General features: G+C 40.1%; 1 protein-coding gene and 3 non-coding genes across 8 annotated transcripts; 3 read left to right on the top strand and 1 right to left on the bottom strand.

The window, feature by feature from the left end:
• The first annotated feature begins 7,613 nt into the window (after positions 1-7,613).
• LOC123646719 lies at positions 7,614-7,720 on the top strand. The gene has a single exon (XR_006737981.1). It is a non-coding gene; the product is annotated as a U6 spliceosomal RNA (small nuclear RNA).
• A 60,109-nt stretch (positions 7,721-67,829) lies between these two features.
• KDM4C (lysine demethylase 4C) lies at positions 67,830-426,681 on the top strand. 5 transcript variants are annotated; one of them, XM_045563844.1, is made up of 22 exons: positions 67,830-68,384; positions 102,972-103,132; positions 110,828-111,003; positions 115,729-115,843; positions 140,164-140,357; positions 155,109-155,158; positions 165,862-165,965; positions 171,079-171,216; positions 247,551-247,744; positions 250,396-250,634; positions 252,658-252,977; positions 255,992-256,100; positions 284,311-284,492; positions 286,109-286,322; positions 286,891-286,967; positions 309,821-309,876; positions 312,053-312,161; positions 369,685-369,870; positions 390,111-390,281; positions 417,226-417,345; positions 420,704-420,796; positions 425,578-426,681. In XM_045563844.1, the coding sequence occupies exons 2-22, from the start codon at positions 102,989-102,991 to the stop codon at positions 425,752-425,754; spliced, it is 3,168 nt and encodes a 1,055-aa protein (XP_045419800.1). In that variant the 5' UTR covers positions 67,830-68,384; positions 102,972-102,988; the 3' UTR covers positions 425,755-426,681. The 5 variants fall into 5 exon arrangements, with proteins under 5 accessions (XP_045419800.1, XP_045419803.1, XP_045419802.1 ...); XM_045563846.1 differs by lacking the exon at positions 67,830-68,384 and adding an exon at positions 68,610-68,984; XM_045563845.1 differs by lacking the exon at positions 67,830-68,384 and adding an exon at positions 99,639-99,862.
• On the bottom strand, positions 79,886-79,987 carry LOC123646741. The gene has a single exon (XR_006738000.1). It is a non-coding gene; the product is annotated as a U6 spliceosomal RNA (small nuclear RNA).
• Positions 426,682-465,357: 38,676 nt separating the features above from the next.
• On the top strand, positions 465,358-465,507 carry LOC123646795. The gene has a single exon (XR_006738045.1). It is a non-coding gene; the product is annotated as a small Cajal body-specific RNA 14 (non-coding RNA).
• The last annotated feature ends 84,187 nt before the right edge of the window (positions 465,508-549,694 follow it).

Below are 549,694 nucleotides of genomic sequence, written 5' to 3'. Positions count from 1 at the left end.
CTGTGGGCAGGGGCGCAGGGAACGGAGTGAAGGGACAGTCTTGGGGTCTGAGCTCTCAACCTGTGGGATCTGGCACTACTTCCAGGTAGATAGTGTCATAGTTAAATTGGAGAGCACTCAGTTGGTGTCTGTTGCAGAATTAATTGTCCATTTGATGGTGGGGAAAACCCCTGCCCAGCCCTACATTTGGTCACAGAAGTCTTCTGTATCAATTGTTGTGCTGGTGTGAGAGTAAAGGAGAAAGGTAGTTTGCGTATTTTTCCCAAACAGGGACATTTTGGTAGTCAGGAATGAATTTTATTGTCTTGAACCCACAACTCCCACTGAGTCTCCCTTGATAGCTGAGCCAACCCTCCTACCCTCTTTGAGAGGCTGGCCCTGCCTTGCTCTAAGATCCTGTAATGACTTTACTGAAGACATTATCCTGCAAAGGAACGCCAATGCTTCTTTGCTTCCAGGTCCACGACCAGAATCAGATCGTAGCAGAGGAGAAGCCTACACAGGGAAAGAATCGCAAGACGTTGCTAATATATACTACCACCAGAGAATTTCTGTGTAGGAGTTTATACTAGACCAAAGAAAAAGGAATATAACATTGAAATTATTAATCTGTTTGTAGCACCAGAGATTTTAGATTCAGTATATTAGCTCAATCAGCCAGGAGTGTCTCTAACAATTTGCTGAGTTGGTTGATGAAACCAGACTCAACAATGGCCTTCACTGAATTAGGTTAAGATACTAGAACTTCCTTGGTATGCTGCAAAGAAGGATCCTAAGGCTTGGTGAGAAAGGAAGGTTGGAGTAGATTTGTCATGTGTAACACACTCTTCTCCCTTTTCAGTGTATCCCTCAATAGGAGCCAGAGGACAATCCCTTCACCAAAGCACTGAGAAATCCATTGGTAAGAGGAGCATCTCTATTTTCGAAAAGTTGTCTAGTTGCTGTCCTCTGCAGGTATGAAAAGATGGTGTAAGATGGCACTGTTGAAATGGGCTCTTTGCTGGAAGCCTGAAGCCACGTGGCAGCACTAGCCAATGGGGAAACACGGGCAACATTGCCATAGTGGGCAGTGGGTCAGAGAGGAAACAGATGATCCACAGGGACCTTTATTGCTGGGAAATTGACAGGTAGCCTACTAAAGTCTTAGTTAATCTGGTGAACCAAAACTTGATATAAGTTACCAAAATGGAGACACCCAGCCTCTTAAACAATTCTCTGACTTGAGCCAGTTCATAAACCCAGAGCCTCTTAGATGAAGGGAATCTTGAAAAACGATCCTTGAGAAAAGATCTTTTGACTCTGCTACAAGTATATACTGTAAAGCGTCCTCCTGAAAACCACCAAAGATAACTGTCCATTTACCAAGGAAAGGAAAATAACCAGACTTTGGGGTGGATTACTAGAACCTGGCTCTCAGATAACGTTAAACCCTGCACATCTAAAACAAACCACTTTGGCCCACAAGACACAGTGAGATGTTACGGAAGTCAGTTTATAAATAGAGATTCCAGACTTCCAGTTTCAGTTCCAATATGTAAAGAGCATGGAAGTCATCACTCCTGTCCTTACAAGAGAAAGCTGGACAATCTGAAAACCAGTTACTTTTCCTAAACACATCAGAAAACTGAGATTGCAGGGCAGAACACTACCTAAAATTCTGGAGAGAGAGGATCATCCAAAGAGACACAGCCAAGGTCTACTTACCCAGAGCAGAAGGTGCTGGAGCTATATGCTGCTACGAGTATGTAAACGATAATTTTGATGAATTCCTGGAGGCTGAGAGTGGACAAGTTTGAGGGGAAGAAAATCCTAGAAACTGCAGCCTTAGAGGGGCTCCCACTATTTCATGAGCCTTACTTCTAGGAACCCCACCAAGTTTTCATGGTTAAGATCCAAGAACTACGCCCTCATGGAACCGGCAGGGGAAGGTGAAGAATAACTGCGGTGAAATATGCCCAGAGCTTTGTCCCAGTCGGGGAAATGGGATTCTTCACTCTTTTGTCCCCTCCAGCCCCTCCAGGAAGCATGCTCTTTTTGCTATTGTTTGTAATCTTAAAAATACTGGTAGACAGGCCGGGCGTGGTGGCTCACGCCTGTAATCCCATCACTCTGGGAGGCCGAGCCGGGAGGAACACTCGAGATCAGGAGTTCGAGACCAGCCTGAGCAAGAGCGAGATCCCTTCTCTACTAAAAATAGAAAGAAATTATTTGGCTTACTAAAAATATATATAGAAAAAATTAGCCAGGCATTAGCCAGGCATGGTGGCGCATACCTGTAGTCCCAGCTACTCGGGAGGCTGAGGCAGTAGGATCGCTTAAGCCCAGGAGTTTGAAGTTGCTGTGAGCTAGGCTGACGCCACAGCACTCTAGCCTGGGCAACAGAGCGAGACTCTGTCTCAAAAAAAAAAAAAAAAAAATACTGGTAGACAGGTAACTATGGTATGCCAAGTAACCAAAATGGTAGACTGTTTTTTTGCATCCAGGATGCATTCCCACTCCCTTCCAATCCTCTTCTATCAGAGTGTAGTCTTGGAAATATAGCTCTTAGGCTCAATTGCCTGCAGAATCCTGGATGTGATTTATGGTCAGCCATAAAATACACTCATGTCATATTTATTGGGCAGAAGAGAGGCAGAGCCATTTCTTTATTCCACTGGCAGCAGTAGGTAGGCATGTGGGATGAGGCAGATGAGAAGTTTTGTAATGACCATGGGCCATTCCACTGTGAGTCACTCATCTCTGTGCAGCAAAACAGCAATGACGATTGGTGTCTACTAGATATATAAGATCTCAACCTAAAGACTCTCAGTAAGGGGCTGTTAGAGTTCAAACAGATCAAACCAACTATGCAGACAGAATTTTGAAACTTGTGCAGAAACTTTCATCTACCAGGAATTACTCCCCAACAGCCCCTTACTCTATAATTAAATATATAATACATAATTGTATAATGATCATGTTATATATGTTATATAATTATATATTGCACAGGGTATTATATAATATATAATACTATACATAAATATATATATATAACTTGAACTTGAAAGAATCATGGCCATTATAATTCCCTACACATCCTCAGCTCCCACCACACACTTAGTGTTAATATTCCCTTATTGCTGGCAGAAATTCCTTCTGCCTCCTGCCAAAAACAGTGTTCTTATTAAAAAATCTCACGTATGTTCAACATATCAAAATATCACACCGTACCCCCTAAATAAATACAATTACTATGTGTCAATTGACATTGTTTTTAACTCTCATGTATCTTATGATCCTCTAGTATCTTCCAAACTATATGGCAATGCTGAGAGGCGAGGGGCATACTTTTTATTAACAGGAATACAGCACTTTCATTAGGGAGGAAGTATTGCTTGTTAGAGTCACGTTGCCTAAATTAAAATCCTGCCTCTGCTTGCTACTCACTAGTTTGTCAACCGTGGATGAATTTAAACCCCAGACTCCTCAACTCTAAAGCAGAGACAAAAATAGTATACAGTTTACGCAGTTACTATGAGAAGCAAATGAGGCGCTGCACGTAGAACAGTTGATGAAACTAAATTCTATAAATATTAGCGAGACATTTGGGAAACTTAGAAGTGATTTTATTTTACAGTGCTTTGTGTGACTGGTTTAGGGAAAGGGCTGGGAAAAAAAGAGTAATTTGTCTCTTTACCTTGAAAGACATGACTTTTACAATAATGGCTCCTTGTCAGTCTGGCTAGGGCAATCGTCAGAAATGATAGAGGTAGGAACAGGAGCCCAGATTACGGTCACCTGGTGAGTCACCCTGGGAAGGGGAGTGTACAGATGTCCCTCAGTATCTGTAGTAGGATTGAGTCCAGGACACCTGGGAATACCAAAATCCACAGATACTGAAATCCCATATATAAAATGGTGTACGGCCCATGGTGGCTCAGGCCTATAATCCTTTAACCAGATCCAAGAACAAATTTCAGTGACCCCTATGTGTTTTGTATAATCCTCTCCCTTAACTAACTACTTGACCTTCTAAGTTGTTTTCCAGAAATGGTGGATTTTCTGCAAGATACAGGAGTTGAGATTCTGAAGGCCCCAGGGCAGACTTCCTGAGGCTAAGATTCACCATCCCCCTTGACCTGTCCCAAGGCACATGGCCCATCCTTAAAAAGCCCATGATCTCCCTGAGTGGGAGAGAGAGATTTGAGGCAGCTTCTGCCATTATCTCAACAAGACATCTGTCACATTACAATTTCCTTTCTTCTTTGCCAATCCTCATTGTCTCAATAATTGGATCTTTGTGCAAGAAGCAACTGGACCCAGGTGGAAATCCCCTTGCAGTTTCTTTTTTTTTTTTGAGACAAAGTCTCGCTCTGTTCCCTGGGCTAGAGTGCCGTGGTGTCAGCCTAGCTCACAGCAACCTCAAACTCCTGGGCTCAAGCGATCCTCCTGCCTCAGCCTCCCGAGTAGCTGGGACTACAAGCATGCACCACCATGCCTGGCTAATTTTTCTCTATATATATTTTTAGCTGTCCATATAATTTCTTTCTATTTTTAGCAGAGACGGGATCTCACTCTTGCTCAGGCTGGTCTCAAACTCCTGACCTCAAGTGATCCACCCCCCTCGGCCTCCCAGAGCCCTTGCAGTTTCAACAATACTCCCAGCACTTTGGGAGGATGAGGTAGGACGATTGCTTGAGACCAGAAATTCAAGACCAGCCTGGGCAACACAACAAGACCCCATCTCTACAAAAAACTTAAAAATTAGCTTGACCTGGTGGTACGTACCTGTAGTCTCAGTTACTCAGAAGCTTCCTTCAGGTGAGAGGATTGCTTGAGCCCAGGAGTTTGAAGCTCCAGTGAGCAGCTATGATCACACCAGTGCACCCCAGCCTAAGTGACAAAGGGAGACCCTATCTCAACAAAACAAAACAATGCAATGATGGTGGGTGATGGGTGTCAATGGAAAAGAGACAAACTGTAAAATAATTTAAGAAGGTTTATTCTGAGCCAAATTTGAGGGCCATGGACTGGAACCAGGCCCAAAAATCCTTGAGCAAGTGGACTTGCTGTGGCTGGGTTACAGTTCAGTTTAATAGATTTCAGGGAGACAGGAATTGCAGGTAAAGTCATCAATCAGTATATGGAAGGCATACATTGGTTTGGCCCAAAAAGGAGGGACATCTCAAATGGGGAGGAGGGGGCTTGCAAGTCATAGATGGATTTAGATTCTTTAGTTGACAATTGGCTGAAGAGTTAGGCTTTATCCAAAAGACTAAGAATCAGCAAAAAGGAATGCTTCAGTTAAGATAAGGGTTTTCTATCTTTTATGTGATGCTACATTGGAATCAGGTTGGGAAGTAAACCACATCATAAAAACCTGTTACTGAGATTTTATCATTTGTAGGTGTGACTCACCAAGCCCCCTTAGAAAGGAATTTTGGGGGACAACAAAAAAAATTAGAGTTCAGACCTCAGGGGGATGGAGGCATATGGGGTACTGATGGGGTTCAGGACACGCAACCCCAAAATGTTACTGTAGAAGACTAGAATATGGCCACCTCAAAATATGCCACTTTGTCATAAGGATTGTTTTGAACTGGTTATTCTGGAAAACGGTAGACAGAGGAGAAGCTCTGAATACAGAGTAGGAGTTATCCTTTGGTAAAAGGAAATTAATATCTATAAAGGAAATCTCCATTGTAAGAGTGCCAGACACTCTGGGAGGCCGAGGCAGGAGGATCGCTTGAGGTCAGGAGTTCGAGACCAGCCTGAGCAAGAGCAAGACCCCGTCTCCTAAAAAAAATAGAAAGAAATTAGCTGGACAGGGTGGGGTGGCATGTGTGCTGTGTTGGCGTTCCCCACTCGCAATAAAAATAAATAAATAAATAAAAGGAAAATAGAAAGAAATTAGCTGGACAACTAAAAATATATAGAAAAAATTAGCTGGGCATGGTGGCGCATGCCTGTAGTCCCAGCTACTCGGGAGGCTGAGGCAGGAGGATTGCTTGAGCCCAGGAGTTTGAGGTGGCTGTGAGCAAGGCTGGTGCTACTGGCACTCTAGCCTGGGCAACAGAGTGAAACTCCATACCCTGCCCCGCCAAAAGAAAGAGTGCCATAAAGGAAAGGATGACCGTAAACCATTAGAAACTCTTAATCAATGGAGAAAGCATCAACTGAAATCTGCATAACAAACCTTACCCTTGTTTAAGGTGTTTCCTGGTCACCTGTTCCATAACTATACCCACACCCTTCTGTCTTTGTCTCAAGTATTTAAGCCTGAATTCAAGCCACCTCTGTAAGATTTACTGTGAGAGATTTACTCATTTTCCCCTGGTTATATACATAAGATATACATAAATAAACAAAACCAAACAGGTCTGTTCGTTTTTCTCTTATTAATCTGCCTTTTGTTACAGAGATCCAACTAAGAACTATGAAGTGTAGAGAGTAAATTATTTTTCATCTCTTATAGCACTGAACAGGGAAAGACTCTTAATCAAATCTCCCTTTCTTGAGTTGCACATGTGTTTCCTTGAAGATTCCTATCATAGACAGAAAGAAACTAACATTTATAGAGGGCCTACTGTGTGCCCAGTACTTTCACACACATTAAGGAATCCCAGAGAAGTAAAGTGACTGGCCTAAGGTCACAAAGCTAGGAAGGAGGATTGGGAGCTAGGTTTTAGCATCTAGATCAAAAGCCCTACAATCTCTGCCGCCTTTACTCTTTTTTTCTATGAGTGTTCCTAAAAGAGTGTGAGTTACCTAGAGGAAGATTCTAAGTGAATGCCAGTATTATTAACTTTTCTTTTTTTTTCTGGAGACAGAATCTTGCTCTGTTGCCCGGGCTAGAGTGCTGTGGCGTCAGCCTAGCTCACAGCAACCTCAAACTCCCGGGCTCAAGCCATCCTCCTGCCTCAGCCTCCCAGAGTGCTAGGATTACATGCGTGGGCCACCCACCTGGCTCCCTTCTTCTTCTAACACCAAAGTGTTATTCTAACCCAAATATTTAAAGAGACTGCTATTTTTATTTGCTTTCATCACAATGTCCTAACTTGGGTAAATCAACATGATGCAACAGGAACAAGACCTCTTTGCTCATTCACTGGGCTGAAATCTTGTCATAAATGCCTAGAGGATCCAAAATGTCCAAAGCCTTATCATTCAAAAGATCTGAGAGTATGATCAATTCAGAGTAAGGTTAGGTACAATATAACAGATGTCAAGGAAACCTCCTAGGATATTTGGGTACTTTTGCCACCTCCTAGACCCTAATACATGACTTTATATTAAATATAATGGATGAGCAGCCTCAAAGCTGATTTGATGCCAAGTCACCTAGGTATTGAGCCAGATGTAAAACCTCGGCAAAGTCCTCCTGCAAGATGCTGATCAGTAGCGGGCCACTCAAAGTCTGCCCTGAGCACCAATGCTAGCGGGTTGAACCATTGGGAATAAGCCACCACCAGGGCACCCTTTCACTCAGGTTTCCACAAAGAACCATTTACACACCTGCCACAACCCACCTTGTTCTACTCCTCAAGGGAAAATTAAAAGAACAAACATTCCCTGAAAGCACCAGAAATCAAAGCACCCATGAAATAAATGTTTAAAAAAATATCAAAAGGTTGCTTGTTTCAGCAGCACCTATACTAAAATTGGAACGATACAGAGAAGATTAGCATGGCCCCTGCCCAAGGATGACACACAAATTTGTGAAGTGTTCCATATTAAAAAAAAAAATCAAAAGGAACTCCAAAGTGTTGCTTAAGTGGGGTGTCCCATGACTCCTGCTGGCCCTGCCACCTGCCCAAAGTTGAGAATTGCCCCAGAGGCCGGGCGTGGTGGTTCACGCCTGTAATCCTAGCACTCTGGGAGGCTGAGGCGGGTGGATGGCTCGAGGTCAGGAGTTCGAGACCAGCCTGAGCAAGAGTGAGACCCCGTCTCTACTCAAAATAGAAAGAAATTATCTGGCCAACTAAAATATATATAGAAAAAAATTAGCCGGGCATGGTGGCGCATGTCTGTAGTCCCAGCTACTCGGGAGGCTGAGGCAGTAGGATCACTTAAGCCCAGGAGTTTGAGGTTGCTGTGAGCTAGGCTGATGCCACAGCACTCTAGCCCGGGCAACAGAGTGAGACTCTGTCTCAAAAAAAAAAAAAAAAAAAAAAGTACACAGTGTCCAGGCAAGCTCTCTGGGAAAGGATCCAACCAAACCTCAAGGGTCACCTATATTTGAGGAGAGAGAGCAAAGCCCCTGGAGGAAGCAAAGAGAAGTCTTTGCTTGAATCTTTTCTTGAGAAGTCTTTGACAGAGAAGAGACAGGATAGCATAGTGTCCTAGAGACCATAGAGGAGAAAATGTCATAAATGGATGGGGGCACCATGACCAGAAGCCCCAGCGAGGTTAGAGGGAAAGGAAACAGAAAATGTTAATGGAGTGTGTGTCTAGGAGACCCCTGTGACCTCTGAGAAAGCAATTGCCCCAGGTCCCAGCCTATCTGTGTAGGGTGAAAGAGTGAGTGATGAGGGAGACACGCAGCACATGCCAACCACCTGCTTACCATGGCTGGGGATTTAAGAAGAGATGAAAATCCCACAGCAGCCCAAGGGAACAGCCGCAAGAGAAGGTTTTCAAAATGGGCAGCCCCTGACCATGGTGGTACTGGGCAATATGTTTATGTGGGTCACCTTGTCTGAAGCCTTTCCACATGGGGTTTCCTGGGCAGTGCTGGCCACGATGATGGAATCCAGCACTCCCCGGCCAGAGTTTTACACCAACAGGTATCATAGAGTCAATTACAAAGTTCACTTTGAGGCCAGCTTGTGAAAAGAGCAAATAAGCCATGGGTGTTTTCTCTCAAATCCCTTTATCTCTAAAAAATGACCTCTGGAATAGCACATAGAACCTCCTCTACACGCTTTGGAAAGTGAGTACATTGGATATAGAGGCACTGCAAGAAGATGAAGAGTTCATCCATACGTTTGGAAAGGTTGGAGCCCAAACACAGTCCTCACAAAAAAATGAACAGAAAAAAGGCTGAGTAGAGTCAAGATGAAACACATATAGGGGAGGAAAACATTTTTTTTTTCCTTTACCCATCTTAGGTTCTCCAGCTGGGGCTTTGTAAAATAGACTGGCAAAAGATTAGCAAGAGAAAAACAGAAGTCCATTAACACGTGCATCTTGCATATATACATAGGAACAGCCAGATGAGTAACCTAAAGGTCTGGTTAAAACTTGGGCTGGCCCAGTGCCGTGGCTCAGGCCTGTAATCCTAGCACTTTGGGGAGGTGGGAAGATTGCTTGAGGCCAAGAGTTCAAGACCACCCTGAACAAGAGGCAAGACGGAGACCCAGTCTCTACAAACAAACAAACAAAACCAAAAAAAACCTCCCAAAACCCAAACAACAACAACAACAAAACTTGGGCTGATAAAACATCTCAGACTAAACAAAAGAAAAGGAGTTTTGGGGCTTCTGGGAGAGGGAGGCAAGAAATGGGAAGCTAATCAAGGAAGTATAGTAAACAAAGATTGTTTAGTAAGGTTTGTTATACAGACTTAAGCCAGTGCCTTTCCGATTGCTAAGAGTTGTTAGAGTCTTCCTTTTCCCTGTAGGAAGAGGGAGACAAATTTTACAATGGCAATTTCATTTATAAATGTAAATTTCCTTTAAAAAAGGAAATCATGTGCCCTGCTTTTAGAACTTTTCTTGCCACTGCTGGTTCTCAATGGCCTTTAGCTCAAAATAACGCATGTGCCAAAGAGGCATTTTTTGGGGTGGCATATTCTGGTCCCCTTCACACACACAAGATGAAAACACCTAACTTTGTTAGGCGGGGACTGGCTGGTGGTGGTGACAGTGGGGCCTCCTGCAGACGGGCCTGAAGAGCCTGTGGAGACATTGGAGTAATGAAAACCCAGTTGGAGGCCGGGCGCGGTGGCTCACGCCTGTAATCCTAGCTCTGGGAGGCCGAGGCGGGTGGATCGCTCGAGGTCAGGAGTTCGAGACCAGCCTGAGCAAGAGTGAGACCCCGTCTCTACTAAAAATAGAAAGAAATTATCTGGCCAACTAAAAATATATATACAAAAAAAAATTAACCGGGCATGGTGGCACATGCCTGTAGTCCCAGCTACTAGGGAGGCTGAGGCAGTAGTAGGATCGCTTGAGCCCAGGAGTCTGAGGTTGCTGTGAGCTAGGCTGATGCCACGGCACTCACTCTAGCCCGGGCAATAGAGCGAGACTCTGTCTCAAAAAAAAAAAAAAAAACCCAGTTGGAGCTGCAGATCATTTGGGTGACAGGAGCCTTACATGATATAGAGTGCCCATTGCTAAAACCATGGTACAAGGCAGGACCTTTATTCCAGGCAAAATCTCAGTTATTGGAACCAAAAAATAAGGTCCAAGTGGATTGCTCCTACCCCAAACCCCATCCCAGGCTAAGAAGGAAAACTAAGCTTCTAAGTATTTCCCCTGCTTAGAGACCAGATTACTGGATTAACCTCAGAGTCTGGGGTGGGTCAAAACCTACAGCTGGGGATGAAGTATTTGGAACCAGAACTAGGTCAGTGATTGCCAAAGCTATTATACATGTCCATCTCAGCCCTGGGCATTGACATCCCACTTAGAATGTTAGTGGGCCAAGCCATCATGGCATTCCATCTCCTTGACATCCGATCAGTCATTCTCAGATTCCCTCTGACCTCATCCCAGGATTAGGATTCTCCTACAGTTCTAGGAAATGGGTTCCCAGGGCAGAAGCAGGGTTGGAGAACTGGGCCTGGCCTGGGATCTCTCCCTCTTTGCTTGGAGGAACAACAGGAAGAGGAACCAACTCAGTCTCCAAAGTCTGCTCTCCCCACCCCCACACACTGCCCTACGCAGAAACATGGTGTTAGCCTCTGACCCGAGAGCAAGGATGACCAGGAGCCTACACAATAAGGATCGTATTTTCCCTTTTTAATTAAAATCTCCACCTCAGTGTGGCCAGATTTCATTCTCTCCCTGCAGTGTCTAGTTCCTGGAATGGTTTACTTGCCATTTACATAAGAACTCCCTTATCAGGGGCATGCAATCTTCCTACAAACCACTGACACTCTTCTATCTCCTCTCTGTTAATCAACCCAGCAGGAAAGCAGACTGTTAGAGGGTCAAAGAAGCTCAAGCCCAGGAGGGGTTAGACTCTAGTCAGAGGCTAAAGACAATCCTTCCACACATACGAGCAGAGACCATGTGCTTTTAGGGGCTTCAGCAGCCTGAGGCTGGGCCCACATATTTATTACCATGTGCAGAATCACATAGAGACTGAGAAAATCGGCACTGCAGTGTTGCTGTCAACCTGAGCACTTGCTTCTTCAAAATCTGGGCTGTACTGCTGGGATTTTCATGGTTCTCTTGCTCCATTTCATCGAACCTAGGTCTGTCTGACTCTAAAGTTCATGCTTTAGGTATGAATTATGTATGTTCAAGAAAATACAAAGGGAGTGACCAGTATGTCCCCTAGTGTCCTAACTGCCAATTTGACAGGGATTTGGAGGGAAGGACCTGAGACAGGGACCCAATAAAATCTACGTTTGCACACACCTCACAGCCTAGTGCTTGGCATATCTCTGGCTCCAGAGTAAAAAAGTATGTGTTTGAATGAACAAGCAAAACTATTCAGGTGTAGGGAACCAGGAACTGAATGTCCATCACCTCTGTGAGTTTCTAGATAAGATCAGCATGCAGGAGGCAACAGAGAAAACACAAATAAGACCTGACCCAGAGCAAGTTGCTGGGTCAAATGATAAACTCTTCTAATGAGCTATGGTAGCCCACCTTATCTACAAGGGATATGTTCCAAGACCCCCAGTGGATACCTAAAACCTCAGATAGTACCAAACTCTTTATATGCTATGTTTTTTTCTATACTTGCATATTTATGATGAAGTTTAATTTATAAATTAGGTACTACAAGAGATTAGCAAAAACTAATAATAAAATAGAACAATTATACCACTACGCTGTAGTAAAAGTTATGGGAATGTGATCTCGCTCTCAAAATATCTTATTGTACTGTACATATTTTTGTACCTGAGCTGACCGTGGGTAACTGAAAGCTTAGAAAGTGACACTGTGGGGCCAGGCTTGGTGGCTCATGCCTGTAATCCTAGCACTCTGGGAGGCCGAGGTGGGAGGATTGCTTGAGCTCAGGATTTCCAGACCAGCCTGAGCAAGAGTGAGACCACATCTCTACTAAAAATAGAAAGAAAAAATTAGCCAAACAACTAAAAATAGAAAAAATTAGCCGGGCATGGTGGCACATGCCTGTAGTCCTAGCTACTCAGGAGGCTGAGGCAGGAGGATCGCTTGAGCCCAGGAGTTTGAGGTTGCTGTGAGCTAGGCTGATGCCACAGCACTCTAGCCAGGGCAAAAGAGCAAGACTCTGTCTCCAAAAAAAAAAAAAAGAAAGAAAGAAATTAGCTTCTCCTTCCTGATCGTGTAATTATAAAAAGAAACAAAAAAGAATATAAAAAAATAAAAAATAAATAAATAAATAAAAAGAAATTAGCTGGACAACTAAAAATATATAGAAAAAATTAGCCGGGCATGGTGGCGCATGCCTGTAGTCCCAGCTACTCAGGAGACTGAGACAGGAGGATCACTTGAGCCCCGGGGTTTGAGGTTGCTGTGAGCTAGGCTGATGCCAGCCACAGCACTCTAGCCAGAGTAACAGAGCGGCAGAGCGGGACTCTGTCGAAAGGAAAGGAAAAAGGAAAGGAAAGGAAAGGAAAGGAAAGGAAAGGAAAGGAAAGGAAAGGAAAGGAAAGGAAAGGAAAGGAAAGGAAGGAGAAGAAAGAAAAAAGGCAACTGCTTAAATCTGCATAGCACAAGCCTTACTTACCCTTGTTTAAGGTGCTTTTCCTGATTACTTCCCATTTTCCCATTACCGGCCTTCCCCACACCCTTCCCCTTCTTTCTTTGTTTCAGGGGACTATGATATTTAAGCATGAATTCAGAGCCACCTCTGAGATTTACTCACATGGGTATCTCCCATATATATATATGAGGTATACATGCTATTAAACTTCTGTTTGTCTCTTGTTAATCGGCCTTTTCTTTTCCACAGGAGTCTCTGTCCGAATTAAGAGCTATGAAGTGTAGAGACAAAATTATTTTTCCTTCCCTACAAACATATGAATAATTTTACCTTCCCACCCTTGGCCCCAAACTAACACACTTAGTATCTTGAACACATTATGTACTTAAGAAGTACTTGTAGAAAGCATGAATAAAAGTAATAACAGAAGGAAGGAAGAAAAATAAGGAAAAAATACATACAAGAGATTGAAAAAAATTCACCTGCCATTCCACCACAATAAGGATAAAAATCACCTTCTGTTTATTTTCTCTAAGTAGAAAAATATATGTGTGTGTGTGTGTGTGTGTGTGTCGGTGTGTGTGTATACATATATATGTCAGAAGGGGACTTGTGGGTTGGAGTGTTGTTAATTTATTTATTCTTTGTTTTACCATGTGTAAAAGTGCTTAGACAGTGAGTGTCTGCCATAAGTAAATATTACATAAACTTTTACTATCATTCCCCTCCTCTACTGAGTGCAGTTCTTTCAGTTTAGCCTCTGGCAATCACATCCCCAAATAGGGTCCCTCAGTTGCGATTCCAACTGGGACAATCCAGAGGATCGCTTGGCTTCTGTTTTTTCATGGGGTTGGGTAAGGGGAAAAGCCCGTTTGGTCTGCTACAGAATATCCCAGCTGAATGCTGCCATCTAGTGCTCACTTCAAAAAATCAGATGCACCCTACTTATTTGAAGACTGACTCAGTGCTTCCCCTCTGTCACCTGGCTAGAGCATGCAGTGGCATCATCATAGTTAACTGCAACCTCAAACTCCTGTGCTCAAGCTATCCTCCTGGCTCAGCCTCCCAAGTAGCTGGGACTACAGGCATGTGCCACCATGCCCGGCTAATTTTTTCTCTATATATTTTTAGTTGGCCAGGCGCGGTGGCTCATGCCTGTAATCCTAGCACTCTGGGAGGCCGAGGCGAGAGGATCGCTTGAGGTTAGGAGTTCGAGACCAGCCTGAGCAAGGGAGAGACCCTGTCTCTACTAAAAAATAGAAAGAAATTAACCAGACAACTAAAAATATACAGAAAAAATTAGCCGGGCATAGTGGCTCATGCCTGTAGTCCCAGCTACTCTGGAGGCTGAGGGCAGTAGGATTGCTTGAGCCCAGGAGTTTGAGGTTGCCGTGAGCTAGGCTGACACCACGGCACTCTAGCCCGGGCAACAGAGTGAGACTCTGTCTCAAAAAAAAAAAAAAAAAAAAAAAAAAAAAAAATATATATATATATATATATATATATATATATACACACACACATATATATTTAGTTGTTCATATAATTTCTTTCTATTTTTAGCAGAGACAGGGTCTCACTCTTGCTCAGGCTGGTCTTGAACTCCTGAGCTCAAACCCAACTCATTATTTTATCAGAAACCCACTGCTAAGATAGCCCACTCCCTCAGTAATGGTATTAATCCATTACTGGAGGGCACAGCCTTCATGATGTAATGAACTTTTAAAATTCTCACCTCTCAACCCTGTTAAATTGGGGATTAACTTTGCAACACATTGGTTGCAAAGATTTCAAAGAAAAAAAAAGGAAAAAATAACTTTGCAACACATGAACTTTGGGGCACACATTCAAACCACAGCACAAGCTAAATGGTTAAGCAAAGCAAACTATCAGAAATCCAAGTAATGTTTCCAGACGGGCTTGCAAACACAGGCAGAGGTAAGACTCTGAGGTGAAGCAGAGACTAAACCTGACTCAGTACCCTGTGAAGTTGGGGTTGTGCAGTGGGGTGGATCAGTGTTGGAACCTCAGATCTGCCAATACAGGAACTGTGAACTTAAATTCCTTGTCCCTCTTCTTTCCACACTTCCTCATCTTTAGATATGACCAGTGATAATGCATCTTCCTCTAAGTTGTTAGAAGGATTAAATGAGATAAGATACCTTCCATGCAGAGAAAAGTACATGGCACAGAGTGGATGTTCAATAACGGGTAGCTATTAACCTGGGAACACAATTTTATCTAATCAGGGTAGAGGAGGCACTGTAGTTTGGCCTCAGAGGCTGGAACTATTAATACATAGAGCTAAATCCAAAGGAAGGAGAGTGTCTGGGTCACAAAGGGGATGCTGGTGACAGTGGTGAGGGCCAGACCCCAGGAGGTGTAGGGGCCAAGCAAAAAACTTGCCCTTTGCCCTCTAAAATTTCACTGAAAAATCAGCTCAGAAAATGCATATTAATGAGAGAAATGGAATATAAATTTATTAACTTGCACATGGGGAGAATTACAGAGTGATTACCCCTCCATGCATTAGGGTACATCTCTCTTCTTAGGGGAAGGGAGTTGGGGACATGGAGATGATTTTTAGGGGGTGCAGTAAATGATTTTTACAGGAATTCAATGCATGAAGAACACAGTGTCCTGAGACAAAGTCTGCTGGGCCCACAGAGCAGCCAATGGTTTGTGACAAAAGTCTGTCTAGGTGTGTTGACAGACTTCAGTGTTTCTTCCTGTGATATGAGTTCAGTTAATGTAAACTCAGGGAAAGGAGCAGAGGTGATTGTTCTCTTCTTTGATGGGTCTGAACTTTAGGCAGATAACGGACTTCAGAGAATAACTTCATCCTGTGCTTTGGGAGAGACACAAGGACAGTGGGGGCAGGGAGGAATGGGGGAAGGTCAGAGAGAACTTGAGGCTTCTTCTTCAGTTCGACATGTCAAAGGGCCATATTTTGACTGTGTGTGGTGGCTGATGCCTGTAATTCCAGCACTTCGGGAACCCAAGGCAGGAGGTTCACTTGAGACAAGGAGTTCGAGAGGAGCCTGACAAAGCGAGACCCAGTCTCGACTAAAAATAGAAAAAAATTAGCCGGGCCTGGTGGTATGGACATGGCCCCTCTGTTAAAAGCCTGTGATATCCCTTAGTCCGGAGATGGATTAAAAAACAGTAGAAATGTCTCTCTAAAACCTCCCCCACTCTTTTGGGAATTAAAACCTGCATCCCTGCCTCAGGCCAGTGGTCATGAGGGGCAGGGGAATGTCCTTTGTTCTTTGTACTATAGGATATGTCTCAGTGGAACTGTCTGGGTGGAGGACTAGGTCCAGGCAGGTGGAGGTCGGGGCAGAGGTCACAAGATTGTCTCCACCTGAGCTGGGACAGTATAGCAATTGCCTGAAGCTGAAACCTCCCTTTAAAAGCCCTGTATTGGCCAGGTGGGGTGGCTCACGCCCGCCCGTAATCCTAGCACTCTGGGAGGCCGAGGCGGGCATGATCATTTGAGCACAGGAGTTCGAGACCAGCCTGAGCAAGAGTGAGATTCCGTCTCTACTAAAAATAGAAAGAAATTATATGGACAGCTAAAAATATATATAGAAAAAAAAAATCAGCCAGGCATGGTGGCACATGCCTGTAGTCCCAGCTACTCAGGAGGCTGAGGCAGGAGGATTGCTTGAGCCCAGGAGTTTGAGGTTGCTGTGAGCTAGGCTGACGCCAGGGTACTCTAGCCCAGGCAACACAGTGAGACTGTCTCAAAAAAATAAACATAAAAAAAAAGCCTTGTATTTATGCTTATGATTAGAAATTGGTACTTTAAGATGGGAGTCTGCCATTTTTTCTCATTTGCAGACAAATTATTAATAATAAATCTCTCTTTCCTTTTCCTCAACTACTTGTCCTCATTCTTCTGATGTGGTCTTGGTGACAAGTGCCAACCTTTTGGTAACAGAATTTGGTGTCCCTGGGTGGGCCCATCAGCTTCCTGGTGGAATTGCACCCTGCCACTGCTGGAGAGACAAGGAGCAGCCCCCGGACAAGGCATGGGTAGGAGCATCACCTTTTTCGGGTAAAGAGAGAAAGGGATTCTCCCAGCAGCTGCTGGAGCCTGTTTAGCTCTGAGGAGCTGCCATCTCTCCTTCCCTGAATTGGACACTGCTCTGACCAATCTGAGACTTGTTGAGGAGAAGGAAACAGATTTGTGAATCGTGGTGACAGCTTCAGCCATTTGAGTAAGTTCCGTGGCGTGCATGCTGAGACCCTGATTCCACCCATTGGGGGGCAGGGTTTCAGACCTTCCTCTGGGTTATTTGTTTGGAGGTGCCATTTGGAAGTGGAAGTCAAGAGATTGATTGGAACTAGGGAAACTGATTTGAATTTGGACCTCATTTGGGGTTCCCAGGGAACGGTGGGACTATGTCACCATTTGGGGAGGGTTTTGAACCTTCTGGCCCTGTGGCAGGGCATTTATTTGGAGCCATGTAGCCGGACCATTTGTGAAACACCATTGGAGGCACCATTTAGGATGGCATTTGTCCCCTTTGTATTCCCATTTGCTTGATAGGTCCTGGCATTTTGTGTTGGGAATTCAATGTGGTGTCTGTGTTTGTTATTTGTGAGTTTTGTTGCAACATAAGGAAGCTCCATCTAAAAGTCCCTTGGGAAAAATTTTGGCTGAATGGCCAAACTTATAGCTATAAAGTCTATGTTTCAAAGAGAATGATGGTATTGTAATCCAATGTACCTGCTGGAGTGTGAGCAGAAGTGACTGTTGAATAAAACCTTGAATTATTATACTGTTTTACAACTGGAATTATGTTGCCAAAGGTCAGGTAAATAGGACGAGATCCCACCTGCACGATTGATTGCATAGAGGTCTGGGATAAAGTTAATGGTGCACCAGAGACCTCTACTGGCAGTGGATGAGATAGTCACAATACTTTGTCTTAGATTCCCTGGCGGGAGCAGGAACTGGCTTGCCACTACTTGGCGAGGGAGAAAGTGCGGGCAGGGAGGGAGCACCCACAAACCCACAGCCCCTGCCAGGCATGTGCACGACAGATCTGCCCCGGTGCCCGCTGCAGCTGGGGTGATCCACGGGAAAAGGCGGGCTCAGCCCCGCTCCAAGCTTCCGTGGATGTAGCCCCTGCGGGAGGTCCGCGTGCCTTGCCCAGACGCAGATCCCGGTCGGGAATTGCTGCTGCTCCCGACCTCAGCGCACCCGCTGCCAGTCCTCCCCCCACGCCGCTGCGGGCCTTCTGCGGCCACCACGATGAAGGTGGCTGGGGGATCAGGGCAGCCCCCCTCCCTCGTGCTTCCTAGGCTTTCCGTGGCCTGTGTGGGTAGTAAGTGGTGCAGAGGCCGAGCCCAAATGCATGGTCTCGGGGAAGCCACCACCCATTGTGTGGGAGAAGGGCGCGCAGCAGCTGGCTCTCGCTGCTGCAGAGCACCTGAGCTTCCCGAGGGCGGGTGTGTGTGTGTGTGTTGGGGGGGGGGGAGAATGGCTCCAAGCACCGCCTGCCGCTGAGTGGTGCGCTGCCCACCATGCGGGGGTCTGTGTGTGCCATGCCCGCCATGTGGCTAGTGAGGCCTACGTGGCAGCCGCTGTCACTATGCTTGAGTCCAGGAGTTTGAGGGTACAGTGAGCTACATGACACTACTGTACTCTACCCTGGGCAACAGAGCAAAACCCTGTCTAAAAAAGAAAAAAATAAAAAACCACACACCAAAACAAAACCACCACTTCACTTGCTCATAAAGTAGTTCTTTTATACAATAGTAGATATCGCCACTATTTTGCTTACAGATTTTTTTCATCTACATTCATCACCAAACCTGGCACACAATTTTCCTTCAATTTTCTGTTCTTGTTAGGTTTCCCTATGAGTGGCATGCTAAGCCTCATAAAAGGTTTACAAGTGTTCTCTTTCTTTCTTTTTTTGAGACGAAGTCTCACTCTGTTGTCCCGAATCGAGTCCCGAGTGCCCTGGCATCAGCCTAGCTCACAGCAACCTCAAACTCCTGGGCCTCAGCCTCCCCAGCAGCCGAGACTACAGGCGCACACCACAATGCCCAGCTATTTTTTTCTATTTTTTGTAGAGACGAGGGTCTTACTATATTGCCCAGGCTGGTCTCGAACTCCTGACCTTAAGGGATCCTCCCGCCTGGGCCTTTCGGAGTGCTAGGATTACAAGCGTGAGCCACCCCGCCCGGCCATGTTCTCTACTTTCATGTCTGTCCCCGCTTTTTTTCCTGAAAGTATTTGATTAAGATTGGAATTGTTTTCCTTGTACATCTGTTTGAACGTGCCAGGGAAGCCATGGTGGCCTGGAGTCTTTTTTGTGGTAAGATTTCGGTCTACTCTTTCCATTTGTTACTATTTAGACGTTCTGCTCCCCTGGACGAGGTAAGAGAAGTCCCTCCTACGACTTCTCCACTTGGGGAAGGGGACTGCAGAGGTCTCCAGCCACAGGCCTGAGCGAAACCGTGTGGGCTACGGGACAGCGCCCCATGCACCTGCTTTTTCCGCCTGCGTAAACATCTTTTTCTTCTATGACGAAGAGCTAAGGCGGACGTCCCCAAACCTGCGGAGCAAAAAGATGCGGGAGGACAGCGCTCCAGTTTAGGTGTCCCTGGAGGGAACGGAACCTGCCTGGAGTCTCTCAGAGGCTCACGTGACTCACTAAATGCTACAAAAGTCGCCCACCGCTCCCCACGGAACGGGTCCTGTCACTGCCGCGTCGCGCGCGACTTTGCGCGTGAGCACGGCAGGCTCCGTGGGGACTGCGCCTTCGGGGCTCATCCTCTCCACCTGTCCAGTGCCGCTTATTTGGCGCATGCGCAGCACGCAACTGCCGCCGGGATTCTCCACCTCTTCTTCCTCCTGGGTGCGGAGACACACTGCGGCTGTCTGCCTTTCTCGGGTTCTGGGGGCGAAGGTGGTCCAGGAGGAGTTCGCCTTCATCTACTGCAACTATCGCGATCGTCACCCAAAAGGTGGGAGGAAGGCTGCCACAGGCGGGGCGGCGCGCCGGGAAACTCGGTCCCCCACTAGGAACTCTCGGGAGAGCCGGAGCTGGCATGGGGGGCGCGCGTGCGCGTGACGCGTTGTGAGGCCTGGTACCTGTCACCTCTCGGTTTGGGCTCGCTTTGGCGCGCCGGGCGCCCTCCGCGTTCCACGAGTTCATTCTCGTGTTTACGGCAACGGCGACGTCCTCCGCCTCCGTTAAGAAAGGGTTTCCGGGCCTATGCCTCTACTTTCTGCCCGTTAGCCCTTACATCTCCCCAGGCTAAGCTCAAAGACGACCTCCACCTGTACGGGATCTGCCTTGTTCCTTAAGAGTATGTAAAATGTAAACGGACTTGACCCCGATTTTTATTTTTTTTAATTTTTATTTACTTATTTATTAAGACAGAGTCTCGCTCTGTTGCCCAGGTGGAGTGCAATGACGTCATCATAGCTCACTGCAACCTCAAACTCCTGGGCTCAGGGGACCCTCTTGCCTCAGCCTCCCGAAGTGCTAAGATTACAGGGGTGAGCCACCCGTGCCTGGCCAGATTTTATTTTATTTTTAATTTTTTACAGTCCTAAACTAGAGACAGAAAATATCTGTTGTTAAAACACATCGTCAGTCCGGGCCAGGTGGTTCACGCCTGTAATCCTTGCACTCGGGAAGGCCGAGGCAGGAGGATTGCTTGAGATCAGGAGTTCAAGACCAGCCTGGGCAACATAGCAAGATCCCGGCTCTACAAAAAGTAAGAAAAATTAGCTGGGCGTGGTGGTGCGTGCCTGTAGACCTAGCTACTTGGAGGCCAAGGCAGGAGGAACACTTGAGCCCAGGAGTCCATGGTTGTAGTGGGCTATGATTGGGGATGGAACCAGGTCTGTCATTACCAACAGCCATGTTCAGCTCAAGCTTGAGTAATGAATTTCACAGGGTATCTGGTTTGACAGAACCATTAGGAAATTAGTCTTCTCTGGCATTCAGCCATGGTGTCCTCAGGGTTCTCTGATCTCTTAAAGTGACCTTGTTCTGGGGGTAGGATTCACTTCCAGTTTTAGGTGAAGAGTTTTGAGGCAAAAGCATTTCATGATTGAGGTTCGAAGAGATCCTAAGCAGATCTGTCTTTGGCTCTGCTTCCCTCCAAGTATTGTGGGGCTGGATGTGAGTCCTTTGATGTGTTCACTCAAATCCTCAAACTTGCTCCTTGTGATCCTTACTAACGCTGTAACCTTATTTGTCTCTGGCCTGAAGACGGGTATCGTCAGGACTCTGCATACTGCAGATCATAGTTTTCATTTTTATTTACAATTTCCGTATCAGCATAGCTTGATTTCATTTATTTCCTGAGGGAATTGCTAATGTAACATTTTCATTGGCAATTACTTAATGACTCTTTATTCAGAGCACATGTTCCTCTTTTTCTATGTCAATCAACTCAATTTGGAAGAAGGCTGTTTGATAGTGTCAGAAACTCAAGGTCCCTAGGGATTGGGCATTAATGAACTATCACAGTGTGCAGAGAACTGGACACATTCCAGAGACACGAGGGATGATTCTGACGGTATCTTAAGTTGGGCAGCCTATGTTTAGGACATTAGGGCGTACATATTTTACTGAACCACTCCAAACCTCATGAGGCTATGTTATCACCAAGTTGCTGTCTGTAAGCCTGTGCTCCTTTGATAATAAGAGCCAGTTCTGGCTCTGCCCCTTCCCTCTTGTTTGCTACAATATATTGGGAGCTTACTGTATACAAGGCACTGTTTTGAGCACCAGAAGCTGTGACTTATTAAATACTCAAAATCATCCCAACAGGAAAGTTTAAGTATTACTCCCATTGTACTGATTAGAAAACTGAGACTCACAAAAGTTGCTCTGTACCCAAAGATACAGTAAGGTTAGAGAAAACTCAAGTCCAAGTCTTTTCTTGACAACAAAGTCTATGTTTTTAGACTATACTAACATAGTCTCTGCCATCAAGGCGTTCAAAATTTAACAGGAATTTTGAAGACAGAGCCCAAACAAGATATAAAGCAAGGCCTGATTTGATTCATCTTGCTCTCCCAACTTATAGCTTAATGTCAGCTGCATAGCAGGAGCTCAATAAGTGTGTGATAAAATGAGAGAAACTATTTAAATGTGTGAGACATGGATGCAAGGCTTACAATATTTGCCTCTGTGAGCTCTGTTGGTGCATTCAAAACTCAGGAGGCAGCAGGAAAGCACAGTACAGTAACCCAGCTGTGGCAGAGCCCTCAGGTCAAGTGGCAAAACCTCAAAATTCAACTAAGTCAGGTATATTAACAGAGCTTTGTTCTCCTTGCAGCTTTCAATGACCTCTCTTTTATTCCCCTTAATAAAGGCAATGCTAGGTCTGGGAATGTAGCAACTAGCTTCCTTCACCCTCCCTCACTGCTATCAGATGCATGCCAGCCGTTCCTGCCCACCTCTATCCCCCCGCCCGCTGCCGTTCTCATGCTGCATCTAGACGGGCATTCCCCTTCTGTTCTGGCTATCAAAACTCTGCATCCTACAACAAACACTTATGAGTCTGATATTGTGAAAAAATAAACCATTAAAAAAATAAAAACAAAGAACATTAGCATCTCATGGTGCTTCTTAAGGAGGCAGTTAGACCTACTTTCAATTCCTGATTCTGAACTGGGTGTGATGGCCCACACCTGTGATCCTAGCACTCTGGGAGGCCGAAGCAGGGGGATCGCTTGAGCTCAGGAGTTCCAGACCAGCCTGAGCAAGAGCGAGACCCCGTCTCTACAAAAAATAGAAAAGTTAGCTGGCCATGGCGGTGCACACCTGAAGTCCCAGCTACTTGGGAGGCTGAGGCAGGAGGATCGCTTGAGCCCAGGAATTTGAGTCTGCAGTGAGCTATGATGACGCCACTACACTCTAGCCAGGGCTAGAGGGTGAGACTCTGTTACCAAAACAAAACAATAACAAAAAATTCCAGATTCTGCCATCCTCTAATTGTGTGACTTTGGGCCTTTAGTCAGTCTTCGTAAAATGCAGATTCATGATCTCAAAAATGAGTAAAAACTACCTAATACAATACAGGCTTTGTAAAGCAGCCATTATGCTGCTTGTCATACTGTAAAATATGTAAAACACTTCTTCAAAATATGGCACCTTGGAAATTGAGAAAACAGCAGAAGCAGGAAGGCCACTCTCACCTCTCCCTCACCCTTCTCTGAAGCAGGCCATAAAACCTAGCAAGGTCATTTTCTGACGTTCTCTCTTCCTTCTTCCCTGAAGACCCTCATATGACAAGTGTCCTGCCCTATACCAGGAAGGAAGGAATGTCACACAAGGATGACAAGAAGAATCTGAATGAACAGGCCTTGCTAAATCCCTCCCCTACCCTTGTTTGTTACCATTGGATCATACCCGCTTTGTTTAATCATACTTTTGCATGGCTGTCCACTTTTCATCAAGCCCAAGGATAAAAATACACAAATTTTTCTATTTCTTTGGGTTTTCATTTCTTATAAAGGCTCCTCATCATGTAAAGCTCACTTTAAATAAATGTGTATGCTTTTCTCTTACTTTTTTTTTTTTGTTTGTTTTTGAGATGAGGTCTCACTATTGCCTAGGTTGGTCTCAAACGCCTGGGCTCAAGCAATTCTCCTGCCTCTGCCTTCCATGTCTTTTGCTAAAGCAGTCATAGCTGTGAACCTTGTGATAGGCCAGGAAAAGATACTATATTTTCTTCCCTACACACTCAAATTAGTTTTTCTCCTTTCCCTGCTTATGCCAATATAAGATGGCAAAATGCCTCTGGATAAGATTTCATTTGTGCTGTGCCACCAAAACATGAGCATGTCAGAAATCGTACCTTACACTGTGACAGTTATATAGCTTCTTATTTCCCCCACAAGAGAGACTGCAGCAGTCTGAAGGGTAGAGGGCTGACCTTGTCCAAATGTATTTTCTAACTTCCCACCCTTAGCCACAGACTGACACATGTACTAAGCTGTACACTATAAACACTTAGTAAATACTTATTGAAGGTGAGAATGAAAGAAAAATAAGCAGGAAGTAGAGATTTTTAAAAAAGAAGAAAAGAAAGCAAAGGCTGAAAGAACTTGTCGATGAACTAATGAGGTCTTTGGAATTGATGCAGAAAGATTGCCTTCTCTCCACGTTCCACCACCACAAAGATGCAATATTTTTGTTTGTTCTTTTAAAAGGAAAATATGACATAATAGACAGAATTGCTGGTTAGATTTTTTGTTTTGTTTTTCTGTTTTTTATTTAATCTTCTCTCCCCAGAAGCCTCTACAGGTGCTTCATTTTCTAGTTTAGTTCCTGGTAACTTTCATATCTCAACTGCTACCCTGATGGGCCAGTGGGAGCTTCCCTAGGGAAGCAGGGTCCTGGGGAGGGGGTCATCAGGGGAAGAAAGTTTCCACATTCAGAAAGAACTTGGCTTGCATTTTGTCAGGAGGGAAAAATGGGTCAGTGACTCAAAAAATCTTGTCTAAATGGTGCCATCTAGTGTTTTTTTTTTGGGGGGGGGAATATGTCCTGCCATACTAATCCTGAGCTTTTTATCCCAAGCACTGTTTTTATTGATGTTTTATTGTTATGTACCAGATTTTAAGACAATTTGACTACCAAAAGTTTTGAAACACAATTTTAGAAAAGAATTACGTTTTTTATATTGTTTTAATCACATACATATAATACTGTCAAAACAGGACTTTGGATCCTCAGGTCAATATTTCTAAAAGAAATGATCCCAAAATAAATAGACAAAATAGCAATTAAAAATATACTTAAGTTATCCTGTCCATCCTTATTGTCGGTAAAAACCTATAGTTTTTGTTGGACAAAGGGTAAAGGAGAGAAAAATCACTCATTCTGTATTTTCAATGTGCTAGACTCTTTACAATCATTACCTAATTTAAGCCTTATTACAATCCATTGAGTTTTTCTTTTTTTAATTGATATTATTTTTGGCCGGGCACAGTGGCTCGTGCCTATAATCCCAGCTCTTTGAGAGGCCAAGGCTGGAGAATCTCTTGAGGACAGGAGTTTGAGAGCAGCCTGGGTAACATAGTGAGACTATGTCTCCACAAAAAATAAGAAAAATTAGCCAGGCATGGTGGCACTCGCCTGCAGTCCCAGCTACTTTGCCAGCTGAAATAGGAGGATCACTTGAGCCAGGCGTTTGAGGTTGCAGTGAGCTATGATCAAGTCACTGCATTCCAACCTAGGCAACAGAACAAGACTCTGGTTCAAAAAATATATATATTATTTTTGATTCACAAATGATAATTGTATGCATTTATGGGGTACAATATGATGTTTTATTAGATGTATACAATGTGGAATGATTAAATCAAGCTAATTAACATATCCATCGTTTTGCTCACCTATCATTTTTTATGGTGAAATATTTGAAATTTACTTAGTTATTTTGAAATACAGACTGCATCATTATTGACTATAGTCACCCTGCTGGGCAATAGATCTCAAACCCCATTTTCCTATCTGCAACTTTGTACCCTTTGATCAACTCCCCATTCCCTCCCTCCCCTCCAGCCTCTGGTAACCATCAGTCCACTTTTTTTTTTTCCTTTTTTTTTTTTTTTTGTTCGAAACAACCCATTTCAAATGAAAAGTCCACTCTTTATACAAATTTAACTTTCTTTCTTTCTTTTTTTTTTTTTGAGGCAGAGTCCCACTCTGTCACCCTGGCTAGACTGCCGTGGCGTCAGCCTAGCTCACAGCAACCTCAAACTCCTGGGCTCAACCAATCCTACTGCCTCAGCCTCCCAAGTAGCTGTGACTACAAGCATGCGCCACCATGCCCGGCTAATTTTTTCCATATATTTTTAGTAGTCCAGCTAATTTCTTTTTATTTTTTAGTAGAGATGGGGTCTCGCTCTTGCTCAGTTTGGTTTTGAACTTCTGAGCTCAAACGATCCACCTGCCTTGGCCTCCCAGAGTGCTAGGATTACAGGCATGAGCCACCACGCCCGGCCCAAATTTAACTTTATTTTTTCCACTCTCTCATTCTAAGTTGTGTCCATAACTTTTTTAGATTCTACATAGAGGTGAGATCATGCAGTATTTGTCTTTCTATGCCTGGCTTATTTCAGTTAGCATAATGTCCTCCAGGTTCATCCATTTTGTTGCAAATGATAGGGTTTTCCTCTTTTTATAAGGCTGAATGTGTATGTATACCACATTTTCTTTGTTCACTCACCCATTGACAGACACCTCGGTTGAGAGTTGAGTATTTCTGACTTTTTTTTATTTTTATTTTTTTTAGAGACAGGGTCTATGTTTTCCAGGCTAGAGTGAAGTGGCTATTCACAGTGCAATCATAGCACACGACAGCATCGAACTCCTGGGCTCCACTGATTCTCTCACTTCAGCCTTCTGAGCAGCTGGGACCATAGGTGCACTTCACTGCATCTGGCTGTAACACCATTTACAGATGAGGAATTGAGGTGAAGTGACTGTCCTTGATATAGGACTGTCCTTGATATAGGACAGTGGCTAAAGAACCCACAGTAATTATACTGAAAGTCCATACACTTTCATCTATACCACAATCCCTAGTAAACTTTTAGAAATTCTGGGAAAAGCTTATAAATCCCATTACTGCTTTCAAAAACTGTTAGAAGGCCTAAACAACTTTGAAAACCATGGGACTGAAAGGAACCTCCAAAGCCTCACATTGGTCTGCAGGACCATTCCTTAAAAGAAATTGTACTCTTGAGACATGAACCAGAACATTCAAAATTCTATATTATTAATAAAAACAATATGGTGGTTTTACTCTTGAGTTTTACTGGAACCAATTCATAAAATATATAAGACTTTTCAGTTGTAACACACTTCAGCTGTAATACATTTCAACTGAAATCACATGTTTTACATTTATTTATTTATTTATTTTATTTAAGAGACAGGGTCTCAATCTGCCACCCAAACTGTAGTGCAGTGGCAGGATCACAGTTCATTGTAACCTCCAATTCCCAGACTCAAGTGATCCTCCTCCTGCCTTAGCCACCCAAGTAGCTAGGACTACAGGTGTGTGCTACCATGTCTGGCTAATTTTATATTTTATTTTACTTAAAATTTCAGCTATTCCATTTTATTTCAGGAATCCAAATTCTTTTTTTTTTCTTAAGAGACCAGGTCTCACTATGGCATCTGGCTTTCCAGATTCTTTTATTTATTTACTTATCTTTTTTTTCTTTTTAGATATTTTTAATTTTTAAATCTATTTTACATTTCTCTTCACAAATATTATCTTCTGCATGGCTTTCCAAATTCTTGTATGGAGCCAGGCATGTTGGCTCATACCTGTAATCTCAGCACTTTTAGGCACAGGAGGATTGCTTGAGGCCAGGAGTTCAAGACCAGCCTGGGCAACATAGCAAGACTGAATCTCCACAAAAAATTTAAAAATTAGCCAGGTGTGGTGGTGTGTGCCTGTAGTCCTAGTTACTTGGGAGCCTGAGGCAAGAGGATTGCTTGAGCCTGGGAGTTCAAGGTTTCAGTGAGCTATGATTGCACCACTGCAATCCAGCCTGGGCAAGAGAGTGAGACCTTGTCTCTAAAAAAACAAAAAAACCCCCAAATTCTTGTATGGAATAAAATATACTATGCCCCTGACATCCTAATTTTGCCTTGTGTACAAACTATATTCATCATAACAGAGGAAAAAAAGCCACATAGTTTTTTAAAATTTTACTTTAGTAAAACATTAAATCTCTAGGTTCATTATGTAGAGAAGAAAAAAATGTTTTCCCTACTCTCTTAGGATCATTGATTGGGACCAGCAAAAAACAGATTAATATGAAAAAAAGTTTACTTACATGTGCAATGTGCATACACACAGGAGTGTCAGTGGTGAGTAACTCCAATGAGTGTTTAGAATTCAGGGCTTATATAGTGTACCCAACAGTAGGGAAAAGTGGAGGAGGAGTGCAGAAAAGGTTTCTGTGGGGAGGACAAATAGGTTCCTCTGGGAAAGAAAAATATGTTTTTAAGAGAAAAAATGGGAAATAAGAAAATTTGTGATATTTGCTTATGCAGGTAGCAGTGGTCTTTTTCAGGGTCATAAAACTCCCTCAGGGAGGGGATTTATGGTAGGTTTACTCTTGGTCTCTCCCCTGGGAGTAGAAGCCACCCCAAACAGGAAATTTATGGCAGTCTTCATTTCTCAGACATTTCCACTTTTAGTCAGATAAGGGAAGTCCCAAGGAAGCCTCTTTCTGCATCTGTTGAATGTCAAATATCTTCAGCTTCAAATAATCTTTATACCAACTCTGGGTTTCTGAGTGGATCACCACAATTGTGTCTTTAATCACCTTAGGAAATTTGACAAATATTTAACACAAAATTTTCTAGTCTAGAATAAATATTTTAGAGAATAGGATTCATTACTAAATCATTTATCAAAAAAAGAGTCCTCTTTGGTTTGACATCCATCTTTCTAGAACCTGAGCTTCTGCTGTTAGGTAAGATTATTTTTCTTTAATCTTGACAACAGTTCTATCAGGTTTGTAATAACTGTGTGATAATCAGCCAGTCTATCGTGGCAAATGACCCCAAGTTTTAGGTGACTTGACATAATAAAGGTTTATTCATTGTTCATATCACAGCCTAACACGGATTGGCTGGGGCTCTGCTCCACCCACGCCTTCATGAAACCAGGATCCTTTTTTTCATAAAATTGATTTTAAAATAATTTAATTCATGAAATTTTCAACATCAGATACAGTCTTTCACACTGTCAAGCTATCTTTCTGGTTAATACTCCAGAAATACATTCAGGCGAAATATTCAGAAACAAAGTCTTCACAATTTTTTTTTTTTAATGAATCGAAGCTTCATTAGGTCACTTCTGAAAACATATATGCATGTATATGTAGCTGTATCTTTTTTAATTGATTGCTAAATAGGCAATTGTTCTTGAGACCTTATATATATATATATATATATAATTCTTAATCAACAAACTATAATACATTTGTAGCATTCCAAGCTCTTTTTAGAGAGAAAAATTATTTTATGGCCGGGAACGGTGGCTCACGCCTGTAATCCTAGCACTCTGGGAGGCCGAGGTGGGAGGATCATTTGAACTCAGGAGTTCAGAGACCAGCCTGAGCAAGAGTCAGACCCCCGCCTCTACTAAAAAATAGAAAGAAATTAACCAGATAACTAAAAATATATAGAAAAATATTAGCCAGGCATGGTGGCGCATCACTGTAGTCCCAGCTACTTGGGAGGGTGAGGCAGAAGGATTGCTTGAGCCCAGGAGTGTGAGGTTGCTGTGAGCTAGCCTGATGCCACGGCACTCTAGCCGGGGTAACAGAGTGGGACTCTGTCTCAAAAAAAAAAAAATTATTTTATCTGTAAAACAGAAACTACTCTGCATATTAAAACAGAGCTGCTTTCAGTTACACATTGCTATTGTTTGAATGTTTATGTCCCCTCCAAAATTGATGGGTTAAAATCTAATCCCCAATACATCAGTGCTGGTAGGTGGGGTTCATTGGGGTGTTTAGGTCATTAGGGTTCTGCCTTCATGAATAGATTTATGTCATTATAAAGGGTTTGATGGAGGGAACTTGCTCTCTCTCTCTTGCCCTCTCTTTGCCCTTCCACCTCTGCCAAATGAAGATGAAGCGTTCCTCACTCCTGGAGGACACAGCATTTAAGTCACCATCTTGGAATGAGAATCAACAAACCTACCTGTGCCTTGATATTGGACTTCCCAGCCTCCAGAACTGTGAGCCAATACATTTCTATTTATAACTTACCCAGTCTGTGATATTGTTACAGTAGCACAAAAAGAGTAAGATGCATTTAAATTTTAGGATTTACTCAATGCCTCCTGCTAGACTAAGATTCTTTTATTTCAAATGCAAACAAATTCTGTACTCCCAGGCCTTTAATTTTAAGTTTCCTTTGAATAGAGTGAAATTACCCTATTTTTATGTATTTCCAATTACTAAAAAGTTAGATTTGGGGCAGTAAAAGAGTATATAATTCATTAACAGACATCTGGGGAGCAGTCTTTAGTTCACTGACTATAAATGAGATGGCTTCCACTATAGCACAGGTCTTTTGGTGAGTAGCTAGATGCTCTAAATTCATCTTTTCTTTGGTGTGTCCTCCTAAAGGCTACGGGCTTTTGGTGATAATGCATCACGTAACTAGGCATATGTTGAAGCAATTTAGTAGAAGATTCCTGCCAACAACTAGTTCCTGGCACCCCCCAGAGAGGCTGTGATTCAATACAAAGATCGTTTTAAGTTAATAGAACATAAGGGGATTGCTGAGGTCTACTGGGTATTCATTTTTGAAATGGCCATGTTTTTATTGTACTTGTATTTGTACTATGTGGTCCAGTGGAAAGATGTAGCCTGTACTTAGGGCTTTTCATAGATACCAGACAAGGCAGTATTTACTCTTAGACCTGGTAAGAGAACCCTGCACTTTAGTGGGCCCTACATATCACAAACATATATTAAAAACCAAAATTTTAACAAGTTTAAAGATCAAATTTACTTTTATTAGATATTAATTGGGCAGCATCTCATTTAAACAGTTAGAAAAGGCATTCTGTTGGACTTGGCAGCCCAGTTTTTAAAAGGTAGCTTGAGCAGGAACAAGGAAACAACATAATACAAAAAGCAGATTGGTTAACATCAGGTTACTTCAGATTAGTTTCCCTGTAAGGGTTAAAGCTGAGGGGACTTCCTTATCACTCTGGCTAAAACTGGATTTGGCTACCATTTCTCTCCTGATTTCTCAAAAGGTTGATAAACAGTGTAGTTCTGGTTTGGGGCCATGGAACTTTAGCATGAATGATTCTATATTGATTTGGTCTGTCCTCTTGGGTCAGTGTAGGAGCTCATTTCCAAACAATGACCTCCCATAAATTTCATTTAAGACATATTAACTGTGAAGGCCCTATGCAGATAAACACTTCCACATTATCTCTTGTTCTACATCCTTAAAACAAAACGTAATTGTGTCTAAATGCTGTGAAGGGTCCTCAATTGTACATGGCCACTATCAGAGACAGATAGATACTGCTTCAAAGAATGGGGAGGTTTTGAGTAGCAGAAGCACTTAAGAAGGAGAACATAAAAAAGTACTTTAAATCTTTCCTTTCTGGCCAGGCGAGGTTGCTGTTGCTCAGGCCTGTAATCCTACCACTCTGGGAGGCCGAGGTCGGCGGATCATTTGAACTCAGGAGTTCAGAGACCAGCCTGAGCAAGAGTGAGATCCCGCCTCTACTAAAAAATAGAAAGAAATTAACCGGACAACTAAAAATATATAGAAAAAAATTAGCCGGGCATGGTGGCGCATGTCTGTAGTCCCAGCTACTCGGGAGGCTGAGGCAGTAGGATTGCTTGAGCCCAGGAGTTTGAGGTTGCTGTGAGCAAGCCTGACACCACTGCACTCTAGCCCAGGTGAGAGAGCAAGACTACATCTCAAAAATAAATAAATAAAATAAAATAATCACTGGCTGCTATGCTGAGATTGGGAGAGTAGGTAAATAGCAGGGAGGGTAGAAGCAGAGACACCTATTAGGGGGCTCCTGCAGTAATAATCCATCTAAAGTGTTAGCTGTGGAGGTGGGTGAAAAAAGGTCAAATTTGGAACATATCTTAAAGGTATGTTGAATGTCTGGATGACTGAATATCGGATTAGAGAAAGGAAGCAGGAAACTAGAAGAATAGAACTGCTATCATTTGTGATGGGGTGGTGGAACAGGCTTGGGGAGGAAGATCATGAGTTTAGTATTAAAACATTAATTTACAGATGTTTATTGACATCTGTATGGAGATGACAAGCAGGTGGTTGGATGTAAAAGTATGGAATTTGAGAGCTATATATCAGAGATGCACAACTGATAGATGAAATTTAAAGCCATGAGATTTGATAAAATCACCAAGAAAGTGAGGGTTAGGTCTACAGAAGAGGACCATCAACTAAGCCCTGAGACACTCCAACATTAAAAGACTGAAAGAAGGGAGAGAATTAGCAAAAAGACTGAGAAGGAGCAATAAGAGAAGTAGGAGAAAACCAAGGAAATGAGTGTCCAGGCAGTCAACTAAAGAAAGCGTGTCATGGAAAAGAAATGATCTTATTTTGAACCAATGGAGTAATGGAGGGAAAAAATCTGAGTGAAATAGTTTTTTGGTAGAATGGGAGATGAGTCATTCAGACAGTAATTTTAGACAATTCAGCCACCATTATGTTTATGATTCTTTTTTTTTTTTTTTTAAGCAGGGTCTCACTCTGTCACCCAGGCTGGAGTGCAGTGGTGTGATCACAGCTCACTGTAGCCTCAAACTCCTGGCCTCAAACAATCCTCCTGCCTTGGCCTCCGAAAGTGTTGGGATTACAGGTGTAAGGCACTGGGCCCAACCTCATTGCTCTTATTGTAATTATTCACTACCTTGTCTCCTACATAAAGTTGGAAGCCTGATATTGTATACCCAATTGTGTGCTAGTGTAAGGGCAAATTCAAAAGTTTTGTTGAGTGTGTGGAGTAAACATTTTTGCCTTGCCACCATGCATATCATGTTCCCTTTATCCTCATTGTGTCCCTCAAAACCAAGAAAACATCTGGGACTAGAGACCACAGAATCTTTCAAATAAGCTGAAATTAGAGTTTTGTAGCACTGAAACAGAGTCTTTACACCAACCAAAGTATAATATAACCTGCAATAGGAAACTTAGCAATTAGACTCCGCCCAAATCCGTTGAGTCATCTTTCTCAGTTGGGGACACTATGGAAGAAAGCCCCACAGTGAGACAGCTGAGACACTTAAGGCAGTTAAAAAAATTCATTTTACCTTTGTTGAACTTTAGGTACATTTGGCCATCTGCCTCTGGCAGCACAAAAGACCCAAATTTGACACTCTGAACAGTTAACTTTGAAGTGCAAAAACAAAGGTTGTAACCGTCTGATACACACAATGAAACCAGGGTGCACCTGCACTTGTAATTTTCTCAATTTCAGCCCAAAGCGGGCCAGTCTAAGCGTTCCTCAGATACTTCCTGCTCAGGTTGTGCACCTGAAGACTCACACCTGCGGGGGCAAAACATGCTCCACACAGGTGCCTCCAATACATGGAACTTACAACACGGCCATTGTTTAAGCAGCCCCTTTGTAAGGGGTCCACACGAGGACACCTAAGGCCACCCGGGACCTTCCCACTTCACAGAGGCCCGGGGTCTAAGGGAGGGAGACCCACCACTGAACGTGATCCCTCAGATCCAGGCCAGCCCCGAGGCTGATGAGACCTGCACAGGCCCCTCCAAGGCTGCGCCTCTTAAGTCACCGCTCTGGAAGGTCCCTAGGCGGGCGTGGAAACGTGCAGGTCCCGCCCTAAAGGAATCCTGTGAGTGTCTGGGCATCAGTTCCTCCTTCCTGCCCAGTTATCTCCCTGCTCCGTGAGGAGTGGGTCGACCCCATTCCAAAGGATCAGGCAGCTTTGAAACCGTAGCTTTAGTTCAGGTGCTGCGAGGAGCCGCCGGGGTCGCTGCCTAACTGCGCTCCATGCACAGGTGGGTGCGGGGTCACGTGAGGCCCTACCAGCAGTCGGCCGCGCTGCACCCAGGTCTTAATGCGCGTGCGCGGCAGTCTACTGCCACCTAGGTGGGAGACCCTCAAATGGCACCGTCAGTACTGGCCACCTTTTTTTTTTTTTTTTTTTGAGACAGAGTCTTGCGGCTTTGCCCAGGCTACAGTGAGTGCCGTGGCATCAGCCTAGCGCACAGCAACCTCAAACTCCTGGGCTTAAGCGATCCTCCTGCCTCAGCCTCCCGGGTAGCTGGGACTACAGGCATGCGCCACCATGCCCGGCTAATTTTATCTATATATATTTTTTAGTTGGCCAGATAATTTCTTTCTATTTTTAGTAGAGACGGGGGTCTTGCTCTTACTCAGGCTGGTCTCGAACTCCTGACCTCGAGCGATCCACCCGCCTCGGCCTCCCAGAGTGCTAGGATTACAGGCGTGAGCCACCGCGCCCGGCCCACTGGCCACCTTTAACCTCCTACCTTCCCCCTGGAGTTATACGAACATGAAACAAACCAAGAATTTTGAGCTACATAGAGCTTTTATTGGCCCAAATAAGCGCATTTATTTAAGCAATTATTCCTAAGACTTGATCCCATTACTAAGTTTTGGGTTATACAAATTATTCTAAATATCCACAGTGTAGCAGTTATTTCTGAGCATTTACTCCTGGAAATACACAGGGATGAACAAGCATATTTTGCATTCAGTGCAAACCCTGGCAAAGATAAAATAACATAAAAATAAATGAAGGCTTTGGAGTAATGCTGGGAAATAACACAAAGATCCTGGAACTGAAAGTCACAGAATTTTCCCAGTTAGGTGTTTCCACTGTCCCGGCATAACTGCAATGAAAATATTCTAATGTTAACCTCAACGAGTCATGTTCCAAGAATATAGGAACTAGCCAGAGCAATCAGCTGAGACAAAGAAATAAAAGGCATCCAAATCAGAAAAGAGGAGGTCAAACTATTCCTGTTTGCCAATGATAAGATCTTATAGCTAGAAAGTTCTAAAGATTCCTCCAAAAGACACCTAGAATTGAAAAATAAATTCAATAAAGTCTCAGGTTACAAGATGAATGTATACAAATCAGTAGCATTTCTATACACTAATAATAGTCAACCTGACAGTCAAATGAAGAACTCAATATTATTTACAATAGCTGCAAAGACAAGAAAATACCTAGGAACATACCTAACCAAGGAGGTGAAAGATGTCTACAAGGAGAGCTACAAAACACTGAAGAAAGAAGTCATAGATGACAGAAACAAATGGAAAAACATGCTATGGGCCGGGCGCGGTGGCTCACGCCTGTAATCCTAGCTCTGGGAGGCCGAGGCGGGTGGATCGCTCGAGGTCAGGAGTTCGAGACCAGCCTGAGCAAGAGTGAGACCCCGTCTCTACCAAAAATAGAAAGAAATTATCTGGCCAACTAAAAATATATATACAAAAAAATTAGCCGGGCATGGTGGCTCATGCCTGTAGTCCCAGCTACTCGGGAGGCTGAGGCAGTAGGATCGCTTAAGCCCGGGAGTCTGAGGTTGCTGTGAGCTAGGCTGATGCCACGGCACTCACTCTAGCCCGGGCAACAAAGTGAGACTCTGTCTCAAAAAAAAAAAAAAAAAAAAAAAAAAAAAAGAAAAACATGCTATGCTCATGGATTGGAACAGCCAATATTGTTAAAATGTCCACACTGCCCAAAGTCATTTACATATTCAATTCAATTTCCATCAAAATAGCAACATAATTTTTCACAGAAATATAAAAAACATTACTAAATTTCGTATAGAATCAAAAAAGAGCCTGAATGCCAAAGCACACCTAAGCAAAAACAACAAATCTGGAGGCATCACAGTACTGGACTTCAAATTATACCACAAGGCTATAGTGACCAAACCAGCATGGCAGTGGTATAAAGGTAGACATATAGATCAATGGAACAGAATAGAGAACCCACAAATAAAACCATATAGCTACAACCGATTTTTGACAAATCAGACAAAAACATAAACTGGGGAAAGGACACCTTACTCAATAAATGGTGCAGGGAAATTGGATAGCCGCATGCAGAAAAATAAAACTGGATACCTATTTCTCACCACATAAAAAAATAGGCTGGGCCCCGTGGCTCACGCCTGTAATCCTAGCACTCTGGGAGGCCGAGGCAGGTGGATGGCTCAAGGTCAGGAGTTCAAGACCAGCCAGAGCAAGAGTGAGACTCCATCCCTACTAAAAATAGAAAGAAATTATCTGGCCAAATAAAAAAATATAGAGAAAAAATTAGCTGGGCATGGTGGCGCATTCCTGTAGTCCCAGCTACTTGGGAGGTTGAGGCAGTAGGATCACTTGAGCCCAGGAGTTTGAGGTTGCTGTGCGCTAGGTTGATGCCAAGGCACTCTAGCCTGGGCAACAGAGCGAGACTCTGTCTCCAAAAAAAAAAAAAATTGTATCATGGCCAGGTGCAGTGGCTCATGCCTGTAATTCCAGCACTTTGGGAGGCCGAGGTGGGAGGATTGCTTAAGGCCAGGAGTTCAAGACCAGCCTGGGCAACATAGCAAGACCTTGTCTCTCAAAAAAAAAAATAACAAAAATTAGCTGGCCATGGTGGCATGTGCCTGTAGTCCCAGCTATTCAGAAGGCTGAGGCAGGAGGATCCTTCAAGCCCAGGAGTTACAGGTTGCAGGGAGCTGTGATTGCACCACTGCACTCCAGCCTGGGTGACAGAGCGAGACCCTATCTCAGGAAAAAAAAAAAAAGGTATCATGATGTGTTGAATTGCAATAGTGATTCCTGAAGGCATTTAGCTATTAAATGCCCTGGTTCTTCGATGTAATTGTATGTACACTATTGTGGAGTTTATGAAGCTAATCTCTTCACATCAAGAGCAAATTTTCTCAAAATCTTTTTTCTTTACTCACCACAGCATCCAAATTAAAAGCAAGGTGCAAATTCACTCTGCCCTTTTTTTTTTTTTAAAATAATTTTAGCTGTCCAGATCATTTCTATTTATAGTAGAGATGGGGTCTCGCTCTCGCTCAGGCTGGTCTCGAACTCCTGACCTCGAGCGATCTTCCTGCCTCAGCCTCCCAGAGTGCTAGGATTTTAGGCGTGAGCCACCATGCCCGGCCACTCTGCTCTTGAACATACAGGAAAGACATGGGAAAAATCAAAACCATAATGGAAGGAAGAGACTGATGTTTTATATCCTGTGCCTCACCATTCACGTGCACCAGTTTTTTGCTGACAGCAAAATAGGAAGCATACAGACTCACACAGATAATGAGTCAGCCCAAATCAATATAACCTATCATGGTAATGTCTACTCAAAATACATTAGGAGACCCCAAGCTCAGAAACACAATAACCAGCCTCTAAAAAGAAAGCAAATGAGAAAATATTTGGGATCATTTCTTCTCCAGACAATCAAGGGAGATTAAAATACATCAAGTGAAGACATTATTAGAATTGTTCCTCTTCTGTAAAATTTACACAAGTATTTGCATGCTAAAAAGACTGTTTTCAGAGTTGGCTGACAACTGTAATTTAAGGAGTACCTGTGGCCGTAGCACAGTTCAGTATGACAATTACAACTCGTTTGGATGTAAGTGATAGAAAACTGAATGTAAATTGTCTTATGCAAAAAGATAATTTATTGGCTCATATAAATGCAAAATAATTTTCAATAAGGGACAGTCTTTAGAAAACCAATGATTATTAGTCATTCAATGTCTATATTTTCCAGAGTCCATTGGACCTTAAAACATCAAAATTTGACTCTATAATTTGCTGTATTAATTAGTATTATGAGCAATTGGGAGGCTCATTTTTTACTAGTGTTTTTGATTGATTTCACAGGTAATTCATCTATATAACTGACTTTATGGGGATCACAACCATTCTGCAACTGTTCATTATCAGAACTAAATGAATTATTCAATCTGGTAAAAAGTTGTTAATTAGAATTCAAATCCAAAGGTAATTATACTTCAGGGATATAATATGATCACCCAGGTCATAATTTAGTCAATTTCATTTTTTTTTTTGGTAGCAAAATGCTGTTCATTTTGAACATCTGGGTGAAGATGGGTGGAGGCTGAAAAAGGCATCCAGGAGAGAAAAGGGAAGAGCCTTGGGTTTTATAGAAGATTTTTCTGGGAGAAGTAAATAAATTCTTTTCAAACAACCCAGAGGGATAAGGAAAGTAAGTTCTCTCACATTCCATTCCTTTATCTCCCTAGGGAACAACTGGGAGGGTTAAGCATAATCCTTATCAGAAGAGATAAGGAAAGTAAGTTCCCCTTTTCCATTTCATTCCCTTATCTCCTCAGGCTCTGGCAAAGGCTAAATGCCTAATACACCCCTAGGAAGGGGAGAGCTGTGGGTTTTATAGGAGGTTTGGATGGAAGTTCAGGGAGGGTGAATTCTTTAAGCCTAACATTCCACCCTTTTTATTATATACATATAAGAAAAGGAAGGGTAAGGTATGTGTAATTGGCCTACTTCAGTAGCCAAGACTGTTCAACAGTTAATACATAACATCTGTTTCATAGAGTGTTTTTTTTTTTCTTTTTCTTTTTTTTTTTATTCGTTTTTTACTTCATTACTTCCTGCCACATCTGAGTTTCTGTATCACAGAGTGTTTTAATGCTTTGAAAATGCTCCTGCTTTTTAAAACCACTGTACTGATGTGCATAACAACACAGAGAAGTCAACAGCACTGGTGTAGAGTCCTCATTTTTTAGGAAAGGAAACTTCAGACTCAACCACACAGTACAGTTTCTCCTGGTGTATGTGGGGGATTGGTTCCAGGACCCCTGAGTATACTCAAATCTGCTCATTCTCAAGTCCCACAGTCAGCCCTGCAGAACTCTCTTGTAGGAAAAGTTGGTCTTCTGTATATGCAAGGTTCTCACCTCTGGCTGGTTGAAAAGAATCCAGGTATAAGCGGACCCCCTCAGTTTAAACCCATGTTGTTCAAGGTTCAACTGTACTTTGTTGAGCAGTTGTATCTTGTAAACATCAAACAACTGGTAAATAGTGGAGATGGGTCTGAAATATAGGCCTCCATCCTTCCAGTTCCCCATTCCAATGAGAGTACATAATATTGGTTAAAAGAGCAGATTGTGGCTCTGTGTGACTTTGAGCAAATTAACCTCACAGTGAGGCAGTTTATCTGTAAAATAGGTCTAGTAGCATCTACTTCACCGGGTGATAAGGATAATAGGTGTTAATACCTGCAGAACTCTTAGAACAGTGCTCGGCAAATAATATTAGCCCTGTATGTTACCAATTCTACCATATCACCTTAACTTCTAATAAGATGGAAGCCTTATATTGTATACCTTATTAGTAATACACCCAATTAAGGACACATTTCAGAAGTTTTGTGGATGTGAGTAGAATAAAGAGCAAACCATATTTTTGACTCCCTATATTTCTATTATCTTTGACTTAATTTTATTACCACAATGTCCCTTCAACCAAGTAAACATGTCAAAACTATGTTAAGAATATTTGCCTGGGGCCAGGTGCAGTGGCTCACACCTGTAATCCTAGCACTCTGGGAGGCTGAGGCGAGTAGATCATTTGAGCTCCAGAGTTCAAGACCAGCGTGAGCAAGAGTGAGACCCATCTCTACTAAAAATAGAAAAAAATAGCTGGGCAACTAAAAATAGAAAAATTAGCTGGGCATGGTGGTATTTGCCTGTAGTCCCAACTACTCTGGAGGCTGAGGCAGGAGGATTGCGTGAGCCCAGGAGTTTGAGGTTGCTGTGAGCTAGGCTGACACCACTGCACTCTAGCCTGGGCAACAGAGCAAGACTTTGTCTCAAAAAAAAAAAGCCAAAATGAAAAGTATTGGAGCATTGAAAAAGGACAGTTACACAAATCAAGGTGTAACATAATTTTACATAAAAGCTAGCAATTAGTCTCAGACCAAATCCACTGATAAGTATACGAAGTCACCCACTATTTTCAGCATGAAAGACCTTACCTCAAAGCCCCAGGCAGCCCCAACTGCAACACTACCAACTGTTTAAAGAAGGGTTTCAGGCCTGTTAAACTCAGCCATCCATTTCTGCCAGCACAAAAGCTTAAGCTTAGATGGGCACAGCTTAATGCTCAGCTACAACAGGTTGTAGCTCTGGTAAATTGTCTGGGACCAGGAAGCACCCACAGTTCTAGTTAGGCCAGTTCAGGGCGAAGGGCGTCCTTATTCTTGACAAACTGCCAGCCCAGGTCTCCCCTTCTAAAGGCTCCACGTGTGCGGGGCAGGCTGGTCTCCACGCTACCACACAGGTGTCACAAAATCCAGGCAGGTTTGCAAACACACACCGCCATGGCTGCAAACTCCAGGGAAACGGGTTGGCAAAACAAAGTCATCCCACTCAGGGCAGAAGACCAAAGAGGGAGAAGACGGAAATAGGACACCAATGAGCCCCCGCGGCTCGGGCCACAGCGCCGCCTCTGGCGTCACCGGTTGGCAGGACTCCCACAACCCGGTGGGCTGTGGACTCGGTTGGTCCAGCCCAACAGCAGGCGCGCCCCGCGGCCCCTTCACTTCCCTTCCTCCCGTCTGTTTGCAGGTCTTATCCCAGCGTGGGAGGGCCAGGGCTTCCCAGGCCCGAGGGGGCCAGAAACTGCCAGAAGATGCCGCTTGCTTAGGTGACGCACAGAGGATGGAATTGGAGGGAGAAACGTGAGTGGCCATGAAAGTGCATGTGGTTCTAAGTGTCCGCTCACCCCAAGGGTAGACGGTCACGTGACACGCCCTTTAGTAGATTCCTGCCCCTGCAGTGAGTCACGTGATGCACAGAGACCACTGGCTCCCAGAGATCTTGGAATAACCGACAGTAACCTGGCAGTTGACACTCTCATTGCCTGTACACTGCTGATGGCCCACTCCCCTTTTTCGCTGGGGTCCTGACCGTTCGGGCAGAAAATCGCCATTGGGGTAGGGCGGATGGGGTGCAGGCACAGGGAAGGCCTCAGGACAGTTTCTGAACACTTCTGCACTGGATTCTGGAGGCACCGACAGCAGGTGCCAGTAGGGCAGTTTCTGCCTGTGTCCCTCGTTGTCGTTGCGGCTGTCGGTATATGGTGGCATGAGCTGCTGGCTGACCTTCATCCCTCCTGCTAGCTAAGACTTTTTTTTGCAGTACTTCCTGGGGTGTGATCTTACCACCATCTTCTGGTCAGTGTGGACCACCTCCTCAGCTATGAGAGCTAAAGCATGAAGGCCTAAACTTTTTCTTCCACTCCCTTTTCTAGGCACCCTTTTGGCTGATAAAAAAAAAAAAAATACTTAGGTCCTTAAAGCCAGGTGGAAAAGCTGAATTCAAAATCAAATTTGGAATATTTAAAGGGGATTCAAAAATATTTCAGCAATGCAGACAATTTTGTTGTGAGTTAATGGTGCTGTTAGTAAGATATGTCTTGATATCCTATACAACAAATGAATGTCTGAATATGTACCAGTGATTTTTGACAACTGTGTAGTCTCAGTTATGATTGATGAGAGCCATACACTCTTGCACTTTTCAATCCTGCAGGGCAAGAAGATTATGACAGAATGACCCCCCAGGTAACCACTAAACAGATGTATTTTTAGTTTATCTTTTAATGGTCTTCTGTCCTCATTTGAAAATGTGAAAGAAAAGTGGGTACCGAAATAATTAATTATTGTCCAAGACTCTTTGTTTGTTGGAACCAAAATTGATCTCAGAAGTGTCACCTTCTACTATTGAGAAACTTTCCAAGGACAAACACAAGCCCTTCACCCCATAGATTGCTGTAATGATGATCTGTGACCTGAAGGCTATCCAATAGTTGGAGTGATTTGCATTCACAGGGAAAAGGCTAAAGGATTAAGGAAGCGCTATCAGCTGCCCTGGAACCTCCAGAAGGGAAGAAGAACCACAGGTGAGTACTGCTCTGAACATAACTCCAGGTCACTTTCTGCACAGTTGGCACCATCACACTAAAAGCAATGTGTAAATCGAATTTAAAAATGGAATTCATTTTCACAGTTGTAGGGGAACTGCTCCATACCAGTTCCCTAATAACCTAGAATGTTGTTACCGGCCAACTCTGTCAGCCTTACTTGACAAATTTGGCACCCAACCTGGGCTTGGTAAGGTCATGAAGACTTTTTGGAAGACAGAGCCACATGGGCCAGGTTAAGGGATACGGAAAGACTCCCTGGGATCTGGTAGAGCATCTCTCTTGCCTAAGTGGTGAATGGAGAAGAGGGGTAAGTTTCCTCCCAGTGTCCTACTTGTTAATGGACTGTGTGGGCTGGGTTAGGTTATATGAGAAGATTCCCTGGCATCTGATAGTGCATGCTACCTGTCAGTGAATATTTGGAGGTTTAAAGAGGTAGGATTGAAATAGCTGCTTTAATGATGTTTTAGTTGTAAAAGTTCATTCGTTGAAGCTGAACATAAGGCCACCTAAATCTTTAAGTGAGTCCAAGCCTGTGTTTGCTGTTGCAGAGCTGCTCCCACCATGTCCCCCATCTCTTCCTCTCTCTCAACCTGACCTCTGCTACTTTAAGGAAGAGAACGTCACTGCTCCAGTCAGCCCTCCTGCTGGACTCTTGTGCACTGCCTTGCACTCCCTGAAGAAAGGACTTGGTCTCTGGGCAGTTGTTGTAATCCTTGAAAGTGCTTGTGTCTCCTTGGTGTATGTTTCCCTACCAAGTGTCTGAATTCAGCTGATAGAATTTAGGCCAATCTTACAGTAAATAGGAAAAAAGCTTAATGAGTGACGATTCTGAGCCAATTCAATGTACCATAGTGACAATGGAGAATTTAAATCATCTCTTACTTTCTTGTACTATGAATGCTTAGTCAGTGTTAGAGAAAATTCCTTTGATGTCCAAAGTTTTCATTCTATAAGTAACGCTTGTTGGTTGGCAAATTAAAAGTTTCTGTCTTGATGTCTCTAATGTAATATTTTCAGATGCTTGCCAGCAAGTGTGACTAAAAAACTCTATCAAAATTAGGCAGATGGGCCGGGCGTGGTGGCTCACGCCTGTAATCCTAGCACTCTCGGAGGCCGAGGCGGGTGGATCGCTCGAGGTTAGGAGTTCGAGACCAGCCTGAGCAAGAGCGAGACCCCGTCTCTACTAAAAATAGAAAGAAAGTATATGGCCAACTAAAAATCTATATAGAAAAAATTAGCCAGGCATAGTGGCGCATGCCTGTAGTCCCAGCTACTCGGGAGGCTGAGGCAGTAGGATCCCTTAAGCTGAGGAGTCTGAGGTTGCTGTGAGCTAGGCTGATGCCACGGCACTCACTCTACCCTGGGCAACAAAGCGAGACTCTGTCTCAAAAAAAAAATCAGGCAGAGCCTTGTTGCTAAATAAAGTTACAAGGAGACTTGTAGCTCCTGCCAAAAATTTATCTGTTTATCTATGATAAAAGAGGCCATACCACTGTGGCCCCTGAAACTTATCTGTATTATGTTTTATTTAGTGAACAGTTTATACACCTAAATGGTTGTAACTGATACTGCTAAGTGTATTGTGGGAACAGATGCGTTAAGTATGTGTAATACCTCTCCTGATTGTAGGAGGAAATGCCACAATTAAAACAGTAATAATTGGCCGGGCAGGTAGCTCATGCCTGTAATCCTAGCACTCTGGGTGGCCGAAGCAGGAGGATCGCTTGAGGTGCAAAAGTGAGACCCTGTCTCTACTGAAAAATAGAAAAAGTTAGCCAGGTGACTAAAAATGGAAAAAATTAGCCAAGTGTGCTGGTGCATGCCTGTAGTCCCAGTTACTTACTTGGGAGGGTGAGGCAGGAGGATCCCTTGAGCCCAGGAATTTGAGGTTGCTATGAGGTAGGCTAATGCTATGGCACTCTAGCCCAATCAACAGAGTGAGATTTTATCTAAAAAAAAGAAAAAAAAACAGTGATAGTGAAATATTTACACAACCAGGAGCCCACCTGGATACTAGTAAAACAGTACAGGATGCCAGAGGCAGGGAGGAGAGGGGATGAGATCACTATATTGATCAAGGAGCTAGAAGAAAGAAGGGTGTTAAGGTAACTATCCAGCAGGCTGTATATACTGCCCTCCCATTTGGACCACTTAGTTCTAATGAGCCTTTTGAGCTAAAAGTAGCAGTGACTGACAAGTATGAAGCAGAAGCCTGTGGCACTAGGTAGCAGTGCCCTGTAGGGTTTTGGGCACAGCATTTGCCTGACACCACTATCTGGTATATTCCACTGGAGGGTAGTTATTGGCTTGTTATTGAGTGCTGGTGGACACTGAGAAGCTAACTATGCAACAGCAGATATTGTTGTACTCTGACATGCCTATTCTGGGATGGGTCAAAAATGAAAACATCAACAAAGTGGGTAATGCCCAGCAGGCATGCGTCATTAAGTGGAAATGACATTTCCAATAAAGAAGTAAACTGGGTGTATTAATTTCTTATTGCCACTGTGACAAATTGCCATGAACTTAGAGGCTTAAAACCACACAAATTTATTGTTTTGCAGAAGTCCAAAATGGGTTTCATTAGACTGAAATTAAGATGTTGGCAGGGGCCGGGCACAGTAGCTCACGCCTGTAATCCTAGCACTCTGGGAGGCTGAGGTGGGAGGACAGTTTGAACTCAGGAGTTTGAGACCAGCCTGAGTAAGAGTGAGACCCCATCTCTACTAAAAATAGAAAAATTAGCCAGGTGTGGTGGCTCACACCTGTAGTCCCAGCTACTCAGGAGGCTGAGGCAGAAGGATTGCTTGAGCCCAGGAGTTTGAGGTTGCTGTGAGCTAGGCTGATACCATGGTACTCTAGCCCAGGTGACAGACTCTGTCTCAAAAAAAAAAAAAAATGTTGGCACAGCTGCACCCCTTGCAGAGGCTCTAAGAGAGGATCAGTTTCCTTGCCCTTGGCTCGTGACCCCTTCCTCACATCATTCCAGCCTCTTGCTTCCATCATCACATCTCCTACTTCCTTGTCTGTAGTCAAATCTCCCTTTGCCTGTGTCTTACAAAGACACTTGTGATTACATGCAGGGTCCATATGAATAATCTGGGATAATCTCGTCATCTCAAGATTCTTAACCACATCTGCAGAGTCCCTTTTACTATATAAGGTAACATTTACAAGTTCCAGTGATTAAGACCTAGAAATCTTTGGGGGCTATTATTCAGCCTGTCACACTGGACATTAATGGAATCTCATAGCTACATAGTCACCACCCAGATGTGGCCATCTCATATGCAGCATCTATGCTATCACCTCAGGCGATCTTTGGAGCCTAGGTACATGGGGTTTCTGAGGATACCTGGGCCTGGCTTCTGGATACATTATCTTAGGTAAAAGCCAGTGGGGTTGTATAGAAAAGAGTTAACATAGCAGGTGTGAGCCTGCTTATCCTTAGAAGGGCCTGCTTATAAGGTTGGCTGTTGGCTGGTGTCTGGGCACAGGGATTAGGTTCCCACCATTCCCAGAACTGATAAGAGTTTGTGCCTTAACTGTTTATGCAACCATTGTGGTTTATGCTGAACACTTTCTTTGCTTTTGGGAGTCTAGAATTTTGGTGTGTGTTCAGCAGAGGGTGCCTACTTGACAAGCACCCAGTAAAAACCTTGGGCTCTGCGTCTCCCTTAAACTTCTGTGGTAGATGACATTTCACAAGTGTCGTCACAACTTGTTGATGGGGGAATATGTCCTGTTTGACTCCACTGGAAAGGACTTGCAATCTTGTACCTTGGTTTCCTCTACACTTTGGGCCATGTGCCTTTTCTCTTTGCTAACTTTGTTTTGTATCCTTTTATTGTAATGAATCTTAGCTGTGAGTACAACTATATGGCGAGTATTGTTAGTCCTTCTTGTGAATCATCAAACTTGAGTGGGTGGTCTTGAGGACCCCAGCACAATTGGCATCAGAAGTGGGATTTGCTAGCCCAACACTGACTCACTGAAATACAGCAAACCTTGTCTGAGGAAAGTAAGGGTAAAGGGGTGGGGGATGAGAAACCTTTGGTGCTTGGCTAGCTATGCAGTCATCCATGGTATGAAACAGCAGTCTTTTGTGAGGGGTAAAATTTACCTGTGGAATTTGAAAATGATAGATCTGAGTCCAGAAGAGGTAGCTTGCTAGCTCTCCTGGCTGTTTTGGGTTGTGATGGCTAAAGTGAGGGGAGAAAAGTGCAGGTCATTGATGTTTTTTGGTTTTTGTTCTCTCATCTGGGGGAGGAGAAAGGGCTTCCCAATTCCCAAAAGTGAGCTTGGATGGACCAAAAATATTAAAAGTTTGTATTGCTCTTTCCTCCAAGTGGGAGGAGAAAATGTTAAATCGGTTCCCAGGGCTGGAGCAAAGCAAACCAGAGGAGAAAAAGGGAAGAAATCACTGCAGTCATTTTTTTCAGCACAGCTGCTGCCACTGCTGTGGTAGTCCTGCCCCACCACCAGCCTGCATTCCAGCTGGGATCTTCTCTGGTAGCTGTAATGTTAACCCTGCAAATGTTAAATTTACTGCTAAAGGATCACATCAATTTCCATTCAAAAGAGGGGGATTTTTTAAAAATAGCTTTGTGTTTTGTGGCTATTGCATCTGGATGTAGGATGAAAATTGATGAAAGATGTTATATGCTTGTAATTTCATAAATGGTAGAGGATCATCCCAACTGGGGAAAGCTGTAAGAAATAATGTTAATGGAACACACAAATAATTGCTTTTTGCCACTGGTAGGTGGATTGAAATTTACATTTTTTGAGTATTAAAAAAATCTTCATAACTGATGATTTTTGCTATATTTTTTTGCCTGCTGGAGCCTCTGAAAAAAAGGAAACAACATGAATAGGGAGGCACTCTCCAGATGGAAATATACTTTTGGAGTTTTACAAAGCAGATTTTAGTTGCTAATGAGCTCTTGTAAAATCAGATGTCTGACCCATAAAGGCTGATGATTTCCCAGCCAGATGTGCATATTTTTGAGTGGGTCAATTTGGACTCTAATACTGACAAGATAAAAAAGGCTTAGTGAAGCTTTGCTGTCAGTTGTACTTGGAACATGGCTGTCTGGCCTTGCAACATCTTAGCTTTGTTGCTGCAAAGAAAAGCCATTGACTTTTTTGGAATCCTGATCCCAGTTGCTTGGACCTGATTCTAAGCTGAATCCTGATACTTTCTGGTATGGGCTGTTTCAGCCTGAATGCTGGCTGTGCCAAACTAAATCTAACAAAGTTGCCCTGCTCAAAAAACAAAACTCAGACTCTGGGACAGTTGTAGATTTAGGACACTCCTCTGTGGGCTAAATTGTGAAAAGATCATTAGTTCTGGTTGGACCATCTGGGTCTGGCAAAAACAAGTGCCTACAGAAAAGGGGACTATCTCAAATTGAGCTGCTCATTGATTGGCTCTCTGTTTCTGATACAGAGACTGTTTGCATTCCCAACTTACCATCCCTGCAAAAGCAAGGTGGGGGAGGGTACCTCACAGGAAGTGTGACCCCTCTACCTACCATTGACAGGTCAGACTCTGGACCCTTTTTCAGGACCACCTCACTACTGTTAATTAACCATTTGTTGTGTTCAGCTTTTGGTATTAGTTGCAGTTTGCAATAGTGGACTGATACTCTACTTCCCTCGCCTTTCTCTTGGTACATGCACCTTACTAAGGCTGTTTAATTATTAAATGCAGCTGTCCCCAGAAAGAGATTGATCTTTTCTAGGTTAGGTTGCTCTCTGGATAAGTCATCAGGACAAAAGGGGTGGAAAATTATGTAAACCCATTTTTTTTAATGTTTAAAAATTTAATATGTTGTCCTGAACAATTCTGAACATGTGTCTTTAGGGTTAAACTATATAAAAATGTTTTCCTGTGAAAATGCTTTTGTGCCTCTTGTGTACAACCCTTCCAGCTGAAAGATCTAGATAAGAATAGGGGATGATTGAAAAAATGTTAAGTTATTGCTGAATAGGACACAACTGATTTTGTACCAATGAGGGGAAAAAACAAAACCCAGGCACCTGGGGAGGTGGGATGGAGAAAAGTATTAACGATCTTTGTTTTTCAGAATGATTTCTGGAAGCCTTCCCCTCTTCCTAAAAGAAAACTCCCTAAGCTGCCTTTCCAAGCTGCTGTGCGAACTTTGAATTCAAATGAACTGCTCAGCCTGTGCTCAAACCTGACCACACTGACTGCGAGGTGTGGGTGACCCAGCACCTGCAATTTCCCGAAGAATGCCTACAGATGTTGTCCATACTCATGAAGCTGATAAACCGTAATTGTAGACAAATAACTATTTGGAACTGACTGTCTCAGGGAGGGCCTGTGAAACCAACAAGTCAACCGCATTATTTGTACTGCATTGAGAATCTAGGGTGGGAGGTGTTATGGTCTGAGATGCTAGAAATGATCACCTAAAGACCGAATTGAGTCAAATTAGTGAGTCTTTATTAGCTGGCCAGCGACCACCCCTGTTCTGGGAAAGTCCAGACACAGAGAATGGCCCCGATCTTAAAGTGGGCAGGGGTTATATACCTTCACCACTAACAATACTGACAGTACACATACAGCTCAGAACATGTTGATTACAATAATTTATAAGCAAGCAACCTTACAGAAGCAGATAGCATCAGTTAAATCAAGGAACATTTTTTTGAGGAACATCCAAGGAACATTTCTCCAAGGAACAGCCAAGTGTAGTACAATGTAACTATACACACCTAGTGATTTGAAACAGTCACTTACAAGTTAATCACTGTATAATTTTTTTTCTGTTATTCATGTATTCTTCTCTCAGCTCATAGGTCATGGGCCTGTGAATCACACAGCAGCAGTGAGCCTGTACACAAGATGGCTTCACTGTGGCTCACAGAGCTATAGTGATTACTGCGGCTCATCACAGGAGGCCCCCCAGTAAAAGGCCACTATGAGGGCCCTGTTAACCTGTACTGCCTAATATGTATCCTGCCTGGTGTGCCTCAACAATGTAAACACTTTGTTTCCATGGGTACTGTGTGTGCCCTCTGGGTTTGTACTTCTTGTGTGTGTGCTCTGACTGTGCTGACTCTGGAATTTTTTCAGGTCAGATTCAACTTACTGGCCAGAATTGTGCTGGGCCTGAATTGATGCCTTGGGCCAGGTGAAAAGAAGGTTAATACCAAAGCTTTAAGATGAAACCACCTGGCTTTCTCAGATATATTTGTATGGTTCATGGGATTTGTTTGAACTGGCTAAATAAAGGACCCCTAAAGGGCATAACTGAGATAAGTAGTGCAGGTTGGCCTGAATGCAGGTTGGGCATCTCTACAAAAAATAAAAAAATTAGTTGGGCTTGGTGACACACGCCTGTAGTCCCAGTGTTACAGCAAGTGTTACAGCGCGTGGTCCCGAGGACAAACCTAGCGGCACACAGAGAGTCGGAGAATCAAGGTTTATTCGCCGGCGGGCTCAGAGGGGTCTCACCACCAAATTCTGAGCACCATCTACCCAATTTTTCCCACTTTTATTAAGTTGGGGTGATCCAAGGGAAGGGGTCTCAGGTGACTAATGCTCACCAGGTAATAGGTTAGGTTAGTGACAGGTAACAGGTTTAGTGTCTGAACCAGGTAATAGGTTTAGTGTTATGCTGATGTGCCAAGTGTTAGGTTAGTAATATGCTAATGTGGGTCTTCCGTGAGGGGTGGAGGTCTCAGGTGGCTGCTGTGCTAAGTAATAGATGGGGGTTTTCCTTATCATTCCCCCCTTTGATGCCCTTCTATGTCTATTATAGGGCATCATTTCCCAGTGGGTGATAGCCTGATAAGGCCATTATGTGAGCTGTTGCTCTCGGGTTATAGTTGTTTCAACAAATTTAATAACTGTGCTGAGTATGCAGGGGCCTACAGTGACAAGGAGAAGAATAGTTATTAGTGGCCCAGCCAGAGGTAGTAGCCATGAAGTCCATTGTCCCAAGCTGAAACCCAGGTTTGTTATAATTCCTTTTTTCTTTTCTGGATTCTTTGGATTCTTTCTCTTAGCTCCCTGACTTTTGTGGTTACTATTCCTATCTGGTTTATGTAGTAGCAACACTCTTCCCCTAGGAATATACAGGTCCCCCCCTTTTCAGCAGTGAGTAAGTCTAAGGCCTGTCTGTTCTGCAAGGGCACTGCTGCTAGTGAATTCAGTTGACTCTGGAGGGACAGTAGGGAATCTGCTGCTCGTTCTATGTCTTCATTTAGTTCTTGGGATAACTTGTGGTAGATGCTCAGGGATGTTCCTAGGCCTCCTACTCCTGCTCCTATCCCAGTAGCAATTCCTCCTACTATGAGGACTGATGCTAGTCAGGCTCGCCTTTTCCGGGTGTTGGGGTGGGGGCTTAGTGCACTTCCAATTGCTGGGTTTCAAAGATAGAAACATCTGGGGTGAGGAAGACCTGGGTGCAGGTCCCCATCCAGTTTCCTAGGAGGCAGAGGTAGGCAATATCTCCACAAAGAAAGAATATGCCATCCCGGGAGCAGGTGGCAGTGGCATTACTGGGTAAGGTTTGGTTACTTGTGCAGAGTTCACCCAGTATGAATCCCAATATTTCATTTTCTCCCGTGTTAGTGATGCAAGTGATATGCATGTGGGAAGTTATGGCTAAACGGACATTGTGTGCTACTGGGCCCATCAGGGATGTTTTGTTTGGGCCTGGGTTTAGGATACTGGAGTTCTAGCCTGGAGGCACAGGGACCCCAATATAGACTCGTTTCTGGAGGGGTAAACAGACCCAACATGAAGTATGGTTGGGTAGGGCCTGGGAGGTCATATTGAAGAACCGAGTTATTAGGGGAGAGGTTTCCAGGGGTTCAGTGACCTTTCTTATGCCTGTAAGATCTGGCCTCTTATAAGTTGACTCTGTTATTGAGGCTATCTTAATTAGCTGAGCCCTTGTGTCCTCGACCTGTTGGATTTTAGCCTGCTCTTGGACTCCTCCCCCATCAGACATTCTCCAGTGGGTGTAGTAAGTCCAACAAGCTGGTTTGCCCCTTGGGGCTATACAGGTTCGAGTATCACCTGTAATGATGCCAGTCCAATATTTCTTTCCTCCACTGTGGCACAGCTGAGCCTGACTATAATGTTTCTTTGGCATGTAGGTGCTGACTATGAAACCTCCAGTGGTCCAGAAGCCTTGAGTAATCCCGTTAGTGGAAAGAATCCAAGTCCTAGCATAACAAGTCTCAGGGCAGGGTTTTTCTGCCATAGTTGTTAGGGCGAATGCCCCAACCAGGAGGACAGTAGGGACTGAAGTAAGAGCAGACATCCTACCATGAGCCAATATATCACAGTTAGAGATGCCCTCTGCAGTACAGTCCAATCTTCCGGAGCTACCGAGAAGAGTCCAATCCCCAGTAAAGTCACCACAACCCCAATGAGGGTCAGGGCCAGTGGTCCCATTTACTCCTGTTGAGTCCTAGGTGTGGCTGTCTTTGTTGGCAGATGGTTAAACTGGATCTTCAGCGGGTTCCACTGGTTCTGATGTGCAGTCCAGAGATCAGTTCCGTTGTCTGGTTCGGCCTTTTTCACCTGGGAGTGGTGGATCCATGGAGTGATACCTGCAACTTTAACAACAGTGGGAGTAACTAGTATCACAGTATGGGGACCCTTCCAGGTGGGCTCTAGGGGTATTCTTTTCCAGTCCTTTATCCAGACTAGATCCCTAGGTTGGTGGGAGTGGACAGGGAGACCCAGGGTGATAGGGTTTTTTTCTAGGACGGTGTGGTGGATATGGCACATAGTTTTGGCTAAGCCTTGGAGTTTGTGTTTATATTTAATTCCCCTGTTGTCTGATGTGTCCCCTTAATCGCTTGATGAGTGGGGGAGGTCTACCAAACAGGATTTCAAAGGGTGAATATCCTGTGGGCCCGGTGTGCACCTGACTCTGAACAGGGCTAAGCTTAGCATGTCTACCCAGGGTAATTGTGTGTCCTGACATAGCTTTGCTAGAGTGGTCTTGAGGGTCTGGTTCATGCGCTCTACTTTCCCTGAGCTCTGTGGCCTGTAGGCTCCATGTAGTTTCCATTTGATTCCTAGTGCCTTGGTGAGGGTTTGCATGACCTCCGCAGTGAAGCTTGGTCTATTGTCACTGCCAAATGAGAGTGGTAGACCATACTGGGGGATGATTTCTCTCAACAGAAACTTTGCCACTTCCCTAGCCTTTTCGGTCCGGGTAGGAACTGCCTCGACCCAGCCTGAGAAGGTGCATATCACTACCAGCAGGTATTTATAGCCCCAACGTGGTTTTGCTTCTGTGAAATCAACTTCCATATCCTGGAACGGAGAGGTTCCGGCGTACTGAATTCCTGGGGCGGTCTCGGCCTGACCGCTGCATTGTTTTCAGCGCAGGTCTGGCAGCGGGCGCTGACTGCTGCCACAATGGATGGAAGTTTGGCGATGTAGTAGTACCAGGCGAGTAGCTGCGTGAGGGCTGTTTTCCCAAAGTGAGTCAGGTTGTGATGGCGGGAGACAATAGAGTATGCTAATTTACTGGAGATAAAGATGTTATGGTTTCGTAGGTGCCACCACCCATCTGCATCCTTCTTGGTCTACTCCTGCTCTGCCCACTGGTTCTCTTCTGGAGTATATTTTGGTTTTTCAGGCCACTCGGGTGCCAACAAGATTTGGCATTGGGTTGCAGTGTTGTCCTCTGACCATTCTTGGGTGGCTGCATTTTTTGCCTGCTTGGTCTGCCAGGCGATTGCCGGTGGCAATTGGATCTGTGGCCTTTTGGTGCCCTCGACAGTGGATGACTGCAATTTCTTTTGGCTCCCAAACTGCCTCCAGCAGTTGGAGAATTTCATCCCTATTTTTGATCTCCTTTCCACCTGCAGTCAGCAGTCCTTTCTCTGTGTATATTGCCCCATGGATATGTATTGTGGCAAAGGCATATTTAGAGTCTGTATATATGTTTGCCTTCGTATCCCGGGCATGCCTGAAGGCTTGGATGTGGGCCCATAGCTCCGCCCTTTGTGCTGACCACCTTTGGGGCAAAGGGGCTGACATGATGACCTCATCCACTGTGGTGACAGCGAAGCCCACCAGTCATTTCCTATTCTGGATAAAACTACTGCCATCCATGTAGAGTTCTAAGTCTGGTGCTGGTAGAGGACTATCTTTCAGATCTGGCCGGCTGGCATAGACCTCCTCTACTGCCTCAGTGCAGTCATGGTCTGGGGGCCCTGGCTCAGTGGGTAGGAGGGTGGCAGGATTCAGGGTCCGCACAATCTCTAGGGTGACCTGTGGATTTTTGCACAGCAGTCCTTGATACTGTGCTAACCGGTTGCTTGAGAGCCACTGGTGCCCTGAGGTGTTCGTTAGAGATATCACTGCATGAGGGACTCGCACATGGTTGTTTTGTCCCAGTGTGAGTTTGTCTGCTTCCTTCACTAGCAGGATGGTGGCTGCTAGTGCGCGGAGGCAAGGTGGCCATCCTGCCACTACAAGATCTAATCGTTTTGACAAGTAAGCCACTGGTCTCTGCCAGGGGCCCACAGTTTGAGTCAAAAGCCCTAGAGCCACTTGTTTCTTCTCGTGTTCAAACTGGTTAAAGTCTTTGGTGAGGTCCGGTAGCCCTAGTCCGGGAGCTCTTTTCATTAAGTCTTTTATTTCCTGGAAAGCCCTTTCCTGACTCTTGGCCCATTCCAATTCTTTGTTTTCAGGCCTGAGCAGGGCCTCATACAGAGGCTTGGCCTTTAGGGAGAAACCTGGGATCCAGATGCCAAGGAATTCCCTGAGTTGTCTCCGTCTGGTCGGCCTGGGAATTGTACAGACGGTGTGCTTACGCTCATGTCCCAGTGTCCGGCGCCCCTGAGTAATGTGGAAACCTGTTCACCTGTTGCCTGCAGATTTGTGCCTTTTTCCAGGAGACTTTGTATCCTTTGTCAGTGAGCAGTTGGAGCAGGCACCGGGTTCCCTGTCGACAGTTTTCCCTGGTTGGACTCGCTAGAAGGAGGTCACCAACATACTGTAGAAGTGTGCAGCGGATTTCTTCTCTCGGAAAGGAGATGAGTTCAGTGGCTAGAGCCTCCCCGAACAGAGTTAGTGAATTTTTAAATCCCTGTGGTAGTCACGTCCAGGTGAGCTGGGTTTTCCTTCCAGTCTGAGGATCCTCCCACTCAAAGGCGAATAGGGGCTGACTCTTTGGAGCGAGCTGCATGCAGAAGAAAGCATCCTTTAAGTCCAGGCAGGAGAACCAGGCAGCAACAGCAGGAATGAGGCCTAGGAGGGTGTATGGGTTTGGTACCACTGGGTGGAGAGTCACTGTGGCCTCATTAATCAGTCACAGGTATTGGACGGGCTGGTATCCACCTCCGTTGGGCTTTTTAACTGGCAGGAGGGGAGTGTTCCATGGGGATTGGCACTCCACCAAAATCCCCTCCCGCTTAAGCCTATCTAGGTGTTCCTGAATTCTCTCTCGAGCCTCCTTGGGGAGGGGATACTGTCATCTCCTGGTCGGTTGGGCCCTCGGTTTCATCTCGATCACCAGGGGTACATGTTGGTGTGCAAGACCGGGAGGGTTGTCCTCCGCCCATAACAACGGAAAGTCCTGCCGGAAGTCAGATGGGTTCTGTTCCTCTTTGGCCTCATCAAATAGCTTCCACTCCAATTCCCGAGGCAGGGTGACTGCCATTATGAGAGTCTCTGGAGCACCGAGTGTGAGGCTTGCGGTCCCTTCCAGGTGGAAGGTGATTTGGGCTTCCAGTTTGTTCAGGAGATCTTGACCTAGGGGGGGCACGGGGCAGTCTGGTATGTATAGGAATTCATGTCTTATCTGGTGGCCCCCCCCATCTGGCATATTCAGGATTGGCAGAAGGGTCAAGCTACTGGAGTTCCAGTGGTTCCCACAATGGTGGTTTCCCACTTTGTAAGTGGAGCCACGGGGGTTGTTACCACCGAATGTTCTGCCCCAGTGTCCACCATGAATGTTATTGATCAGCCCCCCCCCTTCCATTATGACCGTAGGTTCCCGGGGGCCAAGAGTCAGGGAACCCAGTTGGTCCTATTCTGAGTTGACCCCAGTGAGACCGATGAGGTCCTGGGTCTCCAGCTCCTGCTGGAAGCCCCTGGGCAGGTTCCTGTTTGGCAGTGGGTGGTTTCTTTTGTTGGGGCACTCATGCTTCCAGTGACCAAACTCCTTACAATAGGCACACTGGTCAGGCTTCAGGGTCCATCGTCTCCTGGGTCCTCCTTCCCGTGGTGGGCCAGGTTTCTTGGCTGGGTCAGGTCTTCCGAGGGCAGTGGCCAGGAGAGCGGCTTTCCGTTTCATTTTCTGGTCCTTCTCCCTCTGGGCGGTCCGGTCTTGATTAACGTAGACCTTCTGGGCCACTTCCATCAGCTGCATGATGTTCATTTCTGCAAACTCGTCAAGTTTCTGGAGTTTCCATCAGATGTCAGTATAGGACTGCCCAACAAATGCAGCATTCACCATCCACTGATTTTTGGCCGCCTCTGGGTTGAAGGGTGTATAGACACGGTAGGCCTCACAAAGGCGCTCGTAGAATTCATTCGGTGATTCCTCTGGCTTTTGGGTGATCAGAGCGACTTTGTTCATGTTGGTTGGTTTTCTGGCTCCCTCCCAGACCCCATGGAGGAGAGCTTCCCGATACATTCCAAGTGCCTCTTGTCCACTCGGGGAGTTGAAATCGCAATCCGGGTTGGTCTCAGGTGCTGCTCTCAGTGCCCACTGCTCCACGTCCAAGGTCCCTGCTGGAGTCTGGTCCTGGAGCCACCCCAGCTACAATCCAGCATCATTCTTCTGTGTTAAAAAGAGTCAGAAGGAGCTGGTGGCAGTCTTCCCAACTGGGACGGTGGGTCTGAAAGGTGGATTCTAGGAGGTCAATGAGGGCCTGAGGTTTTTTGGAGTAAGGCGGGGTGTGGTGCTTCCAGTTCAGAAGGTTAGTGGTGGAGAAGGGCTGGTAGTACAGGACTGGCTGCCCTGGCTGAATGGACCCATTGGGTGTAACCTGCATCGGACCTTGCACCTCACACAGGGGCATCTGGAGGACTGAAGTTGGGGCTTGAGCTGACCGTAGCCCGCGGGTGATGGGAGTGTCAGCACCTGGTTGGTCTGGATCTGGCAGTGGGGAGACTGACAGTGGTGGGGTATCTGGTGGATTCGGGGACACTTCAGGAGGTGTCATGGTAGGGTTGTAGGGTGGCGGTGGTGGCTCCTCTTCAGGAGCTTCCTGATGGATGGGTTTGTACAGTTTGGAGTCTCTGGTCCTTTGGGCCACAAAAATCCTACTCTGTTCCTTATTAGCACAGAACTGGACCCAAGGGGGCATGGTCTGAGCAATCTCTAGCCATGAATTTATGTAAAGGAATTGGTCGGGGTGGCCGAGAGTCCCAGTCACAACTTTCCAAACTGCTTGCAGTGTGGGGAGGTCTAGGGTTCCTGTTGTGGGCCAGTCAACCCCAAATGTGGGCCATTCGTGTTCACAGAGGGCCCTAAGTCTGCTGGGATTTAGTGTGATGCCGTAATCTCCCGTGAAACCCTTCTTAAAGTTCTTTGTTTCTTTTTTTGAGGCAGAGTCTCACTCTGTTGCCCTGGCTAGAGTGAGTGCTGTGGCGTCAGCCTAGCTCACAGCAACCTCAAACTCCTGGGCTTAAGCGATCCTACTGCCTCAGCCTCCCCCGAGTAGCTGGGACTACAGGCATGCGCCACCATGCCTGGCTAATTTTTTCTATATATATTTTTAGTTGGCCAGATAATTTTCTTTCTATTTTTAGTAGAGACGGGGTCTCACTCTTGCTCAGGCTGGTCTCGAACTCCTGACCTTGAGCGATCCACCCGCCTCAGCCTCCCAGAGTGCTAGGATTACAGGCGTGAACCACCGCGCCTGGCCTTAGAGTTCTTTAACATGCATTTAAGGACTGTAGGTTTAGATTCTACACTATCCATCCTAGACCCTTGAACGGTGTTGCAGCTTAACAGACAAAAAGGGGGGGAGGTTTCTCTCAGGTGTCCGCCTGGCTGCGTCCCTCGTGGGAACTTAGGCGTGTCTTGGCTAAGGTGTGCCCGTATAAACCGCGGGCCTGGTCGCTCCTTTTAGGGGAGTGACTTACTGTTATGCCGCACGATGCTGCCACAGAATCATGGGTGAGGCCCCACTCAGATTCCATAGCTGTAGCCGTGGAACCACAGTCACTCTTCACAAACGGGGGTTTCTCTCAGGTGTCCGCCTGGCTGCGTCCCTCGTGGGAACTTAGGCGCATCTTGGCTAAGGTGTGCCCGTATAAACCCCAGGCCTGGTCGCTCCTTTTAGGGGAGTGAATCACCGTTATGCCGTATGATGCCGCCACAGAACTGCAGGTGAGGACCCACTCAGATTCCGTAGCCGTAGCCGTGGGACCACAGACAGTCACTCTTCACTCACTCACTCAGACAGGCAGAGGTCACACATTCCCACCCTGGGAGTTCCCTGCACTCAGGAGGTGATCAAGCTCCTCTTCCGTTGTCTGACGGGCCTGACTCGGACGGGTCCCGGGACCTTACCTGGTCCGATGCCTCTAGACCTGATTTGACTTGTCCTTCTCTCCGGCGTGTCTGGGCGAGTTCGGGACCCCATGGCCGGTGGGAGCTCCCGAGGAGTGAAGATATTCTGCAAAAAGGCGGTTGGCGCCGGTTCGCTTCTGTCGCTGAGGTCCCACCGGTCACTGCGCCCGTCCCTGAACCGGTGGCTTCAAGGGGCCAGCACAGTCGGTTTTCCCGGTCAGGGAACCAAAATGTTACAGCGAGTGGTCCCGAGGACAAACCGAGTGCCACATACAGAGTCGGAGAATCAAGGTTTATTCGCCGGCGGGCTCAGAGGGGTCTCGCCACCGAATTCTGAGCCCCGTCTACCCAATTTTTCCCATTTTTATTAAGTTGGGGTGATCCAAGGGGAGGGGTCTCAGGTGACTAATGCCCACCAGGTAATAGGTTAGGTTAGTGACTGCACCAGGTAATAGGTTTAGTGTTATGCTGATGTGCCAGATGCTAGGTTAGTGATATGCTAATGTGCCAGGTGTTAGGTTAGTAATATGCTATGTGGGTCTTCTGTGAGGGGTGGGGGTCTCAGGTGGCTGCTCTGCTAAGTAATAGATGGGGGTTTTGCTTATCACCAGCTACTCCACAGGCTGAGGCAGGAAGATCGCTTTGGCCCAGGAGTTTGAGGTTGCAGTGAACTGTGATGATGCCACGACACTCTAGCCCAGGTGACAGAGCAAAATACTGTCTCAAAAAAAAAAAAAAAAAAAAAAGTAGTGCAGGTTGCTCTCAACCTGCTGCATGGGGTCCTACTAATACTTTTGCTGTAAGGATGCCTTGGCCAAGGGTCAAGAAGATGGACCATGCAGAAAAGAGTTAATGTAGTAGGTCTGAACCTGCTTGTTTTTAGAAAGTCCTGCTTATAGAGTTGGCTTTTGGCTGGTATCTGGGAACTAGGACTTACTGAAGGTTCTTACCATTCCCAGAACTGTTAAGAGTAGCTCATTGTGTCTAAACTGTTTGTATAACCAATGTGATTTATGGTGAACACCTGCTTTCCTTCTGGGAGTCTGGAATTTTGGCATGATCTAGGCAGAGGGTGCTTGATCAGTGCCCAGTAAAAACATTGAGTCTCTCATGAGCTTCCCTGGTAGACAGCATTTCACACATGTTGTCATAATTTGTTGATGGGGGACTTAAGCATGTCTTGTGCGACTCCACTGGAAAAGAGTCTTGGAATCTTGTGGGTGATGTACTCCACATTTTGCCCATCTGCCTTTTCCCTTTTGCTGACTTTGTTTTGTATCCTTTCACTGTACTAAATCTTGGTTGTGAGTATGATTATATGCCAAGTATTATCCTTTCAGTGAATAATTAAACCTGGGGGGGTGGTCTTGGGTCCATCTATCCAGGGGTATACTGGGCTGCTATAGCTGTGCACCTTCAAAGAAAACCATTTAAAAGTATGCACAGAAAAGGGAACTCTTTTTATTAGGCAGAGCTGTGAGTTGTGACACTTGCTCTGGAAATGCTTTCCAAAATGTACCGTGTTACATTTTTGTTGACTCATGACACCAGTCAATGGGCTGACAGCTTAGTCTGGTATCTGGTAACAGAAAAATTGGGTGGTCAAGTCTCAGGCTTTGTGGGGACAAACATCTTGGCAACAACAGATCATGTAAGACCCATGCCCTTTCTTCGTGACCTGCGTGGATGTCTATGGAAAATGACCCTCTGAGAATAAACATCGATGGAATCAATGAACTGGTTTGACCTGAGCTTCCCAGGTAATGACCATAACCACCTGGGTACACTATTGCACAGGGCATGGCAATCCGTCTACAAGTCAGCACTGGGCCTACACATTAGCTCTGGCGATTCCAGCACATGAAGCCTGACAACCCTGACTCAGGGGCTGAACTGCTAACTACACAGTTGGGTAACAAAGGGAACTCAGTCTGGGGCACTGGACCTGGCTGGTCTTGGCAAATCAGCTATGTAATTAACCTCCTCACCCTTCCCCCTTTTCATGTCTATCCCCTGGGAAACTGGGCTACTGGAATTTGTGAGCAGCAAAGAAGAGCCAGAGGATGGGAGACTCTGACATGGACGTTTCTTTTGCTACCCAGATAAGCTTACTGGATTTGGGCAGTTATGGATAATTATAGTGATCATGGATGGGAGATGACAACTCTAAAGTGCTCCTAGTATGGCCCATGTGTCAGGGGGTTCAAGGTATGTCAGGAAGAAACTGCTGAGCATCTAGGAGCAAGTCTGGACATATGGTGTTGGTAAGACATGGGAAGGACCAGTAAAAGGGTGACATGACTGTCAGAGGGACTGGTCATAGCAAGTACGTAACTATGGCAGGACAGTGACAACCTTGGCTGCTGGCAAGGGAAGCTAATTGGGGGAGGGGGACCAACAGTTTCTCTCAGCACTTGTCTGCAGGGCATCCGGCCAATCTAATGCAGACGGCCACCCTCAGCTTGACCACTGGCCGATAGCGAATATTTTTTTTTAAATTTTTTTTTTTGAGACAGAGTCTTGCTCTCTTGCCCGGGCTAGAGTGCCGTGGCATCAGCCTAGCTCACAGCAACCTCAAACTTCTGGGCTCAAGCGATTCTCCTGCCTCAGCCTCCTAAGTAGGTGGGACTATAGGCATGCGCCACCATGCCCGGCTATTTTTTTCTGTATATATTTTTATTTGTCCAGCTAATTTCTTTCTATTTTTTTAGTAGAGATGGGGTCTTGCTTATGCTCAGGCTGGTCTTGAACTCCTGAGCTCAAACAATCCTCCCGCCTCTGCCTCCCAGAGTGCTAGGATTACAGGTATGAGCCACCGCGCCCAGCCCGGATAGGGAATCTTAATATAAGAATTCTCAAAATTCTCCCAGCAGCTGCTGACTCCAGGAGTTAACAGCCTCCACAACAGAACAAGGTCAACTTTCTGGATGCTGATCTGATTTTCTTTAGCCTCATCTGAGGCACAGACTACATCAACTGCTCTACATTTAACTGATTGTTAGGTGCTCACTTTGGCAGTACATATACTAAAATTGGAACGATACAGAGAAGATTAGTAAAAATAAATATTTAAAAAAAATAAAAAAATGATTGTTGGATCCATGTTGCCTAAGACACATACAAAGGAATTGTTTAAGTAATTAGGGTGTCTAATGAGATGGCCTGTGTTTCAAAAAGAGATCTTAACTGGCTGTAAGAAAGGTCAGAGGGGCCAGGTGCAGTGGCTCACACCTGTAATCCTAGCACTTTGGGAGGCTGAGGCGGGAGGATTGCTGGAGCCCAAGAGTTTGAGGTTGCAGTAATATGATGATGCCACTGTACTCTACCCTGAGCAACAGAGCAAGGTCTGTTCTCAAAAAAACCCCAAAAAACGGGTGGAGTTGTAGGGAAACTGCTCTGTGAGGTGTGTCCTGATGACCTTGCATGTGTCCATAAGGGCCTCCTAGATAAGCCTTAACTTCAGTTGACATAAGTCTTGGTAAAATGCTCCATGGTCCTCCCAGAGCACAGAGAATGGAAGGCTTCTGAAGAGCTGCTGCAAGGTCATTCCCCACCCATCTCCCTATCTTCCCTGGGGGATGTGGTGAGGTGTTTGAGTTTCTGCCTTGAACCCCCCTGCACCCAACATGCTTTAGGGTACAGCTGCATCCTCTAAAACCATTCAGCATGAAACACGCCAACTGCTTAGACATTGGCTCCCCAGGAACAGCTCCCAGCACGCATATTGTGTGGTTGCCTGGCCTCTTTTGTTTTGGTTTTGTGTGGTGGCACAAGGGACATAGGGAGCTGGCATCTTTGCTAACCTTGCTATTGCTGTTTCTGTAAGTAATAAACTGCTTGAATCTCAAAAAGGCTCATAGTGTCTTTACCAGATGAATCTCTCAGCCTTGCTTGACAGTAGTAATGATGAATGCCAGAGGTAATGGAGTGGCCCCTAGCTTGTGGCCCACACAGGCGAGAAGCAACTCCTTTGAAGCACTGACTCAGGCTGCAAAGTCATCTTCCCTTTGCCTAAACTCTATGGATATTAGTCTTTCACTCAAGAATAAGGATCCTTCAATTCCCTGTTAACTTATGAGCTCCTTCCAGGTTCCTTTGTAATTCTTATAGTAGGGCAGAGTGGGTAGTTAAGGCATAGACTTGATGTCAGATCAATAGATTTGATCTAGGTACACTGTGGGACATCATTTCTATTTGCAATTAAGATGTACATTTCAGGTCGGGCCAGGTGGCTCATGCCTGTAATCCTAGCATTCTGGGAGGCTGAGGTGGGAGGATCACTTGAGCTCAGGAGTTTGAGACTAACCTGAGCAACAGCGAGACCCCATCTCTACTAAAAATAGAAAAAATTAGCTGGGTGTGGTGGCACACACCTGTAGTCCCAGCTAGTCGGGAGGCTGAGGCAGGAGGATTGCTTGAGCCCAGGAGTTTGAGGTTGCTATGAGCTAGGCTAACACCACAGCACTCTAGCCCAGGCGACAGAGTGGGACTCTGTCTCAAAAAAAAAACCAAAAAACAAAACAGATGTTCACTTCAGTATGGCCTGATTTACTTTTTATTTCCTATAGAATCCAGCTAATGAAACAATTTTATCACCAATTACTTCATAATAACTTCCTCATTCTGGATACACAGTCTCCTTGTACCGTCAACACTCTTCCATGTCAACCAACTCAATATGGAAGAAGATCATTTGCAGCTAACAGAAATTCAAGGTCTTTGGGATTGGGCACTAGTCAGAGGTAACACTATAGAGAGCACTGAACACATCCCAGACATGTGAGGGAGGATTCCAGCGGTATCAGGAGCTGGCAGCCCCGAGGCTGTGGCTCACATAGTTATTGAGACTTCGAAAAACTCAATGAGACAAGGTTGCTCTCCATCTATAAAAATTGTTTTTACAGATGGAGAGCTTCACCCTTCAGTTGGTAGCTACCATTTATGGAGCACTTACTAGATGGCAGGCACTGTGCTAAGCACTCAACTAGCCTCGACTCATTAAGTCATCACAAGCTGCTATTATTATTATCCCATTTTGTAGAGAAGAAAACTGAGGCTCACAGAAGCATTGTATGATTAAATTTCCACAATTCACAAGAATTAGAATTGGGACTTGAACCTAGGTCTGTCTGACACTGGCTCTATGTCCTAACCCTACTAGAGTTCAGAAGGGGAATCTGAAGGGCCAAATAAGACATAAACATGAGGCAGGGCCTTCATCTGATTCATTTTGGCACTTAAGGTTTAGGGCAAGGCTTATGGGAGGAGGTCAAAAACTATGTGTTGAAAAGAAATGATACCCATTGGTACCAGCATTCTGAAGACTTGGTATGTTCACCTTTGAGTTCAGTGAAGGTATCACAATGCACAGGCCCCAGGGAAACTCAGAACAGAGGCTCAGCAGAAGCAGAACACCAAGGTCAAATGGAGAAATCCTAGAAAAAAACCCCTCCAAATGCATTGACACAAATTCAGTCCCTGTGTAGACTTCAATGATCTATTTTTTCCCCTCTTTTTAAAGACACTTCAAGGTTAAGAACTTAACATCATTCTAGAGGTATTCCTCATTCCAATCAGTCTGAAGGCTCATCGTTTCTCCCTTCTCCAACTTCCACGTCTGTGTTAACCCTGTGCCTGGATGTCTGTTTCCTTCCTTCCCAATCTGTTGCAATTCTTCTATCCTACAATGAACATATATAAAGTTTATAATTTTTTTAAAAATTCAATAAATCATTTTCCTTTTTTTTTGAGATAGAGTCTTGCTTTGTCACCCAGACTAGAGTGCAATGGCACAATCGTAGCTCACTGTAACCTCGAACTCCAATTAATTTCTTGCGAATTCCTAAAGAACAATTGCTAGCTTAAAGGAAATGCACTTTTTAAGGATTTTGATACATATATCAAAATTGCCTTCTAGAAACAGATGCTTGGAGTGTGTATTGATACATATTCTTTATTAGGTAGTTTTTTTCCTTTTTTATTTTGAAATAATTTTAAACTTACAGAAAAGTTGTAAGGCTAGAAAAAAGAATTTCCATATACTCTTTGCGTGGAGTCACCATTTTCTGTTTACGACATTTGCTTTATCATCCTCTCTCTCTCTCTCCCTCCCACACACAAATATGCACACTAACACACATTTATTGTTTATATTTTTCCAACCATTTGAGAGTAGGTTACATACGTGCTGTTCTCTTTCCCATGAAAACTTCAGTGTGTATTTCCTATGAAAAAGGATATTCTTTTACATAACTACAGTACAGTAATCAAATTTAGAAAATTTAACATTGATACAATACTTTATCTAATCTACAGTTTTTATTCCAAGTTAATCTACTGTACAGTCTACATTCCAATTTCTTTAATTGTCCTAATAAGGACAATTATAGCATTTTTTTTTTTTTTTGAGACAGAGTCTTAGTCTGTTGCCCGGGCTAGAGTGCCGTGGCGTCAGCCTAGCTCACAGCAACCTCAAACTCCTGGGCTCAAGCAATTCTTCTGCCTCAGCCTCCCGAGTAGCTGGGACTACAGGCATGCGCCACCATGCCCGGCTAATTTTTTCTATATATTTTTAGTTGTCCAGCTAATTTCTTTCTATTTTTAGTAGAGACAGGGTCTCGCTCTTGCTCAGGCTGGTCTCGAACTCCTGACCTCGAGCGATCCACCCGCCTTGGCCTCCCAGAGTGCTAGGATTACAGGTGTGAGCCACCGTGCCCGGCCCTTTGTAGCATTTTAAAATTTATCATCCAAGGTCACATACTGCATTTAGTTGTCATGTCTCTCTCTCTCTCTTTTTTTTTTTTTGAGTCAGAGTGTTGCTCTGTTGCCTGGGCTAGAGTGCTGTGGCATCAGCCTAGCTCACAGCAACCTCAAACTCCTGGGCTCAAGTGATCCTCCTGCCTCAGCCTCCCAAGTAGCTGGGACTACAGACATGCGCCACCATGCCCGGCTAATTTTTTCTGTATATATTTTTAGTTGTCCATATAATTTCTTTCTATTTTTATTTATTTATTTTTCGAGACAGCGTCTCACTCCATTGCCCGGGCTAGAGTGAGTGCCGTGGCAGCATCCTAGCTCACAGCAACCTCAAACTCCTGGGCTCAAGCAAATCCTTCTGCCTCAGCCTCCTGAGTATCTGGGACTACAAGCATGCACCACCATGGGCGGCTAATTTTTTCTATATATTTTTAGTTGTCCAGCTAATTTCTTTCTATTTTTAGTAGAGATGGGGTCTCACTCTTTCTCAGGCTGGTCTCAAACTCCTGAGCTCAAGCAATCTGCCCGCCTCGGCCTCCCAGAGTGCTAGCATTACAGGCATGAGCCGCTGTGCCTGGCCTTCTTTCTATTTTTAGTAAAGACGGGGTCTCGCTCTTGCTCAGGCTGGTCCTGAGCTCAAACGATCCACCTGCCTTGGCCTTCCAGAGTGCTAGGATTATAGGTGCGAGCCACTGCACCCGGCCTTTGAGACACTTTTCCAGGTTTTACGGGGTTTTTTTTTTTTTTTGAGTCTTTCATAACATTAGCATTTTTGCAGAATGCAGCCTGGTGGTTTTATAGACTGTCCCTCACTTTGAGTTTGCATGATAGCCTTCCATAGTTTAAATGCTAGATCTAGGTCTAAAAAAGCAAAATGAAGCTAAAATAGCAAACATAGATGTGGCTTTCAAGAGACATTCTTGAAGAAAAAATATGATGCTGAGAAAGGATTACCCAACATGACAATAACAAGGGATCAAGCAGAGTAAACAATACACCTGCTAGATAATAAACTAATCCTCTTATCTTAAGTATAGGTAATGAAATTAGGTCGATAGAAGGTTTTGTCAGCGGTGAGGGGCTCCACCCTTTTCAATGACATCACAGGGGCGCTTTGTGCAAGCAATACCACATCTACCTTGTACACAACCGTCACCAGCACCCCGCACAATTCAAGGCATTGAGGCAGGCACTCAATGAATATTCATTTACTGAGTTAATGAGCAACAGGATTACCAAGAGTGTGCATCTTTAGTCTCAGGGTTATCTTATATTGCTGTTTGCTGTTGTTAAATAACAGTAAGCTGAAACAAAGAATAACACAATATTTTCTGTTTTCTATATGGAATATGCAGCTAGTCAAGTTCACTTGATTTGCGGAGGTGGACCTTGCAGCTAAGTGACTAACATGAAATCCTCTCCAAGTCTGACCACCTAAAAATTAAAAAAGGGCTTCATCGAGACAACAACATTATGTCACCTCTAGGGGGCGGCAGGGAAGCAGGCTGACTTCTGGAGCCTCCGTAGCACAGGGAAAAACCTACCTCCAAAGATAGGGGAACTCAGGCTCTGATTCACATGTGAAAAACTAGTGACAGCTAGTGATGAGTTGGAGCGGGTGAGTGGGGAATGCATTGGAGGCAGAGAGATTATTAAGAGACTGTTATAATAATTGAGGTGAGTGATAAATTGACCTGAACATCAGAACAGAGATCACAGAGAATACACACCAAGGTTTTAAATTTTATTAGGTACTCACTATAATATCTACTTGTGATCCTTTAACATCTTCTAAACATTTAGTTATTGGTCTGTTTTATTCCTGTATAAATAACATACCTATGTGATAAAAGTAAATAAAAACACTAATGAGTATTAATATCATCCATTTTTTATATTTCCAAAAGTGTAATGGACTTCAATATGTTCAAAATTATACTATATTATTTAGCAGTGTTTCAATTAGCTGCATTATATGTATTTTAAGAAATTTACAAATATTGTCCCTGAGGTGATCTGGACAGTAGTTCACACTATATATAAGCTTCAAGGGCAATCTATGTATTGCATTATACAGCCTTCACCTTATTGCAATTGGGGTTCTTTATTGGATCTAAAGAAATTAATCTACTCTATGGCTAATGTTAATTTTCATTGTAATTCACAATATGGAGATATTTTGATACATTAGGGACACAACACTGTCCTCTGTGGCATAAATCCAGATAATTTTGTAGTAGACTCACTTCAATTTCCAAGACTATGAAACACTTAATAGATTCAAACAGTGCTTTACAGCTTTTCAATCATTTTGACATTTTACATTATCTGCCTTGATATTAAAAAATGCTCAGTGAAGTCAGCAGGGTTGGTATATCACCCTAGTGCTAATTTGCTGTGTAAACAAATGATACTCGTGCAACATTATGTATCTGCAAATTGTGAAGGGAATAGATCTCAGCTTTCCAGACTTCTTACTCTGGTGCACCAGGTTCCTAGTCTAATACAGCATATAGCTTCCAAAAGACCCTAGCTGTATTGTGGGCATATTTCTTTTTTTCTTTTCTTCCTTTCTTTTTTTTTCTTTTGATTTTTTTTTTGTTTCTTTTACCCAACAGCAAGTTAGAAGCTACTTTCTTTCTTTCTTTTTTTTTTTTGGAGACAGAGTCTTGCTCTGTTGCCCAGGGTGGAGTGCGGTGACATCAGCCTAGCTCACAGCAACTTCAAACTCCTGGGCTCAAGCAATCCTCCTGCCTCAGCCTCCTGAGTAGTTGGGATTACAGGTGAGCACCACCATGCCCAGCTAATTTTTCTTATTTTTTTTAGTATATATTTTTTCTATTTTTAGTAGAGATAGGGTCTGGTTCTTGCTCAGTCTGGTCTCTAACTCCTGACCTGAAGCGATCCTCTCAACTCAGCCTCCCAGAGTGCTAGGAACATATTTCCTAATCTCTATGCGTCAAGTTTTCACATCTGTAACAAGATATTAATAGTACTTATGCATTGAATTATTTTAGGTATAATTAATACCTAAAATATGAAGCTAAATGTGAATATCTAAAATGTGAAGCTCTTACGTCAGTTTCTAGCTCACAGTAAGCCCTAAATAAATAAGTTACGTATTCACTGTTTTAGCATATCCAGTTGACTTCTAAGGAGAATTGGGATCCTCACAGTGTGTACACACGTTTGGAAAATTCCCTGTTGAGTATATATGTTAGGCAAGTTCAGAAGTGTTTGTAGCAGAACCTAAACTTTGTTTTTACCTTAAAAGAAATATGGTGGCCTAATAATCCCGTTAGCTTTAGCTTAATTAACCATAGTCCATCTGTCCTCACAATGCTCATCCCAGTAAGAAACGTTTTCAAGGGCGTGGTAAGTGGTGTTGAGATATTTTTAAAAAGCTGAAATCTGTATATTGTAACAGAAAATTCAGCATATTAGACAACTCAAGTTTGCTCACTGGTGTAAAGATCTGCCCATTCTTAGCTGAGAATACGTTAGAGGAAACGCTACAAGAGACCCAGCTGGGAACTCTGCAGGAAGTTCAAAAACATCGTTCGGCTTTGCAAAACATCTGAAGCTCAGCCATCTGTCTTTGGCAGCATAAGGGCTTAAAGGTCTGTGTGGTTCCTTCTGACACCCTGGAAGGCGGAGTTACAGGGCAGAAGCAAGTTGTCGCAAGCTCACTTATCTAAGTTTTTAGGAGCCCGGAGGCATCTGGACCTTTGCTTACTCCAATTCAGGCTACTGTCATCTCCACTTCCGGAGGGACCCCAGCCGGAGATTCCTACTGGGGCCACCCTTATGTCTCCCCATCTTAAGCGTACACCTGCACGGGGCGGCATGTGCCCCGCCTAGGTGACTAGAACACGGGACAGTTTCACTTCCAGAGACTAACGACACAGCCTATTGCTCGAGAGTTTTGTTAAAGGATTGGGATACGAGGGCACTCTGAGCCCACTCGGGATCCCCTGTAGTGGGAAGGAGGCGCAGACGCTCCGGCCACTGGGTGGAGGGAGAACCAGCACAGGTCGCTGTCATTGCCGGCCAGCAGCAAGCCCCGACTTCCTCTCCAGGCTCTTCGGGGCATCCCGAGGCCCCACCCATGGCAACGCCACTCTGACGTCCGCGCGTCGGAGGCCGCCATAGGCCGGCGGCGGAGCCCAGGAGGACGTGTGGCGCGTGGGCTCCATCGGGTCCAGCCCTGCGGGAACACAGTGGGCGCTTCCGGGCAAGCTTCTGTGCACCTGTTCCCTCCTTCTGCTCAAGTAGCTTCCCCCTCCGGGAAGAAGGGGACATGCCCGTCTCCAGAGAACAAGAAGATGCACGACAACACGCCTAAATTAAGTACAGCGCGTAAGGTTGAGCCCAAAACCAGAAGGTGCCGGGCACCTTTAAGCTGTTTAGAAGCTCACGTGACTCACTAAGTGCCAGGCCCCAGTGATCACGTGACAGCGCGCGCGCCCCCGCGCGGAGAGAGCCGGCCCGTGCCGTGCTCGCGCCTTCGCCGTTGCCTCCCACCCATCCCCTCGACGGGAGGGTGAAGAGCGGCGGAGTGATCGGCGTCTGGGACCCTCTGCGCGTGCGCAGCGAACAGCTGTCACCTAGTGCGGAACAAGTCTCCTGAATTTCCCAAATCTCGCTGGGCCAGAGGCCACCGTCTTCATTCTCATCCTCTTCCTCCGGGTCGTGTCCTCGCCCCCACCCGCGCGCCAGGTAACCGCTTTTCCGGACTCCGGGGGATGAGGGCGGCGGGGGGAGGGCCCGGGCGGGCTTCCCGGCACTGCCCCCCTGCGCGGGGCGGCGGGGGCGCGGGCGTCCGGGGGAGTGGAGGCTGTGGGGCAGAGACGCTCCGTCCGCGACCGCCGCGACTGTCGTGCTGGGGAGTGAGCGGCCGGCCATGGTCGCAGGGAAGGGAGGGGGGAGCCAGTGACAGCCCGCCCCGGCCCTTACGTGGGTTCGGTCCCCGCGCTCCCCATTCTCCCGGGACCCGGAGTCGGGGTCGCGCTCCTGGGACGGAGGAGCGCTCGGGTGGTCCGCGGATGCGGACTTCTTTCCTTTTCGCTCCCAGCCGGGTCTGCAGCGGACTCCAGGAAGGCCGGGCCTGGTGCACCTCTCGGGGCCCTCCCTTCCCTGGGACTGTCACGACCTGCGGGGTGAGAGTGGGAGCTCCACTCCAGACCACCGGTCGCAGGCAGCCAGCCCCTCATTAGGGTTCGTCCTCAGCCATCGCGGCTGTCCTTTCGGTGTTTCTTTTCCCCGCATGGGACCATTTCTTCCTGCAGTGCCCGGAGGAGCCACGATGTGGTGTAGACAGTGAGTGCTTAATAAATGCGAGTTGGATCAGGGCGCGTGGACTGCCAGGCACAGAACGTGGCGTGGAGTGGGGATGTGGAGGAGGGAGCCAGGCAGGCCGGGGCTCCAGGCTGGAGACTGGAGTTTTCTTCGGGGCTCAGTGAAGCCAGCAGGCTCGATTCGGCGGATCCTTTCTGCGTGGACTCGAAGCCAGTCTCCCCGTTAGCTGCGCGCTGCACGCCTAAGCTGGCCGGTTTTGGTTGTGGGCAATCCAGGTTGTGGTTTTGTCAGGTTCTCCTTCCAGAAAAGACGGAGCAAACTTTTTTCGTACTTGATAAACTACCCCTGCGAGGTGATTTATCAAGTGCTGCTTCGAAGTGAGGTTAGAGTTGCAGTCAGTTCACCCTTACCCTGGTGAAAGTTTCTGGTAGTCACGGTCCACTTCGGTTCAAACCAAACTTTGCCCTATTTCGCCCATTTGAGTTTGCGGTATTTTTGTATTTTTAATTTTGGGCAACTTGGCTTCATTGTTTCTATGGCAAGGGTTACTAATATTCTAATTTCGAAGCGTTGTGGTTGAAAATTAGTGGTTTTAATTTTGAAAGACCCGTTTTTACTATGTAGCACTCCTTTGAAATCGTGACTCAAGTTTCCTTACCTTGCAACCAACCCCCCACGCTTTGTTTTGGAATGTATTACAAATGTAATGTGGTTCGTGTTTTGTAGGTCTTCTTTCTCCCAATTTTAGTGGTATGAAAAGTTTGCACATAATCTTTACAGCACCCACAAGCTGGAAATATAAAATTTAAGCCAGACTTTGATTTTATTAACAGACTTTTTTTAGAAAAGTTCACTAACCGTTCTCTAAGAATTAAGATTTTCAGAAGCTGAACAGGTAATTTTTTAAAAATGAAAGTTCCTTGGATTTAAATTTCAATTTATGAATGAAAATCCGGTAAATTGAGTTCTCTTTTGAACACCTTCACTGGATCACCCAGGACTAGGTTAGTTACCCTGGGGTATGGTAAGTGAATCTTTTCCTTTTCTTACTTTTTATAATTGCCTCCCCCCCTTTTTTTCTGAGAAATGGTCTTGCTCTGTTGCCTGGGCTGTATAGTGCAGTGGCGTCATCATATCTCACTGCAGCCCTCAAACTCCTGGACTGAAGCAATTCTCCTGCCTCAGCCTTCCAAGAAGCTGGGATTACAGGTGTGGGTCACCACACCTGGCTAATTTTTCTATTTTTTGTAGAGAGGGGCTCTTACTCTTGCTCTTGCTCAGGTTGGTCTGAACTGCTGGCCCCAAGCGATCCTCCGCCTCTGCATCCTAGAGTACTAGGATTACAGGCGTGAGCCATGGCCCAGCCTGTAATTGTCTCTTGGCTTTTCTCCCCTACTAGAACTTGAGGATGGTTTCTTTCATTTTTTTTTGCTTTGTTGTATTTCCGTTATTTACCATAGTGTCTGAGGTGCTCGAAATAACCTCTTTCTCTCTCTTAAAAAATAACAGCTTTATTGAGATACAGTTCACTTAATTTAAAATGTACAATACAATGGCTTTTTGTAAATGCATAGAATTGTGCAACCATCACCACAATCAGTTTTAGAATTTTTTTAAAGTAAAAAAAAATTTTTTTAGAGACAGGGTCTTGCTGTGTTGCTCAGGCTGGTCTCGAACTCCTGGCCTGAAGTGATCCTTCCTCCTAGGCCTCCCAAAGTGCTGGGATTACAGATATGAGTCACTGTGCCAGGCCGGTTTAGAATATTTTTATCATCCTCAAAAGAAACTGCTCCAATTAGCAGTCATTGCCTATTTTCCTCCAGCTTTCTCCCTCTCCAGCCCTAGGCAACCACTAATCTGCTTTCTGTCTCAATAGATATGACTGTTCTGGACATTTCATATAAATGAGATCATATACTATTTGGTCTTTTGTGACTGGCTTCTTTCACCTAGCATAATGTTTTAAATATTCATCCATGTTGCATTTTGTATCAGTACTTCACTCCTTTTTATGATTGAGTAATATTCCATTCTGGATGTATCACATTTTATTTATTCATTCATCAGTTGATGGACATTTGGATTGTTTCCACTTTTGACTATTACGAGTAATGCTACTATTAACATTTGTGAACTAGTTTTTGTGTGGACATGTTTTCTTTACTCTTGGATGGAATTTCTGGGTTAAACTTTTTTTTTTAATTGAAATAAGGTCTTGCTGTGTTGCCCAAACTGGTCTTGAACTCCCAGGCTTAAGCAATCCTCTGTCTCAGTCTCCTGAGTAGCTGGGACTATAGGTATACACTACCGCACTGAACTCAAACATCTTTTGAATGAATACATGAGCAAGGAGGGATACTTAGTCTTGGAGGATACTCTCTTAAGGCCTTGGAGGGGCCTGTTGACTTTTCCCTGCTCCACTACCAAGTCTACTTCTCTAGAGACTAGAATTCTCTGTGGGGCTTTGTCCTATGGCTAGTGCTTCATTTTTTTTTTTCTGGATGTCATTAAGATCCTCCCTTTCTGTTAGCACAGTCTTTCTTTGTATTGCACATTGTTATTCCTTTGATATTCATTTATTACATATTTATTAGGGATATAGTAATAAACCAGGTACATTTCATATCCTCATTAAGCTCAATGTCTAATGTAGCTTTCTCAATCTTTAAAAATTTATGCTCCCTTTTGTTAAATATTAATATTTAAAGCTCCTCCCCCAACCCTTATTTCTGATGTGAATTCTTGGGAGGCATGCCATAAAGTCCCTGTACTTTTTATATCACTAGCAATCTAGACAGTTTTGTGGAGCTTAAAATATAAATATAAATATTGGCTCATTGTCTTTTTTGCTCCTCCCCACACTAAAGATTCCCTACATCTGGCCGGGTGTGGTGGCTCTTGCCTGTAATCCTAGCACTCTGGGAGGCCCAGGTGGGTGGATCGTTTGAGCTCAGGGGTTCGAGACCCCGTCTCTACTAAAAATAGAAAGAAATTAGCTGGACAACCAACAATATATAGAAAAAATTAGCTGGGCATGGTGGCGCATGCCTGTAGTCCCAGCTACTCAGGAGGCTGAGGCAGGAGGATCATTTGAGCCCAGGAGTTTGAGGTTGCTGTGAGCTAGGCTGACACCATGGCAGTCTAGCCCAGGCCACAGAGTGAGACTCTGCATCAAAAAAAAAAAAAAAGATTCCCTACATCCTCACTCTCCCTGCCCTTTGGAAGTTAGTTACTGATAAATTGGAGAGTATGCTGATCTTATAAATCCATACTTGCTGCGTCTAATCCCTTCTCCAAACAAGCGGTGAGAAGAATTCTTCTAAGGAGTCTATCTATCCCCACATTGTCCCTTTTTCAAGGCCTCTTATTCTGGGGAACAGCCCTAACTCTCAGCTCTGTGTGTAGGGCTTTGCCCAGCCAATCTCCTCCTTCCTGCCAAACTCATCTGCCTAGTTCCGTGGATGGGCTTGGTACCCTGCTCACACTTGCTTTCCCTCTGCCTAGTTTGCTACCTTACCTGTACTTCTCAGTCTGGTTAATTCCATTTCATCCTTCAGAAGGCTCAGCCCAGTTGTGACTTCTTCAAGTTAGTCTTGCCTCAATCCTGCACGCTTGACATAGCAGCATTCTGTAATCTCCTTCATAGTCTTTTTTTTTTTTTTTGGAGACAGAGTCTCACTGTGTTGCCCAGGCTAGAGTGCTGTGGCATCAGTCTAGCTCACAGCAACCTCAAACTCCTGGGCTCAAGCGATCCTTCTGCCCTTCTGCCTCAGCCTCCCAAGTAGCTGGGACTACAGGCATGTGCCACCATGCCCGGCTAATTTTTTCTATATATTTTTAGTTGTCTGGCTAATTTGTTTCTATTTTTTGGTAGAGATGGGATCTCACTCTTGCTTAGGCTGGTCTCAAACTCCTGACCTTGAGCGATCCTCCCACATTGGCCTCCCAGAGGTCTAGGATTACAGGCGTGAGCCACCGCGCCTGGCCTCCTTCATGGTCTTAATCACGCCATCACTTGTATGTCACTCTCCCTCCTCACTCATGCATGCACAGAGATGGGTTCACACAAAAATATTGACAGTAGTTAATTACTTCTAGGTGATGGAATTGGAGGTAAGTTGTTTCCTTCATGTTTATGTGTATTTTCTGAATTTTCTCTCATGAATCAGTATTACTGTTATGAATAGGGAAAAAAGTTAATAAAAATCCATGTTTTTTAGAAAGTCTGGAAAACAGAAGATAGAAGAAAATGAAAAATCAGCAGTTATTGCCATTTTCATTTTAGTGAATTTCTTTCTAACAGTTTTGTTTTTTTAAAAACCTATAGCAGATTTTTAGTACAGCTTCAGCACCAAGCTTTTATTTCACTTTGATTTTTTCTCATATTAGTCAGAGACTTCTAGAGAATGGTGAGGGCACTTATCAATTGGTTGCCTAGATGGAATTTCTTTGTTTCTTTGTTTCTTTTTTTTTTTTTTTTGAGACAGAGTCTCACTCTGTTGCCCTGGCTAGAGTGCCGTGGCATCAGCCTATCTCACAGTAACCTCAAGCTCTTGGGCTCAAGCAATCCTCCTGCCTCAGCCTCCCGAGTAGCTGGGACTACAGGCATGTGCCACCATGCCTGGCTAATTTTTTCTATATATATATTTTTAGTTGTCCAGCTAATTTCTTTCTATTTTTTTAGTAGAGATGGGGACTCGCTCTTGCTCAGGCTGGTCTTGAACTCCTAATCTCAAAGGATCCTCCTGCTTTGGCCTCCCAGAGTGCTAGGATTACAGGCTTGAGCCACCACGCCCAGCCAGGACGGAATTTTTAGTATTGAAATTAAGCTAATTCTTAGAGAACAGAATCTAGCCTATAAGATTATTTAGGGTGTTAGAACTAAGTTTGTGCTAAATAACTCATTTCTCTTTTTTCTTTGAGAAATATCCTGATGGGTACATTTGTATGTTTCATAATACAGAGATTTTCGTTGTAGGGTTGCTCATTATTAATATTTGTCTTGTTTGTTTTATGTTTCCTGGGTGATTTAGTCTTCATAGTAGTGAGTAAATTTCTTTAGTAGATTAACACCTACTATGTGCCATAGACTGTGTGAAATATGAAGCATAAAGCAGTGAATACAATAGAAAGTGCTTCCGTGAAATTTCATGAAAGTGGATTATTTTAAGATTGTGAATGTTTAGTTACACTGTTGCACTATATTTTCAGATACACAGTGGCTTCAGCTACTATGGCATTTTTAAATTACTACTGCATAGAGCCTTTAAAATTTATTCTGGAGTTTTTATTTATTGTATATTACCATGGGTAGATATTTAAAGAGTAGAATAGTGTGTCGTCATTATTCTGTGACTTCTTTTTTTGTATCTCCATCCAGTTCCAGGTATTATTATGGCATACCTACTTGTTAACTATAACAAATGGAACTCTGATCTTTCCTCTGAGCCCTGCTTCTCTGGGATTTCTCATGTGTCTCATCCCATTTCATTTCCCACTCAGGAAACCCACAAGTTATCTCAGACACCTCATGGTTCCTCAGCCCTTAGGTCCAAACCATCACCAAATCTTGTCACCTCTCTTTCAGAAACATATGTAGGGATTAATCTGCTTGTCTCTGTCTCCAGTGCATCATCCCAGTATCCACTCCACCTTTCCTTTACTCTCTTCTCTGCCTGATGATTTTTTTTTTTCTTTTTTTTTTTTTGAGACAGAGTCTCACTTTGTCATCCCAGCTAGAGTGCAGTGGTGTCATCATAGCTCACTGCAACCTCAAGCTCCTGGGCTCAAGTGATCCTCCTGTCTCAGCCTTGAGTAGCTGGGACCATAGGCATGCTCCACCATGTCCCCACTGGGCTAATTTTTTTTTTCTATTTTTGGTGGAGACAGGATCTCCCTCTTGCTCAGGCTGGTCTTAAATTCCTGAACTCAAGTGATCCTCCTGCCTTGGCCTTGCAGAGTGCCAGGATTATTGGCCTGAGACACCTGGCTGGGCCCCTGATGATCTTTTAAAATGCAAATTGCATTATTCTCTTTGTCCGGTGGCATTCTGCAGTCTTTTTCTGTCCTGAGCTCTGTGGAAACCTTATCTAGATGGTTCTACTTTTCCTCCTTGCTCACTGGCTTTTCTTTTCCTCTAAGTATACAGTCTTCCCTAATGTGCTGTTTCCTGTCTGTCTCACTTTTCTTCCCATTTCCCTCTTTTCCCTACATCTTTCTAATGTCTACTGGAATGTACTTCCTCAGAGAAACCTAATCTGCCACCCATTTCTCTTCCCCAATTTAAACCAGCTTCCCTGATGATAATCTATCTTAATTCCATATGTTTTTCCATAGCACTTTAGCACAGTTTATAATCATATATTTATGTGATTATTTGATTGTTTCCAAACTGTAAGAATTCTACAAGGGCAGGAACCAAGTATTTTTATTCACTTCTATTATACCAGCACACTGTTGACTCAGCAGCACTACAGTATAGGTGTTCAGTAAACATTTGTTAAACAAATTAATGACGTTTCCACATATGAAAAAATTGAAGAAATTGTAAAATCAGGACACACAGTGGAAAACCCATCTTACCCATCATGACCCAACACACACACACACACACACACAAAATTAAGATGAAAATTTCACAAAACAGTACTCTACCACCTGGACTGTACTTTGATATATTTTTATTTTATTCTTTATCACAATTATAAAAATATTAATATAACTTAAATTGGGTAGAACTGCAGTTTGAATAGCACAGCTCAAAGGCAAAACAAGAAAAATGCTTCATTTCCATCAGCTGTCTTTGACACACAATTACTATTTTCTCAGTCTTGTCTGATGGGAAGTACAAGTATAACTTTAAACACCACACACCCTTCCCCTCATTAAAAGAAATGACTATTGCTTGAAAGCTAGTCCTACCTAGAAGTTTTGGCCTGTTCTCAGGTATTTCCTCAAAGGAGGGGGTTGCCGAGGTCAGGTTGAGAAAAATTTAAACCTGATTCTCACTTAGGTCTTTTCTGGCAGTTTTCTCTGGACCACTGATAGCCGGTACTCTTCCACCCTGCTTGGCTGAGCTCATTTCAGCTATGTGGTCAGTTACTGAATTTTAAGGCTGGCCTCTCAGCAGGGTTTTTGTTTTTTTTCCAGACAAGGTCTTGCTTTGTCACCAGGGGTAGAGTGCAGTGGCGCCACTACAACCTCACTGCAACCTCAAACTAATTTTTCTATTTTTTGTAGAGACGAGGTCTCCCTATGTTTCTCAGGCTGGTCTTCAAATCCTGGCCTCAAGCAATCCTTCCACCTCAGCTTCTCAAAGTGCTGGGATTACAGGCCTGAGCCACCCACCCTGCGCCACCCACCCTGCCTCTCATCAGTTTTGTTTTCTCAGTTTTTTACTAACCAAAGTTCCAAAAATGATAATGGAGATCAAGGCAAACCAGTAAGTATTTGTGAATGTATGAATTAAGAAGCCTGGATGGATAAGGGTGCTATGTTCCCTGGACCAGTGGAGCTGTGGTTCTCATAATTGTTCATGTACCAGAACCTTCCTGCAAGGTAGGCTCTGCACTGTTTGATCCCACCATGGAATATTGGTCTCTTACAATCTATTTTGCTCACTAAATGTTAGAAATAACCTAAGTGCCTAACAAAAGGGCTGCTTTAAATGAACACTTTGCTGTGATATTCCCAACTTGGAAGAATATTTAAAAATGTTGGAAAATTCTAAGTCTTCTATGTTTAATTAAAAAAAAAGCAGGATGCAAAATTGTACACATTGTATGATCCCAGTGTGTTTATCAATATTCGTATGTTTAGAGAAAATAGATTATAACTTTATAATTACTAATGATATTGAAATTATGTTAACTTAATAATAATAAATATTATTAACTTTGTTGATCTTGTTGGTGGGATTTTTTTTTTTTTTTGAGACAGAGTCTTGCTCTATCATCCAGGTTAGAGTGCTGTGGCATCATCATAGCTCACTGCATCCTCAAACTCCTGGGCTTAAGTGATCCTCCTGCCACGGCTTTCTGAGTAGCTGAGACTATAGGTGTGCATCATGACGCCCGGCTAATTTTTGTTTGTAGAGATGAGGTCTCACTCTTGCTCAGGCTGATCTTAAACTCCTGAGCCCAAGCAGCCCTCTTGTCGTAGCCTCCCAGAGTGCTAGGATTACAGGTGTGAGCCACTCACTGTGCCTGGCCTGGATTGGTTTTTTGAGAATGAACATTTGATAGCAAGACTCAGTTAAAACAATTTTCTATACATTGGTATGTGTATTTGGAAATAGAAAAAATAATACCTTTATAAAAATGTTGGATAGAGCCCAGCTTACTAGTGGCTGTGTTTTGGGGACCTACCCCTGCCAGATGTGGTGTATATTTGACCATCATAATATGTAATCTTGCAATGTTGTATTGCAAAGTGAATCCTGTTTCTGCTCCTAGCCTCCATTGCTTGCCTTCCCTAAGCTATTAAAGCCTAACCAGCCTTGTTTTTCATCTTTTTGCTGAAATAGGATTCCATTTTTCCCCTGCCCTGCTAAAGCATGTTGGTAATGGGTGTTCCCTTATGGTTGCCGCAGCTCCGTGATTTGGAAAGTCTTTTTTTTTTAAATTTCAGATCTAGCCTTCCTGAGTCATAGAAAGTCTTAGTTAATATCCCTTATTATTTTGGGTGAATTATGGAGTATACGTACAGGTGATATCTTCTTTCTGTTAAATCTTCTTTCTGTGGCTAGGTGCCATGGTTCACTCCCGTAATCCTAGCATTTTGGGAGCCCGAGGCAGAAGGATCGCTTGAGGTCAGGAGTTCCAGACCAGCCTGAGCAAGAGCAAGACCCGTCTCTACTGAAAAATAAAAAAATTAGCCTGGTGTGGTGGCACTACATGGTGTCTGTAGTCCTAGCTACTCGGGAGGCTGAGATAGTAGGAAAACTTGAGCTCAGGAGTTTGAGGTCCCTGTGAGCTAGGCCAATGCCACAGCATTCTAGCCCAAGGGACAAGAGCAAGACTGTGTCTCAAAAACAAAAAACAAACAGATAAACAAAAACAACAACAAAAAAGAAAAAAATTTGGAAAATATTTACTAAGGTAAGAGGACTTATAAACATAATTGGTGAAAACGTAGTGATATTTTTAAAATGTGTAATTATCAGTAAGTTTTCCTAAACTTATATTTGAAATTCTTTAGTTTTTTTAGCACTAAAGCATTAGTAGATTAAATTAAATATTTAAAATTACATGAAAATATGTAGTACAGGTTGAGTATCCCTTATCCGAAATGCTTGAGACCAGAAGTCTTTTGGATTTTGTATTTTTTCAGATTTTGGAATATGTGCATTATACTTACCAGTGGAACATCTGTAATCCAAAAATTAGAAATCTGAAGTGCTTCAATGAGCATTTACTTTGAGTGTCATGTTGGCATTCAAAAGTTTGAGATTTTGGAGCATTTCAGTTTTCAGATTTTTGAATTTGGAATGCTCAACCTGTATTTGATAACTGTACAGAAAACTATCTGTCGCCCAGGAGTGTGACGTTGCTGTGAGCTAGGCTGACGCCACGGCACTCACTCTAGCCCGGGCAACAGAGCGAGACTCTGTCTCAAAAAAAAAAAAAAAAAAAAAAAAGAAAACTATCTGTCTAAATATTGATTTGCTATTTACTAGAGAATGGGAAAACTTTTGAAATTGAAGAGAAATGTCAAAGTTAGGACAGTTGGCCACACAGATAGGACCTTTGAGGGGTGTGTGTGTGCGTGTGTGTGTAGGTGGACATTTTTAGGGGGCTTTCTTAGTCCTCTCATTTTTAGCATTGCAGATTCAGAAATTTGAACTTTTCCAGTCTATTGAGAGTGTCAGGCATTGGAGGACTAATGCCCTCAGTTTCATTCCCTAATTAAACTCACAAGAAGGACCAGAACCTGGATCCCCCAGGTACATGTGTCTGCTTTTCAGGGCTCTTTTTGGAAAGTCTTGGTCCCTGGGAAAGCACTTAAGTGATCACACATTGTTTCCTGACAGTAGGTTGCAGCAGATGGATAATGGGTAGTGTTGAGCAGGGCGTTTTTCACCTGCTCGGCTTCCCTGACCCTTAGGAGTATTCATTTCTGCTCAACATTCTTCTTTCCCAGTACATTTTCTCATGTTGAACAAGGGTAAAGAAGCAGATAAATTCCTTCATTTTGGCTTTCTTTTTATCTCCATCTTTTAATTTGTTTTTGGACTAGACTTTTGCTTAAATTACAGTCATGAGTACGTACTTGGTCTGATCATTAGTATCTTGTTGCTTTTGTTCTGTTTTGAGAGTTTGTCAGGTATTTAGCATGGTCACAGGCATCCTTTTTTTATTTTTTATTTTTTTGAGACAGAGTCTCACTCTGTTGCCCAGGCTAGAGTGCCATGGCGTCAGCCTAGCTCACAGCAACCTCAAACTCCTGGGCTCAAGCGATCCTACTGCCTCAGCCTCCTGAGTAGCTGGGACTACAGGCATGCGCCACCATGCCCGGCTAATGTTTTCTATATATATTTTTAGTTGTCCATATAATTTCTTTCTATTTTTTTAGTAGAGGCAAGGTCTCGCTTTTGCTCAGGCTGGTCTCGAACTCCTGAGCTCAAATGATCCACTCTCCTCGGCCTCCCAGAGTGTTAGGATTACAGGCGTGAGCCACAGGCATCCCTTTGAGTGGGCGACAAAAGGTATAAGCTTTTTTTTTTTTTTTTTTTTGGTCAGGTAGCTTATCTCATTTTGGTTTTATCTTTTTTTTTTTTTTAAGTCAACCTAAATGCCTATCAATTGTCTGTCTAACTTTTAAGAGGAATCCTTGTGTGAAATTTGGGCACTTTACTGACACGTCTCAGTGTATAACATGCAGGCTGCTTTCATTAGCAGGGAAGAATCTGGCTCTGCGATAGGCAAATTCATTTTTCTTTCTTTTTTTTATTAAATTGCGCAGGGGCCATGCTAATCTTCTCTGTATCGTTCCAATTTTAGTATATGTACTGCCGAAGTGAGCACTTTTTCTTTTTTGATAATTTATTTTTGTTTATTTAAAACTCATTTTATTTATATAAATGTATAATATTTATTTTATTGTTTTTGAATAGGCAGTACAAAGTATGCAAGTACAAAATTCAGAAGATATAAAAGGGTAAAAACATATTCTCACTTTTGGCCTTCAGGCAGCTTGTTCCCTCTCTCTGGTTAACCACCGTTAAACAGTTTGAAACAGTTTTTTTTAGGGCTTTATAGAAATGTTCTAAATGTGTATATATATATACATTTTTTTTTACACAAATGGTAGTATCTATACTGTTCTTAATTTATTTTTTAATTTAATGTTGTGACTTGAAGGTGATTTTAAAAATACCAGTACAGTGCAGGCATGGTGGCTCATACCTATAATCTCAGCATTTGGGAGGTGGAGGCAGGAGCATCAGTTGAGGCCAGGAGGTCAAGACCAGCCTGGGCAACATGGATACTCTGTCTCTACAAAAACATTAAAAAGTTAGCTGGCTGTGGTAGTGTGCACCTGTAGTCCCAGCTACTTGGGAAGCTTAGGCCAGAAGATCGCTTGAGCCCAGGAATTTCAAGATTGCAGTGAGCTGTGATCATGATACTGCACTCTAGCCTGGACGATAGAGCAAAACCCTGTCTCTTAAAAAAAAAAAAATTAAAAGAAAAATCAGTACGTATTGAACTCCCTATATGTGGTTGCATGGTATTCTATTATTTGTGTGGTACCATAATTTATTTATCTAATACAATATTGAAAGCCATTTAGGTTGATTTTATTCCTATATAGTGATCTATCTATTCATGTACTATTACCTGAATGTTTTAATTGTTGTGGCTTTCAATTTTTCAGAATTTTTCAGGCTATTCTTGTTTATTTTTCCTTTAGCATATTTATATTTGACTTTAGAATCAATGTTAAGTTCCAAACACTTACTGTACTTTTGTTGGCTGTCTTTAATTTGTGGACTAACGTAGAGAAATATCTTTGAGATGTGTTTTCCTGCCCAACAGTATGGATGGTATGCCTTTCCATTTATGTCTTCTTTTAAGTCTTTACAATGGACATTTTCAAAATACCTTAACATAAATCTAGCACATTTCTTAAATTTATTCCTTTGTGTTTTTTTTCCTTTACTTTGGGTCAGTCTAAAACTTTTAGAAAATTTGCATTTACAGTACAAAGAACTTTTATCTCCTTGAAAAATTTGAGACTACATTCTCTTCGTGCCCTGTCATCCCTGAATAACTCAGTGTATATTTTTTATACTTTACTACAATTTCCATCAAAATCAGGAAATTAGCATTGATACATTACTGTCATCTAATATTTCATATTTCACCATTTGTTACAGTAACTAATGTTCTTTGTAGCAAAAGCATCCAGTGCAGAATGATGCATTGCCACTTTTTTGTTTTTAGGTCTTTTAAATGACATTCAGTCTCAAATACAGATTTGAGACTGATTTTCATGATCTTGACACTTTTCAACATTACAGGCCAGTTAGTTTGTAGACTGTCTCTTAATTTTGATTTGTCTGATGTTTCCTCACGATTGGATTCTTGAGGTGTCTTTGGCAGGAATATCACAGAGGTGATGCTCTCTTCTTTTCACTGCATCTTACCAAGTGGCACACCATTTCATTTTGTTTTTTTACTGGAGATGTTGACTTTGATTGCTTGATTAAGACATTGTCTATGTTTCTGAGCTCTAAAGTTACTCTTTTTTTTTTTTGCAAAACTATGTAAATATCTTGTTTCTTGTCAAGTTTTCAATATATTTATTTATTATCAGTTTGGAGAACTTAACAGTTAAGAGAACTTAACTGTTCTCTTTTTTATTTGATGGGTTTTATCTGTTAATATTATTTGTACTGATGTTCAAATTGTTTTAGGTTTCACCCATAGGAACTTTTCAAGCTGGGTTTTGTGTCCATTTTACATGTTCTACCTTTCTTTGAGCACTCCCTTCATTTATGGGCACAGTGAGGTATCTAGGCTCACCTGGAGCTTTGCCTACCCCAGGTATTTAGAAGCTAAGATCTTGGTCCTTCTCAGTGAATAGAGCTAGAGAATATGTGGATGTTCATGTGTACATTTATATCTGTTTGTTTTTATCTACATACACACACAACAGAATTATATAACAAACATACTAACATTAAGCCATTCTTGCATTCGTGGTTATGATAAGCCCTTGGTTATAGTTTATTATTTTAATGTGCTTTTAGATTTTGCTTGTTCATTTTTAAGAGGAAATTTCATCAATACTCTTAGATGAAATTGCTCTGCAGTTTTCTTGGGCCATTTTAAAAGTTTTTTCTTTCTTTTACTCATTTTAGGTTTCTTCTTAAGAAAGGATTTCTAAGCTTGCTATTTTTTTCCCCCTCTGATCTCGGACAGGTTAAATAACATTGGATTACATGCTTAAAAATTGAGTAGAATTCTGTGTGGACGGGTGCTACAGGTTTGTTCTTAATCTAGTGGGCCTTGGTGGGGGTTTCTTTTCTTTCTTTTTTTCTTTCCCGTGGCTGCTGGAGAGCCTAGCAAAGAGGTCCGTTCCATTTGGACCTGGACCTGGGGATACGGAAGTTGCAGTGTGTTGCACCTGCTTGCCATCTGACCTCAGGAAAGTTATCTCCATTTCTGAGCCTTAGTTTCATCATCACTCAAATGGGAATAGTCACAGCCTGTTAATCTCACAGAGAATTTTTAAGAATGAAAATGAAGTAACATATGTTGAAGCATAGTAAAGAACCAAACAAGTGCCAGATTTTTTCTTAAAAAGTTCATTTCAGTAAGATAGCTCTCAGTATCATGCTATTGAAGGAGTTTTTGCAGATGGATGGACACAGTGCCTCTCCCCCTTCCCTAAGACCAGGCAAATTGGAGACCAAGAAAGGGTAAATGGAGACGTTGGTTTTGCTTTTAATAACAAAGAAAAATTATAACTCAATCAGACAAAATATGGCCTATATAAAGTTTTTGTGAACATTAATAAGTTTGGTCTTGTATTTATTAAAATCATATTTTATAATCAAGTGTTGGGGAACAGACTGATTTTACTTTGTGCTTATGTCATGCTCATATTCGTGTTTATTATAAGTTAAATATTTGAGACTTTGAGGAAGATTAAATTTATGTAGTAAACATTGAAAATAGATGCATTTGCATTGTCAAGGAAGCTGTGTATTGGTATCAGGATTAAGGAATAAATGATCAACCAATAAACATTGGAAAGTACTGTGCCATTTAACATTGCATATAGGATGAAAACACACCAAATCCATTTCCTTCAAGCTTGGTCTTTTGGATATGTAGCTACCAAAAAATGTGCAAATTACTATGATTCTCTGAAAGAGTGTTTCTCACATTCATTAATAATGAACAAAGCAAGGACAGTCAGATTATTGTGTCTGATGTTTTTCATCCTCTTGTTTTCAGTGTAGCTGGTACCACGAATGGTTTAAGTGATTGTGAATCTTTTGGAATAACATTAAATTGCCTTTAAATATGATTTCAAAGTATCTCGAATTTTAGGCATTGTTTTTATGCTTGAAACTAGGAATGAGTAATTTACATGTCTCCCATGAGTTTTTTGATACTAATCTCATGTAAAACTAATCAGGTTTCACTGGAGAGCTGCTGGAAGCGACGATGATGAGGATTGCAACCCAGGTGCCCAGTCCTCTCAGGCAACGTGGAGGTGCAGGGGTAGTGCAGTCCGGAAGTCGGCAAGGAGCTTGCTGCTGGTTGAGTGCCAGCCGGCAGGCGAGGCTGAAGCTGGCGGTGGTTGCCAGGAAGCTGCAGCAGGTTCTGTGGTGGGGTGGACCTGGTAGACTCAGGGAGCTCTTGCCGGGTGCTGGGAAGGAAGCTTTTCCCCTTCCCAGGGCCTCTGAGAGAGACAGTGCAAGCCCAGTGGGCTTTTAGTGTGAGTTTACAATCCTGTGAAATGGAAGTTTTGGAAACTGTTGAAATCGCTCTCTTTGGCTTCCGGTGTGTTTATCAATCCAATTGCATAAAAATAGGGGTTTAGAAAATGAATTAGGTTTCTAAATTCATATTTGCCGGAGAACAATCTCTCTGTTCAAGCAGAAGTATTTGTTGGCCTTAGCTGCATAACTTTTTGTTCCTGTCTAGACCCAACTTTTAGTGTAGTTTTGTAATTTTCCTAAAAATTGGAATTAATGGAGAATTAAGTTTTTTCTTAAAACCTACATTTACTGAAAACTTCAGAATTTCTCATTTTAACTCCTTTTCATAAGGGTCACAGATTTCTCACAGTCAGATACAGTGTTAAGTTTGCATGTTTTTAAAATGATTTTTACGTTCTTCATAACTTTTAAATGCATTTTTGTTACGTGTTTCTAAGTTTTACTGATATTCAGATTAGAGATTATATTTGGCTTCAAATGTAAAATAATAAGTTTGGAAGGAGAATCCATCAGTAAAAATATTGATCATATTTAATGACTGTTTTTTACATACATTTTTTTAATCAGAGGCTCGCTCTTTTGCTGGGGCTAGAGTGCAGTGGTGTTACCATAGTTCACAGCAACCTGAAACTCCTTGGCTCAAGCAATCCTCCTGCCTCAGCCTCCCGAGTAGCTGGGACTACAGGCATGTGCCACCATGCCTGGCTAATTTTTTCTATATATATATATATTTTAGTTGGCCAGATATTTTCTATTTTTTTTTTTTTTTTTTAGTAGAGATGGGGTCTCCCTCTTGCTCAGACTGGTCTCGAACTCCTGAGCTCAAACAATCCACCCGCCTTGGCCTCCCAGAGTGCTAGGATTACAGGCATGAGCCACTTCGCCCGGCTGCTTAGGATTAATTTTTAAAATTTTTTTATTTCAATAGATTTTGGGGGTCCAGGTGATTTTTGGTTACATGGATGAATTGCATAGTGCTGATATCTGGGTTTTTCGTGTACCCATCTCCTGAATAGTGTGCATTGTACCCAATAGGTAGTTTTTCTTTCCTTACCACCACCCCTAACCCGGTTTTTCTTTAACTCACGTTAAACTCTTTTACTGATTTGACTATTTCCTAAAGCAGGGGTGGGTGCCTTGGTAATGAGGAGGGGCTAAGGGAAATAGTTATGTGCAGTTACAAATTTTGACCTTTCATTTTTTTTTTTTTTTTTGAGATAGGGTCTTGCTCTGTTGCCTGGGCTAGAGTGCAGTGGCATCATCATAGCTCACTGCAACCTCAAACTCCTGGGCTTAAGCAGTCCTCCTGCTTCAGCCTCTGAGTAGCTGGGACTACAGCCAGGTGCCACCACACCTGGCTAATTTTTCAATTTTTCAGAGAGACAGGGCCTCGCTCTTGCTTAGACTGGTCTTTATCTTCAGGCATCAAGCAATCATCCTGCCTTGGCCTCCCAAAGTGCTAGGATTATAGACGTGAGCCCCTGTTTCTGGCCCCTTTCATCATTTTCATGCCTATAAAACACTAGTTCTTCTCAAAAGTTGAGTAGTTTTTAGTTGTTTAAAGATGTGAATGATAAAGAAATATGCATCTATTCTTTTATTTCTACTTAAAACTTAATAAGTATGTATTCATTTGCTTATCTTCTTGTAGGGCAAAGCTCTACAAAGCCTTTTCATTGAGTAAAGGTCCATACCTTGGAGTCCTGCATTGCTTCTCTTGCAGAAACAGCACCAACAATACAGCATCTACCACTTTCACTTTCTTTTTTTTTTTTTAAAGTGGAGTGAGAATTAGGTCACTTGAAATAATGTGAGCCAGAATCCTTCTAGATTTTTACAAATTCCTCTACCTCCTAACCTTTAATTGTCAACTCCCACACATCACCTCATTTGGGATCTTCTTTTTTTTTTTTTATCATCTCATCTTTGTTGGGGCTTTCCAAAGGATTCAACTTAAATTTTATATAAACAATAACTTGTTGTATTCACATTTCATCTATTTACATAATATTTAATTATATATCAATGTCACAGTTGGCATAAACTGGATTGGAAATAAACACTGTTGACTTGCTAAGCACAGAAATCAACTGATACTTGGATATAATAGACATACCTACTTAGTCTTGTGTGTAGGAATCAGTGGTGTTTTTCAGAGAGAATGCAGAGTATCTCTTATCTGGTTAAGCTGAGGGTGATTGGGAGCTTCTGCTAAAGTAGACCAGTAAGAATAAGTAGCAATAGGGGGCTGGGCAGTTTTGTTAAATAGCTTAATTATTAATTGTACTCAATGCTGTAGAATAAATTTTGAGTCATTCAAGTTAATTTCATTAGGATTACAGCAAGAAATGGATTATTAGAAGGGATTACTAGCAAAAGGCAAGTAGGTAATGAATAAAACCTTCATTTGATGCTCATCTACTATTGTATGCCAGGTTTCTTTCCCACTCCATTGTCATCAATTTATATTTGATAACTGTATCAGTCAAAATTCTATTACAGATAATAGATGCTGCTCTTGTTAACTTAAACTGAAAGGGATTTAATATTGGCAGTTAGGTGTTAGGGCGTTGTTGAAGGTTGCAGGAGTAGGCTCTTGGCTGGGTCCCCAGGGATGTCTCGCAGAACACGATTGCAGGACGGGCTGTCAAGGGAATTGCTATCTTTGCTACAAATAGAAAACTGAAGCATCTGCGTCCAGGATCATAGCACCTTGGCTGAGATCTGGGGAGCAGGAAGTTGCTGCATCTGTTTGTTTCATGAACACACCTCCTTAGTAATTATATAGGGATCAAGAATATTGGCAGAACGGTTACTTCAGAGCTGAACCACCTCTACTGAACCTTTAACAGCAAGAAGAATGCCTTACAGGTTTCCATTTCTCTCCCCACTCTGCCCAGTTCTGAATTCAATTCTCTTTAGATAGGACAAATTTAATCATACTTGGAATGTCTGTTGTAATGTAGATTGCGGCTCTCCAGACTCTGCAGTCTCTTGAACATGCAGACTCCTAAAACATCTACTGTACAACTTACCTATAATGATTTAGACTTAGTTTCTCCCCACTCTCCTTATCTTTTTCTGGAGCTGTGCATTCTCTTGATTCTACTTTTCTCTGCTTATCTCCTTCCTTCTCACATTCTTTGTTATGCAAAAGGCAGACAAAGGCTGGCACAGTCTCTCATGACATTCTCTGTGTTCCCCAGTTCTGAGTTCCTGGGGGAGTGACTGAGCCAGCTCATGTCACTTGTAGTGTGTAGGATTGGCTTCCTGGACTCACCCGTGTTGTTGGGGGAGCTTCTTGGAGGTGGGGCTTTTTCATGAATGATCTTATTATGAGGGCTAAGATATAGTTGATTCTCATGATCAATGATAGTTAGGTTCTATAAAGTCACCATGAGCACTGAATTAGTGAATACTGAAACATTGCCACTAGTGGAAATACAGGGTTAGGTTCCTGCCATCCTCTGGTCACAGCATTTTCATCAACTGCTCAACATATCGTATTGTTTTATGTGTGTTTCTGTTTAAAGACACCTTATTTAATATCTAATTGTTGATTTATTAACGTCGAACTTTCAGCCAACAATATTGTAACTCATGACTGAACAAAGCTTATGTAACACATTTTTTTTTTTTTAAATCATAAGCCATATCATATCTTTCTTGTGCCCGGGAACACTTGACAACACTTTAGCATTACACTTGGGGGCCATTTTAAATATCTAAATCACCAACAAAAACCTAAAACATGCAAAAAACAGAGTAAATAAACTGCAGAAGACATCTTGTTTTCAGTATGAGAACTGAAATAAGAAGGTGTTTTTTTTTTTTTTTTTTTTTGAGACAGAGTCTTGCTCTGTTGCCTGGGCTAGATTGCAGTGGCATCAGCCTAGCTCACAGCAACCTCAAACTCCTAGGCTCAAGTGATCCTCCTGTGACAGCCTCTCGAGTAGCTGGGATGACAGCCATGTGTCAATGCACCTAGCTAATTTTTTCTATTTTTAGTTGCCTGGCTAATTTTTTTCAATTTTTTAGTAGAGACAGGGTCTCACTCTTGCTCAGGCTGGTCTCAAACTCCTGACCTCAAACAATCCTCCTGTGTTGGCCTCCCAGAGTGCTAGGATTATAGGCGTGAGCCACCGTGCCTGGCCAAGAAGGCCTTTTTTGACCTCAGCTGGGAATGCGTACATCAGGAAATTAAATTTTTCATTGTTCTGTGCATGTCTTTGAATGACCATGCAAGGGCCACAAGTATTGATTTGGAATTATAAATAAATGTTAGTGAGTAGGTGATTTTGCAAATACAGAATACAGGAATAATAAAAATTGATTATATTTTTCATAGAGTGAGGGTGAGGAGAGCATTTATTTATTTATTTTCTTTTTCTTTTTTCCCGGTACTTCAATGATTGCAAAGAGAACATTTAAAAAGGAAATCATTGGTGAGGAGTGTTGCCCAAAAGACTTTATAATGCAATCTGCACATGAGTTAAATGTTGAAAGTTGGGTTTTGCCAGATAGGCAAGAGTGAGGGAAGGACAAGCAAATTGTACAATAGTTAGGAATGTGAGTGTTAGAATCTTAGATTAGGCTCAGATCTCATCTTCAGCTCTTCCTAACTTGGGGACCTTGGGCAAGCATTTATTCTCCATCTTTAGTGAAATAGAGACATTCATGGTCACTCTCTCAATGGAATTATTATGAGACTTAAATAAGAGAATGCATATCAATGCAGTTAGCAGATGTCTGGCTCACAGGAAGTACTCAGTAACGGCATACACGTGACACATATGTCTATATGTAGCACAGCAAAGGAGGAAAATGGTATGGCTTCCTTGGTAACATTGAGTGATTAGAATGAAGCAAAGGTTTCATTTGTGCCAAAGGAGTCTTTGAAGCTGGATGTGAAGGCAGGAGCTAGATCCATGGCTCCATAAAGGGATGATATTGAGTTATTAACGGGTTTCACAGAGGGATGACATGATCAGTTTTGTGTCTAGAGAATTTGCTCTGTATTTTTGTATAGAGCATATTTTGTATAGATGTATAGAAGAGAATCAAAGAAGTTGAACTAAAGATGGGGAAATCAGCAAAGACTCTTGAGGTAGTTGAAGAAAGGAAGGACCAGAGCTTGACTTAGGAGATAGTTAACAGTTGGCATGGGGACTAGAGAATGGATATGAAAGATGCTTAGGAAGTTGAGTAGACAACAATGGTCACTACTTAGGAGTGGAGAGTGAGAGAAGGTGGGCTTGGGATGGCTTCTGGGATTTTGATGTGGGCCTTGCGGTGGAGGATGGGCTTGCTGTGTAGGAGATGCTTTCACTTCCCACTTCCCTCTCCACCTTTACCCTGTTAAAGGGTAGCTCCCACTGTTCTTGTTCCAATGGTTCCCCTGTGCTCTGTGCTGGCCTTTATTGCAGCACCCGGCCTGTGGTATATAACTACCTGTGTACTTGTTCCCTCTTGCACTTGTAAGCTCTTTGAGGATTAGCTCTGGACAGTGCTGGCCACAAAGAGGCAAGCTAAACTGTGGGTGGATTGATTGATGAGCCATGATCAAGACTATGAGATGGAGAGCAGTCTTTGGAGGAAGATTTCTTTTTACAGTTGCTAAATTTCAGATTCAGTATTGACTGTGTACAGTTTAAGATTCATCTTCAAATGGCTGTGTTCAATATGCATTTAAATTTAGTTGACTTGGATTCAGGGGTTAGAGGCCTGTGTTTCTGAGGTATTGGTAAGGACAGTTGAGGCCAGCAGGGATGAAATCTCTCATAGTGTCTCTGTCAGGTGGAAAGGGACGACAACCACAGAAAGAACCTTGCAGTGGATACCAATAGTGAAGGGGTTGGCTGAGGAGGAGAGGCCTGGAAAGGAGTTCCAGAGAGTAGAGTGACCATTAGAGGGGGAGTAGGAGATGCTATCCCACCTTCCACGAAAACCATGCCAGAGAGGGTTTCTCCAGAGTAGTTGCTAAGAGGGCTAAAAACAACAATTTGAATGTAGCAACTGAAAAGTCACTGGCAACTTTTTCCAGAGTGATTTCGGTGCGCTGGTGGAGACAGATATCAGATTGCAGTGGGGATGAGGACTGAGTGGAAGGTGAACTGAACAAAGTGAGTCTAGGCTATGCGCTTTCGGGGTTTGTCTGAAAGGGGTTGGGGAGAGAAGGCTGTAGCTTGGATGAGTCTAGGAGGGGACATAGTATACAGGGAGTGTTTAAAAATTATTTGGGATAAATTTGAGCATCTGTAGGCAGTGGGGAAGAAGCTAATAGAAGAAATTTAATTTGCATGTCTTTTTTTTTTTTCCAAAGCCAGCACACAGATGTTACTACAGCCTGGCGATGTGTTAAATTCTTACATTTACATTTTCATTGGAACCTCATCACAATGCAGTTGCATCCGTATTGTTACCCCGTTTTACTGATGGGGAAACAGAGGCCTAACTTTCCTGAGGTCACATAGCTACTACATGGAGGAGACTTTTGGGTGGGACTAGAATCCAGTTCCGTCTGGCTCTAGGGTCTGTTGTGTCTTTAACTGGCTGCCTCTTAAGTGAGACAATCACAGTTTGAAAGAGATTTATAAAATGATTTAGTTCAACTCCCATTGTGGTGGTAATTTTGTATAGAATGGACCTCAGTTTGGCTAGGTCCCTGCTGTGATGTCAATTTAGTTTAATTGCTCGAAAGGGGAGTAACTGTCCTCTTCTGTTACAGTAACCTTTTGTTTACTCTGGTGTCTCAACCTGAATGGCCTAATTAATCAATATGGTTGCTAATCATTGTATTGTTTGAGATGAATGGAAACTTTCATTCATCGGGGAAAGGATGATAGGATTTCTAACAAAACAAATTAGGTGGTTATTGTGTTGCAGATGGCACATGCCAAGACTAAATGTAAGTTTATCAGCACGCCCCCTCTCCCATTTTCTTTCTTTCTTTCTTTCTTTCTTTCTTTCTTTCTTTCTTTCTTTCTTTCTTTCTTTCTTTCTTTCTTTCTTCTTCTTTCTTTCTTTCTTTCTTTCTTTCTTTCTTTCTTTCTTTCTTTCTTTCTTTCTTTCTGTCTCTCTCTCTCTCTCTCTCTCTCTCTCTTTCTTTCTTTCTTTCTTTCTTCCTTCCTTCCTTCCTTCCTTCCTTCCTTCCTTCCCTCCCTCCCTCCCTCCCTCCCTTCCTTCCTTCCTTCCTTCCTTCCTTCCTTCCTTCCTTCCTTCCTTCCTTCCTTCCTTTCTTTCGTTTCTTTCGTTTCTTTCTTTCTTTCTTTTTTTTTTTTTTGAGACAAAGTCTCACTCTTGCCTGGGCTAGAGTGTTGTGGTGTCAGCCTAGCTCACAGCAACCTCAAACTCCTGGGCTCAAGTGATCCTTCTGCCTCAGCTTCCCGAATAGCTGGGACTACAGGCATGCGCCACCACGCCTGGCTAATTTTTTATATATATTTTTAGTTGTCCAGATAATTTCTTTCTATTTTTTTTAGTAGACATGGGGTCTCACTCTTGCTCAGGCTGGTCTCGAACTCCTGAGCTCAAATGATCCTCCCGCCTTGGCCTCCCAGAGTGATAGGATTACAGGGGTGAGCCACAGTGCCCAGCCCCCATTTTCTAATAGTTGCCTACTTAGTGGAAGCTAACTGGTGACAAAGGAACGCACATATTTAGCCATTGACCATTACAAGTTGAAAGTAATAGTGCAGAGAGTCCAAGGGGGGGAAAAGCGCCAGAGTGTTGAATCTAAAGGGTTCAGTGTCCTAATTTGTGCCATTTAAATGAGAACTTTTCTAATACATTCTCAGGTTAATAATAGAGTATAGATATGTATATAGATATATTTATTTTATATGTATATACATATAAAACATAGTAAAGACCTTTGTTCTAGTTGCGCTGTTGTTCTTTAATCTTATTTTTTTCTTTTTTGCATTATTTTGCTTTTTTGTGCAAATATCCAGTGGCTAGTAGTTATGCATATAGTTTTTATTCCTCTGTATCATGGGTCTTTTTTCACTCTGTAACAGTCCCTTATCCTCACCCCTGACTGCTCCCCACTGGCTTTGGAATGTAGACTGCCTCACCTTCAGGATCTGGCATAGTGCTTTTTTGTGGCGATATTCAACTTGTTCCTCTACCCATTCTATTTCCTGAAACTGGTAGTAAGATTTAATGACTTGGCTTAGCTTCAGATTTACTTTTTTAGGTAAGAATGATTAACAGGTGGTGTTGTGTGTTTCCTTTCCATCATATTGTGTCTCGTTATTTCACTGTGATGAGCCTGATTCCTGCATTATAAAGCTTACTATTAACTTGTCACCTCGTGATTTTAGCATCCATTGAGGATGGTCCCTTAGATTCTTTATTAGGGACTATAAAAATGATGATCTTATATTATAATTATGTTAATTCTTCTACATTTAATAGTTGGAAATTTTCTGAAAAGAACTTTATGCCATCAACTCTTTGCTTAGCCTAAAATATCATTTGTTCAGGAACGGCAAGTTAAAGGCTTGATTCTTTCCTTTTATTTACAAATCTGTGGAGCAATATGTGGATACATTCCAATGGTGACTGAAGCTTTTTAAAAAAGAATATTATAGACTTACAGATTTAAAAATATTTAGTAGTGTGTTTATTTCACTATGGACTCATGGTTTCTTGTTTTATTTAATTGGTTATAGTTTATTACTATCATTATTTATTTTGATGCTCAATTTTTCCCAGATGTAGCTAGTGGAAACCCCTTCAAGTTGGATTGTATGTCCTTTAGGCATATCTCCACTGTGTTTTGAGCATTTGTTTACTTTCTGGTACAATAAGATATTCCAGGCTTACCTTGTACTTTCTGTGCTCCAGCCCTGGAGTCAGTCTTTTATCCAAGAAGCCCTGGTTCCTTTAAGTAGAGAATGGTATTTAAAAACCAAGATTTAAGAGGTCATGTAACTGGCCCCATTGAACAAATTTCAGTGACCCCTATGTAATCCTCTCCCTTAACTACTTGACCTTTTGAGTTGTTTCCTAGAATAGAAATGGTGGATTTTCCTCAAGACAAAGGAGCTGAGACTCTGAAAGCCCCTGTACAGACTTCCTGACCCAAGATTCACCATCCCGCACAACCTGCCCCCTATGCAGGTGGCCCCTGGTTAGTTACACCACAGCCTGCCTGCAACCTGGCCTCAAGGCATGTGGCTCCTCCTTTAAAAGCCCATGATCTCTGTTAGTCAGAGCTTCTCCTGTTCTCTAGACAAAGCTTCTGTGGTATTAAAAATTCCTTTCTTCCTTGGCAGGCCTCATTGTCTCAATGATTGGATCTTTCTGCAATGAGCAGCTGGACCTAGATCCAAAATCCCTTGTGGTTTCCACAACACTCATTGCTATTGGAGTGTTGCTGGTCCCAAGGCCTCACAGTGGGCAGAGCTAAGGAATTTTCTGTGTATACATATACGCATGCTACAAATATACATATGCACATGCACACATATGCACACACACTGTGACTTTACACCAATACCTCCAATTCCAATTCAGCACCACAGGTTAACTCACTTCTTCCCTCTGTTTAGTTGTACACTCCTTTCTCTGACATAAGGAACTTGGCTCCCATTTCAAGCCTTTATGTAGTCAGTCTCCCATTGCTGCCACCACGGTTGCATGGATATCCTCTTCACCGCAGCCAGGTTCCAACAGCCTGGATTGGGCCACCATGAGTATCTCCTCTCCCACAAAGTTCCTGTGTCCTTTTGGCATGACACCATCAGTTTTTAAAAAACTTTTTATTTTGAAATAATTTTAGACTTAAAGAAAATTTGTAAAACAGAGCAAAGATGTCCCTCATACCCTTCATCCAGATTTCTCAAATGTTAAAGTTCCAGGCTTATCATTTTCTCTCTTGTGTGTGCACATCTGCTCACTCGCTCGCGCTCTCTCTCTCACTCCTCTCTTGTGGGGTGTATGTGTATGTATACATAATACCCCTTTCTTAAAAACAAGGGCATTCTCTTATATAACCATGGTGTGGTTATCAAAATCAAGAAATTAATCTTGATACTGTACTATTATGTAAATATACAGATCTTATTGAAATGTCAACATTTGTCTCACTAGCATTCCCTAAAGCAAAAGAAAAGACAAAAAATTTATTTTTGGTTTGGGATCCAAGGATCCAATCTAGGATTATACATTGTGTTAGTCTTTTAATCTGAAATTGTTTCTCATTCTTTGTCTTTTATGACTTTGACATTTTTGAAGAGTACAAAACACTTATTTATTTATTTTTTTTTGAGACAGAGTCTGTCACCTGGGCTAGAGTACCGTGGTGTCAGCCTTGCTCACAGCAACCTCAAATCTGGGCTCAAGTGATTCTCCTGCCTTACCCTCCCGAGTAGCTGGGACTACAGACACATACTACCACACCCGGCTGATTTTTCTATTTTTTTTTTTCTTCACAATCTTCTTGTAGCATTTTCAATAATTTTTTTATTTTTAGTGGAGATGGGGTCTTGCTCTTGCTCAGGCTGGTCTCGAACTCCTGAGCTCAAGCGATCCTCCTGCCTTTGCCTGTCAGAGTGCCAGGATTACAGGGATGAGCCCCTGTGTCCTGCCAAAAACACTTATCTTGAAGAATGTCACTTAATTTGGTCTTCTCTGATATTGTCTGATGATTAGATTTAAGTTACACATCTTCGGCAGGAATGCCACATATGTGATGATGTGTCCTCCTTAGTACATCATATCAGGAGGCACATGAGGCACATGCTATCTAATTTTTCCAGTACTGATGTTCATTTTGCAGTGATATCTGCCTTCCATTAGTGTTTGATAGCTTGCTTGCTTTCTGGAGCAACATGGTCCAGTCACATCTTGTAGATTTCTTGTCCCAGATCTAGAACTAACCTTTTCTTCAAAGATCCCAGGTTCTTTTTATTGGAACATGGTATGTAGAGACCACAATTTGTATGCACTGGATAATCTTTGCTACTCTTTTGTCTTTCTTTCTATGCCCTTTTCTTTGGGCAGTACTGGGAAATACATGGTATTTTAAGAGAAAAAACAATGAGTTCATATTGATATTTCAAATTCTAATTACGTTTTTATGCAACTTTTTTGATTTTATATGGGTGTCTATATTTAAAACGAAAATTTGGTTCCTAGGGACATTGACATTATTACTTATTTGCTGTATCTTATATCTGTAATAATTAAAAAATACCAGTATTACTACTAAGAATCTGACAACTAAATGTAACTTAATTTTTTTTCTGTTCTATATCCTCAAAATATATCCTACTAGGATTTACAGCCTAAATACTGTGATTCAGAATTAGTTAAGCAATTCTTTTCCTTATTTGCTTATGCCACTGACTTTTAATGTATAGTTAGGTTAATTTTTCAGTTTTTAGGACATATTTTTTCAAAATTTAATTTTAAAATTATACAAATGGTTTACGTGATTCCAGAGTGAAAAGTATATGTAGAACTACATTCACAGATGTTTTGCTTCCTTCCATGTCTCTGCTTTTCCCCATAGGTGACCGTTTTTATTGGTTTGAATCTCAATCCCTATACTAAAAGTAGAATATTACAAATTCTGTTGTGTACTTTGCTTTTTACATTTTACAGTATAATTTGGAAATAATTCTGGATTTATACTTCAGGATCTTCCTCATTGCTTTTAGATTACCTCTACTTTGTTCATGGAAGTACCATACTAATTCAACAAGTCCCCGATTGATGGACACTTATAGTACTGTAAAAGATGAAGAATGGAAAAAAACAGGCAATGGCAGATGTGATTAAAATTTGATCCAATGTGTTTGAAAAATTGATACAAGGCTGAAGTGGACACATAAATGTTTTATAAGATTTATTGCTGGGAGGAAGTTGCAGGTTTGCAATCAGAATCAGTTACTTTGTGGGCATCATGTAAGAAAAATTGCTTCTCCTGCCCCTATATTCAGTCTAGACCTGAATATAGCCTGACCCAGGAAAGCAGTTATCATGCTGGGTAGAGCCAAGAATGAGTTGTTGGGGCAATTTTGCTGGCTTCAGCAGACTTTTCTGAATACTTGTTCTGGGCTCTTGTTATTATTATTAGGAAATGACGGCCTAAATGCCTATGTATCTGTTACCAGATCTCTGGTGAACAGGAGAAGGAGAAGCCATAATCAGTTTGCCCAGGAAAATGACTTCTGCCCATTCCCATCCACCAAAGGTGTAAGAGGGATGTGATCAGGATTGTGCGTTGGCCAATATAGATGGCTGGGGAGCACTTAGATAATTACCTGTATCACTCCTTCTCAGGAGCCTCCTTTTGGGACGCAGCCCAGGCTCTGGACTGAAGTGAAAGGAACTTTTGCACTGATTCATTTGTTGCCTTGGCTCTTTTGTCCCAGAACTGTCTCCCAGAGTTCATGTTTCCATTCCTACTCGTGGTTTCTGCAGGCTGGTGGAACAAGATGGAGTGGAGATCTGAATGGGACCAAAGGATTAAAGAAAAAGTGTCTGGACCTCTGGGAGAGAAATGAGGGCTGGCTCAGGCAAAAAGAGTCAACAGGCTAAGGGCTTTTCATTGTGGTGTTGCTTTGTTAGGGCCCAGGCCTGTGGGGACCTGGGATGACAGGAAAGGGCAGCCTTTAAAGCCTTGTGTGATTCAGTACCTGGATAGTACCTGGGTAGTGTGCTAATGGCCTTTTTCCTCCCAAGCCTGGAACAATCTGAGAAAGATGAAGTTAGATGGAAGGTGAGAGTATTATGAGCTTTACTATCAATAAAGCTAAGATTGGAGAATGTGGTCTTCTACTTCTTTCCCTCCAGTCTAGCCCTTGATGCCTATATTAGATTCCTAGGGCTGCTGTAACAATTACCACAAACTTGGATGGCTTAAAACAAGAGAAATTTATTCTCCCACAGTTCTGGAGGCTAGGAGGCCAAAATCGCAGTATCAGCAGGGCCGTGCTTTCTCTGAAGGATCCAGGGAAGAATGTGTTCTGTCCCTTTCTCTTAGCTTCTGGTGTTTGCCAGCAGTCCTTGGCATTCCTTGGCTTACCACAGCCTGAGTGCAATATCTGCCTCCATCTTCACATGGTGTTCTTTCTTCTGTGTCTGTCTCTTACCTTCTTAAAAGTACACTAGTCATATCGGGTTAAGGCCCACCCCAATTTAATATGACTTCATCTTGATTACATCTGCAAAGACCCTATTTCCAAATAAGGTCACATTCACAGGTAGTGGGGGTTAGGTTTCAACATATCTTTTTGGGAGACACAAGTCAACCCATTACGATGCCCAACCAAGCAGGAGCTTGCTTGGCTCAGTGTGAGGTCAAACTAGTGAGCTGCAAAGTTGGAACTAAAAGGCTGGACCTCCATCTGCCTCAAGCAGGGCCCAGGTTCATTCTTTTTTTAGCCTAATGCACTATCTGCTAAACTGGTGAGTGCTGTATCTCCCAGGGGCTGTGCTTTACAGTAGATCTTAGAATTGTTCTCTTCAGAAGTATAATAGTTATTAATAGTAGTGTAGATCATGGAAGGCGTTGTTCCATGGAAGGCCTTGTTTTTTTTGTTTTTTTTTAAGAGACAGAGTCTCACTGTGTTGTCTAGGCTAGAGTGCAGTGGCCCAGTGGCCTGATCATTGCTCACTGCAGCTGTGAACTCCTAGGGTCAAGCGATCCTTCCACCTCAGCCAGCCTCCTGAGTGGCTGGGACCACAGGTGTGTGCTACTATATTCAGCTAATTTTTAATTTTTTTGTAAAGGCAGGGAGGGTCTTGCTGTGTTGCCCAGGCTGGTTTCAAACTCCTGGCTTCAAGCTATCCTCCCACTTCGGCCTCCCAAAGTGCTGGGACTACAGGTGTGAGCCATTGCACCTGGCGTGACAGGCCTTGTTGAAGAAACTAATATTCACATGATGAGAGCCATCAGTTTTTAGCTCACAGAAGTTGTTTAAATAAGAGAATACAAATAAGAAATACAGGACACAAAGAAAGCAATATAGCATATAATGTGATATTTGACAGGAAAGTACCAGCCTCAGTTTTTTTTTATTACCAAATAAAAATATATTATCATTGAAATGTGAAGTGTAGATATTTTTCCTTTATGATCATGTAAAAAGTTTCAAAAATGAAGATGGGAGGGAATTTTATGAGTTAGTGCTGGACTTTTCTTCACTTAATGGAAAAGATTTTTAGCTCATTAAAAAAATTCCGAGGTTACTTGCTATAAATATGGTTATTTGCTTTAGGTGGTCTCAGAAATATTAAAGGCCAGCTCTGTAGAAGGAAATTAACAAAGGTAGCATCAGAGATATTGTTGTTGTTCACTTTGGGGACTCAGTCTCTAAAGAAGGGTAGCGGCCGGGCACGGTGGCTCACGCTTGTAATCCTAGCACTCTGGGAGGCCGAGGCAGGCAGATCGTTTGAGCTCAGGAGTTCGAGACCAGCCTGAGCAAGAGCGAGAACTCGTCTCTACTAAAAATAGAAAGAAATTATATGGACAACTAAAAATATATATAGAAAAAATTAGCTGGGCATGGTGGCGCATGCCTGTAGTCCCAGCTACTCGGGAGGCTGAGGCAGGAGGATTGCTTGAGCCCAGGAGTTTGAGGTTGCTGTGAGCTAGGCTGATGCCACGGCACTCTAGCCTGGACAACAGAGTGAGACTCTGTCTCAAAAAAAAGAAGGGTAGCATTTGAAAAAATGATTATTGCATCACCTTCAGCTAAAAATCATGGTGTTGCTTGTTGCAAAATATAACAGGAAACATTAGGAAATGCTTCCACTGTTTCCCAGAAACATTACTGCAAGAGCATTTTAAACTTAAATTTCTTCTTGCTCAGAGAAACAAAAGTAAAAGAGAAAGAGGAGGGGCTGGGAATTTAATTGTATTAGCATTATTAAGTTTAATGATGACAAACGTGGACCAGAAAGAACTCAGCAGAAACTTTGTACATTCTAAGCGTAAATAATATAAGTAGGCGGCCGGGTGCGGTGGCTCACCCCTGTAATCCTAGCGCTCTGGGAGGCCGAGGCGGGTGGATCGCTCGAGGTCAGGAGTTCGAGACCAGCCTGAGCAAGAGCGAGACCCCGTCTCTACTAAAAATAGAAACAAATTAGCTGGCCAACTAAAATATATATAGAAAAAATTAGCCGGGCATGGTGGCGCATGCCTGTAGTCCCAGCTACTCGGGAGGCTGAGGCAGTAGCATTGCTTAAGCCCAGGAGTTTGAGGTTGCTGTGAGCTAGGCTGACACCACGGCACTCACTCTAGCCAGGGCAACAAAGTGACACTCTGTCTCAAAAAAAAAAAAAAGAATATAAGTAGGCAACCAAAAAAAGAAATCAAAAGGGTTATGTGTGTTCAAAAATGATCAGTGTTACTAATAATCAAAGAAATGAAACTCTTGTTTTTTAAAATCTAGCATTTAGACCCCAGAGCACTTAAAGAGCTCCAGGTCAAGACCAGAAAGAAATGAAACTTAACCCTAGACATTTTTTTGCCTATCATATTGGCAAAGATCTAGGTGGTGGGGTCAAAGTTAAGTTTTTAGATACTTTAACATATTTAAAAATTTATGATGATCATGTATTAACTTTATAGATTGAGAAAGGTCTAAAACCTAAGCTAACTAGGTCTTTAATATATGTACCTGATTTGTAGGTAGAATTAGTTTTGTGTAATCAAGGGAGTAGTGATGCTAGGAAGGGGCAAAGTATATTTCCCAGACCAATTAGCAAACTAGGTCAAGGGCTGAGGTTTGATACCAATTTGCTGCATGTCTTAGCGGTCTCCATGCCTCAGTTTCTTGTCAGAGCCATTGTTCTATACCTTAGACCAGAAATCTTGACTCTTGTTTCTCTCACTTCTGTCAGGAATTTTGTTCAGGATATATCTGCAATCTTTTCACCTCTCTCTGCCCACCACGGAGCCACGCCACCATCTCATCTTGCCTGGGTTAGTGCACATTGCTTCCTTGCTGATCTCTCTGCTTGCAGCCTTGTGCTTTTAGACACAAGAGCCAGAATGAGATTTTTTTTGTTTTTTTTTGGAACAGAGAGAGTCTTGCTCTGTTCCCTGGGCTAGCGTGCTGTGTCGTCAGTCTAGCTCATAGCAACCTCAAACTTCTGGACTCAAGTGATCCTCCTTCCTCGGCCTCCTGAGTAGCTGGGACTACAGGCATGTGCCACCACGCCTGGCTAATGTTTTCTATTTTAGTTCCCCAGCTAATTGCTTTTTAGTTTTAGTAGAGATGGGATCTCTTTCTTGCTGAGGCTGGCCTGGAACTCCTGACCTCAAGCTATCCTCCCGTTTGGCCTCCCTGAGTGCTAGGTTTACAGGCGCAAGCCACTGTACCCGGCCCAGAATGAGATTTTCAAAGTGTGAACCAGCTCACTTCTCTGCATCAGATTGTCCAGAAGGGTGGCAGTGTCATCTCTTTGGATGGAAATGGATGTTTGAGTATGAAGAACTGGATAGCAAGAAGTGGGGGTGGGGAAGCCTTTGATTACTTCTCATGTCATTCAGAGTAAACCCCAAACTCCTTTACTCCTCAGCCTCACCCCTCACCATTCTTCCCCTTGCTCACTGAGTAGCAGCTATACTTAACTCCTTGCTTTTCCTTGAAGAGCCCAAGAGGCTCCTTCCTTATTGTTGCCTCAGCCCAAAATGCTCTTTTCCATGTGTCTGTGTGATTACTTCCCCCTTCAGGTCTCTGCTTCTCTGCTGTGCCTTCATTCGCCTACACTGTGTACCACAGCAAGCCTGTCCCTAGCACTCTATCTGCCTTCCCCTGGGTTCCTCTTCATAGCACATACTACTTACTTACTGTCTATTTCACTCCGTTAGCGTTGAGATTTTGTTTCATTCTCTGATGAATACCTGCCCAGCTCTTAGGCATTAGATAACTGTTGAATAACTGGCTGGACTTCTAATTTCTTCTTTCGTGACTTATTCCTCTGCCTAGAGAAATCCTCAGGCCACCCTTGTTCTTGGCTCAGGGAAAAGGAACGCTGCCTTCTGTGTACCAAATGTTTCTAAAAAGGTAATATGTGGGCTTCCCTTTTCTCACTGCTCAGATTTTTCTATTCTAATATTCTTTGCCAGTCATGCAAATGAATCTGTTTTCTAAGTAACTTTACTGTGTTTGGGACCAATTCTTTCCTCTTCCTGAATTTGTTATCATTTTATGTAAATATGTTAGCACTTGGCACTTATTCCTTCATTCAGCTGGCAAATAATTATTGCAGCAGATATTGTGAGCCAGGCTGGGTGCCAGACTTAAAGAGATGGCGAGTCTGCCTTTCCCTGGAGGACTTGGTGGCTCAGTGGGTGGTCGGAAGTGCCAACAGTTGAGACAGGCTGTAATGAGGAATGCAAAGAGGGAGGTGGGAACACAGGAATGGTTCACCCAGGCCTCTTCCAGAGGGTTGGGAAATCTCAAGGGTGGGCAGAAGTTTGCCAGGTGAGGAGGAAGCAGGCATAGGCTGTTCTAATAACTTGTGCAAAGGCACAGAGAACTTTACTTGTGTACAGAGGCACAAGTCAGTATTATTGGAGCACAAACTACAATGCAGGCAGTGAGGTGGACGAGGCCACAATAGGCTAGGGCCAGATCCAGATGCCTGTCAGGGACCATGTGGTCACTGTATGTAGAGAGACTTCTATATTGCAGCCCATGGCCTTGGCTGCGTGCTCCTGTGCACGTGTGAAGGGAGGCGGGAAAGGAGGTAGCCTGGAAGCTTTTTTTTCTTTGCGTGCCCCCTTCCTGAGGCAGGGAGAATCCAGAATATTTTCTGCCATGTATTAATACATCTCTGTGCAGATTATTTTCTCCTTTGGATTATAAACTCCTAAAGGGTGGTGGGGTTTAATTTTTATGTTCCTCATTGTCCCTCACATCATGGAATAGATACTAATTTAAGCTTTCTTTAACGTAATGATGACCATGTTGCTATCTGTAGCCCTGCTCTGTTTTCACCTCTAGTTAACTCATAACATGTTTTCTCCTTTTATCCACCCCATCCCCCCTTCCCAATTTTCTTTCTGTCAGGCAAATTAAATTTATTGAAAAAAAAAAGGAAAAAGAAATTTGTTCTGAGAGTATTTGTTGTCTGAGCTGTCAGATGCCAGGTCCTAATGACCCTGGAGGTGGGCAGAGGCAGTCTCTCCAGCGCTGCTGCTTCACCTTCGCGTGCCCTGTGCCCGTCAGTTCCTGGGTGCTCAGTACGTGTTTGTTGAAGGAATCATCCTGTCGATTGACAGAAAGATTAAGTCCAAGTTTTCATAGCAAAACCTACCGCCAACTTTTCTTCCTTAATCTCTTGTAATCTTTGCTTTCTAAGCTCCAGACACATTAAACTTCTTCCATTCCTGCAATATTTCCAAATATTTCCACTGTGGAATGTTCTTTCTCTCATCCGGCCAACTCCTGTACCTTCTTATAACTCTTAACTCCGCCCCTTTCTGGGGAAGTGATTTCTGATTAACCCAGGTGGAATTAGTTTTTCCTTCCTGTGTATATTTTTGTAGTGAAGTTTGTTCAGCCTCTAGGGAGTGAGCTTGGAAGGTGAAGACAAATCTTACCCCTCTCTGTGTTTCTAGTACTTTAGTCTGATGCCTGACTATTTTGCTGAATGAATCATTTGCAAATTATTATAGGAAAGTGTGTTATGACAATCTGTAAATTCCGTTCTGGGGATGTTGAACCTAGTCTAGGCCTTTATAGAGGTGCACGTGTGTGTCTTTTCAGAAGTGGTACACAGGAGCAGCATCTTGTAAACTTCCAAAGGTAGAAAACTCGTTTTTACTTGGGAGAATTCTGAGGAGGCTGGAGTACGGTCAGGATAGGGATTCAATGCCAGGAATAGGAACTTGGCAGGAGGAGCGGTTAGAGGCCCTTCTTTTTTTTGGGAGTCCAGAGAGAGGTGAGGGAGTTTCCCTAGGAGTGGGAAGTCACTAGAGAGAAGAGTTCCTGCTGGGGAACTTCCATGCCATTTGGGAGAAGTGACCGCTGACCCTAAGCACAGAATAATTCAGTATGATGAACATATTGTCTTCATTGCAGAGACTGCCCTCGCTGTCATGGAGGTGGCCGAGGCGGAGAGTCCTCTGAACCCCAGCTGTAAGATAATGACCTTCAGACCCACCATGGAGGAGTTCCGGGAGTTCAACAAATACCTTGCATACATGGAGTCTAAAGGAGCCCATCGAGCAGGACTTGCAAAGGTGATTATCCTCAGATCCTTTAAATAAAAAACGATCACTTGGCATTTAAATCATGCTCTTAGTTGTCATGATGTGAGATACTGGTTTTTCCGAAGGAAGATATTTGCAAAATCTTTGCTTTTGTTAATACATGTGGAACATTTGATTTTTCCAAAGAATAATTATTTTTCTTCTAACTATACTAGTTTGTGTTCTGGGCTGTGGGCCAAGTGAGCAGTGGGCAAGCTAGCAAGCAAGTGTATTTACAGTGTATTTCATCTGTATTTACAGCCACTCTCCATTGCTTGCATCGCAGTATAAGCTCCACCTCCTGTCAGATCAGTGGTGGCATTAGATTCTCATAGAAGTGTGAACCCTACAGTAAACTGTGCATGTGAGGGATCTAGGTTGTGCACTCCTTATGAGAATCTAATACCTGCTGATCTGAGGTGGAGCTGAGGTAGTGATGCTAGTGGGAAGTGGGTGAAAACACAGATTATCATTACCAGAGAGGTTTTACTGCACAATAAACGTAATGAGCTTGAATCATCCTGAAACTATCCACATCCCCATGGAAAAATTGTCTTCTATGAAACCGGTCCCTGGTGCCAAAAAGGTTGGAGAGCAATGTTCTAAGGGTATTTTTTTCTTCCCTAAAGCAAGGGTGGCTCATAGAAGCCCAAGAGATCCATGTATGGGTTATAGAGGTGTGAGAGTATTCTAGTTTTCATTAGTTTCTCATAGAGGATAGTTATTAACCTGAAGCTTGATAACTATTCCCCTTCCTCTCTTCTTTCCTCCTCTTTTCCTTTTATGTTTTTCTTTTCCTTGTTTTTCATTTTTTTGATAGAACAGGTTTATTGAGGTGTAATTTACATACCATACAATACACTCATTTAACATTTGCAATTCAGTGGTTTTTAGTAGATTCACAGAGTTGTGCAACCATCACCTCTTTTGAATTCCAAAGCATTTTCATCACCTCAGAAAGAAAACTGCATGCATTAAGCAGTCATTCCCCATTCCCTGCTGTTCCCCCAGCCCTAGGCAACCACAGTTCTACTTTTTCTCTCTCTAGATTTGCCTCTTCTGTTTTCTTTTTAGTTATTTGTTCACCAAATGTGGAGAGTGTCTACTGTGTGCCAGGCACTATGCCAGGTGATTGGGGGACAGAACAGATGAAGTTCCTGCCCTTATGGTGCTTATATTCCAGTGGTAACACTTTAGGGTGATGATAAGGACATTTATGCAGAGTCCTAAAGAATGAAAAGAAACCCCCCTTTTCAAGATGTGGGAACAGAAAGAATAGTAAGTCCAGAGGAATGGAGGCTGACCTGGACTTCGTGTGTGGGAGGCAGAGGAGGTGGTCAGTGGAGTTGGGGTTAGTGAGGAGAGGGAAGAGGGTTGGAAGTTAAGATGAAGAGTGGGCCAGATGGTATTGGGCTTGTCTGGCCGTACATAGTAAGGCATTGGGCATTTTATTCTCAGTGTAGTGGGAGAGGAAGACCTGGTAGTTGGTGGCTATTTATTTCTTTTTCTATTTTTGTGACATTATTTTGAAAAGATCCCACTGGCTTCTATGTGAAGAATAAATTTGATGTTGGGGGCAGAAGGTAAATAGGGTGTCTTGACACAGGGGTAGTTGTGTGTATCTGGTGAGGAGCTGATGGTGGCCCAGACCAGCGAAGGTGGGAGTAGTCGCCTTTGGTTTAGATGTGTTTGAAAATACTCATCTTTTCTTATTTTTATGGGTGTCAGATAATATTCTCAAAAAAAATTATGCTGGTTACTTAAGAACTGTGGGTTTAAATGATATCCTCAGGGTTATAGGGGTGGCCAGTAAAATGCTGAGGACTGCATTGCACATTTGGACGCATAGATCCAAAGTTAGAGCTTTGAAAGAAAGATTGTCTCTATAATTCATCCTCTGGCCTGCAACCTGAGATGGTTTGTGTGTCCCTTCTATAATGGAAATCTGTTATAATTTAAAAATTTCCCTTGGAAGAGTATATTTTATTGCACTTATTTCAATTTATAATTGTTCTAAATGTTAAATTTATAATCTGGGTTTCTGTTGACTTGTCAATATCACAACATAAATCCCTGAGTCCTGACAGAGCGTGCTGCCAGGCTGAACCACTTAATTGTGCCTGTGTTAGAGGGTTTTCCTTGACGTTCCCATCTCTGCTGTGAAGGTCATATAGCATAGAGAGCAGACTGTAGTTCAGGAGAGAACCTAGAATCACAGGGACTCATGTTCAAGTTCTCCTGCAAATGGACCTGGTGCTACTTGTAACTCAGTTCTTTACTGTCTCTGGCATGTTTCTTGAGGCCTGTAATTTTGTTATATATCCTGTTAAGGTTCAAGTCCTTTCTAGAAAAGTTTTAAAAGTTGGAGATACCGAGTTAATTAGGAGTGGGTGAGAGATAAGAAAAAGGAAGATAAAGAGAAAACACAGAGAATGTAAAAGCTTTTTTTTTTTTTTTTTTTTTTTGAGACAGAGTGTCACTTTGTTGCCCTGGCTAGAGTGAGTGCCGTGGCGTCAGCCTAGCTCACAGCAACCTCAAACTCCTGGGCTTAAGCAATGCTACTGCCTCAGCCTCCCGAGTAGCTGGGACTACAGGCATGCGCCACCATGCCCAGCTAATTTTTTCTATATTTTGGTTGTCCATATAATTTCTTTCTTTTAGTAGAGACGAGGTCTCGATCTTGTTCAGGCTGGTCTCGAACTCCTGACCTCGAGCGATCCACTCGCCTCGGCCTCCCAGAGTGCTAGGATTACAGGTGTGAGCCACCACTCCCGGCCGAGAATGTAAAAGTTTTTAATGGATTTTTCAGATGAGCTATCTTAGTTTAAATTCTATATTGGGTTAGCTCTTTAAAAATCTCAATTTTGTAATCTCAACACCTACAGACTGTTATTGGGGAGAAAAAACATTCTTTAGTTGAAGATAACGTATTATTTCAGAATCATTTAACAGAGATAATTTTGGTCATGAACTTGTAATGGGCTAGCAAAGATTTGGGCTTTATGTGAGCAGAAGTTGGGGATGACTGTGCGTTGTCTTCTCTGGGTTCTGAATGCAGTCCTTTGTCCTGTTTTCTCCCTGCTTTGTTTCTTGAAAACATATACCATAGTTTTCTATGTTCCACTGAGATTAGTTGAATGTCCTATGGTAGGGTGGCACGTTTAGTAACTTTAGAGGAGGGAGCTGCAGGTGCCCTCACAAGGGAGCCGCACATACATAGAGTACACCTGTGCTGCTGCCGGGATTCTGTAACAGAATAAAGGTAATGAGAATTACAATTACAAAACACACCTGAGTCCAGATTCTCCCTTTTTTTCTCCCTCTCCCTCCCCCTCCATTTTTTTTTAAGTGAGACTCATTGAGAAAGTTGGAGACATTCATTTATTTAATCCTATGACAATTTCCTGTTATTCCTAGGAATACAGTGAACTGTTTGTTTCTAATAATTTTTGTCATTTATGTCAAGTCACAAAAGCTCAGTTTTATCTATTGTCCCTTTTGTTCTGAAAGTTGTAGTAAGGTAGTTGGTTTGCTTTTGGGAACACCCTGGGAAACAGGGCTTCCCAAGAGGTTCTTTGTTAATGCACTATTGACAACATTTAATGAATTGGCCTTAATTTATAATTTGAGGAAATTGGTTGAGTAGTTCTAATAGTAGTGACTTTGGCCTGTGATTATAGTCTGTCTTGCATTTTCTCTTCTCAATATTTTTTAGATTTATATTTTAGATTTAACTTTTATTTCTAGAGTGAGAGGTTTGACACTCGCTCTGTTTATAAAGTTGTTGGTCAAGTTGGGAAAGAGAAAAGAGTGACAGTCTCTTTAAATGTAAAAGTCATATTGTTTTTGTGGAAGGAGATAATGATGTACCTTTTTTATGTAGAAAATGGGTGAAGCTTGTCCCCAGCAGCAGTGTGGACATGGATTGTCCTGAGCCGTGGCTATGGAGATTAGGTAGTTTCATGAACAGCCCAGAGAATGCAGAGATGTATCTTTGCCCACAGGTGAAGAAAGACTGTTCTTCCTTTGTGTGCTCCTCCCTCAGTAGGTAGATGGTAATAATAGCAATTTATTACAAGGTACATAGTGAAAATACAGAGTTTTAGCTGGAATTTTTCCATAGGGAGTAGGGGCCAGGCTGGGTTTGGGGGAATGGTGATGTAAAATACATATTCTGTTTTGACATTATGAGGAAGGTAAATTTTAGGAGGAATGGCTTTCTTTCATTTAGATTCATTAAATATAAAGGCTTAACTTTTACATTTAACATTTACATTTTGAAGACCTAAGTATGTTGTGCTTTCCTATGTAAGAAATCTCCTGTTTTAACATTTAAAATTATGGTTCAAAAACAAAATTTTTGTTATAGACCTGAACTTATGAATTTTGAAAATGTTTTTTGAACATATTTACAAAGTAGACACAAGGTGGTGATATTTAGATTTTTGAAAATTTATTGTATGCCTTGCTTCTCTATCTTTAGAAATTGCTGTAAAACTATTTTTAATGGGTAATTGCCTTGTTTTTTACAAGACAGGAAAACATATTTAACTCTAAACATAATGTTTTTGTCTAATCTAAACATAATATGAGGCTCTGTCTCAAAAAAATAAAATAAACATAATATTAGTTTTGATTATGGATATATTTATCTCAAAAGAGGAGCCTGAATAAATGTTTTATTTTTTTGAATTACCCACACTTATTTCTGATGAAAAAAGTTAATTTTTATAACACTCTTTTTTTTTTTTTTGAGATAGAGTCTCACTCTGTTGCCCAGGCTAGAGTGCCATGGCGTCAGCCTAGCTCACAGCAACCTCAGACTCCTGGGCTCCAGCAATCCTCCTGCCTCAGCCTCTTGAGAAGGTGGGACTACAGGCATGTGCCACCATGCCTGGATAATTTTTTTCTATATATATTTTTAGTTGCCCATATAATTTCTTTCTATTTTTAGTAGAGGCGGGGGTCTTGGCTCTTGGCTCAGGCTGGTCTCGAACACCTAAGCTCAAACAATCCACCCGCCTCGGCCTCCCAGAGTGCTAGGATTACAGGCATGAGCCACCGCGCCAGGCCTTATAACACTCTTAAATATAACCCCTTTCCCATTCAGTATCTTCATAAGAGAATGTATTAATAGTATGGTTATCCATATTCATCTAGTATGATTGTACATGTTCTTTTAAAATATTAAATGTCTATTTCAGTAACATACACTATGAATATATATATGTAGATACACAAACTCCTTTAATACTTTTGTACACATATTCTAAGTGCATATTTGCACAGAGGTCTCTACATTCGTTTTAAACTAACATACCTTGGAGAATAATATATAGTATCCCCATATTGCTGATGAAAATTAATATAAAATTGATAGCTCACTTTCAGTTTTTTTTTTTGAGCTAACAACTTTGTCACTTATTAGCTATATAATATTGACCAAGTTGCTTGTCTCCTGACCCCAAGTTTCCTTATCTGATGAAGCTCGACTCAAGTCTTTCACAGTTGCAGGTGTAATACATTGTAGATCTAAACTGTGAAAGCCAAAATCTTAACACTCTTAGAATACAAAATAGAATATTTTCATGTCCTAGAGTAGGGAAATATTTATTTTTTTAAATTGAAGATTACAGCAGTACCTATAAAGGCAGCAATGGATAAATTGGATTACATTAAAATTAAAAATTTATGTTTATCAAAAGATACTTTTAAGAAGTTTGTAGGACAAGTTACAGGATAGGGCAGGACAAGGTATTAGCATGCTTTTGTGTTGACTCACTTGCATTCTCTCTCTCTCTCCCTGTATATCTATATATACACACATATCTGAGAATATTCAGAATGTATAAAAGGCCCTGTACATTAATAAGAAAAACACTAACAATGCAGTAGTAAAATGGTCAAGAGACTGAATAAGCACTTCACAAAGGAAAATATCAGTAGGATCAGTGAACATAGGAACAGATTTTGTTAGTTACAGAGAAAATACAAATAAAACCCACACTTGGATACCATCATACACCAACCAGGAAGACTAAAACTTAAATGATGGACAGTATCAAATGATGAGGAAGATGTGAAAGAATAGGAACTCTAATATGTTGCTGGTGGGAGTGTGAACTAGTACAACCACTTTGGCAAAAGCTGGCTGTATCTATTACATTTGAACCGAGGATAATCTGTGTCCCAGTAATTTCACTGTTAGAGATATCTGTGTATGTGTGTATCTTGTAGAGACCTCTGTGCGGATATGCACTTAGAATGTGTGTGCAAAAATATTAATAGCATTATTTTCAATAGCCAATAACTACAAAAAAACCAAGTGAGCATCAATGGTAACCAATTTATGAATAGGTAAATATTTACATGAGGGAAAGTCAGTGAACTTCAGGTATGTAGGCCATCATATTTCAATCTCATAAAAATATTGAGTGAAATATGGAAGATAAACCATAAAGCATATATACTGTGTGATTATATTTTTAGGTATGCATACCCAAGCATGAAACTAAAGCTCAGTATGGAAAGGATTGCCATAAACACCGTGATAATGGTTACCTCTTGAGCAAGAGGAGGATGTGTTTGGAAAGGGCACTTGGAGGCCTCTGGGGTACCAGCAATATCCTGTTTCTTAGACCTGGACATTGTATACTTTGATGTTTGCTCTATAATAATTCATCGAGCTGCATGTTTGCGATTTTGCATTTTCTCTATGTGCTACATTTTTCTATACACAAATTTTAGGTTGTCCTGAAAAAATTAAAACAACTTCTAAAGGTAGAAAAGTTCCAGCTATAAATCATGACTTACTTCATGACTTTGTATTTTCTAATTTTTAATCTTCTCAGTATGTGTTTTGGTCTTAACGTTTCTGGAGTTTTTCACTGTTAGTGATTGTCTAAATACCGTGGGAAAATGGTGGTGTGCTGAGCCACCTCATACTGGCATGTGAGAGTTGAGGGTGCACATCTCTTCCCAGCTCCATGTTCATTGATGTTCATTGGTAGGTTCAAACTGGCCACGGTGGGAATAGTTACACCAAGGAAATAGGCAAAAGTTACGAATCCAGGTTTCCCCCACCTTCCCAGAATGCTAGTTGTTAAACATTTACTAGCACACCACTGTGTTATTTGCCATATTGAGTGAGAGGTCTATAAAGAAAATAGTATTGACTAAATAAATATTTACTTATTTTTCTCAAAATAATATAAACAGCACATAGATGTTTAGATAAAATTAAATAAAGATGAACTTCTTTGGGAAAGAAGTGATTTATGTAAACATAATTTCATCTTCTGTTGAGAGGTGGTTAACATAATGGCTCAGTGTGAATTAAGATATTATGCCATTTCAGTTTGAATTTCAGCTCAAGTACTTTTTAGCCATTTGAACCCAGCAAGTTATTTTACTTCTGTGTCTTTTAATTTTATGTATGAACTAGAGATGGTAATCGTACTAACTCAATAACGAGTTATTACAAGTACAGTGTTTTGTATAGTGAGTACTCAATAAATTTTGCTGTTAAAAATCATATTTCCTTATTGTGAATCTTCGTAATTTTTTTTTTACTCCTTTGTTATAGAGATGCTGAAAAATTCTTCAGTTGTATTCTGTTGGAATATAAAAGCTAAATTCCTTGGAATATTTTCAAGAAAATATTTTATTTTGTTGTTTTATTTTTAGGTGATTCCTCCTAAGGAGTGGAAGCCAAGACAGTGCTATGATGACATTGACAATTTGCTTATTCCAGCACCGATTCAGCAGATGGTCACAGGGCAGTCCGGACTGTTCACACAGTACAACATCCAGAAAAAAGCCATGACCGTGAAGGAGTTCAGGCAGCTGGCCAATAGTGGCAAGTGAGTAGATTCAGTTGGCTATGTTTATTTCAGAGATATATGTAAATATGGTAAGAAACAAAGTAGACAGAGTAGTTTATCATAAAAAGAAGGAGTCTGTCTCTTATATAATCTCTGTCAGTCCTCATTTAACTGTTCCTTTTCTTCAGGTGGTTGCCTTCTAACATTTAGTTGACTGTTAAGGAAATTGTTCCTCATTTTATTATATCATTCATAATAGCTTTAAATGGAACTTTCTGTCTTTTAGTTACTTTGAGTTTTTAAAAAATTAAATTTTTTTTTTTTTTTTAATGAGATGGGATCCTGTTCTGTCACCTAGGCTGGAGTGCAGTGATGTGCAATCATAGTTCATTGCAGATTCGAACTCCTGGACTCAAGCGATCCTCCTGCCTTAGCCTCCCAAGTAGCTGGGAACCACAGGTTCATGCCACCATGCCTGGCTAATTTTTTTATTTTTTGTAGAGACTGCTGTGGTTCCCCAGGCTGGTCTCGAACTCCTGGCCTCAAGCCATCCTCCTGCCTCAGCCTTGCGAAGTGCTGGGATTACAGGCATGAGCCACTGCGCCCAGCTGCTATGAGTTTTTATTTCTACACATTTCATCTTTGTTAGGATATATTTTTAAATTGTATGACAATGTTTAAGCTTTATATGTACATATTTTTATGTATATATGTATGTGCATTGGAAGATTAGTAATTTTAAAAGAAAACCTTGAACGAAATGAAAGGCCACTGTTATTGCATTAGTTCTCTATTGCTGTGTAACAAAGTGTCCCAAATTTTAGTTGCTTAAACCAATCCATAATTTCTGAAGGTCAAGAATCTGGGAGTGGCTTAGCTGGGGATTCTGGCTAAGGGTCTCCCATGAAGTTGCAGTAAAGATGTTGGCTGGGGCTGCAGTCATCCAAACATTTGACTGTGACTGGAAGATTCTCTTCCAAGAGTGTGCCCCCTTACGTGACTGGTGGCCGGAGCACTCAGTTCCTTTTATGGCAGCTGGCCTCTCCCAAAGCAGGTAATCCAAGAGAGACTTAGCAAGATGAAAGCCACAATGTCTTTTCATGACCTGTTTCAGAAGTGACACACTGTCTCTTCTGCCATATTCTATTTGTTACAAGCCAGTTGTTAAGTGTTGCCTATACTCAAGGGAGTAGAATGCAGCTTTACTTGAAGGGAGGAGTGTCAAAAGACTGGATATACTTAAAAATTATTCCAATTATGATTGTTGTTAAAGTATATATGTATTTTTAAAAGTTTCTAATAAGGTGTAGTTGAGGTCCTAAATTAAAACACAAATCTAATAACAACAACAAAAAAAAAAACAAAAAAAACCCAAAACCAAATCCAAAAGACTAACCAAAAAACATAGTTGTTCAGATTCCTTGGGTTGGTGTAAATGAGGTTAACACTTTGGATAAATTTAGCTACCCTTTTTTTTGTAAAAAAATTATATTTGACATGGTAAATGCATGATGGTACTTGAAGAATCTTCTGTGTGTTAAGTTCCTACTTGTGGAGCATTCTGGCTGTTCCAAAGAAATTGATAATTTTATATTTAATTTAATTTGAATCCCTTCTTTTGAATTTTTTGCATAGGCATTAGTAGAGCCTCATTTTTTTAGATCTCATTAATTGAAAATGTGAAACTTTCATCATAGATTGTGCTGATTTTCTTTCAGACTCTTCCAGAATTCTGAATATTCAAAATATTGATAAGAATTGAGCCTTGAAATCCTTTGTTCTCTTGTCATAGAGAAACTTTGATCATCATCTCTAGCCCATTGGATGTTTGTAGCATGATATTAATTTTCTATTTCAAGAGAATTATATTACTAGGCACTACTTTTATTCATATCTCTTCAGTTTTTACACTGGTTGCTTGTTTGTATATTTACTCTTCCCGAAGAAAGTCATTTAGGTGACATTGTCTATTTTGTGTACCACTGTATACACAGTTCCTGGTATAGGATCTGGGATGTCGTAGGTGCTTTTTCAATATGTCGATTGAATGAATGGTGTCACAAAAGATAAAATATACTTGAAATGGTGTAAATTATTAGGCAGATTGTAAAGATTTACTTATTAACAAAAGGTACATTTCTTGATATTCTGGAATTCAAAGATATTTTAAAAAAATAGTTGGCTCTCTTTTTTAAATTGTGAAATATCACCATTGTGAGAAATTAAAAGACTATTCTAGGTTAAATTTTATTTCTTTTAAAGTTAACTTATCTTTTGATTCACATTAATTTCATTGCAATTGTTATAATGGTAAAATGCCTTTGAAATTCATCTTATATTTTCTCTACCAGTTTCACGTGGAAATTTATTTCAAATGCCAATAGAAATGTGTTTCCAAGCCTGAAGCCAGTGCTCTTGCTTGTCCTTATAGAGCTGTGCTAGGATCACATGGTTTTCTTCATAATGGTTGTGGAGTGGTCATGAGATGGACCAATTTTTATGGGAGTCAGGAAGCGTGCTGGCAGTCTTTCCATTCCTCTATTTTCCTTTGCTACATGCCCTTGGATAGGTACACAGTACATAAGTTGCTTGGTTTAAATGGTAAAGACAGACATGCCTGTTTATTTGATAACGCATCTTAGTCCAAAGAAAATCTAGAAACTTCCAACATAGCTCTAATGTAATAATGTATAGAGGTGAATTTGCGTTGCTCGCATTACTGATCTGTACTTTCTTCCAGGCTTGGGGGTAAGTGCTTTCTATAATTATGTGATGGAGTCCTAGCAATAGCTCAGCTGTTATTATCTCTATTTTATAGAGGAATAACTGAGTTCCAGAGAAATTCAGCCCCCTGTCCGAGATTATGTAATTTATAAGTAGAAGCATGCATTGATACCCAGGCAGCATGGTCCTGAAGCCCACCTCTTAACAAATGTGCTATAAAGGAAGGTATGATTGAATCAGTGTTGAATGAATTGACACAGGACTTATGGACCAGCTGTGACTGTTTGACAATCCATTAAGGAAGGAATCTGTAGTTAGGATTCATTCAAATCAGATACTAGCCAAGTGAGCTGGTCAGTTTTTTCTAGTTTCAAATCAGCATTTGTTTCAAATATTCAATGATTTTAAAATTTACTCTCAATGGACAATATCAAACTTTAACTTTCCCTTTAAGAATTTTGGGTTTTTAACAATTGATCCTCACTGGGTGTATGGTGATAGATTCTCCATATATAGTGTAAGGCAGTTAAGAGCTTCAATTTCTAAAATCCAAGATGTTTCTTTAGATGTCCTAATAAACAGCATTTCTGCTACCTTCTTCTTCTCTCCTTTCTGTTCTTCCTTCTGTTCTGTGCTCTATGGAGTAGGGATGTGCATCTGTCTTAATCACCTGACTTTGACCTCTCTGGTTAGCTTGTTTAGCTTGTGTCTGGAATTCCTGTTACTACTGGAACCTACCAATAGAAGTGGTGGAATATGTCAAGTTAGTGGTGCTTTCATGCTCATCCTTTTGTTTTTGACTGTGCTGTGAGATTCTAGTATTCTGGGTAGAACTGTTCTGCAAATTGTTCTGTGTTGCAAACATGGTTGTCAATTAAGTTGTTCGGTCTTTTTGCTTATTACATAGATAACCAGATTTGGTCTCCCAGTGTAGTGAATGTACATGTTGATAATTCTGTAATTAGTTAATCTAAAATGTCCAGTATGCTTTATAGGGACTGTTACTACTGCTAAACACCTTTTTTTCTTTGTTTCTTTTTTTTTGTTGATAATATAAGATTATTGTTCAAAATTATAATAATGCAAAGAAGTAAGTGCTTTTCTGTAATTCTTATGTGAGAGATAAACATTAATATTAATAATTTGGTGTACATTTCAGGGCTACTTAGTATACAATTACAGTTATTTATTTTTACTTAAATAGGATCATATTATACACACTGTTCTGTAACCTGCTCTATTCACTGTGGAAAGAATTTAATGTCAATACCTAGAATGAGTGACCTTATTTATGTTCTGTATTTTTAAAAATCTAATCACTAGTTGGTGGATATTGGCTTGTGTTTTCAATTAATGCTAAAGCAAACATCCTGGGCTGTCTACAATGATACATGTATCTGTGTTGTTAGAATGAATTGCTAGAGGTGATTTTTTAAGGCTTTTGATAATGTGTTGAAAATTATACGTTGGAAAGGTTTTAACAGTTAATACTTTTACTGCAGCTGTGTAAGAGGTCTCACTTTTTCCTGCCATTAATATATTAAGCATTGGCCAATTGAATAACTGCGAAGTATCTTATTTTAGTTTTACTTTCTTGTATTTTTAGTGAAATTGTCCTTTGTTTCTATAGGTGTTATGTCCTCCACATATAAATCTATAAAATTTCTTAGTATAGTATAATTGGATAAAGATTTAAAAATATTTTGAAAGCTAAAATAATGACCTTTTAACTACTTTTTTGCTTATTGTTGATACTTGTTTTCAGACGTTATGTGACATGTCATGTTGATACTTTAATGAAAGTATTTTTACTACTACTAATATAAAGTGATAATATAGAGTTATTTAGGGATCTTAAGAATATTCAGATATCTATTATAAATACATTTGTATGTTTACTTGTTAGATATGACAACATGGGTGTCTGCTGTATTTTTATTTTGTTAGAATTTTGTTTTGGAAAGTGATATAAATCAAATGGGAGGAAAAAAATCTTAAAACCCTCTTATTGGTTTGTACTTTTTTCATCTACCTTTTCAGATATTGTACTCCGAGATATTTGGATTATGAAGATTTGGAGCGCAAGTACTGGAAGAACTTAACTTTTGTGGCACCTATCTATGGTGCAGATATTAACGGGAGTATCTATGATGAGGTACATTTATATTTATAATGAGTTTTGTCATGGGCCACTGGATGTTACTCTCTTTGTTACCATTTTAGACAGTTGAGAAATAGTCGTTTGTTGGCTTTTGGGTGATCTGTAATTCCTTGTCATATAAGAGGAAATAAAGGTTCATCAGTAGGATTTCTGCTGCTGGTTTTTTCAAATTGAAGCCAGCTAATTATACAAATATCTGAGATTGTTCAACAGTGACATAGTATGCAGTTACTTGGTTGATCTCTTTTTTTTTTTTTGAGACAGAGTCTCACTTTGTTGCCTGGGCTAGAGTGCCATGGCGTCAGCCTAACTCACAGCAACCTCAAACTCCTGGGCTCAAGCGATCCTTCTGCCTCAGCCTCCCGAGTACCTGGGACTACAGGCATGTGCCACCATGCCCAGTTCATTTTTTTCTATATATATTTTTAGCTGTCCATATAATTTCTTTCTATTTTTAGTAGAGATGGGGTCTCACTCTTGCTCAGGCTGGTCTCGAACTCCTGAGCTCAAACAGTCCGCCCACCTCGGCATCCCAGAGTGCTAGGATTACAGGCGTGAGCCACTGCGACTGGCCAAGGTTGATCTTTACATTACATTAAAAAAAATTTTTTTAAGCACAAGTACATTATGAAAATGTTTGGAAAACAGGAAATATTATACATCATACCACCACCTTAAAGCAAAAGCAATATTTTAGGTGTACTCTAGTGGTTTCTCACTAACCATTTAAAAACAGTTATATTTGAACAGGCTTATATTCTCCTTTTTTCAGAGACAAATTGTGCATTTTTTTTATTTTTTAAAAACTACATGTTGTTATAGTCTTTATGTATCCGTTTTTCATGGGGACATAATCCACTGGTTGTAATTTAATTCTTTTTGCCTTTTCCTGATTTTTTTAACCATAGTTTTTTTGTTTTTTTTTTTTGCTTTTTAAAACCTTCTATCTCTTCTCCTATTTTCTTTTTTTTTTTGAAAAATTTCTTATCTAGGAAAAGGTGGAAATAATGCAGTGCACATCTGGATACCCATTCACCTAGATTCACAATACAGGTTGAGCATCCGTAATCTGAAGATCTGAAATCTGAAATCCTTCAAAATGCAAAACATTTTGAGAGTGACATGATGCTCAAAGAAAATGCTCGTTGGAGCATCTCACATTTTGGATTTTTGGAGTAGGGATGCTGAACCGCTAAGTATAATGCAAATATTCCAAAATCTGAAAAAAATCCCAATTCAAAACTCTTCTGGTCCCAAGCATTTTGGATATGGGATACTCAACGTGTAGTTAATATTTTGCCACATTTACTTTATGAATATTAGATGATATTGTGGAATTACCTTTGTCCTATTAGATATAGTGATGGCATGATGACTATATAATTTTTTTCTTATCAATTAAAGATACACATTGAAATATATATGGATGAAAAAACATAAAATCTAGGATTTGTTTTTCAAATACTTCAGAAAATAAAGTAGGATGGATATAGATGAAAGAAGATTGGCAAAATATTTATAATTGAAGCTAAATGATGTACAGGCATTCTAAATATGTATGAAGTATGAAAAATAAAAGGTAAAAAAAGAAAAAAAAACCTTTCCCCCGTCTAGATTTTCACTAGTATAAGTAATCTCTGTTGAGAATTTATTGTTTATTAAAGTAGTATATATACTCTTGTAGGAAAATTGAAAAATACAGAAGAATATGAAGAAGAAAATAAACATTGCTCATAAGGTCACCAAACGAGAATAACCTATTTATGATTTCCTTTTTTAAAAAAAAATTTTTTTTTTTTTTGGATACAGAGTCTCACTCTTGCCCAGCCTGGTCTCAAACTCCTGGGCTCAAGCAATCCTCCTGCCTTAGCCTCTCCAGTAGCTAGGATTGCAGATGCGTGTCACCACACCCAATCACAATTTCGTTTTGCTTTTTCTGTTTTATGTGAGTGTGTGTATATATATGCATACATGTGTGTACATGTTTCTCACCAAAGAGCCGAGGTGGTTTTAGCACTTTTTTGGCTTTGGAAGCATTTCCAATATTGGTTTCTGGAAGGACCATTTCAATTTATTCTAGAACAAGCCATGTGTAGACTACCAGTTGCAAATTGTGCCTTGTATTAAATGGTTGCTAGATTTGTTTTGATATTTCAGTCCCAGGTGTCTTCTGTAATGATTTATTCTTTAGTGATAATAAATCTATTATATGCTTAACATCTGTGAGTAACTATGGTGGAACAGGTACTAAATGTTACCCAAGGGCAAGACCAAGGGATACGTGCACGGGATAAAGGTGGGGGTCCAAGAGAAACTTCTAGTGCTTAGATTAAGTGTCTAGGAAGGATGTGGTAGCAAGTAGAACATGTAGGAAACGATTGGTGATAGAGGGGTTTGCACAAATGGGAATGGGCATATTGGAAACGTTTATGTGTGTCTGGTATCTTTAGATTGTGCCATTAACGGTAAGGCAGCCTTACAGAATATGGCACCTTGCTTTGTTAAACCAGCTTCTGTGGGATTTCCATTGGAATGAGTGAGGCAGCATAAATACTGTTGGCATTTTACACTTAAAACCTGGTGCCCAGAGAGATTGAACTGCTTTTCCAAAGTTATGAAGCTAGTAGAAGGGCTGCTGCATGGCCTTTTCCCCTAAACCAGTTTTAAAGAATTTGGTTAGGGGGAAAATGCATAGTCAATCTCATAGTTGTGGGAATGTTCAGACTAGGTCTTTGTCAACTACATATTCCCCCCTACCCCCCGCCCCCCAGCTGATGGTTTATTTTGTGCCGCCTTCATGGTTTCTTCCCTGTTGTATCCTGGCAGTTGTTCAGGCTTCTGAGAGGAAGGTTAAGCTGAGGGATCTTCTGGATCCTGACCTTAGAAGTTGCATGTCTGAGTGATCTAAAATAAAATAAAACTCAGTCTGTTTTTTTTTTGTTTTTTTAATCACCTCTTAGGATCATTGACCTCTTTGTTCCTTTCTTTTTGAGTATATAAAGAGTTAGAAGCAGCATATTCGTGACCATTTTCAGAACGATTGACATAAAAATGCCCTGAATTAGCTTTCTATTTGATAATAAGAGAGCCTAATCATTGACTGCAAAGATAAGGTTGATGGACTTTGGATTGTTGTGCTTATCAGTTTACCACTTGAATTTGAAAACCAATTTCTCATTGGCATGGCTTCAAGGGAACATTGACTTTAGACTTCAGATTTGAGTAACTTTAGTTATTAAAATCCAATGAACAAAATCCACTGGTTTCTAAACATGGAGTTTAAAACCATCCTCATCATTTACAGCTTTTAGAGCCAGAAGTCTGTCATTTTGGTAGGACCTACAAGGCATAGTATTTTATGTAATTTCTGCAGGCTCTGAGGGAGCATTTAGCAGCTCCTGAGTTGGGCTGACATTTTCAGTGCTTTTGTAGCATAAAGACAGACATGAGAGAAGTGTTGTAAACTGCTTCTGGTGAACAAAACCAAACACATTCAAGATGCCTAAATTCAAACAAATGAAAAATAGCTTGTATTATTCCCTTGAGGTAGGTGAAGAATATGAAAAGGAAGAGTGCATTAAAGGGAGTGATGAGGAGTGATTGTTATAATAACTGTCAGGAATGTTTGAATTCATCTTAATGTGCATTGAAAAAAACCCATGTGTTGCTGTTGACTATCATATTTTTACATTGTTTAATTTTTCAGTATTTAAATTGTACTGAGAACTTGTGGTTTCTTATGGTTCATTGAATTATTTTGAAAGGAATTATAGAGTCATCAAATTGCAGTTCAGTTTCTCCCCTAATTTCTAATTATAGCTATTTCCTTTAGTCCTTAAAGAATGATTGGGGAGCCATAGCCTTTTTTGGTGGGGGTGGGAATTCTCAGAGAGGGTGTGGAGAGTTAAGAGAACTAGTTTGTGCAGGGTACAAAGATGGATAAGGATACTGCGTGTCAAGTATTAATAGTTCACAGACACTGAGGAGCAGAGAGAAAGTAGTCAGAATGAGCTTGACCGTAAATGGTAGTGCGGGGCTCTGTGGAGCCCATCGGAGAGGCACTTTGAGCAGGCTTGCATGCAAGGAAGACTTTGTGGAGGAGAGAGGACATCTGAGCTTGGCCTAGCTGACTAAGTTCAAGCGAAAGGAGAGAGAGTAGAGGATGGGGCAGGAGCTAGATAAATTGGAGGGCTAGACAACACCTGATAGTCTCAGTATTTTTGCTGAAATTGAGGATGTTTGCTGAGCAGGGGGTTAGGAGGATGAGGCCCACCTGGGATAGTGGCTGTGGGACCTGGGAGGGAGGGATCTGCCTGAGACCTGAGACATGGCTGTGGGCCGGGGGCAGGGATCCAACCCCTGGTACTGATGTGCACGTCCTAGCACCAGGCAAATTATAAGGAGCAGAGATGGTGCCATTGTAGTTTTGATCCAGGCTGAGATACAGCACAGGAATTGGGGGTGAGGGTGTTCATGAAGGATTATATCAGAATAATCAGCTTTGATAGGAAAGGGAGCAGGGCCTGGAAATCCCAGGGCTTGAGTCTTGGCCCCTCTTTCACTCTGCTGCTGCTTTCAGAGCTTGAGTTCCTTGCGTTATACTACAAATCTCGACACCACAGACAGTAGCTTATGGGAACAGTAACAGTAATGTGACATAAGCAAGTTGTTATTTTTTAAACCGAAAGACAAAAATTATCAAAAGTGTGAGGTTACAAAACCCAGTCTTTGGGTGTATGAAGCAGAGCAGGGTTTGGCCATCCAATTCTGCCTGTTGCTTGTTTTTATAAATAAAGTTTTGTTGGAGCACAGCCTTGCTCATTCATTTACATATTACATATGCCTGTTTTTGCTCTATAATGGCAGAGTTGAGTTGGTTGTGACAGATTATACGTATGGCCACCAAAACCTAGAATATTTACTGTTTGTCCCTTTGCAGAAAAAGTTAACCAGCCCTTTATAAAGAGGCACAATTATTCGCTTTTCTGAAAGTGTGTATAAGTCCTTTTTGAGATAGATGGGATATAGATAAAATTCTGACTGTTCTCAGGATAATGAGATTAATATAATTGACTATACTGATTCATTGTGACAATGAAATTGGAGTATTTGGTGATTTTAGGAACCTTCTGTAGCTAAAACATTTCTTAGAAATACAGCCATCTTTAGTCCTGGGTAAGCCCTGGATGATTCTTTGGCAACAATAACATAAGTATAAGAGACTTAAGATCTGAATTTTTTGTGGTCCTATGTTAATAAGAGCTGGTATGCTGATAAAAGTTTTAATTAGCCTTTACTAATAGTCTCTACATGTAAACAGTTAGCCCTCTGTTAGAAGTGTGGGAATTTCTTCAGGGAACAAAACAAACACACAAAAAGAAGACAGATAAAGAGAAAAGAGGGGCAGAGAGAAAAAAGTCCTATAACTCTGTGGGATAAGACTTGGCTAAGGGGCACAAAAACCAGTGGGTATCTGTAGAAAACACAGATAGTAGAAAATTTCTGAGGTGGCCACTAGCCATGTGTACCTCCATCGACTTTGAAGGCAGAGCCACATCTGTGTTCTGTGTGTGAGAGCTAAGAATAGAAATTAACATTACCTACCTTAGCACAGTGACAAAGGAAGTCGTCAGGCTTGTGTTCTATGCTACTTTGGGCTGCATTTCTGGCAACACCTATCGTATAGCATAATGCTGATTTTCCCAATGATAACGCTTCATTAAATTGAGAATTAAAATGAAGTTCTACATGCTTTGTCAAAGTTGGCTATTACCTTCATGATCAAAAATACTAGAAGGATCTCCAAGTATGTTGTCTGTGTTCAGAAGTCTTCTGTGTAAGATTATCCCTTTGCTGAGTGGTGATAGATAGTTCCTCCCCTAAGCCTCATCTTCCTCCTCAATGCCTAGGCTTGAACGCCCAGGCTGGAATGCCTTCTACGTATCATAGCAGGCAGGGCAGTCTTCAGTATTTCCTTAGAGCTGATGTTTTGCACCACAAAGAATTTAGCTTATCTTAATTGTCAGAGTTCCCATGGAGCAATTAGCCTTTTTTGGATGCTTTATGTCCAGGTACTTCTTTCTTATCTTCTGAAATAACCTATGAGATAGTATTTCATCAAGATTGAGAATTTCCTTTTCATGTAATCATCTTTTATGATAGTTTTCTGCAGTTCACTGGAGGAAGGTAGCCACAGTTCACCGTGAGGGGGACGCTGCCTTACCTGTGACCTTCAAGTTATGCCATTTCACACTGCTATTGGATCTTTCAGACCATTTAGCTCTTGCTATGAAACTCAGCTCCTTTACTGAATTGTGTTGCTCCCCCATTGCTGCTGCCTGCAGATCTCCAAAGGTGTCCACGCCTTCTCCCGCACCAGCCTGGTACTCAGCCACTCTCAGGGTAGGAGACCACTGTCAGTCCACTGTGCAAGGATTTTCTCTAGTTTTTCAAAATATTATGCTAGCTTGAGTAACACAGTGAAGTTTTCCAGAAGCAACACTGCTATGTTTAGGAGATTGAGACTTGTCAAAATCAAGTCCTGTGGGCTTCCCTCCTTCAGTACGAATCGTCACTTCCAACTATGTCCAGGCTTTTCTAGGTCTCACACACTCACTTTCTCCCTGGGCTTTTCTACTTTCTCAGGAGACATTTTCACTATTAATGATGGGAAGATGACAGCAGTGATGCCAATACATTTAATATGGGCAGGAGGCGTATTCCTTCTGGGAAAACATCAGATAAATTTAACTACAGTCTGTGTTCTCTGACCTAGATTTGCATACAACTGAAACAATTCTGCTGGTAGACATCATCGTAGGGAGTTTTTGATTTGGACAGTGAATATTGGGTTAAAAAATTATTACAGCAAATATTTGGAAAATACACAGAAAACGAAGGACACCTGTGTTTATTCACGTGCCTTTCTGTAGGAGACTCTGAGTCCACCAATGGCAGGTGTCATTTCTCATACACTTTGTTGCCTCAATGTCTAACATAGTGGTGTCTGCTGTAAAGAATGCACCTAAATAATTATAGAATTGATGATGGAAAAATAGCCTGGGGCTAGATCATGAAGTTTCCTGAATGTTTTTCATTGTTTTCTGTACAACTTGGAGAAATCTTGAGATTATTTTAGTAGGAATGATAGGATCAGAGTTATGCTTTAGAAAGTGTGGACTGATTACAAGAAGCAGCTTGGAAAATGCTTTGGATGAGGATGAGGGAGGGATTCTAGTGACCTCTCCAGTGTGCGTTTTTCTGAAGTCTAGTACTCCAGGACAGCAGCTTTCCAATCTTTTCAGTCTCAGGACGCCACTACACTCTTAATAATTATTGTGGCCCTCAAAGAGCTTTGGTTTAAGTAGGTTCTATCTCATATCTTGGAGACTGCTCTATTTGTATAAAGTATAAATATATATAAGTAGGTTATATTTACTCTTATTGTATTATAAATTAAAAGTGACAATACTTAAAATATTTAATCCATTAAAAACAACCTAGTACATATCAACATAAATATTTTCATAAAATGTTGTATTTCCCCAAATAAAACATTTAGTAAGAAGAGTCACATTTTTTACATTTCTCAAATCTCTTATGTCTAGCTTAATAGATGATTTTTTTTTTTTTTTTCGAGACAGAGTTTCGCTCTGTCACCTGGGCTAGAGTGCCATCCATGCTCACAGCAACCTTAAACTCCTGGGGTCAAGTTATTCTCCTGCCTCAGCCTCCTGAGTAGCTGGGATTACAGGTGCATGCCATGACAACTGGCTAATTTTTCTGTTTTTAGTAGAGATGGGATCTCACTCTTGCTCAGGTTGGTCTCCAACTCCCGACCTCCAGTGATCCTCCCACGTTGGCTTCCTAGAGTGCTAGGATTACAGGCGTGAGCCACTGCGCTTGGCCAATAGATAATTCTCATATCTGCTTCTGCTTTTAATCTGTTATGGTGTCATGTAGCCTCTGGAAACTGTATGTTATACTCATGTGAGAATGAAAGTGAAAAAGGCAAATAATAATGTGCTGGTATAATTATATAAATAATTTTGATGTCAGAGAGCCTCTGATAGGATCTGGGTGTCTCCCAGTGGTCACCAGACAACACTTCAAAAACTACAGCCAGAAGGTATTTAGCAAAAGATGACTCCTTTGATCTCATTGTACATAGAGGATGTAGAGATCTTGAAGCAAGGTAACAGTGTTCTGTCCTTGCTCACTGACCTTCAGGTAACTGCATCCCTGATATGTTCTTCAAAGAGCTTATCACATTTCAGAGACAGTGGTTCTCAAACTGAAAGCCATGGAGTTCGTTGGGGAACATCATGTCACTTAATTTGTTACATAAATGAGGCAAAATTTTAGAAGTGGACAGAAGACTTAACAGATGAACTCACATCTGCATCTCAAAATACATAAATTTTCAGGAGATTGTGCTTCCAAGATTTTCCTTTAATATCAATTTGGTAGCCTATTGCTTTTGTCATCTTCAGGTATTTATTAATGGACAAGCGATGTAAAATTCAAAACAGTTTGAAAAATATTGTGGCAACTCTTAAGATAAAAAAAATATAATTTTCTTATTTTATATATTTCCTCTTGAGAGCTGGGAAAGTTGTTTTCGTTATGCCTGTACTGGGTAGGTGGGTGGTTGGGGTCCTCTTAATTTTTTTTACTTTTCTTCTTCTTCTTTTTTTTTTTGATTATCCCCACCCCCCTCCTCTTAACATTTTCTCTTTTTAGTTTTCTTCATAATCTATGGGTATAAATATGTACATTTTAAGGTAAAAATGACCATTTTTTAATATAAATGTCAAACATATAAAAACTAGAAAGTATTCTATAAGAGAAAATTAAAATCACTCATAATCCTGGCATTTTTGACAACTGCTGTCAAAAAAAGTTTTTTATATTTCCTTACAATGTTTTTTCTCTACTAATACTCCTCCATACTTGTATTTTTAGAAAACATTTGTGTGTAATGAACAGAGTTTGGTATTGTCTTTTCCCCCTCCCATTTTGATACATTGTGAATGCTTCCCCCTGATGGTAGATGTTCTTCAACAGGATGATTTGAAATTTATCTTATTTGTGTTGTTTTTATTGGTAGGATAGTTTTTACGGGCAGAGGAAAGCAGATACATCTGAGGTGAAGAGGGACGTAGGTGGGTGGTGGAGGCAGGGAGAGAGTGACAGTTTCTGGTTGTGTGCCGGTCACTGTGGGGTAGGGCAAAGTCCACACCGGATCATTGCCAACCCCAGAGAGTGGCCCTTTGCCACAGACTCTGACTGCCTCATTTTCTGTCTTTTCTCTATAGCCTCTTGAGAAAGAAAGCTGTGTTAAGTAGCTCAGTATATTTGACCTATTTTCTTGTATAATCAAAGTCTGCCATCCCTAGCCATCACTTTCAGGAAAGCCCTGTGTCTGCATCTGTAAAGGAAAGGGGTTGAATTAACTACTCTTGGAGGTTCCTCCTGGCTCGAACATGTTTGCTTTTTCATAAGCCACGTTTCCTCAAGAAGGTGAACTGAATTATTTAATAATGAATTTTTGTAAGTTTCAGATTTCTTTTGTATTAGAATTTTGTCAAATCAATAGCCCCTTTATAAGGAATCTGTTTGCTGAGGCATGGCAATCTTTTAATACCAAGGTTCTAGTCTTAATGGCATTTAGCTTGTAGAAGGTATTCCCCTCCCTTTTTTTTTTTTAAAAAAAAACAAATGGGGTAGCTTAAATACCTTCATCCACCAGATGGTGCTAGTGGATAGTAAATTTATCTAAGGCTCTGTGTTTCCAAATGAGGCAAAACAGTTTAACTGAGTCGCCAGGAGAGTTTCTTTCTATTTTACATTTTTATCACGTCAGGATATCATTTACCCTGAAATAAGAAATAATCTGAATCCAGAACACTAACTGCCTAAATTTCACATCTAAGGCAAACATATCATCATCCTAGGCATGTTTTGATGCAGAGAGAGCTGTTGCCTTGTAGGACTGTCACTTTCAGATTTTAGTTGTGTGAAACTAGGTTTCTAGATAATGAAAACTCATTATCTTCTGGCATGTTATGGCTGCTCTGTAGTGAATGAAGTCTTAGCCTGCATGACTCCAAATGTTGCCATCCAGACAGGAGAGGTGATGGCAGTACAACTTTACTGGGCACATTGCGTCCAGAATGTTCCATTAGTTCTGGAAGCTGTGTTTTCGGAGGGGTGTTGCCAGAATGTTATGGCTGGGATGATACAGGGATTGTGGATGGAAGAGCAGTCAGAACCCATGTGGCTGTTGTCCCTGAGTGTGTTGCAAGTGTGAGGGTTAGATATGGGAACAGTCTGTCTCTGGAATATCGTTCTAAGGAATACATCGGCCCCAGAGCAGATTGGGCTGCCACTTGAGGGACGGAGATACTGACCTTGGAATGTTCACACAGACTGACCTTATGTCAGTAATATAAAAGAAAATTGAATTGGATAGAATGTGGGCAGAATTGGTCATTTCTATTTTAACTCTTTATCTCTCAACTGTTAAACTTCACAATTGAAATATACTTAAATGTTTAGTAAAGTATTAAATTGATAAACCAACAAATATGTGTGGAGTAGTACCCCTGAGTGGTCTGCGGGGATGTGAGAATTGTCAGGAATAGCGGGTATTTGCCAGTGCAGGGTGCTTACTGGTTAGCTGGAGAGTCATGAATGGTTTCCCTAAGGGATAAATAACACATGCAGTGCACGGTGAGGGGTGAGGATGCTAAGACTGTTCTGTGAATACTGGGTTATGTGTGTGTCTGGAGGGGTGGATTTCTGTGGGAAGTGTTAGGGACACAGCAGTGAGAATTACTGAAGGGGAAAGAACATGAAACTCAGCGGGTAAAAACTATAGTTTTAGTGCTGAATTTGGCTGGTGATCATTGAGGATTGCAGCTGGAAGGAATCTTGGAGATCATCTGATACAGCCAACACATTTGTGGATGAGGAAACTCAGATTGAAATGCTAGGGTTTGTCCTAGATGACCCCTACTTTGTGGGAGAGCCGAGAGACCCGCTTTCCCATTCTCCCTCTACACTTGGAGACGGTCACTAGGAAGGATGATTAGAGCTTTGAGCTACTGTGTCCTCTGGAGCTCTTCTCTTGGGCTGGTGTCTGTCAAGGTCTCCACTGGCCAGAAGGGTGCTTCCCCCACAGCCGGCCTCGCCTGAGGTTTACGCAAGGACTTTGGTGAGGTGTGCGTTTCTGAAGCACAGTTCCTGCTTTGGACCTGATCTTCCCCATTTTCAGAAAAAAGAAGATGAAGGTAATGTAGATTTTACCTTTATTATGATTTTTTAAGATATGAAAGCAAGTGTGTGTTTTTTAGGGGGAATTTATAAATAGATGGAAAGGTACAAGTGACTCTTGTCAAAAAGGAACTATTGATCTACAACTTCTGCTTCTAGAATCTATTTTAGAAATGATCAGATATCTGGGCCAATGTTTATGTACCAAAATTATTTTTTAATTTTTTAAAAAATTATAACATAGAATGTAAAACAGTCTATATGTTAAAAAGGAAAATAGTGATACAAATTGTTATAGCCATGGAGTAGTATATACAGTAAAATAAATGTTAGGAAAATATTCATAATACATTGGTAAGTGAGTAAACTCAGATAACCAGTACAGATATATTCCCAAGATCATGGAACGCCCACACTGGGTTTCCAGTGTTGTATACAATCTCTCTCATAAATCATCCCCTTGCCCAGGGGTAGAGAGCCGCAGGTCTGGGTGAGACAGGGGAGGTTGTGGAGCTGTATTCACACACCAGCATCCTAGCATGGGCTCCTCAAAATAAGTCAGCCCCTGTCAATGGGCTTTTGGGGGTCACAGGAGCAGAGTTGGAGCCATGAATTCCAGGAGTCTAAATCTAATTATATCCTACTTAAAAAAAATTTGTTTTTAGAGAAAGATATCACTAAATTGATAAAATCGTTTTCTCTTTTTTGCGGATTTATATGTTTGATTTTTCAAAGCTTATTTTCCAAATGTTCTACAGTGAGGAAATATAGTTTAATATTCAGGAAAATTATCATTAGTTTTCCATTTCCATCGATGGATTAATGTGCCTATGTATATGATCCAGAATTTTACCCTGTGAAGAATGAAAATGAGACCATTAGAAATACCTTAGGCTGTTTTTCTTTACGAGGAATAAAAAGGAAACTCAACAGTACCAGCCCTTCGCCAAGTGTTATGAGAGTGTGTTAAATCTAAGATTGTTTTAAGTGAGAAATAGCAGCAGTAGAGAAAATGAAGCAAGGTGGAAAAAGCAAACAACTGGGAGAAACAGAAGAGAAAGTACACCAAATCCTATAGAGGGATTAGGAGGAACAGATATATTCTTTACCTAAATTCTGAGTTGGCTCTGATAGAAGAAATTAAAAAAAAATGAGATTTTGGGGGGATTAGTGATAAGAAAAGGCCTAAGTCTAGCCCATACTTTGGTCCCATTGGAAAGCTAAGTGGCGTCCCCTTTTCCTTTTGTAGAATCACAACAGTGTCATAGACTGAGATATTAGTTTCTTTCCTTAAGAATTACCCAGTGAATGGGAGAAGTGAGGACTTATAGATTTGCTTACCAAGGAGGAAATATATCAATCAGACATTATTTTGTTGCCAGTAATAGAGTCAAAATCAATGGCTGAAACAAATTAGACATTTAGTTTTCTTTCATGTAAATTTTTTTTTAAGGCAAGCATGAAAATGAGGAGAGAAAGATAGGATTATAGGGCAAGAGCAAGATACAGGTTTACAGAGCATGATATATACACCACAGATGACGATCAGACCCATTGTCCCAGCAAAGGGAGAACAAAAGGAAGGGGCCAAAAAGAGTCATGTAAAATTTGAGGCAAGTAGTCTAGGGGCCAGTGTGTTGGTTGCGTGATATTGTTATAGACCTATACTCTTACCAATTTCTTCTACCATCTTTATGATGAGATCTTTAACCTAATGCTCTCCTGGTGGATCTCTAAGTTCTAATAACCATGTCTGAATGTCTGGTGGAAGGAGAAGGAACAGTAGGCAAAGGACACAGGCTTGTGCCTGCCGGGGCTGCCTCTTCAAAGCTGTCTCCTGGGGCCCTACCCAGTGATGACTGCACATGTATTTTATTGGCCAGAGCCATGTACCATTTCTATCTTTAGCTGCAAGGGAAGCTAGAAATGCAGAGTTCATCCAGCTATATTGCTCTTTCAGTTAAATGGGGTTCTCTGAGTAAGGAAGGTGAAATTATATGCTGAGTACTTAGGCAGTCTCTGCTATAAAAGTTTATTATAAGATACATGATTTTGAAATGCTTTATTATACTTTATTAAAATACAGTTTAAAGAGTTGAATGAGTCCAGGGGCATTATAGTCTTGAAAATATGAATAAATTAATAAGATTATTATTTTACATTTTCCGTATGTAAAAATAACTTGTCAGGTTCTAAGCATGGGATTTTACCATGTTATTAACTGTTGAGATCATTGCTTCTCTTGACAGGAGAACAGGGTTTCATATAGTTTGGGTCTCTTTTAGGATTTTCTGCAAGGGCCACGTGTAGATATGTAAAATAAAGTTAACAATTCTATTCATTATTTCCATGAATTTTTTTTTTAATGGAATGCATGCCTGTGAGTGGATTCAGGAATCCTGTACTTGGCCTATGCCATTATTTCTAAATCTTCTTCTTCACAAGTAGTCCTTTAAACAAAGCAAATGGAAAGCTTAGTCACCAAATTACTGACTTTCCATTCTAGGTATTGGGAGATAGAGGGTAGTTTTCCTCTCCTTGATTATATAAAAAGGATTTTGTTCAGAGTTGACTTTCTGGCTCACTCTTTGGCCACATGGCTTCAAAAACAGTAAAGCCAGTGTAGGTTAGAGGTTTTTATCCTCATCCTTGAATCCTGACTCCATGATTATGAGCTGTGAGATCCTGGGCAAGTTATCTGTCTGTGCTACAGTTCCCTCATTTATAAAATGGTGCTGGTAATAGTTGATAGTAGAGTTTGTCTTGTAGGATAAAAGGAGATAACATAAATAAAACACCTTGTATAGGGCCTGGTCCCTGGTAGGTGCTAAATAAATGTTGGCTGCTGCAGGCGGCAATGTTAAAGCAAAGCAAGACAACAATTCTGAGGCCGTAATGAGATACTCAGTAGCTGACTGAGACCAAGAGAGTTGTGAAGAATTCTGTTCTGCAGTTGTCATTGTGAGTTGTCTAACCTGTAGCCCAAGAATTTATACTTTTTACCATCTGTCAGGGCCATGAAAGATGTTTATTTAGAAGTGACTGCTCTGCTAGAGAAGGTTGCTGCAAAATAAATAACAAAACAAAACAAAAAGGAAGTGACTGCTTAAGAAAATGTGCCTGCTGTTTTCAAGAAATGTACCACCGTCCTATTGTCAGCAAGGTCCTGCCATGTGAGATGCCAGGACAAAAATGGTGTCATGGGATGTGACTCAGGGGATAGTCTCTTTTTCATAATTTAAAAAATTGTCTTATTAAAATGTAATATAAATGTACACCATATATAAATTTTAAAGCATAATGATACATTGCACACTCGAAACCCACTGTACGGCCAACAGTTCAACATCCACCATACTGCTCATGGACTGCTCTTTCTGTAGTCCTTCCCTGCTGTGCCACCCCTGTCACCCTGTGGGGGCCAGCATTTTGTGTTTGATTGCTTGCCACATAAAAATTAGTTTTTTCACACACATACATTTTAAAACAATGAATTTAGCTTGGCTTATTTTTGACCTTATTAAAAATAGTACCATTTTATGTAGTCTTCTGGGACATTGACTTTTTTCAGCCAACCCTGTGTTTCCTAATTGATCCATATTATTATTTCTTCCTCTCTCCTTCCCTTCCTTCTTGTTCTTTTCTTTCTGACACGGTCTCACTCTGTTGCTGGGGCTAAAGTGCAGTGGTGTCATCATAGCTCACTGCAATCTCAAACTCCAGGGCTCAATTGATCATCTTGCCTCAGCCTCCTGAGTAGCTGGGATTACAGGTGTGTGCCACCATGCCCAGCTCATTTTTCTGTTTTTTTTTTATAGAGATGGGAGTCTTGATATGTTGTTCAGGCTTGTCTCAAACTCCCGGACTCGAGTGATCCTCCCACCTTAGCCTTTCAAAGTATTGGAGTTATAGGTGTGAGCTACTACCCCCCAGCCTGATAGATATTATTGTATGATCTATTGCTCATTCATTTTCATTGCTGTGTAATATTCCATTCTGTGAATATACATTTTAGTTTTTATTCTCTGGCCAGTCAACCTCCTTCCCTTCTTCCCTCCCTTCCTTCCTTCCTTTTTATATTCATTTTACTTTCTTTAGTTTCTCTCTGATAATTCAGTATTGATGGTCATACTTGGGGGTGGGTAAAAGGGTCTAAATGATTTGTTTGTTTCTGCTAACTTTCTCCAGTGTTGGGTTGCCTCCCTGTATGCATGGTGATCTTTGGTTGTTTGCTTAGGCTTGATCTTAATTTTTGGAATATTTCCAAATCTAATTGGAGGATGCTTTTCTTTTAAGAGAACTGGGGTTACTTCTCTCTGAAACCAGGGACTTCATTAACTTCAGACCCTCAATGGTCTAGACTCAAGGCAGGAGTCCCAGACTCTCTGCAATCTTTTATTTGACTGAAAGTTTCTCCTTTTTTTTATTCTTTGTCCTTTTCATACTCCTATTTACCTTTAAGATGAACAGTCTATCTTTTTGTATGGCACTTTTTTTGCAGAATTATTTTGTTTCTTTCAAAACTTGCTCTGTGCTGGTTATTGTCTACAATTCTAAAATGAAAAAGCACTGCTGTAAAATTGTGGGTATTTGGTATGTAAAAATGCAAAAAGGCTGTTTTAAAAGTAAAGAGTTTAGGGAATGTAAGACAATTTTATAGAAAGGAAGAAGCAAAAAGAGCTATCATGTCAAACATTGTAATTAACTTTAAAGCAAAATGAATTCCGCATGGGTCTAGTTTTATTCATATTGGCTAAAGATCCTAAGGAAATCCTTAGTCTATTTTAATGTGTGGAACAGAGCTTTCATTTTAGTTATTGAAAGGCACAATTTTCTTATATTATGGAGAAAAGACCATTATAGTGTGAAATGGATTGAATTTTGAAATCTTTAAAGAACTAGCCAAATTTTATTTTTCTTCATGTGCATTACCTTTGAAAGTGCTGGTTACAGCCATATGAATTCATGGCAGTAATTTACATTAGCCTAGTTTTAAGTTACTAGCAAATCAGTGGAGTTTGGTGGATGGTCTTTTGTTTGAAACACAGTACTCTAGTCGGGGCTGTGATAAGGACCATAGAAAGGGATAACACAAGCCAAAAGAGGAAAAGCATACATTTGTTTTTTAAAAATACTTAAAAATGAGTATTTTTTTACTTAAGTAAAAATATTAAAAAAATTGAAAAATACTGCTATTGGACAGTTATTTTTATTTATTTATTTTTTTTGAGACAGAGTCTCACTGTGTTGCCCGGACTAGAGTGCCCTGCCGTCAGCCTAGCTCACAGCAACCTCAAACTCCTGGGCTCAAGCAATCCTACTGCCTCAGCCTCCCGAGTAGCTGGGATTACGGGCATGTACCACCATGCCCGGCTAATTTTTCTATATATATTTTAGCTGTCCATATAATTTCTTTCTATTTTTTAGTAGAGACGGGGTCTTCCTCTTGCTCAGGCTGGTCTCGAACTCCTGAGCTCAAACAATCCGCCCGCCCTGGCCTCCCAGAGTGCTAGGATTACAGGCGTGAGCCACTGTGCCCGGCCCACAGTTGTGTGTTAATGAGAAACACCATGTCACAATGTTGAGTTATAAAAATGGGAGCAGGAGCAGTATTTATGAGGGGATTGGTTACAAAAAACTATGATTTACTGGACAGACAATACATTTGCTACTGAGGAAACTGTTGTGTTTTAATTTTGAAACAAGGAGTCCTCTAAGTTATTGAGCACTTTACTTCCATCTGTAAAATGAGGATGTTTTGCTTTTGTTTTTCTACCATGGGGATTGTCCTACTGCTTTTGAGATCCTGCATTAATAAAAAAAAATACTAAGTACCTACAGAGGTTCAAGACTTGGTATTACCTTTTTGTTTGATGTTGAGTATAAAGAAACTGTTACTGTTCTTTTTCTCAGAGCTATTTACTAAGTTAAAAAGATATTTGCGTAGATTGTCTTGCTCATTCTCAATAGTCCAATGAATCCAGTGGAGGGGAGTGCAAGTCATGTTAGTAGGTAAAAGAGATGTCTTCAGCTCTACAGTTAGTAAATTTTGAGAAAAGCAATTTATAATACGTGGGTACTAGCTGTGTCAGCCCTTGGAGAGACCAAGAGCACAATATCTAAGTATAACTTAGTGATGGCATTTTTGAGGCAGAAGAAACACTGTTATCTGGCTCATCTGTGATCTCAGTCAGGAGTAGACCTGGAAACTTTAGTATCCTTAACAGGTTCTTTTGGTATTTTCTTAGAGTCTTCCAGCATCTACATAGTGGATTTTCTTTTTTTTTTTTCAATAATTAGATTTTCTAATGAAGTGCTATTTCCTCCTGTGAATTATTGCATTTCAGAAATCTCTGTTTGTCATTATAAGTCCAGCTTGGAGCTGGATGTGTGACACTGAAACTCAGGAGAGAGATGGGGCTCTTAATAGCTTTGGAAATCAGCCCCTTGGGGATAATATTGAAGGTGCTGAGCATGATGGCAGGAAATGGGGAGGAAAAGAACCATAGGTTGGATTTTGATGTTGCTGAGGATGGACTGTAGAGTGATGACAGTGAAGATGTGGAAAGCATTAAGTGAAAGAGTGACAGGTTAGTGGTTTAAAACCAATTTTGGGGAACAAGGACAGTATAGGCTCCTCTTCTACTATATGGAAGGCACCATAAAAATATGATTAGTAAGAACTGTTTGTGTCAATTGATCAGTTGTTTTTCTATAGCCAGCCAGGCTTTTATGTAAAGCAAATGAGAAAACAGCCCTGAACTATGTACAATAGAGCGAAGAACATCTTGACTGTTTTGTCTTCAGTTGGGAGTGTTTTAGTGGTTAACCAGGGTTGCTTTTACATCCTCAGTACTGATATTGTAGCAGTTTCTCATGTTTATGGGAAGTGATTAGAGTTATTTATTCTACGTGATAGACAAAGCTGAATGCATTATCATGTCACCCTTGATGCAGCTCACAGAATTGTAGGAATTTGGCAAATGTGCCTGGCAAGTGGCTAAACTCCAGCAGAACCTCCTCGTCATTCTGCTGCCTCACAGAGACTCCTCTTAAGAAGTCACGGTTTTTATCTGGGCTGTGCTAGATCCCACTTACTCTACAGCAGCTTATTCAGTTTTCTCAATTACTCAGACTTTGCATATTCCTGTTTTACTGTGTTTGTCTTCTTTGGCCATTTGCGTATTGGATTCCCGCACAGTGTTGGAACAAGGAGATAGAACATGCATATAGAGTGAATTCCTGTTAAGTTCATGCCACTTGTACAGTCTCATTCCAGTTGCTGGATACATTTATGGACTACCTGATATAGCTATTTAGTGTTAGGCAAAGTATGATTGGCTTTAAAGTAGTTTTCCCTGCCCCATACTCACAATCACTAACTTTGTATTTGTAGCCTGTTTCCAAACTCCTGCTTCCTTTATCTCTTTTAAATTATTGTAATAAGTGTGGGCTCTTTAATGCCTGCTACCTTTTTGCATACATGGCCACAAATGTATTTTGTTTGATCTACATGGTTTTAGAAGTTAGTTAATGTCATGTAAGATTTTAATTTTAGGCTTCTTTTAAAAAATTGCAAGATCAGGCACCATTCCCGGTGACAGCAGTAGGCAGGAGCTGAGTAATGGCTGTGTCCTTTAGATAGGCTAGTGGGTCGTCTCCAAATACAGCATCCTGCCACCCCCCCACCCCCATTTTTGACATACACCTGGCTGCTTCCCTCATTGATGTTACACCTCTGGCTCTGTAGGTGCCTGAGTTTGTACTTCCTGGTTTATTGCTCAGCTCTTTACTTCCTACTGTGCTCTTGGAACCCTCTTGAGGTTGGGGTGGGGGTTTGTGAACCCCAGGAGATACCACTCAAAGAAGCTTTGGTCCTGGGACCCCCTTCCCTCTCCACGTTTTAAAAAAACGTTTAGTTAGACAGTTTTTCAAAACATTTTTACATGTATTTTGCAGTCTTATTCAATCTTTGTAACTGTCCTGTGAGGTAGGCAAGCCTGGATTTCTGTACTATTGGGAAGCCTTAGGAGCCCCCCTTCTGGGAAGAGCTTGTCTTTTGAAAGTAGTTCCAATAATAGACTGGACCTTTATTAAGGTTCTTTCAAGGTGGCTACAGTCCTCTCACGGCCCAATTGGCAGCCGTGAACCCTGGTCAAAGCTCTGCCATGAAAGGCCATTGAGAAACCATTAGATCCCATAACTGGTGAGTGGTGGATCTAGCATTTGGTTGGAGAACTTTTGACTCCAGTACAGCACGCTGCTATTCTGATATTGGGCCCTTCTGTGAGACTGGCATTCTCCATTCCATTTTACTGTTTTCTGGGTGAGTGCACAAGGAATGTGTTTGCTAAGCATGATTTCCATTAGATTATGAATTGTCTGCTTTTTTAAAAAGCCCATTCTCTCTTAATGAGTACATTTGGTGGTTTTATGAAGTTTGATCATATCTTCACTCTTGCACTCTTTTTTTTCTTTTGAGACAGAGTCTTGCTCTTTTGCCCTGGCTAGAGTGCCATGGTGTCAGCCTAGCTCACGGCAACCTCAAACTCCTGGGCTTAAGCGATCCTTGTGCCTAAGCCTCCCGAGTAGCTGGGACTACAGGCATGTGCCACCATGCCCGGCTAATTTTTTTTTTTTCTATATATATTTTTAGCTGTCCAGATAATTTCTTTCTATTTTTAGTAGAGACGGGGTCTCACTCTTGCTCAGGCTGGTCTCGAACTCCTGACCTTGAGTGATCCTCCCACCTCGGCCTCCCAGAGTGCTAGGATTATAGGCATGAGCCACTGCGCCCAGCCTCTTGCACTCTTGTTTTCCTAGTTTTAGTCTATCTTCATTAGTGGTTTTTTTTTTTTTTTTTTAAGATAGCGTCCCGCCCCCAGGCTCGGGGACTAGCGTGCCATGGCAGCAGCCTAGCTCACAGCAGCCTGAAACTGCTGGGCTCAAGTGATCCTCCTGCCTCAGCCTCCCGAGTAGCTGGGACTATAGGTGTGCACCACCATGCCCGGCTAATTTTTCCTATTTTTAGTAGAGACAGGGTCTCTTGCTCAGGCTGGTCTTGAACTGCTGACCTCAAGTGATTCTCCAGCCTTGGCCTTCCAGAGTGCTAGGATACAGGCATGAGCCACCGTACCCGGACCTTTTTAATTGTTTTAATTGCTTTTAATTTATACTATCTTTATATATTTTTAGGTGACAAAATCAAGGTATATTTTTACAACAGATGCGAACATACTCCAGCCACCCCCTCATACACCCTGTGTTCCAAAATGCCATCTGATGTGGCCCAGAATTATTTTTTTGTTCTGCTACTGAGTTACATTTGGGCTACAGTATTTAGGAACTGTCTACGATAATACCTCCCCTAGCATGTTGTCTCACATAATACTGTTTTATAGGATGTAAATGTATTATATAAACAAGCTTCTATGGTTGCATATTTGGGAAATGTGGACTTAAGCAAAGTTAAACAGGCTTCCTTGCAGTAGAGCCTCTTGGAGCCTTTGCGGTGCCTGTCACCACGGCGACTGTCTAACACGAGAAAAGGAGGCCAGAGTTTTTTGACCATGGCATCTGGTAGGACTAATGTTACATTGGAAATATTTTTGGGAAAAATTGAGCTACTATGATTTTTACATTATTTCTCTGTATTAGTTGGAAATGGCTCCTTGTTTTGTGAGGTCTAACATCGCATGTTGCTGCAATGTTGTCCCTCAGTCTTGCAGTGACTGAGCACAGTTACTGTAGTGAAAGCCCAGGATGGCCTGTTCCTCAGGCAGCTCCTGACTTTGGTTGAAGTATTTAAGATTTAGGAGTTCTTTTACACTGCTGTTTGATTGCTGATAAGAGGAAGATACAGTGATGGAAAGGAATCGTCCCTGATAAAGTTCTCAGTTATACCTGTGTGCACAGATCATGGTCCAGTGATGAGTTATTTCCAAAAACAGATGCAGGGTGCGTAGACAATGGAGCAGGACAGGCCTAGAATGCCAACTGCATATTTAGGGTGAAGAGATATGGGAGCTGGGGAGAAAATGGCTGCCCGCTGGAGGTCAGGTGAGTTATGAATATTGCTGTAGTACCTGCTGAACATTGTGTGAAAGAGCTTTGTTACAGGGACACAGAATCTGGGAGGAAGGATTTGTCTGTGAGTTTGGGCTGATGTGCATTCTTTCTGTTAAGACTTGATGGCTTTTGGCTTTGATGAGTGTGGCAAATTCTGACCTGTTATTGTGGGGCTTGTTTGCAGCTGTGTTATTTCTGGAGACTACTTTTACACTAAGTCAGTTCTATCACCAGCCCTCAAGAGAAGTAGCTTGCATTATAAGCTTTACCAATGTTTGTGTAGGATGGTTGTGCCCCTGGGTAGGAACAATGCAGCAGCTTTATGTGTTTGCCATTCCTAAATTTTAGCTCCTTGGATCTTTGTTGACAATTCATGCTGAGAGAAGGGGATGATATGTTGTATTTTAAAAGGATCAGAACTGGAAACATAGAGTTTACAAAGGAAGGTCTAAGAGTCAGATAGATTGAGGTTAATCATTACTTCCTATTACTACTAGCTAGGGGTATTAGTTTTTTCATTTGTTCATTTGGGTATAGCTTTACCTATTTTATAGGAATGTTTTGAATATGTGTAGTGTACATGTGTGTGTAGTGTAATGAAGTAGTATATGGCATAGCACTACTTAAAGGTTAAACTAGGTGTACTCCTTGTCTAAATATATGAGACAAACCTAGTAAGCTTCAAAAGAGCTTGTGTGGAGCCTGTTCTTGGAGGCAGTAAGCCAATTTAAGTCAATAGTAGAGAACAAAAATTGTGCAAGGAATTTTGAAGGAGTAAAACTTTTCTTCCTCTGTTTATTTCAATTATTCTTAATCTTTGCACAACTCTTTAATTGAAATGATGTGCTTTTTTATTTTAGCAAAAGAAATTAAATTTCAGCATTATAGAAACATTGTTTTGTCCAGAAGAAACTGCTGTAAACATGCCCATTAATGGGGATAACGCCAATAGTGAGTTTAAACAGATTTTAATATCACTTCTTACATGTTTGGTGTTTGGGGGAGGCTTTCCAGTAAGATTTACTGGAGAATAACGGAGATATTTATTACATCAGTTCTAAGAATTAGTAAGTTTTATTTCCCAAAGGTTTGTGTCCATTAGCTTGTTTAGTACTAGGAACAACTCTGGGAGGGTGCTAGAATCCTCGTGTTTTCAAGAAGAAAGACTTGAGGCCCAGAAAACCTGTGTGGTTTTCTCCTTGGTGAATGGCAAAGCTGACTTTATAACCTGAGTCTTTTTGGCCAGCATTCTTTGTTCTCTGCCCACTTCCCCTTAGACTCTTCAGTCTAGGATGTCCAGGGATTCAACCATGGTTATTTCTGAAAGATAGTATCAGTTAGAAATAAAACTTAGATGTCCCCATATGTAGGAATTTTAGAGGAATAGTTTGTGTCTAAATTTGCAAGCTCATTCAGTTTAAAAATGGTTCCTATAATATGGTGCTCATTTATTACTTCAGATTCATTGCTTCAGTAATGACTTTTAAATAGGACTCTATTATTAGAGTGATTGGACTGAAGTCTGATTGGACTAGAGTTAAGAGATTGCATCACTATAAATAGAGTGAGATAAAATATTTTACATAATTTGATTGAACTTTTATGAGGTCTCATAAGTTGGAACCTAGAATCTTCTCTAAAAGGATACTTACTTTGGCCAATTTCCAAATAGCAAACTTCCCAGTGTGGGGCTTAAGTTGTAGATAGAATGGCTACTTAGGGGAATTTGGGAATTAAATTATGTCCTCTGGCACTTTCAATTATGTTACCTGAGGCAGAGCTTCATTAACTACTTCATCAATAATTTCCTAACCCAAAAACTTAAGGAAGTAAGATTAGCACACTAATTAGAGAATCATTTAAAGACCAAAATGAAAACAGAAAAACTCTAAAAGCTTTTATTGTATAAAGGAAATGCCATTGGCTTAGTTATTGGAGAGGGTCATTTCAGTAGACAAAAATGAATTTAATGCCCCTCTTTATTGTGCCATGGTTGGAATGGATATAAAGGCATTGTAATTTTCCCATGATTGCATAGGAATGTACGTGGTCTCTGATATTTAGAATCTGATTATGAGAAAAATACATGGGAAAAATATATAGTTTGTAAAAGTTTCTGAGCAGTTGTGAAGTACAGTGAATTAATAATTTATTGGTAAATTCTAATAAAAACATAAACTTCTCCTATGACTTGAACTCTTTTACCAGTGACTCTAACTTTCTAGCTTTCTTTCTGCTGCCATCACCTGCCATATTGGGTTACTATCATAAAACTACATTATTCTATCAGTCTTACCAAAGTTTGGATAATTATTTTTAGCAGGCATTATGTGTTTACAATTTCACATCAACATAAGAGATTAATATTTAGTTGAAAGATCCATACAAGCACAGTAATCTCTGGTTTAAAATAGTGCTTGGAGAATTTCCAGTGATTCGAGTGAAATTTTTAGGAAGTGATGTATGACATGCTGAATTGAAATCGATAGGGATGATAAAAGGATAACAGAAGATATATTTTGCTATTGGTTTCTTGATATGATGTATGATGTTGAATGTGACCTCTAAACTAATGTGGAAAAAACAAACAAGACAACCCAAACCCGAAACCTCCCCCAACAAAAAGGTGTACCAAAAGTGGAAAGAACACACCAGATCATCTACTCTGAGTCATTGATTTCTTGCTAACAGCCAATTGGGGAATGGGGCTTTAACTTTCATTTCCATTTGGAATCAGGAAGTTATTTGGTATTAATTTATATAAAATAGTTATATAGAATCATACTATGCTCATAGTAATCTTGTATTCATGATGGGTATGTGTATGTGGCTCTTGAATAATGATTATTTTTCATTTTTCAGTGAATTAAAATATGCAACATAGTAATTTTGGCAGCTAGTAGTTTGATTAGTAATTTTATCCTTCATAGTTTTAACATTGGATTTCTTTCTCTATCTCCTGGTTCCAGGGTGTGGATGAATGGAACATAGCGCACCTAAATACAGTCTTGGATGTGGTTGAAGAAGAGTGTGGTATTTCTATTGAGGGTGTAAATACCCCATATCTCTATTTTGGAATGTGGAAAACCACATTTGCTTGGCACACTGAGGACATGGACCTCTACAGCATCAATTATCTTCACTTTGGAGAGCCCAAGTCTTGGCAAGTTACTTACTTATTTAAGATGCATTTGCTTTAGAGTTTTGAAGTTTGGGTATTATGTGCATATCAAAGAGGATTTCATTCTTTGATTTGGTGGATTCAGATTTATGTGAGCTGTAAGGAAGTTTTTGAATGTAATTGGCTTCCACTCTGCCCAGAATTTTGCTTAGAAACCATAAACCCAGTAGTGACTTGTATGTCATATGCCACATAAGGATGTTTAGGTCAACGATGGACCACATATACAGTGGTGGTCCCATAAGATTATAATGGCCTGAAAAATCCCTTTTCTGTGTTTTGATGTGTTTAGCTACACAAATACCTGCCATTTTGTTATAATGGCCTACAATATTCAGTACAGTAACATGCTGTACTAGTCTGTAGCCTAGGAACAATAGGCTGTAGCATATAGCCTAGGTATGTAGTAGGCTATATACCATCTAGGTTTGTGCTAATATACTCCATAATAGTCACATAGTGACAAAATCCCCTAAAGACACATTTTTCATAACATATCCCCATTGTTAAGTGATGCATGACTGTCTATATAAAGTTGCTTGCAGACCATATTTTTGGCCATGATTTTTTTTTTTTTTTTTGAGACAAAGTCTCGCTCTGTTGCCCAGGCTAGAGTGCTGTGGTGTCAGCCTAACTCACAGCAACCTCAAACTCCCAGGCTCAAGCAGTCCTCCTGCCTCAGCCTCCTAAGTAGCTGGGATTACAGGCATTCGCCACCATGCCCTACTAATTTTTTCTGTATATATTTTTAGTCATCCATATAATTTCTTTGTATTTTTAGTAGACGGGGTCTCACTGTTGCTCAGGCTGGTCTCGAATTGCTGAGCTCAAACAATCCACCAGCCTTGGCCTCCCAGAGTGCTAGGATTACAGGTGTGTGCCACCGTGCCCAGCCTTGGCCATAAATTGATAGATATTTTAGTCTATAAGAATTTTTTAGGCATTTTTACTTCATGGAGCATTTGTTGGAGGGTGTGTGAGAGGTAGTTAGTAGTGAAGAGTTGACTTCCTGTATGTAATTTCAAGCAATCTTAATGATCTTCTGGTCCGGTTGCCGCTAGAGATATGGTAAGTTCCATTCAGTGTGGGGGTGCTAAAGGGAGAGGAAGGATGAATCAGGGGGCGTATTAGAGCTCCTTGCATTGTGGGTGTGGAAAAAATTAAGAATATTAATATATTAGTGTTAGTATGTGTTTTAGACTTGATGTTTGCTATATTTGTGAGCCTTTTCCTTCATCCTTCTGAGCAATAATTTTAAGATGTGTCTCTCTGTAAAATGAATCACATGATAGATACATCGGCTGCCCGTTTGTAATTATGAGCCTATCAATCGCCCTGATATCGTTTGTGGCCAGCCAGTTTCATGTTTCAATTTGTTTTCATTGTTTTTAGTCTTAAGAGAACTTAAAATATCAATTATGTTTCCTATAATACATATACAAGCAGGATAACCCACAGACAGAAGTGTAAGAAGTATGTGCTTGGATGGTTTCGATGGTTGTAAACATGACAAGATGCTCTTCTGGTGTGTGTGCCAGTCCAGTAGCTCCCCAATTTGAAGAGAATAGCCTCCTTGAAGTCCTCCTGTTGATCAGTATGCATAATATGTATCTTTGCCTTACCGTTATGTCCATTTGAGGTTTTGTCATTTGGAGAAATGTGTAGGTGTGAACTTTCTCCAAAAAATACAGATACAGCGAAGTTCCTAATGATATTAATACAAAAGGACATTTAATTGGAAATGAAGTTTTAGTTGGAAGGGCAAAGATCCTAGGACATGACATATTTGAAAAATCCAGGCAGTTCCTGATTTACTGTGGAATTTTGTGTTCTAAAAAAAGTGGGAGGCAGCTAAACATATTTAAAAGATACTTTACTGGCATATTTCATTTGGTCAATTCTTAGCATTCTGCTCTCTAATGGAATAGATTGAACTTGAAACATTTTATTTTGTTTCTTTAAAAAAATTTTTTTTGGAGATAGGGTCTCACTGTATTGTCTAGGCTGGCCTTGAACTCTTGGGCTCAAGCTATCCTCCCACCTCAGCCTCCCAAGTATCTGGGATTATAGGCACCTAGCCACTGTGCCCAGCTGGACCTAAACATTTTAATAGGTATTCTAGGATTCAGAGGCTCTTGCGACAGGACATTGTGATGGGATTATTCATTACTCAGGTATTTATTGAGGGCCAATTGTGAACACACGCTCAGGGTCCTGTGGGTCTCTGTTGTGTTTCTTCAGCACTGCTGTAAAGCCTGTGGGAATGTCATTTTTCAGTACTGTTAGGACTTAGTATTGAGAGATCAGGAGAAATATTTTAAAGAATGCATAGGTTCCTGGGCAGCTTCTCAGCTGGTAATTATCTCGATGCTTTTACTGACACTCACTTCCAGTGCAGATGAAATGAAATTAAATAGATGGATTCACCACGTTGGTGAAATCTAGGATATAGGCAACTATATACTGTATTTTGCTTATGGAATCTGAGAAATTAGTAGCAAAACTTTTCTGAAGATTTTGTTTCTTTTTTTTATTATCACACATCCAATGGAGATTTGTAACTACTGAGGATGCCTGGGACATTAATTTCAGTTTTTAGGAGAGTTTAGATGACATCTCTGCTTTTTTTTATTAAGAAAGGTGATTGTTTTTTCTCCTCCTGGGAACAGGTTGCTGTCTCCTAAAGATCACTTTGGAAAGAATAGTTAGGGATAAGAGTGATTCTGGAGTTTTGTATCTTTGGGAAAGAGCACCACTGTTCATGAATGGCAATAATTATGCCCATTTCCAAAGTATTTCTTCCTCACAGCATGTATATTTTCAGTAGTTACTCTATTAGTTATTAAGCATATAGACTTCATTATATGCATTAAGGGTAGATTTTATATTATCACTACTATCCTTAACCTTGACTGTTATTTATAATGACAAAATAATAATACACAGCAGTGAGTTATGGCAGCTAATCTACATTCCATTTTCTAAGATAACTACTGTAGGAAGAGTGATCTAAATGGCTCTAAAGATATTTCCCAGTAGATTTATGCAAGAGTATATTACCACAGCATAAATAATTTTGAGGTAAACTTTATTATCGTCAAAATTCATTTTAATAATCCTTGTAATATATTTGAAATGAGATTTGGAAGGTGGTAGAAGCAATACAAATTCTTGTGAGTATAGGGAGGTAGGCAGTGTGTGTGGCAGAGCTTAGACTCGAGGGACCACCGATCAGTCCTTATACTGTCACTAACATGTATGGCTTTTGTCAGATGACCGTGCTTCTCTGGACTCCAGTTTCCTCACCCCCAAAATCACGAGATTCAACAGAATATTCTCCAATACTTTATGTTGTGATTTGTGATCAGAGTGAGAGGAATATTTTTATTTACTTAAAATAAGAGGATGACTAGGTGACGAAAAGTTCTGCATGCACGTGTCTATGTGCTGATTTCCTTTTCTGATTATCCTCTCTGTGTTCTGTTGCACCTACCTTTCGCTGTGGGAAGGATTCCTTTACTTTTCTCCAGGGGTTGACCTCTCCTGTGCTTGACATATCTTCACCACAATGTGTCCTCTTTCTTCTCTCTGGCTTTTTCGGATGGTATTTGACATCTACTCCTTCCTCTTTTTCACTTGTATCCTCAGGTACCACATTGTGGGTGTGATTATTGCAAAGACTGCCTACAATTCCATTCTTGCTTCCAGGCCCACCTTTCTGTCATCTGCCTGTGTGTCCCTTAGATTTTGCCTGAAGACTCCTTGGAACATGTGCTGCCCCTGCCTTAGACATGTGGTTTTGCATCTTATAAGTGGTTGTGTCGCCCCACCAACCCTCCCATCTTTTCTACCCTCGCCATCCCTCAGCTTGCCTGTGTGTGCCTTGAAGCTGAGGTGCATGTTTATTTGTTTGTTTTTATTTTGCCTTAGAATCATCAGCACTTAACATGCAGAGCCTGGCTATAGGATTGATGCCCTAAAGAATTGTTGTATTGAATTAGGAGAGTGTTAAATGGTTTGGGATCATTCTGTTTAAGGGCGGGCAAGGAAACATTTAGAACATTTTATAAAGATTCTTGTCTAAAATATAACTATTAAAAATACCAAGTATCTTGAGATTTCTGAGTCACTACAGGTATGTACAGCTCCAGGTAGGGGCCCTGAAACATACATTTCTAGCCACTGTGTTTGACAGATTTGCCGAGTAAGTGTTCATGAACACAGGTTTGTATTGAAGAGACTTTAGAGGATGATTTATTTAAACATTTCTGGCCTAAAGGTTTAAGGGAAAAAGAATCCTTAGAGTAAGCAGATAGAAAACTGCTTTGACAGTCAGTAGTAAAGTATTTATTTTCTTGGAATGAATATTGACTTTGGAGGTAGAAGTCCCGTTTTAAAATCCCAATCTGTCACTTACTAGGCGAATGACTTAGGGCAAATCACTATACTCCTTTCATCATGAGTTTCTTTAACTGCCAAATGGAGGCATGATTTATTCTTTGTCTACCTACAGGACTTCTAGGAGGATCTAGGGATATACTGTGTGTAAATATGCTTTGTAAACTGTAAAGTACTATACAAATATTCATAATTCCTATTTTAATAACTTTATGGAAATAAATAATTTTTGGTCATAGTGGTTATTTAAAGTCTGAACTTGGCAGGATGTATCCATATATAATAGAGCTGGAATTTCAAGTTCAACTAAAAAATGATTTTTCCTTTCAAGCCTTATGTGTGATAGTGGCTGATTGCTGGGGTTGGAGGATATAGAATTTACATGGTAGCTTGAATCCTTCTTTGTTAGACCAGGTAAAAACACAATGAGTAAGAAACTTTCAGATTTGCTCTGCAGAGAATGACAGAGGTGAGGCATAGGAGGACATGTCTTAGACTATGAAAAGGTCTAGAATCAGGAAAGAAGGTTTTCCTGGAGGTTTTTAGAACTGTTAGGGATGGGCTGCAGCATTTTTGAATTGCTTAAATTTCATTAAAAAGAAAAGCAGATTTTGTTAAAATATTGTGTAGCAATAAGAAGTGTCAGATTACTCAGGATAGATATTAAATGCATACTTAGTTCAGTGCTTTTTCACTGGATCATTTGTTCAATGTTGTGTAGTATTGACGAGCACAGGTTTTTTTGTACCATAGTATCGAGTTCTGAGTCCTCGTATTATGTTTTACTGAGTTGAGTATGTGACCTTGTCAATTATTAAATAACCTCCATGTCTCAACTTGCTCTCCTAAAACATGCAGATGGTTCTGGAGCCCAATTCATATGGTAATTTTATGGAGTAAATAATGTACTGTGTATCCAGCACATATCCCAGTTCCTGATGGATCATAAGTGCTCAATAGATATGAACATTTCATATATTCATTTAATAAATGTATATGTGTGTATGTGTATACATAATGTAAGCATTATGCAAACAGTTGTCAAACTGTATTGTTTAGGGAATTGTGACAAGTAAAAATGTTTGTAAATATTCAATACAGATGCAAGTTTTTCTTTCTCCAAAATATTTTTGATCCACGGTTAGTTGAATCCAAGATGCAGAATTCACAGATATGGAAGGCCATCTGTACTAGAAACATTAATACTGAATGTATTATCTATTGAGTATTTTGGAGATGACGGTAAAGCTGTTTTAAAGTCACTCATAGTTAATATCAACCAATGACTCATCATCCTTTTTTTCTTTCATGAAGAGACGTTTATAGCGTTTAGGACACATGTATAACTTTGAAAAGATTCAATGGATTAGGTAATATGAAATGTTATCTCTTGAAAGTCAAGTTTTGATCAGTTATTAGTTATATTTAGTTATAAAACCTAGTTCTTAGGTTTTAGATAAAAGTAACAGTAATTTTTCTGATTGCTCAGAATACTAATTTGCATGGATATGGATACCAAACTGAATTTGAAGTTCCAGATTAAAAAGAACTTCCCATCTTTCTTTTCTTTTCTTTTCTTTTTTTTTTGAGATAGAGTCTCTCTCTGTTGCCCAGGCTAGAGTGCCGTGGCGTCAGCCTAGCTCACAGCAACCTCAAACTCCTGGGCTCAGGCAATCCTCCTGCCTCAGCCTCCCAAGTAGCTGGGACTACAGGCATGGGCCACCATGCCCGGCTAATTTTTTCTGTATATATTTTTAGTTGTCCATATAATTTCTTTCTATTTTTTTAGTAAAGACGGGGTCTTGCTCTTGCTCAGGCTGGTCTTGAACTCCTGAGCTCAAACGATCCACCCACCTCGGCCTCCCAGAGTGCTAGGATTACAGGCGTGAGCCACCACGCCTGGCCTTCCCATCTTTCTAATGCCCAGTTATTCACTGAAACTTTCTTCTTGTGAGGATCTTTTCTCATTGGCATTTCCTCACTTAGGACTGCCTGCACAGATGGCTGCCAGAATTTCTCTTTGTTATCTGAATGGCCACAGATGGCATGAGGGTGAGGCTGAACTCTGCAGGGGCTCTTTATCAGGTGTCCTTATGGGGCCTCAGCTCAAAGAATTCATTCTCCAGGCCATAGTTTTAGATGCCCAGCTTGTAATTTTCAGGACTTATATTTAGTGACACCTTATATTTAGTGACACAAACATGTTTATTTTTATTGTTTTAGTTCAATTGCTTGGGAAGTTGATCCTGAGATGTGTGTGCTGGAGGTTTCTTGGAGAGTGCTGCAGGAGGAGCACTGTGAGCAGGGTGGAAGGCAGGGAGATGGGGTGGAAGGCCAGGCCGAACTCTGGCAGGGCCCTGGGCAGATCCCACTGGCAGTACTGGAGCTGGCGAGGCCCTTTAGAATTGCCCCATGTATTGAGACAAGGGGGCAGGCCTTTATTCTTAAGTGTGAACCGTTTGGATGTGGGCCACCGTCCCCTCCCTGTTCAGGGGGCATGATTTGGGGGGGAGAGAATGTGAGATTGGGGTGAGGGCTTTCTCTTGGATGCAGATGGCGAAGGCCTTGTCAGGAAGGGGGAACTTGCATGAGCTTTTATAGTCATACTTTCTGTTTCTCACATTTGTCTATATGATGGAAAATTACCTATGAAATGTTGTATTTTCTTCAGTTAATGAGAGTCCATAATTTAAAATGTTAATGCTTAAGCTTTAATAAATGCACAAATATTAAAACTTGTTAATACCATAAATAATGTTAAAATGTAACATAATCACATTTATAAAACCTATAGTCATTCAGTTTCTTTTGGACACTATTGATTAGGAATATGTCTTGCTTTGCAAAGTATATCATAAATTAACTTTCAGAAATTTTGACTTTTGTGAAGTATAATATGGGTATTTTACGTTGTGATTCATAAAGTGTTTTTGTAACCAGAACAAAAAAATCCTTTAGGTGGTATTTTGATGGCCTTCTTTATAACTGCAGTTTATTTAAAATGCTTCTGTCTTTTGCATGATCATTGTACAGGGTGGGTATGTCCCTGGAGGAGACATGTGCTCCATCACTTCCTTCCTGTGGGCATTTTTGGCATTTTTATGGTGATTGTTGGGAAAACAGGATTGGAATATGGGGCAGGAGAGTGCATCTGGGCATTGGCGTCAGACAGGTCTGGGGTTGGGTGCCAGCTCTGTTGTCTGCCTTGCTTAAGTGACTAATGGCTATAAGCCTTGGTTTCCTCATTGGCAAGATGGAGATGGTTGCAGAACTTGTATTAAAGAGTCTTAGCATGAGCTCTGGCGTGTTGTAAATGCTCAATAAATGGTAGCTGTGATGAGTTGAAATGGTATTTATTAGACAGTTCTTCTTTTTCACTGACCTTTTTTCATTGCTTTAGTAACTCTAGAGGGCAAGTCAGGCACATAAGCTTATGCCAGTAAAAGAGGGGAGGTTCATTTTAGAGTTGTTAATGTGTTAAAACATTGTCCTTGGAGACTTGGGCTTTATTCTTCGCAGGGGATAACTATGAGCAAAACAGCAACAACAAACGGAGACATAAATGAGAGGGAAAGGGATACTTATCACAGCTTCAGTTAGGGGCAGGGAGCAGAGGGAAACCCTGTTTTGGAAAGGACCTGCCTGACCATGATGTGGTCCTGGAGAGGCATCTCCCCTCTGTGGCCCTGGATAGCACAGCGTGGGGGAAGCTGGGTGAGCTGGGTGTGCCAGGAGCCCCCGTTGGTGAGGGCAGAGACCATGGCAGCTGCCTAAAATTGCACAGTGACAGAGGTCTGGGCAGTGGGGGAATGGAGAATATCTGCTCCTAAGCACAGTATTGGCTCCCAAACAAAACTAGGGAGATATTGAGGGAGTAATCTGAGAAGTAGGAGTTATGCCTTGAAAAGTACCAGTAAGCAGATAAATGGACTGAGCATATCTTGAAAGGAGAAGTACAAAGGGAACAGTTCATAGAGAAAACCCGAATCAGAGAAGTGGATTGAGTATACTCTGAAAAATGTAGATTTGCCTACTGATGGTTTGAAGTGTCAGTCTAATATTATTCAGTTCAACATAGTGTTTATATCATAACCACCTGGCTAACATCATTTTAGGTCTATTTTTTTAGTAATCCACACAAATATGTCCTTAAAGTAATTATGCTTTCCTTGACCTTCCAAATTTTTTCTTTTTCAATACATATATTAGTTTTGAATAAAACATTATTCTTTAATAATTAATAATAATAATTATTCTGTTAATATCTAGTGTGTTCATAGTTTGTCATTCATAGTTTTTAGTTAGCAGAACTGTTGGTGATATTCAGTATATCTGAAACAAAAATACTATCCTACGAGTTAAATGAATAATTAATTTCAACAAACCAGCATGTACTTGAGGGTATAGTATACAATGGTAGGCATTCTTCTATTCGTTGGCTTTTCAAGGATTAAAAAAAGTAAGAAACACACTCATATCCCCAAAGAATTTAGAATTAGCTACATGATTGAGCAAATGTGGCCCATAATTGAATGACTGGACTACAAGGTAGGCAAAAAAGAATAATTTATGTGAAAATTCCTGAGTGGTGGTAGGCTTTCTCTGTCACATAAAACTCAATTCCTATCAACACAAAAATGATTTATGTACATTGAACAGCATACTGTGGAAAGTAATGGGTAATAAATGTGATATGAAAAATATAATTGAAGGACTCTGAAAGAAAAGGGGTGAGATTGCTGAGACTTACAATGGTCAAAGAAAGCTTCAGGGGTGGTGGAATCTGGGTGAGGTTTGGGAATTGAAGCTAAGAGTAGAGGAGGCTGTTTGAGGTGAGGACTGAGGTAGAAGCCAATGTGACTGATAGACTAATTCATAGTCCAGCCTATTCAGAGTGGAGTGTTCTTATTTAAGAAGATTGGGGTTAAGTTGTGGGGGGGTTCTTAAAAGCCAGGCAGTGACTAGCAAAGGTTTTTATATTGCCATAGTGGTATAAGAAGTGTAGTCACTTAGGGAGATAGAGGCAGAGAGTTCGGTTATGACAGTTTAGCTGAGAGCAAATAGAGGTTGAAATTGGGGTGATGCTGCAGGGAGATGGATACAAGCTTTTGAGGATGTAGAGTGGATAGCACTTGTTACTGGCAATGGTTGCAGAAAGGATGAAAAATGAAGAGGTGACATTGATATTTCCAGTTTGGAAGACTGGGGGAAATGGAGTTATGAACTGAAATGGGCATGCTACGAAAGCGACCCAACTTAAAGGGGGAAATGATGAATGTAATCTTAGGTATGTTGAGACTGTCGAGGTAAAGAGAAACTTTCACAGAAGTGTTAGGAGGTGGTCAGGGCCATAGAGCTGGAACTTCTCTGAGTGAGGTCAGTAGTTACCAGACCCCCTGCATGTGTGCACTGTCTGGTGTGCCTCCACTCAGCCACCAGGTCTTCCTGCTGCAAGGCCTGGGGAGCTCTGGAGAGGAGACAGAGGCCACACTCTCCACCAGAAAAAAGATTAGGACTTGCTAAAGGCACAGATGATTGTTAGCATTTTTTAGCACTGCAGTATTAATATTTTTCAATAAAGGCATATAAATTGGTTTTTAGACATAATGCTACTGCACACTTAATGGACTACAGTATAGAGTAAACATAACTTTTACATACGCTGGTAAACCAAAAATTTGTCTGACTCACTTTATTGCAATGTTCATTTTATTGTGGTGGTCTGGAACCGAACCTGCAATATCTGTGTTATGCCTGTATGTACTTTATTAAGCAAGTACCAAAAATTTCGTTAGAGATAATATCATAATAGTACTGCTTTGCTTGCCCACATCTCTCACCCCTTTCGCATCAGCATTTAGACATGATTCTGCCTTGATATGTTTTAAGCATAATTCCGCCTTTAAAAAAAATGACTCTGATTCCCTCAACCTTTTATGTGCCTGTCTGATCCCTGACTATCTGATTGTTTGAACTGATAATTCTTGAACATTTTCTCAAGTTTACTGGATATGAGTGTCAGCAGGTTGGGCTTACTTCATTGCTGTATAGCCATCATTTAATAATCAGCCCCTAAATATTACAAATTTGATCCTTTCCATGCTGTTCTGTGCAGCAGACAGGTCTGACAGTGGTAAAGTGACTTGTGCAAGGTCTCTTAGGTGCTTTCCTCCAATTCTTGTTGAATATGCATTCCACTCTACTAGAGGAAAGTGGTTGATGAAAAACACATGAAAATGTCCGTACCTTGCTGTTTTGTTGTCCCATTTGTCTTTTCTGATGGTATGTATTGAAGCAGATTAGAATTGTTTGGCTTCACATTGCTGGAGTGCCCATCAAAGTAGTGCTGTGGTGTATAATTAGCAAAGGTACTGTTGCAGAAAGACAGTGAGTCCAGTGTTTAAATGCAGCCTGACTGAGTGCTCCTGAAGCCAGGTGCTGCTTTGTCACAGGTGAGGGCTGTCAGCCTACACAAATCTGCTGGAGGTATGGAAGCCACCTAGATTTCTGTTTTGAAAGTGCTATGTGAAGTTTTTTTTAGCATTGTCTTGGGCCATTCATTGTGGTATTACTGAAAAAAATCTGAAGGAAAAACATTATACAACACGAAAAAAGGCATGGATACACAAATCCCTCATACTGGAAAGGTGAGGGTCTTGGTCAGGAGGATCAGACATCAGGGATGTTGTTGGGAATTAGGACCAAGGGAGGTTCTTGGTTGTGGTAATTAAAAGACAGTGCCCATCTGTCTGTCCATCCACCTGTCCATCCATCCATCTTTGTTCTGTCTGTCCATCTGTCTTTCTGTCCATCCGTCCACCCATCAATCCATATATCCATCCCTCCCTCCACCTGTCTGCCTGTCTGTCCATCTATCCATCCACATATCTATCTGTCTGTCTCTCTGTCGGTTCATCCATCCTTCCATCCGTCCACCCATCTGTCCATCCATCCATTCATCTATCCGTCTGTCTTTCTGTCTTTCTATTCATCCGTCCACCCATCTTTCCATCCCTTCCTTCCTCCCTCCCTCCATCTGCCCACCCACCCATCCATCTATCCAAACATCTACCTATCCATCTGTCTTCCCATCCATCTATCCACCCTCCCTCCCTCTGTCCATCTCTCCATCCATCCATCCTTCCATCTCTTCCTCCCTCCGTCTGTCTGCCCGTCCATCCATCCACCCATCCATCTGTCTTTCTGTCTATCCATGCATCCCTCCCTCCCTCTCTTCCTTCCTCCCTCTCTCCATCCATCTGTCCGACTCTCTCTCCATCCATCCTAATGTATTGCCCTGTTGGAATCACCTAACCAGCTTTTTTCTGAGTATGGTGGATAGCCCACCCCCAAGGGATGTGTGTGTCTGTTGTCCTTCATTCTCCCAGTTGCCAGTTACTGCCAGTAATCAGAGGTGGTATGGAAACAGAAAAAAGTTTTAGAAGTGCTAAACTAGGTTTTCTTTCTTTCTTTCTTTCTTTTTTTTTTTTGAGACAGAGTCTCATTCTGTTGCCCAGGGTAGAGTGCTGTGGCGTCAGCCTAGCTCATGGCAACCTCAACTCCTGGGCTCAAGCAATCCTCCTGCTTCAGCCTCCTGAGTAGCTGGGACTACAGGCATGTACCACCATGCCTGGCTAATTTTTTCTGTGTATATTTTTAGTTGTCCATATAATTCCTTTCTATTTTTAGTAGAGACAGGGTCTCGCTCTTGCTCAGGCTGGTCTCGAATTCCTGAGCTCAAACGATCCACCCATCTCGGCCTCCCAGAGTGCTAGGATTACAGGCGTGAGCCACCGCGCCTGGCCTAAACTAGATTTTCTTTAAGGGGCTTTCTGGCCCTGTGACTTGTATGTAGAGAAGAAAAATTGTTCTTTGATCCCGTTGGGAGCTATTGATTGCGTGAGATAATTGCATTAGGAAAACTATTAAAAGTATCTTTTGAGCAAGGTTTTGTGGTTGTGCATATGGTACATGCATGCATATCGTTTCTTGACTACTGAGTGGGGCAGCACTCTGATTTTATTGTTCACAGTAAGAAACTAGATGATTTGACCCTTAGATGAATTCCTAAAATTTAAAAGTAGTCTTTCCTAGTTCCTTTATCATGTTGAATCTAATGATGAACACAAGAATTTGATGATTACTTTCCAGTTTTATTAGCATTATTACTTGTCTTCAGTTTTGACTGTCTTTTGTCTATCATAACCTAGGGCAGGGTTTAGGGCTTATTCAGGGAATTTTGTAAGTTATTTGCATATGAAACATTATACAACTCTGTCATTTAAATATTATGTAACAAAGCCCAGGATTCATAATACAGAAGAAAGAGCTGTACAAATATTTCACAGGGATAACCATTTACTTTGAGGAAGGTAATGACTGAGACAGTGTCCCCTCCTTGAAGTTGTTTTTGCCCAGTTGTGCTTCACTGGATGTTACCACAGGGTGGCTTTCAATTTGAGGATTCAGTTTACTTGGGAAATGTTGCATGTCTTCTTGTATATGGGTCTGTGGTTGGAAGGAAGTTTTCATCATTTGATGATTTCTGAAGATATTTAGCTATAGCAATGGTTGGTTAACCATAAGAAATTTATTAATAATTATTTATGACATTAAAGTGAACTGGATCTTTTACATAATTTGAAAAGAGATTGAGACACTGTCCCGAATCTAAAGAAGAAAAGTAGAACCAATTAAATTTTCTGGCTAAGATAGAAATGGCTGTATTGGGAGACAGTATACTTGAAGAGAAGAAAAGGCTAATAAGGGCAACCTAGGAAGAGAGGTGTTGGGCCGCTGGCTTGGTATGATTAAAATCCCAGTAGTAAACAGAGGACCAGAGGTAGGGTAGAGCCATCATGCCCTACTTTTTCCTCTTTCCTTCTGCAGATGAACGTGGTTATGTTTTCTGTGAAAAGATGACTGAACTTGAGATTGAGCATCTTTAACTTTGCCAATTTTTAAGAAAAGTGAATTTGAATGTATAAATATCTTCATTCACATCCAACCCTTTGTGGGCAGGCATATACACATTATGTAAGTGTGTTTGTGTGTACATGTATATATGAGGGATGTGACCCTGTTGCCCGGAGTGGATAACACATACACACATGTGAGTGCACACACATCTCTACTATATACCTATGCTGGTTTTTTCCCCCTGGGTATATTTGTGATATAAACCAGGAATTAAAAACTGGTAAGAAGTGTCCATAAATATACATTGGGTTATAGTCATTTAGTTATGCTAAAATTTTATCTTCCCAATTCAGTTGGAATAATTTCATTAGGAGTGCCTCAAGCAACAGGATATATGATTGAATTTTCTCTTAGTGAATTGCCTAGTTACATTGGATCCAATTAAGTTTTGCATATGTTATCAGTGGCATTAAATGCAACCAAGTGTGGTGTTAAGTACAATTAGATAAGTTACTTTAGTAAGAAGTAACTTGTACTTAGTGTAAATTGGGCTAGTAAATATAGCAAATGTAGGTCTTCAAAAATAATAGATCATTTTTATATGATACATGAAATGATCATTTGTTAATTTCCCCATTAAAAATTCCTATAAAGTTTAGTATTTGTATAGGATATTTTGAAATTTTTGTTTTCAAATTTATAAGACCACTGTAAATGATCTCAAGTATGTCACTTTTGAAAACAACCAGGAGCTAGAAATGAGTACGTGTGTTCTTCAAGGGTGAAAAATTATTACAATATTCAAGATTTAAAAAGTCACCTAATTGTGAAATAAACAAGAGCTGTTTTTCAAAGGCTGGTAATCCTTTATTTAAAATCTTCTTGAAAAGGTACAGTGTTCTTAGAAAGATTTGGTGGAAATATAAATGTGGGTATAATAAGTTTGTATTCTATCCTGGTTGTCACTAAAAATATTTTAAAAATTAAAAAGACAACCCCTCAGATTTTCTTAAAATCAGAACCCAAAGTGAACCAACCACAAAACAAAATCATGAAACCAAAAAAACCCCCTGGAGAGCTGGAGTGCTGTAAGTTGGGAGAAAGTTTCTAGGCTGCAGCTAGCTGCCCACTTTGCTAAGCAGTTTAGTGGCCTTGGGCCTTTGTTCCCTAATCTATTATAATGTGGTTGGAAGGGTGAGCTGGGACATTGAAATAGGTAATTTATAAGCATATTTTTCTTTTGTCTGGTGTCTAAGGGATATGTCTGTATGATTGGTTTTCTAATCTCTACTCAGGTCATCCAAAGGAAGTTTGGTATTGAATTTTTTTACATGATATTATTTGGGAGTAAATGTCCTTAGGATACCAGCTCAAAAATTATAAATCTAAAATTTTTATTTATGTTTAAAATTTTAGGTATGCTATACCTCCGGAGCATGGAAAACGACTTGAAAGACTAGCTCAAGGTAAAACTTGCTTTCTGTGTTTCTTACCTTGATAGGTTGTTTTTCTTTTGAGGTATTTTTATAATGTAGAATGCTACTTTGATTTTATTATTTTCAAGTTATTGACTTTTAACTGTTTCTTTAATTGAACAATTTAAATTTTTTCACAGCAATTTATGAGTATTTTTTTCTGTTGCATAATCTTCATGGTTATTTTAGTTAACTGCTTAGTATTTTTTTCATCAAGTAATTGCTTTTAATCTATTTTGGTTGTTTCCAAAATTTTTTCTGTTTTAACACAATGTGTTCAACATCATTGTGCCAATAATATTTTTCCTGCTTTTAAGTTACATTCTTCCAGAGAGTTATATTGTTGTGTCTCAGGGTGCAGGTGTTTTATGCCTACATTTTGTGTTGCTATATCATTTCCTCCAAGGGTTATGTTGTGTCACCTATGACACCCCGTTCTTTTGTCACCCACTGGGCCTGGGACTGTGCCCTTAGGGAAGGAAGAAGGTGAATGGCCCTGGGTAACTAGATACACAAGAAATTTTATGTCTTCTTGGACTGGCAAAGTTAAACTTATTTTACTGAAAGTTGAATTTTTATTTTTCATGGGTTTTTTCATCTTGATAAGGGCCAGAATGAAGAATGCTTCTGAAGCTCTATTGCTGGTCTCACCCTGTGCCTGCTTGTGTATGCAGAGTGCTAGTGAAACAGTCACCTTCCTCTTTTCTCCTTTCTCTTAAATATGCTTCAGGCAGTCTTCCCCTCATCTGCTTACACATGGGGAGGAGAATCAAATTCACCCCCTGCCATCCTTATTTTCTATTTCACTAGCCATTCTTTCCAAAGAAGATGTAGGCTGGTAGTGACTTACTTCCAGGGGAGAGTAGAGTTCCGCTGGGGGGATAACTGAGGTGCAAGACATTCTGCCTTTATGCAGGATTGAATCCTCAGTGAGCAGTGCCCTTCTAGTCAGGTGCTGATCCACTTTTCATGGGTGTGTTAGGTTTGCCTCATATTAAGAAAAGAATTTTGTTCCTGCATTATATGTGCTTTCATTTAATAATGAAATGGGGGCACTGAGAAACCCCAATCTTTGACTTGACAGTTCTGAGTAGATATTGTTAATGGCATCTAAAGGTTACTTTCCACCATATTATACAAGAGTATCAGAAGGAACAGTTACAGTATCTCATTTGTAAGAAGCATTATTATAATTTTGGCAGGCTAATCACTATAAAGCCTCTGTGTTTTTTTTAATGTAATGTATTATAGTAATAATAGCAATGTAATTATAATCTTGAACTTTGTTAGGGAATATTTTCATGAATATTAAGGTGGATGAATCCTGGTTCTGGATAATAGATTAGAGCTTAGAAGATGATTACCATAATCCTTAACTATATAGGCAGTGGATCTTTGTGTTTAAACTATATGCTGAACTATCTGCTTCTCTGTAATAATTATTCCACTATTTTCTATTAACCTCACCACTAGAGAGCTTTCAGAATGAAGCCATTGTAAACTTCAGAGTGTTGAGTCACTCACTAAAATTTCTGGTATAAACTGACTGTTAATGCTTTGAAGTGAACTATCTGAAGATGACACTCCCGGAAAATGGCAGCCACCTTCCTCTGCCATTTGTTTAATCAATAAGAGGTTGATATACTTGAAGGATGAACAAGAAGTTTAAACTCATTGCATGTTTATTCATAACTGTTTTTGGAGCATTATTTTGAGAAATGGAGCAGGGAAAGACCCTACAAGATAGGATAGTAGAGAATTTACATCTGCTGACCAGATGCCAGCCAAATTAATTGAATTCTGCAAAATAATTAAAATGATAAAATAATGCAGTAAATGTGATGGAGCATTATAGAATGTCTAGGTCAAGGCAGCACTTGATACATAAAATGAAAAGTAGGCTCGGATATTTTCCATTATCTTGTCTGCATATCATAATTATCACACTTGCCTTTTATGCCTGAATGCTTTCATTTTGGTTTCTATTGAAATCTTGATTGAGTGTGGCACCTACAAATATTTTATCTGAAAGACAGTATGCCAGCATCTAATAAAGGCAGGAGTTTGATTTTGCCCTTCAGCTGCTTTTTCATTTATGCAGGTTTTCACCAATATTATGTAGACATAAATGTAATAAAAATTTTCAAGTGAATTGTTGCAATTTTTATACTTCTTATATTCATCTATAATGCCATTGTATTCTTTGTAATTTTTGGTTTGATACAATTGGATTGCAAATATGGTTGAGAATAGAGGTATAATGTTAAATCATGAATGACAGTTTGAAAGATTTTCAGTTTTTAAAATATCTAAATCTTATCTATTTTAGAAATAATATAATATCTTTGTTATTATATTAAGCAAAATATGGATTATGATAAATTGGGAAAGTCTAAAATTTTGTGCAAAAGTATATTTCATTTGTCTTTTATCGTCAATAAGATACTATTATTTTAAAATATTGGAAGTGATTTACTTTGGTGAATGTTTTGGGTACTGGGAAAAATATGTGACTTGGGATTTTGCACAGCTCATTTTGGAAGGATAATTATTAACAGGAATCTTGGTCCAAACAACAGTAGAGTAGAAGTGAGTTGTTGCTTTTACATCCTTATATTTTCTTGCAACACACGTTTTAATTTTGTCACTTTATTCAGCAAAAGGGAACAGAAGAATTATTGTTATACAGGATTAATTTGCTTCATGCTTTTAAGTGTGTGTCAGTGTGTATGTGTGAGACTTTTTTTTGTTTGTTCTTTCAATGGCTAACAGTCTTGAGTTTAAGCCTGTGGGGCAGAGGGTTCTAAGCTGATTTGTAGGGATCTCTGTGCCAGGGGGTAGATAAAGGTCTGCAGATGGTTTGCAGGCAGGCATTCTGTGGACTCCCTATAATTATATTCGAAACTGGGCATATATGTGGATTTCTGGGAAGCCATCACCAAATCTCCTTAGGGGGGTTTGGTCCAAAAGACATTATGAGGCTCTGGTGTCAGTAGGATAGAGGGGCAGCAATAAATAAGTTATTTAAATTTTATGGACAGATTCTAAATTAACCTGTTCTTACACCTCTCTCCTTGAGTTAGGAAAATGTGCTTTTATTAGCTCTCAAAATGGTAAATATTATTCCCTTAAGCATTCATTAAGCTGATGGTCTGAAAATATTATATTATAATGCCTGGTTCTGAAAAGCTTATAGACAAAACACCCATGATTATAAGTACTCAACTTTAAAGGTCCTGGAAGCCTGCGGTCCACACCCCTGTGGGCTACAGAGTGGCACTGGTCTGTGGCCTGTTGGGAACCGGTGGCACAGCAGGAGGTGAGTGGCGGATGAGAGAGGGGAGCCTCCTCTGTATTTACAGCTGCTCCCCATCACAAACATCACCGCATAAGCTCCGCCTCCTGTCCTATCAGCGGTGGCATTAGATCGTCATAGGAGCGGGAAGCTTACTGTAAACTGCGTGTGCGAAGCGCGAAGGATCTAGGTCATGCTGCTTCTTGCTAGAACCTGATGCCTGATGATCTGAGGTGGAGCTGAGGCAGTGGTGCTGGCACGGGGGAGCAGCTGCAAATACAGATTATCATTAGCAGAGAGGTTTGACAATAAACGTAATGCACTTGAATCATCCTGAACACCTCCACCCCCCCGTCCCCACCACCACATCCCATGGAAAAATTGTCTTCCATGAAGTTGGTCCCTGGTGCCAAAAAGGCTGGGGACCACTACTGTGAGCCACAAAAAATACAGAAGACTACTGATATATCTAATGCTTCCATGGCCAACTCATGGCTTAGGCATAGAGATCAATGTATGAGGCATCAGGGGTATGTTTGTTTCCATCTTGCTATTGGCTGGGTTGCATCAAGAATATGAAACAGTCCCTAAACTTAATTTCCTCATAATGATGTCGGTGATATCATTGTCTATGTTTAAATGTAATTGGATATTTTATATCCAGCCATGTTCCTAGTAGGATTTTCAGTATTGAAAAATAATTTGTGAAATACACCAAGCTAACATAATTTGAACCTGGGGTAAAAGACTTAAAGTCCTGAAAAGTGGTAACAGAATGGAGAGGAAGAATTCAGGAAAGGAATGCTAGCTAGCAGGGAGGAGTTATTACGGGGAAATGACAATTTTTATGATTTAGAGTTGGAGGTGACGGTAGTGTGGAGGCTCAGCTGAGCCAGGAAGATCCTGGTTAGTTTGATTCGGACCTGTTTGATCCCTGCGTGACCCGTGCATACGTTGTCCATACGACATGTCAAGGGGAGGAAGAGCGAGAACTGAAACAAGGTGGCTTTAGGAATGCAGTAAAAGACTGTATGTGTAAGGACACACATACTTGTTAAACTGAGTGGAAATTATAAGTTTTCTGCCAACCAGCTTGAAATGGAAAAAACTTAGCCATTACACAATGCTCCAAGTTCAGGAGATAAAAACAAGGCACTTTTTTGGGGGAAGCACTATCCTTCTTGATCCCAAGGTCATTATGAAGCTCTCCTGGCGCTCCTTCCAGGGATCTCTGCTAGCAGAGATGTGGACAGATTATGGGGCACTTAGGGCTAGAGTGAAGCCTGGGAGGTGATAATTTTCTACCTAGTCTCCAATGGTAGGAAGGACAGGGAGGACGAATGTAGCAATGAACGTCTCACGTCTACCTCTAAAGTAGGGATGTGGGTAAAAGTTACCAGTTTTTCCTCATATAATGTAGCTCATTGGTTCTTTTCATGAATAATCCCTAAAACATTTCATGTGTTCATCTATCTCTGAAAGCATTTCCCACAAAAGCAGTCTTTCTATTTCCTTTTTTTGTGTTTTTTTCCTTAGCATTTGTTTGTATGATTGAGGCTTATATCAGTTATATGAAATCATTATAAAAACCCTATCACAATATACCTAGGTATTCTTTCTCTCTGCAATTCTTTTTTTTTTTTTTTTTTTTTACGATTCTTTTTCTCACTCAGCAGTCTGGGCAAGTGCCATGGCGTCAGCCTAGCTCATTGCAACCTCAAACTTCTGGGCTCAAGCGATCCTCCTGCCTCAGCCTCCCAAGTAGCTGGGACTACAGGTGCATACCACCATGCCTGGCTAATTTTTTCTATTTTTAGTAGAGACAGGGTCTCGCTCTTGGTCAGGCTGGTCTAGAGCTCCTGAGCTCAAGCGATCCTCCCACCTCAGCCTCCCAGAGTGTTAGATTACAGGCATGAGCCACTGCCTGTGCCTGGCTCCTCTCTGTGGTTCTTCAAAAACAAAAATAAACATACATAGGTAAATTTCAGTTATTCAAATGCAAATGTCTTAATCAAAATCTTTTCCTAGTGTGGAAATAGATCTATATGTTTGATTTCTACTTCCTCCCTGTCTTCCTCCCTGCTTTCCTAAGTGGTTTATAACTACTTTGAACTTCTCCTAATTAGTCTTTGTATAACCATAGAAAATGTCACTAAACTTTGATTTTTAAATCTTTTTCTAAGGCTGAAATTTTTGGAGATTTAATAGAAACAGCATATGTTTGTATCTGAGTCATGTGAGATTGGGAGTTAAAAAGAATTCCCTAGTAATAGCTAACATATTATAAGATGTAAACCAGTTGACAGTGTGGAGACCTTTTCTTCTGAAGGAAAGAACACACCTGTTCCATATTTTTAGACCACATCTGCTCTATTTCTGAAAAACAGTTTAAAAGATTATAATGATTTTTGGGGGGTCTGATTTATTGAGGTAAAACTTACATGAAAACCCACCTCTTTTAAGAATATAGCTTAGTGAGTTTTGACAAATATATACAACGGGGTAACCACCACTATTATGAAGATACAAAACATTTCCAACACTCCAAAAATGTTCTCTCGTGCCCCTTTGCAGTTAACCCCTCCTGCTAGTTGCTGAGAAGCACCCATCTGATTTCTGTCCCTGTGGGTTTTCCTTTTCAAGAATATCATATTGGAATCATATAACATGTAGACTTCTGTTTTTGGCTTTTTTCACATACAATTGTGCATTTCACATATGACGACTTTTACATTGACTACAGAATACCCTTTGGGTGTGTACGACTCCTGATCCTTAAGAGAGCTTATTGGATCCTACACTTCCATGCTCCAAAACTCCCTAAGTGTTTTGGTGGTCTTACAAAGGGTTATTGTGGGATGATTTTAGGATTTCAGGGCTCGGCTGGCGTCTCTGGAGTACAAGCTCTTTGTTATGCTAGCCCTCCATCGTCTAACATGCTTAGATAGAGAGAATGATCTCAATGAGCAACCGTGCTTGCTTGAGCGTGTGTAGTATTCAAACTACTCTTCCCATTTTTTTACCCCCAAATCAGATACTGCCCCATTTCTTTGGGAGCTCATTGGTTTACCTGACACAGAAGCCCTGATGTGTCACCTGTGAGGAAGAGTTAGCGTGTGTGGGGGGAAGTAAGTTGAGGAGTGGTTGGCACCATTAGTATCCAAAGCTTTGAAGTGAAATAACTTAATCATTTCTGCCTTTTCTTTTTAGTTTTGTAGGATTTTTACTTTGAAGCTCATTTGTGAGTAATTTGGAATCTAGACTGGATATTAATATTTAATTTTAAAATATCAGTTTTAGAGAAAGGATGGAAGAACTTACAGGTGAATACAAATAAAAAATGAGAAAATATAGTTATAATCCAAGTCACCTTTGACTGTTAGACTTCTTTTCTGGGGAGAAGTTAGTTGCTTGTGACCAGAACTGGCTAGGTTTAGGTCACAACACCCAAGGCCATGAGATGCTTCTTAAAGCTTGGTAACCACTGGCCATCTACAGCAGCTTCGCCCTCAGCTTTCTAGGTCTCCTGGAACTGTCTGTCATTCACCTTCTTAGCTGGCAGGTTGCAGAGTTGGTAGAAAGGGAAGATTTTTGAGCCAATATGATAACTAGCCCCCATATGGTGGAAATGAGTAATAGGGATAATAATAGTTACTATTCATTGAATGTTACCATGTGTCAAGGTATGCCTGACAATTCAGTGCACAAGCCTGTGGCATTTAGTATCTTCACACTGGTGTACAACCATCTTCTCTATCTAGTTCCAAGACATTTTCATCACCCCAAAAGGAAAATCCTGTACCTATTAAGCAGTCACTCCCCTTTTGCTATCTGCAATCTCTCCTGACCACCTTGGGCAACTGAGTATTAGTCTGCTTTCTGTCTGTATGTATTTATCTATTATGGATGTTTTGTATACAAGGAATAGTATGTTATAATATGTGACCTTTTGTGTCTGGCTTCTTTCATTTAGCATGATATTTTCCATGTAGTAGTAGTATGTATCATTATTTCATTCTTTTTTTTATGTCTGAATGATATTCTGTTGATTGGATAAAAACCACAGTTTGTTTTTCTGTTCATCAGTTAATGGACATTTGGGTTGTTTCCCATTTTTGACTATGACTAAGTTTTCTGTGCATTATCTTATTAGATTCCAATAAGAACCTAGGGAGGAAGATAATGATAGCATCCTGATTGTACATATGGGGAAATTGAGGCATTAAGGGATCATGTGACTAGTCAAAGTCATGAGAGTGTGGGAGTTCTGGTTGGAATTCATGTCTATAAGGCTGAAGTCCAAGTTCTCAACAACTGGACAAGCTGGCTTCAAGTAATTAAAAATATTAAGACTTAGGAATAAAATTTAGCTTTTTAATTTACTACAGTGAGTAGGTGTGTGTTTGTTGGGAGTATTAAAGGAGAGAGGGAAAGTTGGTGGTCCAGCAAGCTTGTTTGTTAAATGCCTACAAAAAGGTATTGGAAAAAAAAAAAACCCAAAAACAACAATAACAACAAAAAAGGGCATTGGTGAAGATTTACACAATGTCCTATGGCATCGTTTGCACTGTGTAGCAGGCTGCCTCTCAAATGCTTCCTCCAAAATACCTCTGTAAGATAGGAGAGTAAAGCCCCATTGCTCTGAACATGTGTGCAGTTTTTTTATTGTGCTCCTCTAAATATGTCTGTTTTTATATAAAAATGGACCAAGTGATTTAACATGATAAAAGTAGATGCTGCAGAAAGATGTGCCGGGTTTTATTCTGTGTGTTCTTCTACACTTGTCATATTACCTGGTGGCCACGGGGCATTTGACGTGTTGCAGTGGGATGCCACTAGTGGGTGATTGAGGGATCAGTGCAGAACTTTCTTTATTGGAACTTCTTGATCCTCAAGGTTGTGAAGGAGTGGACTATCTCATTGGTGTGTATGACCTGGTAAATTGACAAGTCTTATGGAATGTTACACTAGTAACATTAAAATATACCTTTTAGAGAAGATTTCTTCTAAGTAAATTATTTAAAACATTTAAGAAAGAACACCAAGAAAGTTAATATGAGAATATACAAAACTGATTCAAAAAGGTACATTTTAAAGAACTTACTTGCAAAAATTTTGACCTATCCTGAGTTGCCTGTGTAATTGGTGACTTTTGAAAAACTCAGATGGTCTTAAGGTAGAATTTTTCCTTCAATGTTATCTTTTCTGTGAGATGTGATTTTGTAATTTTTCATACAAGTGACTCCTAAAGCTGTTTTTTTCTATTTATCATCAAAGATACTAATCTTTCATTATCTGGGACAGTCCTGAGTCATTTAAAATGTTATCATTTTCGTATCAAATGCTATTTTAGTTGTATTGACTTATATGTTGAATAAAATACTTTTTATAGACTATGGAGTGAGAGTGAGTATGAACCATGCAGCCCTGCAGGCATTTTGAAGGAAAATTCATTTTAAGACCCCACATACTTTGTACATAATTTGTGCTGTTTATGAGGTGTTTTCCAGGACATTGTAAAATACAATTCTGACAGCATGTTGTAAATATAAATCTTGTCCCAATGCGAAGTGCTTTATCTACTACAAATTACCTTCCTTGAGTGGTTTTCCAATTTAAATTAACTTATGACCACTCACCACATTGTTTAGGTCTTGATTACAAATCCATATCAAAAGAAAATTAAATAGACTCTTCTTTCTTCATTGATTTTAATTTAAAACTTAAATCATTCAGTGTTGCAGAAGTTACAGATTTGAAAACTTTGATGGATCCCTTTGAATTGTGTTATTAAAATGTTTCTGCACGTTATGCATTGGGGACTGACCAGTTGTGTCTTCCTCTGTCTGCGTAAGACTTGGGATATGTTGCTATGTGGTCTTGGCCATTACATTAGTGTGGCGTTTTCTAACCATTCATGAGTTTTATTTTGTATTTATGTATTATGAATATCAATCATAAGCAGAGGGCTGCATTAAGTGACCACAAAGGGCAAAACTATGCCTTTTATTCCTATTGATATTGTAAAGAATCATAGTAGTTAGTATTTCTGATGTTTCTTAGGACACACACTTTTCTATACTATCTATTTTTTTCTTGTTAGTTAAGGTGCAGATTCTAAAGCAGAAGGTACTACTTTTTGTAGGTGGTTCTTTATACCCCAGTGGTTTTTTCCTGGATGTTTGCTTTCTTTCTCTTTGATGAACGGTGGCCTCACATACCCAATGGTGGCATCAATTAAAGTTTATTTACTAAAAAAAAAATTCTTCAGAAGTGCTTCTATTCTATGAGATTAAAATGGTTCATGATTAGTTAATGCATGCTGGTGATTCTGTCAACAAATTGGTCACATTCTTGAGTTGTTTGCATGTTGTGAGCCACAGAGTTAGAGAAGTCACATTTCCAGCAGTTTTACCTTCTTTTTGGCGATGGAGGAGTTAGATAGCATCTGTGTTTCTTCCCAACTTACTCATACACATCACATGTTTTCTTGGTGACTTCCCTCTTCCTTCTGTGTCCTCCCTCTGTGGTTCTCCTCTGTCTTGTCCATGTTTCTTGTTCTTCTCTCTGTCTTCTTGCTTTTCCACTCCTTTCTGCACTGCAGTCTTCCCTCTGAGTGCGCAAGGTGACAAATAGGACATCAAGCATGTTCATTTTTCTGTAGCTTGCATCCCTGAGTTAATGGGAGTCTGCCTTAGACAGAACTGCAGGATTGAAGTCAGTGATGGAGAAAACCAGCTGTGTCTTGGTGTATAATATACTGTTGAAAGGAAGACTTGCTGCACGTTCAGCTTCCTCGTTTAAAAGGCTCCTCAAAACACTTTTCCCATTAAGACTGATGAGGCCAGTTTTCAGACATTTCATGGGTGTTGGCCAGGAAGTTGAATTTGGAAATTAGTAGCATTATTTTTGTACTGATCAGAAAGAATCAAAACTGGGAAACTGTCTGTGGTTAGTGCATGACAGACATTAGGATGTGTGCTTCTGGAATTATCAAATGTAGGAGTTTGAAATGAGAGTCCTTTATTAAAGTGCATACCAATCTCTCCTACCATCCCTTAATATTTTTTTCATTTAGCAGGTAGATAGATTGATTCTAAAATTGTTTCAAATTGAAATTGATTCCTAAAGTTTAGTAATTATTATATGTTACAGAAATAATTTTTGGTAAATGTTTTTGTAAAGAAGATCAACCTTCGATGATATAAATATATATTAATTTTTAAGAATTCTGGCATTGACTCTAATTTTTACTACAAAGGCTTTTTGGTGGTGGGGTGGGTCTATGCTTGGATAAAACTGGCATAGTAAAAGGACACTAGAACTTAAATGTAAAAAACAATCTAAAATTTTTATCTTGATTGACAAAATGCTGTTTATATTTATTATTTCTTTTTAGGTTTTTTCCCAAGCAGCTCCCAAGGGTGTGATGCATTTCTTCGCCACAAGATGACACTGATTTCTCCATCAGTATTGAAGAAGTATGGTATTCCCTTTGACAAGGTACATTGGTTTTCTTCTTACACAAATTGATTTTTGTGTGTGTGATTTGTATCTAAGATGAATTTAACATAGGCTAATGTATCTTTGACTTCAAGTAGGATCTTTTAGGATGTGGGCAGAGAAATTCAAATTCATGTTTTGCAATAGTAATTATCTAAATCCTAATTGGAATTAATTTTATTTCAGGATATATTTACTAGAGATTTCATGCTGTTATAGTTCATTTAAAATGATACTGAAAATAAAATGTAGCACATTCTGCAGAATAAGGGGAAAGCACTTTTTAAAGTCTTTTATATGAGCAACATAATATATGTATATGTGTTCTATTTTTTAAAAAGAATTCAGAGCAATTATTATTAGCCATTTGGGTTAGCTAGAATCAATGATTATAGTAGCACTATGTTGCTTCTAAACACATTTAGATATAATAACAATTGAGATTTCAGTATGGATAAAATTGCCTTATGAAATAATAATTAGATATTGCTTCCGTCGAGTTGTTCTGGAGATAAGTTCTGTAAAACTCAGCAGATACTGGATCCCATGTTCTTTGTGTCAGTGTGTGGTTATTGGGTCAGAATTATTACAGAGCCTGAACATTTTTATGTGAAGAAGCTGAAATGAAAAAAGATTTTGACCAGATAAATAAAAGCTCTCTCAGTCTCAGGAGGATTAAGTACTTAGCTACTTGCAGAAACATTAAAAAATAGCTCTTCTTTGTTCTCTATTTTTTATTTGATTTACCCGCCCCCCCCCAATCCTTGCTGTTTTCCACCTTAGAAGCTTTTCGCTTGTGACTAAATCATCTTCCTCATGTTAGGCCCTTAATATGGCCTCATTTTGGGGTTGGGGGGATTAAAATGAAACTTTGCCAGGTGCAAAGCATCATTCTTGTGCTGAGGTGGCTCCTGCCCCTCGCAGGCCGTCCGTGGAGCAGTCAGGCACAGGACAGGCTCCCCTTTGGGAGCACGCCCTCAGCACTGCTTTACTCACACACTTTTATCTGTGGGAAGTGCCCCAGAGACGTGCACCCTGGGTTATGCCTGTGGGTGCAGGAGGAGCTGGGGAGGGGCCGCAGCACTGTCAGGTACAGAGGGCAGAGGTGGTGCCCTCGGGGGCTGCTGCCGTGGGGTTTGTCTCACTGGCTAGCATCTCCAGGCACCAGGCTTTTGTGAGTCTCAGATACGTTATCACCGAGTGTTTATTTTAGGTGGTTGGCATTTGCTTCATTAGGCACTTTGACTCAAGTTGGGATAGTAGAAGGCAGAGAAGAAGTAGACTAGTGCCCCCAAGACATAAAAACCTTCTCTGTGGGTTTAGGGCTGGTGTTAGGTACTGGCAGTGGGATAGGGCTGGTCTGTGGAGTGGGGTTTATGTGAAGCTGCAGGGCTGTGGGGTTGGTTCATTTCCCCCTGGATGGAGGCCTTAAAAGCTTGGAGCTCCTTTCCAGGCTTTGTGGGGAAGGAGGCAGGGACCCCAAACCCCCTTTCTGGGCTGCAGCTCTCCAACTGCTATGTGGTAGATAATTAGATGCATCAGGCTTTCATCTGGCCTTTTCTGGATGGGCCATGTCGTGGCTTCTGTGGAAGTGGCAGGGTGAGTGTAAGTCCTGAGATGGTGAGACAGCGGGGACTTAGAGGGCCGATTGGCAGTTGTTGCTTCCTGTGAAATCCCACTGCTTCCTCTTTCTACCTCCACCCAGATAAGCTCCTCAAGGAGCTTATTCTCTGATTATGATAATGTAACATGTGGCAGAGTAAAAAGTGATAGCACAGTGCAGATTTAAGCCTCCTGAGTTAATTCCTGGTTCTATCACATAATTTTTCTGAGCCTCAGCTTCTTCAGGTGTAAAATTGGGATAATAGTGAGTACTTAATAGGGTTATTATGAAGATGAAAAAAGATAATCTATAAGGTCTTTGAATAGTAGACATATATAGTAACACACTCTTGCTTCTCAACTCTCCTCCTTTAGGTAGTTGTTTCTCAGCTGAAGTACGTTTTTTCATTCTTTCAATGGATTTACACACATGCATACATACGTATAAAAATATGTGTAATAAACAGCTAATGTCTGCTTTTAGGTTATGTGCACTCTCCTCTCCAGCTTCTTTCATGATAGGAGATTGTGATGATTGCTTTAGTCTTCTAATAAAATGGACTTGTTTTACTTTGTCCCTGTACTTCCTTATCAGTTTATTACCCTCGAGGGAGTAAATTGGCTTTATGTGTTGGCGAACTGACACATACCTATTTTTAGAAATGACAAAGGTTTAAATTTAAGAGTTGAATTCAGTAGGAGCAGTTGCTCTTTTTCATCATGGCAAGAACAGGACTTTCTATGTAGGGCAGAAATGGCTTGTAGTAGGTGGGATTCCATGGAACAGTAAAGGTAGTTTCCTCAGTCCAATGGCAGCAGTCTTATCCCTCTCCCACCTTTACAATAGGAGTAGAAACGGTTGAGCACAGTGAGTTTTGTTTTATCACATAACACAAGGAAGAAGGAAGAAGCACCTAGATAATTAATGAGATTTAGTGAGACCAGGAAAGGTGAGAATTGGGCTGTGTTCTCATGTGGTTAAAAGCAATGGAACTGGAACCATGCTGGCCAGTGGTAAGCCTGTCTCTTTTGCCAGGTGACAGCTGAACTGCTGCTCATTGCAGAACACATTCTTCTGGGGTTTCATTGGTGGGAGGGGCGTGTCATGAGGCAAATTTCAGAATTGTTGGGAAAAAAGTACTTTCCCCACACCATGTTAGCATCTCTAGAATGGCAATTGAATTGCAGTGTGTGCACCTGTATTTATACAGTGTGCCTCCTGTATGTTTACCCGCATGTATTTACCCATATATGCATTTCCTACCATGTGAGGACTGTAATGAACCATGGGAATCATTTACTCCAGTTGAATACCTTCAGAAAGGGCACTACCTTGGCTTTAATTTAGAGTATGTATAAGGGAAATATTCTGACAGTGAGAGTTGCATTGTGGAATCTCCTCTGAATTTTATTTTTTGTTAATATTATGATAGATTCTTTCTCCATTTTCTCATTTATTCATAAACAAAATGGTATCTGTTCTAGTTTTGACAGTCTTGCATGCTGAATATTAATCTTGTTTTTATGTTTTCTTTATGTTTTTTTCTGCCTGTGATCTGAGTACTTGGCTGGGACGTACATCCCTGAAGATATTTTATGTCTATTTTGATGGTGAAATTCTATAAACATTCATGAATACTTTCTTAAGATCATTCACAGTCAGACCAATAGGACTATATGGAATACTATAGTGGAACATAAATGATAAATAAAATATGCTCTTTGGTTTCAAGGCACTTTAACAATTCAGGGTAGAAGTCATGGGATAGGAGGTAATAGGGAAGCAAAGAATAAAGGTGTTAATAATGTAAGAAATTTATATTTCTCCTTAAGAAGTACACAAATCCATTCCAATGGTGGACCAACAGAGTGAGTGATCACATCTGATTCCTGGGTTAAGTGATAGCACCTAGGAATGTTTCACCCTAATTCTTCTTTCTCCTTTTTAGTTCTGAAAACTATACTTGTTTTAGATTTTAGAGAAATTCCTAATTATCAGTCATGTACCAGAGGTTGGTTTGTTGAGCTCAACTATATTTTTAATTCTGTAAAGCAAACACTTGACAATCCAAACCTTCATTAGCAGGTGAAGGGATAAATAAAACATGGTATATTCATAGAATGGAACATCAGTAAATACTACTGAGCTATTGATTATATGTAAGAGAAGGAATGCATCTTCAGAACATGCTGAGCATAAATAAATTGTATGATTTCCTTTTTATGAAGTCCTAGGACAGGCAAATCTAACCAATGGTGAACTGTGGTTGTTATTTGGGTGGGAGTAGGGGTGGCCTGGGGATTGCCAAGTCCAGGCATGTGGGAGCTTTCTTGGGTCATGGAAGTGATGGGCGTATGAGTTATATGGGTGTATGCATTTGTCAAAACTGACCAAATCTGTGCATTTATTATCTGAGCATTTTGCTGTATGTAAATTATATCTCAATTAAAGAAAATGTAAGTACATTTTATTTTAGCCAGTAGGATAATTAAAAGTGTGGTTTTAAAATTTTGATTATTGGAACGATTGGAGAATATAGGCTCTGACTGTGAACAGATACATTAGAAATGTTATCAAGGAGAAACTGTGCTTCAGTGCCCAAATGCTATGAGCATTTTTTATGTTACTTGGCACCAGGGTAAAGAATTTAGAGATACAAAGGACTTCACTCCAATGGTTGCTGGGTTAGAAATATTTTAAGATCAGATAATGGAAAACAAATATGCTTTACTCCATTTGAAGGAGTAATACATTTTATGATCTAGTATTGAATAAATTTTTAAAAATAATGAACACTAAAAATTTGCTTTACTTTTTTCTCTAATCTATGGTATGTTTTATGTTGCTTTGGTGATTATAAAAAAATAAATGTCTAAAAAATAGGAACAGAATAAGTATATCTTTCATGTTTGTTTTTAGGCTTCTTATTTATGCAAGTTATTATAATTATATTTAAAAATGTACTCATACATATATAAATATATTTGAATAATTCTTTGAATAAAAGTTTTACTATTAAATGGAATGCAGTTGAATGTTTTCAAAGTGTTATGAAAGAATAACTTGACAAATACCACCAACTCTGTATTAAGAATTTATGATATAGCCTGTCCAGTTTTTTCATCTCTAACTGCAACAATGTCAATTATAATATGTCTTTTATATATAACTCTGGTAATGCAAGTTTGTAAAGCATTAAAATGTAAACATTGATAGCTAATATGAATAAATTTATTTGAATAACTTGAAGATATTTTTAAATAAAATAGGATAGTTTTAATTATGGATTGAACAATTGAACTCAAGTACTAGAAGGTCATATGCTATTTGAACAAGTCTTAAAAGTTTCCTGAAAAACACTATGAAAGGATTAAGTAAAGAATCTCGGGAGCTTCTTTCTGATGTCATAGCAATTTTTTTTTTTGTTTTTGCTAAAAAATGTATTTTAATTGTATTCACAATTTGGGAAGTCTTATTACTACAAAATATTATATGTTTCCTTCCTGGCAGATCACACAGGAGGCTGGTGAATTTATGATCACTTTCCCATATGGCTACCATGCTGGTTTTAATCATGGTTTCAACTGTGCAGAATCTACAAATTTCGCTACTGTCAGATGGATTGACTATGGAAAAGTTGCTAAATTGGTAAGTTATACCTCAAAAATAAAGCATAAATTAAATGTGTATTCTTGTTATTGTAGTGGGAAGCCAAAGATCATGTGCAGCATTTACTTTATTTCCTCATTGGCATGGTGTGCCTCTCATCACAGTAATTTATTTTAGACCAGATACATTTTTTTTTTTTTTACATAGACTATATTACCAATTGTGGCTACATTTTTCTGTTTTGAGATTAATATGGAACAATTTATCGTATTAGGTAATTTTATTCAATAGGTTTTTGCTTTCACTCTTAAGGCCAACAATTAGTTTTTTGCAAGATTTGCCAGTGGTTTCAGTGGCTCCATGTTAGATAGACTCATATCTCTCCCTGTTCAATTCATGGCTTAGAAAACAACAATTTACTGAAGGGAGTGTCTGGTAAAATTGTAACATGAGATTGAGGGAGGATGGTAGAAATAATTAAAACTGCCTTTAGTGCAGAAATGAATTTCTTAAAAGTAATAATGTAGAACATATTTTAACAGGAAATATATTTTCATGTTAAATTTGGTATAAAAGTTTGCATCTCCTGCCCATATATTTAATTTAGTCCACATACTATGTATTTTGATTCACAGGCAACAACTTCTATGAAATTTAATTACTTTTCCCCTGTGGTGTTAAATAGAGGACATCTTCAAAGTGGTGGTAGTTTCGATTAGGTTTGTCGCTTTTCCTGTAGCTTTTAAGGCAAAAGTGCAGGCTGGCGGCAAAAGTCCACTCAGTGGTTCCATATGCAAGTTTTATCAATGTAGAATGAATGATACTTAGTTCTGCCATACAGTGGCCAAGATAGGCCACATAATCTTTATTTATCATGTTCTACTAAACGTATATCAACTTTACACACTGTGTAAAACACAGTTTCATTTACAAGCTGCCCTCCGCCAGCCTGCACTTTTGCCTTAAAAGCTACAGGAAAAGCGACAAACCTAATCGAAACTACCACCACTTTGAAGATGTCCTCTATTTAACACCACAGGGGAAAAGTAATTAAATTTCATAGAATTTGTTGCCTGTGAATCAAAATACATAGTATGTGGACTAAATTAAATATATGGGCAGGAGATGCAAACTCCTAATAAACCTAATAATGAATAGAATACTCAGTGTATTACCTTGTCCAGCTACTGCAGGGCTTTTGCAGAAATGTCATGCTTGCATTTGCATTGACAGTGTTGTAGCCATGAAGTTAAAAAAAGATCTCATGTTTTATGGTGTGCACCTTTCATTATTGACATAGGCTATCATATGTTCATATCACCACAACTAGTTTCAGAACTAGTTCATGGCATTGGCTAAAAGAGGACCTCTCAGCCTTGGGGAGTAGCTAAAATACCACGAACGTTTGAGTGTTTCCACATTTCCATGTGGAAGTAGAGTCAGTGGAGTGCAGCCACAGAAGAGAGATCTGTGGTCTTCCTGTATGAAATCCCAGCTGACAGAGCCCATTGTAATTGTGTGAATATGAGGAGGTAGTGCACCTTGGAGGAGGCAGGGGTCTGAGGCCCGGCTTGTCTACTGGGCTAGCCACGTAACAATAGGAAACTCAGTTATTCTTCATATGTAAATTAGAAGCACCTCCCTCTACCCTATAGATTTGTTGCAAGGAGAAAAGAAAAGAACTTAGGTATGTGAATATCTACTCATTCAATTTAGTAAGGTCTGTGCTTCGTTTGGTTCTGGGTACAAGATATTCAATGCTGTAATGCCTCATTGGCCAGGTAATTTAAAATTGACCTAACTGCATGGATTTGATTTATTTTTGGATGTTGTCACCACCCCTCTCTTCCTTTGGCCAGGTGTATGCTGTTCGGAGAATGTATTAGTTGTATGTTGCTGCTGTAGCAAATCATCAGAATCTTTGTGGTTTAAAACAATGCCCATTGATTATCTCATAGTTCTGTAGGTTATAGGCCCATTGTTGCCATCAAACATCAAGGTCTTTGCAGGACTGCATTCCATACTGGAGACATTGGAGAAGAGTCCATTTCCTTGCTTCTTCAGGTGGTTGGCTGAATTCACTTCCTTGCAGTTCCAGGACTAAGGTCTGGTTTCCTTTCTGACTGTGAGCCAGGGACTTTGCTCCTAGAGGCCTCTCTCCAGTCTTTGTATGTAGTCCCCTACATTACTGAGCAAGCAATTTGCAAAATCCCTTTTGTCTTGTAAGATAACATGTTCACAGATATCTACGGTTAGGATGTGGATATCTTTGTTGGGGGTGTGGGAGGCGGAAATATCCGCCTAGCACAGAGAGGACCAATTAATAATTGACATGGGGATATAGTAAGAATCTGTAACTAGTTTTAGTTACTCTGCATAAAAACGGGAAACTAAACTTATAACAGATACAGTTTTGAAGGTTTCACTAAAACATCCTTCCTTTGCTTTTTAAAATTATACGTTTAACATTAATGTTTTCTTGGCTATTCTCAGTTAACAAGTTCTCTTACATTACAGTGTGCTGAGATGACATTTTCTTCCACATATTGGTGTCTTTAATCAATTATTTGACACATATTTTTGATCTCCAAGTCTGAGTCTTTAGTTAACCTTATGAATTTGCTGTAATGTGTGTGTGTATTTTTTAATCCTTGGTAAATTTGTGCAGTTGGCACAAATTTATGTGTTTTGCTTAAGACTAATAATGTGTAGTGTATTAATTATGAATTGCAATAAAAAGACTTTTAGCTTTGAGGATGCCTATTTTTGTTAGTTTGCCTCAATTCTTTGCCTTCTTCAGTTTATGTTAAATGGTAACAGTAAAAAAGTCATTATCCGTAAGTGATCATGGAATACGCTTTTTATAATTATTGTAAAAATACTGGCATTTTTTCATAGTTGAGACACTGGTGGGGGGTGCCACCTGCTTTACTTGTCATCTGGGGTTGATTTGAGTATATAAAAGCATAGTATCTGTATTTTGTAGTACAGAGTATGGGGTCTGTACCCATTATATGTGCATATAAGTAATTCACATATATGATATGAAATATATATAATTTCCTGTATTACAAACCAATATTTTTACTTTGGTGACTCAGAAAAGAGCTGTTACAAAAGGCTGTATGTTTATTTAAAAAACTAGCTTTTGAAAAATATAACCCTGTATTCTCTGATAGAAGATTTTTTTGATCATAAGCCAGCAGGCTTTGGTCAGTGGGAACCTATTCAGACCCTTCAAGTGGATAGTAGATGGGGACCAAGCTCCATTTATTGAGACTAGGCTTGTCTCCTTTGTGCCAGGCACCATGTACGTTTCTGTGAATTCATCACATAGAAGATAATCTGTCCCATGAGAGCAGAGGTGAGAGTAGAGTTGGTACTGGCAAGGGTTCAAGGACTGCTTCCTTTGCCCTTGGCTGCTTGACTTTTGTTGGAGCATGAGACTTCTGCTGCTGTCCCTGAAGCAGGACTGGGGAGGGTACTTCTGTGGTTTTCGTTGGAATTTATTACTAATCTACTGGTATGTGATGTTTGTTTAAGAAAACGTCCCTGCTCTTAAGATCTGGCTTCAATTGATTTGAAATCCCATTTCATTGTTTGTGCAAAGCCCAAATATACTTCTTCCAAATTTTAACAAATTCCTGGAAGTTTGATATTCTTAACAAAATGATTCTATTTTGTGGATATTTCAGTGCCAGTGGGTATATTCTCTGCTTTTTAGTGCTTCAGTCCAGATGGTCCTTTTCCAAAGCATCCCTACAAACTGCCTCATCTCTCTCTCACACAGATTTTTTTTTTGTGTGTAGATTGTGTAGAAGATACGGGGAAAATAGGCAGAGGTGGGGGTTGAGGGGACTTTTACTTCTTAGCGTTGATAGGAAATTAGTTTGACCATTCCTATTTCTAAAAATCTCTGATAATGCCCCAGGCTCTTACCATTCTTGTCCTTTCTCTCTTTGCTTCTCTTCTTCTCAGTGAGGATCATTCAAGCTGTCTTGCCTTGATTTCCAAATATAGTATAGCCAAATCCTGCAAGATGCTCCAGAACAAAAGGGTCTTGCATTTAGCAGGACCAACCTACCTAAGAGGGCAGTTATGCACTTTTTCCCCAATTCATTTATCAGAGGCAAGATTATTACTGAAAAAAATTGAGAGGACTGTTGTAGCCTTGTGCCCACCTGCCTGCTGACCTCGGCAGAGTTTGAGGTAAGTTCTCCTCTGCAACAGGCATTGTGCTGTGTTTCTGCACAAAAAAGAAAGACATATTTTCTTTGTCTTTAGGGAGCTTTCAGAAAGAACAAAAGGTTAATAAACCTCCACTTGTGAAGCTGTGGTATAGTGGAACATACCATCTAATTATTTATTTCAGGAATCTTTATTTGTGAATGTTAGAGTAATGTAGAGTTAAATGCTATTTTTTTTCCCTGATAGAGATTTGAAAACATGTTAACAGCTCGGTTAGCAATTGAAATAAGACGTTTGTGCATGCTTGCGATGACTGTTCTTTCTGAAGCCTTCTTTCCTTGTGTGGTGACATGGAGTCCATGACCACTTCTGTGCAGCTGCTGTGGTGGCACTCACAGGTCCGCTTCCTGGCTGGGTTGGATCAAAGCTCTGGCCCGCAGGTTGTATTTCATTTTTCCGTTTGGTGGGATGAAGTGCAGTTGTTTTGATGTTAGATTTGATGGATTTGTTTGCCACCGCATTCATTAGCTTCACATCAGAAAACTGACAGGCTGTTAAATGAAACTTTGGCTTAGATTTTCAGCTTGACTGTTTGAAGACGTTTGTGGAGATATTTTGTTTTTCTGTTTCGGCAGCCTCAAGCACTATGATTGTCTGGAAGGAAAGAAAAGTTATTTACTGTACCGATTTTCTTGAGAAAAAAAGAATCATTGTCTTGGGGACAGTCATATCTAGCCTACACCATCAGAAGCAGTGTATTTATTACAGTGTGTGCAGTGAGAGAGACTTATTATGGCAGGATAAATAATATTATCCTCTCAGAAGGAAGGTTAATACTTGGTGACACCAAAATGGTATCTTTTATTTTGCATTAATTTTATTTTAAGTGATAACATGTTAACATGATATATCAGAAAGTTGAAAAACTGCACCTCAGAGCTGGGAATGTTCTCTTACGAACGCCAGGAGCATTACTTCACTATCTAATTTTAAGAAATTCTGACATTTGAATCCTCTAATGTGTGAACAAGTTTCAAAAGAGATGATAGAATTTTGAAATTGATTTCCCTTTAATCTGGAATGGATTTCAACTATTAAGTTGTCCAGCATACAAGTGCCATGATAGAAGTTCATTCTGTTTTATATTTCAGTTCTTCTCCTAAATTAAATTATATGTTTCTTAAATCGGGCAACATCCTGCCAAAACAATCTTTAACTTGGGCAGGCTTTATTAAAACAATCAGGAGTCATTTTTGTGGCGAGTCTCTAGGTTATATTTTAATATGCTTTTAATCACAAAATACTAGTACAGTGATATTTCTCTATTCTTATGGCGTGAAGGAAAGAAAATGTAGACTGGTTTGTATATTGCTCATTTAACATTCTTGAAATTGTAATTTTAAGTGTCTGATATGGCTTATATAATATGACCTTCATTAGTATAGGGATTTTATATTCTGCATTTTTTCCCTCTTTATCTCTTCTTTGTGCTCTATTTGTAATTCATAGGATCTGATGGTACAGTGTTACAGTTTTGGTGAGTATCTTTTCTGTGCCCTTAAAAAAAAAAAAATATATATATATATATATATATATTTTTTTTTGAAACAGAGTCTCACTCTTGCCCAGGCTAGAGTGCCGTGGCGTCAGCTTGGCTCACAGCAACCTCAAACTCCTGGGCTCAAGTGATCCTCCTGCCTCAGCCTCCCGAGTAGCTGGGACTACAGGCATGCGCCACCATGCCTGGCTAATTTTTTTTTTTCTATATGTTTTTAGTTGTCCAGCTAATTTCTTTCTATTTTTAGTAGAGACGGGGTCTTGCTCTTGCGCAAGCTGGTCTAGAACTTCTGACCTCAAGCAATCCTCCCACCTCGGCCTCCCAGAGTACTAGGATTACAGGCATGAGCCACTGCGCCCGGCCTAAAAAAATATTTTTTTAGAGCAGTTTTAGGTTTACGGTAACATTGAAGGGAAGGTGCAGAGATTTCCCATATATTCCTACCCCCACATGAGCACAGCCTCCCCCATTACTGATGTCCCCTACCAGAGTGGCACGTTTCCTTCAGTTGATGATTCTACGTTGACACATCATTATCACCCAAAGTACGTAGTTTACATCAGTGTTCACACTTGGTGTTGTGTGTTCTATGGTTTTAGACAATGTATAATGGCATGCATCCACCATTATGCTATCATACAGAGTGATTTCACTGCTTTAAAAATCCTCTGTACCTTTTTCACAGTTTAAAAGAGAACATGCTATAAGAATAGAGAAATATTACTATACTAGTATTTTATGATCACAAGCATATTAAACTATGCTTGGTTCTCTCCCCATTGTAGCTATGCCTATTATATTTAATTTACTATCCTTTTATCCCACTACAAACTATGGACAGTAGTAATGTTTTGCTTCTATCTGAAACCAGGAAGGAAAAACGAGAGTGTCTTCTGGACACTCTAGATACTCGAGGTATCCTAAGAGGGGGGATTTCCCTGGTATACTTAAGTATAATTTAGAGCATTAATTAATTGTTTATGGCACTGTCTGTAAAATTTAGAGGTTACAGTTAATTCTGTCAGCCATTATTTTTGTCTTTCATTTGTGTCGATCACTTTGTATTTTTCTAGTGTTATCTTTAAGTGAGAATAATGTTAATATTTGTGTACCTTCTAGATTATAATGCTGATTGCAGTTTTTATGATAGTTTCATGTCTAATTGTTACTGTTGATATTTTGATACTTACCATACTTGAGTATGAACAATGAATAAATGGTTAAGTAAGGGAAGTTTCAGCTTTGTGTTGTAATATTATTAAAAATATGAAGAGGCTGGGTGCAGAGGCTCCCTCCTGTAATCCTAGCACTCTGGGAGGCTGAGGCAGGAGGATCACTTGAGGTCAGGAGTTGGAGACCAGCCTGAGTAAAAACGAGATGCTGTCTCTACTAAAAGTAGAAAAAGTTAGCCTCTACCAAAGATAGAAAAATTAGCTGGGCATGGTTGTGCATGCTTGTAGTCCCATCTACTTGGGTGGCTAAGACAGGAGGATCACTTGAGCCCGGGAGTTTGAGGTTATTGTGAGCTAGGCCGATACCACTGCACTCTAGCCCAGATGACAGAGTGAGACTCTGTCTCAAAAAAAAAAAAAAAAAGAAAAAGAAAAAAAAAAAGAGGAAGAAACAAAATCCCAATACTGGGGACATCAGTATTTTGGGAGGCCGGGTATGAGGGTTAGTAAACATACATATACACACACATATAAACATCAATTCTCTGCCTCCCTCCCTGTACACATATATATCTTATAATTATTTTTATTATTTTATAATCTATTAGGAAAAGGCTAGAAAAATATATTAAAGAAGGAAAATTCTGGCATACTTTTTGTTCCCTGGGTAATGTAAAAATTTATTTTATAAAATTAATTACATCTTGCATTTTCCTTTAGTATACATAATTATTAATAGAAATACAGCTCAAGTATAGTAGAGGATTGCTGCCAGAATCATTCAAGTGAGCCCAAATGTGGATTGTGGAGGCAGTAGGCACTCTGAAGGGCAAGATACTTTGTCTTGCATTCCAGTTCTGTGCTCTCGCTGAGGCCGAGTATGTAATTCTTCTGAGCTTTATTTTCTTCCTGTATAAGGGAAATATTGTGTAGTGGTGATGGGTACAAGTTCTTAGCCACACTTGATTCTGCCTTTTCTGTTTCTTAACTGTGAGATTGGAAGCAAATACTTAACAAATCTCTCTAAGTTTCACTTTTGAACATGTAAAATGGACAGATAGCTTCTTTATAGTTGTTATGAAAAATAAATGATGTTAAATATATAAGGAGCCTAATAATTATTAGCACCTTGCATTGTGGTGGTGAGGACTTGTTAGGTGTATGTAGGTTTAGATTGAGTTTCCACTTTATCTTTCTTTCAGAATTTCAGTTTGGAGAGTTGACTTTGGCTCAGAGGTGGGCCTGACTGGTCTAATTTCAGATCAGTGGGCCAGTCCTGGCCAAACAGAAAGGAGGGTAGGCTTGGTCGGGACATGTAGGAAAATGCCAACTTGCTTTTAGAGAGTAAAATGGGAAGCTTGTCTGTCTTTCTTGATGAAGGCATGAAACACTGAAGTTTGCAACCTGTGATCATAAGGGAAACCAGACCTAGATTAAAGCTTGTGCTTTGGATACCAGAATAAAGAGATGAAAAGGTTCTCTTTAAAATAAAGCCTGGAGAAAGCAGGCCAATCTTTTATTTTTCGTAACATTGTCAACAATACAAATGTTCATTGTTCCATCACCAGAAAACTTCCTTCCTTAGTAATTGTCTTGATGGCTACCGTGAGTGTAAGTGAACAGAAACCCCACCTAATCACACAGACCTGTGTTGGAATTCTGGTTCTGTGTTGGAGGAATTGTGTAACCTTGGGCAAATGACTTGTCTCTGTGAGCCTTAATTTTCCTACCTGTAAAGAGGGTTTTCGCTTGTGCCTGATGGGCTGTGGTGAGGAGGAGTTCTGATGGGGAACTCCCCTATTCCACGCCTTTCTCACTGAATACATTTTTAAGAATTGATGGGTTGTGGGTCATTTCTGCGCCAGGGAACTCCCTGAATCCTAATTTGGGGAAGATGGGGAACTGAGGTGGAGTTCAGGCCTGAGGTGCTGAGGAGCAGTGTCTGGGGATGGTGTCTGCAGGGTGAGTGGTCACAGGGTCACAGCAGGCTGTGCAGATGGATTGCTTTACATATGTCTGCTGATTTCTCACACCCATTCAGGTGTATTTTCCACCAAAATGAAGGCAGTATGAAAAGAAGTATGAAGAGAAGTGACAATAACTAACAGTGTTTGGGGTTCTGTGCACCAAATTCAAATTACCAGCGGAGTAATTTGAAGGAGCTATTGCTTATATCTTCAAAAACGCACTGGAGCTCTGGTGTCCTGTGTTGAATGTGAAAGGCCATGTGTTATAAATCCTTGGAAAGAAACCATTGTGGATGTTAGAGATTACTGCTAAGTTTTACTGTAGTTCACACATGGGTTTCACATACTATTCCAGGTTTTTGATCGAGTTCATACAAAAACCCAGCTAGTTAGCTAACTCACTTTTAAAATTTTCATAAAAGATTTTTTTTATAAGGTCTAGTCATAATTTTCAGTGATTCTTGGCAGAGCATTCCCAGTTCTAAGGGAATGCAGAATTGTCCTTTAATTTTGAGTGTTAATTCTTTAAAAAATTGACTGTTCTGATGATTATTGAAATGGCATGAAAACTTTTTCTGCAGGTAAATAAAATTGAAAAAATGTTCAAACATATGTAGTACTCAAAGTAATTATGAAGGGTTTTATATTTCTTATCATATTAGCAAAGATAAAAGGAAAATTCCCATTGTCAGGAGAATATAGTTGGTAGAATGTTCCCTCTGTTCCTCCATTAGCATCCTGAAAAGCAGGTAGGCATTGTGCATCAGTCCCTGTGAACATCTACATGCTCTTTGTCCCATTTCTGTGCTCCTAGGAGATAAACAGAAATGCAGGGAGCAGATGATTATTGTGCTAGTTTCATCAGTGAAATTTGAATTATAACTAAAATGTCCAGTGATACGGGAATCACTGAATAAATATGGTATGTCCATGTACTGTAATATTTTAATTTTACAGAAAAACATCTGAAAGGAAATCATTGTGGCTCTTATTATTACCACCCAGATATCCATTGTTAAAATTTGTAAAAATAAAAGAAAAATATTTAATGACATTCTTCCCAGTTCATTAAAGGTAAAAGAGTGTTAACAGTTCATTGTATAGCCTTTCATTATCTTTTAAAAAATCTACACAAATTTGATCAATATTGTACATATTGTTTTGCAGTATCTTTCCTTTTAATGTATTATTCCATTTATTGTATCTTTCATTTATGGCAAGTAAAGCATTTTTAGGCTATAGATATTTATTAGATAAATCTTGTTGCTTATCTCAACAGAATAAGACAGGTGGTTTGCAGTGGAGTTTTTTTTCTGAGGGGCATCACAGAACCACGGTAGTGCATAAGAGTTCATTGCACAGATCTTGTTAACAAATCAGAACGTTGAAAACAAATGCCGTAGTTCATGGCTCTGTTTGCATTCCCTTGGTGCAGAGCAGATGGTAGGTGGGCCTGGTGCTCGAGCACACGTCCAGTCCTGTCTTTGTTGATGATCTGTGCCCACACCTGCCATCTCAGTTTATTCCACTACAGTTAATACTGGGGAGATTTATAATGCCTTTGTAGTTTCTGTTTTTTAATCAAGGACAGCTTTTGCAACTGTGTATATTTGAAGGATTATATTGTTCAAATACACTTTAATAAGTTACTTTAGAAACATTTCTCTGGCTTCATAAAGGAATAGTCCATTAAATTTGGAAGACATGACAGAAAAAAGTAACTATTAATACATGGCTTTAGTCAAGAGTTCTAAGATAATGGGAAATTCAAATAGGAGTAACAAAGGGGAAAAAAACCTCAGCTGGGTTTCTAAGTATGCATGTAGGCAAGGTGGGCTACATTAAACAAAACAAAACAAACCTAACACAACAAAATATCAACTGCCAATCATACTTCTTATCATATTAGCAAAGATAAAAGGAAAATTCCCATTGTCAGGAGAATATAGTTGGTAGAATGTTCCCTCTGTTCCTCCATTAGCATCCTGAAAAGCAGGTAGGCATTGTGCATCAGTCCCTGTGAACATCTACATGCTCTTTGTCCCATTTCTATGCTCCTAGGAGATAAACAGAAATGCAGGGAGCAGATGATTATTGTGCTAGTTTCATCAGTGAAATTTGAATTATAACTAAAATGTCCAGTGATACGGGAATCACTGAATAAATATGGTATGTCCATGTACTGTAATATTTTAATTTTACAGAAAAACATCTGAAAGGAAATCATTGTGGCTCTTATTATTAAGAACCTATTAATTTAAAACATGGGGAATCAGGAAATTATTGCCCATTGTTGCAAGAGAACAGATGGTGCTTAAAATATCCTTTAATTTGATGTGATTCTTAAAAGTAAACCACCAGAGTATATATATCACCTATATTAAATGCAAGATCTCCTCTTTCAGAGCATGGTATAGTACGCTGAGGACAAACAAATACAGTATCAATATGCCAATAAAGACACACACTGGAGGCTGTCTTGGCAGGGGATTGACAGGATAGATAAGGGGAAAGATTATGAAGAAAGAAATATTCTAAACCCTGCTTAGCACCTGGATTTTATATTTGATAACATCCTAATTAAAAAAAATGCTTACACACGAAAAAACCCTGAGTCAGGGAAACGGGTTCCAGTTTTATATATATATCTCTCTTCTTTGATATATATTTTAGCCAGTACTAGCTCTAGTGAACATTGAATTGAATGTTTTGAGATGTCTAGATTCTTTCTCTTACAACCACAGCCATTAATTTGGGGAGAATATTTATTATGTATGTGGTTGTAATTTTTAGAAAATGGTTTTATGCTTTAGTCTTTCACATTTGATTAGAGAGAATGTTAGAGAAGTTCTGAATTTTGGTGCTGTTTAGACTCATGACTTTCAGAATTAATGCAGAGTCCTAAGCAACAAAATGGTTAATTTGAGAAAACTAAGACTTCTTAATGCATGACTGCTATTCTCAGGTTTGTGGGTAGGTTTACATTATAGCAGTGTATCTATACACTGGCATTTCTATAGTGCAGGGTCTTTATGATCAATTCATGGTGCTTTTTGGTTCAGTTGCTATACCGACATTGAGATGGAACATGTCTGTGGCAAAATTAAATCAGTCTGTGATTTATTCAGACACTTAGACTGAAAAGTGTTGGTCCCAGGCACAGATTCTTATTCAGTTCCCATTACTACTTTATGTTCACATCTATGATCCTATCAGTTAGAGTGGCCTATATGAAAATGAAGAAAAGGAAGAAATGTAGTTTGGACCTATATTTCTGGATGTATCGACTCTGTGAGTTATGTAGTGGAGAATCCAAAGTCCAAACTCAATGACTGAATAACTGATGTGAAATTACTTACCAAGAAAATTGGTAAGATGCAATTCACTGCATTTTCCAAGAAACATTTTGAGGTTGGGAAGTTTACAAACCTAGAATTACAAAGAGCACATTTCAAGTTTAGTTGTATTAGGTTAATATGATGTAGTTTGTGTTGACTTCATGATAAGAAGTCCTGACATTTATTCACATTAATAGTTCAAAATATTGTTGAAAGAATTAAAATGGAATTCTGCGTTGAAACTATATTCAAGTAGAACAGTGTTCTTTATTCATTGTTTTTCAGAAAGAATGAAATTGAATATTGGCTTTTGATATGACATGTACTGTGTGTTTAACATTTTTATACAATCAAAACTCACTATTAGACTGTAAATTGTATCATGGACTATGGTACTTAAATATTAATGTATTTCATTACTTTTTTGTTCTCAAAGATTTATGGACAGTGTGGATCAATTACCAGAAGAGGGCAGTGTCTCTTCATAAATTTTTGTTTCCTGCAAAGGCCTCTGGAAGGAATTGGTCTTTCTTATACCATTTGACCTAGAGAGACTTAGGCGATATTTATTTATTATACATTTGTAATCAATATGTTTTATACTGAAGAGAAGATGATAAAATAAATGTAACTTAATGTAGTAAGGAATATTTGCACTATTGTTTGTATTCCCTTTAGATAAGTTGTTTCTTAAATGAAATGTTCATTTTCTACATAGTTAAGTGTGTGGATTTTACCTAAAATATGAAATTGAAGTACTCCCTTTTGTGAAACGAGCTTATAATGTGTTTTCAAATCTATTGCAAGCTGTTCATGTGTCTGATGCCGACGTGTTGCGTAGCATAGCTGCTGTGTGAAGGGGACACAGCTGGATATACGTGGTACAAAAATAAAATGGAATATATGAGGGGAGGGTTACAGCCTGACTAGTCGTATTGTGTGCAGGCCCTCAGCACTCATTTTTCTACCGAGAGAATGAGGCTTGAGTGGGGGCACAACTGGGAAGGGGCATCTGTAGAAGGACCTGCCCCTGCCCCGTCGTGCTTCATGTATCTGCGAGAACAGGCGGAACATACCATGTGACTAGGTGTGACAGGAGCTTCTGGGGAGGACATACTCTTGGTAGCACTGACTTAGTCCTACTGAGGCCACTCATTGCTAAGTTCCTGGAAGGGGGAGGTGCAGAGCCTAGTTGGGGATGTTATGTGGATTTTAGTGGTGAAGAGAGGACACTTCACTTAGTCTGCCTGGGTTTTTATCCTGGCATTGTCATTTACAGATAGCATCATCTTCGGCAAGTCATCTCTAAATATGGATTATCTATAATAATGATAGGTTAGTTGTAATGATTGAGGTAATTAATGTAAATTACTGGAATAGTGACTGACACATGGCATGTAATAAATGTGTCTTTTTCCCTTCCACGAGACATTGGTATTTATTAAACTTTTAAGAGCAATTTGGAATTCCCTTCATCTCAAATTGTGCTGTGGAAGTTACTGTAAGTGCAGTCTGCCATTTTTGCCTACCAGCTCTGCCTCAGACACTTGATTTTTGATTTTTTGATAATTCACTCTTTTAAAAATAAAGCAAATGCATGAAACATATTGAAAAATGCTGAAACCTACGTGAGAGTGATGGAAAGTAAAGAATGTAATTCTTTAATCAACTGGATAAACACAGGCAAGGGAGAAGAGTCTGTTCTTTGTCTGCAAGTTCTGTGCTTGTGGGAGGATGTCCTTGATTCTCTGGCTATGGCTAAGAGAGCAGATGTAGTTGTGCAGATACGAGGTGGGACAACGAGCTGCAGAGTGCAGCACTTGCCCCCTTAATGTGGACCAAAGAGGATTGTGAACATAACACATTTCTTTAGTGCTACAGACCATCAATCTGGCACATCCATTTGATGTGACCATTTGATCTAGTACATCCAATGGCATTGATGTGTGTTGGAGATAGGAATTTAATTTTATAAACTCAAGTTATTCAGCAGTACCCATGAAAAATCACCAGAGGTGTAGTGGATCTTTGCCACTGTCTGATGTTTCAGAGAGTTCTTGTTTTAAGTGCTGTGTCCAGAATGATAGAATACTCTCCAGTTTTTATCTATACATAAAAAAAAAATAAAACAAAAGTAAGATTCCATTTTTCTTTTTAATGTGCCAGTTTTTGTAAAACATTTAAATAAACAGCTAAATATATAAAACTAAAATAAACTAAAGGTTCATTTAAAAACCTTTATTATTTTAGAGTAAGTTTGCAAATGCATAAGAAGGTGGTGCTGGGTGGCAAGTGAGGGAAAATAAATTTAAATTTCCATCTCACATTTTAAAAATTCTATATGGCTGAAATAGTTAATGTTAAATACATCAGAAGAAAATATAGGGGAATATTTATCTCACTCTTAAGTGGAAGAAGACTTTCCAAGACTTTCTATCCATTGGTAGATACTAGGAATGAAAAGAGAATAAGATTTAAAGTATATTTTTAAAAATTGCAAACTAAATAAAAAAATAAACTACTTGCACTACATGAGAAATGGTGGATTAATATCCTTAATATGGTACATCTCTAACTAATCTCCAAATGTTACTTAATAGCAAATCAGTGAAAAAAATTATTCAAATATTGATATATTTTGGGGCTGAATGGAAAATTTACATGAATTTTTAAAATTAAACTGGATAGTTTCAGGAAATTTGGTACGCCTGGGATGCTGCTTCACCTTCAGATGCCATGAGGTTATGAGTTTCTTTTTTTAGCCATTCGTGGTACTTCAGTGGGCAAGTTCAGGAGCAACACTACATTAATATATAAAGAATTTTTTCGTTCTTAATTCACTAAGAATTATCATGGCTAAAGTTCATTGAGTCTTTTCTTTGTGTCAGGCATAAAACCTAACTTACATTAACTTGTGTAATTTTTACACATTCCTATCAGGTAGTGTTTTTACCCCCAGCTTATAGAGGAGTAAATTAAAGCACCAAGAGACGCAGTTGTGGGTCACTCCACACTGAACGTAGAAGAATTGGGTAAATGGCAGGCAGTTCACCAAATCACAAATATATTTAGCTAATAACTACATATCCTTAATGTAATCTCATTAGCAATCATAGAAATGCAAAGAGATGAGTGCCATTTCTCAACTCTCAGAGGGTAAAGAAGACAAATAGAAACACCCAGTGCAGTCAGTGACTGTGCAGATTAATATGACCTAGAGGATGCCAAGGCCACTAGCCTTAGAGCTGTGTGCCTGTGACCCTGTAACAAACATGTTACAGATTAAAAGCAGGTTCCAGAATATAAGATTTTCCCCTCTTATGTTTGAACATATACATGTATTATAAATTATATTATACAAAGGTGTTCATTAAATTTTAGCATCATCATCTTTGGCAGGATTTTAATTTTTATCTTTAATATATTTCTATAGCAACCAGATACTACATGTGTAATGAAAAAATTAAATGATTTTTTAAAGAAAGATTGTCTCACTGTATTTTGCATATAAATATTGATTTTAAAGTGTTGAATTTACTTAAAAGTATGTATAGCTCTAGTCATAAAAAAATCTTTTAAAATTGAGGTTAAAAGAGCATAGAAAAAGATCCATGATGAGGAATCTGATAGGTTGGAGTTTCTGTAATTTGCTAGATTTGAGGCTTTGGGTAAGTTACTCATTTTCAGCTTCAAACAAAAGTGTAAATATCAGTAATCCCTGAGTGTATGTAAACATATGTGATATTTATAATGATGACTGTGAGCTGTTAAGCTAGCTAATGATACTGATGTATTGTGTATCTTGGTTAAGAAAATATGCTAGTACATTAGGGTATTTTAGAATTAATACTGTCAAATAGTTGAAATTCATGCCCATCCGTTTCATGGTACATTTCACTTCCTACCTTTGCTAGGCAAATCAGGCCCGTTTAATAATGTTAGCAGTCATATAAAAATGTTAATGTTTAAAGCAAAGGGGGGGTTGACTTGAGATCTCTAAAATAATTTGTTATATCTAGACTCTTATTTAAAATATTTTTGTCCATGGAGCTTTTGTTGAGGTATGGGAAAAGGGGTTATTTATGAACCCGTGGGACCTAGCTGGCTGCTTCTTGTCCTGCAGAAGAACCTAGGGGAAGGAGGCTGGCACTGGAGCTGGGGAGGGGATGGCAGGGGCTGGGCAGTGATCCTAAGGGAGGAAGGACACCCCTCCCCCGGCCCCCCATCCCCCTGCTTTTGTGTAGACCCTGGGTCAGGTCCCAGGGTTCTGAGGTCTCCAAGGAAGGTAGATACCTAGACCTGAAACTGTTAATAGATGCTAGCAAAACCATCTGTCAAGGTTTCTCATAGGAGATTGGGACAGAAGGGGGAGATGGCAGGTGACCTCAGGGAAGAGGTTTTTCTCAAGGTGCAGGCAGAGCCACGCAGGGGCCTGCATGGTGCTTACCTGTTACCTGCCAACCTTATTCCTGCTCTCCCTCCCACCTCCTTTCCTACCAGCCTGTGTTTCTGACAGTCCTCTTTCTGCAGTGGAGCTGCTCCTGCCAGAGTGTTGAACACTTCATACTGCCTGGCTGAGCTTTGCTATTCCTTCTTTCAGGCAGCATCCTTGACCCCTCACCTGTGGCCTGACAATACTGGCTCCCAGAGTTGTCCTGAAGCCTGAATGAGAAGGTGCACACACAATGCTAACACTCCTCAATGTGCTGCACGTGGAAGTGTTCGCTGAGGCAGGGTTCTAGTAGCTCAGTCCTGGTGTTCACTGAAAAATGAATGAATACAAATAAATACCTTGACCAAACACAGCATATAAAAAGAGCAATGCTCATTAATATATGTGAATGGAGTAGATTAAGAGTTCAGAAAACCCACGTACAAAATTGTTCGTTGTTGTTTCTGAAGGGTAATTTGATGGAAGAGAGAGACTGTGTATATTCGCAGCTTTGTGTGTTAACCGATTTTTGTTTTGCTATAGTCCAAAGATATTTCTGCTTAAAATGTTTGTTTCATTCCCCAGTAACTGGATTCTAACCAGTTTAGAATGTATTAGTGTCTTCTGAACTGATAATTGCTCTCGGAGATAAGTGTTTGTTTTCCCTATGAATTATGATTTTTCCCTTTTTGTACTAATTTTGATGAAGAAATAAGGAAAGAATAATTTTCTTACCAACATTTCTATTGCAGATGTTTTAAAAATTATATTCTATTCGTGGAATTTTCGTATGGTACCTTTTCTGTATTGTTGCAAATCAGTGGACACTTTCAATAGTTGAGAAATTAAACAAAAGAAAAATAACAAGCAAACAAAACACTGGCCGTATCAATCCTTCTGAAATAAATTGGAAAGTGAAAACTGTGAAATGATTGAGACATATCTTTAGTTCAGTAACTGATGGTTTTATTTCTATGTTTTCAACTAAACAAATAAAACACTGGTAGTAATTCCAGGAAAAGTAAATGTTCATATTTTTTTCTGGATGATAAAAGTTGAGTGTATTTTTGTTTCAAAATTAGCTTCCCAGGGAAATGAAATGAAAAATTAAAAATCTTGCATAAAGATATTTCCTAGTGTTAAAATTTAAATGCAAGGAAGTTTCTTTAAAATTGTAAAACAAACAATTAGGAATTCTTGAAGCATATGGTGAAACAAACGCATTTGTTGTGATGTAATGCAACATTTAAGGAATCTAATGCACTGTCTTAGGCTCGACTTTGTAAAATGGCTTTTTATCATATACATCCTTCTTTAGTCCATGCCTTGTGCCAACTGGTGAAGATTAAATTTCATGTTCAGTGTGTGTCTCTGTTGGCATTTGTGGGAGACAGGTAAAGGAATGTTACCTGGCCACTTTTCTCTGAAGGGTCGATCAGTGGACTTTACCTCCCCTCCTGTCCTGTTGGTGGGTGTGGCAGAGCCTGTTAGGGGAGCCACCTCAGTGACAGCCAGCCTGCCTTCTCTTCCTTCTTATCAGAGAAGCTAGTGCACGGCAAAAATTGGACAGCTTTTACTTTTATTATGATCATATATATAAGCAGAGTAGAAAATTCTCAGATGACAATTCAAACAGTTACTAGTAAAAATAAAAGTTGTATTTGACAGCCTTAAGGCCATGTTGATGTTGGCGGAGTTTCTGATGGTTTGTGGAATTTTAATGGAAACATATTACTGTTATTGTAGATGGAAAAGATAGTATGACAGTCCCGAGTACAAGGAATACATTAAGGGTCAGGATGCTAAGCACTCTTTTAGGAGCAACTACACTCCTGAAAAACAAATTGCTTTTCAGTTTGAATTTTGTTCCATTGTCCCTGTTTGCAGCTCAGAGCCCAGGACTATTTGTTTAAGACGTATATTTCTTATTTTCCCATTTTAAAAAAGGAATGTCTAGGACAGTAACAAAAGAACACATCATTTTCTGCCCACTTGTAACACCATATTGGTATGTGACAAATTTTGGTAAAATCAGTGTTTCTATAGCAGGGTGCAGTGGTATTGGGCCCACTTATGAGTGCCCTTTGACATAAAAAAAATTAGCACTATTCATACTTCGTATTGCATCTGGTATGGTTTGAGTATTTGTGACCCTCCCAAATTCATTTTGAAACTTAATTGCCAAAGCAGTAGTATTAAGAGGGGGGCGTTTAGGAAGTGAATAGGTCTTGAGGGCCCCACCCTCACAGATGGGATTAGTGTCGTTACAAAAGGGCTCGAGGGAGTGAGTTCATCTTCTTTCCTTCCATCTCTTCTTCCATGCAAGGACACGGCAGAAAGTCACCATTTTTGAAGCAGAGGACAGGCCCTCACCTGGTACTAATACTTGGACTTCCCAGAGCCTCTAAAACTGTGAACAGTAGTTTTTCATTATTTATGCATTACCCAGTCTAAGATAATTTTTTTTTTTTTTTTTTTTGAGACAGAGTCTTGCTTTGTCGCCCAGGCTAGAGTGAGTGCCGTGGCATCAGCCTAGCTCACAGCAACCTCAAACTCCTGGGCTTAAGCGATCCTACTGCCTCAGCCTCCCGAGTAGCTGGGACTACAGGCATGTGCCACCATGCCCGGCTAATTTTTTCTATATAGATTTTTAGCTGTCCAAATCATTTCTTTCTATTTTTGGTAGAGACGGGGTCTCACTCTTGCTCAGGCTGGTCTCGAACTCCTGACCTCGAGCGATCCACCCGCCTCGGCCTCCCAGAGTGCTAGGACTACAGGTGTGAGCCACCACGCCCGGCCTAGTCTAAGATAATTTGCTTTGTTTTAGCAGCCCAGTGTCTTTTATTTTGCTATTGACCTGTCTTTTGCTGTTTTAAGGAAACTTCCTGTATGTTGATTGCTAAATTTACAGGAAGTGGCACAAATTTGGAATTCTGGAGTTAATTTAATTCTCTTATCAAAATTAACATGCTAAAAAAGTTCTAGAATGATAAATTTTTCTATGGGGTGATTTTTTAGTTTAGAAAAATTACCAACTTTCTTTACTGCTTTGAAAATACTTCATCTTATTAATTTGCTAGAATGCATTATACCCTATTTTATCTTGTGGTGTAAGTATGTAAGAAGCATATTGTCCATGCAGTTTAGGTTACATTATACAAAATGGGCTCTCTCTCATCTACCTAAGAGCATTTGTTTTAGGGGCTTCACATTTCCTGTGAGGGGTTTAAGGGGCTGCATTGTAAAGGAGTAGGAAAGAAAAGAAATCAGACCTTCTTCTGAAGCAATCATTTTCACTCTATTGTCTTCTAAGTACAACTATGATGAGCACTTAGAGATGCCTGCCACTTTGAGGTTGGGGTTAAATTCCCTTTCAATTCAAAAGAGAAAAAATGATTGTTACTGTCTAGTCATTAAGAAGTCATTGTCCTAATTGTATTTGGCATTTTTTATGCTATTCCATTTGCAAGATTTGATTATTTTTAACCCGTTAAGAGAGAGAACAAAGCTATGGGAAAAAGATTCACGTCTGTTTCACGAATAAAGAGACTGCTTTTGTTTTTCCTTGAATGGTGTAACAATTTATTTGTATTCCTTGGACCTAGTTGTAGCTTTAATCTTGGTGGTTATGCATTGAATCCAAAGTATAGCCTTTTAAGAACAAGAAACGGGCCAGTTAGACACATTCAGTTTCCTTTGTATGCTACCTGTTAATAGGGCTAATCTTATACCAGGTTGTGGTGAGGGAAGGACCTATGTTAGGGGTGCAAGAAGCTGACAAAGACTCTTTTTCAGCATTTGAATGTGCAACAGGCTGGGCTTTTATCATTGATAGATGCTGTAATATAGGTACAAGGCCATCTGGGAATACAGGATGGGGAGAATTTAATTCCAACATGGCATGGAACTAAAAAATTTTGTGAGAGACCTAATATTTGAGCTGGTAAAGATTGGATGGGATTTTACCAGTATTGGTTGTTTGGAAGTACATATCTGGAAGGACAGAGTCAGCAGCCTATGTAAAGTTGGAGGCAAGATGGGGTAGAATGTTCATGACAGTCGTCTCTGTGTGGTTTGAGGTAGTACATTTAGAACAGTGGGTGGAGCCAGGCCATGAAATGCCTTGGAAGTCATACAGAGAAATCTGGACCTTTTTGTTCTATGTAATTTGGAGCCATTGAACATTTTAAAGAAGAGGTTCAATATAAACTTCTTATAAAGGACAATGGTGAAAATACAATAGGTATGTTTGCAATAAAAATGAAAGAGATGATTTTTTTTGGCTAATTCTTTTGACCAGATGGATTCTTTTACATTTATTCAGCAAATATATATTAAGCTTCAGTTACTTGCTAGGTAATCTATATATAGGAATAAAATGTGAATAAAATCAGTTCTCGTTCACCAGGAGATTTTAGCAGGATGTTTCATTTTATTTCTATTTTAAGTATAGACTATTGCATACTTTTTAAAAGGATTCTATCTTCTAAAATACACTTTCATATTTTTATGAAATTTTGATCAACTTTGAATCATTTCTATTTTGGCCAGTGTCCAAAGCAATGGTACCATATTTTCCTATGCTTGGTACATGGACAAATGATTGCAGATTAAAGTAGAAAGATTTCAGTTTCATTCATTTTTCCCTCTGATTTGGGGGAAATAATGTAAAGCTCAATGGGGGAAGCTACTTATTCATATTCCACCAAGATTATTTTTTTTAAATGCAAGTTAAGATGTTTACATAGGTATGAATCATATACATTGGCAGGAGTGAATTGGAAAATATGGGCGATTAGTAATGAAATGCAGGGCTGTGCGTGAGCTGTTCAGGAAGGCCTGGGAAAATGCCTGCTGGACAGCTCCTGCCCGGACCTCCTCCCTTCCACAGATCTTGTCCCCACCCTTCCTCCCTCCCTCAGTCGTACAGGCACTTTATCTGTATTTTCAGTTTCTGACATCTTATCCTCACATCCACCACCTGTCTTTCCAGCTCATTCTCTCTCCTCTTCCTCCTGTCTCCATCTTCATTCTGTGCTGCTTCTTGGTCCTCTTCACTGAGAAACAAAACTGCCACAGATTTCCACCCAGCATAGTTATCCACCTGTCAGCACCAGTGCTCATACACTGGACCTCTCATGCTGTTACCCAAATGAGTTGTTTATGTGTCTGTCTGAGGCCACCTGTGCACTAGGCCCCAGCCCCCTTGCGCCTTCAGGAACACTGCCTCACCTTCTGTCCTGCGTCAGCAACCTTTGCTTCCACTGGGCTAGTCTCATCAGTATACAAGCTGCCCTTCTCCTGGCTGAAAAAGACCTTCTCTTAGTCCCTCTTCCCACCCTAGCTATTACCCTTTTTCTTTGCTTCTGTTTTTAGCAGTACTCTTTACAAGAAGAGTGGTCTATATTTGCTCTTTCAATTTCATTTTTTTCTATCTTCTCCTTAAACACCACACTGTTTGACCCCCTCTATGTTATTGGAACTGCTTTTGTTAACATCACTAGTGAATCAATGTTGCTAAATTGTATTATTTTTTAATTCTGATCTCGCTGGACCTATGAACAGCATTTGATAGAGTTGTTCATTCCATTCTCATTAAAGAATCTTCTTCCTTTGGTTTCTGATACTGTATAAATTTCTGGTTTCCCTCCACATTACCTGGCTGTGCTTTTATTGGTTCTCTTCTCAGTTGCTTTTATTGGTTCCTGTTTATCTCTCTGTTGCCATAACCTTGGTGGGTTTCTAGGGCTCAGTCCTCAGGTTTCACTTTTCTGTCTACTACACTCACTGTCTTATGATCAAATTCAGTCTTGTAACATTAAATATTATCCATATGCTCATGATTAATTACTAAATTTATATCTCTAGTTTGGACTTTTCCTCTGAACCCACAAACTCTTGTCACGAAATCTAGGCTGATTACTTGACATCTCTCTTGGATGTGTGATAGGCTTCAGAATCTTAACAAGCCCAGTAACTGCTCCTAAAGGGCTTCTCCATCTCATTTAATGGCAACCTCATTCCTCCAGTTGCTCAGGCCCCAAACTCTGGGATTCATCACTGCTGACTCTCTTTCTCTTTATTCACACACCCAGCCTTCCACACTTCTGTTGGCTTCCCCTGGCACGTCTGTCCAGAATGCCCCCTACTCACCACTGTTACTCTGGTCCAACCACAATAGTCACTGGCCGTAACTATCCCAGTGAGTTCCAAAGTCTCCCTGCTTCTCTCTGTTCTTTACTCAGAAGTAAGAGGGGCGCCTTTAAAACCATGAGTCAAATTGTATACTTCACTGCTTAGAACCCCCTGCTTGTGGCTTCCCATCTCACTCATACTAAAATGTAATGTACTTGCCATGGTGAACGAATGCTGTGTGGTCATTCTCCAGCCACCGGCACCCTCTTCAGACACAGGCACACTGCACACACAGGCATGCCATACCTCTCTGATGTCCTCCTCTACCTCTTTGCCCCTTGCCCACTCTGTGCCAACACAACAAGCCACACTTCTGCCCCAGGGCCCCTCGGTTCTACGGACCTGTTACCGAAACCCCTAACCCCAATCTGTATGGCTTGTTCTTCTTTCTTCTCTGAAGTATTGCTCAGATGTCACCTTCTCACTGAGACCTTTCTTCAAGTGAATTGGAACCCTCTTCACAATCCCAGTCTTTGTGAAGGCAGGGATTTTTGTCTGTTCTGTTCACATCTCTATCTCCAGCACTTAGCACTGTAACTTGCACAGAGTACCTGCTCAGTAAATATTTAGTGAATGAATAAATGATTATCGTGACAGCATAAAGGATGCAAACTTTAATTTCCCACAGATTAGCCCAATCTTAGCTGATGCTGATACGTTTTTGTGAATTTCTGTATAATCTTTATGTTTACTTTTTATTTTGTCATAGTGACAATCATCAGTGAAATGACTCTCTTACACTGTTTCCTACCACAAGTTTCTAATTACATTTATCAAAGTAAACCTTTCACTTTCCATTATATGAAATAGAATTCCTTGAAATAGTCAACTAACATCTTCCACAGCCTTCCAACACTCCCCGATGTGATTAAATTAAAAATGCCATGGAGATTCTTTCACTGTCAGTAATAATTGAACCTCAGCCAGAAATCCAAGATGGGCTGCTTGCCTCTCCCTCCCTGGCCTGAGCCGCTTGAACTGTGCCTTAGCTACATAAGTGGATGGCGTGTTAGATTTATTTCCAAAGTGATGTTTCTAAATTAACTTAAAAGGCAATGTCATGGGGTGATTTCTCAATAAATCCCCTCATTTCTTGCTTTGTCATATGCTTTAGATTCTCCTTAGGTAAGAATTTTCTTCCCTTTAAGTCTGTCTGTTTTATGGGTATTTATTTGGAAAAGCCTTTGTGATTTAATGTTTTGATTCTTCATGGGTTTGTAAAGTCTTGTCCCCTCCCCCTCCACCTCCCCCTGGGGACCAAGATTATGGTTACATGATAGCTCATTTATTACTGTATACACAGCATTGGAATCAGACAGGTTTTTAAAATTCTCCTACAAAGAAATGTTGCCCTGTTGTTGCACCTGACTTTCCTTTCTGGCTGTCGTGACTAAGAGTTGCACCAGTGGTGTGGTTTGTACTTGTGATTTCTATTTCAGTGTTTTTTCCTTTGAGATGCTGAATCATTTATACTGACCTTAATTCTTTTCCAGTGGTTATCTTATGAGTGCAGCTTGTATCTTTGCAGGCCATGATGACTGCAGTTTAAGTTTAGTATGAATGTACTAGTGAATTATATTTGTGGGTTTTATTTGAATGAGCGAATGGAAGAATGATTACAATGACAGAATAAAGGATGCAAACCATAACTTTCTATGAATTTCAAGAATTGCATTCTTGTGATTATTTGTTGAGGGGCCATCAGGAGACAGAAAATAATCAGAATAGCCAAATACAGTCTTGGTTTAACATCTGAACCAATGGCTTGCAGTTACTGACCAAAGGATAAGATATGCATATAACCACAGCAAATGGCTCTTTACCTTTTTTGGTATGCGTGTGTGTTGTTATTGATTGATTGATTGATTGTTTTGAATGCTTCCTGCATCAATGACTACAGAATCCAGCCTTGCCTTTTTGGAGGCAAAGAATCGAGGGTGACTACTTTGTCTTCAACACATCAGTTTCTTCTTTATCTGTGAGAGAAAATAGCAGGAGTCTCAGAAGAGGCTGGTGTTTGGTGCTAGCTCCAGCCTTGCAGGTGGGTCGTGGGACTCCTCATTCCTTCCTCTGATATTTGGAAATTTCTTGGTAATTTTTTGGAACATTTCTTAGCATGTCTCCCTCAGATACCTTAGGCAAGACAGTGTTTACTTCACATAAAGCTCAGGTATGGTAATTCAGAATCCTCTTTCAAATAGCTGTTGGCTTTCTCCTTTTTTGGAAATGTAAGCTGTGGTTTTATATTTGAATACAGAATCAGAAGATATAGGAGGCAGAAGGTGGTTAATGATTGTATGTACTTTGTTTTAACCCATCATGGGCTAGTCTGATACACTGAATAGTGTGCAGGTCAGCCTCAGTTTGTGCTGCAGGTCCCTAAGATCTCTGTGTCTGCACAGGGTCACTGTTCTGTAGGGGCCACCAGCACAGGCCCCTTGCCCCGTGGCTTCTGGTTGGGGCAGGCCGTGGAACACAGGTAGGAAATAGCAGGGTGAGGAGAGTCAGGCCCCAGAGCTGCGGCCCTCTCTTGGGGTTGCCTCAGAGCATTCTCTGCGGGACTCTTCTTGGTTCTGGGAAGCACTCCCTCCTCTGGTGTTTTTTGATCTAGGTTTAGTCAGAACTCAGCTGTTAGCCATCCTAGGGTATCTCTCTATCTCCTCTGGTTTCTCTATACCCTGCCTGTACCTGTTCAGTCCTTTAATTAAATCATCTCGAATTATTCCAACTTTGAGTGCTCCATGTGTTTTTTGTTGGTGCACTGATGAATACAGTGTCATCCCGCTAAACTCTTGTGGATTTTGTCTGAAGAGTTTTTACTAAAGTAAACACAAAAACTGATAATGCTTAAGGTTATTTTTCTTCAAAAAGTAGTCTTTCCTTTGGTCTCTGAATTCCACTTTGCTGTTAATGTGGAAACTACGTAGATTGTCCACTGTATTTTTGAATGAATAATTGGAGGTAGTAGAGCATTTTATTGATCAGAGTATAGCCTTCAGTTTTAATACTAATGTGTTATTGTAGTGGTTTTTTTTAAAAAACACTTGATAGCAATGTCAGATGTTGATATTTTGTGTTAGTGAATCTCAAGCTCTGAAATGAACCATGTATATAACAGTGAACATTAAAGAAAACATGTATTTAGATTTAACTTTCTATTATAGACTATGTGTTATTTCCTCTTTGAACTCTTTCCTGGATGATGCCCAAGCTGAGCTTCACTGGGACCCCTGTGGTTAGAGAAAGATCCCAGGGCTGTCACTGTTGGTGGCATATCTCAGATGCGGACTTTGGACAGCCTCCGATGGACTAATGATGACAAGAGCAGCATTGTAGGAGGCAGTTAGCCTAGAAAACATGATGTGGGTCAAAGAAAGGAGACATAGACTTGCATCAGTTGGGCTTGCTTGCTTCGTTTTGCTCAGGAGGATCTCAATTCCGAAACTTCTGGCTTGCTGCAGTAGAAGGATGGTTTAGTATAGGCCCCTTCGCTACTATGGAGAGATGCTGCTACAAGACTTTACATTTTTGTTAAGAGAATTTTCCCATTAGTTCCATTTTTCTTTTGTCATCTTCTCTCTCAACTAACATGTGACCTACTTAAGCTTTTTTATTGAGGTTCGTGTGTTTAAAATCATGTTTTAGTTTTGTTTTTGGTTTTGTGGTGGCTTGAAATGATGTGGTACCGCCTCTTGAGTAGTTTAAAGTTAATATTTTATAAAAGGGCATTGGGATGTGAAAAAAAATGCTATTTTTTTTTTTCTTGAGCTGCTGCTTAGCCTGGAATACTGGGATTAGTGATCATTGGAATGGAGCTTTGTCGATGGCTTCCTTAAAGTACCCTGAATTCCCTTTTTCTACTAGAACGCAGGTTCTGAGAATAGGCACTGTGAACTGTAAATGCTGGTGGTGAGAGACACTCTGGTGGGCAGCATGGCTTCGTTTTGCTCTTAGTAATGACCTGATGAACTCAGTTCAGAACGTAGCTGGTGATGGTGGAAGTCAAGCCCTTTCAGATGGTGGCTCATTCATGGCCTCTGTGTCCCTTCTTTGTGGGCAGATTATCCAATGTGGTCCCAAGTGGGCGATGGACATTTGTTCTTCCAAAACACGTTTCCTGAGTTCTATAAGAGCTTGTTTTTATTTTTTGCCCTGATAAGATTTTGTAGCCATATTCAGTTTTTTGCATGATCAAAATTGGGTGAGTTTCTTATAGCAGCAGTTACAATATAAAGGTGATTATTTCCTTCTCAGTGAGAACCATCAGACTCTTTCTAGTCTTAACTTCAGATTGTCATTTCTATCTCATTCTTGACTTTAGCATGACTAAGGCCCAGTGCTAAGAACACTGTGCTGGGAAAAACAAATCGAATGTCTCCAGGCATTGTTTATCACAGTTATGGACTAGAGAAAATTATGTTCAGAATTCCAAAGCAATTGGTATATTTTCAGTAGTTTACAGATTATTAAAAGGAACTCTTGATGTTTTGATTGATATGTGAAACTTAGGATTTGTAGTTTAGCAGTGGAAATCCTATTTAGACATCTGGCAATTCTTGGATTGCATTGCTGCCCTTTGATTATTGCTTATTTTCTTATTCATAAACATGTCAATGCTATTTTTAGATGCAATTAAATATATACGTGTTCATTTATCTTAATTATTAGATTGATGGAGAATATATTGGAAGACTATAGATTTTTGGCAAGCTAGTGCAGATTTTTCATCATTGTTACCAAGAGAAAATTAGCTCTTTAGGTTCTATGCTTAATAACACTACTGATCATTTTGACCTATGGTGATAATGGAACTGATAATAAGTGACATTAAGTAGAATATGAAGAATATAGGACTTGCTTCCCAAATCAAGGAGGGAATCATCCAGCCTCTGCATGGAGGTGTCTGGGCTCACATAGAACTGCTGGTCTCAGTTCTACTCTTGTGAATAGTCTACTTCTTTCTTTCATCCATATATCACCTGTCCAAATGAGTGACAGTGTCTGGCTCTAATCCCACTCTGCTAGGCTCATATGAAGATTAGGTTCGAAGACTTTCTGTGGTGCATCACACCATTCTCTGTTCCTCCTCACTCCCTGTTCATCTCAAGGCACTCTCATCATGATTTTATTCTGGCTGCTCCTCTGCAACTGCCCTAATCCTTGATCTATACATTACCAAAACCGACACAGCAGCTTTTGTTCTCATTTCATTCCACCCTTCGGTAGCATGACACCACTCTTCCTGCTTGAGAACATTCTTAGCTTTGCTTGCATACCTTACACTTTTGGAAAGACATGCTATATTCACTGTCTCTATTTCCTCACTTCTTACTCTTTAGCCCACTCTAACTGGGCTATCAAAGAGCTTTTATCAAGATCATGTCTGGGCCACGGCCAACAGTCAGTTCTCAATTATCATGGTATTTAACCCCTCACCCTCTGCATTCTTGCAGCACATTCTTCTTCTCAGAACAGCATACTCATCTGATTTTCTTCCATCTTGCTGGCAGCTATTTCACACTCCTTTTACCAGGCTTCCCAATGTTACAGAGCCACAGGCCTCTGTTCTTAGCCCTCTTCAGTTGTCTTTAACTTCTCTCTGTGGTTGCCTGTCTTTCCTGTACTAGAATATAAGTCTCTTACCACAGACTTTTAAAATGTCTTGTTTGTACTTGTACCTTCTGTGCCAGGACAGAGCTGAGATGTAGTAGGTGCTGAGTGGCTGGTTAGACCCTTCACTCCCCTTATTACTTGGATCTATGCGTTCTACTTTCCTATGGTTTCACAATGATTGTAGAGAGTAGTCCTGTTATCACATTGAAAGTTTCATAAGCATCCTGGAATTTAGTTTATTACCTCACTTACCTGTGTCCTCCTTTTATAATCATGGTACCATCTGTTTATATCAGGTGGAAGCTGGGGTATCTTGTTTTCTTGTTGCTGTGTCCTTTATTTTTTTCTCTTTTCCCCTTGATCAGTTAGTTTGCTTACTGTGTTGTTACTCATTTCTATTCAAGCCTTCACTTTTTAACTATCTTGGAGGTTGATGTCTACCCCTCAGCTGTAGTATTCCTCTTCTAATGTCAGATTATCCTGCTAATGCAAAACTCTGAAGTTCCTTTGTGAAAGGATTGCAAGCCAGGAATCTCACCTGCCAGTAGGCCAGGTCTTCCCAAGACATATGCTTGGGCCCTGCTCAGTTTCTCTGTAGCCTGTCATCCTGTCTCCTGTACCAGCACTGCCCACAGCCTTGTGTTGTCGCCAAACTGAGTCACCCTGCACCCTGCATCTGTGCTGCTTCATCCTCCCGCTTTGCCCTGTGCCATTGCTGGGAGTATGTTCTTTATCCAAACTACACATCTAGGCCATCCAACTGCTTCCTCTTCTGTGAAGATTTATCCCCTCACCCCCAGGTAGAAGTCATCTCCCTCTACAACGAAATCCCTAGTTATCTTTACCTTAATTATAGTGCTTAAACTTTTCTTTCTTGTGTTTGCTTATGTCTGATATCTCTTGTAGGTCATTGAAGACAAATGCTTAGCTCTAGCCTTTTGTTCAATAAATATTGAAGGAATGAAAGAGACTTGAACTCATTTAAAGAAACTAAGTGCCCTTTTACTATTTACTTACCTATCCTGGGTGTCATTTCTCTTTTAATTGTGTTTATTCTTCCATTTCCATGTTAATAACAGCTTACATTTGAGTGTGATGCTTTACTTTTCACAAAGGAATGTACACATTATCCTGTTTGACTTTTTAAAACTTGGGGCAACAATTCAGTAAGGAGAGAATGTATGTAAATCATAAAATAAGGTGGAAATTGCAGTACAGAGGCTGATTTTTTGATTGAGTGCTATTCTTCCCCAATCACCGGTCCACGAACTGTACATGTCCTATTTGGTAGACTCTTCTTAGCAGCCCCATTTTATAGAAGAGGAAACTGAAGCCTATGAGTTACCTGCTTGAGCTTACCCAGGTAGTATGTCAGTCAGGACTGCAACCCTGATATATTTGACTCCAGCCTCTTGGATGTGCAGAGAGGAAAGATATTTTGTGAGTGCCAAAAAAAGAATATTTAAAAAGTTTATCTTCCCTGTTTTGAAGAAATCATAGAGGCTTTCTTTCAGATGTTTTCTTTAGTTTTTGAGGATTAAAATAGACTTGATTTCTACAACCCTCTGCTACTTCTTTCTTTTATGGCTCATAAGAGTCTCATTACTGAAATGTCATTAATTTTATTGGCCCCCAAAGGATGTTACTCACTCTTGATGAGTCCTGAGGGTCTTTCGGATATTAGTCAGATTTTAACTCTTCCTGGTGTAATTGGATCAATGCAATGCACTTAATTGGTTTCAGTTTGTCAGAGGAGAAAGACATTCTCCTTGGTGTCATGCTAAGTGTCTCTATCTCCTAAGACTCCCTGCAGAAATCAGATTATTCATAGTCAGCAGTTCTTGAGATCTCTTAGAGGTGAGATTCAGCCACTGATGGGAAATACCCTAGGGGACCCTCAGGTAGGTTTTTTGGGATATGCACATTGAGTTTTAACATCCCATAAATAAATTATTCACTATTCTGTCAATATTTTATGGAATTGTCAACATAAGTTGTCTCTGAAAGTTCTGTAGAATCTTTTTGTAGAATTCCATTCATTTTTAATTGAGTACCTATACAGTGAATGTGTAGAAAATAAAGCAGGTGTTGAATTTAGTGGTAGTCATTTACAAATATTTTTTGAAAGGATCTGCATAGCATAATTCCTTTGTATCTCTTCAGCAATCAATGTTCCCCTGTTGTAGAAGGATGATACCCTCTAATCCAGTAGTTCTTTCAATTTAGTGCATATAAGAAATTTCTGGAGAACTTTCAAAAATGCAGAGACTGGGTCCTGCTCCTCTGCACCTACATTTTGGAGCAAGCACCTCAGAGAATTCTGATGCCATGATCCTCTGAGTATATGTTGAGATACACTACTGCACTTTTTTCCTTCTTTGCCTGTGATAATGTCATCTTTTGCCACATTTCATCATGAGAATCCTGGCATTTACAGAGTTGCCTAACTTTTTGCATCCATAGGTGTTTGGAACACTTTCTGTCTTCTCGCCCAACACACACACACACACACACACACACACACACACACACACACGCACGCTCCTTGTGCTTTCGTCTCCTCAGTAATGAGGGCAGCAGGCATTGCTGGATACTTTCCTAGTTTTCCCATCTAGGATTGCCCCACCCCCCACCCTCCAGCATGAAACTACCATTGTCTGACCAGTTGGTCAAAGGAGGTGTTTTATTGAACAATTTAATTTTAGTAATAAATATTTTGGCTAACAATTAGTGATGCTCAACCAATAAAATTATTAAAGTGTTTTTAAAAAGTTACAGTAATTCATCTTTTATTAAGAAATACTTTTCATTTAGTTAACAGGGACATTTTATGGACTCAATAAATGGCCCTCAGCTAAACATGCATGCTTAGTAATTTCTTCCTTGTCCACATAAATAGTCTTTATAAAAATTATTCTTTTGGGGGCTGTGGATGTCAGTAAGCAATAGTCATGTCTTATCGGCAGTCTTAACTGAGAAAAATGTTTACTGTGGAGCTATATATAAGAACACCTCAACTTATAAGAAAATTCTAATTAACTCCGTCAAAGTAGCTGTCCAGTTAAAAAGATATCTTAAATAGTAATGTGGCCAGCACACTGGGTATGCCCTGCAGGGTAGAGAGAGGAGTGAGGACAAAATGACACCCATGGTTCAGCAGGCAGCTGAGTTCAGATGGGCTGTAACCACTGTGGAATCACTTGTTACCTGCAGCATACAGGTGCTATATGAGAGGTCTCACCGTGGCGTTTGGGGTCAGGTAAGAGAGAGAGGATTTGGATAACAGTAGGGCAATACTTAATGAAAGACAAAGTGGTGCTTGATTCTGGATTCCAGCTGGTGTGTAGCTGCACATGTGGTGGGGTCATAGTTCGAGTCAGAGAAAAGTTGCAGCCAGAATGCAGAGGGAGGAGGGTGTGTGAAGTGTTCCAGTGAGCAAACAGACCATCCTGTTTGTCTGATACAGGGACTATGAGTAGGAATTAGGATTTGGGATCATATTCTTAGGGTCTTGAACGCCAGACTAAGAATCTCTAAGTAATCCATAAGCCTAAGTAATACCCCCTCCTACCTTGTTTTTGGTCTGTGAGAAAAAGTTTTATTGAGGAATTGTACATTTGGTTCATAGAGAGACTGAAGTAGAGAGAGATACTGCAGTTTATACAGTTAAAACAATCATAACAGTAGCGTTATTCAACCTTTTCTCATTTAATCCTTACTGCTGTTGTTTGAGGTAGGGGGAAACTGAGGCCAGGCGGTCAAATGTCTTCCCCTGGTGTGCACCCAAAGCAGCAGAGCCAAACTGCAGCCTGTGTGTGGCCATTTCCGCTCACCCATTGGTTCTGAACCTAGGAATGATCTTGTCCTTTAGAGGACATTCGGCAATGTTTAGGCATATTTTTGATTGTCATGACTGGGCAGGTGCCACTGGCATCTGGTAGATAGAGGCCAGGGTGCTGCTAGACATTGTCTTATACACTGGACAGGCTCTACCACAAAGCATTATCTGGCCCCAAAGTGTCAATTGTGTGGAAATTGAGGAACTCTGCATTCCCATACCTTGTAACCACCCTTCATGGAAGCCTCTATTAAGTTTTCCTCTTAGTGGTAGAGCTAATTTGAGGGAAAAAGCGTTTGTCTTATTCCTACTTTTAGGGTTGTATAAGGAAGTGTAGTGAATTCATTTCTACATCTTCAGTAGTAATGTACCATCTCAGTGTATTTTAATTTCATAAGAAATATGTATCACATGTATTAAGTAATACTGTATTTAAATGGCATAAAATAGACTGTTAGCATAAATCGGATCAGCTTTTCTTAAGCACATTCTGGAAGTTTTCTGTGGGATCAGTAGGTGTTAGGATGTTAACTTCAGAAAGTCTATAGTAGAATCTGACAGGTAATTATGCCTACGAGTTTCAAATCCCTTGGTTTTTTAATTCTGCATGTGGTGCCATTTGCCTAAGAGAAAGATAAATAACAGCATTACCTGCCTATCTGAAACAGACCCTAGTTATCTGTGACTTGCACTGCTGAGTGAGGGGCATGACCACCGATGTTTGAAATGTAACAGTATTGGGAAAATAATGGCTTGGGCCACATTCAGCGTCAACTTTCGTTTTAGAAAATAGTGATTATGTTGATAAACACTGCTCTTCCTCTGGGACTCTGGCTCTGCAAATAACTTTTAGGCTACACTTTACATACAATTTAAAAAAGAACATTATGTTAATAGTAAACTTTAAAAAGGAAAATTAAAGCTCTTCAGGTATAAATTAACTTGCTGGTAGTTTGATAGATATTTACTTATATAGTATATAGTTTTAATATCCATGTAAGACAGTATATACTTCTCAAAAGGGATAAACAATTTAGTCAAGAACATGGAGTTTTGACAGTCAAAGATAATGTGATGGCAAAGATTTTGGCATGTTTGTTTTTGGAATGAATGGTTCTTTTAATTATTATTTTTCCAGCTCTTCCATATTGTAAAAATCATTATAAAAATCAAAGTTGGATAATTTTACCTAAAATTAAATTTCAATATTAGCTCATATCCTGCTCTGACTTTTATTGAGAACTTTAATTGGATATGAGCTGATCCTTTCAAAGAATGTAATCTTTTATAACTGAGGTTAAGTTTTTAATACTCAGGATTTTAAAAAATAATATTTCTAGTGTTTATAGTGTGCCTGTATTTCTGCTTTTTAATTTCTCATTGTAATATTTCGTAACCAATGTCTTTTATTAACAAAATCATTCATGACCTTGGTTTTATTAAGAAGTAGAATATAAAACGAGAGATTATGAAAAGAAACACAGGTGTGATTTAGTAGTTTGTGTTATTTGTTGTCATTGAACAGCATTAAGTTCTTGCAGGGAAAATTTCTGGATAGGAAATAAAGGTCCTCATTCCTGCCAAGAAGGAACTTAAATTCCAGATTTTAGGCTCGAATTTTTTGAAGACAAGAAAAGTAAATGAAAGAATAGTAAACAGTAATAGTTCTAAAATGTTAGTTTCCTGTTTAATAAAAGTTGTTGAATTACATTGGCAGAAAAGTATACTTATGTTTAATATTTTGTTGGATTTTTAAAAGCAATTTTGTTTATCTTATCTTGGTGTTCAAATGAAAACTAGGATTGCTTAAAGCCAGAAGGTAACTTCAACACATGGAGTTTATTCAAATTAAGAAAGAAAGGAAACAACTCCATAAATGAACAATATAAGAAAAAGATACTTTGTGATTTCAAGATATCCAGATGTTTGTGTGTTTTCTTTTTAAACTCCTCTGCTCACTAAATTGGTGATGTTACATGAGTTAGAAATATTTTCTACCCGCATAACTCTCTGCATATCTATTTTTTAAAACTATATATGCTAAAGTCTTGGAGATTTGTGGGTTCATTGATACATCTGTTCAAACACTATTACTTTACATGGACTTGCTTTGCTAAGAAAATCAATGCATAGATACATATTTCTCCATAGATAACAGAGATAGAGAAAAAGATTATTGCCATTAAATATTTAATATTTTCACTTTTCATTTCAATGAAGTCTTAGTGTCCTTTGATAGTACAGTCAATTGGATAATACTATTTTAGGATAAAGTGAAGGTTTACTACTTGAAATAAATCTAGTGTTACAATGTATGAATAATTGTGACTTGGAAATCCTACTGTAGCAATTGAATCTCAGCTTTGCATTGACTGCTTTAGGTTCAATACTCTAGCATTTTGATGAATGAGAATGAACCTTGACATGGCTGTTTAGAAAATGAAAATGTCTATTCTCTGGAAGCCAGATTGTAGGAAGGTTTCTAGGGGAGCAGAATTTTGGAAGGTACAAAGTGTAGCCGTTAAGAGCACAGTCTTTTAAGTAATAGGGACCTACTTTTAACTCCCATTTTTGCTACCTAAAGCTGTTTGCCCTTAGTTAAGTAACTTATCTCCTCTGTGCTTTGGTTTCCTTATCTGGCATAATAATTCCTACCTCACAGAGTTATGGTAAGGGAGTATCTTTATGAGATTTTTATCACAGTATCCAGAACTTAGCATTGAGGAGAAGTGTTCATTAAGTGTCTTTTCTTATTGACCTGGTTTTAGTTATAGACTCTAGACTCAGATCTCTGGAGTTACTTACAATCTTTTGACCATTTTACTGTGTAGATTGTATGTATGTTATTCCCACTTTTATCAGAGAAGTCAAAAAGGAGAAAACCACAGCTAATTTATTATTGTAATAAACTGGAAAGACTAAAACAATTTATGGATGAGAATTAAAATTTTTTTTTTTTTTTTGAGACAGAGTCTCGCTGTGTTGCCTGGGCTAGAGTGAGTGCCGTGGCGTCAGCCTAGCTCACAGCAACCTCAAACTCCTGGGCTTAAGCGATCCTTCTGCCTCAGCCTCCCGAGTAGCTGGGACTACAGGCATGAGCCACCATGCCTGGCTTATTTTTTTTTTTCTATATATATATTTTAGTTGGCCAGATAATTTCTTTCTATTTTTAGTAGAGACGGGATCTCGCTCTTGCTCAGGCTGGTGTCAAACTCTTGACCTCGAGCGATCCACCCGCCTCGGCCTCCCAGAGTGCTAGGATTACAGGCAGGAGCCACTGCGCCCGGCCGAGAATTAAAATTTTATTGATTCTTCTCGTTCTTTGTATTCATAAGACTTAATGGTCTTTTGATTATGTAGCTTTCCAAGTTTTATAAAAGAAACACAATTAATGATAATATAGAAATAAAAGTTATTCCTTCAAAAGCAGAAGTATCTGTGATTTCTTCTTATCATGATTCTTGCCTCATGGGCCAGACTATTTTTTAGTGAAATTATCTTTGTGGCTCATACTGTAACATTCATGTACTTTTAGGGCTTTAACATTGACCAGTAAAAATAGATTAGGTATGGTATTTCTAGTGTTAAAAATGTATGAATAATTGTGACTTGGACAGTCTACTGTAGCAAGTGAATATTAGTAATCATTTTGTACCACAACGTGGGAGTTCAAGAGTTAGATTACTGTCAAGGAGGAATACAAGACCCTGAGATTTTATGGGAAATAAGGAGCAAGGACTTCCTAAATGTAGAAAAAGGATGGGGTCAGGATGTGTAATTTTCTAAAGAAGTTAGAACTGGCACTCTATAGATAGCCTTTCCATTTCCTCACATTCTTTTTTATTCTTGCAGAACTGTGGTTCAGAGTTAAGGTTTGAAATCATGAAAACAGAAAATGCAAACTAGCTTTTAAAAATAGCTGGTTGGTTAGATGAAAGGCTAATAGTTGAATGGTGCATGTCACCTTCTCCTGCGTGTAGTATATAGCAGGGTAACTCTAAGGAAGGCATTTCCCTTGCAAGGTGACTTGTTGCAATTAAGTTTTGCCTTGAGCATAATGCCAAGTATTAATTCCTCTTCTTTGTAATATAGTAGGGTTATTCTTGTATCTAGAAACAGTTTTCATTGTAATCCTACATTAGTGGATATTAACCTCTCTTGTATTAATAGTAGACCAAGCCATTCTTACCTGTTATACCTATCTAGCTCACCACGCTGGGAGTCCTCCCCATAAAACGAGCTACGTACTAGGACATTGTTTTCTTTTTTTTTTTTTTGAGACAGAGTCTCGCTCTGTTGCCCGGGCTAGAGTGAGTGCCGTGGCGTCAGCCTAGCTCACAGCAACCTCAAACTCCTGGGCTCAAGCGATCCTACTGCCTCAGTCTCCTGAGTAGCTGGGACTACAGGCATACACCACCATGCCCGGCTAATTTTTTTTTTATATATATTTTTAGTTGTCCAGATAATTTCTTTCTATTTTTAGTAGAGACGGGGTCTCGCTCAGGCTGGTCTCGAACTCCTAACCTCGAGCGATCTACCCGCCTCGGCCTCCTAGAGTGCTAGGATTACAGGTGTGAGCCACCGCGCCCGGCCAGGACATTGTTTTCTGAGTCCTGGGAACAATATTTTTTTTCTTCTCTGCTGCAGAATAAATGTTGTAAATTTATCATTTTTTCAGGTGCTTTCAACATTTTATAAATCAATGACATATCTCACCTAAATGGGACAGAACAGACTGCTTAGTATAAGTTACATTCCCAGGCTGTGCTCCAGGTCTGCTCCGTCACCCTCCTTCAGCCAGTGTTTGCGTGAGAGTGTGTGTGTGTGTTTATATAATATTTAATATATGACATATAATGAATATATGCCATTTATGTATTGTTTATAATATAGCTAATGTGTATCTAATAAGTATATTTGTATTCACTTCTTCAGTCTCATGACATGACACCATTTGCAGAGGACAGCTCCTGATGAGCTAGAAAGTGCTCCAGCTGGGTGATGAAGGTGATGGTGTTTCTAAATGAGTAAAACTGAGGTCTAAATTTTTTTCAGGAGGAAGGAAAGAAATAGTCTTCTTTTCTCTTCTAAAGGAAGTTAATATTTTCATTGTTCCTCCTGTCCAAAGGCTGGAAAAGTAGCCTAACAGTGGCAAAGAAATGGAGAATAAAAACCAACCATATGAAGCTGTCATTGGAAGATACTCTAAATGAGAACAATGTTCCAAAACTCAGCTGGCTTTTTAGTCAGAGAAGCCATCTGTTTGGTGTTTCAGCTGGCAGTCTCTTCATTCTCCCTGATTTTTATAGCTTCCCCTTGGGCAACCACAAGATTCCATATCACTACAGCAGTATAGAGCCTTTTGAAGAGTAGTGTGTGGCTTGGAGATTGATCAGTCTTCTATTGTATAACTCATAATTTTAAGAATTTTGGGAAGAGGGTGAGTCTGAGGAGTAGAAAGGTGGTTAATTTTTTTCTTATGTAAATAATTTATTTTTCACATGCATCAGTAATAAAATTGTAACTCTTCCACCAAGGTTAACTTACTCATCTTTCATTTAATGGGAATGCATAGAGCTGTTACTCAGAGCAACACTGTGTTATATTTTTGGGTTTTACCAATAATTTCTTTCATTCTTATGTCAAATTCAGTGATGTTATCATTTGATTGTAGACATTCCTTAAAGCATGCTGGGGTTGTGTTTGGAGACAGAGTTGGTTGTTGATGTTAAATTTATTCATACCTCATTATACTGATTATAGTTACTGAGAACTATCACATCGTTACTTTAGAACAGATATTTTTAAATTGATATATCAGCATCTGTATGTTTCTAATGAATGAGTGTTGTCTTAAAAGTTAATCACTTTTGTAAGGGTATGTTTGAAGATTGTCATGTGATGATCAACAAGTGACTGCCACCCTCTCTTGGCTTTTTTATATAACTAGAATATAACTCTTGGCAGAGGAAGTAATTAATGCAGAGATTTGGGCTTTATCCTATGGGTAGAAACCATGTTTCTTGCTAGTGGCAAGTGTGCTCTAAATCTAGGGAAAACAATACTCAACCTACATGTCATTTGAGCTTCAAAATGTGAACCATTACTGCCCATTCTTGTTACTGCTCTGGTGTGCAAGATGAGTCTTTGCAGGAATTGTGGCAATTCTCAAATGTACCACCATAAAAATAAGAACTAAATGATGGAGGATCAATAATAGGGCAAGTATCTATTAATACATGAATTTGAAAGATTTAAAATCATCCATAGGCGGAAATATTCTTGAAAGTCATTTTAGCACTGAAATATCCTAATTTTATGGAAACAATGGGAAAAAACATAGACAATGTTTAAATATGTAAGTTGTCATTTCTGTTATATATTTTACTAGCATTATATTTGATCCAAATATTCATCTTTTACAGGCACATAAATACCCACATCTCATATGATGTGTAACAATACCACATTTTTTCCCAGAAATTTATTACTTCTTTATCATTTTAGTTTCTGTTTGGCTGCTCTTCATTGGATGAGGTTTGTGTAATATTTGTTCTCTTGTTAATTTCGAACACTCAAAATATTCATCTCATTCAGATCACATTCCTCATGCCTGAGAGGAGGAGGTGTTTCTCATTTCCTAACTGAATCCGTCTGCTCTATCCTGGGTCTCATTCCCACCTTCCTCCTGTTGCAGAGCATATCCCAATGAAGAGAGGAAAGTCTGGTAAACTCGCCAAGAGGGTTGTTCCTAGCTTCGCGTGGGAAAGAATTTAAGAGCGAGCCAACTAGTGACAGTTTGAGAGGGAGACAGACAATACATCCTATTCCACAGACAGAATAGAGGTCCTTTCCTGAGCAGGAGGGGCACACTTTATGGGGCAATAGTAACATTTTTAAATGTTCTAAAAACCTCGTTCAGAGACAGCTGTATGCGACAGGCATTATCTTGAGGTCAGGCAATAAATGTTAATCATAAACTGCTGTCACAGGAAGGTAAACACAAACAGTTTGTAAGCCATCCTTCTTAGTAATTCATCCATCTTCAGGGGGTCCCTGGAAGGTGACTTGCCTGGTGACTTGCTTGTCAGGGTGGTTAGGGTCTGGTTTCAGTCAAAATGGCTGCATTCAGGCTCTCTCAAACTTCCTTTTCTGACTTATCCCTGCATTACTCCCATGCATCTTCATTGTCTTTCCCCTCGGGTATCCTTGTGTCCCCCTGTGGAACATTTACGCCCTGTCCACATGCACAAGCATCTTGGCCCAGCCTCCAGATGGCCTCCAGCTCTGGAACCTTTCCTGTACATGTTGCTTAGCAGTGAGCTCACAGCTTTCTCTCCTCACAGATTGCTGCCTGGTGAATATTTGCTGCTCAGGACATGATTTTAAAATTTGATTCCATATTATGCTTTCTTTATATTGAGTTCAGTTATCTTAGTTTATAATGAGGATAAAAGTTCTTTTCCTTTCTCTATTAAAGAACATTGCTCAATAACTCATAAATTTTGATAAAAAGTAATGAAGCAAAGGCTTAGATGTAGATTTTATTTTTTCTCTGTTTGTATAGTTATCCAAGAAAATGCCTTCTTGTTTTATAAGAGACTAGTTGATGAAGAATGAAGTTACTACATTTGTATGAATTTTACCCTGAAAAATAGGTTTTGTGTGATTGTTCTGTGGATAGATCCCTAAAGAATGATCCTAGAGACTGATGGCCTTCAGCTTCAGAACCAACTGAAATGCTTGTTAAAATGCAGATTTCTAGGCCTCATTTCAGGACTCATCAAACCAGAATCTTGAGAATACTTGAGAAAAATCTGCCTTTTTAATAAGCTCCCCAGATGTTTCTCATGCTTGCTAAAGTTTGAGATCTACTTCCATGCATTCTGCTGCCAGGAGAGCAGTGTTAAATTCCAGACTTAATTTTTACCTGGATCCTTGCTAATTTGCAGTCATGCCAGGCTTGTTTAAATGTAAAATGTCATAATGTATTCCTTCTGGTTAGCTTAAATTTATATATCTGAAATAGGTTACATTAACTGCATAATTTTAACGATTGATTTTATTGAATTATCATGTACTGGGTAGGAAATCCTGTAAAATGAAATTAAATTGTCTACAAGCAGAGGGTGCTGTTGAATTGGATTCTGTATTTATTATCTTTATTGATTGAACATCCTTACATTTGAACTTATGCCAGATTCAGAAGGCCTAGGCAGTGCCAGGAAGTGGTTAATATTGCAGTGATAGTTAAGCCTTTAATTGCCTGGAAGCTGGTATGTTAAACTCTGTTCTACAATTTGATTTCCATTTGCAGCTTTTCATGCACCTCAGCTATGGCGTGGCATTCTCTCTTAATAGTTTGAAACCATTGTTCAAAAGATCTGCACCATGTCATTTGTTGACTCTTTAGAGTTTGGTTTATGTCTTTTTGCTTTTTTCACCTAAATTAGAGTATAAACAAATATATGAAAGCTATCAACCAATGTGACTTGGCACTCATTTTCATTGTGAAAGTTCTGTTTATTTTTTCTCTAAAACATATGGTTTACTTTTGGATAAAGAATTAACTTAAATATTCTTTCTGTAAATGCCCTCTAACCAAAATCTGTCAGGAATATAGTTGTCAGATAAAATAGATTTTTTTTCTTGTGCCTCTGTACAACAAAGGAAACAGTATAGCATGGGGAGCCATGGATATTATGAGGGGCTTATTAATAAATTTGGTCTTGTTTAGGTATTTTGGGTGAGTTTAAAGGAAGAATGGTTTTAGTTTGGATTGGATCCTGGCAGAAAGTGAGGGCAAATGTATAATCTGATATCCTGATAATTTTATTATTTTCTATAGGGCGAGGGGAATGGAGCAAGCTCAAGCTGTAATTGGGTTATTGCTGTGGTTTGCATAGTGTTCTCATTTTTGCTTGTGTTTAGACTTGATTATGCAGTGATCTTATCTTGCTCCATAGTGATCACCAAGTGACCTTGTGTGATTTCTCACACAGACCCCGCCTTCCCCCCACATGCTCACATACAAAGAAGCTTTCTCTCTTATCTTTTTTTTTTTCTTTTTAGTTAGTTGATTTTAGGTAAATGATAAAACTTGAATATAATTTGCTTATCTTTTTTCACTTACTGTCAGTTCCATCGTTCCTTTGAAACCATTAAACAGACCATTTTTATCTCGCACTCTGGCCATGAAAATTATTTTGGGTAGCATAAATACAAAATGATTTGGGGATTATAAACCATTTAAACATAGCACTGATATATTTTGTATTGATATTTATTTGCCTAAATATTTGTATCTTGAACTCATAATTAGGGTTCATAATTAGAAAATGTTATGTGATTAAATCAATTAATTTTTGCAAAATTATCACCTTAAGTAGGATTTCTTGGAGAAGATTAATGATGGGGCTATTACATTTATAATCTGAGAACTGATCTAAAATTAAATGGATTTTAATACCTAGAAATAATACGTGTGTAAATGTAATTATCTTTTTAGATGTTAAATATGACTTAAAAACAACATTTTATTAAATACAGACAATAATAACTAATATAGCTTGGCTTTCAATCTTAGGTACTTATTAATATTTTTTGACAATAGTGGAAAATTTAGCATGTGAAGGTTTTCAATCATAGGTGAAATGTGTTCTTACATTTGTGATCAGATATAGTAATGTACATTACTGTGAACCTCTTCCTGGTCATGGAAGGGGCTGAGCTATCTAAACGTACTTAATTTCATATAAATCAGAAGCAACACAACTGGAACCCACAGTGTTTTATGATATTTTGTTTGGTGCAGATTGTCTTTTTCATTGTTATTTATGGCAAAATTTATGCCATTGAAATGCCAAATCAGTTATGGTAAACTTGAATGAGTTATCTATGTACTTCATTTGTCATTGATGGGAATGATTCCATGCTATTGCTTGTGGAACCAGTGGGGCTAATAGTTCCTGTTGATTGGAGAACATGAAATAGTTGCAATTGATATTATAGATGCAGGAAATTTAGCAATCTATGTTTACAGATACTATACTTACCATGTTTTGTGTCTTTAAAAATAAATTATATAAAGTGGAGTTCTGTTAGTATATCAGTATTACATTTTGATTTTATTTTTTATTAATTATACAGAGGTATATTGGACACTTTTCCCTAATATTTTTCTTTGCTTTTTTGTTGCTGCCTATCATTGTTCTCCTCTTAATATTACAGTAATTTTGTAATATTTCAAAAGGAGAATACAGCAAGTTGATTTTTTGCTCTGTCATTATTTAAGATATTTTTTAGGGCAGGGTATTATTTCAGAACATTTCTTTTATCATCACAATTTGGTATTTGTAATGCCATGCAGAGTGGTAGGATTGTCCAAATTTGTGATAAATGCCTATCAAATTTCTTTCGTAGGTGAGTTGTAAGATTTTCAGGCTTTCCAAGGTATTTGTTTATGTGAGTGTGTACATGTGCATGTGCATACAGAGGTTTGAATATATTGAATTCTTTGAATGATGATTCTCATAATCAGTGCCACTTACATTCTTTTGGTAATTCATTATGAGTTTTGCTTTACATTTGTTGATGTCAGTATTTCATGTCCAATTACTCTTTCCTGTTATTTGGATTATCAAATATTCCTAAAGCCTTTTCATTAGTTATATTTTGAAATTTATTTCAAAATCTCATATGCATCCCAACTCAGCAGCTTCTTGGCAGATCCCAAATATTCCAGCAGCTCCTCTAATGCCACCTGACTTAAGGGGAAGTGAAGGAAAGGAATATTAAATAGAAGGGATCAGGATGTTTAACACAATCAAATGAAATCTTATACTTTTGTTAATCAGCAAGCACAAATATAACCATCTGAATGCATTCATAGGTCCTTCTCAGGGTAATCTCTGGGAGGTATTTACATTCACTATTTTGTGCCAAATTTCTTGCTAGAAGGTAAACTTACAGTTTTTGTAGCTGTGTTCCTGTTCTGATTTCTCTGTACTCTAAATGTGAAGCTAATTTTCTATAATTTTATTGGTTTAATGGAAATTTATTTAATTTACATTTCTTTCATTTATATGAAAGATTGAACATTTCACATCTTTATTAGTCATTTTATGTTTGAAAAAAGTCTTTCATTTTTGTCCTTTAAACTTCATTTTCTGCCAGGTGTGGCTCATGCCTATAATCCCAGCACTTTGGGAGGCTAAGGCAGGAGGATTGCATGAGGCTAGGAGTTCTGGGGTTAATTGTGGTGTCAGTCTAACTATCTGCATTAAGGAACATTTACTGTTTTGTGACTTACACACAGAAAATTATTTCTAGTTAGTATGAACAACTTTGCAAAACTGCCTGAATCATTCAGCCATTACTTTGGTGGCATTCATTAGCTTTAGCTAAGTCCTTAGCAGAGTTGCAGCACCTTTTCTCACAATAGATATTTGATATGTGTGAACAGTAGAATTATACTCTGACTCTATGCATACATGTAAAAGTAGAAAGGGAGATAGTAATAATACAGCAATGATATGACATTTCCCTTTTCTCTTTCCTTATACATATATATATATGTACATATATATGTATATATGTATTTTTTTTAATGAGGAGAAAGGATCACAATGAAATAAATTGCTTTTTTTTCTGGAATTTTGAGACCCTGTATTAAATATCTGGATTAATTGGTTGAAGGACCAAGGAAGGTTTTTTATCTTTTTATTCTTTCAAAATATTATATATCATTTAACATGTCATTTTACATCAGGTCCTGGGTATATATATCTTCTTCCACTCTAAAAGTTTCACATTTCTTGATAGTTAACTTTTGAAACTTCCTTGAACACCCATAGGCTTTTAAACTATAAATTAAAACCTGATAATGGACACTGTCTTCTAGACTCAGAAGCCCAGTATCTGTTTCTTCTAGTCATGATCTAATCACATTCAAGTGCTCATAGCAAGATTGATATAGCCCGTGAAATTATGGGCACCACTTCTTGCATTTTGTTTTTTGTTGAGAGTCTGTTTTCTATGAAATGGAGGAATGCCTTAGGAACTGGTCTCAAGAATGTGTATATATAGTGGAGGCTACTGAATCTCTCTCATAACCAGAACTGAAAATTTAAGCTGAGTGTTAAGCTGTGTACAATCTATATAGATTGTTATAGTAGGATGGTGACCCATAGGTACACAGTTTAGAAATAACTTTGGGCAAACACTAGCTACATTGAGAATTTGACTGTCATTCACTTATTTCATATATTTAATGATGCGGTATATAGACACTTAAATTTATTTATTAAAGGGAAAATTTGTGTGATTTTCTTCAGTACTTTGTATTTGAATTGGCTATAAAGTTGTAAAAGCAGTAATTAAATATTAATTAAATGAATTGTGCCAGTGGTCCCCAACAGTTTTGGCACTAGGGACCGGTTTCATGGAAGACAGTTTTTCCACGGACATAGGATGTGGCGGCACATGGGGAGTGGAGCTCAGGCAGTGCTGTGAGCTATGGAGAGTGGCTGTAAATACAGATGAAGCTTCACTCGGTAGCCCGAGGCTTGCCTCCTCTGTTTGGCCTGGTTCTTAACAGGCCACTTACGGGTACTAGTCCGTGGTTGGGGTGTTGGGGACTGTAGATTGTGCTGTAAGTATATGATTTAATAAAATTGACATCTTTTGTCATTTTAAGTGTATTTAGATATTTCCTTTTTTTGATGCCTTTAATATTAGGAGTAGGGTAATATGATATAAAAAAATTTGAACTTGCTATTATTTAGCTCATATTTAAAAAATATAATAACCATAGCTTGCAAGGCTTATCTTAAATTGGTTTAAAATATATCCTGCTGGTGATCTTGTAAATTAGTCTAATCTGTATGAAAGGAAATTTGAGACAACATTGGAAAAATTAAAAAATGCATACCCTATGATTTGGCATTTCATTCTTGAGAACACGATCTAAAGACATAGACATAAAGAAATGGTCATTGATACATGCAAGATTTTTTTACAAAGGTGTTCAACATAGAATTTTTTAAAACAGCAAAGCAAGGCAACTTGACAGCACCCCTTTTTCCAAGAGTAGATTAGTTAAACAAATAAATCCTAGCACAACTTTATAGGAGAATACTGTGAAACCATTCAACAGTGTTGTTAGGCAAATAGTGATTTGGGAAATTGTTCACAGTGTGTTCTAGGAGAGGCATCACGTATAGTATTTGTTCCAATGATGTAAGCACACTTAGAAACATGGATGTAAGAGAAATATGTTAAATTTTGTGGTTCTCCCTAAGTGGTTAGTATTTTCTTTTGTTATTGTTCAGTGTTACTACAGTGACCACATTTTGGGATTGGGAAAGGGAGACCAGATAAATATTTTTAAAGATTTTCCTTCCTTGAATGATTAGTACTTGCATTTTTATTTGATATCATTTTAAAAATGGTTTTAGGCAGGAGGATGAATATGATAAAGTGTAACACATTATCTGAGCCATTTTCATGATTAATTGATACTTCTCTATTTTAGATGTTAGAAAATTCCTTGCCAACTTTTCTCTGTAAAATAGCTGGAATTGGCAATAGATCTTTTTTGTTCATTTCAGCGCATGTTATAAATGGATATTTATTATGAAAAGCATCAAACATCCTCCTTTCACTAAAACCAGACAGCCAGAGTACTCTCACTTGATGAGCTGATGACACACATGGTCTGTTTATTTAATCACTTGCTTATTCAGCAGTTTAGATCCCTGGTGGAGTAAAAGCTCTCCCGCCTTTATTTTTTGAAGATGAAATTGAGAGATTTAAACATAATTTATTCTGCTTTGACCTATGGTTTGAATTTACTTGGCTGTTTGCATTCATTTTCAAGAGAAACATTTAATACTTGCAAAGCAATAATCTGATCAGTCTCTTTGTCTTTCAAATTGCTCTGGAGACAGTTCTAAGCTGCCTAGACTATAGAGCTTTCTTTTATTAGAGTCTGAAATATAAAATTGATTTTGATAGCTCATTTTCAAAATAATGTGTATTTAAGGGAGTAACATTTTGTTTCAAATAAAAGTCTCAGTGTACCATGTTATACAAACATTTTACCAACTCATGCTGACCTTTTCTTGCCGATCCTCAGATATGGTTAGTGACCTTTGAGAGAACTGAAGATTTTTAAAAAGGGGTACTGTAGAATTAGTTATGAGTAATAGTAAATACACTGATTTTCCTAGTATGCCACCATCTCATCTTTCTTTTCTTCTATCAATCTTCTTGAATGGGTATTCTATACCTCCTGCTTCCTTGTCATCATTAAATATTCACTTCTTGACTCTTAGAAGTATGGTTTCTGTTCTAACCATTTAGCTGTGCAAGGTCACCACACACATAGTTGTTCTATCACAGTCTGCATCCCTGAGGTTTCAGGGATAGCTGTTGGCGGGTCAGCAAACAGCGCTTGCACAGAGGCCTTCTGTGCTTTCTCGTCTTTCGCTGCATTCGTGGATGCTTCACCTCATTTTATATTCACATGGAACTGGTCAGGCAGTACATTTTCTCAGCTGCACTGTCTTCCCCCTACCTTTCATTTCTTCATTTTCTCTCAATTATGACTCTGTGTCTTTCAATGCCTAGTTCAAACAGCATGGGCTACCTTTTCCATGCAATGTGACTTTCTCCTCTTTTCTCCTGGGACTCCATCTGAATCTTTAGTACTTGGTCATGTAAATGTTTTCATATTACATTTGTTCTTATCTTCCTGGAAGACTGGGGCTATGCCTTTAATCCTCTATATTTTCTTAGAACCTGCATACTTCCTGTACATATAAGGCCTTAATTGATTTTTTTGTTTGTTTTGTTTTTTGAGACAGAGTCTCACTCTGTTGCAATCCTCCTGCCTCAGCTTCCCGAGTAGCTGGGACTACAGGCATGTGCCACCATGCCCAGCTAATTTTTTCTCTATATATTTTTAACCGTCCATATAATTTCTTTCTATTTTTAGTAGAAACGGGGTCTCGCTCTTGCTCAGGCTGGTCTGGAACTCCTGAACTCAAGCAATGCGCCCGCTTTGGCCTCTCAGAGTACTAGGATTACAGGCGTGACCCACCACGCCTGGCCTTAATTGTTTGTTATATTGAATAAAATGAATGATTTTATTGAGAATGAACTATTCTGGTAGCTACACTTGCCAAGTAAGAAAGACAAAATGTACAAGACATGATCTTTTAATTTTTTTTTTTGTGTGTGTGTGAGAGGTCTGAACCTGGGGACCAAGGAGTGGCTTTAGTGGTCTTCCTAAAAAATTGTATGAAAAATTCTTATATATGTGCTTCATAAAGCACATTTTTTCTGGAGTGTGGGTCCATAGCTTTTATCAGAGTGTGAAAGGCACCTTTTAAAAGTTTAAAATAGTCTAATTTAAACGATTTAGTATTCTAAGTAATTTATTAAAAGTACATAAATAAACCAAACAAAGAAGAGTCAAAGCCTGTAACTATTGTCAGATACTTAATTCAAATCTGAGTGGTCAGAGTTCCTGTACTTTTTCCCTATTTCATGGGTTTTAGGACTTGGCAAGTTAAAAAAAATTCTCATTTAGTTCAATTTTGGTTTAAGTAATTTGAGCAGGGACTAAATATGGCAAATTGGGAATCAAAGACCAGATTCCAGTACTAATTATTTTGCTTCAGTCTCTGGTACTACAGGAGGCCTCAGGGGAGTTCTGTTGGAAGAGTGGGAGCTCTTAGTTCAGTCGTGTGAGCAGTCATCTGTGTAAGGGATTTCATTGCTACAGCATTCGACTTCCCACTTAGGAACAAGTCAGTCAGTTATTTAGTTGGGATATAGCATGGAAAGATGGAAGGCCCCATGTACAGTTGCATGTGTGAGTAGGTTTTTGTTTTTGTCTTTGAATGGAGACAGTTGTCTGCCATTTTATTCCATGTCCTTGGTTCACCCTTCCGTTTTCATGCAGGGCAATGGACCAGGACTCAGGCCCAGCAGAGCTGAGTGTAGAGGCTCCTTCTCCAAGAGCTGGGCAGGAATGTCTTTGATCTGTATTCACTTAATCATTCAGCTCTCCCATTCATTGTGTTGCCAGCAGGTTTGCATGGAATCTGTGCCACCACCTTATCGAAGTATGTCTCCAGGAAAGGCGAACGTGACCAGCCTCTAATTAAAGACATGATGGCTTTTAATGCTTGGCACTTGAAATTTTTTCAGCTTTTCACTTTTTCCTTTTGTGAAATAGTTATAATCTTTTGGCTTCTTTCCACGTTTACCTTATGAGCAGTACCAAGTCAATTAACTCAGTTGTGGGGAAAAATACTCTCTCTGTATCAAAGTGTCTCATAATATGATGTATTAACTTTAATTTTCAGAGCAAGTCATTAACCTCAGATGGAATACAGTGACACTTTGTCTAGTACAAAATTGTTCTTAATCTTTATAAAGCGAGTAAAAGAGCACATTAGCACCAGTTGCCTTTAGCTAGGGTTGGAAATACACTAGAGCTGCCTCAGCTCTGCCTCTGCCTCATCTCCAAAGTCTGTTTTAGTTCCTTCAGAAATGGCAGTGTGGGCTGATTACGCCTATCTTTTAATTTGGTGTTTGCTGCCCATTTAAAAGGCCAGATGCCACATTACCTGTTTTTCTGATACTCTATGTCAGGGGTTGGCAAACTATGCCCCCTTGCCTGTATTTGTAAATAAAGTTTTATTGGAACAGAATCATGCTCATTTTGAAATATATATCTCTAAGACTGCTTTGTTACTATAATGGCTGTCTCGAACATTTGTAACAAAGATCACATGATCCACAGAGCCTAAAATATTTACTATCCGGAATTTTACAGAAAGAGATTGCCAGTCCCTTCTCTGTGAGATCTCACCAGACTCACAGACCTCGTGTATTCAAACGTTGTCTACATAGCTTAGGTGAAGAACCAGCTGGCATGCTTTATGTTTGCTGGTAGTAGAGAAATGTTTCTTCCTTTTACCAAGGTATATCTAGGGTATCCCTTCAGTGGCCTAAGAACTCAGCTGGCAGTCCGTAGTGCGTTGTGGTAATGCCCCTAGTACTATAGCCTTGTTTGGCATCTTCACGTTTGGTTATATATTTGAAATAGTGTCTTAATGTTCAGGCTGTGTTGAATTGTGCTTCTCTTCACAGTGAGCACATGTTGCATCCTTAAACTTGCTTATGGTTCATAAGGGACATAGCACAGCTGATTATCATGATCACCTCCTGTTTGTGATATTTTTCAAGCTGTATCATCTAGAGCTGTGGTTGCTAACCCCTGGGCTGTGGACTGGTACCAGTCTGTGGCTTGTTAGGAACTGGGCCGCACAGCAGGAGGTGAGCAGCGAGCGAAGCTTCATCTGTATTTACAGTTGCTCCGCATCACTTAAATCACTGCATAAGCTCTGCCTCCTGTCAGATCCGCAGTGGCATTAGATTCTCATAGGAGCATGAACCATAACTGTAAACTGCACATGTGAGGGCTCTAGGTTGCACGCTCCTTATAAGAATCTAATGCCTGATGATCTGAGGTGATGCTGAGGTGGTGATGCTAGTGCTGGGGAGCGGCTGCAAATACAGATTATCATTAGTAGAGAGGTTTGACTGCACAGTAAATGTGCTTGAATCATCCCCAAACCATCCCTGCCCTTCTCCCCACCCGGTTCCTTGGAAAAATTGTTTTCCATGAAACTGGTCTCTGGTGCCAAAAAGGTTGGGGAACACTGATCTAGAGGTAGAAAATACTGACTATGGCATAAGCTCTTTTATTTGTAATATCCTGCAAACACATGTGCAAATTCTGCCTGGCACACAGCTGCTAGGAAGATTATGTTCTCCTTAATGCTGCTTGTTGTCACTTGGTTGATATTTATTTCTATTATGAATCTTTTACTATGTTTTATTGTAAATATTGCACATTAAACCTGCCATCTATTTCCTTTACAAGATGACTAGTTGTAAGCCTAACAGCTATTCCTGGCTTTCATGAAGGTCTTTGGCATTGCCTTCCCATTCTTCACTGAAACCTTTCTTGTGGGACCTTGCTCTTTCCAGGTAAGTGAAGCCTGCCTTTTGACCATATTAAGAGCTTGTCAGAACCACCAGGAAATTACAGAAAGTTTTTTTCTCTGCAGTAATGCCAGCCACTGTAATGGTGACAGCCATATCATCAAAGAATAGTTGTAAGTCACGATACTGCCATGACCATAAGAGATGAAACTTGCTGTTTCTCTGAAGGCCATCCCATTCAATTCTTCTATGCACAGATCCATGGTTTCTTTCCAGAAGTATCTTGTGCTATAGAAAATGTCTGTAGTGTAGGACTCTGTGAATGGATATTTATTCTTATAAACTTGGTGCTGAGGTGTGATAGACATTCTCTATTGGATACACAGTGGTGGTGTTTATGGAATTGAGCCAGGAATAGATCTATGTGTTCATATTATAGCAGGAGCCATGTCAAGCTGGGGTTCAGGGGTGGTGACAGTGTGGTGGTATGCACTCAGATTTGGAGCCAGAAAGCTGGGTCTGCACATTGGCTTTTTCCTTACAGGCTAAATGACTTTGTGCAAACTACCTAGCTCTCCTGAACCTCATGTTACTGTGAAGTAAAACACATAATTAGAGTACATATGTTTTGAGTTTATGGTGGTGATAATAAAAAGTATTATCAGAAGCTTGCAGCATCTGTGTCTAAGGGTCACCGAGATGTTGGGTGGTGAGGTGGTATGACCTTCAAGTATATTGCTCTTCCAAGGGAAAGAGAGCAACTGTAGACATACAAGCATTAGTTGCAGTAATTGGGTCTTTGCTATATAGCAAGTTAGTTTTTAAAAAATAGTTGCTTGTAGATTTTGTTTTCATTTCAGAGAAAAAATGTTTAAAAAAAATTTAAAATTTCTGTTCTTTAAACTCCATAATTTTAATTGTCCTATTGTCAGGTCATAGTTGTCTGTTCTAGGTTCTTGGTGTGCTCTTGGCCAGACGCACCAAAAATAAGGCAAGTATGAAATGAAATTTATTGAGGAAGGGCAAGATAGGTTTACAAAGCAAGAGAAAGATATAGGTTTACAGAGCAAGGTAAGTTTGCCACAGATGACAAAAGGGCCCAGAGAAAGTTTTTATCCAACTAGGTGTTCCTAAAACTGATTCATAATACTGCCATTTACCTGTCAACTCCACAATCTTGTCAAAAAATTAATAACACCACTACAATAGAGTGTTTTCAGTAGAAATCTCTTAATTAGTGTGACAGCAGCTAAGGACAAAGAATTACATAGCTCTGAATAAGGAATGTTTATGTTTATTTCTTTTCTCGAATAGTTTGGCTATAAGGTTTACGATACATTGTGCCTTTTATAAATAATTTTATGATAACATTATTAGAGAGTATTTAATAGGGTTATTAGAGAATATTGTAGAGTCCTAGAAGCAAATCATAAGATTCCTTTTATGCATCCCTTTTAAAGCCTAGAGCCTAGAATAAAACATGTATAGTCATTCCCACACTTTCTCTTCCCTTTTTGACTTAGCTTGATGTAGTTCTATCCCAAAAACTATCTCAGAAAGAAACAGGCTAGGAAAGGAGAGAGCCCAGTTTTCTTCATGGTTTCTCAGTCTGTTTAAAACTCTCTCAGATGGTCCCACCCTGCAGTCCTGGATGCTCCTCCTTATTTGGCCATAGACAGAAGAGAGGATATTAGTTTGCCCTCTCTGTTTAAAGTGTTGGTGTGTTTCTTTGCATCCCTGTCATTTTCTTACGATTTTTAGACTGTGGTGCCTTTCAGGGGCTGCTGGAGAATATGCCTTATAGAATTATTTCTGAACTTTTATCTGCTAATTAAATTGTAAGTATACTGACTATATCTTGCTTGTGGTTATCGTAGCATAGTGCCACCTGCTACATAGTAGTCACATATTTACTCTGAACAAGTGGAAACTCCATTCAGTAGTTTTTGCACTGGTCAAATTTACTTAGGACGTTTGTATCTACTATCATTCTGAGATTTGTGTCAGTTTATGAGTTCACATTGTAATTGGTAAGACAACTCCAAGATGAGTATGTGAATTGTATTATATAGCCATGGCATGTTAATTCTGTGAATTGTAGTCTACTTAGGCTATAGGAATTATGACTGCATTCATATGTTGTTTATACCAAACAACATGATGGATATATATGTCTTCCTTTCAGTCGTAATAAAAGGAAATGCCTGTCAACTTAATTTATCACCAGACATGTTCTTATTTAAAGCCCTTTAAAGTGAAATAAAAGCTTGACCTAAGATCATGGTTACTACAGAAGTGACAGCAACTATGACTCTGACATAAAATATGGTAGGGACCTCGGCTACTGTAATAACCGCTCTGCAGCTCAAATGAAAAGGTGTTACACACAGTGAATGCTCTGAGATATAGAGACAATTAAAGTAATCCTTCCAGTCAGAAGTCTGAGGTCATCTGGTCCAAGTGCCTGAGAGGTCCCTATGGGCCCAGAACTTCCCTAGGTCACATGGGTGAACCTGGGCCAATATGCCTCACCCCATTTCCTCTCTACTCTAGGGCAGATCTGCTGCAGTCCTGACATTTATCAGAGATGCACACACTCTTTCATTCCACAGTGTCTCTGAGGCAGTGGAAGGAAGGGAAAAATGGAGCTCTTTAATGAGTGTCTTAGGGAGAAACACCATTTAAAAATTCACTCTGACAGGGATTTCAATGTACACGTGCATCCATATGTCCCGTCTCTGAGTGCCCACTTTGTGCCTGGCAGCAGGGTTGAACATAGTGCCATATGCAGTAGACAGTCAGTCCCTGTCCCAGAGTTGCTTTGACTAATGCAGGCTTTGTGACATCAGCAATATTGTTATTTTTAACAGCATTTTTGCCTGTACCCACTGGATGCCAGTACCAGCTCCCAGTTGTGTGGCTACCAGAAATGCCTCTAGGCATTCTCACATATCTCCTAGGGTGCAAAATCACCTGTAGTTGAGAACCACTGAGATAGTGGGCATTATAGTCTGGTGTGGGAAACAGACAACCTCACAGAAAAACGAGTGCCAAATACACGTTGTGGAACAGACTATGCATAAGTGACATGGAGTGCTGTGATAGAGAACAGGAAGAAGTGGCTTGTAGGACACGTTCCAATTCACTCTCTTTCTCCCAGGCTGACAGACACCCTGTGGTGCCTATTGAATAGCTACACAAGTTTGCTTATCTTATGTCAGAAAGGTGAATTGCAAACATTTAAAAAATTTTATTGAGTTTATTTATTTTTATTTTTGAAGGGGGAGCAGTAAGGAGGAGAGTTCGGTTTCCGTTTTTTTTTTTTTTTTTGAGACAGTCTCACTCTGTTGCCCTGGGCAGAGTGCAGTGGAGTCAGCCTATCTCATAGCAACCTCCAACTCCTGGGCTCAGACGATCTTTCTGCCTCAGCTTCCCAAGTAGTTGAGAGTGCAGATGTACACCATGATGCCTGGCTAATTTCTCTATTTTTAGTAAAGACAAGGTCTCACTCTTGCTCAGGCTGGTCTCGAACGCCTGAGCTCAATCAGCTCTCCTGCCTCGGCCTCCCAGAGTGCTAGGATTACAAGCATGAGCCACTGTGCCGGCCTGTTGACTTTATTTTAAAAGTTAAATATTCTTAGTGCCTAATAGTCATGACTTGATAATTATCCGGTGGTAATTACAGAGTACAGTCCTGTTAACATGTTATTGGATGTGTGCAATACTGAACGTGGAGGGGTGAATAGAAGGTCCTGTAGAATCAGAGAAGTTTCAAGTGGTTTGTTTACGTACGTAGCACTTTGTATTTATTGTAACTGATTTACTAGGTGTAGGTATTGAAAGTTATCCACCTACTTTTCAGAGATAATAGTAGTGGTACTGTCAGAAAAAAAAGTGCATAAAGATTCTGTTTGTAAAGAAAGTAACATTGTAACTATTTCTCATTAGATAGAATATAGTAATTATTGATAATATAATTCATTGCTATTCCATTAAGTTTTGTTTTTATAACTTATGTCTTAAGCTATGACTTAAATTCAAAATTTTTTATAACAGTAATCTTTGTTATCAAAATTCAAATAGGTGAATGTAAGGTACTAAAAGTATAGGTCCATGCCCCTCTCAAACAAAAATAAAAATAAAAGCAAAAACCTGGTACCCTCTTTGATGGTATTTGAATTTATTATTTTTCTGTCCTTTCTTCATTGCCATAATTATTTTTCCATATTACTGCTTCTTCTGAAAAGAAATTGTCATCATTTTAAGTTCTTTCCCCTTCTGGCCCATGGTATTTTAAAGATGTTGTCAGTGCAGTTCATGTGCATTCCTGAAGGAGCATATGCATTAATCAAAGACTATAGGCAGTGCCTGCTGGCCTTCACAAGTTCATTTTTAAATCAGCTACTGGGTAGGGTATGTTTGGTAACATTCACTTTGTTATGTACTCATGTCAGAGTCGTGAGGAAACTGGAGTCATGGTGGGATACATGTGGAGCACCAGGTGGCTCCATTGGCTATGGTTTTGAAGAAAATGAATTAAATTCATTGAGTGAGAAAAAGCAAGAGGAGTGAATATAATTAAGCATGTATGTAAACATTTAAATGTATCTTGTACTTAGTATACTCAACAACCTTCATCAGCATACAGCTGACATTGTAGCATACATTCCATTCCTATAGCAATGTTTTATCTAGTCAGCAATAATTCAAGATAAAATTATATCGAATGCATCTGAAGATGAGATGTAGGTTACTCATCCAGTTTTCTAGTTCTCAGATGTACAAACTGATCGTTGGGCAGCTGCATCCATCAATGTTTAGATGAGTTAAGGATAATTGTGATTTTCAACTTCTGAGGTTATCACATAGTTAAGTTGAACAGAGGCAATGCTTTATGGTTTCTTTTTTAAGCAAAGTATGAACAGTGATCTTTTTAATCGATGTAATTTTATTAAAGGAGCAAGGAGTCCTATGAATCTTTTCAGCATTTACATTTTTACACTGTCAGTCTTTTATAGTCAACATGTTAGATTCTATAAAATAAGATACCTTTCTTTTTCCCATTAATGGGGAAAAAAGACATCAGCTTTAATGACTGCCTCAGCCCTGACTCAGATTTAATTCTTCTTATTTCAGTGATGCCTCTGGGCATTTGGATTATAATGTGGAAAAAGTAATAGATAACATGAAAAATTTTAATTTATCTATTTCTTTTTAAAATCTCCTATAATTACTCAATTACTAAACAAAGAAGAAATCTACATCAAGAATCAAGTACTGACATTTTGTATAATTTACTATATGTATGTCTGAATGGCCTAGCTAAAATGTGAAATCATAGATTTTGCAATATTTTACAAGATAAATTTTCAGTAGCTTTTTATAGACATTATTTTGGTATAGTTGACTTTAAATTTAAGCCAGTAATGCGTTGTGGAACCAGGCTTCCTGAGTTTGATTCTTGTATCCACCATGAACCTTGAGCAAGCTACTTTACCTTTCTGTGCATTGATTTTCTCATCTGTTACAGGGGGGATAATAATTATACCACCCTTGGGCCGGGCGCGATGGCTCACGCCTGTAATCCTAGCTCTGGGAGGCCGAGGCGGGTGGATCGCTCGAGGTCAGGAGTTCGAGACCAGCCTGAGCAAGAGTGAGACCCCGTCTCTACCAAAAATAGAAAGAAATTATCTGGCCAACTAAAAATATATATACAAAAAAATTAGCCGGGCATGGTGGCTCATGCCTGTAGTCCCAGCTACTCGGGAGGCTGAGGCAGAAGGATCGCTTAAGCCCAGGAGTCTGAGGTTGCTGTGAGCTAGGCTGATGCCACGGCACTCACTCTAGCCCGGGCAACAAAGTGAGACTCTGTCTCAAAAAAAAAAAATAAATAAATAAAAAATAATTATACCACCCTTTAAGCACTTATTAAGTGCTATGCAAGTATCTTTTAAGTAAGTAAATAAATAAATAGTAGATAAATGCTTTCATTAGTGTTAATAATTGCTGAAAATATTTCCAAGGACACTTTTTTTTTACTCAGTCATTAATTCTTGCAGTACATTTTTGTTGACCACCTTGTTTGGGAGTTGCAGTGATCAGCAGGAATAAGCAAAATCTTTGTCCTCTCATAGGCATGCCCAGAGACTGACATTTATGAAATAATTATACAACTATTTAAACAATTATGTTTGGTATTTGTGCCACATATTCGTGGCATTGGTTTGTTTGTGACAAGGCCTAGTCTATAGGCATTTAAGGTGAAGTATGAAGCCTGTGAGTTGGATAAATAGGGTTGGTGGAGCAAGGGGGTGGGAATGTTTCCAGCAGAGGTAACAAATACATAGGAAGATTCATGATGTAGCAGAAGAATGAAAGTAGGGAACATCTGAGATGATACTGATATTTTCATTGTTGTTTTAATTCATGAGATCTGCTCTTTTCCCTGAAATGTGCCCTGTTTTGTGTCCTCCTACAGATTCTTCTAGAGAAGCATCCTTTTCCTGACTCTCAGTCTTCTTTGTCCACCTCAAGGCCCCTAAGTAGGAATCTGTACGTTCTTTTACTTGGTGTTTCTATCATCCTGTTGGTTCCCTTTTCACGTTCATTTTTTATCCCACTGTTTCTTTCCATCACTTTTCCAACTACTTCTAGGTTAACTATTCCTAATTTCAGAAGAATATTTGAATGTTTGGAAAATGAATAGGAAGAAGCTTCCTTTACAGGCTATTAGAGCTACTAATTTCAACTATTTGAAAACTAAGATCATAACTCTGATGTTATTATTTTCTTAACTAAGAAATCTTATAATGTTTTAGTTTAGATTTTTTTTTCTGATCATTGAAGACTAGCTTATTTAAGCTAACTTCTGCCTGAGCTGTTCTCCTAAATAACCTTTTTATATCCACGTTTTTAATTCTTTGACCTCTTGTTCTTGAATGTCAAATCTTAGAAAAACAGAAGTTTCCAAGAGGCTACTTTATATCACTTCATTCTTCATTACTACTTCTTGTGAAGTTATTTTTAATGAGAGAATAATTATTTATAGAAGGTAAAAGAGAAAGATGTTTCTGGCTGTGTAAGCATAGGAACCCACAAACTTAAGCCAAGGCAACTTGGAAAAAAACAAAAACAAAAAAACCTGAAAACCAAACATTGATGTTCTCTAATACAGATCTATGTTTTAACTGGATTATGATAAAGTGAGGGCAATAATTACTAATTGATGTTCAAGTGACGTTTATCTCCATAACACAAGTGTATTAGGGTTCTCTAAAAAAAAAGAACTAGCAGAGTATGTGTGCGGGTGCACATGGGTGTATGTATATGAATTTATTAACTTACTCAATTATGGTGGTTGTGATGTCCTAAGATCTGCAGTCAGTAAGCTGAAGAACCCGAGCTGGTGGTGTACATGTCAGTCTGAAAGCTGGCACGTGCAAGACCCAAGAAGAAACTATGTTTTAGTTGGAGTCTGAGGGTAGGAACAAACTGATGTTCCATCTCATGCAGTCAGATGTCAGGATCTTACCCAGGGAAGCTAAGAGTTTTTATTCTATTCATACCTTCAACTGATTGAATAAAGGTTATCTAGTTTAGGGAAAGTGGCTATCTGCTTTATTGTTTCTTCTGATTCAGATGTTACTTGAATTATCCAGATATCTAGAAATATCCTCATAGACACATCCAGAATAATGTTTGGCCAAATGTCTGGGCACTCTGTGTTCCAGTCAAGTTGACATGCAAAATTAACCATCATAATAAGTTTGGTTTAATATTTAAAAGTCTGTCAGTATAATATACTATGGTAGCAGAATAAAGGAGGAAAACCATATGAGCATAAATGCAGAAAAAGCAATACCCATTTCTGATAAAAACGTTCAGAGGAAATTTTGCAATTAGGTGAAAACAAGTCTGAAAAGCATACAGCAAATACCATAGTAAATGGTGAAATTTTGGACAGTTTATCCCTGAGATTTGGAGCAAAGGAAGGATTTTCATTTTCAAAATTTTTCTTCAACATTTTACTCAAGGCCCAGCCACTGCAATAAGTTAAGAAAAGGAAGCCGTGAAAATGAGAAAAATATAAGAAAACCCTTACCGTATATGTAGATAATCATTACTTAGATAGGTCAAGTTCTTGATGGAGATCTAGATCTTCTTTAATAGAAAGAAGAGTGAACCCAAAATAGGCCCCAACTTATATGGCATTTACTTTTTTGTGAAAGGCACAGAACAATCCAGTGGGGAAATAAGTCTTCAGTATTTGGGAAACAAATTAACCTTAAGTCCCACTATACACAACTGCTAATTCAAGATGTATCCTAGACCTGAAAGAGAAAATTAAAATATAAAGTTTGTAGAAGAAAATATAGGAGACAGGAGATATCTTTATAACTTGAGAGTAGACAAAGGCTTCTTAGATCACAGAAAGAAATAGTCATACAAGAAAAAATTGATGAATTAGATTCCATTTAAGTTAAAACCTGTTCATCTGAAGGCATCATTAAAAAGATGAATAGACATGAGCCAAATTAGGTGAAAACATTTACAAAACATATATCTGATAGGGACTGGTGTCTGGGATGTATAAAGAACTTGAATATGATGATTAAAACATCTGAAGAGAAAATGGGCCAAAAATTTTAACAGACTCTTGACAACGGAAGATATACAAAATTAAAACACGTTCACGTAAAGACACATACATGACCGTACAGTTGTTCCTGAGGAGGGATGTGTGTGATAGGACTTAGGCTGCAAAATTGTGGGAAGGAATGGAGCAGTCAGAAAGGCTTGTTACCTGGAGTTCAGAAATGGCAGGGGCTGGGCCAGCACTTGCATATTTCTCAGTGCTGGCCTGGCACTGTACTTCCCTAGCACCCTGCTGCTGAAATCTCTTTTTACTTCCTTCTGTCTTCTAATCTCTGCAAGTGTTCTCAGTATCAGAACCAAACCAGAACCCTCTTGTCCTGGGACAGCTCCATACGTGGGGATTTCAGAAGGACCAGGATGGGACTGATTAATAGTACTCCCATCCTGTACTCTCAATGTGTTGTTAGTTTCTAGCAGCACAGACATTGATGCCAAAAAGATACAGGATCGAGTCTTCAATCTAGCACTTGCTTAATGCATGGCCTTCAGTTGATTCTTTCTTCCAACATTAGTAAAGTAGGGATGTTAATAGTTTCTCATAGGGATGTATGAAGATTAAATGAGATAATATCTGTAATGATTGAAGGATCAAATGCTTTATGTTTATCACTGTGCCTGGTACATAGTAAGCACACAGTAGGTGTTAGATGTTTGCTGTCATCATCTGCTTGAATTTTGAAAAATTATCCTCTATTAATACCGTTATGTTTTAAATTTTTTTTGAAAATAACTGGAATTTAAGGTAGAATCTCTCCATCTTTTACTTATCAATTTAGGAGACTAAACATAAATGAAGAAATGCCATCCTAACTTGCTGTTGAATAAAGGAGACCAGGAATACCATTTCTGTATTTTCTGGGTTGCTCTTGGTGAGACCGTTTCTCTTGCTATGTGCACTGTAGGAATTTCTCATTCTGCTTAGCCAGGCCTTCTCAGAGAGAACCTTTGGTGTGTGACTGACAAGATTCTCCTATGTTGCTGCTGCCATTAAAATATTTGCACATATTTTGTGGGTTCATAAAGAATGTAAAAGGGAAGTAGTTGAGTATTAAAAAAAAGTTTCTGTCCTTCTGAATTATAAGTTTACCTTGTTGGAACTGCTAGAATAAGTCCAGAGAAAAGTGAGGGTTCTACTTTGAAAATAGGTTTCTAATAAGCTTTGTAGTTCATTGCCAGTAACTTAATATTATCTTTTGATGTATGTTATTCATTTTTAGGTACTTAGTAATTTTATATCTCTGTGGTTGTAGAGATTTTTGACATTTTATTATTATTAAAATTACTGTTTACATCTAAGTATTAAAATGAGATGGTATTTTAGATTGGACTTTTAAAATAATACATTTTAGATTGGGTGTTTAAAAATTTTACATTGGTTCTGGGCCATTGGAATATGTAACTTCATTTGTTAATTGCTATTTTGATGTTTGTTTCTTGGTGCCATAGAGACAGAAATGCATTTACACATGTATAAACTTTTCTTATTGAAGGCTTTTTTGTATGTTCTGATTGGCATTTGAAATCTTGGTTAAATCTATGGTTAAAACAGCCATATAAAAATAAAGCCTCCAGATTAAGAAATAGTGTTATTTTTTCTGTTTACCTTTAGGTCTGATATTCTAAACATGTTAATTGAACACGTGTAAAAAGGGAAATGTAAAATAGTATTCTGTTTTGATAGATTTTTATATATATATAAAGTAGTATTACTGATTATCTTGTTAATCAACTTTTACATCCATATCTGGCTCACATTATATGACCTTCTTACCTGATAACGCATTCCATCCCATTCTGATTATAAAATCTTTTTTTCATATGTCAAATACAAATCGTTATGCTGCGCTTTGAACTGGAGATACATTTCTAGTAACAGTAGAGAACTTCTTTATTTAAAAACCCGTGCTCATAAATGAGATTTAATAATTCTTCTGAGTATATCATATGCTTAGAAACTATTAGGTGGATTGATTCTGTCCAAAGGTGGTTTTAACGGTAAATATTTTCAAAAGCTGTGTCCTTTCAACTCCTTCCGATGTAGAAAGAACCCATGATATATATCTTCAAGAATCTCTCCAGCATCTCTTGTCACACTGTCTTCTCTGTTGGTTTCCTTCTCAGGCATTTGTTCCCCATGTTGTGGCAGCGATGACCATTAGCTTCTCTAGGCTATCAAGCTGGGAACAAATCCCCGTTGAACCCATTGGCGTAGCTTGACACATCTTTGAACCAGTCACTGTTGCCACTGGGATGGAATATTTGGCTAATCTAGCCTCATCTAAATTATGTGGCCTGAGCTTGCAGGAGAATTAAGGTGCTCTTTTTAATCAGAAAACATCCTAATAAAGAGAAATCTTAGGAATGAATCATATAATAAAATTTAGTGATTTAAATCATCCACATCAGTTGCAGGAAAAATTTTTTTAAAAGATTAAATAATACATAGTAAATAAAACAAATAGCCCTGTCAAGTTCCCTAAAACCTAATCAATGGTGAATGTTGAAAATTTTTCAGATTTTTGCCCTCTCTCATGTTAGCTAGCTTCTTTATGAAGCTTGGTCATTTTAATTGCAACTGTTTGCACATACTTGGCACCAAAATATTTGTAGGATGAATTCTGTCATAGCTTGTTACTGTGGACATTATTGCTCCAGCACAAGTATTAAATTTGAATTGAAGATGGATGTAGTTTAATATTTGATTAAAGAGCTAGGCCTCCTGTTAGATTTCTTTTCAGTATACATTTCATAGAGAGGTGAAATAAAAGCCTATGGTGGGATAGGCTTCATGATTTTTCACTGTAAAGGAAAGCCTTGCCATTTATAGTCCTGATCCAGAGATTATATGAATTAGGCATGATAATTTTGTGGACTGAATTGATTTCCCAAACAGAATTGGAATAGTTAGGAAACCATATTCAGGTCATTTCCTATGTTCTTGGGCCAAGTGAAAGGCGAAGTATGAGCATACCTGGTATGTGATAATTGTTTATTGCTATAAACAAATCACTATTCTTCTCCCCCACCAGCTCCCAGAATGCCTGCTCTTCTCAGCAAAACTCATGAAAACTACCCTCAACCTTACCAATGCTCTGCCCTCTTCTCCCCTTTAATTTGGTCTCCTAGACTCCCTGAGGAAAGGTTTTTGCATCTTGATTTAACGGATAGCTGCAACAGCTTATATTTATTCACTGGTGAAGACAGCCCATTCCTGTTTTTTTTTTTTTTTTTTAAATTTCATGCCAGTTGATGGATTATAACAGGCAGCACATCAGAGGAAATCAGTGAAACTACAGCCATGTAATGATTTCATTTTGCACATATAGATGAATAATCTTTACTGTGATTATTGTATAAGTTGTACAAATGTGGAGCTTTTTTTGGCACCAGAAATATGGATGGATGAAATTGATTTAAAGTGGTCTTTACTGCTTGGCAGAGCATGAGGCTGATACTGGCTGTATTTAAGATTACTTTCTGGGCTTACTCCAGTTTGGATTTAAATATATTAAAAGTGCATGTGAATATGAGGAAATGTAGATCGTTAAAATTGCATTTATTATGTAGCCTGTTTTTACATTTGGACTGATTAATGAGATTCTGTAGAGTAAAAATAGACCTGATCCCAATAAATCACTTTCTAGATTTTATCAGTGGTCCACTTGCCTTTGGGGAGGTAAAGGAATTCTCTTGTCCAGAGTTTGTTAACGTTTCCTTACCACAATGACTACTCTAATTTCATTTGAATTAACCAATTTTTAAAGAGTAGACTTAGAGTTAGGAATCTAAATCTAGTTTATAGCTGAATGTCATTTGCTGGTCAAAGAAAAAACTCCTTAGTACTTATGACTTGCTTCTGATTAATTAAGGCAAAATTCCCCTATTTACTTTTGTACTACAGTCCTTTAAGGTCTTCTAATCTAGGGTTCTATACAATGATCAAGTAATTCAATTTTAAAATAACATACGTAAGTAGAAATGAAACAAGTTATTAAATAATTCAAATATGGTTAGTTGACATTAGATTTCAATTTTCATTTTGTCAGATTGCTTCTGACATTATTGGCACCTAATATTTATGGAGCATGTATGTACCATGTGCTGGTGACAGATGTATAGTGGTAAAACAGACCTGAACCCTGTCCTTGCAGAATGTACGTTCTAGAGATGGAAACAGCTGTTAACTAAAAATACACAAAATATGATTGCTTGTTGTGTTAAGTGATCTGACGGGAAAAGGACAATGTGATATGAAATGAAACACTTTTGGTTTGAAATAAATACAGAGAGATAAAGCGTGAGAGAGAAACCTTACATCCTTTAAGAAACGGATTGATCCGTCTATTTATGGAGCAATTTTTGCTCATATTTCCACTCCAAGTATGTGGCTTCAGCCCAAACAACCTCCTTCCAGTGCTTCTCAGCTCTATTGTACCCACCCCCCTTGTCTCCTACCCACCCCTCAAAATTAGCCATAAGAAAATCAATCTCTTACATATGTATGTTCATCATAGGTACACATGCATGTATGCTCATATGTGTATGCCCTATTTTCTTCACTAATGGTAATGCCTTTGCATATCATTAAGTATTCTTCCATAAAATCAGTTTTCATGTCTACACCCTGATTTTTTAAAGGAGTACCAGAAAAGGTCCTACTGCCCCACTTTTAAGATCTTTAATAAATATAGGTGAACTGACCATTGTTTAAGTCAAGTTGGTATATTAATTCAAAATTATTTCCCTAGGAAAACATTATCAGTTGTGGCGTTACTGGTCATAGATGATTTGTATTTTAAAATATTGTTACATATTTTAAGTGTTTTTTTTTTTTTTTTTTTTTTTTTTAGTATTAAAACCAGGTGCATATTTATTTCAACCCTTTTTAGAATTAATACATTTGTATAAACCCATTTAAAAAATATTAATAGCCTTTATTTCTTAAAGTAGCTTTGGATTTACAGAAAAAATTGAGCAGAAAGTACAGAGAGTCCTCCCCCTCCACAGTTTCCCGTTATTAACATCTTGTTTTAGTGTGATACCTTTGTTATAATTGATGAACCAGTATTGATACATTACTATTAACTAAAGTTTATAGTTCACATTAGGTTTCACTCTTTCAGTTGTACAGTTCTATGGAGTTTGACAGATATCCACCATTACATACAGAAGTATCGTAAGAAAGGGTTTTACTGCAATGAAAATCCATGCACTCCACCCATTCATTCCTCTCACCCTCCCCCCTGGCAACCACTGATCCTACTACTGTCTTTATAGTTTTGCCTTTTCCAGAATGTTACATAGTAGGAAACATACACAATGTAATCTTTTCAGATTGGCTTCTTTCACTAAGGAGTATGTATTTAGGGTTATTCTATGTCTTTTCATGGCTTGATAGCTCATTTCTTTTTATTGTTGAATAATACCCCATGTGTGAAAGTATCACGGTTTATTTATCTGTTCATCTATTGAAGGGCATTTTTGTTACTTCTTGCTTTTGGTAATTGTGAACAAAGCTGTTATAAACATTCATATACAGGTTTTTGTGTGGACATATGCACCATTGCTGGATCATATGGTCAGACTATGTTTAGTTTTGTAACTGGCTGTATGTTTTGCATTTCCACCAGCAAAGAATGAGAGTTCCTGTTGCTCCCCATCCTCACCAACCCCTTTGGTGTCAGTGTTTTGCTATTTTAGTCATTCTAATAGGGGTGTAGTGGTATCTCATTATTATTTCATTATGCCCAATGACATCTTTTCATATGTATATTTTCATCTGAATATCTTCTTTGTAGAGATCTCTGTTCAGATCTTTTGCCTATTTTTAAAAATTGGGTTGTTTATTTTCTTATTGTTGAGTTTTAAGAGTTCATTGTATATTTTGAATACAAATCCTTATCTTTTCATTCTCTTAACAAGCCTATTATTTTTGAATAACAAAAATATTGTGAGTATCTAAGTTAACTCATTTACTACACTAGTTTTTATGTCAGAATAATAGTTCATGCAATTAATATAGCAGTGTTTATTAACCAGTCTTTTACTGATGGCTTTATAGGTCGTTTCCATATTTTATTTATTTTTTTATTTTTTTATTTTTTTTTTTTTTTATGGGGGTACATAAGTTCAGATCATATACATTGTCCCTGTCCCGCCCATCCCCCCGAGTCAGAGTCCCAAGCGCGTCCGCTCCCACTCTCCAGACAGTGCGCCTGGCACTCGCCATGTATTCATACCTCGATCCCCTCCCCCCCCACCTCCCCGGGTCTGCACCCTCAGGCATGACCATTCCCCAGAGGGTGCGCAATGCACTCGTCATGTAGGCATACACCCATCCCCTCCCCCCACCCCCCCATCCCAGTCTGATATCCAATTGGTATCCTTCCCTGATGTACATTTAGGTGATGATCAGGGAAACCAGTTTTCTGGTGAGTACATGTGATGCTTGTTTTTCCATTCTTTGGATACTTCACTTAGTATAATGGGTTCCAGCTCTCTCCAGGAGAACCAAAGAGATGTCGTATCATCGTTATTTCTTATAGCTGAGTAGTACTCCATGGTATACATATACCACAGTTTACTAATCCATTCGTGGATCAATGGGCACTTGGGTTGTTTCCACATCTTTGCGATTGTGAATTGTGCTGCTATAAACATTCGGGTACAGGTGTCTTTGTTAAAAAATGACTTTTGTTCTTCTGGGTATATGCCCAATAATGGAATTGCTGGATCAAATGGTAGGTCTACTTGAATCTGTTTAAGGTATCTTATTTTAAGTGTTTTTATATATGTTGCCAATTTGTTGGCATGATTTATTGTGAATATGTCACAGATTGGTTAAATGCAGCTTCATTTTGCTATTTTTGAGTCTGGAATCAAGCAACTAATGGTAGCAGTCATGGAAGTTAGTTCTGCATGTTGGATACCTGTTGGATTGAAACTGATTTAAATCCCATTCTTCCCATTTTGATTTCTTAGAATAATAATGAATCTTCTTTCAATAAATACTTCTCCATATTTTTCCTGATAATGTGTTAAATTTGGCTGGAAAGAAAATTTAAGAATATTTAAAATCCATTGTGTGTTTTTCTGTGTTCTGTTTGTCTTTCTCTGATTCAAGTTGATTATATCCGTCTCTTTTCCACTTTAAGTCATTTTATGGAATTAATAACATAGTAAATATAGTGCCAGACATATCACACATGAGTGAGAAGGCAGGGATTGTTAGGTAACGTGGACATGCGATGCTGAGTTATTTACTTATAGTAGTGCTGCATGTTTTTCTTTAGAAGTGTGGCTACAAAATATGTGATATTACTTAATTTAAAAATTTTTATTTCCAAAAAATTGTTTTCCTTTTATTATTTAGTATCCAATTTCTGGCTGTGTTGATAACATTAGAAAGCCCTAAAATAAATTATACTTTCTCCTAAAAGCATTCATTTTTGGTCTAGTTATCTTTCTTTAGGTTGTTTCCTGTTTTAGAAGTGGTACCAGAGAGTTTTCAGGGGGCAGGTGACATGTAATCAGAGTATATGGAGTTCAGGATAGTGTTTATGACATGACTGCTAAATAAATCAAGTTTTTATTTTTCCAGAGAGTCATGTTCAAAATTCCATATGACATATAGCATTTAAAAATACAGTAACCTAGAATTTTTTCAAAAGGTGTTAAGTTATGTTTGTTTCTCCCAAGCAAGAGTTTTGCTGCCTTTATCTCAAATTCAGTGGGAAAAGGTGAATGTCTCCAGCACCAGTCTGATGGTATTCAATTCGGCCAGAATCCTATTGTGAGACCTTGAAGAGAGCAAGTTCTGTGTTCAGGCCCCGGGGTTACTCATTAGGTTCCTTTGTACGTAGTGGTTGCTCAGTGAATAGGAAGTTGACATTCCCAGAGAGGCTGATGGGTAGGATAGTGAATCTTGCATCACTTGAACATTTCTTTTCCACAGTTACCATCCTTGTGACATTCAGCAAGTCACTTGGTGTTTTTGTGTCTCAGTTTCTCATCGATGAGTTATGATGATTCAAGTGGATCCTTTACTTCCTAAGTTTCCTTTTGTGTGCAGAATGAACTTGCAATTGTGTCCACTTAGTCATTTAAAAAGAAATATCTGAAAGCATCTACAGCATGGAAGTCAATGTATCAGAACACTTTCATCAAAACATTTAGTAAAAGGATTATATACAACAGTATACATCCATGCCATTTCTGTCTGCTCTCATATATGATGTCATTGACTTTTATAAAAAATATTTATATTCATAAAAAATGTAGAACCCTAAGAGTTTGCAGAGACCTATTTTTTTTTATCTAATCTTACCCAAATTTGTCATCCATATAATGTGTGACATGGAGTGCATGCATTCAGAACAAAATATCTTCATCTACCTCTGAATACTAAATGGTTCAATTTCATGCTGTGTCTTTCATGGCACAGCAGGAGCAAATTGTTTAATATCTATAACTCTGAACTTCCACAACCTTTCTATCAGATACTCAGGTAAGTGGTGAGAAGCAGGAATTCTAAAAATAATTTGTGCAGAATCTTTTGGAGACCCCTGGAGCAAACTATTTCAATCAATTCTCTTTCTTTTTGCATAGTTTTTCTTTGTCTGTTTGAACATGTTCTCATGGGTCAGAAAGATTGAGTTTCTAGTCCCATATCTTAAATTGCTTTATAATTGCCTAACTTTATAAGGGAGACATATGCTGGCATTGAGAAGCCTGCACATATCCTGCAGAAATTAATCTGAGCCTATTAGAAGTAGGAGGAGAGGAGCAAATTTATTTTGGAACATTGTTCGCTAGGCTGGTTAAACTCCTATCGATACGGCATGATCCTGTGCCTAGAAAGCAAACGTAGTAAGCCCCAGACGTTTGTTCTTGGCTACTATTTCAATTTGGTTATGGGTCATAGATAAAGAAATTCAAGATGGAAAAATTTGGCCCATATTTATATTATAAAATATCTTAAATGTATTGAACATAGTTTTGGAATTTCCACAGTAGAGTGGGTAAGAGTATAGAAGTGCTAGATTTGAATCTGGAAAAGACTGCATTCCCCTAATAGGGGTATGACCTCAGGATAATTAATATAAATCCTCTGAGCCTCTCTCTGTTTCCTCATATGTTTTGACAAAAGTTTATGTAACAAGTATTTTTAATGACCTCTTATTCTATAGGCACCTAGAATATACTTCTCCATAAGACATAGTATGTATTTTTATGGTTTAAAAATAGAGTGATATGGGAAAGTCAGACAGGGCAAAGTGTCTGAAATAACTCATAATAATGGTTTTTTTAAAATTAGAATAAGAAATTTAGTTCTGGAATAATACTTTTTTACTATTGCTATGTGAAATATCTTTTTATCCTTTAGGGAAATTTAAAAAATCTATGTTCTTCTTAAAGTCTGTAAGAACATAACTCAGAATTTTAGAAATATTCTTGGGGTCCCCTATTCTGGGACTCTCAGGAATCTTCAAATGAATTGTGCACCGTGAGAAAGTCAGGGTTTTTTCAGCTCCGTAGACCAGTCCAGGGGAGAACAAGGGTATTTAGGTCTTCTGCCGACCTTGCTTCATGAATGGATATAAGGGTAAAAGGAACTGGCCTTTGCACTCTTTATATACTGACTTTGTTGATAATATTGATCTTAGAATTGTATTTCTTTTTTCCCCCTGCTCAGTCAGTATAAATGTAATTCTGTAGTTTACTTTTCATGTCTATTATTTGTCTTTGACTAATATTATATGAAATGCAACCCAAGAAACCAAAGTGCTATTCAAATACTATTTTTTCACCTAAATTAGATCTACAGTTTTAAAATGCAGTTTCTTGTGGTAAAATAATTCTTTTAAATTAAGATTATTATAATCATTTTCTTCCAAAATTGTATAAGAGGGTACATGTGTGAATGAGCAAACATTTTATAAGTATATAGATGAAATAAATCAATGTTATAAGTGTTAATTATATATGTTTACATATTTCTAGTTAATCAGTACATTAAATACTTACATTCATTATTAATTATCTCCTGGACGTTTAAGGAACACAAATTTCTTCAATAATATTTATGGTATTTCATTCGTCTCAGTACTTCTGGACTTAGTAATAATAGAATGTCATGTCAGCATGTATTCACTTTGCCCTGCATAACGCATCCATTTTCTAAAATTGTTTTTATTTAATGTCTATTGGTAATCCTTTAAGTTAGGCTATGTCTCTGTAAGTTAATTGATAAATTTGATAAATTGATAAATTTGAGTGTATATTGCACCATATTTTTCCTCCTTCTATTTAGAATGAGAATTAACCAGGCGAAAGTATAGCAGAGAAAGTCTTGGGATTCCTGGAAGCCTATAAATTCAGTTTGAGTTTTGGGGTAGCTCTAGAAGAGCTGGGCCTTTTTCTCATTTGAATTTGGTATAATGCAGTGGGCACTTCCTTTTATATCAGGTGGATGTTTTTGTAGATGTGAGGTAAAGATAAAGATTCAGGAGTACTTGTGGGTTAGTAGTAACATAGTATGTTTTCATGCTGACAAACTACATGTTCTGAGAATGGACCAGAAGAGCGGTTAGTGTTTGGATGTGACTAAGTTGAAAATGGATAAAAGAATTACAGAACAGGAAGAAATGAAAGAGACACAAATTTGGAAGGGTAATGAGTAGACTGTAGATTAGTTGGTCAAAAGTCTAGTCAATAAAGGCTCACTGTTTAGTTTGATTTTTACTAAAGTATCTGAACTTGCCCGTTACTAAATTATCTATATGACTATGAGATTATAGTTTAATGATTTAGAATAAAATTGTATGTCTGGGCCAGGTACAGTGGCTCATGCCTGTAATCCTAGCACTCTGGGAGGCCAAGGCATGAGGATTGCTTGAACTCAGGAGTTCAAGACCAGCCTGAGCAAGAGTGTGACGTTGTCTCTACTAAAAATAGAAAAAAATTAGTCAGGCTTAATGGTGCACACTTGTAGTCCCAGCTACTCAGGAGGCTAAGGCAGGAGGATGGATTGAGCCCAGGGTTTGATGTTACTGTGAGCTAAGATGATGCCACAGTACTCTAGCCGGTGTGACAGAGCGAGACTCTGTCTCAAAAAAAAAAAAAAAAAAATGTATACACACACACACATACACACGTTAGGTCTAGTTACTCATTTTGGCCTTAATTGGTTACCACCATCAATCACATTCTTGGTTAAATAAGAAGTGCTGTGATGCCTTAACACTTAGCACTCTTTGTTACTAATTAATGTAGGAATAATGAATAATTATGAATTTGGAATTATGAATAGTAACTGTTAATAACACATTCTTTTAATTCTTATTGTCTCAGCTAAAGAAAGCAGGTTCTCAAAGCTAGTGAAGGGCAATTCCATTGAACATTTGGCATTTAAAAATTTTGTATACATAGTTTGATATTTTCATAGGATATATATTGGGGGATGTCAGGTACTTTTACTGTGTGTTGGATAGCACAGACAGTAGATGCTTCTTTCATACTGTGGTTCTGTTCTAATGTAGCAATTGAAGATAATTATCTGATGACCTTTAAGAGCAACAATATTTTTGGGGGAGGGGTAGAATTTGATTAAAAACATAGGGCACTTAAAGTCAAAAGTTTTCAGTTCTTGATTTGAATTTCTTAAAGAAATTGCTATAAATATGTTTGGCCTTTTTTTAGTATGAGTCATTTTTATTGTTAAATATAGTTTTTAGGTTGCTAATTATGAAATGTCCGATTTCCTTAAGTACTACATTTGACAGTTGTTGCTATCTCTGAGATTTCACTTTGACACTTCTAGTTTTATTTTTATTGTGAAGATACATCCTCAGTCTTTCAAACACATGTTTTGGCTTGTGATTATCTTTCAAATTTGTTTTAGAACAATTTATGTGAAACCAGGGATAAATCAAAAATAACTGAAAATATCAATGAAGTGTTTGGGAAGGATGTACATCTCTGGTTTCAGAAGTTCAATTCTGGTGATTTTAATCTTCAAAATAAGCCACGTGGGTGACCTGAGACCAAGGTGGATAATGATGAGCTAAAAGCTGTTGTGGATGCGAATCCGTCTCAACCTATGCGTGACTTACCAGCAAGGTTTGATGTTACCATTCCAACAATATTGGACATTTGAAACAAATTGGCAAGGTAAAGATACTGGATTGATGGGTTCCACATGAATTAAACGAGTGTCTGAAGAGAAATCATTTCGAAGCTTGTCTTTCATTGCTGTTAAACATCAGGGTGAACCATTTCTACACCATTTCGTTATGTGTGATGAAGAATGGATTCTTTTTGACAGTCGCAAATGTTTGGCACAATGGTTGGGTAAAGATGAAGTGCCAAAACACAGTCCAAAACCAAATATTCATCAAAAAAAGCTAATGGTGTCTGGTGGTCCAGCGCTGGTATTTTCTACTACAGCTTCATGAAACCTGGTCAATTGATTACAGCAGATCTACTGCAACCAGTTGGATGAAATGATGAGGATGCTTGTGATGAAGCAGCTGAGATTGGTCAATAGAGACAGGTCAATTGTCTTGTAAGACAATGCTTGAGCACATGTCGCACAAACAATGCTGCTCAAACTACAGAGGTTGGACTTGGAAACTCTCTGTCATTCACTGTATTCACCAGACCTGTACCAACTGACTACCACTTCTTCCAGGCTTTAGACCACTTCTTTCAAGGGAGAATATTCAATTCTGAACAAGCTGTGGAAAACGCCTTTCACGATTTCATCACCACTCGGTCTCTAGGCTTTTTCTCTGCTGGTGTAAATAAGCAACCATTAAGATGGCAAAACTGTGTCAGTGGTTTAGGCACATACTTTGAATAATTGTACTGCTTCTTATTTAAGATATAATAAACTACACTTTTGATTCTAAATCAGACATTGCATATTTAATGGCCTTAATATATTGGTTATTCCAAAGAATAGTATCTTAGGTTGAAAGGATAGGATGAGTTGGGATAAGTTTAAAGACACACCAACTACTAATGCCTTGCCAGAAGATAACAATATATATTTCATTTGGACATTTTTAAATGTTTAAGAATATTCATCATTGGCTCTTCCTGTATGTCCTGTTCAATAAGTCTAATTCATTGGGTTCTTTTCATAATTGTTGGGCAATTAGTAATTTCTAAGAGAGTGAGCAATTCCCTTTAAATTTTGAACATTTATTCTCTTTCCTTTATGATATGTTCAAGATGGGAAGCCAAGGAGTTGAGTCTGGTTTCAACATATGCTCCAAACAGGAACTGGATGTGCACTGCACACATCTTGCCACAGAAAGTTCTGAGTCCTCTTATATTATCTCTGAATACCCCAGGATTCCTATGAGTTAAAGAATTGCTCTTCTTTTTTATTTTTTAAAACCACCGTGCACTGATCCTTGACCCTTGGGCCATTTTGTTAGCCAGAGCATTCTGATTCTTACTTCCTTTGTTGCTTCAACCGTTTCAGTACAGCCAAATAAAATAACACTAGGAACCTCTATGTTCTTGTGGTCAGACTACTGTAAAGCAAGGTGTATAAGGCATATCCTATTTTCTAAGAATAGGCTGTTATCTATGGTCTATAGCAGTGTTTTATAATACAAGTACAAAACATTTAGTCCTTGTACCAGCCCCATAAAGATAGTTACCATTGTTACTCCCAATTTTTCTGGTGGGGGGAATTGAGGCACAGAAAGGTTAAATGAGTTGCTCGAGGTTATACAGGTAGTCCGTGTTGAATTTGGTGTTTGCATCCAGTCTTTTAGGCACTACACAGAGCTCTCCTGGATAACCACGTCTGTATTCCGGGCTTCTGCTGAGTTGGTTGATTGGATCCATGAGTCACCTGCCTAATAATCTATTTAGCAAAAGATTGTCCAGCTACTCCATTGGCCCAGTATTCGAGCATACTCCTGTTTGACCGTGGCTCACCTGCTGTTGGTCTCTACTGAGTTATGAGCTTATTAAAAATGTGGAATCCAAATGTACACAAATTAGGTTTCATAGCACCATTAGAGCAAACAAAATGAACATTAATTCAAAGTTTTTTGTTTTTTTTCCCAAGACATTTTCCTCAAAAATAATGTTCAGCACCTCACTAGCCCATCTCTCCTAGGGATCTTACAACTATAATCATGCTCAGACCTAAATTAGCTCATTAAAGGCAGAAGCATCACTATTTTATTTTTCTTCATGAAGCAAAATTAGTAACACTGTAAGAAAATAAGAAAGTCTGTGGTGATGAGTCAAAGCTATTATTTTTGTCCTTTTAGACAGAAGATTGCATCTTAAACCAAAACATCTTTCAATTTCTCAGAATCCTCAATTTCCATCTTCCCAAGGCAAGCTAATTATAGCAATATAACTTAGAACTCTCACTATACATAACTAATAATAGAATGCAGTAGTATAGATAAATAATATTGGGTTCAGAAGAACAGTTGGTGCAATTTACAATTCGGAGTTGAGGATGAATTTTCTTTGGGTAGCAGATGGGTGTGCATGAGGTTGTTGTGGTACGAGCAAAAAGTACAGAGGTAATGAAGCATGTAGTGTGTTTGGGCTCCCGTGACATGAGTTGAAGAGGAATGTTCACATTGACTTGCAGTGGAAGAGAGACCTGAAAATCTCACCGGTGGAGTTAAATCTTGGAACTCCTCAATGCTAGGTTCATGAGTTTAAGCTCCATTCTAAAGGCAGAACAGGAGGATTACACTTTATTGAACTCAGAAATGAAAGATTGCAAGATATTTGAGGGAGATTAAAGTAACAGTTATAAAGATGGATTTATGCTAGGAGAGACCACAGGCAGTGGAGTTACTTAGCTCTGTTATGCTAGGATTCAAGGTCTGACAGTGAAGCTAGAAGGATGCCGGCAAAAGGAATTGATGAAGGAGACGTTGTGGGGGAAAAATTAATTGTAAATAGTGACAGGGTGAATTTCTAGGAGTGGAAGAGTAGGGATGGACTGGAAAACGTAGATGACGACTGTTAAACAATGGAAGAATTCTGGTATCATTGAGTGGCAGAATGTTACTTGCAGTTGAAGTAGCTAGTTTTAGTTATTTTGAGTGTAATGCCCATTCAGATTTGAACTCTGTGAAGGGAGTTTGGGACTGGAGATTATGAAGACTTTGGAATTAATTATTGGCGGTGATAATTATGTTACCCAGATATTGAGAATCTTACTGTGTCAAGCAATCTGTGTAAACAGATTGCTCAGTTAACCAGTCTGTGTCCAGGTCTGTTAGGGATTATCAAGGTGTATCAGTTAAATCTTTTACACTATTTATTTATTTATTTATTTTGGAGACAGAGTGTCTCTCTTTTTGCCCAGCCTAGCTCACAGCAATCTCAAACTCCTAGGCTTAAGCAATCCTTCTGCCTCAGCCTCCCAAGTAGCTGGGACTACAGGCATGCACCACCGTGCCCGGGTAATTTTTTCTATATATTTTTAGTTGTCCACATAATTTCTTTCTGTTTTTTTAGTAGAATCGGGGTCTCACTCTTGCTCAGGCTGGTCTTGAACTCCTGACCTCGAGTGATCCTCCCGCCTTGGCCTCCCAGAGTGCTAGGATTACAGGTGTGAGCCACCGCGCCCGGCCCTTTTACACTATTTATGTACCACCATTTAAATGGTATCTACCCTGATGGATAGTGTTGGCCTAGACCTAATTAAACCTTATGTGAAGTCTTTCTAGGAAACTTGTTTTATAAGGTGTTACTGATAACTGTGCATTCATGAGGATCAAGTTCATAGTGGATCAAAATAATCTTTTTTTTAGCTTCCCACTGTTGGGGAAATAGGCTAAGAGACGTGAAAGGTTTCAGGGGTTTTTCAGGGCTTTGCCTTGAAGGAATCTGTGACATGTTATTTCACAGAATAGAAGCTGCTTCCAACAATGGAGGCATTGTCAGAGGATGTTTGCAAAGCAATGTTTCTTCTTTGCTGCCGGCCATCACCTTGAGCTTTTTTGCAAGGCAGAAGCTCGGTTTGGGTCCTTGGCGGAGAAAGAAGCTGATTAAAATGCCTGCCCAGCAGATAGCGTGCAGCTGGAACTATCCTAGACTTCAAGGCTATTCCTGCTTCACTCCTGACTACATGTCTCTGTATTTAGAAGAAGTAGATTAGATTAGTACACAGACTCAGTGTTCTCACTGTATACATTTTATCTTTAATTTGTATGCTCAGCTAGGTCTGTTTCTGACTTAGGGCTTAGCATGTTTATCTTAGAAAAATTTTGTAACCGTCTATTCTTGTAGACAGAATTAGGTAAGGGTCCCCTGGAAACCTCAAAGAATGAACTGTACCCATAATTCTTTAACCAAGGACAGCTATTTGCTCTAACGATAAATACTGATAGGGGAGTCAGGGGTCCTCCAGCATCCCAACTTAACCTTGTACCTTTTCTCCAGTGGATATCGTTATGTTGTTGTTGATGGTATTGAATGTTATATGTGAAATTATTTATTAATAGAAGAGGCTGTTCATTTGCTCCGAATTTTTGGTTACCTTGTGAGAGTTTATTAATAAACCTAAATATACTTTTTTTTTTTTTTTTTTTGAGACAGAGTCTCGCTGTGTTGCCCAGGCTAGAGTGAGTGCCATGGTGTCAGCCTAGCTCACAGCAACCTCAAACTCCTGGGCTTAAGCGATCCTACTGCCTCAGCCTCCCGAGTAGCTGGGACTACAGGCATGTGCCACCATGCCTGGCTAATTTTTTCTATATATATATATTTTAGTTGACCAGATAATTTCTTTCTATTTTTAGTAGAGACGGGGTCTCGCTCTTGCTGAGGCTGGTCTTGAACTCCTGACCTCGAGCAGTCCACCCGCCTCGGCTTTCCAGAGTGCTAGGATTACAGGCGTGAGCCACCGCGCCAGGCCATAAACCTAAATATACTTAAAGTATATCTCAGAGTACATTTATCTCAATTCATTAGTTGAATTATTCTAATCACACATTCATTGAGTTCTTGTATTTGTTGACAACCCAGGTTTTCAGCTTTGCAGACCTTTCAGTGTTCAGCTCATTGACACATGCTTGTGATGGGAGGGTAATCCTCTTTCAGGCAAGCTTCCACGTACTTGCTCTTTCCTTTTAGTTCTTCTTTGTACGTCATTCCCTGTGAGGTGTACAAAGCATTTTCACATTTTATTTTCCCATTTATAAATGTGAATATGTAGGTTCTCACTGCCATTCAGAAGACATTGGGTTTATCATTCGCAGAATGTTTGAAAATGTAAACGATTATCCTCGATTGTGTAGTGACTAAAGATTCACATATGGTATGTTCAAGTGCCAAGCCCATGTGACTTGATATCACTAGCAAAATGTTTAATGCACTGCAACCCCATTGTGTTTCAGTGCACTTGCAGGAAAGACATGGTGAAAATTTCAATGGATATCTTTGTGAGGAAATTTCAGCCAGACAGATATCAGCTTTGGAAACAAGGAAAGGATATCTACACTATTGATCACACGAAGCCTACTCCAGAATCCACCCCTGAAGTGAAAGCATGGCTGCAGAGGAGGAGGAAAGTAAGAAAAGCATCTAGAAGGTAATGATTCTCCTGCCTCCACCCTGCTTGTCTTATTTACTAACTCAAAATGAGTGGGTCATTGAACTTGGTGTTCTCAAAGGCTATTTATTTGCTTTTCCTATTTAGCCATCATACGTTTACTTAATATCTTCCTGATAATTTGTGACAAAGTGTTTTTAATTCTTGCACGTTTAATAAATGGAGTCAGGAAGAGATGTATATTACTTTGTTTGAGAATATTCCTGAAGTTGCTATACATGGCAAATACAACAATATAGACTTTCTTTGACCACTTTCACTAAGGTATTATGTAGTTGTATTGGTCCTCTCCATTCATCTCTATATTCTAATCAACTTCAGTGATTTGATTTCTAACTTTTTCATTTCACTACCAGTTTTCTTTCTGACTTTAGTGTTTATCTTCTTAATTTTTCAAACATCTGAAATAATACATCTGGATGCTTATATTTTTTTAACATTTTATAACTTGGTCTTATTCTTCTGTAAGATGTAAAACAGAGCATGTGGTGTTTCTGTAACATTTTTGTCATTGTGAACTTTATTTTCCATTCCATTTTTGTGGCCAGGGCCATTTCAAAAGCTTTTAGGTCTTCTGTGGGCATCTTGCTGCTTTAAAGCTCATAGAAGATGGTATGGGTTGTGTTGCTCAGGTCCTTAGGCTTCCTTTAAAGGCTCTTATATTTTCCAATTTTACATTAAATTTTCCTCTTCAATATTACTCATTGTTTTTCTTTGAGATTGTAAAAGTAATATTTGGGCATTGGAGAAGATTTGTAAAATAAGGAAAAGAATAATGAAGGAATCCTAAATCACCCATAACCTCACTATCCAGAGATAACCAGTGTTAACATTTTGTATATATCCTTTACATATATATTTATTATATGTTATATAATAATACCTACCTTTCCAAAATTGGGGCCATGATCTATTAACAATTTTATGACCAGTTATTTGCGTGTGTTTTCATGTAATTAAATGATTTACTACAATATAATTTTTGATTCCTGCATGTATTTTGCTAATCCTCTGTGTTTGGACCTGTAGCTTGTTTCCACTTTTTTACTATTAACTAAATAACACTGTAATTTTAACTCTTTGCACACACTTCAGACGTTTATTTTCTGACTCTCTTTTTTTTTTCTCTGACACTCATTTTCTGCTATTTTAGAATGGTAGTGAGCAGAGGCACCTTAAGAACATGCAAACTTCCACATTTTATGAGAGAGATACTTGAAAGACAAAGCTAGTTAGTAGTAGAACCAAAACTCAGGTGTTGGTATTTCACACTATAGTTTGGAGCAGGAATTTCAAAGTTCTGGTTTTCAAATCAATTTAGTAAGTCAGGACCATCATTTTAAAATTAGGAAGTAAGGTAGAATAAAAAATACTGTAGTGCTTCCTATGTGGTAAGGGTGAGTATTAACGCATGACGTGTGAGTGTGTATGCATCTGTTATGTTTGTTTTTAAATGTTTAACTCACTACGTGTCACATTCCAAATAAGTTTGAGAAATACCAATTTAGAGAGTCAGTGCCTTTGATATTTGTGTTAATCCTCATTACCAAACAATGAACAAAAAAAGCCAGCTTTGGAAGGAGACAGTATTCAATCCTGAGTTCAGAAGACACACCAATAAAATCTTGAGAATTGTTCTCTAATGGAAAGTACAACACTCTAATGAGGTATGTGTTCTGGTCTCCTAGTTATTAACCACTTTAGGACTTTTGGGTTGATAAAGAAGCTGAATCTGTGACATTGATCAGATTGTAAATTCCTGTCAGTAGGTTAAAATAATCAGTGGAATTTGCTTACCTAGTTAGAAAGCCTCATGTTTAGTTGCTCTTGTAATATACTCAGCCCCGTGGCTTGATTTTAGAGATTGCTGATCTTCCTTCAGTGATACCCTATTCAGGGAAGTCTACCAATGGAATGATTCACTGAAATCACAAAGAGAGGTCTGCCATCTTATTTTACATGCACTGTGCTGTTTGTAAGGTTGAGATTTTCCCACATCAGCCACTGATGGTTTTGAAATAAATGGGATGATGATGATGACGATACTGCTACTGTTACTGTCATTGGCAGCAGCCAACACTGATTTCTATAGTTTATCCCTGGCTAGCCCATTTCTTTCAGATCTCTGCCCTCCCTGACATCCTACAGTGTTTAGTCTTATGTGTGTGTGTGTGTGTGTGTGTGTGTGTATGTGTATGTGTTTTAGCCACTGTTGCTTTGAGGTGATTTGTGATTGTTTGTAATTGTTAGAAATATTGTTTCATATATATAGAGCATGTATGACAAAGCTATCAAATGACTTGCTGAAAAATACTAAAAGAGGAAGAAAATAACAATAGTGTCCTCTCTGAAAATAATAAGTTGATATAAGATGTTAGCAGTGACTCTATTTCACAACAATGTTTAATAATCAATTACAATTTTTTGAATTTTAATTTTTAGTAAATTGTTTTTGAGATTTTGCTTTAAAATTTAATCCATCAATTGGGAAGATTATCTTGGCATAGTGATTAAAAAAACTGACAGTTTTTTCGTTCTTTAAGCAAGTGAAAATAACATTTGTATTTGTATATGTTTTTTCGTATCTGTTGCAAACATTGTGTTCTGACTACTGCTTCTCTTGTTAATAGCTTCCAGTGTACCAGGTCTCACTATAAAAGGCCCAGAGCTGAGGAGGATGAGGAAGAGTCAGCTGAAGTTGGTGGAGCAGAGGTCCCTAACCCCGACTCAGGTACTGATGACCTCCAGGTCAGTGACAAGCCAGATGCAGCCGCTAAGCTGGGCAACGCAGAGGCACTGTCAGAAGAAGAGACCTCTGCTAGGAGGATGCAGGTGGATCAGAAATTGTCGGATAGTATCAAACTCTCAGGTGAGAAAATGGCTGAGTTGTGGGTAGTTGATCAAATGCCCTAAATCTACCTTCGCTAGGAAAAATATCTTAGTAGTTCACATAGCTTAACCAATTTAGCTACCTAAAGTTGTAGGGTAACTCTGAGCAGGAGGCCTAGCGAATGTTATAAAAGTCAGTGGCATTGCCACTATGTTTAGCAGAAGTGTGAGACAAACAGGTAGCAGTGCCTATTTGGTTTAATAAAATAGAAGATTCTAAAATGAAATTTTTTTTTTTTAGTGCAACTCAATTTACAATATATAATACATTTTTGGAAAGCTTCTCTTGAATTCACATGGAGCAGAGAAAACCAATTATAGATAATTCTTTGCAGTTTCTTAGCTTTCTACTTAATTTAAGAATAAAATAAAGATTAAGGTTTTAAAAAGAACAACAAAAATAAAAAGTCAGCCTAGTGAAATGGGATGTATAGTCCCCCTGGCTGCTCCTCTGTATTAAAGCTATCATCCAGAAGTCTTAGCTGCTCTGCCCTTTTCCCCTTTTATAGCATAGTTCTTTGAAACTGCTTTAATGCCTTGCCTCTTTAATATTTGTTGGAGTTTTTTTCTTTTTAATAAATGAGCTAATTCCTGTCTTCCTCTCATACTCCTCATCGTGTGTAAACCCTTCAATTGCAGGACTCCCTTGAATCCCTGAGTCTGACTTCCTCCCCTGCTTCCTCCTTACTTACGTCACCATATCTCTTGCCTGGACTGTTTTAGAAGTGGCATGCTTCTGGTGCTGCCAGTGTCCTCTGCAGTCCCCTCTGCTAGTCAGTTGTCCATATGGCTGTCATAGTGATCCTTTAAAACAAACAAAAAAAGCTTACGATTTGTCCCTGTCATCTTCTTAGTATATCCCACCAAGAATAAATAATCTTAAATAAACTGGTCCCTGGCTGCTTCTCCAGCCTCATTACCTTTGATCTTGAAATAGCTGTGTACATGGAGTTTAATAGCGATCTTTCTTCCAATGACTTCATACTTTGGTGGACAGCTAGACAATTAAACACGTAAGTACAATCCAGTGTGATAAGTAGCATGATAAAGCTGACCTACGGTGTTCCTGGTCTACCAGGAAAGGATCCCAAACAGACAGGAGTTAGGTAGGGAAGATTTCTTGGCATAGGTGGTATGTGAATTTAATTTTGATGAATGCATACAAGGTAGAAAGGTGGAGAAGGTAGGGAAGGGAATTGTAACAAATGCAGAGAAGGCAGTTACGTAGTACGTATGGATATTTCATTATAGTCTCTCATCATGGTTTCTAGGTTTAATTAGCTACTTTCTGAATTGCTGGATGGTTTTGGCTAACGGCACCCAATTTTATTAGTTATGTCACTACATGGTTCTTTGCATTTTGATCTCCAGGTTTTGAGGCCTGTCAGAACTCTTGAGTAGAAGACTTGGCTGGGTTAAGCATTAGACCTAGCAGTGGGTAGAAAGAATGCTTGTTTTGTGTTGTGTGTTTGTGTGTGCATGTGTGGGTGTCCATACACACGTGTGTAAGAAAAAAAGTTGAATAGAGATGGCAGGGGATGAGAAGTGCTTTGTAATGTTCTCTTGTCACATGCTGTCACTGTATGATAATAGATTAATGTACAGCCTCATGCATATCATTTACATACATTGTCTGAGCTAGAATGTTTCATCAGTGGCAGCTTGGAATCATATATTGGGATATAATTCCTATTTTTAGATAGATTTCAAATTACTTTTGCTTTGGAGAGTTATTATAATTGCCTTACCTTTTGCTGTTGATCTGTAGTAGAACCTCATTTTAATCCCTTGTTTTATCATTAAGCATTTTCCTTTCCCAAAATCCATGATCTCACTTTAACAAATACTAAGGCAGGCTGTTGATTTGGTGACCTTCACAGTCATGTTTGTGGAAGTTTAGAGCGGAAATTAGAAGATACAAAATCACTTGTGAGTAATTTAGCAATTCTATCAGTAATAGTACAGTGTAAGATTTATTAACAGTCTTTTGTTCTATTCCCCAGGAAACACCTGCTTAAATACATCTATAAAAGAAGAAATTAAAACTGATGATGACAAAGCCTATGCCATAAGTGCACCTTCTAAAACTAGTGAGGCTGGTGATGCCATGCCATTATGTAGTGGCCACGTGAAGTCTGAGGAATCATATCCATCCAAGCTTTCATGGCCAAAGTCACCTGAATCGTCTTCCTCAGTGGCAGAGAGTAATGACGTGTTAACAGAGGGAGAAGAGAGTGATGTGGAGAGCCGTGGGAGTGGCCTTGAACCTGGGGAAATCCCAGCGGTCCCCAGTGGAGAGAGAAATGGTTTCAAAGTCCCCAGCGTATGTGACAATATTCATTGTTACTCTATTCATTGTATGGTGAGAGCTCTTTCTGAAAACAACATGCTGTGCAGCAGAATCTTGTTTTAGGGTACAAATAAATAACATGTTACATTTATGGGTCTTAATCATATTCTTTCAATGTCTGGGAGGTAAGCCTTCTGTGAGCTCTGACTCACACAGTGATAATTCAGAACATGGAGCTTTTGGCCACACATTGAAGCTTAATTTTTATTCTTTTTCCTTTTTAAAAAAATGAAACTGTTTATAATTGAGATAATTGTAGGTTTATATGCAATTGTAGGAAATACTACAGAGGAATCCTGTGTAGCCTTTATTTACTGAGTTTCCCCAATACTATCATCTTGGAAAACTGTAGTATGAAATCACACTTATATTGACATTTATACAGTCAAGACACACAACGGTTCTATCACCTGCAGTAGTGGCCAGCCTGGGCAGAACTCACCTGCTGGGCTTTGACCTCTTCTTGTCACCATTTAGTATCTGTGTGTTCCAGACTTCCCACAGCTTCTGTGTGAACATTAGGACTCACCTGGTCATGCTTTCCTCTGGGATGGTCCCTCATCCCAAACCACCATGACCTTTCCTGGTCCTGCCCACTCCCCTCAGAAATAGGCCTTTTGCCTGTCAGAAAAGTCCAGACCTCTCTAGATTACCAAGTTGCCCGTTGTGACTTTTTGGAAAGGACCTCCCTGTTTCTCTGATGTCCTTGTATAATGTCAATATGGCATACTTTTGGCATAAACTTTCCCTATATCCATAAGATTGGGAGTAGATCAGGTGGGCTAGGACTTTGTATAGTGATTTTCAGAATTCAGCACCTTTTTGACCTATATAACCTGATTAGGGAATTGAAGTGGTTGAGTAAGGAGTAATTGTGTGAGCTCTAGTAAGTCGAGCTGACTGTGGAACAGGCACACCACTCCTGCACATTTACGCTCACCACAGGCCTGTAGTATCCTTGTGTAGTAGCAAGGCAGATCGTAAAAGGTCAGCAACTTTGAATACTCTGTTTCTCAGTGGTCTTAAAATGTCAAATAAAATACAGTTTCTTAATGTGACCCAGTGGTGTTCATCATTTTATGTAGGATTGTATCTTCTATTATTCTATAAAATTAATATTTATCAGAAATATGAAAAATGAAAAAACAGACCTGATTTATTTGAAAAGGTACCTAAGAGAAGTTTGAAAACAGCACTCACATACCAGTGAAGAAAATTTACAACCTGATTTCATGATGGGATTAAATGTCACTGAGCAGATATTGGGATTCATTGTAGAGTAGAGACTGAGTCCAATGCCTGCTTTAATTATATTTAGTCACATTCTTTAAACTAGAACGGAGCTGAAAGTAACTTTTCAGTTTCCTTGCTTTCAGAGGAGGTTGTTATAGAGGTAGTGCTATTGAACTTTATCTTTATCATTTCCCTGAGCAAAGACTTACAGCAGAGAAAGCAAATGCTGCTATTAAGGGCTTTACTTGCCCCTTCTCAAAAGAGTTGCATGGTATTCTTTTCTCACACCAGGTAAGCTATGTGTATGCTATTAGCAGCCAGCATTAGTCAATTTACTGAAGAAACATTATGTTATGTTTTAAACTCTACCTTATCCATCCATCTTGGGCTCCATGCTCTGCCTGGAGCACAGCAAGTATGTTCTCAGTTTACATACTATTCTTGCTCCCCAAATACTTCTCCCCCAGAGAGCCGTATGTATACACTCAAAGTTCCACTCAAATGTCACTATGTCTGCAAGACTTTCTCTGACTACCCTCTATAAACTTGCCCCTTCCCCATCACATTCTATTCCTTTGTCTTCCTTTATTGTTCTTCATTGTATATTTACTGAATGGTACCTGATAAAGCGTTACTTGTTACTTGTTTATTGTCTGTCTCCTTTCTCATCTATAATGCACACTCCTTGAGAGCAGGAACGTGATATATTATAATTTTTCCTGCTGTATCTCCAACTATTAGAGCAACGTGGTACATAATAGGGTAGGGTCTCAAATATTTTTTGTTTTTGACTGATAATTTCCTACATTAATTTTTAGCTATTATAACCATAGATAAATTCCATTATGTATTATTTTGTTCTGCTTTTCCTGTCCTCAGCGGCTTTGGTTAGATGGTCTTATACATTTTCTCAGAGTTCTCTTTCAGAGTCAGAGGCCAGAGTGGTTGCTCCACGTCTGGCCATGTTTCTTCACCTTACAGGGAAGAAGACTGCTTTTTTTCACAGTCAACTGTTGATGTAAACTCACTTGTTTCCAACTCTCTCTGAACCGTCTCCCCCTTTATTTTGTACTGCAACGGCAAGAGACCTTATAGGTAGATCCTGGCTGGAAGGTGACTTTCTACCTTTGAAAGGACAAGGTAGTGTGGAGGGCCCAGGACAGATCATTTTATATAAAATTTAAGTGGTTTCAAGATGGCATTAATGTATCATTCAAAAATATTAATAATAATAGTTTTGGCTTCTTATTTGACCCTTTTTGCATGTGATGTAGAAGTGGTGATTCATTTCTGAATGGCAAGAAGTACACAGCCTCAACTTGGCAGGATTGCCTTCTCTGTGAGGACAGAAAGTAACCTGTCAAATGTACATGGGTACAGCACAAGGATGACCAAATGCCACAGTCCTATATTTTTATGAGTTTGTAATCCTAGATTTAGGTTTGTTTTAGGAACTTTCGAGCACTTGCTAACTGCTGTGCTTGTTGCAAGTTTGATAAGCTTCCCCTGCGCTACAGCTAGCATTTTAGTATGAAGTGGAAGGAGAATTAATTGACCGCGTAGTAAAATTACTAATAGAATGGATTCCTATTTCTTTTGACTTTAAGTTTAAATTTCTTAAAGGGCTAATTCCCTAAGTGGTAAATAAGCACAAGACTTCTTCATAATTAAGTTATCATGAATGATTGTGAACTGTAGTTTTTTGTTTCTTTTTCATTATGGGTGTTTCCCTCCCATTTTTGTTCTATAACCAGGTAATAGAGGGAGAGACCAAGACCTCTAAGAGTTGGCGCCATCCACTCAGTAAGCCTCCAGCACGATCCCCAATGACTCTTGTGAAGCAGCAGGCAGCAAGTGATGAAGGTGAGCTGGTGAATTTTCATCTAAACACTGTATAGATGTTTGTTATAACAACCTGTTGTAAAGAATTGCTCATTAGACAAAAAAAATTTCACCATGTAGGAATATATATTATTAGCAGATCTTAAGTAATGTACAATTTACAAGCAGAAGGAATTTGGATTTTAGAGGTGATGACTTGCTTCATATAATCTAGCCATATTACTGATAAAAGTCTTTCTGTTTTGTATCATGGGATAAAATTGGTCATTCCTGACATTTATCTTAAGGTTCTCCAGAAGAAACTGAGACTTATTTCTAATTTAAAATTGTTAGATTATAGAATTAGCATGTGGTAGGTTTTTTGCATTGTCTTTACTTTTAACTTAAATCTTTTAAATTAATTTAACCACTTTGAGTAAGAAACTATGTGCCTTGTCCTTTCTTATATCCTATTGTACCTGGTATGAGGTCAAACATCCTTTTTTCCTTAATTAGACTTCTCTGTTGTGGCTTGATGTAATGTAGTTTCATTTACAGCTACTTACCATTCCTGGATGTAACATTTATCTTTTCATTTAACCTGGTTGCCTTTTTTACCTTTTTTAAAAAATAAGTTTTTGTTACCTCATATTAAAAATCAGACAACTGACCAATAAGTGTCTTTTGTCTCAGCATCATGAGTGCCTTAGTTTTTCTATCTCTAAAGGACCAAATCAAGCAGATTTTCTGTGAAGAGCCTTCCTTTGAGATATTCTCCAGTTTTGCTGGTGGAAATGGTTAATTAAGTTCATGCATCTGTGAGGATGCTGTCAAGTGAGAAAAATGATAGGGTTCAAGTTTCTTGTTTCCTTTAACAAAGTAATCAGAGTAGATAGATATCTTTCACAGATTTTTTTTCCTTTTGCTCAGTGTCCTCCTTTATTACCCACATTTCGTTAAAAAAATGTCCTTAATAAGGATGGTAGCAGTTTCTATAAAATCAATCTAGGGCAGAATTCTGACTCACATAATAGAAGTAATGAAACTTATTTGTGTTTATTTCCATATATCATCATGTTGAGTTCTTCTTTTTCCTACTTTATTATATCCAGTACAAACCATTTTCCCCTTAGTGTCAAGGTAATTAAAGGACAATTCTATATAGTTAATACTTACTGCACATCACTCTTGAGTTTCAGTTACCCTTCCTCGTGGTATCCTGTCTCCAGCATAGTTTCTCTGAAGGGAACAGGCTGTGGCTGTACTAACTCATAGGGAAAGCTGCTTTCTCTTCTGTCCTTATTTTCCCAGGAAGTTTATTTTGATGTGGGCCATCATAAATTGGCCCCGAGTTTCTCCTTGGAGAGCAGTTCTGATTTCAATCTGTATAGCTTGCAGAATTTATAAATGGATTGGTTAAATGAAGTAGTCTTGAGGGTTTGGCGTTAAATATCTTTCTGAAGCATTGATGATTGTGGCTTCTGCAACAGTGTCACTTTCCATTCTAATATGTTAAGGACTCCTTACGTCCTCTGGGGAGTTTTGAAAATTGATTAGAAAAATTAGAGAAGTTTTGTGATGGCTAAAGATTTTTAAAAACTTCTACAGTGAACAGCAAAGAATATTCCATGGCCTGGAGTAAGTTACATTCTTCACTGGGCCCTTGAATGCTAGCTCAGCTTTTCGCCTCTGCGTCCACATTGCGTGTGAAGGGGGAAGTGAATGAGCATTATTATTGCTGGAATATGATGAGCAGTGAGTTTAATGCTCACCAGGAACAGACAATTCCAGTTTCTTTTGGGGATTTTCTACCCTAACTACTCAGCTCCTCTTGCACTTCTCTTATATAGAAGCGTAACTATATTAGAGCATCTGAAAAATTGTGCCTTAAAACAACAATGAGTGTCCCCTATTGGTGAATGAACATTTCTCTATTGAAGCTGGAATGCGACTTCCTATCAGAAAGACTGCAAAGGGGAAACAGACTTGATCCAGGACCTTTGGTGGCTTCCGTGCAGCTGGGTGATGAGTCACTTCTAAGTTGTTCTTTTTAGGGCAGTGCAGTGCCTCTTTGATACTAAAATGACCTGAAACTGTAGAGATCGTTCTGATTGGTGGCAGATCCTGTAGTTACAGGATCGGCAAGGATTTCTTGACTCTCAGCCTCTTCATTCCTGGGAAAAGATTTTCCATGTTTAGCAGCAAAACATGAGAGTTGGTGGTAGAGGGTGTACATAATAAAAGAATGGTGATTAGAATATAGTATCTTTCTATAAAGATTAGTATCTAAATCTTTTTTATTGAAAAATAATCTTAAATGTATACTGTGTGTTTATCATTTATAATTTAAAGGTAAATACTAAACTGTCTCTCTTTTTTTCTTTTAACTGAATTGTTTCTCAGTTGCATTTTTCATAAGGTTAGGGAGCTAAACCAGGTGATTTTGAAACATAGATTAAAATTCTATTTATTTTCCTATTTATTAAATGAATTTTACAAATGTATTGAAATCTAGACTTGAAAGCAAAGCTATGTGAGTTGCTTTGTTCTTGAAGCATCCAGGATACATACTCATTTTCCTGTTGGCGATTTGTTGCTATTACTTGCATAATCTTGCTGTTCTCTGAGTTCATTGTCCACAGGGAAGGAGGGTGTGTATGTGGCACAGGTGAACCAGGAAGGCTCTGAGAACAGAGTGGCCTCAGAAGTGAGGGATGTGGCAGTATTTCTTTGTTGGTGAAGATGTCTTTTCACAGGTTCCCACATTTCCCTTAATATTACTGCTTCTGTATGGATTAAATACTCAATTCCTCCAGCAGTGGCTGGTGGGACTGCAAACTAGTGCAACCCCTGTGGAAAGCAATATGGAGATACCTCAAAGAGATATAAGTAGACCTACCATTTGATCCAGCAATCCCATTACTGGGCGTCTACCCAAAAGAACAAAAGACATTCTATAAAAAGGACATCTGCACTCGAATGTTTATAGCAGCACAATTCACAATAGCAAAGATGTGGAAACAACCCAAGTGCCCAACAATACATGAGTGGATTTTTTTTTTTTTTTTTTTGAGACAGAGTCTCACTCTGTTGCCCGGGCTAGAGTGAGTGCCGTGGCGTCAACCTAACTCACAGCAACCTCAAACTCCTGGGCTTAAGCGATCCTACTGCCTCAGCCTCCTGAGTAGCTGGGACTACAGGCATGTGCCACCATGCCCGGCTAATTTTTTCTATATATATTTTTAGTTGTCCATATAATTTCTTTCTATTTTTAGTAGAGACGGGGTCTCCCTCAGGCTGGTCTTGAACTCCTGACCTCGAGTGATCCACCCGCCTTGGCCTCCCAGAGGGCTAGGATTACAGGCGTGAGCCACCGCGCCCGGCCCATGAGTGGATTAATAAAATGTGGTACATGTATACCATGGAGTACTACTCAGCTATAAGAAACAATGGTGATATAGTACCTCTTGTATTTTCCTGGAAAGAGCTGGAACCCATTCTACTAAGTGAAGTATCCCAAGAATGGAAAAATAAGCACCACATGTATTCACTGTCAAATTGGTTTCACTGATCAACACTTAAGTACACATACAGGAATAACATTCATCGCGCGTCAGGCAGATGGGAGGGGGAAGGAGAGGATGGGCATATACATACATAATGAGAGCGATGAACACCGTCTGGGAGATGGACACGCTTGAAACTCTGACTGGGGGGGGGCAGGGGCAATATAGGTAACCTAAACATTTGTACCCCCATAATATGCTGAAATAAAAATAAAAAATAAGTAAATAAATAAATACTCAGTTCCTTAGTGTGGCTTCTACTCCAGCTGTAATCCTGTACCAGCTTCTTTCTGTAGCTTTGTATCCCTCCACTCCTCTACATGAGTGCATGAGACTTCTTATCCATTCAGGCAATATTTTTTCTCCTTCTAGATATATTCTGCTGCTTTTTGCTCCCATGCATTTGCCCAAGCTATTACTTTCCCTGTGATACCCCTTTCCTTCTTGGAACCATTCCCAACCACTTCTCACACTCACCTCTCCTCTTCCCTGTCTTGCCCACATACTCCACATGTACTTAGCTCTCGTCCCATTGGGCACTTTACATTGTGCTTCTTTATTGTCTCTGTGTCTGTCTCTCCACTCTAACTCCTCTCCTTTGTCTTTCCTTCAAGTCCTTGGCAGTGAACTTTCCATTGGAATCACTGTGGCTTACATCACCCCTTGGTCGCCTGGGATAAGGTGATCACTAAGCCTTGAAATCAGCCATTAAAAGAATAGTCAAATACCTCAATGTATTATATAGTATCATATTAAAAGAAAAATGTAAATCCTTGTCCAGGAAATATTTTTTGTATGTATATGTGTATGGAAAAACATGCTGTTTTTATTAGTTGTCAAAATAGAATGTAATATGTCAGCTATTTCAGTTTTTTGTCCTGATGGAGTTGGAATTTTCTATACCACTGTGCCAAATCCTAAAACTCTCTCAAAGTTAAAATGCAGCAGATAAGCTGCAGACATGGTCAATGCCTTGGAGTTTTGAGGGCTCCGACGTAACATTGGGTCAGGAAATGACTCCTTCTTAAGGACTGATTTACTATTTGATTGGTTTAGGCTATGGTGGTCCAATGAGTGACTTTTCTTCTTCACCCCCATTGATGGAATGATGTGTATGTTGTCTTCAGCACATACAATTCTGAATTTGATTAGGGAATAGAATTTTCTCTAGCATTTTCTTTCCTTTTGACTGCTGGTAAAGGAGTGTAGCTTGAGGAGGAAGAGAAGAAAGATCAAGACTAAGTCAGAGCAAGAGAGGTCAGTATTGAACTTAAATTTCCTTATCTTTTGATTTTAAATTTCAGTTTTTTAATAGTCATTCTTTAACAGAGGAGTATGTGGTCATGCACACACAGACACACACAGACCCATACCCTATGCGATATGATAAAATAGAACAGTTGATACAGAGTTGAAAGACTAAGTTGAATAATGTTTAATAAAAGGGAATTATTTAAATGAAGCATGGTACAGCAATTCAATGAAACACTATGCAGCTATGAAGAATACTTTCAAACATTTAACACTCTGGGGACAATGCTTCCAATATTAGGTTACATGATAAAGTATAGTTCACCCAGGTTTAATTACATTAGGATTCTTTGGAGGCAAGCAATTCTCTTTTGATGGTTTTAGAAAGTATTAATATTTAGCCTGTACCTTTGCAGCTTTGGTATCTGTATTTGCTGTCTTCCTACCCATTTTGATGTCATTCAGGTTCACAAATTTTTTAATCCATGGCATGCTTCTTCTGACTAGTGTTTTCATCTGCAGAACTGTAATTGCGCTGACACAAATTCCAGAACTTCTCCTGAACTGACATTAGGCTAATAGACATCCTGCATTTACCATCGGCATCTGAACATGTCAATCCCTGCTACCCTTCTGCCGCCTTCATGGTTCACTATTTGTTCTTTGAAGCTTTCACCCTGCATGCATGTGTGCATCTGTTTCCTAACATTTTTTTACTTTTGAAAATTTTACCACATCAGTTTCCAATATAAATTATCTAGCTTTTCCTGCTAGTACTTTAGTATACCCACTGTTTTTGTTCTTATTGTACACCCGACCTCCTTGGTTAAGTGATGAGGTTAATGATATTTCTAATGCAACTGTAAACCAAGGACAAGCCCTGGTAACATACAAGAGACCTCTTGAACATGGCATTTGCTGACAAAGTGATACCCTGCTCAGCGGTTCCCAGTAACTGCTAGTGGTGATTGATATACTTGTGCAGTTGACAGTGGTGTTTTGTTGAAGTCTGTGAAAGTTAATCGGGAAATTTATATGAAAATGTGCAGGATTGTTATTAGATGATTTTAATTTTCTTTTGTATGCTGATAATTTTTCAAATTTTCTATGATAAACCTTTATATTCAGTCAAAAAAGTATTTTACAGAGACTTAGAGTGTCAATGTGTTGAACCTAGGTTACCTGATAATCCTCCAGTTAGGAAAATATTAGAAATAATGGATAAAATAAAACAAACATTATACATCCCTGGGAAGCAAAATAGCATATGCCATCATGTCTCTCCATGTCTACAATCATGGTCACTCGGCTCTAGCTCTCTGTAACTGTGTGACACCTCCATGCTTTGGTGCCTGTTTCCAACGTAGGCCTGGTAGCAGCATCTGCCACGTAGAATGGCTTTGTGGGCTGAAAGAAAGAACAGTGTTTGGCATGGAATGTATGCTTGTTGTTGCTGTTGTAGTGTGTTTATGGATGAGATGATAGCTGAGCTTTCAAGAAATGAGGAATGTCGAGAGGGGATTCAGAGACAAATGATTTCCAGATTGATAAGAGAGAAGTAAGCTTTGGCTGTGTAGGGGAAATTTGCTAGGAGTAGAGGGGAGGCAGCCTGATTGGAACTAGAACCCCATAGGATCCCACAAACACACAGACATGGACTCTTTAATGCCTACGCCCAAAAGCTGGGCACAGTGGCACTCTCCTATAGTCTTAGCTACTCAGGAGGCTGAAGTCAGATGCTTCCTTGAGCCTAGGAGTTCGAGGCCAACCTGGGTAATATAGTGAGACCCTGTCTCTTATAAAAAAAAGGCTTTGCCCTTACTTAAGGGCACATTTGAGAAAAACAAAAAGCAGAAAGCAAAACCAACCATAGGCACAGACAGAAAACAGTAGAGCTTGTTTGCCTGGACCTTAGGCTTGGGTGGGGAAGGGTAGTGGAATAGAACAGAAAGTTGTCCTAAGAATTCCAATCTATAAGACTGATCAAATTTATACCTCTTATTCCAAGTTACACATTTAAAATGAAAGTACATGCTGGCTGTTAATGCCTCTAGGGCATCTGACAGAAGCAATTGCAAAATCTTTGAACCCACCCTCTGGTTGACTAATGAACAATAGATTCTGCAGTCTTAGCTTTATGTCTTTTGGTTTTTTGACTTTGGGCAAGTCTTCTCTTTGGCCTCAGTTTCCTCCTGTGTCAAATGTGAAGCTTGGTCATGAATGATCAGGGTTCCTAACCTATGAATTTATCCATGAGTTTTGGGCATTTTGTATCCTCTGAAATAGCTTGTAGTGATATGTTGAGGGCTGCTTTTCAAAAGAGCTGATTGCCGTTGGACTAAATTTTTATTTATAACACTTCACCTGTAATTTTATGATTTCAAGAATGATTGTCACAGAAAGAGTGAAAGATGCAGATACCCATCTGTACTGCATTTACTCAAGTGTAGAGGTGACCCGTCTACAATTTTGAATATTGGCAAGATTCACATTAAAGCCTTAGTTATGACTCTGATGTTCTCTAATCTGAATTATCCGAATAACTCTTTATCAATCATCGCTTCAGCAAGTGCAGTTTTTTAATGAGCTGTTAAGCATCTCTTTGAAATTAAAGACAGCTTAGACCGCTGATCCCTATCTCTGTAATATCTGCATGCCTTGAGGGTTAGATTAAGGGTGCATTTCAGACAGTGTTACAGTAATTTATTTTTTTGGGAAGCCTGTATATATTAATATAATAATTCATTTAGTAATGGATTAAATATTTAAATATAGAGATAGAAGAGATGGAAATTGCTGCTTCAGTTAGAAATCATTCTTGGTGTTTGACCATTTTTTAACCCATTTAACCTAGATTTTCAGTTGTTTTGAAGAATAAAATGTATACATTTAAGTAAGTGAAATCTCATATCCACTTCGACAATATTTGATTACTTCCACAAATTACTAAACTGGTACTAAGCATATTTTGGTAAGGCTACAGCTGCTCACTGATTTTATAGTATTTGAGGGTTTTTTTTTTTTTTGGTACTGCCTAAGGTTTCCTGTGGTATTTTCTGAATACTTTACCCTGTGTCATCCAGTCATTTTACTACTAGTACTGTGAGTACACAAGGTGGCTCTTGGGCACTTTGCAATTGTGCCTTGAATAAAAGAAAGTTATTTAGAGTTGGAATTTAGGTACAGAATTAGAGTTCATGGAATTAGAATTGAGAACTGGCTGTTTCACTTTACTTTTGGTAGATAACTGTTTGGGGGGAGAAGTATACCCTCCTGCTCCTGGCAGTTTGTAACCTCCTATCTTTTAACTGTATTGGTGCACATTTGGCAGTCATAATTTTATTTCTTTTATTTTAAGGGTCTTAGTGTTAAGTGAATATATTGATCAAATATAGTGACCAAATGATATCTTTTTGACTCAAACGTTATAAATTTTATTTTCAGTATTAAATCCAAATATTGCTTTAAATATTAAACACATTCATTTGTTTTGATGGCTGGTACTGGACACAGGACTCTGTTTTATGGTGGGCAGGCTGAGACCTGGCTTCTGGTTTCTCTTTGGCTGTTAAAGGCTGTATGTCCTCATAGAACTAAGTCATGTAATCTCTCTCTAAGGCTTATCTCAGATGATTACTCATCTTTATAATAAAATAGATGGATTAGTGATCCAAAGTTTCATTCAAACTCTGAAATTCTGATTACAGGAAAACTTTAATAGGACAAGGTATTATACAATCCTTGCCCCTTAAAGCCTTTCATAGAGAAGGAAAATAGTGAAGTGTGGACATGTCCCTTTTCGACAGTGTTTTCCCTCTGTAAAAAGTTCATTTCGCTGCCAATTTTGAAAAACAAATGCTATTTTATGACTGCTACACGTCATGCTCCAAATGTTATTAATTTTTACAAAATGATCTCTTTGTTCCGTCAATTCTTACTAGCTTGCAGTAATATTATACTTTCATAACAAGCATAGTGATAGTTCTGTCCATTTAAGCAATAAAACAGCAAATTCAGCAGATTACTAAGTAGATTGGCTTGGAATGTTTGTTGATAGGTCACAGCCAATGTTTTCGTGCATTATGTGGACATAAAACATTAGATGTTTTTGGCATTCGGATTGAATGGATATTACATCTAGCACTCAAGTTTGTAATAATGGCTGGGTATTCTCAGCTTAGCTTGATTTCTCTGTCAGTAAATATTATTGGATGTCCCAATGGCATTGATTTTTACTGTAATATGGGGAATAAAAATCAAAAACATGTTGCTCTTATTATGCCAGTGGCTTGATCAGGTTTTGATTGAATTAGAAACAAAAATGCTAGTTCTATAACTTATGCCATTGTTTTCTATAGTTTTTACATTCAGTCTTAAAACAATGGTTGGCATAAAGTCTTATGATCAGATGTCTGAAGTGCTGAAAATGTGGAGATTATAAAATGTTAGTCAAGACTTTGATTCTTTTGACTTCCTGCATTCCTTGTTGCTCTTAAAGTCTTGTAGACAACATCTCAGGAACGTATTTTGATACTACAATTACATGGTTCATTCCCTTCTTTAGAAAAATAAGTGATTCTATTAAGTTAATATATGTGAAATTGTCAGTATTTGATAATTTTTTTTTTTACCCTATGAAAACTGCAGTTTCATACAACTCAGTGTGTTATTTTACATCTCCTTCAACCTGTACACAATCTCTTTTCTCCTGACACACAGATGTCTTAACCATAGAGGCCACCGAATTATCTCCTATTTTAAAACACGTTTTCTACATTGTTATTTCCACCTTTTGTTTGGTTTTGAAACTGTCTCTGAAGATGGAGAATAAACATGGAAATGTATGTCTGTTTTAAAATTTAATTTTATAATTACTTTATGATCTTCACTTTCTTTGTTTTGCTACTAAGAGATGAAAAACTTAATTCTGGGCTGGCAGTGTTATGTAGGCTGACATTCGGGGACCTTGCTCTTGGGCGTTAGGAAGGCACTTTCCACATTTGAGGTGTTAAGTAACATGTGCAAAGCTTCCAGTTAGTGAATGGTTAGAATGTGGCTCACTTTACCATCATTTTATTTGTAAAATGTGTTATTGAAAGGTAATGCATCAAGAATGTAGAGTTGTTTTGCTCTTTTTCCCTTTTGAAGTCTTAGATTTCCAGGTTTTAGGGGGATAGTGAGATGATAATTTTTTTATATCTGTCAAATGAACCTCTAAATTCTGTACTGATATTCCACCATTTTAGTGTTTATGTTCGTTTTCTTGAAGAAGTTCTTGATCTTCAAGATCAAAAAGTGCAGAGATTTTTTGTTGTGCTTTAAAAGTAGAATTTTTAAGTAGAAAAGGTTGGCTATGATATGTGAACATGTTTGAGCATTACATAAATATTTGTAAGTTGCTATTAAGGTCTTTTTCTTGAGGAAATAAATTTCATAATGGCTTCAAGTAGGTTAGGCAAGGATATGGGTTAAGAATCTCCTTGGGAGAGAACAGTGAGTACAGAGACCCCAAGAAGAACGTGAGTCTGGCATGAAAGAGAGCTGATGTAGTGAATATTGATACGGAGTGAGAGAATGGACGTTTGCCGCCTTGTCTTCTTTTCTTTCTGTATGTTCTCTTGAACAGTCCATGCCATTGTTTCCCTAGCACTTGACATCATGGCCACCCTACTTGAAGTTCTCTCCTTAGCAACTGTTTTGTGTCATCTGCCAGGTGATACCCCTGTCAGTTTTTTTTTTTTTTTTTTTTTTTTGAGACAGAGTCTCACTCTGTTGCCCTGGCTAGAGTGCCGTGGTGTCAGCCTAGCTCACAGCAACCTCAAACTCCTGGGCTCAAGCAGTCCTCCTGTACAGCCTCCCGAGTAGCTGGGACTACAGGCATGCGCCACCATGCCCGGCTAATTTTTTCTATATATTTTTAGTTAATTTCTATATATTTTTAGATAATTTCTTTCTATTTATTTTTTGGTAGAGACGGGGTCTGGCTCTTGCTCAGGCTGGTCTCAAACTCCTGAGCTCAAACGATCCTCCCGCCTCGGCCTTATCAGTTCTTAAGTCAAAATGTCACAGGGTCTTGCTGTCCTTTACACAGATGACCAGAGCTAACCTTTTTAGTGAAAGGGAGCTTTTCTTCCAGGTAGATTGCGTCATGCTAACAGTGTTTTGCTTGGAGATCTTGGTTTGCCATTTTTTGACTTAGTATTATAGATGTTGATAATGAAATAGCTTAAGAAGCTGGAGATTTCTCTCGTGGAAAGTTTTGAACTCCTTAAAGGGAGAGGACTGTTTGATTTAATTTCTTATTTCCAGAATGTGTCCTATTTCCTAGCATACTTTTGCGTTTTATATGCTCAGTCTTTCATCTATCTTTGGAGTTTGTATTATAAATTGACAATTTATAATTATAAATTTATGGAGTACAAAGTGATGTTATAATCTATGAATACAATGTAAAGTTATTAAAGCAAGTTAATTAACATATCTCTCACCTCAACTAGTTAGCATTTTTTTGTGGTGAGAACATTTCAATTTTACTGTTAGCAGTTTTGCCATGTATAATACTCTACTTTATCTTCAGATCATATACATCTTTTGCCTTTTTCACTCTTTGATTTGATGCTCAGAATAAGTTTCTGTTGCTGCCACATTTCAGCTGGTTTCTCAAAGATATGTCAGCTTTCTTTTAGGATTTTTCTTTTCTATATTCCCGCTACAGTGAGAATTTACTGTGCTGGTTTCATCCTATTTGTATATACTATTAGCAATCATTACTTACAGTTCTTTAAGATAGATGGTGCTAGCCTCATTTTTACTGATGAGGAAACTGAAGCTCATAGACATTAATTCACTTGCCCAAGATCACAAGTCTGGTTAGTGGTAGATAACAGGCTTTATACTGTCTGTTCAGTTCCAAAGGTGCACTCTTTCTACTTCATCACACTAACAACCCCTAGTAATAACCAGAGTGCTGGTTAAAAAAGTGGAAGTGAGCACATAGAAAGTTTGTACAAGCCAGACATCTTTGTTAATAGAGTAGATCAGCTTCCCTTGTTTTCATATTCCTTGTTTTCATCGTGTATCTTGTAAGAATATATCCATATGTGAAATATGAGTTGATGTTCTTTAGGAAACTTATGTAACACTGGTAATGCCAAAGTTCCCCCATGAAACCCACCTCTTCGAGGTACCCTAATTATCAGGGCATTTTTATGTAATAGCAATTTTGAAGGTGTGTCCTTTGGAGTGTTTCTTTTCTTTAAGTGTAGATTGAGTCAATTGGAATGTATCCTTTCAAAACATTTTTGACATCTGTGTTATTGAAAGGTAATGCATCAAGAATGAAACTATACCCATCCATTTAATTTCTTAAATGCTTTAGACGTAATACCTTAGAATTCTCTGTTATCCATGATTACATCAGCATTTTAGGGGAACCCTTATTCAGAATCTATTTTTTCCTCAATGTCACCACTTTCCAGTAAAATCATACCTAAAAGTCCTGTAATTTTTTCTTTTTGTATTTTTTAAAAACACCTTTATAAACCTTTGAAAGTCAGCAATTCAAAAAAAAAATCACTGAAAAATAGTTTGCATGTAGTATTCAGTCCAGGAATCATAAAGTCCCCAAGTTGGAATCTTCTTTGCTTTTGCGAGTAACTCATTACTGCCCTCACCTCCGTGGGCCCCGCCACCCCCCACCAAGCCCCATTTCTTTCAGGATGTGTGAAACTATATATAATGCCTCCCAGGACTGAGATTCTGCTCAAGTACCTGAAACAGATGCTGCTGGGCTCTTCGTAGCAGAGAATGGTGCTGTACCAGCCAAAACACATCACTGGAACATAACCCCAAACAGGAAAATCATTGTGGTGACTGGCAAAGGAAAATTGTACTGTAGTAGAGTCAATGGCTTTTCTCATCTGCTGGGTTCCATCAGTAAGTCCTGGCAGCAGCCCCTCCACAAATGGCCCAAATGTTTTTCTTTAGAGAAATCCACTTACACTTTGTTAGCAAAATTTGTTCAAAGAGACTGTACTGACGAGTGAGTAAATCTTTCATAAGTGTATTCTTAAGGTAAGGTTTCCCCCAATTCATAATTCCTGCCTGATACTGTTCTGACTGTAGGTTTTTTGTTTTTTTTTATCTTTTAAGATTGCATTTTTAAAAATAATTATAACAACTTAAAAACACCCTTTGTTCTGGACAGTTAATATATTTTTTTATAGAATTGACATCATTCTTTGTACACAGTTTTGTGTTCTGGTTTTTCCTCTGTTTTTATAATATTATATTCACTTAATATCATATGTTATATAATGTATCTATTCATATTGTATTATATTTCATTAGTATTTTTCAAAAGCACTCTTTTTCTAATACCTATATAATATGGTACTGACATAATTTATTTGCATATTTTTTAAAAAATACTTTCTTTTGGATACTTTGGTAAAGGAAATTAATTGTTTTCATTATAATAAACAATATGCAGTGATATTTTTGACTGAATGGAAAAATAAAGGCATTTTTTCCACTTTATAAGGATAAGCCTTTTGATAGAAGTATTTATATACAGGAGATAACTGAGTATCTGTCTATACCGGCTTTGACAGTTCTAATCTGTTTTGTCATTTTAAAAGTCTGTTATTTACAGCATACATTTTAAGAATTTTCTGGATGCCCTCTGGAAAGATGGTGCTGGAGACCCAGAGGGGAAGGAACCCTCATGCACTGAAGCGCTGGGTCGTGCATACCCGTGTGTAACAGCTTTAAGGCTGGTATCTCATATAACCTATTGGAAAACCCTGAAATTTAGTAATCTTGTACTCATTTTGCAGATTGAGAAACTGAGGTTTAGAATCATAACCAAACCAAGACCATATAGACTGCATGAGCAAAGCATTAACTTAATTATTTCCAATAGAGATAGCTATGCTTACCTCAGAGGAGTTTTATATCACTTGAACTAATAGTTTAAAATATATATGTTTATATTTTTATATGTTTAAATATATATTTTTCCAGCATGACTTTATTTTATATAAGTTGCAAATATACTTTTGTATGGAAAACAGTGTAAATTGATTTACATAGAAAGCAACCAACAAATACTTTATGATTATAATAAAAATATATATCTATTAATACATAATTCCTAAGATCAACTTCTCAGTGTGACCGTAACTCACCTTGGGTTGCTTTAGTAATTTGTGGGAATATGTTAAATTAGAATAAGTAGAAATCTTTTTAAGATTCTCTGAACATCTTAAGATTCTCAAAGAAACTTGCAACAAGCCTGATTTTCTTTTCAGAACAGAGCATTCTCCCCACCCACCACCCCTTTTGGGGCCTCCTCTTCCTCCCTCAGTGCTCTGTCAGACTGTTTTCCATGAGTGCCTCTCTGACTGCATAGTTCATTATCAATGACAAGGCAAAAATACTAGTTATCCCCTTGAGACTTTTGAAAACCTGATCATTTATGGTCCTGAGGAGAGGGTGGGTATGATTTGCATGGCAAGGAGGGAGGACAGTTTTGCAGATGCATTTAAGATACTTGGAAAGTGTGAGGGAGGCTTGTAAGCAGGCTGTCTGTGAGTGGCTAATTACTGTGATTTTACCTACAAGTAATTGTAGAGGCAGAAGTGGTCAGCCTCTTAGGACCCAGCTGTCACATGTATAAATCAAATATTTTTGTTGTAACTCATATCTTCTTGAGCACTATTATTAGGTTCTCTGTGCATATCTATTTCTACTACCTGTGTCCGTGAACTTTTAATTCTGCTAGAAATATTCAGTGTAAGAGGCAATAACTGGTTTCTTAGGTCTAAGTAAGAAAGAATATGTTTAATATTACTCTAAAACGACAACTGCAGTCTATTGTGTATATGATCCATGAGTTTAGTGTTTGATCTATAGGTAAATTCTTTTACAAATAAAAACAGTTTATTGTTTCTATTGATAGGGCAATTAAAAGATTTGAAAGCAGCTATTGAAGTTGTTACTGGTATGGCAGCAGTATTTTCAACAGGTTACTTCAATATATTTACCCAAGATAGTATCTGTTTTCCCTATTCCACCCCATAGTAATGTTTTTTCGGGGGGCTGTTCCTCATTCAGAGGGGCCACTTAAGCCATTGCTTATGTTTCCTTATTCAGGACAAAGTTCATGACAACATGGTGCCAGGTATAATGGGCTTCTGTGAATTTAGAAGGGCTTAAGCAAACTTTGGGAACTATTTTACTTAGTGTTTAGGCTCTTGTGTTTCTTGATTGTATGTTACTTGCTACAAGGTAATGGCAGTGTTTTTGTACATGTAACAATCTAGGAATCTAGGTTTCCACCATGAAGTAAGAGCCTCCCTGAGGAAGAAAAAAATTAAGTGCTATGGGCATAATAGCTTTTTTCTTCAATATCCAGCAAACCTTGCAGACATTAATGAAAGAACCTAGAGGAAAGGAGTTTTAGCCAGAACAATTTGACAAGAGAAATAAATAAAAGACATTCAGTTGGGAAAGAAAGAAGTTAAATTGTCTTTGTTTCCAGATGACATGATTTTATATTTAGAAAATGTTAAAGACACCACCAAAAAACTCTAAGAACTAATAAATTCAGTAAAGATGCAGTTTACAAAATTAACCTGTAAAAGTAAGTAGGATATCTATAAACTAACAGTGAACTCTCTGAAAAAGAAATCAAGAGAACAATCCCATTTGCAATAGCTTCAAAAAAGAATAAAATAGTTAGGAATAAATTTAACCAAGGAGCTAAAAGATCTGTATACTGAAAACTATAAAACATAGATGAAAGAAATTGAAAAAGATGTAAATAAATGGAAAGATATCCCATATCTGTGGATTGGAAGAATTAATATTGTTAAAATATCCATAGTACCCAAAGCAACCTACATATTCAGTATAACCCCATCAGAATTCCAATGGCAACTTTTACAGAAATAGAAAAAACAATCTTAAAATTTGTATGAAACCATAAAAGACCCCAAATAGCGAAAGCAACCTTGAGCAAAACAAATAAACAAAAAGCTGGAGACATCACACCACCTGATTTCAAAATCTACTACAGAGCTATAGTAATCAAAACAGCATGGTAGTGACATAACCGAGACACATAGGCAAATGGAAGAGAATAGAGGGCCAAGAAGTAAGTCCACACATTTACAGACAATTGATTTTTGACAATGTTGCCAGGAACACACAATGGAGAAGGGACAGTCTTGGGTGTCTTTTCAATAAATGGTATTGGTAAAACTGAATATTTACCTGCAGAGAATAAAATTAGACTATCATATCATACCACATATAACAATTAACTCAAGATGGATTAAAGACTGAAAAGTAACACCTGAAAGTGTGAAACATGTAGAAAAAAACATAGGGGGAAATTTCCATTGCATTGGTCTGGGGAATGATTTTTTAGAAATGACCCCAGAAGCGCAGGCAACAGTAAAAATTAGACAAATGGGATTATATCAAACTAAAACACTTCTGTACCACAAAGGAAAAAATTAACCGAGTAAAGAGACAATATTTGCAAACCATATCTCTGATAAGGTGCTAATATCCCAAATATGTAAGGAACTCATATAACTCAATAGCAAGCAGATATAACTGGATTAAAAATTGGGCAAAGGACCTGAATAGGTGTTTCTCAAAAGATGACGTTCAATTGGCCAACAGGTATGTGAAAAAATGCTCAACGTCAGTAATCATTAGGGAAATGCAAATGAAAACCACACATCTCATCTCTTTTAGAATGGCTACTATCAGAAAGACAAGAAGTCTTGGTTAGGATATTGAAAAAAAGGGAACTCTCATAAGCTGTTGGTGAGAATGTAAATTAGTACAGCCATTATAGATAGCAGTATGGAGATTCCTCAAAAAATTAAAAATAGTTCTATCCTTTAATTCAGAAATCTCACTTGTGGGTATATGTTCAAATGATATATGGAAATGAAATTCATATATCAAAGAGATATCTACAATTCCATGTTCATTGCAGCATTATTCATAGTAGCCACTACATGAAATCAACCTTCAGTGTCCCAGTGAATGAATGGATAAGGAAAACATGTAATATATACACAATAGAATACTTCTCAACCTTAAAAAAAGAAAAAGAAGGAAATCCTATCATTTGCTGCAATGTGGATGGATTTGGCAGACATTATGTTAAATGGATTAAGCAAGGAACAGAAAGACAAATACCACAAGAACTCACTTACATGTGGAATCTCAAAAAGTTGAACTTTTGGAAGCAGATAGTAGATTGGTGGTTACCAGGGACTGCCGGTGGGAGTAGCTGTGTGGGTATTGGGGAGATTTTGGTAAAACTATATACAATTTCAGTTATTAGCTTACTTTATTAAGCTAAAAATCCATTGTCCTGTCTTGCATTATTATTATTTTTTTTTTTTGAGAGATGATATCTTGCTGTCTTACCCATGTTGGTCTGGAACACCTAGCCGCAGCAGTCTTCCTGCCTTAGCTTCCTGAGTAGATGGGATTACAGGCATGGGCCATTGCACCTGGCGGTCTGTCTTTTATCTTGAATGGCTTTTTAACCCATGTATGATTTTTTAATATCATGTATTACTAAGCAGAGATCTGAGTTATCCAGATCTTTTAGGTGTTGACACATCTCATTGTTAAATATAAATAATTACATTTGTTATTGTCATCATCAGTCCCATCAGAAACAGATTTAAGCACTGGCAAGCCGTGAAGCTCACAATAATGATACATGTTTTCCAGAATTTTAATTTTGACTTGTAAACTTGGATTTTATCATTGTCGGCAAACACTCTCAATTGTTCTTCTTAAAACGACAGGTTTTCTTTGTACATTTTCAGGAAAATTCCTGCCAGCCACCCAAGTCTGAACTATCATAATTCGTCTTTTAGTCATTTTTTCCAGTACAAATTGTGATCCATGAAAAGGGCAGATAATTCAACCTGCAATTCAGTTAATTGCACAAGTGCTTTTCCTTAAGACAACCACTGAACTTCAGTGTGCACAGAAGTACTTTATGCATACATCCTTTTTTGTCATAGATTTAATAAAATCGATACTTTGTGTTTCCCATCAAGGACATTGTTAAGTGAAATTGACTTTTTTTTTTCTTCTGTAAGTATTAGGTAGTCAAGAAAGAATATGACTACTTTGGTGCCACTGCCTTGATTCCTGCTGAGGCACCAACAATGTTACCCTGCATTGCTTTTCTGTCACCATGACCCTGCACTGCTTTTCTGTCAACAGGGTAACATAGACAAATAGCATTTTTGTGTTATTTTGGAAGTAGTTTTGACCATACTGATGCCATGATATGGGATTGTGCATCTCCACAGATCATGCTTTGAGAACTGCTGTTACCTATCAATTACACTCGACCTGTAGACATCATAGATTTGCACTTTGCAGGTCCATTTACATGTGAATTTATTTTCAATAAATATATTGGAAGTTTTGGGAGTGATTTGGGACAATTTTAAAAAACTCACAGATGACCCATGTAGGCTAGAAAAAGTAAACAATTTAAGAAGAATTTAGTTATGTCATGTGTACATAAATTATTTGTAGGTACTAGTCTATTTTATCATTTAATACCATAAAATATGCACAAATCTATTATAAAAAGTTAGAATTTATCAAAAGTCATGCACAAAACACAGACCATATGTGGCACCATTAGCAGTCAAGAGAAATGTAAAGATGCAGTATTATAACTACATAAAATTAACTGCAGTAATACTATACCACTGTAATTATTTCATAGCCACCTCCCATTGCTGTTGTGAGCCCCAGTGTTGTGAGTATCTGCTTATTTTATGAGCAGTTTGCCTCCCCAGTAGATTGTGTTTTTCATGGCTATTGTGATACCTTAAACCTTGAATGACACCATGGGACCCACAGAAGTGGCACCAGCGATGCTGTAAGTGCACTCAAGAAGGAGAGACAAGTCATAACATTACAAGAAAAAAGGTGCATTGCTAAAGAGGTTCATTAATCAACTGTAGTTGAAGAAGAGGGGAAAAGGGGAAATTCCTGAGCATAGTGATGCTAAATGACCAAAAAATTTAAAAGCTAAAGCTGAAAAAAACATTTTTCTTCTTCGGGATATTAGAAGTTTATAAGTGTGTTTCAGAATAGTAAGTTGATGAAGGTACACTGAAAAGATACCTGGAAGAGGAGTAGAGGAATGTGTGGGCTGAAAAGGGAGAGTTTTTATAGAGTTATGTGATTATGAGAGTAGGGAGGTATCTTGGAGAACCTTTTTTCTCTCTATAACATTCTTAGATCCCTACAAAATTGAGCTTATGAATCTGGGAAAGGCCAAAGCAAGGGTTAGTGTTAGTCTATAAGGGTAAGTGTGAATTTTTGGAGATGGGGGAAGAATGAAGAATTTTATGAGGAAATTTGAGCAGGAGAAAATATTTGTGTTCAAGAATGTACAATATTTTTTATTTTACAGCTATATTACAATCTGAATAGCCATCATCATACTTATGATTCAGTACTATCTCCCCTGCCAGCATCAGATTTACTAACAAATCAAAGGAAAATAAGATGATTAGATGGATTTTATATTATATGTATATTTATATATCACAGAGAATTTTCAGAAAGCCACATCACTTTAGAATTTAAAAGAAAGTTTTAGAGAGAAAGATGGCGGAGTGGTGGTGACCTCCTGGATTCATGCTCCTGGAGAGGAAGGCATGGATCTCAGTCTACCACAACGCTAGAGAATCACTCCCCCACAAGAACAGTGGTGTGAATCCACGGAGAATCAGAGTGGGACACAGAGAGCAAGAAAAGACTGAGGTGAACGGGAAATCAGATTGTGAAAATCTGTAGAGTGCGGGACGGACAATAGAGAGGGGAGCGTGGGACGGCTGTACCCGCCTCACCAGCGGGTGAGGTGAACTCAGCCCCACAGGAAAGCGGCTTGTTTCCCCACTGACCTCAACACCCACTCAATTAGGGATATGCCTGAAGCTGGTGCAGAATCACTACGGGAGACGTGGGGCTCTGTGGAGAGGAGACAATAGCGGGAGGCATTTTGGACCCCGGAGCTCTGTGGGCGGACTGCAACTGGCGGGAGAGGGTTTGCGCTGGGCTGCAGCGAAAGGCACCTGGGGGGGCGCCGAACTGGCTCCTTTACGTGGGTGACTGGGCTCCCTCAATCCCTGGCTCCTCTGGCCCCTGCCGGACCCTGAACATTCGCCCCCAGCACCAGTGATCGGCAGGAGGGCAGCCACCATTGTCGGGGTCCACAGCCTAGCTTCTGCGGAGCGATTGGGAAACAGGCAGCTCCATCCCCTAGTCCGTGGACCCCCACTAGGAGCTCTGCCTTTGCGTGAACACTGAGTGCTTCCCCAGTCGTGAGGGAGCGGAGCGTGGACCTTGCAGACATTGGGGTGGGGTGGACCATCGCCCCCGGGATCCGCAGCAGCCGGGGCGCTGGGTGAATGAGGGCACCGCCCCTTCCCCCTAGCCGTTGTCTTTCCAGAAGAGAGAGGCAGAAACCACCTCAGGAGAGGAAGAGGCAAGGAAAAAGTCGCTTTCCATCTGCAATTAGAACAGCCCAGTGACTGGACTCACAAACCGGTTTCGGGTCAAATTAATTCTCTGGGGCTGGACCCAAAAGGAGCAGCCCCCCCCCCCCCCAAGCTGAGGTAGCAAAATCCTGAACATGTGAAGGGCTCCCCCTAGTGACAGAGAAGGCAGCTTACCTGGGCTGTTGGACAGCCCAAGATCAGCGTGCAGGGCGTGCCTCTATCTAGGCTAAAGCTGAAAGAAGGGACCTAAGGATTGATCCAGAAGGGAAGGGCTCAGCAAAAGAACTTTGGGAGTATAAAGAATCAAGCTGAAACCTTGCCCTCAAAGAAGATTACTAGTTCTCTACCAATTGACACAAACCAGATTCAAAATAGCAACAGGTCACAGGAAGAATTTCAAACATGGATCATAAATAAGCTGAATATTATGCAAGAAAAAATGGATAACCAACACAAAGAAACCATAAAAAAGATGCAGGACTTGGAAGAAAAATTCACTAAAGAAATTGAAATATTGAAGGAAAATCAAACTGAACTCCTGGAAATGAAGAATTTATTCAGGGAGCCACAAAACACAGTGGAAAGTCTCAAGAGCAGGGTAGATCAAACAGAGGAAAGAATCTCAGAGATTGAAGATAACACTTTATAAGTCAGTCACAGAGATGGAGCAAAGAAATAAGAGAAAAGACCAGAAAGAAATGTGGGATTATGTGAAGAAGCCTAATGTGAGAGTTATCGGCATTCCTGAGGGGGAAGAAGACAATAAGCAAGCGTTGGATAAGCTATTTGAAGATATAATTGAGGAAAATTTCCCAGGCTTTGCCCAAACTCTAGATATACAGGTTCAAGAAGCTCAAAGAACCCCTGGGAGATTCATGCCAAATAGGAAGACACCACATCATGCAGTTATCAGACTGACCAAAATATCCACTAAAGAGGCCCTTCTTCGAGCTGTAAGGAGAAAGAAACAAGTAACATACAAAGGAAAATCCATCTGAATCACGCCAGATTTCTCAACTGAAACCTTACAAGCAAGAAAAGACTGGGGCCCCATTCTCTTCTGAAACAGAATAATGCCCAGCCTAGAATCTTATACCCAGCTAAGCTCAGCTTTATATATGAAGGTGAAATTAAGACATTCTCAGATAAAGAAAAACTCAGAGAATTCACCAAGACAAGACCAGCTCTCCAAGAAGTACTCAAAACAGAGTTACACATGGACCAGCCCAAGAAAGACCCACGAATATAAAACTACTCAAGAGATGATAAAAACCCAGTTATCACAATAGCTCAAGTGAGAAAACAGAATAATGAAATTCAACCCAACATGAGGAACAGAAATCAGTCTCACCTATCGGTTCTCTCATTAAATGTGAATGGATTGAATTCCCCACTCAAGAGACATAGAGTGGCCCAATGGTTAAAAAAATACAAGCCAAGTATCTGCTGTCTTCAGGAAACTCATCTAACCTGCAAGGATGCATTTAGACTGAAAATAAAAGGGTGGAAATCGATATTTCAAGCAAATGGAATCCAAAAGAAAGCTGGCATGGCAGTTTTAATCTCCGTTAACTTAGTTTTTAAATCAACAAAAGTAATGAAAGACAAAGATGGTTACTACATACTGGTGAAGGGTACAATTCAACAAGAAGACATAACTATACTTAATATATATGCACCCAACTTAGGTGCACCCAGATTCATAAAGCAAACCCTACTTGGTCTGAACAAAATGATAGATAACAACATGTTACTAGCTGGAGACTTTAACATGCCGCTGACAGTACAGGACAGATCCTCCAAACAAAAAATAAACAAAGAAATAATGGACTTAAATAGAATGCTAGAACAAATGGGCCTGACTGATATCTACAGGACATTCTACCCAAAATCCACTGAACATACTTTCTTCTTATCAGCTCATGGGACATTCTCCAAGATTGACCATATCCTAGGACATAAAGCATGTCTTAAAAAATTTAAAAATATAGAAATTATATCATGCATCTTCTCAGATCACAGCGGAATAAAAGTAATAATGAACCCTAACAGAAATTCTCATTCCTACTCAATGTCACGGAAGCTAAACAACCTTCTCCTGAACGATTATTTTATAAATGAAGAAATCAAGATGGAAATCAAAAGATTCTTTGAATTAAATGACAAAGGAGACACAACTTATCAAAATCTGTGGGACACAGCTAAAGCAGTCCTGAGAGGAAAATTTATTTCCACAAATGCCTATATCAAAAAAATAGAAAACTTACAAATAGACAATCTAATGAACAGACTCAAAGAGCTGGAGAAGGAAGAGCAGACCGACCCCAAACCCAGCAGAAGGAGAGAAATTATTAAGATCAAATCAGAACTAAATGAAAAGGACAACAAACAAACCATAAGGGAGATTAATAAAACAAAAAGTTGGTTCTTTGAAAAAATAAACAAAATTGATACACCTCTGGCTAGACTAACCAAGAGCAGAAAAGAAAAAACTCTAATAACTTCCATCAGGAACATGAAAGGAGAAATCACGACCCATGCCACAGAGATACATGATATCATCTATGAATTCTACAAAAATCTTTATGCACACAAATTGGAAAATGAGGAAATGGACAAATTTTTAGAAACACACAGCCTTGCCAGGCTCAACCAGGAAGAAATAGAATTCCTGAATAGACCAATATCTAGACCTGAAATCGAAACAGCAATAAAAAACCTTCCCCAAAAGAAAAGCCCTGGACCAGATGGGTTCACACCTGAATTTTACCATACCTACAAAGAAGAACTGTTGCCCATCCTACATAAACTATTCTCCAATATCGAGAAGGATGGAATTCTCCCCAACACATTTTACCAAGCCAACATAATTTTAATACCAAAGCCAGGAAAGGATGCAACAAAAAAAGAAATCTACAGACCAATATCCCTTATGAATATAGATGCAAAAATTCTCAACAAAATCCTAGCAAATCGTATCCAAGTGCTTATCAAAAAATAATCCATCATGACCAAGTGGGCTTCATCCCAGAGATGCAGGGATGGTTTAACATATGCAAATCTATAAATGTAATTCACCACATAAATACAAGCAAAAATAAAGATCATATGATCCTCTCAATAGATGCAGAAAAAGCATTTGACAAAATTCAACACCCTTTTATGATAAGAACACTTAACAAAATAGGCATAGATGGGGCCTATCTAAAAATGATACAAGCCATATATGACAAACCCACAGCCAACATCATACTGAATGGGGAAAATTGAAAGCATTCCCACTTCGAACTGGAACCAGACAAGACTGCCCACTGTCCCTCTTACTTTTCAACATAGTATTGGAAGTCTTTGCGAGAGCTATCAGGCAAGAGAGCAGAATCAAGGGAGTCCAAATAGGGAAAGAAGAGATCAAACTCTCACTCTTTGCTGATGATATGATGTTATATCTAGAAAACCCCAAGGATTCAACCAAGAGACTCCTGGAATTGATCAATGAATTCAGTAAAGTCTCAGGATACAAAATCAATACACACACATCAGAGGCATTCATATATGCCAATAACAGTCAAACGGAGAACCAAATTAAGGACTCAATACCCTTCAAAGTATTAACAAAGAAAATAAAATACCTAGGAATATATTTAACTAAGGAGGTAAAGGACCTCTATAGGGAGAACTACGAAACACTGAGGAAGGAAATCGCAGAGCATGTAAATAGGTGGAAAACCATATCATGCTCATGTATCGGAAGAATCAACATTGTTAAAATGTCTATACTGCCCAAAGTGATCTACAGATTCAATGCAATCCCTATTAAATTACCAACATCATTTTTCACAGATATAGAAAGAATAATTTTATGCTTTGTATGGAACCAAAGAAGACCCCGTTTAGCAAAAGCAATTTTAAGCAACAAAAACAAAATGGGAGGTATTAATTTGCCAGACTTCAAACTATACTACAAAGCTGTGATTATTAAAACTGCTTGGTATTGGCACAAGTGCAGGGACACAGACCAGTGGAACAGAACAGAAAATCCAAATATAAAACCATCCTCATATAGCCATCTAATCCTTGACAAAGCAGACAAAAACATACTCTGGGGAAAAGATTCCTTATTTAACAAATGGTGCTGGGAAAACTGGATAGCCACATGTAGAAGACTAAAACAGGACCCACAGCTTTCACCTCTCACAAAAATCAAATCACGGTGGATAACAGACTTAAACCTTAGGTGGGAAACTATTAGAATTCTAGAAGAAAATGTAGGAAAGAGTCTTACAGACATTTGCCTAGGCAAAGAATTTATGAAGAAGACTCCAAAGGCAATCACAGCAACAACAAAAATAAATGGGACCTGATCAAATTAAAAAGCTTCTGCACAGCCAAAGAAACAGTCATGAGAGTAAACAGACAACCTACAGAATGGGAAAAAATTTTCGCATACTACACATCAGATAAAGGACTGATAACAAGAATCTATTTAGAACTCAGGAAAATCAGTAAGAAAAAATCGAACAACTGTATCAAAAAGTGGGCAAAGGACATGAATAGAAATTTTTCAAAGGAAGATATAAAAATGGCTAACAATCATATGAAAAAATTTTCAACATCTCTAATCATCAGGGAAATGCAAATCAAAACCACAATGAGATACCACTTAACTCCAGTGAGAATGGCCTTTATCAAAAAGTCCCAAAACAATACATGTTGGCGTGGATGCGGAGAGACAGGAACACTCATACACTGCTGGTGGGACTGTAAACTAGTGCAACCCCTATGGAAAACATTATGGAGATACCTTAAACATGTTCAAGTAGACCTTCCATTCGATCCAGCAATCCCATTATTGGGCATATACCCAGAAGAACAAAAGTCATTCTTTAAAAAAGACACCTGCACTTGAATGTTTTTAGCAGCACAATTCACAATTGCAAAGATGTGGAAACAACCCAAATGCCCATCAATTCACGAATGGATTAGTAAATTGTGGTATATGTATACCATGGAGTATTATTACTCAGCTATAAGAAATAACGATGATACGACATCTCTTTGGTTCTCCTGGAGAGAGTTGGAACCCACTATATTAAGTGAAGTATCCCAAGAATGGAAAAACAAGCATCACATGTACTCACCAGAAAACTGGTTTCCCTGATCATCACCTAAATGCACATTGGGGAATGATACCAACTGGATATCAGACTGAGGCGGGGGGTGGGGGGAGGTGATGGGTGTATGCCTACATGATGAGTGCATTGTGCACCATCTGGGGAATGGTCATGCTTGAAGGTGCAGACCCGGGGAGGTAAGGGGTGGGGGGAGGGGATGGAGGTATGACTACATGGTGAGTGCCAGGTGCGCTGTCTGGGGAATGGACACGCTTGATGCTCTGACTCAGGGGGATGGGTGGGACATGGGCAATATATATAACCTGAGCTTTTGTACCCCCATAATAAGCTGAAATAAAAAAAAAAAGAAAGTTTTAGATTTACTATTTCACTTGATTTTTTAAATTTATTGATTGATTGAGGCAGAATCTCACCCTGTTGCCCCCAGCTAGAGTATAGTGGTATCATCACTGCAACCTCAAACTCCTGGGCTCAAGTGATCCTCCTGCCTCAGCCTCCAAAGTAGTTTAGGGCTACAGGTGTGCACCACAACTGGCTAATTTTTTTAATTTTTTGTAGAGATGGGGTTTTGCTGTGTTGCACATTCTGGTCTCAAACTCCTGGCCTCAAGCAGTCCTCCTGCCTGGGCCTCCCAACGTGCTAGGATTACAGGCGTGAGCCACTATGCCTGGCCTACTATTTCAGTTTAATAAGAACAGAAAAGATAAACCCTGAAGTAGGTGAAGAAGGAATTATCTCCACGTGAGGGTCTATTGAACCCTTATGCATCACGGGGTTGATATTCAGTGCTTGGTCCCTGGACAGCCTGTCCCCTGCTCTTGGTACCGCACAGTGCTGCTGCCATGCTGCTTTTAATTTGCAGGATTACATAGTGATGGTGTTCAGTGCATGCTCTGGCCAGGAGAGCATCCGAGCAGAAGACAGTGTTCTTCTGGCCTGAGTATGCCTTCATTTTTGTGGAACACCAAGTGTAGAGCAGGTCCTCTACCAGATCAGTGGTGAGAAAGTTTGAGGACAGGCTATTAGTTGTCATCAGGCCGTGCTAGGCCCGGCCTTGCAGTGGGAGTGGAATTGGAGGGGTTGGTGGAGCTATGCCCAGCCCACTCACTCCATGGCTTCACGCTCAGGAATTGTCCATCCTCCTACTTCTTTTTCATTATCTCTAGCCTTTTAGGAATTACTGTGTATTTCTCCCGTCCCTGAAAATATTTTGGGCATTTCACATATTAACTGAAGACCAACCCCTGGGATATGGAATTCAACTATTTTGTGTGATTCACTTTTTTCTAATAAAGCAAATGGTGCAATAAATTCATTGTGAGCCCCACTAAGTAACAACAGCTATTCATTCCTAAGGATTTCTTTTTTTTTTTTTTAATGATCCTGTATTATATATATGTGGGGGATATTAGCCTATGAGTTAAGGGCTTAATAGTATTTAATGTTCCTGATTAACTTTTCACTCTGATCTTCTTCATCAACTTAGTTTTCACAGTAAGTCTTCTACTTTGTAATGTAGGGGAACTGAATGTGGAACAAGTTTACATTTAGAGTCAGATTACTTCTTTGAAAATATAGGCAAAGATTTTCAAACACTCTGTGGCTGAGTACCAAGCATTTTCCATTGTAAAAAAATAAAAAATCAACAATACTGATAGTAAAGATGATGTCACCATTATGGAAACAGGATCATTCCCTTTCCCTTCACATGGCATTTGAAATCTTTTGAATTATTTTTAGCCTCATCCAGTCCTTCCCACTTTTCCATCAGAAGAAATCAGGTTTGACTTTTCTTATAACAAGTAAGTCAACATGACAAGGACTGGAACACACTGGCTCACCAGTGCTTTGGAGTTAAGGACATTGGTCTACGGTATTCATTCCTAAGACTGTGATAGCTACTGGTGAGGAATTTTAGACATTAAGCACTGCACAGAGCTTTTGTTGTTGCCACTTGCCCTGATATACTGTCCCCTGGTATAGTTATGAGGAATTTTTTTCTAACATGTTATGTCTTCCTGTATTTTTCTGGTGGTCTATAAGAGTTTGTAAAGTGATATTCTTACGGAGTAGATCTTGCCTCCTTTCATGTTAACAGATATGCATGCATAGTATTTGACTCTTGAGAGGCAATATGCAGAATAAATATGAAGATTTGACTAGGGATTGTCTTTTCTAGCCACATAATGCTAGTATGTTGCTTGGTACATTATAGGTGCTCTATAAATGTTAATTGTCATAAATTCTTGAACCCAAAAGTTTAAATGAAGTCCAATTAAATTTTATTGAGCCATGTACTAGGTTAGGTGAAGAAAGTAAAAGTAATGGCAAGGCAGTAGCTGGGAGAGTGGATTCCCCTGGTAACTAGAAGATAATCTCACACGCATACACTTTTTTTTTTCTTTACAATTAGAGATGTTATGGAAGAAACACAGAAGTAGTGAAGTTGAAAGGAGAGAGCAGTTTATTCCTGGCAGCGATGGGGAAGGTCACTTAGGGTGGGTGGTCATCTGGTCATGAGATCTGATGTAGTCTTTGCAGGATGAGGATGAGGAAAAGGAGACTCCCTTTATTCTAGTTCTCTGAATGTATCTGAAAGACGAAATAGGTTTGCTGTCTGGTGTTGATATCATAGATACTTTGGAATGTCTGTTTATTCTTACATAACCAGGATTATTGTTTTCCCTGGTTCCCATGCTGACTGTGTTTTAATGCCTTCTTCCTTAAGAATTGCCTGAGGTTCCATCCATTGAGGAGGAAGTGGAAGAAACAGAGTCTTGGGCGAAGCCACTTGTCCACCTTTGGCAGACGAGGTCCCCTAACTTTGTGGCTGAGCAAGAGTACAATGCAGCTGTGGCCAAGATGGAGCCATACTGTGCCATCTGCACTCTCCTTAAGCCGTACTACAAGGTAATGGCCGGTGCTGTCATAGTTCCTTCCTTCTCACTGTGGCATGCTCTGTCTGACTGCCCACCCACAAGGTTACCTGTAGGCTCAGTATGACCATGAGAGGAAGGCAATAATCCTTCTGTAGCTAATGGCCTTCACAGAATAACAAACAATTTCTAAGTGCTCCTTTGGGGATACTTCTCTGATAGTACTTTATGTTTTTTGAATATCTTGTATTGTTTTAGGGAAGGGGCGCTTCCAACCTTTCTACCCCTTTTGCCAAGAAACACAGAATTTAAAGCTTACAGATTGTAGCAGTTTGCAAAGAGAGAATCTAGACTTATTCTCTGTTTTTTTGTTTGAAAATATCACTCTCAAATTATATAAATGTCAGCTGTGGACCCAAACATTAAATGTCTCTTTTCACCTTCCCGTGTGAAACATGCAAAAGTTGCAGCCAGGACTCAGTAAAATGGAAATGTCTGGCTTACCCTGATCATCCAGCTGTGCTTGATGCTTGAATTCTGTATATCTTATGCCGACAGCATCTCAACTCATCGAGGGCCACATTCTTCAGCACTAATACAAATGAAATGATCTTTAGGTACCTCGTAAAGGTGGCACTACATGGTCCATTTGAAAATGCAATGTATTATAAAGTATGTTGGCATGAACATTGTATTTGGGGTCGTGTTGTCATTAATAGAATCAGAAAATTTTATTCAAGATTACATCTGTCTTAGAGTTCCATGTAAAAGGAAACACTATTTCATTCAGAAATTTCTGAGCAAGAAAATGTGTTGTGATGGGCCACATTTTCAGACGTTTGTTGACAGAGAAAATATTTTATTCACTTCATGTTTTTGAATATGGCACTGGTGAGTGACAAACATTATTTTTGTTTTTCTTTGCTCATTAAATTTCTGTGTTTTAACTTTTTATTGATTTTTATTTCTACATTATTGTCTGCCTATATATTTCCCAATAATTAATAAAATTTCAACTAAAATTTTAGGATTTGGGAAAATTTACTAATATATTAATAAAATCTATACAGTAATTATAGTTACAAATAAATACTAAACACATTTCTCATATATTTTGGTGAGAGATGATAATTTTACTTGGAACATTATCCTTTCTTAGTGACATGGTCAGATTATCTCTTCTGTCGTTTTCAAACTTTGTGGTGAGGCAGAAGCCTTCAGAGCCTCTCTTAATACTGTTGCACAGATTAAAACTGGGGTCTTGGAACAAGTGTAACCAGGTAAGATTCTTCAGTCAATGTAAACAGGTTTGTTGACCTAGTATAAATAAAGAAACAAACAAACAAATTTCATCAGAAGAATTGATGTTTTCTATGAACTATTTCTGGAAAAGCACAGTTTTAGTAGCTCTTCATTTTCTTATGTTTGCAGACATGCTTCATATTTTCTTGTTATTACAGATTAGCTTCTGGATGGGTATCTGAGGAGTAGCATTGTTAAAAAGCAAAAGTTGGCTCAAAGAGAGCAACAGGGAGGAAAAAATTTAGAAGTTAGTGGGTGTAACCAGGTGTTTGTGGATTTGATGACCAGAATGAATGATGGGCACTTTTCCATGTTTTTCACTTGTTTGGAAATGTTGTGTTTTTTCAGCCAGATAGCAGCAACGAAGAAAATGATGCTAGATGGGAGACGAAATTAGATGAAGTGAATACGTCGGGAGGAAAGACTAAGCCCCTTATTCCAGAGATGTGTTTTATTTATAGTGAAGAAAATATAGAATATTCCCCACCCAATGCCTTCCTTGAAGAGGATGGAACAAGTCTTCTGATTTCTTGTGCAAAATGCTGCGTACGGGTTCATGCAAGTAAATGAATCTATAATTCATCAATTTTTCAGTGTTCCACATAGTACTTATTTCTCACTTTGTCACCTGTCAAATCTATTGCATGTCACCATTGCCATTCTTAATGGTTAGATTGTTCTTTCTCACACTTCTTGTAAAAACATGAGTAGGTATAATCATCCTTTTTTCTCCAGTTTCATTCGGTATCAGTGGAGAGCACATCTGGTTATCTTGCTTTTTGGGGGTCCAGATTTTGAAATGTTTTTGACTGAGTGAAGGACTAGACTTGAAAGTTTAGAGATTTTATTATTGTCCATTCATCGGTTATCAGTATTCTCTATAATACTATTGTGAGAATTAGATACCAGTAAGACTCAACTCTCATGTTTCCTAGGAACAATATCAGTTATGAAACATGAGAACCAAAATTATCTTTGAGATAGATTTGCTTATGCTTTGTTCTAAGCAGTGGATTCAGAACAGTTTGATAGGCACTTGTCCTGATTTTATTACTTCAGTCCTAAGATATGAAGTATTTTATTAAAGATGTAAAAGACCTAATGCATGGATCCATACTATTGTTTTATAGGTTGTTACGGTATCCCTTCTCATGAGATCTGTGATGGATGGCTCTGTGCCCGGTGCAAAATAAATGCATGGACAGCAGTAAGTGGCTTATTTTGCAATTGTTCAACCCCTCCTCTCACCCCACCCACTGTAGACACATTTAAATCAAGTGGAAGGATAAGATTGCACCCTTGCTTTTGTATGCAATTCCACACATCCCTGTATTTCTCATTTTCCCTCTCCAAATCACCTTATGTGCTATCTCTGTATCTGTTGTAGAAGTATTGGGTAAATTTCTAGGTTTTATTTCTTTACTTAGGAACCTGCAGGGATTGTCAATTTATCAAGTCTACACTTACATTTTCAAGACCTCAAAATTTTGCTTTATTTTTCTGCCCAGCCCTATTTTGCAGTTCTTGAAAATAAGTATCCTAAGACACAGTCAAGGTGGGGGTTCTCAGTGACCCCTGAAGAAACCATGCTCATATCCAACTTTTCAACTAGTATAAGGCCTTTCCCCCACGGATTCATCTTTACCTTCATACAGCAACAAGAGTTGCTAGAGTGTCTACTGTGTGTTGTGCCTTGTTGTGAACTTGACATAGAACATTTAATAACAACTGATTCCCTATTTGGGGGACACAGAACACTTTTGCTATAAATTGTTTTTCCTAAAGACCCTGTTGAAAGTTAAGCTTACTTCTAATCTTTGATTCCATTATCTACTGTGTCACAGCTTTTGCCATTTAATTAGGTTCTGCTTTCATTTTTCTTAAAAACTGTCTTTAAGGAACAATCCGAACATTCTTGAAAGTGAAAAACTACCAGATCTCAACACTGAGTCCCTGACTCATGCATAGCAGTTGCTCAGTTTGATGATTTCAGTTATAATAGTAGCATTTGCTTTATTTCTCAATGATCTCTAATGACAAAGAATTAAATTTCCTTGCAACCAGAGTTAAAAACCTGAAGGACAATATAAAGAATATGCCTTGCATGATGAGAATTTATGTCATGACTCTGTATATTTAGCTCTCAGTGTGGAAATAGACATGGTGATTATAAATTAAAGGCATGTGAGGGATTATTTTTCCGAATGATTTTATTGCTGGCTTTTTTTTGGGTAGTGAGGGAAGAAAGGAAGTAGATATGGAGACTATTGTCCAACTAATCTGGTATATTTAATATCAGAAGTAATATCTCCTATTTAAGAGATGTGTGCATTGGTGTACTCATGACTTTTGGTATAGTCATGTGTCACTTAATGACTGAAATACATTCTGAGAAACATGTTGTTAGACAATATCGTCATTGTGCAAGCATCATAGAGTGTACTTACATAAACCTAGTTGGTGTAGCCTATTACACACCTGGGCTATATGGCATAGCCTGTGGCTTCTACTGTACTGAATACTGTAGGCAGTAGTAACACATTGGTAAGTATTTATATATCTAAACATATAAAAGGGACAGTAAAAATGCAATATGATAATGTTACGGGACCACCGTCATGTATGCTGTCTTTTGACTGAAACTTTATTATGGGACACATGACTGTATTTCCTTTTGTATGATCATTAAATTAAAAAAAAACTATATAAATGTAGGGCATCTTTAAAATAGCCAGGAAGTCCTGTTTATAATCAGGACTGGATAAATATTAGCTCTTATTAATGTACCTAGCTCTTATTTACCATATGGTTCCTATTGTCTGAACCCCAGTAAAGTCTTGTAGCATCAGTTTGATATCTATCTGGTCATGTCCTCTCACTCACCCCAAAGAATAAATTTACAAATTAAGAGATCATCTAATCCACTTCACCATTGCATTAAGAGTTCTCTGTTCCATCCGCAGTTACTGCCTGGCTCCTGTGCTCACACACTGAGCAGTCCTGTTGTCCAAGGTACCATTGTCCTTTGCATGGCAGAGCCAGGGCCAGGCCTAGGCCACCCACCCTGATTCTAAAGCTGGTTCTGGTTGATCATGCTGTTTTCACATAGCATGTTTTAAAAAGAAAGTCCTCTGTTTAATCATTCTTTGGAATAGATTTAAAGCATCTTCCCATTAATCTTAACCCTTTGCCCCTCAAAAACTATAATATGCCATTTGTGTTTTAATATTGCAACCATGTAAATCTCTTTCAATTTGCAATAGAACTGGGAATTCTTGAATATAACTTTACAGTGATTTTAAGACTGACATAATTTCTTGTTTCTAATTGGAAATGATCTGAATTCACGGTGGATTACAATTGTTTTTTTAATTTATCCGTTTTGAGTATACTTTGTCTGCAAAGCTCCATTCCTATTTCTCCTAAAAAATAATTGAATGCAGTTTAAGTACTGCAGAGAAGTAACTGACAATATTGATATTCTGACTTTAACACTCTGATTTAGTGTGGCAGTGAGTGTTGCAGTATTAATTTTTACTAAACACTTAAGTATGATTTCTTTGAATTTTGTGGCTGGAATGATTGCATTTTAAAAGTATCCTTAGACTTAACTTCTTGAGCAATCAATCTCACACTGTCAGTTTTAAGATTCCAGAGGAGCCCTAGCTTTTTTAAAGATAGAAAATATAAAGGAGCTTGTGGATATCTCATAGTGCAGCTGACGTCAGATAATATTTTGGTGCTGGCTTGTACTTCACTAACTCTCATTCCTAATTATTTCCTAGGATTTTTTTTTTAACATGCCCTGTGAAGGTAAGAGTTATTCATCAGGAATGCAAAATATTCCTTCCTATAGCATATTTAGCTTGGACCATAAGATTACACATCCAATGTGATTATGCTATTAATATTTGTTTCCTTTTATCATAAGTGCTTTTCAACACCTTGTATTTATTTTTAGTAAGGTGTATGAGAATTGTATGCGGTAGTTTTAATTTTTAAAGATTGTTTTTAAAAAGAAAGACTACATTATAATAGCAGTTTATCATAGAGTTAGGAATCAATAATATTTTAGAAGCAAGGTATTTTAGTTATTAGTTCATCTAATCCCAGACAATAAATAAATAAACTAATATGTTAGAATGTGGTAAGTTTTGTCAACTTTAACCTGGGCAAGTTAGTGGAGGATTATGCAAGGCTGGAATCAAAGCTTATAGACCAGTTGTCTTTTTATTTACCAGTTTTAAAGAGTGGGTGTCACTCTGGACTTAGTTTCTCTGCTAGGTTTTAAGTAACCGGAGGACAGAGCCCTGTCTCATTTATCTCTATAACACCCCTAACACCTGGTATAATGCTGGATCATTTCTGACATAATAGGGTATGAGGCAGGAAGCTTGAGATCATAGTGGTATGGGCCATATCTTTATTTGTGACCACCTGTGCCCTCACCATTTCCAAATACTAGGTTCAGACCTCACTCTGATCCATTTTGCTACCAGTTTTCTTATCTTTTCTGTTCAAGTCAATTAAAATAAGAAACAAAAGCTGCATATGCTTGAGAAGGAGGCTAGTTTTAATTTGGTATTATACCCTAATTTGGATTCTAGGATTATAGTTTCATGCCCAACTTCAAATGAAATGAGATGAAACTTACAAAGACCTCTACAGAATAACTGTCTATTGGGGTTGTGTATTCATAGTTCTGATTAGACATCATTGCTTTGAGCCCCTGCTTTGTGCTATTTTAGTATTGCTTAGATAAATAGACACAACTACCTGAATACTGTTTTTGATTTATAAACCACCTTTACTAGATTATTTTATTTATGGCTCTTTTTGTTTGGAATCCTTTGTTGTCATTTTATTCCAAACATTATAAAGTCCTGTTTTTAGGTGTAGAAAGTCAGTACTCTGATTTTAGTATCTGTCTCGTTATTTTTACTCTTAGGTATCTCATCACTTTTTGCCTAAATTTCTATAGTTTGTGTCTAATCTGTGCATCAGTTTCTACTGCAAGTCACTGTTAATTGAAAATGTTATGCTAATATTGTCATCATAAAAATTCAGAATTCGTATTGCTTTCTTCATGGAATTTTTCCCCACCATTTTTTTATCCCCACATTGAAAATTTTTTTGAGTCTTTTTGTGGAATACTTGAAAGGTACTTTTGGGGTCTACTTCTAATTATGAAGGAAGATGTTAGTTAAATGTCTGGAATAAACTGGTAACCTAAATATTCACTTTATTCTAAAAAATTAATAATCCTTGCCCTTATACTTTGTAGAGCATTAGAAAGTAGTTGCTGGTAAGTAATGGGAGGATTTTCTATGTGATCTTCTGAAGAAGTTATAAGAGAAATCTAAAGAATAAAGAAATATAAGGAGGTTAAAAAAGTTAAGGAATTTGAATAAGATTATTTTTTAAATTTAAGGGATAATGTAAGTAATGCTTTGGTAGTTGTTTCTCCCCAGGGAATTTGGATGTTTCTTCAGGGACCTTTCAGGAGGTGGGGGATGCAGGGTTTTGTTAGAGTGCCATAGATGGGAGTGAAAACGACATGTGAAGATTGGTAACGTAACATCATAGGAAGTCACAGAAACTCACATCCTACTCAGATTTATGAGTGACCAATCAGGAGTTGCCAGTCTTTTGTACATTGCAGCTTTAAGCCTGTGCTGTTGTTTTTCATTGTCAGTTTGAAAAATTCCAAACAAAGTGTCATTTGTGCTATGTTTTACTAGGAGCTTTTTTACTACCTTAAATAATTCTTGTGGGTAGGCAGGGAAAATGTAAATGCAGTAGCTCACAAACCTATAATCTAAATAAAATCTAAATTGAAGGGAGATTTAAAAGCAACATAATAAGTTTTGACTAGCGATGTGTAACCAAGTTTCACCCTGACCCTAAAATCTCTTGATTCTGGCTCGCTTTGTATTTCCATTTCCTTTAGTTTTTATTATAAAATTGGGGGCCTTCAAGGATACTAAATTTATTCAAGTACTTCTTAACCTACTTAGAGGTGATAAATAACAGAAAAGTGTTAGAATAGCATGGGACACTGGTAATTATTGACCAGATGGCAATTTACACATCATTTTACATTTTCATCATTACATATTATTCATCTGTGAAAATGCCATGTATAATACCGTAGTGGTGGATACATGTCATTATACATTTGTCCAAATTCATAGAATGTACAACAAATCTTGTATAAACCATGGATAATGGGTGATAATATGTTGATAATGTAGGTTCATCAATTATAACAAATGTACCACGCTAGTGGGGATGTTGATAATGAGATTGGTAATGTATATATGGGGGCAGGAGGTATATGGGAAGTCCTTGTACCTTCCTTTTCTATGAACCTAAAATTGGTGCTAAAAATAAAGTCTAATAAAAATTATTTTGAGGCCTTGCTGTAACTCTCTCTACCTGCCATTTGGGAATGTGTGGCAGAGCACATTATGCTCTAAATTCCTTTTTATTTCAATATATCCCTTTACATTTAATTCAGGGGAATTTGAATATTTACGTTTGATAGTAATATGGTGTAAAAAACAGCTATCCATTATACCATTATATTCTTGGATGAATATTGCCATGCTATGAAAAAGTAGATTTTGTAATGAAAAATAAAAATACACTTAATAGGTTAGAATTCTCATTCTATATAATGAAATGCATAAACTAGGTAATTACACACATTTATTATCTACTGAAAAGCAGTTACTGTACTCTGCAGAATAATAATGAAAGTTGTATATGTATAACAAACATAACATTCTGTTTCTTTTTCCCAAAACAGTTTTAAGAAATCAAAATCCAGACATGAAAGGGGTTTTCAGTTTGGCCATACATATATTCACTGTGCCCATTATTTTACTTATTTGTTCATTTTTAAAAATGAGATAACAATGAGTTATGAACAGTCTATACCTTGATTATCATTTGGAATTAGCTTTTCCTTTCCTCTTACAAATAATGAAATATCCACTTGCAGTGATTAAAAATAAACATTTTGGCCGGGCATGGTACCTCACGCCTGTAACCCTAGCACTGTGGGTGGCCAAGGTGGGAGGATAGCTTGAGCTCAGGAGTTCAAGACCGGCCTAAACTAAATCGAGACCCTGACTCTACTAAAAATAGAAAAATTAGCCAGGCGTCGTGGCACATGCCTGTAGTCCCAGCTACTAGGGAGGCTGACGCAGGTGGATCATTTGAGCCCAGGAGTTTAAGGTTGCAATGAGCGATGATGATGCCACTGCACTGTACCCAGAGTGGCAGAGTAAGACTGTCTAAAAAAAAAAAAAAAAAAAAAATTGGTGGCCGATGACGTTTTTTCTTAATTGCTCAAATGTAAATAGCACCTACAGTTTGAGCAATGGTTGTCATTCATGCCCTTTAGTGCTGCACATGGCTGTTTTATTTGGTTCCTGGGTCTTTTCACTACCTAAATATAGTAAAAAAATTAAATTCTAGAACTCCCTGAGGTAATGGTCTTTATAAAACCCACCCCCACATTGTTGCTAAATCTTGTGGGCTAAAGAATGTAAGTCATTCTGGGCCGGGCGCGGTGGCTCACGCTTGTAATCCTAGCACTCTGGGAGGCCGAGGCGGGTGGATCGCTCGAGGTCAGGAGTTCGAGACCAGCCTGAGCAAGAGTGAGACCCCGTCTCTACCAAAAATAGAAAGAAATGATTTGGACAGCTAAAAATCTATATAGAAAAAATTAGCCGGGCATGGTGGCGCATGCCTGTAGTCCCAGCTACTGGGGAGGCTGAGGCAGTAGGATCGCTTAAGCCCAGGAGTTTGAGGTTGCTGTGAGCTAGGCTGATGCCATGGCACTCATTCTAGCCCGGGCAACAAAGCGAGACTCTGTCTCAAAAAAAAAAAAGAATGTAAGTCATTCGCTGGAAAATATTTATCAGAACTCCTGATCTTTGCAGGGTACCTTAGTCCAGCTCCCACCCTTAAGTCTCAGGTATAAATTATTCATCTCTTGGAAAGCTGGTAATTCTTGACATCGTTGGGAACAAGGAAGCTCCAACCCCTGTAACTCTCTATTTACTTCTTTCTGTGTGGTAATCGGTGGGTGGAGAAAGACTGTTAGCTAAAGTTTTTGACTTCCACCATTGGTGGCGGCACATCTGATTAGAAGGAATCCTGACTCCATTCTGTTGAATCTGAAGGTAAGATCTTTCTTTCCTATCTAGAGCAGCAGTTCTCTTAGGGTGGAGATTATTAAAGAAAATCTGTATCTTTGAGGATTCTATTATTTTATTCTGTAACCCAACCTTTATTCCCCCTGTCTAATCCCCTAAGTAAAAATAGTGGGGCTCATGATTGATGTAAGAAATTATCAGTCATTGGGCTTTTGGGAATCTTCTGGTTTATATAGAAAAAGTAGTTTTATGTTTTAACTTTGTACCTGCAAATTCATAAGTAGTGATTTAGATATAAACTAATATTAGTAGTAGGGATAGAATTTTCTCAGGTTCCACAGAACTTAACACTGACAAAGACTCAGAATTCTGCATTTCCTCAGAAATCTCATTTTAGAGATAGTAAGGCAGAGGATTTGAGAAAGCAGCAATTCCTTTGCCCAGGATCAGCCACTGTGTGATAAGGGAGCCAGGATTCAAGGCTGTGCTGAGGCCTCCAGATTCCCAGGCCTGGACTCATTCTACTCAGCTACTTGTTTTTAGAGTGGGAAGAAGGCTGAACAACTGACCTAATTCTGCAGTGTTTTTTACTGGGTTTTTTTTGTTTACATTGGAAATATAGTCAGTACTACCTTCTGGTGTTACTGGTTATCTGCTTAATACAGAAGAATTAGCATTATTGGGTGGTTGAGTAGAGTAGGTTCCTTTCCCTTTCATATTTGGTCTAGTTTCTGCCCAGAGGAACTTTCCCAGAACCAGATAATCTCCTGAATCCAATTTCCCAACTGACAACAGGGATGACATTTTTCTTTTGTGAAGAGCTCTGAAGTGGCTTTGTAGATCAGAGCGATTGATTTTGAGATCAGATTGGCTTATGGCCTTGAGGGGTCATGGTGGCATTGCTGCTCCCTCTGATCTGTTTTATGCTGATTTTTTTTTTTTTTAATTCCAAGAGATACTGTCAAGACCAGGTGATGAGAGGCTGTCAGCCTGCAAGGCTGACTTTAATCCTCATACAAAGCAGAACGAATGGAAAAAGAAAGGCCCAATTCTTGTCAAAGGCAGGGCATTCACCAGTGGGTGGTGGCTGTTTGTAGCCAAGTGGTGGCTTTTGCTTATCTTGTTCCTCCCCATCCAGGTGTCCCTGTAAACCACTAGCCAGGACCCTACTCTCCCATTTGAGGTAATGCATTTGGGTTCAAAATTACCTCTTGCCTCCTAAGGTAGCAAATTATTCTGAACAGCTGCAGACTTAAACCTCGGCCCAGAAAGGCCAGGGTGGTAATAATTATTTTACTTTAACCAAACAGAACAGCACATTTGAGGATATCAGTTATCCTGACAGCACAGCTATGATGCGGAAACCTTTCTGTTAGGGAATTGCTTACAGGCTAAAAAGTCACAAATCATTTTTCTCTGTTCTTTCCTTTCCCTTTTGCTCAATACCCTCCTCCCCTTTGTAATGGAGAGAAAGAGAAGTCTACATAGCTTACTGTAAGTGGAACTGTATTCATAAATAGCTTCTTGATTGAGAACAAATGCCTCATTAATCTTTAGTGCTTCAACCAGAGAGCACAAGTAAAGTCAGGAAGAATAATGAGTGGCATTACAGGGAGCCTACCATACTATACTGCACACCCGGCTGTGCGTGCCTTTAGGTCACTGGGCTGCAAGGCACATCTCTGCAATGAGGAGAGAGATCCCCAGGAAGAGTGGAGGCGGGGGTGGGGGAGCTGCAGTGCAGGCGTTTCTCATGAATGGCAAAAATTAATCCAGTGGCATGATGGAGAAATCCTGTACTTTGCTGTTTGTTATCGATGGTCATGTTGGGAAGAAAGAATAAACCAGCTAGGTTTTTATTTGAAAGCCAAGTGTTGTATAATTTTAACAAAGTTAAGAAGTATGTTCAGCTTAAAGTACTTTGCTCAGGATCCTGGAAATACTCTTATGTAAATGTAGTAGGCTCCATGTAGATTACCTCTGACCAGTTTTACATTATGTAGATGCTTCTTCTCGGGCCACCTAACATGTGCCCGCCTTGCTACACAGCTACCAGACAGCTGCTCTGAAAACCTCAAGTACTTAAAAATTTTCATTCTGAAAATCTTCAGAAATACTTATGGTTTAAGTGAGTCAATGCTGGTTTTTCATGTAAATACTCAAAAATAATATTTTTAAATCTATTTGGTTATTTTTAGCTCAACTGTATACCCTAGGAAATGACATTCATATAATATCATTAAGTACAAATAATTAACTTGGATATTTGTACTAATGCGATACTCATGAGTTGGGGATACTCATCTCAAACCAGAGTGGCAGATTAGTAACTCTCAGCTGTGATTCATGTGTGTGTATTGTTTTGGCCAATGGTTTTTGTAGCATACAAAATAGTGCATCCCTCTCCCACCAAAGATGTTCCAATTCTAATCCCTGGAACCTGTAAATATGTTGCGCCAAAAAGGGAAATATGGTAAAAGATAGAATTACGGTTGCTAATTAGCTGAGCCTTCAATAGGAAGATTATTCTGGATTATCTGATGGGTACAATCAACGTAATCACAAAGGCATTTAAATATGGAAAAAGGAGGCAGAAGAGGTCAGTGTGATGTCTGTGTGCTGTGTGAGAAGAACTTGACTCTCTGTTGCTGGCTTTGAAGATGGAGGAGGAGGATGATCAAGAGCTTAAGAATTTGCATGGCTTCTGGAAGCTAGAGAGAGGGTATGGGAGTGGATCTTCCCCTAGAGCTTCCAGAAAGGAATGAGCTCTGTTGACACCTTGATTTTAGTCCAGTTGGGTCCATTTTGGACTTCTGACCTACTGAGCTGTACACATTGATGGTGTTTTAAGCCACTGTGTATGAGGTAGTTTGTTATTGGGGGAACCAATACTGTATTCAATAGAAAGCCTTTTGAAAGGGTCATTAGTTTCATGTTGCACAGGTATGTTGCATCCTCAGTCTCACCTCTTGATGTCAGGCATCTTACTCTGCCCAAATCGCTTCTGTTTTTCTAGGCCACACTGTTTGGTTTCTGGACTGCAGCAAAGTCCTTTAACCTTACTGTAACAGTAGGATGCAGTGATGTGCCCAATTTGTCAATCTCTCTGCCTCCTCATGTTCTTGCTTCTGTTTTTACATCCCCTTACTTGCACTCTCAGCTCCCTTGCCACTTTCTTCTTCTCACTCAGCATAACTTACTCTGGTCAATCTAACTCCCTAAGTACTCTGCGCCTGCACCCCTGTAGCTGAATATGGTTGGAGAGAAACACACAGTATGTGGGTTGCTCTTGCTTTCAATTTGTCACTTAAGTGGGTCCTCAGTGGGACCTGTAAGGTTTCTTTGAAGTGGCCGGCGCCAGAGAAAGAAAGACGAGCAGAGTTGAAAGAGATAAGTAAAGAGGCTTTATTAGAGCGCCCCCGGGTGGGGGTAATGAGTCCCGAGAGAGGGACCCGGGCGAGCCTCACGGGACCCACGGAGTGGTACCAGAGAGGCCGCCCCGCCCAGCACTCTGAGTGTGTTTATATAGGTTCTTAGGACTGGGGGATGGGAGTTTCTTCGGCCAGGAGATGTCGGTGGGAGGAGTGAGGAATTTCTTTGTTTCAGCATTGGGGCGGGTATTGAGGGATAGGAGGGACTTCTTCTTTTTTCCATTAGGGAAGGGAGGGGTACCTGCCACCAGCCTTACAGGACCCAGTAATTAATACTGCATTCCCATCTTCCACTCTCTCTACCACTTTCCTGGTTGACTGTTTAAACCTTCTCTCTAGAAACTTCCCCACTTCCTCCTCCTCCTTTACTCACACCTAATACGTTCACTTCATATTTCACTGAGAAACAGGAAGGCATCAGAAGAGATCTGCAAGTTTCCACCTGTGTCATATCTGTAATCTCTGTAATTGTGAGGCCATTCCCTCCCTTCTCCATAGGGTCATAGTTCTGATAATCCATGCCTCTGTCTTCCACATCATCAATACTCCTCTCTCTAGATGATTCCCATTGCCATGCACATCTGCTGTTGTTTCTTCCCTCTTCGAGCCCAAGTACTCTTTTGACTTTTCTTCCATGCCAGCTCTCTATACTTCTGCACCCTTATGTACTAAAGCTCCTTAAAAGGCTTGTCTTTAGTTTTGCCATTTCCGCTTCTTCTCTCTTAAACCTATTCCAGTTATAGGCTTTGCCCCATTTGCGTAGACGTGTCTGTTTCACTGGCATCATTTGTTGGTCACCGCCTCCTGTTTGAAGCATGTCTTCACTTGGCCTCCAGCACTGTGGAGTCTGCTGCGTTTCCTCCTGCTTCACCAGCCACTTCTTATTCTCTGTAGCTGGGTCCTCTTCATCTCCCCAACCTGGTAATGTTACAGTTGCCCAGCGTTCAGCTCTTGGACCTCTTCTGTGCACTAACCCACTTGGTGATCTCATCGGTCGCATAGCTTTAATGGTTTTGAATAACGTCTACTCATTGTGGCTTGTGTCTTTATATTTCCAGCTCCACCTCCCCTGAGCTGCAGACCCATAGAGCCATCTTCCAGTGCAGCATCTCTGTTTGCATGTCCAATAATTACCTCAAACTCACCGTGTTCCAAATGGAATTTCAGATCTACTCCTGTAGGCTTCCTCATTTCCAATGCATGGGATCTCAGGCCTTTACCTGATGAAGCCAGAAACTTTAGATTTGATGCTTTTCTTTTTCTCATACCCCACATCTCTCTGATAGTAGAGCCTGTCTTCTCTATGTTCAAAATGAATGTTGAATCCTGGCCAGTTCTGATCCCCTTTGCTTGTATTACTCAGGCCTAATTCACTCATTACCTCTTTCCTGGATTATGGCACAAACCTGCTAGCTTCCCATTTCTACCAACACACCCCTCAGAGTCTGCTGTCAACACAGCAGTTGGAGTGATCCAGTTAAAATGTAAGTCAGATTATGTCCTTGCTCTGCTCAAACCTTACCATGGCTTTCCATCCCAGTTAGAGAAAAGCCATCACCTTTTTTCATGGACTGTGTAGCCTTATCAGATATCATTATTCTTTCTTTCTGACAACCTTTCCTTATCAGAAAAGGCCAAGATCTGCCTGTGTCGCCTTTCCCTAGGTCCCTGGGCTACTCCCATAGCACTTAACACCCTCTCACATCTTCTAAATCCACTCGTTTATTTTGTCTGCCCCATTCTCCAGTATTAATAAGTTTTTTGAGGGCAAAGTCTTTGTCATTCACTGCTGTTGCTCAGTGTCTAGAGGACATAATGGGGATTAATGAATATTTGTCAAATGAATCAATGTTTTCACTTATAATATAACTAGATGTGGGCATCTGAGTTAGAGAACTTGGTGGTATAAAATTCATTGGACGTTGTGAATTTCCTTTCAAAGGTGCTGCTGGACACCTGCCATTCAATTTCCTAATCACTCAGAACTCATGCCAGCCCTGTCTTTAGGTGAGATCCTATCCTCTCTTCAGCCATGATAAACGAGCCGCATATCCAGAAATGTTCTCCCATGTTTTGTTGATCAGCACTAGTTTTCTGTTAATGTGATTAATTACTCTTTGTTTTACCAGCTCAGACAGCCTTATTTTATGGTTTTGCATTTCTGTTATGAATTTGTCAGATAAATGAGGGTGTGTTTGTGGGGGTACTTCAATCTCATAATTTTTCTATGGCACTGAAAATTGGCTTTAGTGGTTTAGTGGATATGTTAGCTAAAATGAGAGCTTCTTACGAGGCAGTTTGAGAATGCTGGTATTGGCATTTCTTTAACTGATGTTTTATAGAAGAGACATTGGAACATGATTTCCCTCTACTACAAATAATGAACAACTGTGATAGCCATATTATAACAATGCCCTTCTCACAATTGTTGTTAATGTTGTGTCAGCATTTTGATTATAAACACTCTTTTTCATGGTTTAATAACTGAGCCATAAAGAAATCATTACATGTTATGAATTCGTATACCAGCTATTCTTCTCAGGGGTGATATTTTTATGAAACCACATTTTAAAAATAGTTGGCATTGTTAAAAGGGGATTTTGTCAATGGTGCTAGATTAGGGAAAGGAGCCAAACCAGCAAAAGGACAATGTTCAGAATATGATCTGATTTTATATTTTTTCATTCAGCTTTTAGCTGCTCTGAGGGGGAAAAATATACATCAGAATGGCTTTTTTAATGCTGTTCTTGGGAGACAGAAACAACAGCTGCATTATAGAGTAATCATGTTGTAACAGGCATTTTAGTGTATGTATTTTTTTGATTTGTTTTAGAGAACATTGGTTGACTAGAAATATATCTAAATCGTTATAGTAGTGAGTCATTTTTTACTGGGTGTTATTGTTCCTGGAAAAAGCATGCTCATTAAACATAAGATAAAACAAGACTGGCAATGAGCACAGACTGTTTAATTTTATTTATTTATTTTGTTCTGAAAGGCTGAACAGTTTTGATATCTCCATAGGTAAGATTGGAAATAAGTTATGTTACACTGAAAAACTCTAGAAGAGATCGTAGGTGCCCATTTAAGATTTTCATTTAAGTAAAAGAAAATAGAAAAAAATGTGATAAGCATTCATGGTTACATTAATTTTAAATTACAATCTTTTATATATAAAGGATTACTTTGTGTATCTATGGGTTTTCTTTTTTTTTAATATAAAAGTACCAGATATTGCTAGGAAAGTTTCCCATTTCCAACATTCTCAAATTCTCAAATCTCATGTTTTATGAGAACTACTGCTACTATTTGGTCAGTTAGATTTTAAGAACTTTTCTATGTGTAACCTAGTGTTATGGTTTGCTGTTATTGGGGAACCCAAATAGTATCACAATTTATTTAACATGCCTTAGTGTTTTCCCTTAATACTATATTTTATAATTTTTAATAACTCAGTGTTTATGGATTTGCCATGTTGTTTTTATTACTTTATAAAATTTCAAGCCTTAATCTATTCTTATTATAAAAATTTGGACATTCTAAATAAAATTTAAGTTTCTGATAATTCCAGTTACCCACAGAGGTAACTGTGTTCTGCATTATAAACAGAAATAAAATGATAGTCATTGCACATTTCCTCCTTCTCCATGGATGGAAATGTTTAAGGTAGATCGCAAGAAGTTGAATTGCTGAGTCATTATTTATGCACATTTAAATTTTGATTGGTAATGCCAAATTCCTCTCTAAAGTCATTGTAACAACCCACATACCTCAAAACTAGACATTTTCTAAGTTAAAAATCTAAAGTTAGATCTCCTTATTTGATTTTTTATTTCCTTTATTCTTGAGGTTCTTTTCATGTGCTCATTGGCAATGAGTCATCTTTGAGTCCTTTGCACATTTTTCAAAAGTGTGGGTTTTAAAAACTATTTTCTGGAAAACAATTTTTGGTATATGTATTGGGAATATTCTTTGTCTTATGTTAATTTATGTTATATTTTATTATCCTTTAAAATTTTAAAATTTTGATGTCTTATATTTTAAATTTTGTGAGAAGTCCTATTCACCCTAACTTCATCAATATATTTGCTTATGTTTTCTTTTAATACTTTTATAGTTGTGTTTTGTTTTTAAATAAATTGTAATTTAGTTTTATGAATCAGGGACACACACACATTCATTCAGTTGGATCCTGACATTCTAAAAACCATTTGTTGAATAGTTTTTGGTATTAGTTTTTGATTAGTTTTTTTCACCTCTATCTTTTTGTTCTCTCATTCTCTCTTTAAGTAAGAGAAACCTGCTATTCAACATAACATTTAAGTTTTTAATTTCAATGATTTTTTTTTGTTCCAGAATTTCTATTTTGTTGTTTTTAAAAAAATTCCTTTGCCATTTATTTATAGTTTCTTTTTTACATTTTAATTACACTCATTTATTTTTTAAAACATATCAAAATACGTCTGACCCTGAACAATGCAAGGGTTAGGCATGCCGAACCCAGTGCACAGTTGAAAATCTGTGTGAAACTTTGACTCCTCAAAAACTTAACTACTACTAGGCCCCTGTTGACCAGAAGCCTTACTGGTAACAGTCAATTAACACATATTTTGTGTATATTATATGTATTATATTCTGTATTCTTACAATGAAGTATGCTAGAGAAAAGAAAATCTTATTAAGACAATCATAAGGAAGAGAAAATATATTTACTATCCATTTAGTGGAAGTGGATCATCATGAAAGTCTTCATCCTCATCATCCTCATGTTGAATAAGCAGAAGAGGAAGATAGAGAGGGATTGGTCTTGGTGCTTCAGGGGTAGAAGAAAATGCACATTTGTGGACTCTTGCAGCTAAAACTGTTGTTGAACTGTTGAACTGTTCAAGGGTTAACTGTACTCTTAATTCATTTTGTGTCTGAGATCATTGTGCATCTAATTCTACTGTTTGTTATTTTCTGCTCTTGGAACAGTATTTCTTGTATGATTGTTGAGTTTTGTGAGCTGTATTCCCTAGAACTCAATATTTGTGAATTTCTCGAGGCTTCTATTATATGTAGTTGCTGAAAATTACATTTTCCATTTTTAAATCATCAGTCTACCTTCAAATAATATCCTCCTTCATGAACAATATAGCAATCTCACAATGGTATAATTTCATTAACTCCTTCTTTCATTTGTAGTCTTATTTTACATTTTCCTTCTTTATAGACTGTACTCCACAATGTTGAGTGGGTTTTTTGTTTTAAGCAGTTGTCTTTTAATGAAAATATGTTTCTCTCTCCCCCCCCCCAATGTGTATGTTTTGAAGATACTAAAAAAGGATTTTATATTTACCCTTTTTGGTGTTCTTTATTCCTTCCTGCTGATCCACCAGAAAGTCTGATGTCATTTTTCTTCATTTTTTGCATTCGTTATTGTGTGGATGTCCTGGGGACAAATTCTGTTTGATTTTTGTCTGAGAATGTTTCTATTTTGCCTTTATTTCCCTGGAAATAGAATTATAGGTTGGCAGGTTTTTGTTTAAGTATTTTACAGATATTGATCTACTGCCTATTTGCCTCCAATATTTCAGGTTCGATGTTACCTGTAACTCATATAATTGTTTCTGAATGTGGATTTTTTTCTCTGCTTTTAAGATCTGTTTTTTACATTTGGTTTTCAGAATTCTGACTGCTATGTAGCTAGGTGTTTTGTTCATGTTTTGTTTGTGTTCGTTTGATTTTGTTTTTTAAATTTATCTGTTCAGAGTTTGCTGGGATTTTTGGATCTGTGGGTTGATGCCTTTTATCTCCTTTGGAAAGTTCTTTGTCATTATCTCTTCAAATATTTCTTCTTACCCATTGTCTTTCCAATTATACATAAATTGAATAGTTTTTATTTTACCTTAGATCTGTGTTCATTTTTATAACTTCTTTTTTCTCTTTGTCTGTCAGTCTTACACATTTGGCCTTCTGTATCCATGGGTTCCACATCTGCAGATTCAACCAACTATTGATCGAAAATGTAGTTAGGCCTAAAGTGGTTGCATTTGTACTGAACACGTACAGACTTTTTTTTCCTTGTCATTGTTCTCTAAACAATGCAATCTAACAACTATTTAAGTTTTCATTTACATTGTATTAGGTATTATAAATAATCTAGAGCTGGTTTAAAGTATATGGGAAAATATACACGGGTTCCATGAAAATGCTGTCATTTTATATAAGGGACTTGAGCATTTGTGGAATTTGGTATCTGCAGGGCATCCTGGAACCAATCCTACATGAATACTGAGGGATGATTGTACTTCCTATGCATCTGCTTTCAAAGTCATTGAACTTTTAGTCTGCCAATTCTAGTGTGTTTTAAATCTGTCTAATGAAGTCAACATTTCACATTGTCATATTTTTTCATTTCTAACCTTTTAAATTTTTTTTTTTTTTTTTTTTGAGACAGAGTGTCGCTTTGTTGCCCTGGCTAGAGTGAGTGCTGTGGTGTCAGCCTAGTTCACAGCAACCTCAAACTCCTGGGCTTAAGCAATCCTACTGCCCCAGCCTCCCGAGTAGCTGGGACTACAGGCATGTGCCACGATGCCCGGCTAATTTTTTCTATATATATTTTAGTTGGCCAGATAATTTCTTTCTATTTTTTTAGTAGAGACGGGGTCTCGGTCTTGCTGAGGCTGGTCTTGAACTCCTAACCTCGAGCGATCCACCCGCCTCGGCCTCCCAGAGTGCTAGGATTACAGGCGTGAGCCACCGCGCCCGGCCTAATTTTTTTTTTTTTTTTTTTGAGACAGAATCTCACTCTGTTGCATGGGCTAGAGTTCCATGGTGTCAGCTTAGCTCACAGTAACCTCAAACTCCTGGGCTTAAGCGATCCTCCTGCCCCAGCTTCTTGAGTAGCTGGGACTACAGGTGTGCACCACCATGCCTGGCTAATTTTTTTTGTAGTTACCTAGCTAATTTCTTTCTATTTTTAGGAGAGACAGGAATCTCACTCTTGCTGAGGCTGGCCTCAAACTCCTGCCATCAAGCAATCTTCCCACCTCAGCCTCCCAGAGTGCTAGGATTACAGGCATTAGCCACTGCACCTGGCCTAATTTGTTTTTTAAAATAGTTTTTCTATCTCTTCACATGTGTTGTCTATCTTTTCTATTAGGTTCCTTAGCACCGCCCCCACCCCCCCACTCCACCCGCCACCCCACCCCGCTTCTGGAGACAGAATCTCATTCTTTCACTCTGACTAGAGTAAAGTGGTGTCATTGTGGCTCACAATAACCTCAAACCCCTGTACTTAGGCAATCCTCTTGCCTCAGCCTTCTGAGTAGCTGGGACCACAGGTGTGGGCCAACACACCCAGCTGATTTTTCTATTTTTTGTACAGATGCGATCTGACTCTTGGGCATTTTGAACACACTACTTTTAAAGTCCCTGTGTGATAATTCTAATATCTTCTTTTTTTTCCATTTTAAGCAGTTGTCTTTTAATGAAATTTATTTTCTTTCTCTCCATCTCTTGTTTGAATTTATCATTTCCTCTCTTGATCATAAATCACATTTTCTTGCTTTTTAGTGTACCTTGTACTTTTTTGATTGTGTGCTAGATGTTTTGTCTTTTGTGACTTAATTTAATATGATTATTTCCAGAAACAGCATTCCCTTTCTTCTATCATGTTCCTAGAGTAGGAGTGAAGTCAGTCTGATTTGTATTTGAGCTGGGTCTGAGCTTTCTTGCAGCTTTAGCTTGATTCAGTTCACTGAGGTTTCACAGGTTTTGAGGGTAGGATTAGGACTTTACCTTATGCAGGGTCTGTTATCTGAGGGCAATGGATATTCTGGAGACCAGTCTACCTTTCAGAGCTAAGTTGGCAACTTTTGAAGAACTGTGGAAGATCTCTCATGGCTGGAGACCACTGCTATCTGGATTTGGGGTTCTTGGAGTGTTTTCTTTTCTCTGCTCTTTCTTGCTTTCTGCCCCTCAAGAGAGTTATTCATCAGAGATCAACAATTTTTTCCCCCTGCCAAAGAGCTACACTGAGATTATCCACTGGGAATATTATCTTTATGTTGTCTAGAACCACAATTAACCTTTTACATATTTAACCACTGTTCTTTTATTTAGTATGTGCTTAGGAAATACTTTACATATATTAACTAATTTAGGGAAAGACTATTTTTTTCCCTTTATAGATAAAGGCACAAAGGTTGGATACCTGGCCCGAGGACATGCCACGACTCAATGGCAGAAGTGTGATTTGTACCAGGCCATCTGCACTGTGCTAAACACTGTGATATAGCTGGCTTTCCAGTTTCAATGTTCTTCTTCTCAGTTGAATTTGATTCATTTAGCCTGAGGTTATATTTCACAGAATAACTAAAATATTGCTTTTGTTTGAAATGGTATAATTCTTTGGAAGAATGAAGTGGGGATAAATTTAATGATCTCATACCAAAGAGAAGTTTTATTAGCTAAATTAATAAAACAAATGGAAGCACAAATTGTTTTATGCTGCTTGGTAATACAATTTTTAATGATATGGGTTCTTTTGAAGAGATTATGTTTTAAGAAGGAATTCTTGGTTATTTATGGAAATGAGCAAATGGGGACTTGGTAATGCCTTTTATCATTATCTTTGTCATTGTATGTTTAAGTATATGCAGCTCTTTTCTTCTCAGTTGTGAGCATCACAGGGCAGGCACTGTTTCTTGTTTATTTTAGCAATGCTTTGATTCCTTATACATTGCCTTATACCTGCTGGCAGAAGATGCTAGAGAAAAAGAGGATGGACATTTGGATTAGGCAGATCTGAGTTTGAATCCCATCTTCTCTCCTTGCTGGTTGAGTCAGACATTGGGAAACTTTAACCCATGAGCCAAATCTAGCCCACTGTCTACTTTTGTAAATAACAGTGTTGGTGGAATACAATCACAATGATTAGATTAATTATTGTTCTACAGTAACAACTCTGTAGTTGTGCAGAGTCTAAAATAGTAAATATCTACCCATTTGCAGAAAAAGTTTGATGACCCTTGATTGGATGATTTTAGGCATGTCACTTAATCTCTTGCAACTGAGTTTCCTCATCTATGATGTGGAATATTAATTACCTAATACGTTTGTGTTAAGGAGGCAGGGTAAAGTCTATGAAATTTTTGGCATGCTACCTGGAACATAGTAGGCCTTTAATACATGGTCTCTATTATCTAATTTTCATTATTTATACCCAATTTAGTGAGTCAGTATCCCGAAGGATACTCTATCACTTTCCTACCTTCTCATTATATTCTTTAACTGAAATAGTTGAAGATGAATAATATAGATACAATCACTGTGTTTGGTATATTGTCTTTACATGTGTCAGGCATTGGATAGATTCTTAAGAAAACTCAGGCTGCTTTTTACATAAGGGTTCACCTGTTAATTTTTAGAGTTATCAATTCTGTTCTCTGGCAATAAAGTATTATTTAAAAAGGACAGAAAGATTAAAAATTGTCTTATCTGATATGCCTTCTATTGGGCTTTGAACATAGGCATTTAGTGAAACTACAAATGAATGGACAGGTTGGCGTCTTTATATTTTTGCCAGATCAACTACTTTGACTCTATGAGAGACAGTGACTCAAATAAATAATGTGACTAGATGTGACTTTTGTTCTTTTCTACTTATTTTTCAAAATTGATAGAATTGAACAGAAGCCCTGATATTATATAAATAAGAGTGTACCTGGCCATGAATATTTTTGTTCATTACTAAGAAAGATTTCTCAGGTAAATTATAGTAAAAATAACTTTAAGTCAAGTCACTGAAGCCTGCAGCATCCTTTTTTTAGAGAGCCCCTTTATGTGAAAATGGCCTTTGCAATTTTTTAATCCTTTGTTAATTGTCAAGATTTTGACTCTTCTCTGTTTTGCCCCATTTTCTTATTTATTTTACAAATTCATATTGTGGATGTCCTCTTTATTGGGTATCAGAATGAAGTAAAAGCAGTTAACCTGGCAGATATTCTCGCTCATTGAACTTACTGTTTCGTGATAGAGAGAACACTAACAGCAGATAGAATTCAACAAATAGTTGTTAAGAGTAATGAGCTACTAAAAGGGGAATATCAATGAAAGGAAATGTATGACAGAGAAGTAACTGAGCCAGGGGATTTAAGGGATCTTTGTTTGAGGAAGTAACATTTAGGTTGAGATGTCAAGAATTTGTTCAGCTTCGTTAATGATGGAGCAGGCTGGATCTGAAGTGTTTAGGGCAGAAGGAGCCTCATGGGAGGTCCCCACAGTGTCTAAGCTTGGAGAGTAGTGCACAGGGAGGCTGGACACGGCCATGTCCTGATGATTCTCGCCCTTGGAAGTCAGATTAAATACCAGGAAACATTAAAAACCACCTCTCTTGGGGGATCAGGGTGGCTGTGTGTGGCTATTGTAGCAATTTAGGTCGAGTGAAGGATGCTGGTAGTGTCAACTAAAGTTACGGCAGGGATGATGGAGAAACCAGGGTGAGCATGGAGGTGAGATGCCAGAACTCAGTTGTTTGGATCTAGGATGAGAGGAAAAAATGGGTCTCCCAGCGTGAGTTAAGGGCAGATGGCTGGTGGCATGGATGGGAATGGCTGGGGAGTTTAGGTTTGGGAAGATGTGAGTTCAGCTTTGCACGTGTGCTTGTGAGATCTGTGGAGCTGTTGGCCAGGCACCTCAGGAGATCAGTGTGTGAGCCTTTGGCCTCTAGAGAGTGATTGGAATGAGGGTTGTGGGTCAGATGCCCAGCGAGCTTGTGTGAAGAGAGAAGTGATGGGGGCCATTACAGAAATCCCCACGTTTGAGGAGAGTGATGGAGAAGCTTGGTAAAGGAACCTGAAGGTCACCTAGAGATGCAGGAGGACAAGGAGGCGTGTAAGCATCATGGAATCCACAGGGAGCTGATCTTCCAGGAAGGGGCAAAGGTGTGGAATGGTGCTCAGAGGTCAGGCGAATCACAGACTTGGAATTGTTGGTTAGATTGTGTGACTTGGAGGTCACTGGTGATCCTAAAAAAACGGGTTTCATGCTGTAGTGGGTGGGAATCTTTTAAACTTTAAAATCTTGAGTCTACACCTTCTATTTCAGAGGACTTTTTCCTCTTATTAGATTAGGGCTCCAGAGCATGTGTACCTTTTAATGATCCTAATCAGGTGCTTTTAAGCAGCTTCCATACTGCTTTGCTGTATTTAACTCTCCTAACTTGTCCCTTTAGGCTTCTCCTCACTACCAGTTTCATTAATCAGACTTCTAATTCCCTCAGTGCCTCAGCTCCTCGCACTCCCCAGCTCTGCTGTGCTCCCGCTCTGCTGCTGACATCCTACTGCAATGAAAGCGTTTGGCCTCAAGTTTTGTTTTCATTTTCCTCTCTCTGTGTCCCTCTCTGCCCTCCCTCCCCCTGTAGAAAGTATGATAAGTTACTGGACAAATACTTACAATTGAGAACTTTTAAAAAAGAATTTCTGGAGTTCTCATGTTCGACATTTGGCTTGTGAAATTTTGCTTTCTTGGTGTGCTTCACCAAAACCAGTTATTCCAAGGCTTCTAGCATGTGGCTTTGTGGTATGGATAGAGAGCATCCTCCACTGAGCTGGGTTTATAGTGGAGTCAAGTGGATACACAGGGCACTTTTTGCTCCTCTGAATCTGGGAAGTTTCATAGAGATGTACAGAGACTTTTCAGACACACGAAACCATTGAACATTTATGGTTGCTTGCATTTTTTACTGCCTAATAAGAGCTCTACAGATCTGTGGATTCTTGCCAGTTGTTTTTGTTTTGTTCTCCTCAGGAAAGTAAAAGCTATGCAATTTGACACTATGAAGTTATTAATAGAAGTGGATCAATTAGGTGGATTCCTAGTAAAGCTGGGCAAGAACTTTCAAAATTAGTTATGGGACATTGCCTTGGAGGACAGGGTAAAGAAATTGTATGTATAAAATTTTTGGAGAAAAAAATCCACATAACCTATAATTATTTAAAAAATGTTTTAATGCAGAAAATTGGGAGGACAAGCTTCAAGTTAAAAATAAAAATGTTTCTTAGGTACTCAATAAAAAAAATCTAGGTCAAGAAAAGGCAATGCTCTGCTGTGTGGCCCTTCTTTTCCTAGACTTTTTCATGGAAGTGTAATGAGAAGTAGCTAACAAAGTCTGTATTTGTAGCAATGGACGTCATCTTGGAGTGTAAAATTATATGCTAAGCTAAGACATACAAAAGTGCTAAAAAGGTAAACTCATGTGGGGAGGATACAGGAAAGTGTTTCATGGCACTGTTTTCTCAGGCTGGATAACCTAGGTTGATCAGAACAATTTTTCCAATACCATTTGCCCTTCATGTAATTCCCAATGGTTTTAATTTTAAAATAAAAAATTAGAATTTCTGGGAATATTTAGATGAATGATAATGACTTTTGTGATATGGGTCTGGTCATTGTTTGGTATTTTCTTTTCCTCCTAGGAATGCTGTCTCTGCAATTTGAGAGGAGGTGCTCTTAAGCAAACTAAGAACAATAAGTAAGTAATGCATTAATTGTGTTGAATTTTATGATGTTTCTTTCTCCTTTCTAGAACCTCTGGCTGACAGTTAGCTTTACTTCTCATCACCTACATGGTTCCAAAGCTTGTGTTGTCCAGATCTGAGGTTGGGATTCTGGGCTTCAGAGTCCACTACCAACAGCACTCTCACCTCTGCTGGGCGGGAGCATTCCAAGTCATTCTCCTCTTCTGTGTGTTTGACACCATGAAGAATAACCCCTCTTTCACTAAGAGACATTTTTAAATGAAGGCGGCCCATATCATCCAGGTGCCATTAGAATCCTGGAATTTATTAGGCTAATGCTATTAGTCTCATAAAAGCAGGGTATGCTGAAACAGTGAAACTGCTATCTTCAGATGAATTAAATCAATCACAGTCATGACATTAAACAAAACCAGTACTTTTAACACCAGCAAATTAACAAGAATATATGTGTACTAAATTACGAAAGATAGGGAGAAAACATTGATATTAAGATTTAAGGCAGACAGGTGGAGAATATGAAGAGAGTCTTGAAAGAGAGCCATAAATGAACATAAAAGGAAAGTAATCTGCTTTTTATAGCTGTTTTGCATGAATTTTATTTTTATTTTCACAACCAGGTTGTAATACTGAAAATGGGGCCAAAGCATATTGCAGGGTCCTTTGGAACAGAGACATGTCGAAATGGTTTAGGCAGAGGTTGCAGTCTGGCACTCAAGGGCCAGATCTAGCTCCAAGATACATTTTGTTTCACCCACACACCATTTTATAAATTTGATCCCAAATTTAAAAATTGAGATATTTTGATGTAAAAATCCAGATTTGACCTTTACTTGAAAAATGATTGTGTTACGAATTGGGATGAGAACCCACCCTCAGTGAGGCAAACCCCAGGTCACCACGGTGTCCCAGTGTACCTGTATTTGCTTACATCCCACCTGGCCCCATGGGCACTGGAGCTAGGACTGCTGGTGTAGTGTCCTGATGGAGATAGCATAATTATATACATACACACACATGCATGGTTGCTCAGAAGGAAGAGTAAGGCATTTATCATTCCTACATTGATAAAGTTTTTTTCTACAAAACTGTAGTTTTGCTTAATTTTGGGTCATCTTCTTTCACAGTCCTACTTGATATGATTGGCACTATACTAAAAAGTCTATACTAGTTCTTGGATGTGGTACAGGCTCAGCAGACTATGAGATGTTTTAGGTGATTTCTGTGAAGACAGAGGTGATAAGAAATTCTCTTCCTACCCTTGGGCTAGAACAAACAATTTGTGTTTGTTAATAGCATGGTACTATTTATTTAGATATGAAAGAATGCCCTGGTGGGGTTGATACTTTGTCCTCTCTTCCTGTGGTCTTGAAAGACAAGATGGAGTCTGATGTTGTTTGAGTGAAATAAATATGCTTTGGCTTAAAAATGGGTTGAAGGATTTGACAATTCTTTCAAGATCTCTTCAAACCTCATGAGTCTTTATATTTATTTGGGACTATAACATTTATAAGCCACTTAATAGTGTTAATGGGGAAGTTGTCATCCTTCTGGAGTAATTCAGAATGTGAAAGGAGATATTAGGTATGAAGTAGGAAACCAGGGAACAAGCTAACTTTCATTGCTCCTTGTCTGCAGGATTCTTTGATTATAGTAGGATTGCAGTGATCAACAATTTAGAAACTTAATCAGGATTAGTTCTTTTAGAAAACTTTTGCTGCTTGAACCAGTTTGATTCATAACATTTGTATTATATAAAATGTTACATTCTATACCCAGTTTATACCTTTTATTAATTGAAGTAATCATTTGCCATGTATTAATTTGCTTAGTGCATTAAGCACATGCATATTTCAGCATCAAATGAAATAAGAAAATTCATTTCAGTATTTTTCAGATCAAGTGTAGAAAAATATTTATAGGTTAATAGGATTGAGTCCTTTTTCTTTACGTAGTTCTGCATGTCACGGTGTTGGGCAGGTGTGGTACTGAATCTATCCAAGTATCGTCCAGGTTTACAATTCAGAATCTGTTTGTGATGGATTTAGGCTTTTGGCTTTCTTTCTCATCTGTGTGTTTCCCATCTATGAGAATTGTCATCGCCAGGTTGAAGTACAAAGGTATATAAGTTTAGGGAACTTTTGTTTATGTTTAATGTCTCCTCTCCTGTAGGTGGGCCCATGTCATGTGCGCCGTTGCGGTCCCAGAAGTTCGATTCACTAATGTCCCAGAAAGGACACAAATAGATGTAGGCAGAATACCTTTACAGAGGTTAAAATTGGTGAGTGGCAAAGCTTCTTTTTTACCTCATAAATTAGTGTTGATTTCAAGTTCTGAATTTTTCTATTAATGCACCCATTCCCAAGATATTTTTTCTCCTAGCTTCATTTTATTATTCTACCCATATATTCTTTTAGCCTAAATTCATTTATTCTTACAAATTCTTTTCCTGTTATAACGTAAGTCTGCATATAACCTTCCTCAAATTCTATTTGAAATTAGGGAAAGGATTAATATATTTCCTAGATTAATGCAAACTTTGAAACTATATTATATCTGGTGAGATTTGTCAGTAATGGACCCCAGCTGTCCAGCTCTTCATATTGTTTGGTTTTTCCTCTTTTGGCTCTCTTTGGTTGGCCTTAACTTAGCCCCATGTATCTAACCTAATTTCATCATCTCTCCACCAAGGAGAGACTTGCAGAGAAATACAGAAGCTTTTATTTTTACCAAATGATTTTCTCACTGATGAATTGCTACAAGTCATTTAATATGCCAAACTCTCTGGCTGATTATCTTTTGACCTGCTCAGAAGCTTTCATAAACATTTTCCCATTGGTTTCCCTTGTTAAGAGTATTTTTCATTAAAAATATAGGCCTTTAATGTCCTTAACGTTGAAGTAACTTTGTAGTTTTGTTCAGTTGTGAGCCAACAGGTCATTAGTTTAGGCCTTTATATTGCATATCTAATAAGAACTTTCCCTAAAGTTAAACTATATGTATGACCTTAACATACTGTCGCATATTTTATAGGTGGACTGAAAACTCCAGGCTTTCCTCAGTCTTTGTTATTTTTAACTTCAGGTCTTTCCACTATAGAACATTTCAGGCGCTATTGCTGTAACTCTTTCTTGACTGTTGCTGTTTTTTTACCACTCTCTTCCCTAGTGGGGAGCAGCTGAGTGTGCTGTTTCTGGGCCCCTCTCTTAGGAACTCAGAATCTAGTCTACTCTCTCTTGTTGTCAGAGAAGTGAAAGTGAACACTGTTATTTCCCATCATAGCTCCATCAAGAATTTCACTGTGCTAAAAAATATGCGGCCCTTGCGTGGAACTGATAATTGCTGTTGGCTGGTATGTGTGGTGGGCCTGCGGTGCTCAGGATGTGGTGGTTAAAATTTTGTGAACTCAGATGGAAATGAGTGGACTTTTTAACACATTGACTGCCACATTAGAAATTGGGGCCACAGTGTTTTATTATGAAAATAGAATAAAAACTTCAAAAATAAAACAATCCTTTCTAATTTAATGAAAAATGTGTTATTTTTTATTGTTTTCTTTGTGTGAGTTGCATGCAGTTAAATTGTCAATATTAATTGTAACAATACGAACATCCACTAGTATGATTTTCACGAACAAACTGCGGGGTTTTGCCCAGGGGCCATCCGTCAGATAACATGTATGCTACAGCATGGCAGCGTGAGTTGCCTGCACACTACACGATTCCCAAGGTAAAGAGCCGTGTGAGTTACATATGCTTCACGAGGCCCCGGGCTCAAAACTAGCATGAGTTAAATACAACTCACATGGTAGTTAATGTGTTAAATGGCCCTCCAGTGGTCATAGTGACTATCAAAGAGTATAATTCTGCAACTCCTGGACTCACATGGGAAGCTTGAAGCCTTATACCCTTACCACCAATTTTTAAAAGACACAAAGAAACAAACAAAACATTTGTAAGAATTAGGAATATATGACAGGATATCTAAAAAAACATTTGAGTCACCACATGTTGAAGAATTTAACATTTGGCCGGGCGTGGTGGCTCATGCCTGTAATCCTAGCCCTCTGGGAGGCCGAGGCAGGTGGATCACTTGAGCTCAGGAGTTCGAGACCAGCCTGAGCAAGAGCGAGACCCCGTCTCTACCAAAAATAGAAAGAAATTATCTGGCCAACTAAAAATATATATAGAAAAAATTAGCTGGGCATGGTGGCGCATGCCTGTAGTCCCAGCTCCTCGGGAGGCTGAGGCAGTAGGATTGCTTAAGCCCAGGAGTTTGAGGTTGCTGTGAGCTAGGCTGACGCCACAGCACTCACTCTAGCCCGGGCAACACAGCGACACTCTGTCTCAAAAAAAAAAAAAAAAAAAAAAAGAATTTAACATTTAATGTGACAAATATTAACAAATGTCTAACATTTTATTTTATTCTGATTATAAAAGTAATAAGTATTTGTAAAAATTCTAACACTACGTTGTTAAAAATCACCTTTGGTTCTCTCTCCCGAAGGCTGTCTTCTGTCACCAGTGTGATGCCCCTCACAATGAGCAGTTACTGCTCTTGAGGTCCACATTGAGGGCTGTGTCCTGGATGCGCTGGTCCATGAGTACTTCCTTAATGATTTAGTGTTACACCAGTCCCAGAGGGATTGTGAGAGAACAGCAGGGAAGGACAGCACGGGTTGTTTTAACCCCACTCAGGATGTTATGTCTAGAAATCAGATCAATGCATCTGAAAATGGCAAAGACTGTCATTGTCGTCACAATGCTGTGCTTCGTCTTGATTGTGCATATCACATATTCCTTGTGAAATATTTTCCATCCTTAAATGATTGGTACCTTTAAAACAATATGTCTTGCCTGGATTTAAGACCACCTAAAGTTTATTCAAATGACAACCTAGGGCTATGCTTACAGACGTAAGCAGGTATCTATGACACGTATTTGGGTGCAAATAGCAGGCTATAGGTCAGATGTTTTTCTGTGTTTTATGTATGTTTCTTGGAATGGTAATTATCAAAATACTTATAGTGGTTATCTTTAGTGGGATAATACAAGAAGAAACTTCATTTTGCAAAAAAAATACCACTCCAAAATGCTGTAATAGTTTGAAAGAGGGCAATGACCAGAAGTCTGGATTCTTTTTCACCAAGAATCTTCAAGAAAGAACCATCACCCTGGTGAGTCTACTGCAGTGCAGCGTCCGTGCCCGTCTTCACTGACGTTCCAGGTGATCAGACTCAGTAAGGCTGGCTTCGAATAATAAAATTTACAAATGGCCACTTGTGTGGGGAGTGAAATGAACCTTTCCAGGGACTAGGGTGCTCTGCTCCCTAAGTAGGGCCAAGGGTATACTTTCCTGATATTAGCATTTTTTTTTGAAATTTGATTGGTAATCTAACAAGTGCATGGCCAGCAAGAAATCAGAGCAGTGATTCTGTGTGGTATTTCATGTAGGCCAAAGTAAGTCTAGGCAAGTTATTTTACTCTGCCAATTTAGTCTGTATATATGTATCTGCTAGCGTCAATTTCAGTCTTTTTCTGGTGCTATAGGCACCCCTTTTCTGGATGTCAGACTGTCTACCTACCTTCCTATTCACGTAGGTGGGGAATAATAAGAATTATTTAGATGTGAGAGTCAATTTATTTCACCAGACAGTTATTACCCATCTTTCCAAACAGTATACATTTTGAATAGAACATGGTTCCTGTCCTCTAGCATCTTATAGGCTAGATCATGATTTCTCAACCTTGGCACTGTTGACATTTTACACCAGACGGTTCTTCACTGTGGGGGACTGTCATGTGGATCTAAGGATTCCCGTGTCCCTGATCAAACAGACATTGCCAAATATCTCCTGGGAGGCAAAATCACCCTCATTGGAGAACCCACAGGTCTAAGGGAAGACATACACATAAAGAGAAAATTTTCATTTTTGTCATGTTTAGACAGGATATCTTGGTAGAAAGAACTGGGCACTCATAGAACAGAAATTCTTAAATGTTTTTAAAAAATAATCCTAGAGAGGTTTTTTGTGTGCATTGTTCAGATTTCTTATTTGTTAATAAAGTAATAAGGTTTGGGAACATATGCATATTAGCTACTGAATAATTGTTATATAATCTGATTTAGATTTTTTTTTTTGGTGACAGTGTCTCACTCTGTCACCTTGGGTAGAGTGTAGTATTGTCACTGCAGCTCACAGCAACCTCAAACTCCTGGGCTGAAGTGATCCTCCTGCCTCAGCCTCTTGAGCAACTGGGACTACAGGTGTGCAGTACCACACCTGGTAATTTTTCTATTTTTTATAGAGATGAGTTCTTGCTCTTTCTCAGGCTGGTCTCAAACTTCTGATCTCAAGTGATCTTTGTGCCTTGGCCTCCCAGAGTGTTAGAATTACAGGCGTGAGCCACTGCACCCGGCCTGATTCAGTATTTTAACATTACTTGTTCTTACAGATAATTGAACAACCAAATTAAATAGTAACCAAGTTTCACTAAAGATTAAAATTCTAGGATGTATGTGTGTGTGTATGCACATACTGAGCAAGTATTTCATACTTATGGAATGAATAAAAGGCAGAAAATCATTATTTAGTATTTGTGCTTTGGGTTTAAAATGATTGTGGTTAGAGGAGTTTGATCAGACAGTAACAAATGGCTTGTGCCTTTTCACGCTTTCTCCTTTAAATGTGTAGTGGCAGAGAATTCACACACAGCTCTACATGCTCTACAAGGCATCGCTTTACTTATCTGCATAAGAGGGGACATATGATTAAATCCTAGAGCCTAGCAGTACTTCAGAGAACCTAGGAAACACACATACAGCACTTGTCCTGTTGGCTGAGAGTTCTGGTCTTGGAAACTAGAGTCGAAAACTGGAGTGGACAAGCTGTTGTTCATCCCTGAAGCAATGACAGAGGTGACTCTGAGCGTCTCACTAGTGGCCTCTAGGTGGTGCTGCCACACCAGTTTCCCGGCATGTTGCCCTTAATCTTCCTCCTCCCTTTTCTAGTGCCTGATCAGAGCCCTGCCCACGTGTGTGTGTGTGTGTGTGTGTGTGTGTGTGTGTGTGTGTGTGTGTGTGTGTGTGTGTGTGTGTGTGTGTGTGTGTGTGTTTTACACACTGGGATGCTCTAGCTCAAGGGATGTCAGTAGGGCATCGAAAGTGCTGCTTGTGATGCATTCAAAGTACCGAATTCCAAAGGGCAATTTTTTAGTTCAGTTTTTCATTTAGCCATATAAAAAGGGCTGCTTTCCTTTGGGGCAAGTTAAGAGTTTTTCTGAATAATTAATAAGCCACACTAGTAACAGCTAGTGACTGCAAGATGCTGAAAGAATGACTGGTGGGCAAACATGAGTTTAAAATGTCTTCCAAAGTATGAAAGCTGTATATTTTTAAAATGCTCATTATTAGCAGTCTTTCTAGAGTATGGAATACTGGAATTTATGCAGAGGTATTTGAATATTTTGGTAATACTGTTGTTAGCCTTTTATTTATTCAGAGGCTCAACCTACAGCTTTTGCAAAGCCCCTCTGTTAAATTATTTGTGCAGTGAGAATTTTGTGGAGAGTATAGGAAAGGATTTGTTTACTTGAGCAGAGTTTTGCTCTTCCATGTAATGACCAGTTTTCAAAGAGAGGTGGCAAGTGGAAAACAAGACTTTCAGTGCTCTTCCATGGATTATGCTGATCCTTAAATGGTGTGAGCCTCATGAAGACCCTTTAGCTCATCCAACCACCTTGCTTGGTAATGTCACAGGTGTAGCCTCTACTTATCATATAATTAAATGGACAACAATGATAACTCTAGACTTATTTCAAGATGTTTTATTTTTGTGGCTAATTTTAAATACTTTAATAATTCATTAACTTTTTTAAAAAATAAAAAATACTAATGCAAAAATATATTTGGCTATAGTGGTTTCCATCCAGTTAAGTTTGTTCTCCCTTTCCTTTACTTTGACAATAATTTACCTTTTTGTAGAGTAATTATCTCAGGGGTTATTAAAGTAATTTCTGCCCCAGCTAAAAAATGCTATAAATTACTATCTAAAAGTACCAGGCTATTTTTTTTTTTTTTTATTGAGACAGAGTCTTACTCTGTTGCCCAGGCTAGAGTGCTGTGGCATCAGCCTAGCTCACAGCAACCTCAAACTCCTGGGCTCAAGCGATCCTTCTGCCTCAGCCTCCCGAGTAGGTGGGACTACAGGCATGCGCCACCATGCCTGGCTAATTTTTTCTATATATTTTTAGTTGTCCAGCTAATTTCTTTCTGTTTTTTCGTAGAGACAAGGTCTCGCTCTTGCTCAGGCTGGTCTCGAACTCCTGAGCTCAAATGATCCTCCCACCTCGGCCTCCCAGAGTGCTAGGATTACAGGCATGAGCCACCCCGCCTGGCCAGTACCAGGTTATTAAGCAGAGTCATCTTATATAGGGAAGAAATGGTGGAAATTTACCACCATGGGCTAAGGGTGGTCATATCCTAAAGGGACAACCATTGTCTCTGTCAGCTTACATGCTTTGATATTTAATGCAGATTTCCTATTACTTAGTAATTTGTTTTACCTGCTTATTTAGAATGAATGCTTTTGCTTCTGAATGACTTTTCCATATGGGAGAAATGATCTTTATGGCAAGTCCTATCATTGTTAACTCCTTCCCTGTGTCCTGCAACACCTCTTTTAATCTAGAGACTATATTGGCACCTGGTCGGACAAAGAATGAGGAGGATACTGAAGACGTTTTGTGTGCCCTATATGAGTGTGTTCAGGAATAGCCAGTCACAGGCGATTCATGTGCCTGAAGACAAAAAGAAAAGAATTGCCCCCAAGTGGTATAGATTTTAGATTTGATCCAGAATCATTTCCTTTTCTTCTTTCTTTTTGTCTTATTTTCTCTACTAGTGTGTTTCATTGGCCATAGTCATAATTGTATCTCTGGAAGAAGAGCAAAATTGTACGAAGATGAAAATACCGAAAAAACAGTAGAGAGATATAAAACATGCAGTAAGTTAGAATGCCTTGTTTTGTTTTCACAATAGAAAAAATGCATATAGAAATGATTAGGAAGAAGAATTCAGGATGGGACTTTATCTGTTTATTTATTTTTTTGAGACAAAGTCTCGCTCTGTTGCCCCAGATAGAGTGCAGTGGCATCATCGTAGCTCACTGCATCCTTAAACTCCTGGGCTCAAGCAATCCTCCCGCCTCGGCCTCTCAGAGTGTTAAGATTACAGGTGGGAGCCACCATGCCCAACCTAAGGATGGGACTTTAGAGAGGACAAAGTTATATGTATAGTGTGATCTCACAGAAAGAAGGTAGTGGGATAAGAAAGCAGACTACCATAATAATTGTAAGATTTGATTATAAAATTTAAGGGAAGGACATTTAAAAACCCAGCAAAAGGAATTTAAAAAAGCATGAATTTCTGGTAGTTGTTATATACTTACCATGAGTGTTTATTACGTCATTTATCACTTCTTGCAGATTGTCTCAATTAAAAATCTGTGGAATTTTTGTAAAGAAAACAGCAAGGCAGGTTTGTGGGTTTTAAGAAATCTTAGAAAGTTTTTGCAGACCCTAAATGCAACTGTTAGTTTTCAACATTCTCCCTGTTTAGAGATAAAGGTTTCATGTAGGACTGTTGTAGGATATTTAAATATTAAATTTCATATATCAATGCAGATGATGTCTATTTAGATTGCTGTCATTGCATGAAAATGGCAATGTTGTTCATTGGTCACAAACCCATCCATCTTTACATTGGTCACACACCACACTGCCTTTGGTTTTATATTTGTGACATTCCTAGGATTTTTACATTTGAAATCCTGTTTCTGCAACCAAATATAGAGAGAAATGAATTTTGGAATAGCTGGAGTTGTCCCCAGACATTCGATGACCCCCGATTTGTATTTGACAAGTGAACCAAGCACAGGCACAAGTGTTCTGAGTGACAAACATTATTTTGAAAAGGAATTTACACAGCAATGATGACTGAGCTACAAGCTTTTCAGTATCTGGCTGAGACTATACTGTTCTGCTTAGAAGCCTCTATACACTTTAAAATTTGTACCTGAAGGCAAATAATGGTGAACCTGAAAGCCAAAGATTATAGTTTTGAAAGGTACATCAATTTTGAAAATAGAGTGGTTTCACTGTGGTATTCCATCTGAAGAGTTGAATCAAGGTGGAAAAATATGATCAGGCTTCCTGTTTCTTCGAAGGCACATGTTCTCTTGCTAACTGACTCATATTATCTGATGTGCTGGATGCTAAAAATAGAATTACTAAGCGACAGAGATGGGGTCTGCCTCTGGTGCTGTAAGATCACTTGGAGTCCTATTTAGTTACTGTTATGGCAATGTTAGTGAGCAACTGTGCTTTCTTTCTAAAGGAATCAAGGTTGTATTTGACAAGGCCTCTGTTAATGCATTTCAGGAAATGTAAAGACATATTGATTATCTTTCATCACGTTAAAAGAAAAAGCGTAATGTTGTAAAGGCAATCAAAAAAAGTCATTATGTTCCACATTAACTCGTGTACTGATGTATTCACATGCTCAAGTATTTTAAAAGACAGAGAAATTCTAAGAAAATAGTAAACATTGACAATGGTGAACAAATTTATTGTTAAACACAGCTAAGGAAAAATTTGTTTTGAATAGTGAACTATCATGAAGGAGGAATAAGAGATACTACAAATGACATGATTGTGGTGTGGTGTGGGGTGTCTTGTTAATTAATAAGTCCAGTGTAAAATTTTACAACATCGTTAAGATAATGCTTTTCAGGATTTCAACATACACATGTCTTCAACTTTGTAAGGCTTTAAAATAAGTATAGTTTAAAAAAAAAGTACATTAGTAGCTGTATAGTACTTAACTGTCAGAATGATTTGCTACAGGGACTAGATCCTATTGCAAGCTGTCAAATTTGTATATTGCTGTAATACCAAACCATAAAATCCTTTGAGTAAAATGGAAAATGTCAGATGGGCATGACTACAAATAATATACTTTCTGAAGGCTGTAGATGTCTATAGGAGAAAATGTGTAAATGTATGAAACGTTATCTTGTTACTATGGATTTTTCTTTATCTGTTGCAAGAAAAACTGTGAGGCAAAAGGAAATTGATTGGAGCCCTTAAATTTTCAGTTTCATTTTTCCTGAGGACTAATTTTAAAAACATTATTAGATAGATAAGTAGAACTTCAGATAATTCATGATTAAAGAGTATTGTGAGAGAATAATCTTATTTTTTAGCTTGCATTGCCGAATGGTCCATTTTTTCTGATCTAGTCTGTGTGAATAGTGATTACTGACCAATCTTTTAATTGAGTGAGTGAGTTGGGGTCGAGGTTCCAGAGACAGGGTCACCCCTTTCACTCCAAAGCTGACTGGGTCAATACCAAAAAACACATGCCAAACTGAGACAGCTGTTAGACCACTCTAAACAGTCCATAGGGTTTTGCTTGGTCAACAGTGATTGAAAGCAGAGAGGTTATAGTTTGGACAGGTACTGTCATTACTATAAAACAATGGATGTAATTTTTTGTTTTACTGGGAAGAAAGGGCTCAGGAATTACAGTTTCTTTTCTTTGTTCCACATTTTAGTATAAGTTAGATTACTTATTCCCTCAGAAGGATGTTTTAAAAATCCACAAAAAAGTGTTATAAAGTTCTTTTTTATAAAGTGAGAACCTTTTTTCACTTGTAATTATTTAAAAATAAATCATTGTGGTATATTTTAGGTGTGGTCCCACATTCAGTGATGTCATTGTCTAACATGAGCTCGTGGTGAGATACGGGTACCAGCGTAGTTTTCTCCAGCCATGATTAGGTTTACTGGTCTTGATATCAAAGGTTCTCTGCATTCATCTGTATCGCCCACTAGATCATGTAATTATAAGAAGCCTCTGGTATGTTGAGCTGGAGTGTGCAGGCTCTGGGTTAAAACTGCTTGAGTCCTACATCTTCTACTTTGGCAACCTTGACTGTGCAAATTATTAGCCCCTCTGACTCTCATCTGTAAACTGGGGTGGTTGTGAGGTGAAATGAAAAAGTGAAAAGTCTAGCATGTAGTTTGGATTCAGAGAAGATTCAAAGAAGGTTAGCAGTATTATCTATTATTGCATAAAGTGATTTTCCCCTTTATTTTTTAGATACTAGTTAGAACTTAACTATAATAAACAGCCTTCGGGCAGTTTGAAAACTACAGGAACTCTCTTTTGAATAGAGTCCCATTAAACAGGAGTTTTCTGTCATCTCCGTGGGAGCAGGGCCTAGAAGGGCTCTTCTGCAAACATCTGAGATTTCACCAGCTTACCCCTGCAGTTACTGCTACAAACCATAAGATAAATGGGTTGCTGTTCTCCAAAGCAGGAGTCTGGAAATATAGCCATTGCTTCATTTTGAGCATGAGCATTGCATGTTGAAAAGCAATCTTGTTTGAGATGGTTTTGCCAAACACCATTTCCTTGCATGGTACAGCTGGGAGTCTTCAGTGGTTTGGGGCCTAGGGAAAGACATCTTGCATCTTTTGGGGTGGAAAGAAATAGTTCTGTCTTTCACTTGTTTCAGGCATGTGGCCTTTGCGTCCTCCTGTTCGTTCTCCTTACTATAATATCCTTGCCATGTTTTTTCCTTCTTATTGACAAGGAAGAAGGGAACAGAACAGAGAGAACAGCTACTGTATCCTATCTGCCCACCTAGGCACATATTTGGATGTGTATTGACTTCTAACCACTTCCTGTGAATATGATTTGAAAGTGTTAATCCAGGACTGTTTTCTGTTTCCTCTCTAGCACCTCAGATAGTAGTTGTTAAAATTCGAAATCAGGAACAACATTCTTGAAGGATTTTATTTCTTACAGGAGTAAATTTTTGACATAGCAGTGTATATGCACGGTGTGTGTGTTTTAGGTTATATATAAATAGTTTAGTCAATTCCTGTAAACCGTGTTCATAGTTGAGCCGTGTTTACATCTCCTGTCAAGATATCAACTTTATGCCCTTTGAGAAACGTGCCCTAGAATCTTCTGTCCTGTTCCCTTCTGAACTGCCCGTCAGCTTTCCAACCATTCTCGGCATTCTTTGCTTATCTCTTAGCTTTGTGGCTCCTCTTTCCTCTATCTCATGTGTTCTTGGTATTTTCTTTGCATGGTGGTACACATCCACACAGCTTTCTTAGAAAAAGGTAATAGGAGATAAAGTTTTGAGACCTGTGTTTCCAAATGTCTTTGTTTTATGATGACTTGTTTGGTAATTTGGGTTTAGAAATCTGTGCTGGAAATTATTTGCCTTTATAATTTTGTTGGTATCGCACCATTACTTTCTCATTTCTAGCAATGTTGATGAGAAGTTGAAAAGCGTTGTGATTCCTAATGTTTTCTATGTAACCAATTTTTTTTTCCTCTCTTGAAATTTATAGGATCTTTTCTTCATGTTCTGAGGTTTCCTGTTAATGTGCCTTGCTTGGGTCATTTTTTGTCCATCGTAATAGGCACTGAAAGGGTACCCTTTCAATCTGGAAACTTTTATGCCTTTCTTTCTTAAATTATTTATTTGATGATTTACTTCCCTCTCTTTTCTCTTTCTGATACTTTTAATATTTAGATATTGCAACTTTTAGATCAGTCCTTTTAATTCCTTTTCACTCTTATTTCATTTCTTTCTTCTTTTCTTTTCTTTCTTTTTTTTTGTCTCCCCCTACCCCACTTTCTAGAAATTTCTTCATCTTCCATTCTTTCTACTGAGTTTTTCATTTTTGGTGTCATATTTTTAATTTATAAGAGTTAATTCATATTCTGATTTTTTTCCCTAACCCAGCCTATTATCCTTTTCTGGGTGTATAGTTGCAACATCAATTTCTCTATCTCTAAAGACACTAATGATACTTTTAAAGTACTTTTTTCTCTCTGCATAGTTGCTGTCCTCCAAGGTGTTTTTCTTTTTTCCTCCTCTCTTATTTGTCTTGGTGTTTATTTTCCATGAGGCTTGTCTTCTGTTGTCTGATAATCCTTGATTGTGTACCCATTTTTAAGAATGGAACCTGAATAGAAGCCCTGTGTTAGTGGGTTGTGTTTGTCAACTGATTATTAACCTGAAGAATCATGATCTAGCAGGGCTTTTTATTACAATGTCAGTATCTTTAAGTCTTTACTCATGTTTCGTCAGGTTCCCCAAGGAAGACTCTGGCAGTTTTCAGACCAGAGGATAAAAGCCTGGCGGCTGGCATCTCAGAGCCAAATGAGGCATGAGGGCTGGTGGTCCTTAGGGACAAGTTCACTAAGTCTTCTCCCACCCCCCAATATTATATCTCTACCCTCAGCTCTGCCTAGTGTTCCATAGAACCTCTCTTTTACTGTCTCTGAGAATAAACCTTCAGTTTTTTTCTCATTTGGTGGTGGTGGAGTAACTTAGCTTCATAAAATGAAGGAATCTGGGTATCTAACCTCTCTTGTTAAGTAAGCAGCTTTCAACCAGTCCTCCTTACTTTACCACTCACCCCAATTTCAGCATTTCCAGAGATACCTGGTACCACCAGTATATGAGCTTTTGGAGGGTTCTGCAGTATAAATTGTCTGGTTTTTAGCCTTTCACTTTGTTGTCTTAGGATGCAGTTTTCTCACTTTTGCTAACTCATCATTTGTCTCTTTACTTTCTAGCCTCCAAATTTTTCTTTTGTCTTTTCTCCATCATTTGGATTTATACTTTTTCTTTTTTTTTTTTTGAGACAGAGTTTCACTCTGTTGCCCAGGCTAGAGTGCCATGGCGTCAGCCTAGCTCACAGCAACGTCAAACTCCTGGGCTCAAGCAATCCTCCTGCCTCAGCCTCCCGAGTAGCTGGGACTACAGGCATGCACCACCATGCCCAGCTAATTTTTTCCATATATATTTTTAGTTGTCCATATAATTTCTTTCTATTTTTAGTAGAGACAGGGTCTCACTCTTGCTCAGGCTGGTCTTGAATTCCTGAGCTCAAATGATCTGCCTGCCTTGGCCTCCCAGAATGCTAGGATTACAGCCATGAGCCACTGCTCCCAGCCCTGGATTTATACTTTTAAAATTAATCCCTTTACTCTTTATAGAAACTTGGTGGAAGCGATGAGATTAAATTTTATGGGTTCACCTTTCCTTTTTAACTCAAAGTCCCATGAACTGACTGTTTATGATTTTGATATGGGGAAAAATGCCATTGACCTCTCTTTTTCCATTTTGAGAAGGAATGGGCGGACTTTGGACTATTTAGAAATAGAATTTAATTTTTCTCCATATTTGAAGAGTAATATAGAGTACTTGAAAATTATGGACAACTAGAGTTAAGCACAGTCAAACTTTGTGAAACTCTAAATTTTTACATAAATACAGTTTAATTTCTTAAAATGAGAGATAATGTTATAATTTATATTTATAGATATGAATGATTTTGGAAATGAAATAACCTTAGCATAAAGTAGAATTTGCCACATATCTATCATAAAATAATGTACCATAAATATGAAATCTTGGCACCATATGGGGGAGAAAGATTTGGGAACCAAAGTAGATAAAAATTATTAATTTTTTACAGTTCTTGATTTAGTAAATTATAGATTTTAAATTGAAGTAATTGGAATTATTGCTTGCAAATGGATATTTTTGCTGTCTTAGCATTTTGCTGTATAACAATTTATGGAAGGTACTGGTCTGACTGTGACCATCACTTTCAAAGACTGGAAGAACAAAGAGGCTGAGTCCTTGCCTGTGACTAATGACCAACTCCTTGCAGCATAGATCCCTGTAAATTGTCTTTGGGCCAGTCAGGAGCAGGGCAAATAAATGTTCATAAGTGGAGAGCAGATTTTCTGATGTGCTCTCATTTGTTTATTTAGTTATTTATTCAATAAACATTTATTGAGGACTTACTGTGTAGTTAGGTGATAGAGATACTTTTTGGTCTTATTGATATTGCAGAGTAATGGAAGTTACTAAAAAGTAAACAGGCAATTATACAGCAATATGGGAAGTTCTATTATTATAAAAATCCAGAATGTAGTGAAGAACTGGACCTTACTAGATCTGGGACATGGGGGTTAGCAGTATGGGAATGTAGAAAAACTTCCTGGAAGAAATGTTGCCTAATAATGCCTAATCTGAGCCCTCACTGGGGGAAAGGTTCAGGAGAATGAGCAGTATGCTCAGCGGCCTGGCAGTGGGAGAGAATCATAAGGTCTAGGAACTGAAATTTCTGTAGAGCTAGAACATGAAGCATGAAGAGGGAGAGATGAGTCTTGAAGTGCGAGGAAGCCTCAGACCTTCTAGAACTGTGCTGTCCCTATGGTAGCCACCCGCTGCTTATGGCTACTGAGCACCTGGAATGTGGCAGTGTTACTGAAAAACTGAATGCCAGTTTATTTAACTTTAAATTAGCTAAATTTAAAAACTGAAGCACATTAAATACAACTGTAGTTTTGGTAGGCCCACCTTTCATATGGTGACCACCCTTAAAAAATTTACAGTCTGAATTGAGATGTGTTGTACGTATAAATAAAGAGCAGATTTCAAAGATTTAGTATAAAAAAGGTAAATATCTCATTGGTTATTTTTATATTGATTACCTGTCAATGTGATAATATTTTATATATGTTAGGTTAAATAACATATATTGTTAAAATTAGTTTTGCCTTCTTATTTTTAAGTTTTTAAGATGAGGCTCCTAAAATTTTTTTAAAAAATGTATATGTGGCTCACATTGTATTTGTACTGGGCAGGGTTGTTCTAGTGGAGTTTAGACTTTATCCTGAACACTTCGCTGAACCTATTATGCCTTTTAAGAAGTGGAATAGTGTGATCAGATTTGTATTTCAGAAGGGTATTCTTCTTGTGGGGAGAATGTATTTGAGGGAGCAGGACTGGAGGCAGCTAGTTCAGTTACAATAATTAGGTGAAAAATGATATTGTCATCATCCCAGGGAAGGAGAGAAGTGAACTAAACTGATGGGAGGCAGGGTTGGCCAGAGTTGGTGAATACTCAGACAAGGTATGGAGGAAGACAGAGAATGAAGCCAGGGGCCTGGCATAAGCAGATGGGTGATTGGTCATCCAACGCACAGAGCTCATCAATTCTGAGAGCACAGAGCTTAGTGGGAGGAAGTGCATACTGGACATACTTAACTTGAGGTTCTTGTAGACCATGGGGTGTGGTTTAGGAGCGTAGTATGGTAGAGTGCTAGAATCCTACTGCTCCTACATATGTAGCTATTTAACAGAGTGCTCCTAGATTGATAGGGACTGGAGGTATGTGACGTTCTGTTATTATTACTATTGGAGGCAGGGAATAACTGCTCTTTTTCTGGATGTCAGTTTGGTCAGTGATAATGTTGTCTCTGTTGTCCCATTTTCCTTTTGAGGTGTAATAATCAAGTAAGACAGTGTCAGCTCTGGGAGTTTCATTTGTGTTCTCTTGTAGAGCAAAGGAAATTAAATAAATTGAAAACAAAAACAAAACCTATAGACATGAAATAGGTTGATTTGGCAATAGACAAGCAAGAAGGAAGTCCAGTGTTCTATTGAAAGGTAAATGTGTCCTATAGTCAATAAAAAAATAACCTAACTCTGAGATATTGTTGCTAGGTTGTGTGGCTACATAGGAAAGGGAGTTTGCATTAAGAATCACACAGGATTTTCTCAAACCCACGAAAATGTATTCATTTCAGAATCTCTTGTATTTTTAATATTAATTTTAGTTTAAAATCTTCACTAATAATTTTCTGAAATTCAGCTGCCTTTAGAATAAAATTTAAAACTGGATCTTTTTTCTGTTGGATATATAAAATATATCCCATCTTTCTTTAGAAACAAAATGTTTTATTTTAAATAAATATAAGAAGTAGTCAAATTAAATTGACCACTTTTCATTATAGGAATAGTGCTTAAGTTTAATTCAGACTTTCAGTATTTTTTTCCTAGAGTCATCTATTGCTTATAATTGATTTTAAAAAGTCATTAATTTCTAACACTTATTTGCTTTGAACAAAGCAAAAAAATATTGTCATGAAATATTTTTATTAAATAGCAGATGTATTTCAGCAAAAAGAATCATGACATCCTGGCAAAGGTATAATTTTAATAGACTAATGAGCTTTCTGACCAGAGCAGACCGAGCCTCATCTGATTTTTACAATGATGAATTGACTGTGTCAAAATTTGCAGTCTAGTTTGGTGAAATATTTTACTATGAAAGTTTAATTCTCATTTTTTATTTATAAAAGCAGTGGTAGTGTCACAGCAGCTTATAACATGCTGGCCATTTGGCATGATTTATTTCAATGAGTGTCACTTGTTGATATGTTTAGTGATTGTTGACCCATATTTAATTCTAAAAACTCTAAGTAGTGTGAGATGTAATAAGTCAGCCACTGTAGTTTGGGGGGAAAAAACCTACGAAAACATGACGCACAGATCTTTTTAGTTATCTTTTCCTAGCTTTCAGGATGTCACAGTTCTATATTTGACAGCTTTTGCTTTGGGGATGATGGAGGGGTAACAGCTTTCTTTACTATTGTTGACATCTATATAGAATGATTTCTACTACAGAGCATATATTTGAAATGTAATAAAATCATCTTCATAACATCAACTGGGGATTCCAGCTTGTCATCATTTTAAAGGTTTTGAGACAAACTTTTTTCATTTATTCCTTTATCAATTTTTTATTCAATAAATACAAATAGAGCTAATCATAGTGGTTGGTGTTCAGTGATGGGGTCATAAGATGGCCAGGTAATCCCTCTTATGGGATTTACATTTTGGAAGGATTTAGACATAGAACTTCCAAGTACGTCATTTGTTTTTTTGGTAGTTTTGAAAGGCACAAGGGAAGGGTTGATTAAGGTCTTCTAAGGCATTTCTTTACAGAAATGTAATAAGCCTTTCTGTTTCCTAATGTCAGGATATTTTTGTAGTGTAGATAATTTCAACAAATAAGATACTCCTCCTAATATGAATAGTGTATATTTTTCAGATATTGAATTATTTTAGATCATCTTAGAAATGGTAATAAACATCTGTAAAAAACATAAATTTTAATATTTATAGTGACAAATTGTTAACATAAAATTTTAAATTATTCAGAGCTCACGACAAAATGAAATGTCTTATGAGTCATGAAACATTATTCATAATATGTACTTTTTCAAAATACCACGATGTCTTGGAGTTGTTTTTTGTAACGAATTGAGGGACTATAGTGTTGTTACTTGTTTTATTGTATACACTAAAAGGCATAAACTTAGTACTGCTGCAGATATTTGCTTTAAAATTTCTCTAGGAAGAAGCCATCCAGAGATAATTATCTTTTGGTATTATCCTTTTTGTATGTTTCTCAAAGGAATTCATAAATATTTTTTGTATGATAATGTGAACAGTACAGAATACTTTATTTGGCAGGTCAGCTTACAACAAAGGGGGAAATCAGTGGCCCAAATGTTTTTGGAAACAACAAGGAAACATATTTCTCTCAGGTGCCATTTCTCTAAGAATCTTTTTCTCATATTAGAAAATGAAGGAACCAGCAACGTGGAATCACTCCTTTTCCTGGCAGGTCTAGCAGTTAATATATGTGCATTTTCAGGCTTCTCAGTTTACAAGGGCAATCACTGTTTAATTTCACAACTTCATTTATCTTAGTGATAGCCTTAGAACCGGGGAGTCTCCTTTTCCTGTCTTTGACAGTATTACCGTTTCTGTGCTTTTTGCCACAGGCTGATTTGACTCTCCTTCCCCAAAGATATGGTGCATAACATAACTGCAGTGTGCATTCTGCAGAGATAAGGCCATGACGGTCTTTTAACTTCAGCTTGCTGTGCATGTGGAGGGTGACATCCTACCTGCACAGGGGAAAGCAAACAAGCAAGCAAGATGTGTTTGTCCTTAATCACATTCTGTTTCTTTCCCAGATGTTCCAAGTAATGACAGGCCAAGCTCAGAATTCGGTATCAGCCTTAGACATACAAGGTGCAGGGCATCTCCAAAGGAGATAAGGCTAAGTTGTATTATTAACTTTGACTTGCTTATTTGAGGTTAGAATTTGAATATATAAGTCATACTAAATTCTTGGTCTTTATTTTTAAATTATATTTTCAAAGGCCTTCTGTTTTAGTTAGAAAAATAATGTGTGTCTGTTGTCGAAATTTTTTAAAAAACTGAACTGTATAAAATGCAAGGTGAAAGTCATCTTTAGCTCTGTGCCCACTCCAAGAAGCGGTCAACATTAATATAGTTGGGATAATGATCTTCTACTGTTTTGTTTTGTTTTTTAAATGAAGATAAGTTCTTGTAAGGATTCAGCATTTTACTGTGTTATAATTAAGAGTGTTTAAATAGCATACTGTACATGCATGTTACTCAGAGATATATATGTAATTCTGTTATATAAAAATATCAACTTTTCCTTCAAGGTTGGTTGTGTTTTTCCCCTCCTTTGGTCTAACTATTATATAAACCCAGTAGCATTCATGCCATTTCACATACCTTTGCTTATCTCTGTCACATAGAAATTTTTCAGACTGCATTTTAAAGGTTTTACTGATAGAATTTAATCACCAGAATTGCACTCACTAAAGGCAGTGCTGACTGTTCCTCAGGTGTGCCATCTGATGCAAAGTAAAAAAGCAGTTGAATGTAATAATAATGGTATGAGCTTTGGAGTCAGACAACCTGGGTTCACATCTCAGCTCTGCCACATACCAATTATTTCAGAATATGCTGTCTTTCTTGGATACTCTGGCCTTGATGTTCATGACAGCTCTGTTAGTGTGCCTTCTTTCTTTTTGTCCACTGGTCTTAGATTTCTTTGCATGTTCCTCTTCCTCTGTCTCTCTTGAAAATTTATGATCCCCTACTTTTCTAACTGAAGCTGTCTTCTCACTCTTTACATTCTTAGTGAGCATTTGTAAAATTGAATCACAATGATAGTACCTTTTAGCATTATATCAAATATTATATAAAGCATGTAGAGTGCCTCACCCAGTGCCTGACCACAGTGCTCAATAAATGTTCCTTCTTATTGTTATTATGATATATTAGTAATACAATTATAATAGTGAAATGATATTAAAATAACAACAATATGTACATAGTTTGCAACTTATAAATAAATGTTTATTTTTAAGTTTACTTTTATCCCTTGGAGCACATTTTCTCAGACATAGAATATTTCAAATATTTAAGTGCCAGGACAGTTTATAAATGTTTATTTAACATTAAAAAATTTTTAATTTTTAAATAATTACAGATTCACAGGAAGTTGTGAAGATAGTAAAGAGATGCTTGTGTGTCCCTCACTCATTTTCCCTCATTGGTTACATCTTACATAGTTATAGTATCAAAACCAAGAAATTAGCATTGGTACAATATGTGTATATAGTTCTGTATAATTTTATCGCATGGGAATGTGGCTATAATTCTCTCACAAGGAAATATAACTCTGGAAATGGTTAAAGGGAAGGTTAAAGGGTTAAAGCAAAAATAGTGGCCATGTATGGCCAGGCACGGTGGCTCACGCCTGTAATCCTAGCCCTCTGGGAGGCCGAGGTGGGTGGATCGCTCGAGGTCAGGAGTTCGAGACCAGCCTGAGCGAGACCTCATCTCTACTAAAAATAGAAAGAAATTATCTGGCCAACTAAAAATATATATAGAAAAAATTAGCCAGGCATGGTGGCGCATGCCTGTAGTCCCAGCTACTCGGGAGGCTGAGGCAGTAGGATCGCTTGAGTCCAGGAGTTTGAGGTTGCTGTGAGCTAGGCTGATGCCACGGCACTCACTCTAGCCCGGGCAACAAAGTGAGAGTCTGTCTCAAAAAAAAAAAAAAAAAGAAAATAGTGGCCATGTATTGTGATTTATAGCATATGTAAAAGTAAAATGTAAGACAATTACAATATAAGACATAGGTGAAAGAATTGGGAATATATTGTTATAAGGTTCTTACATCAGACTTTAAGTGATATAATGTTATTTGAAGGTAAATTGTAATTAATTAAAGATGGATATTGTAAACTGTAAGATGACTGAAAGTATTTTATTAATAAAAGAGAGGTATAAATTTAAGTCACTAGGGGAGATAAAATGAAATTGAAATAAAAAAAGTACTCAGCTAAATCAAAAACAGGTAGAAAAAAGAGGAAAAGGAAAGAACAGATTGACAAAATCCAACAATTAGGTAGATCGTAGATTTCAATCAATGTATTAATAATCAGATTAAATGTAAATGACCTAAACAACTGAATTAATAGATTGTCAGATTGGATTAAAAAAGCAAGCCCTGGGCTGGGCGCGGTGGCTCACGCCTGTAATCCTAGCACTCTGGGAGGCCGAGGCGGGTGGATTGCTTGAGGTCAGGAGTTCGAGACCAGCCTGAGCAAGAGCGAGACCCCGTCTCTACTAAAAATAGAAAGAAATGATTTGGACAGCTAAAAATCTATATAGAAAAGATTAGCCGGGCATGGTGGTGCATGCCTGTAGTCCCAGCTACTCGGGAGGCTGAGGCAGTAGGATCGCTTAAGCCCAGGAGTTTGAGGTTGCTGTGAGCTAGGCTGACGCCACGGCACTCATTCTAGCCTGGGCAACAGTGCAAGACTCTGTCTCAAAAAAAAAAAAAAAAGCAAGCCCTGGATATTTGCCATCTCTGAGAAATCCTTTAAATATAAAAACATAGATAGTTTAAAAGTAAAAGAATGGAAAAAAGATCTTATAGATGCTAATCTAAAGAAAGCTATGTTAGTTTCAGGCAAATCAGTTATCAGAACTAAGAATATTGCCAGGGACAAAAAGGCAGATTACATATTAATAAAAATGGTAGCTCGTCAAGAAGACGTAATAATTCTAAATTCTGAATAAATAATTCTATACATCTAACAAAAAAATTAAAATATAGGAGAAAAGCCTAATAGAAATCAATAGAAAAATCCACAGTTATTTTTGTAGACCTCAATACTTTTCTTTGAGTAATCAGTATAACAAATAGAACATCACTGTCTGAACAGCTGAACACCACTGTCAATCAATTTGGGCTACTTAACCCTCATGGAACATTCACCCAGAAACATTAGAATACACAGTTTTTTCATGTTCAAGCAAATAGACCATATTCTATTAAGTAAGCCTCAAAAAGTTTAAGGGAATCAACACCTTATAAAGTGTGTTCTCTTAACACAAAGGAATTAAATTGGAAATCGATAATAAAAGTTTCTAAAATCCTCAAATATTTACAAATTAAACAACACACTTCTAAATTGCCCATGAACAAAGAGGAAGTCACATGGGAAATTATAAAATATTTTTAATTAGTTAAAAATTAAAATATAGCATGTGACAATTTGTAGGAAGCAAAGCAGTGTTCAGAGGGAAATTTATAGCATTAGCCTCTTAAATTAGAAAAGAACTGTTTAAACTTCTTTATGAAACAAGAAAAAGAGAAAATTTATACCAAAACAAGTGAAAAAGATATAATAAAGACAAGGCCGAAGAAAATAAAAGAGCAATAAAAAAGCCAATAAAACCAGAAGCTAGTATTTTTTTTAAAAAGATCAGTAAAATTGATTAACTTTTAGCTAGACTGAATAAGAAAGAAGAAAGTGCCACAAATGTTCAATATTAGCAATAAAAGTGGAGACAACACTACAAGCCCTAGAGGTCTTAAAAAGAAAATAAGTAACTATTACAATTTGACAGCTTGGACAAATGACTTGGACAAATTGTTTGTAAGAAACAAAACATCAAAACTCACCTAACATGAAGTAGATAAGCCAAATAGTTCTCCATCTATTAATGGAGTTGAATTTGTAAATAAACATCTTGCCAAAATAAAAGTCCAGGCCCAGATGCTAGCATTTGCGTATTGTACAAAATGTTAAACGAAGAAATTATACCAAGTCTGCCCACACTCTTCCTAAAAATTAGAATGGAGGAGCACTTCCCAACTCATTGCTTGGAGCCAGCATTACCCTGATACCCAAACCAGGCAAAGACATTACAAGAAGGGAAAACTGTAGACCAATATCCGTCATTAATGTAGATTCAAAAAATCCTCCAAAAAGTATTAGCACACTGAATCAGCAATATACAAAAACAGAATTAATTAGATTTATCCTGGGAATGAATGTAAGGCTTGTCCAAGTTTTGAAAATCAATCAATGTAATTCACTATATTACCAGACTAAAGAAAAGCCATATGATCAATATGCTACAGAAAAAATTTTTGACAGAATTCAACATCTATTCCTGATAAAAACTCATAGCAAATTAGCCATGTAAAGAACTTCTTCAAAAGGACATTTACAAAAAACCCACTGTTAACATTAGACTTAATGGTGATACATTGAATTCTTTCCTCTCTAAGATTGGGAACAAGGCAAGGAATTCTGCTCCCATCACTCCTGATCAGGAGGTCCTAGCTGGTGCTGTAAGGCAAGAAAAATGAATTGGAGTCATAGTGATTGGAAGAACACATGATTACTTACGTAAAATCCCAAAGATTCTACCAAAAAGCTAATAAAACCAATGAATGAATTTAGGAAGCTTTCAGAATACAAGGTCAAAAAATTCATTGTATATCTATATGCTGTTCAGTGAAAAATTTGAAAGTTAAAAAAATACATTTTCAGTAATGCCAAAATAATAAAATACTTAGATATAACTCTTACAGCTTATATGCAAAATGTGTTATGTTAAAAACTTTAAAACACTGATGAATGGAATAAGGAATAACTAAGTAAGTTGAATTATACCTGATTGGAAAATACGGTATTGTTACAATATTAGTTTTCCACCAAATTGATCTATTGCTTCAGTGTAATTCTATTCAAATTTCCAGCAGGAGTTACTATAGAAAATGATCAGATTCTAAAAATTTTTATGGAAAAGGAAAGCCTAAATAATTTGGGAAAGAAAAAAAATTGAATGATTCTTACTTTCTAAATTTTTTCCCTTTTTAAAAAAAAATTCAACAGATTTAGGGGGTATACAGGGTTTTTTGACATGTGGATGAATTGTATAGGGTGAAGCCAGGGCTTTTACTGTACCTGACACCTGAATATTATCCATTGTATCTGATATGCAATTTTTGATCCCTCAGCCCCTCCCCACCCTCCTCCTTCCTGAGTCCCCAGTGTCCATTATACCACTTCGTCTGACCATGTATACCCATCATTTACCCCCCACTTATAAGTGAGTATGTGCTACATTTGTTTTTCTATTCCTGAAATACTTAGTATTATGGCTTCCAGTTCCATCCAAGGTGCTGTGAAAGGCATTATTTCATTCTTTTTTTATGGCTGAGTATTCCATGGTGTATATATGTATATGCCACATTTTCTTTATCCACTCTTCAGTTGATGAGCACTTAGGTTGATTCGTATCTTCACAATTGTATTTTGTGCCGTGATAAACATATGAGTGCATGTGTCTTTTTGGTAAAATAACTGTATGCTTTTGGTCTCCATTTGCAGGAAATATTTTTTTCTACCCCTTTACCTTGAATCTATGTGACTCTTCACAAGTTAAATGGGTTTCTTGGAAACAGGAGGTATTTGGGTTGTGTTTTTTTAATCTAGTCCACTAATGTATATGTTCTAAGTTGGGCATTTAGACTGTTTACATTCAATACTAATACTGATAAATGAGATACTTGTCCAGGCATCATGTTGATTGTCACCTAGTTGTTTTGTATTTTCCCTTGTGATATGGTTTTATAAGAGCTGTGAGTTTTTACTTTCGAGTGTTCTTACACTGGTGAGTATCGGCCATTCTTTTTGTTGTTTACAGCATTTTTTAGCATTTCTTTTAGGGCAGGTCGAGTGGTAACAAATTCCCTGTGTTTGCTTGTCTGGGAAATATTTTATTTCTCCTTCATTTATGAAACTTAGTTTTGCGGCATACAGAATTCTCGGCTGACTGCTACTCTGTTTAAGAACACTAAAGATGAGACCCTAGTCCCTTCTGGCTTGTAAGGTTTCTGCAGAGAAGTGTGCTGTTAGTGTGATGGGTTTTCCTTTGTAAGTTACCTGATGCTTTCTTTGTGCAGCTTATAGGATTTTCTCCTTCACTTTGACTTTGGCCAGACTGATGACTAGATGACTATGTGCCTTGGTGATGTCCTATTTGCATTGACTGTTCTAGGAGTTCGTTGACCTTCGAATATCTGGATGCCTAAATCTCTAGCAGGACCCTGGAAGTTTTCCTCCATTATTCCTTTAAATAGGTTTTCCATGCTTTTTGCTTTTTATTCTTCTTCCGCAGTCATAAGTATGATTCCTATGTTTAGCTATTTTACATAATTCCCTAAATGACTCTTTCAGTTCCAGAAGTTTTGTTACGTATCTTTTTAAAAACATCTTTTTACTGAATTTTTCATTCATGTCCTGAATTATTTTTTTGTTTTTCATTGGTTTTTAAGAGCCTGTCATATTACCAGAGTTCTTATGCTGGTTGCTTCTTATCTGGAAGCTCTTCCGTCAGCTCAGAAGATAGTTAGGTAGTTCACCTGCTCTCCTCTACTGGGAACTCTGCTACTCGGAGAGGTATGCTGCCTTTTGGCTCATGCAGGTAGGTCCCCACTGTGGTATTGCTGGCAATTTGGGCTGGTTAACCTCAGACCCCTGAAAGAGTGTTCAGGTTCTAGCAGTGGTGGACTAGGTTAGGTCATCTCCAGTTCTCAGGCCTCTGGATGACATGCTTGAGTCCTGGGTGGACCAGACTGAGACCAGGCTGTTGAACTTGCCCTCAAACCTCCCCGAGTCCAGGTGCTGGCTGTGATAATGAAGGGTGGGGTGATCTGCTCCGGCAGGAGAAGGGTAAATGAACTGTAAGCCTGTCCCTGTTGATGAGATCTGCAGAGGCAGGCAACTGTGGGCCACACATGCTGGCCACACCTCCCTCTCTTGACAGTGACAGCAGTTTTTGTCCTTCATGTGTTCAAAACAACCAGATTTCCAGTTCCCACATTGACCCAGCTGCAGGAGAGGTGGTGGAGGCAGCTCAACCCACTGTGTGCAGGGCTACCAGACTGGCTATGGACTGTGGTTAACATGCTCCAGAGGGGGAGTTGTGGCTGTGCCAGGGACTTGCCCAGGGAGGGTAGGCTCCTCCTAGAAGAGAGAGTTGGGGAGGGGTGGGATGCGGTGGGAGTCCTGCTAGCTCTACCCTCCCTCAGGGGTGGCAGTAGCTTTTGTCCTTGGGGCACATGAAGGACTTGCTGTGGCTTTTTAGTGGGACAGGAGTGAGCCCCAAGCTCCGTGAAATCCTAGGTGTGACAGGCACTCTGTCAGAGGTGGGGCAGCTGCTCCCATGCACCCTGGGTTAACCATCCCCTCTGGAACCCTCACCAGTCCCAAGTGGAAACAGCCACTGCTGCTGAGTGGGAGGAGGAGGAGAGGAGGAGTAAAAGACCTCAAGTGGTGGGTAGCTGGTATCCCAAGGGGCCCTCTGGCATGCTGCTCTCTCCTCTTGGCTGGAAGGGGCCCTCCTTGAATGCTCAAACTCCAGGAGACCCACAGTTCCCCTAGGTCCCCCAAGGCTGCTGCAGTCCGAGTGGGTGCGGTAGAGTGTTAGTTGTGGATCCAGCAATGTAGACTTCCAGGGGCTGAGATTCCCTGGTCAGGACAGCTGCAAAAACACTGCCTGTCCATGAAGGGAGGGAAATGAGCCTCACCCTCATTTCTGGAACAATGTCTCTGTGCAATCTCAGAGCAGCTCCCTATGTTAGGTCAGAAACCTGTGTGGGTCAGGGAGTTCTCTTGTAGCCAAGGTTGTAAAAGCTCGTCTAGGAGAGTGGATCACTGGGGGCTTCTCTCTCACTGTTTCACCACATTCAGGAGCTTCTCCGGGCTGTTAGCCAGCCCCTGGCTGGGAAGGTTGCCCTGAACCCTCTACTTACCTACTGTTGGTGCTTCCCGTCGTTTCCCTGGTGAATCCTAGCATTCTCTCCTAGATGATCCATTCGAAATATGCTAGTCTGTTTGTTATTCTGGTTCCTCTCTGTGGAGGAGGCACATGCTCCCTGTGTTTAGTGGGCCATCTTCATCCTGTCTCCCCTGGTTTCAGTGCTGACTGTAGAGCTACAATAATCAAGATAATGTGGTGAAAGGATACACACAGAGAACAACAGAAAAGTGTAGAGATTCTAGAAGTAGACCCACAACACCTAGGGACATTTGGTTTCCAATAAAAGTTCCAAGGCATTCAGTTTCTTATTTTAACAAATGGTGTTGCAACAATTTGAAATCTAAATATGTACAATTGAACCTTGGCCTATACCCATTTTGTGCACAAAAATTAACTGAAATTGGATTGTAAACAAACATCAAACTAGAAACTATAAAACTTATCAAAGAAAATCTTTGTGATCATGGGTCAGGTCACAGGAGCCCTAACAGATCCCTTAGATAATTGTATCAAAATCTTGACCCATGATAAAAATGTATAATTTGAATTTTATAAAAGTAATAAGTTTCTGTTCTTCAAAAACACTGGTAATAGCATGAAAAAAGCCACAGACTCGGAAAAAATATTTTCAAAACACATACTTGTTAAGGAACATGTCTCTAGGATCTATAAAGAACTCTTGACACTCAACAATAAAACAAACAACCCTACAAAAATTATGTAAAAATGTGATTTTACACTTCACCAGAGGAAACATATAGATAACACCTAAAGACATGACAAGATGTTTAATGTTATTATCTGTTAGGCAAAGCTAAAACCACAATGATATGTTACTATATATCAACAGAATAGTTAAAATCAAGATAAGTGACAATATCAAGTAGTGATGCTGATGTATAACAACTGGAACTCTCATAAATTGCTGGTGGTAATGCAAAATGGTATAGCCATGTTGGAAAACAGTTTGGCTGTTTCTTATAAAATTAAACATACAATTTATCATACTATCCAATAACCTCACTCCTAGGAATTTACTTAAAAGAAATGAAAATTTGTATGGTACATCCATACAGTGTATTACTGCTCTGCACTAAAAAGGAACAAACCATAGATACCATCAACATGGATGCATCTCAAATGTATTATGCTAAGTGAACAATCCCTGTCTCAGAAAGCTGCATGCTGTGCAATTCATTTGCATTACATTCTGTAAAGGCAAAATGTCTGGGATCAGAAAACTGGTTAGTGCCAGGGACTGTGGGTGGCTGGAGTAGTTGACTACAAAGGGACACAAAGAATTTTTGTGCTGATGGCACTATTGTATTTCTTGATTGTGATGGAGGTTTCATGACTGTGTTCTTTTGTGGAAACTTACAGATGTGTATACATTAAAGCATTAATTTTACTGCATTTTATTCATAATTACATTGTATTTTGAAAATTAAGTATAAAACCATATATATTTTTAAAAATTTTGTTCACGATTGACACAATAATTGTGCATGTTTATGGGGTGCAGTGTGCTGTTTCAATACATGTATACATTGTGTAATCATCAAGAAAACTATACTTTTAATGTCACTAGATTGAGCATGGAAATGACTAATGATAGCTCAGTGACATACGGAGAAGGAAAAAGTGGTGAAGAAAAATACCAGGAGAGGTAGTGAGAGGAAAGAATGTAGATCATCAGAGAAAGGGAGGTGTTTTTGGAACTGAGTCTGTAACTGTGACATTGCGGCTCACATGTGACGTTTAGTCTTCTTCCCCGGAACTTTGGACTTTGTGGGGATGACTGTGGAATCTTCCTCTCAGAAGGCTTTTGGTATAGATCTTTCTCCATTCAGAATGTTCTAACTAAGGTAGCTACTTCCATAGCTAAAATCCTACTGCCTAAATCATTAGATATTGGTTTTAGTTTCTGCACTTTCTTCGTCATAATGATTTTCTCATTGCAGGTTGAATGAGATGTATGTGATGTTAGCAAAATGGCTAGCAATGAATACATTTCAATAATTAACTGTCACAAAGTGATGATGACAACTCTTATTTTGTAGTTGGTGGGAAACCAGAGGCTTAAAGCAGTCATACAATTAATTGAAGCTCAGTGTCACATCTGGACTCCTGACCCAACTCCCATGCCCTTGGCCACTCTTGGCTGTGCTCATCTTTGAACTGAGTAGCTTCCTGAGTCTCTAAAAGGCTAACAACAAACACAGAGATGCAGAAGTTAATTATTTTCAGTATTTTCCATGAAAATGATCATCTCATTTCAGACATACTACCTGTTTTTTGTTTTGTTTTGATATCCATTTCAGAGGACTTTAAGTGATGTCTGTGTTATTTTAGTCCTTGGGAGATATAGGTTGCAAGTGAATGGGGGAAGTATTCTTAAATTAAGTTTGAAGATATTCACACATTAGTCTTGCAGGGCCCATCAGACTCTAGTTCCTCTTGCTTGGTGTCAGATCTGTTGGAAAGCTTTGACAAACAGTTGGTATGTCAGAGACAGCTAAAAGCCTCAGAGAGGTGCATAGAGGCGCATAAATCTATCATCTAATAAACTCCACTAGTGGCAGGTGTCTCAGAACCCTAACTCACAGTGATGTGGGCACATGGGTTTTGTTAACCAGAAACAGCATTTTAACATTGACAGCTTTAAAAAAGACAGTTCTAGATAGGAATTTGCTATCTGAAAAACTGCAAACTAATCTTGCTGTCAAATGAAAAGACTGTAGTGCATCTTACTTTATGGGGAGGAAGGATGTCAATGTTGAGCTTATTTCCTAACATCTGAATCTCTTAAATGATGTGTGATTTTTACATAAGCTTTTTAAAAATTTTAGTAGATTTAGGGGGAACATGGATTTCATGGATTTTTGTTGATGTCGTTACACAACAAAAAATTGTGTAATGCTGAAGTCATCAGGGCTTTTAGTGCACCTGTCACCAGGATAGTGTATATTGTACCCCACAGGTAATTTTTATCCCTCCTCTCGCTTCCCCTTTCCTTGTTTCCAGTGTCCATCACACCTCTTTGTGACTGTTTATACCCATTGTTCCATTCCCACTTAAAGCTATTCTTGAATTTTGACCAGGATGAAAACTTTGGTTTAGCAAGTCTTGTGTAATTAATGTTTGATCACTTTATTTTGATGCTTTTGAACAAGTCTTGATAAAGTCCACATGACTGCCTTTATATTAAAAAGGAATGCAGATATTTTTGCAACATTCCAGGCATTCTGTTAAATTCAAGTTTAACAATTTACCTATGTACTTTTTGTAATTTTAATTACTTGGAGTCACGCTAAAAGGCCAGAACATTGTAGTTAGTTGTTTTGCCGAGCCTCCTGGGGCTGCTGAGGTAATGGGTGAGCCCAGCTAACCAGCCAGCACCGGCATGCTGACACACTTGTTGATTCTGTATATTAGGATACACATTTTACATGAGAAGGTTGTGATAGATTTGGGAATTTACAAAGGTCTCAGGATGTCTGACAAGACCTTCTACCATATATGGTGAATGGGTGATTTCCATCCTGGAGATTGATGGTTTCCTTACTTTGTATATGTGAGGCAGTGAACAGAATCCCCTTTCGTGAGCAAAAGTAGGGATATCGAACACTTTTCTCTCCAGTTGGGCCTCGGAAGAGAGCAGCCAAGCTGTGATGGTGGGCATGAGATGTAGTTAGCCAAACAGTTCTGCAGTGGGGTGTTTTTTCAGTGTCCCCCCCATACAAATCCCAGAGCTTAATACTTCTTTATGTGTAGTAAGTTACTTGTGCTTCGTTCTATGCTCAGATAGCAGTTTGTTTTTTGTTTTGTTTTTTTAATTCAACTGACCTGTAAGAGGTTATAGGTCAGTTGCTATGGTTTGATTTGTCCCTGCCAGAACTCACAGTGAAATTGGATCCCCAATTTGGCAGTGTTGGGAGGTAGGGCCTTGTGGAGGTGCTTGAGGTATAGGGGTGGATCTGTCATGATTAAATTAACGTCCTCCCACTGTGGAGTGGGTTAAGTTCTTGCTGAGGGACTGGATTAGTTCTGGAGAGAGCAGGTTGTTAATAAGAGTCTGGCATCCTTGATTTCTCTATCTTGCTTCCTCTCCCACCATGAGGTCTCGTTGCACACTCTGGCTTCCCTTCGCTTTCTGCCTTGAGTTGAAGCAGCCTGAGGCCTTCACCGAGAACTTGAACCTCACAGCCAACAGAATTATGAGCCAAATAAACCTCTCTTCTTTATAAACTACCCAACATCATGTATTTTGTTATCACTGCAGGAAATGGACTATGATACTTACTTATCAGAAGGAAAAGCTGGTGGTGAAAGTGGGAGACTCCTTTTCCTGGACATACTCTAGTCATTCTGAAAGATTTTAATTTGGGCAAAAAATTAAATCTTGATTGCAATAATTTGTTAGTTTATTCTCAAAATAAGTCAAGCCTCGCTTGTGCTCACTTATGGAAAGGAGTGGTAGCAACACAGCTTAAGGGGTAGAACTCACATTTATTGCATGTGAGCCTGGCACTGAGTACTGTGCCCGCTGCCATCGCGTGTTTATCCTCAACACTAATGTGTGCGTTTGGTATTTCAGTCTCCTCTTTGCCAGACCCTGGTCTAGGCATTCTGTGATGAAAGAACAATGAAAATATAAAAAGAAGAAACCAAAATTCTTCTCGTGATGCTTTATGCTAGGCATTATTCCAAGCCCTTTTTACTGGAAACTGAGATGATTTTAAGGAAACTGAGATAAATGGTAATCTTTTTTTTTCTAGTACTACATATGACAAGTGACTGAGCTGGGATTAAATTAGTCTGTCTCATGCAAAAGCCCATGCTATTTCCACTACAATTTGTTAAAATCTGGCATGTCCGATTTTTAAAACTTACACTGCATTGTATTTTTCAGGGGAGACTGGGAATCTAGACACAGCAATAGCAATAACAACAACAAAAGTAGCAATGAAGGCTCACTGGGAAAACCCCAGTTCAGTGGGAACTGGAAAGTTGCATCCCCTCCCCACCTATCTTGTTTAAGATGCTGTTTCTCATCCTGAGTGGGAACAGCCAGCATCATCTTGCAGGTGGAGATACAGTAGCCTGAGCTCCTGCTTCAGCAAACCATGGACTTTTCTTTTTTCACCTGTCATTTTCCCTTGAATCCGTAGGACTTTGTGCTCAGTTATTGTAATTTATTTTTTCTTTTTTATTTCAGCATATTATGGGGGTACAAATGTTTAGGTTACATATATTGCCTTTGCCCCACCAGAGTCAGAGCTTCAAGCATGTGCATCCTCCAGACGGTGTGCACCGCATGCATTAGGTGTGAATATGCCCATCCCCTCCTCCCCCCCCCATCTGCCCGACACCCGATGAATGTTACTACTATATGTGCACTTAAGTGTTGATCAGTTAAAACCAATTTGATGGTGAGTACATGTGGTACTTGTTTTTCCATTCTTGGGATACTTTACTTAGTAGAATGGGTTCTAGCTCTATCCAGGATGTGCTCAGTTATTTTAAATTCTGTTTGTTGATATAATGTGTGGGGAAAGCTACTTCTTTTGATTAATGTACTTTCTCTGTCCTGGAGTTGCTCTTTACTTTTGTGATTAAGTTCAACATGTCCTATTACATGTTGTGATTGGAATCAAAAATCTTTCAAAATCTTTCCGAGGCACATGATTTTAATGATTTGGGTATGTTCTGGGGTTGTCTCCTGTGGCATGGAGGGAGGCATTTTCATAGGAGTCTCAGAAGTAACACTGTTAATTCTGCAGCATATCACAGGCTGAGTCTTGTTTCCTGGGGAATCCATTCTGTACCTCTCAGCCTGAATCCTGTGTTCTTGCGGCACAACAAAGCAACTGAACATATTTTCAGTTTAAGTGAAACTATTACTTATTCATCCAAGTTCTGTCTGGGTGATACATGCTTTGAAAACAGATGTGGAAACCCAGCTGACAGATGTTGAGAATGGACCTGTTGTTGAAGCTTGTGTTATCACACATGCCGCGGGAAGACAGGTCATTAGCATTTGGAACAGAGCACCTACAATATGGTGAATCAAAGATGCCATTTACATGGCTCTTGGATTAGTCTTTGTAATTGGATTTGCGTATTTGCATTGCTTTGGACATAAAGTTGTTATCATATCCCACCCCTCTGCCCAGGGATTAAAAAAAGTACATATGAAATAGAGTAGCTTACAGTTCAGTATAATTAATTAATAAGCTATACTAATATTTTTGTGTTGAGTGTTCTTTTTCATTTTGGCTGCTCTGTGCTGGGTAGGCATTGTCTAGTCATCTTTCATCAACTCTTTGAGGTTGATATTTTTATTCCTGTTTTATATTTGATAAACCTGAGTCTAAGAAGAATTTAGTAAGTTGAGGTCATACAGCCACCACGTGGCAGGATGCCTTACTTTTAGCCACTTTTGGCTGTACTGCCTCTGGAGTATGGTCGAGTTGAGAGAAGAGGGGGCTGTGTGACTCCCAGGAACAACCTTACACTGCAGCATCAACTCTGAGTCTCTCGTCCTCCACAGTGTGAGTTAGCCCATCAAGGTGACGTAGTGCATGCACCACATTTTCAGCTTACTGACCAGTCACCCTACAGAGAAAGGCATCTGTACTCACTTCATTTCTGGATCTTTGTCAAATATAAACCTGAACCATGGCAGGAAGCACATGGTCACCCTCTCACCTTGGATTTCGTGGGTGCCTTGGCCAGCAAATACTGGGGCTTTGGGGTAGGAGACCTCCAGGTTCCCTAGTGACTATCTCCAGCATGCTTAAAGGAAAGTTTATCAACATGTCTGTTTAGTTCATGTCACTAATAATTCTTCTTAAACTGTGTTTTGGTGAGAAAAAAAATTAAACAGAAATTATACACCCAGAATGTTCCCAATTAATTGTAAAAACTGCATAGGGAAAAGACTCACACAAGGATTACACCATGTTGTGGTTGCCTGTGGATGACAGGATATTGGTGTTTTTATAAAATGATTTTATACATGTTGTTGTGTAATTTGCATTGTCATTACAGGATTTTATATTGCTTATAAAATCAAAGGAAAAGGAAGTAAAATGTAAAATCAGAGAAAATGTTATTTAAACACCTTAGTTTTTTATATGACTTTTTGCCTAGTGACTCCAGTGGGAAGGACATGGGACCAGCTTATAGCAGAGAGAGTGTTTGTAGGTTACCTCCTTTTGTCTTCAACACAGCCTCCCTATGTTATCTTGTCTTTTTCTTTCTTTATAATTCTGGACACTTTTTTTTTCTTATTAATGTTCACAATTCCATGTTCATGTTCTCTTTAATGATTCCTTTCAACATGGAAGGTTCCCTTTGGTGTCTTTAGTAGTAATTTTCAGGGCATCCTTGCTTTACTTGTTAGCCAAGACCATGATCTATATTTTGTATAATTTTCTTTTGTCTGCCATTTTAAAAGTACACAGCTTAATTAAATTGAATATAAATTACCTTCACCCTTTTCTAGAGGTTCCATATCAAAAAATAACTTAAATTCAAGATATACTGAAATTTCCATCTTTACTTACTATTTTCTTAATATCCTGAAATCAGTCTATACTTGTCTATCAATTGTAATTTACATTTGCATTGGAGGTCCTCTAGATCACCCCCAGGCAGCGCAGTTCACTAGGAGAACTCACAGGACCCAGCAAATAGTTGTACTCACAGCTAAGATTTATTACAGTGAAAGGATACAAAGCAAAATCAGCTCATTAAAAAGTGCCCAGGGTTTTGCTGGGGGTTCATCACATAGGCACCCTCTGTCTAGCATGTACCAAAATTCCAGACTCCCAGAAGGAATGCAGGTTGATAGGTTCAGCGTAAGCCATATTGTTAGTATGAACAGATTAGGCACAGCGAGCCTCCTTTATCAGGGAATGGTAAGAACCCTCCAGAAGTCCAAGTTCCTGTATGTCTGCCAAGGGCCAACCTTGTAAGCAGGACTTTCAAGAGATAGCAGTCTCAGGCCTGCTATTAACTCTTTTCTATTCAACATACAATTAAAAAGCTAGAAATATTCTTTGATGCCAAAGGCCAAAATGGGTTTGTTGGGGTAAAGAATGGCCCTACTATGTATATTAACCTCCTCAAGAGCAACTTTGGACAAACTTCCCTTTACCTCAGTTTTTGCCTCTGTGAAGTGCACTTGTACTTTACACATGAGAATTGTGTGATTCTGTATGTCTTCTAATGCTTTATATCACAGAGATTCCCAAACTGGGATCCTTGTACCCCAGGGTTCAAGGAAGTGAAGACTTTTCTAAAAGTACTAATATAATGCGCTGAGAGTTCTGAGGAAATTAATTTCTCTTTAACACGTACTTTTTCCTAAACTTGACTGTATGGGAATAAGCCATGGAAGGGGGTGCTGGTTCTTTTTCCTCGTGACCCCTTTTGCTTTATACAATAAGTGCATTACTCCCAGGTAGACAAATAAAGGTACAGGCTGTGAGGCCAAGCCTTGGAAGAGCAAAGTAAAGACAGATTAGATAATAAGTACTGAAGAAAACTTCTAGGCCTTGCATTTATAGCAAAATTTGTGTATGTTATTCACCAGCTGCTGACTCAGGTCCGCAGTGTTGTCTTCTCCCTAGGTCCACAGCTAGTCCACGCTACCCAGCCCCCCTTGCCGTAGGAGCTCAGCCAAAGGTATGGGAGCAAAAGTGAAACATACCACTCTCGGGTTTGGCTCCTGAATACCCGTCTCACGTTCCCCTCCTTACTGTTTTCTGGAATGGAGTTGACCCACAGAGAGACTCCTGGGCCCAGATGTTGAGACAGCAGTGCTTTGTCAGCCCAGGTCCCGGATGGCCGTGGTGGGGAGCTACTCCACTGAGCAGTTTGCCAGCAAGGAATGAATTTTTATTGTGCTTAAGCTGTTGTATAGTTGTGACTATCTTTTATTCAGATGCCCTGTTGATCATTTCTCTTAGGATTCAGAAGTGAGATGCCTGCTATGGGAATACATATTAATACATTTATTTGAATTAAAAAAATGAATTCAGACTTTTTCTGATAGAAAATAAGTCTGTTTTGGCAGATTGGTTTGATAATGAGGACTGCCTTCATCTATTGGAGCAGACATTTCACATAAATTGGGCTAAATCCATAGTTTCCAAGTTTGACAAAAATATATTTAAAGTACAGATATAATTATATCCTGAAATTCTATGCTGGAAAATAATATCCTTTTGGATGTATTTAACCTGAAAATGAAAAAATCTCAACTTTTAACATTCATGGAGGAATGGAGTCTTCCAAAATTCTTCTGGAGAATTGTAAGCAAAAACATTAGCAGAGCAATAATATATAAAAGAGGGCTTTTAGCAAGCAGTTGAAATGAGTCTTAGTTGACCTGATTAATAAATAGGCCATTAGTTATTCACTTGCGTAAATGAACTAGATGTTTGGGCAAACCTAAGGCATATGACAGAGATTAATGCTACAGCTTGAACAACTTCTGCTGCTGTAAGTCTTCCAAATTACCCTCTTAAAATATTTGAAGATTCTCATCAGGCAGGTGAATGGAAAGGTTGAGTAACTGATCTTCCTGTAAGAAAAGTGTATGTGCAGGGGGATTACTTCACTTAGTGCTGCCAGTAAACCTGAAATTTTATTGTTGCTTTTCCTTCCCTGAATCTCTTTTATGTGCCGGGGAGACACATAGATATGGGATGGACTTCAGGACCTGCGCCAAGTATTTGTAGGAAAGAAATTGAAGAATAACTAGGCGCCTAAAGTGCTAAGGGAAGGACTTAGTCTGACTGAATGCAATTTCCCAATTTTATGATCTGGCGACGTTGGTGTGCACAAGATTTTAAACAACTTTAGGGAATTATTCCTACCTGTGCCTCATACAGCATACCAAGCTCACTTCAAGTGAGGAATGGCAATGGGAAGCCTGGACTATTGTCTTCCACATATAATAAATGGGTGAGAAATCAGGGGAAATCATGTAATCTCATAGCTGGTACTACCCCATTGACTGAAAGTGTCTCCAGTAGTGTATTCCTGGCATTCCACTATAAAGATGTTGGCAGCCATGAATGCCAGAATCACACCTCATATTTCTGTTGAAAAACCTTAAACACCTCATGAGCCCAGAGCCTACAGGGATAATGGAGAAATCTAGAAAGTAGAATAACTGCACTGTATGAGGAAATATGGACATTCATGTTGATGGAAGGAATCCTTGGGGTTTCCAATGTCTGGAAAACAAGCGTCTAAAGCCTTAGAGATGAGTTCAGAGGGGCAAACAGAAGGTAGACCAGTTGCTAGTTAGAGAAAGGCACGTGCTGCCTCAGAAACTCAAAGGACAATGTGAACATCATAAATCTCTTGCAGTCCTTTAGAAATTACCACAGAGCAGGAACCTAGAGAGTTAACTGCTGCCCAGCAGGGACTTTTTAGGAAGCTATTTTGGTGGATGAAGTGTAGCTATCAGGCACCTCCCAGTAGGCATGGCCTTGTGCCTGTGGAAGGCATCATGGTGCCACAGAGAACAGAATCCTCAAATAAATAGTCCTGAAGCCCCCTTCTCTGGAGAGTCTTTCATTTCTCCAGGGCAGAGACTTTGACTTGTTTATCTTTGTGTCACTCTAGCCTCACATGGGGCCTGAGTTCATACTCAGGAAAGGTTTAAATGATGAATAAATCATCCCTAGAGTGGGCAGTTAAAAGGCCTCCTGCCAACTTAGCCCACTGTAATGGTATGGAGGGACTCAGACCAAAAGTCCCATTAGGAATAACATGTGCTCCACCTGAGTTTCATTTCAGAGTGTCTAGAAGGTGGGATTTAGGAGGAGTTATGCAGAGACCCCAGTCAGGCATTGTTACTAATACTGTGACCAAGAGAAGACAATAGGGACAAAGACACCCTGTTAAGAAGAATGATTCCACAAGCCATCACTGTATCTTCCCGAGCCTTTCAGTTTGGGTCTTCTCTAGGGGTGATGGTGCAGGGAATACGGTTTTTCGAGTAGCCATATGCAGATGCAGAGCTCTGGTTGCTTCCTGTCTGTGAGTCCCAGGGTGCTGTCAGAGGGCTGCAGGCAGTCCTTTTCCTGCACGAGTCTGCTTGGCTCCCTCAGCCGGCATTTGTCTGCTGACTTGACACTTCATCTCGAGCCTACTGGGCTGTCACGCTTGGCTCCAAATCTCACACTGCTTTAGAGCTGCTTCCTCAAGGGCAGAAAGATCTACAGGGAATAAAGAACGAAGCAGGCAATTTTGTCAAGCATTTGCAGTAGCAAAACACAGAGCTGACACAAGGAACTTGTGTCTGTTCAATAGAATGAATGATCAAGTTGTATGCAAAAAAAGGAATTGTCAGATTTTGGAGAAATGTTAAAATATAGCACCAAACATTAAGAGCTTTTTCTTTATTTAGTAGTGATATTACTAACCATTGTTTATGGTTCAGTCTGAAGCAGGGATGAGATCTGCAATTTCCCTATTGTCTATTTTCATGAAGTGCTTACAGTTTTAAATTATTTATCAAATAAGTAAGAGTCCTCTCTGTTCACAAGCTTGTATACACTCAACAGTTCAGGAACATTCCCCCACCCCCATCCCCTATTCTGAGTCTTTTTTGGGGGGAGTATGTGTGTGTATAATACAGGTTGAATATTCCTAATCTGAAATGCTTGGTACTAGAAGTGTTTAAGATTTCTGATTTATTTGAATTTTAGAATATTTGCATTTGAGCATCCCTAATCCAGAAATCCAAAATCTGAAAGGCTCTGATGAGTATTTCCTTTGAGTGTCATGTCAGCTCTCAAAAAGCTTGAGATTTTGGAGCATTTTTTGATTTTGGATTTTTGGATTTGGCATGCTCAACCTGCATCACTTAATGATGGGGATATGTTAGAAATACATTGCTAAGCAATCTCGTTATACAAACATCATAGACTATATTTACACAAACCTGGACGGCATAGCCTACTATACACCTAGTCTATGTGATATAGCCTATTGATCCTGGGCTACAGACCTGTACACCATATTACTGTACTGAATGCTGTAGGCACTTGTAATACAATGGTAAGTATTTGTGCATCTAAACATAGAAAAGATATAGCAAAAATACAGTATTATCTTATAGGACAATCGTTTACCGAAATGTCATATGCAGTGCATAACTATGTGTATGTAAGGGTATATGATACAAGGTTGTATCATATAAATGGTAAAATTGTTGGACAGAGTATATTCCTTTCATATTATCCCTTCTTTCAAAGATGAGATAGGAGAAATTCTGTCCACTGAATGTATTTGAGAATTTGGGTTGAATTCCTCAACAGGGGGATCTTCTGTTGGGCAAAGATTGAATGAGTAAAAGTATTATGTAGAGAGAGGGCCAGAGAGCTATGGAGAATTTTAGGAAGGATCCAACTGGTAGTCCATGGTATACAGTGACAAAGAGCTGCTTAAATTATCACCTTTGGATCCCAGTGATCAAATTCTTAAGAGACGAGAAGGCTCTGGGTGACCTAGTGTTTGCTGTCATAAAACGTTTTAGTGAAAATAAGGAATTTAATGGAATTAGTTTCCTCTAACTGACTGTACTATGGAAGTTAGGGGAGAAAAGATCATGAGCCCAGGGCTTGTAACTTAATATGAGTGTTCGTGACCTGTGCCACTACCAAGCTGAAGCTTTAGAAGCCACTGCATGGTGCCACCGTCTCCCGCATTGCCCCATTTGGGAGAGTGGCGTAGTTCATAAAGGGCTACTCTCTCCACCTGGGTCCCAGCCTAGAGAAGACCTGGAGCAGAACCACAACCAACGTTCAACGTGAGTAAGACAAACATGTTATCAGCCACTGTGGTTTTGGAGATTATTGTTACTGGACCACGAATGATGATTAATATAAAATCTATTATCAAGTACTTTTGTAAAATGCCCACCTACTGCCCTATAGTAGGGCCCACTGTGTTAATAGACACTTTAGTAACTATTCAAGGCATTGATGATGTTTTTGTGGAGGTCGTCATGACCATTCATAAAGCTGCTGCTGTAAATGATACCCAGTGCTCCCTTGTATGTAGTTTAAACAACCCTTTTACTTACAAACTGTGTGATCTTAGTATAGTTTCTGAACTGCTTTGTGCCTCAGTATCTTCATCTGTAAAATGCGAATAATACTAGTGCCTACCTCATAGAGTTTAGGTGAAGATTAAATTAATAGTATATATATAATACCCTCAAAGCAGTATCTGACATGTAGTAAATATTCACTAAATTTATCTGCAAATATTTAATGAGCACTCACCATGTTCCAGTTCCTAAACAATTATTTATAAAAGCTTATAAAGGTGGAAAAGAACAAATGGGTTCAAATACTCTTGGATTTTTAGGTCTAGGAAGAAAGACCTAAACAAATGATTAATTATGAAGAAGTATAGTGCCATGAGAGTATCCATCAGGGAGCCTAACCTAATTTGGAGGGTCAGGAATGGATGACCCTGAATGAGTGACATTTAAGAACTGTAAGATGAATAAGTATAGCCATGATGAAGGTGGGCATGGGGGGATAGTTATCCAAGTAAAGGGAGGTGTATGTTCAAGAACGGTAAGGCAGGAAGGAGCCAAGCACATCGCAGTACTGCAAGGAAGCCAGGGGGCAGAAGAGGAGGAGGTGAGTGCCCTGAGAGCCGGAGATGAGGGCGCTGGCCTTGTGTGGGGCATCCTTGACTCTCAGCCTTTGCTGTGTGACAATGGGCAAATACTTGTCTTCTTCAGGCCTCAGTTTCCCCCTCTCTAAAATAAATGATCCTTTCAGTTCCAAAATTCCTATTGTAGGATTTTTTTGTGTGTTTCTTTTTTCTTATTTCAAAGAGCCAATGAGGCTGTGCCTAAAGTTGTTTCTACTAAACTCTAATTATTTATAGAGAACTAAGAGGAACAAGAAACAGGAGGGAGAAATGGGCTCTTTCTGATCTGTTGGTTAACCTAACTTTGTACTGTAAAATACATGGTCACGGCAGCTTGGCCCTGGGGCGGCTCTGGTCCTCGGGATGACATTGAACGTTGCTCCAGGATGGCATTGTATTGAAAGGTGCTGCCTGCCAGAGGAAGGGTGGTGTTTAGGCTGATGGTTGTTGCCTGTTCTCCCCTGCTTGTAGGAGTGTGGGATTTTTTATTTTCATTTTTTTCTGTTGTTTTTCTTCTTAGACTGCATGGTGGGATAATTTTAGCATTTATAGAAAACAGTGCTCCCCACTGGGCTTGCATGTTAACCCCTCCTGAAGTGAATGGAGCATACAGTCTCAAAGGAACTTAGGTTTTTTTTTTTTTTTTTCTTTCTTTTCTTATTTTTCATTTTAAGAAGTTGTTCTTCTCTAGTATATTTGAATCCCAGAGCAAGCAGGAACTTTTTAAAAATGATCTAAAATTGGTAGATATTTCCATATTTTAAAACTCCACTGGCCTAAATTGTGAATTTCTGAGTTAGGCCATACATGCTTTTGGTTGTCCATCTCGTTATATGAATTGGTTGCTGTAGCACTAACATCAGAATAGTTATTACTCTGTTGCATAAATATACCATCTGTCACAGAGGGAAATAATGATCTGCATTTTGTGCTGTGTTTCCTGGTGGAATCCCTATAGGAAAGTGAGGCTTGGGGGAGATGGGTGCGTGCATGTTAGAATAGGCATGTTCCAAGGAGTCACCACCCTCTTTCTTAGGCCGGTTCTCCCACCCATCACTGCCCTTGGGAATTAAGTGCTGCGCTGGGCACTGCCCTGTTCAGCCTTTGATCCAGTCTGGACTGTCACGAGTATGCTCTCTGGCCTTTGATTTCCTCTTCCAGCATCTGCTGTAGCAGTCACCAGAAGACCCCTGGGATCAGGGAACACACGTGTCGGATCATCTGGTAGCGATCTTCCAACTGACGCACACACATCCATGTACCTTTTATAAGGACATTACAAGGACAATTCATTTCTAGATCCTCAACTTCCACACATGCTTTTTCCTACCTAAAGTTAATGTGCCCCAAAGCAGGTCTGCAACATGCAGGGCCTCATGTGCCCCTACCCTTCACAGTTGGTCTTCTGCTGTCCCCAATCTGTCCTCCATCTCTGAGCTTGCTGTCGTGCCCTGCCTGCTCTGTGATGGAAGACCCCTGGCACGCTAACTGCAGGAATGATGAAAAATACTGGTGCTAGTAAAGCAGGAAAAGAGAATGAATGGAATGGGTGGGTAATAAGACTTTTTTTTTTTCTGCAACTTAGGTGTCTCCTTAAAAAAAAAAAAAAGTTTTGACAAAATTGAAGGAATACCCAAAGGATGCCAACTGATAGATAGTGATGGATGGTGACTGGTGTGCATGTAGCCATATGCTTGGAAAGAGTTCACCAGAATTAAGAGACATTGCTTCAACACAACTCTACCAATTCTATACACTTATTAATGTGAATGCTTTTTTTTTTGGAAAAAAGAAAAATATAATTAAAATGACACAGAAACCTGTCTTACTCTTGCGGTTTATAATAATACATCTATAAAATAATTTTTAAAAGTTTTATCTATCTAAGATATATATCTCCAATAAAAATGTACTTCTTTCCTTAATAATTACCAATTTTGTTATATACATATGGCTTTGATCAATTATAAACTGAAAGTAAGAATATTAATTATTCAAACCAGAAGATTTTTTAACTTAGAGCCTTGTCATAGGAAATTTTTAAAAAGTTAAACTTCAATTAATATGCATATTTTTGTTAGAGGATTATGGTAGAGTGGTCAATAAAAGAGTTTCAAGCATAAAACTATCTCACATTCTCTCACAGTCAGATAAAATTCTCTGGGGAACATGCAGCAGAGGTAATAGAAGTTTAAAGAGGGCCGGGCGTGGTGGCTCACGCCTGTAATCCTAGCACTCTGGGAGGCCGAGGCGGGTGGATCGCTCGAGGTCAGGAGTTCGAGACCAGCCTCAGCAAGAGCGAGACCCTGTCTCTATTAAAAAAATAGAAAGAAATTATCTGGCCAACTAAAATATATATATAGAAAAAATTAGCCGGGCATGGTGGCGCATGCCTGTAGTCCCAGCTACTGGGGAGGCTGAGGCAGTAGGATTGCTTAAGCCCAGGAGTTTGAGGTTGCTGTGAGCTAGGCTGACGCCACGGCACTCACTGTAGCCCGGGCAACAAAGCGAGACCCTGTCTCAAAAAAAAAAAAAAAAAAAAAGAAGTTTAAAGAGAATAAGGAATGCTATAAAATCTGCAAGGAAGTACCTGTTCTTTTTTCAAATGGATAACGGAGCTATCAAATCACCATGTATTTGGAGATACATGTTTCATTTCTAAATGTCAATATTTAATGCACAAGAAGTATAACTTCTGTAATTATTTAAACTTATGATAAGGAATTTTATGTGTCCACTTGAAAATTATGCAAGGGAATACATAGTTTTTCAAAATTCTGTCTGCTTCTAATTTATGAAGAAGGCTGGTTTGGGATGCTAGAGGGATTTGCAAATCTGGCTTTGCATCAGAATTGTTTCAGGGTACTTGTCAAAAATACAGACTTCTGGGCTCCCATTCAGACCTATGAATCAGAATTTCCAGTTGGAAGGTAGAGAAGGGACTGTATCTTTATCATGATTCCCCAGTTCTCAGTGATTTTGGTACAACCAATCCTGGGACCAGTGTTTGGCTTTTACTTGCTTCTACCTCCAGCCCTGAAGCTCCTGCTGGGAAGGACCCGTGAAGCAGGAAAAGATAAAACACCATGGGTAGGCAGGAGCCCTGAATCCCAAAGTATCTGTTGGTTTGAACCATGGAATGGGACCCAGGAGAAAAGGCCATTCTGTTCATTCACATTTAGGGGAGGTTCACATTCTCTTTTTAATCCATCTTTTGCCCTCCCATTCTAAAATGTGGCATTTTTGGGTTCTCTTGTAAGAATTTTCAGTTCTTTATTACAATTTTCTGGACTTATGTTAATGTTGGCCCAAGATCTGCTTATGATGAGTCAAAAAGCATTGAATTCAAACCTATTTGACTCCAAACATTGAGTCCATCAAAAAATTCAGAAGCCGTCAGTGATTTCTGGCCAACTTTCTAGACCTTTTGATCATAAAAAATTCCCTCAGGATATAAGATGTGGCTATTATTAGATAGTATGAGGTAGTCTGAAGGGTTTGACTTAATGGACTAAATTTGCTACACATTACTGGGGGTGCATTGTCTTTCTCTGTTCTTTTTTTTATATGAGAAATTTGTTGCCATTTCCTGTGTCTCAACAAGATAAATGAACTGATTTAAAATATTTTCCACGCCTCATCTGTCCACTCCACAAACTGTCAATGGGCTTGGATTGGAAGCTTGCATGCCAGCAGTCCTCAGCCAGGACTACTGTTACTTTGGGGAAAAAAGGATGTTGTTTCCATAGCAGCTTGGAACTCCTTTGCAAGTATGCTTTCACATTCTTGCAGGATTGGGTAAGAAAGTTGATATTTGGTCCAGCTTTCTAAAGCATATTTGCCTGACTTAAATGAAGTCATTATATTTTTTTATTGAAGAGGTAGGGGAAATTTTTCAAGAATTGAATGAAGGTGAAAAAAAATTGACATGAGTTAAAAACCAAAACAGAAAGAATGAAGAAAAATATTGGAGCTATTAAAATTTGGAATTATAAAAAGTAAAATTGGATAAAGCTATCATTACGCTTCTAGGTAAATAATGTTTCTAATTTTACACATTTTAATATATTTTGTGGGTTGAGTAGTTTAAAAAAATCATAAATATTCACAGATTTATTTATTTATTTGTTTTTACAGTCACTCAAGTCATCATATGTTCCTCCATAACACATTTATGGGAAAAATTACATATGGAGCATCATAGTGGCACACAACTTTAAGGCATTTTCATCCTCTTTTGCAGCAGGATCGAATTCTTCACAGTATTTACTTAGTGGTATTTATAGAGGAGGCAGAGCAAAAGAAGTGATAAGTTGGAAAGCATTTTTACTGTTTCTGAGATAGTACAGATGAGTTCCTCTTGGATTTTCTACTTAATAATACATTTTAATGAGTCTTTGGGGGAAGTCATAACTTTGCTTCACTGCTTATGGCTGCAGTCTGCTCACATGACACAATACTCTTGTGAGGTATAATATTAAAATCATCTCTGGTTAAAAGTGGATTTTGGCTTTTAGCCTAGCACTGAACAAATAACCTTCCCAGTCCAAGTTAAATGTTCCCACAAGCTCCTTAAAACCAAATTTTCCTTGTTAAAAAAAGTCACTGAATATAATTCCCAAAGGGTGGAGTTATGGAAGCTCTTTAAACTAGACTTAAAAAAAAAATTCCTTGCCATATTTTGCTGGCTTGGCCTTTCTTTTGCTGCGATTTGATGGGTACTGCTTTGCTGTGTTTGGAGTTGGATGGGCGATGAGATGGGGATAATTCCGGAGCTTGAACGGTGGCTGAAAGCAGAATGCAGCTCCCTGCCTACCCGTACCAGTGCGTCTTCCCTGGGAACCATTGCAGAGTCTCCCTCAAGCCCCCCCTTTGTACTTGATTGTGGCCTTGTTACTGTCCAGTGCTTTAACCCCCAGCCCTTCCAGCTCCCTCTTAACACAGGGCCAGGCTTTCTATGGTTTCCCCAGTAGGTCAACCCCAAGGTAGATGAAAATTTGATAGATGCACTTATAACCTCTTCAGAGCTTTCTGCTGGATCCTGACAAGTAGATTCTTTCTCCTAAATATTTTAACACACAGCCTTTAAAATGACATTTACCTCTTCTAGGACCATTTTTGACAATGGCATGCAGTAGTCGTTTTATTTTTATTTTATTTGAAAACATCATTTGGGGTTTTATAGAAAAAAGGAAATATTTATCTCCACAGCTTTGTTATCAGCAAGGAGGGTAGGCATTCTTGGTTGGATGGAAGGTTTATTGGCAGAAAGATTCAAGACGCTATTTCGTGATAAAGGATTTCTTTGCGTTTTTTTCCTCTAGTCAAGTAAATTGCTTGTGGGCTCTTGCTAGGAAAAATAATCCCTCTGGTGCTACTTTTAATTTGATCAGGTATAAAATGTTTTCAGAAGGGTTAAGTTTCCTTCGCAGTAGTGCCTGGTGTGGACACGTGAAGGAATGGCTTCGGAGTGGCTAGATTTGCAGATGATTGACCTTCCCACAGAAGGTTCAGAACTGGAACCATCAAGTCATTCGCCCCGTTTCTCTGTGCCTGTTAGATGTGTGGTATACTTCCTTCCCCCAACAGATAAAACTTCCTAAGCATGTTTTCCTTTGACTCATTCTGTGTAAGAGTACATGTTTCCTATGATTTGGCCAGTGCACCCACCTGTCACTTTCGAAAATAGGCACACACTGGAATACCAGTCCTCTGTCGTGATTTCTCATATATGGTTACTGATAACTGCACTTTTCCTGGAAGGGGAAGAATTAATTGAATACCCTGTTCTTGTTCATTAGGTAAGTTTGCAAGTGAAAATATTAATCCTAGTGGGGCATGGAAGCATTTTATGAGCAGCTGGGCCATGTTGTGAAAAGATATCATAAGGCCTAAAATTTGGGAGAAAAAAACCAAAAAACCTCCACTGCTTAGAGGCTCTATTCTTAATCTGATTCTCTGCTGAGTTCATGAATATTTCAGATGAACCTGAGCAGGTGACTCTTTCTTCCCTCGGGGCTCTCAGATGGTTTTCAATGGAAACTTTCAGTTTGTCACTTTCATAGGAACGGCTTTAATCCAATACAAGTCCAAAGCGGAGCTCTGAATTCACTTGAGAGAGAGATGAAAAACCTGTTTAAGATTTTGGCAAACTTCACACAAGTCTAGTAATAGAATATGATAATTTTTCCACCCCACCAATATAGTATTTTTTTTTTTACTAAAATACTTTATACTTAAAATCATTTAAAGAAAGGGAGAAATACACATCCCATATACCTTCAGAGGATCTTTAGGTACAGATGTCTACTTTGTCACCTTTTCTTAAGAGTTAGATAGAAGCCAGGCATGGTGGCTCACACCTGTAATCCTAGCACTGTGGGAGGCTGAGGTGAGACAATGTCTTGAGCTCAGAGTTCGAGACCAGCCTGAGCAAGAGCGAGATCCTGTCTCTACTAAAAATAAAAAAATTAACGGGGTGTGTTGGTACGTGCCTATAGTACCAGCTTTTTAGGAGGCTGAGGCAGGAGAATTGCTCGAGCCCAGGAGTTTGAGGTTGCTGTGAGCTAGGCTGATGCCACAGCACTCTAGCCCAAGGTGACAGAGGGAGACTTGTCTCAAAAAAAAAAAAAAAAGAAAAGTTAGATAGATACATGATATTGGTGAACCTATTTAAAAAAATTGTTTCCTGACCATGGCTATTACAGTGAAAACAAAATACTTCAAAGTCCTAGGGAAAGATCCTGGGCCTAGCAAGGAGACATTTTTTTTCCTTCATAAAAATAATTCTCACCAGAAGGTTAAGTGAGGCAAAAAAAAAAAAAAAGGTAAAAAATTAATAAATAAATCTGAGAAACATACACTGGTGATACTGAGTTGAGCCTTGGTCATCACATTTGCCATTAAAGTGAGGGCTGAAGAATGAACACATCGGCCAGTGACAGGAACATGGAGATGGGAAAAGTCACATGTGCTGAGTGAGACCTGACGTGGGAACTTGGTAGAGATTAGGTGACGAAGACAAGAGAAAGTTGGTGATGTTTGTCTTGACACAGGACTCAGACCACGGGCTCAGCAAATGCTCCTGCCTGCACTCTTTTGTGAAGGGTTATTTAACGTCACACTCTTTTTGTCCCTTTGTGGTATATTCCTCCCATAACTGGGGTGATCTGACTTTTTGTCCTGTTTGGATCTTATACCCAAGCTCTTTTGCCTTTTGCTTTAGCAACCTGAAAAGAACTGATATATCATTGCATTCTGCTGTTTCTTTTTTTTCCTCACCTTTTAAAGAAAATAGTAGCAGTGGCCATGTTTGTAATGCCTTTTATGTTTAGAGAGCACTTCTGTATCCATTACCACATTGATTCTGCAGTGACCCTGTGCAGTACAGCTCTAGAGGCTGAGGCTCAGAGGGGCAGGGTACCTTGTCCCCGTACCCTACATCTCAGTCTCCTTTACTCTGGCAGGTAGGGGTAAGGGTGTTTCAGTTAGTCTAGAAATCTGCTCAGGTGCCAGTGAGCAATATGAGCCCCAAATGTTACCTTTATCATAAAAAACTAGAGGCCTTGAACTCTCCTTTCTCTGTCCTCATTTTGCATTAATCTGACCAGGGAGGGCCATTTGAATAGGATTCCAAAGAATGATGTTTTTCTTTATAATTTACTATTGAAAACTACCACTTTGGCCCCAAAATGTAGCACTAAAATATAAATGTACATACATATAGACAAAAGAAGTTTATATTTTACTACTGTGAAGCTTGATGGACCCCTCTTGCATGGGCCTTATATTTTTACGTAGGCAAACACATAGAGAAATAGAGGTGTGGGAATTTCAGCATCAACTGGATTATCTTCATCTCTTAGAAAAGTTCTGGGCATGACAGAGGACCACACTTTAGTTTTATGATTGCTAGTGAGCCATAATATAAGCAGTAAATGTCTCAGAGTATGAACATGTTCTTTTACACATCTGCTTGGGTAATTCACTTTTGAAAAAGATCTCACAGAAATGGAATTTTTAAATATCCAGAAAATTCCATTAAGAAATAGAGGGAAAATGAAAGCTCATTATAAAAGCCATGCCAAGAATAAGTAAATTGTGGCCTAGCATCTGAAAAATATTTACTTTTATTTGAAATGAACTTTTAATGTTCTGACCTTGGGCTGAAGAGGTAACTGCTGGGCCAGTCCAATATCTGTTTGGAGTCAGCCAATTTTTCATGGCAGAAAAAAACATTGTAGATAATGTGAATGAGGTGGTGTTATTTTCATGAAGAAAATCTGTGTGTTACGGATTTACCTTACTCCTCTGTTGCCTCTTTTGAGGACTTGTTCATGGTTAGCAGGAAAGACAGGAAAATGGAGGGTAGAACACGGTGTTTTTGGTTCATCGTAGGAGTGAATCTGGAGGTTCTGATTCTGAAACAATATGAGGGAAAAGACAGCTCTAAAGATAATCATGCTTTATGCCCCATCTATTTGTATTATTATAAAAACATTTAAAGAACATTGAAGAAGAAAAAGAAAAACCTAGGAATCCCCTAATCTAAACAATGTCCTTCATTTTTATTCATTCATTTAAATCTCTTTTCAGATGTGTGCGCTGTTGGTGTCATCACTGTATGCATGTAGTTTGTGTTCCAAATTGTGTGAATATATACTTTGAGTTGGATTGTGGACATTTGCAATTGTTCTGCATTAGGGGTTCTTAACTTTTTTGTGTCATGGACTCCTTTGGCAGTTTTTGGTAAAGCCTGTGGACCTCTTCTCAGAAAAATGTTTTTAGATATTGAAAATAAAATATACACGATTACAGAGGAGATCATTATATTGAAGTACAGTGATGATATTACTGTAAAAATTAGGTTGTGATATTGTAATAGTCTATGAATGCATTAAAGAATAAGATGTGGAAGATCAGTAGTTGTATAATTGCCAAGTAATTATGAACAAATGTTTCGAATGTGGAGCAAAGGAAGGAAGTTCATGCCAGACAGCCCCTGTTATCTAGGTGAAGGAAGCCTCTCAGTTGTCTTTAGAATGTGGAGAGTTGGGCTGAGGTTGACAAGTGGTCATGTTTGAACAGATTTACTGAAGGATAAGGGTAGCATTTCTTACCTTTTACTATGTCTCATATACTGTGCTAAACCTTTTATATATGTTCTTTCTCTTAACCCTGAGGGCAGCTTCATGAGGGGTAGGGTGCTGTTATCATCTTTACTTGACCAGTGAAGCAACTAAGATAAGTTACCTATTGTTCTTATTATAAATAGGTCATTATAAAAATATTGACTATTTACTAGCCCTCAAAGGAGGTCTACCTAAGTAATCCAGAAGCAGTCTCCTGATTAGTAATGCAATGCAAGGCCACATGGTAGCAGATTTATGAGTCTGCCCCAAACCTTGGACCAGAGCCTGTTTTACTGCCCTTTGTCTATTCCCTGTAGTGGGAAAGGTAAAAAGAGTTTCTGAGTGACTCTAAGGGACACTTGAGATGGTAAACCTCAAATTTGCCTTATCTAGGACACAAATCCCTAAACTCAGTGTTAGGTGATTTTTCTCCTGTGGCAACCATCTCAGAAGCCTGAGCAGAGGAAGGCGGTGGTTGGGGACTGCAGGAGAAGGGCTGGGCTCTGGACTGGACAGCTTGTGTGCACACAGGGGAACCAGACCCTGAGTCAGCCCTTCCCAGGGCTGCAGTTGTCTGACCTGGAGAGGCGCTTCCTCTGAAGGGTCGCCTGGGACATGTCTGCACTGCATTGACTTTATAGCTTTTCATCACTGCTTCCTTAGTTTTATTTGGAGACACAATGCTGGGATATTTCAACTTAATCATAAATTTTCTCAATGTGGTCTGCTCCTAGCATAATTGAAAGACAAGAGGCAAAGAGGTTGGGGCAGGCCACAGACAGAACAATTCATGGGTGACAGTTTCTAATAAGGGTCAGGTGCACTCAGGGGCCTCGGGACAGCTTCTGGTGTTCAGAGCAGGACGCGTACCCCGGCACAGCAGCTTGTGTCGTTATCAGAGAAAAATGATGAGGTCTCTTTATTGTTCTTTTCCCCAACCACTCAAATAAGTATCATTCAGCAAGAAGGGTATATGCAGCAGGAGTGTCTATAAAGATTCATTTAAACTGTTAAAAAATACCTAGGGGAAATTGGACAAGAGGGAGGTGCTTGAAACTCACTTGTGGGACACAGTTTCTTCACTGCAGATCTGAGAATTGGACATGCCTTTGCTGTTCCATCCCAGGCCTCACAAAGGAATGCAGTTTCAGTAAATACAAAGAAAACAGAGATTTGAGAAAGTGTACACACCTCTAAAAAAAAAAAAAACATTGAAAAAAACACTGCAGCCTTTCATGCTGTTGGATATTTGCACTGAGAACAAATACTACTGAGGATAATTAGCTCTTATCTTTGATTTATTTTGTTTTTTTGTCAGGTATCTTTAGGCCTTCAGGCTTGAGGCAAGAAATAAATAGAAAATGTGTACTAGTCCTTGCTTCGATAATGCCAATAGCAAATCATATCTGATATTCATAATAAATAAAGATTTTTTTTCTTGCTTGTCCTTGGAGCAATGGAAAGCTTGTAAGCCAGCCTTCCTAAACTGTGACAGATAAGAAAATCATGTCTTTTAATTTAACTAATGCAAATTAAATGATTAATATATTATGGTTTCCTGCATTAATTCAGAGAGGTCTGAAACTAGGTAAGTTGAAGAGAGTTGAGAAATCCTCTTAAGTTGTAAGTAACTAAACAAGTCTGGGTAGCTTTTCATAGGGTGGGGAGCACACACAGCAGTGGCTCTAGCAGGGCACAGTTGTACCAAAAAGGTCAGTGTGACTTTTCTTAAGCAAATAATTCCGTAATTCTGAAATAGAATCCTGAAATTCTAATAAAAGCTTTATTCCATGAGAGTAAGAATTTCTGTTTTGTCTCTGCTAAACAATAATTTCAAATAATGAAATTTCCTCTGGGAAATAGGTGCTCTTTAATATTAACATAAAAAGAAATAAAAATGCAAAATACAAAGGTACTTAGAGAACACTTCTTTTGTGGTTTAGGAGGCTTTCCTTCCCCACCCATCAGCTGAAAGATGTTTAGTGATAATAAGTATGTAGAATAGTGTTTGTTCTAAGGACTAGTACATGTAGCTCTCTATATGCAATAATTGTTTGTCCCCTTTGCCCTTTAAATTTGAAATAAACTTGAAGGATGGAGCCCAAACAGGCTGTGAGAGAAGTAAAAATAAGCGATTGATTTTTTTCAACATAGATAACATTGCCTATTTTGTAATTCAGCAAATGCTGCCTTATACTATCAGTGAAATACTTCTTTCAACGTGAGATTGTGATGTTGCCTTTAATGTTTATTTGCAAATGCTGCTTTTACATCTGAGTTTTCTGCACAGCTCACTTAGTGTAGAGGGGAATCTCTGTTTTTCTGGTGAGAAGGGCCTAGGAAAGAATGGCAGGAAGTGTTTAGCAGCCAGCCTGGTTTACCCACAGGCTTCTCACCACTTCACTTCTGTCTAAGCAGGGCATGTTAGTTTTCTGTTTCTGTGACTTGCCCTTGTGCCTGTGCCAAGGTAGAATTCAAAATCAGCTATGTCTGACTTCACAGTCCATTCTGCTAACTACTACGAAATACTGCATATTCCTTACATGGAAGACTGGAGGAGTGTGATGTTTGATCAAGGTATTCCCCAGATACTTAGCTTATATACTATGCCAGGTACCTTTAGTGAAAGTACAGGTAGAATTTATCCAATTCCAAAGGAGCAAAAGACGAACAAATAAAGAGATGCCTAACAGGCATTCCCAGCTAAAGGTTGTGCTGATTTTTTCGATGGCCTGAGCTATAGAATTGCTTAGTTCCCTGTAGCTTAACCCAAAGCCACTAAGATAATTGTAATAAAACAGGAGCCTAATTTCCATCTAAAAATTAGCTGCCATTCCTAAGCCATCACCAGTCTCTCACCTTGGCAAGTAAAGTTCATACCAGAGTGCAGTCCAAGATCTTCCAAGATCCCACGTTTTTAGCCCGTCATCTTGGCTGTGCTCTCACTTCTTGACTCAGTTTTGCTCGTGTTTTTCTACCTCTGAGTTTTATTACTTCCATATAGAATGTCCTTTCTCCTTTTTCATCCCCCTCTATATGCAGGGACTAAAGCCTGCTAGTCCTTGAGGTTAAGCTCAAAGTCTACCTCCTTTTGCTGGCTTTCCTAGTCCTCTAAACCCTGCTGGACAGCTTCTCCGAGCATGTGGCAAGTCCTGCGTCCCTGCCACTGCAGTCTCAGCCAGCATGCAATGTGTCCTCCAGTAACTCTCCAATGCAGTGCCTGACCTGATGCAGAAGCACTGCATGCTACATCCAAATGCCAAGAAATTAATTACAGGAAACTTTGAAGAACCCCATTTTTACTTTATTATGAGTTCTTTGGAGCCAGCAGGATGGAACTCACCCAACTATATCTGGACTTAGGGACACTTGGCCATCATTCAGAGTGGTGCCCAGGTGACCTGCCTGCACTCTCCTGCCACTTGATGGGTTCTTTGTGTCCTGAGCTGTCTAAGCAGAATCAGACCTGCTTCCTTATCCTGTATTTGGTGTACCTCAAGTGGCTGCTGTAAAGCTCATCCTCTCTTGCTGCTCTTACTGGTCTGCTCAGTGGATTGGTGTGAGTGCTAGGTACTCACCAGCCGAGGCTCGCATGCTACCCTCACCTTTGCTCTGCTAGTCCGACTCTCTCTCCTAAACCCAGCGGGGCTTCTTCTTTCCTATTGTGATTATCGCTGCAAAGCTTTTGTTACAGCTATTTTTATATACCAGATTAAGCTCCTCAAATAAAAGGATTGTATCTTTTTCATTTTTGTATCTCCCTTTGCATTTTGCAAAATGCATTTTATATAGAAGATATTTAATTAGTATAGAAATGGGTGAAAGAATGAATTAATACATTGTAATAAGGAAACATTCATTTAGGTAATTGATATTCATTAGGTACCCACTTTGTGCAGCCAGTATACCAGTGCTTGGATTAAAAGATGTTTCCAAAAGGATTCGTACTTGGTGATATTCCTTGTGGCGTTATCTGTTAATCCCAAATAAAACAAAGTATGACAGTGCTGTTGAAATAGTACTTTTCAAAAGTCATTTGTTAATTTGTCAGTTTATGTCTGAACTGCTATGGCCTTTCTAGTTTTAGAATTCTTTTGTGATTCTTATTTAATATTTTCTCAGTGCCAACAGTGACTCTTTAGCCTTGTTTTGAATAAATGTAGCCTTATATATCTGATCCCCAGGCACCTCTGTCCATTTTTCTAGCGCTGTCTCTTGGTCTAGCTGAGCTCATCCCTGTGGCCTTTCCCTTTTGGCCTGCTACTTGACTTTTTCTTAGCTTTCTCACCTTTTGCAGGGTGACTCTCACCAAACAAAAAGCGATGAGATAAATGGCTTCTGAAACCTATCATAAATAAGGATTTAATTCAACACATTTGGCATCATGAGCCATTTATTTTAATGCTGTGAACTCTGAGTGCCCAAAAAATAACTTTTTGGGGAGGAGGGGCAGAGGACTTACCATGTTATGAGCTGTTGCAGTTTACACCAAATTGTGTTTTACTATATCCTTTTATGTGTGGGGTGAGGCTGCGTATTAATTGCTGCCTCCCACAAAACAGCCCAAGCCCTGTAGCATCAGTGCACTGGGGGGGGGTTTGCTTTTCAGTGTCCCCCTTTTCCTTCCCTCCCCAGCCACTCTTTATCTCACTGGGTAAACTGATTGCTCTTGGTATTAATCTACTCCTCTCTCTTTTCCGCCTGAAAAGGAAGTTGGCAGTTGTAGCAGTTGTTACATTCTACTTTTCATTCTGGCCACATTGTTACGTGTCTGCCCCAGTAGACTGTACACTCCTTGCTGTAGAATTCAGGTTTCATTCTAGCAGTATCCCTCAGCACTAGTCAGTATTGGCACATGAGTGATTGACTTAATGAATACTTTGATGAGCAGAACATAAATCTTACAGGTAGTGTTAAAAACAAAAAGATTTTGCTATAAATCTGTGTTTAAGGACTTGGAGGAAAAGGAAAAGCCTCAGTCCTCTGACCTGTCTGCAACAAAACAATAGTGATGTCTATTGAGCCCAAACAATCCCCCATTTGAGTTGTGAGTGTAAGCTTGCCATGTAGTGCCTGGAAAAAGTGTCTTAGGAAAGCTAAAAGAAAAAGGAATTAGCTATTGTATCATTATCATTAGCTTGTAACTTGTTTGATAAGGAAACAATAATTAAAATAAAAAGCATTTGTGCCTATTTTGGAATTACCTATTTATGGAAGAAAAAAGAATCATAAAACTGGCAAAACAACAACAAAATTGTATCACAAATCATATTAACAGGAATGAAAAGGGAAGGAGATGTGCTTTGAACCTCCAGCTCCTTCACAGCTCATCATTTCTTGATGCCCTTTGCCAAGCTCGATGCTCAAGGAAATCTAATGACACACAAAGCCTCATTGCCAGATACTTCATTACTTCCTCAATCCATTAGTAGCCTTAATGGCCTATGCCACTGGAATAAGTATGGAAATCCAGTCCCCCAAGAAAGTACAGTGCTTTATAAATCATGCCTGCCTGAGGATTCTCTCGGCCCTTGACACTGAAGAATAGGTGGAAAAAACCCATTGTACTTCCTGAATTCCCTGGTACTGGAGGCTCTCAGAATAAGTGACATCTTTTACCTTTTTAACCCTCTAACCTAGTGGTTCTCAAAGTGTGAGCCATGGACTGACAGCATCAGCATCACTGGGAACGTGGCAGAAATGCAGATTCACCAGCCTCCCCCCAGACGTACTGAAACCCTGGGAACGGGCCAGAGTCACTCGTTCTCGGCACTGGCCTTGCCAGAACTGTCCCCTCAGGGGCACCTGCTGACAGCTCTGTGCTGGGCAGTTGGCTCCCTGGAGTCCAGTGCTCTCCAACTCTCCTCTTTCGTTTACCTCCCCACCAAACACACACTTTTTAATTTTATTTTTTAAATTTATTATATATTTTAATACAAAAACTCCATTTATCTTGAGGAGGTTGGAAGTTAACTTAGATTTTTTCTACTTCCCTCTCCAGCCTTAACTCTCATATGAGGTAGAAGCCCTGCCTGGGGTACTCTTCACTTTGTTTTTCTAGCAATTCTCAAGACTTCATTCTGAAGGTAAAATTATCAGTGTCTCTGTAGGCCAGGATTAGGGATAACCTTAACTAATCCAGCTGCCCTACGATAGTACTTACCAAATAAATCTAAGCATGTATAAGAATCTTCAGAAACATCGTGTTAAAAACACTCTGAGTGGCACTGTTTTAGAGTAATTACCTCATGTTGACCCAGGGTCTTCTCTTCTTTTAATTGTGCATTCTTGGTTTGGGGTAGCTTTGAGACCCATAGGCTGAAAGCTGTTCTTACTCCTTTGGTATCCTTTGCCTGTTCTTATTTTGGCTTAGTGCTCATCTACTTTGGTTTCTCTGTTGATCTCATTCTGTCCGTTTCCCATGGTCTAGGAATTCCACACATTTGTGGTCCTCTGATGGCAGTCTTTCTTGGTTGTCAGTGCTAATATGGTTTCATATTTATTAAGGGTTTGCAGCTGGATCAGTGGTAGAAGGGGCCAAGTGCACCATATTGGTCCAATCAGTCTTTGCTTTTCTTAAAGCTTTACTTCTTTCTGTTGTCCCCAAGCATGACTCATTGCAGCAGCCATTCTAGTTCCATATAGCATTCTGTCCCTACTGCTTTCATAGCACTTATTCCATGATAACATTCTTAAGAAGTGTCTTATTTGTCTTATATGTCTTTCACCTACTGGATTAGATTCTGTAGCCCCGACATGGGTAGGTGTCCAGTTGCCACAGGTGTTTCAGCCACTGTGGAGAAAAACTGGTTTAGCTGCCAGCAAATGAAAATGGAGGTCAGAAATACTACACAGACTATACTACAAGATACATTCAGAATGACTCCCCTGATAGGTTCTATGAGGTTCTCTGTCTCTTGAAGAACCTGTGTGGTGTTTAAGTTAAACTCTTCAACTCTAAGAATAAATATCTTCCAAAGCATCAAAATAGGATAGTGTACAGTTAGGTTGACTCTAAGGACATTTTGGTTCTAGCCTTAGACATTACTCCTTCTGTTACTCCTGGTAGAGGGCATAGCCCTTCTTAGATCCCAAGGATTGAATCCTCTCGGGGCTTAAGTGTATTGTCTCTATCCCCTTCCCCGTTTTGGAGGGCCTCCGTGGAATGAGGACGTTAATGGTGGCAGAGGCTGGGGGGTACCAATTCTGTAATTAGCTAAATCTCAACACTCTGTCCTACCCTTAAGAGATCCTCTCTAATTAGGAAAATAAGAAACAATTCTACTTTTCATACATCTGTCAGTCGCTAATAAACTTATTCAAACACTGACCTCTAAGATTGCCAAAGAGATAGGTGCTAAGATATTAATAGTGCTTTTATGCATCTTATGATGGGTCTTGTTTTAGTTCTCTCTCTCTGTCTCTCTCTCACACACACTTTATCTCCCTTTCCCCCCACTTCCCAGGCACCTCTGTGTGTGTATATGTATGTATGTATGTCTGTGTATGTGTACTTTCTGAATCAGCTAAGCCACATCTTCAACTTCCATTTAAAAATGCTTAATTATACACTGAATCTGGATGTATAGGGAAGTTAGTAAGTGCCTGGAGAATAGGTCCCTTATAGGGACTAGTGAGAAATAACACTGCTCAAGTAGGACATGAATCTTCACTCTTCCATCTCATGGTGTTTCTTTGTTTTAAATGACTTGGAGATAAGGAGAAGCCATTAATATGTGAAGAATATTAAGCCAGGTGGTGGTGACATGGGATTTATGTTGTAAAGAGATCACTCTGGCAGCCCAAGGGAAGATGAATTGAAATGGAATAAAATAAAATATGGAGACACACAAGCTAGGAGGCTATTACTATGCTGGGCAAGACACCATGGGTAGAGGCAGTGACAGTTGGTACTGATGGGTAGGGAGAGATCGGAGTAAGATTAAGGGACAGAATCTATAAGACTGAGTTGCTGATCGAATATGAGGACAAAGAAGACTTACAAGTTAAGTGTACAGGTTTGTGATAAAATATTACAATTCCCAAAAGGCAATGAGTTTAAGTACCTTTTTTTGTCCCAGGAAGGAAAATGTACCTACAAAAGAAGAGCAGTTGCACCAACATTTGATGAGATTGCAGACCTTTTCTTACCGTTAGGAATGAAAAATTGAACTTTTTGATCATTGTTTCATCTGCTTTCCAATCCTGACTCTATGTTGTTCTACAACCATATATTCCTAAACCCCAAGCATTAGTGCACAAGTCTTATATTTAGTGAAGCTGTTTGATTTTCCCTATCTCTCATAACAAATGCACTGATAATGTTTAGGGCTAATTGTGTGTAATTTAATTTTCAAATTGTGATAATCATTATTGCTGTTTTTATTTTCCTTTTCTCTTCACCAGGCATCATCAACTATAGACATTCAACAAAATTACGCCCTTTAGGGTGATTTTCAATTTTCTCACTTTGGAAGGCATATTTTTTTGTCAGTCATGAAGGGTTCAGACTTGGATTATTAAACACTTGAGCCCCTAGTTCCTACACTGGACCATTTAACACTTTATTTATCCCTGTCAATGGAAAACTTAGTCCATCTGTATGCTATTTGGGTGTTTCTGAAGACCTCGTCTAATTTAGGAATGTGTGTGCCTATGCTCCAAACCATATTCTACCTCTTAGCGTGCAGAAAGACATACTATGCAGGAGGTAAAACAGAAGTAGCTTTTGCATTCGTGGATGATTTACAAGAGCACCCTTGAGGCCTTTTCCTGAGCTCTGTACCTGGCGGAGCATGTGCAAAAGAGTTTGGCTTTCCTAACTACTGGAAGTATTTAAACATATGTTTGGTAGTGTGTGACCATAGAAGTGTGTTTCCTTTAAAGTAAGCAGATTATATTGCCACAGATGCTCTCGCCACTAGGGCCCCTGGAGGGTCAGGACTTGTTGATGTAATCAGGTTTTTTCTTCTCTAATAGCTATTATTCTGTGAATTATGGAAATTGGCTGGGTTATAGAGTTTTAGTTCATGTTCTTCTCTTTTTTAACCTCCCAGAAATGCATCTTCTGCAGACACCGGGTTAAGAAGGTCTCTGGAGCCTGCATCCAGTGTTCCTATGGGCGCTGCCCGGCCTCCTTCCATGTTACGTGTGCCCATGCTGCTGGAGTGCTTATGGAGCCCGACGATTGGCCATACGTGGTGAACATCACCTGCTTTCGACATAAGCTCAACCCAAATGTGGTAAGGCGTGCTCTCCCTTCCCTGATGCTGAGACTGCATCTGGATTCTCCCCTGTATACCTCTAGGCCTAGCAAGCTTTACTCTGTAATGTTATCCATTGTTGACATGTCTAGACCAAGGGTTCCTTCAGGGCAGAGATCACACATTATTATTTATTAGTATTTGCCCAGGACCTCTGTGTGTCTGGTGCACACTAGACACAACAAATATTTATTGAGTTGAATGAGTGAATGAAGAGATGAATGAATAAAACTCTTTATACCTGTTCTGGTTTTGGATCTGTATCCAGGGCTGCTGAGTACAGTTGTACAGATTGTGCACTACACATATCCAGGGTGAGAGTGAGATCATTTCTGAGAGGGAAACAGTGTGAGAAGCACCACCTGAGATTATGCAGTAAACGATCTATGCAACTGTACACTGTAGCTTTGGGGTTTTATTCATCTCCTCTCTTAATGGAAGAAACAAAGAGCAGCAACACAGTAAAGGGAGAGAAAGGATGGCCGCAAACTTTGGGGGCCTTGGTCCCTGGGATGGGTTAGGTGAGGGCAGCATGGAGGCTCTGGAAGGAGTGACGACGATCTCATAAAAACATAGAAATGTAGAAGAGAAGTATAGAGATCAATTTTCTTTTTTCCTTTTCCATTTCACTCAGGACTGAATTTATTCCTGGAAAAGAGTGTTTGCAACCAAATAACATGTGAATTGAACCATAATTCAGCTTACCTGTCCTTGGTGAATGAAATCTTTTCTCTGTTTTAAATGCTTAGAAAAATTATGTAGAGATAGTCGATATGTCTTTGTTAGCTTTCCAGTTCACCATAATTATTTTTGGCTACCAAATAAAAGGTTAAGGCATTCTATAGATGCTCAGCTTTGCTAACTTGCTGTTCTTTGTTTTCCCTGGGAGACTTGGCCACAGGCTATTAGCAACCTAACATGCTTGTCCTATGTCTCTAATAACCTCTTGTGAGCAGCCTGCCAAGTTGTCAGTATTGGCTCGTGGAGCCATACACAGCAAACCTCCCAACTCTTTGTAATGGTTTCAGCAGTTTCCATTGGCATCTTGAGAGATATTTGACATTTGTGGGTTGGGACTGTGTGCAGATATGTGTGAATGCACAAATGTACAAAGTGATGTCACCAACTGTCACATCCATTTTATTTTCCATATTTTTCCTTTGTTTTAGGTCTCCAGTTGCATCTTCATTCATGCCTTTTCCTTCGTTTCTTGAGTTGATGTGCTGTTGCTAAGAATAGTATTATGTATTTAGTAGAAAATACATTTTAGCAACTTTAAAAAAATTATAGTAATAACACTACATTACTGTGATGCTCTGCCATTTACAGTGTGTGGGCAATAGCATTATCTCCTTAGATGATCCATGTGAATGCGTTTTGAAATATGAACAGGGTCATGACCTTTGAAGTCAGAGTAGTTTGTGTTCCCACTTAGATTCTGCCTGTGACAGATTGTACAACCTTGTGCACATTTTTTATCTCTGAGCCTCAGCATCCTCTTCTATTAAAAATAGGATCCCACCTCACCATGTTGTTTTCAGTTCACAGCACAGAGTAAGCACTCAAAAAGTGAAAGTTCTATTCCTACTATTTCTTCTACTTGTGTTGCTGCTGCTGCTGCTGGTGGTGCTACAATCTTGTATGAACTGGGTCATATGAGTAGTATTTTTCCTGTTTCAAGTATAAGAAGCCTAACATCAGAGGGGTTCAATTTCTTGCCCAGTAGATGGAGTTAATGAGCGGCAGGTGCTGGAATGTAAGTGCCTTCTCAGCTCCTACTCTATTATTTGTTGAATTCCAAACCCCAAACCTCAAATGGTTCTAGAGGTGTTCATCTAAAGCTTTGCTTGTGACCATACATTACCATTTTAATATTCCAAAGCTCTGTGGTTACTGATGATTATATTGAAGTTGCTATTAAAGTGATCCAGGTGTTTAATCAGGACCTCATTCCTCTTAACTCTGATGTGTGGTTCAGTCAGGTTTAGGTTACTAATGTGTTTCATAAATGATGATGAAAAAGAAAATATTTGACTTTGAGGTGATTTAGAAACTGCTATCCCCTGCAGATCCACTTTAAGCTTGGTATACTTTGTAAAGAGTGCGGAAATCATCATATAATTTACAATATTACATGCAGCAGCTTTTCCTTATGAGGGAAAAATTGCACTGTTCATAAATTGCCTTTGCTAAGTTCTTTAAGCAGAGGCACTGTGAGCACTGTATTATTTCTGAAATATATTTCTGGTAGCTATTACTTATCCATTCTTCAGTTAGACTCCAAGTATGGATTCCTCTCCAAAACTTTTGGCAACTACCCAGAAGGAATTTATAGAATCTGGCAACTTTGGTTAAGAGCATTGTACTCATCCCTATTGCATGAAATGTTCTTTCCTTTTCAAGCACAGAAAAGTTGAAATTCACTCAAATATTCACAGATGTGTAAACTGCGAAAGCTAGAAGATACGCTCCGTATAGCAGAAACTATAATTTGTCTGTGTTCTTAACCATGCCTTGATTATTTAAGAGTAATGAGCAATTGCTGTGTCATAGTAGTGAAAACTATGAAATAAAGTTCAGAGTAACTTGGCAACCTGACCTAGTTGTTTTACAGGCTAGTGGAGGATGCCTGTACAATTTGGGTGAAATAAGCCTACTGTTGCTTCAATAGGATCTCCATTTTTACTCACTTTAGTATCATAAATTATTTTAAGTATACCAGTTTATTCAATTTCATTGAGCTTTGGGTGTAAAATCATCCTGGATAATTGTATAAACATTCATTTGATTGTGTGTGTGTGTGTGTGTGTGTGTGTGTGAGTGTGACAGAGTCTCACTCTGTTGCCCTGGGTAGAGTGCAGTGGCATCATCATAGCCCACTGCAACCTCAAGCTCCTGGACTCAAGTAGTGCTCCTGCCTCAGCCTCTCAAGTAGCTGGGACTACAGGCACACACCTCATCACCTGGCTAATTTTCTATTTTTAGTAGAGACGGGGTCTCGCTCTTGCTCAGGCTGGTCTCAAACTCCTGAGCTCAAGCAATCCTCCCGCCTCAGCCTAGGGAGTGCTAGGATTACAGGCTTGAGCCACCATACCTGGCCTCTTCTGATTTTTTTATAATTGACTATCCCATCAAGCAGTTAGCATACTTTGTAATTAGAAAGGCCAGATTTTGGAAAAAAAAAATAGGCAGCTTTAAAATTCTTAAAGATGGAAAGGAATATGTAACAGATTAAGTACACAGCTGATCCTGGTTATTTTAACCTAAATTTTAGTATGTATTTGCCAATGTTTTTGTCAAACACATTTTTTGAGTGGCACCTGCTGTCTTTCAAATGTAAGGTCTTATTCATGTGTGCACATGAGTATATACACACGTGTTTGTGTGTGTAATCATGCTCTGTGCTTTCCCACCCTTGCCATGATCCGATGTGACCTGTTTTCTGGTTCTGCTTCTGAAGGTTCCATTTGGATATATTCCTAACCCATTTATTTGAATGTTTCACAGATGTTTATAAGGAAAAGACAAAGAACACAATAAATAGTAAAATAGTTTTAAAACTGGAAGTCTTGAAAACATATTCCTTCTCAAAAGCGAACAATCAGCTGTATGTAAACTATATACTTCTGGCAAAAGATAGCCACCACAGAGACCATCTCCTGACATCTGAGTGAAACTAGACAGGTGCCCAGTAGAAAGGATACCTGAAGGACAACAGAGGTGAGAAAGATGGCATGCCCAGATTGTTTCCCAAGCAAGGTACTTAGTAAACCTTTGTATTAGATTAGAATAGTCCGTATATTCTGTGTAGGGACACCAGAATCACTTGCAGTTTATACATCAATTCGTGGCAATGAACATGACCTCTTTGTACAATAACTTGTATGAGGTACATTCTGTTTATTCTTAATACCCTCTCCTATAGAAAAATATGACATTTGAGGAATTAGTTTTTTTCACAATGTTAGAAAATTTAGAAGTCATGACTGGTAACATGGAGACAGATACCTATTCAAAAAAGAGGAAGAACTTTTGTAGAGAAAACAGTGTTGGTCAATTTATTTTTGCTGTTTTGTGTATGTTTTTCTTTAATATTTTAACTAGATCATAGGCTTCTTAAGGACAGGGAGTTTTGGTTTTGCTTGTTTATTTTTTGTCTTTCTATTTCTAGTAGCTAGCACTTGGCCATCCATAGGAGCTGCTTGGTATAAATTGGTTGAAATAATTAATTCTGTGGAATGGCATTTGTGGAGAGGAAAGAAAACTAGTGTTCATTGTGCATCTTTTATGTCAAGTGTGTTGTAGATATTTCACACGTGCACCTTATTTTGGGGCAGTGATGTTTGTGTGCATAATGGAGAGCAGTGGGTAAGGTGGCTTCTGAGCTGGTACCTCCCACTCTGGAAGGTTGTCCGGATCATGTTATTCTGCCATCCTTCATGTTCTATTCTGGCACTCATCGCACACGCTGGTTCCTTTTTCCGGCCTTTGTGTCTGCAGGCCAGCTCCCCAGGCCAGCTGTGTTACAGCCCCTTCCCTGTCATTGCTGTGCAGGGGTTCAGGGCAGGAGAGGACACTGCAGTGCACGGGATCCGGTGAAGGGCTCGGAGCAAGAGAGCTCCTCTGGTTAACCCACGCTTGTATAACTAATCTTGGAGTGATAATGGGTGGGGATGCCCCCATCACTACCAAGAATAAAACCTTTTCTAAGTATGCAAAATCATCTCTAGGCCTCGACAGCGTGCAGAACGGTTGCTCAATGTCCCTAAATTCTAAACCCTAGAACAGTAGTTCTTATCGTGGGAGAACATTGTGTGCCATATTATGCTTTCGGTATCCATTATTGCGAAAAGACATCAGAATACTTTTATATGAATTCATTAATTATGAAAGGGTAGGCATGTTTCGGGTTGAGTATGGATTGATAGGGAGAAAGCCCAAACACTTACTCCCACTGTAAGATTCCCATTTATTTAGTCAAGGTTATAGAGTTGTAGCAGAAGTAGGTTTACCAAATAGGGTGAAAGTGAATACAGTTTATTATAGCAAACTTTCGCCTGGGTACTAGTTCACTAATGGGCATATGCAGTTGGTTGTGTGTAGTGTGTTGCCAGATCTGAAACTAAAGACTTATTTTTCCTGTACCATAGGCTTTTATATTTGGGACTCTTTCAGGAAAACTTATTATCCATGTTTTCTATTTATTAAAATTTTTATAAACATGAAAGTATCTTAGTTCTTAAACCAAAATCGAGGTCCACATGTTCAACTAGGGGAAGAAAGTAGAATCTGTTCCCAGATGGCTACCTGAACAATATCTCTTTCCAACTATCTGGAACTTTAGAAAACCTGTTTTCCAAGCATCTACCTGGATTCTGGTTTATACATTTCAATTCAGTTAGTTTCAATAGGTTTTTTGGGTTGAAGGCCAGAATTATATTTTATCGTATCTGCATGGTGCATCTCACCATATTATGCCCCCTGGACCCACGATGGGTGGTCATACAGTTGTGTTTTTGTAATTAAGCAGCATTTTGTTAAGTTACATCAGTGGGTAGGATTTTGCTTAGCTATACTTTGTATTGTTGGACTCTTTTGAACATCGTCGTGGTTTATAGCCTTTCATAAACCCAGTGAGTGACAGTTGACTGTGATTTTCCTCTTGATGTTCTTGTCCCCGTTTGAATATCTGGTGCCTCTTCCAGGTAACTTCTTTTTTCCTAATTTAAAATCACTTCCAGACATCTTCCAAATCATCTTTGCTTTTTCTCAGCAGGAAATGCCAAAGTCATCCTGGTTTCTATTGTACCAAACTTGGAATCAGTGATTCATCAAGGAGCCCAAGTTCTTTATATGAGAGCTCTATCAGAGACCAGATTTGTTGTGAAGGGTGCACATTACCATGTTTTGTTTCATATAAGCACTGGCTGATTTAGTACTGGGGGCCACTTCAGTGACAGAGCAGACAAGTGATGTTTTTTTCAAGTGGTCCAGAGTTCATGTTTCTGTGTCCACTTTTCCTCTGTCTTTAGTAAGTTTATTTTTATATGGCCCTAATTTGAGGGCTTATTAATGCAATTTTTCCTTTCCTAGGTGATGTCTATTTTACTTAGTCCACAAAGTCATCTTTTGATGTGTCACACTGTATGTTTTTACATTATATATGTTTAAATTGTGTTGTTAATAAAAATTTTAGATGTCTTCATTTTTTTCCTCTTTTTTTCTTGGAACCATTGGGTCAAGTGCCATGGAAGTGGCTCCACCATTTGTAGGTCCAAAAGATCCTACTTTCAAGCATCACTTCAGTACCTTGTATCTAAAAAGAAAAAAAAAATCCTTACCTTCCTCCGAAGGAACACTAAAGTAACTGAAAATACAGGGTGTGGAGTGTGATAAAATCATCAGACCTATGGTACCTTACAGTGTGATTCAGACATCTGTATCTCAGACTTTGTGATTTTCAGGCAAATACAATATTTTGATGTCTTCTTGAAAATCTTCTTAACTTTTCATGGGCTGTGTATGTTTTTGGAATTGGGGGTAGGGTGTGAATTTGTCCCACCACCTTCTTGTCTCTCGCATGCTAGAGCCCCTGATCATGGCTCACAAACTCTTCCAGAGAGTGCCCTCTGTTCTTTAGCTCCTTTTCCTCAGATTGTGAGATTGACACGCTGCCTGCTGTGCCAAGAAGGCACTGAGCTCCCTTTATTTAGGAGCAAAATTCACAATTCCTTTGAGGACAGTTCTTAAACATATTGAAGAAGGGATGAGAGTGGGGTACAAACCTCAGAAACTCTGACCTCATCCCAAGATTTTAAAATCAAACAAAAAACCAAGGAAGCTGGGTTAGCAAGCAGAAGGGCTGAAGAGATGCAGGAAGCCAATGCTGCAGTGCCAGTGAGAAGTGGGGGCTGGGTTTCCATGGTGCCCATGTCCTGCGCACGAGGTGAAGGGTCTTGATTCTGGACACACTTTGGAGGGAGACTTACAGGCCTGAGTAAATCAGATGTAGTGGGGAAGGGAGAGAGAGAGGACTCCAAGAGGCAAGCAGTTAATTGAGAAATAAAGTAAGAGTTTGGCCTACTTTCAGTGTGACCTCCTAATGCCTGTGACCTGAGCTCCAGTAGGGTTGATACATCAGACGCAGCTATGAGTTGAATCCATCCTTTTCATTTTCCCTCACTTAGTCTGTCTGGAGTGCAAATCCCTGGCTTGATTCTGTCCTCTTTTTAGTTTCTCTTCCATCCTTTTCATAAAGGGAACCAAAATTTAGCTAATGCTCACCTAACAGTGAGCTGAATGGTATCATTTCCACAAACCTTCATCCATATCTCCCATGTCCTGGGTGTCTTTGTGTTTCGTTGGTGATGAAATTGTTCTGGTTGTTGTTTTTCCTTTAACAATTTGGATATTACTAACTTCCCGTTCAATAAGTTTGTTATGACCAACTGTACTCTTTCTTCTCAGATTTGTATATAATTATTAGGTATTTGTGTATATTTTGTTTCTTCCACATAAGTTTTTTTCCGAATTGCTTGTGGAATTTGCACCAATATTACTGAAAAACAGAGAGAATTCTGACCAAAGCAAAGATACGGAGTAAAGAATTATTAGCAAGGATTTTTTTTTAAAAAATGCTATAGTGATTCCAACCTGAATCTGATCACTATTCCTAAATCTAACATTTAATACATTTAAAAAAAGAGATTCCTCACCCTCCTCCTATCAATAGAAGTGTTTTATTGAGATTTCAGTCCATTTATCCCAGATGATAGAAAGTTAAGGTCAGATTTGCCTGGGAGGAGAAATATTTAGCACAGACCTTTCAGAATATTTACGTTTGGAACCAATCTTTCCCTTAATTCATTTTATCAGGTTAAGCCAGTAAATATGGAGCCTTTCTTAATTTTGTTAAGAAAAGTAAATATATCCCATTTCAAATTTTTGAGCTCTAGTCAGTACCCCTCAATTTGCTTTCCTACTGCTGTTTCTTTAGCCATTTCCATAGGAAGGGCTAAAGCCTCTCTCGTCCGTGCTGTGCTCTCTGTTGGTAGACAAGGACTTAAGGAGGGCTTCAGCAAGCCCCTGTGCTTACAGCAGCCTCAGAATACTCTGTTAAAGAAGGCAAGGAAGTTTAAAATAATTTTGAAAAGATTACTGTGAACCAGGTTTGGGGTGGATGCCTATAGTCCTAGTTACTCGGGAAGCCGAGGCAGGAGGATCACTTGAGCCCAGGAGTTTGAGTCCAGCCTGGACAATATAGAGAGACACCCATCTCTCTTAAAAAAAAAAAAAAAATGGTTGGACTCTAGACTATTTGTGCTAATGAAAAATAATCTATTTCGTAGGCATTTGATGAGCTTCTATTATGTTGATAAATCTCAAAAGTCTGGGAAATTAACTTCAGAGGACAGTTACTTCTCTGATAATTCTCATACTGAAGTGTCATTGTACTAGGTGGGTTCAGGAATTGCCAGTGTTTAGGAGTGTGGTGGAGTCAAAACAGCCTTGGCATCAGGCAGTCCCAAATTCACATTCCTGCTTACCATTCTGAATCACGCTGAGGCTCATTGAGAAAATTAGCCAAATCTTAAATCCCTGATATGTACTGATGTGAGATCAGATGACACACCACGATGAACATATGAAATTGCTGTTTTTTAGGTTAAAATTGGTTGAATATCAGCAATTTCATATTATTCAATATAAAACATATTCAGAGGAGAGGGGCTTCTGCTATAATATTCTTTGTTTATTTTTCTGGTCAGAGAAACTTTATGGCCTATTTTCATGGTACTAAACATCTAATTTGGGAAGCAATTTGGAAAATCTTTCTACAGCTATACTACTTTGCTTTATTCTGGAAATAGTTGACATTGTGCTTACGAGCTGAGGATTCATGTTCATAAGTCTTGTCACCTTCAAGGACAGAAACTCAGGCACTTTACCTGCTCTGAAATGTATATGGGTGCATGGAGAAATCACTAAAAATTGATAAAGTTTTAAAAATTATCTGGAATGAAGGGAATTAACACCTCTCTTTGGCTATAAATAATCACAGTAATATGTCAGCATTTTTCATTAATAAGTTTTTCATATGCTAGCATAAAATCTTGTTAATAGTGATGCTTTGGTATTTTAAAAAGAAAATAAAAAACCATTAACTTGATTGCTTTTGTAACAAAATAGAACTTTTATAAAACTTAATCGTTTTCCTGTCTCTCAAAATATGGTTTTAGTTCTATGTGGAATGATGTACCCTCACCGGAAAGAATACTTACCTGAACTCTTTATTCTGTCCTTCTGTAAATTGCTCCTGATTTAAAAAAGAAAAACTCAAGAAAAAAATATGCATCTTGGCATAGGTGTTTGATTTTTATCACAAAAGCAGACTCATGAGAATCCACAGGAGAGACTTGTCAGGGATGTGTTTCCTATTTGGCTCTGTCATTGTCCACTCTGAAGTGCACTGTGGGACCAGGAAGGCCATCAGCAGACCTAGGATCTGTGGGGGCCCACTGCAATGAGAAATAGTTACCTGGGACACTTGATACCTGGCAACTTCAAGGACCAAAGTACTGCGGAAAATCAAGTTTTCCACTCCAAGGCCCACTTGTCTGGCTACATTTTTTTAGCATAGATAATAAGGTGTGTTTTCATGTAAAATGCTTGCTCACTTTTTTTTAGAATTAATTTCTCAGTTCCCAGGATTTTAAGCTTTTCAGAAATTTGTACTCTTTAAAAATAATTAAGACATGCAGTATCATCTGATAGCTTGTTAAGAATATTAAGTAGGGACATTAATCCCATATTTTAACATTAGTATTAGAGTCAAGCACCATGGATACAATAGAAAAATATAACTGGAATGTGTCAACAGATACACAACAACAAAGGATATTAGACATTCCAACATTTTATAAAGCATAAGAGGCAAGATTTTCAATTCCTTCATGTAGAAAACAGTAATTAGATGTCATAGTCGTAATGAAATCCATAGATATTGACAAAATGTAATGAAAGTATAATTTTAAGAATATTAACCACAAGCAATAGAAAAGGCAATTAAATGAGTAAATAATAACTTCCAACATTTCTATCTAAATGGCTACTCTGCAGGTCTACATTATGTGCCCACTTTCAACAAACATGATATACAAAACTCTGGATTAACTCGAAAGGCTTCAGGAAGCTTCCTGGCAGGAAGCCAGTTAGCCTGGGGGATGCCCCAACTTCTTTGTCCTTCTGTTCCATGGGATGTTGGAACCCTCTTCGGCTCTCACACATTTCTCACGCACAAGTTGATACTGCTTCCCTTTCCAGCCAAAATGGACAGTTTCTTGACCATTGCTTATCGCAAGTTGGCTTGTTATTTCTTCGTAAGGCATCCCACGTCCTCTCTTCTCTTTTCATCCCACGCTGGGTGTAGTGGGTCAGCGAAATTATAGAGCAGTGTCTGAAAAAAATGTAAGAAAATTCGTTTCTACATTTTTTTAGTAAATATCATTTTAATTTCTCTCTCAGCCATCACTGGGCTGACCTGGCACTCAGAAGGTTTTGCTTGGGGCAGGGGCAGGGAGAAGTGAAACCCTCTTCCTTGTGAGCATCAGACACCCTAATGAGTTATTTTCCATTTAGTCTGTCCCTCCCTGAGTTAGTAGTAGGCCTTTTGGTTAAGTTTGTTGCCTTTCCCCATACATTTCATAGAAATTAGAAGGAAGTACAGAGTTTATAAATCCTTGTATTTAATTTTCAATTAAAAAGTATAAAAAATTTATACTTAGAAATCTATCATTTTTGTCTTTATTACATATTTGGAGAACAAAGCAGTGTCCTTATTAGCTACCAAGAAAGTTGTTTTAACTAAGGTTATATGGACCACAGAGATTAACCTTAGGTCGTAGAGAATGGGAGGGAGGCTGGGAAGGGAGTGTTACTGCCACAGCACCTGCCAGTTCCTCCCCGTCCTGCCCGCACATGAACCCATCCACCCGCCTTTCAAGCACAGTGCCTGGTACATAGATTCACTCAGTTAACACCAGACAAACTGACAGATGTTAGTTTGCTTGATTAATAATGGACTTTAAAGACTTTGTAGATTTATCCCCTTTTATTAGCATTGGCAAGATAGGCAGAATCTGCACTGCTCCTGCTATGGACGTGATGGGGATGGACAGTAGAAAGCTTTTGGCTGATTTTCCTTCCAGTGTTCCCTTTGGCTACTTCTGAAATCCGAAGAAACCTAGGAAATTTGTGTTCTCTCTCTCTCTGTCTCTCATTCTCTCTTATATAAAGAGTGTACCTTTATGGACACAATTGGCTCTTCTACCCTAATTTTGTCTCTTGTTCAATTGGACCACCCTCCTTTATTGGGGGCAGTGTTTTAATGTAGATAAGGGTTATAAAACTGTAATAATAGCCAACATTTGTATAGTGTCTTCTATAATTCACCGTGTGCTTTCACATATAGTGCCTCATCTCATTTGATTCTCACAGTAACCTGGTAGGTGTTGGGATTGTACCCATTTTGCAGATGATGAAATTGAACTTCAGAGAGATTCAGCAGTTTTCAAAAGTGATAGCACTTCCAGGTCTTCAGAGTCATAACACATGGCATTTCATTTAGACTGTGCTGTTTTAGTAGTCATTTTTCTAACTTGAGACTATGACTTGGATAAGCTTATGTGGTTTCATGATTTACCTAGGCTTCCTTCTTGGTGATACAGAAAACCTGTTAAATTAATTAGTCTGTTTTGTTTTGGGTTACCTTGTTTTGTTAAGAAAATTTTTGTATGTATTTCAGGTATGGTTAACACATTCACCAACTGTAATTGGGAGGCAAAGATCCTTATAGACAAGAGTACTATATAGTGATACCCTATGTCTCTAGTTTCTCCCTGTTGAAAATGTCCCATCAGAAGTCATCTAAAATAAATTGTCACATTATTTTATTATTGAATAAATGCTTTTCCTTCTCATTTTATTTCCTCCAAATTGTGAGTCCTCCAACTTTGTTCTTTTTTTTTTCAAGATTGCTTTGAGTATTTTAGATCCCTTGCATTTTCATATAAATTGTAGTTTCAGCTTGTTAATTTCTCCACACAGACACATACACACACACACACACACACACATATCTTGCTGTTAATAATTGGAATTGTGTTAAATCTATTATTCTTCCCAAATTTTACTGTTGCCACCCAAGAACACTGAACAACTCTTGAAATTAAAAAAGCCCAAGGCAGAGCGTCTAGGGCTGGGCATCCGGGGATTCACTTGTTCTCTAGAAACTGGTAAAATCAGGTGTGACTCTAGGAGAAGCTCGTGTCAAGTTTCAGCTTGGCAGTGGGCCACTGCCAGCCCTGCCAGTGTAACTAATGTGAGCTCTCACCTCCGCTTTCTATGAAGTAAGTTGCTTACTGTTCATTATAGAATAGGTAGCAGGTGGTCCCTGCCTGTTGATAAGTTCCTGCATTAACACAGTGAAGCAAATCCTCAGCTGTATCTAAAGATGGTTCCGTCTCCCCAGTCCACTTACCAAACAAGACCACCACATCTGAGGTGAGCTCATGATTCAGATAGAAAAAAATTAGCTTTTTCTCAGTATCTACTGCAGCATATTTGTTATACTTCTACAGACATTTAAGTGAATAAGACCTTAAATCTGCTGGGAAACTGCTTTCCACCATTTCCCACTGTATTATATGTTTGTAGTCAAAAACCCAAGAGAAATAAAAGTACACGTGAACAAACAGACTTGTAGAAAATTAAATACTTGTGACACTTTTATGAGTCTGCATGTGCATTTGTGCTGTAAGAGCAATTATTTCTTCAAGAAGCCCTAGGGATTTAGGTTTTTCTGGGTAGAGGATTTTTGCCTAGGTCTTGTAATTTTACAAAGAAAGCTTTTATTATTACAAGGCAATTTAGATGAGTGACTTCTGCATAAGTTTGATAAAAGAATAATAGTTTGTATTAATTTATTTACTCCAACCCTGTAGAAATTTTTATAAGATAGATACTTTGGAAAAATACAATAATAATATCTGACAGGTTATTATTTCATAGAGAAATAACAAAGTTGGGAAGGTGAAAGGGTCATTCAGTACAAGTAGAAATGTGTTTTTTTGACTGTTCATTGGCTAAGTTACTTAGTTTGGTTTCTTCACCTGTTCAGCCTTGCTGGCTCTGTGAGCTTCTACATGCATTACTGTATTTGGATGTATACCCTTCATTAATATCGCTGTTTAGGTAGGGAACCCAGTCAAGAATTTTCCTAAGATGACCTTTCTGCCCATGACTCATCTCATCAGACTTTGGGTGACCCTCCTTCAAGGTTGAACACAGGTAGCCGTGCCAGATCTGGTAGGCGAACGCAAGCAGAGGAATCTTCCCTCCTCTGCCACTCAGAACTCCTTCCCTCTGAGCTCTTGCCGTGGAAGTTAACTGCTCTCTGTTCTTTGTCAAAAACCCAATGGGGAGAAACAGGTATTTGAGAATTTGGTATATAGCCTACTCTTAGTATTTCAGTTAGATTCCTGTGTCAGGCTAAGTCCCCCCAAATTACCTATTTTAGCCTTCGTAGCTTAACCCTTCAACGAGGTGCCTTCACTGACTTTAATTTCACTACTATGTTCTTTTATTGACAGTATATACAAGCACCATTATATAAATAGCATTGTTGTCATTTTTATAAGGCTGTTGTTAAAAGGTTGACTGTTGTGCTTTTAAATACTCCAGATAAGGTTTTTATATTGCCATCAAGAAAAAATTTTTGTTAGAAGATGGAAAAAAATTATAATTTTCTTTCATTAAACTCTAGTAAGAATTTAACAATTCCTTCAGTTTTGAGCATAGGCAGAGGTGGCATTAGCAGTTTTTGTGAGTCTGTCTACAATAGAAATCATATTAGCATTTTAACAAAGATTTCAAAATATTTATACTCATCACAATTTCGAAATTAGGATATTAATAGTTATTAGAATTGCTTCTAGATATTACTACTTAATGCATTATTAAAGAAGCATATTTATTTTTCCAATATTATTTCAATATAATTGTTTTTATTTTTTTGTAACCTGGTGTGTTTATTTTATGCATATAAAAACATTGTTCTGAGTAGGGTCCTGCAGGCTTCACAGGGTAACAAAAGGGGTCTGTGGCACCAAACATTCTGCTCCCCAGCGGCCTTCCTGAGTTGTGTGAATATGGGCTTCCTGGCAGCCTCAGGCCTGGTTCAGATGTTTCCCTATGTGCTTCCTTCCCTGGAGGACCCTATCTTTGTAATATCTATCAGGACCCTATCTGTTGTAATATCTTACATTATGATCATCCATGTCTGTCTACCCTACTAGTCTGTGAGCTGTTATAGAGGAGTGACTCTCTCATTCTTTTATTTTTGGCACCTAAGAATGTGCCTTATTTGTAATGAGCATTTAGTAATTGCTTATTTAAATGCCACTCTTTTCACTCCAAATCCATCCTTGCATTGCTCTTTCTCTTTGCATTAATTGGCAACTGGTTCTTGGCACTGGGGCTCAGAGTTCACTGCTATAGAGTGTTCATCCGGTAAGGAATGATGATTTTCTCATCGGATTTTGTTAAAGCTGGCTTTAAATTTTGGAATCAGCCTGTCAGATATTCATGTGCTTTTGATAAGCCAGTCCAGATATTAGGAACATCTTTTCCTCCTTCTTCAGGTTATAACCCTTGGTGATTAGCCATGTATAGTCTGAAGTTTGACCATTTATTTCAACATTGGTAGAGTCTTAGGAAAGTTAAGAGAGCTTTGTAAGAAGGGCCTGTTTAATTTCCAGCCTACACCTGATTAAATGCCACATAGTATCAGTGAAGAGAAAACTCTTCTACATTTAGACAACTGAATCTTATTATTGATTCTGTCCCTTAGAGGTGGCTTAGTGTGATGGGAAGGACAATAATAGTAATGAATTCCCAAAAATCTTGATGAGATTTTCTTTTCCTTAATATAATATTTCGTTATTCCCAAACGTGAAGATAAAATCTGTTTATTTGATTGAAACATATCTTAGGAGTCAATGGTGATTATTATGCACAAAGTGAGGTGCATTTTTGTTACATCACATTTGCCCTAAATATGAGCTATAGCTAAGTCAGATGAAATTTTATAACCCAATTTATGTATCATTCCTCTTTACAAAATGCTCATTCTCTCAAGTCCTTCTTACATCATATTACTGAACTGAAGGATAAATGTTGAAGATGATCTGTTGTTACTAAATAATTTGATCAGCTTTTTTTGAGCATCCCAATTAAATAGTTCTGACTATACATGGGTTGATTGTTATTTAAGGAATTTTTAAAATTTGCAAGGACTCTTCTATTTTATTATATACAGTGCTTTCAATAATTATTAAAGAAATACATAATCAATGGAAAATACAGAGAAGTAAATAAAGAAGAAAATAAATCCCATTAGCCAGTTATTAATATATATAGGTAACATTTTAGTATATTTTTTCTCAGTATTCTTTTTTTCTAGGCATATATACCTGTGTTAATAACAAACCATCATAAAACCTAGTGGATTAAGCCAGTGATAACTATTTAGCTAATGATTCTGTGGATCATCAATTTAGGCTAGGCTTGGCTATGTTGCCTCATGCATTGTGGTCAGCTGCAGAACAGCTTGCCTGGTCTTGACTGGGCTCTCACATGTTTAGGGCCTGTGGTCACTGTGCTCTCTCCTCTGCCACAAAGTTGGCTTTGCTCACACTGTGGACTCTAAGGCCCCTAGAGAGAAAGCAGAAGTGTACAAGGCCTCTTGAACAAAAGGCTTAGAATTGGTATACCATTATTTCTGCTGTATTCTTATATCTGAAGCAAGCTAAGCCACAGTCTAGCCCAGATTCAAAAGGTAGGAAATAAACTTCAGGTTTTGATGGGGGAAACTGCAAAGTCACATTGCAAAGGATGTGGAGACAAGGAGTGAAGATTTCTGGGCAGTTTTACAATTTACCAGTGTGTGTGTGTGTGTGTGTGTGTGTGTGTGTGTGCGTGAGCGCATTTGTGTATATATGTGAACCCTAAGAGCATAGACAATTATACATTCTACATTTTCATCACCAGATACACTCCAAATCCAAGTTGCTAATCCAACTCTTGGTATATTGGGGAGATTAAATAAATTCTTATATGGGAAGTGCCTCAACAGGTATCTAGAACAGAGGAGGTATTCAATAAACAGAAGTTGAAAAAGAAAGTATAACTTCTTTAGGCAACTCCTTGCTTGAATTCCATTAGTCCTGCTTCTTGGTTGGTTTTATTTCTTCTCTGATTTCCTTCCATGTTTGCTTCTCCTGGTTGACAATACCAAGCACTCATGGTATTGCTCTAGACCTCCTCTGGACCACCTCTCACCAGCCCTGAGAGCTTGGAAAAGTCACTTGACTTTGTATCTCAGTTACATCATCTATTTATTCAAAAGGACAACTACCTCACTCCGTTATCAGGAGAATTGAATAAACTCATATATGTGGGCATATATTGACAACTCTAGCTATGTTATTGTTTCCCAGGAGCTCTTCATACATTCGTGGAATGTCTGTAACATTTTCTTACTTAACTTCTTTACATCCCCATTGTCTCTAACTGGCTCTGGCATTTCTTTAAATGAAGTATGTATTTATTTCAGCCACTGTTTGTTTGTTTCTGCTTAGTTCATGTTCAGGGAAAGTCAACTTTCACAGCCTTAGCTTGCACACTAACCTTCAAAACACCACAGCCATTTCTTTAATCTGATAGAGTTCCTGGCGTAACGTCTATCTTCTCTGATCAGAAATGACATTCTTAACATCAATAGATTCTTAGGCTTTTCTGACAGGAAATATTTTTGAGGATGTATAATCAGTTGTGAAGTATACTTGTCAATAAATTTTTCCTGCAAAAATAAATCAGAAATCCTATCAAAAGAGTATTATGAAAGAATCTGTTTTCCTTAGTATTTTTCATGAAATGGTCATGCTTGAAGCTTATAATAATTTCTATTTAGATGAAGGTTATATATATAACTTGTGTACTGGCCATCTTTCTAACCAGCCAACCTGCATACATTTCATGTCCTAAGCAGGAAGAAAATGGTTGTGATCTAGAGTCAGCCTTTTCCTTACAAAGCCTGTGTCAGTTTTCTTTTCCCTGACTGGCCTCTTCTACTTTCCAGACCCTGTGAATTTCACCAGAAACTGTCTTTATTTTCTTCCCCTACTCACACGCATGCCCACCCACCCAAAGAAAGAGAAACATCTTTCTAAAATGCCCCTTTGCTTCTCTTTGTCCTTTACTGGACATTGAATGAATAGTATCACTCCTCTTCCATTTTGAACATGCATCTGTGCCCGTGCTCACAGTTCATTCACTAGCTCACTCACCCCCTCATTTATCCATTCATTCACTCATTCCTTGTTCATCTGGCAGCAGCAGTGTTACAGACACTGGGCTTGGTGCTGCAGATAGAAAGACAGGCCCTGTCACTGGCTCGTGGATTTAACCTGTCGTAGAAGGACAGTAAATCAAAAGGTCATGAGGGTGAGAGTTGTAATCAAAGGCCTTTGGAGCCCTGGGGATGGGGGGAGGACACCAGATTATGCTGTCCCTCCTAGGGACCATAGATGTGCTCCCAAGTTTGACAAGAGTCTGAGGCTGCTGGAGTGGACGCGGTGAAGCGCAGGTGCCTGGATTCCTTCTCCAGTGGTGACTTGGGGCTGGAGTGGGCCTCGTCTGTGTGAAGTCGGGGTGTTGCCCAGTCATACATGCCAGTTACTGAAGTGCAATAGCAAAGAGTGGTTTATTAACCTGGGGCTGAGTTCTCAGATGTGCTCTCCATTTCTTAAAATGAAGCCAGTTAAGAGTTGTTGAGAACCTCCTGCCCGTGAGTCCAGGTATTCTATGTACTTCATCGTATTTTACAGCAAACCTTTGATGTAAGTATTAGCCCTTCCACAGATGAGCAAACTGAAACTGACAAAGGTTGAGTAACATCCCTAAGATCACACGGCTAGTAAGAATCAGAGCTTAGAATTCAAATCCAAACCATATTGTCTTCTTTGAGGCCAATTTTTGTTAATATTCAAATTCTAATGAAATATACATTAAAGAACTACTATCATGGTAGAATACAGTACTTGTAATTCTGCCCATGCGTGATTTTTAGTTGGAGAGAGAGAGGCAACATCTGCAGGGGAGTTCTGCTAAGATGACGCCCTGTTTGTCCCCCTGTTGGAAGCAGTCGGGCCACTGATTGTGCCCACATACATTGTGACTGTGAACTCCTAGAGGTACTTGTAACCTGTACAACCTTCGGTAGCTGTCATGGGCCTGGATTTGGAGTTACATAACTCTGCATACTGTGCCTTCACTCATATTAACTTTACATCTGAGTTCTTTCACTCTGAAAGGTTAGATTTATTTTAAGGGAATGGTTGGGAGAATAAAGTAGGAAACTGGATAATTATTTCAGCATATGTAATATACTGTCGCCTAGCTGTTAAAGATTTTTACTTCAAGCATAGTGCATTTAAGTCACTATGGGCTGCTTACTATTGTGCTTTGTCAAAATGTTCACACACCTAACTACACCTAAAGGTACAGAAAATTTTCCCAACCAACTCAGCAGTCATTGAGGAATGATTTCAAGGAGGAAAGCGTTCTTTTGTTTTGTTAGGCATGTGGGAAACTAGATGGCAGAGCTCACTCTATAAGTAAGAGCCCCTTAGAACATGTTTGTTGGGAGGGGCTTGCCCCTGTCCATATCATGAGCATCCTTGTCCCCCGTTCCTTACTGCAGGCTCTCATCTCCCACCTGTTACTGTTGCAGTAAGCTCCAACCTCCAGCCCCTTCTCTACCTGCGGTCATGCGGACCTGGATCCCTTATCTTCTGCCCCTAAACCCTTCAGTGGCTTCCTTGGGCTTATGGGATCACAGACTCTCTAGGATGGCATAAGAACTGCCCTCCCCGGCAGGGCGCCCCTGCTCACACCTGTAATCCTAGCACTCTGGGAAGCTAAGGTGGGAGGATCGCTTGAGGTCAGGAGTTCCAGACCAGCCTGAACAAGAGTGAGACCCTGTCTCTACTAAAAGTAGAAAAAATTAGCTGGGTGTGGTGGTGTGCGCCTATAGTCCCAGCTACTTGGGAGGCTGAGGCAGGAGGATCTCTTGAGCCCAGGCGTTTGAAGTTGCAGTAAGCTAGGCTGATGCCATGGCACTCCAGCACAGGTGACAGAGCAAGATTCGGTCTCCAAAAAAAAAAAAAACCTGCCCTCTCCAAGCCCACAGTAGCCTGACCCCTGGGCTCTTGGCTGTTGCTACAGTTTCTCCTACCTTCCACACAATAGCCAGAGCTCTCGCAGTTCCCACCCAGAAGGGGCTGTTTCCTGCCTCTGGGCCTTTGCTCGTGCCCATCACTGCGCTGCATTGACCTCTTGCTTTGATTCTGCCTGTTGTACACCCAGGAATGCAGAGTCCTGCTGTAGATGGTATGTTGGGAAGTGTCCCATCAGTCTTCTGTCTTGCCACCTGTGAGATGACTTTGTAACACATACCTGTGTGGGCCCGTTCCAGGAAATAGGCATCCATTCTAAGTGATTTTTGTATATTTGAATCTCCAACACCAGGTCAGGTACTTGGTGCCCACCGTCTAGCTACAAATGACTGTCAAAGAAATTAATGAATGATTGAATGACTCTCTGGGAATGTCTTCTTTAGGTTTCTAGAATAAAAAAGAGCATAGCACATTATCTGCAAGATATTTTAGCTTTTTTGAAATAAACTTCTGATTGACTTGTGAGTCTGAATGATGACAAAACTGTATTTCCCAATAGCATTCTAAATATCCCTGCAAGAAAATACTGGGATTTAACGAATCCTAGCTTTCTGTAGGTAGAGATCAGTCTAGTAGGTCAGACTGGTCAGACTATGTGAATATATATGAATATATTTATACACACGTGATAGATCAATCTGGGTAAAGGGTCAAAAGGTATATGAATATTGTGTATACTATTTGTATTTTTGCAACTTTTCTGTAAGTTTGAAATTATTCAGTATTAAGTTAAAAAGTTTTTTTTAAATTTCAGCCAAACCAATGGTTGTTTTCTAAATAAATATTTCTTTTATTTTCTGTTCTTTCTTTTCCTTTCCTCTCTCTTATTCCTTTTCTTCCCTTTCTCTCTGTCTCCTCTTTTAGAAGTCCAAGGCTTGTGAGAAGGCCATCTCCGTGGGCCAGACGGTCATCACGAAACATCGGAACACCCGGTATTACAGCTGCAGAGTGATCGCTGTGACATCGCAAACCTTCTATGAGGTCATGTTTGATGATGGCTCCTTCAGCAGAGACACGTTTCCTGAGGATATCGTGGTGAGTAGGTTTCCGTGGGTGCCTGCCACCCAGTGCACTTTTTGTAAAATCAAAGTAGCTGACTCCTTTAGGAAAAAAAAATATTTTTTTTCTCTTTTTGAGTAGCTCATTCATTTGATACACAGCCTTCATCATTCTAAATAATATCCAGGTGAACTTTAGCTGATCTTCCCAAATTCTTTTGAGTGAGAAATGCTATTTGGCCAAGAAACGTAAAAACTGTCTTAATTTGTTTGTGCTGCTACAACAAAATATCTGAGACTGGGTAATTTGTAAAGAACAGAAATTTGTTTCTTACAGTTGTGGCAGACGGGAAGTTCAAGATCTAGGCACTGGCACTTGGTCTGTTGAGGTCCTTCTTGCTGTGTCCTCACATGGCAAGCTAGCTGAATGCGGGGTGTAGCCTCTTTCAGAAGGGCCTTGGTCCCATTCTTGAGGGAGTAGCTCTCATGCCCTAATCTCTTAAAGGCCTCACTTCTTAATACTGTCACATTGGCAACACCTGAATTTTGGAGGTCACACATTCAACCTACAGCATATGCAAATTCACCTTTTCTGTTATAAAGTGATGGCAGATTTGAATTCCTTTATGACTTGTTTTTCTTTATGCTTAACCAGAGATTGTAGCTTTTATTAATGTGACTTGACAGTGTGTTTAAATCTCTATATGTTTCACATGGAGTAACAAAAATCACAGAGGAAAAAGGCTGTGGCATTTACCGAGTTTCTTAGTTGTGGCCCAGACTAGGACAGTGTGTGTGTGTGTGTGTGTGTGTGTGTGTGTGTGTGTGTGTGTGTGTGTGTGTGTGTGTGTGTTGGTCTCCATCTCCTGCTTCCTCTGTCCCCTCACTGAACACCTTGGGGCTTATTCAGAGGAACTAGTTAATGTGTATCAGGGTGATGACTTCCTTTGTTTCAGGGCTTGCTTTTTAGCAGGGTGTTTTCACAAGAAGAGTACTTTCAACAGAGGGCTTTTTGACACTGAAATCAAATCCCATAATTGAGATCAGGGTTAGTCTGGCGGTGATGCTGTTATCCCTTCTCCTTTCAGCGGGCATGTCAGTTTGGGGAGCTGAGCTTTAATAATGCAGTTGTCGTTGCTATCTTGCCTGGAGTTTCTGTTGATGCTTTGCTTTTGTTTGTACTTGGAAAGATGTTTCTTAATGACTCTTTAATGGTAATAATTGTGCATTATGTACAATCAAAAATTAAATGTAACCTGAAGAGATTGCTCAAAAATATTTCTAGGATTTTGGTCTCTTGGGGTTAAAGAAACATTGATTCAGTTAGCTTTGTTATGTGTACTTCTCTGTGATGTTAAGAATGACAAGTATGTAAACAAAAATGACCTTATTTGAAAGATTTTAAAGCAATTGAATTTAAACAAATAAAAAATCCCAGAACTTGCTCATAAACCAAAATAATAAGTTGTGTTACCTGGCAGGATTCTAGCTGGAGTGTCACTTTCCTGCATTGCCATTGTTATTCATGAACAGCATCCCTTAAGTGACTGCTCCCCTTGCTAGAATTTGTCCTCCCTTCAAGCACTGAGTCCATATTCACTGGGTGCCACACATCACACTGGCTGCTGGGAAACATAATGAGAAAGACAATGTAATCTCTGCTCAGTCTTGGGGGGAGGTAGGCTAGTAAAGGGTGCTTTCTGTACATGAACCACAGCAGCCTACTACCTACTGGGTCTGGAAGAATTAATAAAAGCCTCCAGGGTTAGTAAGAACTGACACTTACCAACATTTACCATGTGCCAGGCACTGCTCCAAGAACCAGACCCAGGAGCTTAGTGCATCCTAGCAACCCTATGTACCATAAACACTATTGGTTTTCACATTTTGCTTCTGAGGAAACCGAGGCACAAAGTGGTGACTAACTGTCCCAAGGTCACATACCCAGAATAAGGTTTGACCTCATATCTGAGGTCAAAGTAGCACCCTGTGTCCCAGGCAAGCTGATACAGAAGTAACCATCAAAAATACACTGTCCTGGATACTAGGTCTGTGAACTGTAGATGACTCTACCTTGTGGAGCCAGAAGCTCTGGCTCTATGGCAGAGCGTATTTTCCTTTTCCCTCGACCGGCCACAGTGTGTTAGTGGGTTTGTAGTCCTCTGTAGATCCACTGTGTTAGCAGTGCAGTTTGTTTGGTCATCATCTGGCTCCCTAAAATCCAAGATCATGGGTTTAAAAGGTAAGCTTCTAAAATTTAAACTATTAACAAGTATGGAGAGTGTGTGTTTCTTGCTAAAATTAGTGAAAGCTATATGATTAAATGCTTTTGTAGTATGTCAATAAGACTTTAGTTTGATATATAGAAATTTGATGTTAAATTTTAAGATATATTGTATGTGTATAATTATTTTATAAATATTTCCATGTATACTGTATATTTATTCCATATATGATAGTATGTAAATATGTTTATACCATACATCATTATTTAAGCCATGGGGCTTCATTGCTACTGTCATTCTACTTCCACCTTTGATACTTGTCTAGATCAGAGCAGTCATCTGGGAGATGGGCCCTGCTCAGCACCCTAGTCGGGAGTTTCATCAGGACGTAAGACAAAGTGCCATCAGGTCCATTTCTGTCTCAGTGTTTTGCAGATCATGGCAGAATGATTATTTATTAGGAACACTAAATACATTCCACATTCCTAAAGAAATCTTGTTTTCCATACATGATATACCTATAGCATCAGAAACTGGTCGTGAAAATGATTTTTCTTCTGTTTGTCCAAAAACTCTCTAATCCACACAATGTGCGTGTCAGTTGTGAGCACCACTGGGAAGAATCATTCACCACATGTGGTGTGATGCGAGTGTTCTGGTTAATGAAGACCTAGTTTCTCTAAGCCTCGGGTACTTGTTAACTAGAACTGCTGTAAGGGTACAGTGCAATTTCAGTTTTCTAACTATGAAAATCAAATTTAGGATATCAAGTTTAATCATCCCAAGCTATTTATTTATATATGACATAAATATAGCCCCTTATGAGGCCTGATAGTTTTGTAAAGAAAGTTACATTCCCTTATTTATAGAGTCGATGATTACAAATCATTTCATAAACCCAACAGATGAGAAACCCTTTAATGCAGGCTGGCCTATGCATGTTTGAGAATAAATTTGGCAAGCATTAAAATGCTTATGTTAGGATTATGTGACTGGAGAGAGTATTTGGAGCAGTAGGGAGAAACATTCTTTGTGCTACCAGGAAATTTCTTTCCCTACGTAGGTACTTTATTTCTGTGATAACCAGAAAAATGTCCAAAAAATTCTGTCTCAATGATGCACCTGCAGAATGTGTGTATCAGCCCAGTTAAACTCAGCATGCAATCTGTAGCTGTCAAGGGAAGTAATAAAAGATGTATTGCTACACACCTCCATCTGTCAGTCCGTGAAATTGCAACATGCTCCTGATGAATTTTTTGTCTTCCACTATTTTCATGGGAATGAAAGTTGCCCACCCAAAAGCACTCAATGAGCATGGAGATTCCAGGGCCCCTCTTAGCCTCTGCCAAAACCTGGGATCCTCTAGCATGCTCACGTTGACAATACTGTGATGACTGCTTCCTTTCATCTGAACTCTGAGCTCATTTTGAGAGAGGAGGATGGTGCGGTGGCACTTGATCATTCTAGAGTGGGCACGTAACATTCACCACTGGGAGTGAGCAGAGAAACAGGACCATTTAGAAATTAGACAGCAAGATTCCATCACTGGAATTTCCATGAGGACTGGTCACATTTTTCAGCCTCTGTTGAAATGTAAAAGAAACATGAAAACAATACTGGTCAGGATTTTGGGGATGAATAGTCACGGCCTTTAGTTCTGAGGGCTTTACATGCAAACTAAGGTTCTTAGAGCTATTTTTTTTCCCTCAGATAAATGCAATTTGCATAAACTTTCCAGCCTCAGATTTTTCCCCACTAAAAATGGAAGAATAATTTCCACCTTCAAGGGTTATTGAAAGGGCTAAAAGAACTAAATGTCTGACACGTAGTAGGCCCCAAATCAAATTTTTTGGTATATTAACTTAAGCATGTAGAATCTGTTTTTTCCTTTTTCCTCCCCATCTAGTTTATATACTTTTCTGGTCTTGATGAAATTTGTGTCCTCAGAGCTTTGTTCCTATCCTGTCAGGTTAAATGGGAACCTGTACTTGTGAGATTTCACTGGGTCAGCTAATTGTCCCCACTTGCTGTAAAGTAGTTCTGGCATCTTTTTGACTTTACATTGTAATAGTCGAGTTCCCTACATTTATGCTTGTGTTTTTCTGAGTGTTAAAAGCATTATTTCAGTGGCTTTTTATAAGAAACCTTGCTCCAAAGTGAGTTCATAGTCATTCCACACAGGTAATACTTGAAAAGTCCCAAAAAACTGTGATTTGCCCAAGTTTCCCTCCCCAAGTACAGAGTTGACAGGTCAGCCCTGCGCGTTCCGTTGCGTGTTGCCTTCTGAAGTCTACTCTTGGTGGCTGAGGAGAAGACGTCGTGCCTCCCTGAGGGTCAAACACAGAATCCACAGACGTGGTGTGGGAAGCTGCTTGGTGCTCAGCACCCCAGAAGGCCCCTACTTGGCAAGCATAGGTGTGTCGGGTGATCTGGGTGGTCCAGAGGCAAAATACCCAAGTGGTTTTGAGAAAATAAGAAAAAATTAGTTCCCAGAAACATTCTCTACTATGGGATCCTGGGAAACATTTTTATATGCCTCCCAGCGCCTTGATTTCGAGGTGCTCTGGGTTTTCATGCTGGGTGGCCGTGCAGACATGACAGCAGCAGGTACCTCTGCCAGTGAGGCCACCTCGGCTTTGGAGGGTCACGTCCAGTCCCTGCCCGTTTGTGTTAAGTTTCATGTCCTTTACCTCCACTTTCCTCCTCCCGTTAGGCTATTCTGGTTCTTCTAGAATGAATGGACATTTGCCACAGAAGGCTTTGGAAACACTTTTTGGTTTAGAGTCCCGCAGGTGTGGCCCACGTGGCATTTAACTGTTCAGGGTGGAGCCCTTGCTTCTCTGTGGAGCTGGGAGGCCGTGAGATGAAAGGCTTTGCCCAATTCCAGTTGATTTTACTTCTATAGGAAACATATATATAAAAAAATACCTATTATTACTTTGATTTTAATCATTATTCAATTTAAAATTTACTCTTCTAAGCCTTCAAATTAATCTGACAAAATTTATTTATAAACCTAATAATTTTTGCATAAAAATAAACTCATTTGTTTCTTGATTAATGTTCATATAATGCATAACTTTGACAGATCGAATCCTAAATATTTTACATTTAAGTAACCATATTTCTTTGAGCATCTTAACTATGATTATAAATTTAATATATACATTTTTCACAGATGTCACAATTTTTCTAAGTACATTATGCTCATAACTTTAATAAATCAGTCATTAGTTTAGTACTTCAAATTCTCCTAAGTATTTCAGACATCTTCAAAAACAATACATAAAGCCATATAATATTTACAAAACACATAACTGTACCTTTATAAACACAGTTTATGTACAATTAATAGATAAGTAGATAGAAAGACATTACCCAACCAAGAGGGAACAATATTACCATATTTTATGCTAGGAGTGTACTAAGGAAAAATTATCAAAGAACCTCAAGGCCATTTGAGAGGCATGAAATCTGGTTATACCTTTGAAGGCTAAACCCACAGTTGTTGGACAGGGGCTCCTAATTAAGGTCAGCTTTTGTCCAGTGCCTCAACTGTCTACACAACTGTGTCCTTCACTGAGGCCCTAACCAATCTTCTGAGCTTTATTAACTGTTTCTCAGGTTCATGGAGGTGGGTACTTTCCAGGTCCTGGAGTTTTATTACCTTTTGTGTACCTCGTGTGGCTTTTTGCATTAGGTCCTGGGGCATACTAATAGAACATTGAAGCCCTTATTTGAGTTGCAGTTGCACCTTTTTTCTCTTTTATAAATTGTATCTCACTGATCACAATTCTGTAGGTGTCATGTTGACAATTTCCATTTATCACTGTTGATCCTCTGAAGAAAAGTATGTCATTGCCCTGATGTCCCATGCAGGAGATTAACTAGTTGCCATGAAGACATACTGTCAGTTATGTTTTTCTTCAGATATATGCCTCCCTCACTTGACAGTATTTCTCTTATTTCTCTTTTGGTAATTATCTCAAAGTGATTGGTTTTGGGAACTTATTCCCAGGGGACAGGTTCCTGGCATTTCTTTCCCATCATTTTCTCTCCAAGAGGATTCAGGAATAGCAACTCATCTTCAATCTAACAAAATCGAAATAGCTACCTTGAACTTGAGGGCAGTGTTATTAATTTCCAGGACTTCATCTTCTCAGTGCAGAGCTTAAACCCAATTGGGGGTAGCAGGAATCATGAACCAGATCTGCCCTGTGTTTTGGGACCATCCAATGATAACATCCTTTCTGAGCTGTGTATTTAACACTGTTAGGCATCATGGGTGATGCAAAGCTGTGTACACATAGGTACAGGAGTGACCTACGTGTTCTAGAGGCAAAATAAAATACCCAAAAGTTTGAAAGACTGAGAAAAACGTTGTTCCCAGAAACAATTTATACTGTGAGATTTTCAGAAGCAATATTGGATCCCGTTGGCATCTAGTTTTTGAGTTGCCCTGGATTTTCAAGTCAGGTGGCCACGCAGACATGACCACCTCTGTCAGTGAGGCCACCTTGGCTTTGGGAAGTCACGCCCCATCTCTGGCCATTTATGTTATGCTGCTACACATTGATGCCCTTTGCACCTCCTCACCCCCATCAGGAGCTGATCTGAAAGATTTTATAAGAAAAACACCCAATGAAGGATATTGACAGTAAGTTCAGAGGTAGAAGCAATTGTGTTGGGCCATAATGTTTAAGGAAGTCACATTGAGGGAGAGAGATTTGAGCTGGGTTACTGACTTAGAAGAGTTCTTTATATATTCTAGATACAAGCCTTTAGTTGGATGCTTTACAATTTTTTTCTCCCAGTCTGAATAATGTTCCATTGTACAGTATGAATATAACATATTTTGTTTATCCATTTACCAGTTGATGGACATTTGGATTATTTCCAGTTTGGGGCTATTATGAATAATGCCACCATGAACATTTGCTTTCAAGTCTTTGTGTAGACATGTGTTTTCATTTCTCTTGGGTAAATACCTAGGAGTGAGATTACTGAGTTATATGGTAAGTGTATATTTAACTTCATAAGAAACTGCCAAACTGTTTTCCAAAGTGTCTGTACCACTTTGTATTCCCACCAGCAACGTTGGAGGTTACAGTTTCTCCACATCCTTGCTAACACCTGTATTGTCAGTCGTTTGGATAATAACTATTCTTGTGGGTATATAGTGGTATCTCAGTGTGATTTTAATTTATGTTTCCCTAATGACTTATGATTTTGAGCATCTTTTAAATGCTTATTAGCTATTCATGTATCTTCTTTGGTTGAAAGCCAATTCAAATCATTAAAATATTTTTAATTTTATTTATTAAGTTGCCTTATATTGAGTCAAAATATGTTTTTTATAGTCTATACATGAATCTTTTATCAGATATATGATTTACCAATATTTTCTCTAAGTTTGTGTCTTGCCTTTTCACTTTCTTAATAGTGTCTGAAGAGGAAAGGTTATAAATTTTGATGAAGCCCAGTTTATCAACTTGTTCTTTATGGATCATGTTTTTGGGGTCATATCTTAAGAAATCTTTGCCTGACTCAAGATCACCAAGATTTTCTTATATATTTTCTTACAGAAGTTTTATAGTTTTAGGTCTTACATTTAGATCTATGATCCACTTTGAATTAATTTTTGTGTATGGTGTAAGATCAGAGCCTAAGTTCTGTACAATGAAAAACATACTACCTAATTTATTGAATTGTTGTAAGAGTTAAATGAATGTATCATCACAGTGCTGCACTTTACACACTGCAGATATTCAAAATAATGTTCTTTTCTGATCCTTGACTTACTAGCTTTCTCAAAATTGCACTGCGAAAGGGGGAAATCCATATAGATTGTTTTCTGTTAATATTTTGAACTTCTAAAAAGTTCTGTGGACAGCTCACCTGCAGATCTACTTAGTATCGTAACTATTTTGGGAATGTGTGTTGTATAAATGTTCAAGATTTGATTTCAATGTTATAATTTCTATACCTTTGGAGAGAAAAGAATAGCAAATACCAGATGAAACAGTGGTTCTCTCTGCAATGAGCTCTTAAATGTGATAAATGTGTTTAGACCTAAAAATACTTTGATTTTTTTTTTTAGATCATTGTTTCCAGTATCATATTTCAAACTAGGGCATGCTTTGTTTTTCTAAAAACATAAGGGAGGAAAAAAGGCAGGAATTTCTGTTGTTGTTAGCAAAGCAATGGAAATTAATGAAGAAGTGCTTACTTCAGGAAGAAATTGAACTCCAAATTTTCCATTTTAACTTGAATTTTCTGTCATAGCACTTATCCCAGTTTGATAGATGATATCCACTAAACTTTGAACTTTTTAAAAACTAGGGCCATGTCTGAGTTACCGTTATGTACCTAGTTCTCAGTACAGGGCCTGACTTATACTAAGTGGATAATAGATAGTTGTTGAACTAAATACTAAATAATATTAGTAGCCATCACACATTCAGGTATTAAATTTATTATTCTATTTAATACCTTAGACAATTAGTATGTTTTTATTTTGAAATTCATAGTCAGTGTCAAGAATTGTTTAAAAAAGTATTTGAGTTCACAGAGTTTCATGTCCTTCCCAGGTAGAGAATATTTGGTCTTTAGAGCAAGGTTGTGCTCCAGCAGGTAGTTCCTGGGAAAACCCAAGGCTTCAGTGTTTTAGCTTCCACGTGAGATTTCTTTAAACAAGATCTCTAGCCCTGAAAAAAATGTGAAACCATGGGTTCAGGTGAAGTGAATTCTTATGCGCTGTCCTGCTGCTGTGAGAATGAGAAGTCTGTCTCCAGAGAGGGTTAATGGCCCCATGGCATTAATGTACCTGCTGGCCCCTGTGTCTGCCCAAGAACAGGATTGTTGGGAAAGTCTCCACGGCCTTAGAGGTTCCCCTGTGAACATTTAGCACCAAATTATGAGTATCTGTGACATCATTTCTAAATGTCAGGGTAGGGCTGAATCAACTTCCATTAAATGGAAAATATATAAACACTATGAAAAATTCCTTATTCCTCCCAGGCCAGATGTCACTTTTTTTTCACATCATAGTATCAGAATGTCAGTGTTCATTATTGACCCTTCTATTGCTCTCTGAATTAAAATGGTACACTAGCTATCTATGACGCAAGGTTTTAAAGCTTTAAATCTTTCCTTGTTCTTACTTCATTTTAATCTCAAACCTAGATACTATGACCCTGAGTGTGGCATAATCAGGTTGCTACATACATGTTTCAGAAATGCCTGAAACTTTCCAGAGTTGACCCTTCCTGTAGCATAGTTGTAAGTGCAGCTTTCTGCATGTAATTTCTGAAATACAGTATATAGCTAACGGCAAGAACTTCCTGAGGCGAATAGTCAACAGGAGCTGCCTGTTTACAAGCCATTTTACATTATCTTTCACCTCTGTCCAACCCAGGTGCTAACACACTTGTGACACATCCCAGAAGATATGGGGTCCCTAAATCAATTAAAAGTTTATGTCCCTGTCTGACCATGGGGTTTCAATTATTTTTGCTAATAGAGTGAACTTAGATTATTGTTTGATAGGTATATCCAGTAGAAGTAATACTATCTATCTGCTTATTGATAAACAACACTACCTTCATTTTGGTCTTTCCTTTGTGTTCCTTATTTGAAAGAAGTTAATTTTCATGGGTGAGAGAGAATCAGTAATAAATCTTTTGCCTTTTGCATTATTAAACAAATTATATTTTGAGGTCAGAGTATATAGGCAAAGGGAGAAGAGGAATGATACAGGAAGTATGGAGAGAAAATGAAGTCAGAGTGGTTTTTTTCCCCTTAAATTTCTAATCTTTCCACAGTCAGAGCATATTCTATGCTAAGAAGTGAGCGAAAAACTTGGAAGCTGTGGCCTGCTGTTACCTTTGTTGGTTGTGTGTGTTTCTGCAAATTAATTGCTTTGCACCATTTGTTTTTCGCCCTCTATAAAACGGAGGATATGTTTGAAAGTCTTTTATGCTTTAGATGTTTTATCCAATAGTATGAAAGAACTTTATATTTGTACAATGTTTAAGTTCTTCTAAATGTTTTAATAGTATGTTATGTTGAATAATGGTATGTACATGGTTTTCAGATCAAAGTAGAGTTTTTTACCAGTAATTAAAGCTGGTATGATCTGTGCTAGAAAAAGATGCCTTTTGTAGATTCATGGCTAACAACTCAGGAAAAAGGGAAGAGTAGTTAAAATTATGCATACTTCCAGTAGTATAGATATAGGGTATATTCATAGGTTATTGCTTTCAAAACATGAGCCTTTAATTAAGAAAAATCTGACCCAATGGTTTCTTTATGTGTTATATCATCTTTTTTTTTTTTTTTGGAGTAACAGATAAAGCAACTTATCTGATTTACACCATAAAAGAAAGTGAGTGGCGCAAAACAAATCAGGCTTTAGTCCTTGTATTCTAAGCAGCCAACACCTGAAGCAATGTTGAAATAGAAACTGTAAGAGAACTATTAAAAGAATGTGAATGAGAGTGCCATTGACATTAGATGATATTCTATAATGAATAAGATATATGTATAGATAGATAGATATCTATATCTATATATACAGAACACTGTCTCATCAGGCAACAAGCCTTAGACTAGGCTGCAAATGGCTATACCAGACCCTTTAACTTTGCTTTTGCTTCTTCTTACTGGGTATTTTGTTCTCTTTCTCATCAAGGAATTTTGACATGATTTATGCATTACATATGAAATTTAATATGTCCTCACAGTTTAAAAATTCATTTCAAGACTAGTAAAACCTTTTCCCTATATTATTTACACTGGAACCCTATCCCATGTCATTAGTTGTGTTTCTACAGGGTTTTATGTTTATTTTGTGTTGTGTTGTGCTTTGCTTTTGTCTTTGTTTGCATGAAGCTGGAAGGGCAAAAATCTAACCAATATCTAACAGTGGGTTCCCTTCCAGAGAAATCTAATGAGGATGGGGAAGCAGTATGTGTAGTGCTTAAGTTCTCTTTTTTCTCCAAGAATGAGGGGCTTGTAAAGGTGTGTAAGGTTGATGAAGCCCCTTCCTTTTGTAGACATAAAATTCCTACAGGGCCAGGCCTTTGAAAAGCCACATCTGGGTACCTGCATGTGGTGATATATGGATTCTCTAGTCAAAAGAAATCTTACTCTTCAATAAGTGAGAGCCTTAAAAAAAAATTTTTTTTTACAGTGAGCATCTACTACATACCAGGCATTGTGCTGGGCCTTGGGAATATGATGGTGAGAAGTAAAATTGAAGTGATTTTTGCTCTTACAGACTTTACAATCTAGTGAGACAGAGTAACACACAATAGTCACACTTATAAAGATGTGCTTCAAATTGAGTTAAGTCTTGGGATGATAGGAATATGATTCTATAATAGCACATAACAAAAAAAATCCTTATCCAGATGGGGGATGAGGGCAACTTGAGTGAAGATCTGCAAAGTGAGTTAACTGGACAAAGGGCAGAAGGAGAGTATTTCAAGAAAGGCAAGCACATCTGTTGGAGAAGTGGATGATGAGCTTGGAGAAGAAGGAAAGGACCAGACTAGGTAGGGCCTTGAAGGCCATGTTGTAGGGTTGGATATATATATATATATATATATATACATATATACATATATATATATATATATTTTTTTTTTTTTTTGAGACAGAGTCTCACTCTGTCACCCTGGCTAGAGTGCTGTGGCATCAGCCTAGCTCACAGCAACCTCAAACTCCTGGGTTCAAGCAATCCTTCTGCCTCAGCCTCCCAAGTAGCTGGGACTACAGGCATGCGCCACCATGCCCAGCTAATTTTTTTCTATATATATTTTTAGCTGTCCAGATCATTTCTTTCATTTTTTTTTAGTAGAGACGGGGTCTCGCTCTTGCTCAGGCTGGTCTCGAACTTCTGACCTCGAACGATCCGCCCGCCTCGGCCTCCCAGAGTGCCAGGATTACAGGCATGAGCCACCTCGCCCGGCCAAGGGTTGGATATCTTTTTGTTTTTGTTTTGTTTTTTAAGATATGGTCTTGCTACATTGCCCAGGCTATAGTGCAGTGGCCATTCACAGGCATGATCATACCTCACTGCAGCCTCGAACTGCTGGACTCAAGTGATCCTCCTGCCTCAGCTTCCTGAGTAGCTGGAAATACAGACATGTGCCACCATGCCTGGCTATCTGGTTATAGGGTTGAAGTTTTATTCTAAAAGCAAAGGGAAGCCTCCATTGACTTGATTGAGTAGAAGTCAACATAAAGAGATTTGTTATGAAGTATTTTCTTTGTCTATAATGGAGAAGGATTGAAGAGTGTGCCATAGTGAATGCTAGGAAGCTAGTTAGGAGAACATTGCAGTAGATCAGAGGAGAAAATGATGGTAGCTTGTTTAGGAACAATGGAAGGGTCTGAAATACATTTAGGAGACAAAATCAAGAGGACCTGGCCGAGTGCTGTGACTCATGCCTATAATCTTAGTACTGTGGGAGGCCAAGATGGGAGGATTGCCTGAGCTCAGGAGTTCAAGACCAGCCTGAGCAAGAGCCAGACCCTGTCTCTACTAAAAATAGAAAAATTAGCCGGGCGTTGTGGTGTACGCCTATAGTCCCAGCTACTCGGAAGGCTGAGGGCAGGAGGATTGCTTGAGCCTAGGAGTTTGAGGTTGCAGCAGTGAGCTATGATGATGCCACTGTACTCTAGGCTGGATGACAGAGTGAGACTCTGCCTCAAAAAAAAAAAAAAAAGAGAATCTGAGGATGGATTGATAGTGGGAGCCAAGGGAGAAAGATATGACTTCCAGGATTCTGGCTTGCGTGACCCCAAATGGAAGGTGATATTAATACCTGTCATTGGAATTAGGGAACCTTGGAAGAAGCCCAGGGTTCTAGGGCCAGGATTATGAGTTATGCCATGTTGGGGTTTCTTCCCTTCTGCTCTGTTTTTCCCACCTGGAGCAGTTACTGTTATTTAGGGCCATCTCAAGAACACTGGTTGGCAAAGCATAATTTCTGTAGTTGTTTTTTCTTCTCACAGAGTGCAAGGGATGCTGAGTGAAAGGTGCCATGCCACAGTGTGAGAAGAGATCCCATACTTTAGAAGTGGCATGGCCAGACATGTCATTAAATTTATGACATAACATACACGCGCACACCATTACCTAACTCTAACCCATTTGATAAATAGTGAATGTTTGTTCAAGAAATTCTTCAGCATGACAATATGGCCACCAAAATTATTTCCCCTTCATGGGGCTTCCATCTTAGCACAGACATTTAAATGGAGTGTATCCACACATTTGTATACCTGACCTCACTGTATTCCTCCTTCTAACATCCCTTGATCTGTAGCTCTCTTCAGCACTTGTTTACCTTACTTATTATGCTTTTCCCCCATTTTCTGTACTTGTAGTCTGTGTACTCTCTTCTGGAACTTTTACTTCCCCTCTCCAGAGTCTTGAACATCCCTCATTTTTGACATTCATTTACCATTTTTCAAAGAGAAAAAATTGGTGACTAACTTTGGTGGAAAAAATGTGTGTGGTTCGCAGTAATCATAAAAATTAGCAGCTAATGTTAGCAATCATAGATGTATAATGTTTTGTATAACATACCCATGGCTGGTTAAAGTTCAAGAAATACAGAAGGATATAAGATGAAAAGTTCATGTCCCTGCCCCACCCACATTTGTAAATCACAGGCCCACCTGCTTCTTGTGTATCCTCCCAGCATTTTTTAAATGCATGTACAAGCTTTGTGTGTGTGTGTGTGTGTGTGTGTATATACACACACATGCAGATATTTATTTGAATCCACTTGCACATACTAACATGCCAAAAGCTAAGAATTGCATCCTGTGTATTGTTAATGTCATTGCTGATTGGATGGATGTTTAACACTGTTTGCAGGCAAAGCCATCTTTTGTCTTTTGTCTTCCCCTACCTACTTATTTACATTTTTGTTTAATCCCTGAAGTCTGTCTTCTTCCCCTCCCAGCTTAAAAAAGCCAGTCTCAGCTGTCCCGGCTCCAGCATTCCTCTACTGACCCCACTTTCAGGTGCCCATCAACCCTGCGATGCCCCTCTCTTTAGTGTGTTTTGGTTCCCAGCTGCCCCTATATGCAGATCTGTGTCATTTCAGAAGTGTGTGTGTCTGTTTCAAGGGAAGTAACTGAGGATGCTAACTAACCTTGTTACTTTTTTGGTAGACGAAAAAAGATCATATCACAGTTGAAATATTAATTGACTGACTACCCAGTGTTCATTAAACAAGTAGGATGTTAGCAAGAATCAGGCTTCAAATAAAGACTAATATCCGGTGTGAAAAGAGAAGAGACTTTCCTACTTCAAAGGTTCATTAACTATCAGAAAGAGGGCATGACATAATCCTCCATGTAATTCTGAACCAGGCATTCCACATTTGAGCGCATCAGTAAAGCTAAATTCACCGTCCTCCTTTTATGTGTATTTAAGCCTTTGTGGATTAAAAGCTTTTGTTGGGATAATTCTGACAATGGTGTATTATCTACGTATCATTTTCATTCTCCTTACCTGGGAATCTACAAACAGCAAAATTCTCCTTAATTTCACATTAAGATTATTTTGATTTGACCAACTTTTGACAACACAAGAATCGTTTGGGGAGTTTCTGACTTCCCTTTAAGGGTGATAGTGTTGAGTAAATAGATTGATTCATTATCCTCTCCTCAGCCATCTTATTTTCTGTCTACCAATTGTGACAGACCAGTCTCTGTCACAGTATGCTGGGAGTAATTACGGCCTTTTCTTCATAAGACAGTCTGTTATGAACATGATTGCTTAACTTTATGCATTTGCATTTAATCTAAAAGGAAGGACATGTTAAACCGACAGAGGTAGAAGCAGTAGCTTACATGGAAAGTATTTATAGAATGGAGTTGCTCATGGTTTTTTGCTATGCTCAGGAGCACATTGGCAACTTTGAGAAAATTCTGGCTTACTTAATTTGTACATAAATATTCTATATTCCTCTGCTTCTGAATTTGACATAGTATGAGCTGACACATTTGACAAGTCATATTCTCACGAATCCTTTGGTTTGTCTCCACCCCTTCCTGACTCTCCTTTTTAATCCCCTATTTAAAATCCTTTCTGGGTGTCATTTATTTGCTCAAAAGCTTGCACTGCTGGGCAGTGAAATGCAAAATTAAATTAAATTATAGTCAGCTCTTGGTGAGTTGTGACTCTGTGCAAGTCATTTCATTGTTCAGCCATTATCTTTAAAATGGGGACGTTGGCCTAGATGATTTCTCAGGCCTCTTCCCACTCTGGCAGGGGAGAAAAGCAATGGGTGATCCGTAGTTATCCCTGACTGTAAGCATTGGAATCGTCTGCACATACATGTTCCCTGAGTCCCACAGCTCTGATGACCACCTTTGAAGTCACCGTGGCTGGGTTCAGGGTGCTGCATAAGTAAGGCAGGCTGAGGGGGAGTGCGCCCTCCCTGCCCCCAACTCCTGTGTGACGCCCCCACCCACTCAGGACGTCTCCTCCACCACACCCATCACGGAGCACTGCAAGGCAGGGAGCTCACACAGCCATTGCTGTGACAGTCAGGGAGCTTTGGCTGCTTTACATGGAGTCTAACTGCTGCCTGTTTGAAACATCCAAGAGCCAATCCTAGTTCTTGATCTTATAGAAAACCCACAACTAATGGACATGGTGAGCGTTGTAGGGGGGAAACGGCATGCCTCAAATCATAGTTTGGGTGTGGCAAAGTCATAACATGGAAGCAAAATGTACTCCCATAATATCCTGAAATAAATAATTTTTTTTAAAAAAACTGGATAAATGCATTTTCTCTTCCACTCACAGCTCTCCGCAAGTTTGTAGAGAACTATTAGGTTTCTCCTAGGTCTTCTCAGATCCAAACAAAACAGTCCTCATTCCTCAGTCATGGGGAAGGAATGAACGATTCAATGAACACAAAGTGGTTTCAGAACACTCTTCCTCCAGGATGCTCTCAGGATGAAATTTTCTTTGACAATGTTGTTCTCAGGTGTGAAAACACAGTGCTCCAGACACAGTCTGGCCAGTGCAAGCACGACAACTCTTTGGTCTGGACATTGAACACTTACCAATGTGGCTACGAGGCAGGTTAAATGAATTATTTATGCAGCTATTAAAAATCATGTTTTCAAAGGATATTTAGTGATGCAACATAATAAATGGAAAAATCAGGCTCAAAATTGTATATACAGTATGATCCCAATTATGTATAAATATATAAATATGCAAAGGAAAAATCCTCAAAGGAAGTACATCAAAATGTTACTGATTATCTTTGGAGAGTGTAATCATAGGTGATTGTGATTTTCAACTTTATCACCTTCTTATAGTTTCCATATGAGCACGTTTTATTTTTATGATCAAGGGAAAAAAATATTAATTTTTTTTAAGGATCTGAACCCTTCTGAGTACTCCATCTTTCCTTACTCTTTTCCCCCAATTTTCCCTATCTGGATCTTTTCAGATTGCTTTGTCAAAATTTCATTTTAGATCTCTTATCTCTTGAGCCATCTTGAAGCTCTCTGAATATAAGAACCGTATAGAATGCTAATAATCTGTTTAATGCTTCTGCATTACACCACAGTTCCCTTATGTAGTTCTTAACACTTACTTGAAGATTTTTTTGATTTTCTAAAAAAAATTTTGATGCCTGTGTTTTCTACTGAAGAGTTGCATTAAGTAAGCCCCATCTCTTTTATTCATTATTCATCCCATTGCTCCCTAACACAGGAGATGCTGGAAAATTCCATGTTGAGTGAATGACCACCCACCCATCTGCTTATTAGCCAGGTGGCCTCAGGCAAGTCTTTGTGCCTGTTTACCTGTATGAGGGATGTTGACACTTGCCTGCCCACCTACCCTACCAGGTTGTTTTAGGTTTCAACTAGGATGACACATCTGGTCATCTTTTGTACTATGTGTTCTATTTAAGTTGTTGAGTTTTAGCATACCTCTCTCATAGTCTAGGTTCTTGGCTTCTCAGTCATTTCTTCACTATCTTTAATCCCAAGGGTCACCTTCTCCCAAGGGTTTTGTCCCACCTGTTGTCCTCTAGGTGTTCCTTGTTGGCAGGAATTAAATCCATGCACAGTCTACTCGACAGTCACCAGCTGCCAGGCTGTGTGCCCTGCCTTTCATTCTCTTCCTTTTTTTATTTTTTATTTTTTATTTTTATTTATTTATTTTTTTTATTTCAGCTCTTCTTGGGGGTACAAAAGCTTAGGTTATATACATTGTCCGTGTCCCGCCCATCGCCCTGAGTCAGAGCCTCAAGTATTCTCTCTCTTCCTTTAAATACACATCAGCTCTGATTCTCCTAGCAGCCCTGCAAGGTTGTGTTAATATCTCCATTTTATTGAGGAGAAAACCAAGGTATAGGAGGTTCAGTAGCTTGTGCATGGTAACAGGTCTTCTGTGACTCTGGGCAGCCTGACTCTAGGCCTTGGGGGCTGTATTGTGCGTGGCTTCAGCATCTGGGGACGCCAGGCCTGTGCTGGGGGAAGGAGCAGACACTGGAGCAGAGCGGGAGCCGGGCAGGCGGGCCTGGCCTGTGAGCACAGGGCAGCCCTCTGTCCCCTTGCGCTTAGCCTTAGCCTTGTCTTTCCTTTCATCTTCCTGTTTGTAGCTTTTGGAACTGACATTTATTTTTAGAAACCACTACAGAGAAATTCACCTCAAGTCTGTCTTTCTCCGTTTTGCGACATAAATTTTTATTGACACAATAAAATATTTTATTCCCCTCATGCATTTTAGTCCCTGCCAACAACTATAAAAGGGGGAAAATCTGTCCTACATAGATGGAAATATTCGTCCTTATTTGGATATGAGGAGTTGCAGTCCTGGGTGCTCAGCAGGAAGGTGGTAGGAGCCTGGGGACTGTCACCAGGGCTGGCCTTGGCTCTGCCCACAGTGGGAGTGGCAGACAGACCAAGTATGTCTTTGCTCTAACCCTGTGACCCCAGGCAAGGGAGCTAACAACAGTTTCCTTATCTGTAAAATGGAGATAGTAGTAAATATCGGGTTTACTGTTGGGATTATTGGAATGTGATTTATAAAGCAGTTAATGTGGTGCCCAGCGCATAATAAATGTACAGGTAGCATTTGTGGCTCTGGTGGTGGTGGCCAGTAACTTTTGGTCAGGTCATTAGTCAGAGGGTCCCTAAGCACAAGACTCCCAGTTACATTTTCCAACCTATGTCTTGCATATTTTTAAATAAGAAGAGGTTACAGAAAGAAGGATCTAAAAGGAAGTATTGGAAGCTTCACTCTGTCTTGTGTGGCCACACCACTCAACACAGTCAGCAGGAGAGCCTGACCAACTGTGGACCACAAATGACACCAAGCTGGGAATGCCAGAGGCTCCAACAGTGATCAGGCCCTGTGGGAGTCGCTCTGGCTTTTCCGTTTCACATGTCTGGGAGGCCTGTGTAATTGCTTCAGCACAGCTTGTCCTGAGTGGGGACTTTACAGTCAGGTCAGTTTGCACAGAGGGTGCTGAACATGGAGGAGGTGGAATTTTGGTTAATCGTAAGAGCAAAGTCCTTGGCACTGTTGATGTCATGGGAGGCTGGGTCATAGAGTTCCCACCTCCTTGCCTGTTACCTGTGATCACACACAGTACCTGGTATTGCAGATATCGTGTATATACTTGAGTCCTCAGCTGGATCTGAATCCTTTGAGAGAGAGGACTCTGAGAGAGCTGGGTCTTTTTACCTCTGTTCTCCCAATGCAGAGCTCAGAGCCAGGCCGGAGGACGCACTGCACATGTGCCAGAGGGCGGGGGAGGCCTCTCTCAGAGGCAGATAATTCAGTTCCCTTCACACTGTCCCAGGTCCAGGAATGCAGAGAACCTCTTGTTAGCGGTTCAGTGTCACTGCCCTTGTGCCCACGTGCCCACTGCCTCCCTATGTCCCTCTCCCACAGGCCATTTTGGGTGATCTGCCCCCCATTGTCACCTCTGTTTGTAGTTATTGATTTTTCTTATGTTTCCTCACTTTGAAGGAACCAGAAAATAATTTCCAAAAGAAGCTGCCTAACTTTTGTACTTTCTGTGCTTTTTAAAGTGTTTGCATGCCAGAATCTCACTTATTTCCAATATCATAAAGACTTGGCTTCTCTGGTACATATGCCATCTAAGGCTTGATGCTGTAATAATTTTCAGAATGATAAAACAACCTCCATCTCTGGGACTTTGTTGCCTTACCCAGGCATTGTGTCTACTCTTACAGCTGAAGGAAAGTGCATACTAACAAACCAGTTGGCCTTCAGGAGTTCACCAAATACATGTTAGTGCTGTTCTCTCCGTGAAGCCAACACTATCTTTTAGAAGATAGTTATGGTCATGTGTCAGGGCATTGGTCAAGTGTGGCCCATGGAAAAGAATTTGGCTACTTGAAGGAGCAAAATGGGTGTCATTCCAGCTTAACAGCGACAACCACAGTATCTGGGGGTTCTAGAAAGGATATCTGTCTATTTCCCTTAAAAAAGGGGGAAAAAAGTGTTAAAAAGGAAAACTGGACATCAGACTGGGAGTTTCCCAGAAAGATCAGTGTCAGTGTGGAAGCAACCCTAAGCCTGAAATGCCAGCATTCTGTAACCAGCACAAAACACACTGAGGTACAGGAACCCCAGGGTGGGGGCATCCCAGATTTTCTTTTAAGCATGTTTGAAGACTCTCACAGTAAAAAAGATACAGTCAGAGGAAGGGGCATAGAATTGGTTGTTTCTTTATACATAGAATGTATAGTTTGCACTGCAAGATAACCTCCTAGGACAGTAATTCCCAGCCAGGCTGAGCATCAGATCATCTGGAATGGCATCCACCTTGTACCCACCGTGGACCAGCTGAATCAGAAGTTTCTGTGATGGTTAAGATTAGATTTACTGCACTATGAAATAAGTCTGATGTTGAATTTTTCAAAACTGATGAAATTAACTTTATAAATAGTTTATGTACCTTTTTACCAAGTAATTCCTATTCTAGCAGTCTGTTCTAAGAATATAGTCAGTAATTTGGACAAAGATTTATAGACATAAATATACAATAGCATTATATATGATAGGGGAAAACTGGTATGACCAAAATAGCTAACAATAGGAGAGTGGCTAAATTGTGACGCACCCGTACTGTTGCATATATTCATTGAGTAAAATGGAGTTTGTAGAGGATAATTAATAACTAAGAAAATGTTCATGATGTAATTGTAGGCAGTAAATAGCAAGGTACAAAATTATAAATGTACACCAAAAGACAAATATTATATCATTCCACTTACACGAGGTACGTAGAATGGTCACATTGATAGAAACAGAAAGTAAAGTAGTGGTTACGAAGGGCCAAGGGGAGAGGAAAGGGGAGTTAGCGTTTAATGACTGTAGCATTTCTGTTTGGGAATATGAAAAACTGCTGGAATTGGAGTGACAGTGGTTTCACAGTGACATGAATGTACTTAATGCCCCCCGAAATGTACAATTAGATGTGGTTAAAATGATAAATTTTTCTTATGTGTATTTTATTCCAATAAAAAAGAAAAGGTACCCACACCCCAAAATGCTGTTGAAAAGCGCAGTCCATGGCGTGGACTGCAATAGTGAGCTCTTGGCGAAAGGCCGCCTTGTCTGCCTCTTCGAGAGAGTTGGCTATGCCCTTGTGCGAAAGAAACTAAGATCGGGCCCCTGGGGAGAAAGATTGTCTATGTGTATTAATAAGCGTTTGTATGCAGAGGATGTCCAATTCTTACAAAATAGAGCAGAGAGAAAAATTCTTAAAAGAACAGAAGCACAGAAAAAAAATATTCAAATGGTCACAGCGATCACTTCTAGGTGAGGGAAATATAGGTAGTTTTTATTTTTCTGTCTTTAAAAAATTCTACAATTTCCGCCAATGAATATATAGTACAAGCTCAGAACAAAAAATCATTTTTTAAGAGAAATAATTTTAATGTGTTTTCTATCTTTGCTAATCTTTACATGAAGGATACTTATGATTTATATTTAACAAGCAGTCTAAAGTGTTGTGTCTCCCTTAGAGTAGCCCCCTTCAGCGGCAATTCTTAAGAGCCTCCTGTTGCGCTGGTGCTTGGTGACTTATCTTCATGGTCTGGGATCCGCTCTTGCAGATGTCCTCAGAGTGGGAACATCCTCATACTGGGAGGCATATGGAAAACTTAGAGACTGCCGCCAGTCATCCAGGGCCACGACTTGTGAACAGGCTGGCACTTTCATCCGTATGCTCCCTTCTTTTGGGGCAGATTTGTACCTGGGCCCTTTGAACGGCATGTTGTAGGAAGCCCTCCAGTTTTATCTTCCATCATTAAGTGAAAGGTTTCCATTTTGTGAGAGGAGGGACCTGCTGTCACCCAAACCAGTAGTTACTTATCAGTCAGGATCATTAGTGGCGAGCAACAGGAACTGACTCTGATTCAGGCTCTACAGAAGCTTACTGGGAGGCCCACAGAGTCTCCAGAAGAACAAGGGGCAGAAAACAGGCAAGGCCAGAGGAGGCTGCTCAGTTTCAGCTGTGGGCGTGCCCGGGCCACAGACCCAGTCCAGGGAGAACGTGGCAGCCTCCCCTGGCGTGGTCAGATAGACCCGGACCCTGCTGTCTGCACACCAGTGCTGCTGCCTCCCTGCCTTCTCAGAATTCTGCCCTCTACTTGCTTGTCTGCCTCTCAGATCACAAGTGCTAAATCCTGGGCAGGTGCAGCCCACTGCCAGCCCCTGCTGCTGTCTGTGCTGCCAGGGAAGCTGGGGAAGGGAGTGTCTGGCCGTGGTGAGCGCTGTAAAGGCAGGCCGGCTCTGCCCCCGCTCGGCTCTGCGGGGAGAAGGAGGTTCTGACGCTGGGCAGCCACACAGATGACAGGTAGCCACTGTGATTCTTACGTGGCTGTCAGTCAGTCTTGTTAATCCCTGTCAGAGTCTGGTAATGAGCAGGTAATTCTCTCTCAGTGCCAGCAGCTGCTGGCATCATTTCACTCCAGGTCACCTAAGCATTTTCCCCCAGGGGGACTGCCAGAGGTACCAAAGTATATGGCGATGAACTGGGAAGACACGTGGCATGTCTTCATCCGGTGCGGCTGGCCTGCTCTGTGGTTTATACTGTTAGGAGCAGCAGTGGGGATGGGGCCGAGGACAGGGCTAAGACAGGCCACTTTCAAGGACAGCAGCTTCTAGGGGTCCCTTTCGAAGGGCCCAGTAGGAGTTCCAAGAAGACAATGACTTCGGAATTCAGATAATCAGACTGGCACTGGAACTTTTCTCTTTAGCTGGTAGAGCAAGTATAGGAGTTTGGCCCAGACTTTGGCAGGAATGTGATATGACACTGTCCTCTTGCCCTGGGTTGATGACTCAGTCCTCAAATAACTAATCATAGCCAAAAGTGTGCTCTTGACTGTGGTTATGATTTCTGTCTTTAATTTTCACATCGTCTGTTTAGTCCTCTAGCTACAGGCTTACTGGCAGCTCCAGACACTAGTGTGCTTGTGAACAAGGCTCTGGTAGATTGTAGGCAAGTTTACACGTCCCTGAAGGCAGTAGGCAAACAGCTATTTATGTCAGGTGAAGGCAAACTGCTTCAAAGGGTCTAGACAGCGACTGAGAAAAATGCATTAGTCAAGGTTTTAATGCATATAATTTTCCAGTAAAAGTGTATATTTACTCCAATAACACACTAAGAACTGCATTAGGAAAGATCTCCTTAGCATTTTACATCCTTTACTGTAATTGATCTTAAATTCTAGATTGCTTTAAAAAAATCACCTGAGTCACAGAGAGCATTGGAGGTTCCTGGAATCTTCATCTCTAACGTGTGCCCGGTGTTAGGAACACACTTTGAGAAGCCGTGCTCTAGTGCCGGGCTCCTCACACGGGCCAGGGGCGTGTGAGCCAGATGGAGGCCTTTAAGAGCGAGGGCAGACCACTCAAGCTGCGTCTTTCCACAAACTGCATCTCTCCATTTTCAGACCTTTAATCTATTTAATTTTTTTCAGACCTTTCATTTTTAAAAGAAACCTTTTTGCCCAAATGAATTCTTAGTCAAAAACCCAATTTATAAATCAAAGTTCTGCTCTGGTTGAAGTCCTCATAGATCTCACCCCTTGCAAGGACCCTTGAGGCTCCCACCCTACAGAGCCCTGGGGCTCAGTGTGACCGGCCTCCAAGTGTGGGTGTGAGGCCATCTACCTGTTCCTACCTTGGGTAGCTGGGCAGTGTCGTCTCCTAGGGGCTCACACACAGCAGGTAAAGGGGTACTGAATTAGTGATGGCAACAATTTGGGGGGCACCCACGAGCTTCTGCTTTGGAGGGCTCAGGGAAGCCAAAATGTCAAACCTTTCAGCTTCTTTTCATCAGCCCACATGCTTCTAGTTTCATTCTTGTTTAAATTTATACCCCACGTAGTCACAGAAAGTTTCTGGCAAACTCAGTGTGAGACAGCTGATAAATTGATGCCATTTCTTTATGGACAAAACTAGGTGTTACAGAAATAAACCCTTTCGTGTTTTACACTTTGAGCTACGTCAGATCCATTTGGAAAGTAGCTAGGGAGTAAATAATGAATTATACATACTAAGTAAAGTTACATGCAAATCAAAATATATCCACTTACGGCTAAACGACCAGGCAAAGGGTGAGAAGGTAGCCGTCATGGCCAGTAGTAATGCCTCCTGGCTGGGGAGGTGGGGGAGTCACAGGATAATTTATCTTGTTATATATATAATTGGTTGGTTTTCTTCTGTGAATAAAGAAAAAGAATTCCAAAAGCAAGAAGACTGAGAAAGCAAACTGAAGTGTCTTCCATAGATCGAGTTTGACTTGGAAGATTATGAACTTGGTCTTTGCGGCTGACACAGCAATGTCACGTGGGGACTGAGTCATAAGGAGTTATTTGAGGTCAGGCATTCTCAATGCCAAGTTAAGATTTGTTGTGAATAAAGGGTGAATTTACAGTTAGTGAAATCAGATATCAAACTGTACCTCAGACATTTTGTTTTCAAAAAACTGTTTTAAAAAGAATTGCTTGTCACTTGGTCAAGTTGCATACATTCAGTTTATTAATAAAGCTATTTTTATGATAAGTTGCTCAAGCATAATTTATACTTGTCTGGGCCACATTTCTATAGCATTGCCTCACCTTGGTGATATGGTACCTAAAACTTCAGGTCATGACTTATTTGGGGGGAGTTTGATTTTAAAGGCTAGTAAACTTCTGTTGAAGGTCAAATCTGTACAATTAAGGACCTAAGTGGTAAAGGAAAGACTGCCTTAACTCTGCTGCTTGGAAGTGTTTGTGGCGGGTAGGTAGATGGGAGTACAGCCTGGCATGTTCTCTGAGGCCTTGACTTGCCTCTGCTGGGATCCAGGAAGCACCCAGATGAATAGCAGGAGGAATGGTCGCCTCCTGCCCAAGGAAAGGCAATGCAGAGAGACTCAGGAGTCAGGATTTGGGGATTTAAATATCACCTTTATTACTAATAAAGCAGATATTGGGGAGTGTGGCTTATATGTGTGGGCTAACAGGTTTCCTAGGACTGGACCTTGGAATTAGACGGGTTTCTCTAGTGATGGGCGGGGTGGGAGCTGCAGGCTCCCCTCTGTGGAAGGAGCAGAGCAGACAGCAGAGAGCTGCTACTGGCAGCTCCAAAGAGAAAGCGAAGGTGAGGGCCAAGCCAGAGGTCGCCAGACTTTCTTGGCTCACAGTGCCCTTAATATTTCAGCACAATTTTTACATTGCCTTTAGGTCAAAAGAAATGCCTGTTCTGTTAAGTCAGTTACGTCCAAACAACCTAACAGTAAGCTGGGTGTCTCACGACCGTCCCTGTCTTTCCCCTGAAAAGTATCCCATAAAGTCCCTGTGAGTTTGCTGTGGCACCCCAGGGTACCATGGCATATATGGTCCCCTTCAGAACTCAAAAATAAAGTCAAGTCATTCCTAATCCTCTTGAAAGAGGCTGTGAGAGAGTGAAGGAGAGCCGGAAGCATTACCGTGGTAGAACTCCCTCCACGTGGAAGAAAGCATGAGCAGAGGGAAGACCCGTGCTCCACCTCCCTACCCCCACAACTACCCCAGCATCTGAGTTTCAGCTCAGAGTAATCCTAGAGCTGATGTGACTGCCTAACCCAGGAGACTGGACACATGTACTCAGTATGTACTTAGAAGCTATGCCTTTCAGTGTTCTTAGTTCCACATTAATCTCTGGAAGGGAAATGGAAAGAGAGGTGATAACCCCAAGGGCATATATAGAGTGCATTTCTGTAGCCTACTCTTTCAATTCTGCATGCCCTGCGGTCAAATATTATGATGGCCAAAAAGAAACTTATTTTCATTTGACTAAGTTAGATGCAGACTGTCAGTTCAATAGAGCCTCTGAGCACACTTATTTTCTTCTTTGCCTGCAGCTCTAAATGGAAGCATGGTCTGCAGTTAGAAAAATGAGCAGCTGGGCCTTTCGTGTATACTCCTAACCCAGCAGTAAAATGGCCACTCCTTTGTCAGGCAGAATTTCTGTTAATAATAAGAAGTAATACATGCTGGATTTCTAGCCATAAACAACTAAATATTTCCAGCGTGTGCACCTCTCATTTAGACCACAGAATGTGCCCAGGCTGCATTAATAGCTCGAGTGGTCAAGTGTGCACTTCAGTCATTCAGATTGGCCTCATCAGTAAAATAAATACCAGTATTAGCAAATCATGAATTGCTAAATGTGCAAAAAGAAATTACCAAAGTAGTCAAGTACTTAATTCCTTTATATTAAAATTGTATTGTGTCATACTGAATATATACAAATTTAAAAATTTGCAAACTATGTGAAAATGTTTTACTATTTTACCTATACCCCTCTTCCCAATCCCTAAAAAAAAAAAACGCCTTCCAGGCTGAGCCACCTGGAAAGTTTGCTCTGAATTACTGTATTCGGAGGTGGCAGTGGCGAAAGACCCGAAGTGAGAAGCCTCCGGCTGTGGGCGCCACCACCCGTGGCAGGAAGTGGGCTGGTCACTTAACAGGAGATGCTGGCAGCAACATGCCTGTGGAGGGGTCTTGAGAAGGCGCATGCTGAGCAGGACAAACGCACTGAGCTTCACCTGTCACGCTGCAGGTGACCCTGGTGTCCCTCCCCTCCTGCTGCCTTGGCAAATCCCACCAGCTCTGATCTCACCCCGCGTCTCCCCACCCCACTTCCACCTGGGTGTCCTCAGCTCTTATTCTCCCGCTCGGCTTCATTCTTCCCGAGACCCTGACAACTTACAGGAGCCTCCTAGGAGGCTCAGTTTCCTTGTCAGTAAAATGGGGATAATTAATAATCCTTGCCTACTTCCTGGAGTGATTATAAGGATCAAATGGGATGTGTGCTAAAGCGTTTCGTTAACTGCAAAATGCTATATAAATGTCAGGTGTTATAAATCAGTAGCTGGTCTACTCTGCTAAAGCAGTTTCTGCAAATTTTAGTTACCCCCTGAACAATTCTTTGTCAAATAGCAAATGTAAATGCTGCTGTTTTTTCCTGCCTGGATTATGGTGGTTCCTTGGCAACTTTATGATGTAGGCTGAATCTTTAAGTACTCCTTTGGCTCATATCTCTTCCCCTGAACACCCGTGCGAGATCATAAGCCATAAAACACAGAGGCAATAACTCCTTTTAATTGTCAGGAGTTCATCATTTGCTAAGTTCTAAATGCAGTCACTTAGGCACTCGCCTTGAAAAGCCTGTCTCTGTTTATTCCGTAGAGCCGAGACTGTGTGAAGCTGGGCCCTCCTGCCGAGGGAGAAGTCGTCCAAGTCAAGTGGCCCGATGGCAAACTCTACGGGGCAAAATATTTTGGATCAAATGTTGCACACATGTACCAGGTGGGTGCTGCCCTTTCTGTGATGCTTGCTGGGATGGGCATGAGAAGCCAGAGGGAGACAATATGTCAACTGTGGTGCAGATCAGAAAGCCCCATGAATTGGGGGCATCTCTTACTGTATGAAGGAGGCAAAGATTCATTGTCTGATGAACCAGGTTGAAGCTCTGGAGCTTTATTACCAAGTTGGACACTGGGAAACCCTAACAACATTTGACGAATGGTTTAATTGTAAGGAATATGGTTCAGCCAAAAAGATAAATGGCTAGAAGACAGGTTGCTTCGCTGCCGTGTTTCCGTCATCTGGGGAGGGACTAATTGGCTGGTTCACCTCACCTTCAGCCAAGATAGTGACGCCCATTCTTCAGCCAGCAGCCCCTGAATTGGGCTTTTGACTGTGAGACATACACCCCCAACCCCCCGGGCGTCTCCGCTAACCTAGACCATGGTGCATCGGCACAGATATGGCCAATTAATGTCACAAAGAGCTGGTGGTTATCATCTACCCGAGCTCCAGGAAGTGCTTGTTTAATGAAAAGTACAGCTGTCAGTTGGACATTCTGTTCACTAGGGAACTCTACATTGTATTAAAGAATATGTGTACAATTAAAAAATGAAATTATTTTATTCCTACCAGAAATGAGAATGAGTTAAGTTGTAATAAGGGAAACAACATCGATAACATGTGCATTTATATTCCTTCAGAAAGGGTTTAAAAAGGGAAAAATTTGTTAGAACCCCAATACAATGTAATATTTTCAGTAGCACTGTGGCAGAAATCAACATTCTCAGGCTAAACGGTAGAGTGAAAACAGGAAGATTGGAGTAAACGGAGGAAAGCAAGAAGGTTCAGGCCTGTTAAGTTGAAAAACAGCTTGAGAATGATAAGACTGCCAGTTTCAACAGAGAAATTGTTCCAAGACTGATAAGGAGCAAGGGCTTAAATGGAAGAGTGCATTATAAGACACTGCATCCAGAACTGGAGCACAGTGTAATTAGAGCTGTCCAGAGAAGTTTGAAGAACTTAGGAGAGAACATTTTTCAGGGTCTAGAAAAACCCAAGGGGAGTGGGGAGGGTCGGATGTGTACAAATACATTGTGTGTACGTGTGAAGGTCATTTTCCCCTTTAGATACGGTATTGGTGATAGTGTTATGTTACAGATTCAGGTTATTTATCATAGGGTAGGTGTTGGAGCTTCCTTGTATCAGAATGTCCAGAATTAGGCAAAATCACAGAACAGGCTGATACCACTGGAGACTTCTGGAAAAGAAGCTTTAACTACATCATTCAAAAGAAAATCAATATATTTAATTAAACAATAAGTGCAAAAGTGAGGCTTTTTATACATAGCAAAACTGTTTGCTACATGAAAAGTATCATAAAATGAAGACATGTTAAAATTCAGGCTAATTAGTAATCAGTGTGTTCACTTCAGTTGAATTTATCATCTCTCAACATAAAACTATAGGCATATTTATAGACTCAATGAAAAAGTTAAGACTAATATTAAAATTGTCTCTCAAGCACAAGTAGTTTAAAATTCCTCATCAAACCAAGTGGCCTTTTGAGATCCTTTTATGTTTTGTGTCTAATTATTCAACTTCACCATTGAATAAGCAAAGACATTTATAAAAATAGATAAAACTTCATTACCTACTGCACAATGCTAAATATCATAAGTATATGCATTTTTTTGTCCTCACAGTAGTCCTGCAAAATAGGTGTTATTGATTCCTGTTTTACAAATGAGGAGAAAAAAGCTCAGTGAACAAATTTTTTATAATTTTTGATAAAAACAAATTTTTAATAATTTGTTCAAGAGCACACAGCTGGTAAAGAGAAGGGGTGGAATTTACTCTCAGCTCTGTTCCGACTAGGGTAAACAACTGTCCCTGCTTGCCTGGAACCATCTCTGATTTTAGTACTGAGAGTCCTGCTGAGTTCCAGGACGGTTGGTCACCCTAGTCCTAGTGTGGCATACTCCCTTTTAGTTTTGTAATTGCCTTTTTCTCTTTCAGAATTTTCAAATGATCTAACAACAAACGAAAGTTGGCACAGGTGGTTCTAGCTATGCGCTCAAATTGCATAAATAACATGACGCTTTGGCCTAATTAAATATTAAAGAAACCATTGTGCTCAAACAAGGCCAGGAAGGAAACCCTTTTCATCCTCAGCCTTCTGGGAAGTGACAGCAGGAGTTCTCCTGTGACAGAGACCTAATTCCACCCTGTTGTTTAGCTTAGTCAAATGTTAATAGTACGTGGATTGTAAGAAGATTAATTATATATTTTATCTTGATTAAGACAGTGGTGGCTGTTCTCAACCAGCAGCCCCTGAATTGGAGACTTTTGCCTGAGAGACATACCCCCCTACCCCCGGGTGTCTCATCTAGACCAGTGGTGCATTAGCACAGATGTGGCCAGTTAATGTCACAAGGAGCTGGTGGTTATCATCCACCCAAGCTCTAGGGAGTTCTTGTTTAATAAAAAGTACAGCCATCAGTTAGACATTTTGTTAATTAATACATGGAATATTTCAAACTTCAACAGATTTTTTTTATTAACGTAGCACAGCCACATATTTTTATATCTTAAAGTTAAAGAATTTAGACAAACAGAAAACTTACAAACTTCAAAAATATCATGTGGTTCAGCATTAGAACACATTAGGTATTCCACCTGATTACAGCACTTTTGTCTTCTCCCAGAAGAGAAGAGTTCATGTTGGATTAAACCTAACCCAGATGCTCTAGTTTTCTGTTAGCCAGTGTCATTTACCTGTTCTCTGACAAAATCTCCTAAAATGTTGAAAAATTGGTTATGAAATTATTTGCTGCCATTTGGTTAACGTGAAAAAAGTTTTAAACATCTTTGTTTTAGATGATAATGTATTTTTACACATTGATGAGGTTTGCGTTATGAAGTTGAGAAACTGGGATTTTCTTGGCCTGTTTGATTGAATTTGACAAAAGTGAGTTTTGAATGTTAAAGCTCTGTAAGAACTTGAGAAATTATTTTATCTGAGAGGATTTATCTGAGAGTAAATATATATCGTCTTTAATGCTAAATCGCATGTTCTGTGAAATCATTTGAACAACAGCTACTTCTTTTAGTTTTTGCTTTGTTGGATGGAGTTTTCATGTCCCATATTCTAAGATACCCATTTTCAAAAATTTTGGCCTATTTTAAAATATATTTTGTTTTTAGTTGAATAAGGGGAAGACCTCTTCCTACTTGGTTATGGCTTGTTCCCTTGTTTGTTCTGCTCAAGTCCTTTTTATTTTTTGTGTAGTTAATTGAAATGCTTAAAAAATGGTCAATGCTTATTTTTTAATGTATATCATGTCTTATTTTTCATTAGGTTGAATTTGAAGATGGATCCCAGATAGCAATGAAGAGAGAGGACATCTACACCTTAGATGAAGAGTTACCCAAGAGAGTGAAAGCTCGTTTTGTAAGTGCTGGCAAATGCCACTCAGGACCCGCCAAGTGAATTCCTCGTCCTCTCCCGATGTTTCCCAAGCCTGGCAGTGAATATACTTAAGCCTTTGGATTAATTTTGAAGAAAGCCAATGCAACTTTTTCGTTATTGAAACCTATTGAATGAAAACTTCAAATTTGGCCAAAAATAGGGAAACAAATACATGTCCCTTACTCTTATCCTAATGAAGTCAAATGATGATTTTTTGTGTTAACATTTATTGACACACAAAAATAGTTATTGAAAACATACATGCTCCTGGCAAAGCACCAGGAGCACACAAAGATACCACCAAGGCATTTGCAATCTTGTTAGCATAAGCAACATTAAAAGAAAGTATCCAGTAGTATGTTAACTGTCTAGTCTCCTGTAGCCTTATCATACATTGACTAACTTCTGTCTCAGAAGATCCCTAATGTTTGTTATTAGTTCATAATTAAACTAAGCTCTCACTTTCATAATAATAAAGATAAACAAGCTTAAATACTAGATGTGGGAATACTAAAGCAGTATTTTGGGGGTTTTTTGCTTTTTGAGACAGGGTCTCCCTCTGTCACCCAGGCAGGCTACAATGCAGTAGTGTCATCATAGCTCACAGCAACCTCAGACTCCTGGGCTCCAGCAATCCTCCTGCCTCAGCCTCTTGAGTAGCTGGGACTACGTATGCGCACTGCCACACCCAGCTGATTTTTCTATTTTTCGTAAACATAGGGTCTCGCTCTTGCTCAGGCAGATCTCGATCTGGCCTCAAGCAATCCTCCCTCCTCGGTCTCCCAAAGTGCCAGGATTACAAGCATGAACCACCGTGCTCACCCTAAAGCAGTTTTGTAAAAAAGAAAGTATTAGTTTCAAGCCCTTATCTACCATTAAAAGATAAACAAACATGGACAAGTAATCAAAACTGAAGTTGTTAAAAAATATAATTCACAATAATTTAGGTTTCATATTATTGTATCATAAAATATTTAGTGGACCCTGAAATGAAGTTAGTTTTACTTATTTAGAATTACATCTACCGCATCTGTGAAATGATAAATCTGACCAGGGAAATTTGAATGGATGAGATTTTTCTGACTAAAATGAATTTTTTTTTCTGAATAAATGACACTCTTTGTTTTCAGTGCATACTTATGATATATCTCTCTGCAGTGATAGAGTTACTATAGATTATTTGGTTATTTAGGGAAAATCAAGGGTTTCCTTAATGTTCAGTTGTAAATTCAGCTCCTTTCACATCAGGTGGGATCCTGACAGCAGAGTGACTCCATCAGGTGGGTACTGTCCTTCCTCTCAGCTGCATCCCGAGGAAGGTCCTTCAGAGGGAAATGAAGAGTGGTAGTAACAGTACTGCTACCCACTCCATGAGAAATGGGGCTCGGAGGAGACCCACACACATCTAAGTAGATTAACCACCAGATGATAACTGCCAGGAAAGAGAAAATTAAATATTCCTATTGGAAAGACATCAGCTACATCTTAACAAAAGACCTAAAAAACCTAGATAACTTGTCAGTGTCCTGAGACCTTGACATCTATTGAGAAGAACTTTCCTTTTCAAGATGTTAGAGACGGCTGCCTCTCCTTCTAACTTCCTGTCTTCCATGGACTCTCCTCTTCCCTTCCCCCTTCCCTTTTTTTTCCCTTTCTGTAGCACCTAGAGATTCAGGGGATGGGAGTGGAGTAGGTAGGTAGCCCTCTGGAAGTCTCTAATCCACATATGGCTAAAGCATCCTACCAGCTGGGTCTCGTAGATTTCAAATACTGTTTCCTAATTGCCAATTGCCTCCGAAGAAAGCGCTTTGCTTCCTACTCTGATCACAATCTCTTTGTTCCGCGATAGATTTGGCTCAGATACCAGGATGCCTTCCCCTGTGGCTTTATCCGAACACAGCTCCTGAGTTTTCTAAGGTTCATTTCTCTGAACAAGCACACCAGCATTTATCTTTTGTTAAATTTAATTCTTGGAGAAAATTTTTTAATTAAAAAGAAATGAAAATATATAAGTCACATACATACTAAATGTAGCCTGCTGTATCAGTGGCTGAGTCTAGCAGAAAACGTCTTCAGGAACAGAGGCTCACAGTCACGAAATCCAGCTCGCCACCTCTGTCGTTACTGAATCAAAGACGTTCGCGCTGCTGTCGTAGCTGGCCGGCTGTCCCTTCAGGTTGGAAGTAGCCCCTCTGGCCCTCGGTTAGTCTGTCCCTGATTGCTGTTTTTTTCCAGTTGGTGAAACAAATCTAATTGGAAAACCCATTGATGGAAGGTATTTTATGGTTAGAGAAATCTTTCTTGTTTTGTAAGGAGGTGGGTTAGCAGCTCGCATCAGGAGGCCCCCGTGTGTTAATGACTCTGGCTCACCCAGACACACGCTGACGGGGAGAAGTTTCCAGAGAGTCAGCAGTCCACCTCAGCGATTGTGCCGGCTTCTTTCCACCCACTTCAGAAACGGCCCCATTACCTTTTATTGTCTCACGGAACAACCATAGCAACAGTGCATAATTAGCTAGCGCTCCTGGTAAATCGGTTTTATTATTGTATTTGGGAGGCTGACTTTTGCTATTTCCGCACAGTGGTAACACTCTCATTGATGTTTTATTTTCTCCTTTGATAACTTTAGCACTTATAAAACTGAAAGGTTACTCAGAGGAAATATTTTGCCAGGAATGAATGAAATCAAAGTGTTTTCCCCTAATGGCAGAGGGTCCCCAACCAACCCACGGTCTCGTAGTTTTCGTCCCCAGTGAAGGCAGGTCGTGTCTGGGGGAGCCCGTGGAGGTGGTCTGTTACCCTGGACAGCTGTCCGTGGGCCGGCGGGAGCATGGACAGCTTCACAGTTGGGTCCATGTTTGCTTTCCAGGCTTCCTCGTGCTCTTCCCTTGCTTTTCTCTTCTTCACGATGGAACATGTGTTTTCAGGTCCTAAGAACGGGACTTGGCCCCTGTCACCAACCAGGGCAGGTAGTCTGGGTGACACAGTGAGATGCACTGTGTGATAGTGTCATCAGAAGTCATCCTCCTCAGTGAAAACCAATCAGGATACATTTTAGGAGGCAAAATAGTAGGGAAGTAGGAAGCAGAAAGAATGCTTTGCTGTAGTCTATAGGCTTTACCTGTCACAGAAAAGCCCACCTGCCTTCTCTCAGCAAACACTGAACGGTGACTGAGTGCTGGGCATGTTTGTGTTGGGAACGCATACAAAGTGGGGTACTTAGTCCCTAACGTCATCCCGCTTACAGGGATCCCCTGAGGGGGAGAAACTTCCCTGCCCCTTACCTCTACACTGCCCTCCATCCACTGTGCTGATACGGAGAGGGTTGCGGGAGCCCAGCAGAAGGGCGCTCTAGTCTGCCTGTGCAGGAGGTGGAGTATCTGCCATGGAAAGGCGACAGTGTGTCCAAAGGCAGAGAAGTACGAGGCCCTGGGCCAGAAAGTGTGGCTAGGACCTGCAAGTAATTCAGTCCGACCAGAGCACGGGGTGGGATCGTGCCAGGTTACGTGGGTCCAGCCCAGGGAGCGTGGGTGTCATCGTAAAGACTGTAGAGCTATTGAAAAATTATGAGCAAGAGCATATGATCACATAGAGCCATCTAATAAAAGAGCTTTTAGAGAGTTTGCTTCTAGTGGTTCTGTGGGAAGTAGGTTAGGGGTGCAGCATTTATTGCAGTGGTTTGGAGAAGTGTGGGGGCCTGTTCCGTGGGGTCGGTGTAGGGATAAAGGAGAAAGGATGGAGGGCTTTGGGGTACCTGTAGGAGGGAACTTGGACAGTGTGGGGACAAAGGGAAATCTATAATAACTTTTTGATTTCTGACCAGTACAACTGGATGGTTGGGGATGACGGTGGCACTTATGGACTATGGGAAGGACAGAGAAGGAGAAGGAATACTTTGAGTGCAGTTTAGGACAGGGCGATTTGAAGTGCCTCTCAGATGCCTGCTGGGCAGGTGAGCATGCCGGCCTGAGCGCAGGAGAGCCAAGCTGCAGCGAGAGGTGCGAGCATCCTCGGAGTCCATGCAAACGTTGAAGCCATGAGCGTGGGCACGAAGGCCTGGGAGCACGCGCGGAGAGAAGAAGGCCAAACACGAAAGCCAGGGGCATCAGAGTAGAGCAGATAGTTAAGAAAGGGAACCCCTGAGACATCAAAAATGAGCACCCAGAGGAGGAGGAAAAGCAGGAGGAAGGATTTACAAAATGACAGAGAAGAGAGCTGTAAGTAGTAGTTAGGTGGTGGAGCAGTCAAGTCAATTTAGGACTGACTTAGAACACTTCGGGACACTTAAAAAAGTGTCATAGGAATTAGCAACTAGGACTTTAGCAAGAACAATTTCACAGAGGGGGCGGGCCGAGGTGCAGAGGTAGATAGGAATAGAGGTGAATTAGAGACGACCGTGGACAGATTTGTCCAAAACCGGGTTGGGCAGGAGCCAGAGGGGAGATGGAGAGCGAAGCAGATTTGAAATGAGAAGGCTTTAATCCTGCTTCTGTTTGGGGACAGTCCCTGGGGGTGGGGGTTGGAGGGTGGGGGGTAGGTTGGGGATCGTGGAGAAAGTGGGGCTAAATGGGGCCACCTCTCCTCACTGGACTGAGTCAGGGTGGGGGAGGCGAGGGAGAGTCCAGAGCCTCGGCTGGGCCCTCCCCTGAGCTGGCAGTCCCGGCCTCTGCACCCCAAGCCCCGCTGACCGAGTCAGACCTTTGTCCAGTCTTGTGGAGGTCAGATGCCACGCCCTTCTGCAGTGTAACACTGGCTGCTTTTAGTCCACAGCCTCTGATATGCGATTTGAAGATACCTTTTATGGAGCAGACATAATCCAAGGAGAAAGAAAGAGACAAAGAGTCCTGAGCTCCAGGTTTAAGAATGAATATGTGGATGACCCTGTGTACCGCACTTTTTTGAAGAGTTCCTTCCAGAAGAAGTGTCAGAAGAGACAATAGTCTGTGTACGCTGCTGCAAGCAACAGATCAACTTGGGTCGGAAGAGGGAAGATGAAGTGACAGCCTTGGTGCTGTGTCATGTGTTCCGCTGGGGTAGGTGCTGTGGTGCGTCTCTGACAGTGGTGAATCAAGCTTCCAGAGTTTGGTCACCAAAAATACAAAATATACATATTATTAATTGGATGCAGCAATATGAAGTCATCCCCTAGTCTTGCTTTTTTTACTTATAAGCAATTTTCTTCTATGATGATCCCAAAGAATTTTTCTAAGTGAAAGGAAATACTAGTGGATCGCCCACTAGAAAAAGCCACTGCCAGGAAGGAGGAGGGTCCCCGTGTGTGGCTTATGCCCCTGGTCAGGAAACACGTGGTGACATCTCTCCCCCAGCTCTAGCAGGGAGGAGCCTCGTTATCCAGGTGGGAGGTGATAGTTTATATATTTTCCACAGTCAGGGAAGTACTCTCACTTACTTGTTTTAAATGGCAGTTTTTATAAAACATTTTTAAAACACAAATGGCATGTATGGTAATGAGATTTACCCGTGTGCTATCTGTATTTCCCTTGTACAGAACTTTTACATTTTTTTATATTCCTATTATTTTTGATTGTGTCTGATGAGAACTGAGTTGTTGGCCTGTGTGAAATGAAATTTTCGGCTCTTGAGGAAGAATTCTTATGAATTGTATGGGAATTTTATATATTTAAAGAGGGAGATCTGGGGCTGTTATTTTTAAACACTTTTTTTCATAATACATATTCTGAGTAGATATTTATAAAATACGTTTCTTTCATTATGTGTTTGTAAAATTAGAGTTTAAATAAATATGCTTTGATGCATAGTTTTGAACTAATGTAACATGATTTTTCCTTTTTAAAACAGCCTGAAAATGTACTAGTGTTTAAAAATAAAGATTTCCATTTTCTCCAGTCCTGTCTCTGGCTTGCTTATTTGTTTGGGTTTAAACCAATAGAAAAGCAAATTTTCTTGGGGAGTTGGCTGTTAAGACATACAGTAGCCCAGGTTCCATAGCTGTGGGCATGTTTGTGGTGATGCCATTGGGGATAAAGGCTCGTCGGCCTGTCCGCCCAGTGCCAGCTCACGTGTTTCCCTCGGCTCCTTCTAGGCCCTGAATAAATCTCTTGAGTCTGGATCACTCTTCATCCCAGGTCTCCTGGTCCCCACTTGTCATTAGAAGAGATCTAGAGGTCCTCCAGTCCCTCCCTGATTGTATAGATGAGGAGTGGAGGACAGGCAGGGAAAGGGTGGCGCAAGGGCACACAGTTTTTAGTGACTGCTTCTGTTAACCACGGCCACAATTTTGCCGCATAACAAACAACTCAGCGGCCTGCAGCAAGCAGCATTTACTTTGCTCAGGAGTCTGCAAGTTGGCTGGTCTAGGCAGGCCTTGGCTGGGCAGCTGAGCTGACCTTGGCTTGGGCTAGCTCCCACGTCTGCTCCACGTGTCTCCCATCACCCGCGTGGACCCCGTGGGCTAGCCCCAGATATGTTCTCTCATGTCCGTGGCAGAGAGCAGATGAGCCCAGCCCAGCAAGCACATTTCAGTGCCCTGTGGGGTGTTGGTTAATATCCCGTGGATGAAAGCCTAGGGACAGGGACCAGAGAGCAGTGAAGGGGTGGTTGGGCATTTCAGAATTTGATGGCAAAGAGTATAGATTTATCTTATTACCGAGTAGAGGGTGAAGAACTGAAACAGTAATGACAGCCACAGCTAAAACTCAGTTCTCTAGTCCTCCCTGGCTGGGTGCTCATTTTGCAGAGCGCTTCATGGCTGAGCTCTGGGCTGGGGCAGAGCCCACCAGTCGTATTTTTACAGAGGCTGAGCACTCCACATTCTCTAGCAGTATAGTCATGTATCTGATCAAGTAATCAAGCCTGAATTTTCTATCTCTGCGTTTTGAGTAGAACTGACCTGCTCTCTCCATGACATTCCAGGAAAGTAGGCCTGTGTAAGGCATTAAGAAGAATTAATCTAAATAGGATCATTCGTTCTGTACAAGTTTGCCTGTCAGCAAGATTTCTGATGGCTGCCACAGGGAGAAAATGTGCAGAGTCCTATGCGATCTCAAAGACAGCTGTTTTTTATGGTCTCACTTAACTAATGTTCCTATAACCAAGTGTAGCTGTACATGGCCTTAGCCAAACAGCGCCGGCCGTGGATGCGTTCTGGCTAACGAGACAGGCACCTTTGTTTCACTGCACGCTGTGTGAAGCGGTTACTAGCTCCTGTGACCAGACAGACTGTTTAACCTTTTCCACTTACTATTCGACACCTCAATTGTAATTTTGATTTCTTTGTGTTACACTAACTGTATTTTTAGCCTATACGTATAGCATAGAATCAGTCCTTCTAGTATTTTTTTAAAAATTGCTTAGCTGTGACAATTCTAATACAATACTAATCACAAGCCCTTTCTCTGGAGGTTAAGGGATTAGTAGAAACTGCGTGGCATATTTCATAACATTTTTACTCCTTTATGTGTGTTTGAAATGAGAACAATGTGATCCTTGTCAGTTTAATTTTACTAAGGGACTTTTTTCTTTTAGTTCAACTAGAGAGAAATTAAGAAGCGTCTACTGAAGTATCATATGGCTTCTCAGAATATATTATAAATTGCCACTGGGTCATACTATGTGAAAACATGGAGCCTCGGAATGCAAAACTATGTAGAAATGCAAGGGTCTGCCACTTCTTGTCCCATCCCATGTGAAACAAGGCTGTTCATGCACGTGTTACTGTAAATGCCCTGGAGGCCTCATGAATAATTATGAGAGTAGTATCTGCTGCAAGATAACATTGTGCTTTATTTGTGCCTTTAAGTAAAAGGGATCTGAAATGAAACAATCTTCATTTCAGATATAAATCAGCCCCATAAACTTGAAGCTAACCAGAGATCCTGAGGCATTCTCATTATATGAAGTAATTGGTTGGTTGCAAGACTCAATTGTACTACAAAGTCTTTCTGAGGATTCGGATGTGCAGTCATCTGAAGTGTTACACATTCTCTCACCCAGCGTGTTGTAGCATTGACCAGTGGGGAGAAGGATTTCTAGCCTCTGAGGAGGCCTGAACTCTCCAGCAAGTGGGCTGATGACTCAGAAACCCCATGCTCCATCCTCTAAAGGTACAGGTCCCTTGAGGAAATGAAACTTCATCAAGAGCAGCTGATATTATTGATGCATTGGGCATCTGTTGTGTGCGTCCGGCCTTGTAGGCTCCTTGTTGGCATTTATCTTATTTAACTTCCCCAATAAATCAGCAAAGTACTATTACCCTCTTTTATGGAGTGAAGCTAAGGCTCAGAGAGGTTAGGTAACTTTTGTATTACTCATCCTTCTCTGTGCATGCAGAGAAAAGGGATCCTAAGTCTGACCCAAACAAAACGTACCGGAGAGATTAGTCTGAAGTTCAGAAGAAAGGTTAACACTAGATATATACATGTGGAAGGCATTATCTTTACGAGTAGACATGAAAAAGGACATGAAAATTATCTTTTGGCAAAGGCAAAACTATAGGGACAGAAAACAGATCCAGTGGTTGCCAAGGACCGGAGGTGGGGAGGGGACTGACAACAAGGGGGTATCAAGGACCTTTTTGGGGGTGATGGAAATTGATTGTGAGAGTGGGAACAGGACTGTGTATGTTTGTCAAAATTTATGAAGTGAACACTAAAATGAGTGAATGTTATGTAAATTATACTTCAATAAACATGAGTTTAAAAGAAACAAGTAGAAATGTAGGGGACTGGAGGGCAGGCTACTCTGGGAGAGAACACATTGCGTGAGCAGAGCAGTGAGCAGAGGTCAGAACCCAGGGAATGGCTGACCGTGGCTGGCTGGGAACGGGAGCCTGTGAGTGGGTGCTGGGAAAGGCGGCGAGATGGGAAGCCCAGGATACTGTGGAAGAGAGTGTTTCAAAAAGGTCAACAGAAAATGCCATAAAGTCCAAGTAAGATCACGTTATTGTCAATTAGGAGGCCAATCAATAGTGACCTTGGTGAGAGCATTTCAAGTGGTTTTAGATGAGAAATCTGCCCTCCAGATTGGTGTTGCCCTATTAGTAATGCACTGTTTCTCTCTCTAGCTGCTTTTAAGATTTTCTTCTTTGTGTTTAGTTTTCAGCAGTTTGATAATGATGTATCTTGGCTTTGATTTCTTAGGGTTTACCATGCTTGGGATTTGTTTAATTTCTTGGACTTTCACCAAATTTGGAGAATTTTCAGCCACTATTTTTGGAATGCGCACACACACACACACACACACACACACACACACACACACACACTTGGTCCTCAACCCCCCGGGCCACAGACTAGTACCAGGCCACAGCCAGTTAGGGACCAGGTCACAGAGCTCCATGCACCGCCCCCAATGGAAAAATTTTTTTCCATGAAACTTAGGAACCCAGGGGCTGCACAGCAGCAGGTGAGCGAGCAAAGCTTCATCTGTATTTAGAGCCACTCCCCATAGCTCGCATCACCGCCTAAGCTCTGCCTCTCCCAGACGCCCCCATCCATGGAAAGATTGTCTTCCATGAAACTGGTCTGTGGTGCCAAAAAGGTTAGGACCACTGTATATACACACACATTCTCTCCTGGGACTTCGGTGATACAAATTTTGGGTATTTTGTTGTTATTCCACAAGTCTCTGAGGACCTTTTAAGTCTGTCTTCTCTCTGTTCAGATTGGATAAATGTTATTGATCTGTCCTCAAGTTCCTCCTCCTCCCCAAGACCCTCCTTCCATTCCTCTGTCCTCTCCAAACTATTACTGAGCCCATTGAGTGAGCTTTTTTATTGTGATTATTGTATTTTTCAGTTTTATAATTTCCATTGGTTTATCTTTTATAGCTTCTATTTCTTTGCTGAGATTTTCCTGTGTTTCAACAGTGTTCCTAATTGTTCGCTGAAGCATTTGTAAGATGTCTACTTTAAACTCTTTGTTGGACAATTCCAACATCTGGTTTATCTTGTCTGATGATTGTCTTGATTGTCTTTTCTTGTTTAGGCTGTGATTCTCCTGCTTCTTGATATGACAAGTGATTCAATTGTAAGCTGGACATTTTGGCTATTATATTAGAAGACTAGATTCTATTTAACTCTTTTAAGCAGGCAGCCACCCTGTTTAGCTTTGGTGCTCCCGTCCTGGCCTATTTTTGTGGGCTGTGGTTCCAATGACAGTTTAGTTTTCAGAGCCTTATTGTACTCTCCTGATCTGCTTTTCTTGTGTGCTCCCTGGAGGCCACTCTGAAAACCTGGGTGCTATTCCACACGTCAGTTCCGTTCTGCGCCCCCACGTCAGTTTCATGAGTGGGGTGGTCAGCAAGTTCCTGTGCAGGTCTAAAGAATCGCTTTCTCTAGCCTCCTTCTCTCCAAGATCCTCCTTCCATTCTCTAGTCGGGTGGGTGGGGGGTCCTGCCTGTCCCTGCTGGGAATCCCACTCAGTCTCCACTGACATTATTCTGGCAGTGAGGGAAATGCTACTACATTGGGGACTGGGGATCTGGATTCCCCACGCAGTCTCCACCCACAATGCTGGGAGACGTGGGGGAAGTATCGTCCCGGGTCACTTGCTGCCACTAAGTGTGGGGCAGAAATGCAAACTCCCCGCTTGGTCCTCACTAACACCATAGAGGTGGGGGCTGTCCTTTGTGTTTGAGTGTGGTGGGAGGAGTATGGTCCAAAAGAGTTTTGTCCTGCGGTGCTGCCCCTTTCTCTGTTCTTTGACCAGAGAGAGCAGGCTTTTTCTGGGGCTTTTTTTTCTTTCTAAATTTTCATTGCCTGTGGGTGGTTCTGGTTCACAGTACTCTCCGGGTCAAAGCCCAGGATATATGAGAAACGAGAAGAAAACCTAGAGAACTTACCTTGTGTAGTTCCTTAAGTCCTGAAGTCCCTAGTTAGTCTGCTTTGCTTTTTCAACATTTCCTCGTTTATTTGTTGATTATTTGTTGTATTATGTCCAGGATTTTTAATTATATTTAGCCAGGGAGAAATAATTCCAGAACAAGAAATCCTTACTTTTTTTTTTTTTTCCCCGAGACAGACTCTCTGACTCTGTTGCCCGGGCTAGAGTGCCGTGGTGTCAGCCTAGCTCACAGCAACCTCAAACTCCTGGGCTCAAGCGATCCTCCTGCCTCAGCCTCCTGAGTAGCTGGGACTACAGGCATGTGCCACCATGCCCGGCTAATTTTTTCTATATATATTTTTGGTTAGCCAGATAATTTCTTTCTATTTTTAGTAGAGACAGGGTCTCGCTCTTGCTCACGCTGGTCTTGAATTCCTGAGCTCAAACAATCCTCCTGGCTCAGCCTCCCAGAGTGCTAGGCTTACAGGCATGAGCCACCGCGCCCGGCCCACTTTTTCTTTTTGATGGGTGAAAATAACATTTCTAAGGGCAAGGGCTGAGCTGAAAGTCAGAGACAGAAGATATAAAGAGAATAATTGGAGGAAAAATCCTGCAGGGGGAAAGGGAATTAAGAGCAGAGGTGGAGGGCCGGGCGCGGTGGCTCACGCCTGTAATCCTAGCACTCTGGGAGGCTGAGGCGGGATGATCACTTGAGGTCAGGAGTTCAAGACCAGCCTGAGCAAGAGCGAGACCCCGTCTCTAGTAAAAACAGAAAAATTAGCCGGGCATGGTGGCACATGCCCGTAATCCCAGCCACTTGGGAGGCTGAGGCAGGAGAATCACTTGAGCTCAGGAGTTTGAGGTTGCTGTGAGCTAGGCTGATGCCACAGCACTCTAGCCCAGGTGACAGAGGGAGACTGTGTCTCAAAAAAAAAAAAACAAACAAAAAAACCCCACAGAAGTAGAGTGGTTGGTCTTACATAGGAAAAGGGAGATTTTATCCAGAAAGACTACATTCGTGGTTTTAAGATCAGTGAAGGTGATTATATTAATAGAATTGTTCCAGAAGGGGGGTTTCCAGGTAGGTTTGGTGAAAGGAAGAGGGTGTAAGGGAATTGAAGATGCTGGAAAGAGAACGGTTTCTTTCAACCCATTTCCTGGCTTGAATAAGGAAGGCAGCTGATGTCAAGAGAGGACTGAGCGGGAGACAACAGAGGCTGTCTAGGAAGTGGATGGCTAGGGCAGACTGAAGAATGGCCCCCAAACACGTCCCCAGCCTAATCCCCTGAACCCTGGAATGTGTAGCCTTACATGGCCAAAGGGTCTTAATGCTATTAAGTTAAAAGCTCTTGAGATGGGAGATTATCCTGGATTATCTGTCTGGGCCCAATGTAATCACGAGTTTCCTCCCAAGAGGGAGGCAGCGACAGAGAAGGCCATGCGATTGCAGTGACCTGCTTTGAAGACAGAGGAGGGGCCAGAGTCAAGGGGTGCGGGTGGCTTCTGAAAGCTGGAAAGGGCAGGGGCAGATTGTCCCCTAGACCTTCTAGAAGGAGCCAGCCTTGCTGACCCCTGGACATTAGCCCAGTGAAACTGATTTCAGAGCTTGGCCTCCAGAACTGCTCGAGAATACTTTTGTGTTGTTTGGGGCCACCAAATCTGTGGCCATTTATTACAGCATCAGTAGGACTCTGAGACAACTGCTAGGCAGATACAGCAGGAGGGAGGTTGAGAGGAGCTTTCAAGATCAGGACTAGTGGTCTGAAGGAGAGGTACTGGCTTAAGATTTCTACATTAGGGATTGAAGGGAGCAGAGTGGAGCTGAAAGTCATTTTGCTGAATTAACTTGTTTCCTTTAACCTAATTTAGTTTTTTTTTTAATTGATAATCCATATACCATAAAATTCGCTCTTTTAAAATGTACAACCCAGTGGGTTTTAGTATGTTCACGAGGTCGTGTAGCTCTCATCACTAGCTAATTCCACAATTAACTACTTAGTTTTCGTTGAACAGTTTTCATTCTATCTTCATATATTACAGCATTTTAAAAAATTCAGTGTGTTTCTGCCACAGCTCCTGGAGACTAAGAGGCATTCAGTGAATATTTTCATAAGAAGAAATTCTTGAGTATGAAGAGTTCTTCTTAATGTATTATTTAATATGCACACCTCTTTTCAAAGAATAGATAGTTGGCCAAATGGAGACTTGCCTCCTGTGGGTGTGGCCAGGTTTGTGACTGTGGTAGTGGCCATGGGGGTGTTTTCAGTGGAAGACAGACTACAAGTGGGGAAGGCACACCCTGGCCACAGAGCTGCCCCTGAAGGTTGACCCCAGGAGACTTCGGGGGCATCTGGTGCTCGGGTCTAGAGGCCCCCAGGATCACTGGGGCACAACCTTTTTGCAGCAGCTCCTTAGAGAAAGACGACTCCCCTGTCCCCGCACTCAGTGACGGGCCTCTCCTACTCTACCCCTACGAGTCGAAAGGCTCAATTAGAGGTCACCTCCTCTCAGCTCACTGCACCTGTGTTCCTTCCAGGTGCAAGGTGACCCTGGAGGGCGGAGTCAGACTGATGTAGTCATTCATAATATTCCAGATTAGAACTCTCTTCCCTTCTCCTCCCAGGTGGGTCTTTCTTTGCTCCCAGAGATTTTTCATGGCTCATAACTCATTTAGAAGCAAAACTTGGTCTGACCTGAACTGAATGAGGCTGTTTATATTCTTTACTTATGCATTTAGTATGAATATTCAAACATATCACTACAGAATATTCATGTACGGTGTTAGGTAATACATAATATTAGGTAAGAAATTACCTTTCTAAAGTCCTAAAAATTGTGAATTCACACAGAACAAATCTAGTTCCATGGGTTTTAGATAAGAGTTTGTGGAACTGCATTCTTATTTTACACTCACTACTCACCCCCTGCTCCACAGGGCCGTATTCATCTCTGTGTTGCCTGTGACCCCCTGCGCGTGTCAGACCCTTGGTAAGCTCGGTCAGATGCCAGCTGCCTACTTGGTTGAATCCCGCTTGGCCGGACTTGTGCTCTCACTGGGTGTGGTGGTTAATTTTAGGTGTCAGCTTGATGGAATTAAGGGCTCCCCAGACAGCTGGTAAAGCATTAATTCTGGGTGTGTCTGTGAGGGTGTTTCCAGAAGAGATTGGCATTGGAGTCGGCAGACTGAGCGAAGAAGATTCACCCTCACCCGGTGTGGGTGGGCACCCTCCAATGGCCGGGGGCCCAGGTAGAACAGAAAGGCAGAGCAAAGGTGAAGTGGTGCTCTCTCTTCAGGAGAAGCAAGAGACACCCCGCTTCTCCTGCCCCTGAACATCAGAACCCCAGATCCTCTCCCCTTCAGACACCAGCAGTCCCTCGGTTCTCAGGTTTTTGAAGTTGGACTGAGACACACCAGTGGCTTCCTTGGTTGTGCAGCCTGCAGATGGCATATTGTGGGACTTCTCAGTCTGTGTCTATATCATCTCCTATTAGTTCTGTCTCCGGAGAACCCTGACACTGGGCTAGGGACTGATGGCATTTGTCTTAGCTTTGGGCACTAAGTTGGCGTCAGTGGGCTTGAGAGTTGCAGTGCTGCTGACCAGGGGCGGGAGCTCTGCCAGGTAAGGTTAGCTGTGAACCCAGCAGGGCCCTGAGGAAGGAAATGACCGTGTCCTGCCACTCTGGTAGCTGCCCACAGAAGGGGCTGGGTACGGCCCGAGGCTGCCAAGGCTGTCTGCCAAGGCAACTCACACTAGAGGGACTATTCTTGCTTCCTTGACCCTAGAGAGCAAACAGTTGCTTTCCTGAAGCTACAGAAAGATAGAGAAATGAGCCACTGAGGTAGGGAGACGCATTTCTTGTTTGCCCTGGAACAAAGAGATTTGGACTCTAGGGGAGGGATTGTCTGAGACCTGAAAGGGTGGAAATTGGAATGTCTGCTCGGCCCACAGAATGCCCTGCATCAAGGCTTTGGGGCCATCCCCTGTGGACTCTCGATGTGCGCCTTTACTGTGATACGATTATGAAGCTATTTATTTCATGGTTTTTTCTTCCCAAATCAAAGCCATGATGAGAAAAAAAGGCCTCATAATCATTTCTGTGTATTTTGGTAACAAAGGAAATGGCTGTTGTTGATGATAATAAAAAAACTGCTGTTCAGAAACTGGCACCCTTTGTTGCCATTTATAAAGGCAGCCTGGTATCGTGGGCTCATTAGTAGCTGAACTTGATTTTGTCAAAGGAAATGGAGTCAAGAGAGATTATGTTTCATCTTTAATACGGCTGTTCAACAACAATGCCATTATCCTGAGTTTCAGATGAATTTAATTGAACCTTAATGAACAAAATTAGTTGTTTTATACAATTAGAATCCCATTTAAATGGGTTACAAAATGAATAGGATAGTGAATGTGGTTGACTTGATTTTCCTCAAGACTGACTCTCTAGGTCTCTTTCTGCCCCTGTTTTCTCTCCCCCCTGAATAAATGAATGATGTTTTTTGAATTTAAGAAGATTTTTAACTTGCCAGGTTTTCGCCTGGAGTCTATAGAATATGCCTGGGACCTCCAAGGAGGTGAGGGGCAGATGGAACTGGCCCATGGGAACCAGTTACAGAGAACTACGGTAGAAAAGCTCATCTAGTCCTGTGTGTCCAGCCTTGTGCACACTTGATTTCTCTTTTTTTCCTGAGATGAGAAAGTAGATATTGATCAGCACCTAACAAAAGCTAAGGAGGGGTGGCTTTCATCGCCAGGTAGATCTGCTGTTAATCTTCCCTCTGACAGTTAATAACTTGGTGACTTGGGGTGCATGTCTTGACTTTTGAACCTTAGCGTCTCCATCAATACAATGGGAATGATAATACCAATTTCTCCAGAGTGGTGGTGAACATTCAGTGAGAGGATACATAAAGTTTAGCATAGTGCCCAGCTCAAAAAGTGGGAGCTGCTACTATTCTTACTGTTCTTCTTTATCATCATCATCATTAATCTTGCAACTTCTTGGGACCTTGACATGCTGAAACCCATAGAGCTCACTAAGTTAGTCTGGAGTTTCTGGTCAAATATAAACTTTCCCAAGTATTGCCCTAAACACTCAACTCTGGAGGACAGGGATGATGAGATGGCCAATTTGCCTAGGGGGTTAGGGGGTTGGCACTTTTCCTGGGGAGAGGAGCAGGAGCTGGTAAGGCCTGATAATGGGGGAAGGGCATGGTCACATGAAATTTCCTCAGAGGGTCATCTAAAATCACATCGGTTCCCTCATCTGTGATGTTAAGGAAAGGCCATTCCTATGGACCTTTCCAGCTCTGAAGGGCTTATGATTCTGACTATTGCCGACTCTCCTGCCTAACGGGCCATATTCCATGGAGCCAGCCCTTGCCAAGAAATCCTTCCGACTTGCATCAGAATGGCTGAAGCTTCCTGCTGAATGTTCCCTACCAGCATTGGGTTGACTCAGTGCTCGGGAAGGTGGCTTCCTGAGACACAGCAGAGGTGAGAACAAGGACTAATGTGATTTGGCTCAGCTTTATTAACATAGCCTTCCCTGAGCAGCACGGCATTGACTGGGCTGAGACAGAGGAAAAAATCAAAGAAAAGAATTATTCATGTCCGCCCCTGGTTGCATCAGCCTGAAAGCTTAAATGGGTTCTCAGTTTTTCAAAAAACAAAACATTATTTTCATTTTAACTACAAGGTGCTATTGCAATATGTCCAGTCTCCTATCAAATGCTCCCCAATTATTTCTAGTTCCGCAGGGGCAGCTCAGATGTGCTCATAAATAAATCCTCTTGGTTTCCACATGGTGACTGCCAGTTTGCTGTTTTTTCAACATAACTTCAGAAATATCAGCTTCCTCAGCGGTTGCTGTGCTTTAGGTGGAGGGAGAGGGCCTTTCTTCTGTGCCCTGTTGATAATGCTGACGTTACTCCACAGCATGCCCGGAGACCAGAGACCAGTGTGATGGCGCTGCTGTTGTAGCGCCTGAGATGCAGGGATCTGCTGCTGGCCCCCTGCTGGCTGGAGCTGGGGATTGCAGGGTTAGGACAGGCCCCGCTATTCTTGCCGTGCTAGTGTGAGCTGAGCCTGAGCCCCTAGACATTCTCCTGTGCCAGCCACGCACTTCTCTGAAGCAAGAAGAATTGTCATCCCACCCGTGTGCCTCTCTGCATGGTGGTGCTTGTCCCAAATCGGTGCAATTTCATGCTCTTAACCTCTCAAGGAGGCTCTTTCTGTGCATGCTGCCTTTTGGGATTTTGTTTCTTACAGTCCTTCCTTTCACGAGGGATTAGGGCTCCATAGGGCTGAATGTTGGAGGCTCTTAAGAATACGAACAAAAATTCTTGCAGATGACTTCAGTACTGGTGGTCTTACTGTAGGGATAAGAGGATGGAAAACTCAGCCACATACCTGGGCCTCACGGGGCTCTAGGAAGAATCCCAGCCTCATGGACATTGACAGAGCTGGCGACAGGCAGGTCCTTCATGTGACCTGTTTCTCTGGTGGGGCCTCACCCTCAGTTCACTGACCTTTAGCTTTTCTATTGTCTGTGGTCACCTCCCTCACCTTTCTTCTTAACGCCTCTGCTGCCACACGGCCCCAGCTGTCAGCCCTCACTGTTGGATTTTTCCCAGCTTCTGGTCTCAGTACCGCAAAACTGATTCTTTCTTCAAATGTCCAGAACAAAACTGATCAGTAGAAAGTAAGTTTGAGGAGGTCATGGATTTTTGTTTCTTTTGTTGTTGATTCTAATACTATGCTAATACTTAAAAGAATGGCTCTACCACTTAATAATTTATTGATTAATTAATACTTCTTGGGGTAAGTTACTTAGGCTCTCTGTACCTTAGTTTTTTTTTTTTTAAACTTCAAAATGGACATAGTAATAGTAAGTAACTTACAGCGTTATTCTGAGAATTAAATGAATTAATATTTATAAAGCTTGTAGATTAGTGCCTGACACAGAGTACATGTAAGAGAGACATTTATTAAATAAGATTTTTTTTTTAGAAATGTCTATACATAGCTGGTGCTCAATAAATATGTGTTGAATAAATTAAATAAGTTTCTTGAGGAATCATGTTGGCTTACTTGGTTGGCCTTTCCCTGTTTGAGGACTTTTCCTTCAGGCTACCTCACATTCTCCTTCAGCCTCTATTGACTACCCTTGGGTCAGGTTCCCACTCCAGATCATTTGCTGGGCTAGGGGTTTGGAGTCTTGTGTTATCCCCAAGATGACTTATGCAGAAAGGATACCCTAAAAGGGGGCTCTGGAAGTGGTAGTTACCCTGGGGCATGCCTGGGGGGTCCATGGGTGAGGACATCATGCCAGATGCAAAATCATCCCTCCCCTTCAATGGCTGTTATAAGTTGGTTACAAGCTCATGCACCCAATTCTTGCTTTAGGGCAACTCTTTCCTGAGGGTTCTCTGTATCCCTAAAATAGGCAAGCTGGTCTTTCCCATTGGTTCTCCAAACAGGTTCCATCTTCTCTTAGGCTCAATGGTAAGTAAAACGCAGAGACTCTTGTCACACAGCTCTCTTCTCTTTCTCCCTGTCATTCTTTGACCTTCTTTAGCTTAGAAACCTTTAGGTTCTTGAAAGAGGCTTCCTCCAGTGTTTAGTACTGTGCATTAATGTGCACATACCTGCTTGTAGATGCCGAGATGCTCTGTCTCTGACCTAAAGGTATTTGAATTTTATATTTCCCTGCTAAGCCACCTGAGAGCCTGGGATAACATTACTGGGGCTACCAATCAAAGATTGAGCAGAGTGCTTATTATTCTCTCCCCATGGCTCCTATGAAAGCCAAGTTCCACAAGAGGTCCTAAGTTATCAGGGAGGAAATTTTTCAATTTAATTTTTTCAGGAAGTTGGGTCCCTGACGTTCCACAAGCTGAAATGGAGCAGTGGAGGGAGTTTCTGAGGGAGTCTCCATTACCTGAGTGGGGAGAGTGAGGTAATGAGGGCGGAGGTGAGGTCCGAGAAGGTCCATGGGAAGGGGTAGAAGAGATGGAGCTATTAGCTTAGACTGTGGTGGGCTGGGATGACTGCTGTCTGAACAGTTAAATGGTTACATTCTGTTCTGGGAATTGCCATCTGCTTAGCTATACCTTGAAACCTGGGGAACCCTCCAGATCACTTCCAGGTCTTTCAGGGCAGTTGTTTCCAATCAAGCTACATGCCAGTATCACCTAGAAAGCTATCTAAAAATAGAAGTTCTTGGTTCGCCCTCCAGACCTCATAAATCAGAATCTTATAGTTGGAGTCCAGAGATCTTATGATTCTTTAATCTTCTATAGATGGTCTAAATGCTGTCATGGGTCAATCTGGGCACTATGTGGAAAATCAATTCAATTCCATTGGGTTGATGCCATTCTGGGTGAGTTATAAAAACAGAAATATTGCCACTTACAGAAAGCATGGACCAAAGGAAAAGCACCAGCTTTGGCATTCCAAAAACTGGGCTTGCGTCTTCTCTCTGCAACTAAGTTGGATAAGTCATTCAACCTCTTTGAACTTCAGTTTCCTCATTTGTAAAATGGGATAGTAACACCTACCCTGTCTACTTCATAGAGTCCTTTCAAGGAAAAAAGAGAATAAATAAGTGAAAATGTTTTGAGAACTGAAACATAGAGCTCAAGTATATGATATAAAGCTCTATGAAGAGTAATTCTATTAGTGTTCTGTTGATGAATTTGTAATGAACCCTATAACACAGATAACCCTGTGTGAATGCCTCCTCTGATTCTGCCCCATGTGCAAAAGGTGCATGAGTGAGACAAGTTTATTTAAACTCAATGCACTTCTTTGATCTCACCATCAAGAAGCAATTACTGGATTCCCAGATTAAGATGGGAGAAATGAACACATGCATTTTCCTCTGTCTCTACCCTAAAGCTTAGTAAAATTATAGTAAAATGATTTTTTAAATGGCATAAAAACACAAAGACAAAGAAATGTGAAAGAAGACAATATTTTTAAAAATGGAAGCTAGAAAGCCAAGGGGTGGCAAATGATTTGGAAGTTGAGTCCTAAGGTAGCAGTGGGGAAAGCCAGGAAGCAATGCAACTGACCACACAGAATTCCCCGCCAACCCCACTAACCCAGGGCTTAAGAATTAGTGATTCCATGTACATCTAGAAGTGGGGATGAGGGGAGGGCTGAAGATAGAAAAACTGCTGAAAGACTATTCAAGTAAAAATTAAGAAACAGTGTAATAGATACCCAATAATTCCCCCAAAGTCTCAGATATTAGTGATCCTATATTCATCTAGAAATGGGGGCTGAGGTATAGCTGAAAATAGAAGAATTGTTCAAAGATTCCTTAGGGAGGGCCCATATTACTTGCATCAGGGAACCTGCTTTTCTGTCCCAGGAGAAAACGGTAAGTGTGGTTTCTAGAAAGGGTAAGACAGAGACTTCTGGGTTAGAAGACAACAGGCACAATGGAGACCAGGAACCATATTGGAAAAAAAGGGATTAAATGAAAGTTCACTGACTCTGTGCCTTATTCTCTGTTAGTCCCCAAAATGCTGGCAACCAGGTTTATAGTCTACAGACAGGAGAGTCGACTCTAATTAGCCCAAGAGAAAAGAACTTACATTTCTGACATTGGAGAATTCCCCAACAAAATGGCCAAGATAGTCTACCCAACAGGAAAGCACAGAGTTGCTAATCCCTTCCCTTGTGCATTGAGTTTCCAAATTGCTCTATTGTGAGACATTGCCCAATATTTAAGGAGACCATCTAATATGAAAGGCAGAGCAAAACAAAACAAACAAGAAAGTCAATTGGAAAACATTGACTCTACTTAGAGAGAAGGAAACAAAAACCTTACCACTAGTTGCCTAAGGAAAATAAGAGAGGCTATTACTTCCATAAAACAAGGCCAGATGCTACAAAAAGAAACATTCAGAGAACCTACAAGAGTTCTTGAAAACTGATATAAAGTTAATTAAATCTCTTTAAAAAATCAGAAAAATACAAAAATAAAGAGGAAAGAGAAACGGTAAGTCCCAGAGACTAAACATCCAAATAATTGGAGTTCCAGAAAGAAAATAAGTGGAGAAATCACTAGGGAAATAATTAAAAAAAATTTCTAAGACTTATAAACAGGAATTTTAAATTGTAAGGACCCACTGAGTGAGAACCGAACCCTCAGTGATGAAAAGAGAGCCATACAAAAGTCACCATTTTGAAATTTCAGAATTTAAGTACAAAAACTAAGAGCTCCTGCAAGCTTGCAGGTTTTATGCAAAGAATCAACTATTAGAATGGCATGAAACTTCTCAATGGAAATAATGGAATCAGAAGACAAGAAAATAAAGAAGAAAAATTATTTTCAACTTTGAATTTTATATCCAGCCAAACTATCAACTTAGCTTGAGACAGAAAGATCTTTTCCAGATGTATAGACTTCAGTAATTTGCCTTTCATGTGCCCTTTCTCAGAAAGTTAGTGGCAAATATGCTCTACTGAAACAACCAAACAAACTAAAAGGAGTAAGACATGGTTTGCTAGTTATTCTTAGTTTGCTTCTTCAGTTCTAGTCTCCATCTTCCGCTGTGCCCCAGGAGACTGATCTCTATGGACTGCGTTACCTGAGCTCCCTTGCTGGTGGATTTACCATTGGGTATGGCCAACAGAGATGCTAGCAGGAGATCAGCAGGAAGAAACTAAGGCTGTAATATTTATTCCTCATGTTCCTCCCTTCTGGTTCTCAGTCTGACAGATGCTATGTTCTACCTAAGACCATAACTCTCACTGGGTGACCCTTTTCCCATGACTACAGCTCTTACCAGGTTCAGATAACAGTTCCCTTCCTTTGCTGGTGGGACTTTTTACTGCTACCATGTAGCAGACCTAGAGGCCAACAAGTCCAGATTCAAACAAGTCAGAATGATTTGGGAGATATTTCATCTAGAAGATGAAAACAATAGAATACTTACTGTCCTTGTATTGAGAGGAGAGATACATAATTATAGGGCAGACTTGGGGTTGAATTAGTAATAAGAACATAAAAAGCAAGCAGATGAAAAATCAAACAATAAGAATATTAAATTCAGGAAAGACAAAAATTTGTGCTGGAAAGGAAAAGTAATTGTATCCTCATCTTCCATAGTGGGAAGAAAGAAGTAAAAGAATCAGCAAAAAGAAGTGAAAAGATTGTCTCTGCAGTATGGTCAGGTGTCTATTTGATAGAAATAAAGCCTATTTTTCTTTTAAAAAGGCAGAAAGTAACTAACTTACAAATTCTCTCTTTTTATCCCCATGTGAAATATTAGACAAAAAGTTCCAGGAACAAGGAGGTGTGGAGGATGGGAAGGCTTTGTGTGTGTGCCACCCCACTGGACAGCTAAAGACCCATCAGTGACAGAGAGACACAGAAGATTGAATCTGGACCCACGGAAGCTCAAAAGTGGAATAATCAAAGGACCCAAGCAGAACAGGGTTAACTGTTCTAGAAATCAAGAGGTAACCCTAGAGGAGGGAGCATAGGAATTGAACAGGAAGCTAAGTTTCTTTAGCATGGCTTCAGTTTGCTGCCAAGCTCTTGGCAGCTAAAAACCAAAATTGGGGCATGAACTGTTACACAATCCTCATGATCAGAGAAAATTATGGAATGTTCCTTAGGGAAGGAAGAAGAGCTTTTCTTAGCAGTAAGTTCTCAAAGAAATATCTCATGTAGGGCTTTTATAGGAGACATTCAGTGATATAGATGACAAGGCCCTCAATAATTTTGCTATGGCAAGTGTAGAGATGAGTTTCCTGTGGCTTCCTTTGACAAAAGTGCAAGGCAGAAAGCTTTGCATGGGTTAACGTGAGAGCTAGTAGCCTGGATGTGGGGCACAATCAGAGAAGTGCCCAGTGGTGTCTGGCCATGGGGTTGACTAAGTCTCAAAGACAGAGAACATGTTTTTAAAATCTAAGAAACATGAAGACTGGTGTGAACAGCAAAATGAAGCAGACACTGGGAGAGTTTTAAAGCCAGATGAGTAAAGCAGGAAAGTTGAGAAGAACATTCTATGAATGTGAGAACAACCAGAATGTCTCAAGGCTGCCAGGAGAGGAATTGATCTAAGGTTCTGACAGAAAGGGCTCTGCTTCCCCAGAGACTGAGAAGGGACAAGGAAAGCCATAGGTGCCTTAGAACTAGCTGCAGGAGGCTTGAGCTTGCTGTCTTGGGAATGAAGCACAGAGCCTGGGATGTTCTGGGGCTGATGATGAAGCAGGGGTGCTTGGTGTCCCTTCTCAGTGTATTATTAGACTCAGTGTATTATCACACTCAGTGTATTATTCTTCATTTGGCAGAAAAGTCATTATGCCTTTGATTTGCTTGCACTTCAAAGGGGACTTGAGAAAAGAGAGAGCCTTCTGAATTCACTAACCTTAAAAGTGCTGTGGAAGCTAAGAGGAGGACAAGTTTTATTCCAGTTTGGAGGTTGGAGAGACTTCCTGGCAGAGATGGCTTTTTGATTTAGGCTTGAGTGATTGGGAGGATGTTGACACTGGTGGCCGCATGGTCAGCCAACAAGGACTCGGGGCAGGAAAGATAACCATAGGGGCAGTGGTTGGGCATGGCCAGAGTGTCAGTAGTTCAAAGGAGGTGGTAGAGAAGATTGAAAATGAAACCAGAACATGCTTTGAAGGGTCTTGAATGCAAGGCCAGAAGAGCAGCAGGGCGTGCAGTGGCCAGCGCCAGCTCTTGTGGGCAATGCTAGGGCTATAGGTCCAAAAGTGAGGTGGTGATAGTGGGAGATAAGCATTAGGAATGTTACCTCTCTCCTTCTGTCCCTTGCCTAAGTACCATTTCTAAGTTGCAGCCCAGCCACACTTGAATCTCCTTGACAACTGCTAACATTACTTGAATTCATACTATGAGTCTAGGCATTGTGTGGGTGCCTCACATTTCTTATTCCCCAATTAAGTATTAATAAATACTGTTTTATTACAATTTTATACCAAGTGAACGCTGGTAAAAGTGGGCATTTTTCTCAAAGCCATACAACTGGTAATGTTGGAACCAGGTTCAGTCCCCAGCCCTGTGCTTTTGTCCGTCAGCCCTTAGTGCTCTCCTTGAACAAGTCCTTCTATTATAGCTGTGCTGAACCCAGGGATCAGTGTAGAGCAGGTGTTCGAAAGATTCTTCTTGACTTCCCGATTGCTGCCAACACGACATCTCCAGAGTAGGATGCTGGGAAGAGCAGCCTGGCTCAGGTGGAGGGACTACTTCCCTGGAGACAGGCTGGGGTTCGGCTGCTGGGGTGGCAGCAGCTCCCATCTCCCAGCCTGTTTTCGCTGCCCCTCCTAAGTTCAGGGAACTCACCCATGTGCTCTTGTAGTCCTGTTCCTAGGGAGAGGGCCCAGAAGGCCAGATTGGTGGCTGCCTGTTTCCTGATGCATCTGAGAGAAGTGCCCCTAAACATGCTCTTGGCTTTTAGACATCTAGCTAGAGCAGGGGCTAGGCTTTTCTAGTGCACTTTAACTCTTGAGAAGTACTGCTCTTGGGGGTGGTGATCTCTGCAGCTCTAAGTTTGTGCCTGCTGGAGTTTCTGGGACAGCCAAGCGTGTCTGTCAGTGGAGGTATTAACCATGAGGTGGTCTACTCTTGGTTCCTGGGTGGAGGTAGGGGTAGGAGGCAATGATGTGGACTCATGGTAATCCCTACTCAGTTGCAGGAAGCCTGGCCACAGGACCAGCCTTACTAGTCAGAGAGTGGGCAGTTAGGCAGGTTTCTCTCCACCTCCAATGATGGTGTCAAAAATATCATTACTAGAAACCTGTATACTTTCTACCTTTGGAGTGTTCTATTAAAATGTAGATCCTCCTGGGAAGACTATATTTTGAGTACCTATTACCTGACTTCTTAGCTAGGAATATTTGAGTGAGGTAATTATGGAAAAACCTAGAGTAAGATCTTTAAGGTGATGGGATGGAGGGACGGTTGGAGTTTCTGGTCAACTAACAGCAACAGGAGTGGAAAAGGGACATTGATTGGAGAATTTGAGGCACTAGGAATAGTTCTACATAACCATGTCAATAAGGTTAGGCATGAGAGGTTAAATTAAAAGAGATTCATTAAAAAACCTATCAGGCCAGGGATTGGTAGGGAATTCATCCATCCAACCATCCATCCATCCATCCATCTGTCCATCCATCCATCCATCCAACCATCCATCCAACCATCCAACCATCCATCCATCCTTCAAACCTATAGCAAGGGCTTACTTTGTGCCATGTATTGGGCCACGTGCTGGAGGAGTCAGACCACTTAGATAGACTCCCTTTCCTCAAGTAGTTTCTAGTCTGATGGAGTTAGGGAAGAAAAGATAAGTTATATGTAAAAATGACCTCCAGACAAGATAGTAAATGCTAAGGCTCATGAGACAGGGACAGATAAAGACTGTAGCCGTTTTAAGGTGGGCAAGCCCAGTGACACTGGGGAGCTGTCTAGAGAAGGTGGCATATGAGCCAGGCCTTGAAGAATGATCCCAGAGCGTGGAGATAAGGAAGGGCACTGGACTGATATAAAGTTAATTAAATCTCTTTAAAAAATCAGAAAAATACAAAAATTAAGAGGAAAGAGGAACAAAAAGAGAAACAATAAGTCTCAGGGGCTAAGCATAAGGAAAGGAAAGAAGACAGGGAGATGCAGGGTGTGTTGGGAACCTCTCCTTACTGACATGGTTATGTTGTGCTATCCCTAGTGGCCCCTGTGGCTTCACGGACCTTGTGGAGGAGAAGTTGGAGATAAAGCTGGAAGGGCCGGCCTTGAACTCTAAGAAGCCTGGAGGATTTGGCTCAGGGTGGACTGTGTTCGTGGGAGGGGGTTGCGGTGCTATGCTTGGGGAGCCTGGGCAGGGTGGGCAGGGCTTTGTGAGACACCGGGCACGATGGAAACGGCGGAGGGAAGGGCGCTTTGGCATTAGACAGACCTCAGTGAGATTCCCAGCTTGTTTTCTTTTTTTAAGTTTTGCTGAGAAATTTAGAGCAAGCTACTTGGTTTTCTGTGCCTTTACTTTTTCCATCTCTAAAAATCTGTTTCTTAAAACATTTAACATAACTAGATCAAAGATGTGCTCAAACTCTGGGGATGGAGACCATGGCCCCATGACATGCTCCAAATTTGTTAGCTCTTGTGAGTTCCACAGAGGGTAGAAGCAGAGTCTATTTTGACTCTCCTGTGCCCTACTCAGCATGGAGTGGGCATATTTCTCCAGCTGGTGGCAGATAAGGTTGGAGGAAGAGACACGATTAGCAGGAGATCAAGGGATGCCTCTCACCATGCTCTGTGTCTTGAACACACAGCAGGGTTCCAGCCTCTGGGTCGGGGTTGAACCCTGAGCAGGGGCAGCCCCACATTGACTGCCTCAGGATGACTTCCGCAAGAAGCACAGAGTCAAGGTACCAGAGTTCAAGAGCCTGGCTTTTCATTCTTTCCAACAGTGAAAAATTGGAAACAACTGAAATGTCCAGTCAAAGGGGATTGATTAAATAAGTGATGGAGGAAGCGTGCTCTGAAATACTGTGAGACCATGGTACTGATCTAAGTTTATTTATGAAGTAATATTATCCTAATATAGTCAATTAAAAAGTAGATTTTAAGGAAGTATGTGGAGTATAAGGCCATTGCAAATATCTGTATGTTCCCTTTTATTACCATTAATAAATGTCCGTTATCCTAGCAAAGACCCGTCACTCAAGTCGTGCACAAGATCTTACTCATCCCCCCTGCACTGGGGCATGGGTCTGATAGCTCTGTCCTCCTTCCACTGTAATCATTTTCCCCTTCTCCTTGGGATTGTTATGGTCACCTTAAAAACTTGCCATAATATGACTGATTCAAAAAACCAAAATAAAATGTCAAACTTTCCTTGACCCTCATCTCCTGCCAGTTACATGTCATCTCTGCTTCCCTTCATAGCAGTTTGAAAGAGGGTTTTTTGCTTCTCCTCCCTTCTCTCCTAAATTCACTTCAATGGTGTTCTTGTGCCTACTACTCCACCAAGACTATTGTGAAGTCATCAATGCAAAACTGTGCTCAGTGTCACCAAATAGCCAGTTTGCACTCCTTCACCAGCAGCCTTCGTTACAGCCGGGCATTCCCTCCTGCTTATAGCAGTTCCTTCGTTTGTCTTCTAGGACCCCAGACTCTCCTGGTTCTCCTCTTAGTTCTCCGGCTGTCCTTTCTTTGATTTCGCTGGATTCTCCTCATTTTCCTTACTTTTTAATGGTGCTTTGCTCCGGGGCTCAGTCCTCAGACCTCTTCTCTCTTTTTTTTTTTGAGACAGAGTCTCACTCTGTTGCCCGGGCTAGAGTGAGTGCCGTGGCGTCAGCCTAGCTCACAGCAACCTCAAACTCAAGCAATCCTTCTGCCTCAGTCTCCCGCATAGCTGGGACTACAGGCATGCGCCACCATGCCTGGCTAATTTTTCTGTCTATATTTTTAGCTATCCATAAAATTTCTTTCTATTTTTAGTAGAGACAGGGTCTGGCTCTTGCTCAGGCTGGTCTCGAACTCCTGAGCTCAAACAACCCGCCCGCCTCAGCCTCCCAGAGTGCCAGGATTACAGGCGTGAGCCACCGCGCCCGGCCTCTTCTCTTTTTTATACATTCTATAGGAGATCTCCTCGGGTGCCTGGTTTTGAACACCATCTATACACTGCAGATTCCAAAATGCTGTCTGCAGCCTCAACACATCTCTGCTTGGCTGCTTAATGGGCATCTCACACTTAGGTTTCCTAAATGGAACTTAGGGTTTTCCCCGATGCTCCTAATCTCTGTCCACTCAGGTCAACTCGACTTCTCTAGTTCTCTCATATTCCACGGTGATGCATCAGCACCTCTTACTGGTTCTGTCTGGAATCTGCTCTAACTGCCAGCAACACCCTAAAACAGTTCCTGAATCTACTTCTTAGCACTCCATAGCTCTCAGCCTAGTGTAGGCTACCAATATCACTCTCTTATTCTGCCTGGTCTCGCTTACTCCTAGCTGTGTCCTCTACATAGTAGCCGGACTTGTCCTTAAGACATTCATGTCTTCTTGCAACTCTCCAGTGGCTTCCATCACACAACATAAAATCCAAAGTCCTTACCACACACACAACACCCTGTGACCTGGCCCCTGCTACCTCTTTGACCTGGTCTTCCACCCTTTTCCTCTGTCTCACTGCCCTCCAGCCACATTAGCCTCTTTGTTATTCCTCAGTCACGCCCAGAACGTTCCTGACTTAGGCTTTTTGCATTTGCTATTCCCCCTGCTTGCAAGTTTCTTCTCTCAGATTCCTGCTGAGAGAGCTTGTTCTCTCACTGTCTTTAGGTAACTCTCAATATTTCCTAATCAGAGAGGTATTTTCTGACCTCTTATTCATAAAATAATATTCTTCCTTATGCTGCTTTATGTCTCCCATCATCCCCCATTATGTGTAGTATAGGTTGTGCACTGTACAACTCCTGGGGATGCCGTTCACATTAACTGCAGTGTGATTGGCTCTTCCTGGAGTTTTGCAGTGCACAACCTGTGTAGCTGTTTATGGCAGACCCACTAGCACACATTATAGCACAACTTTATTCATTTATTTGTTTATTTTCTGATTCCCCCACTAGGATGTAAACTTTTCAAGGGTGGGGACTTGGGATATCCCAACATGAGAATGGTACTTATATGTTCAAACATTATTTGATGTATGAATGAATATGTTCTTGTTGTGTGTGTGTGTGTATCTGTGTGGAGGAAGAGAGAAAAATGGTCTAAAAAGAAATACACCAAATGTTGATAGTGATTATATCTGAGCAATGGAATTATGTGTGATTTTTCACTGTCTTCTTTATCTTTTCCTTTAGGCATGGATATTTTAATAATAAGAATATATTATTTTCATAAAGACAATAGTATTTTGGAGTCAGATAAACCTGAGATTGAATTCTGGCTCCACTCTTTACTTGTTGTGTAACCTTGGGCAAACTTATTACCATCTCTGTGTCTGTTTAAAATGGAGATACCGCCTAGTTCATTGGGCTGCTGTGGGGACTAAATAGAATACGTATGTTACAGCTTGGCACAGCACCTGCCTGAGAGGAAGCCTTCAGTAAATAGCACTCCCTCTTCGCCTCTTAATTATTATTATTTTTATTATTTTTGGAGGGGACCAGTGAGATGTAAATAAAGGTCCCCAAACCTCGAGGCATGAACTGGTCTATGTTTAACTCCCGATGTCCCTCCCTGCTGGCAGAAGGGAATTGCTGGGTTGGAGTTAGTGAAGGAGACGCCAGGCCAGTGCCACCACACTTCAGTGAAGACCCATCATTAACACAATTTTCAGTCTTTTAAGACTTCTAACCTATCTGTTTTCTTGCGGATCATGGCAGAAAAATGTGCTGAGTGGGCAGGAAGACGGGGGAGGTGTCCTGCTCTCTAGTCTTCACTGGGTGTAGAGGAGACCCAGGTGGAAGAATGACTGAGGCAGCCGGGGGCAAACAGAACTGGATCTCTCGGTCTGCTGGAGGGAAGAAAAGCTGCTTTGAGCCAGCCAGAAGCCCAGGTGCCCCACTGCCCAAATGCCCAGAGCCAGGGAACTTCTTTGCCTTGGCCAGGTGACTTAGGAGACACTAGAAGAGGACAGGGCTCCAATGTCATCATGCCATCCTTTGCTAGTCATAGATTTATGGTGCTGTTGATCTTGGTCAGAAGTCATGTTCACGTCCGTCACAACAATGCACTTCATTGCTCACCTGCTGGCTTCCCAGAGAGCCCACCAGGGAATGTTTTAGCCAAATGGCTCGGTGGTTAATTCTGGCAACACTTCTGGCCTGAATCCTGCTACCTTCCCACCATGGGAAGCTCAGTTATATTAATCTAGAGTGAAACCTGAAGGTCCTACTTCCTCCTTCTGCTTTAAAACTAGAACAAGCCTCAAGCAGGCAGCTCCCTTCCTCCTGTATCTGGCCCATCCTCATTCCTATAGGATTTCCAGGGCCATTCCCAGCAGAAAACATCCCACGCCCCCAAACCTGAGAGTAGCAACAAGGAGGGCAAGATGGTCAGTGGCCAAAGGCCTTTAATTAGCCATCACCTTCAAACCCAAAAGATTCTTCTTCCCCAAACCTGAACCCCAAATGTCTCTCTCTAGGATAATTAAAGGCAGATAAAGGAGTCTTTGTTTCTGGTTCATCTAGAGGCATTCCCAGGGATCCTACCCTCAGTCTTTTGAATTTCCTTCCTGAAGAAAAGGAGAGAGGGCTAGGAAATGATTTTGCCCTTCCTGGGCCTCCGAGCTGGGTGTACAAAAAATGTCCATCATTGTGTCTGTCATGTCCACACCTAAGAGACACTGCCCTGCCCTAGGACCAGGTTTCAACCCAGCATTAATTCTCCCACCCCAGAGACAGTTGGTTGGGCCAGAAGTGGGGACTTTATCCAAAGGCCATCCAAACATTGGCCTGTGAGGTCGTGTGGTGGAAGGAACTGCTCCAACTGGAAAGAGCAGATCTGTGCCCTCAGGAACTTGAAATGGAGAAGATCCAAGGCTGAAAGGACACATCTCACAAGCCAAGAGGGGTCATTAGCCTGCTGCAGTTGGGATAAACCAAAATTATGAGAAAATAAAAAGTGTAATATGGAGAATATAAATATACAAAAGGTGTTAAGGCAGTTCCTGGGTGGCTGGAAGCGGAGCGGACACAGGTAGAAAGAAGCCACGTTATGAGGATCAGTTGTCCCAGTGGAACTGTTTGTGGGTTTGATAGTCTCATGGTCACAACTTTGAGCAGCTCCACACACTGACTTGTAGTAGAAAGTCTGAAGCTCGTTTTTCCTAATCTTTTTTTTTTTTCCTGCAGTACCTGGCAGAGGTAGTGTCAGTGTCCCCCAGGGGCCTCGATCTTCCAGCAAATGTCACTAGCACGTTCTTCATGTTGACAATCAGTCTTCACAGGCTCACTCCCCTCCAGCCACCCTGGGCCATCCATAAAGCTATTTTCCACTGGGCATCTTTGAGGCTCACCTGAAGATGACATTAGAGGTAGTTTCTGTTTTCCTTCTGTCCGGCTTCATGAGCACATCCAGTCTATACCGAGCCACAGCTGTACAGTTAGACGGGCACCTCCTCCTCCCCCATGTGTTCCCGTGTTCCTGGGGGTGAAGCCTCGGCGGACTCCCAGCCTGGCGAAGCACACTTTACATTTGGTAATGGAGCCCCCAAGGGATTCTGTGTGATAGGATGCAACAGAGATCAAATCTGCTCAGACACTTGGCTTTATATTGCATCTTGGTTGTCGCCTTAGCTCCTCTAGTTTTTGCCTTTAATTATGTCCATTGAGTAGCCCTAGAAGTTGCAACCAAGAAGAGCAAGAAGATATCTGGAGGTCATTTTATTGCCTGGAAGAGGCTTAGCTCTAATGGGGAGAAGACAAAAAGATTGTAGGAATTCTTACAGTTCAAAGGTTTTCAAGAATACACATAAAAACAATTTATATCTTTTAAAATCCAAAGAAATGCAAAAATCAGTCAATGACTACAGCAGCTTGGGTAGGTGTGGCTAATTTCCCTGAGGAAATGAAAGAATTGGGAAATGGTCCCTACCGTAGACACATGGGAATCCATGTGTTCCATCAATGTTGTGGCAAAAATTCAGTCATCATCCCACTGAGAGCCTCTTTGGTAGTTTTAAATCACAGCAGGAAGGGATGGCAACTACAAAAATGTTTGGGAAGATATCCCAAAATTTGAGGGGATTATATAAATTGGCATCTTTCAACTTCAGATTTAGAATTAAGAGTAGAATTTTTATTCCATGGTGGGCTGTTATAGTAAAAAGAAAAAGAAAAAGAAAAAAAGGTAGAATTTTTAAAAGAAAACCAAATATAAATTATTAACATTTTTTGCATTAAAGAATCTGTGCATATTAATATTTTATCATTTTCAAAACTTAAAATAATTTAGCCTGGTAGAGTAAAGGCTTGTCTGATCATTCTAATTTCACATGTGTACTTCAGTAATTTACTTAAACTTGTTATTTAAGTTAAAGCCAGTTTATAAATTGTATTAGAACATGTAAAAATTAAGATTCACCAAAGTCATAAATTTAACTTATAGTTTTAGAGCCAGGTGCAGTGGCTCATGCTTGTAATCCTAGCAGTCTGGGAGGCCGAGGAGAGAGGATTGCTTAAGGTCAGGAGTTCAAGACCAGCCTGAGCAAGAGCGAGACCCCGTCTCTACTAAAAATAGAAAAATTAGCCAGGTGTGATGGTGCATGCCTGTAATCCCAGGTATTCAGGAGGCTGAGGCAGGAGAATCACTGGAGCCCAGGAGTTTGAGGTTGCTGTGAGCTAGGCTGACACCATGGCTCTCTAGCCCAGGTGACAGAGTGAGACTCTGTCTCAAAAAAAAAAAATTATAGTTTTAAGGGTTAAGTACCTAGTCTTTACATTCTAAGTTAGACAACTAGCGTATAAAAAGGCTATAGGATGGCAATGATGGTGAATTCAACACCTATATAACTTCCCTCCCTCTTGAAACCCCACTAAAACTATGGCAAAGGGATTATTTTTTAAAAGACAGAAACCCATAAGGATAGGGAGAAATGGCAAAAGACAATGGCAATAAATTTTGGAAGCTGCAAAACAGAATGACTGTTAACTTACTTTAGCAGATGCAAGAAACCTGAATCTTTAGCCTGAAATGGAGAAAGCCAAGAATATCTTGATCTAAACCACAGAACCCTCAAATACTCAAAACAGAAATTGAGAATGAAGGTAGGGGGTAGTGGCCAAGAAAGGAGGATTGGTTAAGAGTAGTAAGAGCCCTAGATCTCATTCCCCATTGCAAACCTCCAGGTGAATGTCTGTCCCAGCCTTGGCAGAATAAACAAGGAGCTCTCTTCTGAGCAGAGTATGACAGAGGAGCTCTAGATGGGGGGACACCAAGCTCCAGGTGGCATCGTGAGCACTGTGCTGAAGAAAGGAGAGTAAATGAGAGTGAACACATGGTGTGCTAAGTGCTGAGACCCCCACAGCCCCCATACCCCCAACCCTACCCCATTCTTCCTACCCGTGAAGTTCCAGAAACCACCGAGAGCTAAGCCTGTGTCCCTCAGGCAGGAGATTAGAAGAGTATACTCTGGGAAATCTGACCAAGAGGAAAGACTTAGAAATAGCAACATCAGGAATTCTTCATCAAATGGGCCAGTCAGATCCATCTAAGTGAAGGTCAAAGCTCACAAACCCAACCCATGTGCTTAGGATTGCCAAGCAGCTGACTCATTTTTAAACATGAGCAGACAAACAGGGTTTGCCAGACATCTGAAGAAGGGCTCCGACATGGAAGACAGAGATCAAGACAAACAGAAGCCAGGGAATTGGAGGGAGCAGAGACTACGTAGAAGAAGAAAACTTATAAAAACCATGATTATCAAAATAATCAAAGATAGTGCATCCATGAAAAAAGAACCAGATTGGGTTAAAAAAAAGGAGGATTCAGGGAATGAAAAAGCTCTTTAAATGAAAAAACGTGATCATACAAATGAAAGAAATCAAAAGAAGGGTTAGGAGATAAAGGTGAGAAATTCCTCCAGATAGTGAGCAAAATACTAGAAATGGAAAATGGATGGTAAAAGAAAAACAAGAAGAAAAACAACAACCAACATCTCAGCACAATATGTGAAAAAAATAATTCACGTTGAGACACAGCATTGTAGAATCGCAGAATTGTGGGGATACATAGGAGTTACTTTAAGCTACTAGAAAGAAAAAAAACTTTAAAGTTTCAAGAATGAATAACCTGTGCTGGATAAAATGTTGCAACAGCTGTATTGGAAACTCGAAGACAACGGAAAAATGACATTGCAATTTGGAGGGAAAATAATTTCCAACTTAGGATTTTCTACCCAGATAAACCATAATTAAATATGAGGGTAGAAAGAAGATATTTTTAGGCACAGAAATATCAAAACATTTAGCTCCCAAGTGCACATTCTTGGGTAGCTCCTGGACAATGTGTGACCGACAGTCCTCTATCAGGAAACAAATGGAAATGTCAGATTCCTCTATTCTACATTTTTTTTAGGGCGAGAAAGTGAGTAGCTCAGCTCTTAAATGTTGGGCATTTAAGAATGATTAGGATTTAAATTGAGAGATTTCTATAGTGTCCTATTATACCAATTATATAGGGATAAGAAACTGGAGGTGAGCACAGGACAGAAGTAGAATGAATCCCCGGGATAATGGTGAAGGGAGGTGTCAGGAAGACAGCTGAGCCCAAGGCAGGAAGGAAAACCATCCTCCAGCAGTGACCCAGCAGTGCGATCGAGGCGTGGATAGGCTGAGGATTGTCATCAGCACAGCATTGGTCAATCATACCTTCTTCTTTTTTTTTCTAAAGACTTTTTTAAAGAGAAGTTTGGGGTTCATAGCAAAATTGAATGGAAGGTACAGTGATTTCCCATATACTCCCTGCCTGCACACATGCATAGCCTTCCCTACTGTCAACATGCCCCACCAGAGTGGTGTATTGGTTACAATCCATGAACCTGTATTGACACACCATGATCACCCAAAGTCCATAATTTCCATTAGGATTCACTCTTGGTGCATCCAAATTCTTTGGATTTGTATAAATGTATGCATGTATTTCCACCATTATGGTGTCATACAGGGTAGTTTCACTACCCTAAAAATCCTCTATGCTCCCCCTTTTTATCTCTCCCCTACCCTCAACTCCTGACAACCACTCCTCTTTTTACTGACTCCACAGTTTTACCTTTTCTAGAATGTCATATAGTTGGATTCATACCATATGTATCCTTTTCATATTGGCCTTTGATTTATTAATATGCTTTAAGGTTCTTCCATGTTTTTTCATGGCTTGATAGTTCATGTTAGATCTTGGCATGATAAAAGTAATATTCCTTTGTTTGGATGTACCACAGTCTAGCCATTCACCTGCTGGAGAACATCTTGGTTGCTTACAAGTTTTGGCAATTATGAGCAAAGCTGCTATAAACATCAGTGTGCAGGGTTTGTGTGGATATAAGTTTTCAACTCCTTTGGGTAAATACCAAGGAACATGATTACTAAGTCATATGGTAATAGTATATTTAGTTTTATAAGAAACTGCCAAACTCTCTTCCCAAGTGGCTGTATCATTTCACATTCCTACCAGTAATGAATGAGCTCTAGCATTGGATGTTGTCAGTGTTCTTGATTTTGTACATTCTGATAGGTGGGTAGTGGCATCTCATTGTTGTTTTAATTTGTATTTCCCTCCTGACATATGATGGGGAGCATCTTTTCATATGCTTATTTGCATACTCTCTTTTTAAACTAGCTAAACTACTGGAGGATGTGCTCCAACATCCTAAGGGCGTCATGAGATCCAGGAAACAGAGAGTCCTACTCATGATAAGACAAAAGGAATTCTTGGGACAGCAAGAAAGAGAGGTCACAGTGTAACAGTATTCTGCTGGCCTACACCAGCTCTGGTAGAAGCAGAATGAAACTCTTTGGGAAGGTCTCCAAGGGAGAAAACAAAGGTAGTTTTGATCATGTTAGATCCTGACATGATAAAATTTATGGAATATTGTACTGAGAGATTCGTAGCAATTGTGGAAAGAATTAGCAACATGTAAAAACAAACAAAGAAACCTAAGCAAATTAAAAATGCAAACAATTGTTAACTTCAGAAGAAAAAAATGTTTTAAGAACCTATAAAATAGAATCATAGCACCCTGTAATGCTCAGCTTAGAATAAATGTTTACATAGACAAATAATGTGACCATGAGAATTGCATTATCCAAAATTCTTGATAGAACTATACTGAGACAATGGGCTAGAGAAAGAGGGGAACCAAATTCTCATCTGTTATTGTAGGTCAGGAGACAGTGCTCATCCTGAGCTATGCAAAGCTAGCAGCGTAAGCATATGGCAGTATTTAGAAATATGGAGAAATGTACGTTCCAAAAAAAAAAAAAGTGCTGACAAGATCAAAAGTGTCTGCCTTTGGAAAATCAGAGAGGGTGTGGAAGGTGAGGTGGGGCAAGGAAACTATTTCTTTGTGATTGAGCTTTTTTGTACCGATTTGTGAATTAAGTTTATGTGGTATTTAACAAATATAAAACTTAATTTAACAAAATAAAATGGAATACATTAAGTTTATAAATACTATTTAAAATGTTTAATTAAGTATGTAAAATGGAACCAAGTTTCACCAAGGCCCCTAAAAGTGATTGCCAGATTTTCTGGAATTATGTTTAAAATAATAAAGTTTGTAAGTTGGATTCAAAAGCTGAAGGAAAAGGAATTTATGAAGAATATCCCAAAAGCAATCACAGCAACAACAAAAATAAATGAATGGGATCTGATCAAATTAAAAAGCTTCTGCACAGCCAAGGAAACAATCATTAGAGTGAACAGACAACCTACAGAATGGGAGAAAACATTTGCATGTTATATGACCAATAAAGGGCTGATAACTAGAATCTATAAAGAACTCAAGCAAATCGGCATGAAAAAAAAATCAAACAATCCCATTAAAAAGTGGGCAAAAGACATGAACAGAAACTTTTCAAAAGAAGATAGACTAATGGCCAACAAATACATTAAAAAATGCTGAACATCTCTAATCATCAGGGAAATGCAAATCAAAACCACAGTGAGATATCACTTAACTCCAGTGAGAATGACTTTTATCAAAAAGTCCAAAACAACAAATGCTGGCATGGATGCAGAGATAGGAGCACTCATACACTGTTGGTGGGACCGCAAACTGGTACAACCTCTATGGAAAGTAGTATGGAGATACCTCAAAGAACTAAAAATAGAACTACCATTTGATCCAGCAATCCCACTACTGGGTATTTATCCAGAGGAAGAAAAGACTTTCTATAAAAAAGACAATTACATTTGAATGTTTGTAGCAGCACAATTCACAATTGCAAAGATGTGGAAACAACCCAAATGCCATCAATACATGAGTAGATTAATAAAATGTGGTATATATATATATATATATATATATATATATATATATGTACCATGGAGTACTACTCAGCCATAGAAAAGTGGGGAACTAATACCTCTTGTATTAACCTAGATGGAATTGAAGGCCATTCTTCTAAGTGAAGTATCACAAGAATGGAAAAACAAACACCACATGTACTCACCATTAAATTGGAGCTAATTGATCAACACTTACGTGCACATATGGAAATAATATTCATCAGAAGTCAAGCAGGTGGGAGGAGGAGGGGATGGGTAAGTTCACACCTATCGGGTACAGTGTACACTATCTGGGTGATGGGCACGCTTATACCTTTGACTCAAATGGTACAAAAGCAATTTATGTAACCAAAATGTTCGTACCTCCATAATATTCTGAAATAAAATTTTAAAAAAGCTGAAGGAAGAATTAGGTTCGTATAACTTGGATAAATTGAGTAGTGTTTTTAAAAAACCTAAGTGACTGGTGAATCTCCTTTTCTGTACCTAAAAGCCAGTCCTGGAGACATGCAGTGTTAGAGTCAGTTTAGAAGCGGGTGCTGAGCGCTGAGGAGGGGCCGCCTCTGCTTTGGAGGAGGAAGAGTCCTCAGCTGCGGGCTTTTTACCACCTGTGCACTGAGGTGGGCTGAGGTGGAGACCGCAGTGTCCCAGCCACCCACCTACCCCCGAAGCTGGCTTGCTCCCAGCCGCCTGCCCCAGGCGTCTGCAAACCATCGCTGAAGGGCTATTTGTTCTTGAAGCCGTGTCCGGTGGTCTCTGAGCCAGGATGGCCCTGAGCAGCCTTCCCTGCAGTGGGACAGACAGCAAGGCTGACAAATTGCCTTCTCAATCCTGATAGTGACCTTGGCTGCCTCCTGGCGTTGGGCTTTAGGGAAAGGTGCAGGGGGTGCTAATTAGGACTAGATTGGGCGTGAGATGGGAGGTGGCAGGGATGAGTGGTGCACTAGCCTTGCAATTCCGGGACTCTTGTCTTAGCACGTCCACCTCGAAAGGAAGGACAACTGCTGAATTAGCCCACAACTGAGGCTGTGCACTCGTTTTTAAACAGGTTTCCAGTCACTGCAAGGAACCTGTTTTGTCCACATTTTGTTGTCCTCCGGCCCTTCTCCAGAATGCGGGACTGGAAAGACTAAATTCCAACAGGTAGAACACCTCTAAAGTACTGGATGGAGCCGGACTTCAGAAGGACTCCTGAGCGCAGGGGTCTGCAAACAGTTTTTATAAAGGGCCAGATAGTAAATATTCAGGCTTTGTGAGCCATACAGCCCGGGTTGCCGCAGCTCCACTCTGTCATGTTACCACAAAGGCAGCCAAAGACAGTATGTAAGTGAACAGATGTGGCTGTTTCAAAACTTTATTTATAAAAAGACACAGTGGGCCACATTTGGCCTGAAGACCGTAGTTTGCTGACCCTTGACTTAGACGGATGAGTGAGGAGGTAGGAATGCTAAGGACCGGGTCTCTGAAGGTGGAATTTCAGACTGTTTGATAAGTGAGTGAGTATCAGTCAGAATGTTATCTGTTTCAATTAGTGGAAGTCTTCCCAAACCTGGTTAAGCCAAAAGGGAATTTATTGTTTACATAACTGAAAAGTCCAGAAGTAGATTGGCTCTAGGAGCAGCTGGGTCAGGGACTCAAATGACCTCTCTTCTTTCTTGTCTTTGGCTCACATTCTTCTCTGTTGCTTGAATCCTCCACCCCCTTCTCTTCTTAGGCTCATCCAATGGCTGCCAGCAGGTACCATGGCTGTATCCTTCCAGATTCACATCCTGTAGAAAGAGCATGGAATTCCTGGCAGAAGATGTGAGAAACTCAAACTATACTGGCTTAAGTCAGGTGCCTATTCAGTCTTGAGCTCTGCTAGGACAAGGCTTGCTGTTCTGATCTTGCAATCAGCATATCAAGCTTCATGAAAAACCTTGTTGCACTTTTGACTGGAACTGTATTAAATCTACAGATCAGTTTGGAGAGAGCAACATCTCGACAATATTAAGTCTTCATATTGATGAATGTGGTATATAGATAGCTTCATTTATTTAGGATTTTTTAATAGCTCTTAATACTGATGTATAATTTTCCCTGTAGAGTTCTTAGATATATTTTGTTAGATTTATTTCTAGATTCTTGTTATTTTTAATATGACTAAAAATGTTATCTTTGTTAGTTATGTATTGCTCTGTGCTACTCCAACACTTAGTGAGTTAAAACAGCACTCACTAATCGTTCGTTATCTTCATGGTTGCTGTGGTCAGGAATTTGGGAGTAGCTAAATTGGGTGGTTCTGACTCAGATTTTGCATAAAGTTGTAGTCAAGCTATTGTCCAGGGCTGCAGTCAGCTGAGGGTTTGACTGGAGTTGCAGCTTCACTTCCAAGGTGATGTATTCACATGGTTGTTGGTGGGAGGCCTCTGTTTTTCCCCCATGGGGCCCTCTCTCTGGGCTGCTTGGGTGTCCTCACAACATGGCGGCTGGCTTTCCCCAGAGTGATTCAAGAGAAAGAGAGGCCCAGAAAGGAGCTCTCCTTTTTATAACCGAACCTCAAAAGTCACATAGCATCACTTCTACCATTTTCTATTTGTTAGAAGTGAAACACTAATCTGCTGATTTTCAAAGGGAAGGGAATTAGGTGCCAACTTTGAATCTCAGAAGGAAAAGGAGCACAATCTCATAGTCTAAGGTTTTTTTCTTTTCTTTTTTCCTTTTCAGTTCTAAACTTAGCATTTTCTAAGAAGCCTTCCCCAACCTGAGTCTGGGTGGGATCCTCCTTTATCTGCTCCCATTGGACCTTATACTTCCACTTTCATAATATTAAGCATGCTAGCATACAGCAGTTCTCAAAGTCTGGTCCTTGGGCAGCATCAGTCTCACCTGGATGTTTGTTAGAAATGCAGATTCTAAGGCCCCAGCCACAGTCCCTGAATCTGAAACTGTGGTGTGGGGCCCAGAAATCTGTGCTTTTGCAAGCCATTCATGAGATTGTGATGTTTGAGAGCCACTGCTTACTCCTGTAACTGCCTGTTTGCTGTCGGGATCCCACACCAGCTATAAGCTTCGTGGGTAGGATCTGCATCTATCATATTTACCACTGTATCTGCCAAGCCCGTGGTAGGTGCTCTGTCAATTCTTATGGCAGACTTCATAGACTTTCATAGTAAGAAAAAGTGAGGGGGGCCTGGTGTAGTGGCTCACACCTGTAATCCCAGCAATCTGGGAGGCCAAGATAGGAGGATCACTTGACACCAGGAGTTCAAGACCAGCCTGGGCAACATAGCAAGACCCTGTCTCTAAAAAAAAAAAAAGAGTAAAGGGACATGGCTAGAGACAACTGCCAAATGTTGGAGTGTCAGACTTCTGCCTTCCTGCCCTTCTGCTTCTATTTTCTTCCATGAAACCCTGAAGTTAGTCACACTAGATGCGCCAATCTTTTGCTTGTTTCCTTGCATGTCTGTTTTTTGCATTGCCTAGGGATTCATTACCTTCCAAATAAAATTGCCTCTAAAAAGCCAGCAGTCCTGGGGTCCTGGGAAGGCACCATTAGCTTGAGGAATAGCCCTGGGATAGGCAAGACTCTAACACAGAGCTAGGGGTGAGCGGTGGGCTCTGCGTTAGCGATGGGACTGGGCTGAGCTCTTACAGCTTGTATACCTCTCTAGGGGCTTCCGGTAGCTTGTGGTGTAGAAGGTGCATTGTCTGCTCCACAGGAACCTATAGCACAGCACAGGAAGTGTGTTGAGATGGGGTAGAAGCCAGTTGACTGTGAGAGAACCAAGGGACCAGCAGAGGGATGGGGAAGGTAACAGCCAGTGACAAAGGGAGTTTTAACTGTGTTCACTCTGAGTTCTTCTCTCCCTTCTCCATGCACCACCCCTACTCTTCTCTCATCGTTTCTCTCACTGTCCATGTCTTCGTGTACCTATCATACGTGATCATTTCCAGGTAGGACAATGGACCCAAGTAGAAACTTATTTTTTTCTTTAAATAAAGCAAAACATTGATTGTACGGTTTAAGATTGTGATTTTTGAGGAGGAGGCTTTCCCTGCATGTACATGGAGGGACCGTTTCCCCCCTTCATTTCTTTTTTTTCTTTAAGAGATGGGGTCTTGCTCTGTCACTTGGGCTGGAGTGCAGTGATGTGATGATCGTAGCTCACAGCCTTGAACTCCTGGGCTCAAGTGATCCTCCTGCCTTGGCCTCCCAAAGTGCTGGGATTACAGGCATGAGCCACTGCACCTGGCCTTCCCCCTTCATTTCTAGACTGGCATTCGTGGGGGAGATGACATTCTGGTCCATCTCCCCCATGAATGTGCAGTTTATCATCTGTGTTCTCATAGATGTATAGATGTCCTGGGGTAGCCTGTGGGGTGAGAGGGCTTCCTTCTGTGATTTCTGCTGAAGGAGTCTATATTATTGCTATCAATCTCCTTGAACAGACATAGCAAGGGTGCTCTGGAGTGGGAGGGGTTAAAGATAGAGCTTGCCACAGAACCAGGTAGAAAGAATGTCCCTCTAAGAGACTTCAGATTAATAGAGGTAGGTGGGATCCCATTTGCCCAACTATCTGATTTCAAAGATTGGCAAACTATGGCCTATGGGCTTGTTTTTCTAAATAAAGTTTTATTGGAACACAGTCATGCCCACTCATTTATATATTCTCTGAGAGGCTGCTTGAGCACAGTAATGGCAGAGTTAAGTAGCTGTGAGAGAGCCTGTCTGGCCCACAAAACCTAAGATCTTCACTATCTGGCCCTTTACAAAGTTTGCCATCTTCTGTTCTAATGAAATGCTTGTTTCCCCTTTCTTATCCCCAATCTGGTCCTAGCCTGGTCGTGTTTAAGGGTCCAGCTGCTTTCATCTATGCTAGTGGGCTTCAAATATTTATTTTAAACTTTTTACTTAGAAATAATTTCAAACTTATGGAAAAGTTATAAGAATAAGAATAGTACAAAGAATATCATGTAATACCCTTTACCAGATTCACCTATTATTAACATGGGATGCCTTTTGCTTTGTCGTTTGTACTCACTCTTTTGCTATAATAGTATATACAAAAACATATATTTTATTTCATATTTATTATCTATAATGTTTTTAATCTTTTGAGGCTAAGTTACATACATCAAAGCCCTGTATGTCCAAATACTGCATGGACATATACAGGTTTCCTACGAATGGGGATATTCTCTTTCATAACCGAGTACAATTTTCAACTTCAGTAAAGTTAATATTGATACAATATTTTTATCTACCCTACCATCCACATTCCTTTGTAGCATTTTTTTCCCCATCCAGTAAAGGATTCAGGGACAGGAATTGCATTTAGTTGCTATGAACCTTAGGCTTTTGAGGTTTGATTCTATTAAAGGATGAAGTGCTTCCTTTATAGCTCATCTCTCAGAAAACTATAAGGAAAAAGGCAATCTTTCCTCCAGTCCTTTAGAGCTTATACCTGTGTAGCACCTCAAACAGGCTGGGGAAGATTTCTAGCTACAGGTCCACGGAGCAGGGCTTCTAGAAAAGCAGGTTCCTATAGCTGCCTGCCCCATTCTCTGAACACGGCAGCAATATCACACATTTGGAGAACATGCAGGTTTCGAAATGACCCCCAGGGAGACGGATGTCCAGCTGAACCTCTCTGCTGTCCGGCTGCAGTGGGCCTGAGAGATCCCTTTCAGTGATGGACTGCAGCCCTACGGAAGGAATGCACGTCAGACCCTTCCATCATCCTGAGAATTTAGAAGTGTGGGGATGAACAAAGAACCTAGAACCAAGACTTAAAAGCTCTGGGAAGGATCAGAGTCTGGTGACTTAATAAGGGTCAACTTTATTGCACATTCAAATTAATTATATCAATTAAAGCTGCAATTTAAAGTGTAACTAGTGATGCTTTTAAAATAAAAAGAGAAAGGTACTTTTTGTTAGCATAAATGGATTAAATAAATGAATTTATACTGCAGGCAATGAAGTTTGATTTCATGTATGTATAACATATATTCATGTAATCTTGCAGGAGTGTGTTTATATACAACATACCATTCATTTAAACATTCACTCATTTTTTTCATCAATGATTTATTGAAGGTTTATTGTGCGCTAAGTGCTGGGGATAGAGAAATGAATCACATTCCTTGGTAAGCTGTGAAGGGCCATTTTGTTGTATTAAATAAAGAATTTGGATTTATCCTTCAGATAGTGTTATTCTCACCAGCCCTGGCCTGGGCCAAGAGAATGCAGGTTTGAAATTGTGAGCTTTGTGTTGGGGAGGGTGGGGGTGACAGTGGTCTTTTGGAAAACACGAAGTCTGGCAACTGTCTGAGCCTGAACTGAAAATATTGGTAAAGGGTTTAAGACTAATGATTCTTCCAGAACAACCAGCCTGACAATGAGTAATATGCAGTTTGATGTGAAAATTAGAAAACTGGCAGACGAACCTGCAAAAGGGAAATTGGATTTCCAGAGAGACGAATGGGAGGCCATGCGGCTGAATAGAGTTCATAAGATGCAAACACATGCAGGGGAGTTGCAACCCTCCCTCGTTCCCGGCGTCTAAAATAAGTCCCTGCGCTGCGCGGGCCTATTATTTATTTATCTATGGGTGAAAAGCGAGAGTTCCCTGGTCCTGGTGTTTATTATCAAAATGGATGGATTCAATATCAAGCAATGATGTGTTCAAAATGAAAGCTACATCATTAAATGTCGCAGGCGTTTATTAACTCAGTTTCTTCCTTATTCGAATAAAACAGCCATTATCCCACCAGGTCGCACAACTCTCTTTCTTTCTCTCTCTCCTTCTCTCTCTCCCTCGCTGTTTTTTGTCTGGCTTTGGCAGAGTCTCAGTTTCTGGGAGGCAGCTTAGCCAAAAGCAACTCTGGGAAAAACAGAGATATCCGGGGGAATGTGATGAAGAGTGGAAAACTCCTAGATGGTGGTTCTAACGAGGAGGGCTCCATCTTCTGAAAGTGCCGGTGCCACCTGTTAACTTACTGCTCTTTTCCCCTTCAGCGTCCCTCCCCACAGCCACCTGTGCCATTAGCTCACTGATTTGTTTCCCACCCCTTTTGTGGTCTTTCTCATTTCTCTCTCACTGCATATCACTGACATCAAGAAATGGCTTCCACTCCTGTAAGCTGTGACTTCTAACCTGCACACGATGGTTGGTGGGAGGTGGCAACCTTCATCTCTGAGGAGCCTCCGAACTGCCTGCTCTGTGCCCAGAGCAACTCCCTTCTCACAAGGACTGCACAGTTTTGAATGCTCACGCTCCAATCAAAAGAAACCAATTTGGGAGAAAGGACATAAATTCATTATCACTGCACTGAAACCTCTTTCTGCTCCAGGCAGAGAAGATAAATCACCACCCGAGCAATATAAAGTTAGTTTGAATATTTCATTGGATCAAATGCAACACGATGTCTGGAAACCTCTCCTCTTTTAAGTTAGAATTGAAGAATTGTTATCAGGCCAATAATAGAGACTATCATTTGCATACATTTTATCTCAAGAGACTTTTGAAGTTATGTAATCTGCCAGTGGTTAATTGTGCTTCACACTCCTGACATCAAATTACAGCTCAGATTAGGGAGAAATCCATTTGTGATTGGAATGATTGGCAGGAGCCTACGAGGAGAGCATCCTTGAAGATGGAAGAAGGGAATCTCTTCTGGCTTTTCCATGGAGACCTTGGAGATCACAGATTCTAAAAGTTTCCATTATAAAATGATGGAGCCTTCATCAGTCTAGGTTCCAAGGTGAATGTGGAGCAGTTTCCCCACCAATTATCTTACGATTATAATGTGAAAGAAGTGCAATCATAGACAGTCACACACATCAAAACACATGGTTCCTACCGACAGGGTCTGTATAGTTATCAGATTTTCTGTGTGATGGCTCCATACAAGTTTTTGTTAAAAATAAAAAAAAAAATAATGTGAAAGAAAAATAAATCTTTGTTATATTAAGCAACTGAAGTATCAGAGTTAATTTGTTACGGGAGCATAGAATTCTGACAAATGCATCCCCAGCAAATTCTCCCTTCTATCTCATTGGCCAAACCTAAATTATCTGGTCACCCATTGCTGCAAGGAAGGCTGGGAGAAGATGGAAGAGGATTAGTCATTTGGCTTGAAGGAATCATGGTCTATCCCCTGGGGCTGTTAGCCCTAGAAAAAAGCTGTTCTATCACAAAGAAGAAGTAAGGAAGACATTAGGTAGGCAACTTTCAGTGTTTGCCAAGTCACCAGACACACTATTCAGGCCAAACAAGGAAGAAGCTAAAGCCAAAAAGGCAGAGGTGACTATCCAGGTATTTCTGTAATTCCATGCCTCAGACAAAGTGTCCCAGAAACGTCTGATCCCAAGTGGCTCCTTCTCCACTGTCGGAGTTGTCAAGATGCCTGGTTAAGTGATTGTTAAACAACTTGTGCCTCATCCCTCCAGCCTCCCATCTCCCAAAAGGCTGCCCTTGAGGTAGGCAGGGAAGTGATCCCGGCTATCCCTTTGCACAATCTCTCAGAGAGGTTATGAGGCTGAACACATTTGTGTTTGAAAAGCGCTTTGAGGCTCTGGCTTGAAAGGTACCACAGAAGTGCAAATGCCTGCAATTCATAGGCCTGCTGAATGGAACAGGAACTGAATTACTTTAAACTAGAATTTCAGGGCCTAAGGCTGGCTGGTGTCTGGGATTTGCACAATGGTTTTTTGAAAGCACTTTCTTCTGTGAAGACTGCTATCTGTTCCTTCAGTTCCTCACCCAAGTTAACCCTCAGCAGGCTCCTAACCATCTCCTGCTGGAGGAGGAAAATTGTCCAAAGTTTGGCTCTCAGAACTTTTATCAGTTCTTTCCCTGACCTTTTCTGGTATTCACCCCTTCTACCATTCAACAGTCTTCCCCCACCACAGGCCCTTCCTGTGGGAGAAATCGAACTCCTACCAGCAAGGCCCAGGGACTGGCCCCAGGTGGGGCAGGAGGATGGGTTCTGAGGATAATGACCTGACCCACTTCAACAAACCACCTGGAGGTTTTGTTAAAAGTACATATTCCCAGGCCCAGCTAAGATCTACTGATGCGGGATCTTCAAGGGTGAGTTTCAGAGTCTGCCTTTTTCCAGGCATTGAGTGTTTGCCAGAAAGCCTGCTCGGTAAAGATCCCTTAAATGATGCACGAGTTGTAGAGGTCCCTTAAATGATGCACGAGTTGTAGAGCGCTCACCATGTACTAGGTCCTGGGCAAAGTGTGTTCCCTTGAAGTTCTCGTTTTATCTTCTCAGGATGCTAGGAGCTAGCTCTAATTCTCAGCATTCCTTCATTTTCCAGAGGAAATCTGGCCAAGGAATTCAGCCAAGATTGGAACTCAGGTTCTACACTAGCACCCTAGCATGATTGAATTATCTGTTTCCCCTCCCTGAGGATTAACATGTTTAAGAGGATCTCAGGGCAAGAACTCAGTGGAATGGATCTGCAGTGGTGACGTCTCTGGCAGCAGAGCTCGTGGGAAGCTATTATTTGATGATGCCACCGTGTCAGGAAGAGTTAAATCTTTTTGACAATTCAACAGCCCCCTTTGGGTCTGCCCAAATGGCACCTGTTGTTGAAGTCAATAGAGCTTACAATTTAATTTCATCTGCTTGCAAACAATTTCTTTCATTAGAGGGTGGAATGATGATAGGATCCTCTCAGCCATGCAGTTTTACTTTCTACAGGGGCGATGCATAAATACAGTCATTATTTTCTCCAGAAAGAAAGCGAGAGGGAGAGAGAGAGACACCCCACAACCTCTCAAACCGCCTGTAATGAGGAATCAAGTGTCTGGGTAAGAGGAGAGGGAGGTGGGAACAGTGAGGGTGAGAAGGGGTCAAACTGCACACAGGGCTCCTAAGAGACTGCTCGGCCCTTTCCCTCTGCGAGCTGTCAGCTGTCCACTCGGAGGCTAATCATTATGCTCAACAGAACCTGAGTGCTTCCATTTTCCAAATGACAGGAGGTGGCTTTCCCATCTATTAGAGATGAACTCACAGCATGGGCATGAGGGATTCTTTCTGTTTTCAACCCTGAGCTAAGTAGACCCTTTGGTTCAATAATAAAGGTGATGGAGATAATAATAACTCAAGTAGTAGCCGTGCTAGTGTCAGTTACCCTCTGCCTGCTGCTATGCTAGGTGCATTGCACACATTTCTTTGTTTAATTCTCTCAACCACTCTGTGAAGTAGGCATCTTATGCCCGTTTTACAGAGGAGGGAATGGAGACAGAGCTAGAAGACGTAAATGTCCAGAGTCAGCCAGCCAGTAAAAGACAGAGCTAGGACTGGAACCCTGGCTTGTCTGACTCCAAGTGTGTACTTTTCCTACCACCCCACGTCACGCATCCTCCAGCTGAGTTTCGGTAATGAGATAAAGGCTGCATGTTCCCACTATTTTCTGTGGATCAGAACTAGATCCATGAAAACTGTGAAACATGCACATTATGGCTGGAGTATTGAGGGCATTTGGACACTACCTTCTTTTTTCACCAGGGAATTTCTTCAAGAAACTGGTGGGAGGATACTGTTGGAGATTTCATTTTCTTTTATGAGTTATTGGTGATGGAGCATACGTGTGTGCTTGCATGTTCTGGCAATACTGGTGTTTGATGTGTGACCTGTTTTTTATTAAAGTTATAGCTTTTGCAGGGATTCGAGGTTATTACTGGTGCTTTGGGAAAGCAGGTGTCAAAGTTGGACTCACTTCGGCATGTGGAAGGTGATTTCAAGTTCTTTGCCCGAGAGATGTACATGCTAATAGGAAAAATGCTCTTTCTTCTTTTTAGACTAAGTTCTGAAAGATTATACTAGCTCTGTGGATTGCAGGAGGAAAGTAAAAGTACGGACATGGCCCCGGGAGGCATACTTGGGAGGGAAAAAATAAAGGAAGAGAGAGCAATGTCACTGAAGAAGGCAGAAGGAGGGCAGTGTTCCTTCCTGCATTGCTGTGGAGCACATGTTGTGCGGGGCAAACACCTTGCATCTGCCTCTTTCCACAGATGCTCCTCTGTCTCTTTTTCTCACTTGAATGTCAGATGTCCATTTCCAAAACTGCTTCCCTTCTTTTCATCTGGAAGACTCCTTTCCCCTTGGCCCAATGCCCTTACCCTGGGCCTGGGTTGGGGTGCACGTTTTCTTTGTTCTCTGCTGCTTCCGGACTCTGGTTCTGCTGTCATGACTGAGCAACCCCTCTTCTCTTGAAAACTCTGCATGCTGCCTATACCCCAGTCTCCCATCCCCTACTTGGTGCCTTCCAAGGTCCCCATGTTCCACCTCTAAGTCCAGGCCTCCTCTTCTCTCAACACCAGCTCTTGCCCTCAGTGTCTTCAGTATCTACATTATCGACCCTCCATGATCTAAACTTCTGCATTTCTCAACTTTCTCAATCTCCATCACCTACAGGCAGTCATATTCTAGACCTTGCTACTGCTTAGAATTGTTTTGCTGCTTATTTTACCAACTATTTTGTGAACTCCTTGAAGGTAGGAACCTAGTTTAACTTGGATTTACTCATCTTTCTCCCTTGACCCATCACTGCACGTGAAGTTTTGTAGCTAGTGAATGCCAGGATACTTTATTGAACAATCGCATTGTGGCAGTGAATTCTACAGGTTGCTGGAGCCTAATGACATGGAAAAATCCGTCATATACATAACTTCCTCATTCTCTAGTTTTCTGTTGAACAGGAACCTTCTGATGGTATGATAAAGTAAGCCTATCACAAGGTCGTGCTGTGCAGTGGGCATTTCTCATAATCAGGGACACCCTACATCCTTTGGACTCCATCTTATATTTTGGTGATTTTTCTCATTGAGATTTTCACCTTTGAACTCAAGTTTGAAGCTACCCTTGATGCTAAGGCCAGGCATGTGAACCGGGTTCTGCCAGTGAAATGGGCCACATGATGAAGTTGTCACACTCGGAATCCACCCCTTACAGCGAGAACGGCAGGAAGTAATTGAGCCTTCAGGGGCAGCAGAGGCAAAGCTCCTAACAGCCAAGTCCAGTGGATGCCACAGTCAGGGTCTCACGCTTTGTGCCCACCGGGTGCGCTGTGGTGCTGCGTCCACAGTGACAGCAGGGTGGACCTGCGAGTGATCCCGCATTTGGGTTTTCTTCTTGGCTGTTGCGTCTCTGAGCCTGATTCACTGGTTCTGAGTTTCTGGAAATTCTGTGAGTTTTCCGTTATCTTTAATGATTTTCTTTTGTTTCCTAAACTAGCTACAGTAGGTTTACTGTTCACAACTGAAAATCCTGACCTATGCAGGTGGACATTTCTATTTTTAACTGTGAATTAAGAAATGGCATTCTGGTGTTCCTGATTCCAGGCCACTCTGAGAGGAGAGAAGATCCAAAGTACTGAGTCTGCAAGGCAGAGAGTATCAGGCGCTGGACCCTGGATAGTGGTGGATTTTCCAAGGTTTCTAAGTGGCAGATTTTCCAATGCCATTGGGGACAAGTCTGCATGGCCATCTGGCTTTCTCCAGGTTACATTCCCAGCATCGCTGTATTTCAGATTTGTTTTCTATTTACAACCTCATGACATAGTTATTAGAATTTAAAGGGTTACACTTTTGTAGAAATCATATTGGTATCTGTTTCTATCTTCTTGGCTTTTACACTTGTTTTAATATTATAGTTTCATCATTCTGTTCAGGAACCTTTAATGGCTTCCTATTGTCTATGATAAAAATTCCAGACCTCAAACTCTGGGATTAAAGGCTTCTCATATCATGCCTTTCCAGCTGTATTTCCCAACACCATTATACTACCACGAAATTGCAACATTTGCTTTTCCATTTGATTAGAAAAAAGGTCTCTATCTATAGATTAGCATATTTTCTCTGCTTGAAAGAATATGTCCTATATCCTTGTCTACCAGAATCTAATGCATCTTTCAGGACCCCATTCAGATTCCACTTCTTCAATCAAGCCTTTTTTCTAATTACCCTCTGCAGAAATACTTGCTTCATCTTCTGTAATCTTCTCTGTCATTGAGAGCATCTATTCCATTTTGAATTGTACAAGAATTAATTTGTCTATTTAGACATCTTCCCAACTATAATTGTGGACTCCTTGAGGACAGGACCATGTCTTAATCACTCATTGTGTTTCTTCTTGTACTATTGAATATGGAACCTTAGATACTTTTGGCTCCAAGAGTGGTGGATGCTAACACAGTCAATGAACAAATATATAAATTAGTGAACCACTCACAATAGATACACTATCTGTCAAAACAGAGAAAAATAATTTATTTTTTAGAGCTATCTGGGAATTTTTACCAGAGCTTCAGGATTGGGGTGTTCTTGGGTTCAGAGTGTCACCCATGGGATCATAACTCTTTAGTAGTACAACTTATAAACCTAGAGACACACATTTACAGTCTTGAAGAAATATCATGTTCAAGAACCATAGTCCAATGACAACTAGTGGGTGAGAGAAAAGGCTTGTCCATCCTTTAACATGTCCCCACCCATGTAGACACAGTAGTGGGTGGGGGCACTTTCAGAAGAACTGGAAAAACAGAAGTCTTAAGAGTCCAAAGTCCTGGTTTCTCTGGTTTTGATTCTGTTTCAAACTAGATGGGTGACCTTGAGCAAGTCATTTATTTTCTCTGGGCCTTTGTTTCCTCATCTACGAATTGGGCCATGAGAATGTTTCTGCTTCGTTTGATTGCTGACAAGTCCAACAAAGGTCTGAACACCTTGGAAGTAACGGGGGGGGGGGGGGGGGCGGTTGGGATGGAGGTCAGTGAGGAGTAGGGAGAGAAAGGGATTAGTAAGGAGGGGGTGTGAATATGGAAGGGGAAAAACAGCACAACAGAACCAAAGACTGGCCAAGAGGCACTAGAGGTAGAGGGCCTCTCTTTCATCCGGGAGCCTTTCTGAAAGTGTTTCTCAGGGCTGTAGCAGAGACTGCTATTTGCACACCCAAACTTCATTTTCCCCTCTTCTTGCCTATCAGCCCCATATGCCGTTAGGGGTAGCCATCTTGGGAAGAGCATGAGTTTTTTTTTTTTTTCTTGTGTTACTTTCCTCTCAAGCCTGGGTCTAGGGCCTGGGAAAGCACTTGAATTTAGTAGGCATCCTGCAAACCTTGGAGAATCAGTGCTGTTGAAAGAGCAATTGTGAACTTCTTTATTAAAAAAAAAAAAACAACAGTTTGGAACAGAGCTGGAATAAATAGCATGAGACTGGGGTCTCTTTATGGCTTGGGGCATGAAAAAATCTCTTTTTACCTGTTATCTCCTGGAGGAAGCCTATTTTCCCTTCTTTCCTTCCTTCTTCCTCCCTTTCTAATATAGTCATGTAGTTAGTATTGGGCAGCAGAGAGCTATGCTAGGGTTTTCTAAGAGACCTATCACAAGAAGAATCTGAGTGTATCCAGTGAGCCCAGGCAGCACATTTTAACCTCCGCTCTTACTTGTGCTCATGGCTGCCGTAGTCTCTCTTCCTTCCTCTTCTTCATTCTGATGATGGATTTTCATCATGCCGTTTCCCAAATAAAGAAAGATTTAAAAACACCCACGCACTGTCTCATCCCTGTGGCCCTGCTTTGTACCAGCCAGACCCAGAACAGGGCAGGACATTTTCTCCTCATTATCACCTCATCACTCAGTTCCCCTTGTCTGAGTCAGGTCAGGAGGTGGGGCCGGAGCTGAGTACGGGACTGAAGTGCTAATGAGGAGAAAGTGTTGAGGCCTGAACCCTGCCCTCGCGGAGGCCCCATGGAAAATGGCAATGCCATGAGCTCATCTTTCTTCTTACTGCTAAGTTCAAATGGATTTTAATGCTGCTGTTTCCTGGGGTGAGTAGAATGTCGAGTGCTTTCCTTCTAAGCGACAAACCGTCTGTCCCGGGGGAGGGAAATTAATCAAATATTAGGTTGATGCAGAAGGTTCATCCCTCTCTGCAAAAAGAAAGAGTTTACGTGGGGGAAAATGTTTTAGAGAATGAGGCATAACAATCAATGTGGTATATAAACCGAGTTTCTGTTGAACAAACATCTTTGCCACACCTGCTATGTGCTAAGCTTTGGGCAAGGTGGTAAAAATGTAAATAAATATTTGACATTTATTAAATGCCTTATGTAAAACAAGAACCATGAGCTTGGAGCTTTTGTGGTGGTTTTATGCTTTGTAGGTTTTGTAGTTTGACTTAGCTAAACTGGGGGCCTATATCCCAGGTTCCTCTCTTGGGGTAGTTCTGAGGTAGGGGTGACTATAAGAGAAATTTGCGTGAGATTTGGAAGGTGGAACTGAAGCGGCAGCAAGTGTCCCCCAGGCACAGCTGCAGCTCATACAGTCATCCCTGATCTGCTGCTTGCCTTGTTGGCTCCGAGCAGCAGCTGAGCCCGCAGATCTTGCAGATCCTGCAGAATCTCCTCCTTCAGCCTCCCAAGACAGAAGCACCTGCACGTAGTGGAGAGGAAACTGCGTCTTTGGGGTGAAGGGTGATGAGAGACAGATGTGGGTTGTCGTTTGTCCTGGGGGTTGAGGTTTGTCCTCATAGATTCCAACATCTCCTCTCTCTTCCCACTTCGCTTCTGGCCTTTCTTCTTGACCACTGGCCCCAGCACTTTGTCAGGCAGGGAAGGAGGATCACTTGAGCCCAGGAGTTCAAGACCATCCTGGGTAACATAGTGAGACCCTGTGTCTACAAAAAATAGAAAAAAAACAGCTGAGCATAGTGGTGCACACCTGTAGTCCCAGCTACCTGGGAGGCTGAGGCAGGAGGATTGCTTGAGCCCAGGAGTTCTTGAGGGTGTAGTGAGCTATGATAGCACCACTGTACTCCAGCCTGGGTGACAAAGTGAGACCCTATCTCTAAAAAAAAAAAAAAAAAAGAAAAGAAAAAGAAAAAAGAAAAAGACATTTGGCAACACTGTTGTCTGAAGTAATGTAAAAAATAGAAAATATATCAAACACATTGCCTCTTAAGCATTCTTTGCTTGATAGCAGAGCTTCTTAAGAATCTTAAGGGCTTTGTCCCACCGCGGCCTTACACCTGGCACAGAATAGAAAAAGCCTTATCTCAAAAAGAAATCAGGATGTGGCATTTGCCCAGTGGAGTAGAATATAGTTTGATACATAAAATACATACATTTTTAAAGGAATCATATTAAATCAAATTAAGATGAGTGGAGATAATTCAAAATGAAAAGAGGCCACTGGTTCTTTAAACTTCTACAGGCAGGAAGGAGGCTGAGAAAGCCACTCAGCCATTTCTGATGGGAAAGGAAGGGGGCTGCAGGTGTGGAGCTGATGGCCCACGTGGCAGAGTCAAGTGCAACCTCACGTACTTGCATCTTGACCTCATGGCTTTAGCCAGCACTTTGGAGCTTGCTCAGCTTGTACAGGGGAGCCGGGAAGTGCTGCAGACTTAAGACCCTTCAAGGAAACCCTCAGACAATGAGGGACAGGAGTCAGGGGATATGTACTCCAATTTCCATGTTCTTTGGTGAGCATATTCTTCATGGTTTCTCAAAGGCTCGCTGGTGGGAATGAGCCACAGCTGTAGACAGCAGTGACTTCCTTATTAACATACTTTACTGGCTTTTCTCGTTTTACGACCTCACTTTCACCATTCCTTTACCTGTGCTTCCTGGGGGCCACCCCCCAGATAAACTGCCTGCACCCAATCCTTGTGTCAGGGCTTGCTTTTGGAGGAATCCAGATTAAGACCAGGAGGAAATGATTACCTCCGGCTGGGAATGTGTGCGGACGTATCTGAGAAGGGTTCTCAAGGATTAAGAAATACTTACCATGCCGGCAGGGTGGGTCAGGTGGGGTGGGCCTGGGCAGCAGAGGAACTGCCTGTGTCAATACCTGGAGGTGAGAAATGGGATGTTGGATTTGGAGAACTTCTAGAAGTCTGAACTGCTAGCCAATATAAAGCTTTTGTGTGGAATAGAAAAGTGCTCCCCTGTCTGGGTGAATGCAGTTTAGTGGGGCTATAGTGCATTTATCTGAGTTAGAAAAAGTTGCCCCAAGAGAAATGGGCACCCCTTCTTCCAGAAGGTGCAGCCTCCAGAGATCAAGGGTGGGCAAGTGGAGGTGGGCGGGATCTCAGCTTCCTCTTGATCCTTGGCCACGTCCCCATGTGCAGTGTGAAACGAGATGGCAGAGGCAGGCAGCGCTGATGTAAGGTGGGCTTGTGGGTCATGCTAAGAGAGGTATCCTATAAATAATGGGGAATTGGTTAAAATGATCAAGGGAAGGCGGAACTGACATCATTTGATTTGTGTTCTAAGAAGATTATTATGTCTGATAAAGGTAGAGGAGCTTTGGTTTGGGTCAACTGTCAAGGCAATGCTGATGAGGGCTTGAAATAAGCAACGTCTTTGGGGCTGGAAAAGGGACGGGCATGTTTTACAGAAGTGGGGAAAGCACAGTGAGTAGGCATTGGTGACTGGTCAGAGTGGGGAGCTGGGGTACAGGGGAACACGGCAGACACTTTGAGCATTTGGGTCACTTGAAATTCCATCTGATCCCTGAATTTCCCCGCTCCTTGCAGTTACGGGGGTCTCTGAGGCTAATTCTGCCTCACGGGCTATAGTTAGGAGGCATATATAAAATATTTATCAACCTTTCAGTGATCCATGATGAACATGTATGGAGTTAAATGAAAACTAAGTCAGTTCAGTTAAGGCGTTTTGGTGCATCGTCAGAGCACAGCCCAGGCTATCCTGAGTGATCAGGAGGTCTCAGGGTGACGCCTGGTTTCTGAGTGGGACGACTGGGTGGATGGGTAGGTCACTGAGGTATGTTGGGATGAAGAGATATGCAAGGCAAGAGAGATACATTTTCAGGTGACTAAAGACGGGAATTGTTAGTGACTTTCCAGGAAACAAAAGCATCAGGACAAGAGCAACAGAAACGAGTCATTGCTCGGGTGTCATTGAATATCTACGTGGTGTCCTGGCCTGTGCCGACGCTGTGAAGGAAACGAGAGAGCTTCAGGACACCGGCTTTGCCTCCTGGGAGCTCACAGGGTCGTTGGTAAGATGAGGTGCCTACAGAAGAAAGAGTCAAGTATTGAAGGCAGGCAAGTGGCCCAAAGAGGGAGAGGGACAGCCACTGCATGGGACACAGGGGCGGAAATAACCGAATAGAAGAGCTAGGTTTACAGTTACTCCAGTGGGACTCACTGGGACACACCACACCCCAGCAGGAATTGCAAGCTCAACACACATATGACTCAAAGACTGTAAAAAGTAACATAGAAGTGGCTCACGCCTGTAATCCTAGCCCTCTGGGAGGCCGAGGTGGGTGGATCGCTCGAGGTCAGGAGTTCGAGACCAGCCTGAGCGAGACCCCGTCTCTACTAAAAATAGAAAGAAATTATCTGGACAACTAAAAATATATATAGAAAAAATTAGCCAGGCATGGTGGCTCATGCCTATAGTCCCAGCTACTCGGGAGGCTGAGGCAGTAGGATTGCTTAAGCCCAGGAGTTTGAGGTTGCTGTGAGCTAGGCTGACGCCACGGCACTCACTCTAGCCCGGGCAACAGAGCAAGACTCTGTCTCAAAAAAAAAAAAAAAAAAAAAAAGCAAAATGGTAACAATGCAGTAATTACTTAACAGAAAAAGCAGGAACAAAAGTAAAAGTTAATAGTAATGTTGCTAAAATCATATTGACACACGAATAGCTGCAACTGGAAATGTCAGGGATTTACAATTTTATTTATTGAGCACTATGGACTAGTTACTATGCTAAGCATTTTATATGAGTATAGAATTATGCCCTTTAGTCCACTCAGTAACACATGAGGGGGGCACCATTATTATTCCCACTTTACACACAAGGAAAAAAGACATAGACAGAAATTAAGTCACTTCTGAAGGTCACACAGTTAGCACAGGAGAGAGCCAGAACTCAAATCCAGGTAAGTCAACTCCAAAGCGTAATCTCTTTTTTTTGTTGTTGTTTTTGAGACAGAGTCTCGCTCCGCCACCTGGGCTAGAGTGCAGTGGCATCAGTCTAGCTCACTGCAACCTCAAACTCCTGGGCTCCAGAGATCCTCCTGCCTCAGCCCTTCCAAGTAGCTGGAACTACAGATGCACACCGCCATATCCGGCTAAATATTTTAGTAGAGATGGGGTCTCCCTCTTGCTCAGGGTGGTCTCGAACTCCTGAGCTCAAGTGATGCTGCTGGCTTGGCCTCCCAGTATGCTAAGATTACAGGTGTGAGCCACTGCACCCAGCCTAAAAGCCTACTCTCTTAACCAACTCCAAACAATATTGATTATGCCTGGTAACAAAGCATCTTCCTCACAGGTGTAGCAATAGAGGCTTTGTGACTTTTCCAAGAGTTGCGTGGCAGCCAGCCTTCTCAGAATGCTGCCTTAGTGCATTTTACAAACTCTAGTGATCTGCTAATTTAAAAACTTTAGTTACAATCAGTAACTCGGTGAATATTTTTAAGGAACTGTTTCACACAGGTAAATACTGGGGGTCTCTGGATCTAAGCAGCATTCTCAGAGGATCGAAAGGACTTGCATTTTTATATATTTTTTCATCCCTCAGGGAAGTCCTAGGAGCCCCAGACCATAGTTTGAGAAATCTTGAGAACCTCTGATGTACAGAACCCCATCAGAATTGTTGGACAGATCATTTCCTTTGGCAACTCCTCTGCTGAGAGCCGGTGAGACTGGGTAGAAACAATTCTCTGGAAGTTTTACTTTCAGCTAGAAGTCTGTGGGAATTTGCTTGTTACCGAAAGCTCGACACTTTTCCCCGAGGCCACATCAGAAGAGTGAGGACAAGTGGTTTGAGGAGTGTGTAGGCAAATGAGAAGGATGGAGACTCCTGTCTAAAATGCCATTATCCTAATCATAAGCAAAATACAGAGTTTTCTAAAGGGAGGTTTTCGGCTTCAGGCAAATGTTGTTCAACTCTAGTTGATGATTCTGATCCGTCCCATCTCTGGGGAAGACAATCTGGGGACTTCTGTCCCGACCTCCTTTGCCTGCCAACCTGGCCACTGCCTGGACAGTTCCCTTGAGCCATCTCCTGTAGTACAAAGGACAGTGGCCTGGGGCAGGGATGCAGGTTTTAGTTCTCCAAAAGAAGTAGGGGACGAAAGACATTTTTTTCAGGCCATTCCCCCTGTTACGTGCTCAGCTGATAAAAACAAGGCAGTGCAGCTGAGTTGCTGACAGCCATGGTCAGACTCCCCAAAAACTGTAGTTCAGGATCAGGTTGTGAGTCAGTTTGGGTTACCTCTTGCAGCCCAGAAGACTCTGAATTTGCATGCCTGGAAAAGGACTGAGGACAATGCCTCACCAATAACTTAATCACATTTTCCCTGATGCCTGGAGAGACCCTCATGGCATATGATATTTAAATATAGATGGTTTCAGGCTCTTGTCAGGAGAAGGTTTCAGTAATTAAGGAAAATAGGAATTTTATTCATATTCAACATTTCCCATTTGTAATTAGCCTCTTGAAGTCCCTTTGTAATTATTCTTTTAAAAAAAGATCTTCTGTATTAACATATTCAATCTAAAATATTTAATTAGATTATGGTTTGTTCAAATTAGAGATGAATACGTTTTCTGTGTAACCCTCAAAAAAGACTGTTTTGTGCTTTGCTGCATTGATGGAGAGAATACCCAAAACAGCAAGGGAGAAAGGCAGGATCCTACAGAGATTTCAAGGTAATGATGCGAATTTCAAATTCACACTTTAAACCCTCTGGTTTTATGTCATGGACAAACACCACACTGACCACTTTGCATCTCGCCAGCTGCCTCTAGCTAGCCTGGTCATTGACACTGAGCACCTAGATGTGCCAGACAATTAGCAGGAGCTGGGGTACAGTGGAGTAAAAATAGCAAGTGTAACAGCTCTTATGAGCTCATAGTTTTGTGACAAGATGGATATTAATCAAATAATCGCTCAAGTGAGTGTTTAGTTTCAAACTAAAGTGAGCATTAGGAAGCAAAGTGACACTTCCTGAGAGCATGGCAAAGGAGTGAGAGCTGGGAGGTAATTCTCCACGGGTCCTTCATGTTTCTGCCTGTCACGGGACAGCTTTTGTTCTGGACTGTCTTTTCAATGATGTTTGCACAGCAAATAGTCTTAGAACATAGAGATAGTATCTTCCTGCAGGTCAGAGGGCAGCTTTGTTTCCTGACTAGTACAATAAAGATAAAGCCTCCCTCTGGGGCAAAGATTTGGCAGATTTGCTAGCAGTGCCCTTGTAAGACTAGGGGTTTCCTAAGATCAGGATTCCTTAGTTATGGCGGGAGGGTTTATGTGTTTCTTTCTCACAGGGTAGAACAGACCCTGTTTGGTGTTTGATGGGAAGCACCTGGGTGTGGTGCAAGACCCTTCTAAGGGGAACTTGGGGCAGGATGAGAGAGACAACTGAACTGAAATTGATCCATGGTGCTCGGCAGCTGAAAGCTTCCTCTAGGACCTTTTAGTCAAGTCCTTCTGATATAGAAAGTATTGGACAGTTGGGGACCTGGGTTCAAGACTCTGATAGGCCGTGAGACTTAAACCTCTCTGCAATTCAGTTTCCAGATCTATGAAGTGCCCCTCTCAACGGGGGTGGATGCAATGAGCTGACATGTACGATAACAGACGCTCAGTGAGGCAGCCCCAAGGTGCTATGGCAACGCCTGAGTCTTGAGGGACTTAGGCTCCCTACCTGTGTGCTCTGTCTTGTCAGCATGTGTTGCCATTTCCAATGTCATCTCAGGGTCCCACATGACTACAGAACTTCAGCCTCTTCTTTGACTTTTTGCAGGCAGGAAAGAGGAAAGGGGGAAAAGCAAAAAGGTCATATCCCACCACAGAGTCAGCTCCTTTAAGCATATTAGCTTTACAGGAGACTGGGAAATGTAGTCTTTTAGTTAGTCCCACGGCTGTGTCCAGGGGGCCTTGTGTCAGTAAGGAAGGGCCACACAGTGAGGAGGACATGGTACCAGGTAGACCACCAGCAGTTCCACGGGGAACAGTTGGCCTGAATGGGGATGGGGAACAGTCATCAGGGATCAGAGGGGTGAAGTTGTCCCAGAGAAGGTGAATATTTTTTCCTACAGCAATGTGGTGTTTTGATTTTTACTCTGTCAGTTGATCATAAACATATTTTGCCCCACAGATGGGACTTTTTTCAAGCTCTCTTTGGTCCAGTGTGCAGATAGGAGGTTTATATGGAAAACAAACAACCCAGCCGGCAGCTGGCACACACAGTAAATCGCTGCCAGGGTGTGGGGAACAGCAAAGTTGCTCTGAGCAGTAATTCCCATCTTTCTTCCTCTTTTTTGAACATAAGGCCACAAAAAGTCCTTCACAATGACAGTTGTTTTAGTACCAGTGTTCTGAGTGGCTGACTTGCAGAGAATTTCAGAATAGATTGTTATTTGCCGTTTCTCATATCTGGAAGATGAAACTGGGACAGGATAGTGACATTTTTGGTGGAAATTTTCAGCTATAAGCACTCAAGATCTTCCTCACTTCCTTCTCTTTTGCCCCTCATACCCAGTCGACCGATAACATTGGTATTTTTATTTTCTTTCAAATGTCTCCTGACTTCATCCTTTACACTCTGGTGACATTGCTCTTGGGTCTGGATTACTGCCCACCTACCTCCTAACTAACCTCCTACCCATCCGCTCATCCTAACTAAGCTACCTATCCTGCAGAGCAGGTAGCTCTTCATTAAATTATCTTTTTCTTTCTGTTCTCTATGTACTAGTAAGTCCTCTGTGTAAGTTAGTTTATTACTCTCTATAAATGAAGTGCTACTGACTCACTGTCAGCATGCTAAGAAGTAATTATTCATCATTCAACTTCAAACTTGTTGTACCGCACTGTTTGCTATGTAAAATAAATTCACCTTTTAAAAAATTAGTTCTGCCTTTATCTTTTCTTCCAACATTGCAAAATTTCAAGCATTCAGAAAAATTGAAAGAATTACACATTGAACATCCACATGCCCATAATCTAGATTTTAAAATTAACATTTTGCTGTGTTTGCTGTGTCACACATCTGTACATCTGCCTGTTCCTCTAACTATACATCAATTTATTATTTATTTATTTATTTATTTTTTGAGACAGAGTCTCACTCTGTTGCCTAGGTTAGAGTGCCGTGGTGTCAGTCTAGCTCACAGCAACTTCAAATTCCTGGACTCAAGTGATCCTACTGCCTCAACCTCCCGAGTAGCTGGGATTACAGGCGTGCACCACCATGCCTGGCTAATTTTTTCTATATATATATTTTTTAGCTGTCCAAATCATTTCTTTCTATTTTTAGTAGATTCGGGGTCTCACTCTTGCTCAGGTTGGTCTTGAACTCCTGACCTTGAGTGATCCTCCTGCCTCGGCCTCCCAGAGGGCTAGGATTACAGGTGTGAGCCACCGTGCCTGGTCCATCAATTTATTTTTAAATGCGTGTCCAGGTAAGTTGAAGGTATCAGTATACTTAATTATTCAATTTCATCATGCACATCATTAACTAGAGTTCAATATTTGTTTATGGGATTTTTTTAGGTAAAATTTACATACAGTGAAATGCACAAAGTTCAAGTGTATCATGTGAAAAGTTTTCATGAATGTGTACACCTGTGTAACTCAAACCCCTATCAAGATATTGGCTGGGTGTGGTGGCTCACAGCTGTAATCCTAGCAATCTGGGAGCCTGAGGCAGGAGGATCATTTGAGGTCAGGAGTTCGAGACCAGCCTGAGCAAGAGCAAAACCCTGTCTCCACTAAAAATAGAAAAATTAGCCAGGTATCATGGCCTTTGCCTGTAGTCCCAGCTACTTAGGAGGCTGAGGCAGGAGGATCGCTTGAGCCCAGGAATTTGAGGTTGCTGTGAGCTAGGCTGACGCCATGGTACTCTAACCAGGGCAAAAGAGCAAGACTTTATCTCAAAAAAAAAAAAAAAAAAAAAGATAAAGAACTTGGTCATGATCCAGAAAGTTCCCTGATGCCCCTTTGCAGCCAATGACCACTGCCGCAACCCTAAGGCAACCACTCTTCTGATTTTTTTGCACTACATATTAGTTTTACCTGCTCTAAAACTTTATATGAATGGATTGGTACAGTATTTATTCTTTTACGTAAGTCTTTCACTCAACATAGTATTTTTGAGATGCATCCATGTTGTTGTGTGTTTTAGTAGGTCTATTTCTTTCAATCGAGGAGTAGTATTACATTGTATGAAAATAACATGGTTTATTTAGCTATTCTCTTGTTGATGAACACCTGGAATGTTTTCCATTTGGGACCGTTATGAATAAAACTGCTGTTGTTATTCTAGTATGTGTCTTTTGTGGACATACGCTTTCATTTTGGAGGATAAATATGTAGAAGTAAAATTCCTGGGTGATAGGGTAGGCATATGTTCAATTTTATAAAAATACTCTGAGACTTTTCCCCAAAGTGGTCACACCATTTTATGTTCCCACCAGCAATGCGTGAGAATTATGATTGCCCTGCTTCCCTGCCACCATTTGGTATTAGCAGTCTTTTCCATTGTAGTTGTCCTATTGTAGTGTGCTGGAATTGTGGTTTTAATTTGCATTTCTCCAATGCCTTACGAGAATTTTTTCATGTGCTATTGGCCATTCATGTATCTTCCCTGTAAAGTGTCTGTTCAAATCTTTCAAAAAAGATTTTAAAAAGCTTTTTTATTTTGCACTATTTTAAACTTACATAAAAGTTGTAAAAATAATGCTGAGTTCCTGTACATGCCTCATCTAATTTCTTCTAATGTTTACATCACATGTAGCCATAATACTGTGATCAAAACCAGGAAATTAACACTGACACAATACTATTAACTCAACTATAGACTTTAGCCAAATACAACAGTTTCCCATACTTTTTATGTTTCAGAATTTTATCTGGGATTCCACATTACATTTAATTGTTATTTCCTATGTGCCTCTCTGCCCCAAATCGAGTTGTTCAATTTATCATTAAGTTCTAGGTGAACTTCACATAGTCTGAATACAACTCCTTTGTTAGATGTGTGCTTTGAAAGTATTTTCCCGAGTATGTGGCTTGCCTATTCATTTTCTAATGTTGAATTTGATCCATAGGCATTTTTAATTTCAATGGTCTAATTTATCATTTTTTCCCTTTATGGTTATTGATTTCTGTGTTCTATTTTAGAAATTTTTGCCTATCCCCAACTTGTGAAGACATTCTTCTGTTTTCTTACAGAAAATTTATAGTTTTAGCTTCTATGTTTAGAGTTACAGTCCAACTCAAATTAATTTTTATATATGATATATAGTAGTGGTTGAGGCTCATTTTTTCCCCACATGGATATGCAGTTGCACTAGTATCATTTGTTAAAAAGATTTTCCTTTCCCCATTGGATTGTTGTGGTTCTTTGGCTGAAAATCAAATTATGAGTCTGGCGTTAACCTATTTTTCTATTCTTTTACCAGTACTACAGAGTCTTGCTGAGTATAGCTTTAGAGTAAATCTTGAAGTAGGTTAGTGTAAATCCTCTAAAGTTGTTCCTCTCCTAGGTCCTTTGCATTTCCATATAAATTTTAGAATCAGCTTGTTTATTTCTACAAAAAAAAAAATAGGCTATAGCATTTGTACTAGGATTTGGGAAATAATGGCATCATAAAAATGTGGCCTTCCGATTCATGAATATGATGAAATTTTCAACATTATTTCTACCTTGTCAGTCTTCTTTCTTATTTTCTCTCAGCTGTATTTTGTAGTTTTTAGGCCTTTCACATCTTTTGGTACATTTATTCCTAAGTATTTTATGTCTTTTAAAGCTATTGTAAATAGGATTTTAAAACATTTTTCAATTGGTTTGCTGCCAATATATAAAAATACAACTGATTTTTATATGTTGACCTTGCAAAATTCTCTTAATAGTTCTAATAGTTGACTTGTAGATTCTTTAGAATTTTCTAAATGAACAGTCATGTCATCCATGAATAGAGATGAAGTTTTACTTCTTTTTGATCATTATGCCTTTCTGTTTTCTTGTCTTACTACATGAGCTAGGACCTCCAGTACAATACTAAAGAGAAGTAACAAAAGTGTGTTTTTCTTAATCTTATGGGGAAAGCACTCAATATTTTACCAATGAGCATAATAATGTTTTTTTTCCCCTTAAATGCTCTTTTTCAGATAGAGGTAGTTCCCTCCTATTCTTAATTTTCTGAGAGATTCTAGTACAATGGACATTGCATTTTGTCAAATGTTTATTTTGTATCTATTAAAATGCTTGAATAGTTTTTCTTTCTCAATCTGCTAACATGATGAATTACTCTGATTTTCCAATGTTAGACCAACCTTATATTTCTGGGATAAACTCCAGTTGATAATGATGTATCATCATTTTTATATATTGCTATATTTGATTTACTAATATTTCTTTGAGGATTTTTTTGGTCTATGTCTATGAAGGATATTATTCTGTAAATTTTTAAATTTTTTTGTGATTTCCATGTTAAGCTTTATATCAAGGTTATATGAGCCTCATAAAATGACTTGAGAAGCAATCTTTTACTTCCTATTTTCTGAAAAGGTTAAAACATTCATATTAGTCCTTTTATGAATCTTAGAATGTACCAGTAAAATCTGTTGGGCCTGGAGTTTTCTTTGGGGGGAAGTTTTTGATACTAGATTCAATTTCTTTAACAGATATGAGAATATTTCTATTTCATTTTATATCATTTTGGTAAGTTGTATTTCTTAAGGAATTTATACTCTCATCTAAGTTTCAAAAATTATTTCCATAAAGTTGTTCATAATATTTCCTTTTTGTCCTTTTAATAAGTCTATAAGATCAGTGGTGGTATCCCTTCCTTCACCTTCATTCTTGGTATTAGTAATTTGTGTTTCCTCTGTTTTGTTTTGTTTTTTTAAAGATTTTATTTTTTGGTGAAGTTGTAGGTCCACAGCACAATTGGGAGGAAGATACAGAGTTTCCTTAGACTCCCCGCCCTCATGTGTGCACAGCCTCCCCCATTTCCAACATTCCCCACCAGAGTGGTACATTTGTTACAGTTGAACCTACGCTGACATATCATGATCACCCAAAGTCCATAGACTACATTAGGCTTTACTCTTGGTGTTGTACGTTCTCTGAGTTTGGACAAACGTATGATGACATGTATCCATCATTATAGTGTCATCCAGAGTATTTTCACTGCCAGTCCATTCTTCCAAGTGTCAACTCTTCTCTAATTTCTGCCTTCTTGTGGTGACTATAGTGCCTTTGAGTGGGTTGGTTTGACAGAAGCTCCTCAGCCATTACCAGAAGTGAAACTCAGCATGTATCTTTTAAATCCATGAAATTATATTATCTGCTATATTAACAGAAAGTTAATCTGTTTAATGTAAATACTTAGTATTTTTCACAATTTTATTAAACTTGTTTAGGAGATTTTTCATTTTTAAATATGTAGGAGTCTCATTTCTGAAAGTCCAGGTCTCCATCTGCTCCCAGACTAAGGACAGCTCAACTTCAGCTGCTCCATCTGTCTCTGAATTCACACTGGAGGCCCACATGTCCCATCTTAGATGACAGGCCTGGGAAACCTTAGCAGAGTTACCTTTCTCTCTGGGTATAATTTTAGAAGACTACATATAGCCCCATAAACCCAACAAACTAGGTAGAAAAAGAGAAAAGTGAGGGCTTCTAGGACTCAAGGGAAGGGAAATCATAAACTATCCTCTAGCAAGAGGTCCCTAAAACCACAGGCTGGAGGGGCCAGGGCAGTCAGAGGAGGCCTCGCTGCTGGCCAGGGCTTCTACACCAGGAGGGCATTTACCTCTTTCCATCCCTCTTCAGGCTGCACCAAGCTTGTTTTAGCAGCACTGAATGCTGTCCGTTTCTCTGTTCTATCTTATTCTTGCTTAGAATATTTTTGTCTGGGGTAGAATGTTGTGTCCAGCTCTCCTCCAAGAGGTGGGGACAGAGATGGCTTTGTAGGAAACAAAAAGTGAGGCCTATCCTCTGAAGTCAATTGGAGCCTATTATAATTTATTTAAAGTGCAATTCTGTTCCAAACCTGAAATGGGGATAATGGCTTAATGGACACATAAATGAGTGTCGAACTGTGCACAGCTGAAAAGGGACCCATGATAAAAGTGGAGAAAGGGTAATGATGCAGACAGAGGACCAAAGTTTCTGATTAAAGTCATACCTAATCAACCGTGGAGGTTATTGCCAAGAATTGGGAAACTATCCCCTCAGAGGGAGAGTGGCAGTGTTGAGTGTGTGAGTGTGTGTTTGAGGGGGAAAGTGGGTGTGGGAAGAAATGTAATATGAGAGAACAGGCTAAATATAGGAATTGGGGGAAAATCCAGGAATCTTCCCCCACTCACCTTTTTTCTTTTCAGCCCCTACACCCATTTTTTTTCTTTTTGAACTAAAAGCACAGATCTATCTTATTAATAGTATATTGCAAATAGTCAAGGTTTGGATTGAAGTAGCTCTACCACCTTCTATCTATGTGGCCTCATTTTTCTAATCTGAATAATGGGAAAATGATATGCAAAGTTGAAGGATTCTTGTGAGAGCTGAGTGAGATAAACTATTCAGAAGAACTTAATACAGTGTCCAGCAATTCTGGCAGCTGAAACTGGCTCAGTTTATTCTCTTCTCACCCTTATCCCCTACTCAGCCAGGCCAGTTCCTTTTACCCCTAATTCAAGTATTAATTGGGTTTGTCGTTACAGTTCTAGCATTTCTGTGTTGCACAGAATTACAAACTCACATAATGTTTGATGTAGAAGGTATCATAGAGTTTAAGGGACTTGCCCACCATCTTTCAATTTGTTGTTGAATTAAGCATTTATTTAACACTTTCTATGTGCCAGTCACTGTGTTAAGCATTGGGACAGAGATGTAAACAATATCAATCCAGTCCTTGCTCTTTATGCAGTTTGTAACCTAGCAGGGGGGAAGAGATTTTAAGTAAAATATTACACAAATTAACTAATCAATAAGAACCATGCTAAGTGATAAGGAGGAGAAGTGAAGGACTCATTATGTGAGTACAATGGTGAACTTGATGTGGACTTGGGTGTCAGGGAGGGGAGCCCCGGAGAAGTGGCTATGGGTTGAGACCTGAAGGTTGAGCAGGATTTAGCTTGGTGAACAGTGGAAGCAGAAAAGAGGGACACATCTGAGGAACTGACAGGTGTCAGCGTAGCGAGGCAGGGGTGGGATGGGTGGGGAAGAGTTGAGGGAGTTGTGCAAATTGGGTGGTTAGGAGCTGTTGAGAGAAGAAGCTCTAGAGAAGCTACAGAGGTGACGAAGGCAGGGGCCAGATCACGCCATAGAGGAATGTCAAGGGATCTGACAATGAAAGACAAAGACAGTATACAGAATTGGTCTTCCTTTCCTTAGGTGTTCTGAATGGTTCTCTGATGATCTCCTGGCAATCCAGGGCTGGGAGATTCTATGTAGGGTGAACACACAAAGCTGGTTGAGGGGCTTAAACTAACATTTTAAAGGAATCAAGATTAAGAAGTCATTTATTTCCAAATACATTAATGAAATGCCAAACAGTGAATCCAAGTGCTCTTGGAATGTCTTTCTAGTTGGGAACTGGCCAGAATGAAATGTTGACAGAAAATTGTACAGATTATTTATTTTCTTAAAAAACAACATCCTTAACATGCTTTTGAGGATGGTCTCAAAGCATGCTTCTTTAGAATCTCTGTACACAGTTCATATTAACTGCAGGGAATCTCGCACCGAAACCCATAAATAAGCAAGTCTGGAATTAAATTAGCCACCAGCCATCTTAAGCAAATATCCTACAAGGGAAATTGTGTTATCTAACTGACCAGTTGATTCTTGGCTTTTTTCAGCTTCAAGAAAGAATTTAAATGGCATCCCTGTGTGTTACTCTCATTTCAAATCCTCTGGAGCAGATAAACATTATCATGAAACTGGCCAAGGATGAAATTTAAATAAGTAGTGATTGGAAAGGATGACAGTAAGAGTTTCCAACCCACAAAAACAGACAAATTAGTTTAATTAACTGCAAAATTTGGAGGACAAAGATATGGGGGGAATTATTTATGCCGATGTGTAATGCATGCTCAATATTTTTGTAAACAAATGTGTTAGAGGAAAGGAACTCTACCAATATAATTATTCCATAAAAATGCACCACCAAAGAGTGATTTGGAGCCAGGAACATGTTTTTCTTCTTGTAAGTTACTGTCCCTTTATATGGCAGTAGAGATGGCAGACCCATCCTCACCTAAGCTGGTCTTCCTCTGTTGTGCCATTGTACACATACAGTGCCGGTCTGTGGTTCCACCATCCTGTGTATTTGTGTGGGGACCATGATGGCTTCTATGTGGTTGAGTCATTGTCTGAATAGAGAAAACAGATGCTGTCTTTGTGCTGGAAGAAGCTGTATTTTCCTGATGATTGGGATAAAAGGACTTTAAATAGATATCAGGGCATACCATGGAGCAGTGGAAAGGCATAACATTGGCCCAGTAGTTAGCAAGAGATGTCTTCAAAACAACGTGGGCAGCTAAATTCTACAGCTCCCCCTCCCTCATCATGAAGCCAGGGTATTCTTCAAATAATTCTGTTATGCATGCACATACATGTGGACATATAGACTCCAATTTGCTCTTCTGTTATTTTAGTTTTGTAGATGAGGACTCATCCTGATGTAGTAAATTAGAGACCAGTGTGCTTTAGATCTAGAGAAATAGGAAAACATTTTGGCAAGGCCAGGATGCAATGTAGTTTGTAGGGAAGATCTATTGATTTTGCCTGCCCAGCAATACTTTATTTTTAAAACTCCCTTTTCCTCTTGCTCCCTTCCACATCCTCCCATGGCTCTGCCCTTTCTCCCTCCTCCCCTCCTTACCCCTCCTTGTACCAAACACCTACCATTCCCCGTGGATCAGTTGGAGCCGTCAATCACAGTGTACTTTGGCTCTAGACTGTAAGTCAGACCCTGGCTGATTGTAATATCCTATTTCTCTAGATACAATGATTAGCTCCAGAGTAAGGTTTAGAATTCTTAAATTACTATTAGTAAGGTTTATAATTTAAGCAGGTCCCATGAGAATTCATTCCTGGGAGTGGGACATAGACACTGGAAGAGGGAGTGTCTTTCTTCTGGAGAAGATAAGTCAGGAGGAAGTGACTCTAGTACTGCTGCTCTCATCCTTTTTTGCAACCTGCAAAGATACCAAGCTGAGAAGAGTGAGTCAAATCGTTCTGGTGTAGTTGAACCCCTAATTTCAGTCTCTGAGGCTCTGGTTCTTACAGTCCTCCCTCCTTCTCTCCATCTTTCCTTTCTTCCTTCCTTCCATTCAATAATTATTGAGAATTCATGATGTTTCAGTCACTTTTCTAAGGGTAGGGGAAATTATGGTGAATAAGACAGGCAAAATCCTGGTTCTCTTGGTCTTTATATGCTATGGAGAAGAAGTCAACCACAGATAAGTAAGCAACTAAATAAATTATAATAACTATAAGTAGTGATAAGTGCTATGAAGAAAATAAAACAGAGGGTGATGTGGTAAAGCCTGACTCAGGGTGGGGAGAATAGCTAATTTAGCTGGAGTGTTCAGGGGAAGCTTCTTTGAGGTGGTGATAATTGAGCTGATGCCTAAAGGACAAGAAAGAATCACCCACGTGCAGATCTGGAGGGCAAGAAGTGCAACAGGGGAACAGCCAGAGCTAAAGCCATCAAGAGGAAAAGCTTAGGGCGTTAGAAATGGTAAGTGATGGCAGAAAGAAGGGAAGCAGGTGGTATATGTATACCATGGAGTTCTACTCAGCCACAAAGCAATGGTGATCTAGCACCTCTTGCATTATCCTGAATAGAGCTGTAGCCCATTCTACTAAGTGAAGTATCCCAAGAATGGAAAAACAACCACCGCACGTACTCACCATCAAATTGGTATTAACTGATCAACACTTAAGTGCACATATAGCAATAACATTCATTGGGTGTCGGGCAGGTGGGTGGGAGAAGAGGGGATAGGTTTATACACACTTAATGGGTGTAGTGTGCACCATCTGGGGGATGGACATGCTTGAAGCTCTGACTCAGGTAGGGCAAAGGCAATATATGTAACCTAAACATTTGTACTCCCATAATGTGCTGAAAGAAAAAAGAAAAAAGAAAAATAAAAAAAGAAGGGAAGCAGGAAGGAGAAAGGGGAATAAGATGAGGTTGGAGACAGTGTAAGGCTGGTAGTCCCTGGCCAGGAGAGGAGATTTGATTCTAGGAATTGAGGGGAGTCTTTTAAAGGCAGGAAGATGACATTATCAAATTTGAATTTAAAAAGGACTACTTTGTCTACTATACAAGAATAATTATAAGGAGGAAAAAGTGAAAGCCAGCTCAGTGTTTTGTTCTTAATTAGGATGAATGTAATAATAGCAAAGTGAATAAAGATAATAAATGTTATTATTAACATTTACACACAAACAGTCCTAGCATGGTTCTTCAACCTCATGAGTGTCATTCAGGATCCAGGTTCTTTCTTTCAGTGTATTATGCTCGTATGTTAACTCGGTGTTTAGGCCCTATTCTCCTGTTTACAAGGTGGCTGCCTCTGCTCCAGGCATCTCATGTAGACTCACAATGTCTGGGTGATGAAAGGACTGTCCTCTATGGATCCTTTTTTTATTAGCAGGGAAAACCTTTTCCAAAGCCTCTTTCCAGCCCAGAGACTAGGAATGGATCCCATGCCAAGGGGGCATAGAGTCACCATGGTTGTATTACACCATTGTGGTTCACTCCTTTTCTATGAGCACGTGAAAGGGGGAACACCTGAACAAACTCACAATTGCAACAAGGAAGAAGGGAGGAATCTGACAGTGTCTGCTATGATTAACTTGATTATTCTGAATAATCCAGATAACTTAAAAAAATTTTAAAATTCCTCCCCACCCCTAATCTTTTTCCACATTAAACTCTGATAGAAAGAAGGAGAGACCTTGGCCAATGATGCTAATTATCTTTATCCACATCTGGTTGACCTTTGAAAACCACTAGGAACTGTACGTCTTTCTGAATTACCATTTAACAGCTCTTCTTGACCGACGAATCCTCTTTTGCCATCTCTGGGTTGAATGGGGCCAAAGGTGGTGACTGGCCAGTGTGGGTGACGTGGCTGCTGTTTGTGGGTTGGTCCTTCTGTAGCGACAATGAGATTGTTTCCAGTCATCGCTCGCCTGGTCCTTTCCCTCAGCCTCTTTGTCTTTTTCATTTTGCATGTCTATCTTTATTTTTATATGTTGGAGACCAGATAGTTCCTTTTTTTCCTGACCTCAACTGGCATTTTTTTTTCTGATTATCTTTGCTCTGGATCACTTTGGTCAAGGCTCTGGCTTAGGAATGTCATCATGAAACACTGTCCTCTCCTACTGCTCTCTTGTTGCTGCTGCTGCTTCTCCCTCGCCACATTGTTCATCCTCTGCTTAGCTGGTGGAGGCTTATTTCTTAGGGAGCCCCCAGAGAGAAGTTCTGGATTCCTTTCCAAAGCCATTTGTTACTTCTATCCTATGGGCGATCTCACTGTCCTTCCCAACAGAGCCAGGCAGTCACTTCTTACTGAAGTTAGTCTGACTTTGATTTCTATCACTTGTTACCAATGTTCCTGACTAAATATATTTGCCCTGCATAGACTACATTCTAGATGGGGATAGAAAGATAAGTATAGATAAGTAAGGCTTAAAAAAGAAGATTGCCTTGTCCTATTTAATCAGCTGAGTCAGGGACAGTGCTGGGCAGAATTTTCCTAGTTGTCAGTTTTGTGGTCTTTCCACTTTCTTGAAGATAGTTTCATGAAATTTCCTTCTCTAATCAGCCTCAGTCTTTATGGAAAATTATTCAAGTCATTGTTGCCAAGGGAGGGAGGCAATAGCACAGTCCACTCCTGTACAGAACTCCTGCAACCCTAGTCTGCAACCAGACATCCCTTTCAACTGGATCCTGTGTCTGACTTTATGCACAAATCAGGTGAGCAGCTGCTCAGTTGGAGAGACTGAGGAAGAATATCTTTTCCATCTCTCCACAACAAGTAGCTGAAGTTACAACATCTTTAAAGGAAGCAAAATCCAGCTGTCATCTGAGGAGGCCAGAGGAAGGATGCCCAGCAACTCATTATCATATCAGCTTGAATTTATCACATTAGCTGAGACATGAATCACTCAAAGTGGTCAGTAAATGGGCCCCAGACTAGGTACATTTTTATAAGGCTGATGGTTACGTGAAACACTGTCCAGGACAAGCTCACAGACTCCTGGGGTTAGAAGTAATCCTCAAGTTGGTCTCATTTTCTGCTTAAGACTTGGTAGTCCAGGATGCGCAATTTGAGGTATAGCCTTTAGAAGGTTCACAAACACCCTAAAATAACGTGGAAACTTTATGTGTCTGAGAAACTTTTGATAAAGAGGGTTTGCTATGGTTTAAATGTGTCCCCCTGAGTTCATGTGTTGGAAACTTAATCCGGGATGCCCCAGTGTGGGGCAGTGGAGTCTAACAAGAGGTGATTAGATCATGAGGGTTCTGCCCCCATGAATGGAGTAACGTCATTGTCACGGGACTGGGTTAGTTATTAAGGGAGCAGTTTTGCTGTAAAAGCGAGTCTGGCCCCCTCCGGCTCTCTCTCCTGCGTGCTCTCGCGCCACGTGATGCCTCCGACCACGTTGTGACACAGCAGGGAGACCCTCACCAGATGCAGCCCCTTGATCTTGGGCTTCCCAGCCTTCAGAATTGTAAAAATTACATTTCTTTATAAGTTACCCAGTCTGTGGTATTGTTCTAGCAATACGAAATGGACTAAGACAGGGTTAATGAGTTTCATTAGATTCTCAAAATGGTTCTGTGACTAAAAAGAGTTAAGTCCACTGAGGCCCAACCTCACCCTCTTCTTTGTGTGAATCTTACACATCAGGGCCCAGAGCAGGGGCACAGCCCAGCACCAGCGACACCTCCCTCCCTCTCTCCTTCCCTCCTGCTGCTGCCTCTCCCTGCCCCTTAGTTCAGCTTCTCAAATTGGGGTACACAGACCCCTAAGGGCATGTGGAGGGAGATGGGAGGCTCTAGGATGCACATGGACCATCTTCCCAGAGTGATACTTGCACTGGAAGATTTTGATGAAAACTTACATAACTATTTAAGAAAGAAAACTCATAAGATAACAGCAAGCAGATGAATGTGCATGAATTAGAAGGTTAAACACGAGGCTGACACTCAGCAGCACCTTTGTGGTCTACCTTCCCCTGGATGGAACATTCCACTCTTACCACGGGATATTTAGGGAGTTTCTACAAGAAGGCTGCAGAGGCGCTGGCCTATTAAAAAGGGTGCGGTTTCTGGAGTAGAAAAAAAACCCTGGGTTCAACCCAGCTCTACCCTTATTAGCGCTGTGTTTTAGCTTCTGGGAGCCATCCTTTCCTCAGCTGTAAAATAAGGATAATAAAACCTCGCTCACGTAAGTGTTGTGGGTTTCAAGGAAATGAGGACTGAGGGGCCCCTGGCTCACAGTAGGCCTGTTGCAGATGGCACTGTCCCCTCTCTTTACATGACAAGCTGAAGCCCACCTCCAGGAAGCACCCTTGCTGGTCTTAGTTCTGTCTTCTGGGGCCTTGGGAGTGGGTATATCCAATTCCTGCCCACCCCGTAAGACAACCCTTCAGTCACACTTTTTTTTTATTGTGGTAAAATATGTATAACATTTACTGTTTTACCCATTTTAAAGTATGCCATTCAGAGACATTTAGTGCATTCACAGTGCTATACAACCGTCATCACTGTCTCGTTCTGGAACTTTCCCATCACCAACAGAACACAGACACCCAGACAGAACCCCCACACCCAGTAAGCAGTCACTCCTCATTCTCCTTGTCCCCAGGCTCTGGCAAAGTCATTTGCTTTCTGTCCCTATGGATTTGGCGATTCTGGATGATTCCTAAAAATGGAATCATACAATAGGTGGCCTGTTGTGCCCGGCTTCTGCTTTCCTTGAGCACCGAGCAACGAAGGGACCGAGGAGAGCTCAGGCCAGAGCAAGGCAGGGTGCACTGAGGCAGCGAGAGGGGCAAAGGCAAGCGTATTTCATCGCACGGTTTAGCTCCAGGCCCCCCGGCTGCTACACATGGCAGTCAAAGTCCAGCCACATTGCTGTGGGCCACGGGGCCTGGCACTGCCGCCCGCATCAGTCATCTGAATGACATGTCTGAGGCCAGGGGCACTTGCTGGATCCGAGGCCGGCTTGGGCAGCAGGTGCCCGGGAAGCAATCGTTCAAGCCGGCAGAGTCCAGCTGGAGGCCGTGCACTGTTTATCCTTGGATGGCACAACAGAGTCTCGTTATAGGAGCAGCGCGGGCAAACACTCGCAGGGAAGGCAAACCAGACTGGCCCGGCCGTGGCCTTTGGAAAGGCAGCGAGGCCGCTAATGTGTGCAGCCAGTGAGCTGCATGGGTAATTAAATCACTCCCAAGGAAAACCTTGTTTCAGCACTAAAGGTCACGGCTATGATTTGTCTGTGATTCTTTGTCAATACGTTTTTCTAACCAAGCACCACATAAAGAGTCCATTATATGGGCTTCCGTGCTGCCTGCACGCCCCCGGTCGGGAACAGAAAAATTTGTGGGTAGGCCTTGTTAAATGCACCATTTAACACGGCGCAATCGCCCTCCATCCTCAAGTCTGCCTTTTGTTTACTCAAGTCCTAATTCATGTGGGGGGAAAATTAGTGTAACTAGAAGTTTAGGGTCTCATAAAAGGCTCTAACTAGTTTCACAAAGATATTCACAGATGGCTGCACAGTAAACATTGTAAAGGCCCGGAGCTGGGTGAGAAGTTGGGAGAATAGCGCCCTAAATCGTGTTTGTGTTTTGCTTTCAGAGTTCTGGGTTGCTTACAGTAAATCACTGGGTTAGGTGCAGGGATTTCTGCTTTTCCCCTGGGGCCTTTTCTGTGCTTTCTCACAGCGAGGACCTGGAGAAACTGCTGCATCAGACTCCGGTCTAGGGCTCACTCCGGTCTAGGGCTCAGGGGTCGCAGGCGTTTTCACAGCCTCCTTCAGGAAGCCAGGGATTGAGTAACAGCTCATGCCACTGTGCCCATCTGTGGCAGCAGGAACGCCCTGGAATCACAGACAGCCTTGACCACAGCAACCAAAACCCCACAGAAACCAAAGGGGGGGTCTCAGCTGCTCAAGGAGCAGCCCAAGTGGAGAAGAGTCTCCCCAAAGCTGATAGAAAGTCTGTCTCAAGCCCTGTCTCCTCCATGAAGCCTTAAATAAATAAGCTCAATTTTTCTCCCAAGTAAAGTTAAACCAGGGAAGGTGTGGCAGCTTCGTGACAGTGTCAGAGACTGAGGCCCCTTTGATCCTTCTGTTCTTCCATTCCTTTTTGTTTCAGCTGGGATTGGGTTTGTTGCATTTAATGTTAAAAAAATAAATAAATACTTCTCATTTCTGTCTTGGGTGAAAGAAGTCTGGAGGCAGACAGTCCAGTCTGGTGACTCCTTTTCTTTCTTTTTTTTTTTTTTGAGACAGGGTCTCACTCTATTGCTCGGGCTAGAGTGCAGTGGGATTATCATAGCTCACTGTAACCTCACACTCCTGGGCTCAAATGATCCTCCTGCCTCAGCCTCTCAAGTAGCTGAGATTATAGGCACATGGCACTGTGCCCGGCTAATTTTTCTATTTTTTGTAGAGACAGGGACTTGTTCTTGCTCAGGTTGGTCTCAAACTCCCAACCTCAAGCTATCCTCCTGGCTCAGCCTCCCAGAGTGCTAGGATTATGGGTGTGAGCCACTGTACCTGGCCTCTGGTGACCCCTTGATGTCAGCAGGGGCCAGGTTTCTGAGATTATTACTGTACTGTGCCCACAGTTGGGCTCTTATCCTCAGGGTCTAGGATGGCTGTCCCAGCCATCAGATCTGAGTTCCAGGCAAAACAACCGAGGAACGGAGAAGGGGACATTCTAACCTTGTTAAGGAGAGTTCTTAAATGTCTCCCATCATTGGCAGAACTTAGTTCCATGGTTACACTTAAGAGAGTGGCTGGAAAAAGCCTTGTAGCTGGACACATTGTTGGATCCAACACTGTAAGTGTTCTTTGCTGTGGAAAACAGTGACAATGGATTTGGATAGGCAACTAGCAGTTTCTATTTCAACCCCTGCAGTCTGTCCCAGTAGCTTGCCAAACATTTTTAGACATATCTGAATCATTAGGAGTGAGCAGTTGAAGGCTTTGGCTCAAAATATGGTGCCAGCTCTATGTGTAATGCATAGATCACAATGCCTGACTCAAAGAGAATACACAAAAAACTTTTGTTTCCTTCTCTTCCTTTTCACAGTACCGGGGCCAGAGGTTAACCTTCAATCTCTGCTTTATGGTTGATTGGTACCTTATTGTAAACGATCTTTTAATGTAATAATTCTTCCCTAAAATGCTTCCTGCCCCCGAAGGGGAATTTTGAAGGCTCTTTTAGTTTTCCTTGTATCCTTGTACCTTCAGTTTTTGGTTTTTTTTTTTAACCAATGTATACCTTCCACGTAGTACTTTCAGTTTTAGAATAGTTCTCATGTGTGTGCATGTATATGTGCAGAGACTACCCACTCCAAATGGACCAGGGCCAGAAGCTGACACTGAAGTTAGGAAAAAAAAAAAAAGCCCAGAGTTTGGAGTTTGGAGGCCATGAGAGTGAAGGCAGCCAGCCAACGATTGAGATCAAACTAAGACGAAGTGATAATTTTATTGCTTTATTCTGAAATGTATGTAGAAGAAAGAGCCCATGATGTGGAGCCAGGGTTCTGGGTTCAAATCTTGCTCAATCATGAATGTGACTTTTGGCCTCAATTTCCTCATTTATGCAACAAAGCGGTTAGACACCAGCCCATGAGGCTGGGCTCCCTTGGGTCAGGGATGTGAAGGATTTCAGGATGAACCCAGTGGGCTTGCCGGCAGATTAGGAATCCACCAAGAGGATGAGTCTGAAGGAAAATTCTGGGTGGAATCTAGGAAATGGAGCATAAAAGCTGAGAGCCAGTGTGGCAGGACAAATAGCATGTGGGGCTGGAGCGGGTAGGTCACAGAAGACATGGAAGAAATACGCTTGGTGGGAAATCTAGGTACTCAGGGGTCAAAGAGATGTGTAAGAACTAATTCAAAGCAGGTGGTCTGTGTGCCCCGCTGAGATTCCTGGACCTGGGAGAAGTTCTTGAAGGGGTAGCACCTCTCGGGATAGGGTTATGTGTTGCTCAGGTCTCCTGTAGCTCTAAAACTGCTGTGACTCCAGGTTGAATAAAGAGGAGATAAAATTCCTAGGAAACGCGAGCTATTTCCTGGGAGCTGCTGCCTCTTAGCTCTCTAGTCTACCTGATCTTGGGTTGGGCCACGGGCCTCCCTGACTCCAGAACAGGAATGGGCCAGATCCATTTCAGGGTATTCGGAGAAAAAGAAGTTCTCTGTCAGGTGGAGATGAATGGGTTAGTCCAAACCAAAAGACTGTGAAGACTCTGAGAGTAATTGTGCTCATGTGGCTTTTAAGAGTATGAAACTTGTGTGATGTTTTTCTCTGGTTTGGGGAAAGGAAAGGGGGGTGCTGTGGGAATGAGCAAAGGCAAAGAAACCTTGCAGAAAACTTGATTGGATTTTAAAATTCTGTGCAGGCAAATATTGTTCATTGGGAAAGACAGATTTGTTTTTTTTTTTATACTTCCGGAGGATACTAAGGATTTTTCAGATACTCTCAAATAAGCAAGCAGAGTCAGGTGCGTGCTTCCAAATAGTTTCAGCTTTCTTTAGGCTAGGATTTCAAAACATTGCTCCAAAGGCAGAAATCACTGGGCTCTTTACGCAAATTCTCAGTAACTCTTCTGCACAGAATTTGCAGTAGTTTTTTTCTTTTTTTAATTTCAGAATATTATGGGGGTACAAACATATTGGTTACATATATTGCCTTTGCATCACCCAATCAGAGCTACAAGCGTTTTTGATACTCTTGTATTTGATTTGATTGATGGCATGTGCCCTAGAGAGGCAGGAGCAGGAGGATAAAACTAAGGGCTGTATCTCCTGCAAGAAACAAGCCCACGCTTCTCATGGAGTGGGCATTTTTATCCTATCATGAGGACAGATGGGGAGAGAGGGCTTTTGAAGGGAATCTGGTCCAATGCACCCTGCTGAGCTGAACAGCAATCATCTGGGCCTGACGGGATTTCTTGGTATGATGAAAAAAACTGAGAATAGTGTGTTTCAGACAAAACGAAAGGTCATTTTTGTTTGCTTCTCTCTTGTATGTCTTGTGACTCTATCAAAAAATAGAATCCGGTTGTGCTTTGTCAGACTTTTTTTTTTTTAATTTCCATCTGGACGCAAATGATTTTTAGAATCTATTTACAACAAATAGAGTCACAGTTTTATTTTTCATGCTCGGAGAAAACCCTGCCTAGTTGACAAGGTAAATAGCAAATGAGTCAAAGGATTCTGAAAGATAATATTTTGAAGGTTTGAAATAACATTTGGAGGGTTAAATCATTATTAATGCTAATGATTTAAGAGATATTCAGTTCACTCAAATTACAGTTTGAAATATGTAGGGAAGAAATATACCGATTTTCCCTAACCTGCAAAATTTTCAAAAAGAATTTATGAAAAACAGCAGTCAACCATTTTGGCAATATTCTCTTTACTGAAGAAAAGCCAGTTAGCAGGTCAAGGAATACCTGCTGTGGCACATTTTCAGATATTACAGTGTATGTTGATTATTTCCTTTAAGGTTGTAAGAAAGACACATGAATAAATGAATGAATAACAAGTGATCTCTTTATAAGAAGGCAAGATATATATAGAAAAATACAACACATGGCTGCCTGCAGTAAATGCCAAACAAGAAACCTCAGAACTTCTGAGCAGAAGTTCTTTCCAGAGCTTCACCATCTGCCTGATAACCCAGGAATGGAGTTTTGGGGTCAGGTTTAACTTCTGCCTTTCCCTTGGCCTCCTATGTGTGTTCCCAACTCTTGGCTTTTATTCACACTGATTCCTCTTCCCAGAGTCCTCTCTGTCTTGTCCTTCCCATCCCTTAAGACTCAGGTCAAATGCCAACTCTTGCACGAAGACTTCTCTGATGTCCTCAGTACAAAGTAACTTCTGAAGTTTAAATCTACTTGCAAAATTCCAGCAATCTAGGGGAGGCCACATGGAGACTCTCTTTGTCTGAGCTGGAGGAAGGAAGAAATTGCTTCTTGGTCTTTTGACTAAGATTCATGCAGAGGAAGGAAGAAAACAGAGAGGTTCTGTTTTTCCCCTGTAGGATCCAGAGCTGGATTGGTGGCATTGACCCTCTGCTCCAGGCTCTTTTAGGCCTGTTGTTCATACCTTCCTTCATACCTCAGCCGCTTGCAGGGGGAATGTGAAGTGTTGGCTCTGCTGCTGCTCAGAAGAGTCCTGGGCCTCGGGACCACACTGGGAGGAAGAGAGAGGGAGAGAGGGGAGGGAGGGAGAGAGACCAAGCCGGACCCTCTCCTGGGTGAGAGCAGATCCCAAACCATCCTTTTCCTTCAGCTTCATCACAGCAACCACTATGGCAGGGTGATATTTGGATATATCAACTGCTGTGTTTTTCATTCGATTAATTCTTCTGACCTTTGTCCTTCCACATTCAGTCAGCCGATGACCTTGCTTTGGCGCTGCAACACATGAGAATCTCAAAGAATGAAGAAACAGGACTTGGCTTTTTGAAACTTGTGACAGAAATAAGGGTCATGAGAGGCAGAGGTGGGGTAAACTTCAGTGCCGTAAGAACCTGGGCTTTGTATGTGCCAGACACAAGAGGCTGGGCAGAGTGAGCGGCTTTATCCTCCTGCGTAGACCAGGGAAAGGATCCCGGGAGGAGACAGCCATGTAGGGAAAGCTGGGTAGTTGGATGGGGGGCAGTGGCTGAGGTCCCCCCCCCTCAGTGGGAGTTCTAGGGGAGAGCGGGTCTGGGTCTTGCTTCTCAGGTGAAGCCCAGGAAGGTGACATGCTCCTAAGTGCTCTTGGACCGTTCAGCTCGGTCCGAGTTTATCCTGAATTGTCTAATATGAAGCTTCTATTACCAAGTGAAAGGGGGGTTTGAGATAGAAATGATGCAAAAATAAGGAAAGATACATTTATTTCCTCACCTTAGTTTATGGCCTAAAGAATTCATACTTGCTACACAAGTATAGTAAGATTATATATATATATATATGCCTCCTACTTTGAGTGGTGTGAGCAGCTTCTAATTGATTAGCAGAGTAAAGAGCCTCACCTATTAGTACCACTGCTAATACAATGCCCTTAAACCTGATCATCCTTATTAATTCTCCTTGTTGAAGGTACACTGGGCTGGGGGTGGGTCTCCACTAGAGGCCACCACACACCACAAAGCAGCAAGCTCTGCCGTCCAATTCGACATCAGCCACTTCCCCAGCGTTCTGTAAGCAGAAAAGAATGTCATACCGAGTCTTTGCCTGAAGTTGCCCCTTACCCTATATTTGCACTAAATCTTTTGCAGATTATTGTGGGACTAGGAGGGAACTTTGCTTTTAGAGAGCTTTGGTGAAAGATTCCCCTGAAAGGAGCAAATGCTTCATTGCTGAGAACTGTTTTTACAAGTTGTTCTTTTCTTTTTTTTTTTTTTTTTTTTTTTTTTTTTTTGAGACAGAGTGTCACTTTGTTGCCCGGGCTAGAGTGAGTGCCGTGGCGTCAGCCTCGCTCACAGCAACCTCAAACTCCTGGGCTTAAGCAATCCTACTGCCTCAGCCTCCCGAGTAGCTGGGACTACAGGCATGTGCCACCATGCCCGGCTAATTTTTTCTATATATATTTTTAGTTGTCCAGATAGTTTATTTCTATTTTGAGTAGAGACGGGGTCTCGCTCAGGCTGGTCTCGAACTCCTGACCTTGAGCGATCCACCCGCCTCGGCCTCCCAGAGTGCTAGGATTACAGGCGTGAGCCACCGCGCCCGGCAAGTTGTTCTTTTCTTACAGAGAAGCTGGTAACTTATGAAATCTCTAGGCACAGCCTCCGGCTTCCTCAGTGATATGAGAGATGGCTGAGTCCTCACCGTGAGTTGGGCGGCTGTGCCTTTTGCGCTGGAGTTCTGATTGATTCTGTTGAACTCTTGTCGGTTACCGTGAGGAGTCTCTGGGTTAGAGAATAGCTGGGATGGTACTTTATCTTTGCCTACGTCCTGGACACGTAAGCACTGTAAAAGCCATCCCTTCAGCACTTGGGGACCTAATCAGTTGAACATCTCAATTTTGCTTTTTTGATGTGGTCTCTGAGTCTTAGGTGTTAATTGCAGTTAAAGTGACGGACAGCGTGGAAATGTTCTGTCCTGCTGTAGAGAGAGAGAGCAGACTTTCCGGGGCAGACGCAGGCCCACTGCCCTCCTCAATAGTCACCTAACCTTAAAAGCAGATTAAAATCGTTCAGTAGGTCCCCACTGTGTCCTAACTCCTTAGCACAGCACCCAAGGGCTTTTTTTTGTCTGATTTTACCTTGATGTCAGCTTTCACCTTACGTGTTGTCGTAGCTGATATTCTAGCTATGGAAAAATGTCTATAGTTCACCAGGTTGTTTCACGCCTTTGTGCCTTTGTACTGGTATCCAGAATATCTTTCCTCGTTCTCTGGTGGATACCCACTCATATTTCAACACTCACCTCTTCCCTGAGTCTTTTCTGAACTTCCAGGAAATCTCAAACTTTGTATCCCTCATACATCTACTGGACTTTGTTTTATAGCATCTTTAGCATTTTATTGGGGAAGTTTAATCATGTGGCTGTCACCCCTTCTAGACTGTAAGGATTTTGAAGGCAAGGACTATGTCTCAGCTAGGTCTGTATTCTTAATGTCTGGTATCTAATAGGCCCTCAGGAAATGTTTATTGTGGAAATAAACTACTTTGATTTTTTAAAAAATCTTGTGATACTGTCAGTTGGTAACAATGGTGCCAGGAAACTCTTTTCCAGTAAGCTGAATGTGGTTATGTGGAGGAGAAAGATTCCAGCTCAGGATTGGGAGGAACATGGTGTTATCCAAATCTGACTTCAGGTCAAAGGGACTGGAGAATCACAAAGGTATTTTTTTTCTTTCAAAATATTTATTTCAAGTAGAACTTTATATGATGTACTATAAACAGGAAGACAACCACATGTAAAATAACTAAGTCAAAAACTTTGAGGAATACACTTATTTGGTCATCCAAAATATAAAAAACTTAAAGTAAATTTACGTTAGATACTTTAATTAAAAATAATCTATTTAAGTAACAGGCCCAAGCAGTCATCAACTAAGAAGAGTTCAAGTTCTAATCCTTATGTTTTTATGTGCATAGTCCTTACACAATTATCACATACATTTTTATCTAGAACTGTCCTTTAGAAATCCATACATTTTAATTTGTAAGTGTTATGGAAATTATTCAGTTTTTTTTTTTTATAAATGAATGTTTTTCAAAATGCTACTAAACAATTGCATCAACCCTTAGGCAATGGATTAAAATTGAGATTTAATATCTAAATCATTTTTACAAAAGCAGAAACAACTAAATAATGAGTCTTGGGTTAAATGGAGGGATGGGAGTAGGTTAGTAATCTGTATTTTTTCATTTGTATATATTCACAGGGTACAAGTACAATTTTGCTACATTGATATATTGCATTGTGGTAACATAAGGGCCTTCAGTGCATCCATCACTAGAACGATGCACATGTGCCCACCAGGGAAGCTCCCATCATCCACCCCCTCCAAGTCTCCATTTTCCATCGTTCTACACTCTGCTTCCATATGCACACATTACTTAGCTTCCACTTATAAGTGACAACATGTGGTATTTGTCTTTCTGTGTCTGAGTTGTTTCACTTAGGAAAATGGCCTTCAATTCCATCCATGTTGCTGCAAAATACATGCTTTCATTCTTTTTGAGGGCTGAATAATATTCCATTGTATGTATATACCATATTTTCCTTATGCAATCCTCTGTTGGTGGACATTTAGGTTGATTCCATATCTTTGCTATTGTGAATAGTGCTGCAATAAACATATTGTGAATAGTGCTGTGAGTACAGGTATCTTTTTTACATATTGATTTCTTTTCCTTTGGGTAGATACCCAGTAGTGAGATTGCTGGATTGTATGTTTTTAGTTCTTTAAGAAATCTCCATACTGTTTTTCATAGAGCTTGCACTAATTTATATTTTCACCAACAATGCATAGAGTTCCCTTTTCTTTGCATTCTTTCCAACATCTGTTACTTTTTGTCTTTTTAATAATAGCCATTTTAGTATAAGATGATATCTCCTTGTAGTTTTAATTTACATTTCTCTGATGATTTGTGATGTTGAACATTTTTTCATATGCTTGTTGGCCATTTGTTTATCTTCTTTTGAAAAATGTCTATTCATACCCTCAGTCCACTTTTTGTTTTTTGAGACAGGGTCTTACTCTGTTGCTGGGGCTAGAGGGCAGTAGTGTTATCACAGCTCACTGCAGTCTCAAACTCCTGGACTCAAGCGATCCTCCTGCCTCAGCCTCTCAAGAAGTGGGGACTATGGGTGCATGCCACCATGCCTGGCTAATTTTTCTGTTTTTTTTTTTTTTTTAGAGATGGGGTCCTGCTAGTTGCTCAGGCTGGTCTCGAACTCCTGTGCTCAAGGAATCCTTCCACCTCAGCCTCCCAAAGTACTAGGATTATAGGCATGAGACACACCATGCCTAGTCCTTAGCCTGCTTTTTAATGGGATTATTTTTGTTGTTGTTGAGTTGAGATCCTTGTGAATTCTGGATAGTAGTCCCCTGTTGGATGTATAGTGTACAGATATTTTCTCCCATTCTGCAGATTATCTATTCACTCTGTTGATAATTTCATTTGCTGTGCAGATACTTTGTAACTTAATTAAGTCCCATTAATCTATTTTTGTTTTTGTTGCCTGTGCTTTTGAAGGTCTTAGTCATGAATTCTTTGCCTAGACCAATGTCCAGATAGTTTTTCCTTGGTTTTCTTCCAGTGTTTTTATAGTTTCAGGTCTTACAGTGAAGTCTTTAATCCACTTTGAGTTGATATTTTTATAAGGTGAGAGATAGGGATCCAGTTTCATTCTTCTGCATACAGCAATCCCATTTTGCTAGTACCATTTATTGAAAAGGGTGTCCTTTTCCCAGTGTATGGTCTTGTTGACTTTGTCAAAGATTAGTTGACTGTAAGTATGTGGCTTTATTTCTGGGTTCTCTATTTTTGTTCCATTGATCTATATACCTATTTTTATACCAGTGTCATGCTGTTTTGGTTACTATAGTCTTATAGTATAATTTGCAGTCCATCAATGTAATGTCTCCAGCTTTTTTTTTTTTTGCTCAAGATTGCTTTGGCTATTTAGGCTCTTTTTTGGTTCCATATGAACTTTAGAATTGTTTTTTCTAATTCTGTGAAAAATGACATTGGTATTTTGATAGAGATTGCATTGAACTTGTTGATTGCTTTGGTCAGTATGGTCATTTTAATGGTATTAATTCTTTGGATCCATGAGCAAGGGATGTTTTTCCATTTGTTTGTGTCATCTATAATTTCTTTCACCAGTGTTTTGTAATTTTCCTCATAGAGATCTTTCACTTTCTTTGTTAAATATATTCCTAAGTATTTTTTGGTAGCTATTGTATGTAAATGGGATTGCCTTCTTGATTTGGTCCTTTGCTAGATCATTATTACTGTACAGAAATGCTACTGGTTTCTGTACATTGCTTTTGTATTCTGAAACTTTGCTGAATTCATTTATCAAATCTAAGAGCTTTTTGGTGGAGTCTCTAGGGTTTTCTAGATATAAGATCATATCATCAGTGAACAGGGATAATTTTACTTCCTTTTTTCCAATTTGGATGTCTTTTATTATTTTCTCTTGCCTGATTGCTCTGGCGAGGACTTCCAGTACTACGTTGAATAAGAAAAATTGTTTCTTTAAGCAAAGAATACATCAACCAAAACTGGGTAAAGAATTGTATTGCAAGTCATCATTTATGGCCTCTTTTAACAGAGTTTATTGACATTAGGGATTCAGCAGACCAAGACTACACATCATCTCAGGAGCTCCAGAGGAACTCTTGAAATTAGCTCTTGGAGAAGCCTTGCTTGAATGGCAGATTCCAAGCAAACTGTGACAGAGGAAATTTGTCTCTACCCAGCCCTTTTTCCTCCCTCTGGCTTCTCCTCAATCTCTCAGACTATAATTATGAGATTCAAAGTGTTCCATTCACCTCCTTTTAAAGACTGCCAATTGTCTGAGCACCTTTGATGACTGGTACACCTGATAGTACATTCTAATCTACATGCTTGTGTGGTTATAGCCCCTACATACTTTGAGCTTCTGGAGGTCAGGAAAATGTATCTTATTTACCTTTATATCTTTAGGTTCTAGCTCGGTGCTACAATAGTCAGCACTCAATAAATGTTAGTTGAATGAATGTATAAATAAAAATATAGAGATATTCTACCTCCTTCCTTCTGTGTTTTTGAAATTTCTCTTAACTGAGGAGCATAAATTTTCCTGCAAAAGACTATGCTCCTGTAATTTTTAGACTAAGTGGAAGCACAGAAAACGCACATCTCAAGATTGTCCTGATTCAGTCATGGAACCAAAAGAGTTCATGCCCTACATTTGTAGAGTACTTTATAGCTTAAAAGGCATAGTCACCACCTTTCCTCTTATTTGACCTTTCTAATGACCCTGGGAGATGAGTGTTAATCTCAACATTTTAGAATGGAAACCTGTTGGGTAGGTCTAATGGCAGAAGATACCCAGAGATATAAAAGGAACTCCTCCAAAGAAGTCTGAGGCAGTGAGCAGAGCTGATGCAGCATGTGGCAGATTCAGGAGACCTCTAGTAGTGTGTCCTCAGCTGGAGAACATAGGGCGAACAAATGAGTGTTGATAGGAGTGCTAACACCAGACCAGGCATCACTGCAGTGTACAAAGCTCTGGCGGAATTAGCAGGACCGGTCCTTGTCTGTGATATCCTGTGGCTGTGGGAAGCAACAGAAGAAATGAACTGGCCAAACTCTTAGTTCTCTGCTTGCCTGGGGTTTGGTCAAGATACTCCTCTGTGGACCAAGTGAGCCCAGGGGCTTCAGGGTAAGTGTGAGACTCCAAGAGAGAAACCATCAATTTGCATCTTTGAAGGGCCAATATAAGGTTCTGAAGTCATGTTTAGGAGAAGGAAGTGACTGTATTTTGCATTGAGTAAATAGGTTATTCCATGAAGGTCAGTGGCATAGAGTCACTGCTGAGCTGAGGCTCTGCTGAGGAATAGATATATTACCAGACTGTCAGGTGAAGATACTAAAGCCACTGCTAGATGATTTGATATTAAATTGTTGGGTTCGGAACTGAGGGGCACAGAAGAATGTTGAGACATCCCCCTAATGAGAAGTGTGTCCTGATGCAGAAAGACAAGACAGAAACAAAGTTTACAGAAGAACAACCTGGGGTTCATAGTGAACCTACAAATATAGAGAAACTATAGTGGCGAAATTGATGGGAAACAAGAGATGAGAGAGCTGGGAGGAGAGATTAAGGGGCTAACTAGGCAATTTATTTGCTTTTCAATAGGTAATATATTCACATGTTCAAAAGTCAAAAAGTTCAAAGCATATAATGAAAATAAGTGTCTTCATTCCTGTCCCTATCCACTCAGTTCCCTGCCTTAGAGGCAACCAAGGTTATGAGGCCCTTACATTCTTTTTGACAGATATTCTATGCACATGTAAGCAAGTATGTGTGTGCATGTGTGTGTGTGTAGTTGCACTTTTTTGTACCACTGGGATTACAGTATATATATCCTTCTTTACCTTGCACTTTTTTTTTTTAAACTTGGCAATGTGACTTGGAGATCATTTCATATTAGTACAGAGAGATCTTTGTCATTTATTTATTTTTACATCTTCTAGAATCCCATTGCTGGAGGTACCATACTTTATTTAGCTAGTCCTCTTTTTATGTAAATTTTAGGTTATTTCCAATATTTTGCTGTTGCAATGTGTTGCAGTGATTAATCTTGTATGTACATCATTTGTGTGTGTGTGTGTGTGAGGGACAGATTCTATTGCTAGAATAAATTCCTAGACAACCATGTATTCTATTATGTGAAGGCTTATTTACAAGGGTGCTGACCATTTGTGCTCTATAGCTTCCAAACAGACCAAGAGGGCACCATCTTTGGTTATTAGCTTCACTTGAGCCTAACTAGCCCCATTATGATGAACAAGAAAAGGTTCTGGAGAGCCATGTGTTTCCCATCTTGCCCCTGTGAGACTTCCTCATTTTCCCTCACAGTTTTGGACATGGATGGCATTATTTTCAGACTGTGGCAAGACATCAGCCTAAGTAGATCCCTCTAGATCCTCAAAGATTGGTGTGTCTCACTCTCCCACAATCTCTGCAGGCAAAGAAGGTAATCAAATGTTGGGTTTTAAGTGCTGCACCTCCGTCATCCAGCTAAGAGTATAGACAGAGGGAAAGTAGAGATTTTGGTAACAAAGGGGGTCGGGCTGGCAGAGCAGATAATCAGGTCAAAGAGCAGCTGAAATTAAGATTTGTTATGGCCGATCCACTTGTAGATATTGGAGAGTTGGCTGTAATTGAACTTTTGTTGTTCAACTGGAATGGAGTTGGAATGGTCTTTTAAAATTTTAATTGAGGGAACATGTTTAAAGTTTTAAATTACCAGAACTATTTTGCTTTGATTGGCCACTATATAAAACCAGACAGAGTCCATCTATAGTAACACCTAATAGTTCTGCCCCATCAATCAAAGTGTGTTTCTCCATTTTATTTCCTGCCTCTACTATTAACTTGTCACTACCAACCTGCTTTTATTCTTTCACATGGTGCGTGATGGATGAAACTAGTTAGCTGGCCAGATAGATTATACAGGGTACATTAACACTTAGTGTTTTTGATGGAGCACTGGCAAAACAAAAGCTATTCCTTATGGAAGACAATTAAGCCTGCTGCTTGCTGTGTTTCGAACTTTGTGGTTCTCACTTTCTCTGAGTGGGCAGATAACAGCCATGTAATCATTTTAGTGCAGGTGCATTTAATTAGTTTCTTTCTTAAGAGCCTTCTATTAAAGCATAATGGTCAGTCCTCGGAGTGGCCGGTATCCTGGCATCAGGCTTTCATCTCCCCTTCCTCTGTGTCTATTTTTGGTTGGTTGACTCAGAAACTTTTGAAGCAAACTGCCGCCACAGGGTCTTTGTCTCTAAGAGACGGGCGTCCGGGATTCTGGGCAGACAGCTCAAGAAGTCTCTTCTAATTTTCAGTGTGGACCCAAGTTCCTGATGTTTTATTTTTCTTCTGTTTGGAAGCCAAATCCTCCCAGCCTCACGTTCAAGGCCTGCCCCAGCCAGTGTCCACTGTGTACCTCCGTGGATTGTATCAGCCAGGTGCGACCCAGACACCCTGACACCTGCACTGTGGGACTGGGGCCTGGCTTGTCTATGCCTCACCAAGTGAGACGGTGGTTGGCACCCAGCCCATCTCCCCTGCTGCTTAGGACCTCACCTGTGTGCACCTGATGCTGTTGCCTGCTTGATCTTTGCAGGTTTGGATTTGTAAATCTCCATGGAAATGCCATACGCGTTCCCTCAGCACTTCCACAGGAAGGACAGAGAACATTTTTCTCTGGTTCCCTGAAGTCCTGCGCTTAGTTCCTGAGGGATTCTGATACCTTCAGTCACCTCGACCCATATCTTTGGTAATGTTTTGTGTCTGGGCTTGAGGCTCAGCTGTGTTTTCTGGTTTTCTCACTTCTCGTCCATTCTAAACTCCTGGGGCAGCTGTGGGCTTGCTAGCTCATTTGAGGCTAGGAAAAACCGGGGAAAGAGCTGGTGGAAAGGCTAATTCTCTGTTTCCTTACTTAACACCTTTGTAGTGTGGGGAAGCCATCCTGCAAATCCTCACTGTTGGTAGAATGGCAATCACTTGAATGAAAGCTGACCTTGGTCAAATTCTCCCAGCAGCTAGATTAGTCCCCATTGGCAAGCAAGGTGGGGTAGATGGGGACTGGGAGAGGGCAATGAGCCCCCCGGGCGTTTCTTCCTTGTTTGCACCTCACAAGCAACATTGGGGTCACATCCATTTCTATTTACCTGCAGTATATGAACACAGTACTTGTCATAGGCAGCTACTCAGCCACTATCCTACATCACTGCTACTTCTAATAATACTAATATGGGTGACAACAAAAACACACAGTGTCTTCTAGAAGAATCAGAATGGGGCCTCTTGCCAGGATTTTTTAAAACACCAGCTGCCCTAATCTTGCTTTAGCCTCTAATATCATCCATAACCTCCCTGAGAATCAAAATGATAGGATCTCACATTATTGATCTTCTACCACGTGCAGGTACTTTACATAAGCTATTACTAATCCAGTATTAAGGGTCTGTCTTTACTTGTCACCATATGCCAGGTGCTGTTTTAGGTCCTATATATCACTCAGTCTGCACAATAACCATGTGCTGTAGGTGCTCTTATCTCCCTGTGGCAGCATGTCCAAACAGCCTTTTCAGATCAAAGATGTCTGATAAAATAACAGCAGCAGCAGCTAACATTTGTTGTTGAGTACTTACTATGTACCTGGCACTGTTCAAAGCTCTTGGCATACATTAATTCATTTCATCACCACAAAAACCTTATGAGCTATGAGGTAGACATTATTTTTTATCTTTATTTTACAGATGAGAAAAAACATGAGGGACAGAGTGTAAATATTTTTCCCAACCTCACCCATTGATAAAGTTTTCTAGCAAATGCTATAAGATAGGTATCACTAGTCCTATTTTAAGTACTACTAATAAGAAAATCAATAATATTTTAGGAGCTGGCTGAATTTGAGCAGATTGATCTAAGAAGAAGTCAAAGTTCCTCTTTTCAGAGACAGAATTATTCTTTTGTTGGGGAAAATGCCTTCATGAGCCTGTTTGGTGTTGATAGCAAGGTGTATGGGCATCACTGGAATAGAAGCTTAAACAAAGGCAAGTTAACTTTGCTGCATAGTAAAACAACAGTAGGTTTGGAGTTGCCCAGCAGCACCTTGGGATGGTAGAAAGACCTGAAAATGAAGAAGGTAAGAGAAAGAGAGAGAGAGAGAGAGAGAGATATTGATTGGGAGTCAGTAACATGGGAAGTTAGGATTCCTGAAGGAATGTAGTCAGTGATAAAATAAATCCCTGTGGAGGGAATGACCAGTGAATTCCTTGGGACAAGGATGGCTGACACTCAGTGTAAAGTTACTTTTGCATATGTTGTTTTCTGTTAACCTGAAAACTTCAGTAACAATTTGATACTCAGGGACTAGTGCTCCTGTTTTGGAGGAGTGAAGGGAGGGAATGTGGGCCAGGGCTTTCCAGGCAGTGACCAGCAGGGAAAGGATTTAGAAACTTGAGCCAGAGCTGGGAGTGAGTCCAAGTCAGGGGCAGTGGAGAAACAAGCTCAAGTAAAGACTCATTTGGGAAGTGGGTGTAAGGGCCCCTGTAGACTCCCTTCCCCAAAATTTACTCAAAGGAAGGGAACCAATATAAAGACATAGGGGGGAAGAGGGAGCAATTGGTGAGTTGTATCATAATGAATTATTTTCTAAATTTGAGGGTGTGTATCTTTTAGGGACTCAGCCTCAAGCAGTAGAAAGCATCATCTGAAATGGAACTAAACAACAAGGAAATGTACTGTCTTATATATCAGGAGGTTCAGATGTGGAATGTCTTCAGGGTTGGTTGATTCATTGATTCAGCCATGTCATCAAGGATATAATCCCTTTCACTTCTCTCTTTCGCTCTCCTATCTTCAGGGTTGGTTCCATGACTAGGGTGATAGCAAGATGGCTGTAGAAACTTCAAGAGTCACATCCATACATTTCAATATACAGAAGAAGAAATGTTTTCTAATGCCAGTGGCTCTCTTGGAAATGTGGTACCTTTTCCGAGAAACTTCCTAGCAGATTTTTCTTGTGTCTTACTGGCAAGAAACATGGTCATGTATGAACTAATCTCTTTCAAGGGGATGGAAATTGGCCTTAGATAAGTCCAGTCCATCCTTGGAGCTGGGGATGAGGTCAGCTTCCTCTGAGGTATATCTGTGAATGGGAGAGGTAGAAAATCTGAACATAGTCAACTTGGGTTGTTGTAGAAATCTTGAAGTGTATACTAACAATGGCCATGGAAATGTAATAAAATGGGAAAGGAAGAAGTATTGAGGCTTCTGACTGTGTGTTTTTATTGTATTTCTAGACCTGTAAATGAAGGTATTGCATTCTGGCCTTATATAGCTAAAAGAATCAGCTGGGGTATGGTGCTTCTACACAACGGAGTACTATGTCATTGGTAAAGGAATGAGGAATAGCTCTATATATTGGTCTGATATCTTCAGGATATGTTTTGGAGTGAATAAACCAAGGTGCAAAGTATTGTATATATCTATGAAAGAGGGAAATACAAATGTAAACATAAACCATAAACGAAGAAAAGTATCTCTAAATATGCATTGTTTTGTAGAATAGACTTTAAAACCATGTCAGTTGAAACAAGGGTACAAGTCTTAGTAATTAAAAGAAAAGTGACATAAATAAACTTAATTGTAAATCACGTAGGTAGTTTAACTGCATCAAGAAGAATTATTTCAAATGACACTACGAACTCAGTAATTTGGACATCTCTTGCAGGATATAGCTATCCTAAGGAGAAAAAAACTGCAAAGAAATTTAAATTGTTAATGTCATTAGGAACCAAGATTTTTCAATTTAAGAGAAAAATATACCACAGTAAAATCAAAGAAGTTAAATAAAAACTCTGTAATCCTAAATTTGCATTGGAAATATCAGTATAAATTTTTGATATATTTTCTAATAAATATTTCCCAGAAATTTCTACTAAAAAGGCCTAGGATAGGCCATTAGCAATGAGCACTCAGACTGTGGTCTATAAATACCAACACCCAGGAACTAGAACCAAGGTTTGTTGTGAAATGGTGAATTCCATGTTTGGGAGAATAAATGTATAAGAAGAGCCTGGAAAATCTTGTTATTCCAGAAAGCAAAGAAACCATCCAGGCAATGGGGATTGTGTTAAAAACATTTGGGAGCCAACCCAAAGAACTCCTACTGACTAAAGATGGAACAATTTGAAAATCAAAAGGAATATAACTGCAAATGTGTTGAAGTATATATAAGATATATTAATGTGCATGGATTTATAATCATATTAAAATGATTGTTCACCTTTGCAGGATACTAAGAAACTATCCATTATTCTGAAAATAGGTAAATAAGAGCAAAGAACCCAATCTTTAACTTGTTTTTCCTGTGTGACCTGTACCTCAGAGCAAGCAAATATTCAATGCAAACTTTTCTTTATAGAAAAATTCTAGTTAATAGAAGAGAAGGGAGCGATAGATCTCAAATACTAACATTTCAATTCTAAATGAGGTAATTGATCTGAGCAATTAACATCAATGCCTGCTAAGACCATTAGCTGAAAAGCTGATAGGAAACTTGATAATGAATGATCAGGCTGGTGACACCTGGACTCGTTGATCAATGTTAACATGGGGCATTATGTACCTCCTGATGTGCTATAATAGGAAGTACACAGCACCACCTATGAAGTCTCTTGCTAAAGAAATTGAACCTAAATACAATCAAGCTTTCCAGTTTACAGGAAATATTGGGGCATAGAAATGAAGTATACCATATGGAATTTTTTTTTGGATTCTGATTTTAAACAAGCCAACAACTTGAAAACATATGAGACAAGGGCAGAAATTTGAATACTAACTGAATATTTGATGATATTGAGGAATTATTGTTAACTTTTTCAAATATGGTAATAGTTATACTTTTTAAAAGCCCTGTTTTTTTATAGATACATAATGAGATACTGCATATGAAATAATATAAAACCTGAGATTTGTTTCAAAATAATGCAGTGTATGTGCAGGGGAAGTGAAAGGGAGTACAAATTGATAAGCCTGGTCGTGTATTAATAATTACTGAAGCTGGGTGTTGGGTAATGGAGTTCATTGTAGGGTTCTCTGTGGCTTATGTTTGACCTTTTCCATAATAGAATGTTTGAAAAGGAAAGAATCAGCTGTGGTCAACCACCTTTGAATCATTGCAATTCTGGCTTTTGCTACTTTGGTTGTAGGCAGGGCCCTTGAAGTGAAGGCTCTGGCACAGATGAGCCAGGGCTGTGTAGAGGCTGCCTTGGGAGTGAGCAATTGCATTGTTGGAGTCTCTTAAATACTGGGGACCATGGTTTCCCAGGTCTCTGCCACACTGGTGTATTGATCTTACTCCTCCCCCTCCCTTCTCCCCTGCCAGGTTCTGGAATGGTGAAAGGATTTAGTGGAAAAATCTGGGTAAGATGAACTGTAGAGAATTTGTTCTTAGGAATTGTGGCATCAGCTCTTAGCTGGCATGCCTCTCATTGCTTATGCTGGGATTCTGGGACTAACCACAGACCACAAGTCAAAAACCATCCTCTTTCTACTAGTGGCTCAGACTTGACATCACTTCTCCATTGCCAAACAGAAAGTCTTGGATCCTATTACAAGATAAAGACCACGAAAATGGGCTGACTCTATAACCTATTCATTTTCAAGTTAAGGTTCCAAGAAAAAACTGACTCTCAGAGAGTTCTGCTACTCATCTGGCTATGGCAGTTTTCCTCTATGCTGGTAAAAATATTAAGTCTAAGGATGGAATATTATTAATTGTAAAATTTTCTCCATTCAAATCTTTTCATGCTCTTGGTGTACGCCATTGTTTGTATATACTAGAATCTAAGATGATATCTGATTTAATATAGAATTATAATTGATCTCAATTTTTATATGATAAATTTTCATGATATTCTAAGAACAACATGATTTTTAGGAGGATCTGTTACTTGGTCAACTTTGAGAACAGAGCACTGCAGTAGAATTATGTGTATTTTAGTGAGTGAAGGAGCTGAGGGTGAGTTTGATGAGAGGAAGAATAGCTTCATTGTAGTTGAGAACTGAAAATGGAAAAACTTCAACCCAACCGATTTCTTGTTTAAGAATGTGTTTCCTTGACAACATCATTTAAATACAATAACTTCAGTGAAGGTTAAACTCTTAGGAGCAGTACCTAAGCAGGGAGAAATGATATTTCAGCTTAGCTTTTTATGGGTGTTAGTGACTGAACCTGCCAGGTCACAGGCTATGAGATTTATTTCTTACTCTAGAAGATATAACTAGTTGCAATGGCACAAAAATAGAAATTAATCAGATCGTTTTTCTTTCATTCCTTGCCGTCTTTGTTTAAGTAGTTCAAGAACTTAGCCAAGGCATGGAGACAATTATTGGCAAGAAGGGAAGCTTTTTGCCTGGGTGTGGACCTTGAAACCCTGAATAAGACTGAGCAGAGAGATACCTTTAATTTAATTCATATTTTTAACCTGAAAAATTGGAAAGAAGGACAGGAAGCATTTAAGCCATCAGCTAATTAACTATTCAACCCAGGATAGCTGGGGTGCTTATAAGCCAGATGTTGCCAAAAGGGAAATCATGTTTAGATGTAGTAACTAGAACCCTGAGGCTGTGATTCCTAAAGTACTTCTTGTCTTCCAGGACATAGATTGTCTACAATTATGCTCTGTAGATAGATTTTGTCATTTATTGCTACAAGGATGAAAACAAGCACCAAAAATTTCTTTAAATTCATGTTATTCTTCCCATTCTATTTGGATCTAAATCTGTATTTTCTCTCTCTGTCTCTCTCCTCTCTCTCTCTCTCTCTCAAATCAATTTTCTTCCTATCTCACTTCTGTCATAATATGCACCAGAGTTGTGCTGTCCACCTACCACATGTAGCTACTGAGCACTTGGAATGTGGCTAGTCCAAACTGAGATGTGAGTATTAAACAAATACCAGATTTGGAAGACTAAGCACGGAGAATGAATATAAAATATCTCTTAATATTTTTTAATGGTGATTACATGTAGAAATGAAAATATTTTGGATATATTGGGTTAAATAAAACATTATTAAAATGAACCACTCTTTAAAAGTGTTTGACATGGCCATAAGAATAGTCAAAATAACTATGTGGCTCATATTGTTTTCTATTGGATAACGTAAGGATGGTCTTGCTGAAATAACAGGAAAATATCTAATCTCCCAATTTTCTAATAACTACTAAAGATAAATCCTATGAGCTCTCTCTGCTGTTTCTCTCCCAAGCTAGCAAGCACCCTGCAAGGACTCTGTTTTCACAAACATCTGCAAAAAGCCAAAGGAAATATAAATCTTTCCCTTTACATTCACTAGCTCATAGCTTTTAGAATCTGTTTCTGTAGCCTCAAGGAGCTCCTGAGAAGCTCCCGGACGGACAGCAGGGGGGTAAACTCCAGGCCTTTGTCTGCACTGGGAAATATTCATGACATCTTTAATTTGTGGTACCTTGAGATTAAAATGTGAGATCTGGGGCTGGATTTCTAGGTTTGAATTCTGATTCTTCACTTTATGCATGTGTGGCCTAGGCAAGTTCTAAACCTCTCCAAGCCTCCATGTCCCAGGTTGTGAACTGGAGAGAGTAAGAGTTCTGTTCCATCAGGTGGTTATGAGATTGCCTAAGACAGTGGTTGGTTCAGAGCAAGTTATGAATATTACTTGTTACTTCTGATCACATTCCTGCTCTGTTGTTCTAACCCAGAGCTAACCCCTTCTCTTGCCAAAAATCACAGATTCTGTTGAAAGGAGGCATAGGCAACAGCCTCCCCAATTTCCTAATTTCTGCAGTTGAGGCAATCTTCCCACAATTTACTGATTTATACCTGCATTCAACTTCACACCGATATGCCCTGCAGTGGTCTGAATGTGTTCCCCAAATTCACATGCTGAAAACTTGATCTGAGACATGGCAGTGTTGGGAGGTGGGGCCTTCTTGGAGGTGTTTTGGTCATGAGGGCTCTGTCCTTACGAATGGGTTAATGCTGTTATGGAAAGAGCTGCCGGAATGGGTTCTCTCTCTCCTGCTCTTCTGCCATGCAAGGCCATGAAGTTCATGTCTCTTTGCCCTTCTGCCTTCTGCCATGTGAGGGTACAGTAAGCCTTCTTACTGCACAACACTAGATGCTGGTGCCTTGATCTTGGACTTTCCAGATCCCAGAACTGTGAGGAAATCAATTTCTGTTCATTATAAATGACCTAGTCTGTGGTATCCTATTATAGCAGCACCAAACAGACTAAGCTGTCGCCCTTCACTATTTGAGGACAGAGATTGCATATTCAGTTTCTCCGTTTCACCCACAGTGTTCTACATACAGAAGATGCCCAACAAATAATTATTTAAGTCATTAAAAAAAGGAGAAAATAATTTATCTAGGAAATACAGATTTGGTGATTAGAACAAGTTTAAGGGATACTTTGAAACATGCTGAGATCCTATGACATCACCATGTGCTATGTCTTCCGTTTCTCATGGCTACCTGAAGGATTATCAGATTGACTATGGACTGCTGCTTTTAAGAAATACACAGCAAGAATTCGCTCTGCATTTTTCAAAAATAAAGAGAATGTGCAATGTCTGGAAATCTTTCGTATAAGTCATTCTTTGTTCCAAAATTATGCTTGCCTGCTTGCTCTTCTGATCTATTAAAAGTAAAAACATGCCCTTCAGACCTCAAAGCAGGTAAGAAAATGGTGGTAGGATATGACCCCTAAACCTGCCCCAGGGAGGCAAGGAGGTACGACCGGGTGGCCCTCTGAGCCTCCATCCTCTCTCTGAGCAATTAGTCGGAGGGGAGAACACATGTCCTTTCCTCTGACGTGCTGGTGGCAGCTCAGCTGCAGGTACTGGTGCTCCCCTCTTCTAGCTGTCCCCAAAGGTCCCATGAGCTGATCACAGTCTGGAGTTGAGTCCCATCTAGATAAATGAAGACCTCAAACTACAGAGAGAGCAGAAGCAGGGCAGGAACTACCTTTCAGCTTGGCTCTGCAATTTTTTAGGGGCTAAAAAGATAGCAACCCCACTTTGTCAGTCTATGTCTGTAACATCCATCCCATTAAGATTAAATCAACCTGAGTGAGTGCCGGCTCAGCCTCTCTAATTTAGCAGCTTTTAAAACTGGCCATGATAACATTGTGTAGAATGTTGTTCATCCAGGATGGGTGGCGGGCTACAAGAGAGCCATACTCAGTCATTTTACTTAGAAGCAACACACATGTATCTATGAATGAGCTGTTTGGTGGCACATGCGAATGGTCCCAGGTGCAACTCAGAGAAACTTCACTGTAAGGCATACTCAGGGAGAGATGTATAGATTAGTCCCCAATATTAATTAAAATAATTAACCATTTATTTGTGGTATCTGTGCCATAGGAATTCTGTTTTCTGAGTTATGGAGCTAATAAAAATACTCCATCCCTCTTGGCGAAGTGCAGAGAACAAATAATTTTACACAGACCTCAGAAGCCACACTGCACAAAAGAACAGGTGACCAGAAGGCCACTTGCTTCCGGCAATTCCCTCAGACAAATTTGTAAAACAAGTAACAGTTGACTCACAACCACAGGCTTTGGTCTTGTTTCAAATCCTTCTTCTCTGGAACTGGCCTTTTGCCTAAAGCCTGCTTTGGACTTACACTATTCTGTCTCTATTTTTCTCTTCTGGGTGAAGGAGAACACCCCTCTGCTGTTCAGATAAAAAGGACTCTTGTGAGAATGAAGCTAATAATGCTTTCATGACCTTCAGAGGCGTCCTGGTTCCCACCATATCAATTTCAAACTGCTTTGTCAAGCTTTCGGGACCTTCACTATCGTCGAACACATATCCTTTTCCCCATGACTGCATTCCAAGCTTTTATTCCTTTTGTTCATCTCATCTAAAATTGCCTTCCCACTCCTCATGTTCTGGCTGACATTTAAGGCTCCATTTAAGTTGTACTTCCTCTTTGAAGACTTCCTTGTTTCTTGTGGCTATTCTGAGTACGTTTAATCAGTTACACGCGCCGTGAAGACACTACCGTGCATTGTTCGCTATTACCTCGAGTGTATAAATCATAGCTCCCAGCTAGTGGCCAAGCACTGCTTGACACTTTACTTGTCACCCCCAGAACCTAGTTACTGCTGAGGATACTGGGGCTTTTACTGCAAGGGAGACGTTTCTGACCATTAGAACTGCCCCAGATGGAATGAGGTCCCCCAGGACACAGTGAGTTCCTTGTCACTGGAAGGAACTTGAAAGGGCCTTCCCTAGCGCATAGATTTTTGTTGGTGTTTTATACATATTTGATGAATGAATGAATGAATGTAGGGTATTGGAAAAGAGATCCAAATATTCACTTGGCATCTGACAGAATTCCTAATGCTGAGCTTCTATTATTCTATCAAATCGTTACTCATTTAAAAAAGAAGCATCTTTTTGTATTTGTGAAAGTCTTTTCCCATTTGCAAATAATTTCACATCAGTTACCTCATTTGATTTCACTACACTTGTGAGAGGTGTGAACCTTCCCCATTATCCAAGTGTTACACGTGAGGAAAATGGAAAATGACAGAAACATAACAAGGATGTATAGAAAGTACATGAGGGAAGCAGGACACAAAAATAACCGAAAACATCAGTCCCCATTCTCTGGCCTTAGGCCAGTTAGTGGTGGAGGGCTTGGAAGTCCGGGCCAGTAATGGGCAAATGAGATCATGGTTGAGCTTACTTCTCTGGTATTGTTCTGATCTCCACATTCGTGTTGGAATCTGTTGAGGCACCTATTAAATCAGGATTCTGTGTGAAAGCTGCTGGTCCCACCCTTCAACACAGAAGTTAGAACTGCAATTTTGGGTGAACATTTTTCATTGAGTCACAGCTGCTATTTTGTTGCCTCATGGTAGAGTCCAAAAACAAATTCAGAAAATTTGGAAAATCCCAAGCCATGGGTCTTCAGGGGATATATACGGAATTTCTTTCCTGCTCTGAAAACAATATTTTAATGGAATGGTATATATTAATGTCAGGCAGGGACCAAATCTGCAGGTGGCAGATACAGGTCACAAGGTTGGTTCCCAGGGACGAAGGAGCTGAGGGTGGGTGGGGGAAGGAACTGTAGGAAAACGCAGCTAACAACTGCCAAGAGCAGGAACTTGAGGTTTTGAGGCACACACACCTGTGGAGCTGCAACTTTGTTATAAGAACACCTATCAATCATGTATGTCAATCATCTGGTAACAGCCCACACCCCCATAAGCCCGCCCCCTGACCAGGCCAATAAAAGGAAACCACCTGGGCATCCTCAACATCTTTCTCCACTCATGGAGACTAATCTGTTTCTCTCTGGAAGGTACTCTGGCTTTGTCTAGCTCTTTTGTTTTCTGCAATAAAAGCTGTTTGTGTGGAATTGCTTCCTGTCTGTGATCACTCCGTCACACTGGCCCTGCTTGTGAATTTTCCAAGCAAGGAGCCAAAAGAACCAGGACAGCAGTCTGCCAAGAGGCTGGACCTGACATTAAGTCATCATATAACAAGGAATGCCTATTTTAAAAGTAGAATGTGTTAAAGGGTTGAGGTAAGTCATAGTAGTATTTTCCCAATACTGTCTTTTAAACCATGACAGTAAAATATCAATTCAACAACAAAGTTATAATCATATATAATGTGCAAATCATTTTGCTGAGCACCTGTTGAGAGATTTAGTTATGTTCCTTATCCAAGAGGACATCATGAAAAGACTTGGGCAGCATTGTAGGTGTGAAGTGAGAGAATGACAAATTGATCATTGTGCATTACATGTGGCTGTATTTGTTCTCTATGGTTACATAACAAATTGTCACAAACTGAGCAGGTTAAAATGACTCACAGTTTCTGTGGGTTAGGAGTTTGAGCACATCTTAGCTGGAAACTTTGCTTAGAATTTCACAAGGCTGCAATCAAAGTACTGGCTGGGTTGAGTTGCTTTCTAGAGCTCAGGGTCCTCTGTCAAGTTCCCTAGTGTTGTTGACAGAATCCGGTTCCTTGCGGTTGTGGGACTGAGGCCCCAGTTCTGTTGCTGGCTGTCAGCTGCACCCGCTCGCCACTCCTAGAGGCCACTCAGCTCCTCGCCTCATGGATGCTCTCACACATGGCAGCTTATGACTTCAAGGCCAGTAGGAGAATCTTGGACTTCCTCTGTCTCTGACTTCTAGAGCCTCTTCTAAAGGACTTTACTAATTAGGTCAGGTCTATGAAGCACAATTTCCCCTTTGATTAACTTAAAGTCAGTTGATTAAGAGTTTTAATTACATATACATAATCCCTTCGCTTCTGCCAAATAACATAACCTACTCACGGGAGTAAAATCCCACCCTACCCACAGGTCCTGCCCACACGAAGGGAGAGGATTACATGGCAGGGGTGGGGATCTGAGACAACCTTACACTTTGCTCATTACATTAGCCAGTCAGAAAGCAAAAACATGATCCTGTTTGTTAGGGACTGGGATGGGGTTTTTCCAACACCAGCTGGATGTCCTACAATTCAGTTTTGATGCTATCTGAAGTTAGCATGAGATCCTACGGCTTGAGGGTTCAGTCTTCCCTCACATCAGACACCAGCTGCAAATCCCAGGGGCCATAGGTACTTATGCCTGGTGAACTGCAAGTTTGGGGGTTCCCATGACCACCTCTGAGGTTTAATAGTTTGCTAGAATAACTCACAGAACTCAGGGAAGCACTATAATTATGATTACTGGTATGTTATATAGGGTACAAAATGAACTGCTTGGTGGGGAGTTGTATAGGGGAGCAAGGCGTGGGGGCAGGGGTGGGGGTGGGGCACAGGGCTACATGCCTTATCTAGGGGCCACCCTGCCAGCACATCCTGTGTTCATCAAACCCAAAATTTCCCGAACCTTGTTTCAGGGCTTTTATATGGGGTTTAATTACGTAACATTCAGGTGTTACGGACTGAATGTTTGTGTCCCCTCTCAAATCTTATGTTGAGGCCCTAATCCTTAAATGTAATAATTTTTTGGAGATGGGGCCTTTGGGAGGTAATTAGGATTGGATTAGGCCATGAGGTTAAAGCCTTCATGATGGGATTAGTAGCCTTAAAAAAAAAAGAGAGGAAGAAAGATCTGCATATGTGTGTGTGTGTGTGTGTGTGTGTGTGTGTGTGTGTGTGTGTGTGTACATACACTGAGGAAAGGTCATATGAGGACACGGTGAGAAGGTGGTCATCTGCAAGCCAGGAAGAGAGTCCCCACCAGGAACCGAATTGGTCACACCCTGATCTTGGATTACCCAGCCTCCTGATTGTGAGAAATAAGTTTTTGTTGCCTAAGCAACCTAGAACATGGTATATTCTTACTGCAGCCTAAGCAGAATAAGACGGTAGGCATGTTTGGTCAAATTAGTAGCCACATGATTAAACTCAATCTCCAGCCTCTGTCCTTTCCTGGGGACCTCCTTGGTGGAATGGGGCTGGAAGTTTCAACCATGTAATCAGATGGTAGGTTCCTTTTGTGACCAGTCCCCATCCTGAGGCCATCTAGCCCCACCCCGAACCCCATCAAGAGTCATCTCATTGCCATAAACTCAGGTCTCGTTGAAGGGGGCTCACTGTGAGTAACAAAAGGCACTCTTCTTGTTCAGGAAATTCCTAGGTGCCATGGTTTGAACATGGTTTGTCCCCACAGAAACCCATGTTGAGCTTTGGTCCTCAGTGTGGCCATGTTGGGAGGGGATGTCTTTTAAGAGGTGAGTAGGTCATGAAGAGGGATGAATGTCTTTCTCTCGGAAGTGGTGGGACTGAGCTGCCACGGGAGCACATTGTTAGAGAGCGGGGCTGCCTCTCGTGTTCGGTCTCTTTGCACATGTCGGCTTCCCTTTCTGCTTTCCCCCATGCTAGGAAGCAGCACGAGGCTCTCACATGTGACTGCACATCCTGAACTTTGCAGCTGCCAGATCTGTGAGCTAAATAAACCCCGTTTCTCTACAAATTACCTAGTCGCAGGTCTCGGGTATTCTGTTATAGCAACAGAAATTGGATTAAGGCATGAGGGCTTTAGGTGCCCCGTGACAGGACCTGGAGACAAAGACCGAATATGTTTTTATCATACCACAGAGGGGGCTGTCAACTGGAGAATACCAGAATCTTGACTTCAACTGTCTGTTTGGCCCAACAAATTCAGGTACTTCTTAGCAATACCTGAAAAAGTTACACAAAGCTATTCCTATATATTTAATATACCCACGGTCACACAGTTGGCTCTCCTTATCTGCAGGTTCAACACCAGCAGAGTCAACCAACCATGGATTAAAAATATATGGGGAAAAAAAACCCAATACAAATAAAAGTGGAATGTAATGACTACTTACATAGCATTTACATGTCTTAGGTATTATAAATAATCTAGAGATGATTTAAAGTATACAGGAGAATATGTGCAGGTTATATGCAAATACTACGGCATTTTATATAAGGGACTTGGGCATCTGTGGATTTTGGTATTCGAGGGGGGCCCTAGAACCAATCCCCCAAGGATACTGACTGTGTGTGTGTATAAATATACATATACTCAACACCAAGCTATTTTTTATACACACACACATCTAATATCAATGTGATTTTGGTGTTAATTCCCATCTCTCCACACAAAGAAATGTTTAACCAGTGTTACTAAGGCAATATCTTTTTCCTTGTTTTGATCTAGGCTGTCTTCTTCCGTGCATCTATGGTTATTCCTGATCTCACCTCAGTCTACGTCTGACATGGATTCATGGTAGATTGAAAGTCTCATTTGAGAACAAGGACTGATAAAGGACTGCTGGAGAATCTTCTCTCTTCCCGGATGCATTTGCACTAGGTTTAAACTTTGTGGAGGAGTCTTCATCAGCTGGGTGTCTACAGGTACAGTTCATCCGTTTCACATTTATAAGTGCATTCTTCGCCAGTGTTGAAAGTTGGATATGTTGCCACCAGCTGTTACCCAATACAGGACAGCACTGCTTTTTCTCACCGTTACTTTAGTGGGTGAGAAATAGATTTTACAATCTATTCTTGCTTTGGGGACAGGAAGAGCAATCTTCATGCAGAGAAATGCCTTCAAAAGTTTTCACAATTTTCCTCCAGATATGTTCTATATTACACTCCCCTGGCTGTAGCTGTGTGTGTTTTTCCATGTCACCATTTCATTCCCACATATGCGTGTGCTACAGATATAAACTGCTTTAACCTGTTCCTTGGTGATTTAACACAACTTTGAACTGACATTGCACAGAGTGATGAGTGTCCTCTTTATCTCTGAGTGTCACCAGGCAAGTAAGCAATGCCTGTGGGTGTCAGAGATAGGTTCAGGTAATTGTCAGGGGTAAGAAAGGAGAGGAAGACAGGAGACGAAAATGACATGGGAAGAAAAGATGGAGGAATATAGAACAAAAGAAGAAAAAAAGGAACTAGTCTACTTTGTAGCAGAAGACACGCTAACGTGCATGCACAACACACACACACACACACACACACACACACACACACACACACACACGTGCGCGCGCGCGCAAATATGCCAAGGTTACTTCAGGTGACAATCAATGGTGAAACCCATTTAAAACATAATTTTACAAGTAATTTAGGCTTTTGAAGTGTTTTCTTTTGAAAGTGGCTTATGCCTGGCCCCAAATGGGCTAACTGAAGACTGGGAACCTAGATACAGAACCAAATGAGGCAGAAGAACCAGGAGGAGTGAGGAGGTGGGCTTTGAGTGAGCCTGGAAGAAATGACCATCATAGTGTTTTTAACAGAGGCAACTTGCTTCATTTCCCAGAGTTAGGGGTGACAGAGTAGGACCTAGAAGTGGTCTTCTTACCCTGCTGTGGAGCAGCAGCCTGATCTCTGTGGCCCGGACCACGAAGCAGGGCAGCACATCCGATTATGTGACTCTGACAAAATGTCAGAGAAATGAAAACAAATGGCTGAGCAGTCCCGAGGGGATGAAGAGTTCAGTTATTAAGCTCCCCGTCCAGAAACATCACGATTTAGTCATCTAGGATGATTTTATTCCATCGTCTATTATGATCTGCACCACATAAATCTGTGTTTTATTGCTGGAGTGAGATGCCAGAGAATTTCAAGATTACTTTTGGCACTGTCTGAGTTGGCTCACTGCTGCGCCGACAAGTGCTTGTGGAAAATTAGCAGCAATGATATCAATCACCTTCTTTGGGGCTTTTGTTCCCCACCCTGCTAAAGCTTTCTTTTGTCCTTTTTTTTTTTAAACAAACAAACAGCAGAAAACACAAACAAAAAAACAAAAAACCCCATCTCTTCTAGAATGCAAGTGTTTCAAGTGGAATTGGGGTGGTGGTGGAGAGGTTGAGCAGAAGTGGTAGTTATGTCCTGGGACGCAGGAGGGGTGGGTTTAATGAGGCGTCCCTTGTGTGATGCAATTGTTATATCATATGTCCCCTGCTTAGAATCCTCTGGGCTGTGACTACAGAAAAAGGGAATGAAAACAGGGAAAAGTAATGTCAAAAAGCCTAAAAGTATAGCTAGTTTCCCTCTTTGATCAGCACGTTCTGCTGGTGCAATACAGGGGTGTGAAGGAAGGCAGGAAATGGGAGGTGGGTGGATGGGTGGGAGACTGGGACACACACAGAAACACACACCCCTACACACAAAGACCCTCGTGGAGCTATGAAAAAGGCAGTTTATTTTGGGCCAACTGCCTTGACAATTGATGCCCTCATTCTCTGTCCCACAATGTCCCCATTAATCACCCCAGGGCCCTCAAACACTCTCCTATCAAAAGCTGATTTCATGAGAGGTCTGAGCTTAAGTCAGGAGTGTTTATTGAATTGAATTTAAGCCTCATATCTGAACTTATCTAGAGAATAATAGGGTTTGTTTTCTACTACAGAAATTTCTGGTATTAAGCAAATCATGTAGCTGGAGTGGTATGGATATGCAGACAACTGGGATTTTTTGGCAATCCAACTTAAATGTTACCAAGCGTTGCCTACGAACAAGGTTGGCTCTAATTGCTATTAATATGTACACACAAATGCACAAAAACACTCCTCAATGTGGACCAAGAGAGTTCTTTATGCTATCATTCCCAATTTCCAGCCATTCACGGGCCCTATCTCCACCGCTTCTGTATTTCTCTACTTTAACTCATGCTCCTTTCAAAGCTATGCTGTCCTGAACTTCCATTCTCATTCAACTTGCTATTCTCCTTCCCCTTATGCCCCTACTCTGGGCGTCCTCTAGTCACACTACCTCCCTGCACATCCAGTCGTCAGCCATCTTTGTTCTGTTCTGAGCCCCGGGGACATTGGCCTCTCTGGGCGGCATCACCTGGGCTCTTCTGTTTGGGTGTGGCTGATGGAGTCACTAGCAGGGGACAGGACTGTGGGAGGAGAGTGAGTCCCCTTCCCCCTTCCTGTGCTGCTCTGCTTCTCACGGTGGCTGTGGTCCTTTACAGCACAGTTTCTACTGGGGGCCCTCTGCCACGGTGTCAACTCTTCCTGTGTTGGCTGACACCATTTGTTTTCCTTTCCCCTTCAAGTCTAGGGGATAATGGGTCCCCACCAATGCTGGCTGTTGAGTGCCTCACCACCTATTGTTGGTTTCCTTAGCCTTACCAACACCTCTGTGGATGGTCCCTTCATTAAAGTTCCTTTAATGAAACTCTTTGAGTATTTTTCCCACTTCCAGCTAGAACGCTGAGCAATAAAATCATTTTCCAATCCTCACCATTGTGTCTTTTAAACCCTCCTCCTTTCCATGTCAACAAATTCTTGTATAGTCTCCCTTTTTTTCCTGAAACACATCCTCTATCTTTTCACCTAGGCTGAAGCCAGTTTCTTCCCTATAAAAATTACATGCTTTGAAACTCACTTTACATGGAGGCTTCTCTTCCCCCCACGTACCTCATGTTTTGGGTAAGCAGTGGAGGGAAGGATGTTTTCATTACACTATTCTGCAGCTTCCAGAACTTTATTCTACCTCAGACTTTCCACATCTCTTTACGCTCTGAAGCCATGTTATAGTGACGGGCTTCCCGGTCCTGCTGAAATCACCAACCATCCCCTAAGCTAAGCTGACATCCTTCTCCAGGATTCCAGCTCTGGCTCATGGTCCCCCTGTGCACCCCTCTCTTCATTTATTCCTGCTCATGATAGGGACTCAATAAATGAGAGCAAATACTGTTATTCTTCTCAACTCCCAAACATTCTGACATATTTTCCATTCTTAAACAAACCCCTGCAATCTTTTTCTTTGCTGCTTCATTATTTTGCTTCTTCATTTCTTTATTCCCTAAAACCTTTTGTCCATCGTTCTGTTGAAAGGTCTCCTTTAAACATCACCACTAAGGTCTCAGTTGCCAGGTAGAATTATTTCTTTTCCATTTCATTCTACTCTCTGCTGCATTTCAGTTCAACTTTACAAACATTTTTAATGCTTTCTACTTGCCCAATAATTTGACCCTCTAGATCAAAACTCCTGATATGATTTTTGTAATCTATAATTGTTTTTAACCTCCTCCTTCTGCTACTGCTTCCCAATCTTCTTTGTATAGTCCCAATTTTACTCTTTCCTCCTAAATTATCTCTTCCAGGTTTTGCCCTTGCCCTTCCTGCCTCTGCTTTTGGGCAATGGTATATATTCACTTGGTTTCAAATGCCATCTCTCTGTTGATGATTTCCAAGTGTATGTATCAAGCTCAGTTCCTTCTCAAGCAGGATTAGATGTTGCAATTCAGCCCTGGTGAGATAAAGGGAGCTGAGGCGAAGTATAAGCTGGTCCTTGTAATTGCTCACCTGGGGCTGTTGGGGGCAGGATGCTGAGACCTGTGTCAGGAAAAGGCTTGAGTTTTCTCTGTATTCTAATGCCCTCTGTACCCTGAATATGTGTGATTTGGTCTGACCAAATGAAATAAGCTTGGGCCTGGTAAAGACTTGGAGTGGAGGGCAGGAAGCCATGAGTTCAGTGTAGTGATTAGCACAAGCCTGGCAGTCAGAATGCTTGGGTTCAAATCCTGACTCCAGCAGGTACTCACCATGTACTCTTGCTCAAGCTTGATGAAGAGCTATGTCTCTGGTTCCTTATATGCAAAAGGGGATGATAATCGAATTCTTCCCCTACGGTCACCATGAGAATTAAATGAGATGATGCATGTAAAATGCTGAGCCCTGAACATAGTAAGGACTCACTATATCTTAGCTCTCTCAAATTGTTTGGCTTGTTTTTCTCCCCAAAGAGAGAAAAATCTCTTTTATGAGAAGCCTGTAACAGAAAGCAAAAGGGATTAATGTGGAAAGCTGTGTCTTTTGCATAGCAAAATGCAGAGCCCAGGTCTTGGGCTTTGTGACAGGGATTCATTTATTGCTCATTATGAACAGGTTGATGAGAAGTAGGTGGGTTAAAGGTGAGGGGAAAGTTTTACGAGGGAGTTTATCCTGTTTTCTGGGCCCAGCTCTAGGAAAGCTGATTAAATGAGGCTGGGGCTGAACAGAGCTGCCCTACTTAAGGCTTTTGTCAGCACTTTCTTTGTAGATTCTAATTTCCAGGGCCTAGAAATGGCTGTGTTGAAAATATTCTCTCAGGGATTGAGCTTGGTATGGAAGATTTTATCAGGCACTAAATAATTTTGTCAAGTTTTAAAAGAGGAAGAAAGGAAAAAAAAGTTGGAAGGAGAATGAAAGAAGTAGACAGGGAAAGAGAAAAGAGGAGAGTGGAAAGGTAGAAAGGTTAGGGAAAAGGAGAGAAAGAAAAAAGAATTCTTTTTAGAGTATCTTAGACACGCATTTGCAAATACCTCCTCTATCTCAGGCATCTCCCTTATAGAACATCCGTGCGCAGGCCCTCTGCTGCTGTCATTAATTGGAAGGGGTACACCACAGAGCTTCCTGCTGTCTGTCTGTCCCTTTGGCGAGCTCTCTGCTCCCGCAGGCTGAGCGAACTGGCAGTTGCCTGCCCTCCCCTTCGTTACTGCCAACGTGGCATTTACTAAACTCCTTTTCCACCAAAGACTATACCAACCTGGTCTCTGACTTCTTTCAAATTTTGGGCCACTCCTGTTGTTTTCTAGAAGGATCTTTGATTCTCTTCTTGGAGGCTACCAAGTGGGTTCAGAACTGAAGGTGAGGCTTAAGGCAAGATGTGGGCAAGGATATACAAAGGAAAATAGAGCCACAGTTACATCTATCTATCTGAATACCTACCCCAGCAATTCTAGAATGTTGGGTTCCCTTAGCGTGAGGACTCCCAATGCCTGTGGCAGAGGCTGCAGTGATGACATGAGAGGGTCTAGGGGTGGGTTTGCCACACTGGGGACAGACATGCACCAAAGAGCTGTGGGGGTTAGTGCCTCCACCTCCATGGGAAAGTTGGGGGTCCTTAGCAGGCACTGAAGAATCACTGGGGGTGTCCTCCTCTGCTCTCCTGCTCTGACAGCCATGAATACGGGTGATCCATAACATACGGGGAGAAGCCACATTCCAGAGCTCCCTTGTTCCCTTCAGTCCTTGGTCTAGTTCTCGAAACACTGGAAATGGCACCTGTGAAAAAGAAGCCTGAAGACTGACTGCATGTGACTAATTTCCATTCCTTCCCCAAACCCTGCTAAAAGGATTGTAGAGGAATAAGATATAGACAAACCCACAAGCACAGAGAGAAAAACAAAGGAGACAACTGCCGATGAAATCCTTCTACATATTTTATGAAGATGGATGGGGAGAGGGAGCTGGTAGCTGATTGAACAAAGCAGAGGGAGTAACAACTTGAGTGTCTGCAGATGGGGGAAGAGATAAGTGGAGCCGCAGAACTTCAGGAAGTCCCAGGACCTAGAGGGAGGGGCACAGTGCAAGGCTGAAATCAGGAGCATTGGTTAAAAGTCTGAGTGCAGAGTGGTTTGACTCCCATCTACCCCTGTCCCCTCAGTTTGCCAGGCCACCCTCCAGCCATGAGGTAGAAAGAGGTGGGTGTTAGTGAGGAAACAAAGTTGAATATGGGAAAGATTTCATGAAAATGCACACATTGAATAGAACACAGTCACACCTTCCTCCTCACCCCCCACCTGCCCTTTCCTATAAAGCTGGCAGAAATCTTATATATAGGTATGGGTATCAGCAGGGGATTGGATGATTCTTCTCTGGAAGAATTTGGGGTCACACCAAATGAAAGAGCCAGTTTACAAGATGTTCGCCCTGTGTTAAGAATCACAAAATCACAAGTTGACAAGTCTCGTATATATACACAGCATTTCCAATCAACTTTTAGTAATACATTCTTAAATCTGAATGACTAAGCAAGGAACACAGGATATTTGAGGAACTCTTCCAATCTATAATAAGGAATCCAAAACAAAGAACATAGTATTCCCCTCCCTCCAAGAAAAAGAGACAATGTGGGGAGCAAAATAAAATCTACAATATGCATAATTATATTTTAAGAGAAATGGGGAAAATATTACTGGCTGCTACTCAGCCTTTCAAGGTGATATTGAGGTGACTCATCTGCAATGTCAACTGACCAGAATTTTGGAAGGAGAAGGAGTGGTGAACCCCTGCATTTAACCCCTAACCTTTGGCCCTCGGGCTTAGTTAGGCTCTGGAGAGCCAGATCAAAGTATTAGCTTTATTAATGGGGGCCCCTTAGTTGCCAAGAGCCAGGGTAAAGCCAGGCCAGAGAATGCAACAGGGACCTATGGGCAAGGTAAAAGCTCCGCTCCTTCTCCCGGCGCCTGGATGAATGTCCCACCTGTGGGCGAGCTGGCTCTGCCCACCAGGCTGCTCCGTCCAGAGAGCCCGACAGTTGCTGCTGGAAGGAACCTGCCACCTCCTGAAGACCAGTTCCAGCAGAGCGGAGAGCTGCAGGGAGATAGGGAAGGCTGTGGAGGACTTTCGGGGCCTGAAGAATGAGCCTACCACTTCCAGAAAACCAAGAAGGAGCCCTGGAAATTCTTCCTGCTGTGTGTGGGAGGCAGTGAGCACAGAGGGGGAGGTGGTGTCCCTCTGTTGTGTCTTCCCCACAGCAGTGCGTGGTGTGAGGGCGTGGGCTCTGCGAGGGACAAATGACTCTTCTGAAGGGAGGCGTGAGTGGAGGCAGGAGAAAGAAACCACAACAGTTTGCGTGAATATTGTCTTATGTAAGTCGGCTCCCAGGGAGACCTGGAGAGGGTGGAATGTCTTCCCAAGCAAGCACTCTGGGGTATTTCCCCCCCTGTCATCAACATGGAATTACATGTGAAGGAAATAGTATGATCAATCATTGGTAGGAGAGAGCAGGGAAGAGGAGGCTCTGGAGATTTTGACCCAAACAATGTGGGTGAGGAGGCTAATCCTTATCTCCTAATAGCAGGTGACGGCAGGCAGGGCGACATCAGCATTAATAGGATAAACTGCCAGAGGCAGGAATCAGCATGAATTTTAAAGTCAGAAAAACCCGTTCCCATTTCAGCTCTTCCAATAGTTTCGTGATGATGAGAAACTGTAGCTTCCGTGAGCCTTAGTTTCCCCGTGTGTAAATGGTTACTTGGAATTGTTGCAACAATTAAATGGGAATTCATTCACCCCATTTATTCCACACGTCTTATTTAAGCTTCAGATTTTTTGGCACCTATCATGCATCAGGTGTTATGCTAGGGATGTAATTAATGAACTTGGCACCATACAGAAGTTAACAAATGTTGGTTTCTTCTCTCAGACTGTTTTAGCTCTTTTAGTATCCAATAGTCCTAATCAGGGCCTCATGACTTCAGAGCCTTGGTGTAAGCCTTGGCTGTTTGGAAGGCAGGAGAGAGTCATTGTAGATCATCGCTCATGCTCTGGCTTGCTTTAAGCATGTTCTGGCAAGATTTCCATCCCTCAGAGCTATCTCCGTTGGTTTCACTGCTCTGAACTCCGAAGCCTTCTACCAAGTAAGTAACAACCATTTCCCATCAGCCGGCCCAGGCCTGGCACCTGAAACCAGGGCTCAGATCCATCTTGGAGGCACCATTTATGGTGACAAGAGGCCCTTTGGTGTCGTGGCCTTTGCCCGGTGGACAACTGGAGCTGAGGTCACCTCTTTTTCTCAGAGGCAGAAATGGTCTGATGAGGCGCTCTGGGTCATGGGGTATGCAGCTGTCTCTTAGAAATTGACAGAAAGCAGCTGAGTAAGGGTGACAAGTCACATAATGGATGTTAATTACTGCTCACAGCATCCCGTAGGGCAGAGGACAGGAGGATTCTGAAGTCAGGTCTGACATGCTGTGGCTGGCGGTAGTCTGGCGCTTATATTCGATTAGGGCTGCGGTTAGTTTAGCACAGCCAGAGGGACGCAGATGGAAAAAGTCTGCCAAACTTGCAGAAGGACAGCTCACAGTTACTTTTTTCTTCAGCGACATTTACATGATGAACTTTGGTCTTTGTTTCTCCCATCCCCACCCCATTCCCCACACTGATTTAAACCAGTACCCCCAAGAGGTGCAGCAGCTATTTCTGAACGCCACCTTCCTTGATTGAATTAAAGCCGATTAAGTCTAGAGAGTGTGGGTTTAACCCCAGTCTTCATTTGCCAAATCCCTGCATTGTAGCTTTGCAACGTTTCTGTTTAAGTACAGAGGCAGATTAAAAACATGAGAGTAATTAATAGTATTACAAATTGGAGAAGTAAATGGCAGTCCTCTTAATAGCTAACCTCTGGTTCCTGCAATAAAGAAGAGATTTGTAGAAGCTCCTATGCAGTGCATCATTTTAAAACATCATCTCCTAAGCACTCGTTACTTTCATTTTAGCGGAGGTGGCATATGGAAGGTGTCAGTTGTGAATATTTATTGGGATTCAGATGCACTCTTAAGAGGTGAATGCTGAGGGGAAACATCTTGTGATATTAATAGAGCCCATATATGTCATCCTGGGGATGGCTGATGGGCTTCGCTCCCCCTCTGCCGAAGCTGGGTAACGAGTCCTTCTGGAGGTGGTGCAGAACCGTGCGGTCATAGCAGCCCCGCATCATCTCCAGCCATTCAGACTTTAGACGCTTAAATTCAAGTGCAGGATGGGGAAAACTTACCTGGCAGAGAAAATAAGAGGCAGGTTTTCCCTCTTGTGAAGTGAGGAGTTTAACATTGCAAAGAGAGCCTTCAGCTTTGGCATTGCCAATGAGAAATCTTGGCCTCTCTCCATTTCTATGGTAAATCCATCAAGACAAAAGGGCTCTTGTCTGAAAAAGAGGGCTCTGGAGGTGAACACAGTCAAGCCAAAAGAAGAGCTTTCACTTTTGACTTCATAAATGCACAGAAGCAGCCAAAGACACTGCTGGTGCCTTGGACTTTTTAAAAAAGGTGAAAGGGCTGCAATTTACATATTTATCAACAGATACAGTGTGTTAAGTATTAATAATAGGTATTGGACTACACTGTTGTTCATATTGGAGATTCTCACTGAAAAATATTTTTAAATTCCACAGCAAAAATCTTTTTTTATTTTTGCTTTTTTATTCAGGTATAATTTATATATAGTCAAACCTACCCTAGTGTACAGTTCTGTGAGTTTTGACAAACGCCACCCAGGCAAAATATACAATAGTCTGAGCACCTCCCCAAATTTGTGTTTCCCTTTGTATTCAATTCCTCAATCTCTGATAACCACTGATCTGTGCTCTGTCTCTGTGGTTTTGACTTTTCCACAATGTTCTATAACTGGAATCATATGTAGCCTTTTTAGTCCAGCTTGTTTCACGTAACTATTGCATTTGAGATTCATCCCTGCTATTGTATGTATCAGTCATTTGTTCCTTTTTTTTTTTTTTTTTTTAAGAGACAAGTTTTCACTCGGTCACCTGGGCTAGAGTACAGTGACATCATCATAGCTCACTACAAACTCAAACTCCTGGGCTAAAGTGATCCTCCTGCCTCAGCCTTCAGAGTAGCTGGGACTATAAGTATGTACCACCATGCCCAGCTAATTTTTCTATTTTTCGTAGAGACAGGGTCTCACTCTTGTTCAGGCTGGTCTTGAACACCTGACCTCAAGTGATCGTCCCACCTTGGCCTCCCAGAGTGCTAGGATTACAGGCGTGAGCCACTGCGCCAGGCCCGTCTGTTCCTTTTATATTGCTAAGAATTCTATGGGTATACCACAGTTTGTCTATCCATTTCCTAGTAGAGAAATGTTTGGATTGTTTCTAGTTTTTGGCAATTATGCATAAAGTCACTAGTGTACAGGTTTTTAAGTGACCATAATTTTTATTTCACTTGGGTCAATACCTAGCAGCCGGAAGGCTGAGTTGTATAGTAAGTGCATGGTTCACCTTCTAAGGCATTAACTGTTTTCCAAAGTAAGTGTACATTTTTCATTTCCACCAAAAAAAAAGATAAGATTTCCAGTGCTCCACATCCTTGATAACACTTAATATTATCAATTTTAACTTAGTCATTATTATAGATGTTTATTGGTATCTCATCATGGTTTTAATTTGTCTTCCTGTAATGACTAATGATGTTGTGTATATTTTCATATTATCTGCCATATTCATATCTTCTTTGATGGAGTATCTGTTCATCCTTTACCCATTTGAAAAGAAATTGTTAATTTATTAGAAAAATGGTATTGAAAAATTTTTTTTTGGTTAGGTGGAAGTTGCCAAATGTTAGCTAAACTCTTCCCTACCCCACAAAGCCTTTAAGCACCTGAAAGACATTGAGATCAACATTTAGTGTGAATAGAGTCACATTTTCTCTAAGTCAGACAGCAGAAAACTATACATGGAACATTTTTCTGGCATCTCTGGAAATAAAAACTAACTGTTTCCATTCCCTCTGGAGGAGCCTACCCCATCCAGTGAAATGGGGTCATTAAGCCACGTTCTTCTTTATAGGGGAAGAAACAACCATAGATGGTTCTTTTAAGAGGGTAACTTGTTTTTCCTAGAGCTATGAGACACCAGAGGATTATAGGATTCTTGTTTTTAAAACAGCCCTAAGATTTTCTCAGGGCAAATATTGATTATTTGTGACTTGAAGTCTTAAATCAAGAAAGATAACATGCTTCAGATGTCATTTTTTAAAAAAATAAGAAGTTGATGTACCTGTAAGATTGACATAGTCATTTTAGATATGATACAAATAGAAGCAATAGCAACCTGCCCTATTTATCAGATTGAAGGAAAAAATAAATAAGACCTTGAAATATTTTATTGTTTTGGTGGGATATACTTGTAGTAGACTTTTTTTTAGGTTGTATTCCAGATCCCAGTGTTTCCTTCCTTGAAAAGCACCTTTCTCTTCCATGCCATTTCTCATCTCCCACTGGGATGGGCTCTCTGCAGCCAGGTTTGTAGTACCTCATCCTACTCCTTGGCCTGAATTGACTCAATCTGAGCCAACCACATCTTTTCTACTGCTGTTGAATCTGACATGATGTAAATTTGGGAGGTGTGGCATTTTGTTTTTGGGTTTTTTTTTGCTATGTAGACATGGAATTAGACAAACCCAGTCTACAAAATAAATAAATAAATAAAATTGAGTCTGATTCTTGGAAAGACCAAGATGAAAGACAGAAAGGGCACTGCCTAGATAAAGGGCACTTGCCTAGATGTCCAGATCTCAGTTTTTGGATCGTTTCCTAGGCCCTTCTATGCCTGCAAACCATGAGACACTTCAATGTGCTTCCATTTAATTCCCCGTAGATTAAAGGTAGTTTAAATAGGTTCATAATTTTTCAATCAAAAGAATCTCAACTGGGATAACATTAGATGATTTGATTTGGAAACCCTTCCACCTGAGTTGTCATCTTGCAAGAACTCTGAGTGACAATTGACATACATGTTGAGATTTGAAATGTCAGGGGAGTAACTGGAATTGAGACTGGGTACAGTCAATTTGAAGATAGGTTTCAATGAAGAAACAGAATTACTTCTTGATTTTGAACTCTAGTCAGATTCCTAGGATCTTAGATTTGGAATAAATCTTAGAAGTTAAATAGTTCGTTTTGTCCAACCTTTCACACAGAGTGGAAGGTCTCTCTCTTGAATTCAAACGGTTGGCCCTTCTGACCTCTGACTATGTCAGTTGGTTCAATTCAAGATCTACACAGACCTAGAAAGATAAATGTTATTTTCTGTTTTAAATTTCACATTTCTTCCCTCAGACCTTCTTCCAAATATTTCAAGACAACTATTGCTCTGAATATTCCCTTGGGATTTCTCTTCTCATTCACTTCTTAGGCCTTCAGAAGACACTAAAGAGATTTTTGCCAGCAGCATTGCAATTTGGATTTAGAAACACTGATCAAATTTACTTTTTTGGTTCCTGCTTGTCTGTGGATGAGTCACACTCTCCAACTGCCTTAGCTCATATCTTTTCCAGGGCTTCATAGTCCACTAATAGGAAACTGTGAGTGTTCTGGGCAAGGATGTTTTTGACAAGATGTAAAAGACTCACGTCATAGACTGCTGTGCCACACAACATTGCTGTGTGGGGTCCCACACAGACTAATGGTGGGAGGAGAAAAAGGAGGCACCCAACCTATTTGGTGAACTGAGGGAATTCCTGGTGACCAGGTCAAAGCTGTTCCATGTAGAAAGAGTTTGTTTACACCCTTTCCCCCTAAACTGGAAAGAAAATGGTCTTGAAGTTTGTGATTAGATTTCCCTCCCCCACTTCAGAGCAACAGCCAATGTAGGGTCTACAAGAACCGCACCATGTTGCAGATAGTTTTACAGTGTCACAGACCAGCTGGAATTGGAAGTTCTTGGAACTCCAGAGTTGCTGGGCTGTGTCAGACTGATGAATTATGTAAAACCTGTTTCCCCGTGTATTATTAATCATCCTCCAGCAAATGAAGACATGCTAATTAATTTGTGGTGGTTTTCACCTGCAAATGCCAAAGGAACTAAACCAAATTAAATCTTCTATTCTCTTCAAGACCAGCACCCTGTTAAATACCCTGTGACTTATCTAATTCAATTTGAAAGATGTGGTTCTTCGGAAACTAAGTTTTCTTGTGCTTTCAAAATTTTAAGGACCCTTTCTTGAATGTGTAGTCCAGAGTTTTACACATAAGGACTTGGAAAATGAATGGATGAAATTCAATTCTATGATTTAAATCCCTGTAAATCAGCATATCCCAGACTCTGTATTAGATAGTTTACCCATGTTATCTCATGGGTAGGTATTATCATTTTAACTGTACAAAGGAGGAAACAGGCTCAGAGACTTTAATGTAAATTTCCCAGGCCATGTAGTTTAAAGTATGGAGCTAAGATGCAAACCTAGGTCTGTTCAACTCCATAGTCCATGCTCTTTCTACTGTACCATGCTCCTCCCAAGGAGACAATCCACTGTGCACATGAACTTTCACCCGCCAGACACCTAAGCACCGAGCATTGTAGGCTTTGTAGTGTATTGTAAGAATTAGGATTTCTCATTTTATTTCCTCTTTTGGTGAGAAGTCTCAAAGAAAAGAGTTTTAGACTCTTCTGATGACTTTCATTAGAATAGCATCATGTGCAATACTACTCCATTCTCACCCTCAACCACATGTGTACTTTGAGAATTCTGAGCCACTGGTAACAATTGTAATAATATATTTTGAGACAGAGTCTCGCTCTGTTGCCCGGGCTAGAGTGCCATGGTGTAAGCATAGCTCACAGCAACCTCAAATTCCTGGGCTCAAGCAATCCTCCTGCCTCAGCCTCCTGAGTAGCTGGGACTACAGGCATGTGCCACTGTGCCCAGCTAATTTTTTTTTCTCTATATAGTTTTAGCTGTCCAGATAATTTCTTTCTATTTTTAGTAGAGACAGGGTCTCGCTCTTGCTCAGGCTGGTCTCAAACTCCTGACCTCGAGCAATTCTTCCGCCTCGGCCTCCCAGAGTGCTAGGATTACAGGCGTGAGCTACTGCGCCCTGCCACAGTTAAAATATTGTTGCTCAGGTGAGAGATGCTTTTCCATCTGTGGCCGTGAGTCTGCCATGTGAGCCATGCCTAATGTGCCTCTGAAAGCAAGTGGTCTCTGAACATCCAAACAGGAGAGAAAGTAGTAGACTCTGACTGACAACAGATGGTTCGTAGAGGATAAAACTGGGCATCTGATATCCCTGTCTAGATCAAAGTTCCAGGGTCTCTTCCCTATCACTGAGCCTGTAAAAGTGACGTTTATACTTTTGTTTTTTATTTATTTTTAATTTTTTTATCTCTCAAGATCATTGAGTAACTTTTATACTTTTAAGTGACTGTAAAAACTAAATTGAAGGCTCATGTGGGGGCAGTTACTCCCCTTACTAGTGTTCCTTTTGGAAATTACCTGGCATGCCCACAGAGGTATGAATACTGCCCAGCACTCCACAAGGCTGCTTAGGGGTCAGAGTGGGGTCCCCTAACATAGCTCCAGACAGCAAGCCCCATCCGGGCTGGAGGTGCTTGGACAACATCGACTCTAGAGCTGATCTTACTCCAAGAAAGAAACCAGGAAGAACCCAAGATCCTGGCCAAGGTGTCTTGGGACTTTCTTTTGGAGAGGTTGGAGTTTCCTTTTCTTCATGGATGTTTGGGTGGTTACCAGCCCCCTTTCAGGAATTCTAAGGCACTAGAACTGCTTTTAGAGGAAGAAGCCCTATGGAACCCTTTGTGGAAGAGAAAGAGATTATGTAACGTGTGCTTGCTTCTTCTTAGGATGACATATGAGTATCTTCACCCTTAGTTATTTTACTTATTTTATCCTCTCCAAATTATAAAAATATTAGTGCTCTCAACAAAGATTTCAGACTTGGGCCTCTCTCTTCTTTACTATTTCAAACCACAGATGTCCCTACTAAATCAAAGAGCCAGTGAGATATACAAGAGCATGTACTTCTGAATCTCATGTCTGTCACTAACTGTCACATAGGGCAAGTCATATTCTCTCAAAGGCACATTTTCCTTTCTCACCTGTCGAATGGGATGATCATGCCTGCCTCACAGAGCTGTTCTGAATGAAAATGAAATGTGAATGAAATTAGCACAGAGTCTGGTCTGCAGAGGATGCTCGAAAATGTTTTTTTTTTTTCCCTAAGATGAAGACTGCTGCTTTTTATTTCTGAAAGCCCCTAGAGCCCTCCTTTATCATCTACTACAGGCCACACGTACACACATACCACTTCTGTGTGTGTTTTTCAGGCAGACATTTCAATATTATGTGATAGTGCTTGCAAATGGCAGTCAACATGAATAAGTTAAAATTCACCTCACATTTCTTCTCTTGCCCCGTCCTCCTCCACAGCACAGAACAAGAGAAATCTGAACTAGAATTGTAATGCATATTGCTCAACTCTTCCCTGACCCCTAGTTAGAACCTCCTTGCACTCACACATGTGTATGTGCACACACACACACACACACACACACCCTTTACATTTTGTGCTCTTCCTTCTTCCTTTTCAGATGTCCTCCTTGTCCATGTTTCTCTATGTTGCACGTGCTTCTGCTGGAATCACAAATAGTACAAGTGTGCACCCTGATTTGGCACAGTGATGCGTGTATTGGGTGGTGATGTCAAACCCACATGAAAAATGGGAAAAATGCTCCCACCTTTACAGGCAGGTCAGACGGGAATGTGAGGGAGCTTCTGGGGAAGGAGTGACAAGGGGAAACACACTGTTGCTTTCCCAGGAGGAGAGAAGGGAGCATTGGAGACAATGGGTGGGTTTTTATTTTCCTTGAGACTGAACTGAGTATGTCAATTGTCTCAGAAAGAAAATCACAGCACGTTTCTCTGAGTTCCACTGTCCTTCACAGGGAGAAAGTACTAAATTGGCCCTCCCTCTTCCAAAGGTTTATATCATCTTTGAAAAAATCTCTTCTGGAGCCACTTTTAAATTTCATGTATTTCTTCCCTTTTTCCCTAGCCATTCTTGCAACAATTCTGCCTTTTCCTAGCTTTAAAGCATCTGGTAAGGCCAGCAAGCTTCCCTGTGTGTGAGCGCGGTGCTCCTCTGACAACAGGGGTGTGGTAGACAGGCTCCAAGGTGGCCCCAGTGATCCCTGCTACGTGACAGCCACAGCCTTGAGCAGTTCTCTCCCACACTGTGCTGTGGTTTATCTGTGTCACCGATGGAACATGGCAGAACTGATGGTGTGACACTTTTGATATGAGATTACAAAAGAGTCTGCAGCTTCTCTTTTGACCACATCTCTCTTGGGTTGCTTACTCTGAGGGAAGCTAGCTGCCATGACTCGAACGCCAACAGCTCTGTAGAGAAGCCCATGTGGTGAGGAACTGAGGCCTCCAGGCAGCAGCCATGCACATAACCTTCTTGGAAGTGGATCTTTCAGCCCCAGTCGAGCCTTCAGATGACTGCAGCCCCAGAGGACAGCTTCACGGCAATCTCCTGAGAGACTCTGAGTCAGAACCACCCAGGTAAGCTGATTCCAGATTCCTGACTCTTAGAAACAGTGAGAAAATAAATGTTGTTTAAAACCCCATCAAAAACTGAGAAGGACTTGAGATCTTACCCTCTTTGCAAGCTAACAAATTTTTATATTTTGTGTCCAAAACAGTTTTATGGAGACTGGTAGAAGTCATGACTCTTGAGTCAGAGAAAAAAGTCTTGTATTAGTCACACACAGCAGACAGCATAAGCTCATGTTTGCTTTGGTTTCTCTTGCCCCCTAAATCCTAAAGGCGTGATGCAGAGGTGGGTGCAGGTGGGCGCTGCATACACAGTGGGTTTACCTCACAGTTGAGGAGCCCTCAGCTTAGAAAACGTTAATCTTTTACAAGATGATTTCAAGGAAATCTGCTCAAACATTGCCCTGGAGGGAGATATTATCTTTATTATACTGAGTGGCAAAAAAATCTGGCCTCTTCCCCAAAGGAGTATACTATCTCTGTCTCCCAACATGGTTTGCTGTATGAATACCCTGGAAGAGATAGTCTGGACCAAAGCTGTCAGTGCCTGTGCTCATAAGACACACAAGGTTTCCAGTGGGGACATGTGTGCCAACAGCCACTGAGTTTCAGAGTTATTTTCTGTGCAGCAGAAAATAACTAATCCAGTGGGGATACCTGTGTCTAGGCCTCACCTGTTGAAGTCACTGTACTGAGGGCACGTATAGTAGAGTTGTGGGTGAGAGAATGGGTGCAAGGGCCTTTGACTTGAGGAACAGGTGAAGGGATGAGTAGGTCCTTTGCTTCTGGAGGGTGACAAGGAAGGAGAAGGGGGAAGAGACACAGGGAAGGGGCCAAAAGGTAGAGCTGACTGGAATTGACATGTTCAGCTTCCTCGCAAAACAGAGTTTGTTATCCGGAGAATAGTTAGATTTGTAAAACAAGAGAATTCTCTACTTAACATCTTGCTCTGTTTAAAAATCCCTTCCAAACTTCACTGATAAATTATCTTTTTGCGGTGTTGCTGGTGGTTATTTTTCACACTTTTTCCCCCTGGTGAAGGAAAACGAGGTGCAGTTAGTTTTGAGCCAATCCATAGAGAGCCAGACTTAGAGAATTCTCTTTGAAAGGCACATGAAAGAAAGTACTTAAAAGATTCTTTTGTTTATTTGCTTTGTTCTGTGAAAATGAGGGATCAAATAAAAGACATCATGGGTTTTCTGCCGTTAAGCAGTGTCTTCCATTGGCCTCATGAAATCAATTTGAAGAGATAAAGAATTGAGAATGATTTTAATTTGAAATGATACTTGGTCTATGTTTCATTCAGTTTTAAGATTATTAAACAGCCTTCCCTTCATGGAGTCATTTTTAGAAACACGGAATGATTGCGTTTGAGAGTTAAAAAATGAAACGAAACGTGTGAATGAGCTTCCATCAGCCTATAAGTAAAATAGGTGCTCTATAGGTAGCGTTATTCCAGGCTTTTCTCAGCCGTGATCTGTTGATTGGACAGGGCTCAGGGATGCTTTATTAGTTTTCCAGTATGTAATTCTGTAGTTGGTTATCAAGATTTGCAGGAAGATCCTCTCTATAAAGGCACTCAAGGCCAGTTATAACCTTGATTATAGCTTGGGGGATTTAAAAGCAGGTTAAATATGAGCTTTTTAATTTATCTCTTAGTTTCTTCAGCTCTTAAATGAGAACTACAATACTTATCTCAATGCTGTTGTGAACTTTAAATGTGCTAAAGTAGATAAAGAGTTTAGCCCTGTGTGTGGCTTATAATAAATGCTCAATAAGTTAAGGCTTGTATTATTAATCCTCAAAGTATTAGGCATGTTCCTCCTTGGGTTATATTATGTCATTTCCGATGCAGGAGCATCCCATTAGATGACATCTGGCTCTACTGTGTTCTATTTGATTGTATTACAGGTCAATTCATAGTTCTCATATGTGCAGAGGTCTCATTTATACAATGTTAAGTATGTGCCTGTCTTTCCTGGCACATGGAAAGGTCTCACAATAAATTCTGGCTCTTGATCTTGTCATTTGGTATAGCAAAATAATAAATCCCCCCCAATGACCAAACTTAGCAAAGCCTGGCTATTCTCAAAGCATATTGATTTCAACTTTTTCTTAGCAAGAAAGTTGTTTATGGAAAATTTCCCTAGAGGTTGGAATTCCTAACAGGCTCAACCTGTTTTGTGTCTAAAAACCACAAACCTGGTCCAGAAGGAGGCCAGGACTGTGAGTTGTCCTGCAGGTGTGACTAGGAATGTAGTGCCCAGGCTTTTTGCCCTTCTGGTAGGATCTTTTATGGGGCCTCTGTAGAGGTAGCCAGCAGGCATTATTACAGGTAGTATTCCCAGGGGTTGTCATAGGAGAAAATCATCTTACAGTTCAGACAGTGAAAACACCTTTTGTATCCAAGGGGCCCCAAGTGAGATGGGGAAGAGACGGAGGGTGCAACAGATGCTGTAGAGCCCCCTTCCCTTGGCACCCACCATTTCTGTGCCTACCCAACCTGTGGCTTCTATCTGCAAGGACCTGTGACTCTTCACTTAGAGTTTTCTCTGGCCATGGAAGACCCCCAAGCCCAAGCCTAGGGCAGGTCAAAAGTACATGGGAGTTAGCCCTTGGGAATGAAGGACTTGATGGGTAAATGCCAAGCTTTCTGGCTCCTCAGGTGGAAAAAATCCAAGGTGCCTTCTCTACTGCCTTCCAGAGCTCTCCAATGTGCCTGAGCCCCCACTTGCCTATATAGTGGTAGCATGCTTGGTAATATTCTCTTTATCAGCTTCTTTCCCTTTCCTCTTGCTTCTCTACTGCCTTGGCAAGGCTTCCTGGAATATCTCCCAAATAAATGACTCCAACTCATATCCTTATCTGAGTCTGCTTTGGAAGAACCCACTCTACAACAAAGGGTCAACTCACATTCCCTCACTTGTTTCATCAACAATTATAATGTGCCCTCCAGGTGCTCATCCCTCAGAATCCCTCTTCTGTGTATCCATCTTCTGTTCCTCATAGGTAGGAGGGAAAGAAAGAGCAGAATTGATATGCTAACCGTCTATTAGATGGACAATTTAAAATGCTTCATCTCATTTATATTTCATGGTCATATGAAGATGTGGTATTTCCATTTTACAGATGAAGAAATTGAGACCAGAGGATTAAATACCTTGATTGAGGTGACGCCCCATCTAGATGGAAGAGATAAGACTTGATCCCGGGTTTTTTGACTTTGTTCTATAATGTTCTTGTTCTAGTTTATTTCTGAAGGTGTGAACAAATCAGGGGAGGAATAATGCTCATCTCCTTGTTGTATTGAAAAATTTTTATGAAATGCATAAATCACGTCATATCACTCCAAAGGTTTTGTGTAACAAGTAGAATCAAATTTCAACTCTATCCTTTGGCCTGTATGGTCCCACAGGATCTGGCTTCTGATCTCACCTTGCAGCCCTTGTCCCTTCTCTCTGTTCCAGTCGAACTGACCTCCTCTGTGTTCTATGTATACACCAAGCCCAGTCTGCCCTACAGTCAGTCTGTGTCCTTGCTGTGTCTTCTGCCTGGAATGCTCTTCTTCCAATCTTTGGAGGGCTACCTTCCAGTCTCTGGTGCAAATGTGGCTCGCTCAGAGAGGGTCCCTGATCCTTCTAACTAGAGTACCTGCTCCCTGCTCCCCTCTCCCAACGTTGTCCCAGGCATTTCCCATCCAGTTTTCCTTTTTCTATTTATTATATTAATTACACCTCATTGCTTCTGGCTTGTTTCCTAAACCCAGTAGCATGCAAGCTGATCAAGGGCAGGCACCTTGCCTGTCATGTTCATTACTGTTTTCCCAGGGCCTAGAATAGTGCCTTGTGCATAGTTTTTTTTTTTTTTTCCCAAATGAATACATATATAAATGAAAATGAGACAGAGTAGAAAAATTATAGTCGTGTATCTGATGGGACCTTAAAACATATTTTGTGTATAACTAAGATTTATTTATCCAACTCTTTGTAATCAGCAGAATTAATATAACTTGAAAGCAAATGCATCTTGCTGACATTTTGGAACCTGTGTGCATGCATTAATACCAATCAATTTAAGTGTGTGTTTCACAGCATGCCATTTGGATGAGAAATGCTGGAAAGGGAGAAAGTGGACAGCTTCTTAGCCTTTTTTTTTTCTGGCACATTTACCGTCATTCCAGTAAAGTGGGCTCTGGTTTTAATTAAAGATTGTGGCATGGAAAAGGGGTATGGAGAAAAGTCTTAACGATCATTTACATCTTGGACTTTACTCAAAAAACAAAAAAAGATTTTATTGTGATTAAAAGGCCTACAGTTTAAGTCCTCTGAAATTTAGTTTTTTGGCTTTATTATTGCTTTTATTTTGATATTTGTAGTTTTGCCCAGTGATTTTTTTTTTAGAGGAAGTGAGAAATAGAGACATGCCTGTGCTCATATATTTGTTTTAATAACATTCTTTATTTTTCCTGATTATGAAGTTTATCTATATTCATTAGAAAATTTGGAAAGTAAAGAAAATGTAAAGAAGACAGTAAAAATTATCCATAAGTCTATTTTTTAACAATGAAACCTGACATTTTGATGTGCTTCATTCTAGTTGTTTTACTATGATTATGAATATCTAGGTGTAGTATAGTTCTTCCATTCTAAGATGTTACCTATTATAAAATGCAATAGCAGTTTATTTAATATATTTCAGGAAAAGCAAAGTTAAAGATATATTTCCTTTTTCCTAAAAATACGGCAATTGCATACCATTTTTTTTTGTACAAAATTTGAGAATAAATTTCCTTCTCATTACGAGTCTGGAATTTATTCTAAATCACTTTTGGCCAACCATAATTATACAGGTCATCCTTGTTATGTGCTGCTCCTTATAATGTGTGCTTCAAATCCTGACCCCTTTGACATCTTTATCTGTAGTCTAATGTCAAAGCAAATTAAAAAATACAGCAGACCCTTGAACAACATGGGTTTGAACTGCATGGGCCCACTTCTGCAGATAGTTTTCAATAACAGTTATACTGAATGTGCCTGCCTCTCTGGCCTCCCCTTCTGCCTCCCCTCCTTCTTCTGCCTCTGAAACTTCTCGGACACCAAGGCCAACCTCTCCCCTTCCTCCTCAGCCTGCTCAACATGAAGACCATGAGGATGAAGAGGTTTATGATGATCCGCCTCCATTTAATGAATAGTAAATACATTTTCTCTTCCTTATGATTTACTTAATAACATTTTCTTTTCTCTAGCTTATTTTACTGTAAGAATACAGCATATAGTACATATAACATACAAAATATGTGTTAATGGATTGTTGATTGGTAAGGCTTCCAGTCAACCATAGGCTATTAGCAGTTAAGTTCTGGAGGAGACAAAAGTTACGAGCAAATTTTTGATGGCCTGGGAGGTTGGCACTCCTAACCTCCATGATGTTCAAGGGTTAACTGTAATGGGATTTCATCTGCATTTGCTATTTGGTTACACTCATAATTTTTTCTTTTTTTGAAATTCAGCCAGTAGCTTTTCTCTTGAAATTCAGCCAGTAGCTTTTACTCATGGATTGTCAGTGCCCAAATAATAGTCCTTCATAATGCATGAATCAGTCACACCAAACTCCCAGCTTTAAAGATTTCATGATATATTTGGAGAGACTGGGCACTGTTCCTACATACATTGCAAGAAATGACAAGCATGTCACAACTTAATCTATTTGGCAGCTTGTAAGTTCTTTTTGATATGAATTATTAAACGCATCCTAATTTAAAAAAAATCAAGCAGTAAAAAAACATGCACTCTAGAATCAAAGATATATGGTATGTATGTAACAATGTGAATGCCTTTTTATTTGAGCATGTTTTTTCACCTCTCTGCACACGAGAATCACATGGATATTAAAAATAAATCTACATCAAAGCCACACCTTCAGACGGACTCAAGAAATAATATTTATATAAAAAATAAAACAAAACAAAACTTCTCAATTTCCAGTGAGTATTCTGATTTGAGAACCATCATTTCAATAATTGGTATGCCAGGGTGACTTTTAGGGTAGAAATTGACTTTGAGAAAGACGTTGATAAACAGCCCAAGAGAAAAGGTAGGATCCAGAGAGAACTGTTGTTTAGGAGCCTCGGCTACAAAAAAGAACATTCAGTGACTTTGCATGGGAAAATGAGAAAATTTATTTTATTGCTCTAAAGGAGGAGAAGGAGAGGAAGAAGGGAGGATGAGGAAAGATGTGCTCATGAAATATGAGGCTCAGTGACCTCATGTGCAAATGGGCCAGTGGAAGTTTTCCTGTGGTGGGGTGGCTAAAAATAATTCTAAAAAATGGCAATAATGTTCAGTTCATAATGGTTTGTTATGTAAACTTCTCCTCCATCTTCCTTCAAAATGCTTGATTCTATTATACTCTTGAATGCTTTATGTATTTTTTTTTTTTTTGTTGTTGTTGTTCTTGGTAAAATTGAGGAAGGAGCTGAGCTAAACTCTAAAATCTGGGTTGATGCAGGACAGAAAAGAGGACTCTGGAGTTGAGGTGACCATGAATATATCACCCCTCAGGAAATCTTTAAAGGGTTTTGGTTTTTCAGAAGGCATGGAATTAGTGGTTTAAGCCAATGTAGCTTAACATGTAAATCCAGGGAATCTTCACTTGACATGTAATTCAACACACATGAACATGCTCCTATATGTCTGTATTCATATTTTAAGATAACTTGGGATCATACTGTATTCTCAGGTTTGTATACTCATTTTTTTCATTTAATGTAATGCCATAGACATCTCCTTATATCCTTAATTATTCTTAGCATGAATTTTAAATAATTGTCCCTCTTGTCATCATACTATGATTTATTTAAACATTATCTTAGCAAATATAGTGGAGGATACTGCCAGTGCTCAGCATCTGAAATCAGACACTCTGCCTTCACTGCACCAGCTGTGGGCTTGGGCCGGCGTTCCCCATCACTGCCTTTGAGCTGACACAACATTATCCTTTACAAAAGGATTTGCAGTTAAGGTGCCTACAAATTGTTCATAATTGTTTTAAATTTATGTTTCTTTGATGATGAATGAGTTCGAACGTCACTTTACCTGCTATTAGCATTTCATCAATCCATTATTCTTAAATCAGTTTTTCAGGGTTTGAATGTTAATTTATTTGAATGGATATGTATCCATGTTGCTCTGTTGAAAAAAGAGTTATTAATCATTGTAGAGAAAGCAGATCTGCTTTAAAGAAGTGATGTTTCATTTTGCGTAATCAAATAAATTGTATACCTACTTGTTTGAGGGCATATATTCCAAAGTTACCTACCAAGTGTGATCAAACCCATCTGAAGATATCCAGGTGAATAAGGTAGAGAAATATTTATGAGGAGAAAAAGCAGAAGTCCAATGAACTGCCAAGTGCCAGGATGTTCCTAATAGGATCTTATTAAGATGTTATTTAGAATAATTGAGAATCATCAGTTTCATGGGATAACAAAGGCATAGGAAGTACCAGATGCCCAACCTACCAGACAATGTGGCCAAGTTTACTGGACTATGCATGGAAACCATGGAAAACAGCCTATGCTCTGTCCTAACAGCCACCTCCCATCTCAGCAGGTCATTTCATTAATAAATTTGGCATAAAATTATACTTGATTAATTTTTGAGTGGGAGGAGTTTATTGAAAAGAATAGCTTATAGTTCTTGCTGTCCCTCTTTAAAGGAAGCAAGATGACGTTTTCTGAGGGCTTTGAAAGGCAAGGGTCACTCTTGACAGCTGACAAAAGATATCAAGGCTGAGCACAGTCATTAGGCAACTTGTTTATTTTCAGAGTCTTGAGGAAGTCACAGGGCTCTTTAGAGACTGGGTACTGGTTGATGTCGTGATATTTTCTGAGCACTAGAGCAGAGCAGCTGGGGCCAGGAGGTATAATAACCCCTGAGCCCAAGTTCTTCGTATTGATACTGCCTTTATGTCAATGAAAGAAAGAAGATGAAGAAGGCAATTTCTACTTCTTCTAAAGTTAAACCAGGGGTTCACCAGGTATATTTTCCCAGGGGTTGAAAAACTACCATATATGACCTGAGAGCTATGAATATTTCTGTTTTGTTTTGTTTACATTTTTAAGTATAAAGTGTAAAGGACTATTATCCTTTCAGTAAGAACAGCTGTTTGATTTTGCCTTTTGGCCTGTGAAGCCTAGAATATTTACTCTGTGGTCCTTTACAGAAAAGGTTTGCTGATTCCTGTGTTACACCATCCTACAATATCTGTGCTGTCGGCGTATTCCTGTGTCTCTCTCAGGTCTCTTCACCTGAGTCTCTCTTCACCTAGTTCCCACCTCCAGTGATGCCCTGGTGAGAAAGGTTCCCATTTGGTTATGTCTGTGTACCTGAGAATGAGAAAAGGCAAGAGGAAAGGACGGGAAACATTTTAGGTGAGACAAAGCCATGGAGGAGGATAATACAAGAATGAGAAATTTATGAGATGTTAGAAGAAAAACCCACCCCACCCCAGGTGGCTGTACAGTGGAGGCCATGAGCTTAACGGAGGAAAAGACGGTGATTGGTTTTCCAGTTCAACAGGGAGGGTGGAGGGCTGAGTGAGGAGTTTTAAAAGAGAAAGTGGATGGGCTCAGAGAGACCTAGATACTGCTTGACTGTTAAAGATACTTGGAGAATATAGATTGTACTTAAAAATAGCAAAGCTGTACAGGTCAGGCTTTTGGCTCAGGGGAGAGGAAAGAGAAGGGCAATGTCAGAGCTCAACAGCCTTGGAAACAAATGCTTTCCAGGCAGCTGAACAGCATGATCAGAGAACAAGAAATGAAGAAGAGAGCCGCAAAGGGTAGAAATTTCTGAAAGGGAAGAACTGGAGGAAAATGGAGATGGGCCAGTGAAACCACAGCACCCAGCAAGAAGTCAGGAGACGGGGGTTGCAGGTGTACATGACAAAGGTTTAACAAAAAGAATTCACTTTTATTTTGAAATCTTTCACACCCACAGGAAAGATCCCTACTCCATCTTCCTTTTTAAATATACATATGCACTTCTTTTTAGCCAAAGCATCCAAAATAAGATTGCAGACATCACAAGTTACTCCTAACTACATCAGTACGTACCTGTTAGGAACAGGGACAGTTTCTACACAATCACAACCCATTATTATACCTGAGAAAACATTACTTGCTCAGTAACATTATCAACAGTGTCCAAACTCAAATTTCTCCAATTGTCCTGAGGCATAGCATTAGTCCTCCCCAATCTAGAAGAGGCTCACGACCTCCCTCTGTTTTGTTTTGTTTTGTTTTTTAAGGTCAGACTTATTGAAATGTAATTTACATATTCATAAAAAATATTAAAAATTTTACTCTCTAATGGACAGTTCTGTGAGTTCTGTTGACCATATACAATTGTGTTAGTGCCATCACAATCTAGATGTTTAGATGTAGAAGTTTCATTCCCTCTAAAATTCCTCATGTCTTCTTGCTGTCACCGTTCCCCTAACTTTAGTCCCTGATAACCACTGATCTGTTTTCTGTCCCTATAATTGTGTCTTTTCCAGAATACCATTTAAATGGTATCACACGGTGAGTGGCCTATCTTTATAAGTAACTGCCAAACTGTTTTCCAAAGTCATTGTACCATTCTGCACCTAAACATACAGTCTTTGCTTTTGTTCACTCTGCAGAGCCTTGAAGTAGTTGTTATCTGTGTGAGGGTTGGTCTGTCGTTTACTCCATCATGTCAGAAGGGGATCTCTCCCTATCTTCCTTAATATAATTATATTATCCTGAAATGCTGCTTTGAAAGTATAATGCTACTGATATTTTAAAATCTCAGAGCTAGAGATTTTTGAAGTAACCTACAGTAACTTTCCTATTTACTAAAGAAGAAATGGAGATCCCTTGATACTAAACTCATTTATTCATTCGTTGAAGAAACACTTTTTTTTTTTTTTTTTGAGACAGAGTCTCGCACTGTTGCCCAGGCTAGAGTGCCGTGGTGTCAGCCTAGCTCACAGCAACCTCAAACTCCTGGGCTTAAGCGATCCTACTGCCTCAGCCTCCCCAGTAGCTGGGACTACAGGCATGCGCACCATGCCCGGCTAATTTTTCTATATATATATATTTTAGCTGTCCATATAATTTCTTTCTATTTTTAGTAGAGACAGGGTCTCGCTCTTGCTCAGGCTGGTCTCAAGCTCCTGAACTCAAGTGATCCACCCACCTCTGCCTCCCAGAATGCTAGGATTACAGGCGTGAGCCACCGCGCCCAGTCAACAAACACTTTTTGAGCACTTACTATGTGCCCTATGCTGTGCTGGGTACCGGGAGAGTAGAGATGACTTCCCCAGTGGCACCCAGCCCTTGGCAGAACTGGGCTGGAGTTTCACGTCTTCCACCTTCCAGTTCATTGCTTTTCCTGCCACTGGTGGGGACAAAGAGAGAGAAGGGGAGAAGAAGCCCCTAGAATCCAGGCTATAGTCATGTAAATGACCAAATTATGCTAGCTTGAACCAGATACTGAACTAGAGCACCCTTAAGATCTTACAAACTTTTTCTGCTAGGATCTTGGGGCCTTGAGCCACGTGTATAGGAAGGTTTCTTTGGAATCATTGTTGGTAGAGTGAAAGTGTGAGAGGTAACCCTAAACTACAAAGGCATCAAAGTTCATCTAAGAGAGAGCTGTCTGATGCCCCTGGATGAACAGCATGCTTGAGGGTGA

This window comes from Lemur catta, chromosome 10 (genome assembly GCF_020740605.2).
Source record: "Lemur catta isolate mLemCat1 chromosome 10, mLemCat1.pri, whole genome shotgun sequence".
Taxonomy (NCBI): Eukaryota; Metazoa; Chordata; class Mammalia; order Primates; family Lemuridae; genus Lemur; species Lemur catta.
The sequence above is the reverse complement of the archived record's forward strand: the minus strand, read 5'-3'. Positions and strand labels throughout refer to the sequence as shown.

What these genes read in the sequence shown, in the direction of transcription:
- KDM4C (XM_045563844.1), top strand. Translation starts at nt 102,989, where the DNA reads ATGGAGGTGGCCGAGGCGGAGAGTCCTCTGAACCCCAGCTGTAAGATA. An exon ending in GGATAGTATCAAACTCTCAG is followed by an intron (nt 250,635 to 252,657) that starts GTGAGAAAATGG and finishes TCTATTCCCCAG; the next exon opens with GAAACACCTGCTTAAATACA. An exon ending in CTTTACAGAGGTTAAAATTG is followed by an intron (nt 312,162 to 369,684) that starts GTGAGTGGCAAA and finishes TTAACCTCCCAG; the next exon opens with AAATGCATCTTCTGCAGACA.